Here is a 529,601-nt window from a genome sequence, read left to right as displayed (position 1 = left end):
AAGTGCTAAAGATATATAGACAAAAAAAGGAATCAGTTCTTTCCCTCAAGGAGCTTACATTCTGTGTGTGTATATGGGAAGGGAGACAGCATATATACAATGTAATACAGGATGAGAACAATGGATGAGAATTAGGATAGGACTCATGAGACAATTGAGCAAAATCTTGAAGGAAGGTAGGGGTAGAGGTGAGAATGGACTGCATTCCAGGTATGGGGGACAGCCTCTGAAAAGGCATACAGATGGAAAATGGAATGGTATATTCAAGGAACAATAGATAGTCTAGTTTGGCTGGAGTTTGGCTAGAATACACGAAGGATAATAATGTGCAGTAAGACTAGAAAGGCAGTCTGGATCTAGACTGTGAAAGGCTTTAAATGGCCATCAAAGAAGTCTCTATTTTATTTGAAAAGCAAGAGAGAGTCCCTGAAGCTTCACTTATGTTTTCTTTTCCATTGAAGTATCCTAGGATAGTTATTTGTTTATATATATAAAACATTTTATAAACATGAAGTGCTATATATATGTAAGCTATTATTAATTTCTCCCCTAAAGTCCTGTTCCTGTCATCATGTCTTCTGATAGGTGTATGTGGGCACAGACTCCGTATGTCATCCAGTGCCCAGCTCACAAGCCATCCCTAATAAATGTTTATTGAACTTAATAGAATCTTTCCTGTATTTCTCTCCTACTCACAACAGAACTGACCTATCTTGTTTCCCATTCCTAGTTAACAAGATAATCTAGCCTATGCTAAGTCATGAACATTTGGACATGGTTGAAATGACTGAACAACAAAAAGAACAGTCTGTACAATAACTACAATAGGGTAAAAGAAAACAACTTTGAAAGACTTCAGAACCCCACCAATGCAGTGACCAATCATAGCCTCAGAAGGCTGATGATACATCATGCCTCCTACCTCTTGGCAGAGAAGTGGTGGATTAGAGGTGCTGAATGAGTCACACATTTTTAATCATGATCAATGTGTTGATTTGCTTTGTACGACCATACCAAGGGTTTCCAACCCTTTTTAGTCCCCCTACACCTTGAGTTTCTCTAAACCTTCACACACTCTCTATTTAATATGAAAGGAAGTAAATTCTAGAGTTTGCCTTACATATGTACCTAAGAAATAAGATAGAGAGTAATTGATTACAATAGGATAACATAATAACTTAACAAGTATTTTCTATACCCTCTTGACAAACATCTTGTACTATCTGGAGAATATGCTCATCCCAGGTTGGGAATTCCTTGGCTATATTTATTTGTTATAAAAGGAGGACTTCTATTGGGGGGGATGGAGAAAGAGGAGTAGATTAGTGGGTAGTGATAGAAATTTAAAATAATAATAGAGAGCATTTATATATCACTTTAAATTTTTTAAAGCACTTTATTCATGTTAAGACCATCAATAAAATATTTTAAAATACACAGAAAAAAATGAAAGAAAGTTCAGAAGGGGACACAAATAAATTTTATTAATACTTTGTTAGACTTAACATGCAGTTAAAAAACAAACTTCTCACAAGTAAAGGTCACAGTTTAATATGCAATCCTCTTTTTTGTTGCTTGCATATTCAAATGTTTGTTAATAATTACAAAGTTCACAATAAAAAAGACAAATTTGTTTTAGAAAGAAGGGAAATGAGACATGGTATATACTAACAGGGAGATAAGATGTGAGAAAAGGAACGCTAATACAAAACCAAAAGCCCCAATGACAAAATAAAGGTACAATAATATTCTGTGAGTGTTTGTTTAGAAGGAAGAGAGATCTCCCTAGGATGGGGTCAGCAAAATCAAGCTTCAAGGTGGCAGGGGCATTTGAAGTGGACCTCAAAAGGCAGAAAGGATTTCAATAGGCAAAGATGAATGAGAAGTTATTCCAAGCATGAGAAATAATGTGAGCAAAGGCAATGAGAAAGAAACATACAAGAAGGACAAACGTATTAAGAGAATGATGAGAAGTAGTTTGACAGGAATATACAATACAGATGGGATCCAGTTAGAAATTTATATTAACACTAGAATATAAAGGGTATTGAGTGCAATCTAGACTTTGCTCAGTAGGTAGTGAGGAGCCATGAAGGTTTTTGAGCAGGGGAAGTGATATCATCAGAACTGTGTCATCAAGTCTCTTAGTCAGGATCACAGACTTTAGAGCTGGAAGGGTCAGAGGTCATCAGATCCAACCGCTTTATTTTACAGATGAGGAAACTAAGGCTCAGAATGATTAAATGATTAAGCGAAGGTCACAAAGGTATTAAATAACAGATCCTCTGATTAAGTTCAAATTCTTTCCCACTGTAGCATATTACTTCCTAGGATTTTTTTCCTCCAATTCACCCGTAGAAATCCCTTCCACCCCACTTCACTAATTCCATTTGGAGAGTCTTGGCACAAGGATCAGACCATGTGTCATTTCCAACTTCCTAGAGCTCTGGATTTCCAAAGAAGGATTGGGAGCATGGCTCCTTCAAGCCACAGGCAAGGTGACCAGGCAATCTTCTGGTGTGTACTCATATCCATTTCATATAAATGTCTTTTAATTCTCTTCCACAGGGTATTGCAAGTGCTAATCAAATAATACCTTCAGGAATGCTCTCAGTTATGAAGAGGCTAGATAAATTCACAAAGTCTGTTATTGTTCTCTGTCTCAGTTTTATTACTAGAAATATTTCCAAGGTCAGAAATGGAATGGAAATTTGAAATATTAGAGTGGAATAAAAAGAAAAAGTCTCTCCCTACGGGGGAACAAGAATGATAGTATTAAGCATCCCTCAAAAACTAGGTCTTTTATTGACATAGAAATAAGAAAACATGATTACAGTAACTGGATCTTTGTGCCCTTGTTGGAGAGCCTTGGGGTGGAAAAATCGAGTAGTGAAGGAAGTCGGCTTATCAGTCTAGGAAAGGGAGTAGAAAAGAACACCATAGACATTCCTTCTCAACTCCATCCCTTTTCCCCCATCAATCGATCAATAAACAAGCATTTATGAAATGCCTAGTACATATGTGCTAGGTGTTGGGGATACAAGTACAAAGAATAAAACACTTCCCACTCCCAATGAGCTTGCATTCTAGTGAGGAGACCAATATACAAATAAGTATTTGCAGCACAATGCAAAATTAATAAATATAAATCCATATACAAATATACCATATATAAAAAGACAGTTCTGGAGAAAGGGCACTAACAGTTGGCAGGATTAGGAAAAGACTTCATGCAGAAAATAGTTCTCAAGCTGCCTCAAACAAAGAGAAGAATTTTTATGAGGCAGCAATAAAGAAAGCATGCATTCCAGGCATGGGGTGGTGAAGATGGGAGACAGAATGTCCATCATGGGGAAGAGAGGACAGTTTGGCTGAATTGCAGAGTGCCAGAGAAGAAGAAATATCCAGCAAAGCTGCAAAGATAAACTGAGACCAGATTATGGGGGTCTTTTAAAGCTAAACAGATCTTCTATTTTACCCTAGATGCAATAGGAAACCCTTGCATTTGGTTGAGTAGAGGCATCATATGGTCAGATTAGTGCTTAAGCATAATCACCCTTCTCATGAATCACAAGTTATCTGTGAGGAAAAGAAAGATATGTTGTGAGTTTGACCAGCAAAACATGGATAAATGGTAAACGAACCTCAATTTACGTATGAATCTGGATAACTGTTGAGAGTAATATAATCAGAGTTGGTAAAAATATGTAGCTTATTAATAGATCTCTGGGGTGAAGCAAAGCCTGTCCTATACCTGATGTGAATTGTTACCTTGATTACTTTTATGGGTGCTGAGGACCCTATTCCCCAAATCTGTAGGGGCTTAGACACCAGATATATTCAGGCCATATACTGATATTCCCCAGAGGGAATCCTGGCTGGGAGGAAAATGAGACAAAAAGAGTGATGGGGTGGGGAGGGGAAGGGAGAGGGAATTGGCTGCTCTCAGGACTGGTCCTGGTCTGTGTAATATTCAGTGACAGGTCTTGACTGGTCCCAGAACACAACCCTCCTTCTGTTGCCTCTGTACTTTTACATAGACAGACTTTCTCCTCTGCCTTGAATGTACTCTGTCCTCCTTCACGCTTACAATATTTCTTTGAAGGTTCATTCTTAGTATCTTTCTTCAAGGGTCAGCTCATCTGCCCTTTCCCTATCCCCTTTGTTAGCATCTTTTTCCTCTTTTTCTCATGATCTTCTATTTGTTATACACTGCTGGACCCAGTGGTGCTGGGATGCTCACCCCCTCCCTCTAAAGGGACTCCTAGTCATCTGGGCCGATGGGCATGGACCAGGTTCAGTATTGGGGCAGACTGATTTCTGAAGAGAAGAGACATGATCTTTTATTTCCCCCACATACACACACTCTGTGGCTCTTTACATTCCCACACTTGGGCCTCAAGAAGAATAATTTTAACCTCAGGTTGGGTTCATGTTTAGGGTCTCCTCAAAAATGGAGTAATAAGATCCTTGATGTATGATATAGAGGTATAGGACATTTTCTCCACAAAAAGAAATGCTTAAAACTCAAAATACTAACAATTATACATTGACAAAGTCTTAAACATAAGCAGTAACTAATAATTGCTATTATATTCTAGGATATTGATACTCAAACACTAAAACAAGAAACATTTAGTGGAACTGTCAAATGGATGTTTTACCTACATCTTGCCTCCACCTGATGAGAATAATTCCTTCTTGGTCCTGTCTTCTGGCAAGCCAAGCCAAGGTTAGGGTTTGGGTTCATCCTTACTGTAGTAATCTGCTTCAAAATCACTATACTAGTTTAGGGTATGTGGGCAGTACCTAAGTACTGACTGAGGAGCCTAGAAACTTCTAAGGTGGCCACTCTCAGGTGAGTCCATCTCTCAAGATTGCTATTTGGACACCTGTGCTTAGGAAGGGAAACAGAAAACATAAGAGGGAAGCAGAGGGAGGCTGGAGGCCTAGGCTCAAACCCACTTAAGCAGCACATGTGTTTGAAGCCACCATAACTGCTAGGTGTAAGGGAAGGTGCCACTCTCCCATCTCTCATGAGAAGTCTAGGGGTGGGAGAGAGACAGAGAGATAGAGAGACAGAGACAGAGAGAAGGAGGAAGGGACAGAAAAGAGAGACAGAGACAAAGAGACAGAGATGGGGGGGAGAGAGAGAGAAACAGAGAGAGAGACAGAGAGACAGAGGGAGAGAGAGTGACAGAGGGAGAGAGGGAGATAGAGACAGAGGGAGAGAGGGAGAGAGATAGAGACAGGGATAGACAGAGAGAGACAGAGACAGAGAGAAGGAGGAAGGGAGAGAGGAGAGACAGAGAGAGACACAGAGAGACAGAGAGAGAGAGAGAGAGAGGAAGAGAGGAGAGAGAGAGAGAGAGAGAGAGAGAGAGAGAGAGAGAGAGAGAGAGAGAGGGAGAGAGGGAGAGAGGGAGAGAGGGAGGGAGGGAGAGGGAGACCATGAGAGAGAGACAGATAGAGAGGGAAAGAGACAGAGAGACACAGAGACAGAGAGACAGAGACAGACAAACAGAGAGAGAGAGCTACAAATGTTGTGGAGTGAGGGAGGACAATAGGATATAGTCATTCCTTTTGAGGTCTACTGATTTGGAAGCTCTTCCTGCCTCAGTGGCCAATTCTTTTGGATAAAGCAACTTGTCCTTCTTCCATCAGGGGAGGTTGAGGGATTGCTTGTCATCTCTAAGCACTATGACTTTCAGACATATTCCAAGAGGTCTTCTCTAACCAGAGTCCACTCATTATATTTATTTGTGTAAATGTTGTATCCCCTAGTTACTAGGGCCTAATAGAATGTAAGCTTCTTGAGGACTAAAACATTTTTTTCTTTTTGCCTTCTACCTCGTATGGTCATAGGTGGTAAGAGATCAATAAGAGCTTATTAGATTGGATTAGATTGCATAGCAGTACTCATAAGCCAGTTTGCATATAGATATATGCAATCCTACTTAATGAAGAGCATTGTGGATAATGAATGCTCATCCTTGTCTTGTCCCTTGAGGGCTCAGTCTTTTAGACAAACCTCTCTTAGATCAGAAGTAATTGTCAGCTGACTTTCTCGCCCATTCCACATCATTGGTAGGAGGGAAGCCACTAAAACAGAAAAAAAGATAAACATTAAGTAAAAGAGATATTTGAGGAAGGTGATACCCAGTGGCATCCTAGAAGCAGTGCGGAGCCCATTGCTCCACAGGTCACCTGAAGGTAATGCAAAGAGAACAGATTCCTTCCCACCATGATGAGTTTACTAAGTCAAGCTAATGAAGAAATGAGAAGAAAACGAAAAGCTGAATAAACCTAAGACCTTTTCTCTTCTGTTTTGAGATCTTAAAATATTTGTAATGTCTTAGAGATAATTTCTGTTTCTTTATCTCTATGTTTGCATCTGTTTTTCTTAATAGCATTTTATTTTTTCCAATTACATGTAAAGATAGTTTTCAACATTCACTTTTATTTTGAGTTCCAAACTTTTTCTCCCTCCCTCCTCCCCTCTCACCTCCCCAAGACAGCAAGAATCTGACATAGATTATACATGTACAATCATATTAAACATATTTCCACATGATAACCTCTGTTTCAGGAAGAGATGAAGAGCAGAAGGAATTTGAGGATAAACCTTAGAGTAAAGTGGGTCTGGGGGAACTTGAAAGTGAACACTTGAAATCTGAAGCCAAGTATAGTAAGAAAATAGAAAATGGCCTCAGTTTTCTCATCTGTAAAATTAATGGTGTTGGATTAATTAAACTTTGAGGTCTCTTCAAGCTCTAAATCTCTGATTCGATGGTCCTATAGTCCTATGACTCCAACCTGGATCTATATAAAATGATAAAGTTTAGGAAAGTGGACACCAAGATGAATCAAGTGACTGCATTCAAAAGGGAAATTCTTCCTTTTTTTAAGAAGCCAGGAGCCCCTTGATAGAAAATTCATTTATCCTTTGAAAAGGGAAATTTACTTTTTTTGTCTTTGTAATCCCAGTAGATGGTTAAGAGGACCTTAATAAAGGCTAAATGAATTGAATCTAATACAGAACTCTATTCAGGTAAAAAGGGTACAACTCATGTGTCAATTCCTGGATATGATGTTCTTTATATCAACAGAATTATCAATCAGTATTTTACTGATAAGCCAAAGGGGAATAAAAGTATTCCCATCAGTTAATCAATAAGCATTTATTAAGCACCTACTATGTGTCAGGCACTGTGCTGGAGATGCTGGGGGATACAGACACTATGGTACTAGGGATCATGAGTGATGGAGTCTGTACATTGTTTGGAGGGGAGTGGGTCAGTTACAAGATTAAAATGGCAGTACCCACTTTCCTTCCTGAATTCGACACTTCTTTGTACTTCTGAGAGCTTGAGAAAGGTTGGTGCTTCACCACAAAAGGACTTTGCCATACTCTGGTGATGTAGACATACCAAAAAACTCAATGCTTCCACACTTGAGGAAGTTGCTCAGTAACTTTCAACACAGGACTCACTATAAGGTCAAAGCAGAAAGAAAATTCAGACCTGAGGGCATACAACATTATTGCATTCCACAGAAACCAAAACACACGCACAGATCTTCTGTCAGACTTGAAATGTTAGAATAAGCAAACTTTCAGAATGATCATGATTATGTCTCTTGGGGAGCTCTCTCTACCTAATAAGGGAGATCCTACCCAATCCATAGCTGATCATCTTAGAGAGTTTCCTGAAGAACAGACAGATGGAGTTGCTCATGGTCACACAGCTTATAAAAGTTAGAGGTGGGATTTGAAACCAAGTCTTCCTAACTCCAGTTCCAAGACTTTCATGTGTCTGCTAAGTCACATCTCCCCCTTGGAAGCACTAAATAGTATATGAAAATAATTGAAACATTAAAAATATAACCAAATTAAATTATTTTCCTGCTTACTAGCTGATCCATCTCAATTAACCTTTCAGTCAACAAATATTGACTGATCACCCTTTTTCAGAAGAAGCAGTACAATGAAGTTGAAAAAGCACTTTGATGCTAAGAGATCTCCATTCTAATCCAGGTTCTGCTGCTCTGTGGAGTTTGTAAATTTGAGCAACCCACTTAACTTCTGTTTGTTGGTTTTTCATTATCTGTAAAATGAGTAGGTGGAGGTGGGAGAGAGATGGGAAGGGTTGGATTAGATGATGTCAGGTCCCTTCCAGCTCAAAAATGCTATGCTTGAGCAACAATATATTGGGTGTTGTGGAGGAACACAGAGCCATGCATATTTGTAACAAGGAAGGGCTCCAGTTCATGGGTTGGTTGATGGGTGTAGGGATGGTAGGTTAGTTCATAGTGACAGGCAAAAAAGAGAGCATCAAAGAAATATTTTTTCTTTTTTTAAAATTTAGTTTTCAACATTCACTTCCATAAGATTTTGAGTTCCAAATTTTCTCTCCATCTCTCCCCTCCCTCCACCCAAAAACGGTGTGTAATTTGATATAGGTTCTACATATACATTCACATTAAACCTATTTTCACATTAGTCATGTTATAAACAAGAATTAGAATCAATGGGAGAAACCATGAGAAAGAAGAAACAGAGAGAGAGAGAGAGAGAGAGAGAGAGAGAGAGAGAGAGAGAGAGAGAGAGAGAGAGGGAGAGAGGGAGAGAGAGGGAGAGCAAATAACATGCTTTGGTCTGCATTCAGACTCCATAATTTTTTTTTCTGGCTGTAGACAGAATTTTCCATCATGAGTCTTTTGGAGTTGTCTTAGATCCTTGCCTTGCTAAAAAGAGTTAAGTTTATCCAAGTTAGTCATCAAACAGTGTGGTTGTTACTGTGTACAGTGTTCTCCTGGTTCTGCTCACTTCATTCAGCATCAATTCGTATAAATTTTTCCAGGTTTTTCTGAAGTCTGCCTGCTTGTCATTTCTTATAGCACAATAGTATTCCACTACATTCATATACCACAAAGAAATATTTTAAATGCTTCCCAAAGAGGACCAATAGACCAATGACATCACGAGGGTGATGCACAAAAGAAAACAAAATATAAATAACAAATGTAAAACTACATAAAATAACAATATAAAAATATAAACACAGAAGGGGAGACAGAGAAATTTTATGACTACTCTTTTAAATTTCATATATATTCGTAGCATATATACTATATTTTATGTGTGTATACAATAATGGTAAATATATTGTATAGTTTATTACCATATCCTATATAGCCTGCATATAGCCAAGTGTATGCATATATATGAACATATATGTATATATTTTAAAATAAACAAACTATGGGTGACAGAAATCTGTGGTTTTTCTTAATACTCTTTTCTCCTTTTTTGTTAATTAAAATGTTTGTTTTTGGTAATAAGTTCATAATTAAAAAAGAAAAAAATTTGAATGCAGCTTTACACTCAAGTGCAATATAGTTGTCTATTATTCTCTTGAAGCTATATGGCACAATGTATATTGAGCCTGGATTTAGTGAGTTCAAATCTTGAGCTCAAATATTTGAGGTCAAATCTAGTCTCAGATTCTTACTAACTGTATGACCCTGAAAAAGTCCCTTAAACTCTGTCTACCTCAGTTTCCTCAACTATGACATAGCGATAATAATAGTAGCACCTATCTCCCAGGATTGTTGTGAGAATCAAATGAGGTAATATTTGTAAAGTGCTTAGCACGGTGTATGGCACATAGTAAGTAATTAATAACTGCTTGTTTCTTTCCTTCACTTTATTTTTATGCAAAATTCCCAAACTGCCAGAACAAAGAATTACTGAAACTCCAAATTTTCCTCACCTATTCTCTTGTTTGGATTCTTTCATTCCCATCTTTTTCACTACTTCCTCCAGGTAAAGGTAGTTTTCTTTCCTTATTAACTATGATGGCACTTTTCAAAAATTCATTTTACACTGTCTATCTGGTTTACCGACTAGTTACCAGTGCTTTTGTCCCAGGGCAACCAGGATGGCCTTGAGATCTTAGCCCCTGAGAACTGGCTGAAGGAAAGAGGGGGTGGGGTCAGTTACCCTAGAGGACAGAAGCCTTCCAGGGATGGGAAAACAAAGAATAATAGAAGTCTCCAAATATTTGAAGGATTGTTGTGTGGAAGGGGGATTAGACACATTTTGCTTGACTTCGGGGAGCAGAAATGGGTGCTTTCCATGGGAGTTGTAGAGTAGAAAATTTAGACTTGATGTCAGAATTAACAATCAGAGAGTCCCAAAGTGGAATGGGCTATTTTGGGAGGCAGCTGGTCCCCTGACACTGGAGCATCTTAAAGCAAAGGCTGCATGACCTTTTGTCAGAGCTGTTGTAAAGGCTATTTTTGTTTAGGTGTGGGCCAGACCAGGCAGGTTTAAGGTTCCCTCTAACTCTTGAAAGTTTCTTCAAACTCTTGAAAGGGACTCAACTTTTGCTATACTTGGGGCAGGTTTTTCTGGCTGTGTCCTTGATCTGCAGGAGATTTTGCACCAACTGCTTGGGGCAGTAGGTGGGTGTAGTGCTGAGAATTAATCTTGTCCCAGAGGTGGGTGTAGTGTAAAGAGTCAACCCAATGCTAAGCAAGGCAGTTGCATAGGTCATGTTACGTAATACTGGCCAGTTCACAAACCACTTCCCTCTTCAAGGGAGGGAGTGAAAGGGCTCTCATCTCCATTTCACTGATGGAGAATCTGAGGCTCATAAAGGTGAAGTGACTTGTTGAAACAGACCGAGTGCCAGACAACATTGGGATCCAAAGCTCATTCACCTCAACACCGAAAAGGAACCCAGTTCAGGAATACCTTTCCAGACCTTGCCAACTCTCATGCTGTTCTAGAACTCAGAACTGGCAGACATCAATACTACTCCTGCTGCTTAGAACCACTGGAGCCCAAAAAACTTCTCTGCCATTTCCCTGCCTGCTGGACAGGATTCATAAGCATATGACTACTGTTAACATTGGAACATTTCAAACTGTACCTAATGTCCTCTAGGGACTCTGTTGTGTGTGATTCTGCCTCCCTGGGTGTGTACACCCATAAGCACAGCAACAGCAGTCAAAGTCAGATTTTTTTTTTCTTCTTTTTTTTCTCCTTTGAACAGTTTTTCCCCTCACTGTCAGTATTTCCTCTGTTGGATCTGAGCAGTTCTCACCATAAAGAGGGAAAAGTCAAACAAAACTTCCTAGCCTTGAGAGCTATCCAAAACTTAAATATACTGCCTTGGCAGGTAATGAGTCCCCCATTTGTGATAGGAATAATATCTAGTATGAACCTCTACCATGTTGGTTAGGTTAGTTCTTTCCCTAAAAGGCAAAGAAGCATTGTCTAAGACTTAATTGGCCAATGGGGCTAAGGTCCAAGTGGTTTTCCAGTTGACTGTGGTTTCTGGTAACTTAAGGCATAAAGATATCAGTTCATGTGGAGCCATTGCCCTTCATACTTGGCGGTTGTACAGTCTTAGCAAGTCACCACATCCTCCCCTTCTGACCAGCCATGTTTCTACGTGGAGCTGAGAAAGGTAGTGTCATGTCCTGATTATCTTTTCTATTCCATGACTAAGTAACTGCCTTTTGGTAAGTGCTAAATGTTTCATGACATTCTTGTATAGGTCCAATCTCAAACCTGAGCTCTTGGCCTGGCTAGAGTTAGATCTGGCTTGTTATACCATCTTTTGAGCTCCTCAGACAGAGACTAGATGACCACTTGTTGAGATGTCAGAGAGGATATTTATATTTGAGGTTGAACTCAGAGAAATTTTATGGTCTATGGATGTTTCCTCCTACCTCATTTCTCATAGAATCTTGGGATTTAGAACCTGAAGGAACCTTAGAGATGATCTAGTCCAAGGACCAGGAATTGTTTTCTTTAAGGGGTCAGAGAATAAGGCTTTGTGGGCTAAGGGGCAAAATCAAGACTATTATATAGATACTTACCTAACAAGAAAAAACAAAATTTACACAAACTTTCATTGATGAAATCCTAACTATAATAATAATTGAATACTGGTTTGGATTTTTAATACGTTTACTAGTGGAAAGAATAGAATCTTTTTGGGGGGGATATTTCACTTAATCGGGGTTCAAAGTTAGTGTTTCCTATCAACGAAATTGATTGCCAGTGCTCATCTATTAACACTGATCTGTAATGAGATTTTACATATTTCATCTTTGAAAATGTCTTTTCACACAGATAGTTATTGCCAAATACCGATATCAATCCATGAGCATATGATTTTAATTGAACATATTCATCACCTAGACGACATTTATAGAATTCTATTAGATTCTTCTCTTGATATTTGCCTTTTTAGCATGACATTACATTGCAGATTAATCACTTTCAATTGAAGGTTAGGTGGAAGCTCCACAATGGATTTTGAATTATGGAAATTTCTTTTGCATTTCCATTGAAGTCTGCTTTCATTGAATGCTGTTGCAACTGTAGTTTGAGCTCAGAAAATACACCTGTTGTAAATTTGTGTGGGCATGGGAGATCTCACTACTTGTTTTAATTTTTGACAGCCCAGGAGGTGTATAAAGCAGATTGGCATTCTTTGTGATTCAAACGACGTGAGTTGTCATCAAATTGACTTTACCCCAGTATAAGTTTTGCATATAATTACTGTTTTTGGCTTATTGTTTTAGGTTTAAGTCATTAAGAAACATCAGCAGCAGCAAGAGCTATTTTCCAAAACCATTTAGTGCTTGATGGCAGTTCTCATTCAGAAAAAATTTCAATCTCAGCCCTGAGCTAAAAAAAATCATGATAAAGCTCCCCCTTACTTTTTTTCTTATTTTGACATGATGGGTATGCATTGGTAATACGGAAAAACAACCTTAAAGTACAGTGACAGACACTGTTCTTGAAACACTGTCAGGTAAGTTATAACTTGAATCAGCAGCACAAAGTGATGTCAATTCACAGTGACTCAGTTATAACTTGATGTGTATTATATGTTGTGACTTTTTATTTTTTTCTATACCATCATTCACCTGCATTATTTACATTTTCTGCCTCCCTTTCTTAAGCCTAGACAACCAACAAAATAATTCATCAAGCCCTGATTTGTACTGTTTGCCTTTTCTTAAGTGTAAATGTTTGTACTGAAATTTTAACAATGGGCTTTCTCAAGTTGATACAGGCTAGGTCTAGCACATCCTCTGTCTGGAAATTGTGTATCAGAGAAGTTAAGTGACTTATCAAAAGTTACACAAGTATTCAGCTGCAGAGCAAAGCTCTAAACCAGGTCATTTGACCCCCAAATCCAGTGTTCTTTCCACCCAAGCCTGCTGTCTCTCTGTATTTTATACCTTGAAAATGGCTTAGCATTTTCTCTACCTCCTTCAAATTCCAATTTTAATACTTTTGCCTTAAAACACTCTATACAGTCTTTAGGCATTCATCCAGCACCCCTCCCTTTACCATCTACTCTCCAATCTTCTTCATCACTACCCTTCCTTTTTTTGAAGAAGTAATAATAATCCCTCGCATCCAACCAAGTGAGCTTCAAAGTTTTATAGTTCCCTTCCCCCTAGCTTTCCCTTTTTAAAATCTTTATTTTCGTAGAAGGAAGTAAAAGAAATGTTTTACTCTTGCCTTTTATAACTCCATAGTAATTTCCCTATAACTCCCCCTCCATACACTCAGTGAATCCTTCCTTGTAACAATCAATCAGTCCTTCAATCAATAAACATTTATTAAGCAACCATTATGTTCCAGGCACTGTGCTAAATGATAAAATACATTTAAGCAAAGCCAACTGACAAAGTAACTACATCTGACAGCCATTGCATATGTTGTTCTTTTGGGTCTGCTTTCTTCACTCAGCATCACATCATGTAAGTCTTCTTATATTTCTCTAAATCCTTCATATTCATAATTTTTATGGCACAATGATATTTCATTGCATTCATATACCAAAAAGTACCTTTACCTTTTTAGATAATGTAATAGGTATGATGACTTACTGTCTTGTGTTTTAAGCATCTGTTAAAACTCATTTATGAGTCTTTTGTGTTTTAAGATATCTATCCCATATGTGAAATCTACTTTGTACAAGATATTAGAATTAATCCTGGAATAGAGGAAAGTATTTCTGCTATGAACCACTGCTGCTCCTGAGCTCCCATTATACGTACATATAAAATGAGAAAATTATACTTCAGTTTGCACTCAGAGTTTATCAGTTCTCTCTTTGGGAGTGGATAGCATTTTTTCATCATGAATCCTTAGGATTTGTCTTCAATCATCATATTGATAAGAGTAGCCAAGTCTTTCATAATTGATCATCATTACAACATTGCTGTTATTGTGCATCACTCTTATTTCTTTTCCCAATTTTTCTTCTACCAATCTTATCTCTTTATGTAACTCTTCCAGAAATTCTTGCTGGCCTTGGGTCCAATTAAAACTTTTCTTTAAGGCTTTGCCTGTAGCTGTTTTCACATTGTTTTCTTCAGAGATTGTACCTTGGTCTTCCCTGCCTGTAAAGTAGCTTTTGATAGTCAAGTTGTTTTGTTATTGTTGTTGTTGTTTGCTCATTTTTCTAATCTATTTCTTCACTTTGAACTTTATGTTAAAGTTGGGCTCTGCTCCCCTGGGGCAGGGAAGGTACTGTGCCAAGCTTCAGGCTTTTTCGTGCTGCTGTTTTCAGAGCTAGCTTGGGGAGCAGGGTTAGGGGCTGCAAGTTTTTGGTGTTTCCAAGGTGGTATGATCTGGGGAGAGGTGTGATTACTGCTCTCCTGGTCTATACTCTGGTTTTTACCCAGGAAAGGCCCCTGTTTTCAACCAGCTGAAAGCACAAGTGCTCCTCTTGGCTCTGGTACCCTGTTCTCCTATAGCCTCAAATGCTAGTGCTCCTCTCCACCCTGGACCTGTGACCTAGAATTGTTTATGGTCAATAGAATTGCCAATCAGCCCCAGCTGCTTCCAGTGCCTGCAAATGGTCCCCTGTACTCTTTCTGACCAGTTAACTGACCCCCTTAGCATCTCTTGGCTGAGAGCTCTGCCACTCCAAAGGGAAAAGTTGGGTGTGTTTGTCTGAGTTGCTGCCTCTAATCTGCCATCTTGGCTCTACCACCTCCCCAACCCCCGATTCTTAGGACTGTTCCTACATTCAGCTTACTCTCCTACTTCTTGTTTCTATCTCTTCTTTTAACTTCTTTTTCTGTTTGTTTCTTAACAGTTGCTAATCCCTCAAATCAGAGCCTGCTGGTGGTCAGTGACTTATCTGTAACTTAGGAGATAAAACTAAAAAAATGCATCCTTTTATCAAGTATGATATAATCACAATCCCCAAATAATTGATTTATAATTTTGTTAGTTATAAACTTTAAAAATCTAAAAACAGTCAGTTATTCTATAACATGTTTTAAACATGAATTGTTCAAATGCAGTTGATATATTAGAGAACATTTTGAGCATAACTTGAATTTTGAGTTTGCTTCTGCAAGATTTCTTCCTCAAGAAACAGCAAGAATGCTGAAAACTGCACTACTTCACAATAACTCACAAGTTGCAACCCTTAAGATCCCCACTTCCATGAACAACAGGTCTTCGTCAAGGTAAAGTACCATATTTGTTGTATATAAGATAGGAGCTGTGAGTGGAGAAGAGATGGTCCTCATCACTCCCACCTCCTTCCCTCACAGCCTCCCAACCCAGGTCTAGAGCTGTGGTTGCCCAACTTGCTCATGCAGCTCAAGACCACAGATATTGGACCCTATTTATTGTAGTATTTATATATTTCTTAATCATTTAACATGTATAAAACTGTGCTTTCAGTTTCTATCATTTCTTATTTCACTGATAAAGTTTTTGAGTGCTATGCTCCTAACCTCATTTTCCTCATACGTTCTGTGGCTTTTATTGCATGATTTTGCATAACAAAGTGCTTTTCAGCAACTTATCTGTAAAAATTATAGCAGAAATACAAGGACCTAAAACAACTCCAAAAGACTCATGACAGAAAATGCCATCCACAGCCAGAGAAAGAAATATAGAGTCTGAATGCAGATTGAGGCATACTATTTGCTCTCTTTTGTTGTTTTGTTTTGTTCTTCTTTCTCATGGTTCCTCCCCTCATTCTAATTCTTCTATACTACATGACTAACGTGAAAATATGTTTAATAAGAATGTATATGTAGAGCCTGTATGGGATTGCATGCCATCTTGGGGAGGAGGAAGCGGAGGGAGGTGGAGAAAATTTAAAACTTATGGAAGTGAATGTTGAAAACTAAAAATAAATTAATTTATTTTTAAAAAAAAAAGCAAAAGAAAAAAAGGAAGTCAGATGACCTAGATTCAGATCCAGAAAAAAAAATTCTAACAGAACTCACAGTAAATACAATGAGCTGACGGACCACAATGCTCCAAAACCATCATTACTTTCTCCGCCTCTGTCCTCTCAGTACATTGGTCTGAAGGGCAGATCTCTATCAGATTCTCTGCCTATGCCTTGCAGTGATTTAAAAGACTGTGCTCACAAATTCCCTTCATGATTTTCTTGTGCAGAAATGTTCTTTTTCTGGGCCTTTCACCAACCAGATTGTCATTGTATGAAAGAGGCAAGACCTTACATATAGATGAGAGAACTGAGGTGAAGGCAAGTAAAGTGACTGGTGCCAGGCATACAGGCATTAAGAGGAAGAGTCAGGATTTGAACCTGGGTCATCTGATTCCTAGTCTAGTGCTCTTTCTGTTATGCCATGCTCAGATGCAGTGTGTTGCTGGGGAGTTAATGGAAACTTTCTAACTTAGTAAAACATGCCAGAATTGATATTTCCCTGTGGAAGAGCCTTTGAAAATCAGAGTGTGTTGGGCAAGGAAACTAAATGGGTCTGTCATACACTGAATGTTTAGCAAGTGTATTCTATTGCTGCAGCACCCAAATAATGAAAATATTCAATTTCATCTGTGAATTCTCCCTGGGAAATTAACTCTATGTTTAGTCAGAAACCACTGGTCTGTGTGATCCTTGGAGACCATCAGACTGAACCACCCACTTTGCAACACTATGTGAGTGATCTAGTCTTGGTACCACATGGGCTATATACTTGCTGCCCTCTTGTAGCCCAGGCATTTTCAGTACTAAGAGCTTCTCAACACCACATGGGTGTTTCAGATGCAAGTTCAGTGATGGCAGGAACTATTTAATTTTTGTCTTTGGGTCCTCAGTGCTTAGCATAGTGTCTGTCAGTCCATAAGTATTCATTAAGCACTGTGCTAAGCACCAAAGATACAAAGAAAGGCAAAAGACAGTTCCTGCTCTCAAGAAGCTCACAGTCTAATGGAGGAGATGATAAGCAAACAATAGGTACAGGCAAGATATATATAGGAAAAATTGGAGATCGTCAACAGAGAAAAGACTGAAGGTGGGTGAGGAAAGGTTTCTTATCAAAGGTAGGATTTTAGCTGGAAATTGAAGGAAACCAGGAAGCATAGATAGAGAGGGAGAGCATTCCAGGCATGGGGGACAGCCAGGTAAAATGCCTAGTCGGGAGATGGATTATCTTATTCAGCAAGGAAACCAGTGTCACTGGATCACAGAGGATGTTGAAAGGGAGAGGTGTTAAGAAGACTGGAAATTAAGAAGGGACCAGGTTACGAAGGATTTTGAACACAAGATGATTTCATATTTGCTCCTGGAGGTTATGAGAGTTTATTGAGTACGGGAGAATGATATGGTCAGTTCTGAATTTTAGGAAGATTAATTTGGCGGCTGAGTGGACAATGGACTGGAGTGAAGAGAAACTCAACACAGGGACACCAAGCAGCAGTTTACTAGAATAGTGTAGGTAGGAGGGGATGAAGGCTTGGACCAGGGTGATGGCAGCATCAAAGAAGAGAAGTGGAGGGGAGATTACCGAGTGATAGTGATAGAGGAAGAACCTGAAAGTAGCAATGGGAACAAGGAGTATTCCAATGTCCTCACCTTGACCAGTGAACTGGGGTACTAAGAGAAATTGCAACCAGTGCTGGAAAGGGTAGCCAGATATCAGTAAAGAGACAAGTCTTAGAGCCAGAAGATGGAAGGACTGGGAAAGGAAAAGATTTAGATGAAAGCAAGTTCATTGCTTATGGAAAAGATGTTCCAGAGAGCACAATGGAAGAGGAAGGCAGCCTTAGAATGAGACATTAGAAGAGTTGGGTTGAGGGGAATGGGAATAAGGGAGCCTTCAGTGGGGGGAATAGAAAACAGAGTTTGATGATGACAGCTGAGAGCTGATAATTATGGGGTTGGGAAGGCAGTGGGGGTTTGTTAATCACTGGGGAATGAGTTCAGGTGTGTAGCCCTATGGGTTTTACCTCCTGGTGGAGGCTCCTGAGGACCTTTTCTCAGGAGGGAACCCTTGGGGGTAGCTGAAGGAATGGCATTTCTTCCTTTACCCTAAAGGCAGGACCCCGGTCATCAGTGGAATAATGTTTCTCTTCTTCCCCCGGAGGGCAGGAGACCTGAGATGACAGAATGGCTCATAGTAAGTAGGTAAGTAATTGTTGAATGATTTAACAGACATTATGCATTTTTTCTTCTTTCTTTCTTTTTTCTTTTTTTGCTACCAGTCCATTTATGCATATGTCTTTGGAAGTCCCTTATAAATGCTTTTGGGATTCAAAGACAAGTGATAGACTCATGGGGTTATTCAGCTGGAAGTGACCTTATCTAATCCAGCTCCTTCATTTTCAAATAAGGAAACAGGCCTAGAGAGATAATTTGCTGAGGTTCCTACAGATAAGTGACCAAACCAAGATAGAAACCCAAGTCCTCTGAATCCAAATTCAGTGCTTTTTGTACTGTAACACAGGTCTACTATTGGTATCAGAAATCTAAATAGGGATAGGGAGTGGACTTTCTTATTTCATTGCATTGGGGAACTTCCAAATGAGGGAACTCCTCCAACCAAAACGAGTTGGCACCTTCTCTAAAACTCAAGAGATTTAAAGAGTTGCCTAAGATATTGAGAGGTTGAATTATTCATCATACAGTTTGCATCAGATGTGGGACTTGAACCCAGGTTCTTCTGCCCCTGACGTTGGTTCTCTATCCACTTATCGCATTGCTGCCCTAAACAGTGAGCAAATTAACCATATTCCCATCGTGTATGCATTGTGGCACAGAGACAACACCCCCACCCCATGTCTCAGAAATTCAGAAAACAATAGAGACTGCAAAGCCTAGCAGCCATCAGGAGACCACCAGTGGGTGATGGAAAACAGGGTTTGAATAACAGCTGAGAGTTGATAATAATCACCAAGCTGGGAAGGTGAGAACCTGGTAGGAAGTTTGTTAATCGCGGGGAAATGAAGTTTTTAGGTATGTTAACATCTCTATGGGTTTTATCTCATCCTGGAGGCCTCTAAGAGCCTTAGGCAGTTCAGGAAGGAACCATGGAGGTAGAAAGGCAGGACGCTAGTGGTTGGTAAAAATGATGTTTCTCTTAGTCCCCCAGGAGACAGGAGACCTGGGGTGATGGAATGGCTCATAATAGATATTTAATAAATGGTTGTTGATGACTAATGTGGCAATCTGTTTTATACAATTACACATTCATAAACTGTATCAAATTGCTTACTGTCTTAGGGAGAGAGAGGGGGGGAAATTTTGTCACTCAAAATTGCATATAAAAATGAATGTTAAAAATGTCTTTACATATAATTGGAAAAAAACCACTATTTTTAAAAAATGGTTGCTGAATGATTTCATAGACGGTATGCTTTTTTTGGGGGGGGGAGCTACCAGTCCACTCATTAATACATCTTTGTGGGTCCCTAATAAATGCTTTGCAGATTCAACGGTAAATCATAGACTCATGGAATTATAGATGTTCAGCAGTAAGGCATTTTATCTAATCCAACCCCTTCATTTTACAAATAAAACACAGATTTTACAGACCCAGACAGATAATTTGCTCAAGTTCCTACAGGAAGTTAGTGACCAAACCAAGATAGAAACTGAGGTCCTCTGACTCCAAATTCAGCGTTCTTTGTAACACGTGTCTACTGTTAGCATCAGAAACCTAAATATGGATACAGACTGGACTTTTTTTTTTCATTGTGGTAGGGAACTTCCAAGCGAGGAAACCCCCTCTACCAAAATGAGTTGGCACCTTCTCTGAAACTCGGAGAGGTTGCCTAGAATGCTGAGAGGTTGAATTATTTGCCCAGGGTCACACAGTCAATATGTATCAGATTGAGACTTGAAGCCAGGTTTTTCTGCCTCTGAGGTTGGTTCTCTACGTACTATATCATGCTGCCCTAAACAGTCAGCAAATTAATCTATATTCCTATTTTGTATGCACTCTGGTGCACAGATCACTCCCTCACCTCCCCCCAAAATTCAGAGGAGAACAGTAGATTCCACAAAACCCTAATACCAGCCTGGGATCTCTGTCTCCCTTCCCCTAGAATGGTGCCTCTTTTCCTCACTTGGGCTTAATGAAGCTCTTTGATTGGAGGTACGTTGCCAAAGCGCTCTCACCCCATGCTATCCTAGAGCACTTTGACAATTCAGCTTTTAATCAGAGAGCTCATTAAACCTGACTTTTGCAGAGACACATGAAAGTAAACAGGAAACAGAAGGAACAATATTAATCAATTAACCCAGCTTTTGTTTAGCTGCAAATCAACTTGTCGTAGTATTAAGAGAGCTGTCCTCAGAGCCAGGAAAACATGGGTTCGGGTCTCACTTCGGACACATACTGTCTATGCAGCCCTGTTTAAGTCACTTCTCTACATCTTGGGCAACTCTCTGAGATTATGTTTCCAAGAAGGTGTCAACCTGCATTGTTAGTAAGAATTTCCTCATCGGGGAGTTCCCTCTATCAATGAAATCACAGGTCCGGTTCCAATCCTTATTTGGCAAGAATGGAACGTGAAGTAACACTGAGACAATCACAAGAAACCTTCAAGGATGTAAAAATAGGGGACAGATGTACTGCCTCCTTTTGCTCAGCTACTTGTAAGAGAAATTCAAGCCAGGAGTTTCTAACATTCTTTAGAATTGGGTATAGGTATACATTTTGAGCCCATGCTTAAGGTCAGTGAGGGCTTTGAGACTGACACACTTTGTGCCCTCATCTCTGCCTCTCAGAGCTGCCCCACCTTTCGTGGTAATACTAGTAGCTCACACCTATAAGGCACTTTAAGTATTACAAAGCACTTCCTCTGAATAAATCTGTGAGGCAGGTGGTGCAAATAGCTCCCCTTCCCCAGTCGTACAGATACGGAAACTGAGGTTTTGAGTCATGACGTGACAGGCAAAGTAGGATTTGAGCTTGGTGTCCAGAGGTCAAACCCAGCCCTCTTTGCAGCACGTTACTCTGCTTTTCAGAGTATGATGGAGAGCAGCCAAATGTAAAGCACAATTTGTCCCATCACCTATCAACAGAAGGGATCTGGCAAATGACAATCTCTGACTCCAAGAGGAGACTTAGAAGATGGAGGCAACAACCCCCTTCCTATTTTTTTCTAGGAACACTCCTGCTTTTTTTTCTCCTTTATCACAGCAAGCCAGTCCTGAGACAGCCCGAGGCTGGGGGCAGAAATCAAGATCACTCAAGCCCCTGTGTCCCTGGAACTGGCCTTTTCATTTCCCAGGCTACATAAATAACTTCTGCCCACTGCTTGTTAAGAAGCCAGAACAAGGGATTGTTTTGTAACATCCTGCTATCAGCTGTCAGGGTGGCAAACAGAGCCTTAATATGGGCATGGGTCTTCTACATTCCATGTGAAGCACCCTTCAATACCCTTCTCCTAGGATCTCCCCCTCCCTCCCCCTTCTCTCTTCCCCTTCTCTCACCCCGCCTCTTCCTCTCTCTACCCCCTGTACCCTTCACTGCCCCCAATCCTTGTCTTTCTTTCCTTTCCTTTTCCTGTGTCTCTTTTTCTGTCTTCTCTGTCTCTCCTGCTTCCTTCTTGCCATCTCCCCATCCCCTTCTGTCTCCCCACATCTCCCCCCATCTCTCACATTCATTCTCTCTCTCTCTCTCTCTCTCTCTCTCTCTCTCTCTCTCTCTCTCACCCACACACACACACACACACACACACACACGTCTTTCCTGTTCTTTTTTTTTTAAAGCTGCCAAATATGTACAACTCCTTGAAGAACCAGTTTTCAAGCTACAGTTAATTATGAAGAAATGGAAAGTTTCCTGTCTTTTAGACAATGAACCCTGCTACAGGGATGGTGGTGAGTGGGGATTACAGAACGAGATCATGATTTCTAAAATAGCATCTTTAAGTTTTCCAAAATCATTGAAGGTGGAATCCAAGTCAGCACATAGCAATCATGGGTACATGGGCCTGACCTGTGGCTTTGTGGGGGTGTAACAACAGCAATGTCCATTTACACACTGCTTTTTAAAGTTTACCAAGTGCTTTGCATATATCGTCTTGGTTGATTGACACAAGAACCCTATGAAGTAGGTGTTTTGGGAGGCAGCTAGGTGGCACAGTGAGTAGAGCACCAGCCCTGGAGTCAGGAGGACCTACGACCCCAGACACTTAACACACTTGCTAGCTGTGACCTTGGGCAAGTCACTTAACCCCAATTGCTCTGCCTTCCCTCCACCTCCAAAAAAAACCAAACAAGTAGGTGCTTTTATCATCTCCATTTTATAGATGAGGCAACAAGGTTGAGAAAAGCTGAAGGATTGGCCCAAGATCACACAGTTTAGTAAGTTCCTAAGGCAGGATTGGAACCCACATCTTCTTGACTCCAAGAGTAATGTATGAGTGCATCAGTCTATTTCCCAGACTAGGTTGGGTAGAGACTTGCTGGATGCTTTATGTACTTTATGGACAGCAGCGGATTTGTTCTCTGAGCTATCTCTAATCCAGGCTTAATTAGTTTGTATCCCCCAAATTCCAACTCTGGAGCTAATAGGAACCTAGATCGATAGTTAGAATCCATGTTGGTAACCATCGAGCCTAACCCCATCATTTTATAAAAATAACCAAGGTCTAGAGAAGGAGGGACACAGCACTCAACAAAGACTATCTTATTTGCCGCAAAGAGGCACGGTATCTTTTTCAAGGTCTCACAGACACATGCCAGAGCCGGAATTCAAATCCAGAGCCACTGAATCTAAAGCCAGCACACCTTTCGCTGTGCCACACTGCCTTTGTCCTTGGTCCTAAACTCGGTGGTTGCCTCCCACCCATTACTGAGCAGGTGCTTAGTGCTGACTTGTTTATGAATGAATGAAAAATAGTAGTTGCTGTTTCTGTGGTCCATGATGGTTTATATTTTATCCTCTGTACCCCACTTGATCCCCACAAGCCAGTGAAGTGTGTTAATGCACACTTCGTTTGTAAGTGTTACTATCCCCTTTTAAAGATGAGAAAATAGAGGCTTGGACAACTCAAGTCATTTCCCTAAGATCTCGCAGTAGTAAAAGGCAGAGTCCCTGCTCTTCTGATTTGAAATTCAGTGTTCTTTTAACTACACTAGAATGCCTTGAGTAATTGAATGAATGGCCTGGAGGATCTTACTGAGAAAGACCATCATTAGGAGGGTTGCTGCCAGCTTGGAGGGGTATAGTAAGTGATGTGATGAACTAGGACCTGGGCCTGAAATTTAATTCAATGTTAATAATCTAATATTTAACATTAGTTTAATATCTTCACCAGTGACCTGGGAGAGTGAAAAGAGAACCATTAGACTATAAGCTACTTGAGGGCAAGACTGTCTTTTACCATTTTTTGTAATCCCCAGCACTTACCACAGTGCCTACTATGCCTGGCGCATAGTAGATGCTTAATAAGTCCTAGGTGACTGGCTGAGAACAGATGCTACCGAGTCAGGAGGGGAGGGAGGTGGTGAGGGAGATGATTTTTCCCTGAAGAAAAAAATGAGGATTTCAAAGTGAGCTGGGTAAAATGGAGAAATAGAAATGAATACATTATGTGAAGAGGGAAAAATGAAAATGAAGTAAAGCTGAAAGGTGTTAGAGCAAATACATCAAGTAACAGTGACTGACTATCTCTGTCTTTCTAAAGGACACAATAAGGAAAGGGGAAAAAAAGCATTAAAATGCCAGGTACTGTGCTAAGTCTTTGGCAAATATTATTTCATTTGATCTTAACCCTGGGAGAAATCTCTGTTTTACAGATGAGGAAACTGAGGCAAACAGGGTTAAGTGAATTCCCCAGGGTTGCACAGCTAGTAAGTGTCTGAGGTTGGATTTGAATTCGGGTCTTCTCAATTCCTAGAAGACAGTGCTTTATCTACTGGTCCAGCTAGCAACCCCAGAAAAAGATGAACTGAATTTTAAACTGTATCAAAAGTCTAGACTAGATGTGATAAAATGGTCACTTTTCTGGTCAAATCCAACAGTCTTTTATCCTTCTACTTCCTATTTACCTCCTTGCTACATTTGGCACTATCTATTAACCCCTCCTTGAAACCTTCTCCTTCGTTAGCTAAATACTAATCTTACCTATTTTCCGAATTGTTTTAAACCCCTATCTTTCTTACCTTTTCTGTTTTACTGCTGGTTTTTCTTTCTCATATACCCCTGAGATCATTTCCTGGGTGCTCTGGTACATACAGCAGAGCACATAGATAATGGTTATTGAGAGGCATGGGTTGGAATGGTTAGAGAGTGGGTTTCAAGATCAGGCAGACTTGAATTCAAGACCTTCCTCTGACACAAATTGACTGTATGACCCTAGTTTGGTTCCTTAGACTCTCAGCAATGTAGGCAAGTCTCTAAGATTATAAGTTGCACAAAAAGTCAAGTTAAGCATTACTAGGTGCCAGGCAATGTGTTAAGGGGCTGAGGATACAAAGAAAGACAAATGCTTATGAGAAGGGAGGAAGGGGGGAAGTGGGAAGGAGGGGAAGAGGGAGAGGGAAGAGTGGAGGGAGGGAAAAAGGGAGGAAGAGGGAAGGAGAGAAGGGAAGGGACAGAAAGAGAGGAAGGATAGTGAGATTATCAGACAAGAGGGAAGACATCAGGCTCAAGCTAGCACATGTTGTAATAGCCTGAGAAGTTACAAAGTCTATATTTGAAGTTCAGGCATGCCCAGTTATAACTATTCTCAGTCTTTACTACTCTAACCTTTAATACTATCCCTTGCCGTTGTTTGTATCCCCAGCACATAGCACAGTGCTTGGCACATAATAGGTGCTAAATAAATGCTTATTGACTGACTGATTGGCTGATTTGACAGTACATACTGGCCCTGGCTGCTTGAGCTCCTATAGGACAAAGTCCGTAACCTCATTTTTTTTCCAGCTGCAACAGGCCAAGACCTTGAAGGCTTATCATTAAGTATTTTTACAACTCTAGATTTTGGCAAACATCTCCTCTCTTCCTTCTGTCTCCATAGCCTACAGGATAAAATGCAAATGCCTTAGCTTGGCATTCAAAACCCTCAACCACTTGGCTCCAGCCTCATTTCCCTTCCTCCCTTTCCCATGCTTTGCTGTTCCCACCACACTGGATTACTTGGAGAGCCCATAGGCGTTTCAAATTTAATAGGATCAAAATAGAATTTTCCTCTTTTTCTATCAGGATCATCATCATCCTTCAAGTCAATTTGGTTTGCAAACTAGGAATCATTCTTCACTCTTACTTTCACTTCTAATGAGTTACCAAATCTTTTTTATTCCTCTTCTTCAATGTCTCTCCCATACACCACCTTCTCTTCACCACCACCCCCCCCCAAACTACCACTCTAGGTCTCACCCTCATCATTTCTGGTTCAAACTATTTTAGTCGCCACCTAATTGATTCCCCCCATCTTTCCATTCCAAATCATCCTCCACACAGCTGCCAAAGTAATATTCCTAAAATGTAATTATGAACATACTACTTTCTCCTCTGCTTAAGAAGTTCCAGTGGCTTTCTGTTGATTTCATGATCAAATGCAGAATCCTCTGCTGGGCATTAATTAGTATTTTTCGGTCTGACTCCAGTTTACCTTTTCAGGCTAATTGTACATTCCTTCTTCTCACTCACACTATGCTCCAGTCAAACTGGCCAACTTATTCCTGTATTTGATATTCTATCTCCATCTCTTTGCCTTTGGACAAGTGGTCCCCCCTGTATAGAACACTTCTTTTCATCTCAGACACTTGGAACCCCTACTTCCCCTTAAGGCTCAGCACAAGTTCCCTTTCTTCAAGAGGCTTTTCTTTTTTTTAAGATTTTTTTATTTTTAGTTTACAACACTCAGTTCCACATGATTTTGAGTTCCAGATTTTCTTCCCCACCCCCCTCCCCAAGATGGTATGGAATTCGATATATCTTCTCCATATAACTTCGCATGGAACTTATTTACACAATAGTCAAGTTCTAAAGAAGAATCATGACCGATGGAATGAATCATGAGAAAGAAGAAACAGAAACAAAAATTAAAACAAAAACAAAAGAAAAAAAACCAAAAGAAAAAATAGGAGAGCAAACTGTGCCTCAATCTGTATTCATATTCCATAGTTCTTTCTCTGGATATAGATAGCTCTTTCCATCATGAGTCCTTGGGAGTTGTCTTTGAACCTTGTATTGCTGAGAAGAGCGAAGTCTATCAGGCTTAGTCATCACAGAATCCATATATCTGTGGTTGTGTATAATGTTCTCCTGGCTCTGCTCTGCTCACTCAGCATTATATCATGTAGGTTTTTCTGGGTTGTTATGAAGTCTGTATCTTCCCCATTTCTTATAGCACAATAGTATTCCATTACCTTCATATACCATAACTTGTTCAGCCATTCCTCGATTGATGGGCATCCCTCAAGAGGGCTTTCTTGATTCCCCTAGTTGTTACTAATCGGATGTCACTCTTTAGTAGAATGTAAGCTCCTTAAGGTCAAAAACTATTTCATTTTTGCATCAGTACCTCTAGTGCCTGGCACATAGTAGGTGCTGAATAAATAATTGTGGATTGGTTGATTGAGTCTTCAGTGGCTGATAGCTGCTTTTAGGATAAAATGCAAACCCCGAGTTGTCACTTCGAGCCTGTCATAGTCTGCTTCCATTCTACCTCTCTCCAGACTTATTTTTTCACTTTACTTCCCTTTTGGCACACTACGTTTCAGGCAAACTGGCTTACTTATTCCTCATTTTCAGCATATTAGCTCCCACCTGCTTGACTTTAATTGCACATTGTCTTTACTTGCACATTGTCGGACTCTGAGAATCTTTAGTTTTCTCCAAGGGTCATCACAGGTACCTCTTCCCACAGGAAGTTTCTCTTTATGCCCCTGGTTGTTAGAGCTTTTTCCCTCTTCAAATTATTTTCTATTTGTTTATCTTATTGTGATGTAATCTTGTTGTAAATGTTATATTCTTGTTGTAAATGTTGTGTCCTGTTAGAACTTAATATGCTATGTGTCTCTGAGCAAGTCACTTAACCCTGATTGCTTCCAAAAAAAAAAACTCGACCTGTTAGAGGGCAGAAACTGTTTTTTATTTTCTTTAAAAATTATCTTCATTCAACAGCCATTGATTTTCTCTCCTCCCACTGAAAAAAGAAAAAGAAAATCATTTAACAATTATACATAAGCAAGCAAGACTGTTTTTCACCTTACACAGAGAAGACATTTTACAAATACTTTTGAATTAAATGAAATCAAAATGACAAGATGAAGGGTATCATGGTGGCAGCTAGAAGGCTAGATGTTGGAATCAAGAGCCTTGGGCTTGAATCCTGTCTCAGAGATTATGTGGTAACAACCTTTCAGAGTTTCTGTTTCCACTTCCTTTAAACCAGGAAAATAACACTCAGACCACCTACTTCACAGGTTTGTTTCCCCGGGAAGCATTTTGCAAAAGTGAAAGTGCTTCGGAAACAGGAGTCATTAGATTCTGGAATAGTAGACATCTTCATGATCCAATTCGGTATAACTCTGGTCCACTTCAAATTTTATAGGATTCTAAAGATTCCTGTAGAAGTCGTAGTGACCTTTGACTAAGAACATTAGAATCCTGATCTAGGGTCATAAATCTAGAGCCTGAAAGGGACCTCAGAGACCATCTAGCACAACCTCTCATTTTACAGAAGAGGACAGTGAGGTCCAGGAAGGTCACACAGGTAAGGAAACAGCAGAGGTGAAATGTGAACCCTGAGATTTGAACCCGGGTCATCTGACTGCAGAGTGTGTGCTCTCTTCACAATGCATGACAGGATGACCCAGCCTGGGCATCCAGTACCCTGCTGCCATATTTGTTTTCTTAGTATATGCTACTTTTTTCCCCAAGTTACTTTTCCTGAGCAGTTACAATGAATCCTGTCTATATCCAATCAAATTGGACATCAACCTGGCATAATTCAAGGCCATACATAATCTAAGCCCAACTTATCTATCCAACCTCACTTCCCACTCCTTCCTACCATAAATTTTCTACTTAAGTTAGGCTAATTTGATTTCTGAACCTCCTGCCCCCATGCCAAGCTATGACTTTTCCTGACACCATGCCTTTGCTCAGGCAGTTCTCCTTGCCCAAAGTCTTCAGTTCAAGAACCATCTCTTTCATTAAGGCCTTCTGAGCTCCTACAGCATTTGGAAATGGTGCCCTGAAACCTAGCATTTGACTGCATACTGGTTAGTCTTTCCTTCTAGTTCTCTTAATTGTTATTTGAGAATTCCTTGAGGACTGGAGCCCCATGCTTTGTTGTGTTTCCCAAAGTTCCCTCCTACAGTGCTAGACATCTGCCCAGAGGAAGGGCTGGAAAAATACCTGTCAGAGAAATAATTTTCTAACAGTGACAAGTTAACAAGAGAAGCTGTGGTTCCCCTTTCTATGGGACTTAAAAGTAGTTATGAGTTTATCTTTTTCAATAACAGAGCATGGTTCAACAGGTTGTGGAGGGATAGATAAGATCTTCTCTCTGTCTCTTTCAGATAAAGGATTGAGCAACAACCTGGGGGGAAAGCGTCGGGGAGTTACTTCTCTATTCATGTATTAGGTCAGTAAATATTTACTAATCACCTGCTGTGTGCCAGGCATTATGACAGGAGGATAAATTAGAGATAATCAAGAGAGGGAAGACATTAAAGCATTAAGAGAGATCAGAAAGACTTCTGGTAGCAGGTAGAATTTTATCTGGAACTTGAAGGAAGCCAGAGAAGCCAAGAGGCAGAGATGAGTGGGGAGACAATTCCAGGCATGAGGGACAGCCAGTGAGAATGCCCGGAGTCAGGAGATAAGAGCATTTTGTTCGAGGAGCAGCAAGGAAGCCAATGTCACTGGATCAGCAAGTGCTTCGGGGAGGTGTAAGATGTGAGAAGGACTGAAAAGAGGGAATCAAACTATGAAGGGCTTTGAATGTTCACAAACTCATGACCTTAGAGAAGTCTGGTATGGATGGATTCAGTCATCGACTTTGCAGTGATCTTCCACATCAGTGCCATTTATCCTACTCAAGATGAAGATCTTGAGTATACACACAGATCTAGAACCTTGTAACTTGAGGCACTTTCCCTGCCACAAGACTGTGACATAGTTGGTGTAAACAGCACTAGCCTCATTTTATACAGGAGGAAACCAGCTCGGATTGGTGAAGTGACTCACCCACTTAGGAGCAGTAGCGTAGGCCTTCCTTGAGACTTGGCTGGCTCAAGGGATGAAGGCTCTGATTGTACAAAGCAGCCAAGGAGAGCTCCAGGGGGCTTTGATGCTTGGCTGGTAGAGATTGCAATGACTCTCCTTCTATCTCCACCACTCAGTAAGCTCTCTTCCTTTGCATTTCATTCAGTCCACATCTACCACCCAATCAAAATTCTGGTAACTGTTTTCTATCGAATTTCCAAGATACTCCCCTTCTTTCCTCAACGAGTTCAGTGCCTGGCTCACAGCCTTCCTCTCCACCCCAACTCTCACCCTCATACTAGAGGCCTCCAACATCCATAACACCCTGGCTTCCTAGGCCTTCAACTTGTTCATTTCCTGTTACCCATCATCCCACCCCACCTCAGGTGCACTCAGAAATGGTCATACTCTTGATTTACCATTGCCTACAATCGCTCCACTTCTGTGTTTATGAACTCTGAAGTTTCTTGATCTGATCCTAGTCTTTTTATTCTAACTCTCCCTCTGCCTTGAAACCCTAAACACTCTTCTTCCTCCTCACTGAGACCCTTGACCCCCTCACTTCTTTTCCAGGCCATCACCCCTGCACCACCTACACCATCTCTTGTTTGGTCTTGACCCCTTAGGGAAGCAAGTGAACTCTGCATTGTCTTATCAAGTCCCTTGTCCCTTTACTCTATGAATGATCTTTCCCTGCCAAGCCTTGGAGATTTACAAGCTCTATGTTCTCTTTCCCAGTAGACTGTGAGCTCCTTGAGAGTAGGGCCTATCTTCTGCCTTCTTCTGTATCCCTGGCACTTTGTATAGTGCCTGGCACGTAAAAGGTGCTAAACAATGTTTAATGGATGACATGGCAACTGGGAACTTGGCTCAGACAAATCAACTTGAGTCATTCTCCATGCCTATTCTTGTTGGATCTCCTCTTGCTATGGCTAAGTAAATCTCCTTTTGTTAATTGTTGAATGATTTATGAATGTCCCATTTTATTCCAACATCAAACCTAAACTACCAGGGGACTAGCCCAAATCAAGTGCAACCTAGAACAATATTGAAATCTTGTGGGCTTGGAATATAATGAGCTCCATGAAGTATGTGTGTGCTGGGTGGGGTAAGGAGGGTCTGCAATGCAGAGGAAAGTGAGTTCAGATTGGCCTTTAGGCTTCTGATGGTAATTTAAATGATGTCTCTAAAGACAGTGGTTCCCAAAGGTGAACTACCCCCACTTCTATACACACACACACACACAGACACACACACCCTCACACCCTCATACCCCCTCACACCCTCACCCTCCTGGGTGTGAGAAAGCGCCTGTGGCTATTCAGCTAGGAAAACCCTGGAAATAAACTTGATGTCATTAAGAACTGCACCTTGAACATAATTATGATAAACTGTGTTTTATGCCCTCCAGTTTGTTGGGCCTTTAATCTTGGTAATTTAAGCCTCCTCCAAATTCTGAAGTATTTCTTCAGAACTCACTTTATCTTCAAAACAGCCTAAAGGGGTTGCATTTGGGGGATAATGAAGATTTCTCCCCCACCCCCCATTATCCTGTGTAACAACAGGATATTATTCAGGGTAAATTGAAGATATTTTCAGAGGGAAGGCACTAAAATTAAGGATTATAAACATTAGTAGAATATAAACTACCTTGAACATAGCAGAAAGTTATTGATTGCTTATTGAACTTTGAATGAGAGGGAGGTAAAGAAACAGGACACTTAGGGACACAGTTATGTCAAGTCAAAAAGCATTTATTAAGTGCCCACTATGGGCCAGGGGCAGCTAGGTGGAGCAGTGGATAGAGTGTAGGGCCTGGAGTTGGGAAGACTCATCTTCCTGAGTTCAAATTCGGACTCAGCCACTTACTAGTTGTGTGACCCTAGGCAAGTCACTTCACTCTTTTTGCCTCTGTCTCCTCATCTGTAAAATGAGCTGAAGAAGGAAATGACAAACCACTCCAGTATCTCTGCCAAGAAAACCCCAAAAATGAGGTCACAAAGAGTCAGACGTGACTGAAATGACTCAATAAACAACTCAACTATGGGCAGGGCATTGTGCTAAGTGCCAGAAATACAAACACAAGGAAAAAGAAGGTTCCTGCACCCAAGTAGCTTATATTCTAGTAGGAGCCCAAAACTGGAGAGGGGTATGTGGTAAAGAAGTCTGGAGCAGAGGAGAGAGACTGGAATGAGAAAAGGGCCTAGAGAGGGAGAGTTGGGAGGGAGCCAGCAGATGACAAAAGAAACAGAAAGAAGAGACAGACCAAGAAAGGGAAAGCTTGGAGGAGCTCAGCCCAACACAGGGAAACATGAAGAGAAGAAGGAAGGAAAGAAGGAAGGGAGAGGAAGGGGAAGGAAGAAAGGAAGGAGAGAGAGAGAGAAAGAGAGAGAGAGGAAAGAAAGGAAGGAAGGCTGGTGAGAGGCTAGGAGTAAGAAGCAGAATCAGATTAGGCGGACACAGACTTCCCAGAGATTGAGAGACTGGGTGAGAGTGAGACAGAATAGGAGATGGAGCAGTTCAGTCTAGGGGGAAAGCATTATATTCAGTCAGAAGACTTGGACTTTAACTCCAAAACTGTTCCTTACTATCTGTTTAGGTTTAGGCAAATCCCTGGTCTTCTCTAAGCCTGGGAATTGATTGCTTAATCAGGAGAATTGACCTCAATGATCTATAGGATCCCCGCCCCCAGCCCCAAATCCTATGATCCTAGGGAAGAGCTAAGAGTGACTGGGGAGAAGATGGACACAGGAAAAGGCAGAGAGAAGGGACAAAGGAGAGCCAGAAAGGGCTAGACTTTGCTGGAGAGATACCAGAGAAAAGACCACAAGACCCAGAGAAAGAATAATAACCAGATAGAGAGGCACTTGGAAGGACAAAGCTTCAAGAGCCCAGAGACATTTATGGAAATGGTGATTGGGACCAAGGGGCCAATTGCATCCCATTTAATCGGCTAAGTAAAGCCAGGGGTGCCACATCACTTTACAAATTTCTACTCTGCACTCTAAACTGCGAGCTCTTCCTGGAGCTTCCAGAGAGGGGCCCCTGAAGAGGAAAGCACCCAGGCCAGAGCAGCATTTCTCCTGCAGAAACAGCTATTGCTTGTATATGGGAAATAGAGCACGTAATACTGACTTGGAAGTCACTGCTTTTGTTGGGGTTTTGTGTGTTGTTTTGTGTCTTTTCCCCAGCCCAGGAGAGTAGAGTTAGGCCCCAGAAGGAGCAGCACAATCATACTCACATCTACGGCAAATTGTCCCAGCAGAGGACAGAAGAGGTCGGGGCCTTACTAAAGACAGTTGTCCTGCCCCCAAACAGAGGGTAGTAGTTGACTTTATGAGATATTGGCCCTAGAAGTGATGGCCAGGGAGCAGCAGCAGCAGCAATTTCACTCAGTGCAATACACTTGAGGTGTCTTCAATGTGAGTTCAAATTCGGCCTCAGATACTTCCTAGCTGTGTGACCCTGGGCAAGTCCCTTCAACCTGTTTGCCTTAGTTTCTTCATCTGTAAAATGAGCTGAAGAAGGAAATGGCAAACTTCTCTAGTATTTTTGCCAAGAACACCCCAAATGAGGTCACCAAGAGTTGGACATGACTAATCATTTAACGACAACAAAGTAAATCTCTTTGTTAACTGTTGAATGATCTATGAATGTCTCCTTTTATTTCAATGTTGAACCTAATACCAGGGGACTGGTCTGAGTCAGGCCCATCCCCAGACGCTCACAGTCATGGAACTGGAGGAGCCAGGATTGAAACCCAACTTCACACATGGTTTTTTCTGCCACAAAAAATCACAGAATCACAGCATTTGATCGTTGAAAGGGATCTCAGCAGCCATATAGTCTAACCCCAGCACAGAAACACAAAAGGAATTCCTCCTCTGACATACCTGATTAATGGTGGTCATGCAGACTCTGCCAGGAGTTTTCTAAGAAGAAATCCACCAGCTCTGGAGGCACCCATTCACTTACACCATACTGCCTCTTTTCAAAGCAGAGGGAAAAGTCAAGGGACCATTTTTCTATTTACCATATGCTTTAAAAATATGTTCGATACCTTTCATCAAATCCTCTGCCCTAAGTAAATATCCCTATCTCATTTCTGCTTTTCCAACCTGATTAATGGAGAGTTCCCAAGAGTAAGGAGCAACTATCATTATCATTCCAAGTACTACGTGTAATCCATCGGTCTCAGAGTTGCAGCCACAAGTGTTTGGAACAGAGTCTCTGGGAAGACTCTGCCTGAGGATGTCTGGGATTGACTCTAGAAGAGTTCCAAGAGAGAGACTCAGGAAGAAGATGGAGGAAGTCTCAGCCCAGGCTGGAAGGTCCCGCTGTCTCCATCTTGAGGCCATGTGTGGACTTTGCAGAAGTCTTCTAAGACTTAGCATGGGATTTATGCTTCTGTGTCCCACTTCTAGGGACAAGGAAAACAATCATACAGCAAAACCTACTCTCTGATCCTCACGTTCCTACATCAGAAAAAAATGACTGTGTCAGTAACTCCAACCTTGTCCCCCTTCCCCCTTTATTTTTTAATTTGTTCATTATAGCGGGGTGGCCATAGTTCATCATTAAAAGCTCAGATGAGGTGCTGATAAATACACCATGTGTATGTGTGTATGTGTTAGTCATGTACAATATACACACGTATATGCATACACATGTATGTATATGTTATATTGACACGTTATAATAGCTAGCATTTATATACTGCCATGAGGTGGGCGAAGAACTTTACAAAAGTGATCTCACTTTATTCTCATAATAGCCCTGCAGGGTAGGTGGGATTATGGTCGCCATTTTAGAGATGAACGAACTAAGGCACATGGTGGTTACGTGTCTTGACGATGGTCATAGAATTAGCGAGTATCTGAGGCAGAATTTTAGCTCTGCTGTTTCTGACTCTCGATCCAGAGCTCTACTCACTGATCCACATGCATTCATAATGATAGCGTGTTGTAGCTTGTTATCATGTAGCCATTTCGCACATACCACCAGGGAAGTACATGTATACCCCCATCTGCATATGTATGTGTACGTGTATGTGTGTATACACACGCATGTGTATATGCATATATAATAATAGTAGCTAACATATAGCGCTTACTATGCATCGGACACTGTGTCAAGCATTTTATTATCTCAATTGATTCTAACAACAACCCTGATATGTACATACTTATTATTATCCCCACTTTACAGGTGAGGAAACTGAGGCACAGAGAGGTTAACAGCTAGTCAGGGTCTGAGGTGGGATTTCAACTCCGGTCTTCCTGACTCCAGTCCCAGCGCTCTATCCACCACCACGCAGACATCTCTATATGCGGGTAAACCAGTGTGTGTGTGTGTGTGTGTGTGTGTGTGTGCTGTAGTATCATTATTAACACCTGTCTTCTGGAAGAACTAACAGGACCGCACGATCTCCAAGCCTGACAGGAGACGCTGTAGCATCACCAAAGTCTCTGGTGATGCTGCTTTCATTCCCAGTCAGGGAGTTGGGCCTGGAGGCTTTTTGGCAATGGAACTTTGAAATATGAATCCCCTGCAGAGTCAGTCTAATTGTTTAGATTGGTGCTTGCTTCACTTCCTTAAGAATAAAAAGGCGCAACGACCCTAAAAGTATTTTTTTAAAAGAGGAAGTTCAACACGATAATTTTAACTGTTTGTTACCAGGCATCATTTTTTGTACTTGTATCCCTGGTACCCGGCAGAGTGCCTGGCACATAGCAGAAGCTTAATAAATGCTTGTTGATTGGTTGATGTCAGATGATTGTGAGTGATGTTGAGTCACCAAGTGGAATCAGCTGGAGGGTAGACCTTACTAAAGGAAAGTGGAACAAGAAATCCAACAGGATATCCGATGTCATCCCAAGGGCGTTTAAGGGAAAATGGAAGGATAACAAATAGAAGAAAAATGAGTGTGTATATCTGTACATACATATATGTGTACATGTGCGTATACAGTCATCCTTCTTTTCAGAGAGAACCAATGATATCATGGGGGTGAGGTCTTGACTTACATTCTAATCGGATTTAAGTGAGGCAGAGTTGGGCAAAATCATCAGCCTCACTCTTCTAGAGTTATCAAAGTCCAGTGGCAAAATAAAAATCAAGATGACCGGTGATGGCCCGGGATGCAGGGGATAACCTTGGCATCTTTCATATCTGACCTCACTCTAAGCGCTCCACAGCACCTGCTTCCATTCCCTTCCTGTTCTCATTTGCCCATTCCACTGGGGGAGGTCTTCCCATGCTAGGGTTGGACACACCCCTAACTCACCTCCTCAAAGGGTTAGGCTGGAACATTTTTTTTCCTCATTGCCACTCCCTCTTTGCAGATCTCTATCAGATGCTTGAATAGCTTGAGTTCCGAACTGATTTTTTTATTTCACAGACAATCCATAGAGCATGACTAAGAGTTCTCATCTATCCAAATACTCTTCCTGCCAACATCGCTCCATTTCATTTTAAGACATTTTTGATGGTAAGTCATTTAATTGATTCAAACTTGTTCTCAAGGTATCTGGGCATCTTCTCACTTACTTTAAATGGAGTGGCACGACTTGACTGACTTACTCAATCAACCCTATCCTTAACCCTAGAAGAAATTCAGAATAAACTAGAAGCAACAGAAGAAAGATTGCAAGTCTCACAAAAATGAAATCTTAAAGTAGCTAGCTAAGAAGCAATAGAATGAGAAAGAAGAGCTTAAGAAAGCAAATGAAAAATAAGATAGTAACTTTACTCTGCCCTGGACCATCTTTTCTTCTCCCTCTATACTACTTCATCTGGTGATCTCTCATCGCCTCCCACGAATTCAGTTATTATTTCTAAGCTGATGATTCTCAAATCTACCTGTCCTGCCTCAATCTCCACTGATGTCCTGTCTCTCATCTACAACTACCTTTTAGACATCATAAGTCAGATGTCCGGTAGACCTGTTAAGCTCAACATATCTGAAACCAAACTCGTCTTTTCCCCAAACCCTCTCTCCTTCTAAATGTCCTTATTACTGTTGAGGGCACCAACATCCTCTCACTCCTTTAGGCTCAAAATAGTTAAGAATAAATAACATACAAGCCTTATCTTATTCGTCTGTCTAGTTTAAATTCATCTTGGAGCAGAAATCAATTATTAGAAATTAATAAAATAGTCATATTCAATGATTACACACACACACAGAGAATACATGATAGTTCATTCAACAACAACCCTCCCACCCCCCACCCCCCACACAAAACCACTGGTGGAAGCCTTGAGTCTGACAAATATCCATATCTGAAAGGTGTATCTATATCTATATCTCTAAAGCAAAATAAAATCTTTAAACCTAGAATCTGTTGATACTGGCTCAAAGATGTAACTTTAACACACATATTCCAGGTATATGTTCATAATTTTCATAAGCACTTGCCAAACAGTCTGTGAAACAAAAATCACTGTTTATAAAATTAACTTGTAAGACCTGTATGACTCTTTACTTCAGCTGGTTCTCATTAAACCACTTCATTATTTCTACAATTTCACAACATTCAGCAACTTCTCTGATAAAGATTTATGACCTTACTAAGGCTGAAAAGTCCTCAAAGAACTTCTCCAGTATTTACAAAGTCTAAGGTACTTTCTCAAACTCTAAGTTATTACATTATTATTTATTTGAAAGCAAAATATACCCAATTAAATATTTGACAGGTTTTTTAACCACAATGGCAACAGTCTCTTCTTTTTATGGGGGGCAAGGCAGGGCATTTGGGGTTAAGTAGCTTGCCCAAGGTCACACAGCTAGTAAGTGTGTTAAGTGTCTGAGGTCAGATTTGAACTCAGGTCCTCCTGACTCCAGGGCCAGTGCTGTACTCACTGTGCCACCTAGCTGCCCCTATGGCAACAGTCTCTATCAAAAGAGGAGTGAATTTTCCAATGATTCAAGTGTATTGCTCTCTGGGTATCAGTTTTCAAATTAACAACATTTCCAAAAAATCACAACATAAGAAAAATTAAAAGCCTAACACTAACATAAACAATATTATGGATTTTTAAAACATACCACAAAACCTTTTGCCAGTCAGATGACATCGATTCAGTTGAATGCAAGTCCAAATCATCTTACGTAGCAAATCTTTTCATCCGTCTATCAATTTGGTGTTCTATACTAATTGCAATAAAAAACCAGTAGAGACTAATTACATTTTTATTTCTTATTCATTCAGTTTCTAAACATGTTAACGGTGATGCCAAATGTCAAGCGTATTTTCCATTAAGATCTGATCTATCTGTAGAGGATCAAACATCACAATTATCTCAGTTTAAGTGAAACCACATTATAATTTAGTTTTAGGACAAACTCAGGCAAATCTGAATTTATAATCATAAATAGTATCATGCAAATCTCAATTTTTTCAAGAACCATTCACTACCAATAACTCAAATTATAGAGCTCACTGTTTTCAGTTAACTCAATTCCAAAAATTTATGGTGGTGGTCTCACATTTTCATTCTTTTTTAAAAGTATTTTTAAATAAAAACTAATTAAGCTAATTTTAATTTAAAAATTAAATGAAGAAATTTTAAAAGTATTTTTTCCAATTATATATAAATAAAATATTTAACACTCATTTTTTAAAATTTTGAGTTCCAAATTCTCTTCCTCCTCCCCACCCCTTTATTAAGAAGGCAAGCAATTTGATATAGGCTATACATATGTAGTCATGTAAAACATATTTCCATATTACTCATGTTGTGCAAGAAGACACAGCAAGAAGAAAAAAAACAAGAGAAAGAAAGTGAAAAAAGCATGCTTTAATCTATATTCAGACTATTTCAGTTCTTTCTCTGGAGATGGGTAGCATTTTTCATTATGAGTCCTTTGGAGTTATCTTGAATCATTGTATCGCTCAGAATAGCTAAGTCATTCACTGTTGATTGTCACACAATATTTTTGTTATTGTATACAATGTTCTCCTGTTTCCCCTCACTTCACTTTGCATCAGTTCATGTAAGTCATTCCAGGTTTTTCTGAAAGCATTCTGCTTATCATTTCTTATAGCTTAATGGTATTCCACCACAATGGTATACAAGAACTTGTTTAGTCATTTCCCAGTTGATGGGCATGTCCTCAGTTTCCAACTCTTTGCGACCACAAAAAGAGTTGATATAAATATTTTTGTTACAAATATGTCCTTTTCTTTGTTTTTCGATCTCTTTTGGATGCAGATCTAGTAGTGCTATTGCTGGGTCAAAGGGCAAGCAGTTTTATGGCCTTTTGGGCATAGTTCCAGAATGGCTGGATCAGTTCACAACTCCACCAAAAGTTTCCCAATTTTCCCACAGCCACTTCAACATTTGTCACTTTTCTTTTCTGTCATATTAGCCAATCTGATAGGCATGAGGTCATACCTTAGAGTTCTTTTGATTTGCATTTCTCTAATCAAACGTGATTTAGAGCATTTTTTCCTATGATTATAGATAGCTTTGATTTTTTTTTAATCTGAAAATTGCCTACTTACGTCCTTTGGCCATTTATTATTTGGGGAGTGACTTGCATTCTTATAAATTTGACTCTGTTCTCTATATATTTGAGAAATAAGGCCTTTATTAGAAAAACTTGCTGTCAAATTTTTCCTTAGTTTTGTTTGTGCAAAACCTTTTTAATTTAATGTAATCAAAATTATCCACTATATATCCCACAATGCTCTTTGTCTCTTGTTTTGTCATAAATTCTTTTTATCCATAGATCTGAAAGGTAAACCATTCCATGCTCCCTGAATTTGCTTATGGTATCATCCTTTATGTTTAAACCATGTACCCATTTTGACCTTATCTTCGTATACAGTGTAAGATGCTGTCTATAACTAGTTTCTTGCAAATTGCTTTCCAGCTTTTCCAAATAGTCTTTCTCAAATAGTGAGTTCTTGTCCCAAAACCTTGGATCTTTGCATTTATCAAATACTAGATTACTATGGTCATTTAGTACAGTGTTGTGTGTACCTAATCTATTCCACTGATCCACCAGTCTATTTCTTAGCCCGTACCAGATTATTTTGATAATTACTGCTTTGTAATACAGCTTGAGATCTGGTATGGCTAAACCACCTGCTTTCACAACTTTTTTTTCATTGAGTGCCTTGATAGTCTTGAACCTTTATTTTTCCAAATGAATTTCGTCATTATTTTATCTAGCACTATAAAATAATTTTGGTGGTTTGATTGATATGACACTGAATAAGTAAAATTAATTTAGGTGGAATTGCCATTTTTATTACATTAGCTCAGCTTACCATGAGCAATGAATAGTTTTCCAGTTGTTAACATATGACAATTTGTGTGAAAAATATTTTGTAATTGTGTTCTGGAGTTTGTCTTGGCAGGTAGACTCCCAAGTATTTTTTTATTGTCTACAGTTATTTTAAATGGAATTTCTCTCTCTATCTCTTGCTGCTGGACTTTGCTGTTAATATATAGGAATACTGATGATTTTGTGGGTTTATTTTATATCCTTTAATTTTTCTAAAGTTGTTAATTGTTTCAATTAGTTTTTTTAGATGGTTCTCTAAGAGGATTCTCCAGATATACCATCATACATCTGCAAAGAGTGATATTCTTGTTTTTCCATCACCTATTCTAATTCCTTCAATTTCTGTCTCTTCTCTTATTGCTATAGCTAGCATTTCTAGTACAGTATTGAATAACAGTTGTGACAATGGGCAACCTTGCTTCACCTCTGACCTTATTGGGAAGGTTTCCAGCTTATCCTCATCATAGATAATGTTTGCTGGTGGTTTTAGAGGGAAATTACTTATCATTTTTAAGGAAACCTCCATTTATTCCTACACTTCCTAGTGTGTTTAAATGAGTGTTTTTTGTATGTTGTCAAAAGCTTTTTCTGCATCTATTGAGATAATTGTATGATTTTTGTTTTTGTTGTTGATATGGTCAATTATACTGATAGTTTTCTTAATATTGAATCAGCCCTGCATTCTTGGTATAAATCCCACCTGATCATGGTATATGATTTTTTGAATATATTGCTGTAATCTCCTTGCTAGTATTTTATTTAAAATTTTAGCATCAATTTTCATTAAAGAAATTGGTCTATAATTTTCTTTTTGAATGAATACTTAGATCTCTTGCACTTATCAACCAAGAGTTTTGGGAGAGAGAGGGCAGATATACCATCTATTAATTCATTTTTGCTCTTCCTGATTCAGGCATCAGCACCATCATATCTCATTCTTAAAATATTTCAGCACAAAAATCTTCAAACCATAATTTGGAAATTTTCTGCAAAGATATTATGTTTCAGTTCCAAATTTAGTCTCTCATTTATAATGCCATAAATTTCTACAAAGTAGGAAAATATTTTCTTTGCATGTCTGACTTTATCTCTGTAACCCCAATCTGGTCAGGGGTAAAATAAGAGAGAGAAAGTATCTTACAAACTTTTTCCCCCATAAAATCTTATCTCCAGTCAAAAGTCTAAAGTCGAAATAAATACCTGGATGGAGAGTTAAACATCAAATTATAGAAAGCTGGGAGAACTGTTTCAAATATGAAACTTCATTAATCTTCCCCAGCATTCTAAACTCTCTAGCTGCAGTTTTATATAGCGTATTCCTCTTAGAAATCTTCCAAAGGAGCAGAATCTATAAACACTTGACATGACACAAGACAAAAAATTTCCTGAGAGTAGAGAGGGAGAAAAAGAAGAGGTTCCTTACTGTTGGGGTATGAGTATTTGGCCCACAAAAGTCTCAATCCTGGACAACAGTTTATTTTGACCAGTACACATACAAACTTCCCTTATTAATCTGGTGACTAGTTCTTCTCAATCAACTAAATGGATAAAGGATTCCTTCCTGGCAGGTCACACCGTTCACTTGATGGTCTTTGCATTTGTTGCAACCAGCACATAGTTACAGACTAGGTATTTGATTTATTTTCTAAGAGTCAAGGGAGGGTAAAAGAAGTACAAGAAGAGAAAGAAAAAGACAGAGAGAAGAAAAAGAAAAAGATCTGCAGGAGGACTGGATGAATTAACAGATGGTATATCTGCCTGCTCTCTCCCATAACTCTTGGTTGATAAGTGCAAGAGAAATAGTCATTTCCCATTAGAGTGGCTAGGCTAGATCTAACCCTCCCTGAGTAATTCCCCTGGTCAAGATGGCACACAGGCTCCCGCTCTCTGGACACCTAAAGTCTTTAGTTCTAAGACCCAGTCTGGGGCCAGAAATGACTTGACTGTGTTCTACCTGGACCACAGGGGTGCCCAGTTCTGGCTGGGCAGAATGATTTTATCTAGGTCAAATCTCACCTGTTTGGTCAAACATCAAAGATCTCATTCCTGACACCAATTTTTTTTTTTTTTTTTGCTGAGAACAAAAGATTCCTAAAGCGAAGTAATTTAAAAAGAAGTTTGTTAAGTTGTCCAATAGACGAGAGGGGTGAAAATGAGTGACCTACTTACCCCGAGTGTCTGTAAGTTATACATTATATAGGATTCAAACAAAGGAACAAGCAAATGGTAACTGGCCAGAAGGGAGGCAGTTTTCAGATAACACGCATGAGTTGCTTGAGGTACACAATGGGAGAAAACTCTTTATATTCCTTGCATCAATCCTTGGATCTGACTGGGTTTCTGGTCAGCATAATCGCAGTCTTGAGATAAAGGTTAAACAAATCTGGTCTTTAAGCAGCAGGTCTAGTTTCCCAGCCATAAAGGGCTAGTTTCAAATAATGTAACAAAATTTTCTCTCAGGATCAATTGAGATAATAATTATAAAGTGCTTAGCACAGTGCTTGGCTCATAGTTTGTTTTTGTACAATTGTGTCCAACTCTTTGTTATTCCATTTTGGGGTTTTCTTGGCAAAGATGTGGGAGTGGTTTGCCATTTCCTTTTCCAGTTCATTTTGCAGATGAGGACACTGAGGAAAACAGGGTTAAGTGATTTGCCCAAGGTCACACTGCTAAGTAAGTGTCTGAGGCCAGATTTGAACTTAAGAAGATGAGTCTTCTGGACTCCAGGCCCAGTATTGGGCCCCACATATAGTAAGCCCTATAGTTATTATTATTATAATTGTTTATTAAGTACCTAGAATGTGCAGAGTATTGTGCTAGGCACTTAGGATATGAACATAAAATTAAAAATGGACCATTCCCTCAAGCAGCTTACATTCTACTGGGGATACAACACTTATAAATTAGTACAAGATAATCTGACTCAGAGAAAACTGATTTGGAAGGCTTCCCACTGGAGGTGACCAAGAGTTGAGGATTACAGTGTAAGGGTGGCCTCTATTTATTATTCCACACACTTAAAAGTAATTACTTTTATTAGGTAAGCACATTTCTTCCATGACTAAATCGCACTCTGACTGGGGCTTGTATACCTCTTTGAATCAATCAAAATCATTGTGTGAGAATTAGTCATGCTCTAAGGAATTTGTATAAAAGAAAGGAGCCATTTTGGAACTATGGGGTGATTCCTAAGGTGTGGGCAGCTAGGTGGCATGAGAGCACTGAGCCTGGAGTCAGGAAGACTCATCTTTCTGAATTCAAATACAGCTGGAGAAGGAAATGGTAAACCACCCTAGCATCTGTCAAGAAAACCCAAATGAGTCAGAAGCAACTGAACAAGGTCTGAAAGGGGCAACTGAGTTCATATCCTGCCTCAGACACTCATCAGCTGTGCGACCTTAGGCAAGTCACTTAACCCTGTTTGCCTCAGTTTCCTCATCTGTAAAATGAGCTGGAGAAGGAAATGGGAAACCAATCTAGTATCTCTGCCAAGAAAACCCCAAACGGGTCATGAGGTCGGGCAACCAGAAAAAGGAGAAAGAAAAAACAGGACTGAGCTGTGGAAGAGAAGGGAGATACTGAGGAGAGGCCATCAGCTCCACAGGCATCTCAGAGCACAAGATCCAGGTTGATCTCATTAGTACTTACTCAAAGCCTGAGAGAACTAGCAAGCAAACCCTGCTTTTCCTCCCAACTCCCCCTCCACAGTGACTATCTTATACATAGACATCATAATGATCCCTGCTATTTTGTTATCCAAATGTTTCCAGTAACTTGAATTTTTGCTCAACCACAGAAATGGCTATAAATGTCAGTTTAGACAGAGAGTTCAGCCTCTGCCTAAATGTTAGGAATTTTCCTAACTGGGGGCTCAAAATAATTGCATAAAATGCCTAATTTTATCTAAAATAAACTCCCTAAAGGCACAAAAGAGGATGTTATTATGCAAGGACCTTAGGAGTCAGGTGAGGATGGAGTGCATTCTAGGCATCTAGGACAGCCTGTTCAATGACACAGGTTGGGGATGAAATGTGAGTTTGGATGAAAAGTTTGAGTGGAGGAAGGAATTCATGAAAGGCAGTAATCTTAAATGAAACTGGACAGGTAGACTGGAGACGGATTGTATAGGGCTTTAAATATCAAATTGAGGAGTTCATACTTTATTTTAGCGGCAATAGGGGAGTCCCTGAAGATTCCTGAACTGAGTGATATGGGATAATAATACTAGGTAACATATATTTTGTTTGCAAATGCTTTACATATGTTATCTCACATATACTCACAAGAACTGTTGAGAGTAGCGCTCTCATTATCCCCATTTATAGATCAGTAAACTGAAGTTGAGAGAAGTGATTTGTCCAATTAATTAGTGTCTGGGACAGGAATCTAATTATGTATTCCTCACTCCAAGTTCAATATATTATTAATTTTGCCAGAGTTTACAGATCTAAACCAAAAGAGTCTAGAATCTAACTCCAACACTTTACAGATGAGAAAACTGAGGCCCAAGAGAGGTTAAGCAACTGGACACACAATAGATAGAACCAGGACTTGAACTCAGGTGCTTGTGGTGCAATGGGAGCACTGTTTCTGGAGACAGGGGACCTGCGTTTCAATCTTGATTCTTATTTTGGTATGAGATCTAGGCAAAGTCACAATCTCCCTGGGCCACATCTACAAAATAATAGGGTTATACCAGATGGTCTTTGAGTTTCCTTCTAACTCCACATCTTACAATTCCAAATACAGAGTATCAGACCTGTGCCTTAGGAAGATCATTTTGGCAGCCAAATAGAGGTTGTACTGGAAAGAAAAAAAAGGAGACAAATTTGGACACTATTTCAAAAGTCCAAGTGAAAAGTGATGAGGTAGGTTGGTGGTCCTGTGAATGAAGAGAAGGGGATGGAAGTGAGAAGTGGTGTGGAAGCAGAATTGATATTGCATAGCAACCATTCAGATATGGGGGTTGCGAAAGAGTGAAGAGTTGAGGATGACTCTGAATTTGCAAAACTGGGCAGCTGAAAGGATGCTGGTACCTCAACAGAAATAGTAAGTTTGGAAGTTAGGTGTATACGAGGGCAAGATAATTAATTCCATTACGGACATGTTGAGTTTGAGATACCCTTGGAACTCAAGGTAGAGATAGCCAACAGTCAAACTCCAATAGCGCACCATATCTATTCTCTGGCCATAGACACTACAGACCATGTGTCAGTTTCATATCCCATTTAGTTTATCTACCCATGTCATTTCACTGTCTTCCTGCTGATCGTCCCCACATAGACCAGCACCTTCTACATAAGAGCTAGGATTTGTACCTCTATTTCCAGTCTTCCAGAATCCATGTTCCCAATCCCTGGAGAAATTAATCCATTTATGTTTGCGTTGCAACCTAGTTGATTGGTGACTGAGGGCATGCAAACTAGCCCAAGTGGCCCACTATACCTAATCCCTTGCTTCAACTTTAATATCCCATCTAGCCAATGAACTGGATCTACCTGGGCTATCTTACCAATTACATGCCATTGTGAGCATTCCTGCATCCCCTCCCTATAACAAAACCCCCTTCCTCGGTCACCTTTCCCAATGCACGCTGTCTTCTCCTAATAGAACGTATCTTTTGAAGAAAATTTTTGTATCCTTAATGCCTGGCACATAGTGGACATGGGGTAAATGCTTTTTCATTCATTCATGCATTCACTGATGTAGGACTAAAGGGCAGGATATATAGATTGGGAAATGCACAGAGATGATTGAACCCATGGGAGCTGAGATCATCAAGAGTGTGGAGAAATGGGCTTGGGGTTGGGAGGATGGGGACTGATGGGTGACAATCCAGCAAAGGAGATTGATCAGTGTTATGAAAGCCAATCATTAAGAATTTTTTTCTATTCCCAAGATTATTATTCTTGACAGAAAAAGAGGCTCAAAGAAGGTTCTGCCTTCTTTCCAGCATCAATCAGTTATCTTCATATCCACCTCAAGATGGATATTGTCCAATATAGTTCTCCCCTTCCCCACCAAAGCTGTCTTTAAGGATCAAAGGATCACAGCTTGAGGTGGAGTAGATGAAGATACCTGATTTTGAAAGCAGAATAAAAACAGTTAGTGAAAAGACATTCCTGTGCCAACAGATTTTTTTCTAAGAATAGAATTACATGATATCTTGGTTCCCACACACCATCTCTAAAACTTCTGACATTTTGACAAAGTCCAAATGGTTAAATCTCTAAGGATTCATCTAATTTCTTCAAGATTAAATCTTTCTCAGAATCTATTGAATTATATACTCAGTTTAAAATTTTTTTATTCATTTTTCTGAGATATTAAACAGTTTTGAATGTTTATTAGATATTCAACATTCAGAAATATTCAAAACTTTGTAAGTCTCATTCACAGTTAGTTGCTTCCTTAATCGTTATTTTTCTCACTATATTAAAGATGCTGCATTATGTTGACTTCTTCTGAATCCCCAATTTGGAGCAGTGTTGGGTGCACTATCCCTTCAACTCTCACATCATGCATGTTCCTAGGGATATAGACTAAAGGCCAGCAAATTACAGTCTCTTTTCTGCCTTCTATGGCTAGTCAACAAATAACTTTCTTTTGGTCTGATTGGGTATGACATTTCCTCACTGTGCATTGTGGATGGAAGTTGTCATCTGAGTTCTCTATATTTAGACGCTGTAAAATGCTTCGTGCAAAATCCCCAAAATCCGACACTGTAGCTACATAATAGTATAAGCTGTTAATGGGTATTAATTTAAACTGGTCAACAATTTGTTTTTGAACTGCTAAAGCATCAGTCATCTCACATTGAAATAAGCAATCAGAAATCAGTGAATTTTATAAGGAACATACAAGCTTTTTATAATATTCTTTTTTTAGGTATGAAAAATGCACAACTGGAATGAAGTTAACTTATAAATCAGTTTATTTACAGATTTTATCTTTTTTTAAAGTACATTTCAGTTAATAAAGATATTTACACTGGTATACACAGGGAATCATCCCAGTTATTTTACAGTTCATACTTACAAACCACACCCTTAAGTAGGCTATGCAAAACTGCACTGGATGTGATGATTGGCTGAAAATGGCCTGAAAACCAGACCTATTTACACATACACAGTAAACGGGTTTGTTTATTTTTTTAATATCTGCACAATACAGTACACACAAGGAGGCTAGGCCCCCCCAGAGAAGGCTTTGCAATGTGTATCAAGGAGGCTTTGCAAAGCCTAGAAAGAAAAGCTATTAAACATGGGTTAATTCAAATGACAGTACCCCTATTATATCAGTTTACATTTTTCTTGGAATTTTAAAAATACAAAGAAATCTTCTTGAATTGTTGCGCAACCAGTTTAAGATGATTTGTAAACATGTAAATTCCTACAATTTGCATTAAACATCATTGTAGTTTCTATCATTTCTTTACTTAAAATTAATGCTTTACTCACTAGTCTTCTTAAGGTAGTAAAAGGGAGATGAAAGTCTGACTTGAATTCCTTGCAGAAAAGCTAATGGTCTCTACTGCTGTGCTACAGAAATTCTTTTGCAGGTACACACTTTTATTCAAGTATTGCAAAGAGCTAAGGCCACTTTTTTCAAGAAAAGAATGTGTATGAACTTTTTTCAACAAGTCACAACACTCTAATGAACACCACAATCTTTTCTGAAAGATGTCTTAAATCTGTAGTTAGAGAAATACATCTTTATGGTGAAACAAAATCACCATTCATATTTACTTTTGAGATTTTCCCAACTTTTCCCTAATGCATTATTGTTCAGTCCTGCAAAAGGACTGTGCAACCCTGTGTTGTTTTCTAGAGTTTAACGTTATCCCAGATAGCACAAATTATTTTGGACTCAGGAGCCACATCTCCATTCAGTACTGAATTCTGATGGCGCCAGTCTTCAAGAGTCTAATTCTAATTTCATGATCTTATTCTCAGGGGAAAGACAAGGTCAGAGTGAAAGAGAGGACAAAGGGGAAAAAAGAGGGAAACAAATACTGGAGGGGAGTGTCTATGTTTAGTAGAGACAGGGCTTTGTAAGAAGGACCGAACCCTGAGATGATCAGTCTCTGTACCTATCAATCCTAAATCCTAACAATGCACCCAATTCCTAATCACCCCTAAAACAGTTAGTGGACAGGGAAAGAAGCGTTGAAGTTTCCTTGCTTGTTCCTTAGACTTGTCAAAAGAACACAAACGATCGCTTCTTCCAAGGACTAAGACCGTCATTTCCCCCACTTTCCATCCAGAACCTAGAAACAGGTTGTACTCTCAAGGTAGTAAAGAGAAATTGTGGTATTAGAGACAGATACGGTATTTTAAGATTGAAATGTACAGGATCAGCACTAAATTTTCTTGGCAATATTTCTTATTATTTCTTAGGCCTAAAAGATATGCTTACTCTATCTACTCCATAGACTGGCTATGTAGACTTCCCCCCAGCAATAGTACTGTTATATTTGTAAAAATTAGGAATGACTATAACAGACTTTATTCTTAAGACAGAGTTTTAGGACTAGGTGAGAATCTGGGATAAACTGTTTTCCTATTTTAGTATTTCCACAGTAGTGCATCAAAAATTTATGCTAGTCATATGTTTCAGTATCCTAACAAATGTGTATAAGATTCCTGTCTGCCTTCTACCCTCCTGCATAAAACATTAACCCTAAAGCAGACAGAAAACCAATCATCTGATAACTCGCATTCCTACATTTTAAAAAAGTTACTATGTTAAAAACTCTAACCACCCTTCCCCCTTATTTTCTTCTTGTTAACTTGCCCATTATGGCTAGACGGCCAGTTTATCATTAAAAGCTCAAATGAGAACTTTAATGGACCAAACAAAATGCAACATTTCAGTTCTGTTTCTGATGTTCAGGAAATACCATTTACCGGTCATTGTGCAAAATGCAAAGATTCCAATGATTATTTCATTAACTTATTAATAAAGGAAATATGGAACCAGAGAAAGTCAAAATGGAGGTATGCATAGTGAAAAATTTAAGGATTAAGGACAGGTTTGAAGGAAAGTATAGAAATGAATGTATATGCACATTTAAAGATATAGCATCTTTGGGGATTTCCTAACATGTTTTGGAGTCCATCAACTCCAAGATGTTTGGGAATATTTAATCAGTTGAGGTCTCATGTCATGTTTCTAGTTCAGAACCCTTGAATTTAAGGCATCTACATTCAAGCCTAGGGTTATCTATATCCTAACATGAAGAGGGACAGTATCGAATACTATAAACCAGTCAAAAGGCAGGATCCTGAGGTCAGAGAAGCGCACCACACACAATCTAACGTAGCAGCTGGGTGCTATAGAATTCCTCTAAACAAGGTAACAGCTGTAATGAGCAATGTAAGGAGAGGCAGAATTTTGCCTTACACAGTGTCTTAAATCATTTCTCAACTCCTGCACACTGAAATTTGTCTTGGTAAAGTTCTTTCAGTCTATTAATAGCCTCTTCATTGGATCCAAATGACTTTTCCAACATTTGTGTATGGTTTTATTCAAACCTCTAGTTTTATCACATAAGCTTTCAGGATACAATTAAACTAACACAAAGCACCTTTCATAGGTTCTGTGGTTTCAACATCAAAGGTGGCAGCGCAACCAACCTTGCAGAAGACACACATTTCAAACTTAATAATTTATCATAAAATAAATTAAAGGTCTACAAGCGCAATACAAGCACACAAGCAATGGGCATAACTTTTTTTGGTCTTTGGTGCATATACTCATTTCCTAAATCATTCAAGTAAAAGTTTCTCTGATTTCTTGGGTGAACATGGGGATCGAGGGAGGGAAGGCCCAAATAAGCAATGTCCACTTCTGCCTGCCTGGATGCCTGAGACAGTCCTGAGTATCCGTGATTCTAGGAGCAGCTGGTGGTGGTTCAGGATGAGAAGGAAAAGTAGGGGGTGGGGACAAGGATGGGAAGAGCTGGCCCTGGGTGAGTCTTTTGTGTCCAATCTTCAAGAAGGGCATTTCTTTGTTCTCATGCCCAAAAGTAGAAAATTGGAAAAGATTCAAGGGTTTCAAATTGTCTCTACAGAGAACAGAAAGCAAGGTCACCCATTTTCTTCTGTTAACCTGACAAACCACTTGTGCTCCTAAACTTCAGAAGAATAGAAGAAAATGAACTCCAGAGTATAAAGCTGATGTACATTGTTAGAGCTGTCCATTAAAAAGTGGTGAAGAATTTAACACTGTTTAAGTATTGTACTGTCCATTTATTACAATCAAATGGTGTAGGCCAATAAAATTCCAAAATGATGTGATGCTTCTATTTATAACTCTCTCTTGACTTAGGACTTGAGTAAACTGGTACCCTAGTCTAAACTAAGAGGTAATTCTGGTATTTTCAGCCCTCATCTAAGACCATTTGGGATGCTAAAAGGTGGTGATTAGAAACATGCCTGTGTGTCAGCAGCAGGAATGCAACCTTGCTCACTGAAAACAACCGATAGTTTAGTGAGCAGTATCTAAAGGCAAAGGCTGTACCAGATTGCTCCTGGGATTCCATGTGAGCTGTCTTTAAAACCAGGTACAAGGGCCAGCAGCATTCTTGCTACGATGGAGATGTAGTGTATATCAGGAGGCAGAAAGGCCCACAACTCAAATTGTCACAATGTTTTCGGTTTATTTGGAAGGTGTCACACAAGCAGCATTCTCCCCTGTTTTTCATTGATCTGGTTCAGAACATCAATAGTATCCCTGATTAAGGTCTCAAAGATCCCATCAGCTAGCTGCATCTTTACACAGAGTTCATCTTCATCATAGTTCACCCACTGAGCCTCTTCCTCATGGAGCTCTTGTACCTGGGATTTAAAAAGAATTATTAAATCATAAAAATCAATGTCATATAATTCTTACTTGTTCTGACATACAGTTCTTTGGGATACCTAAATTAAATTAAAACTAGAGCAGAAACTGGAAAACAATAGCCAAAGATCTATTTCTCTATGTATGTATCAAGTGTATTTCTATGAACACAGGAACACAGTCACCAAAGAAATATGTCAAATTTCAGTACACAAGCCAATATATGCTACCAGGGATTATTTTAAACATAATCCTGCCTCGAACAGAGAATGAACCAGATAAAGGTTCACTTTCAAAGGTTACTGTATATAAGGGATAAATAAAAATTTTACAGAAAAGGAAATCAAGGTTCAAAAAAGATTTGTCCACAGTCACAGAATGAACCCGTGGCTGATGCAGAACAACCTCCAAGGTCTCCTGACCTCCCAGGTCAATGTTTGTTTTGTTACAACATATACATTCCACAAAGTTCTGTCCTCAGGTTTGTCTCCTATTCCTACACTCTCTTTTGGAAATCTCATTTGTTCTCATAGCTTCAATTACTACCTCTATTTACATTAAGATGACTTCCAAACCTCTACCACCTTTGGCCAATATCCCCTTCTAAGCTCTAGATCTATGTTTCCAACTACTATTAGATAGCTTTACACATCTGTCCAACTGTTACCTCTAATTGAACATGTTAAAAACTAAACTCAGGGCAGCTAGGTGGCACAGTAGATGGAGCACTAGCCCTGGAATCAAGAGGACCTGAGTTCAAATCTGACCCCAGATACTCATTAGCTGTGTAACCCTGGGCAAGTCACTTAATCCCAATTGCCTCCTAAAATGAACAAACAAAATACTAAACTCACTGTTCTCTTCCCAAAAAATCTTTTTTCCAGACTTCTTCGTCCCCTTCTTCTTCAATTCTCATTTATTCAGTTGCCAAGAAGATTCTACATTCCCAATATCACTTGCATCTGCACGCTACTTGCCACTGCTTCTCCCTCAGTTCAGGCCCTCATCATCTATCCTGGGCTATTGCAATAAGTTTTTCAACAAGTCTTCTTCCTTTCAATTTTTCTTTCACAGAGCTGCTAGATTAATCTTCCCAACACAGAGATTACACACATTATTCAACTGGCAGTTGGTACCCAATGAAATAGCAATCAAGTCCCACACTCTGAGCCTGGTAAGCTCCACAGACTAGCTCTGACCTGCCTTCTCAGCCACAGGTCACAATGCTGTTCTGTACCCTCTAGCCAAAGTAGATACCGTTCTGTTTTCCCCAAGTACTTGCTGTTATTCCACAAGTACAGCATGTACACCATCTCATCTCTGTCTGTTGAAATGTTACCTATCTTCCAAGACTCAGTCCAAATACCACACCCTCTCTTAAGGTTAACCTGATATCCTTAGTACCTCCTCATCCAATCCCCCTACCTTAAAGATAAGTAAAAATTTGTCCCCGACAGAGTAAGTTATTTGCTCAAGGAAATTACATGTAGTAAGTATCAGAAGTATCACAACTAGGAACCAAAATTCAGTGCACTCTTACCTATGTAATAATAGGAATAGCTAGTTTCATTAGTACTTGTTATTAAGCTAATCAATCAAAATTACTTTGGCTTGAACTTTACTTAAAACATTAATCAAGTGCATTGAAGCAGCAAGTTGGCTGGGATTCAGGTCCCTATGGAAGTACACAGGAAACTTTTATACTCAAAAGAGAAAAGTTCCCTGTGTGTATAAAGCATCTATCACATTTATGTGATGTAGTGAACAGAGCACAGAAGTTCAAGCTGGAAGGACCTGAGTTTGAATCCTATTTCAGACATTTACTAAGCTCCATGACCCTGGGCAAGTCACTTAACCTCTGTCTGCCTCAGTTTCTTCACTATCAGTCACATATATAGATATAATTAATTTAAGCTTAGTCTAAAAACTAAAAATTTTTTTCTTTTTATGGTCCAGGAGGTAAAAGCACAAGAAGTTTAAGTCGAAAAACCTTGTAGGCCAATCTCCCCTAAGTATCAACTAAAATAAAGTTTGCTTCAGACTTTGGGAGGAGGGGGCTATAGTGAGGTATATGTGAAAAGTCCAGCTCAGGTCCAGCAAGACGTCTTCTTAACGTATCAGCTAAAAGTGCTTCAGGTCTGAAAGCTCCTTGAATTCTTTCTATCTTAGTGCCTTGCACCAACTATTAAGGACAACTATGGTTGATGTTTAACCAATATTTGTTCAATGAACTGAATGAAGGAATGAAGCTCAAGAGAGATTATTTTTAAATTTAAGGATAACACCACAACTAATGTAGAATATGTATACAGGTGATGCACTCAACAAAGGCTGAAAACAACTGTATTATCTATTTTGCAATCCTAGGATAGACACTCCTTTAATGCAGATGAAGTTAAATCTGGGCTGCAGTGGACAGAGCCTTCTGGCCTCAGGAAGACCTGGCATCAAGTCCTACTTGTGATTCACAAATGGGTCGACTTACTTATCCCTCAATGCCATAAAGAAACTCTCTAAGAATATATAAGCTGTGGAGCAGGTGTTGATTTGTACTGTTACAGGAAGTTTCCTCAATGGGAGTTCCTTACACCACTGGAATAATTAGTCTAGTTAAAAAAAGTTACATATACATAATCAGCGTAAATGAAAGTAGTCTTGAAAATAAGAAGCTAGAAATACAATAAATAGAAGATTTAAGATTTTAGTTAAAACCAATCAGTCACTTAGGACCAATTTTATTAGCCCAGGTCAAAAGTTCATGAATTCAGATAGGCAATGTTTATCAAAATCAGACACTGCTTAGCTTTAGTCACTGACCAGGATGTGATCAACTCGGTCTCTCTTCTTCCGTCCAAATTTCATCATTTTCTGCCAATCTGTTTTGTGATTTGGTTCCTTTTTAAGGCTGAACAGCTTGAGTACTTCAGTAGCTATAAAATTCTGGGGAATGAAAAAAAGAGGAGGAATGGGTGAAGGACAAACATTACATGACAGAAATTTTAAGTGTACAATTACTAGATACATACTATGTTCTGTCTAATATGAGATCAGAAAAGCCTTTTACTTATGATTTCACTTCTTGATTCTGAGTGAAGCATTCCAATTAGTCACACTTCATCAAGTTAATTTATATTTTTACGTGATATTTTAACATATGCACATATTGATAATTACCATACTTCTGATAAAATAATAATGAACAGTACTGATTTTAGCAGTCATTTGTAATAATGGGAACTATTTAAATTGTCTTTTCTGTGATTATGAAATATCAAGCTGGCACAACCTCCCAGCTAGACGATTCTTGAAAGAGTAAGTAAAAGATGAATCTTGTAATCTGCCATTAAATCAAAAAAGTTTGGGGACAGGAATAATGTTGTAAAAGACTAATGCAAGACTTTGGCTCGGACAAAAAAAAAGCATAACTGTAGCTACTAAGAACCACCAGTGAACTGTCACTTTCCTAAGAAAAATGTATCTCTATATTAATAAAAAAGTCATTTCAGTACCAAAGTTGGTGATGACATTCTGGGGAGAGAAGGAAGGAAGAAGGGAGGGAAGGAAGGAATGGGAATAGGTAAAATAGACATTTAGGGTTTCTATGGCAATGTTTCAAAAAGTTTTATACTTTTATTAACTGGAAGAAAAAAGTGGTGCTAGCAGGGCTCTTTTCTTCTTACTCTTCCTTGTCTTTTTATCTTTCATTGTAGAATAGATCCTCCAACCAGGTGTATAATTGATTTTCCGCAATTAGAGTAGCTCTTGCAGGTTGAGAGGATTTAAATCAAGGAGGTATTATTGTAAAAATGTTATGGTTTGCTAGATTTCTAATAATACTCTATAAATTTGTTGAGCTGGCAAAACTTCTCAGCTAGGTAGTAAGGGGTTATTAGTGCATTCCTATTACCACAGAGGCAGCATGGCAAAATGGATAGAGGGCCATTCTCAGAGTCCTGCTTGACATAAAATGGTATATGATCCTGGACAAGTCACTTAACTGTGTTCCCAGACAACTTTACTCTGTGGAACGGTTTCCTGTCTTCAATGGAAGAGGGAAGTTTCTCACTGGGAGTTCCTTTCTCATTTCGAGGTTCAAAGGAAAGCAAGATTATAATAATAGTACTTTAAGTTCTAAAAATGCTTTACATATGTTTTCTTGTTTAATTAAAAAAAAAACCCATAGGTTGGCTTGCTTAGGTCCTTTTTACTGATGAAACCTTTAGTTTTACAGAGGACTCTAAGGTGGTACCACTTATGACTAAAGCATTACAGAGTTTGTTGTTGCTTCTTTTCTTCCTTACATTTAACCCTTTTATGTGAAGGTAACATCAACAACATTTGGTCCTTCCAAAATTAGAAATCCCACGGGACAACTGTGGCTAAGATTTGTGTCTATAAACTGCTATGGCTGCAAAGATTAGTTCATTGAGAATTTTTCAAAGATAGGTCACAGATATGTTCTGTGTCCAAAATTTATGTTTTAAAACACGGATTCTTAAGTTGGGATCTGTGAACTTTTTTTTGTTTAATATTTTGATAATTTTATTTCAATATAATTGGCTTCTTTTGTAATCCCATGTACTTTATGCAATTAAAAACATTATTCCAATAAAGGTTTCACTAAACTACCAAAGGGGGTCCATGACACAAAAACATGTTAATATCCTGTTAGAAGGGTATAAACAGTAGACCAGAGGGAATGGACCTGTGATTTTATTGATTATAGGGACCTAATTTATGAAGAAACTCCATCTATTCAAAGCAGTTTCTGTAACTTATAGCTTTAGAGGTTAGTGGAAAGGCTGTATAGTATTCTAAAATCACTATAAATAAATCTTAAAATTTTTGTATGCTATAGTATTTGCTAAACTTCCTTTAAATTCCCCAACATTTCTTAATTGCATGGAATGTAGATACTATGATATTAAAAATAACATTTTGGTTTTTTAAAAGGGTTCAAAGTTGTTTTTCAATTACATCCCTTCACTGCTTACTAAAAAGTTAGAAGGGGATATTTCACAATTTTTTTTCCTACCTTGATTTCATCAAGGTCACTTGGATTTTTTACTCTTCGAAAGTAACTGGAGTTCATCCTACATGGTTTCATCCAGATAGGCTGATTCAGATTGGGATCTTCAGCAAATATTTCTCCAAAAATCTCTTTTGTCAAATCAAAGACCGCCTTGACAAAAGGGGAAAAAAACCAGCAAAATTGAGAATCCAAAATTTGGTCAACATGATATCTTCCCAAATTAGAAGTGTCCTAAAAAACATACCTGCTTGTAGACCCTTTTACTGGTGCTTTCCATATCTTGACCCCTACAAGCACTGCCTAGTAGTTTTGTGGGAATGCTGATGCTTTGAAGATCATGGCCCATCTCCTTCCATTTCCAAAGTTCCTCAGCTGCAGCATGGACTAGTGTTTCTACCTCTTCTGCAGTGTGTGGAACAGCCAATAATGTCTCACATGGCTTTGGAGGTAGTACTTTTTTTGACTCTGCCATTGGTGGCACAATTGGTTCTTCTACCTTATTTTGCTGGACCTGGTGGGAGGAACTCAAGCCAAAGTCTTCATCAAACCAGTCCTGGTCATCTCCTAATGCACTCAGGAACTCCCGGCTGATTTCAAGCTCTGCAAGTCTCTTAGCAAGCTCTTCCTGCCCACTGGCACCAAATACAGGACTCTCCTACAGAAGATAAAACACCATTAATCTCATGACTTTTGGTAGAAATAGTTAAGAAAAAAAAAGGCAACAGTTTACTTGTACATTCAAATATTTCTCTACATTATTCTCTATATATTTGTTTCCAAACAAGAAAAAACAGAATAGTGGCTATTAATAACTAGCTCTTTTAAACATTCCATTTAAAAACAATTCTGCTTACATTTCTTATGACTAGATTTTTTAAAAAAAATTACTGTTTAGGGTTTTTTTGTCTCATAAATCTTCTGTGTTGTAAATTTGGAAATAGGATATGGATTTTCTCACCTCTGGTGTGAATCTGGCTCGGGTTACTAAAAAGCATTACTTTTGTTCAATTGTCCAAGAACAACCTAAATAATTGATGGTCCTGATATATGTCATAGTGGACATATATCCATTTAACCACTCATCATCATAATAAAAGCTGACATTTATATAGCGCTTTAAGGTTTACAAAGCGCTTTACATACATTTTCTGATTTGTTCATCATAACTACCAGTCTCTGCACAGAAACCATGACTGAGTAGCTAGTTAGGCAAATAGCTCCCAGGCGTCTCCTCAACGATAAAGTTCAGAGCCACTAGTAAGGCAATATAGAATAAGCTTGCACCGTGATCTATTTGGACACCTAAGCTGGGAACAGTATGTGGGGTAGTCAACTTAGCAGTTTTTAATGAACACTATAATCCTTACAAATCTGTCATGTGTTTGTGACATCTCTAAAATAACTCCTTGTGATGTAACAGAGGACAGTTACTTCAGAAGAGAAAAAAGCTACAAAGTACTCAAAAACAATAATTCTGTTTACTTATAATAAATATCATGACTTCAATGGAGTAACAAATTCAGAAAACAAGAATCTCCTCTGACTTTTTAAAAAAGATTCAGTATAGGTAATTCATTAGTTACCTAATAGGGAATATACTGAAGTGGAAATAACTATTAGGATTTGTATGTACACAATTTACACTGGTTAGATTTCCTTCTATGGTAACTTACTGACAGTATTTTTCTTGTGTGAGAAATACTCACTGGTCTGGGGCACATATCTGGAGAAGAAATTTCTTCTCTTTCATCATCTACTTCAGTCTTTAAAAACAAACTTGGCAGATTACTAGGTGATTGTTCCTCATGATAATTAGATGGGACTCTGGAAAACACTTTCTCTTGGTCATCGTCGTGGAGTTCCTGGTTGCTAAGTTGGATTTTCTCATTCTTAACTTTCTTAATTTGTTGCAACTGATCAACTGTATCCTTCACAAAAGTTTTTAGCAAGCTATCTGTCAGTAAGCTGACAGTCTCCAATTTTTTTGATTTTTCTTCCACACTAAGTGATGACCTCAACTGAGCTTCTAATTGGTTTTTTTCTTTAGTTAAAAGGTCCAGGAGTGGGGTTGAAGGCTTTCCCCAAAATTGTGGAGATAAATTCTCTTTCTTTTCAGGCAATTCTATTGTCCAATACTCTTGCCAGCTTTTCAATTCTTCAGAAAGGACAACATCTAAAGTATCTTCCAATACAAAAGTAATAACTTTTTCTATGGCACCAGAAACAAAAAGGGAAATATCATCCTCATCTTTTATGGAACAAACTATAGAATCTCCTAACGATTGCTCCTGAGCGATTGATTCAGTAGCCTCAGAAATCTCCTGTGTGGGGTCTACTTTAGATATGGCTTCAACCTTACTGCTTCTCTCCACTGAGGTTTCCACCGTGTGTGTGCTAACTGGAGATTTCTCCTGGAAATATTCAATTGAATCTCTTTCCCTATTAGACTCGGGCAGCTCTCTGTCTTTCTGTTCTTGTTTTTGATACTGATTATATTGTTCATTAGAAAAAGCATCTTCATTTTCATCTACTGAGTTACCAAAATTTTCTGGAATGTGAGAGATTTTCTGGGGGGGAGCAAAAATCCCATGTTTCTCTTTACATTTAAAGTATGCAATTCCATCATAAGTTCCATTGTTATTTCCTTCAGGCTTGTCTAGCTCTACTCCAGCCCAAAATCCTTTAGCGAACTCTGTCAAGCCTTTGAATCGAAGAGTGCCAGGCTGAACATTGCTGATAAGGACTCTGTCACCAAGATGGAAATTAAGCAGTTCATCAGCTTCAGCAGTAGAAGCAGAGGCCCGTAATGGTGCCTCAGTGACACCAGGTTCATTTTCCACATCACTCCGTTCCTTACTTTTCATAAGTTCTGTTGGGGATCTGAGTTCTAACAGTCTTCCAGAATGGACACTTCCAGAAATGGACAGACTTTTCTCACTAAGGCATTCACTGATTTCATCATCGCTACCAAAGCTGGTGGCTTTACTTCTTGAGTTCTTTGTCAGTGGCAATTTTTCCCTTTGTGATTGAGACTCTCTTCTGGAAGATAACACAGGTGACAATTCAAAGTCATCTTTGTACAATTCAGCAGGTGTTTCTTCAACTGAAGTTTCTTTCTTGGGAGAAGAGGCCTCAAAGTCATCTGAGTAGGACATTTCTTTAAGAGCAGAAACTTGCTCTGAAAAAGGTAAGTCTTGTTCCTCTGCAATCTTTTGTCTGTAGGAGGCTTGTTTTGATTTTGCACTGTGATCCTTCTCCACTTCAACTCTGTCCTTTTGTGCCTCTTTCATCATTTCCTCTTTTTTCTGAAGTTTTTCTATGGCTATTGGGCTATGTGAATCTTTTGGGGCATTTTTAGAGTCTAAAGGAAGACCCTTCTTTGAGAGAATCTCAGGTGAATCTCCCTGCTCCAGGTCTAGTTTCAACAAGACACAAGATTTTCCAGAGAGTTTAGAATAAGTATCTTCAATCTCACTCTCTTCCGATTTTGCATATTCCACCACCTCTTCCTGGATCTCAGATTTATGACTATACTCTTCTTCCAACCTAATATCCAATACACTGCAGATTCTGTCAGCGTTTAGATCTTTGAAAGGCGGTAATAAAGGCACATTTTCCAGATAATCCCCAGAATCTCCTCTGGCTCTCCTTGATATTTTAAGGTTTGGAGATGGGTGTGGAGGCTGTTCTACACGAATATCCAAGTCAGCAGGTCTCTTGGCAGGTGTAGACAAAGATCTCTCAGACAAACATTTTTCAGAACTTGAGGGTGAAGCATCTGAAAAACATAAAAAAGAAAGCATAACACTAAAGTTATCAAAACACAATCTTTCAGTTACATGCTAGCCATGTAGAAACAACATTTGTAGATAAGGCAATTAAAGTGAAGAAGAAAAATGAAAACTTTGGAAACAATAGCTAATGAAAACTCTTCTACCAGGAGTTTTTTTGTTTTTGTCTTTTAATAAAGGATACCCAACAAGAATTAAAATAAATTTGGAAGAATCTTTTGTGTACCATCTTAAAAACTTCAAAAAAAAAAAAAAAGAAAAATGGGCATACACTGGTGGAAACCATTTTCTGTTTACAATTAGAGACTGGTCAAAAGCAAAACTGTACAATGAATATTCTTATATATATTCATAAATTATTCTTAATTTTCAGGTCTTATAACTATACAGAAAGGTAGAAGTTAGGGACAGAGGAAGAGATAGAATTTAATGTGAACATCTATGTGGCAGTTATCTGGCAGCTAGGTGGCACAATGTATAGAGTGCTGGGCTTGGAGTCAGGAAAACTTGAGTTCAAATGCAGCCTCAGATACATACTAGCTGTGAGACCTCAGGCAAATCACTTTACCTCTGTTTGTCTCAATTTCCTCATCTGTAAAATGGGAATGATAATAATAACACCTTACTTCGCAGAGTTGTTGTAAGGATCAAATAAGATAATAATTTTAAAGTACTTAGCATAATACCTGGCACATAGTATAGGCACTATATAAATGTTAGTAATTACTATTATTTCAAATGCTCTAAAATGAACATGTTTCTTTGGTGATCTTAAAGCTCTCTAAAAAGATGAAGCCCAAATATGATTTTTCAACCTTTTTTTTTCAAGAAGGAGGTCATACAACGTAAAAATTCTGATTTTACAAATATCAGAATTCAAAAAGGAAGAAAAATTATGACCTAAGCTGGCCATTTTTTCAATAAAATAAAGAAAATGGGGCTCTATGGGCTTGACAGTTCTATGTTACGTGTATACTTTGTCATTATCTTGCCACATAACCTTTTCCATAACTTAGTTTTTCTCATCAAATGGGGCAGATGAAAATAGCTCCACATGAATGCTATAAATTAGTAATGCATTTCACAAATAAAAAAGAATTTTATAGAGCAGACTATAAAATAGCCATCCACTGTTGCTAAGGTATTCATTATAGAATAAAATTGAGCAGGCATGGACTTCCATGTGTTCTGCACAAATCCTTAAACACCATCATGTCTCACATTACATACCGAGATGTTCAGCAATAGACTCTAGGGATCCTCTGGAGCGTTCTGACTCAGTCAGTGATTTCCAGTTCTTTGCTGCTTCAGGCCTGAGGTAGAAAAGTTAATAAATGAAGAGAAGTACAGAGCTCTGTGATGGCAGCATGTCTAACCAAACAGAAAAGGGGGATGCTTAGGAGTCCCCATAAAGGGTGGAAATTCTCATTCAACTTCTAAAGAACTCTATGAGCAACTCACCTTGGAGGCCCAACTCCAACTCAGCACCTCAGTATGTTCTGATCTTTGTTATAAACATGCAGGATGAATTTAAATTCTTCCCATACTCAGTTTTATGGTACACTTAAATAAACTGCCTATTATAAGGTTTTTAGGGTGGGGTTGCCTCAGGCAGACAAAAACAACTTTAGCAAAATAAGAGAGGTATATTTGATTTTAGTAAAAACTGTAAAATAAGCTAATGTTGCAGTGTGACTGTCAATACTTCCATTTTCACCTTTGTTTCAAACCCTTCACCCCAATCTTAGCATATTTCATTATCAAACTGGACAGTGAAGAAAATAAACCAAAAAACCCCAACCTGTGAAGTGGTGGAGGCTTGATCTTCGGCCTCTCAGTAGTTGAGGAGGGAGTTTTAATTTGAGGTTTAGCTGTTGGTGATGTCTCCAGGTCCCGACTTAGCTCTGCTTCTGTTTTCTTGATAAATTCATCATAAGACTATGTTTTGAGAAATTAAAGCTGTAGTTAGTATTCACAATTAAGACTTTTCAGAAAGTCTAGTAATCAAGAACTTTAATAACTTCCAGTTTAAATCTGAGTAGCAATAAATTCATATTCTGGCACTGTGTACACTGTGTACATGTTTGGAAAAGAGTTTATCCACTTTATCTTTATGGTGTGGTCTAACCAGAGTCTCCTCTGGTCAAATCACACACACTCTTCCAGTGAGTGAGCCCCTCAAGCAAAACCTCTCCTCCCACAGTTCTGAGAGTTCTCGATTCTGGATTCTGAGTTCAATGGCTATCCTCTGGGTATATACCCTTTTTTTCGGGGCCTGAGGGCTTCACACTTCTCAAGGGCCTCACACCTCTTGAGGGCTTTACATCTCTCCTGACCTAATTAGCAAAAGGGTGTGGGCCATCCTACAAAGACAAGATTCAATCAAAGGCACTTGATTGCCTTAGTGCTGAGAAGCACTCCAAAAGAAAAAACAGTAAGAAGTCCCATTTTGCTTGCCCTTACAACAGTGCCCTCTTCTCTCGAGTCCCTCAGTGATCCTGCCCTGCCAAAACCCAGCTTTGGATTATTCCCAACATCTAATCTTCATTCTTACATGCTGCTAAATGAAGCTGGAGAAAATCACAAAACCATGCTGCCTATATCTAACACAAATTTATATTATACAATCTCAACTGGGCCTTCAATGTAGCAAGGCAATCCTACTAACTGATTCACTATCTCACTCACATGAGTGGCTTTTCATCTTTCCTCAAACTTCCCACTGCTTCTCCTCTCCTCAGCTAAGAAGCTTGAATCTTATTTCACTTAAAAAAAACCCAACTGAGTCCATTTAAAGAGAGTTCCCTCTTTTCCCTGCCTCCTCATCTCACATCACTCAAATGTCTTCTACCAGTATCTTCTCCTTCACCACTATTTTGCATGAGGAGTTGGCCCTTCTTGCCAAGGCAAACCCCTAGGGGAACAAGTGATCCCTTGCCATCTGGTTTTCTCCAGCACACTCCCTCTTCTATCATCCCTATACTCTCACTAATTTCCAATCGCTCTCTGTCTACTGGATGTTTCCCTACTGCCTACACATGTGCCCATGTCTTTCCCATTCTCACTTCATCCAACTCTACTAAATTTTGTCTTATCTCTCTTCCTTTTTTTTGGCCAAACTCCCTGAGAAGGTGGTCTACAATACATAACTCTACTTGTTTTCCTTTCACTTTTATCAACTTGTGGTCTGGCTTCTGAACTCATCATTCAACCAAAACTCTTCTTTCCAAAGTTACCCATGATCTTGTAATTGCCAAATCTAATGTTTTTTTTTTTTTTCTCAATCCTCATCCTTCTTGACTTCTCTTTAGCCTTTGACATTATTATCTTCTTGTTAACCTCTTCTCCCTAGGTTTTTGTGACACTGTTGTCTCCTGGTTCTTTGACCTGACTGCTCATTTACTTTATCTTTGCTGGATCTTCATCCAGGGTATGCCCTGGAGTGTCACACAAGACTCTGTCCTGCGCCCCCCTCATCTTTTTTCTTCTCCTTCTAAACTGTTCCACTTGGTGATCTCATCAGTTCCTATGGTTTCAAATATCTCCGAGCTCATGGTTCTCAAACCTCCTTATTCTGCCCTAACCTCTCTCTCTCAATCTTCAGTCTCTCATCTCCAGCTTGAATACATATCTTGAACTGGATATCCTGTACACACCTTAAACTCAATATGTCCAAAACTGAATTCATTATCTTTTACCCCAAACCCTCCCCTCTTCCTAACTTCGCTATTACTTGGGTTTTTTTTAAGCTTTTAATATTTTATTTTCCCCCAGTTACATGTAAAAACAATTTTTTGCATTCATTTTTTTGAACTTCTGAGTTTCAAATTCTCTCCATTCCTCCCTCCCCACCCCCTTCCCCCATTGAGAAGGCAAGCAATTCCACATAGGTTATACATATGTAGTCATGCAAAACATATTCATAATGGTCATGTTGTGAAATTCCCTATTACTTGTTGAGGGTACTAATCCTCCCAGTTACCTAGGCTAGAAACCTCAGGGTCATCCTTAACTCCTTTCTCTCACATATAATCAATTGTCAAGGCCTGTTTTTTTTTCTATCTTCATAATAGCTCACATATACCCCCTTCTTTCTTTTGACATTGCCACCACTCTAGTCCAAGACCTCCTCATCTCATGTTTGGTCTACTGTAATAGCCTGCTGGTTAGTCTCCTCACCCCAAGTTTCTCCCCTTTCCAGTCCATCATCCACTTAGCTGTCAAAGTGATCTTCCTAAAGCTCAGGTCTGTATCCTCCTCTATTCAATAAACTCCAGTAGCTCTCTAGGACCTCCAAGATCAAATGTAAAATCCTCTGGTGTTCAGAACTCTTCATACCCTAGCCCCCCCTTACCTTTCCAGGGTTTTTAAACCTCCTTCCCAAACATGTAGTCTATGATCCAATGACACTAGCCTTTCTGGCTATTCTTTGCACTCCATCTCTTAACTCCAAGTATTTTCACTTGGCTGTCCCCCATCCCTGTAATTCTCTCCCTTCCAGCTTCCCTAGTCTTCTTCAAGTCTAAGCTGAAGTCCCACATTCTACAAGAAAGCTTTTCCAGTTCTCCTGAATTTTAGTGCCTTCCTTCTGTTAATTGTCTCTGATTTATCCTGTATATATCTTGCATGTTGCTTCCCTCATGAGAGTGTGAGTACTTTCAGAAGAGGGAACATGTTTTGCCTTTCTTTGTATCCCTAGTGCCTGGCACACAGTAGGTGTTAAGAAGTGCTAGTTTGACTGACTACTAAAAATTTTTTTAAACCTGTATCTTAGGTCTCTTAACAGTTCTTGGTATGAATTCTCTTAAGTTTACTACCTGCTGTATGTTCTTTAATTCTTCAACTAATTTGAATATTTTAGGACTTGCTGAGGAAGGCTCTTTTTGACTGGATTTCTAGGTCAGGAGATCAGGAAAAAAAAAGGTGATCACAGCAAGACATCTGTCAAAGTCTCCAGTACAATTTTTATGGACAAGACAGAGAGTTCTGGGCTACACAAGACCAATGTTAAGTGGATTCAGGAAATGCTTGAAGGAAAATCTGATGCTTCATTATCTTGACTTCTCCTGAATCCCCAATCCTGAGGCAGAGTTGGGTGCACTATCTCTTCTACTCTCACATCATGCATGTTCCTAGGGATACAGATTGAAGGCCAGCAAACTCTCAAATTTTCCTTAGAGCATTTTGTTTGCATCCCTCTCCTGTTACTCTCCCCATCACACTCTACTCTGTATTATGCTTATCTGTGTACATGTCATAAGCACAGTAGAATATAGGCTCAATGAGAGGAGGAACTGTCTTTTTAGTCTTATAATACCGATGTGTAGCACAGAGGCTTGCAAATAGTAGGAACTTAATAAATATTTGTTGAATTAAAATATGTTCTTCTTCCAACCTCATTATTTCTCTAAATGGCACCATAATTCACCCAGTCTTCTATTTTCTTGATCTTCCAACTGACAATGACCTTTCTCCCAAGCCTAAACTGTCACTTTGCAACATTTAAAGCACCAGGTAATTTTTTACATTCTCATTATTTGTGTGTCACATAGAATCATAGGTTCTCAGGGAGTTATCAGGCCAAAATCATACCTCAGTTAGGAATATTCTGTAATCACCCAACCTCTGCTTGTAGATCTCCAAGGAATAAAGAATGTACCTTTTTCTGAGGCAGCCCATTTCACTTTTGAACATCTTTAATAATTATTGGAGCTTTTTGCCTTACATAAGCCAAAATATTTGCATTGTTTCTAGTTCTGCCCTTGCAGACTAAGGGAAACAAGTCTAATTTCTCTTCCGCATGACATTCCATCAAATATATGGAGATAGTTATAATGTGCCACTCTTCAAGTTGTATTTTCAGGCACTAGTTTGTCAACTGATTGCTATATGGCAGCATGCTTGCTGAATTGAATCTGAAGTTATTTAGGGCATCATGCAATGTGTATGTTTAGTTTTTAGTCTGTTGACACTCTTCAGAACATGCTCAGCTTTTCAAATTCCTAAAACAGGGACACTAGACTTGTACAAAATGTCCACATGTAGTCTGACCAAAGTGGAAGACAGAAAGTGTTACCATTCTGCATACTAACTGCATTATTATTAATTTAGCCTAAGACATTTTTCCTTTTATGGCAACCACATCACACTACTGATTCATACTGCCCTGAAGTTTATACTGATCCTATACTTATGAAAATGACTTTTAGAAACTTAGGGGTAAATTTCATTTTATCATGTCTCTCTCAATTGGATTCCAATTCTGTCACATAACTAGGATTAACTAGTCTTCACATTTTCAGTTATTCACAAATTTGATAATCATGCCATCTATGTACGTCTTCATTCAAGGCTTCAGTCTACATCACAGAAGGACGTCATGTCTTATTTATTTAAATTTTTTTATCTGTCCTGGTTACCACAGTCCCACACATACCAATAAATACTTAATACATATTTGGTGAATTGAATCAGAAGTTATTTAGGGCATCATGCAACGTGACTTAGGATGCCTTCTATGTAGATAAAAGTAGAAAGCGAATGAGGTGAAATATATTATAATCTGAATTGTAGGGTTTTTTCACATGTACATAACCCAACAGAATGGAGTAGAAATTCTCTTATGATATTTCACTTTTCCAGAATAATATAATTAACTATAAATCTCAAAAATGGGAACTCTTCCTGGGTAATTAAGATATTTTTGTTTATTCTACTTTTCTATATTACAAATTGTGGAAGATCTACAAATATTTTAAAATGACTAAATTCTAGAATCAATAAGTGGGTAGGCCCTCAAATATTTAAAAAATTGGTGATCTACTTCGAACCTTTTCTCTGCTAACAGTGGAAATATTATCTTATCTAACATAGTCACAAAATTTCTTGATAACCAGTTTATATACACCTTACACATCATCACTCAAAATTACATGAGAGTGATGACATGATCCTTTCCCTTCTACCTCCTTGTAATTGGACGGCTAGATCAAAGTTGCTCAACCCTGCATATTTACTAATTTTTACTAATATTTACTAATTTACTAATAATTTAGGGCACTTGACTTGTGATTATAGGTAATTCCTAGATTAGGAAATTCCTTCTACCAATGCAAGTCAACACATTCTCTTCAATTTATAGTTTTCAAGAGTTGCATGGCACATTGAGAGGTTACACAGCCTGCTAGCATCATATAGCCAGTGTATGTGAGAGACAGAACTTGAATCCAGGTCTTCCTAAGTTTTGAGGCCAGCTCTCTTCCCATGATATCACGGGGCTGGCTCTAAAAAGATATCCTATTTACTAAAAAATTCCTATTACTGACAAATCTAAGGAATGAGTTTCCACAGCAGAAACTCATTTTAGTGAGGTGGTGATTCTTCTATAGAACCAACTTCTACTTTTATTATTGGCATGAGGATAGAACCAATTAATTTATATACTCTGTCAACTTTGCCTCCTGTCATTTTTTAATGCCTATCTTTGCTAGTAGGTACTTTATAACAGGACAGTGAAATTTATCAAAGATATATACCCAGTAAGCATTTACTAGTAAACATAATTGTTCATAATGATGCTGGTGATCATGATAACAACTGTTTGGATAAGTACTAAGATGTATTTGAAAAACAATATGAAACCAGAAAAGGAGCCGCCAAATGTCTAATCAGTAAGTACCAAGGAGCTTTGCGGCACCAAACTCGCAATTTTTAAAAAAAAATTTTTAAACAGTGTTTTGTATTGTTTAATTGGATAAGCATGTTGTTGTTTAACTTATTAAGGTACCTTGTCTGGCACTACAAAATAATCGTCCCTTGCTTATTAAAAAATCATTCAGTTTTAATCTTTTGTACAAGAGCATAGACTTCCTCAGTACCAATTAGTAACAGAAAATGTCTAATCAAGTACCACTTTTTGTTAATATAAAAAAACATTTTGGATGTCATATATGCATTAGTCTCAATATCATATTACCCTTCTCCCATCCATTTTCTAACCTCTAACTGTTTGATCAGACTGGCCTCCTGGGCTTTCAGCCTCTCTTTCTGCCTTTTCTTCTGCTCCTTTTTCAGCTGATCAACAACTGATTTTCTCTTCCGCAGCTCATCTTTTAGAGCTCTGATTCTACCTTCAATGTCACTCTGGTCAGAAGTAGGTTCTGAAAGAGATACAATTAAAGCAATTTAAAATATATAGGTAAATCAATTTGTTATGATCTACTTTGGGTTTTTCTTTAATTTTTCCTCAGGTGACAAAGTTTACCTATGGCCCTAAACTGTAAAATTTTAACACAAAAAATTTTCCTAAACCACTGTAATCAAATACAAAACCATGAAAACCTTCATGTTTAGTCTTAATTACAAAATAATTCAAAAGAGAACCTCATTTAAGCAGAGTTAATATAATAAAATTTTCAGAAATTAAGGAATAAAAAAAGTGCTACAGGCTATATATCCTTTTGTTTTCAATGGTCTGTTCATTCATTTCTATGTTTTCAGGTTTCATTTCTGTCATTTGAAACTGCAGACAAAATCCTGGTAGTTATATTACTAGCTCAAAGAGTATAAACAGTTTAGTGACTTGAGGGTAAAATTCCAAATTACTTTCCAGAATGGTTGGACCAAGTCACAGCTTCACTCATAGTACGAGTCACACACTACTCACGTTAGGAGAAACTTCAACCAGACAACAGAAGACAATTTTAAATAAAAATCAGAAGGCATATTTGTGCACTAAAAATCTTAACTTGTAAATAAGAAGATTAGCAATCCATAATTAATTTTAGAACTGCTGAGTAGCACAGAACTAATTATGGTATTTCTTTAAATGGAGTCAGGAGGTCATATATAGTCTCTCTTTAAAGACAGAGAGACTAGGCTTAATTCAAAGAAGTTTTTAATATGGAATGAAGGAGCCCAAGTTTTAGTCACAACTCCAATGACTTGCAGGGTGACAATGGGCATGTTACATTCATTTATGTAGGTACCCAGAAATTCTTGGCAAAGCCCAACAGATTTCAGTATTTATTAATTTGCAAATCACTAAAATATTAAGGAATATTTCTTTAATTCCATAAAGATAAAGAGAATCTTATATGAATTCCATCTACTATGCAGGTGTTATGATTGGCTTCTTCTCTTTCTCTAACATTTATATAGTGCTTTACTATGTGCCAGGCACTGTGCTTAAACCCTTTACAATTATTATCTCATTTGATTCTCACACAACATTGGGAGGCAGGCACTATTATTATCCCCATTTTACAAATGAGAAAATAAAGGCAAACAGAGGTTAAGTGACTTGCCCATGGTCACACAGCTAGTCAATGTCTGAAGCTGGATTTGAACTCAGGTCTTCCTGACTCCAGGCCTGGCACTCCATTCATAGTGCCACCTAGCTTCCCATTAAAGTTGGTTTTAAAACAATTTTTTTTTTTTAGTGAAAAGACTCTTCTTAATATAAAAAAATTTCTGAGTTACACATGGCAATAGTATTATTAGTATTCACTTGAGAAAATTCATAATAGCAAAAACCTACTATGAATTTAGTACATTTTAAAATGAATTCATATTTTATTACTTACAACAGTATCTACATAACATTTAAAAATAGTAACACACATATGTGTGAGACTTTTAATTAGGTATTAGATAGTATGTTTGTTTGTTGCTTTAGAGGCACCCTACTACAACTCTAAAGCTTCTCAGAGATCTATACATCACAGGCTGAGAACCATTGATTTAATGGAAAATAAGGGCAAATGAATTTCATTTCCATGTATTTTTGCATTCTAAACAAGCCTCTGAAAGTTCACAATCCTAAGTCTTTATGAAAAGACCAGTTAGTACCTGATAATTCTAGTCTACTACACTATGAAGGGGAAATCTATGTGGCATAAGCTAAAAACTAACCTTTCCTAAATTTAATCAATATCATTGTTTTTTAAAGTAAATTACTTTTGCTTTTTAGTCAAACAAACTACCAAGTACCTGAAGGCTGAAAAGTTACTTTTATGATGCTATTAAGGAGACCACTGATTTAATTAAAAGTTCACCAGGAAGTGAATGTATCAGGCAAAAAAATCTTATCAGTGATGATTTTCTGAGACAAAATATAATTATTATTTTTAAATCATCTGAGGTTGGTAAAAAAAACTTAATGAAATCTACAAGAAATATAATAATTAGTAAAATACAAGAAAATTATAGTGGCTTATACTGTACTGTCAACTCATAAAGACAGACATAAAAACAAAGTATTTTCCCCTGGCCAGAGAGGCCAAGGACTATTAGGATACAATATTGTTTCTATACTGTCAGATACAGTCACTATCAGATCTTTGTGCTTAATTTAAGCTTTTCTTTGATATATGAAAAGGTATGATCTTAAGAGGTGTGTATGTGAGAAATAATTTTTAAAAATTGCTTTAAAAAAGGCATGTATGAAAATATATTAAAAATAAACAAAAATATTGAAAAATGAAAGAAACAAAACAACCCCTGAGTATTATCAGGGTCAGACTAAGGAGTAATGAAAATGAGAAATATAGTATTCCCTGCCAAATCACAGCAGTGTGATGACTGAGTATGCACAGATAAGTGGAAATTATGTCACTGTACATAACTTCATGATATTCTATAGTTTTATAGGAATTATCTGCTTTAGAAAACTTTATTGCATTTTATTCGCTCTGAGGCCTTCAGATGCATTACACAAAATAAAAAAGGATAATTCATCAAATGACCTTCATTGACACTAGCAGGAGAACATTCAAGGCAATTTTGATAGAAAGGATAACTTGATAAGGGAAAGTTAAGTTACTTGCTGTCTGACAGTGTTAACTATTACTAACCTGGATGTGATAGCAATAAGATAATCATCTCAATCATCCTCAGCAACTTAATCACAGTATTATTGTCTAGTACAATATTGTGTACTGCCTATTAACAGATGATGCTCTATTCTTTTGAGGAACTTGTGATGTCAAAAGTTCTTTTATTTAAAAAAAAGAACTCTCAAGTTCAAGAAAAAGCTTAGAAATAATAGTGAGTTGTTCTTTCACAGAAAGATAAAATTTACTGAAATAATATACTTAAAGATTACTAGTCTCACCTGATTGTGTCATAGATAATGACTCATCTGACCAACTATGAGAGAGCTGATGGGATTTCCCAGATAGGCGAGACTGTCCTCCAGTTCTGTGACTTCCTTTACTGGAATCATGCTTTGACAAAGATGCACAGCTTTTGGAAGGTGACTGTTCAAATATGGAAGCAAAGGGGGTAAATTTACTCATCTACTTAAAAAAAGGAACGTGATATGAGGGTAAAGTTCAATTTTGAAAGGGGTAAAGAGAAGAAAGGGGGAGCATTTCTAGAAATGACTGTGATGAAAGAACAAAAACATCAATCAATTACACACACACATATATGTATATGTACAGAAAGTAAATCAATAAACATGTATTAAGCACCTACTATGTGCCAGGCATAGTGCTAGGCAATGGGGATACAAAAAGCAGTCCTTACCCTCAAAGAGAGCTCACAATCTAAGGGGGGAGATAACAAGCAAACATGTAACAAACAAGCTATGTAAAAAATAAATAAAAATAATCATGAGAAAGAAGTTGCTAGAATTAAGAGTTCAGTTTTCCTGTTAATCACTGTTCTATTTTCGTGTCAAGGAAATCTGTGATCCTTGAAGGATGCAGGTGAATGCCAGGGAGTCTGGTCTGTCACTTCTGCAACACTGGCTGTCCTTCAAGAAAGGCTGGTCTGTTGTGACTGTAACACTAACGAGCCATGCAGGTGGACACTGCCAATGAGCTTTCCATAGTGATAAGATGTAAGGGGTTGTTGCTAGCCCGGCATCCCAAATTTCCAGCCAATCATACTGTTTTCCCATCTATGAAACTCCTTCTATACTTTTTGGATGCTCCTCCTTTTGTCCATAAAAATAATCTGTTAGCCCTCGTTCAGGGACTTTTGGCTTGCTGAGGAGCTAAAGATCCCTTTTATTGGTAACTGCTAACCTTAGCAATAAACTGAACATGCTTAGAATTTTGTTACCTCAGTTTACCTTAATTTCAACATCAACAGGTCTTATAAGGAATCTAATTAAAGAGAGGGTCTTGGTATGATTCTATTACGCTTGGATGATCTTAAAAGAATGGAAGAGTAAGGAAGAGAATGACACTAGATGGGGGAAGAAGAAAATGGGGAAATCAACTAAATAAATTGATTGCACAAGAAAGAGTTTCTATAATTCAGGAGGCATGTGAAGGGAGCGGACAATACTTGAACCACAGTTTCATTTGCACTGTTTCAAGGAGGCAAAAATAAACATACATATACATTTGCATACAAAAACTCATATTACCCAACAGAGAAGTAGGAAAGAAAGTGGCTAGGAAAAAGGATCAGGGAGTGAAGGGTGATAAGAGGGAAGGTAGATTATGAGAGGCCATTGTCAGAAGTAAAATGGACACTTAAAGAAGGAACAAGATAAAAAAAGTGAAGGATCCTAAGTACAACAGAATAGGATGAAGGGAAACACACGGTTAGGAATCATGAATGTGAACGGGATGAACTCACCCACAAAATGGAGGAGGATAGCAGAATGGAGTAGAAATTAGAGTCCAATAATATGCTGTTTACAAGAAACACACTTGAAACAAAAAGATCTACACAAATTTAAAATCAGGAGTTAGAGCAGAATCTATTATGCTTCAGCTGAAAAAAGATAGGGGTGGCAATCATGATCTCAGACAAAGCAAAGGCAAAAATAGACCTCACTGAATGAGATAAACAGGGAAATGACATTTTACTAAAAGGTACCATAGACAACGAATTAATATTAATACTAACCATAGATGCACTAAATGGCACAGCATGTAAATTAAATTTTTAAAACAAATTTATTATTTAAGCATTTTCTTTTTAAATTTTGAGTTCCAAACTCTCTTCCTCCCTCTTACCCCCACCCCCACCCATTGAGAAGGCAAGCAAAATGGTATCAATTATGCAAGTAAAATCATGCAAAACAAATTTCCATAGAAGCCACGTTGGAAAAAAAAAGCAAAAAAAAATTATAAAGAAAGCAAGAAAATTATACTTCAATTTGCATTCAGGTTCATCAGTTCTCTCTCTGGGAGTAGATACTTTTTTTTATCATGAGTCCTTTGGAACTGTCTTAGATCACTGTATTGATCAGAGTAGCCAAGTCTTTCACAATTCATCATCATTACAACAACATTGCTGTTATCATGTGCACAATGATTTCCCAGTACATTGCACTTCACTGTGCATCAGTTCATATATGTCTTGCCATGTTTTTTTTTTCTGAAATTACCCCTGTCATTTCTTATAGCACAGTGATACTCCATCACAATCATATGCCACAACTTTTTCAGCCATTCCCCAAATGATAGCATACCCTCCATTTTCAATTCTTTGCCACCAAAAAGACCTGCCAGAAATACTTTTGTACATATAGTTCCTTTTCCCATTTCTTTGATCTCTTTGGGATACTGACCCAGTAGTGGTATTGCTGGGTCAAAGGGCATGAACAGTTTTACAGCCCTTTGGACATAGTTCCAATTGTTCTCCAGGATGATTGGACAAGTTTACAATTCCACCAACAGTTTACTGGTGTACTTATTTTTCCTCATCCCTTCCACCATTTGTTATTTCTGACAGCTATGAGGTGGTACCTCAGAGCTATTTTAATTTGCATTTCTCTAATCAATAGTGATTTAAAGCATTTTTTTTGTATGACCATAGCTTTAATTTCTTCTACTGAAAACTGCCTATCCATACCTCTTAACCATTTATCAACTGGGGAATGACTCTAAGGTTTATAAATTCGACTCAGTTACCTATATATTTGAGAATAAGACTTTTATAAAAGAAATTTTCCATAAAATGTTTTGATATTACTTCATTGAGTGTGGTACCTTTTAGCAAAATGTATTTTCCTGATTATCTCTTTTTTCACTTTTGTTTTGTCTATTTTTACTTTTGCTTTGTCTGAGATTATGAGTACTACCCCTGCCTTCTTTATTTCAGCTGAAGCATAATAGATTCTGCTCTAGCCCTTTACTTTAATTCTATGTGTATCTTAGTGTGTCTCTTATAAATAACATATTGCTGGATTCTGGTTTCTAAACCAGAATTTTGCTATTTGCTTCTGTTTTATGGGTGAGCACATTCCTATTCAAATTCATAGTTATGATACTACCTGTATAATTCCCTCCATCCTATTTTCTTCTGTTTATCGTTCTCTCCCTCTTTTTATCTTGTCCCTCCTTAAAAGTCTGTTTTGCTTCAGATCACTGCCAGCCTTAATCTACTCTCTCTTTTATCATGTCCCCTCTCCTCCATCCCCATATTTCTTATCTCCTTCCCCTCCAGTTTTCCCTGTAGGGTAAGATAAGATAGATTCCTATACCCAACTGAGTGTGTATATGTATTCCTATTTCATTGAACCATTTCCTAAGAGTGAAGTTTAAGCACTGCCTGCCACCCTTCCCTCCTCCCTATTTTACCTTCCACTATAAAAGTTCTTTCTTACACACTTCTTTTATGTGAGAAAAAATTTTCCCATTCTATCTCTTCCTTCCCCTTCTCTCAATGCATATTGCTCTCTCACCACTTCTTTCCTTTTTTGGCTGGGGGTGGGGGGATCATCCCAACATTATCAACTCTCATACTCATACCCTCTGAATATAAGCAACTAAATTCTGAAAAAGTTAAACGAGACATATAAGAGTAAATACTAAAATTATAATAGCCCTGCACAGACCTAGATAAAGCTATCACCAAATTAACAAGAAGGAAGTTTAGGAGATGAATAAAATTTTAGAAAAGTTAGATATGATGGATCTCTGGAGAAATAAATGGAAATAAAAAGGAATATACCTATTTCTCAGCTATGAATGACATTCATAAATTTGATCATGTATTTGGGCATTAAAAACCTCAAAAAATAAATGCAGAAAAGCAGAAATATTAAACGCATCTTTTTCTGATCAAAATGCAATAAAAACTACAGTTAACAAAAGACCTCTATTGTAGTAGCAATTTAGATCTGAAGAGCTTTCCCACTCATTAATAGGCCATGTGACCTGCTTACATCACAGGAAGCCTAAGTCACATGTGGTGGGAGGAGCGTCCTGACAGAAAAAGGAAGTTATGTCACAGGAAATGCAGTGAGAGAGAACGTGAGCGCAGTTATGACTGCTAATGGCTGTCATGATAGTTAGAGCTGAACAGACTGACTTAGCTGTACTATGAATTTGTTTTTGGGAAGCCCCTAGCACGGGGTTGGAGATGTTTGGGATGGCAAGGCTCCATGTTGTGATAGTATGTACTTTACTGCTGTGATAGATTGGGTAGACGGCTTGTGGGATATGGTTCTCTGGTGTCTGAATAAATGGTTTACTTCTTCTACCTTCTACATGGGGAGTCTCGTATACTTTGCGATATAGACCCACATGGCATTTTGACAATTATCATCTACACTGCTATTACTGCCTTATTGACACAAGTACTTAGGGGAAATTTATATCTCTGAATGCTTCCAACAATAATAGAGCAAGGTAGATCAACAAATTTAGCATGCAAAAAAATTTAAAAACCAACAAATTAAAACCTCCCAATTAAACACCTATTTAAATAGCAATCCTGAAAATCAAAGGAGAGACCAACAAAATTGAAAGTAAAGAATCCCACTGAATTAAATAAAACAGAGAGCTGGGTTTTTTAAAAGAAAAAACCAATAAAATAGACAAACCACTAGCTAATTTAACCAAAAAAAGAGAAAACCAAATTACTAGAATCCAAAATGAAAAAGATGAATTCACTATCAGATGAAGATGAAATAGAAGCTATTTTGCCTAACCATATACCAGTAAAACTGACAATATAAATCAAACAGATGAATATTTACAAAAATTGAAATTCCCCAGATTAACAGAAGAGGAAATAGAATACATAAGTAACCTATCTTAGAAAAAAGTAATTGAACAAGCCAAAAATTAACTCTTTGGGGGGGGGGGGGGGAAGGCAGGGAAAAACCCAGGAACAAATGGATATCCAAGAGAATTTTACTACCTAAACCAAGGAGAGTCAAAACAAAAAAGAATAACTACAGACCAATTTCCCTAATGAACAGTGATGCTAATTATTTTTTTTAAAGACAATACTAGAAAAGAGATAATAGCAACATACCATAAAGATAACCAGGCTATAAAAGGAATGCTGGGCTGGTTCAATATTAGGAAAACTATAAACACAACTGACTGCATTAACAAAAACAAATCATATGATTATTTCGACAGATGCAAAAAAAGCTTTTGACAAAATACAACATTTATTCCTGTTTTAAAAAAAAAAACTTTATTCCTGTTAGAAAGCACAGAAGTAAATGGGACATTCCTCAAAATGACAATATCTATCTGGAACCAAGAAAACATTTATCTGTAACAGGGATACACTAGAAATATTTCCAAAAAGATCAAGGTTTGTGAAGCAAGCATGTCCATTATCACCATTTCTACTCAACTCTGTACTAGAAATGTGACAGAGCAATAAGGCAAGAAAAAAATTTAAAGGAATAAGTACAGACAATGAGAAAGCAAAAACTATCACTTTTTACAAATTAAGTGTTGATTTGCTCAGAAAACCCTAGAGATTCAACTAAAATAAATAATCAAAACAACTTCAGCAAAGTTGCAAGATATAAAATAAATGCACACTAATCAGCAGTATTTCTATACTAATACAGCAAAACCTACCAAAAAGAGATAGAAAATTTCAATTTAAAATAACTACACACAGCATAAAATACTTGAGAGTCTACCTGCCAAGACACACTGGAGCTAGATGAACACAATCATAAAACACCCTTCACACAAAGACAGAACTAAATCAGAGAAATATTCATTGCTCCTGTGTCAGCCCAGTCTATGTAATAAAAATGACAACACTAAGTTTACTTATTCAGTGCCATACCAATGAAATTACCCAAGAATTATTTTACAGAGTTAGTAAAAATCTTAACCCAATTCATCTGGAGGAACAAAAAGGTCAAGAATATGTAGGGAATCAATGAAAGAAACTGAGAAGGTAGGGGGTCTATAACAGCTCGAGATTTCAAACCATACTACAAAGCTACAGTTGTAAAAATGATTTGTTCCTGAGTAACAAATAGAGAGAAAACCTCAGACACATCATATCATGTTTTGGAAGCATGTCCAAAAAACTATTAAACTGTACATACCCTTGACCCAGTAATACTGCTACTAAGTCTATATTCCAAAGAGATAAAAGGAAGAGGAAAAAGAAATATATATATTTACAGCAGGTCTTTTTTCTGGCAGCAAAGAACTGGAAATAGAGAGGAGGATGCCCATTGATTAGGGAATGGCTGAACAAGTTATGGTATATGAATGTGACAGAATACTGTGCTAAAAAAATTATGAAGTGGGTAGTTTCAGAAAAACCTGGGAAGACTTGTATGAACTGATGTAAACTGAACAGAGTAGAACCAGAAGAATTTATACAGTAACAGCAATATCATAAAGTTAATCAACTGTGAAAGACTTAGTAACTCTAAACAACAGAAGGACCAAACACAATTCCAAAGGACTCATGCTATCTACCTCCAGATAAAACCAATGGACTGAGAGTACAGATTGAAGTATATTTTCTTCTATTTATTTTGCTTTTTGTGGGTTTTTTTTGGGGGGGCGGGGCATGACTAACATGCAATTCTGTTTCGCATGCCTACATGCTTGTAAAGGTTTTTATTCTTCTTCCTTTCTCAAGGTTTGGGGGTAGGGAGGGTATTTGGAACTGAAAATAAAATTTAATTTAATAGCTTAAAAAATGTATTTACGTCTCTATTTCTGCAAAGGGTTTTATAATTGGATTCATATGGTTTCTGGACCTATCTTGGTAGCTATATTCCTAAATGTTGTGTACGTTATGTAGGTTAAGGTGGAATTTCTCTTTCTTGCTCTTCCTGCTGGGTGCAATGTTGCTTGTTTATTAATTGAAGTTAATTCAATTTAATTAATGAAGTTATTGTTACAATTAATTTTTTGGTGGATGTATTAAGCTTTTCAAAGTATATCATTTGCAAAGAAATTTGTTTCCTTTTTACTCATACTCATTGTTTCTATTTATCTTTTTTGTCTTATTGCTATAGCTAGCATTTCTTTTTATTTTTTTAATTTTATTTATTTTTTTATAGCTAGCATTTCTAAGAACATGTTAAACACTAATGATGATAATGGGCACCCTTCCTTTACTCCTGATATTGGGAAGGCCTTCTAATTTTTCTCTATTATCTATAATGTTTACTTCTGTTTCAGAAACATATCATTTAGTGCATTAAAGAAAGGTCCTTTACTCCTCTGTTTTCTAGTGAGGTTTTTTTTTAAGACAGGAAAAGGTGTTGGATTTTGTCAAAAGCCTTTTTAACATCTACTGATACAGTAATGTGGTTCAAAAAATTATATGTTTTATTATATTTGTAGCTTTCCAACCCCATGTTCCTTGCATAAATCCAACTTGGTGATAGCGTATAATCTTTTTAATATAATGTTGTAGCCTCTTTGCTATTATTTTAGATAAACTTGTTTGCATCAAAGTTCACTAAGGATATATTCCCTAATTTTCTTCCTGTTTTGCCTTTGCTTCTCCATGGTTTAGATATCAATATCATATTTGGATCATAGAAAGATGGAGGAGTACCTTTTTTTCTAGTTATTATAGCAAACAGTTTGATTAATATAGAAGTAATTATTAAAAATGTTTAACAGAATTTGATAGAATACCCAGTCTGTCACTTCTTTTTTTGTCTTTTCCCAAGAACATTAAAACAAACAAAAAAACACCCTTGGGCCCTTCGTCACATTTATCTTTCTCTATGACTCTTAAAAATATTGGTGTTTTAAGAAGACATTTGTTTCTTATTCTGCTATTAGCATGTAAACAACTAATTTCTGTATACTCCCTTCCAATTAAACCAGTATGTATATCTTTTTTTTTTAATTTCTCCTCATTCTTATGTTTCCATTTCAAAATGTCAACTCAATTCTGATCTTTTCATCAGTAACGGACAGTTCTCACACTATGGAAATTCAGATTATGCAAATCTGACTTCGCATAAAAAATTCTGAGAAACCTACATTCCAAAAAAAAAAAACCAACCTGTTAACTTTACTGTATAGTACTGTGCTGCTCTTCCTCTCTGCTCAGCGTTCTGTAGTCTCTGACTCCCCCTAACCAAAAAAACAAAACCAACCAAAACCTTCAAGTAAGAGCAGAATGTACACATGGACCACTGCTGCCACTAGATCAGGCACTTGACCTGAGATCTCTGTCACCAAGAAAAGAGATCTCCCTACTTCGCCCACATACGTGTTTGGCTCCCATATCTCTGTCTTCTCTCTGTGCTGAGGGGCAGGTCTGTCCCCCGTCCAGATACATCACCCATTCTCTCCTGTCTGTGCCTGGCCCCTATGTATTTGACGCCTACGTGTTCCTCCTCCTGCTCTTGCTTCTCTATCCTCAGTTCAACATGAGTCCTTAAACCATGCTGTAGGCCTCCTCCCTCCACAGTCATGCGGCCTTCTTCCTGCCTCCTCTCCAACCTTTCCCCACATCTGTGGACAAATTCACATTATGTAAAAATCACTTTACATAGAGGTCTGTGGAACAGTCCACTTACATAAAAGTGAGAACTGTCTGTAATTGGATATATATTTCATTAAATATTCACTTCTTTTTCCTGTGGGATATTTAGTTTTGCCAGATATATCATTGTTGGTTGTATGCCTCTATCTTTTAGAATAACAGATTCCAAGTTCTCTCTCTTCTATAGTGGTGGCCGCCCAACTTCTATGATCCTGTGATTACTTGGTATTTGTAGTCTTTCCTTTTGGCTGCTTTTAACATTGTTTTCAATAACCTGGGAGCTCTGCATTTTGACTATGACATTACATTCCTAGGACTTATCATTTTAGGTTTTCTTTCAGGAAGTGACCAGGGAATTCTTTATTTTTTCACTCTGTTCTCTGTTCCTAAGAGTTCTAGGGAGTTTTCATCTATAATTTCTTGGAATATGGTAACAAAATGATACGGTGTATTCTGTAAAATTATGGCACGCTAAAATCTTTTAATCACATCAAGTCAAGAGGATATTTCATAACACATTTCACTGCAAATAATGTTAAACATAAAGCTTATTTTTATGAGCTATTAGCCTGTTTTTAAATACACAAAAATACATCTATCTTGCCAGGACATAGATGCCCAGAAACGGCCTGCAGTCCCTCTAAATATATTTCATTTTCATGTAGCCTTGGCTCCTGACCATTATCTGATTTCCTATTACTTGGTATCAGAGTCATTTTAACTTCTATTCTTGGCGAGAAGTGGAAGGCAGGGAGGGTAATAATTTCCTGTCAAATTATTTCTTTTCAATTAGATGTAGGCTTTTAGTAATTATTTTCAGATAGTATAATAATTCTTAAATTATCTCTTAACCTTTTCTCCATGTGAGTTGTTTGTGATACTATTATTTCTTACATTTTCTCCCCCCCCTCCCCAATTTTATGATTTTGTTTTAATATTTCTTCTTGTACCATTGAGTTGTTTTCTGTTCAGCTCATTCTAATTTTCAGGGCATTCAGTTCCTGGATGAGGTTTTCCATTGTCTGCTCTAAGGTGTCAATTTTCTTGTCATTCCCCCCTCCCCCACCCGCTTCTAATTATTCCATTTTGTATCTTGCATGATTTCTTCTTAGGTAGTCTTATAGTCCTTCTAGCCAGAACATTTTTTTTTCTGAAGTTTTAAGGGGACTTGAGGGGTTGGTTTCTTCCTCTAGGTTTACACCACTGGAAATCTCTCAGTCCAAGGTATTTCTTCTTAATATTTGGTGTGTTTGCTCATCTTAGCAGTTTCAGCATTGGGAGGTTGGTATGACCCATGACTGGGTCTTGCTCCTGTACTCCTAAATGAAATAGACAGGCTGTAGCTGGTCTTGAGCATGGTGGCCAAAATTAGGTTCCTCTTTCAAGGGACTCCAGTACTGCTCCCTCTTGCCACAGGGGTCTGGGCTATCCCCTTACACAGGGTGTTCCTAAAGTCTGGACACATAGGCAAAAATGCGTATTTTCAAGAAATGAAATGAAGAAGGAAATTTTCAACAACATTTTATTTAATTGGAATATTAACAAATAACATCTTCAATATGATTTCCATTATTTGTGATGCAAAGGTTGATGTGCTTTGCAAGATTCACGTGAACTTGGTGCAATAACTGAACATTGCCATCAATTTTAGCACATTCACTCTTTATGCATTCAATCAAGTGTGTTGCATCCGTGATTTTCATTGAATACACCTTCTCTTTTAGCATATCTCAGAAAAAGAAGTCGCTGAACAACACAGAGTCTTCAGTGAAACGGTTAATGAGATTTCCTATGTGTCTAAACTTTAGGGTCAACCTGTATTATGCTCTACCAGACTGGGCTCCTGCCATGGGACTTGTTTTGTGGTTACCCGAGCTGGTTTTTTTCTAGTCGTCTTCTTCTGCCACTGAGGTTGGGCAAATCTACCTTTATTGGGTGCCAGACTGTATAGGACTTCCCCTGTTCAGGGGCAGCTTTCAGCTGTGCTTTAGAACTGTCCCAGTTTATCTTCTTCACCATACCTAGAGTATTCTGGTGGTACCTCTGTGTACCTTTAAGTTGGGTGGAGGAATCTGCAGGTTGATTTTCCTTATTTCAGCTGCTAATATCACATTTTTAGATTTTACTGTGGTGCTCACAGAGGATCTGGGCTCCTCCAAAGCAGGCCATCACCTTCCCACAATTCCTCCAATATGTCCTTTTTAAAAAAAAATCATTTTTGTTGTCCTTAGTTTTCTCTACCAGGCTCAACTCACTCTGACCATTAACATTCCTAACACTATGTTTTTAAAAATGGTTTTTAAATTGACATCTTTGGTTTTACATCATCTAAATTTCCCCTCGTATCCCTCCCAGAGAACTTTTTTTAATAATAAAGGATTTTTTTTTAAAGAAAAAGGCAAAGAATTGCCCCCTCTCCAAAAAGACCAGGAAAACTAACCAATACATTGAAAAACATCTGACAAAATATGCAATGTTCCATACCTGTGGACTACCCACCTCTACAAAGCGGGGGTCGGGAGTGGGGAGGTGTTTCCTCATATCTCTTCACTGGGGCTAAGTCTATTTTGAGTAATTGTAAAACACTAATTCTGAATTGTTTTATAATTATTCTATTTACCTTACTATATTCATCAGGTATACCGTGTTCTTGGCTCTGCTTACTTCATTTTGCATTAGTTCATGTCAATCTTTCCATGCTCCTGACACCATATTTTGATAGGACTACTCTACTCTTATATTCAACTTCTGTTACCTGTCTTTGCTCTCATTTTCTGTATGGTTTAAAAATTGTAAACCTAAATGAAAAGAACAATAAAACAAAACTAAGTGCTGTGTTATTACAATGATAGATTTTTGGTCCCACAGAAGAGATGAGAAGTGCAGGACTATGGGTGCTGAATGTCATACTGTTAGCTGTAGAAAATTTGTCAGTGAATCTTTCTGGTTTTTTTTTCCCTGGTTACAAGGGAAGACTCACGAGGAAGAGGGATTTGGGAGATGAGCTGGGGAAAAGAAACATACCAGAAAATGTGATATAAAAACTAAAGTCACAATAAAACAATCAAAAATTAAATCTAAGTCAATGCATTTTGTGCATCTGTCTGTGAATTTATGAGAAAAAAAATTGTATCTTTACTTTCACCAACCTCTAACTGAAATCTAGCTTTTCCTTCAATGATTAAATAACCTTTCTTTGCCTGCTTGATTCTGGGGATGATACCTCCATCTTGAAATAAAACTTCTCCTTTCAGAACAAGCAATTCAATCCTGAAAAAGAGGGTTCCATTCGAGGAAATTTGGGGGCCAGCAGAACTATATGAATATTCTGGTTTACACAGTTAGTAGCAGATCTCTCCTTTCTTCCTGGAATGGAATGGAATGAGACAACTCCAATGTCCCATTCCTTGATAATCTGACCTTTGACAAGACTGGAAACAAATTTTAGTTCATTTCTATCATGACTGGAATCACTGTTTCCACCGGACAATTTTCCTTTGTAGGATATGAATTTTATCTCCAATCTTTGGTGTTTCCTTATTCCCCACTCTTTTGACCATCTTTAGGACACTTTGGTTCTTTGGGGGAGTAATGTCCTCTTTTTGTTCAGCAAGAACAGCTGCTGGATCCTCTCCTTCATTCTTGGTGACACCTTGGTAGTTGCTGTCTTTTATAAGGGGAATCCCAAGAATGTTATAGGGCTAGTTTCCCCAAATCTTCAGTCACTCTTGGGGTTTTGATCTGATAAGATCCTTCCTCCAGCCTCTCATTGAACAGACAATAGCACTGGACATCGATCATCTAGATAAAGCAAATTCCTGCAACATATCTGCTGTCATGCTCATTTTTTCTTGCTTGCACCCCTGTGTTCAAACATCAGCTTGCCACCATTGCTGACTGGTGGAACCCAAGAACCAGTTGGAGTCCTCCTCAATCTCCCCTTCCTAGAGAGTAAGTTCCATAATGGATTGACTTTTTGCCTGGCACATAGTAGGTGCTAAACACATGCTTTCCGATGGATTGCTTAATAGCAATATGATCCTTTTGTAAAGGTGCTTAGAACTCTATAGATACTTTGATATAAAGTTTAACTATACTTTCACTTACATGTTTGGTAGCTGAGGCAGCAGACATCTCTAGGTCCTGTGAATAAACCATTTCTTCAGTAAGTACGCTGTGATTTATGCTCCCAGGCTGCCCCTGAGCTATAGTTTCAGATGCTACAGTTTCAGCAAGTGGACTGCCTAATTCTTCTGGAATAGAACTTTCACTATTTAGATTAGAGCAAGAAGGTGCTGGAGACTCCTCTTCACTGGCTGTTTCTGGAAAGAGGAAGAAAAATGTAAGAGAAAAATAGAAGTTTAACAAAAAAGTTTAACCCTGAATTTTCTTCTTAGCATTTGTATTTGAATAAATAAAAACATAATGTGGAGAAACTGAAATGAAGATTTAGTAGCTTAAGAAGAGTGCCAGATGAAGAGTATAAAGAAAAAGACACTTCAAGATACTTTAATGCATTTGTTTTTTAATTTTACAGGCATTCTACTCACTTAACTAAACAAATATTGTGTGAAATAGGACTAGAAATTAAAATAGGACACTTTCTATATTCTAAAGCTTCGTTTTTTCTCTGCTGGGGCTCCCTTAGTCCTTCTTCAACCAAAAGGCCTTTCTTGCACACATAGCCTGACAACTACCCAAACTCAATTCAAACATTAAATACCTACTTTGTACAAAGCACTCTGTAAAGAATGGGGAATACAAAACCAAAAAGGAGATAGCGTCTGCCCTTGAAACAGTTTTCAGTTTATTCCATCACACACACACACACACACACACACACACACACACACACACACACACACACACGTATAAGTAAAAACAAAGTAACTAGAGGAGGAAGAGAACACTAAGAACTTAGAACCCTACTGTCTTATCTAGACATTTTCAATCCCTGAACAAACGAAATGTCAAAGTTTTTATGAATTTCTGATTATGTAATCATTTAAAAGTTAAAGAAGTTTTCAGATTCTATTATATATTAATGCCCTGCTTTATCAATTATCTAATCCCAAGGTTTGCACCAAGGCCTGTGCCTTGTTTTAGTAAGGGAGGAAGAAATGGAATTTTATACACTCTGGCTTAACTTCTGAAAATAGGTTTATGAATGCTCTTTCTTTTCCACTTTCCACAATTCATGCCATGACAATATTCTATCTAAGGAATATTTAAAGACTTAAATTTAAAGGGCTTTATAAATTTTTACTTTGCAAATCTCAAAGGCATTCTGTAAAAGCTAGCTATTATCTCAACTGTTTGGAAGCAGCTACGAAGAGAAGAGGACTGAACGTGGATTTACAAGACCTGGGTTTGGATCCTGCCAGTTAATGTTTGTGTGAGTTTAGGAGAGTCACTTAAATTTTCTGGGCTTCAGGTTACTCATCCTTAAAAAAAAGATGGAAGGGACTGGACTGGATGGTTAGATGGCCGCTAAGGACCCGTTCAGCTCTAGAGCTATGATCTTATGACTTTTAAAAAGATTACATTTTAAAGAAAAAACCATGAAGTTTTGTTTAGATTGATGAAGGTAACAACACAGAACTTCAGACATGGATGGTCATATTTAGAACCCCCTCCCCTTCCTTTCAAATAATACTTTCAAATATGCAAATTATGTCAACAGATTTAAGGGTGTGATAACTATAATGTAGATGTACTTAGTTATTTAATAGTCATCAAGAATTTGTTAGGCTTCTTTTTCTGAAAAATAAAGGTCATTACATTTGCTCAGTTTAACCTTATAAAAGAACTATGCTTTGCAGGGGAAAAGCCTAAAGGTTTTTCTCCCCTGATTAATATCTTACTATACTGAATGAAAAGTATACTTTTGGATATTCCTGCCATTTATTTGATGATAATGTGGAAATTTTCCTATTTTATTTATTTATATTATATGCTAGCAATTTTAGGTGAATGGGAAACATTGCTGATAAGATGTGGCTGATGAACCTAAAATGCTATCATAAAAATCTCTGCTTTACTGAATTTCTCTAATAGTTTTTAGCAGTTACATAAAGGAGTCAATTCCTGATTTATGGAGGACCTAGTCAGGCCCTGGTAGAAAACTGCCATTGACTTGCTCCTCAACTATTTCCTAATCCATCTACTATAGTCTAATATGAATCTAAGAAGCCAGTTCTATCATAGGATGTATAGCATATGCCTGTCACAGTCCCTCTTGAATCTCCTTTCCAGAAGAAAGGCAGCCCTCCTTCTACAGCACAAACCTCTATATTAGGGCTAAAACAGACAAAGATAACTGAAGTTTATTTATTACTGGGGTCAAATCATTACATCCATGCTTTCAGAAAACCACTCTGGCAGCTGTATGAAGGATGGACTGAAATGGAGAGAGATTTGATGCAAGAAGATCAATTTAGAAGGCTACAACAGCCTTGGTGAGAGATGATGATGGCCTGACCTAAAGTTGTAGCTGTGTCAGTGAAGAAGATAAATGTGAAAAATGTAGGAAAAAAATACAAGATTTTGCAACTGACTGGATATGTGGGGAGAGAGGGAATAAGGAAAGCAGGGAGAGAAAAAGGGAAGAAAGAGAGAGAGTGTTGAGTATGACACTTAGGTTATAACCTGAGTGACTAAAAGGATAGCAGTGCCCCCAATGGTAACAGGAAAGTTAGAAAGAAGGAAGAAACATAATGAGTTTTGTTTTGGACATGTTGAGTTTGAAATGTCTAACAGACACAGCTGGTAATGTGAGACTAGAGTGAAATAAATAGCTCTGGAAATTATCTCAATAGAGATAACTAACTGTGAGAGACTTATGAGATTACCAAATGAAAGAGTATATAGAGAACCTCGGTGGCCACACAGAGTGAGTGGACATGATATGGATGACGATCCCAGGAAAAGAGACTGAGGAAGCATGGTCAGATAATTAAGAGGAAAACCAAGAACCAAGTAAGGAAAGCCCAGGGAAGAGAGAGTATTCAGGATGAGAGAGGTCAAAAAGAAAGATGATCAAAAATGGGTTATTAGAAATGGCAAGTAAGATCAGTGGGAACTTTGAGTAGTTTCAGTTCAGTGATAAAATGATCAGCTAGACTGCAGAAGGTTTAGTGAGAGGAAAAGAAATGGAAGCAACAGTTAGTTGTAGATGGTGTTTTCAAGGAGTTTAGATGAGATGAGGAGGGGAGAGATATATGACAATCCCTGGCACAGTTGTAACTAGTAAGGGTTATTTTAAGCATAGGGGAAATTTGGATTGTCTGTAGGTAGCAGGAAAGGAAGGGAACAAGCAAGCATTGATTAAGCACTTACTACACACCAGGTGCTGAACTAGGCATTATATAAATATTATCTCATTTGAAAGGAAGGAACAGGTAGCAGCAGAGATTATAGATTAGAAAGAGAGCGTGGGAATGATGGTGAGGGCAATTTTCTGAATATGGGAGGGGACAGGATCCAGGACACATAAGCAGAAGGGCTATGTCAGATCAGAGACTGTGGAGATACTAGGGGCAATGTCAGAAGGATATGAGCTGAAAGTGGGAGAAGAGAAAGCTCTTGGAGAGTGGCCTCAATATTTTTTGGTGAGATCTGAGGCAAGATCCTTGGAGAGAGAGTGGGGAGGAGGGAGTGGCATAGGAGGCTTAAGGGAAGAAGAAAAGATATGGAAGAACTGCTATAGTAAATGGGATACACAAACAAAAAGGCAGCACCAGTAGGACTGCCTTACTGTAGTTATGGCCTAGTTGAAATTAAGTAGCATTAAAAAAAATCCAACCAACATTATTCCTAACTTAAACACCAAATAAGAGGAGCATTTACATATGCAAAGTAGAATAGGAAAATCGTACATGAAACTGAATCTCTCTTAAGAACTTGCTTGCTCTTTCTTTTGAGTACACAGTACAATTTTCAGGTATCTTGCTGGTTTGTGTTTCCTTCTGTTCTCCTTTCTGCATTTGAAAAACGATTCAAAGACTCTTTTCTTTCCCTTTTTAGCAATATAACACTCTCTCCCTAATACCTTCCCCACATAAACCGGGAAAAAGAAAAGAAGGATGAAAGAAAAAAAAACTTTTATAATACACAGTCAATCAAAACGAATTTCCATACTGGTCATATTCAAAACTAGTGTTCATCCTGCACACAGAGCTGCTCATTGTCAGGAGGTGAATAGTGGGCTTCCACATCAGTCCTCTGGGAGAGTGGTTGGTCATTTTACTCATCAGCATTCTTGAGTCACTCAGGTTTGTTTTTCATGAAATGTTGTTGTTATATAAATATTGTTCTCAGACTCTGCTCATTTCACTGTTATCAGCTGATACAAGTCTCCTCAGGTTTCTCTGAAATTTTCCTACCTAATAGGATATAATATAAAGGAGTCAATTCTTGATTTATGGAGGACCTAGTCAGGCCCTGGTAGAAAACTGCCATTGACTTGCTCCTCAACTATTTCCTAATCCACCTAATATAGTCTAATATGAATCTAAGAAGCCAGTTCTATCATAGGATGTATAGTATATCCCTATCACAGTCTCTCTTGAATCTCCTTTCCAGAAGAAAGGCCTCACTCCTCTTAAACCTACTTTTCTTCACCTTGACTTCTAATCTCTAATCCAATCCAACAAACATTTATTAAGCACCTACTATGTGTCAGCCACTAGGCTAAGGGCTGGGGTTAACAACTCATAAAAAGAAAGACAGTCCTTGCTCTCAAGGAGCATATATACAAAAGGAGACAGAAAAGCAGGGATGAGGAGGAGGAGATACCGCAGGGTACCTGATGTAGGGCAAGATTCATCATTTCTTGCTGTTTAGTCATTTTAGTCATGTCATTTGTGATTTTCTTGGCAAAGATCCTGGAGTGAGTGGTTTGCCATTTCCTTCTCCAGCTCATTTTACAGATGAGGAAACTGAGGCAAACATCATTAAGTGATTTGCCCAGGGTCACAAAGTTAGTAAGTTTCTGAGGCTGGGTTTGAAGTCAGAAAACTGAGTCTTCCTGAATCCAGGCTCAACGTTCTATCTACTGTACCACCTAGCTGCCCCCATTATTTCTTATTTTGCCACAATAATATTCTATTATATGTGTATACAACAAGTTGTTCAGCCATTCTCCAAATGATGGATACTCCCTTAGGTCCTAATTCTTTGCTATCACAAAAAGAGCTAGCATAAATGTATAGTGGACCTAGTCAGTGGGTCTTCTGATTTCCTCCAGTTCTGTTCAGCAGCACATGAGTAGGACTGAAGGAGCTGGACAGTAGAAGTAACTAAGAGCTAGACAGTGGCAAGGTGTGATGGGTAAAACAGAAAAAGGGAACAAAAGATCAAAGTGAGAGTGAGCAGAGGACACTGTTAAGCTGAACTTGTTCAACAAGGGGTTGGGAATAGGAAGGGAGAATAGTGCAGCAGGAACAGATGTGACAGCCTAGGACAGTATAAGGGATGCAGTGCGGTCTGGCCAGGTTCATGCCCCACCCAGTGTAAACTCATCACCTGTAATCTCACCCCCAGGCTGTCAGCTCAAGCTTTGACTGATACCCTGTCCCCCACCTCTCCTCCAAACAGGAGGCTAGAAGGTGGAGCATCAAACACCTCTCAATGCTTCCCTTTAGAAAGGGCAGAAGACTGGACTCAGCTCACTCCACTCTGTATGCGCTGCCTCTTGCCCTACATCAGGTACCCTGCGGTATCTCCTCCTCCTCACCCCTGCTTTTCTGTCTCCTTTTGTATATATGCTCCTTGAGAGCAAGGACTGTCTTTCTTTTTATGAGTTGTTAACCCCAGCCCTTAGCCTAGTGGCTGACACATAGTAGGTGCTTAATAAATGTTTGTTGGATTGGATTAGAGATTAGAAGTCAAGGTGAAGAAAAGTAGGCTTAAGAGGAGTGAGGCATAGGGAGAGGTGGAAAAACAAAAGACTGTAACCAGATAAAGGAAATTCAGAGTTCTTGATTAGATGGCAAGTAGCTAGAACAGAGACACAGGCATGCACAGCGATTACTAGAACAAGGTCTGGAGGAGGCAGAAAGGGATGGCAACGAGGGCACATACAGATTATCCTTACAAAGAAATAGGAAGACCTCTTTTTTTTTAAAATTTATTTAACATATTTAGTTTTCAGAATTGATTTTCACAAGAGTTTGGATTACAAATTTTCTCCCCATTTCTACCCTCCCCCCCACTCCAAGATGGCATATATTCTGGTTGCCCTGTTCCCCAGTCAGCACTCCCCTCTGTCACCCCACTCCCCTCCCATCCCCTTTTCCCTTCCTTTCTTGTAGGGCAAGATAAATTTTTACACCCCATTGCCTGTGTATCTTATTTTCTTGTTGCATGCAAAAACATTTTTGTTTGTTTTTGAACATCTGTTTTTAAAACTTTGAGTTCCAAATTCTCTCCCCTCTTCCCTTCCCATCCACCCTCCCTAAGAAGTCAAGCAATTCAACATAGGCCACATGTGTATCATTAAGTATAACCCTTCCACAATACTCATGTTGTGAAAGACTAACTATATTCTGCTCCTTCCCAACCCATCCCCCTTTATTGAATTTTCTCCCTTGACCCTGTCCCCTTTCGAAAGTGTTTGTTTTTGACTAACTCCACCCCCATCTGCCCTCCCCTCCATCATCCCCATTTATTTTTATCTTCTTCCCTCTTCTTTCCTGTGGGGTAAGATTCCCAATTGGGTATGTATGGTATTCCCTCCTTAGGCCAAATCTGATGAGAGCAATGTTCACTCATTCCCCCCTCATCCGCCCTCTCCCCTCCTCCCACAGAACTGCTTCCTCTTGCCACCTTTATGAGAGATAATCCATCCCATTCTATCTCTCCTTATCTCCCTCTCTCAGTATGTTCCTCTCTCATCCCTTAATTTGATTTTCTTTTAGGTATCTTCCCTTCATCTTCAACTCACCCTGTGTCCGCTCTCTCCCTCTCTCTCTCTCCATATATATATATGTATATATACATATACACATAGATATATACATACATACACATTCACACATATATATACATAAACATATATGTATGCATATTCCCTTCAGCTACCCTAATACTGAGGTCTCATGAGTCATAAACATCATCTTTCCATGTAGGAATGTGAACAAAACAGTTCACCTTTAGTAAGTCCCTTGCAATTTCTTTTTCTTGCTCTTTTTCTTGATTACCTTTTCATGCTTCTCTTGATTCTTGTGTTTGAAAGTCAAATTTTCTATTCAGTTCTGGTCTTTTCACTGAGAAAGCTTGAAAATCCTCTATTTTATTGAAAATCCATATTTTGCCTTGGAACATGATACTCAGTTTTGCTGGGTAGGTGATTCTAGGTTTTAATCCTAGCCCCATTGACCTCCGGAATATCGTATTCCAAGCCCTTCGATCTCTTAATGTAGAGGCTGCCAGATTTTGGGTTATTCTGATTGTGTTTCCACAATACTCAAATTGTTTCTTTCTGGATGCTTGCAGTATTTTCTCCTTGAGCTGGGAGCTCTGGAATTTGGCGACAATATTCCTGGGAGATTTCTTTTGGGGATCTATTTGAGGAGGCGATCAATGGATTCTTTCAATTTCTTTTTGCCCTGTGGCTCTAGAATATCAGGGCAGTTCTCTTTGATAATTTTTCGAAAGATGATATCTAGGCTCTTTTTTTGATCATGGCTTTCAGGTAACCCAATAATTTTTAAATTATCTCTCCTGGATCTATTTTCCAGGTCAGTGGTTTTTCCAATGAGATATTTCACATTATCTTCCATTTTTTCATTCCTTTGGTTCTGTTTTATAATATCTTGATTTCTCATAAAATCACTAGCTTCCACTTGCTCCAATCTAATTTTTAAAGTAGTATTTTCTTCAGTGGTCTTTTGGACCTCCTTTTCCATTTGGCTAATTCTGCCTTTCAAGGCATTCTTCTCCTCATTGGCTTTTTGGAGCTCTTTTGCCATTTGAGTAAGTCTGTTTTTTAAGGTGTTGTTTTCTTCAGTGTATTTTTCAGTATTTTTTTTGGGTCTCCTTTAGCAAGTCATTGACTTGTTTTTCATGGTTTTCTCGCATCCTTCTCATTTCTCTTCCCAATTTTTCCTCTACTTCTTGCTTTTCCAAATCCTTTTTGAGCTCTTCCATGGCCTGGGACCAGTTCATGTTTTTCTTGGAGGCTTTTGGTGTAGGCTCTTGCACTTTATTGACTTCTTTAGGCTGTATGTTTTGGTCTTCTTTGTCACTAAAGAAAGAATGCAAAGTCTGAGACTGAATCTCGGTGTGTGTTCGCTGCCTGGCCATATTCCCAGCCAACTAACTTGACCTTTGAGTTTTTCAGTGGGGTATGACTGCTTGTAGACTAGAGAGTTCTATATTCCACATTTGGGGGGGAGGTGCCAGCTCTGCCACACCAGCACTGCTCCTTCCCCAACCCCCAACCCGGACTGGGCTTAGATCTCCAGCAGGCTGTGCACTCCTGCTCTGATCTGCCACTTAATTCCTCCCACCAGGTGGGCCTGGAGCCGGAAGTAACAACAACTGTAGCTGCCCCACCTCCGCTGCTCCCGGGACTGGAAGCCGAACCGCGAACTCCTTCTACTCCCGCAGCTTTTCCCACTAACCTTCTCCGCAGTCTTTGGTGTTTGTGGGTTAAGGAGTCTGGTAACTGCCGCAGCTCACTGATTCAGGGCGCTAGGGCCCCCTCCATCCGGCTTCTGGTCTGGATGGTCCACGATGTTCAGCCTGGGTTCTGCTCCACTCCGTTCCCAGCTCCCAGCTCCATGTGGGATAGATCTCACCCAGAGACCATCCAGGCTGTCCTGGGCTGGAGCCCTGCTTCCCTCTGCTGTTTTGTGGGTTCTGCCATTCTAGAATTGGTTCAGAGCCATTTTTTATAGGTTTTTGGAGGGACTCAGTACGGAGCTCACACTAGTTCCTGCTTACCAGCTGCCATCTTGGCTCCGCCCCGGAAGACCTCTTTTTTTGAATCAAGAAATAAAGATAGAATGGATAACAAGTTTTAAAGAATACAGAAAGGGATATGAGTGCAAGTCAGTTGGCTTCAATCATCTCAGTGAACTTGGAGAGTAGGCTATTTGGTATAAAGAATGGGGGCCACAAATGGATGCTACAATGTGTAAAAGAGAGTAAAATGTTAGTTTTGAAGCAATGAAAGCTCAGCAGAGGTCATAATTTTAAAATGTTTTGAGTTATGTACTTTAAAATTACTGTTTTTAAAACATCTTTAGCATATCAGTTGGGAAATGGCTGAACAAATTATGGTATTAATGTAAGAAAATATTACTGTGCTCAGATAAATGATAAAAGGGATAGTTTCTGAGAAACCTAGGAAGGTCTGTATGAATTGATACAGACCAACTGGTAGAACAATTTATATAATAACATTGCTGAAAGGTCAAACAACTCAGAAAACTTAAGAACTCTAATCAATGCAATGACCAACCACAATACCAGAAGACTAATGAAGAAGCATGATACCCATCTTCTGATAGAAGGCTGGTAAATTTTTAGACATGGTCAACATGGAAATTTGTTCTGCTTGACAAAGCATTTTTGTTAGAAGGGTTTGGTTTTTCTTTTCTTTCAACTAGGAGGGTAGAGGAGAGAAAACAAATACTTATTAATTGAAAATAAAAGTATAAAAAACCCAACTTAAACAGGACTGCTTATAATCATATTAATCACGTGCTAATAATTTCACGGTCTAGCAATCAAGCTTAAAAATTTCCAAATCCAAGAATGATGTTAGCATTACCTTTCTGCTCTCTTCTCTCATCTCCCAGGTCTTTCTTGGATGTTTTAGATTTCATAAGCTCTTTGTCCCATGCTGCCAAAGCTTGTTTTTCCATTCGACGAATCTCTGCTTCCTCTGCATCTAAACGACGTTTCCACTCCAGCAGTTCCTCTGCATGTTGTCGCCTCTGCATCAATTTCTGCTCTCGTTTAGTAAGAAACCTACGGTCACATCATGAAAAATGAGAAAACAAGACGAGAGACATCTATAGCCAGAAGTCCTGTAAATATTCTATCTTACCATAAAGCTGTGCAAGACAGAACATTCATAAAAAACCTTCTCAAAAGTTGTTTCGATGTAATAGATTCCAGAGATTAAATATTCAGAAAATAAGAAATTTTACTCAAGTTTATGAAACCAATATGCAAAGGCAAATGAAATATGAATAGGTATCACAAGACAAAAAAATTATAACACCTGGGTAGCCATGCCTGTTAATGCTAGCACTTTAGTGTTACATTCATCTTTCATAAGTGTTTCTTTCCCATTTAAAAAAAAAAGCAGTTCTATTCTTAAAATTCTGACTTAAAAAACAAAAACGTGCTCATCAGTGAAGTCACAGTGCTTGCTTAAATTACCTGGGAATGTGCTTATAACAGAGAATGATTAATCTGGTTCAATGTCTTTAAGATTTTGCATCTCAAATACTTCATCTATAGAATTAACATATTTATATTTTGTACTTTCAAGTCAAAAATGTGCATGGCTGCTCAGCAAAACAAAACAAAACCCACAAGAAATCAAACATGCTTTTGTCCATGCTAGACTTCTTTAAAATTCAGCATAGCTTTGCTTCAGATCAACTGAGTTCTGTTCATTTCACCTTTTGAGATGCAATGTCATGATGCATCTATTTTTCCACGCAGGCAGAATCCTCAGTACTACAGTTACCTCTCTTTTTTGTCATCTGTCCTTTAGTTAAGTCAGACATGGTTTTTTTTTTTTTCATTTGTTTACAACTGCAAAGGAATGTACCAACTACCTTAAACTTCTGAAGCTAGCCAAATTTTAAACTCAAATGGTACATCACTTTATCCTTAGCTCCAAAAGGTTGAGAAAAGTTAACAAAACTGAATAGTTTAAAAAATTATAATAATTAATATTCTCATCACATGTAGATGCCACAACCATCTTAAAAAAGGTAGGATGTTCAGATTTCTGGTCACAGTTTTATAGTGGTTATAAGGTAATTTAAATGCACAAGAACAACTGTAATTGTCATACTACCTCTTTAGAATAAACAGCATATCAGATTAATATGTTAATAGTGAGAGTAAAATTTATGGGAAACCTACAAGTCTCCAGGATGCTAAAAAACTGAACAGAGCATGCTCTATCAAAGAGTGCACTGAGAAAGGTGCAAAGTTACCTGACCAACTGGTTGTAGATATACAGCTGGAATTTGGGATGGAGGTTGGGAAAACAGACACTGAGAGAGGCCCAGTGATGAGACGTAAAGACAGAGAAGAAGTAGTGAACAGGAGAGCAGTGTCTACAAAATAAGGAGGAAGAGTTTAAAACCAAGAGAACAAAGAGGCAGAAAGAACGAGAAAGGGAAAGCAAAAGATATGATTGAGGAACTTTTAAAATGCTCTTAGGTAACTAATATAGACTACCTAGTTAAACCTTGATAGATTATATGACAAAAGAACACATATATGTAATAAAAATGAATTCTGAATATGCACTAATTCTTAGGTTGCTGCTTAGTTATCTAAATTTTTTCACATTGGGAGAATCCTGAATACTACAGTTATCTGTCCTTTAGTTATTATTATTAGTATCATTATTTCGGTAAATTTATCTAACCATGTATGAGAAAGTAAGAACCTGGCTGGGTGCTATGTAAATGATCCTGCAGAACTTTGCCATCCTACTTATCTTAATGAACATTAAACATAACTATTACGACTCTGGACCCAACATATGACCAATACCACTTTGCAAGAGTACCTATATATTATACATTCTACACTTGACTAAGGAAACAGACTGCAACTATGTTAACTTGATCATACCACTTGATTTAAAGTAATGAAATGATTAAGAAAAATTATCCTCTGCTGGAAAAAAATCTTTTAAAAATATTATGATATGATACTTATTGTCTTTTATTTTCTGTTAGGACTTAACCTAAGGTATCTACCTTTATACTTAATATAGGCCTATATAAAATTCAAGAACAGTGTTAAAAATGTGACAAGGCAAGATACTTGAAGCTACAGTTAAAAATAAATTGAGTAAGTTGTCACTACAGATCACACTCAATGAACAATGTTACTTTAAAGTAAGGAAGAAAACTCACTATGTTAAAAATTACAAAAGAAAGAATAAGCCCAACCCATCAGTTCCTCTCTTTTTTATAAAAGCACATGATCACAATATTCTATGTGCAAAGGTTTGGATTCTATGGCAACAGTTGGTTAATTCTCTTTGACAGAGCACGCTCCTGTTCACACACACACATGCACATTCAACAACAACTTGCATGTCAAGACAACTTTTTTTGCCTTGGAGGGGCAAGGAAAAGTAACACACTGACAGAAAAGTGAGAAAATCTAAGTACAAATCCAGCATTCTCCCTTTGATTTTGAAGTAAAGGACTTTTCTAACTTATCTTTCCTTATTCTCTTTAAAGAGCATGAAGTACTTTAATATTTATCATCTGATCTATAAAGAGAGGCAAGAGACGATTCCAAATGTTGCTTTCAAGTAATTTGGTATATTTCCTACCCCTCCATGATCACAAAACATCTTGGAGTATATTACTCTGCTGGATTGCTTTGATTTTCTACACTAAGGGATTTAAGGGGAAACATTCTTGCCAAGTTCCATTAAAAAACAGTGTGTTTTCCTTGCCATTCTTTGTCAATATACAATAAGTTTCTTTTTGTGCGAATTATTAAAGTACTACTCTACTTGGCAAAAGGTTCCAAAGATCTGTTTATAATATAAATATCACCCACCCTCTTAAATGCACAACTGCTAAATGCATGCAAGACCTAGTACAAAAAAGTAACAAAACAACATTGGAACATGTATAACAAAACTATAAAGTTACAATTTACATTTCTTTTAATTTATCTCCATAACAAGAGGCAGTGATATCTTCCTGTTAGTATAGGTGGTGGTAACTAATTTCCCTTTCTTTAAAGATGAGATAGTCTCATCAGATCTAACTTTCTGGAAATGAAGAGTGAAAGAAAATGTTTAATATATGAATTTAAAATAAAGTACGGTATAATAAAACATCCATAAATTGAGTACTGGGGTGCCTAGGCTAAGGAGGAAATTCCTTTGCATGGAAAAATACAGGTACACCTTGCCTATCAGAAATTTACTAAGTAGAATTAGAGGCACCCTTTGAAATTTGAGCAAGGTAAGCTTAGGACAAATATAGCAAAGTACTACATAGTGGATAACCTCCGGTAATTTATTATTCCAAGAGATGATACAAGCAAGAAAAATATAAAAAGGGTTTGGACAAATTTGTGAAGGATAGTCATAAATGTTTACTCCTAATAAAAGCTGGACCATAACTAGCTTTAGGGAGAATAATCATGCTCTCTAGCAGGGCCTCTATTTGCTACCGAATATTAGACTAGATGGACCACTGCTGTACTCTAATTTGGCAATTTCTATTTTTCTGTGAACACAGAAATTATAGCCACATGTCACATATTTTTCTAAGTAACACCTTAGTTTGACTTGCATTACTATTTAAATTTTGATACTCAGCAGTTTGATAATGTCTAATACTTTTCTGGAATCTTGGTGGGCTAGCTGTCCCTAATGAAGAAGATACAGGCCAAGCTGTCATGTAGTTAAAGACCTTTACAGAATCATGGACTGTTAAGCTAGACGGAATCTGAGAGCTCCTCCAGTCCAGTCTCCTCACTTTACACATGAGAAAACCAATCAAAGCCCTGAAAGCTGGAAGTAACCAGACTACAATCATGAAACTAGTAAATGGTACAGTCTGATTTGAATCCTGGAGCCCAGTCCTAAACACACCTGCTAATGTGCTTAGTATCATACATTAAATAAGACACCTGTGTGTCTTAATCAACATTGGAGCAAATCTCTCTTATTCAAAAAGGGCTTTACTAGGTCCTTAACAACATAGTGTAGTGGAAGGAGTCTAAGCCCTGGAGTCAGAGAAGCTGGGCTTACAGCTCTCTTCTGTTATTTACAAGCTGTCTCTCTGTCTATGGACAGAATCCCTCCAGCTTTCTGAGTTTCAGGCTCCTCCTCAGCAAAACTAAGGGGGTTTAACAGATGAACCTCCCCAGACCGCTTTCAACTTTCAAATAAGGACTTAAGGAGCAGCTTCTGCGATGTGCTCCTAGAAACTGCATTATAAATTAACTTCAGAAAGTGAGCAGAGCTACAAATAGCTTAAATTACACAGATGCAAACTTCAGCAGAAATTAAGAAACAACTCTTTTATTAGAGCTGTCTAAAGATGTCATAGGCTATTATGTAAAGTAGTGGTCACCCTTTCATTACAGGTCTTTAAGCAGGGGCTAGATGACAATGTATTGAGGGTTTCATGCAGTAGTTGTTCTAGGTAAACTCTAAACTTAGAACTCTTTAAGATTTTATGATTCCCCAAAAGAACAATTTTGTAATTGAAGAAATGAGTTCTAAAGGACTAAGACAAAAATAAAACATGGATCTAACAATATGACATAAAAGCAAACTACTATAAACTACTTTAATTTAAAAATAGAAAAACGTTTGTCCCATAAAATTGAGCAAAAATGTACTATACATAAAACACCCCCAATGTACTATCTGATGTATTTTTATTTTAAAATACATGTATTATAAATACTTGTACGTTGGGGATGTTTACATAACATACAATTAGCACATAAAACATCAACTCTAATATAAAACATATCTGGCTTACCTAAAACACCTACTTATAATAAATAGTATGTAGAGTTGAGTCCAAAAATTTAGATATGGTGTCAAAATAACTTGGTTCAAGTCTCAGTTCTGCTATTTACTAGCAACATGGCCCTAAGAAAGTCAAAGAGCCTCACTGAGTCTCAGAGATTTCTGTTTAGTAAAAGAGGGATGATAATACTTATACGACTGAGGTCATAAGGGTGTTGTAAAGGATCAAATGAGATGATACATGAGTGCTTTGCAACTATAAAAATGTAGTATACATCCATTTGGTATATCAACATAAGCTGCTATTACAATTATTAAAGTGAATAATAACCAAGATTATATTTAAGAATTTTTGCATCTTCTTAGAATTTAGAAGGACTTTATGGGGATGAACCTGGTCCCTTCAAAACATTTATATGAGGAAGTCTAAGCTAGATACCTTTCCCTCATAAATTTTCCTATAGCATAAGGATTTCAGTCATTCTACTGACTTAAAAAGGCTGTGCTCAAAAAAAAAAAAAAAAAAAAGGCTGTGCTCATGGCATGGATAAGAGCCTCAAGACTTCTTTGGTGAAGCTTTTCTAAGTTATTTTCTAGATAATAGCAAATGACACTGCACCAAATGAGGCAGTAAAGGAAGCAAGACTTAGAATATAATGTTTTTTTAGGGAGCACTAAAAAAGCAAAGCATCAAAATGAATAGCAAAGAGAATGAGAGACCATCTAGACTATTCTAAACTACATCAGTATTACTATATAGTTTTAAGAAAAAAGAAAGTACACCAAAAAGGATGGATATAAAGGTAAAATTATTAACAGAGTTTGAAATCTATAAAAATATTACTCAAACTGTTAGCTCTACAACAATAATGGACAGAGCATGAGGCACATATTCGTGCTACCAGAATTTTTTATTGTTATATTTTTTTCTTTTGACTTTTTTTTATTGGGACTTAGTGAGTCTAACATAATTACATTGTTAGTATCTAATTTCTCTTAACTATGTGATCTCTTAAAAGATCTATTGTATACAACTATATGCAAGTATGCAACTTTTGACTTACTTCTAGGAGCCAATTTTTTCCCCAAAGAAGCACACTTTGAATTTTATAATATTGTGAAAACATGGCATAATTAACCTCTTTAGAATATCAAGCTAAGGGATGAACAGCTAAACTTATAAGTTCACATCATGGTGTTGCATTATGAGTAATTTAATGGCTTGAAAAATGAAAACTATGTGACATGGAGAAAATGACAATGGCCTAAAAATTATTGCTTTAGCCACTATCTAGCTATGTGACTTTGGACAATAAGTTACTTAAGTTCTTTAGGTCTGAAGTTCTTATATAAAATATGAGAGTTGAACTAAAATGAACTTTAAGGTTTTCTCCATTTTCAAAATCCACTCCCCCCCAAAAAAGGAACAGACTGCTTTTAATTGTAAATTGAATTAATTCTTTCACATTTCTATAAGACTTAATTTTATTAGTAGAGGTAATGTGAATAAATTTTCTATTACAAGAACTGAACAAATTTTCTCATTCTGCTTCTCTGTCTCTATCAGGCCAATGGAAGATTACAAGGTTTCTGTTTCAGTCAGAACAGAACTAACCAACTGTAAGAGGTATAGCCACTCTAATAAAATTAAAAAGTACTAAGGTCCCTTTTGTGCTCCTGAATTAAGGCAATAATCTTCATTACATGTTCTAAAGGAATTTTAGTAAGACTTATTCAAGTGTGACTACATCTCTGAGTTAAGAGTAAAAGTCTTAATCCAAGCTTTCTTAAACACGTACTGTATTTTCATGCTTATGTGACACAAAGTGATATGTGGTAGCCACACCAGTAAACATGGATAGTTAACTCTTGATTACTCAGGAACTAATAAGTATTTTGCTTTTTTGGTTTTTTTACCAAATGGTAGAAAATGTAACTCAAATCTGTAAATATTTTACTCTTTGTTAGTAGCTTCTAACTTGGTTAAAGAAGGTGAATATGAATATTTAAAATGATGCTTAGGAGATTTATCCATGCTGCCTTGGTACGTTAATTAGGAGAGATAAGTTAATTTTACCTAGATAATTTGTTCTTCCCATTGTACAAGGAAGAAATGTTCCAAATTCAAATTTCACATTCCCAGGAACCTAAGTGTTTTTACAGGTCTAGTGATAAAATTTAAGGAAAAAAAAAACTAAGATTTTAACAGATGACCATAATATAATGATACTTTGTAATAATGGAAGTCTACCACAGAGAGAACCACCCCCCTTCCTATGCTTCATTTTACTCAGGATATAGCTTCTTCACAAAATATAATGTGAATATAGCTTGTCTATATGTTCCATGATAACTTTCAAAAGGGTTGGTTGTGTTTTTACGAAAACTGGTACACAAATAAATACATCTGAAGTGGGGATGGGATGTCTCATCTCAAAGGAGTAGCTGCAAAAAATATCTTCTATAATGTAGATTTCTTCAAAAAAATCTGCTATACAGGTTAAAGACTACATACACATAGCACTAAGTGGTTACCCTGAAAAAACGGCTATGAAACTATTAGCTTATTTTATGGTCTAGACTTTAGATTTTAATAGTATAAGGAGAGTTCAATGAGGAAACTTCCTTTACCAATGCAAACTAGCACTTGCTTTGCAACATAGTCTTAGAAAATTGCTTGGACCCTGGGGCATACTGGTTAAGTGATTTGCCCAGAGTCACCATTTACACTAAGGTGTCAAAACTGGGACTGGAACCCAGGTCTTCCTAACTCCAAGGCTAGCTCTCTCTCTACTATGTCATGTTGCCCCCTGCTGCCAGTTTATAACAGCAAGACACTGAATGTAAACCTGAAAGGCTAATTTTCCATTTAAATGTCATTTTATATGGTCAAAGCTCTAAGTCATATCTAAGTGTGAAATTCCCTTTGATTAAAATAGGCTATGAAAAGAGGGTCCAAGAAACAAAGACTGCAAATTCATTCAATATTGCAGGAAAAAACTTAGCTTTCCTCCTGATGAGAAAAAAAGCACCCTAAATCTATTTACACAGTTTAAATTTAAGCACTGTTTCAATTAATTTTGAATCAGTAAATAGAACAGAATAGGACCTCAAGATTAGTCCTGTTCTATCAGTAGTTTTATTTCCAAAGAGCTCAGGCCCAGCACAAGTGTACTTGGGTTTCAGAGTAACAGAGACAGCTTTTCTTTTTAAAGTTTTAAATCAAAGAAGCCAAGAGATATTGTAAAAGTATTAAGATTTTCAGAAGTTTATCTGTAAGAACAACAAAAATAATAACATCTCATCTATCATCATTAATTAGCTGTACTAAAACAAGATTTGGGGGATGCAATGAATCAATTAGTTTCACAGGAAAAAAAAAAGTACAAATGGGTAACCAGCAAATGATGTTAGAATTGTACTGAATTCTGTGACCTGATAGTGAATTATGAATTAATAACTTCATTTCAAATTAATATTGGTCAGTTGGCATTATATGTTAAGATACATATACACAGATTGACTTCTAGCTTGAAGTAATAATTCTACTATAATGCTACTGGGCTTAACCAAAAGATATCCCAACAATCTCGACTAATAGTCATGAAACTAGATAACCTCATGTGCTCAAACTAAAGATTTTAATTACAAAAACAAATTACTTTTCATCCATGCGGCTGCGCATTTTCTTGAGTTTCTGCATGATGCTGCTAGTCTCACTGCTAGAAATGGAGACAGGGGAAGGACTTCGAGTCTCTAAGTCAGTTGGAGCTGGACTAGATGCCTTACTTTGCTTTGTCTCATCCTCACTACGAGGCTCCTGCAAACCAAAGAAAAGGGTAAGATATTATAAAAATCTTATTGCAAATAAACTGAAATATTCTTGAACTTCCAAGATGATGTTTTAGAAAATGTTATTAGTAAAACTATGTTCATAGTTAAAGTTCCAAAGTAATCTATTAATACCCATGATAGTCCCATTTGATATATTACTAATTTGAGGAAAAAAAATATTACTACCAGTGCTGTATATACTGTCTTTCCTACATATAGCTATTTATCCTTAAAACATTCCTGTTGGGAAGAGGAGATAGAAATGTTTTATTTTCACAAATAAGAAAATCAAGGCATTCAGGCTTTGCGACTTCAAATAAAAGTTAATGTACTAGGAAGGCTAGGTCTTCTGACTCCTAGAATACCACCTTATTTTATTGCTTAATAATGATTATTCTGTCATTGTTGTTATTGTTCAGTTGTGTCCAACTTTGCATGACCCCATGGACCCCGGCATGCCAGGCCCTTCCATCCTCCACTATGTCCTCAAGTCTGTCCAAGCTCATGCTCATTGTTTGCATGACACTATCCATCTCAGACTGTGCCATCCCCTTCTTTGCAGTCAATCTTTCCCAACATCAAAGTCTTTCCCAATGAGTCCTGTCTTCTCATCATATGGTCAAAGTAGTTAAGCTTCAGCTTCAGTATCTGTCTTTCCAATGAATAGTCTGAATTGAAATATTAATGGATTTGACCTCCTTGCTGTCCAAGTAACTCTCAGAAGTCTTCTTCAGCACCACAAGTTGAAAACATCAACTCTACAGTGCCTAGCTTTTCTTATAGTCCAACTGTCACAGCCCTATATTACTACTGGAAAAACCAAAGTTTTGACTATACAGACCTTTGTCAGCGAGGTCGTCTCTGTTTCTAGTATGCTGTCTAGATTTGTCATAGCTTTCCTTCCAAGGTACAAGTGTCTTTCAATTTCATGGCTGCAATCACCATCTTCACTGATCTTTGAACCCAAGAATATACAATCTGACACTTTCCATTTCTTCTCCCTCTATTTGCCAGAAAATGATGCGACCTGCTATTTTCTTAGTTTTTTTTTGGTTGTTTGCTTTTTGTTAAGCTTCGAACCAGCTTTTGCACTATCCTCTCTTACCTTCGTCAGAGACTTCTTAATAGCCCTTTACTTTCTGCCACCAGAGTAGATTCATCTGCATATCAGATAACTGATATTTCTCCTAGCAACCTTAATTCTGGCTTTTGATTCATCCAGCCTGGCATTTTGCATGATGTATTTTGTATATAAGTTAAATAAACAAGGAGACAATATATAGCTTTGTCCTACTCCTTTCCCAATCTTAAACTAATCAGCTGTTTCATGTTTGGTTCTAACTGTTGTTTCTTGACCTATATACAGATTTCCTCAGGAGACAAGTAAGATGATCTAGTATTCCCATCTCTTTGAAGACTTGCCACATTTTGCTGTGGTCTACACAAAGGCTTTAGTGTAGTCAGTGAAGCGGAAGTAGATGTTTTCCTGGAACTCTCTTGCTTTCTCCATAATCCAAAGAATGCCGGCAATTTGGTCTCTAGCTCTTTTGCCTTTTAAAAAACAAGCCTGTACTTCTGGAAATTCTTGGTTCACATACTGCTGAAGCCTAGCTTGCAAAATCTGAAGCATAACCTTCCTGGGATGTGAAACGAGTGAAGTTGTTTGGCAATTTGAACATTCTTTGGCATTACCCTTCTTTAGTATTGGGATGTAAACTGATCTTTTCCAAACCAGAGGCCACTGTTGAATTTTTCCAAATTTGCTGGCATATGAATGCAGCACTTTAAAAGCATCATCTTTTAGGATTTTAAATAGCTCAGCTGGAATTCCATCCCTTCCACTAGCCTCATTGTTAGCAAAGCTTCTCTTTTTTGTTGTTGTTTTGTTTTTTGCAAGGTAGAAGGCAGGGCAATTGGAGTTAAGTGAACTGCCCAAGGTCACACAGCTAGTAGGTATGTCAAGTGTCTGAGGCCGGATTTGAACTCAGGTCCTCCTGACTCAAGGGCCAGCCCTCTACTCACTGCACCACGTAGCTGCCCCTAGCAATGCTTCTTCTGGTCCTCCTGACTTCATTCTCCAGAATGTATGGCTCTAGATCAATAACCACACCATTATGATTATTGATGTTAAGTTCTTTCTTGTATAGTTTTTCTGTATATTCTTGCTACCTCTTCTTAATCTCTTCTATTTCTGTTAAGTCCCTACCATTTTTGTCTTTCATCATGCCCATTTCTGCATGAAAAGTTCCCTTGATATCTTGAAGAGATCTCGTCTTTTCCCATTCTATTGTTTTCTTCTATTTCTTTGCATTACTCATTTAAGAAAACCTTCTTGTCTCTCCTTGCTGTTCTCTGGAACTCTGCATGCAGTTGGGTACATCTTTCCCTTTCTCCTTTCCCTTTTACTTTGCTCTTTCCTCAACTACTTGTAAACCCTTATCAGACAGCCATTTTGCTTTCTTGTTCTTCTTTGGGATATTTTTTGTTACTGCCTTATGTACAATATTGCGAACTTCTGTCCATAATTCTTCAGGCATTCTATCAGATCTAATTCTTTAAATCTGCTTATCGTTTCCACTTCACATTCATAAGGGATGTTATTTAGGTCTTACCTATGTAGTCTGATGATTTTCTCTACTTTCTTCCTCTTAAGTCTAAATTTTGCAATAAGAAGCTCATGATTGGAGCCACAGTCAGCTCCACGTCTTGTATTAACTGACTGTATAGAGCGCCTCTACCTTCAATTGCAAATTATGTAATAAATCTGTTTTCTATACTGGCCATCTGGTAATATCCATGAGTAGAGTCCCCATTTAGGTTGTTGAAAAAGATGCTTTGCTATGACCAGAGAGCTATCTTGACAAAACTCTTTTATATTCTGCCCTGCTTCATTTTCTACTCCAAGGCCAAACATGACTGTTACTCCAATTAACTTTTGATTTCCTAGTTTAACATTCCAATCTCCTATGATGAATGTCGCATCTTTTTTGGGGGTAATATTTCTAAATGTTGCAGGTCATCACAGAATTGAACAACTTTGACTTTTCTGGCACCAGTAGTTGGAGCATAGACTTGTATTACTGCGATGCTGAATCATATGCCTTGGATTCAAACAGATATCATTTTCATTTTTGAGATTATACCTCAGGACTGCTTTTCTCACCCTTTTATTGACTGAGGGTTACTCCATTTCTTCTAAGAGAGTCTTGCCCACATAGTATATATAATAAATTAAATTCACCTATTCCCATCCTTTTAAGTTCATTGACCCTCCCCAAGAGATGTCGCTGTTCAAACTTTCCATCTCGTTTGACCAGATCCAGCTTACTTTGGTTCATAGATCTTACCCCTTCCAGGTTCCTATGCAATATTGATGTTGACAGCATGGAACTTTCCCTTTGTTACCAAGCACATCCAAAGCTAAGCTTCCTTTTGGCTTTGACCCAGCTGCTTCATTCTTTCTGGAGCTACTTGTAGTTGTCTCCAGTAACATTTTGGGCACATTTTGAACTGAGGGGCTCATCTTCCAATGTCATATCTATTATCATTTTAATACTGTCCATGGGGTTTTCTTGGCAAAAATACTTCACCATTTCCTTCTCCAGTATTAAGAATTTTCCACTATGACCTGTCCATCCTTGGTAACCCTGCACAGCATAGCACATAGTTTTACTGAACTGCACAAGCCCCTCCACCAATTCAACAAACATTTAGCTGGATTTGGATTCTAACTGTGCTTTCATTTGTATATGGAGTTTCCATTGTGGAAACTGCCTCTACATGGACTAGAAATGCAACTTAGAATTTTAAGAAAGTAGCCTGAGGTTGACTGAGAGGCTGACTTGTCCCAAATCACAGTTTGAACTCAGGTCTTGCTGGCTCTGAGACCAGCTCTCAGTCTACTACTTTGCTTGCTTTCCTAAACGTTTATTGTCTATTACAGGCAAGGTACTGTGCTAGGCTGCCCTGAGTAAACATACTCTACTGACAGAAGGTAATTTCAGAAAGGAGGGAACACTAACCATATGGGATCAAATAAGGTTTTATGGATGATTCCTTGAAGAAGATTAACTCTGAGAGGTAAGAATAAGGAAGTGTAGTTCACTGGAAAGATGAATACAGCTTGTGAAAGGACAGAGGCAGGGCAGGGGACATGAAAGTTAAGGAAAAGCTAACAGTCCACTTTGACTGGAACACAGAGTACCAGAAGGTGAGTAATAAGGAATAAGGCTAGAAAGGTGGCACAGAGCCAGTCAGACTGAGGGTCTGAAATGCCCAACACAGGAATTTCTATCTTATTCTAGAGGCAACAGGGAACCACTGAAGGTTTTTAAACAGGTTAGTGATGTGGTCTTACTTTTTCATTAGGAAGATGATTTTGGCAGCTTGGTAGAAAACAAGTTAGAGAGGATAGAGATTAGAAGCATGGAGAACAAAGTCAGACGTTGTTACAATTATCTAGATTGTAGAGAACTGATCATGTGAATGGGGAATGGATGTGAGAGATGCTGTTGAGGTAAACTAGATAAGATCTAGTAACTGACAAGGAGTAAAGGAGAAAAAAGGGTGTCAGAGAAGAAGGTTGAGCCTTCAAAAGAAATAGCTTAGTTTAGAAGAGGGACAGATTTGCGGGGAAGAAAATGAGCTTCATTTTGGATATGTTAAATGGGAGATGCCAGTGTCATTCCCAGATGGATGTACCAAGTATACAAATGCAACCTATATTCACGTTTAGGTGTGGGAGTCACTGAAGTGGCTGGGACTGCCGAGGGAGAGAGCATAGAATGGTAAATTTTTTCTCCTTTATATGCTAACAAAAAATTAGACAGCTTATATGGAAGCCATATCAAAAGCACCAACATTCTTCGCATTATGTCTCTTGTGATATGGCAAGTGAAACCCAGCAGTTTAGGTAACCTACAGGATCTCTGTCCCAAAGCAGTTTTTGAATAAAGAAATGATAACAAGGTTACTAAGACGATATCTTTGTACCCCCTCCTTCAAAACCAAAATTTGTCATGAAAAACATGAAACTATTCAAAAAGAGAGGAGACATACACATATTGGTTTCTTTCCTGTTTCTGTTTTACTGTAACATTAGAATGAAAATAACTTGCACATCAGAGATATGAACTGGACCTGCGATTTCATTGGCATAGAGAATTTCAAAATGAGAAAGCTCCCTCTACCAATTCAAGATGACTCCTTCTCTACAACTTAAGAGTATTCTGGTTTCCCAGAGCACTGAGAGTTAAGTGACTTGACCAGGGTCAAACATCAAGTTCAACTTTTAAGAAGCTTGAAACTGCACTAAAACTTTTGGGACATGCTGTGTATTTGTCAAAAGTGGGACCTGAACCTAGGTCTTCCTGGCCAGCTCTCTACCCACTCAATCAATCAATAAACATTTATTAAGTATCTACTATGTGACATGCACTGTGCTAAGTACTATCCACCATGCTAGCACAGCTGCCTCTGTTTCACATTAGAACAGAAGCTAGCAAATTCATTTGATGCCTTTGGATAATTGAGATGGAAGCAAACAACATCTTTAAGAGAAAACAAACTGACTTAAATCTTTTCAATTTACCAATTTATTCTCCCCTGCAGACTTCAACTTCTCCTGAAGCTTAATTGTGGTTTGGCGGATTCTTTCTATTTCCTCTTGCTGCTTAAGAATCAGTTGTCTTTCCTTCCGAGCTGCCTTGTTGGCTTCCTGAAGACGCTTAATTTCTGCCTAGGAGTGAGAAAAGTTAGGAATACAAAGGAGATGTAAGGATTCCAGACAATACAAAGGGAAAAGGTCATCATGTAGGATAGGGAAAAATATTTTTAAAAATACCTTAAAAATAACTATGAATCTTTCTTGTTAAGTTTTAATGTGAAATTACTAAGAACCTCCAAATGAAACTACCATTGTAAAAACAGTTTATAGAACTTGTCCAACTTTCCTATAACTTATTTTTTGCTTCTCTGCCTTTTTGTTATAAGCATCAACCCTGTGCATGTATTAGTTCTTGAAAAAAATAAAAACACCCACACATTCAGTAATAGTATTGTTTATAAATAAGAAAACTAGTTTCTGGTTTATTTTTTGGCAAAAGCAATCCATAAGCAGTGAGGTAAGTGAAAAGCACCCTGCTCTGCCACTTCAGTAAAAGTGACCATTTACCAAATCTTTCTGAATCTCAACTTCCTCAGCTGTAAAGGAAGAATGTAATCCTAGAAATATTGATCTTACAAGGTTACTGTAACAGTCAAAAGAGCTGATGTATGTAAAGTGTTTTTTAAGTGCTATATAAAATCAGTTATTATTATTATTATTATCATCATCATCATCATCACCATCACTAGAATTCAGATAGAAACAGTCATGGTACAAGTCACTACCCTACTATCATTCTTTTGCATTTAATTTTCTATGAACTACCACACAGATGGATAAAACGACCTTTTGTAGTGGAATAAAAGTGCTACTTTTATCATCACTGGTATCCTCTACATCATGAGGTTATAAAGAAAATGGTTTGTCAACTATAAAAATTTATATAAATATGAGTCACTCTTATTACTGCAATTTTGTAGATAACCTTTCCTATTCAAAGAAAACAAAAACTAAATTTCTCCCTTCCCATGATCCACAAATGTTGAAGACTGAAATGAAGTTATTAGAATATATATATACATGCAGCACACCCACACAGCAAACCTGAAGGTTTCTAAATAAAAGGGCAATCTAGAATTATGAAATTTGATTCATATTTTAATTCAACAAATATTTACGACATACTTGTTACATCCAAAGCAACGTGCTAGACAGTGGGGAAACAAAGACGAAAAAATAAGAGTCTCTGCCCTCCAGGGGCCCATAACTTAGTGGGGAGATGAAATGCATTAAGATGAGCACAATACAGGGGAGTATTATAGGTAGTATGAGAAGAAAGAAGTCTAGAGGCCTAAGAAACTGATATAGGTTGTCAGTACTGTATATACCTTATAAGCGAATTTACTCAGCTCTAGAAAGGCAGAGAGATTGTCAGTATATTCAACAATTCAGCAATGGCACAGATACGATCCAATTTTAGCAAAAATCTGTTACCAAAAAAACAATGAAGTAATTTACATTTACTTAGCACTCTGGGGTCTAACAGTGAACTTCTCTATATTTTTCTTCTTTTCATTTATATAGCATTTTAAGGTTTACAAGGTGCTTCAGAAACATCTCATTTGGTCCTATGGAAGATTAAGTGCTATAGATATTATTATTCATATATTACATATGAAGAAACTTGCCAATGGTCACACAGCATCTGAAGTAGGATTCAAACTCGAGTCTTCCTGATTCTAAGTCCAATGCATTTTACATTATTCCATTCTCCTATTATAAAAGCACAAACTAGGCTAGGTATAAAGAAAATCTGATAGTATTACCAAAAATTATAGAAAAAAATGAAATCTATTTACTAGTTTAACCTAAGTAAGTTTCCTCTAGAAATGCCTTTTTTTCTTCTTACCTTCTCCTGCTGCAATTTCAACAGCAAGCCACGCTGTCTCTTCCGGAGAGGGGGCATTTTATCATCTTCTCCTTTGTCTCGTAGATGTCTGCATATATATATATATATATGTATATGTAAACATAAATTGAGTAAGACAGAATATCTTTATTAAATTTTAATGTCAAAGGTTTCTTTCCATTAGTAAGCCTATAGTCAAGCATACTTCTGGATCCAAGATTTCACCAGTGTTAGTAATATCCTTCAATGATGCAGATTACAACTCCACATGAATGGTTTCATGACTCCCTGTGACCAAAAAAGTATTAGCACATGGTAGACAGTTTTCTCTTCATGAGACTCTCCCAGTTTATCAAGTTTAGTCCTTAGGCAGCAGATATATAGAATCCATCAACTCTAAATCTGAAGTTTTTCCCCCTTGGTAGATCTATCAGATCTTGAGCTACATTACCTTTCTTAGGCTCCCAGAACTCTGGGTCACCTTCTAGTCACAATGAAACATCAGAGAAAGATTTCAATAAAGGATAATCTAGTATAACATTTTCAAATTAGAGCAAGACAGCTATATGTACCCATATATTAAAAACAAAAAACCTTACGTAAGAGGTAAAATTGGCATCTTATGCAGTTTAGGTAAAGTAACATGATCATTAACTGTTGGAGTTGGAAAAAACTTTCAAAGTAATCTAGTCCTCTGTGATGAACCTGACAGATGAGTAATTGAGTATCATGTCTTAAGATCAAAGAACTCAATCTCATAAAGTAGCTCATTTCGATTTTTGAATAGCTAATCATTAGAAAGTTCTTCTTTTATGACTAAACTAAAAAGTTGCTGTCCTTTATTTCTGACCTACTGTTTCTAGTTTTAGCCTGTGAAGCCTGATAGAATAAATCTAATACCATTTACACAGACAGTACTTCAAATATTTGACAGGTATTAGTCATCATCTTCCTCACTCCCACTCCTCACATGTTCCCTTCCTCAGCTCCTTATTCCTCCTATAATGTCATGTTTGAGCACCCTTGCTATCCTGGTCATCTCCCTCTAAAGCCCAGTTTGTCAATGTACTTAATATATCAGGTTCAGAACTAAATAGAACACTACACACATGGTAAGACCAGTGAAGAGTATATTTTCTTCACTTATTCTAGACACTACAGTTCTCTATAAACATAGTCTAATTCTATATTAGTTTTCTGTCCCCATAGCCATTTCACACCTATTACTGGCTTTAGTTGATGATTTGGATCAGTCAAACAAAAGTCCTAATTTTTTTTTTCTTATGAGTGGAAATTTACATTTTTGAACCAAGCAAGTTGATTTATATTTATACCCATGAAATTTAACCCTGTGATTTAGCCCATTATTCCAGTTGGGTGAGATTTTTTGGATGTCAATTCTGGCATCTTATGTATATGTCTTCAACCAAGTCACTAATAAAGGTGTTGACTAGGGCAAGGCCAAAACTGAGACCTGTAATAACCAAATATAGCTGTTATTAATCAACAATCTTCAGATACGTTGATTAATTAGCTATCAATTCACTTAAATTCATTAACTTCCAACTCACATTTCTCCAACTCATCCACAAGGATATTCTGAGACAGACTGTCAAATGTCTTACTGAAATCCATATAAATCATGCTTATAATCAGGAGTGAGTGTGGAAGCCAGCTTGAACCACTGTTAAAATTTTCAGTGACAGCATATTTTTTTTATTTATGTATATATGTAAATGGATATGTATGTGTATGTATACATAAAGAGGCAGATGTTACAAATCAAGGATTGGTTTGTTTTTGTTGATTGTCTAGATTTAAGAAAGGAATGATGAAAATTTTAGTAATTCAGACTAAACAAAGTGTGTCAGGTGTACATTTTTTTTTCAGAGACCAGTTGCTAAACACTGATTAGAAAATCCCTGCCTATATTTCTGTGGTCTATTAATCTGGAAACCATAAAGAAGAGGAAATAAAGTTGGTTTCATGTAACTTTTTCTTAGTGAATCCATGTTAATTCTACATAATTACCACTTTTATAGTGCTTATGCACTACATGATTGCCACTTTCCTTTTTAAACAGCTCATAAACTGTTTAACAATCTGTTTTAGACATTTGCCGGAGAGTGTCATTAAGCTCATTTCTGCAGACATCTAAAATTTCCAGGAGCTGTCTTTTTGAAAAAATAACATTTGCCAAACTCTAATCTTTTGGTACCTCTCCTATTTGCCAAGATTTCTCAAAGAATATTTAAAGGAGTTAAAAGATCATACCTGAAAATTCTTTCAATACCATGGAATGTGATTTATATGGACCAGAAAACAATCTTACTTTAAGGCAATCAGTTATTCTTACTATCTCATCTATGTTGATCTTAATTCCACTTATCCATGTTTGCTATACCTGTTTCAATATAAAATTCATATTCATTGACAGAAAGATGAAAAATAATTAAGTATTAAATAGTACTGTTTTCTGTCATCTTCCATTCCACCACCTCTCAGAGGTAATAGGCCCATCCCTTCCTTTCTTATTTTATGCTCTTGACATAGCCCCAAAAGCCTTAGTTATTTATTATCCTTAGCACTTTTTAAAAGTCTGAGGCCATACAGGGCTCTGGACTTCATGACATTATTCTTACAGATTTATTATTGATTCATGGATATGGGCCCCTCCTTCCACCTTTTGTTCACCTATTTAAATTAAATTAAATTAATTAAATATGAATTCATTGGAGAGCTCCCTGTGTATTCACAAAGATTTCTTTAGACAACTTTCCCTTTTCTTTCTCTCCAAAATTATCTAGATTTCATGACTTCCAATGCAACAGACTGTAGGTACCTCATTGGAGTGGTGTCTTCTCCAGTTAGCAGTCATGTTTCCTTAATCATGCAATGGTACAAATATGAAAGGCCATTTTTATTACAAGTTGCAAAGCTAGCATTCTTTAAGAAGAATTAGTTTTCAGAATGTCCTTACTTTTTCTGGTGTTCCAGCCAGGCTAGCTCTGCTTTAGCTTTCTCCTTCAGGGCCTTCTCACGGAGTCGTAATAATGAAGACTGGTGAGCTGCCCTCATTTCCTCTTCTTTCATGTACTGACGCACCATTTCCATGGTGAATTTAGAGAAACTATCTTGCCCTCCGGAGAATGGCATACTCAGTTCCTGAAATGAGGAGTTTATTCCAATTTATCACCTTCTAAAACCCAACAAAAATTTGTTGTTAGATCCAAGTTAATTATAAAAGTAAATAGGTATTTTATAAGGAATAAATTAAGTACTTATCCAGAGTTGCCAACCATATAAGAAAATGCTCTGGAAAAAAGAATGTCAATGCAATGAAAAGCCTGCCAGTAGTCTATGCAAATTCACAAAAAATACAGTAATACACTTAATTCAACTAAAGAAGATGTACTTGGCAATACAGGTCACTGGTCTTCAAAAATAAAGGTTAAAAGCAGATGAAATTCAAATGTGATTCCAAGGCCACTTATACCTTCTATCTCATCTCCTCCCTAAGGCCCAGATCTAATTATATCACTCACTTGTTTAAAAAGCATTTGCCACAAGGATAAAATAAAACTTTCTTGCTAAGAATTTAACATGCAGACAGACACACAAAACTAACAATCATATATGAGACCAAAAGCTACTACCTAATAAATAAGTGGTCAAAGACACAAACCGTTCTTAAAAGAAGAACTATAAAATATTAGCAACCATAAGAAAGAAAGCTTCAAATCACTAATATTAAGAGAAATTCAAATCACAACAACCCTCAGTTTTCAGTGCAATTGGAAAAAATGACAAAAGATATTCATAGTCAATATTCAAAGAACTGTGAGAAGAGGGGGCACACTAGTGCATTGTTGGTGGAATCAGCACAGCCATTTTGGAAAGCAATTTGGAAATATGCAAATAAAAAAAAAAACTAAGATATCCATACCCTTTAATGTAGAGATTCCATCAGTAGACCAAGGAAGGCACTGATAAAAAAAAATTGCCATATACACCAAAGTATTTATAATAACACTTTTAGGGGAAGCAAATAATTGGAAGCCACATAGATACCCAATAGCTAAATAAACTGTGGTACATGAGTATAATGGAATATTATTGTGCTCTAGGAAACTATGACTTGAATAGAAAGAAACATGGAAAGACTTAAATTAACTGATGCAGAGTGAAGTAAGCAGAGCCAAACAACATACATGACGACTACAACAATGTAAACAAAAAGAACCACAAAATCAAAATAAACCAAAGTCCATGTTGCAAAATTACAAAATCCCTCTTTAGACTGTTAGCTGCTAGAGGGCAAGGGCAGTCTTTTATCTCTTTCTGTATCCCTAGAACTTAACACAGAGTCTGGCACATAATAAGTACTTGATAAATGTTTACTGACTAACAAGAACAAGTATGGTTCCAAAGAAATATTGAGAAGATATTCCCACCCCACTCCTTTGCAAAGGTAGAAATCCGCAGGTGTGGAGCACTGTAAATATTTTAAGACTTTTTTCAATTTTTAACCATTTTTCTGATCTTCTTTTCTTTTTCTTTAAAAATATTACTCATCAGTCAGTCAATATAAACATTTATTAAATGCCTACCATGTTCCAGGAAACTGTGCTAAGCTCTGGAGATACAAAAAGAGGCAAAAAATAGTCCTTGTCCTCAAGGAGTTCACAATCTACTGATCTGTTATACGGGGTGGCTCTCTGAGACGGGGGAACAATACTGAGAGAAATTCTAGTTACATAAAAAAAATGTCAATAAAAAACTTTTTAAAAAAGAATTTAAAGCCCCCCACTATCTGGTTCTACTGTATTTCAACCTTATTCATACTGCTTCCTTTTTTATGCATTCTATGTGCCAGCCCAATGGGACTACTAGCTTTTCCCCAAAGTAGGCACCCCCTCTCGTGCCTCCGTGAATTTACAAAAGTTGGTAATCACAACCTTGGATTGCACCATCTCCTTATTTCTATCACTTAGAATTCTCTTTCTTCAAGGCTCATCTCAGATTGCAGTCCCTTCACAAAAACTTCTCTTTGTCTCTTATTATTAGTGTTCTCTCCCTCCTGAAATTACTTTATATTTACTTATTAGTAGATATGTTATATATCTATCCATCCTCCCTCTTCTCCCCAAAAGTAGAATGTATCTTCCTGTAGAGAATCTTTGGCATCTTGCCAGGGTCCAGTATAGTATTTTGCAAAGAGTATAAACACTTAGTAAATGTTTGCTGCATATAATTCAATAACTGTAACCTGTTGATGGAAAATTTTACTATCTCCCAAACCCTACATCTAAGTATATGCCAAACTCCCCTCTATTCTGCGAAGATTAGGAAGCTGGAGTTGGTGGCAATGGATTTTCAGTAACATTTTCACTAACTAATTTTCACTAACATCTTTAGGCTCAAACATGACTAATATGGCTTTTATTATGCAAGGCATTAATCACTTTGATCTCTGGTTGTATAGCTCCCTCTAGTCAAAGCCTAGTGTTAATGATACCAATGACATGGATTTCACCCCATGTGTGACACTGAACATGAATATACACAAATTCAGAGCCATCTTGAAAGTAAACAGAAACCACTGATCACAAAAGGGACAGGGTGAGAGAATGATTATAGATGGAAATTAATTTTTTTCCACAAAGGAGGATAAAAATGTAAAACCCATCTCTTTTATATGACATTCAAATAAGGCTATATTTTAACATCACATCTCTTTGAAAGGTGTATATTTATTTACATATGTTTATAATAAAAATTAATTGTACAAAATTATCATCTTAAAATATTAATGGGGCAAGGGGGAAAACTGTTTTCTTTTAAAGTTAAAAGAAATTTTTGCTACATAAAAAAATAAAGTATCACAACAAGTTCAAGGGAACCAAGCAGAATGAAACAATTAACAATGACAAAGACAGGAAGCTGAGATTCAGCTTTCTGTAGCTGAGAAGGCTATCAAAGACAGTCACTATCACTTCTAGTCCTCCTCCCCTCCTTTCATCCCTCTCACCCTCCAAGAAATCTTCTGTTATTCTATTACTAAGGTACTGAGATGCAAAACCTGGAAACCCCAATATTCCATAGGATCCAATACTCCTGGTCTCTTCTCCCCACTTGTTTTTCTGTTATGATATTAAACTCCAGGGAAGCAGCACCAGCTTCATCTAGCTACAAAAAGAAAGCAGAGTTGTTCTAGGACAAAGTACAAACTCTTTGCAGTAGAGAACTATGAGGATTCCTCTATCATCCATTACTACATCTCTCATGTAGTGCTCCTCTGTACTCACATAGCTACCACCTTAGTTTAGGCCCGTATCACTTCTAGACTAGATCACTTCAACAGCCTTCTAGATGGTCTCCCTATCTCAAGTCTCTCTTCACTACTGTCCATCCTGCATACTGCTATCAAAGGAATTTTCCTTAAGTGATCTGACTACATGACTCCTACTTCGGTGGCTTCCTATTGCCTTGTAAGTAAGGTGGATTTTACTGGTGTAAAGTGGATTTTTGTTATTCTTTCTTAGAGTTTAGTTTCCCAGGATCCACAGGCATAACAATCTCTTGTTCCTAGGTATTAGCTATGAGTTCTCATGATTATGAGTTCTCATTGCTTACTGCTGGCAATATGCCTTCTTTGTCTGTTGCCCTATAAAGCAGGAAGGCATTGGTTAGTGAGTGGGGAACCCTCAGGGTTGAATGCACAAACTGGAATGCTGTGTGTGCATTGATCTGCCCCCATTAAGGCTTGGGGGAAATCTGTGTTTGCCTCAACCAGCCCCCACTGAGGCTTGAGGGGATTTAAGGGAGTGAACAAGTTATGCCTGTCTCAATTTGAGCCCATTGAGATGCAGAGGTAGTTGCCCCCCCCCCCTCCTTTTTGCCAGCCCCTGCAAGAAGGGTGATTAGAGAATGCTGTAGGAGCTGATGTTCCCATTATCAGCAATCCTCTTAGGAGAAGACTAGACTAGAATAAAGTAAGATTTTTAACTCCTCTGAAGCTGTCTTCCTGTCTGACCATATAAAGAGTGAACCTGTTCTAGTAGCCCTCTTGTGTGCTAGTATTACCTGTCTTACATGCCTCTAGAATAAAACACAAATGCCTTTCCTTAGTTTTTAAGACTACACAACTGGTTTTTTAGAGCGGAGAATGAGGGGATAGGTAAAAGAGGGGTATGGAAGGATGTTTAGATTTATGGGAATGGGAGGACAAAGGAGGGATTCTTGGAGGGTGATAGGCAAGTAATAGGAGGGCAAGGTAGTGGGTAGAAGTAAAGTAGAGGAGTCAGGAGGGATAGGAAACAAGAGATACGCACAAACAAAAAAACAAAGATCAGGAGTACAGTATGTTTGGGGAAGCATATATATATATAGAGAGAGAGAGAGATAGATATATAGATATACACAGAGAGAGAGAGAGAGAGAGAGAGAGAGAGCGTGCTATAGAGAAACATATCTAAACTTTATTGCAGCCTTCTTGGGGGTGGGTGGAGGGGAAAAAAGAATAAAGTAAAAAGGTACACATCAGAGAACAAAAAAAAACTCACAAGGAAGCAAAGAAAAGATGGACAATTCTCAACACATGTATTATTTATCATACAGGCTTTCTTGAAATGAAAATTTATTGTTATATATTTTGAATCCTCTCTTACGTTCTGCTACGCACACAACATGCTTTTGTTTCCTTTCTTATTTTGTATTTAAGTTTCAATATTTAAATTTATAATATATTTTCTCTATTCTCTATTTGTGTTCTGGCCCTTGACTCTAAAATAAAATTTAAAAAAAAGAAAACTGGAAGATGGTGGCTAGAAAACAGGGACTTGCTTAAGCTCTCCCACAACTCCCTCCAAACACCTGTAAAAAATGGCTCTGAACAAATTCCAGAGCTACAGAACCCACGAAATAACAGAGGGAAGCAGGTCTCTAGCCCAGGACAGCCTGGATGGCCGCTGAGAAGGGTCTATCATACCGTACTGGGAGCACAGCACAGCCCAGCGTGGGACGCGCCAGGACAGACCAGGGCAGAGGAAATCAGGTGAACAGGCCTAAGGGCCATGAAAAACTGAGCTGTAGCAGTTACTAGACTTCTCAACCCACAAATGTCAAAGACCACAGAGCAGGTCAGTGGGAAAACTGCTGGATCTGGGTGAGAAAAGTGCGCAGTCTGGCCCCAGCCCTGGGGGACAGAGGAGGTGGTGCAGCAGCAGCAGCAAGAAGGTCCCACAGCTGCTTCCAGAGCTCCCATATCAGCTCCTTCTGGAGTCCCTGGCCTACAAGGTGGGAGGAATCAAGCAGCAAATCAGAGCAGGAGGGCAGGGAGTGCTTTGCTGGTACAGAGACACAATTCTCTTGCTTTGCCCTGCTTGGATCTGGGTCGTGGTCCTGGTTGGCAGTTCTTGGGGGAGGAGGCATGCTAGTGTGGCAGAGCTTGCATTGACTGTGGAGAGGGAGTCCTCCTGGTAGCTACACAGCAGAAAGGAGTGCTTACACTCACAGACCAGAGCACAGGCCAGGAGAGGAGTATCATACCACCTCAGGATAGAAGTAGCTCTGAAAACAGCAGCACAGCCCCTGAAGCTTGGGACAGGGCACTCTCCACTCTGAAAGCAGTCATACCCTGACAAAAATCTCAAGGGTCAAGTAGTTGGCTGGGAACATGAGCAGGCAGCGTAAAAGGAGTCAGACTCAAGACTACAGAATCTTTTTTTGCTGACAAGTAAGATCAAAATATACAGCCAGAAGTCAACAAAGTCAAAGAGCCTACATCAAAAGTCTCCAAGAAAAATATGAATTGGTCTCAGGCCTTGGAAGAGCTTAAAAAGGATTTGGAAAATCAAGTAAGAGAAGTAGAGGAAAAATTGGGAAGAGAAATGAGAGTGACACAAGAAAATCATGAAAAACAAGTCAACAACTTGCTAAAAGAGACCCAAAAAAAATACTGAGGAAAATAACACTTTAAAAAATAGACTAACTCAAATGGCAAAAGAGCTCCAAAAAGCAAATGCCTTGAAAGGCAGAATTAGCCAAATGGAAAAGGAGGTCCAAAAGACCACTGAAGAAAATACCACCTTAAAAATTAGATTGGAGCAAGTGGAAGCTAGTGACTTTATGAGAAATCAAGATATTATAAAACAGAACCAAAGGAATGAAAAAATGGAAGACAATGTCAAATATCTCACTGGAAAAACCACTGACCTGGAAAACAGATCCAGGGGAGGTAATTTAAAAATTATTGGACTCCCTGAAAGCCATGATCAAAAAAAGAGCCTAGATATCATCTTTCAAGAAATTATCAAGGAGAACTGCCCTGATATTCTAGAACCAGAGGGTAAAATAGAAATTGAAAGAATCCACTGATTACCTCTTGAAAAAGATCCCAAAAAGAAAACTCCTAGGAATACTGTCACCAAATTCCACAGCTCCCAGATCAAAGAGAAAATACTGCAAGTAGCCAGAAAGAAATAATTTGAGTACTGTGGAAACACAATCAGAATAACACAAGATCTAGCAGTTTCTACATTAAGGGATCAAAGGGCTTGGGATACAATATTCTGGAGACCAATGGAGCTAGGGTTAAAACCAAGAATCACCTACCCAGCAAAACTGAGTATCATGCTCCAAGGCAAAATATGGACTTTCAATAAAATAGGGGACTTTCAAGTTTCCTCAGTGAAAAGACCAGAGCTGAATAGAAAATTTGACTTTCAAACATAAGAATCAAGAGAAGCATGAAAAGGTAAACAAGAAAGAGAAATCATAAAGGACTTACTAAAGTGCAACTGTTTTGTTTACATTCCTACATGGAAAGATGATGTGTATAATTCATGAGACCTCAGTATTAGGGTGGCTGAAAGGAATATATATACATACATACATACATACATACGGCACAGGGTGTGTTGAATATGAAGAGATGATATCTAAAAAAATCAAATCAAATTAAGGGATGAGAGAGGAATATATTGAGAGAGGGAGAAAGTGAGAGATAGAATGGGGTAAATTATCTCACATAAAAGTGGCAAGGAAAAGCAGTTCTGTTGGAAGGGAAGAGGAGGCAGGTGAGGGGGAATGAGTGAATTTTGCTCTCATCAGATATGACTTGAGGAGGGAATATAACATACACACTCAATTGGATATCTCACCCTACAGGAAAGAAGGAGGAAGGGGATAAAAACGGGGGTACAATAGAAGGGAGGGCCGATAGGGGAAGGAGATAATCAAAAGCAAAAACTTTTGAAAAGAAACAGGGTCAAGGGAAAAAATTAAATAAAGGGGGACTGGATAGGAGGGGGTGAAATATAGTTAGTCTTTCACAATATGAGAAATGAGAGTGACGCAAGAAAATCATGAAAAACAAGTCAACAACTTGCTAACAGAGACCAAAAAAAATACTGAAGAAAATAACACCTTAAAAAATAGACTAACTCAAATGGCAAAAGAGCTCCAAAAAGCCAAAAAGGAGAAAAATGCCTTAAGAGGCAGAGTTATCCAAATGGAAAAGGAGGTCAAAAAGACCACTGAAGAAAATACTACCTTAAAAAAGAGAATGGAGCAAATAGAAGTTAGTGACTTTATGAGAAGTCAAGAAACTATAAAACAGAACCAAAAGAATGAAAAAATGAAAGACAATGTCAAATATCTCACTGGAAAAACCACTGACCTGGAGAATACATCCAGGAGAGATAATTTAAAAATTATTGGATTACCTGAAAGCCATGATCAAAAAAAGAGCCTAGACATCATCTTTCAAGAAATTATCAACAAAAACTGCCCTGATATTCTAGAACCAGAGGGTAAAATAGAAATTGAAAGAATCTACAGATCGCCTCCTCAAATAGATCACAAAAAGAAAACTCCTAGGAATATTGTTGCCAAATTCCAAAGTTCCCAATTTGAATACTGTGGAAACACAATCAGGATAACACAAGATCTAGCAGCTTCTACGTTAATGGATTGAAGGGCTTGGAATATGATATTCCAGAGGTCAAGGGAGCTAGGATTAAAACCAAGAATCACCTACCCAGCAAAACTGAGTATAATGCTTCAGGGCAAAATATGGACTTTCAATAAAATAGAAGACTTTCAAGCTTTCTCCATGAAAAGACCAGAGCTGAATAGAAAATTTGACTTTCAAATATAAGAATCAAGAGAAGCATAAAAAGGTAAACAGGAAAGAGAAATCACAAGGGACTTACTAAAGTTGAACTGTTTTGTTTACATTCCTACATGGAAAGATGATATCTGTAACTCATGAGACCTTTCTCACTATACATACATACACACACACATAGAGAGAGAGAGAGAGGGCAGGCACAGGGTAAGTTGAATATGAAGGGATGATATCTAAAGAAAAATAAAATTAAGGAGTGAGAGAGGAATATGTTGGGAGGAGAAAGGGAGAGATAGAATGGGGTAAATTATCTCACACAAAAGTGGCAAGAAAAAGCAGTTCTATTGGAAGGGAAAAGGGGGCAGGTGAAAGGGAATGAGTGAATCTTGCTCTCATCGGATCTGACTTAAGGAGGGAATAACATACACACTGAATTGGGTACCGTACCCTAGAGGAAAATAGGGGGAAAGGGGATAAGACAGGGGGGATGATAGAAGGGAAGGCAGATTGGGGAAGGAGGTAATCAAAAACAAACACTTCTGAAAAGGGACAGGGTCAAGGGAGAAAATTGAATAAAGGGGGACAGGATAAGATGGAGAGACATAGTTAGTCTTTCACAACATGACTGTTATGGAAGTGTTTTGCATAAGGATACATGTGTGGCCTATGCTGAATTGCTTGCCTTCTCAAGGATGATGGATGGGGAGGGAAGAAGGGAGAGAATTTGGAACTCAAAGTTCTAAAAACAAATGCTCAAAAAAAAAGTTGTTTTTACATGCAACTGGGAAATAAGATATACAGGCAATGGGTTATAGAAATCTATCTTGCCCTACAAGAAAGTAAGGGGAAAGTGGACAAGGCGGGGAGGAGTGGAGTGACACAGAAGAAAGGGCAGACTGGAGGAAGGGGCAATCAGAATATATGCCATCTTGGGGTGGGGGGAGGGTAGAAATGGGGAGAAAATTTGTAATTCAAAATCTCGTTGCAATCAATGTTGAAAACTAAAAATATTAAATAATAAAATAAAATTTTTTTAAAAAAGAATGCAAAACCTGGCCCCAACCTCTCTTTCCAGCTCTTTCCAGGATACTATTCCCCTCTCTGGCACTTTATGGGTACAGCCAAACTGGTCTTCCCTCTGTTTCTCACTAACACTCACTGACATTCTACCAAGGCATACAGCATGTACAAAATTAAGTAGTGCCAATAAGTAAGGAGGATAAGGAAGAGGTTTGTGCTGACACGGCACCTGAGACTGTACACTGAAAGGAGGTTTTCTGACTATGATGTGATTAAACAGTGCAGTGAGCAAGTGCAATGGGGTGGGAGAAGAGGGGCTTGCATCTTATTACAGACTTTCCTTCCCATTCAAACTGATTGATCATTAAGGAAAAGAATAGTTATTTGTGGGGATAGTTTAGAGCTTAAAGGTAAGAGGGCTAGGCCAGAAGATTCAATTAAGTTTGTAATGTTCCACCTCTCTTGTTCCACAACATATGAACAGATAATATAGAGTACTAAACTCAAAAGCATGGCAGAGCTGTAGAATGATTCCTAATCACCACGGATGCGAGGCTTCCTTTTCCCTAGGTTATCAGCAAGTCCTCAACTCCTGTTCTGCTTCATCAAAATTACTCTGCATATGTTTTCTACTTACTTATCTATTACGTATGTGTGTTTCCTTGTTTTCATTTTTGTGTTTCTATCTTTAGTGCCTTTTACAGGGCCAGGAACATAGCAGGCATTCGATAAACTGAACTTTAAACTTTAAACTGAACTGAGAACATGGTACCATACCAAATAGCAATTAATTCTCCTAACCCAAAGTTTCCATGTTTTGTTTACAAACATTTCATCCCACAGGTGAACCCTGTTTTAAACAAGTCTGATTTAGGCAGTTTCCTACTAACAAATGCCACCTAAATTTAAATGCCTGCTGCTTGTCTTGATTTGTCACCTGAGTCTCCTCTAGACACTACAAGGGGAATTCCCTAGCTGCTAGAACCCTTCTTTCTTCTTCCTTTGGTACAAGTCCCAGGACGAAGTCAGAGATTAGATTCTCTGGCAGGTCTTGGGTTCAACATTATTTTCAGAAATACAATTCAGCTACATTGGGGATTAAATAGGCTTTTGTAAGATATAGCATAGAAATCTAAATCTTACTTAAAAAAATTTTTTTTCTAAGGGAAAATACATGCCAAGTTCCAGACTTTTAGAACATAATCTATTAATAAACTGGGGACTACTTGTATATACTAATGTGGATTTGTACACAAGTAAATTATGTGGCAATTATTCACTTTGAATTGTCTTATGGGATTCTTTTAAATGTGATCTCCCTTTCCTGAATTTTATGCTATAATTCAATTAATAAAATTTTAACTTGGATAAAACTGTTGTATTTGGCACATAGTAGGTACTTAATAAATGTCTGGTGAATGATTAATACATACTATATAAAGGTTTATTTATCTTGAACAGGCACCATGAACATTATTAGCCCTACTTAAATAACAATATAGGACGCAGAGCACATCAAGAAGTAAGGTCCTAGTATACACACTCCTTAGATCAATACTCTTCTCAGAATCATTTCTGACCAAATACTTCAAAAGGCTCGCAAATACCAGTCACCTTTTGTGATGGCCAAAATTTAATTCTGGAATATAATTTAAATTTCTTAAGTGTAGATGCTAGCAATCACATGAATGTGAATTTGAGTTTAGAGAAGTGGCAACCGAAACAGAAGAAATTTTTTCTTCAGTATTTTTTTGGGTCTCCTTTAGCAAGTCATTGACTTGTTTTTCATGGTTATCTCGCATCACTCTCATTTCTCTTCCCAATTTTTCCTCTACTTCTCTAACTTGCTTTTCCAAATCCTTTTTGAGCTCTTCCATGGCCTGAGACCAGTTCATGTTTTTCTTGGAGGCTTTTGATGTAGGCCCTTTGACTTTGTTGACTTCTTCTGGCTGTATGTTTTGGTCTTCTTTGTCACCAAAGAAAGATTCCAAAGTCTTTGTCTGAATGTGAGTCCATTTTTGCTGCCTGGCCATGTTCCCAGCCAACTACTTGACCCTTGAGTTTTTCGTTGGGGTATGACTGCTTGTAGAGTAGAGAGTACTTTGTCCCAAGCTTGAGGGGCTGCGCTGTTGTTTTCAGAGCTATTTCTACACAGCAAGCTCTGCCACACCAGTGCTCCTCCTCCCCCAAGAACTGCCAACCCAGACCAGACTCAGATCTGAGCTGGCTCTGCACTCCTGCTCTGATCTGCCACTTAATTCCTCCCACCAGGTGGGCCTGGGGCCAGAAGCAACTGCAGCTGTAGTTTTGTAGCTGTGCCACCTCCACTGCCCCTGGGGTGGTGGCCAAACCACAAACCCCTTTCACTCTGTCCCCCACAGCTTTTCCCACTAACCTTCTCTGTTGTCTTTGGTGTTTGTGGGTTGAGAAGTCTGGCAACCGCCACAGCTCACTGATTCAGGGCGCTAAGGCCTGTTCCGCCTGACTCCCCGTCTGGTTGGTCCGGGTGTAGCCCATGTTGGGCTCTGTCCTGCTCCACTCCCAGCTCTATGCGCAATAGACCTTAGCCAGTGACCATTCAGGCTGTCCTGGGCTGGAGTCCTGCTTCCCTCTGCTATTGCGTGGGTTCTGCATTTCTAGAGTTTGTTCAGAGCCATTTTTTATCTGTGTTTGGAGGGTCCTGGGGGGACCCCAGGCACGTCCCTGCTTTCCAGCCACCATCTTGGCTCCACCCCAGAAATTTTTTAAACTGCTATATCTAGCCTTTGAAACACTTTTGTCAGTTTTGTTTTGTTTTTTTACCATTATGAACCAGTTATGTCCATTAAATTAATACTTTTTTCTTCTATACAGTATTTAAATCAACTTAGGCACTCATAAATATTCCTACATACGTAACTCTCCTTTGAACCTATCAAGGTGGACAATTCATCTCAAATTCACATACGTAATTAATATTGCACCTTTGGGAATGGCCAACTACAACACTTAACCAAGAAGTACACACACAGATAAAAAGCAATTTACCTTGACAGAAGACAGAGCAGTCTTTTCTGGGGAAGCCTCCTCATCAGAATCATCACGATGACCCCTTTTCTTTTCCATGTTAAATCGACGATGACTCTCTGAAGGTAGTAAAGACCTAAAAGACTTTTCTTCTATTTCATCTTCTGTCATGGACTCATCAAATTTGAGGGAATACTCAGTTGCAATAGAAGTTGAGTCTAAAAGAAGGCAAAGAAAAATCAGATTTTTACCACTGTATCACACACAGTTCTCAGTAGGTCTTTAACTTGTATTTGAGGCCTTGAAGCACATTCAGCATTTTTATAGATTATTAGTTATTAACAAAAGGTACAACAGGATGAAAAAAATGAATTCACAAACAAAAATCCTTAGGACAAATTGTTATGTGACTGAAACTTCAGTTACTACAAAGCAAGGTATTCTGAGCATATCAGAAAGTAAGCAGAGAAATTCACTAAAATCTTAAGTCATAAGAATACAACTGAAATAAAAATATTTTCAATACAGTAACTCTTTATGTAAATAACAAGATAATTTTCAAAAGAGATTTTTCTGGTTAAATGATGCTCATATGCAAAAATTGGTTACTTGAGTCATTTTTGATGAAGATTGTTCTAAAACATTTTTAATAAAATTCTTTCCTTTTTAAACATATTGAACTTCACTTAGTCTTTCACTTCATGATTCAATCGGGGCAGCTAGGTGGCACAGTGAGTAGAGCACCGGCCCTGGAGTCAGGAGGACCTGAGTTCAAATCCGGCCTCAGACACTTGACACATGTACTAGCTGTGTGACCTTGGGCAAGTCACTTAACCCCGATTGCCCTGCCAAAAAGCAAAAAAAAATTAAAAAAGAAATACTTAAAAAAAAAATGATTCAATGCTATCATTATTAACAAGTACTATATTTGATGTCTGTGATGTGTACTGCCTTTGGAGGTTAAGAAAAGTACCTAGAACTGGGTGCCCAAGCCACCAAGTTTTATTTAATTTCTGCTTTGAATTCAAGGGTTTTTTCTTCTTTCTTTCACATCAGGCTGTCAGTTATTACAGCTACATTCAGTCTTTGTTGTTTCCCAGCATCTCTTATATACATTGCCTTTTCTTCACTCACACAACCACCACCCAAGAACACCTCTCACTTGACTTATTGCAATAGATTTTTAATTGATCCCTCTGACTCACTCTAATCCATCTTCTACTTAGTTGCCAAAGTGGTTTTTTAGGTCTGACTATGCCACTCTTCTATTCAAAATCCTCCAAGATCAAATAATTCTCTTCACAACCATGCCCTTTCCTACCTTTCCAGTCTTCTTACATTTTATTTCCTTCCATGTGCTTTTACAATGCAGATACAGTACTGTATTTGCTATTCCTTGATGATGCTTTATCTCCTGATTGCGCCTATGTACAGTCTTCCCTTCTCAGTGCTTGGAATATACTCACTCCTCACCTCCGCTTCTTGATTTCCTTAGCTTTCTTCAAGATATGACTCAAATCCCACCTTCTGCAGGAAGTCTTTCCTGTTCCTTCCCAACTTATCCCACCAAAGAAGGGGCACAGAACTTCTTTGCAGACAGTTTTTTTTTACATGTTATAACCCCATTCAAATAAGCTACTTGAGGTTTTTTTCTTTTCTTTGTATCCCCAGCACAGTGCCTGGCATAAAGTAGGCACTTAGCAGATGTTGTTTGACTTGCTGAATGACTGGAACAGCATATTGGATCCTTATGGACTCCATGGTTTGTGCTTATTTTTGGAGGGTTGACATTGTCAAAAATCTGACTTACCTAAATAGAGCATGTCATATAATTTTTCAGTATTTTTCCAGCAGTTTTTAACCACCAAATATTAAAGCACTTTACCAGTTTGTCAAGGCATACTGTACTCCCAGAAGATAGCAGTTTTGAATTTTAGATATAGTACAGTATTTATTAGGCAATTAACATGGTGTCAGAATACATGGCTTTGAATGCCAGTTCCACCACTTATTTGTCGTGCAAAATTGGGGTAAGTTAAAGATCACTGAATTTTTATAGATGAAAGGAACTTTTAGAATAATCTAGACCAATGTAACCACTGAAACCAAGGGTGAGAAAAGCAATTCACCCAAGGTCACTCAACAAATCATTCACCCAAGATCATTCAACAAGTCAATGCCAGGCTTTGTACAAGAACACATCTAGTACTCTTTCTCTATCCCAGATGCTAACTGAAGTTAAGTATCTCCCAGGATTTTAATTTCCTCATCTGAAAAATTGGGATAATAAAACCTGTAATGCCTCCCTCCCTCAAAGGGTTATAGCAAGAATCATGAGAGGATAAATGTGACTGAGGCACAAAATACTCTTTCAATTACTATGAAGCAAAGCACAATAGTTTCCAACTGTCACATATTATTTCCATATATAATCCCTTAATAAATTTTACAGCAATAAAATTTAAATACTAATGAAACAGGACCAGCAACACGCATAAAACAAAACATTTTAATTTCATTTTCTTTGAAGAATTAAAGGAATTAAAACTTTAAATTAGAAACCCCTTCTCATGACAATTTAATTGTCATCACCCCCTATTCCTTTACAAAGTTTCTCTTCTGGTTAAATTAGACCAATGACAATAACTTGATAGGTGGGCTCTATATTTGCATTTCTTGAATTCTACGATGGATCAGAAATCATCAATTGCAGGAAAAACATACCAAGATGTCATCTGGTATTCCCTAAATCATAACATACAAATGCTATTTTTATGAACTAATTATTTAACAATAATTTATGTAATTGAGGGTATTAACATTCTAGGTCAATTCTAGAAGCCACTACTTTGTCTTAGTTTTCTTAGTTATTATTATTCTCCATTCAGGATTTCTAAAAATTGATGTTTCACTGCTTAAGTATAATTGGAAAATAAATCTAGTGACTTTAGCACATATAAAAGTCATTTAAATTTAGTTACTGTGGCTATTTTGACAATTAACACTAGGGAAGAAACTATGTTATGGTTTTATTATTTGTTAAACAAAATTATAACGCGATCTTCCTTGTCTGATAATATTGACTATCCATATATACCCCCAATATCCACCCTTGACCAATAATATAAAACTGTGAGATAAATGGGTGGATATTTAATATAGTCTGTCACCTTAGCTTCTCTCTAGATAAAACTAAATGGCTGTATCTGATCAATATTGGATCAAAATCATTACTTGCTTCTCATTTGCACCAAACTCCAACCAAATGGGGTAACACACCCAAGTAAAAATGAAACCAAGGTCTCTAACTATCTCCAATGGGTTAAGAAGGCTAAAATTAAAAAACAATTCAAGGATTTAGTGGTAATATAGAAATGAGAGCTACCTTTTTCATCAGGCAATGATGGAATGCTATCACTCTGGAGGGAATCATCCACAGCAGTAAGAACTTGTTCCTGAATAAGACTCTCGATCTTTTCAGAAGCAGGTTTCTTCTCATTTTCCTTAGACAACAGAACTGAAGAACTTTCTTGGTGGCTGTTACTGCTTCTGCTCCGTTGATTTTTATGACAGCAAAATAAATAAATCAACAAACAAAATACAAGTTATTTAAATGATGACCCTGACCTCTGAAAGTACAAAATGAAGAAAAAATGCAAAATAACAAGTTTCAAAAGTTAGAGTGCCTTTTTTTCTATCAGCATGAAATGAGCTTGTGTAAGTCAGCTAATGAAATCCAATAGCAATTTATTAAGCACTTGCTGTGTACTACATATACAAAGGAAAAAAAAATGAAAACTAGTCCTATTTTCCAGGAATCAAATGCTCCTGGAAAATAAAGGTTTAGAGGCTTTAGGAGGAAAGAAGATGATTTGTCACAAAGGCAATAAATGAGGAAATAACCATGCCGAAAATTTTTGAAAAAATGTTAGGAAAAATACAAAGTTTTTCTACCATCATAGTTGGTGCCCAGGACATGGTAGGTGCTTAACAAGTAAGTGGTAACCACCTAAATGAGATTTTACTACACTTTGATCAAGGAGACAGCCTAGTCTTAGCCTGACTTGTAGATACCCTCTATGGAAAAGCAGCATGCTATACATGTACCATATAGGGTTATTGTGTGGACCAAATGAGGTATATGTATATAAAGTACTTTGCAAACTTTAAAGCACTTTCTAGCCAATATAAATAACAGATATTTTTACTATGATTTTTATTACAGGGTAAAATAGTAAAGGGAAATGTAAAAGTTAGTACTAAAATTCTTCCCATGATTTAATGGTAATTCCACATTCCTTTTTTTGCCTGCTGTTATTGATGAGTCATTTTAGTCATGTCTGACTCTTTGAGACCCTCATTTGGAGTTTTCTTGTCAAAGATACTGGAGTGGTCTTTCATTTTCTTCTCCAGCTCATTTTACAGATGAGGAAACTGAGGCAAACAGGATGAAGTGACTTGCCCAGGGTTACACAGTAAGTGTCTGAGAACAGATTTGAACTCAGAAAGAGGAGTCTTCCTGACTCCAGGACTGGCATACTACACACTTCACTACTTTCATATACAAATATTTTAATCAGATTAATGAAAATATATACTTCAATGAATCTGTGATTTCACTCATGTGAGTACTCCCTCAAATAGCAACTCCTATATGTTTTCTCATCCTGGGCAACTCTTATTCATATCTTCCCATAAGTCCTCTATAAAGGACCACCTAAATTTTGGAGACCTTCTTCTAGGTCTCTTGACACAGGATAGATGCCAATACATACATGGGCTGTCCATCTGTTATCCTGTGTTCTCGGAATTACAGAATCTCAGAGTTTAAAGGGTTGTCAGAAGCCAACACTATAACTGGGACCCCACTGGCTGGGACTTGGAGGTCATTTGTTCTTCCCCTAGGTGACAAGCCTTGGAATTATCAATGAAACAATTCAAAGTCTGAATAGTTAATATGGTAAATTGTTAGTAACACTATATGCATAGTCCATTTACTCTTCCAGGAATATATCTCTGTCCTCTGTGATATTCTTTACACAGTTCTTGGTGTGCTTCATTGATAATATGCTGTAACTTATTTACACCTGGGAAGAGGTATCCCTTTGTTATCCTTTCTTTGGGCAACGACCTGTAACCTCAACACTTTGGAGAAGGCAGTAGGATATGATTTACAGCAATACAGCAACATTGGAATAACACTAGTGTTTAAAAGATGGACCCTTCCTTTAGGGAGAAGCTCAGGGCCATTAAGAGCACAATGCAATTTCCCAAAAGCAATCCAGTCCAAACTCTTCCTCCTATTTAATTCTGGGCACAATTCAATGTTCACCTACAGTGTCTATCCACCATGACTGAACAAAGCATTTATTAACAATTTACAATGTGCAAAAACCTGTGCTAAGTGCTACAAATACAAACACAAAATTAAGAAAGTTCTTGCTCTCGAAGAGCTTACATTCTAATGAGGGAGACAATACACATGGAAAGTTTCTGCTACAAGCTAAATAAAAAGGTCTCACAGTCCTTAGGGTGCAGCAGTAACAGATGTTAATGCCTCTGCTTTAATGTCATTTCCCCTAATAAAATCATGTCAGTTTGTGATACTGAACCATTTGACAGTAACATATCCTTTGGTAATACGAGTTTTCTCTTATGGGTATTCAATGGTTGTGGCTGTAGCACTTGCAGGAGCAGTGGCCAAGCTGCATCCCCATAGGGGTTGCTTCTCACGATGATGGCTAAGAGTACTGGGCTGTCCTGGCCTATTTCTATGTGCGGGAGTTGGTAAGAATGGCTGGCCTCTTCTCCACATTAGTTCCCTCCTTGAATGATGGCCATGAAAACTAGTCTAGAAGCAGGACTGGTAGTCTGCCACTCTCAGAGGTCCTGTGCTTATCTGCCTGTGAGTGGCACCTGGTCAGCTGCTATTGCTGGCATTGATGAAGAAAGTAAGGCTCTCCTCCACAATGATTTCTCCTCTCAATAATGGCTGTGGGAGCAGGGCAGGTTGTTTGGGGAACATGCCATTCCCAAGGCTCTTGTGTTTAGTCTTGGGCTGTCTATATCAGGATTTGAGGGGAGTTGGTGGTCAAGGTGGTGGTGGAGACTCACTAGCTGGGAACATTCTGCTTTGTCTCTCTCTCCCCACATAACTGTGTATGTACTGATGGACTAGCTCTATAGGATGTCCTGTGAGCTCCCTTCTCTCCTTTATCCCTGATAAAGGGGTGACCCTTTTCTTTGACAACGATCATACCTCAGTCAGTCAAATAATAACTCAATTAGCCAACTAGGATCTATTAGGAACCTACTCTACGCCAGGCACTATGCTAAACGCTGGTGATACAAACAAAGCAATAAACGGTCTGCTCTCAAGGAACTCAAACTCTAATAAGGGAGACAACATGCAAACATGTCCAAAAATATATATACAAGATAAATTGTGGGCAATCTCGGAGGGAAGACAGTAAGATTAAGAACTGAGAAAGACATCTTGCAGAAGGAGGGACTTAGCCAAGACTTCAGAGTTGGGGAAATGGAATATCATGTTCAAGAAATAGTCAGGAGAACAGTGTCACTGGATCAGAGACTACATATAGCAGATTAAGGTGTAAGAAGACAGGACAAGTTAGCACGGGGACAAGTTATGAAGAGCTCCGAATGGCAGAGGAATTTCTATTTGATCTTAGGGGTACTATGACACCTTCTACCTGATGCCTTTACTGATCCCCCAAGCTACTAATACCTCCCTCCCAAATTACTCTATATTTATATATGTACATGCTGTTGTCTCCCTTGTAAGCTTTTTGAGGGCAGAGACAGTTTCATTTTGGTCTTTGTCTCACTATTATCTGGCACTAGGTGGGTCCTTAATAAATTTTTCTTGATTGGCTGACTGAATGTCCTATTTATGTCTAGACATCAGCCTTTAGCCACTTGAGTTTTTTTGTGCAGGCAATTTGAGCAAATACTTCTGAATTATTAAGGCTCTCATTTAGGAGACTCTGGAAAGTAATGGGAACTGATGTAATTAGCTCAATGTCAATATGAATGGGAGTATCTTGAAGACTGACTTTATCACCTGTTGTGAATTCCTCTTCCATTTGGACTCTGCACTAGAAATCCTTCATGATGCTGGGAAACATCTTTGATGAGCATATATTCATTGTATTATGCCTTATTTGAAATTTATAAATCAAAATGTCAGTTATGTATGCTCTTACATCTTTCAAAGAACCACACATGATTTTAATGAATCCATGGAAGACACCTTGTTGATGAGCCTGTCAGGAAGCATTTTGTTCTACCTAACTAAACTATTTTTTACAGTCAAGAAACAAAATCCATCTTTTATTACCTGTTACCTTTAAGTTAAATGGATGACTATAATGATGTGGTATATGCTATGAAACATAATCCGCAAAGGTCTGTATGTTCCCTTCTTAAAGCTTCATTAACAATGCCCAAACAGAAATGTAGATTACTCTCATCAAGATTATATTGAAATGAAAAAAAATATACGGAACCATAGTTACTGACAATTTCTTGAATGACCTTTATGGGTAATAATAAAGTCTTTGTTTATTTTCCCCAAGCATGGGGTATCTTCCCCTTGACACTCAAAAAACTCTTGTCACCTCAGGCACGAGCCTTCACTGTGGATATTTGGTCTGGTTCAGTGGTTCTAGCTACTTCCATATTCAGCACATAGGGGACAATGATATTACTCAGCAAACCTGAGTTTAAGTATTATCTCTGACCAGCTATGGCATCCCAGGTAAATCACTTAATCCTGAAGTGCCCATATGATTTCTAACACTATAAATTGCTAAGCAGGTGCCAATCTTCATTGGTAGAGGGAGTTTCCTCAATAATGAAATCACAAGTCCACCCCACCCTCCCAGTAATATTATTTAATTTATATGTTATGATACTGATTATAAAATAAAGTTGAAGTATTCTCCTTTACCTCTGATCATAAGTCTTGGATTTTGAGGCCTCTGAATAACTATCAAAAGACGGGGAATACTTTTGGTTCTTTGAGTCAGAAGTCTCTTCTTTACTCTGAGAAATTATAACAGAGTCACTTTTCCTGTCAAAAAAGAAATAGGAATAAAAAAATCTTTAGAAAGGAAAAAGGTTTTAAAAATTGTTCAAAAGTAGCATGAAATTAAAAGTATACAAAGAATGAACTGCATACATAATATGAAACCAAAGATAGGCCAAACCGTGTGTGTGTGTGTGTGTGTGTGTGTGTGTGTGTGTGTGTGTGTGAAAACAGATTAAAGAATATCTTCTAAAGAGGAACAAAAGAAAATAATTTTGAATGGATAGCAGTATATTCTTCAATAAGACCATTATTTGTGTAAAAACTTATATCAGTGTTTGAAATAAAAATAATTCATACTCATACCACTGCTCCCATCAGCTCTGGACATTACAGTAGCAAAGCATAGACAAAATTTCAATAACACAAAGATAATGCCATAGTAGTTGCATCCACTTTCCACAAGGAAGCCATTGACAAAGAAGATAAAATGACAATAAAAATACAAACCAGTATTTTTTGGTTACATATCAATAACAAAAGCTTACTATATCTACTTTTCTGAAATATTTTAAAGACTTAAGTAACTCTTTTGCAGGTTTCCTAAACTGTAACACCTGACAAACAAAAAAAAAAGTCCAGTTTATAATTAGGCAAAACAATCAATGATAAATCTGTGATACAATGGTTCATATACTTAATACATTGGGAACATTTGTGCGTATCCTAGCATATATTATATTTTTGTTTGTTTTTACATTCAATTTTTTTTAAATTTAATTTATTTATTTAACATATTTAGTTTCAGCACTGGTTTTCACAAGAGTTTGAATTACAAATTTTCTCCCCATTTCTACCCTCCCCCCCACTCCAAGATGGCATATATTCTGGTTGCCTGTTCCCCAGTCAGCCCTCCCTTCTGTCACCCCACTCCCCTCCCATCCCCTTTTCCCTTCCTTTTTTGTAGGCAAGCTAAATTTCTACTCCCCACTGCCTGTGTATCTTATTTTCTAGTTGCATGCAAAAAACTTTTTTTTTGTTTTTGAACATCTGTTTTAAAAAACTTTGAGTTCCAAATTCTCCCTCTCCTCCCTTCCCACCCACCCTCCCCAAGAAGTCAAGCAATTCAACATAGGCCACATGTGTATCATTAAGTATAACCCTTCCACAATACTCATGTTGTGAAAGACTAACTATATTTTGCTCCTTCCCAACCCCTCCCCCTTTATTGAGTTTTCTCCCTTGACCCTGTCCCCTTTCGAAAGTGTTTGTTTTTGATTACCTCCACCCCCATCTGCCCTCCCCTCCATCATCCCCCCCATCTTTTTTTATCTTCTTCCCTCTTCTTTCCTGTGGGGTAAGATACCCAATTGGGTATGTATGGTATTCCCTCCTCAGGCCAAATCTGGTGAGAGCAACATTCACTCATTCCCCCCTCACCTGCCCTCTCCCCTCCTCCCACAGAACTGCTTCCTCTTGCCACCTTTATGCGAGATAATCCACCCCATTCTATCTCTCCCTATCTCCCTCTCTCAATATGTTCCTCTCTCATCCCTTAATTTGATTTTATTTCTTTTAGATATCTTCCCTTCATCTTCAACTTACCCTATGTCCGCGCGCTCTCTCTCTCTCACTATATGTATATACATACACACACATTCACTTATATATATACATAAACATATATACATATATGCGTATTCCCTTCAGCTACCCTAATACTGAGGTCTCATGAATCATACACATCATCTTCCCATGTAGGAATGTCAACAAAACAGTTCACCTTTAGTAAGTCCCTTGCAATTTCTTTTTCTTGTTCTTTTTCTTGATTACCTTTTCATGCTTCTCTTGATTCTTGTGTTTGAAAGTCAAATTTTCTATTCAGTTCTGGTCTTTTCACTGAGAAAGCTTGGAAGTCCTCTATTTTATTAAAAGTCCATATTTTGCCTTGGAGCATGATACTCAGCTTTGCTGGGTAGGTGATTCTTGGTTTTAATCCTAGCTCCATTGACCTCCAGAATATCGTATTCCAAGCCCTTCGATCTCTTAATGTAGAAGCTGCCAGATCTTGGATTATTCTGATTGTGTTTCCACAATACTCAAATTGTTTCTTTCTGGATGCTTGCAGTATTTTCTCCTTGAGCTGGGAGCTCTGAAATATTCCTAGGACAATTCCTAGGCGACAACATTCCTAGGAGATTTCTTTTTGGGATCTATTTGAGGAGGCGATCAATGGATTCTTTCAATTTCTATTTTGCCCTGTGGCTCTAGAATATCAGGGCAGTTCTCCTTGATAATTTCTTGAAAGATGATATCTAGGCTCTTTTTTTGATCATGGCTTTCAGGTAGCCCAATAATTTTAAAATTATCTCTCCTGGATCTATTTTCCAGGTCAGTGGGTTTTCCAATGAGATATTTCACATTGTCTTCCATTTTTTCATTCCTTTGGTTCTGTTTTATAATATCTTGATTTCTCATCAAGTCACTAGCTTCCACTTGCTCCAATCTAATTTTTAAAGTAGTATTTTCTTCAGTGGTCTTTTGGACCTCCTTTTCCATTTGGCTAATTCTGCCTTTCAAGGCATCCTTCTCCTCATTGACTTTTTAGAGCTCTTTTGCCATTTGAGTTAATCTGTTTTTTAAGGTGTTGTTTTCCTCAGTGCATTTTTCAGTATTTTTTTTGGTCTCCTTTAGCAAGTCATTGACTTGTTTTTCATGGTTTCCTCGCATCCTTCTCATTTCTCTTCCCAATTTTTCCTCTACTTCTCTAACTTGCTTTTCCAAATCCTTTTTGAGCTCTTCCATGGCCTGGGACCAGTTCATGTTTTTCTTGGAGGTTTCTTTGTAGGCTCTTTGACTTTGTTAACTTCTGTCTGTATGTTTTGGTCTTCTTTGTCACTAAAGAAAGAATGCAAAGTCTGAGACTGAATCTGGGTGGGTTTTCACTGCCTGGCCATATTCCCAACCAACTAACTTGACCCTTGAGTTTTTCAGTGGGGTATGACTGCTTGTAGACTAAAGAGTTCTATGTTCCATGTTTGGGGGGGATGTGCCAGCTCTGCCACACCAGCACTGCTCCTTCCCCAAGAACCCTCAACCCAGACTGGGCTTAGATCTTCAGCAGGCTGTGCACTCCTGCTCTGATCCGCCACTTAATTCCTCCCACCAGGTGGGCCTGGGGCCGGAAGTAACAACAGCTGTAGCTGCCCCACCTCCACTGCCCCCCCCCCCGGCGGGGGGGGGAGGGGGGGGGCTGGTAGCCAAACCTCGAACTTCTTCCACTCCCGCAGCTTTTCCCACTACCTTCTCCGCAGTCTTTGGTGTTTGTGGGTTGAGAAGTCTGGTAACTGCTGCAGCTCACTGATTCAGGGTGCTAGGCCCCGCTCCGCCCGGCTCCTGGTCTGGTGGGTCCGAGCCGCTCAGTTCCCAGCTCCCAGCTCCGTGTGGGATAGACCTCACCCAGAGACCATCCAGGCTGTCCTGGGCTGGAGCCCTGCTGTTTTGTGGGTTCTGCAGTTCTAGAATTGGTTCCGAGCCATTTTTTATAGGTTTTTGGAGGGACTCGGCAGGGAGGTCATGCTAGTCCCTGCTTTCCAGCTGCCATCTTGGCTCCGCCTCCTACATTCAATTTTTATCTTATTTTTTTTCCTCAATTACATGTAGACAAAAAATTTTTAACATTAGTTTTTTAAAATTTTGAGTTCCAAATTCTCTCCCTCCTTGAGAAGGCAAGCAATTTGATACAGATTACAGTAGTATAGTAGTCGTACAAAACATTTCCATATTAGCCATACTGCAAAAGAAAATGCAGACAAAAAAAACCCACAAGAATAATAAAGTTTAAAAAGTACCTAGCATACATTATATAACAGATCATGATTTAAACTGAATTTATAAAATGAATAGTTCTTCCTAAACCACCTTCATTTCAGCTATTTAAAGATAGTAATGATTTCCAGTAGCAACAAGATTTTTAAAAGGTTAATAGAGCAAATAATATTACCTGTCTGTATCAGTTCTGGCTCTCAACTGTTTCATGAACTCTGAATGCTGCTGCCGCTGATGATCAATAAGAGCTGTTATTGGTGCTGCTGAAGCTGTGACAGCATCTGATATCTGGTTTCGTGCCAATTCTGTCATCTAAATGTGGGATCATAAAACAAAGAGTAAAAGTAAATGTAGATAGCTGTGGCAATACTATAATAAAATTATATCAGATCTCTTAAGGAAAGTGGCATGGCAACGTGCATCTACTGGCCAGCTGTGCAACCTGGGGGCAAGACCTTTAGCCTTTCTCAATTCCAATGTCTTTAACTGTCAAATGATCTCCCATCTAGCTCTGAATCTAAGATCCTATCAGATAAATTCTACCTGATCCATAAAACACTAGAGTGGGGAACCTGCAGCCTCGAGACCACACGTGGCCTTCTGTGTCCTTGGGTGCAGCCTTTTGACTGAGTCGTTTTATAGAACAAATCCTTTTATTAAGGGGATTTGTTCTGTGAAGTTTGGATTCAGTCAAAGGCTGCACTTGAGAATCTAGAGGGCCACATATGGACTTAAGGCCATAGGTTCCCCATCCCTGCCCAGTAATTACAAGTGATATCTTCTTCCCTTGACGTCTCATCATTATTACTGTCTGTATTGCTACTACTGGCAATTATGCCTTATGAAAAAGTGTTGCTTCTGTGGCTCTGAAATATATCCTTCCAGTCTCTCAGGTTTGCAACCTAGAAGTCATCCTGGCTTCTTCACTGTCTCTCACCCTGCCTCCCCACATCTTGCTGTCAAGGCCCATGGATTTAACCTTGGCCACATCTCTCCAATACATCTCTTTCCTCTGACACCACCACAACTCTAGCCAGGCCATCATCACTTCATGTCTGGACTACTACAATAGTATACTGGTGGATCTGCCTGCTTCAGGTCTCTTCCCACTCCAATCTATTCTCTATTCAGCCATTAAAGGATTTTCCTGAAACCAGGTCTGATCATGTCTCCCACCCACTCAATAAACTCCAGGGGCTTCCTATTGCCTTCAAGACCAAATACAAAATGCTCTATTTGGCATTCAAAGCCCTTCAAAACAAAGCCCCCTCCTCTCTTTCCAGTTTTCTTATATTTTACCCTTCCCCCCATACAGGTACTCTTTGATCCAGCAACACTGGCTTCCTAGCTATTCTATGAATAAGACACTCCACCTCTGGGCTCCAGGCATTTTCTCCGGCTGTCTCCCATGTCAGTAATGTTCTCCTTCCTCTGCTCTAACTACTGACCTCCCTGCCTTCCTGTAAGTTCCAACTAAAATTCCACCTTCTACAGAAAGTTCTTCCTAACCCCACTTAATTCCAGTGCTTTCCTCTTTTAATTATTTCCTCTCTATCTTGTATATATCTTGCTTTATATATATTTGCATGCTGTCTCCTCCATTAGACTGACTATAAGCTCCTTAAGAGCAAGGGCTGTCTTACGCCTCTTTTTGTATCCTCAGCACTTAGTAACCACATAGTAGGTGGTTAATAAATGTTTACTAAATGAATTTAAATCTTTTACCTTTTGATTTTTTACATGTTTATCTCATCCACCAAAATAGATTGTAAGCTTGTAGAGGGAAGAGATCATGTCCTATTTTTTCCCCCTTTCCCCTTACAGCACTTGTATTAATGCCTGGAACACTGTAAGTACTTTATAAACACTTTATGCCTAATGAAAATCAATTAGTTTTTTATGGATACACAGAAAACTTTATTATTCATAACAGTGGGTATTAATTAAATTTCCTTCTGTTAAGTGAGATAAAATTTGTCCAAAAGCCAAATACAGGGAAAAGTGTTGAAAAGCATTTTAATGAATATTTACTCATCCATTTTCCAAAGACCAACCTAGCTAAGTACAGAGGTGAACATCACCAGCAGGCTGGCCACTTGGTGATGAATTTTGGCTGCATAGCAAACCATAAACAGCAGAAAAATACAAAATGGCTCTCAGTTCTACATGGTTTCTCTACTTCTGCAGTAACAATAGCAAAGTGCTAGGAAAAGGGATATAGGGAACTAAGAATCACATGGCTTTTAATCTGTGAATAAGACTTGAATGAATAAATGAAGTATTTAATATTAAACACTCATTATGTGTAAACTACTGTGTAAATCATTTACACTGAAGATACAAACAGAAAAGAAAGTTTTCAAGGAGCTCACATTCTAATATAGGGAACATTTGTATTGATATTTTAACTGTGAGATCCATGTCCAATGACTAATGAGTGGGTGTACTGCTGGAGGAACTGAGTCATATCAGTCTTGACATTCTTGCTATGAACTGAACCAAAAGAAATAACGAAGTTACAGCTCAGTGGAAGTCTGGCTTACAAGTATTTCCTGGAGAGAGGCAAAGAAATTGGTGAAGCAGGTTTTACCAAAAATCTAATGGCAACAGGAAACACATACAGCAGATAAATCAAGGATGAGAACCGAGAAAAGACCAGGATATTTGGCAATTAAGAGACTGCTGGTAATTTTGGAGGGATGATGAATGATGAAGTCAAAAGCCAGATTGCAAAAGGCCAAGGAGTGAGAGAAGGAGACGATAACACAGACAAGCTTTTTCACAGAATTTGGCTGAGAAAGGGAGAAAACAAAAGCTAGAGGGGGTGGTAATGTCAAGAGAAGATTTTTTAAGGATGGAGGAAGACCTTAACATGTTTGAAGGCAGTAAGGAAGGAACCAGTGGATAAGGAGAGGTTGACTGGGGGGGGGGGAATCTGAAAGAGAAGACAGAATAGGGAGTAAGTACACAGGCAGAAGCACTGGCCTTGACAAGGGAAAGGGCTATGTCCTTATCTGAGACTGGAAAAAGGAAGGGGAGAAGTTTTGTCAAAAGGTTTTGAGATAAAGAGAAGGGAAAGAGGGACCCTAAGGTGAATGAGTGGTCTCAATCTTCTCAAGAGGAAGTAAGAAGAAAGTCTTCAGGTGAGAGGGGAAGGGAAGGTACAGAAAGGCTAAAGGGAGAAAATAGCTTCTGTGGGGAGATAGGGAACCAATTAAGGAGGAATAAAAGGATGGCCTTACTACAGAGAAGAGTCAGTTGGAATTAGATAACATACATTTGTAGTATACCTTAACAGCACGATTATGTGCCTTTCTCCCACTCTATTCAGCAGCATGTGATTAGGAGGAGGTGGATGATGACTAGGGTTTGGCAAGGGATGAGTGGCAAAGGACAAGGGGGCTACAGATTTAAGAGTAAAATGTGGGAGTGAACTGCTTAATTAGAAGGTAAAATTAGGAAAGGGAAGTCAGAGTAGGGGCCTGAGAAAAGTACTGAGGGATTAGAACACCACATCTACCAAACCTAAAGGTATATAACTAATCAAGAAAAGACTAACGAGCAGAAAAGTAATTTCATTGTTAATTAACATATGTGAATCCCTAAGTGCAGAGTATTTCTCCTTGATCCTCACCTCTCGGATTTGTCGTGCAGCATCGGTGGTGAGCCGAGCGGCTTCTGCCTGCTGGGCAGCTATCTTACATGTTGTTTCCTGTAGTGCTTCAGTGGCTTCCTGTCGTGACTGAACTAGCTGCTGCAGAGATTCTGCATGGGCCTACACAAAAAAGGCAATACACTTTGATAACTTGAGCTTAAAAATGTTTTAGCCTTCTCAAAAGTAAAGGAGTTTAATCTAAAATTTTGGTATGTGGGCCAAATGTTTGATCTCTCACTTTTGTATTATTTTAAAATTTCTATACATTTCAATAATCATTATGATTATAGATTGGCATAGAGCTTGAGTAATTCTGTAGTACAAAATCTCAAAGATTCTTAATGTCAGAAGAAACCTCAGAGGACACCTAATCTAACAATATTCACTATCAAGTAATCACCCGATCTATCCTTGAAGATGCTTCAGTGGTAGGAAAGGCTGTACCTCTTGAGGCAGCCCTTTCTACCTTTGGGTGCTTTTAAACAAAGTTAATAGGCTGTACAGATTCAGAACTTCTCTAGTCCAGGTAGGAGCTTCACTCAAACAAAACTAGAAAGATGGGTGATAGATCTTCTTAAGTTAACAATGAGGCTTTCTTTGGGGAATATAGTTCCAAGCCCCAGGAACTTTCCAGTAAAAGAAAAAACAAAACAGTTTTTAAAGCCCTTCCTATGAATGAATCTACAGAATCAATTCTTCAATTCAACAACAAACATTTATTAAATATCTACTATGTCTAACACACTAAGGTAGGAAATGGAAATACAAAGGCCTTAATGAAACAGTCCTTGCCCTCAAGAAGCTTTCTACAGTCTACTAGAAGTAGGGAGGACACAACATGTACATAAATAAATAGGAATAAGGACTAGGTTTGTGCTTTCACTGGTACAGGGAACTCCCAGGTGAGGAAATTCCCTCTACCAAGGCAGATCAGTGCCATCTCTGCAGCTCAGATTCTTGGAGCCCTTAGAGGTTAAGTGATCTGCCCAGGGTCCCACAGCCAGGATGGATCAGAGGTAGGTCTTAAACTAGGTCTTCCCAGCTTAGGATGCCAGCTCTCCATACACTCCATCATATTGCCTCTCTCTTTATTTTGTAAACACAAAAGGTATACAAAATGATACAAAGCAATTTCATGAGGAAGAGAACAAAGCAAGCTGGGCTCTAGGGTGGGGATCCCAAGATTCCCTAAGAGTCCTAGCTTTAGGGACTTGGTGAAGCTTGAAGTCTTAACATGGACTTGTTTCCCCGCTTGCTACAATACTGACAAGGTAAAGGAAGAAGAGGGATGGACATGTCCATAATAACTAACATCACCTGCGCAGCTTTGTGCCGGGCCTCCTCCAGCTGTCTCTGACTTTCCAGGGCCTCATGTTCAGCCTTCAACTTCAAAAGTGCCAGGTCTCGTTCATGACGCTGCTGCTGTGCCTGTATGTAACATTGAGTCAAATATGTGTTATAATACAGATAATAACTATAACAGACTTACTCCTAATATGTGAACACATCAAGGATTTGCTATTTCATCAGAGACTTGTTTAAAAATACTCTATCTTTAAGCTTCATTTTAAAAAAATCTACGTGCTGATGTTTATAGGACTGATTATGATGTATATAGCAAGCTGGCTACACACTAGAAAAGTGTGGTACAGTAAAAGATGATTCAATGCATCTATAATACTGCTTGAGAGAGATGAAAACAGAGGGAAAGAAAATAGAAAGGAACCATTATGGATACCTTTAGGATCTGAGCCAAGGAGACAGTCTCCTGCTGGGCCAGTGATATGCCTCGAACTCTTTCTACATCTGTCAGCTGGCGTACAGATTCCTCGATAGCACTTAAGTAGCTAAGCTCTGCTGTCATACGGTGCTGAAGACCAGCAGGAGAAAAGCGCATCGCACCTGAAAGATCACAAGAGACAAATGTAGAAAGTTCACAGCAACTATTTCTAAATTAAAATTTATAAATTAAAAAAAAATTGGTTTGGATCAGACCTGTGATTTCAGCAGCGTAAAGCACTACCCAAGGAGAGAATCTCTTTACCAATACAGATCTTTTGCAACTGATAGTCTTGAGAGGGTTATCTAGCACACTAAGAGGTCAGGCGAGCCTGGAGATGAGTCAGAAGAATGGATTTTCTGACTCCATGGCTGTCTCCACTACAGCAGGCTGCTTTTCCCAATTCCCATTGTAAGAGTCATAAAACAATTTTCTGTTTTCTCTGAATTTGGTAATTATAAACCTTGCCATAAATTTTAATATGTCAATGCTAGGGACATGAAAAAAAAAACACAGGAATTTCAAGTTCTTGGCAAATTTTACTGGAAAAGCTTCTAGTCCCTCTTGAATCCTTCTTCTCTTCAATATTTAGGTTAATATTACAGAATTTATGTTCAGTCTTTCAAAAATACTTATAGAATAACAGAATCTTAGAGATGGTAGAAAACTCAGATGTCACCAAATCAAGACAATGCTGAGTTATAAGTCCCTCTCTCATACCCCCATGTGGTCACCCAGAGACCTCATTCCTTTCCAAACCAGCCAATTTCATGACTGGACAGCTTGAATTGTTAAGGAGTATTCATTTACACAGGGCTTAAATCTATGTCCTTGTAACATTTGCCCGTTGGTCTTGGTTTTGCCTTCTGGGGCACTAAGTAAAACAAAACTATTATCTCTCTTAGATGATTTTCAAACAATATACCCAAACAGAATTAATCTTCACTTAAAAAATATTTTTCTGTCATTCAACAGGAAAAGTAGTTTTTTCTGACTTGAAAGTAAAGGAAAGTTCAAACTCATGTTTTATATAAAAAGTTACAATTGTATGAAATACACTTGCCTGGGGTTGAAGGTGTTCCTGCTGTTGCCTTACTACCTGCTACATTCATGTCAGAGAAGGCAGCATTGGGTTTGAATACCGATGGTGTTGGAGGCAAGACTGCTGGGGATCTAGTCCTCTCCACTGAGTTTGCTGGAAGGTCAAACTGTGAAAGTCTCTGGGAGCTTGGAGACAAGGGAGAAGTTGGAGTTCTCTGCGATCTTCCCTTATCTGACGAGAGACTAAAGAATTTTTTTAAGCTAAAACAAAGTAGTACTTTGAGATCAGACATTAGATAGCTCTTTTTAAAAAAAATATTTGTGCCAGTAATAACTTCTTTACCAGAATAGTCATTTCATTGGTATAGCGGACTCCAAATAAATAAGCTATCTCTGCCATACACATCAGAACTCTTGCCAGGTAGCTTCTAGAGGTTGAGCTAACTTGCCCAGAATCACAGACCCAGTATGGGTAATAGGTGGGACTTGAAATCTGATCGTCCTGACTTGGTGGCCTCAGGGAATTCATAACAGTATAATAATTCATTTCTGTTTAACATATACTTTAGAAGACACTGACCAAAGGTAAAGGGGAATCTAGCGTTTGATGTTGAAACTCTTATTTTTTTTCCTACAACATACAGGTGCTATCCTTCCTTATACAGAAGTTCATTTTGAGTATTTGCTAACAATCAATCTAGTGTTAAACCAAAGGCCTCAATATATTTTCTTTTAAATACCAATTAAAAGACTGATACATAAAATGAAAAGATGAGCAATCCACAAAAGGATAAATTTAAAAACACTAATACAATAAAAATATCAAGATTTCTCCAATAAAGAATAGCATGCTCTTTTTGTGATGGCAAAGAACTGGAAACTGAGGGGATGCTCATCAGCTGCGGAATGGTTGAACAAGTTGTGGTATATGAATGTAATGGAATACTATTGTTCTATAAGAAATGATGAGCAGGCAGATTTCAGAAAAACCTGGAAAGACTTACATGAACTTACACTAAATGAAATGAGCAGAACCAGGAGAATATTATACACAGTAACAGCAACACTATATGATGACCAACTCTGATAGACTTAGCTCTTCCCATCAATGCAATGATCTAATACAATTCCAAAAGACACATGACAGAAAATGCCATCCATGTCCAGAGAAAAGATCTATGGAGTCTGAATGCAGATCGAAGTACACTATTCTCTTTCTTATGTTACTTTTTGTTTTGTTTTTTTTTCACGGTTGTTCCCATTTGTTCTGATTCTTCTTTTACAACATGACTAATGTGGAAATACAGGGTGTTCCTTAAGTCTGGACAGATAGGCAAAAAATGCATATTTTCTAGAAATGAAATAAATGAAATTTTCAACCACATTTTATTTAATTGGAATATTAACAAATAACATCTTCAATATGATTTCCATCATTTGTGATGCAAAGGTTGATGTACTTTTGCAAGATTCACATGAACTTGATGCAATAACTCCACATTTCCTATGTGTTCAGACTTTAGAAACACCCTGTATGTTTAATATGCTCAAACATGTAGAGTCTGTATCAGACTGCATGTCTGGTGGGGGGGGGGGGCAGATTTAGAACTCAAAATCTTATAAAAAGCAAGTGTTGAAAGCCAGAAATTAATTTTTTAAAAAATAGCATGCTAAGAAGATTCCCTGTTGTTTTAATTTTACCCATATTCTTAAGCAGTATTTTAACTCTATCTCTAAACCATGCTCTCTTTTATACATACTTGTTTCCTAAAGCATTTGTTTTCCTAATGATGCATACACTATTCCATTCAATTTTTGCAAAACTAAAAAGTATTTTGAAAATTCCTTTTAAAACTTTTTATAAAATCATCTAAAGACTTAACTGGGGCAATTGGGTGGCACAATAGCTAGAACACTGGGCTTGGAATAAGGAAGACTCATCTTCATGAACTCAAATCTGGCCTCAGACATTTATTAGCTGTGTGATCGTGACCCTAAGCAAGTCACTTAACCCTGTTTGCCTCAGTTCCTCATCTGTAAAATGAGTTGGAGAAGTAAATGGCAAACCACTCCAGGATCTTCGCCATGAAAACCCCAAAATGGAGTCACAAAGAGTTGGACATGACTGAAAAATGACTGAAAAACAAAAAAGACTTAACTAAAGTACAATAGCAGCTAAAATTTTTCAGATGCACTAAGTAAACAAGTCTCATTTGATTCACAAAGCAGCTAGGAATAACTCACAAATAAGACATAAATAAAATTATGTGTTACACTTTACAACAATCATGAATATATACATGAAAATGTATCTGTATGTCTAGTTTCTGAATAGAATTAATGCCACGAGAGGTACTCACATATTTTCAGTGAACTTAATTTTCTCTTCATGAAGGAACAATATTAACTAGTTAACACTAGTTAAATAATTTCAATTCAGTAGATAAACAAAAAGATTTATCTTTAAATTGACTTCCACCAAGCTTCTATTCTCCCTTTAGATTTCCACCATAGAAAACACCCTTTTCTATACTAAATAATAGCACTCTAGAACTCATCTGTCTCTTCCCAAGCCAGGAGCCATTATTTGCCAAAACGACATTCGTGTGGCTTCTACTAGAAGAGTTTACAGCAGTTTTTCAAAGAACATTTGATTATATTTCATAGAGTTCCAAATGGATGTAAACAGGGAAGACACAACTCATACAACAGGAACAAAGAGAAACCAGTCATTTTCTTCCAATCACCTTAGGAAATTTAAGGAGGTGATGTTGCAGAAACTGTTTAAAATGCTTAATGATCTGGAAGGGGGAAATCACGTTTGGCATAAGCAGTATTCTGCAAAGAGGCTAAAAGAATATAACAATCAGACCTAAAGAATATAGAGTTGCTAAAGGGCAGAGTAGCAGTGAGGAGGTACCCACTAGTTCCTGAAGCATCCAATTACATTTCTGGATAGCTGAAACTGTCAGAAAATAATTCTTTGTATCAGGCATTAATTTGCCTCTTGTAACTCCCATTTAATGCTCTGAGTTCTGCCTTCTGGGCTAACCAGAACCAGTCTAATTCCTTTTCCACATGAAAATCTTTACAATTACAAAATGACAACACTACACATGTGGTCCACCCAGGGCAAAAGACAGAGAGACTACTACCTCCTTATTCCTAGAAACTATGCTTTTTTCAATTCAGTCCAAGATCACATTCTAGTTCTTGGCTGCCATAGCACACTGTTAACTCACATTCAGCTTCCAGTAAAAACCCTCAGAACTTTTTCAGACAAACTGCGTATTACACTTCTTATGCTTTCAACGTCAATTTGTTGAATTCATGTAAGATCTTATATTTATCTTCATTAAATTTCATCTAATGAATTCAATACAATGCTTTCTTTCTCAAAATCTTTTTGGAGATTTCCAAATGTTTTGGATATCCAGAATATTTTGGAGATTTGGATATGTTCAAATCCCTAAAAGAGGACAGAATACGTCATTCAACATGTATTATTCACTGCCAGCTTTGTGTTTTCTACAAAGGCATTAATGTAAGATATATACAGAGTAGATGGAAGGTAACCTCAAAGTAGAAGATTCTACATTATAATAGAAGTGACTAGAAACAAATAGTACTGTGACAGGGAATCTGATGAGGAGGTTTCTAACAGGCTAATTAAAAGATGAACAGAATAAGGTTATGACTGTAAGGATAAACAGGAGAGAGTAAATTCAAAAGATTACAAAAGAGGAAAAAGCACATGATTTTGCAACACGCCTAATAGGAAGGACTGTGCCAAGCTGAAAATTATCTCAAGGTTTCTTATTTGTAAAGTAAATGATAGGATAGCACTAAGCTTTAATAATATATAAATTAAATATAAAAAATAATCTTTACCTCATAGATTGCCCAGAAAGATTTTCCAAAGTGCTATCAGTATCAGAATACTGTTCATAATCATTAACGGGAATTTTGCTACTAGTCACAGGCTTCTTTCCCTTGTGAGACCCACGATCTGAACTAGACTGTGTTCTTTCTTCTTCACGCAGAATGTTTTGAGCACCACCAGTAAATGATGCTAACCCTGAAATACAAAATACTTGTAAGCAAGGATCCAACTGTCAATATAAAAATGCCAGCAAGTAATAGTGGATAGAGAATTAGATCTGAAGTCAAGATAAAGACGGAGAATCCCTAGGGTTCAATCCCTCCTCTGACATTTAGCACTTCTGTGACCCTGGGAAATTCATTTAACCTGAGTCTCAGTTTTCTCTTATGGAAAACTGGGATAATAATACTTGTGATGTTTACTTCATATGGTTGTTATGAGGCTCAAATTATATATAATAATGTGTATGTGTGCGTGTGTGTATGTATATGTATATATAAACACTTTACAAAATATAAATAATTTAAATATCAGTTATTAATAGCAAATGTCATTAATAACACAACACTAAGTAGTTATAAAAATCAATTTAATAAATATTTATTAAGGACCGAATATGTGACAAGCATCATGCTAAGCTCTAGGGATAGAAAAAGAGACAAAAGACAGTCCTTGCAAAAACAGATACACTAATGAACTCCTGGTGGAATAGTGAACTGGTTCAACCACTATGGAAAACAATGTGGAACTATGCCCAAAAGGCTATAAAATTGTGTAATACCAGTATTAGGTCTGTATCCTAAAGAGACCAAAAGAAAGAGAAAAAGACTACAAAACCTATTTATAGCAGCTCTTTTTGTGGTAACAAAGAATTGGAAACTAGGGGGATGTTCATCAATTGGAGAATGGATTAACAAGTTCTGGCATTTGATTGTGATAGAGTACTTTTGTGCTATAAGAAATGATGAGGGAGGTGGTTTCAGAAAAACATTGCAGGAACTATATAAACTGACTGAAAGTGAAATGAAAAGGAATGGGAGATCATCTTGAACAGTAACAGCAATGTCACGATGATGATCAATTGTGAAAGACCTGGCTACACTGAACAACACAATGATCCAAGAAAATTCCAAAGAACTCATGATGAAAAAATGCTATTCACCTCCAGAGAGAGAAATGATGAACTGAATGCAAACTGAAGTACATTTTTCTCACATTCTGTAAATTTTCTTACTTTTTTTGTAAATATGGCTAATACGGAAATATCTTTTGCATGATTTCGCAAGTATAATTGATACCTTATTGCTTGCCTTATCAGTAGGTGTGGGAGAGGGTAGAAGAGAGAGAATCTGCAACTCAAAATTTAAAAAAAAAAGTTAAAATTAAAACATTGAAAAAAAGACAGTCCTTGCCTTTGAACAGCTTACAATCTAATGGGTGAGACAACATGTAAACAATTACAAACAAGCAAGCTATGTTGAGGATAAATAGGAAATAATTAACAGAGGAAAGGTACTAGAATTAAGAGTTCAGAAAGGCTTCCTGTAAAAAATGGGACTTAGAAGATGTCATGGAAGACAGTAAACAGAGGTAAAGAAAGAGAGTCTTCTAGGTATGGAGGACATCCAGAGAAAATGCCCAGAGCTGAGAGATGGAATGTCTTGTGAAACAGACAGGAGGTCTGTGTCACTGGCCTGAAGAACACATAGAAAAGAGTAATAAATAAGAATAGAAAAGTTGGAAGGGACTAAGTTATAAAGGGCTTTGAATGCCAAACAGTAGATTTGGTATTTGATCTTGGAGGTGATAAAGAGCTGCTGAAGTTAAGTATGGAGTGTGAAATAACCGGACCTGTGCTTTAAGAAAATCACTTTAGTGGCTGAACGGAGGAAGAATTGGAATGGGACAGGCATACCTACCAACAGACTATTGCAACAGTTTAGGGCTAAGCATAAGATGATATAGGCCAACATAGGCCAATATCAGGGTAGTGGCCGTGACAGAGGAAAGGCATATTTGAAAGATGCTGCAAAGGTGAAATTGACAGGTCTAGGCAACAGATTAGATATCAGGGAATGAGAGATAATGAGAAATCAAGGGATGACTCCTAGTTTGTGAGCATGAGGAATTGGGAGGATGGTATCACCCTATACAGTAACAGGGAAGAGGAGGAGGAAGGGTAGAGGGAAAGATAATGAGTTCTGTTTTGGGCAAGATGTCTACCAGACATCCAACCTGAGATATCTGAAAAGGCAGTTGGAGATGTGAAATTGGAGGTCAACAGAGAGGCTGGGGCAAGTAAGGTATACTGGAGAATCATAAGCATAAAGATGGGCTGATGAGAGCACCAAATGGAGTAACATAAAGGGGGAAGAGAAGAGGGTCCAGGACAGAAGCCTGTGGGACACCTAAGGTTAGAGGATGTGACCTGGATAAGGATCCAGCAAAGGAGACTAAGAAGAGGTCAGATAGGTAGGAGGAGAACTAGGAGAGAGTGGTGTCTAGAGAGAAGAGATTATCAAGAAGGAAAGAGTGATTAAAGTGTCAAAAGCTACAGAGGCTTTGAGAAGTATTAGGACTAAGAAAAGGCCACTACTTTTGGCAATTAAGAGATCATCAGTAACTTTGAAGAGAGCAGTTTCAATGGAATGATAAAAAGACAGTGAGATGACAGATAGCGGAAGCATTTACTGTAAGACAGACTTTTCAAGGAATTTAGCTATAGAAGGTAGAAGAGATATAAGACAATACTTAATGGGGATGGAAAAATGAAATGAGGGTTGATGTAGGAGACACAGAAATGTTTGTAGACAGCAGGGGAGAAGCCAGGAAACAAGGAGAAATTGAAAACGAGTAAGGATAACAGAGAAGGCAATCTGTTGGAGGAATAGGAATAGAATGGGATTGTTCAAGTAGGTAGAAAGGTTAGCCCTGGTAAGGAGTAAAGGGGCTGAGGATGACATAATAGCAAAAGGCTCCTGAGCAATAGGATATGAGGAAGAGGGGAAAAGGGGGAGCTCACAGTGAATGGCCTCAATTTTTTTTCTGTAAAATATAGGGCAAGATTCTCAGCTGAGATGGTGGGGGAAGAGAGTCATGGGAGGTTTGAGAAGGGATGAAAACATTTGGAAGAATTGTTGTGGAGAGTAGGAGAGGGAGCTGATAAGGCAGGTATAGAAGGACTGATTGCCTACTGGCAGTGACGTCCCAGTTGAGGTTACTAACGTAAATTCGTATAGTGGACCCAGTCAGGAGAGTTGTATGATTTTCTCCACCTTCATTCAATACAACTTGTGTAGGAGCTAAGGTGGAAAATGGTGGGAGGGAGGCTTGGTAGAGTATAACTGGCAAAATGATAAGAGACTAAAGATTCATATTTATATGCAAGACGTAATTATTCCAAAAGGCATTTATGCAGATCACGGAAACTGATGAAACAAGGGCTGAAATTCACAAAGAGTAGTAGGAGCTTTTTAGACATTATTAGACATGCAACTCATTAAAGATTTGGGACACAGTATATTTGTATAGTTACATATCATATAAGAAAGAATGTTTAAGATTCCATTTAATCTTTATATTGGTGATATCTATAAATGCCTTTCTTTTAAAGTCATAAAATAACAGAATGTCAGAGCAAGAAAGAACTTCAGATTTCCTCTGGCTGATGCCCTGATAATAACTCACATTTACATAATGTTTTAAGGTTTATTTCCTCAGAACAACACTTTGAGGTAGGTGATGCAAGTACATAATTTATGGTCCAGTAAAACTGGCGTTCTCAATGCTCCTTACATATAGCACTCCATTTCCTGTCTCCTTGCTGGGCAATGGCTGGAATGTTCTTCTCATCATCTCCACCTGTTAGAATCTCTCATTTCCTTTAAAGACTCAGCTCAGGCATCACCTTCTACATGAATCCCTTCTTAATCCTCCCAACTTCTGTTCCCCCTAAATCATTTTGTATCTATTTTGGGTCTACTTTGCATATACTTATAGAGATACCTGTTGTCTTTCCTGATAGAATATAACCTCCTTTGGGAGGTTGTCTTTGTATCCTAGCCCCTAGAATAATACCGAGCACATAAGAGGTGTTTAATAAATGTTGGTTGATTGTTGGATGGGCCTCTGAAAGGTTGTAGTTTGCCAAAGATCACAACTAGTATCCAAATTCAGATCCCCTGACGCCTTATGTATTCTTCCCTATGCAACACTGCCTGCTTCTCATTTCTTAACCTGATTTTTTAAGTACTGGTAGTCTGAAACGAATAATGAATGAGAAATAAGTAGGACTAAGTTTTAGTCTCAGCTTTGCCATTAACTCAGGTTCTCTCTTAATCACTTGTCTGTGTCTTAGTTTTCATATCTATAAAACAAAGAGAGTAGATGTAAGATCCTTCTATCTCTAAAATTGTGAGTCTGTAATAATAATTATTATTATTATAATAGCTCACAGTTATATGGTATTCCAATATTTACAAAGATTCAAATTTCAGAAGGTGTTCAGATAAAGGATCTCATAGCCTAAAATTCTACAGAGGAATCTGCTTCAAGGGAGTTGGGAAGCCTTTAATTCTGAAGACACAAATTCATATGAGTATAGCGAGGAAGAAAAGTAGGAGTTTTTAAATAGACTAAGCCCGCTAAGGTGAACATAAAAGGAAATCATCAACCAACTTAAATTTTTAAAAAATATTAACAGGAGATAGAAACAAAGGCAAGTAACTGATGAATATAAATGTATAAATGTGATACACACCTACAAGAACAGTGTTAGAAATTTTTAAAGTTCAGTGAAACTGACACACTAGCAATGAATTTTAAAAGCAAGAAAAAGAGGGCTTTTTAGCTATGTTGGAAGCAAGAGAAAGGTTAAGGAGGGGAAGGAATCAATGCTCAAGCTGGATGTGATCATAACAGATGACAGAAAGAATGCAAAACTTGTTCAGTTGGTTCAGTAATGTCCAACTCTTTGTGACCTCATTTGGGGTTTTCTTGGCAATGATACTGGAGTGGTTTGTCATTTTCTTCTCTAGCCCATTTTACAGATGAGGAAACTGAGGCAAACAGGGTGAAGTGACTTGCCCAGGGTCACAAAGTTAGTAAGTGTCTGAGGCCAGAGTTGAACTCAGGAAGGTGAGTCTTCCCGCCTCCAGGACTGGCACTCTAGACTCTATGCAAGCTAGCTGCCCAATGCAAAACTTCTTGTTGCTGTTCAGTCGTTTCAGTTGTGTCCAACTCTTTATAACCCCATTTGTGGTTATCTTGGCCATTTCCTTCTTCATTTAACAGATGAGGAAACTGAGGCCTTGTTTTCTCTTCCAAGGATAATGATCTCAGGCCTGAGAAGGACAGAACAAAAATGACTAGTAGGATGTTGAAACACAAAATAAGGAAGAAAATGGAAGGACAACACCAGAGTGTCTTCAATGACTTCAAAGTACCAATTCCAGATAAACTACATCCTATGGAATTAAAAGAACTGGCAAATTTCATTGCTGAACTAATGATCTATAAAAATAATGCAGAGAATAGGAGAAGGGTCACAGGCCTGAAAACAGGCAAATGTTCCAATGTTTAAAAAAGGTTCTACAAACTGTAGTAAACATGACATTAATTTAAGGCAAAACTGTTGAACATATTATTAAAAGGATATTTATGATGACTAAGTCCACATAGGCTCTTCAAGAACAAATAATGCCTGAATATTCTCATTTCTTTTTCTGACAGAGTTGAAAGATTGATAAATCAAGAGAATGTTGCAGAGAAAATGTATCTGGATTTCAAGCTGGTATTTTGCAAAATATCTCATTATGTACTTTGGGGCGAAAATTGAAAGGTATAAGCTAAATAAATAGTACAGTTAAGTGGATTTATAAATTGTTGAATGATAATCTAAAGACTGATCAATGGATCATTTGTCAACCTAGGTGGAAGTTTCAGATGCCTCAGAGATGTCACTGCTCCTGTCAATGACTTGAAAATAGGATTAAGTGCTACCTTTACTGAATGTTTGGAGATACTAAGCTGAGGATTATTATATCAGATTATTATATCATTGAGTAATAGCCAAAAATCAAAAAGATCTTTATGTATAACAATAGACCAAAATCAATTAAGATAGAAATTAACATAGCAAAATCCCCCTAAAAATTAAAGTTGAGGATCTCCTGAACGACAATGTAGAAAAAGAGTAAAGGCATAAGCAGAATGCAACACATTGTAAACTTGGAAAAAAGATGTAAAAAAAGTCAGAGAAATGTACGACCAGAAAGAAGCATAAACTGGCATGAGCAAGAGATAAAGAAATGCTCTACTTGTGTACATGTGATGTCATGATGAGTAAGTCCTCTGTGGTAAATGAATAACAGAAGCTAGGTAAGAGTTGCACAGGCTAGTCAGACATGGATGGATTACGATCTGTATCAATGGAGGGAATACCTATGTTGATGAGATCATAAATCCAATGAAATGTCTGAGTAAATATAAAGTCTTACATGCAGGTTAAAAAAAAATCAACTCCAAAGTTCAGACACGATCAATATAAATCAACAGTGTAACATGGAAACCAAAAAAGCTAAAGTGATCTTAAATTGAAGTAAGAGAAGTTCAACATTCAAAGTAAGGAAAATAACAGCTTCACTGTACTCTACACCTTAGGTGGTCAGAATGCGTTCTGAGCACTACGTTTCAGAAAGTACCTTAATAAATTAGAGGATGTCCAAGAAAGAAAAACCAGGACATCAAGAGAACAGATCATGCCACATAAAGATTCTACAATGTAGAAGAAAAGACTTTGTAGAGACATGACAGATGTCAAGTATTTGAATGAATAAAGAAGGAATGTAGATTTGGCTTTGCTTGTCACCAGAAAACAGAACCTCAGCAAAAAGGAAGCTAGAGATGGACTTAGACTTAGCATAAGAAAAAACATAACAATCAAACTGTCTTAAAGTGAAACTGACTACTTCAAAGAGTAGTGGATTCATTAATCCTGGAATTCTTCAAAAGGATGCTAGATGGACATTTGGTCTAGCAGATCATAGAGGGAATACATGTCTGGATATGAGATATATTCAATAACTCTGTTAACTTCTGAGGTTTCTCCAATTCTGTGATTTAATCAAATTAAACAATCTATGCAAAGCACTTTGCAATGCTTAAAGTGTTACAGAAATGTCTGTTATTATTATTTTATGAACATTGAAACACTAAGTATGTTTTCTTATTACAAGTAAACAACAACAATTCATTTCTCAGATTAAATCATAGATAAAGCATTAGTTATTGTATTAATATTATAAAAGGCATTTCTTAAAGTTTTAGTTGTAACAAAGGACATTCTGTTAAAAAGGTTCACTACTGAGATAATTATACCAATGCCTTATTAAAAAAATTAACACATGCTTAAGAAAGTGATTAAATATTTGAAAATGCATTTTTTTTAAAAATAGTAGGAAATAGCACTAAGAATCCGATCCTTTCCTTACTGGACTTTTACATTTCTGACTTTTCCTTATTTCCTTATACAGAAATAAAGGATGTATAAGAATTATCAAAAAGTATAAGGTGCTCTCTACAAATGTAGAGCACTTACATTCTTTCTTTTCCTTTCTTCCTTTTTTTCCTTTGGAAGAAGTAGATGAACGAGATGATGTGGCAGACTGAGTCCCTGCTGAATGTTGGGATTTCCTGCTAGAAGGCTCTTCCTGAATGCTTGAATTGCTACTACTGATACTATAATAAAATGGATAATATTGTTTTAAAAAATAAGAAAAAATGCCATTAAGTATTCACACATTACAAACTAAACAAACATGTACACACATTCCATTTAGCCTATAGAAAGGACTGAAATCAAGGAAAGACGCATTTTACTTCTTTTTTTATTGTCTTACAATCACTATGCCTCAACCTTTCCTAAGTAAAGGAAGCCATCTATACCTAAGGCATTATGGCATAACAGAAATCAAATTCAGATTGTAGGAGTTAACCACTTTTCCCCCACTAATAAGCTCTTTCACTACTATGATAACAGAATCTATTTTAATCTAGGGGTATAATACATTTAACCATATATTTATCAACAATAGCATATCACTGCTATGCAAAATAGCCTTTTTAGAAATATGATCTCATTAAAAAGTTCAGTTTTACACATTTTCTTTGCAGTTCTCTCTACAATAATCTTAATAACCATTATTTAACAATTTTGATTGATAATTTCTTTAATTTTGTGTTCTGAGCAACAGCCTACAAAAAACAGACTGCTGCTGAATATGACAAGTAAATCACATAATGATAAATTAATGGGGAGAAAAATTTTTGTAGCAAATCAAAAGAAAGTGAAACAAGAATCTTATCTACCCAAACTCTTATCACAGAAATTCAACTTTTTAGTTTATTTGTTTTGGGACATTGTGTCTTCCTATGTCCCCTAGGCTGTAAGTGCAGTGGCCACTCACGAGCTGAATCTCAATACCAATCAACACAGAAGTTTCGGCCTGCTCTGTTTTTCTGACCTGGGCCAATTCGCCCCTCTGGGAAGCTTACCATAAGCATACCATAAGAATACCTAGTCATCTTTAGCTTACTGTAGGATCAGAACTCTCAACTTAAGAGATCTACCAGTCTCAGCCTGCCACAGTGTTAAGGATTACAGTAGAGAGCCAACATGTTGAGCACAGAAATTCAATTTTGCTGTTTTTCCATGAATAGTTACTCCGTGGCACCCTTTAGCACCCTTTAGACCTACCAATATAACTAATTTTGAAAAGTAAATCTGACTAATTTTCAAACCATTACTCTTACGTAATTTTCTTTTTCATATTTCAATTCATACTCTCGAAATAGTCTTACATAGGTTCATAAGCAGATTTTTTTTCTGTCAATGTTCCATTTGCTGGAGAGGATACAAAATCATCTTCATATGAAATACTGCCTGCAGGGGTTGTAATAGGAAGTAAAGGTCGTAACACTGGTGATCCTTTATCCAACATGTCTTCAAAACCTGTCAAAAAGATATTATCAAGATGGAGTAAATACGAATCACAGGCATTCCTCAACTATGAAGATTCTCTCCAAGTAACTCAAACTTTCGAACTAACAAAAATGGTTTTCAAAATGGATCCATGGCAACAGGAGGGCTATAAGGAAATGAGGCTAGGTGGTAAGTAACCAGAGTTTTACACATGGAGTCAGGAAGAACTAAATTCATACCCAGCCTCAGACACTTCCTAGTTGTGTAACCTTGGACAAGTCATTTAATGTTTGCCTCATTTTCTCAACTGTGAAATAGGAATAATAATAACACCAAAGTGGGGATAACAACAACATCTGTCTCTCAAGGTTGTTGTGAAGATCAAATGAAATAATATTTATAAAGCACTTGATACAGTGTCTGGCATACAACAGATGCTATATAAACACTAAATAAAATGCATTATTATCATAGCTGTTATTGAAATTAGTATTCTTAGAATAAAAATCACATACTACATCTAGCATTGTTTTATTTTTAAATTTAAGAAAAATTTTAAAAAACAACAACATAAGAACAACTTTAAACCATTAACATCAGTTACCTTCCTGGAAGAATACTTAACAAAAGCAAAGCAACAGAGGACACAAACTCACCCAAGCACAGAAAATAATGGCTTTCAAATATTCAAAGAATATTAGACCTAGAAAGAAGCTCAGAGAGCATCTAGTCCAATTCTTTTATTTTACACTGAGAAAATAGCAGCCCAGAGATCACAAAGTGCTTAAGAAGTAACAGTATGACTAGATAACTGAGATCTTTTGAATCCTAGTTCAGTATTCTCACCACTACTGAATTCTAAAATAAATGCAAGTAGCAAAAGCTACCCAGGATGCAGTGATAGCTCCCACAAAGCACACATTAAATTAGAGGTGGGAAATTCTGTAGGCATGTCAGCAAGGGTTAGATGGAAATCCAGGTAGAGAAGACATCACCTAGAGCAGATCCTTTAAAAGGACCTTGAGAGCCAATAGGCAATCACAACTTCACAAAACTTACATGAAAACTAAGTTTATTGTAAGAGAAATGAACATGCATGTGGAACCCAGAGAGTTTGCAGTCCATATGGAAATTTGCATTTTTATGACAGCAAGACAAAGGGAAGAGGAGGTACCAGAAATCTTCACCTTTAGGTGAAGACATGGGAGGAGGAAAAGTGCAGTAAAGGTGGGAAAAGGACAAAACCCCTCCCTCTTGAGAACTGTTAGACTATGAAAACAGGATGATCTGCTTATCTACAAGGGTCCTAGCTGCACAAGCTATTTTTCAGCCTAGTGCAGACTAACTGGCTCCTCTCTTGACTCTCAAGGACACACAGGGAATCCAGCTTGGGATGCAAACAACACATTATGTCACCTGGGGCAGGGAGGTGGGGGGGAGGGGGTGCTTTGTCCTTTACACATTCAGGGCCTCCTGCATACTCTGGGTCCAGTGTTTCTGGAAAATATGGCAACTCAAAAAGACAAGCTGAAAAACCCCTTAACACTCCTTAACACATCAGAGAAGAAAAGAGGAAAAAGGGAAAGGAATAAGTACTGTAAAAAGTTTTTGTTTGTAGCCTCAAAATTTCTGGCTACATCATGAATTAGTATATAAAGTCTGACCACTAAATTTTCAAATAATAAAAACCAATCTGATGATTTTTCAGACTAAGTTCTAAATTTATTTCTCTCTCACAATCCACTAACCCTAAATTACTCCCAACATCATCTACCACAATTCAAATGTATCAATCAATAGATTCTATTTAGTTTCATAACTCTGAACAGAAAAGCTAAGAACTCACACTACCTACTTCAGTCACTTTAAATTTCATATGAACTAGACCATCTATTTCAGAAGTCAATTCCTCTACATTTCTTCCACTGTCTTATGCTCTGAGAAGAAATGAAAACGTAAAGAATATACTAGAAAACTATTTACTAAATATCATGTTACTCATGTTTTAGTGGAGGTTTATGAATAATACAGAAGATGACCAATATGGTCACTAGTGTAAGAAACCACTATTTGAAAATATGTTCAAGTATGTTATATGGAAGCACAATGATAGAATAGAAATAGAACTGGCTTCAGAGTTAAGGGAAACCTAAATTTCAGTCCTGACTCTTAAATATACTGTGAGACCATGAGAAAATCATTTAACTTCCTCAATTAACAAATAGTAACAAACAGTTGCCCACCAATCGGGGAATGGCTGAACAAGTTGTTATATGTGGCAATGGAATATTATTACACTATAAGAAATGATGACCAGACAGATTTCAGAAAAACCTGTAACGACTTACATGAACAGATGCAGAGTGAAGTGAGCAAAACCAGGAGAACATTGTATACAGCAACCCCAATACTGTATGATGAACAACTGTGAATGACTTAGCTATTCTCAGCAATACAATCATCCTAGATAATCCCAAAGGACTCATGATGAAAAATACTATCCGCCTCCAAAGAAAGAACTGATGGAGTCTGAATACAGATTACTTTCTTTCTTTTTTTTTTTTTGGTTTGAGTTTTCTTCCACATAATGACTAATATAGAAATATGCTTTACATGATTGCACATGTATAACCTATATCAGACTGCTTACCATCTCAAGGAGGGAGGAGGGAAGGGAAGGAGAAAAAAAAATTTGGAACTCAAAATTTAAAAAAAAAAATCTTAAAATCTTTTTACATGTAATTGGGGAAAAATGTCATTAAAAAAATATGAATAGGCAATTTTCAGAGAAAGAAATCCAATGTATCAAGTACTATGTAAAAATGCTCTAAATCACTAATAATTAGGGAAATGCAAATTAAAACAACTCTGAGGTACCACCTCGCACCCATCAGATTGGCAAAGTTGACAAAAAAATATGACAAAAGCTGGAGGGAATGAGGGAAATCAGGTACATTAATGTACTGTTAGTGAAGCTTTGAATTGGTATAGTCATTCTAGAAAACAATTTGAACTATACTTAAAAAACTACTTAACTGTGATATACTTTTAGATCTATACGCCAAAAAGATTAAATAGAGGAAAAGGACCTATATGTACAGCAGTATTTACATCTTTTTTTGTGGTGACAAAGGACTAGAAACTGAGGGGGTGTCCATCAATTGGGGAATGAATAAGTTATGGTATATGAATGTGAATATTGTTATGCTGTAAGTAATGATGAAGGGTATGGTTTTAGAAAAACCTGGGAAGACATGTATGAACTGATGCAAGCGAAGGAAGCAGAACCAGTAGAACAATTTCTACAAGAACAACAATACTGTAAGGACAAATCTTTGAAAAACTTAGGATCTTCGGTCAGTATAAAGACCAACCACAATTTCCAGAGGACTCGTGATGAAACACACTATTCACCTCTAGGGAGAAAAGTGATGGACAAGACTGCACTCTGAAGCATATTTTTACTGGGGGCAGAGGGAAAAGATGAGTATTATGGTTAATTTGTTTTGTGTGGCTATACATGTTTATAATGGGCTTTATTTTTCATGCTGTCTCCAGGGATTGGGGGTTGTTAAGAGGAGGTGGAAGGGAGAGAATTGTGAACTGAAAATAAAACTGAATTTTTTAAAAAGTCACTTAATCTCTCAGTGTTCTAGGCAGATCAAAGCCTATAAATTCCAGAGCAGGTGCTGACTTCCACCGGCAGGAATTTCCCTATCAATAGTTCCTAATATCCATGAAATTCTAAGTCCAGTTCCCCACTTTCTCCCTCACTGTAATTGAAATACATATATACAGTAAAGAAATTAAACAACATATCTTAAGGTAATGTGAAAATAACAAAAGATTTATTGATTTTTCTCACCTTTTCCATAAAGTTGATAAGACTTTGCAAAAATGTTAATGACACTATGTGGACTTCCTTTTGCCAATTCCTCCCATGATCCTTTGCTTTGTGTGCTACCTGTTTGTCCAAAAAGTGGTGAGAATTTCTCAGCATCTTTTTGAAACTCTTTGATAGGTTCATAGGCATTTCTTTCCCCAGCACAGAATTCCTTTTCCTTGAAGATATCTGTCACTATCTTCAGAGGTGAGTGCCCACCCTTGCCTTCTTCTTCCTCAGAGAGGCTCCCCTCACTAAGAAGAGGCCCTTCACTAACTGAATCTGTGCTTGAATCATGAGATATTTTGACTTGGTCTTGACCACAAACCTGGGTATCAGAGGCAGGAGAATCAGTTTGCCTCTTATTTAACTGTGCTAGTAGTCCTTCCGGTTTATGAGGTGATCGTAATCCAAAGCTTGATACAGAACTATGAGGCCTAATCACCTCAGGAAGTTTTTTAAACTCACTAAGGTTTCCCACTCCAGGAAGATTATCGTCAAAGCCTGTGTGAGATACACAGGTCCCGAGCATCTTTTGAATTCTAGCAGAAAAAATATCTTCATTATCCTCTCTCACAGGTGGACTCACAGGCTTAGCCCAATGTCCATCTTCCTGGGGACCTTGCTGCACATCATAGTCAGTGTTCCATGTTGTTCCATAGTTAATGTTGGCACCAGCTAATTTCTTGGCTTCACTTTCAATTCTGCTGGACAAAGAAGCTGCTGTTGCTTTTAGGGCTTCAATTCGATCTAACTTACTTCTGTACTGATTTGGACTAGGTTTTATCAAGGCATCTTGCTGTGTAGTTGTTGAGTTCATGTACAGTTGTGGTGTCAAAGTCCATGGCCCTGTGCCTACACCTTGGTTTCTCCTGGTTGACAATATAGATTCAAAGTCCTTCTGCAAAGTCCCTACATGTTCTAAGTCCAAAAGCTGGGACAGTAAACATCCAGTTGCTTCAATTAGTGGCTGTTGGGGAGGATAGGTCCTTGGGCTCAATCTGTCTGGCTGCATCCATGCTGGTTCTACCAAATCACTTCTGGAAAAAAAAAGTGGTACCAATTACGTTAACCAATGTAGGTCTTTATCATAAAGACAACATATTAAAAACCTACAAATTATAGAATATCTAAATCATAAAATATAGGTAGATTAAATTTTTAAACTGAGCATTTATATCTGAGACCCATAAATACCATGTGGAAAAAGTTTAAGATTGCCATATATTGATATGAATATAGTACTCAGATGCAAATTAAAATCAGTAAATTCCTAGAATGGAATGTAAGTTCCTTGAGTGCAGAGACAATTTTTGTTTTTATTTGTATCCCCAGGGCTTATCACATAGTAAACATTTAATAAATGCTTACTGATTAGTTGATATAGAGGATTAAAAGAAATTTTAAAAACATGGTTCCTAAATGTTAAGGTCAAAATCAAGATAAGGAGAAATACTTGTATGTACTAAACAAATTGGAACATCTAGGTGACCCAGTAGATGGACTGCTGGCACTGAGTCAAGAGGACCTGAGTTCAAATCCAGCCTTAGACACTTACTAGCTGTGTGACCCTGGGCAAGTCACTTAACCCTGTTTGCTTCAGTTTCCTCATGTGTAAAATGAACTGGAGACAGAAATGGCAAACCATTCTAGTATCTCTGCCAAGAAAATCCCAAATAGAGTCACAAAGACACGACTTACCACCACCACGAATCAAATAATAAATAAATTATTTAACTAGATCGTTCTAAATATAAAAAGAAAGTGGTATTAAATTCTTTCAAGGTGGCTCAATAAAAATACTGTTCAGTGTCAGTCTGGAATAAGTACCCAACCCTTATGAAATGCCAAACACTATATCATGGGTGATATAGTAGCCCAGAAATTACAAATACTAAGAACTGAGATAACGGAAGCCTAGGCAAGAATTATCTAAGGTAAAAGGGCCCTTAGGCCTACAGGCTTAAGAGAAACTGTGGAGACTATGCATTCATTTTATTCTAAACGTTGCTTTGTAAGAGATGACTACATTCTAAGGACTGATGATAAGGTATCTGGGAACAGAGATGGAGCAAACAAGGAAGGAGGAAAAAAGGTATTTATAAAGAATTACAACTATTGCTAAAAGATAAAGAGAAGCAGGACTTTGTGGTAAATCCAAGAAAGACCAGCATCTACAAGAAGCCAACTTCTACCCAGTGCCATGTTAATAACTATAGAGTTCAGGGGTTCTTAATTTTTTTTGAGTCATGGATCTTTTTGGCAGTCTGGTGAAGCCTATGGACCCATTCTCAGAATAATGGTTTCAAATGCATAAAATATATAGGATTACAAAGGAAAACTAATCACATTGAAATAAAATTATCAAAATTTTTGTTTTAAAAACACCAAGTTTACAAACCCAAAGTTAAAAGGGGGAAGAATATCCAGGTCTGATGGAGATGACGATAACTGACGTGTTTACAGCCCTTTAAGGTTTACAAAGCGCTTTACATAACTCATAGAGTAATGTCAATCAGGTGTCTATACTAAGTCTGGTATCAAGTTGGGGGGAGAGCGGCAGGGAGGAAGAGAGGGGCAGGGAGAACAGACATCAAGCTGCCTAAAGAGAGGCAAATTTGTCCAGGTTGGAAATAGAATAGGTAGAATCCTCCCTGCCTATCAGCATTGGAATTAGGTCCATACATGACCACTGCACTTAAGAGTCTGGGGGAGAAAGAAAGACCCAGTCCCAAAAATAACAAAAATTGAAGTCTTTTACATATATTATCCCATTTGGTTCTCACAATCAGAATCACACAGCTAGTGTCAGAGTTATATTAACTCAGGTCTTTCTAAGTCTAAACACTTTCTTTTCATTGACAACAGGATGGCACAGGGAAGTGGGGGGTGGGGGGTGGAGAGGGATAGACAATAGAAGGGAATACCAGCATACAGCAAGAAAAGAGTGTATAGTAATGTGGATAAATATAATGTCATATCTTTGGATCCTAAGTTCATGTTGCTATGGTCCACTACAGGATGTAGACAAAAGGCCAAAATAGCAAAGTGTCTAAAAAGGAAAGCACTAGGCGTCTAGTCAGAAGAGGCAGGTTCAGTTCCTGGATCTGACACTCTCTGTATAAACTAAGGCAAGTCAGTCAGCCTCTTTAAATTAGTTTCCTAATCTATCAAATAAGGATAATAGCTACAATAACTCTCAGCATTGTTGTTAGGAAGGCATTTTGCAAACCTTTATTAATCATACAAATGAAGTTATTATTATTCTCTACAATCCAAAATTTTTATCAATAACTATGATGAAAACATACAAAACATAGAAACGTGTCAAACTCAAAACTAAGGGAGACAGAATTAAGATTCAAAATTATTTGCACATGAATGAATTCTGGGTCAAAAGAAACAAAAAAAATTCAACAGGGATAATTATGAAGTCTCAAAATTCAGTTCTGTTTGATTTTTACTTTTTAATGTACAAATAAAGGTAGATAAAGAAGAGCGAGCGTAGTAGTAGCTCACGCAAAAACAAATCTGGGGTGTTTTAACTGACCCCAAGCTTAACTTGATTCAATAGTATGCCTTCAAAGAAAAAAGTTAACTCAATCTTAGGCTGTATTAGTATAAACATAAAATCCAAATCATAAGCAGGAAATAAAGACGTATAGCAGTTTGTGCTCATGAGAAAACAACTAAAGAACTACATTCAGTTCTGAGTATTACATTTTCATTTTAAGAAGCACACTGACATGATAGAAAACATCCAAAGAAGGAATGTCTGTGATCACAGTCTAAAAACCATGATATATGATCAATGATTCAAAAAATAAGAAAGTCAATCTATAAAAAAGAATGGGACACATGGTACACCTCTCTTTAAGTATCTGAAGGGCTGCCAAGCAGACACAAGGAGAATCATTCTGTGTTGCCCACTGGCAAAACTAGTACCAGATGGTAGATGTTACCAGGAGGGAGATTTCAACTCAATATAAAAATATTTTCCAACAACAATGGAACAATATACTCAGTACAGGAGGCAGAGATAGGACTGGACTTGTGATTTCATTGGTGTAGGGAACACATATGTGAAAAAAACTCCCTCCTAGTTTGGCACATTCTATGAAACTTGAAATCTCAGAAAAGCTGCCTAGAGCATGGAGAGGTTAAGTGCCCACCCTAGGGTCACATAGTCAACATATATGAGAAGCAGAACTCAGGACTTCCTGGCTCCAAATCTAGCTCTCAAGCCACTGTACAACACTACATAATTTTACTATGTATAGAGATGCAAAACATACAAATACAGTTGTCAAGACATTTTAAGTAGTCTGCATGTCACTAAATATTACAGTTGATCAAGCAAAAGATTTCTCTTTCTGCTTAAGAAATTTCTAAAGATATCTTTCATGCTTGAAACCTTTTAATTTTTGAGTCCTCCAAATTCAGAGAATGCTCCAACAGCACCTAACAACCTCCACTTAGATATCATGGTCTTGTAAGAGTTTCCAGGCTAGGAAAACATAGTTACAGGATAGAAATCACTACTCTAATGGAGAGACCTATAGCTTTTAATACACCTTATAAAGTACCTGTTATAGCAAGTACTAGAAAACTATCCTTATTTCCACTTCAAAGATAAGGAGACAAGATCACAGAAATTAGATGACTTGCATATGATCATGAAGCTAAGAAGGAGTTCAACTCAGATTTCTGGACTCCCACTCTAGCACTTCTTCCACTCCAACCTACTGTAGGGGCCTTTTGAGTGAGAGGATCATCAATTTAGAGTAGGGAGGGATCTTCAAAATTATAAAACTGGGAATCACAAGAATATGCCACAGATATAACAGAGGAACATGAGAGAGGGCACTCTTTTAGAGTTGCTTTCAGTTTTTACTAAATTTAAGTTTCAGGTGCTGATTAGACATCAAAGGTACAACAGGGTATAATAATTCTACAGAATATTAGAAAGTTTATATGAACTATAGCTGATCTCAACAGGAAGACTAAAATTCTGTCTATATTAAACAATTACATAACATATTCCAAAATCATTAATAAAAAAAGAAATACAAATTAAAATTCTGAGGTTTTACTTCACACTTATCAAGTGCTAAAAGTGATAAAGGATCCTAAGAGTCAACATTATAAGGGCTATAGGAAGACAGACACCTTAATAGTTGGTAGAATTATGAAAGGTTCAACCCTTCTGCGAAATAATTTGGAATCAGAGGGCTAAAAGTTACTAAAATGTTCTTACTCTTTGACCCAGGGATCCTACTACAAAGCATATGCCCCAAGGAAAGCAATGATAAAAAGAAAGGTTCCACACATAACAAAATATTTGCATCAGCACTCTGTTGCAGCAAAATATCTGAAAAGAAAATGGTTACCCACTGACTGGGAAAGAGTTTAATAAATTATGGTCTTTCATTATATTGGGCAGCTAAGTGATATAGTATATAGAGTTCCAGGCCTAGAGTCAGGAAGAACTGAGTTCAAATCTGGCCTCAGACACTTACTAGCTGTGTGACCTGGACAAATCACTTAACCCTGTTTGCCTCAGTTTCTTCATCTGTAAAATGAGCTGGAAAAGGAAATAGCATACTACTCCAGTACCTTTGTCAAGTTGGACATGACTGAAAACAACTAAACAACAACACATACCATTATAACAGAGTATTACTGCACCACAAGAAATGACAGATATGAAAAATTCAGAGAAACATGAAAAGATTTGTATGAACTGATACAAAAAAGGAACCAAGAAAACATAAAGAGTGAAGATACATTTTCACAATGAAGACAACATTAAAAGGCAGCCTTACTCAGATTAGGGCAATAACCAAATAGTTCCAAAGAACAAATTAGACACACTTCTCTCCTCTCAGTAAACAATGGGACTGGGATGGGGCATGGAAGGGAAGGGCAGGGTGTTACACAATGGATATGAAATGGTATACACCTTATTGGACATAGTAGCTTTGTCAGTTGAGTTTTGCTTACCTGTTTATTTCTGTTATGAGAAAGGATTAATGGCAGGAGTACAGGGAGATTAATATGTAAAAAACAAAAGGAATAGTAAAACTTTTTTTAAATGTTACATTAAACTTCCTATTTTATTTGAATAGACTGCATCTCTCCACATCTTACCTCACAAGAGGCTGCAGAGGTTCCGAAAGAGACATGTCACTACTAGAAGATGCACTGGGGGGACGTTCTTGTACTTTGTTTTCTTTGTCAGATTCTCCAGATGGTTGGTACCCTGGTCTTACCTACAAGAAATCAAACTTATGTTAGCCTTATCAAAATGGGAAATCCTTTAAAAAAAAAAAAAAAGCTGGTGCCACTTCAGCTTTAGTCCATATGTGTGCATATATTTAAAAGTAAAACCAATTAAATTTAGCTTTCCTTCAAGTGAAGGTTTAAATAAAAACAATACCAATTAACAGCATTTTGCTCTCAGCCAGGTATCATAAAATTAAACATTACAAGGATCAAAGTTAATTGTTCATATTACCTTAAGCGATATCCCCACTAAGAGTACAATAAGCCACAAAACTACATTCATTATTAATACAATCTAACTTTTTCCATCAAGATTTTGTGAGAAACCTAGGCCAAAATGTAGTCAATAGACTTGATAATGAATACAAAGATCAATATACATCCTAAGAAAATTCAAATTTAGGTTTTACTTTCCATTATTTTTATTTATTCCCTAACCCTATCTTAGTTAACACATAAGGGGTCATTATCATTACCTAATATTTTCTGAATGACTGACATCTGGAATATTAGGAGCTATAGGTCATTTTATATCAAGCAGCAAAATACTCCAAGCTTTTCTGAAACATGATTTCCTCCCTCACTATATTTTTATTTTTAAAAGTATAAAAATACCTGTTGTTCTTGTGTAACATGTAGTTGATGAGACGGCTCTTCTAATAAGGCTTGTTCTAGCAGCAATTTAGAGTAAGTTTCCTGTAACCTCCTGGCTGCTGAAGGCTCAGAAGATGGTACATTTTTCACTTTACTAAATGCTTCCTTCTGTTTTCGGTAAAGCTCCTGAAGTCGTTTGTTCTTTTGTTCAGTTGCCTCTTTTTGAGCCTTCTTCTCTTCATTCTGCCTCCTCTTTCTTTCCTCTTGTTGTCTAACAATGTACTGGCGCACTTCATCTGTATCATAGTGCCTTTTTTTAGAAATAACAGGAGGATCTTCATTAGCTGTTAACTTGTCTGGTTTTCTTTTAACAGGGCTATGACTCCTAGAAGTTTGGGCTGGCACCACAGGCTTTTGATTCTGCCGATCCCCAGTTTCTTGCCTTGTAGCCTGTGGTGCAGGATCCAGCTGAAGATCATCAAGGATACCACGAATTTCAACTGGCAAAAAGTCCTTGTTTAAGGTGTCTTCCTCTGGTTTACTATCAGGGAGAGAAGCAGGCAATTTCTTAAAGTTATTCTCAAGCCGAACCCTACTTCGTGAACGTTCTGTGCTTCGTGGATGACGACGTTTATGTGACATGTCCAATCTAGGATCAGATTCTGCTCTTCCAATTTGGCCAACTGCAAAGTAAAAATTATTAGTACAGTAGTATACTATAAAATGCATTCCTAGTAATTTACTGCACTGAAAAATAAATTAGGCAATTCCTTTTCATCTTCACAGATACAAAGTCAAGTAACCAGTCATCGACAAATCTTAATGAAAAGAGAAGCGCTAGCTAGCTTCTTTGCAAAAAAAGGAAAGAACAACTTTTTTAAAAATTAAATTTGGAAAATCTACATTAAAAACATCCACACTTTGAAAAGATAAAACATGCACCTACATACCAAAACTAAACCATAAAGATACCAAATGAAGCCCACTGCAAGTAAAAGTCTAAAATATTAATAAAACCACATAAAATGGCACTAAGTTTAGAGAATGAAATGTGTATGAGTATGCCACAGAATTTCTAAAAGAGCCACATTTCTTTAAAAGTTTGTCATAATTTGATGTTTGGCACAAAAAAAATAAAACTAATCTCTAGAGACCCAATTTATCTACATAATCATGTTTAGGTTTTAATAATACCTGCAGAAAACAAATATTTCTATTTCTAGGAATAGCTTAAATGTAATTTTAAATTATGCTCTGTGAAGGGAGGACCTCACACAGCACTCTGCTTAAGCTCTCAACACGCAGTATTTTATATCTGTCATATTCTTCCTTATTTAACTATACTTTTACTCAAAACCTAACACAATGCTTTCCTACACAGGAGATATTTAATAAAGGCTTGCTTAATTGAACTGCATAATTTCTAACTGAGGGTAACTTTCAATCTACTTAGAACAGGTCAGAAGAAGAACAGCTACAATTTCAAGAGGCGGTATTTAAAACAGAAAAATACATAACCACCATTACCACCACCACCACCCCACCCATAGGCACATACTAATACGGAAGCAAACTGTACATTAGTATGTATGTGTGTAGGCATGTATGGATGTATGCCTGTTTATATGCATTTTAAGTATCCACTGTCATGCTAACTATACATCTTACAAATGTATATTTATCTGTCTACTTTACAGAGCTGGTTGAAAATATCACACGGAAAAAAATACGTATCCCATATATATTATGTTATACAGGGTGGCCCAAGAGTCTTAGTGATGTTTTAAGCTATTAGGCTTGAAGTGGCACCAAGACTTTTGGGACACCCTGCATTTACTCTTCTATGTAGACAACTATTTCATTTCTTCCTGAATCTTTTCCTGAAATTAAAATTAAATAATATTCCTATTCAGGATGCCTTGGTAGCTTAGAAATAACCGTTAACATGTGGATATTTTAAAACTTAAATTAAGCTAGAACATATGCTCATGAAATGTAAAACATGCATTATTCCAAATTTCAGCCAAGACCCTGGCAACAACATAAAGTGTTTATGTTCATATATGATACAGGAACAAAAATAATAAGGATGATGATGAAAAAGGGAATTACATCATTTCTTTTGGACAAGACTACCTGTAGACACAATCAAATTAAATTCTTTTTTGGGTATCTCCAAAGTGCTATAATGCCCTAGTCCTAAACACTCCCAAATGAGTGTTTTACTACAAAAAAAGAGAGTTTGTATGTCAATTTCTAAAGCTAATTCAATTACCCTTTGCCCCATTATAATTATAACACCTCACCAGATTTAGTAGTCTTCTCTTTTCCATTTCTATCACTTGACTCCGTCCTTCGCTCTTTTTGTTCTATTCTGGGTGCTGGACCCAAAATCTTCTTTACTAACTTTTGTCCATCTCTCCAAGAGGATGTACTTATCATACGGCCACCACCTACAAGATAAAGTTACACTGTATTTGAAGTAATTAGCTCTGGAGACATGTATCTATTAAACCACATAGGTTTAACAATTTGTCTTATACTTATCCACTGTCAACAAGAAGCTTAAATTTAATTATTTCCATCTGTATTTCAAATACCCAAATGATTTAAGTGTACTATGTTTAAATCTTGTTTTGCCATCAATGAAACCAGTACCTTGAAAATTCTATGTCATGGATATTATGGGAATTTTTTTTGTATGACTATACATATTTGTAATGGGTTTTGTTTTTCTTGCCTTCTCACTGGGTGGAGGAGGGAGAGAAGCGATTGAGAGAATTCAGAGCTGAATTTTAAAAAAGAGAAAGTAACACATCAAATATCCTCTTTAAGCATAATGCCTCCATAAATCCTGAAGATTAGGCAGAAAATCCAACTAAGATCTAAATACTGAACAGAAAAAGTACTCTGTCAAGATTTTCTGAAATGCTGCTCTCATAACTAATAAATATTGTTTGTATCTATTAAGAAATTTCTAATAGATAAGTTTCAATAAAAAGAATTTTATGGAAGTGAAGACTGAATAAAGATCAACATCTATTCTAAAGGTTACAACAACCTGTGCTTACTTTAGAACATGATCCAATTAAACATTTACTGATTTTATACTTATGAACGAGATGGAATATTTTATGACATTGTCCCTAACTTGAAACAGCCTAACGGGAACTTTAAAGAGAGACCTACTACCTACAAAGACTTTTTCGCTTTTATGTTACTACACAAGGAATATGGGAAGGGGCTCATCTTGAATTTTAGCTAAGTTACCAAATATGACATACAATTATTAGTAGCTTTTCATTTCCGGGAATAATTTGTTACTGGTAGGAAAAAGAGGCATTCACTTACAACCTGTTGTTTTTTGTTTTGTTTTTTGTATTCAGAGAACTTTATTTGATAAAATGTAACAAAAGTCTCTGTGAATTTGTTGGCTCCTGTCATTTAAAAAGGGCCAATTCTTCAGTCAAGACATGGAGAAAGTTTTCATATAGATATTCCATAAAACATAATTTAAAACAGCATAAAGCCATTGCCCATCAATGCTGCTTTGTCAAAGTGATCAATTATCATGTTATCAGGTTTAGTGCACAACACTGAGATTTACGCCCAAACAGAAGACTGAAGTACCTCCAGAAAAATCTTTAAAAGTAAAATATTCCAGGGGAAAACAGATTAAGTTATGATTAAGATATTTTGGGGAGATACCTTCAGGATTTCTCTCATTTCTTAGTTAAGAGTATATTAGTATATTTTTAAAAATACCATGTAAAATATTTTAACCTGTTCCACACAAGCATCATGGCATTTAAGCAGATATTTCTATAGGGACATTATCCTGTCTTAGCCATAGTATGTCACCTGAAATAAATAATTATACAGACTAGGCTGACACTGAAAATATTCACATTTTGTGACATCATTTTGGAACTTTTCCTAAGAATTTCTAATTCATCTTCAACAAAAGGTCAATGAATGAGACATGACACTGAGGAACATCTGAAGAAAAGCTGTTCCCTCCCCCCCATATTCGAAATTAGTAGGTTTGTGTTGCTACCATGGAATAAGTCCCAGAGGCAGGCCACAGAAGCCTTCATTTCCAATAGCTACCTGAAAGAATAACAGTCCAGCAACTTTGTTAAACATATAGTATCCCCAAGTTTTAAACTGACAATCCATTCTTTTTCAAGGCTTCTGCCTGGGTATTTACTGAATAAAAACTGAAGAAGTTTGTAGAAGTCGTCTTCATTTGATGATGGCAAATTAGGGGTGGCCAGAAAATTTAAAAATAGAAATCTAGCTCTTCAATAAAAAGTTAGCTCTATTTTCACCCATGACTAATTCTAACAAAAACTGGTAACCAAACTGGTACTCTCAACTGGTACCTAAGAATTTCTGGTTTATCACCTCAAGGATGTTTATGATTTCCAGGTTCTGATAATAAATCTGTAGAAAAATATAAAATTTTCTTCCAAGATAAAAAGTATTTTTCTCTAGCAAATATCATTACTATAAAATTTCCTTTTAAGATTCCAGGTAATGAAAAGTTTTTCCTTTCTTGGAATTGTTATATACTGCACATTGGAAACAGTCTTCTTCAAAAAACAAGTTGCATATAAACAGGCTGCTGTGTCAGGAAGCTGAGGATTAAAAGAGCTTGGTTTGAATTGGTGCCTTGGATTATTAAGATTAAAATCATTTACTTCTGTTAACTTTTCATTCTCTTTCAGGTATGAATCTTTCAGAGTGTGATTCTTACCTCGTGAAAAATCTTTTTGAGTAGCATCTATTATAAGAACAGGAAACAAATTTTCTTGTCAATGAGATTTACTCCTGATGCATTTTGAAGTAGATATGCTATCTTTGTATCTTAAAGAATCCTCCAGAGTTTTGGGGACACAAAGCAAAATTCCTTCTTTATAGGCTTGCAGCTAGTTATGTTTTATTATGCTTTTATAGAAATTAGTACAAGGTACGAGTATCCTTTGTCATTTGTTGTATGGGTACTTCTTAAAAGACAAGCTCAGAAATAAAGGCAACAGTTTCCCATCATACTAGGTAAACTATCAGACTGCAGACAGCCATAAGAGGTTACATGTGACATCCATTTAAATCTGGATCACTTTCACATGCTCATGGTGCTACTGACCTCTCCAGAACTTCTAGGATGTTGAAACTATCACACTTGTCAGAAAATCTACTGAAGCCATCAAAGTCGTGCCAAAGCTGTTGTATTCTATGGAACCCAAAAAGTTGCTATCAGAAATACCTGATTTCCAGGCAACAGTGGGGACAACAGCATGTCTTGCTCTGCTTTCCAACCATGGCAGATGAGAATGAGCTATTTCCACTAAGAAGGTCCCCATCACCATAGCCCCTATTCCCAGGGACATATTTTCCAACATTCCCTTGTTGGCGTGGGGGTGGGGGCGGAGAGTGGCCCACAGAAGCTCTTTCTACTGTTACCATCATATCACTGAGAGTACCCACTAGAAATTTCCTGTTTGCTGAACTTCTTGCCACTGGATGCTAGTCCCGTATTTTCAAAAAGGAAATTTTTAAGGGAAATAAAAACCTTGGAACCAAGAACAGTCAGTAATGCCTATCCAGAAGGACCATTCAATTAGTCCTTTGCCTTTAAAAAAAGCAACTACTACATGGCTCTGCTGCTACCCAACCAGGTGAGCCTGGTCTTTTTATTCAGGGACCTATCCAGGGCAATTTCCAGTCTGAGCATAAAGCACTGAAGGATCTGCTGTTACTCTTTCAAGGTCATTCACCAACTGGTAACACTCCAACCTCATCTGCAAATCCCTGGAATCTGCTACACTTTCTCTTTTTCTACCTATAGGGAGTCTATTGTTCTCTTCAAGACTGAGGTCAAATACCTGATCACTCTCATAAAACCACACTTGATACAACCCTCCTCAATCCTTGTATATTTCTTTACTGACACCTCTTTTATGCATCACGTCCCATTTTGTATTATAATTACCTGTGTATCAACTATACCTTCTTACTAATACCCCTGAAAGCAGGAACCATGTCTTACTCTCTTTGTACCTTCTAGGACTTCATATAGTATTCTATACCATAGTATGTGCTTAATAAATGTTTGTTGAGGGACAGACCCAAGATGGTGGCTGGAAAGCAGGGACTTGAGGTGAGCTCCCCACCTCCCCGGTCGCTCCAAACACCTATAAAAATGGCTCTGAACAAATTCTAGAACTGCAGAACCCACGAAATAGCAGAGGGTAGCAGGGCTCCAGCCCAGAACAGCCTGGATGGTCACTGGGTGAGGTCTATCACATGGAACCGGGAGCAAAGCAGAGCCCGGCATGAGCTGTGCCTGGACCAACCAGACCGGGGGCCAGGCGGAACAGGCCCTAGAGCCCTGAATCAGCGAGCTGTGGCGGTTGCCAGACACCAAAGACAACAGAGAAGGTTAGTGGGAAAAGCTGTGGGGGACAGAGTGAAAGGAGTTCGCGGTTTGGCCACCACCCCAGGGGCAGTGGAGGTGGCACAGCTACAAAACTACAGCTGCAGTTGCTTCTGGCCCCAGGCCCACCTGGTGGGAGGAATTAAGTGGCAGATCAGAGCAGGAGTGCAGAGCCAGCTCAGATCTGAGTCTGGTCCGGATTGGCAGTTCTTGGGGGAGGAGGAGCACTGGTGTGGCAGAGCATGCTGTGTAGAAATAGCTCTGAAAACAACAGCGCAGCCCCTCAAGCTTGGGACAAAGTACTCTCTACTCTACAAGCAGTCATACCCCAATGAAAAACTCAAGGGTCAAGTAGTTGGCTGGGAACATGGCCAGGCAGCAAAAACAGACTCACATTCAGACAAAGACTTTGGAATCTTTCTTTGGTGACAAAGAAGACCAAAACATACAGCCTGAAGAAGTCAACAAAATCAAAGAGCCTACATCAAAAGCCTCCAAGAAAAACATGAGCTGGTCTCATAAGGCCATGGAAGAGCTCAAAAAGGATTTGGAAAAGCAAGTTAGAGAAGTAGAGGAAAAACTGGGAAGAGAAATGAGAGTGATGCGGGAAAACCATGAAAAACAAGTCAATGACTTGCTAAAGGAGACCCAAAAAAATACTGAAGAAAACAACACCTTAAAAAATAGACTAACTCAAATGGCAAAAGAGCTCCAAAAAGCCAATGAGGAGAAGAATGCCTTAAAAGGCAGAATTAGCCAAATGGAAAAGGAGGTCCAAAAGACCACTGAAGAAAATACTACCTTAAAAATGAGACTGGAGCAAGTGGAAGCTAGTGACTTGATGAGAAATCAAGATATTATAAAACAGAAACAAAGGAACGAAAAAATGGAAGGCAATGTCAAATATCTCATTGGAAAAACCACTGACCTAGAAAATAGATCCAGGAGAGATAATTTAAAAATTATTGGACTACCTGAAAGCCATGATCAAAAAAAAGAGCCTAGATATCATCTTTCAAGAAATTATCAAGGAGAATTGCCCTGATATTCTAGAACCAGAGGGTAAAATAGAAATTGAAAGAATCTACAGATCGCCTCCTCAAATAGATCCCAAAAAGAAAACTCCTAGGAACATTGTCGCCAAATTCCAGAGCTCCCAGGTCAAGGAGAAAATACTGCAAGCAGCCAGAAAGAAACAATTTGAATATTGTGTAAACACAATCAGAATAACACAATATCTAGCAGCTTCTGCATTAAGGGATCGAAGGGCTTGGAATATGATATTTCAGAGGTCAATGGAGCTAGGATTAAAACCAAGAATCACCTACCCAGCAAAACTGAGTATCATGCTCCAAGGCAAAATATGGACTTTCAATAAGATAGAGGACTTTCAAGCTTTCTCAGTGAAAAGACCAGAACTGAATAGAAAACTTGACTTTCAAACACAAGAATCAAGAGAAGCATGAAAAGGTAAACAAGAAAGAGAAATCATAACGGACTTAGTAAAGTTGAACTGTTTTGTTTACATTCCTACATGGAAAGATGATGTGTATAATTCATGAGACCTCAGGATTAGGGTGGCTGAAGGGAATATACATACATACATACATACATACGGCACAGGGTGTGTTGAATATGAAGGGATGATATCTAAAAAAATATCAAATTAAGGCATGAGAGAGGGATATATTGAGAGAGGGAAAAAGGAAGAGACAGAATGGGGTAAGTTATCTCACATAAAAGTGGCAAGAAAAAGCAGTTCTCTAGGAAGGGAAGAGGGGGCAGGTGAGGGGGAATGAGTGAATCTTCCTCTCATCAGATTTGACCTGAGGAGGGAATAACATACACACTCAATTGGGTACCTTACCCCACAGGAAAGAAGGAGAAAGGAGATAAAAAAGGGGGGATGATAGAAGGGAAGGCAGATGGGGGGAGGAAGTAATCAAAAACAAACACTTTTGAAAAGGGACAGGGTCAAGGGAGAAAATTGAATAAAGGGAAATAGGACAGGAAGGAGCAAAACATAGTTAGTCTTTCACAACATGAGCATTGTGGAAGGGTTTTACATAATGATATGCATGTGGCCTATGTTGAATTGCTTGCCTTCTTAGGGAAGGTGGGTGGGAAGGGAAGAGGGGAGAGAATTTGGAACTCAAAGTTTTAAAAACAGATGTTCAAAAAAAAAAAGTTTTTGCATGCAATTAGGAAATAAGATACACAGGCAATGGGGCATAGAAATTTATCTTGCCCTACAAGAAAGTATGGCAAAAGGGGATGAGGGGGAGTGGGGTGACAGAAGGGAGGGCTGACTGGTGAACGGGGCAATCAGAATATATGCCATCTTGGAGTGGGGGGGAGGGTAGAAACAGGGAGAAAACTTGTAATTCAAACTCTTGTGAAAATCAATGCTAAAAATTAAAAATATTAAATAAATAAATTTTTAAAAAAGGACAAAAAAAGAAAAATATTTCTGTGGCTGACAGCTAGAAAAACACAAATTAAAACAATTCTGGGGCATGCCATAACACTGTCAGATTGGGTAAGACTGACAAGAAAAAACTGATACTTGCAAGGGGGAGGGGATGGGAAAACAGATACAGTAATACACAGATGGTGGAGCTTTGAACTTCCAACCATTCTGGAAAACAATTTGCAACGATGACCACAAGAATATTGAACTGCACATACCATTTCATACTAGAAGAGTTCTATCTGAAAGACATCAAAAGTAGAGGAAAGGGACCCATATATATAAAAATATTTATAGCAACTCTTTCAGTGGTAGCAAAAAATTGGAAACTGAGAGTATGCCCATTAATTGCAGAATGGCTGAGAAATTGAATATGATGGCTGAGCATATGAATATGATGGAATACTATTGCTCTGTAAGAAGTTATGAGGGGGGTGGTTTCAGAAAAACTGGAAAGATTTATAAAAATTGATGCAAAGTGAACTGAGTATAAGAACAACACTCTACACGGTAACAAAAATATTGTAAAAATGATAACTTTGAAAAACTTAGTAACTCTGATAAACAAAATGGCTTCCACATTTCCAAAGGTATCATGATGAAATGTTATTCTTCTCCTGACTGAGAAGTGATGGACTCAGCATAAAATATGAATAAATAAATAAATGTTTGTTGAACTGAAATGAATTATACCACCTAGAACAATTAACAGCAGTTGCAAAATTATGCAAGTATTTCCTAAATCTAGTCATTTTTGTGCCTCTTCCAAAATGACTGCCTTTCAGACAACTTTTTATTGATATCACTGGAAAAATGTTAAACTTTGCCCATTCTTAAAACTTAAGAATTACATTAATTTGTATTCAAAACATATGTGATTCTTTACATTTTTACAAATTCTTTTTCCAATTACTATGCTATCTGCAACTATCCCGTGATGTTGTTATTGTTGTTCAGTCTTTTTTTCAGTCATGTATTTGTGAGCCCATTTGGAATTTTCTTGGCAAAGATACTGGAATGGTTTGCAATTTCCTTCTCTAGCTCATTTTACAGAAGAGGAAAGTGAGGCAAACAGGGTGAAGTGACTTGCCAAGGGTCACACAGCTACTAAATATCTGAGGCCAGATTTGAACTCGGGAAGATAAGTCTTCCTGACTCCAGGCCCAGCAATCTATCCACTGAATTAGTGGAAAATGTTAGAGATTTAAGAAAGAAATGAGCAATTCTAAAAATATATAGAAGAAAAAAGTTCAGAATGGGACACAAACAAGATAATTTTGTTACAAGGGGGTAAGGATAGGTCCTGGAGCTGTAATTTCATTTGTTACTACCATGTTAAATTTAATATAAACTTAATTTTAAAAAACTAAGCTATGTAACAGAAGTTTACAATTTTATACTCAATCCTCTTTTTTGTTCTTTGTATGCCAGAATGTTTGTGATTTTGGTGATTAAGTTCATAATAAAATTTAAATAAAAAAAGAAAGTAGAACAAGTTAACAAGTAGAACTGGTGAAAAGAATAAAATGGGGAAACAAAATTACAACTTTAAAGTGGGAAAGAACCTCACAGATCATCTAATCAATCAAGTATTTCTATTAGGCATCTACTACATGTGCCTGGCACTGTGGTAGTCCACAGATACAAGTACAAAGAATAAAACATGCCCTACTTGCAATGAGTTTACATTCTAACTGGGAAGACTACAGTATAAAACTATATATATCATAAATATTAAACGATTAAGTAAAAATAGAGACAAAGTAGCTACAAGCAAGGTATTATAGCAGGGTAAGTAGAAAGTGGAAGGCTCTGGAAAGGCATCATGCAGAAGGTACTACTAATCTGCATCTTTAAAAAAGAGAGGGACTCTATTAGCCAAAGATAAGGAGGAGTGCATTCCAGGCACAGAAGATACAAAGTTATGGAAAATAGGAGATGAAGCATTACACGGAAGGAACAGAGAGAAAGCAAGTTTGGCTGGATCACAGAGTGCAAGACGAGGAGTAAGGAACAATAAGAATGAAAAGAGAGGTTGAGGCCAAGTTGCGAAGGGCTTGCAAAGTTAAAGAAAGGCATTTATATTTTCTCCTAGAGCCAATAAGGAGCCACTAGAATTGGATGAGTAAGGGAGTGACATAGTTAGATTTGCATTTAAGGAAAACTGCTTTGGCAGCAATGTGGAAGATGGCCCAGAGAAGGAAAAGACTTGAGGCAGGCAGACCAACTAGGAGGCTTTCGAATGACCTAGGTGAGAGGTGATGAGAGCATCAACCAAGGTGACAGCTGAGCAGAGAGAAGGTGATGTGAAAGATGTTGTAAAGGCAGAAATGGCAAGATCTGACAAATGATTGGCTATATGGAATGAAGGGGAATGGGAAGTCCAGGATGATGCCAAGACTGGAAGACTGGAAGAATGGTGATACCTTCAACAAATTTTTGTTGTTTTTTGTTCGTTTCAATCACGTCTAACTCTTTGTGATCCCAGATGGGGTTTTCTTGGCAAAGATACTGGAATGGTTTGCCATATTCTTCTCCAGCTCATTTTACAAATGAGGAACTGAGGCAAACAGGGTTAAGTGACTTGCCCAGGGTCACACATCTAGCAAGTGTAAACTAGTGCTCTACCCACTACACTACCTACCTGGCCCTGAGCTTCAACAGACAGGAAGTCACAAAGAAATAAGTTTTATGGGGAAAGAGGAGTCAAATTTTAGACATGTTGAATTTGAGATGTTTTTGGAACATCCAGTTCGAAAAGTCCAACAGGCAAATGATGATGGGGGATTAAAGATCAGGGGAGATACTGCAGCTGGTTAGATACATCTGAGGGCCATCTGCATAGAGGTGATAGTTTAACTCATGAGATCTGATGAGGTTACCAAGACAGAGAATATAAAGGGAAAAAAAGACCTAATATAGAACCTTAAGGACCACTCACAGATAAGGGATATAATGTGAAAATGTCAGCAAAAGTGGCTGAGGTAAGTCAAGAAAGTATCCAGGACAATACAGTGGTCAGTATTGTCAAATGTAGGAGACAGGTAGAAAAGTATTAGCATTGAGAAAAGATCATCAGATTTGGCAATGAAGATATCACTGTTAAGTTCAGGAAAGTATAGTTTCAGTTGAAGTTGGAAGTCAGATTGCAAAGGATTTGTTGAGGAGTGAGAGGAGTGAAAGCAGCAACAACTTGCATCTGTGTAGTGCATTAAAGTCTGCAACAGTGTGCACAGCCTCTCTTTTAAGCCTGACTTCAACTTTGTGAATTGGTTACAACAGATTTACTTAAACCCATTTTACAGAGGAGGGCAATTCTCACAGAGACTAAATGACTTACCCAAAGATACAATTCACACCCAGATTCCTCTTGACTCCAAATGCAGCACTCTTTCCCACTACACTTCACTCTTCCTGGCTAAGAGCTAACATCTATATAATGCTTTAAAAGCTAATTAATTATGATTTCTTCAAAGAATCTCAGAAAAAGAATTCAAGCATTTCTAGGATATTATATAAATCAAATAACTCTAAGAGATCATATGAGAGCTTGGGAGTTATATGTGACACTTAAGGATGTCTTGTACTCTCTCTATATCAATAAAACTCCAGACTCCTAGGCAACTAATGAATGTTAAGGGCAGGACATAAATCCTAGGTATCCCAGACACCAATGCAGAAAGGGAGAGAAAAGGGGAAGGAAGGAAAGAAGGACTCCAATGGGATACAAATACCTACACTCAAATTCCCAACACTAACTCTGATACCTGACCACTTCCAAGGGGAATTTTAGTTTCAAAGAAATAGAGCCTGTGAGAACTATGGGGTAAATATGGTATTATTTGACACCTTTGCTTTATAGCCCTAGACAGCAACATGCAGGAGCTAGTATCTTGTCCAATTTTGGCAGAGGCCTACAAATGTGCGCTTAAAAGATTTCATTAACATGGAAAATGTCCCCATGGCAGGAAAACATTCTGCTAGCCTATTTAAGCATGTGCTATCTATGGGATTTCCCTAACACATTCCAAATCATAAAGCGTTTATCCTTGTCCATATTTTCCTCTAAATCCCCAAAAAGATAATCAATGAACAAAATTATGCACAAGTGGTAAATGCTACAAATTAAAGAGAATAACGTAGTGAACTGATATCTGTTAACATGAGTTCAAATATAAAAAAATTATCATTTTCATTTTTTTCACAGCTTTTTAAAGTTTACTATATGTTTTCATTTTCAGACCTTATTAAAACCAATCACACTGCTCCAAACATACAAAGCCCATGACAAGAAGTTATTACTATCCAAGTCAGGAATGTAATTTACCTTGCTTTTACCTAGAACAGCACTGATCAAAACTCATGACACTTTGTTTCATTCATTAATCCCCATGCTAACCTATCTCAACAGATGTGGTCTTAGTATAGATCTGATGAGAGAACATATACTAACCTGACTTGCAATCTGGACTTGATGACTGTGTTACCTTTTGTACTTTTCTAACTGGTCTGACTGTTTTCTTCTCCTTACTTTTTTCAGTAGGCTTCTCTTTTACTGAGACATCTTCTGAAAGGCAAAAATAACATACCATACGCAAGACAATGACTGTTATCATCCCAATGAGAATTTAAAAAAACAACTAAAAAACTAAAACGTGAATGCAAAGCATAGGAAGTAAAAGGCCAATATTAATCTGTGGCTACTTACTGCTTTAAATTTTATAAATATAATTTTTAAAAGACACACCATCAATTCTCAGCTCCAATAGCTTTTTATGGAAGTCAACGTTCTAGGTACTACAGAATGGATTACCTGAATTGGATTTAAATTTGTTATTTCATTTTCCCAGTTAGGGCAATGGGAATGTCACCTAATTTTTATAAGTTTCACAAAGCTGCAATAAGTTTTGTCAGCTATAATTACAACATTTTTATGCCTTGATGGAATCTTAATTTAGAAAAAAGTATTCTCTAGCTGAACTATTATTGAAGTTGTGAAATAAAATTTCATGAGGTAATTTTCAGAGAAACAATTCTTGTTCTTCTTATGAACTATATCTTGTCATTTTACCTATAAATTTACAGCCGAATTATTTTTAAAAACTCCAATCCAGTGAATGCACTTAACTACACACATACAAATACTAAACATTTGGCCTCTAAAATTGAGATTCAAATAATGGGTACTTCTGTAATATAGACAAAACTTTCAACAATTTGTTAAGAATCAGGAATTTGATTAGACTTTGGACAAAAATACAATTTTAAAGTGGATCAGAAGAGCTAAATTATGTCAAACTTCCTATGCATTTTAAAGGTTAAAAAAAAAAAAAAAGACTCATGGGTTGCTAGAGCTGAAAGTGACTTTAGAAATCAGCTAGTCTAAGCTGCTTATTTTACACAAAGAAAGAAGTCCTAAGAGGGCCCAACATCATGTGGCTAAATAGTGGCAGATTTCCAACTTAATCCTACATTTCCTTACTCTTAGTCTAATGTTCTTTCTACTACATAACTTTTCTTCCTAAGATGGTCTATAAACAGAGAAAAGCCTAGAAGCTTGACCCAAATATAACACATTTCTTTAAACTCATACTTTTTTAATGTCTATCAATTTCAATGACAACATATTTAAGGTGTTTGGTTTCAAAACAACAAAGGAAACAATAAAGCAAAGTTAAACTTAATGTTCTGGGTTTTTTTTTAAGGTGTGAGAAAGGAGTTAAGGACAATTCATTTTTATCCTTTAGTCCAAGGGTGGAAAATCTATGGCCTTGAGGCGACATGTAGCTCTCTAGGTCCTCAAATACGACCCTCTGACTGAATTCCAACTTCACAGAACAAATCCCCTTAATAAAAGGATCTGTTCTATAAAACTTGGACTCAGGCAGAAGGCCACACTCAACGACTTAGAAGGCCACATGTGGCCTCATGGCCACAAGTTCCCCACCCCTGCTTTAGTGTTTTCTAGTGCTGGTCTGCAAACTCATGTATTCCTTGGCCTTCTCTGATATGATCTCTAATGTAGTCTACAATACAAAAAGGCTGATACAGAAACATGCGAACCAACAGAATTATTTTACTCTCTGATACTGTGATATTCCTCCAATTAAAAATGATGGACAGGATGTTAGAAAAGCAATTCTCCAAACCATCAGTTTTTTAAAATTTGGTAAACATTTTAGTATTATTCAATGGAAAACAACCTTAGGAGGTCACCTAGTATTTCCTACTGCTTCCAGGTATCTGTACATATAAATCATCCAAGTCAGGATAATATTTAACCTATCTAAAGAGAACTTCAGGAATAGGGCCTTCACAAATCCTTCTACCATTTATTCTAATTTTTAATCATCTTTATAAACAATTTTTTTCTTATATCTAGCTGAATTCTCCCAATACAACTAAGGCTCATAACCTCAAATTTAATCCTACAAAAGACTCAATGAGGGTCCACCAAGAGTGCCTTTAGTCTGACAAAAGGAAAAAAATTATGTTTTGTGCAGAGCCCTCATATAGTTAATTCAAAAAAAAAAAAAGCATGCAGTATTAGCCTAAAAATCCCCCAAAATCTCTTATAAATTCTATAACCATTATGGATTTATAATATATGATGAATCCATGAAAGAAAACTTTATTGACAACTTTAAAAAAAGCACTTTTATTATACTTTGGTACAGTCAAAAAGAAAAGTGGAAATAACTGTTAACTTTTAAAAACTGAGATAAAATAAAAAGCTAATGTTAACTGTCATCATCCTCAAGCTTAAGTTACCTGATCTTAAATATTAAGCTATCTTGACTTTTCAGGTTTCAAAAAAAAGATAAGACTAAAATGTTTCTGATAATTAATTATTTAAAAAAATAAGAAATTAAACAATATCTTAATGAGGATATCAATGGCCTCTACTTTCCTTGTAACTATCAGTCCTCTTATGATGATTCGGCTATTCTTATCTTATAAATGAATGAAAAAACATTTATTATGTGCTTATTACTATATGCAAGCACTACACTAAACAGTGAGATATAATTACAAAAAAGAAGACAAGATTGACCTTGCTCTCAAGGAGCTCACAGTAAAAGTGGAGGAAATGATACAAAAACAAATTCAGCTGATGGGCAGATGGAAAGGCCCAGAAATCTTAAGGGTGCATCAACTAGGGCAGATGGCAAGGTAGAAAAATCTTTAGACTACATCAGTAGGTCCAGTTGATAGTAATAGGATATAGTGTTAGGCCACAGGATAAGACCTGGTGGCTCGTCAACTCACTAGAAAGAAAAGATTTGCTAATTCCCATTTCCTCGAAGGCATGTGAGCTATCAAGAAGCCCAGATGGATTTTGGGACACCTCTGGGTCAGGGAAGAGACTGAGGGGAGAAGGAGGGAGGGAGGAAGGGAGGGAGAAGGAAAGACTTCGATCCACACTGACTAGGGTGGGAGAGTTGGAAAGGAATGGGAGAAAAGGGAGAAGGGTGTCCCTGGTGGCAAGGACTTTTCTTCTTTGCCACTATAACTCTGCTGCCTTCTCACTTTGGAATATCCCTCTATACCATGCTGGTTCCCTTCTCCTATTGGTAAATTCCTTCTGGAGCCTCCACTTTAGGGAGGAGCTCAGGCTGCCCATGTTTCATTCCCCACCTGTCTATGCCTCTGACTCTCTGACCTCTGTCACCATAATACCACAGGATACCTTCTCTCTTCTCCCCCTTTCCAGCTCTCTTTTTTATGTGTTGTCTTACTCCATTAAAATATGAACTCCTCGAGGGCAGAAACTGTCTTTCTTTTTGCTTATATTTGTATCCTCAGCCTATAGCAGAATGCCTCATACATGGTAATGCTTAATAAAAGCTTGTTGCCTCAACTTTCCTTTCCTTAATTCTAATTATCTTTCACATAGCTCTAAGAGTTATCTTTCTCAAGATACATTAACATTATATTACTCTTCTTGTCAAAAGTCTTTGAGACCTTCCAATTTCTTATACTACAATTGCGCCCAATAGACTTTAAGGCCCTCTGTTTCCTATCACTATTTTCCTATGCCCTTTCTCTAGTACAATTCTCCCCTATAAGGTATCTACTTTCCACTTCTCAGTCTCAACAGAGCATTTTTTCACCAGTAGTAGGACAGATTATTGAGAAACTTAAGGATATAAAAAATTTGGAAAAAAATGCACTTCACTCATCTTTTTCAGAAGACTAGTACAACTCAGCACTTTAAAATAGCTTGGTTTCTGCCTTGCCAGTTTTATCTCTGTAACATAGACTAAAAAGAAGGTACTTATGGAGTGGACAGAATACTGGACTTAGAAAAAGGAAGATCTGGGCCAAATTCCACCCTCCAATATTTACTAGCTATGTGACTAGAGACAAACACTTAACTTCTGAACTTCAATTTCTTAATCTGTAAAATAGGGAGAAAACTGATAGTACCTACCTATCACACAGGGTTTAAGAGAGATTTCACATGAGATAACATTCATAAAGTGCTTTAGAAACCTAAAAATACCTGAATAGATCTATAGCCTCCTCAATTTAGGTACTCCCTTCAGTGATGCAGACTACATGTTCATGCCTGCCAATCCTTAAGTAATTCTTAATTTTACTCATTCTTTGTAATTTACATGAGCTATAAACCTTGAAATCAACTACTATAAGTGACAGAGAGTGCTTTGTAGTTGAAAATCACATTCTGTTTTAGGTCCAAGATTGAGTTAGAAATGGGAAGTGGTACAAAGTGACAGAAAAAAAATTTCTACCATGGTAGATTCCCTTTTGGTTTTGCTTCCATTTTTTATCTGATTACGGCAAAAACAGTAGGAGGAAATGCAGGAAAGGGTCATATGGATCCAATCATGCATACAAAATCTTCAAATCATATTTTTAAAGAATCTGCTTCTTACCTCCAAAGTGTAATCCAAAATCTCGATATAAATCTCTACTCATATTATGAAACACTGCTTCAGGCCACACCTTTCCATCAGGGGTTCGAATTTTAGTCTCTGCAGGGTTGAAGCCTATGATAAACCAACAAGGATAGAACACGCTTAAGATCTGTCAGAGTTACTCAGAAGGCTGAGGTTTTTCCTAGGAAAAAAATGAATCACACACTATACAATGTATTTTAACACACCATGTCATAAAAATAAGATACAGCAAGAGAAAGCCACCTAAGATTATCTTTAAACTGCATAATAAAAACAAAATTTAACAACTAAATATATTAAATTCAATCTATTTCAGTAAACATTTATTAAATGCCAACTATGTATACAGTCTTGTGAATATGTAGATAAAAAAGTGACAGTCACTGCCCTAATAAAGAACTTACATTCTTCTAGAGGGATAAAGCAAGTACACTGATAATTTAAATACATGGTGAGGTGTCATTCAAACATTTCAAAGAAGAAGTGCAAACAAAAAGTTCTAGGAAAATAGAGGATGGAGAGAACAGTTTCAGCTATGGAGGGGTTCTCTATGATTCCTATGATTAGAAAATATATCCAAAGAAGGTAATTTAAAAGAAAAAGTATTCTTATACAAAGATTTTATAGATACATAATAGTGTAATAGCAAAAAAAGTACAAATAAGCTAAGTATATAGAATTGAGAAAAGGCTTTTATCTCCATAAAGTACAACAAATATGAAGATATATAAAAATATGAAAAGATCTAAGCAAAGTAATAAAAAGTAAAAGCAAAACCAGAAATACATATACAAATATATACAAATTTACAACAATGTAAAATATAGATCCACACGTATGTGAACATATAAATCATAATGTTAGAAGTTACAGAATAAACTGAGTTGCCATTGAAAAACCTGTAAAACTATTGTCAAATCCACTAAACAAAAGATAAAAATGAGGAAAAAGTTCAATAGGTACAGGAGAAAGAAAATGTTCTGGCAGAAGAGGAAAAAGATCTTATTCTTCCTTCTCTGCAAATTCTCAAAATACTGTGTGCCTCCAACCTCAAAGATAAAGTTGATCATGGTCACCATCTTTCTATTTTGTCATTGTAAGATTTAAGCACTGTGTCAAAAAGTATAAGAAAAAGCCTTTTAAAAACCTATTTCTTCAATCTATTCTAAATACATCACTAATCATCAAAAAAAAAATGCATTGTAACTCAATTACTAGCCCTTAAGAGAATACTACTACTGATATTCATTCATCATGGCAATACAAAGATGTCTTATTTTAGAATGGATCAGAATTTCAGAGATTTCACTTTTATGAGTTTATGAATTAGTGTGCTTTTGGCCAATATTCATTACTGAAAGACTCTATACCGAACAGAACATTTCCTTTGTTTAGGACATGAGGGAATATGCAATAAAATTCAGAGATCCTGGATATTTCATCAATTTTATATTGAATTAATCACTAATTAATGAAACGACTCAAACTAAAATATGGACAAATTTTGAGTTAAATAATTAAACCTGACATCTGATAAGACGGATGAGAAATTCATTGCTGTGAACAGTATAAAACAGCAATGAACAATTGTGGATTTTGCAAAGGTATGACGTAAGCTAGAATTTGGGGGTGGTGGAAGAGGGAAGTAATTTCCATCTGGCCTTTGGTTAATTTCATGCAGTTCACAGACAAGTACCAAGAAGTGATATCTCTCTGTTACTACAGTTTAAAAAGTCAACACAGTTTTTAAATCTTAAGCAATTATGATTTGGTCAAAAGCAGAAGAAAGTATGTCTCTTTTCTCTGTCTATATCTAAATCCATTCCTCCATGCCTATATCCTAGTCTGTCTACATTCCCACTTTTGTTTCTTATTTCTCCTTTCTTTTTCCTTCCCTCTTAACTCTTTCTCTTATATATATTTCTTCTCAATTTTTAAAGTGGTTTAGTGAAATATCCTATTTTCCTCTAAAGAAAACAACACTAAATTAAGCTTTTTTTCCCCCACTTACATGGTTCTCAATTTTTTTCTGTGTATCAATGGCCTTTGAAAGAAAAAAAGGTTCAACTATGCAAAGTCAAAGAAACATATTTAGGAATAATATGTTTTAGGAGTAATATATTTGCCAGAGGGGGAAATGTGGTATAGCTGATAGAGATCTAGATTGGAGAAAAGAAGATCTGGGTTCAAGTCCTGCTATACTGGCTGCGAGATCATGGGAAAATCAACCTCTCAGCGCTCTCAGGCAACCCTTTAAGAATATTAGTTATGGAACAGTTGCTGATCTGCATTGGTAAAGTTTCATAATCAGAGTTCATTACACCAATGAAATCAAAGGTCTAGAACACATACCCACACACACACACACATGCACACACACACACATGCACACATGCACACACGCATGTATTAATGCTATTACAAGTTCAACAAAGTGGCAATCCTATCTTTAACCAAGTGTTTATTCCATACAAAAGCAAATAATAGGTACTGAACGAATATCTACTGATGGATAAATGTATAATTGTATTTAATATAGTGAAAATACTTGAGGAAAAAGTCTCAGATAACATAACTAAAACAGCTAATAAGTAAAAAAAATCAATAAGGTACTATTTTCAAGGTACAGAAAGAAATATTACTCTTATTATAACTAACTGTTAAATGTGATCCCAATAAAAATGCTGCTCAGAGTAAAACAATTTCAATCAAGTCAACTTTACACATTAGTAAATATTATCATTTCTCCATCAACTGTGTCAATCTACTATCAGTAGATTTAACTTACCTCAGTAAGTTAAACCAACGAAAAATAAATTATTTTAATATGTTATCCAAAAGAAAGTGCTCATCTCTATTAAAGTACATATTGGGAGGTATACAAACCTTTATACGCTGGAGCAGGTGGTGCTGTTGCCACTTTCCGAACTTTTGCTGTCACTCCACTGTCGACGTTGGTTATCATCACCGGCTGGTCAATATGACCTAGATGCTGGCCCCTGCCACTCACATCTTCTGAGTTCTCCCATTGTTTCCTAATCCGTTCCTTGAGTTTTTCTAGTTTGGAATCATGCTGCCGCCGCTTTAAGATATCTAACCTGGCACTAGTAGTACTAGTAGATGATGGAGAAGATTCACTCGGCCTTGACACTTTCACATCAACATCACGGTCTATGTTACTCACTGAAGACTTCTCATTTACCTTTGACCCGCTAGCTTTTTCTTCATCAGTTCTTACAGGAACTATCGATCTGAACAAGGCTTCTGAATTCTGCAAGGCATCGATTGCTGGTCGGTCATTTAAGTATCTAACAACAGTTTCATTTACAGCAGATGACTGAGAGCTGTCAAAATCTTGGCAATGTATATCCCGGTCATCCCGATTATATATCATCCGACTTCCTCCAACAGTTGTCTCTTCTGTTTTAGTGGTGTCCAGACCATACAAATGTTTGACATCCGGCTGGCTAGAACTTAGACTGGATGGAGCAACAAAGGTCTCCCCTCTTTGATGTAATTAAAAGGAAAAAGGTCAATTTGAGAGTAAAGCTAACATATAATCATCTGATAAATAAAATTGAGTTCAGAATTCTACGTTACCTATATGACAATAAAGAACTTAAAGGCTAAAAACACACCTTTAGAAATACTGACTTAAAAAACATAAAGCTGGGAGACAATTACTTATAATTTTAAAAGGACAAAACATACTAAAGCTAAGTTGAAAGATTTCCTTAAGGGTCCCAAAATGCAGAATTAGAACTTGACTTCTAGCCCCAAATACATAAAATCTATAACCTAATTACATTATAAAATATTAGCTACCCAAATAAATTCACTTTAAGTAACAAATATCTGAAAAAATTATAAACAGAAGAAATATAATGTGACTCCTCTGGTAAATGTATTAGATAAATTACGCCTCACGATTCCAAAATAAAGGAAAAACTATGAACAACAAAAAAAAAAAACCAAAACACCCCACCTCTGAATAACCAAAATATATCTTACCAAGTCCATGAACTTATTTTATTAAAAGAAGAACACTTCGAGGTCTCCTCACTTATAGTCTATTTACTCTTATTTATGCACACATTCAATAAACTTGGCTATCTGATCTTCTAGGCAACAACAGAATAGTGGTAAAAGATTAGAAGAGTCTTCTTTCTAGAAGTGACAGCTGAGTTCAAGAGAAGAGACAGAAAAACTACAAAAAGCAGGCATAAGAAGCCCCTCCCTCAAAACAAACAAACAAACAAACCCAAAACATTCTGGGCGTTTTAGTTCAGAGGCAAAGATCTCCACACCTCACTAAATGCTAAGGTTATCAATATATAATAATCAAAATATGACAGTTATCCAAATGAAGACATTGAGTCAATCAAGAAAAATTTTAATTATGTTTAAGGCAAAATGGCACAAAATATTTTTGAAAATTTCCCATTAAAATAACTGAAATAGCCACACATGGTGGCACACCCCTGTAATCCTTGCTACTAGGTAAAGCAAGGCTAGTAGATTTCTTAAGCTCAGGAATTCTGAGCTGCAGTGGGCTGAGCTGATCAAGCATCTATACTAAGTCCAGCAACAGTATGTTGTACCCCGCAGTTGCCTAGGGAGGGGATAATGGCCTGGTTCCAAAGCAGAGCAAGAATTTAGCTCCTACACGGATCAGCAGTGGGACTGAGCCTATGCGTGGTTTCTGTACTTACAGCCTGGACAAGACAGGAAGACCAATTCTCAAAAAAAGAAAAAAAAGAGGGGAAGGAGGGATAGGAAGAAAGGAAAGAAGGCAGGCAGGCAGGCTTAAAAGGCTAAGTTTCAATCATTTAGAAAATTTGTGTGAAACATGATACTGTCAGGTAATATTTTAATACTACTTAAACAGATTTCTAAAAAGGTATCATATTTTGAATAGCTTCATTATTCCCAATTTGAAACTAACTTTAGGAATATATAATCAACTGGAATATAGAGAAAGTACTATAGTAAAAATAAAATCAATAATAATTTTTAGCTAAATGACATCATGAAGAAGAAAAGGGATATAAAGTAATAGGTGGAGGTTAATAATGCTTCAAAATAAAAGGCAAAAATAGCTAGCTTTTGACAATTGGTAAAATGATACGTTCTCATATAGCTATCTTATGGTTCTTTTTTTAATTCTGTACCTTTGATGTCTTCTGGAGAAACCAGTATGGAAAAACTCACTCTACTAAAGCAGCTGAGCAACTACTCTGAAACATATAGCCTTACAGAGCTGTCTGAGGATAGTAAGAAGTGGCTTGCCCATGATCACATAACTAGCACGTCAGAGGCAAATATTACCAACTCTAAAGCCAGTCAGTACTCCATTCACTGCGCTGCACTGCTTCTCTTTTATTAAAGTTGCCAAATTCTAAACATTAGCTGGTATGATAGAAGATGGTGGACATTAGATTGAATCAGAGTCCTTGTCTCTATCTCTGGTTTGACCACTGAAGGTATATCTCTGGGAAAATAATTTATCAGTTACGTGCTTAGGAACTCCCCCAATCACTTCTCTATCTCATCTGACAACTCCCTTTCTCTTTTCCTCCCTGTGTGTATTTCCCAAGGCTCGTTTCTTAGCCTTTTGATTTTTCTCTCTCTCAAATATTTCTTTTTCTTCACAACAGCCTACTCATTGTTACAGCATCCACTAACATTCTTCATACGAGGGTTCCTGATAAATGGTCTCCACTCTATTTTCTTCGAATGCATACTGATATTTCTACTTGGATGTCTTGTTGTAACTTTAAGCTAAATATGTCCAAACTGAATTTACCATCTCCCAAAACCATCTCCCTTTGTCAGCTTCCCTGTCTCTAACACTGAAACAAACCTTCTCTTAAGTCACCCAATGTTCAGCATCAAAAAGGAGAATTCTTATTCAACTGAACCACAGATTTAGAGCTGGAAGGAAACTTAGAAGTCACTGAATTCAATCTTCTCATTTGAAAGATGGGGAAGCTGTGCCACAAAAAGGTTAAATGATTTGCCCAAGATCACACAGGTGACAGTGGCAGCACTAGAATTTGAACCCAGATCCCAAAGCCAAGGCTTCTTCCAATTTTGGAGTGGGAAGGGACCTCAAAGGTGATCAAATCCAACCCATACCTGGATCGGGCTCACTGATGCAGCTATTCCTACCTCTAGATTCCTGATCTTTAAGTCACTATTAAAAGATTTCAAAGGCTAAAGGACCAATGTTCTAAATTAAAATTAATACTCATAAGAGAAACAAAAAATATGGCCAGAGATCTAACAGTCACATGGATTCTTCTCTACTCATTACTGACATACTATCCAGTGTGGAAAGTTACATGCTTCTGTAATTTTATGTAGGCTGAATACTCCAAACTGTCAATTATGAGTTATACATAATATCTTATTATCTACTCTATATCCCTTATATTACAAATCTTGGATATCAACTCCTGGATGCTATGAAAAATACCTGACAAAACAGGAAAAAGCATTAAAAAAAGATTCAGTATTTTCACAAGAGGAATGTACTTTTATTAAGGTGATAATAAATCAATACTGGAAAAATCCGTTATTTCACCCACAGAGATACAATGTCCACTACCTCAGATTGTAACTACTTGATATGACATTAGAGAGCATTCATAAGTTGCTGCAGCTTAAAATAACGTCATCACCTAGTAGCAAACCTGACATAGGGCTCTCGAAATTTAGTTAAGTTTGTCTTCAAACAGAACCTTATCCATCTCCAAGATACACTTCCATGATCTGTGACTTGGTAGGCCCTAATATTTAAAGTTTAAAGAGACCTTAGAGATAATCTAGCCTAACTCTTTCATTTTAAAAATGAGCAAATAAAGGCCCAGAGATATTAGGTGACTTGCTGAAGGTCTCACAGGAGGTAAGAATCCAGGTGAAGAAACAGGATTTGAACTTAACTTTCCTTCCACTATACCAAGCTTGCTCTGGAAGTGTAACTGACTACTATTATGAAAATTTCAAGTCTTATTCTCGGATCATTACATAAAAGAAAAGTTTATTTCAGATGCCATCTAAAGGGGTCATTAAAATTTTCAGATAATGGATAAAACTAATTTTTATCGTAAAGATACTGTTCTACTAATACTACTACTCTATCTCCTCTATCTAGATGGGCATAGTGGATAGAGTGCTGGGCCTGGAGTCAAGACGACTGAGTTCAAATCAGCCCCAGATATTCAATAGTTGTGTGACTCTAAGCAAGTCACTTAAGCACTGTATGTTTCAGTTTCCTCCACTGTAAAATGGGGAGAACAACAGTACCTACTCCAAAGGGTTGTTGTGAGGATCGAATGAGATAATATTTGTAACAAGAACTTAGCACCATGCCTGGCACATAGTAGACACTATACAATTGTGTATGCCTTTCCCTTTTCTCTATACTACTTCTTTCCTCTATACCACCCCTTAAAAAAAAAAACAACACTGTTAAGAAGAACCAATGGAAAAATCATATCTTATCAAACTAACATAGAACCTGTTAGATTTTTTACAGTTTTCATTTCCTATGAAAATCTATTGTAAGATACTTCCATCTAATTTACTCAATGGCAAAATAATTGTGTATCTCCAAATCTACCACAAAAGGGAATAGTTAAAAGTGAAATCCTAACAAATTATAAACAAAGGCTTCATGCTGGAAAAGGAAATCAAATTCAGAGGTGCGAGAAATCCCATTAATACTTCCCTCCTCTCCCCCAACACACACACAAAGGACACACCTGAAAAGGGCAGCATTTAATAAGCTGGAGCTTTTTGGTCTATTTCTTTGTAAAGAATCAAAAGAGTAATTTAAAGACTAAAATGCTATAAAAATGCTAAATAAATTATAGCTTTACCATATAGTCTAATATTAAAAACTAAACTTATTAACAAATTTAATTTAGTTTAACACTAACCTAAATGAAGCTAAGGGTTCACGGAATTCCACGTGGTTATTCTTTTTCACGTTGCTCTCTAAGGTGGTGGCTCGAAGAGGACTTCTAGAGGATTTTTCTTTTCGTGATTTAGATGTCTTATTGGATGGAGCAATACCCAAACAATCCTCTAGATATCTACCATCTGAAGAAAAAGAAAATCCTTGATGTTATATGTTTTATATAATATAAATAACCCTGTATTGGTTAGTATTCAAGAAATTAATATCTTTAGTAGCTCTAGGTCACTAGAGTTAATATCTAGCAGGATGTTAGAAGTTCTAAGTAAATGAAAAACATTCAGAACAAATTATTGCACTAATTATTAATTCTAATCTACAAAAGGACTTCTGGGAAACCAGATATTAAATAAAAGTCTTTGTGTACTATTCCCTTTTTACCACCGATTGTCCAGATTTCTCATTCATTTAGCAATCAGAATCTGTCAGAAATCTGAGAGAAATCTATCTAGCCGATTATTCTTCACAGTCTGCAAACATATGAGACTGGGTAGAATGCACTATAGTAAAGAGTCTAGGTTACAGATCAATAAAGTATAGAACAAAATACTTTAAAATAACACCGTCAAAAAGAACCAGTAGAAAACTGCTATCTTATCAAACTAACATAGAACCTGTTAAGATTTTTTTACAGTTTTCATTTCCCATACAAAACTATAACAAACTTCCATTTAATTTACACCTGATGGCAAAATACCTGTGTATTTCAAAATACGCTACAAAAAAGGTAATGGCTAAAAGTGAAACCCTAATAAATTATAAGCAAAGGTTTCATGCTGAAAAAGGAAATCAAATTTGATGGCACAAAAGTCCCAATCAAAACTATCAAAACTGCCATCCTCCACTAAATAAAAAAAAAAATTGTACCCAAAGGTTACTTTACAATTATTTAGTTGACCATAGAGAATTTTTGAAAGTTCAATATTGAATACTCAAAGCAAATAAACATACAAGTCTATGAGAAGAAAACAGAAAGAATACCAACTTGAAAAGCTTACACTAATTACCCACATCATCTGTAGAACTAGATTTTTCATACATACCTTTCCTACTTATTTTCCTGGTAGCATTAACAGAAGACTTCTTGGTATCCATGATAGAATCAAACACAGCTGTGCTGGTGGGGGTTACTTCTAATTTGTTCTCAATGTGTCTCAACTAAAGTTTCAGATAAAAATCAAAATACATATATTAATTTCTAAAATAGTATAGATTTGCACATTTAAACTAGATGGAAGAAAAATAAGTATGAATAGCTTCAAGGTTTGTAGAGCACTTAATCACAGCCTTCCATAGAGTAGAAAGCACACAGGAAAACTGTTACAACATTAATTTTTAAATTATATTTTATTTCAGATGTAAGAGAATCAAGTTACAGAGCATCCAAATTTGGGTTTGGGCAGGGGGGAACGAATAACATTTAATGTGCCAAAGACTCTGCTTTTTGATTTAGGTTTTGATTTGGGTTTGTTGATTTTTTTTTAACAGGAAACTATGAAATGGTATGGCACACATTATGATGATATTCTATGTGATGCATTCCACATGGCAGTCATAAGGAAAAAATGATTCAGCAAAACAAGAATTTCTGACTAGACAACCATGGTTTCCTTCTGTGGATATGCTCATGTATTATATCTTCATGGCTGACAACTAAGACATCGTTTATGAAATGAAATTTAGGTTTCACAGATATATCAAAGTGTGAATCAACCTTTTCTCTATCACCAACACTTCCAGGAGTTTTTAAAAGAGTTAACAGTATAAATCAGATTATAGTATCATCTTTAATATAATCCTAGTGTTGGAGGCAAAGAAAATTAAACATTATAGACTTAAAAAGCTATAATAAGAGAGCTAAACTATATTCACAAGAGATTTGATTTGATCCTGTTTAACCAAAGAACATAGCCGTTACCACAGGAGTTTAGTGTATATCTTTTCCAAGCCTATTTTCACTGCCTGAATTAAAACAAAGTAAGGTCTGAACAGAAAAATATTCAGATAGTAATTAGATGTGGTAATTTGGCATCAAATAAGGCACTAGCTGAAACAAGACTGCTATATAAAAATGAGGAGATGATTATAGCAGATTAGAAGTACAAATTTCCCTATAAAGCTATACAGGTAGGAGAAAAGAATTTCCATTCAAATGAAGGCTATGAATTTGCCAAACGTGGGCTGCTAAACTCAACAAGAGACTGAGGAGGATTCAGTTACTCATTCTTCTGTGGAATAAGAAAAAGGGAGTTTTCTATTGTGAAAAAAAGTTAACTACTGACAGCAGTTTAAAGGCTGCTGAAGAAAATGTTATTCCTTCATGTCCCCTTCAACTTATCATCTATTTTATTCCCTTAACACTGTATATCTGTCCCCTGTATCCTTAAATATTCTATACTTTTAAAAAATTCAAATGTGAAAATATAAAAAACACAACAAATTTAAGCACTCTTATGCAAGTGTTAAAGGATAGTCCCTGTAGGCCTCAACAAACAACATTTATAATTAAAATTATTACTGTAATGACATCTCCTATGTAATACTGTGACTCCCTTATTCATGAGGGAAAAAGTACCTCTGTTTATTTTATAGTACAAGAAAGAAAAATATAAATCAATTACATTATAATCATTTTAAATCAAGAAAGGAGAAAACTGAAAAATATTAATACTTACAGCAGCCTTTGTCTGAGAAAGTGCATCCCATGATGTCATTACATCTGCTGAGTAAAAACATGTAAGTACATATAAATTTTTTTTTAGCATTTTAAACAATTCTTCCACAAAATTCTGTTGTGATACCTCACTGTGACACTGAGGTGAACCTAGGCTCTTTAAGGTTGTGCCAAAAGTGCACAAGCTCTAACAAAATCTACCATGTTGTAAAATTTCTGATTATGGTTGCAGCAAAAGATTGTGTCTGCTTTCTGAGGACCAGTCTCACTAAGTGGGGAAAGGTTTGATACTAAAAGCCTGAACAGCAGGTGACAAAATCTTAGCAACAGCAATCCATGAAACAAAGAAAATTATAAAATGGTCCTTGGTCATATGAACCCCTTTGAGTTTCAGAAGTGATGGTGGTAGAATGGAAGAAGAGGCAGCAAAGGGTACTAAGAGCCATGGAGTCTTTTAAACAAACTACAAATGTGGGACGTAGTGAGGTACAGTATAAAGAGTGCTAGATTTGGAATCAGAGGGTGCAGATTAATATCCCAGATCTGCTGCTTTCTACATGTGTGGCAATTCAATGAGCTTTAATTTTCCTCATTTGTTAAAATTAGAAGTCAGCCTAGGTGGTACAATGGAAGGTCCCTTTTAGTTCTAAATCTATGGTTGTATTAACTTGGCTTTGGGTACTCTAAATATGAGATTCTTGTCCAATGAGTGGAGGAAGTGAATCAATTAGTCCTGACATTCATGATAGAAATAACAAGACAAAAGAAAGTTGCAGCCAAATAGAAGAATGCCTCACAGGTTCTGTTTGCAAAAGGAAAGCAATTAGCAGAGTTGATTTTATCACGTGTCCAGAGGCAAGAAGAAAGACCATTTCATGAGCCACTGAGATGCCTATGACAAGGATTTAGAAAAATGCCTCCATGAAATAATTACAACTGAAGACCAAACATCTGTTTCAGATGGGAAGAGGAGAGGATGGGAAGCACAGAGAAATCCTATGAAGTTGAAAACCTTCCAAATTAAATCCAATTTTTCTTTACCTATGAAGAGACTGGGATGTAGCAAGTATGTCAGCAAGGGGAGACATTAGATTGGGGACATGAGGGAGACAATAACAAAATAATCATAGTTCTGAAGGAACTTAGAGTCTATGTGGGGGTGGCTGGGGGGGAGGGAAAGAAGAATCAACGTGAACAAAGATCAGTAAATATAAAGTGTGAAAAGAAAAGAACAAAAAATATGAGCAAGCCGTTCTCAAGGGAAGAAATGAAAAAATGTTTAAAATCACTATGAGACAAAACCAAATTAAATCAATACGTTATTTTTAAAAGTAATTTTGGAATGAATCCTGTGTAATCACAATAATCTACCTTCACCTTGTAGAAGAGATAAGGAAATCTCTCTCTCCTGTCACTGCAAATGTGAAGGACTATGAGTGCAAAACAGTGCATACACTGTCAGATGTTTGATGTGCTACTTGATTTGGCTTAACTATTTTTTAACTTGTGCTTTGTTACAAGCCTCATTGGGTGGGATATTTTGGAAAGGGAGTATTTGGAAATGGCTGAGCTGTGATATTCCCAATTGCTTCTATACTAAAATGCAAACTCCTACATTTGGCATTTAAAGCCCTGTCACAAATTCATTTTAGTCTAACATCAATTTACCCCCTACAGTTACATAAATAAGTTGATTACTATTCTTAAAATCTCAGAATCTTAAGGATTGGAGGGGATCATATAGATCACCTAGTTCTTCCTTCCACTTCATGAAGAAATCTGGCCCAGAAAATTCTTGATAGATACGGCAGACTTTAAAAAAAGTTTCTAGCATACATTGCATCACAGGGCTTTCTACTCATTCAATTGCATCCCACTGTTGGAAACCTCTTTATATCGATGCAAATGAGGTGAAATGTTATCACATATTAAGTTGTTAATACTTAAGGTCTCAAAAAGGTATTAAGTTCAGTAACAAAAAATCCATACCTCGAACAGTATCCTTATGAAGATTTCTTGGGTTTGGTAAAGGCACCTCTTTTGACTTGCTACTCCACATTTTGCCAATTTACCTACAATCACAAAAGATGCATTCGATTTGAAGTTCAAATTATGGTAAAAAATAAGTTAAGAAAATAATTTAATTCCCAAACAATGAATATCTTGGCTTTCATTCAAGTCAAAAAAAGGAACTATTATGTATAAAAGATCTCTGTACCTTTAGGAGTCATAGATGCTTAAAGATTCCTTTAAAGGAAAAGTGTTAGCCTTTCCTTAGACAAAAGCAGCCCCTAAAGACAGTACATGTTCTAATAGTAACTATGGATGGGAACAGCATGTGCTATTCATACTGACGAAAGAAACTAGATACTTTGATGATTACAGGCATTATCTTTTTGTTAATAACTCAACAGTGTGGACATGCTGCATCTCCCCAGTGGAATGTAAGCTTCTTGGGAGCAGTAATTATTTTTTGCTTTATATCCCCAGAATCTAGAAACAGCACCTTACACACAGTAGCCACTTAACAAAGGCTTGCTGAATAGGACTGGTACCTGATACCAAGAATCCCAAGAGACCTGGACTAAAATCTTCCCAATCTAACATAATTTCACTTTTTACGAACCCCAGTTTACTCACTATAAAATAACAATATTGATACTTGAATAACCTACTTCACAATAGAATCCTTTGAGGAAAGCACTCTGTAAACTTTAAGGCGCTGTGTGAGTTGGTTTTGTGCATTAAACACATTTTCCAAAGCCAGAAAATGTCAGGGCTGTGACTTCAACCCAGGTCGTTCCAGTGTATCCTATGGCTACAACTCTAAAGTAAGGCCTAAAAGCTAAGGAGAAGATATACTTATCTAATATCACTGATGCAAGTAGATGTAACAAACGTACAATTACAGGCTGCCCTGAACACAGTCCATGATTTTCCAAATGAAATTGCTTTGAAAGGAAAAAAGATGCAACTACAAATTGAAAAAGAATACTAACTATAGTTGGCACTCAGATTTTATACAAACCAGAATGGGGGAGGAGGAATAGCTTATTTTCAGACCAATACAGTAATTAATAATACAAGAAAAAATTTCAGATAATTTTAGCTAATAGTTTACTATATTACTCAAATAGATCTGTGAATACATTGATGTGAATGCTTCCTCTAACAATACAGACTGGCACCCTTTTGATGATATTAAAATGTTGGACTATAAGATACATGTCCAATGTAATACTAGCTTTAGTCTTTAGTCAAATGGGAAAATTGACAACTGAAAACCACAGCTCACCCACATACAGAAACTTTTCCAGACTAACCCTTAAACTAGAATATATAAAAAATAGTTTTAAAACAAACAGTAACAAAAAAATAAGGATTACTTTAAGTTTTATTTTCATTCTGGTGAAAATAGTCAATAGGCCTTTATTGAATACCTACTACGTTTCAGGTTCTGTGCTAAGACCAAGAAAAGCAAAGAAAGATATAAGTCAGTCCCTGCTCTCAAGGAGCTCAGAATCTAATAGGGGAGACAACATGGAAACAATTATGTATAAACAATATATATGATAAATTGGAAATAATCAACAAAAGGAAGGCACTGGAATTAGAGGGGATCGGGAAAGGCATTCTGTTTTTAGGTGGGACTTGAAGCCAGCATGTAGAGGTCCAGAGAGAAGGCATTCCAGGTATAAGGGACAGTCAGTGAAAATGTCCACAATGGGAGATGAAGTGTCTTGTTCAAGGAACAGCAAAGAGGCCAGTGTCGCTAGATTGAAGGAGTTCATTTGGGATTTACCATTTAGGAAGTTCACTTTGGCAGCTGAGAGGAGGATGGAACTGAAGTAAGGAGAATTTATGGTAAGGAAACAAGTCAGAAAGCTATCACCATAGTCCAAGCGAAGTGATGAGGGTCTGCACTATGGTGGTGGTACTGTCGGATGAAAGAAAGAGGCTTTATGTAAGAGATGTTATGAAGATAAAATCAACAGGCTGCCTTGATAACAAGTTGAATATAGGAGAGAGAGGAGTTGAACATGACACCTAGGCTGCAAGCGAAGAAGGTTGGGAGGGTGGTGGTACCATTGACAGTAATAGGGAAATTGGGATAGAGGAAAGAGTTTGAAGGAAAAGAGAGTGAGTTCAGTTTAGATGTGTTGTGTTTAAGATATCTAAGGCAGAGGTGCCACATCCAAAGTATAACCTTCCCCCACTCCATTAAGATGTAACTATGAAATGTTTTAACAACATAAACTTTAAAAATACAATAAAACATAGATAATGTCAATTTCTCGTTTTCTAAGTCAACACACAGACCCTAGAGTTCTATTTCTATTTGAGCTTGACACCACTAGTTTAAGAGACACCAAGTTGGAGATGTCCAAAAAGCAGTTAGACATTCAAGTCAGCAGTCAGCAGAGAGGTTAGGTTTGGAAAAGTAGATTTTAAAATCATCAGCATTTAGACCATACTTTAAGTCATGGGAGCTGATGAGATCACCAAATTAAACAATATAGATGGGAGAAGAGGGCCTAGGACAGAACACTTGGGAACACCCAAGGTTATCAGGAATGACCTGAATATCCAGCAAAGGACTTTGAGGAGTAGTCACATAGGTACCAGGAAGAAAATAGTGTCACAAAAACCTACAGGAGAGATTATTAAGGTGAAGAGGAATACTGATAGTGTCAAATGCTGCAGAGAGATCAAGAAGGCTGAAGATTTAGAAAAGGTTTGGCAATTAAAAGATCATTATTAACTCTGAGGTGGTTTTAAGGTCAGAAGCCAGACTGCAAAGAATTAAGAAGAGTGAGAAGAAAGAAAATGGAGGCAACTATATTAGATGGCCTTCTCAAGAGGTTTAGCCACAATAAGGAAAAAAAAGATAACTAGCAGAGACGGATGGATCAAGTGAGGATTTTCTGAAGACGGGCAAATTGACAAAAACATAATCGGAAAAACACGGACTCATCAATGTTATTTACAATTAATGTAGACTATAGAGCCAAATCTGGGTAACCAGCCAAAGTTTTATTTGGGTAGAAGTCTTACTCTTTTAAAATTACAACATGTTAAGACAACAATCTCACACTGGAAAGAAGACATAAAATGACCCCAAAGTATTCTTTTATATGTAATCTCTATCACTATTAAATCTCTGGGCAGTAAACTTAGAAAATAATGTTAATGAGGGCATGGAGCTCACAGAATTTGTATGGGAAATAGTGAAAAATTTACCTTTCATAAAGGAAAAAGATTAAAAAATGAGAGCCTTAATAAAGTGAATCCAGTTATTAATTCCATTCCACAAACCAAAATATTTATTAAGTACCCACTGTGTAAGGCGCTACATTGGATATTCAAAGACAAAAAACAAAAACAGCCCCTAATTTCAAGAACTTCCATTCTTCGTAACTATTAGCATTTAAACAGTAATTAGGGCAAGTACATTTTGTTACATAAGAAAAATTCAAATTTTTTGAACCTTAATTTAGATTATAGTATGCAACAAAATCTCCTTGTCTTCTTCATAACTAACCTTCACTTTTCTCTTTATTCTCAACACACCCAAAACTCTATATACATTTCAACTCATCCAACTGTGCAATACTACCAGATTTTGCTCTTTCCTCATACTCCTTTATTTTTCAATTACACATTTATAGAATTTGTGGTTACCCCACTTATGATTTTTAAAAGTTACAAAGCAGGTACATTTTTTAAGAAGAGCAATTATGATACATATAATAGGGTAACTGATCTGCATGAATAGTGGAAAGAGGGCAATTAATCAGAAAGCTCTTCCCTAGATGAAAGCTTAAAATCATAACAAAAAAGAAGTTTTTAATCTTCCTGATCTTTCAAAAAATCTACCCTTTATCAAGGTATAAAATGAAGTGCTTTCTTTAAAAATACCCATTGAAATAATACTTACTAAAAATATTCTGAAAAAATAAAATGAATATTATCTGTACTTGCATACTTTCCCCAAACATTCCAAAGAGCTTATACAAAAAGGACAAGTAAGTTCAACTGGTCCAATTTTAAACTAATAATCTTACAGAATCATGAAATCTTGGAGTAGGAAGGGAATTCAGAGGCTATCAAGTCCAACTCATATCTAATACCATTCTATAATGACTTAAGCAGGCATCCAACTTTTGTTTGAAAACCTCTAATCAAAATCGTTACTTCCTGAGGCAATCCATCCCACTTTTGGATAGCTCTAATTATTAGCAATTTTTTCCTCAAATGAAACAAATTTTCATCTCTGCAACTTCCACCCATTACTCCTATTCTCTTCTCTCCAGGTCAATGGTTTATGAAAACTCTACTCTTAAGAAGTTACATTAAAATCAAGGATTTTAGTTTTGAGGTTTAAAAAAAAACAAATTTTTAAATACATTAGAGGGTTACTATATAAAGGATCACTATGAATCAATATAATTTGAGACATAAAACAGAGACATGTTTGCCAAAGGTACAATAGAAGAAGGAATGGTGAGGCTTTTATTAATTTTCCTGTTTGTGGAAGACTAACAAATAATGTAGATTTTTTCAATATGCCTAACTTGATGCCAGAAGGGCATCAATTAACAAGCAATTATTACTAAGCACCTGCCAGGCACTATCTTAGAGTACTGAGGATACAAAGATAAACAGAAAACAAGTGACATTGTCCTTTAAGTGGTTGGAAATGAGTTCAAGGACCAGCAATAATATATTTGGGAATCACATTCATAAAGGAAATAGGTGAAGCTATAAGTAAATATGATAAATAGGGATAAATATAGGACCTGTGATTTCACTGATCCAAGGAATTACGGAGTGAAAAAACTCCTTTTATCAAGACAGGGAGCCACCTTCTTTGCAGGAGTAACGAAGGAGTTAGGTGACTTGTCAAGGTCATAGAGGGAATCTGTCTCAGAAATGGAAGTTGAAATCAGGTCTTTCTGACTTGGAGGCCTGCTCTTTCCATTCACTCCATGCTGCTGCTAAAGATGAGTAAAGAGATATAAATAATATCACAGTCAAAGTCTTTGAAGTCTTTAAACTGTTAAATGCCATACAAATCAATCATTCAACAAATACTTATTGAGAGTCTCTCTTTTAGCAAGGTATTATGTGAAGGATATCCTGCCCACAAAGAACATACAATTTAGTTGAGGAGACTATAATATCTCTCTCTCACACTCACACACACACACACCCTTCCCCCCCCTTTCTCTACATTTTAACATTTTTAAAACGCTCTCCTCATAACAGCCCTGCGGAGTGGGTAGTACAACATTAAATGAATTACCATTTACAGATAAAGAAACTAATGAGATACACGGGGGGAAAGTCAAATTGTTTAGGGCCACAATAAACCGTTCTGATTTCCCTTATAGAGTGGTATATAGCATTTTATTAGTAGGGTACTGAGGGGCAGCAAAGTCTAATAGATAAAGTGCCTGACTTAGACCAAGAGATTGAGATTTGAGTCCGGCCTTAGATCCTTACTAGCTCTGTGATCATGGGCTAGTCACTTAAGCTCTGTGGGCCTCAATCTTCTCATTTAAAAAACAAAGACTGTAATCCTGACACTTATGTCCCTGAAAGGCCCATATGCCTGGAGATCTCTGTCCAGAGAGATAATGCTGATAGAGCATTTGTCAGGCACCAAGAGGTAGCCAGAATATGCCACCGTTAGGCAGCTGGAGCTCCAAGTTCCCCAGAGCAGCCACTCACTATACTGCTTTTGAAAGGCAGTTACTTACCTCTAACTAGGACCTTCTTCAATTCAATGCAAAAGACATTTATAAAGTACCTACTATATGCCAGGCAGATAAGGGACAAAGTAGATAGAGCAGTGAACCAGGAGTCAGGAAGATCTGTGTTCAAATTCAGCCTCAGACACTTAGTAGCTGTGTGACCCTGGGCAAGTCACTTTACCCTTATTTGCCTCTCAATTCCTCATTGTAAAATGAGGACATACTGAAAAAAGAAATGGCAAACCATACCAATATCTTTGCCAAGAAAACCCCATAGACAAAAAATGTCCATGGGATCATGCTGAGTCAGACACAAGCGAACAACAACAATGGGCCATACATTTTGCTAAGCACTGGGGATACAAAAAGATGCAAAAAAAGACAGTCTCTGCAAGCTAGATACAGGATAAACAGGAAATACACACATACATAGTTGGGTATAAAATTACATTTCACTCAACAGGAAGATAGAAGGAAAAAGGGAGAAGAAGGAAATGGAGAGAAGATAGGCTAAGGGAAGGACTAATCCAAGGCAAAACAAACTCAACTAAAAATGTACAAAAGTATCTATAGCTCTTTTTAAGGTGGAAAAGAATGGGACTCCGCAGAGGTACCCATCAATTGGTTAATGGTTGATTGAGTTACAGTACATAAATGTGACCGAATACTACTGTGATGTAAGAAATGATGAAGGGGATGGTTTCAGAGAAACCCAGGAAGATTTGTATAAACTGATGTACAGTGCAATAAACAGAACCAAGAATAATTTATATATGACAACAATATTGTAAAGACAAACAATTCTGAAAGACTTAGGAACTCTGATCAGTGTAATTACCAACCACAATTCCAGAGGACTCATAATGAAACATCCTACCAACCTCCTGAGAGAGATAAAAGACTCCAACTAATGAGGAATATATGTATGTACATATTTTTGTACGTTTTACATATTTGGTAAATTGTACATATTTTTCTTTTGGACATGGCCAATGTGGAAATTTGTTATGCTCAACTATACATGCTTATAAAAAGGGGTTTTATTATTCTTGCGGGGGGGGGGAGGGGAGAAGCAGATTTTTGCCGATTGAAAAAAAATTGATTTGAAAAAACAGAGAAAATAGTGTGTTTGGGACTTCTATAGGAGCATGGCTTGCAATAGGAAAGACAGGAGGACAGAGGACAATCAAAGAGCACTCAAACAAGAAAGGAGAACCTAGAAAGAGCAATGTCACAAAAACCCAGAGGAGACAATATCCAGGAATAGAGGGAGATAAAATGTAAATGCCGCAGAAAGGTCAGGAAGGCGAACAGATCTGACAATTAAGAGATCACTGGTGGCATTAATGACAGCAATTACAATTGAATAATGAAGTCAGAAACCAAACTGGGGATGATTTAGAAGAGAGTGAGAGGGAAAAGAAATAAAGGCAATCAGTGAGCACACACTGTCTTTTCTAGGATGGACACCTATCTTCCACTCCCTAACGCTGTGTTCCCCTAGGCCCTATCCTAGGCTCTCTTTTCTCTTTCTCTAGTGTCCCTCTCCAGAATCTCAAAAGATTCCATGGATTCCTAAGTCTTTCAGAGTTGTTTGTCTTTATGATACTGTTGTCATTCTATAAACTGTTCTCAATTCTGTTCATTTTTGCATTATCCTATACAAGTCTTCCTAGGTTTCTCCAAAACCATACCCTTCATCATTTCTTCTATCAAAGTAGTATTCCATCACATTTATATACCACAACTCATTTAATTCAATTATCTTCTCTATGCAGTCAATTTGCTGGTATATCTAGTTCTATTCTTTCTCCTGGGATCTAGTTCCACACATTTCCAACTGGATTACTGTAGGCATTTCAAACTCAATGATATATCTAAAACAGAATTCATTATACTATCCTCAAAATCAACTGGTCTAAAACAAAATTCATTATACTTCCCAAAAAAATATGCCTATCTTCCAAATTTCCACATTTGTACTGAAGGCACCACAACTGTTCTGGTCATCCAGGTTTGCAGCCTCTAAGTCATCCAGAACTTCTTCCACTCCTCCTCTCCTTCAGCCAAAAAGTAACCTAGTTTTATTAGATTCTTCTTACATATTTCTTGCATCCATTCCCTTTCTCTTCACTCACACAAACACTACACCCTAATTCAGGTCCTACATCATCTTTCACTTGACTATTGCAATACTCTCCCAATATTCCTAAAGCACAGATCTGACTATATAATCTTCCTTTTCAAGAAGCTCCATTCACTACCTACTGTCACTAAGCTAAAATACAAACTCCACTACTTGGCAATTGAAGGCCTTCACAATCTGCCATGCACCAAAGCCTTTCCAATCTTACAGCATATTACCTCCCTTCATTCACTCTGCGCTCCAGTAAAACTGGCCTACTTACTGTTGCCCTGAATCCCTAGTCTCCATGCTTTTACACAGACTGTCCCCTCATGCCTGGAATGTACCACCTCCTCACCTGTGCCTCTCAGAATCCTTAACTACCTTTAAGGATTAGTTCAAATGGTGGCTCCTACTTGAAAAGTCTTTCCTGATACCCAAGTTGTTAGGGTTCTCCCTCACTGGGATCAAGTCACCTTCAATCTCCTACACTTTATTAAAAAAAATTATTGAGGTTCATCAGTCTTTACATTGTAGTTATTACTACAGTTATTACTGTAGTTATTACCTACCAACTCCCAAATGAACCTTCTCTTTTGACAAAGAAAAGCAATTAAGCAAAAATAGTCAATATAAAGCCCATATCTGACAACGTATACAATATTCTAGTAGTCCTCTGTTCCTATGCTGAAGGAGGTATAATTTATATTTTTAAACTTTATAACAGATACTGTACATTAAGAAGGTATAATTTTCTATATTTTTATACTTCATAACAGATACTGTACATTAGCAACTCAAATCAACAAACATTTAACAATCAAGTAATATGTCCAAGTTGCTGTGGTAGGAGGCACCAGGGAAACAAGAAGATATAAGACGAAACTCCGTTCTCAAGAAGCTTCTAACATGTAACAGGGCAACAAAGTACTCTATGATGGAAAGGAAAATTAGGTATCAACAAGCCTATGTTAAGTACTTACGGGGTTATAAATTCTATGCTAGACTCTGGTAAAGATACAAAGTTTAAATAAGTCATGCTAAATAAGAACTTATAAAAGTGAAAAAGAAAAGTACAGCAGAGTGCTGTAAGAAGCTTAGGGGAGAGAGCTCATGCTCATCTAAGTGAGATCCAAGAAGGTTAATGGCTCTGGAGCTGAGCCTTAAAGGAAAAAAGAGAGTAATTAAAAATATTAGAAATGGTGACCTCAAGGAATAATATTTAGGAAGTTCAAAAGAAAAATTAAATTATCTTCAGTACTATATAACAAGGAAGAAAAACATACTAATTAAGGCTTCAAACAAAAGGGTTTTTTTTTCTCCCTGAAGCCCATAATCAGAAGGGACTTAGTCCAATTCCAATCTGTTGCATTTATAAATCCCTTCTATAACATCAACTGGTCATTCATTTTCTAGTTTAACAACTCCAACATCTTCCACCTAGGGCTCTGGTTCTTCCCTTTGAGGCTACATAGAATAAACTTAATTCCTCCCTCTTGCACATTAAAGCACCACAAATATCTGAAAATCTATCTCCTCTTCTCTAGACCTAATATTCTCATGTCAATTGATCAGCATATAGTAGTACTTCAAGTCCTCTCAACATTCCTCCAACCTACTCCCCCAGTCATTTTAATTAACTGAGGTTTTGTTACATTTAGAAAGTAAGTCTAAAGTTAAGAATGTCTTTTTTCCTACAATAAAACTACAATGGTTCAGTGTATAGAATGCAGAGCCTGGAGTCAGGAAGACCTGTGTTCAAATAAGACCTCAGACACTTACTAGCTGTGTGGCCCTGTGCAAATCACTTAACCTCAGTTTCCTCACCTGCAAAATGGAGATATTAACAAGCACCTACCTCCCAGGATCTTTGTGAGGATCAAAGTAGTTGATAATTGCACTTAGCACAGCACCTGACAAACAGTAAGTACTATATAAATGTTAGCTATTTTTTTTTCAGTTTTCACTTGTAGTACAACCTGAGGTGAAAGAAATCTACGTATTTCACCAGACTATTTTCAACTTTAAAAACCCACGGCCAGAAGTGGTTGGTGATTCAAGTGAATTCCTGGACTGTAACAACTTATCGGATTATGAGTTTTTTTCTGAGAAGGCACATATATACATAGTAATCATCATCCTACTCAAGAAATCATGTTATTCACAATGCATTCACTTACAAACTAATATACGTATACTTGAAAAACTGAACGTCGTACTACTACCACCATTTGTTTTCAGGATTTGAGCGTCTATTAGATAATATGGCTACTTTGGGGAGACCATACTTTGATAGACTTAAGCTCCCCATTAGAAAAAGGCCTTACCCTTGCTCGGACTTTAGGAAATAAAATCTAGCACTCCTGAATTAGATCTTGCATGCTTATGTTGCTTCTTACATTTTTTTTCATTTTTCTGAAAATCTGCTAGTTCTTTATGGATATGGCATTCCACCTCTTACCATTTTTATGGTATCTTGAAATCTTATCACCTGATGCCTATAAATCTGTCTAAAATTGTCCATTCCATATCCCAAAGCTCAAAAATTATATTCACTAGGCATCACTGACCAATAAGCTCACTGAATAGAACTAGTACCTGGAAACTTAATAAAAATTCAATAATAATAAATATGATGAGAAAGAAGAGGATGATGGTGAGGAAAGTAGCTGAAATTTACAAGTGGCTTCAGGTTTGCAATGTGCTTTATGTATTAGATACACATGATCCTCAGAACAGCCCTGTGAATTAGCTATTACATTTTATTACCGTTTCCCTATTTTAAAGATAAAGAAATAGACTCTAAAAGGTTAAGTGTTTTGCCAAGATAAGTGTCTGAGGTAGTAACTGAATCATAGTATCAGATCTACAAAGGCCACTGAAAGCCATCTAGTCCAACCCCTCATCTTACTGCTGAGAAAAAGGAGGCCCAAGGAGGTTGTTTTACCCAAAGCCAGTAATAGGTGTCAGAAGCAGTCTTCCTGACTCCAAGTTGAGTATGCTATTCGTTATACCACACTACCTCTCTCAAATACTTCATCAGCTCAATAAAAGACAAAAGATTCCTACATTCTTTTTTTTTTTTTGGAGGGGGGGAAGCCAGGGCAATTGGGGTCACACAGCTAGTAAGTGTGTCAAGTGTCTTGGGCCGCATTTGAACTTAGGTCCTCCTGACTCCAGGGCCGGTGCTCTACTAACTGCGCTACCTAGCTGCCCCCAGGATTCCTACATTCTAAGAAATTAAACAGTAGACAACCACTTTGCTTCTATTTGTATAAGGACTATACAACATTGCAAATAGATGAAAACAACAAAGCCTATGAATCTTTGAAAGACACTCTAAGAGATTATAGCTTCTTCTTTAACACAATTAGTCACTGTCCAGTGTTCTGTAAGATGAGTATGCTACGTGACAAGTCATCCAAAGTATCTTGAAATCCCTACAAAACAAAATTCAAAACAATTCTAATGAGGCAATTAAAAATGTGTTATTTTAAATAACTAACATATTCTTCTTTGCTACCAATAAAATAAATTTGGACCATGAAAAATCTATCTGCTAAGGGTGTATGTGTATATGTGCATACACACACACACACACACACACACACGTATATATACATATATACAATACATACACACATATATACATACATATACATATACACACATATACACAAAATCTATATATACATATTACATAAATATATGCACATGTACGTGCCGTGTGTGTGTTTGTATGTGTGTGTGTGTATATGTATATATATATATATATATATATATGCTTAGGACTAAGCAGAATAATTGGTCAACAAGCATTTATTAAGGGCATACTATGTTCCAAGCACTAGGAAAAGCATTGAGAATACAAAGAAAGGCAAAAACAAAAGCAAAAAAAAAAAAAAAACCAGTCACTGCTCTTAAGGAGCTCAGAAGATAAATGCAGGATAAATTGGAGATAAAAGCTAAAGAGGGCAATTTGTATTTTATATCAGAGGCAATTGGGAGCTACTAAAGTTGGCTGAGTAGGGAAATCACATAATCATATATGGACTCAAGAAAAATTACTTTGGCAACAGTGTGTAGGATGGACTGGAGTGGTGAGAGACTTGAACTAGGAAGACCCATTACTAGGCTACTGCAATAACTCTGGTGACAGATCATGACAGACTGACCCAAGGTAGTAGTTCTGCGAGTAGTGAGGAGTCAGATGCAAGAGATGTCGTAAAGACAGAAATGTTGAGATTTGGCAACTGATTGGCTATGGGAGGAGGTAAGAGGAAGGAAAAGCAAGAAGTCAAAGATAAAGCTGAGATTATGAACATGCAACCCTAGAAGGATGAGAGTGCCTTCCACAGAAACAGGAAAGTTTGGAAGGGGAGAGAGTTTAGAGGAAGAAATAATTAATTCTGCTTTGAACATGTTTAGCTTGAGAGGTCTCTGGGTCATCCAGTTTGAAATGTTCAATAGGCAACTAGTGATATAAAGTTCAAGGGAAAAACTAGAGCAGACTATATAGATCTATGAGTCATCTGCATAAAAATGATAGTGAAATCCATGGAAACTGATAGAGTCACCAAGAGTGTGGAAGGAAAAAAGAAGATCTAGGAAAAAATCTTAGGGCAAGGTCACAGTGAGAGAGTACAATATGGATGATGAGCCAGCAAAGGAGGTTGAGAAAGACTTGTCAAATAGTCACAAAATTCAAAACGGAAATATTATTTAGGAGAAGACAGTCAAGAGTGCAAAATGTAACCAGTAAGTCAAGGAGGATAAGGACAGAGAAAGGACTATCAGATGTGATAATTAAGAGATCATCAGTGAGGAAGATGCTAGGTACTAGAGGATCCCAGATCAATAACCTTCTCCCACCCAAATAAAAATTCACCATTAAGTGGCATAAACTTCTCCACTTAGTCCAAGGGTGCAGAGAAGAACTGCAATCCCACAAGTACACTAAAGAAGATAAGCCCAAGTAGTCTAAAGCAATGGCAAAACATCCCCAGGCCAACTAGAAAGGGCCAGCACAGCCTAAAGCCCAGTAACCTCAGTGCCAGAGGAGGTAGTCCAAAGCCACTGGCAGGAAGAGTGCTAGACAAAGATGAGTTCAAGGAGACCCTGACTCCCTGCAGCGGAAGCCCAGAACGGGTCACAGTGACCCCAGAACTCAGGAAGGTAGAGAGTGAGGAGAAGAGTCTCAGACAGATACTAAAGCAGCCTAACCCCTGTGGCAAAAAGGAGCCCATGTAAAGAGAATCCAATTAAGACAGGGCAATCCCAGCAGCAAGAGGGAAGAGCTCAGGAGCTCTGTTACAAGATGGAGGGCCTAGGCATAACAGTCAGGGCAGCCCTGAGTCCCTTGAAGGTGGAGCTTAGTCTTGGCCAGCACAATCAGGACAAATTAAGGCCTACCTACTCCATTCAGGAATGCAGAAGCATAAGTCCTCTCAAACTCCTAACACTGAGGCTGTTAAAATGATCAAACCAAGAAAAACACCAAATACTATAAGGAAATACCCTGGAGATTGAGAGATACTCAATGGATAAACCCAGAGGAAGAGGGCAACCTCACAAAAAACCCAAATAAAACTCCAGAGAAAAAAATGTCCTGGCCACAAAGACTACAAGACTCCCGAAAAATCAAACAAGAAATGCAAAATGAAATAACCACAGAGGAAAAATGACACCTTAGAACACACAGTAGAAAATCTCATCCAAGAAGTGAATGCCCTAAAATTTAGTATAAACCAAACAGAAAACAACTCAATGAGACAAGAAATGTTAAAACCAAATCACAAAACTGAAAGAAAAAAATGGAGGGAAATATAAAAAATATACTAAAAACAACTAACATGGAGAACAGCTCAAGGTGAAATAATGTAATAATTACTGAACTATCAAAAAAATCATGACCCCCCCAAAAAAAGCCTAAATAAAATGTTTCAAGGAATTTTAAATGAAAACTGCGTAGGCCTCTTAGACACTGAGGGCAAAGTGAAAAAAAGAAAACTCCACTGGTTGCCTCTTCAAAGCAACTCCAAAATGAAAACTCTTAAGAATGTTAGAGCCAAACTCCATAGCCAGAACAAGGGGGAAAATACTAAAACTACTACAGCAGCCAAAAAGAAAGATTTCACATACCAAGCAACTACAGTTACAATCACAGAAGCTTGAAAGTTGCCACTATATAGAACAGCTTGGAATCTGATATTCTAAAGGCAAAAAAAGATAAAGGATTACAACCAAGAATAACCTTTTTGACAAAAGTATGCACGATCCTATGTGAAAAAGAAATGGTTATTTAATGAAATAAAAAAGGCCAAACTGACATTTTGCAATGGGAACACAGGAACCAAAAGAAATATAGAAAGATATACATATTAAATGTAAACACCATAGAATCTAACAGCATAGAATCTAAAAACTTAAAGTCAATAAATATTTATAGCCTATTATGCTCCAGCCACAGTGCTAAATACCAGAGATACCAAAAGAGGCAAAAGACAGTCCTCATCCTCAGGGAGCTCACAATACAATAGGAGAAAGAACAAACAAATATGTACAAACAAACTATATCCTAGATAAATGAGAAATAAGTGAGAGGAAAGACACTAGAAAGAGACAAGATTTGGGAATGGTCTCCCTGCAAGACAGGATTTTAGCTAGGATTTAAAGGAAGCCAGCAGGTAAACACGAGGTGAGAGGGCAGACAAAGAAAATGCCTAGAGCCAAGATATGGAGTATTTTATTTATGGAACAGTCAGGAGGCCAGTGTCACTAGATCAACGAATACGTGGTGAACCTAGGAAGTCTTCTATGAACTGATGCAAAGTGAACTGAACAGAACCTGAACATTGTAAAAACAGTGACAATAATCAACTGTGAAAGATTTAGTTATTCTGATCAATACAAGGATATACAACAATTCCAAAAGACTCATTAATAAAAAATGTTATTCACCTCCAGATAGAGACCTGATGATCTGAGTACAGAACAAAACACATTTTTTTCACGTTATTTTTTTTTGGGGGGGGGGTTGGGGGGGAGGGTGATATAGCTGATCTGTTAATATATTTTACATGACTTCAAATGTATGATGGGCACTGCCTGCTCAGTGGGTGGGGTGAGGGGCTAAAGAGAGGGAGAGAGTTTAAAACTTAAAATGCTTAAATTAATGTTAAAAAAAAAAAGAATGAATGGCAAAAATGTTAACAATTCAAGCTAATTTGGCACAGTTACAACCCTTGACTATGAAACATAACTTTCTTTCCTTTTTGTTGTAAAGATCTATTCATAAAAGTTCTAGAAAAGTATCCATAATGTAATCATTCTACATTCAACTCTATAAATTTGTGCAAGTTCTTCAATGTTCCTCTTCTATATTTCAACAAACTCAGGGCATGCAGCCTGTTCCATTAAGTGATTAAATATTAAATGAACTAAATTAAGCTTGAAAATTTAACCTCAAGCTATTCTCCCATCTTAAGTCTCTCAAATAAATCAGAGAGAGAGAGAGAGAGAGAGAGAGAGAGAGAGAATATGAACAAACGTGGTGGGGATTAAGGCCTAAATAGACTGGAAAGATCAGAAGGCTTTCACTGATTGTGAAGGGCTTTGAATGCCAGGCACATGATTTTCTATTTGATCTGAAAGGTTAGAAATGGAGCCACTGGAGTTTACTGAGTAAGGGGTAACCTGGCCAGACCAGCAGTTTAGGAAAATTACTTTGGTAGCTAAATGGAGGGTGAATTAGAATGGGAAAAGGCTTGGGTGGGAAGACTCACCAGAGGGCTACTGCAATAGTCTAGGCTTGAGGTGATTAGGGCTCATGTCAGGCTTGTGGCAGTGTCAAATGAGAAAAGGGGGAGTATTCAAGAGACATCACAAACGTGAAATCAACAGGCCTCTGTAAAAGATTGGACATGATACAGCCTATATCAGATTATATACCATCTTGGGGAAGGGGAAAGGGAGGGGGGGGAGAAATTTTAGAACTCAAAATCTTATAAAAGTGAACACTGAAAACTAAAAATAAATAATTAATTTTCTTAAAAAATAAAGATTGGACAATGAGGGGTAAGAGTAGTGAGGAGTTGAGGAATACACCTCGTTTGGGAGCCTGAGGGACTGAAAGTATAAGGTTGCCCTCGACAGCTATAGGAAAGTTGGGGCAGGGGATGGAATGTGGGAAAGATAAAGAGTTTAGTTTTAGACATGTTGAGTTTAAGAAGGCTATTGGACATCCAGCTTGCGATAACTGAAAGGCAGCTGGACATCAACAGAAAGGATGGGGCAGGATAAGTAAATTTGAGAATCATCAGCATAGAGATGATGAAATTAATGGAAAAGTTCGTCAGACTGGAGAAATAGTAGTAAAACTATAATAATGGAGAATCTCAATGGACCTCTTTCAGATCTAGACAAAATTAACCAAAAGATAAACGAAAGAAGGGCCTGAACAAAATTTTGGAAAAATTAGAGATGATTGATTTCTGATTACTAAGTGGGAATAGAAAGGACAAAATATTTTCTAGTATTCCAACATATTCCCAATTGTAGATGGTATCTTTACAAAAATTGAGCATGCATTGAAGCATAAAGACCTCATCAAAAAATGTTTAAAAAATACTGAAAACATCGTTTACTGATCACAATGCAATAAAAATTAAATTCAAGAATGAACCTTGGGGATAGAATTAAAAAGTTATTGGAAACTAACAATTTTAAATTATGGGTTAAAGAACATATTACAGAAACAAAAGAAAATATCATCAAAGAAAAGGACAATTAAATCAACATATCAAGATTTAAGGGAGGCAGCTAAAACAAGTCTTAGGAGAATATGTATATGTCTAAACACTTGTCAATAAAGGAAAAAAGAATAAAAGAGAAAAATCAATGAACTGGGCATTCAATTCGAAAAACTCGAATATCAAAAATGTCCAACTAAGCAAGAAACCAGAAATTCTGAAAAGTAAAGATGAGACTAATAAAACTGAAAGCAAAATACCCCACTGAACTGATAAATCTATTATGGACTGGCTAAAGAAGTTGTGATACATGAATGTAATGGAATATTATGAGCAATAATGAGATGGACAGTTTCAAAGAAAATTATGAAGATCTCTATGATCCAATACAGAGTGAAGTGAGCAGATTGATAACAATTTACATATCACCATAGAAAAAAACCAACTTTGAAAGATTTTAAAACTGACTAATGCAATGATAAACCATGAGTTCAGAGGACTGAAAATGAATCACACCACCCACCCACTGCCAAGGACATGATGGACTTAAAATTCAAAGTAAAACGTGCCTCTGCTTAGCACAGTGCCTGGCACATACTAGGCACTTAAACATTTGTTTACTGAATCAAATATTTGGATATAGACAATGTGGGAGTTTATTTTGCTGTACTATGTCTATTTATTGTGAGGGTTTTGTTTTAGGGAGCTTAAAAAAATTGTTCTGGGGGGGAAGGGGAGAGGGACAAATAATAAATGCTTGAATAAATTTAAATAAAATAGAATGCTAAAATATCAAGTAGGGCTGGCAATTTAATCATTAACTTGCCAAAATAGAGTAGTCAATAAAAAGGGATCCGCACAAAATAATCAATTTTATGGAACAGGAATGAAGGATAATAGATGGGACACCCCAAGTGCAACATTAATATCCATTAAGTATTTTTAAAACAAGAAAAAGGACTTCAGTGAATTCAGTGGCTATTTTATGAAAAGATCTGGACAAGAATTGAACAGGATAGATAAGAAGGTATGGAAGGGTTGCATTCTCTGGGTAGTGGGATCACAGATCCACTAAAATATCAAAGTATTAAATTAACAAGTATATATAGAATGTTTAATATGTACTCACCACTTTCTTGGAGATACAAGGTATAAAAATAATAACAACAACTAGCATTAACACAGCACTTTAAGGTTGCAAACATTTTACACATCTATACGCAATCCCATGATGAAAGGTATATTATTATTCCCATTTTTGCAGATGAGGAAACTGAGGCTGAGAGGTTAGGTGATTTGCCCAAGGTCACCCAGCTAAGTGTCTGAGGCAGAATCTGAACTCAAGTCTTCCTGATTTCAAATCCAATGCTCTCTGCACTGCAACCTTAGCTGCCTAAAAGAAGTAGGAAACATGGTCCCTGCTCACAGGAGGTTTACACAAAGACATAAAATGGCAGATTATTCACAAGGAACTAGTTGGGTTCAAATCTTACCTCTTAGTTTTACCACCAGTGTGACCCCTGAGAAAGTCACAATCTTCCTGGGCCTTAATTTCTTCAACCGTAAAACAAAAGGGTTGAACTAGAGGGTCTAGATCTATGCTCCTATGTACCTATTGATCTAGGTTCCAGACAACATGCTATGTAATCCCAGACACCTCACAATCTCTAGATCGTAATTTTTTATTTGCAAAATTAGTAGGGTAGACCAGATGACTAAGTTCCTGAACAGGGAAGGAACAGAATGAAAATAATGGATAAAGTCACTGGGAAGAGAAAAGAAGGAACAAAATGTGAAAGGAATTAAAAAGAAGAAACAATCAATCCTGGATTTGGTAACTGACTGGTTATGGGGCAAGGGAGCAATCGAAGATGACTGATAACACATGAAAAATAAATCTTGAAAAGTATTTCTATTTTGCAAATGGTAAAATAGTGACTCACCGAAATGAAGTGGTCATTTGCTCAAGAACAATGCCTCAACTGAAGTTGCTAGAAACAAAGTTTCTCTATAAAAATTCAACCAAAAGCTACACACAATCCTAAAGTGGAAAGAAAAAGAGGGAAATACCCTTCTATTCATATAGCTTATCCTAGACACAACCCCTGAATATAATAAAATACAGGGGCTTTATCCAGGGAGAAGCAGAAGGATGAAGGGAGTAAGGTAAGACTAGAAAAATAAAGGACCACCAGTACCACCAACTTCCTGGAAGAGAGAAACTGGGAGCCAACTCTGTCAGTGAAAAAAAGAGACAGAAAAAGAGGGAAGGGAATTGAGGACAAAATAAATGAGGAGGGGAAAAAAAGAGAGGAATAAGAGGGTTCATAGGTTCACAGACTTGGAGCTAGAATGGACTTTAGAGGTTATCTAGTCCAATCTCCTATTATAGATGAGGTCCAGGAAGGTTAAGTGACTGTCGAAGTCACACAAGCTAAGAAGTGAAAGTGGTGAACCCATAGCCTTCTGACTTATTTCTATAATGCTTCCCCTCATACTACAGGGAAAAGGAAAAGAATATCAACCAAGGTTGAGTTGTACAACCCATAAGTCAACACTCAAATATATGGTAGCAGAAACTCTCAAGTTTATGGACAGCTCCTAAAATATTTTATTATTTTGCTGGCACTTCAGGTTTCTCTTATTTTATGAAACAACTAATCACACTTCATGACCACTTCTTGGAAGGTTTGAGAAAAGACAATTGTTTTCATCTGCGGTCTGAACAACAAGCTATTTGTTTAGCATAAAATAAGTAAAAGGAAGAAGACTGAACAGTAGTCACAAGGGAAACTGCAAAGTTCCCTAGCCCCTTCTGAGACAACTCTTTATAATACGCTTCATAATTTTTTTAGGCTAAATTTCCAGAATATCAAATACTCACATGTTACTGTATAAAACACATTTCAACACCAGATGTAAAAGATTTGGAAATTATCTACTATTTTGAGTTGTTCAATTAGCAATCTGAAAAGCCAAGCTCTACCAGTCACTGCTCTCCCACACAAACCCTAGGCCTTTCTAGCCACCTCAACTTTTAACTTTGCCCTTTTTTATCCAGACATACCCTCACTTACAAAAGCTAGTAGTAGTTACTATGAAGCATGTAGTATTCATCTGACCTTCAGCTGGAGCAAAGAGCAGGTGAAGGGATGAAATGAGCAGAATGGTACCTGGCCAAAGTTAATACCAAATCCCCAGTCCTCTCATAGGAAAAAAAGACAAAAATTACAGACCAGGCAGCAACAATAATGATGAAAATGTACTAGCAATGGTCTTTTTTACCCAGTATTCTTCCCAGCTTGCTTGCCATTCCATATACACAGCATTCCATCTTCCACATCCATATCTTTACATGGCCTGTATGCCTAGAATGCACTCCTTCCTCATCTCTTCCTTAGACTCCCTTGTTCCCTTCAAAGCTAAGCTCAGTGTCACCTCCAACATGTTGAGGCCTTTCCTGATTCCTCCTAGCCACTAATGCCTTCCCCAAATTATACTGTGCATTTTCCTTGAATTCAATTTTCACTTACAGTCAATCCTCAACATTCATCCATTCAACATTCAAGCACTTGTGTGACTTTGTTTGTGACTTCATTTTCACTCTTGAGTTGGCAACCTTGACCATTCATGGCTATTTGCAGTAGAGAAAAAAAAATGAGAGGTGAAATGCATGCAGGTTTGTGGAGCAGCTGGTATCCTACTAAGCACTTCACTGGTCTTATTCAACCTATTGTTGTAAAGAGTTCCCTGTGCATATTTTCACTGTTTGCCTTTAAAAACTCAAGCTCTGTGTTGCCATTATGTGAAAGACCTCTTCCAACAACAGAGACTAAACTGAAGTCTCAGCAACTTCTCCCTTGGCTTTCAGAGGGCAGCCAAGGTAGAGAGGTTTATAGCAGTATAGTATATAGTACAACACCATTACCTGGCCATTTGACACAGTAGAAGGTAAGATTCAGGTTGAAAACTGTTTTAGTTTTAAGAATTTTATTTGTTGTTCAATATTTATGATACTGTGGATTTCACATGTTAAAAAAAGTGAATAATGTCTGAAATTTTAAAAAGATTTTTTTAAATTGAGAAGTTAGCACAAAAAGTCACAGAATTCTAGGAAATTACTAGCAAGAAAAAATGTTTTGCAAATTGCCAATTTTTTTGTGTACTGCATTTTATAGGTTATTCCATGGTTACTCTGTTAGGAAAAGTGCACATATTATCAGAATCAATGTTTTGTTATAAAGAACTATGCAGAATCTGTAGCAAAAGATTAATGTTTTTGGTAGTCACAGGAAACTAACCCTCTATTTCCCATAGGTTCAATGTATCAACATTCCCATTTTTTACTTTCAAGATGTTTTCTAGTAACGTTCCCTCCACAGCTGAGGAATGACTGTACTTATATAGGTACATGTTGTTTTTCCCCAAAGATTATAAGCTTCTTGTGGGCAGGGTTTGAGCCCTACACTTTTCATCTTAGTATTTCCCACCCAGCTCCACAGTACATAGTAGACACTTAACAAATGTTAATTAATTGTTAGGTTCCTGCCACAGAGCTAATGCTTAAGGGACCAGTCCCAAACTGTCATCCTCTTATTTCAACATCTTGGCAACTTATTTTGGTTTTGGAATACTAAAATTTGTGTATAAAAGATGTTTTCCATGTCCAAACCTCACTTGCTAAACACTGTTTATGAAAGAGGATCAAGATTATCATAAGACAACTAATTTTATTTACATTAAATGCTGACATGTTTTCCCAACTATACTAAGAATCTAAACCCACAAATGTAAGTCAAGAATTTATCCTATACAAATGTACTAAAAATTCCCAGATGAAAAATTTACCACTCTGTCATATATAGTTAAAGCATACATTGTCAATGACCATAAATGCTAATGCTTAAATGACTATCAACCCGAAAACAGAAAATTTTTATACAGTGAAATATTAAATGTTGCTTTATACACATTTAGACATAGCAATCATGAATGAAGTAGATTTTTTTCAGACAAAGATATTATCCACAAATGTGGATTACTTGATTCTAAAGTATAAAAGTTTTTAAGATTTTAAACTTTGATTGGGGGGAGGAGGGGTGTCCTACAAGTCCATAACTACAATGAACAAAAATTACATCTGCTTCTTGTCTTAAGAAAACTTAATTTACCAAAATCTGAATTTTTTAAACCAAAAATTTATGAGCTATTCTTTTAGAAAGTTTCTTCCCTTCTAAAAAAATTTCCTTTAAATAGTTATTTTTCCCTAGTGTATTTTAAAGGATATAATATATAAAATGTAGATTATATACAACTTTAAGGAAGATATCTATTAATATGTATAGTGAGCCATAGCTATACTAGTGGTACTGTAAAGGAAACAATCCTGGCGTAATAGGTAGTAGGTAAATTGGTCAAGTAGATAACAGCTGGGCAACTCCCATACTTCAGTTATACCCATCAAGATCTAGTGCAAAGGTTCTTCAACTTTTTCCTTTCATGGATCCTCTTTAGCAATATGGTGAATCCCATGAATCTCTTCTCAAAAAATATTTTTAAATACATAATATGCATAAGATTACAAAGAAAACCAGTGATACTGAACTAGTCATCAAAATTTTTTTAAAAATTCACAGACTCTAGATTAAAAATTCCTGATCTGAGAGGAAGTTCTCCAGTGGAGAATTTATGAGAAGAATCAAACAGACTGAGAAGGCATGTAGGGGAAGGATGAGTTTCTATCTGCACCACTGGATGGTATACCATAATTTATGGGGAGTACTGAAGTCTTGGAGTGATACATAAATTAACTTTAGCACCTGAGTATATTTTAACTCATTTTTTTTCCAAAAGCAATTTAGGCAGCACCTTTGAGAACGGATTATTGGATTTCAGATATAAAATATATCTGTCATATGAAATAATTTTAAACAATATAATGTGTAAAACCACTAGTTGGCACACTGTTTTAGTTTTCTCCACCTTTAATTTTTTAATTTTCTTATTCTAATTTCCACTCTCTAATTGAGCTCTCTCTGTATCATGTGCCACTGTCCCCTTCATCCTAGATTCTTCCTTCATAGGTCTTCATTGGTCTCTGCCGATTCTTCTTCTACACCTCTGGCCACTCCTTAATTTCCCTTTCTGGATTAACATCTATGTCCTGCTCCCTTTCTCTAACTGGGCCCTAAGTGTCTGTCCTTAGCCTTCATCTCTTCTCTTTCAGCAATCTCATCAGGTTTCATGAGCTCTTAGTGACTCCCAGATCTATGTATGCAGCCCTAGTCTTTCTCCTGAGCTCCCATCCCAACTGGCCCCTAGACATTTCCAACTGGCTATCCCATAAGCATGTAAAACTCAACATATCCAAAATAAAATGTATCTTCCCCCCCCAAAAAAAAATTCTCCCCCTCTATCCATAACTCCCCTACTTCTATGCATTTTTCCAATCACCCAGGTTCAAAATCTTGGACTCTCAACTCTCCTCTCTCCCTTACCTCCCATGTCCAATCAGCTACTGAGCCTTCAAGATTTTATTCCACAACATGTCTCCAACTACCTCTTGTCTGGTTAACTGCAAAAGCCTGCTAAGTTATTTCCCTGTCTCCAACTGGTCTCCCCTCCATTCCATCCTCCATACAGCTGCCAAAATAATATTTCTTTTTTTCCCCCAGGACACTAAGTGCCTTTTATTTTAAAGTTCAAACTCTGTTCAAACACATATGCATACATTTTAAGTATTCCATAGCCTCACTTGGACACATTAGGAGTGTAAACATAGCAATTAATTCCAAGACATTTCTGTTTTTTAATTTAAAAAAAAACTTAACAGAATTCTTACTTTAAAAATAACACAAAACTACTCTATTCTCTTGCTCTGAAGTTCCAGTGGCTCCCTATTGCCACTAAGAAAAAATACAAACTCTGTTTGGCATTTAAAGTCCTTCACAACTGCCTCCACACCCTATCTTTTTAGGTTTATTACATATAACTCACCTCCAGTCTCCTTTCCAAACAAACTGACTTATTTGCTATTTCCTTTGTAGGATATTTATCTATAGTCTTCATACTTTTACACAGGCTGTCCACCTGGTCAGGAATACATTATCTTATCACTTCTGCCTCTTAAAATCTCTAGTTTTTTTCAAAGTCATCTAGGCAAGCCCATCCTGATCTCCTCTCCCCAACTACTATTCCTCTTCAAAAAAATTCCTTGGTGTTTACTTTTCATAGATATTTAGTTTACTTATAGCTGTAGCTGTTTTCTCCCCCAACAGAAGTAAGCTGTTTGAGGGCAAGGCCTATTTAATTTTTATATTTTTATCACTAGGGCCTAGCAGAGTACCTGGCACATGTGCACTTAGTAAGTATTTGCTGATGGAATGACTTTTTTTAAATGAAGTATAAGCAGTCATTTGAATTAATAGCTAGTCTAATACTTTTTAGCTGGTGAAAATTTCAAGAGATCACTGCTACTTTTCCCGTCTTTTAGGTACCAAAATTGACAGACAAAATAATCTCCAACAGACAGGATCTCCTACTCCCAAGCTAAGAGTCACACTTGAATCAGATCAATTTGTATTTACTTGAATCAGTCTGACAGATCAAATAAATATAGATTTGTAGCAGAGAGGGAATAGAACTGGATTGGGAACTAGTAAAACAGGGGTCTGGACCCCACTGACACTTTCTTATCCTCTAGCAAATCACTTTAACCTCTCTTGAGTCTTGAATTACTCATCTGTAATATGAAGACGTTCAACAAAATCATTTTTAAGGTCCTTTTCGGCTCTAAATTTTGTGACTAAGAAGAAGTGATTTACAGATTATAATGTTGTGCTCAGTGACACAGCAGGGCTCTGTTAAGTCCACTTTTTATCATGTTAGAGTGACTATCACCAAATAAATATATCACAATTAACCATATGTAGATTTTTCTAGGGCAAATTTTCATCCTTAGTTGGCTTTCCAGACACATTTAAACATACTTTTACTTGATAAACCCCACCAAAAGTTGCTACGCACTCAGGGAGAAATGCAAAACAGTTTTTAACACTGGCCTAAGAAAACTGTTAGAAGAATTAAGCTAATGTGCAAAAAGTAATTAAATTCCAAGCCCAAACAATCTTTTGATAACATAATCTCTTAAGGTTATCTGTGATAAGACAACTTTACTAAGAATTATCTTTATGGAGGAAAAAAAAGCAATTAATTTTTAAAACTTGTCTCTAACAACAGAAATAGTACATTTTCTCATCATAATTGTAGGCTGTAGTGGGAAGCCTAATCAATCAATCTTTATTCATGCACCTACTATGGGACAAGAACTATACTAGCCACTGGGTATACAAAGATAAAATAATCTCTGCCCTCTCCCACAGAGTTTACAATCTATTGGGGAAAATTACATGTACCCATGTGAATAAATACAAAATAAATATAAGACAATGAGGAAAGGAGATCAGAAAAGAATTCACGTAGGAGGTGGCATATGACCTGAGCTTTGAAGAAGCTAGGCGTTCTAAGAGGCAGAGATGAAGAGAATATATTCGAAGCATAGGAGACAGTCTTTGCAAAGACCCAGAGATGGGAGAAGGGGCACAGCACATATGCCAACCTGGTTAGAACTAGGCAGAAGCAATGAAAAAGAGTAATAAATACTAATTCTGGAAATGTATACAGCCTGGCTGAAGCCAGATTGTGAATGGTTTTAAATGCCAAGCAAATTTGTATTTTATCCTAGAGGCAACAGTGAGCCACTGAAGCTTTCCAAATGGGGTAGTAACAAGGTCAAATCTTTGTTTTAGGACTATCACTTTATTGGCCATATGGAGGATAGAGTTCAGAGGAAAGAGATTTGAGGCATGGAATCAATCAAATAAATATTACAATAGTTCAGGGCACTAAACTTTAAAATCAGACCAAGGTTCCAGTCCAGGCACAGATTAATTCACTTAATTTTGGGGCCCATTTCCTCATCTATAAAATGGGAAAAATAAAATTCACAACTACCTATATCCCTGAATGGTTATGCAGAAAACGTTTTGTAAACTATTAAAAGCTATAAGAATGTAGGCTATTACTATTATGGCTATAATTATTACTGGATACAGTTAAATTTCAGAAGATTTGTGTTTTCTAAAATTAAAAAAAAAACTAACCAAAAGTCTATGACTTTTTAAGTTGCTAATGTTGAGGCATAACTTCACATTTAAGCAAAACTGCCAAATTTTTTGAAGTACCAGAAATGAAATTATTAGCATATTAAAAGAAAATGTCAGCCCTATTTCATGGACTGTGATATAGTGAACAAGAGCACTGGATAGAGAGTCAGGGGACCAGGGTGTGAATCCCAAGTCTGACGCTAGCTATGTGACAAGTCGTACAAGTCACAGTCTCTCTGGATTTCAGCTTCCTCTCCTATAAAATAACGATAAGCATTTGTAACCTTAAAGCATTATAAAAATGTATTATCATTAGTATTTATTAAAGCCTTCCCCTTCTTGGCAGGAGGAGTACACTAATGTTTTAAATAGTTTCCTGGTCTGAGTCTCTCCCCATTTCTAAGCTATCCTTCAAGATGCCAAAGAAATCTCAAGAAACCTCTAGTGACCCTCATTACCTCCCCAATAAAATAAAAGCTTTGATCCAGCCTCAATTACCTGCCTTAGTTCATCATATTCCCTATTACATACTCTATACTCTGGGCAAACTGGACCACTTCCCTGTTTCCCAATCTCATTCGCTCTCTTTCATCTTCAGTTCATGTCTATTTACATTCTTCAAGACTCTGCTTAGGAGACACTCTGAAAATAATGTTCTTACTATGAAACATAGTTATTTCTGTACATATTTCACCCCTCTTCCTAGATGAAAAAGATTTCTGAAGGTACATGAAATCACAGGTGCAGACCACCTTCCTCTCTCCCCCAAAAGAAGTTTCATCCAGCTCTTGATAATTTATACTGTTGGAAAAGTGGAACATCAAACGCAAATAGATGTATTGAACTTTCTTGTGTCTCTAGTTCCTCAACTGAAAAAAATCCCTACTTATCTCACAAAGTTATTGTGAGTCAAATGAAAAAAATGTATGTGAAAGCATAATGAAAAGTATAATTTCTATGAGATGTGATTTCTCACTCTTAATAACATTCTGTCATAGGATTTTGGGTTTTTTTATGTTATTTTCCATAACATTTTGTCCCCTCATTGCAATCACATTCTAACTATGTACTTGTCCTCCCTTACCAGACTTTCAGGCTATAAACTTTTTGAAGACTAGATTATCTTGCTCATCTTTGTATTAACAACCCTCTCTCTTCTCCAGTCTAACACACTATCTTGCAAATAGCAGAGGCTAAATATACGTTGACTGAAGTTGTCCCCAAAGAATATCATTTAATTCAGTCAAAAGCTTCAATGTCCCAACCCACCAAATCTTCTAAAGAACTAATAAGTAGTAAACTTGACTAGTATTCATTAGACTCTCTCTTTCTGCCAGTAGTGTGATGGAGAAGCAAAGTTAAAAAAAAAAAAAAAAACAAAAACAAAAACTGATGAAGAGAGGAAAAAGAAAATGCAAAGAACTTAGATTCCCCAAAATAATCTGGACTCGAAATACTCTTCAGATCAAATTGTCAACAGAATATACAAATGCTGACATAGAAATATAAAAAACTCCCTACGATAATGTCGTAAAGACATTTTTGAATGAAAATTAAACCTATTTTAATAATCAAAAATTGCTTAACATAATTTTGACACAATTTCATATCTTAAAGAACTATCAATAAAATCGAAATTCTCACAAAAGAGAAGTTTCTTTTTCAGATATTGTTTGGACTGAAGAGACACTGAGGTCCCTCCCAACTCTTTCTGTGAACCCCTGTTCATACCTCAAAGAACACCAGGTTCCCCAAGACATAGTTTGGGAAACACTGCCTTAAACTACTAGATCATCAACTCCTGAAAAAAGAAATCTACCAATAATGCTCACAAGCAACGTGAAAAAAAATTATAGAAATTAATTCTCACGTTAGTCACAGACTAATCACAGATAATGTAAAATTTATCAGAGGGCAGGTTATTTACATTATTATGTTACTACATTATGTTACTAAGAACATAGAACTATTATTACATATTGGAAAGAGGTTAAAAAATATCATTCCTACTCTTAAAAGCCATCCCATCATACAAAAGCATATGCATATTAAAAAAAAAAGTATAAAATCCTGCAAAATCTCAGAAGGAAATCTACTTATATAGAAAGCATATTCATAAAACTTATTTTTGAGGCAGAAACCAAGTATATTTAATATTCTTCTATTAAAATGAACTGTGACATCAAAGTTAGTGAAATATTAACTTTATTCACTTACTTTTTAGTTCTATACTTATAAACTGAGTACTGGTATGTCAACAGGACAGCCTTACATAGAAGTTTATTTTTAGTTGATGTTTGTCAAGTCAAGAAGCATTTATTAAGTACCTACTATGTGCCTGGAAGTGCCCTAAGCAATGTTTGCAAAAAAAAAAAAATCTCATTTTATGCCTTACATACTATAATTTTTAATTCAAAATCAGCTTAGTTGTTCAGTTTGTTCGATTATAACAAATAAGATTTGTACCCAGAGTATCAGAATGAAAGAATAAAAGTATCAGAAAAAAAGCACTGGGTTGAAGCAACTTCTAATACAGCAATAGAAACATATCAAATCGGGTTTCCTTGTTAATTAGCCGCATACTGCCATTTCGTCCCAAACGTCTTAACTACAAATGCATTCAAAAAATGTCCATTTTATTATTGTTTTCACAGAGATATTCAGATTGTTACCTAATGTCTAAAGATACAATCCTCCCAGAAATTTTAAAATGAACTAAAGAGTAACATTATCTCAATCTCTAGACATAGACTTCTCCAAACTTAAATTAATTTAAGGAAGTCAGTTAATCAACAAGCATTTATTAATTGACTGTTATGGGCCAAGTAAAGTAAAAATAAGTTTAAAAAAACTCGGAGAGGGGGGACTAACAAGTCGTGTCAACTAGCATTCACCGGCAGAGTCGCTTAAATGTTTACGGATTGTTCACAGTCAATTGACTGGTCTACTATGTGGCAGGCACTGTGCTAGGTATACAAAGGTAGCAACAGTCCCTGCTCTCAGGAACCTTCTTCCAGGTCGGAGATTTCGGTTCCACGACACTCATATTTCATCTCCAGCTAAGGGAGCAAAGCGCACCGTCCTGCTCCGTACGACCCCAGGAGTTGTCCAGCACCGCTGCCTATCGATGCCAGGGAGTGACGGGGGCCGAAGTAGGGAGTCTTGGGCTGCATGGTGAAGGGTGAGGAAGCCCCTGACCCGTTTCTCCCTGGCACCACTTTTAACGTCTCCCAGAACCTCCCAGCTTCCCGAACCCTTGCGAACAGCCGGGAGCCCACGTCCAGCAGCTGCCAGGCCTCTCTACTCGTACGTGTGGTCAGCCCCGAGGCTGGGCAGAGAGACCGGTTCGCCACTGCGGGAGTTTCCCCAGGGAAGGGCCGCGGGCCGCGCGCCACGGGCCCCCCGGCAGGTGTCTCGCTCAGCTCGGGGCTGCGCGGGCCAGCCGGCCAGGGAGAGCGGCCACGGACAGTGGTCAGTCCCGCAGCCGGACGGGCTCTCGCTCGCGGCCTCGGTCCCACCCCGTGCCCCCTCCTCGCCCGGCCGCCGCTCACCTGAGAGTGTCGCCTCTGGCCCCGGCTGCGCCGGCTCATCCCGTGGGGCCGGGCGGGCGGAGCAGCGACAACGCCCCCGCCCGGCCTGTCCGCTGGGCCAGGACGAGCGGCCGGCCCGACCCGGCCTGGCACCGGCTCCCTCCTAGACCCGCCGGCCGGCAGGGAGGGAGAGACGCTGAGGAGGGAGAAGCTGCCTTCCCCTCCCGCGACAGCGCAGCCTCCGGCGCTTCGGCTCGCCCGGACTCCCTCTGGCTCTGGCCCGGCTCCACTCCTCCCGCCGGTAGAGTCACTTCGGCGGCGGCAGGGGCGGCGGAGGCGGCGGCGGCACTTCGGGCGCCATTACAGACCAACAACTGACACGGAGGAGGAGCTGCGGCGACGACGGCGGCGACGGAGGCGGAGGCTGAGTCGGAGGCGGCGGCGGCGACGGCAGGCGCGAGGCAGGGCGGGAGATGTCCCGGCCCCGGAAACCTCGCGAGGACTTCCCCGAGACTCTGCTCCAGCCGCAACTTTCCGCAACGGCCATGATGAGTGTGGCCGAAAAGTGAGGACCGGCGTGGAGGGAGCTCCCGGACACCGTGCTAGGCGTGGCCCAAGTTCGAACATATACTAAGTCTAGTCCAAATTCCGTCCGCATCCGAATGCTACTGTTGCCTCTTCCCGTCTTGCACATTTCACTCTGCGGAGCAGGGAGATTGGTTTGTACTGTGATTGGGAAACCTGGAACCCACAAAACTAAAACTGACAACATTTAAAAGTACGGAGGGGATGGTGCTTTACTTATTGAGTACGGGACGCACTAGGAAGAGAGATGCATTTTGAACTCCAGAAGACTTCGAGTTCGAATCCCCTACTCTGCTACTTCTAACCTTTCTGGAGCTCAGTTTCCCCATCTGTAAAATGAGAATAGTTAGACTAGATACCCTGCGGTTCTTTCTAAAGTTAATTCCATTATCCCATGACCCTCAACCAGGATTTTGCTATCCTGTGTTTGATCATTCCAAGGCCTCCCAAACTCGGGCTAGTAGGTAGTTAGGCGTTGCTGCTACTGTTGTGGATTTTGTTACATGTCAGTCCCCGAGAACTCAAAATCAACTTGACATGAGTCGAGAGCAGGAGGAGGAGGAGGGGGAGGAGAAGGAAAGAGGAGGAGAGGGAGAACCATCTTCACTTAACCTCCTTTTCTTCTTGACCCTCTCTGCAGCCTTTGATGCTGTTGATCACTCCCTTCTCTTTGATACTCTCCTCTCTAGGTTTTTGGGGCACCACTTTCATCCTGGTTCTCTTCCTACCTATCGGCATGCTTCTTCTCTGTCTCCTTTGAGGAATCCTCTTCCAGATCACACATTCTAAAGGTAGGTATCCCTCAGGGTTCTGTCTTAGGAGACAGAGGTCTTAGGACCTCTTCTCTTCTTCTATGCTACTTTATTTGGTGATCTCATCAGCTCCCATGGATTTGACTGTCATTTCTATGCTGATAATTCTCAAATCTAGCTCTCCTGCCCTAACCTGTCCGCCGACCTCCTGTTCACATCTCCAGCTGCCTTTTGCACATCTCAAAGTGGATGTCCAGTAGATATCTTACAGTCAGCATATTCAAAACAGCCCCCAATCGTTTCCCCAAACCTTCCCTATTACTGTTGAGTGTACCACCATCTTCCCAGTCCCCTGAGCTTGAAACCTAAGAGTCATCCTGGATTCCTCACCATCTCTCATACCCCCATATCCAATCTGTTTGCAAGGCCTGTTGATTTCTTTGCAGCATCTCTCCAATAAGCCTCCTGTTTTCTCTGATACTGCCATCACTCTGGTGCAGTCCTTCATCAACTTACACCTGGACTATTGCAATAGTCTTATGGGGGAGGGGAGGACGGTCTGCCCTCCTCAAGTCTCACGAAACTCCAATCCATCCTCTATTCAGCCACTAAAATGATTTTCCTAAAGGTCACATCTGGTCATGCCACTCCCTACTCTACAGTAAACTCCAGTGGCTCCCCATTGCCTCCAGAATCATAAACAAAACTCTCCATCTGGAATTCAAAGCTCTTCATAACTTAGCCCTCCCCTTCCTTTCCAGTCTTCTTACACCATTCTCCTCCCCCTCCCCAGTCCCCCACTTCCAACTCATACTCTTTGATCTAGCGATACTGGCCTCTTTGTTGTTACATGAACAAGACACTCCATCTCTCAGCTCTGATGTTTTCTTTATCTTTCCCCCATAACTAAAATGATCTCCCTCCTCATCTTCACCCTTGGCTTCTCTGGCTTCCTTCAAGTCCTAACTAAAATCTGATCTCCTACAGGCAGCCTTTCCCAGCCCCTTTTAATTCTAGTGCCTTCCCACTGTTATTTCCTATTTATCCTGTATGTAGCTTGTTTGTACATATTTATTTGCTCATTGTCTCCCCCATTCTATTATGAATTTTTGAAAGTAATGACTCTCTTTTGCCTCTTTTTGTATACCCAGTGTTTATCCCAGTGCATGGCATATAGTAGGCATTTAATAAATGCTTATTAACTGATTGAGGGAGGATTCCAAACCAGGATTTCCTGATTCCAAGTCCAGTACTTGATCTACCGAGCCAGTGGGGTACCCAACCTGTAGGCAGCAGCCCACGAAGAATAATGAGAGGTCTATAAATCCATAAATAAGCAAATGTACCTTCTGTAGACTGAACCCCAGTCCTATACTGCCCGCTAACCTATTAAACATTTCTAACTGTATGTCCAATAGGTATCTGAAGCAAAACATCCAAAACAGTTGAGTTGATCCTCAAAAGCTTACCTATTTTCCTAGCTTCCCTTTTTCTACTGACAGCCCCACCATCCTACTATTAAGCCAGGTTCACAACCTTAAAGTCATCCCCAACTCTTCCCTCAGCCTCAGCACCCATATCGAATGAGGTGCTAAATGTTACCAGTTTCACCTTTTTAAATCCTTTCATCCATTCTCTCCTCCTCCCTGCTCACACAGCCTCTCTTTTAGTTCAGGCCTGTATCACTTTTTCATTTTGGATTATCACAATAGCTCTCTAATTGTTCTCAAAGCCTTTACGCATCTCCCTCCACACAATCATCAAAGTGATATTCTCGATGCACAGCCTGACCATATATCAAGCCCCTGCTCCAATTATATTCTGCATAAGAATGTGAGCTCTCAGAAGTCAAGGAGTATGTTTTTGCCTTTCTTTGTATCCTGAGTACTTAGTCAATAAACATTTATTAAGTGCCAACTATATTCCAAGCCTTGTGCTAGGGATACAAAAAAAAAAAAAAAAGCAAAAAACACTCCTTGTTCTCAAGGAGCTCACAGTCTAATGGGGGAGACAACATGCAAACAACTCTGTACAAACAAGCCATATACAGGATAAATTGAAAATATCAAAATATCAGCATCATGTTATATATAATATGTTAATAATGAGATATTAAAATTAAAATATTAAAAATGCACTAGAGTTAACGGGGATTGGGAAAAGCTTCCTATAGAGATGAGATTTTATCTGGAACTTGAAGGAAGCTGTGGCTTGAGGGAAGCCAAGAAAACTAAGAGGCAGAGATGAAGAGACAAGGCATCTCGGGCATGAGGGACAGCTAGAGTAAAGGCATGGAATTCCCTCCCTCCTCCTCTTTGGCCCCTGGCTTCCCTGGCTTCCTTCAAGGACCTTCTAAAATCCCTTCTAAGCCTTTCCCAATTCCCCCCTTAATTCCAGTGCTTTCCTTGCCGATTGTCCGTGTGTGTGTGTGTGTGTGTATGTACACATATATATGTATAGAGCTTGTTTGTCAGAGTTGTTTATATGTTGTCTCCCCCATTAGACTGTGAGCTTCTTGAAAATAAGCACTGGTTTTGGTTTTTTTATTTTTTTTTATATCCCCAGCACTTACTACCACACCTGGCACATAGTAGGCCTTTAATAAATGCTATTTGATGGGGGAGGGGATGTGGAAAAATTGGGACACTAATGCATTGTTGGTGGAGTTATAAACTAGTCCAAATATTCTGGAGAATAGTTTGGAACTATGCCCAGAGAGCTATAATACTGTGCATACCCTTTGACCCAGCAATAGAACTACTAGGTCTATATCCCAAAGAGATTTAAAAAAAAAAAAGGAAAAAGGATCTATTTGTACAAAAATATTTATAGCAGCTCTTGTTGTGGTGGCAAAGAATTGGAAATCAAGGGGATACCCATCAATTGGGGAATGGCTTATCAAGTTATGATATAAGATTTTATAGAATGCTATTGTAGTATAAGAAATGATGAGCAAGATATGAACTCATGCAAAATGAAGTCGACAGAACCAAGAGAACATTGCACATAGTAACAGCACTATTATAAAGATGATCAACTGTGACAGACCTGGCTACTCTGATCAAGATCACAATTCAAGACAAATCCAAAAAAGCCATCATGAAAAATGCCGTCCACCTGCAGAGAGAAAACTGATGAACTCTGAGTTCTGATCGAAGCCTGTTTTTTTTCATCCTCTTTTTCTTGTTTTATTTTTTGGCTGTGTTTTCTTTTGCAACATGGCTAATATGGAAATATGTTTTTCATTAATTGCTACAAAATTGCTTGCCTTCTTCAGGAGGGAAGAAGGGAAAGGGAAAGAATTTGATACTCAGAATTTTAAACAATTATGTTAAAAATATTTACATGTAATTGGGAAGTATTTAATGAAATAAAAATATATTTTAAAAAAATGCCACTTGACTGAATGACACCCTATGTTCCAGCAAAATCAGCCTCCTTATTGTTTCCCAAACATGTAATTTCATCTCCTGTCTCCATGTCTTTGCACTGTCTGTCCCCCATGCCTGGAATGCATCCCCTCTTCACCCTTGACTCTTGAAGGTCCTGCTCAATCACCTCCTTCTACATGAATAAATTCTTGTTGACTGAGACTGCCTGATGCCTTTCCTGATTTTCTTAGCTGCTACAACCTTCTCCCACCGTTTCCCCAAATTACTTTGTGTTTATCCTGTACATATTATGCACTTACATAGAGTAGAATGTTCACTCCTTGAAAGAAGGAAGTATTTCACTTTTGTCTTTGTATATCCCCAATGACTCGTACGATGCCTTGGCGCAGACACATAGACATAGGGATGTTTTCTGTCAAACTCGTTCTTTGTTGTGAGTCTAAAATTTTCTGGACAACATGTTGTTAGAGTTGAAGGCAGGCATGATGGGCAAACTGTGGATAAGCTGGAACTGATTAATAAGGGTTTTCTTTGATTCCACCATAAGAGGAATGTAGATTTGACCTGAGTCACTCAGAAAGAAGATAGCTAGAGAATTCTTCAGCACATCAAGTTAGTTTGGAGAAAATAAACTAGATAGGGGGTATAAGCTAAAGAAAGAAGAAAACCAAATTTGGACTTTGTGAGATCATGGTCACAAAATGGACTTATTTCAATAAAAAGGCAGCAAACACACACATTCATGCAAAAGTAGAAAACCCTACATATTAGAGACACTAGGAAGGAATCAGGCAAAATCTTAAACTAGGAGATCCTAACCCAAATGCTAACCCACAAGAAAGGATAGAGTGATAGAAAGGAAATGAGTGAGAGGAAGGAGAGGGCAAGAAGGTAGCAGCAATAGCCCAACTGGATAAAGAGTAGAAAGTAACTGATGACTAGCAGCAGAGAAGACCCATAATGAAGCAGTCTCCTGGAAGGAAGAGAGAGTAGAGAAGAACAAAAGTATAACTATAACAACTCCAGATGCCATCAAGCAGCACACACTGAGGCTCACAGAACACAGAACAATTCTGAATCTATTAACAATTATCAGGGGACTAAACCTGTTTCTTGTACAAAGGCTCATATCACCTTATTCAGCACTCTTAGCAAAAGGAGAGCAGCTCCAGATAGTCGCCTGGAAGAAAAGCATAAATGATTTGTCCTAACAAGCAGGGGATGCTTTTTACCTTGGGGAGGATGGGGTGCATTCCCACCAGTTTCATGATAAAGTAGAGCTGCCTTTTCCCATCTCATAGTAATAAGCTCCAGTCCCACATACTCTTCCAAGAGAGAGGATCAACATGCTCTTCTCCTCCAATGTTGTCCCCTCGATCTTTTCTACCATAAAGGTGTTAGGAACCTATATTAATATCCCAAATATTCAAAAAGTATTAGACCCACTACTGGTCCTAAATATGGAGATACATGGGGCGTAGCTAGAGTTGTCTAGATCTAGGTTAATTCAGAACAGATAATGAAGGTATTTCATCTCATAGTCTTTTGTGAAAAACTTTCTGATTCAAACTTAGGATGTTACTTTAGCAAACTTACATTTATATGGTAATAGAATGGCAAATAGAAGCTAGGAGGCCATAAGAGTGATTATGAGGTATATCTCTACTATAGGCATAGTATTAGGCATTTTGGACTAGTAATTGTATATAACTCCTGCTAAAGTCCTACTCCAAAGCTTTGTCATGTTGTGGAGATAACTGAGCTCCCAAATGCAATGACGGTGCTCTTCTAAGACTTCATCGTTTTGAAAAAGCTTCAGGTGTAATAAGCTCAATGACAGACAGTATGCATATTATCTGAGGGCTACTGTAAATTCAGAGAGCCATCAGGGGTTTGATTACCAGGCAATGATTTTTAAACCACATCAATTCAATAAACTGTCTAGTAAAGCATTGAACAGGTTCCAATCTGCATCAGTGAATGGAGCCACAGATCCTTGAAGTATTGAAATACTTTTGAAAATAACTATAAACTATGTGTATTTTATTCCAGGAGATGAAAAAATATATATTTTTACAAGCCATAATTGTTCTATTTCTTGTTAATTGTATATTCCATTTACTTTTTTATTTAAATGTTTATATTTAGTAAGACTTTCAGGGAGGGAGGATGATTAATAAGTGTGGGGAACTCCTGGTGTGAAAACACTGTCCACATATACAAATTAGAAACTCATCTGTAATTTATATTCTTAGAGGGTTTCCAGGGACCCTGAGAGGTAAATTGACTTGCTGTCTCAGATATCCCTAATATATGTCAGTGACAGGATTGGAACTCATGTCTTCGTGACTCCAAGGCTATCCCTCTATTCACTATGTTGTCTGTTTTAGTACAGACCTAATATACCTAATGTACCTAAGTCAAGTCAATTGTTCACTTGATGAGGCTTCCAGTAAAAATTAATACTCAACAAAAACAATCTCCTGTCTGTACTCATGACTGATACAACTCATTGCTAAGGCCATGATTCAGTCATGATGAATAGTCCTGAAATAATGTTATATAGTGAAAGAGACAGTGTGATACTCATTCCCTTGCCAGAAATATCATAATGCAGAACATCCTTTGACTTTCTTTGAAGAGTGTACAAGTCATTTGTAATTGCATCTCTTTTACTTAACACAGATATGAGATCTAAAAAGGGCAAGAGGATCCTTATGAATGGACCACAGATCTGACCCAGAGTGGAAATTACCATGTAACCTCTATAATTACCAAACTTTTTAGTAAATAGGAAGTTAGAATTAAGAGTTGATCAGTGGATCTCCAAGGAAGCATTAAAACTTCTCAAATGTTGAACGAGAGCTTGACTAACCACTCCACAAGACAACAACTGGAAAAAGCTATTATTGAATAGAGTTTAGAAAAATGAGAACAGAATACTCCTCATATTTGGATTTAGTTTATTACATGTTACTGACCCATGCACAGTCATCACAGGACACTGAAGGGTAGGGATCCTGATTGACTGGTTCTCTCCCATACAATGATGGGAAAACTCCCAGCTCTTGCTCTCCTTTTCCTTGGGATTCAGAGTTGACATCTATTGAAGTGAAAACGCTTTTCTACTCTCTCTCCTCATACTCTTACCTCTATTCACCTCAATCCTGTTCTCTAGAGTCCATACTTTCCTCTGTCCTTTCATTCTGTTATGTTCTCTGGAACTCCTACTCCATTGTAAACAAACACCCATTCATTCTGGATCTTTTCACTGCCCACTCTATTAACTTCTTGAATTAAAGAAACCTGAAGAGGAATAAGAATAACCCTTGCTTCTCAATGCCACCTCCAGATTGTCTCTTTGGCATTGTTGCTCAGCAGCTTCCTCTCTTTGCGACTTGATCTCTCCAGATATATCATAAAGTCCAGCTCTGTGTTGCAGTAGAAAAGGAGAAAAAACTTGTCTTTCAAGATTTTTAATACCTACCGCACAGCTTTCCTCTTCACCCTAATCCCTGCCTTCATGCTAGGGATTTCAATATATTCTTCATTGTCCCTTCAAATACCTGAGTGTTCCTCTACCACTTCACTTCCCATAACATACCTACATCTTCATTTCACCTCATTCATCCTTAAGGATGCTCATGCCTTTGGTTTCAGCACCATCTTTAACTATGCTCCCTCTACAATCCAGAATTCTGAAATTCCTTTCACTGATCATAACACTCATCCTTCCATCTCTCGCCTGCCTCAGTGGTTCATTCACTCAACAAGTATGTATTAAGTATCTTCAATGAGTCTGACCAGCAAGATCCTGTTTAACCAGAAGGACCAGAAACCAGCAATCCTCCTCTCACTCCTGCAGCTTTGCATTCCACCTAGCACCAAGGAGAAACAGGCTCCAGGTGATTCTCAGAAAGCCGATAACCTCCATTCTTTAGGTCCACTCCCTTTTTAGGTGACAAGATCCACTTGTTAGTCTAGAAGTGGGGTCTATGTGGAATTCACTGCTATATTTCTTGGCTCAACCCCCACCTACTTCCTTTCTTTGACCCTCTGTTTTAATGAACAATAATCATGTGATCATGGCAAAATGAAGTGGACCATATAAACGTGGCTTAACTTAATATAATTCACAGACCCAAAAGAGCAAAAGGAATAAAATCAAATATATTAAAATAACTCCCACATGGACTGTATACCTCTGGGTCCTCCCAAACCCAGGTAATTCTAAACAAATCTATAGACTTATCCCTAACCTAAGAGTTCAAGGGACACAGTTCAGTTGCTTAGACTCATCCCTCATGTCAGCCACTCCTACTTGGGAGCTAGCCACTGTCCCCTACTGCTTTTTCATTCATGGCCTTCTAAAGGGTCAGTGTTCAGTAAGGAGGACACTCATCATTCTTCCTCACAATCTTCCTTGTTCAGCACTCTGTCACTGGCTTAGACCTCTAATCCTGCCTTCTGACTGCTTTCTGGAGCAATTAGTTTTTCAGCTGCATTTTATAGGATCTGAATTATTCCTTGAAGCTTGTTCGTCGCTAGTAGAGTGATGGCGTGTTGGTTCAACGGTAGACGTTGGCAGGGACACTGTTCCCATACCCATGCTGCATTCTCTTGTCCTGGAACTCCTTCTCCTTGGATTACTTGCCCTCCGTCAATTCTGCCCCTGTTGGCACACTTGGTAACAGCTGAGGTCTGATCACTCCCTTTTCATCTTCCTCCTCCTGTTTGACAACTACATTTCTATCCCATTAGTCAAGTAGGTAAAGCAAAGAGCAAGGACATGTGCAAGACTATGCTAGATGCTAAGGATACAAAGAAAACAATGAAAATATTCCTTGTCCTCAAGAAGCTTACATTCTTCTGGAGGGAAACAACACGGATAAGTTGATATGTGTGTGCATATGTACACATATACACACACGTATATACACATACACATACAAACATGTATAAATATATATGCTATGTATATACACACTACACACACATTATGTTGGGGGAGGGGGATAGAGAAGTACTAATATGTAGAAGGATCAGGAAAAGTCTTGTGTAGAAGGTGGCACCCAAGCTTAGCCTTAAAAGCTAGTTATCAACAGAGACAACAGTGAGGATGGAATACTTTCTAAACCCGGAGGACAATCTATGCAAAGAAAGGAGGTGAAATGTTAGCAGACCAATTTGGCCTGAACATTGTGAGGGGGAATAATATGAAATCAATTTGAGAAGACTTCTAAATCCCTTCTTTGTTCTCAGCCATTCCTGTTCCGGTATGACTTTCCACCCTTCACTGTCTTGACCCTGTGATTAGCCAGATCAATTATATACCATCCTCTACCCTTGAATCCCTTGCACCCATCTCCTATTGCCAGATACACCTTGAAAAACCTCAATTTGGGGTTATTCCCATCATCCACCTTCTCTACTTCTACTCTTATGCAGCTCAGTGTTAATGGGGAAAGTATACCACCATGCTGATTGGTTCCACTACAGATTTATATTATCTAATCTCAACTGATCCCTCATTACTGTATGGAAATCCTTTTAGTCTTCCTTTATTGGCTCTCAAATTCTCCCAATCAGCTACTCTAAGTCACATCACATCTTCTATCCTCAGCACTCCTTCTGTCTCCAGAGAGGATCTTGGCTCCCTCCTTAATGAAAACATAGAAAGCATCTGATGTCAACTACCTCTCCTACTCTACTGTATACTTCAACACCCCTCTCATCCCCATTCTTTGTTTCATTGCTTCAGTCTCAGAGGAAGAGGCGATGCTTCTCCTTGCCAAAACCAGCCCCGCTACTTATGCTTTTGCTCTTAGTTCCCCCAAATGTCTTCTAGAACCTTCCCCTTTCAATTGTCTGCTCCTATGGGTTTCATTATTATTTGGATGACTTCTAGATCTATCTATCTAGTCCCTATTTCTTTTCCTGAACTTTGGTACTACAACATTAACTGCTTACTGGACATCACCGCCTGAATGATCCGGAATCTCAAACATAGTATGTCCAAAATGGAACTAATTATATTCTCCCAAACTTCCCCATTTCTGTTGAGGGCATCACCACTCTCCCAGTCACCCAAGTTTGCAATCTCTGAGTCATCCTTAGTTCATCCTTCTTCCTCATTCCCCACATTCAGTCAGTCGCTAAATCCTGTCAATTTTATCTTTATGACATCTCTTTTTTTGATACTCATGTAGCTCCAATGCTAGTTCATCAGTGGTCCTTTGGAATGGTGATTGATCATTGAATTGATCAGAATTCTTAAATCTTTCAAAGTTGTTTCTCTTTACAATGTTGTTGTTATTGTGTAAAAGCTCCAGATTCCTCTCACTTCATTCTGTACCAGTTCATACAATTCTTCCCAGGTTTCTCTAAAATTATCTCTTCGGTCATTTCTGATGCTACAGTCACATTCCATACTCATTTACCATGTACCATAATCTATTTAGTCGTTCCCCAACTAGTTTCTTCTTTGCCATTACAAAAAGAGTTGCTACAATTTTTTTTTTCTGTATGCAGGCAGCTAGGTGGCACATTGGATGGAGCTTTGGACTTGGACTCAGGAAAAAGTAAATTTCAAATATGACCTCAAACACTTACTAACTCTGTGACCCTGGGCAAGTCACTTAACCTCTCTTTGCCTCAGTTTCCTCATCTGTAAATTAGATATAGTAGGATAATAATTGTACTTACTTATCACAGTTGCTGTAAGGGTCAAATGAGATAATATTTGTAAAGTACTTAGCATAAGTGCTTGGCACATGGTAAATATTAATAAATGATTGCTAAATCTTAATATAGTTAAATGCACCATAGATATAAGCATATGAAGGATTTTTAAAAATTATTATTTCATCGGACATTTATGTTCATAGATGACATTGTGTTGATGTGAAGCACCTAGTGGCACAGTGGATAGAACTCTGGGCCTAGAGTCAGGGAGACCTAAGTTCAAATCTGGCCTTAGATACATGCTAGCTGTTTGACCCTGGGCAAGTCACTTAATCACTATTTGAATTAGTTTCCTTATCTGTAAAATGGAGATAATAATAGCACCTACCTCCCAGGCTTGTTGTAAGGATCATATGAGATACTACTTGTAAAAGTGCTTCACATAGTACCTGACATTTAGTAGGCATTTTATAAAGATTTATTTCCTTTTCTTCCTCCTTGGATTGCAGTCTCCTAAATGAGATTCATAATTACTCCAAGGAATTTTCCTTGACTGTAGATACAGTATTAAAGCAAACAGATAGTTTCTCTTGTCCAGATTATGAGATGATACTGGATGGACAATTCATAGAGCTTATCCATCAATACGTCCAGGAGGTGGGCACATACTTCATCACTAGACCTTTGGAATGGTGATTGGTTATTGAATTGATCAGAAAATACACATATTTTGGACAGAAGTTGCAAGTGGACAGTGTTCTGGACCCAGAATTGAAGAGGGAGCACAGTGAGTCAGATTGTTCTTGAGAAAATGCACCATGTTTTTATGACCACAAGCTTCTCCCTGAAACAAAGACCCATCATTTTAGTAACATCATTCCAGTGATACTATCCATCTTTGAAATATAGAATACTATATTCTCTGAAGAACTAAATAGGAGGGTTTAATTAAACTGGAGGGTCACCTAAAGGGTCATGGAGAAATGTATTATTAGATGAGCAAGCCTAGACATATTAAAAATGAAGAATTGTCTACAAGAAGTGGCATAAAGGATGTCATCAGAGACCTATGTGTGTGAAGAAAGATGAACTGGCCATGGGGAGAGCAAAAAGAAGGTCCTCGGCCTGTGATAATGGATCTTCTATGGGAGAATTTGGACAAGAGTGGCACTCAATGAGCAGGCACAGATGGGTTGCTATATGCATCACTGGAAGGAGTACCCACATCAGTAAAAACAGATCCCTACAGATGTTTCCTGATAATTATTATAAACCTTAGTTATAAAAATTTTTTAAATCTTTTATTTCAGTCAAATTAGCCAAATCAGAATCTCCCATATTTAGTCTCCTTGTAGAACTTACAAGTCTTTCCAAAGATTTGTTCTATTATGGTCAGCGGTTGGGGCGGGGGTGGGGCGGGAAGCATTTCCTTTTCTTCGGGGTAGGAAGGCACGATTTGGAGTCAGAAGACCTGGGTCAGAGTTGCAGTTCTGTTCCTTACTGCCTATGTGATCTTGGGCGAATGACTAACCAGGGATGGGGAACCTGTGGCCTCGAGGCCACATGTAGCCCTCTAGGTCCTTGGGTACAGCCTTTTGACTTAGTCCAAGTTTTACAGAACAAATCCTTTTATTAAGGGGATTTGTTCTGTGAAGTTTGGATTCAGTCAAAGGGCTGCACTTGAGGACCTTGAGGCCTCAGGGTCCCCACCCATGGACTAATCTTTTGGGGCCTCAGTCTCCTTATCTGTAAAATGAGGAAACTAGACTCAATGATCTCTAAGTTTCTTCCCAATTCTAAATCTAATTCTGAAATTCTTTGCTGGCATCCCCTTTTGACAACATAATCAACAAATATGGCAGAGTAAATGCTTTATAGAAAATGAGTTCATACAAGTTTCAGGGCTATCTACATGAACAAGTGGTAAAACCACAATATGTTATGGAACATTTTTTAGCAAGACAGCTGCAATTCTAAAGAAATGAAAATGTTTAATGATATGAAGCTGCCAGGGGCCATGTGTAATGAGACCAGGCCATATTTTGCAGGATGATCTTTCCCTGCTTCAACAGGCAGTGGGAAGCTGTCCACTCTTGGCAGGAGATCTGTGTTACCCTTCTAAAAATAGAAAGAGACAGCTGGGTGCCAGTTCTGAAAGAAGACCCACAGGTTTTAATGAGGCGTATCAGTTATTGAAAATGCTCCTGGAATTCTGAGCCTGGGTGCCTCCACCTGTTGAATGAGAACAGGCTAGCATTTAGTTGCAAATCCAACTTCATTCTCTAATAGAAAGTCTGGGAAATACAACAAAGGAGCAGAGGTAGCTAAAAATCAGACAAAGAATGGGGCAGTAATGCAGATGTGGTTGGTTTTAGAGCCAAGTGCAATTTTTTAATATATGTATGGTTTTATATATGAGCCAGACCATGAATTGAAAAGCCTGCACAAAATAAATACTATTTTATTCTAACTAGACACCATTCTAACAAGCCAGATGATATTCAAATAACATATACCTATAAAGGAGGCAGCTGTGGGGTAGTGAATAGATAGTCTGCTATAGAGTAGGGAAGCCTTGGCTTCAAGTCTTATCGCTAACACATGCTGGCTAGGGGACCCTGGCCAAAGCTCTCAGAGCCTCAGGCAACTCTCTAAAACTATGAATTGTAGAACAATTGTTAATTTGCATTAATAGAGGAGTGCCCTTACCAGGAGCTACCTCCTTCAATGAAATCACAGGTTTATAATTAAAAAAAAAACTAATCTAATTTGTGAAACTCCTCTGTACTGAGGGAGTCAGAGAAGGCTATCTCAAAGGTCTCTTCCAACCTGAACGTTCTTAGGAGGGAGAGCACGGCACAGTGGAGAGGGTAATGATCTGGGAGTCAGAGGACCTGAGTATGAATCTCTGCTCCTACTTAAAACTTGTGTTCCCCTAGGCCAATCACTCAAGTTCTCTAAAACTCAGTCTCTTCATTTGTGGAACAAGGTGGCTTAGTGATGGTGGCTAGGGTCTATCCCCAGCTCTCAGGAAAAACAGGCAATTTGGTATAATGAATACAGGACTGGACTTGGAGTCAGGAAGACATGAATTATAGGCAGGTCGCAATCTGCCTTGTGCTCTCACGCTGACAAAGGCATAGCTTATTTAACGTATGTACATGCGTGGTGTTTCGTGTCAGGTACTGAAAAATTTTTATTGATATATTTTGTTTTTACATCACCTACATTTCCAAATATATCCCATTTTCCTCCCCAGTAAGCTATCTCATATAGCAAAGAATAAAAAAGAAATCAGAAAAAAAAACCCAAACAGTAGTTAGGTCTAAAACATACATATGTATACATACATATGTTTATCTATTTTCTTGCAAGCTCCTTGATGTCCGGAAATATGGCTTGGTACCTTATAATAGTAACTGATATTTATATAGTGCTTTAAAGTTTGCAAAGTTGTGCAAACCATTTAAGGTCTGTAAGATGTTTCTTATGGTGCTTCATTTGCCTCTAGTCAGTGACCGATGCCCTAAAATCTCTCAAATTGATTAAGGACCTATTCATATATTATAGGGAAATTCCTTACCATTTGTTTCACACTTTGTGATTAAATTCTAGGCCTGTTGGGTTGACTGAGTCTATGGTTACATCTGTGGGGAATTGGGGATAGGCTGCAACTTCCCTTACATTTAACATCTTGTGATTACATTCTGGGTTTTCTGTGATTTCATTGTTGAAACAGAGTAGGATGGAACACTTTCCACCGCACCCTGCCCCAACTATCTCACTTGAACCTCATTGTATCACTATTGTAGGCTGCTTAATCTATGTTGATTTGAATTGAAACTATGTGTGCACAATTTCATTTGTTATTATTTCATATAGACAACATTGCATCTATCCCAGAACATTTTACATACAGAACATTGGAGGGTAGTTAAGTATGTATGTGGATTTCACTGCAAATGACTAGTGACTAGAAAAAGATGCAGTAATTGGTGTGCTCGTGGTGGGAAAAAAATGCTAGTGGTGTTGGAAGAAGAGCCTTTCTGTTTATTGAGCTTATTTCTTCCTTCCTTTGCTGCCTATCCATCTCCTTGTACAGGAGAGGGAAAAAGAAAAGAATATGAAAGAAGAAATGTCTATGCTCACACAAAGAAAACATCTGGAAATCTATTTTTTCATACCTGCATATCTAGAGTTAAAAATGCTGCATTTACCCCCAATAACATCAAAGGCTTCAAAAGGGTGAGTCTATCCAGAGATGTGGATATAAAATTCCTTGTACTGGTTTAGGACCTGTTGCTGTCAGTGGCTGCTAAAAAAGAAACCTTTAATCCTCTCCTCAGGCCTTAGCAAAGAAGGAATTCATTTTTGAGTGCTCCATCTAAAAATATACTCAGAGTTCACATTTAATTACATATGGTACCTCAAGTACTTCATTTTTTATCCTGTTTTTCCAGTTTCACATCAGTCCAAGAATCTGGTGCAAAGATCATTTAAACTGTATGTTTACTCACGATTTTTTTTTTAACAAGCAGTATCATTAAGTGAATATGGAAACTTGTTTTTTCCAAGACAGGATGAAAAAAAAGATCTATGAAAAGTCCTTACTAAAGAGGAATAGTGAGCAGATTTGTTGAAACAGTAATAAGTAAGGGTTTTTCCTACTGTCCTCTGCCTGTACAGAATATGAGTGCCTCTTGGTCTCATGACATTTGCAGGATCCCGTCAGAATCCGTAAAGGATCCTAGGTATGGGATAATCTTTAGGTCTTTTTTTCACCCAGAAAAAAAGCACTGGAAACACTGAAGACAAAATGATGAGATTCCATAGCAAGTCAAGAGTATGAACCTGTGAGTCAATTTTATTAAAACAATCTGAAGTAAGAGATTCCATCTTCAATAATTAACTCCTCTAATTACCTCCCTCTCACAAGGAGCAATTGTGACTAGAAATAGATGTGCTAAGTTTAATTATGGTAGAATATATTGTTTTTTTAAAAGCAGGTTTATGAAAATCCATGTAAATGATTTCCTCTTCTATTTTAAGAGTTTGAGAAGGTGCCCCTTGTGATTAGGTCATAGACAAAGGAACCTGAAATCCTGAATGACATTATTTCCAGCTCGACTACTGACTCATTCTGTCTTCTTCAGCAAGCCTTTTAATCTCTTGGTATCTCAGTTTATCCACCTATAAAATGTGAGTAATAACTTACTATGAGATAATGTCAGCGAAGTGCCTAGAAATCTGCAGATGAAAGGCACCAGAAGTATTTTGTTATCTGAGGTATGACTTCACCTTACATGAGAAATGGAATATGCTCGGCTTCCTGATTTGCCTAGCACTTTACTTAAACACTCTTTCTTTTTAAGTAGGGAAGATTACTTTCTCTGTTCTGCATAGTTCTCAGCTTCACTCATGTCTATTTGCACAGTTGGTAATTTTTTTTTTTGTAGAAAGTGGATTGCTTTGGGGAAAACTTGAAAAAATGGCTTTTTGCTTTTTTCTATTTTTATAGAAGTCACATTCTGACATTTAAGATGTTTGAACAGTTTTCAAGTAAGGGGAGATAGCTATAGTAGACTGAGCTCTAATAAGCTTTATCTATCATAGAGTCATACAATTTTTAAGGTAAAAAGACCAGAGTCCAAACCTATCAACTCCTCTAATCAAGCAATTAATTAATTAATTAATTTTCAATGTGTTTTCATATCTGTAGCAATGCTCTGGAGCTACTATCCCAATGCCCATTCACACTGAGATGCTGGGTCCCCGAAGCATGACTATTACAACCCATGAGGGCTCTAGAGTTAGCCCTGAGAGACTGTTTGTCTAATGCTAAAGGCATGTAAACCTTTACAAGTTCTGAGGGTCCTCATCTCAGCTCTCACTGGAACTAACAGGGTCCAGAGGACTGGTTACATCTTCCCCTAAGGGTTTTAGGGGTATCCCAGTGGGACAATAGGGTGTTCTTCTCATACTGTTTGCTTGAGCCCCCATGTGCTTGTCCTAGTGAGGGATGAATTAGAAACTCCATTTGGATCATCTTGTAATGGCAGGGATGCACTGGAAGAAATTTCAGGTGCTTTTTGATATAGAAACCCAGGGAAAATTTTCCTGGAACTCCAAAGAGATAGCTTATGGTACACAGACCTTTGGAGAAAAATTAGTGTGCCTGGTGTAGAAAGGGACACCAAGAAATGTTGTCTGGACTGAAAAGGAAATGTTCAGACAGAATATGACATAAACCTCGAGAGGAGAGAGCGTCAAGGGGAAGAGGGTGGGTGATAAGATAATGTCAAAAGCTGCAGAGAGGTCAAGAAGGATGAAGACTGAGAAAAGGCAATTAGATTAGGCAATTAAGAGTTCATTAGTAACTTTGGAGAGAGCAGTTTTAGTTTAATGAGGTCAGAAGCCAGAAAGTAGAAGCAGCAGCAAATGCAGATGGCTTTATTAAGGAGTTGAACCACAAAAGGGAGGAGAGATATGGGATAATATCTAGTGAGGATAGATCAAATGAAGGTTTTTTTGAGGATAGGGGAGACCTGGGCATGTTAGTGTGTAACAGGGAAGCAGCCAGTAGATAAGAGAGAGACTGAAGAAAAATGAAAGAATGTGGATGATAGAGGCGCAATGAGATGGAGAAGATAGCATAGAATGGGATCACTTTTGCAGATAGAGGCCTTGGCAAAGAAAAGGGCCACTTCCTCATGTGGGACAGAGCTGAAGAAGGGGATCTTCACAGGGAGCATCTGAATGGGGGAGCAGACTCAGAATGGGGGTTCAACCTGACGGCAGTAGAAGAGACTAAACCTTAGAGCCATGAAGGGAAGACATTGCCAGAAAAATACCTAGAACTAAATCTATGATTGATTTTAACATTTCAACTGTAGTCTACCCTGCTAGGTACTGGGATCTCCTAAAAACTGAAATTGTTGAAGACAAGAAGTTGAAGACCTTTCAGAAACAGAAAGTAGTCTTTGTGACTTAATAACAGCAGTATTGTGTTTAAGACTCAGGCAAAGTTAGGGGACTGGGGAGTTGAATTTCCCTGGGATTTTCTCCTGGGCTTGAGCAGGCTTGACAATTACAAACCAGCTTATCCTGAGGGAGCAGAAATATTTCAGAAGGATGAACTTTTGGCCTTTGGAACATACCAATTTATGTCACAAGGCATGATCTTTTGGAAATCTTATCATGGTATGATATTTCTGCCACTTAAGTTTTTTTTTTTTTACAAGTCCCACCCCTCTAGATTATCAAATCCAAACACTGAGTCATTGATGAAGTCATGAAGCCACAGGGAGTGAAGGGTCATGGGGCCTTCCAAGTGAGCTTGTTACCCAAGGACCTGGTACTTTCTGACTCGTGGATTTCCCAGATGCTGTAGTCCCAGCTGCTTTCCCAACTCAGGAAACACCACCTGCTTCTTTAAATTTCCAGCCTTTTTTGCTGGGCAGTGGCTTATTATAGGCACCCAACTAACCTGTTAAACTGAGTTATTCTTCATGCTCTTGGTGTATTTCCATAACTGATTGTATATTTAAAAATATTTATTTAAAAAAATTTCCCCAGTTATATGTAAAAACAATTTTGAACACTTATTTTTAAAACTTTGAGTTCCAAACTCTCTCCCTTCTTTCCTTCCCACTCCCCTAATTGTTATATTTCTACACAGAAGAGGGCTAAATGTTTACCCAGAAATCAGATGATTTCTGGAATGTGAGTCTGTTTTGATGTTTTTGCTCTTTGTGAAGTTGAAATTATGTAATAATGATGATGCATATTTTCTTTAGGTTTGTAGGAGACACTGAGGGCCTCTGGCAAATAATTCTTATTTTTCAGTTGAAAAAGCTCAGATAAGGGGAATAGAAATATTAACACTACTACCAATAATTCTAGTTCAGTTGTGATGAATTCTGACTCAAACTTATGCTCTTTGGTTGTTAAGTAAGAATATTTTGGTTATAATTATTGTTATATTATCTACTTATAAGGCATGATTGACCAAAATACCATTATATATGTACATGCACATGAACAGATTTGATCATATTTGTCCCGTGCAAGTGCTGCCCTTGACACTAGCTGTGTGACCCTGGGCAAGGCACTTAACCATTTAGAAATCCAAGGCGACCATCCAAGAATGTTAGTTGCTGATGTGTTACTGATTTGTATCCATGGAGGGATTTTCCATAGTGTTCCTGATGCTAATGAAATCACAGAAAAAATTACATATGTTTTGAGTGTATAGGGGCAGCTAGATGGCACAGTGGATAGATTGCAGGGCCTGGAGGTCAGGAAGACCCAATTTTAAATCTGGCCTCAGACTAGCTGTGTGACCCTGGGCAAGTCACTTAACCATTTGCCTCAGTTTTCTCATCTATAAAATGAGATAAGTCAAAGAATGGCAAACTCTTCCAGTATCTTTGCCAACAAAAACCCCAACTAGGGTCACAAGAGTTGGATACGACTGAAAATGACTAAACAACAAAAGTGTGTGTTGTGTATACTTATATAAGTTTCTGTTCAGAGGCAACATGGTGTGGAATCCAGTCTACTAGCACTGGATTAAGGGACCCTTGATTTCAAATCCTGTCTTAAGATATTAGCTGTGCAATTCTAAGTAAGTCTTCTAACCATTCAAGCTCTTTTCTCATCTGTAAAATGGGGATAATAACATCTACTATATCTCATAGGGTTGTGAGGACCAAATACGTAAAGAGCTCTGCATACATAAATGTGCTACATAAATGTGATTACTACACCTTGGTAGAATAGAATATGCTCGAGTACAGGGAATTTCATTTTTTTTTCCTCTGTATTGCCAGTGCCTAGCACATTAGGTTCTTAATACACTGTAATTTTCACATTATACTTTATATTAAAAATATATACCTACATCTTTGCCCACCCTGTTTATATTTTAAGCTTTTTTTAAATGCATTTCCCCAAGGTACCTAGCACAGAATTTTGCACATAGCAAAGGCATAATAAATATTTAACAATTTTATTTTCTAGGACTTTCCTGTTTGGTATGTTTACTTATTAAAAATCAAGTCTGCTTTATAGCAGATAAATCAATCTCCTTTTAGCATATACACTAAAAAAAAATCACTGATAAGTTCTACTAAAATAATTACTTTGCCTTCATTTAATTCAATCTTGGCACAATTAACTATCACTGTGAAGCCCATTTTGAGAAGGTATGCTACACCATTAAGAATCCTGGGCTTTAGCTCTCGCCCCCATGCAAGAGGCCTGTACAGCTATTCGAGTTACTACACTTTCCTCTCAATGAAGGGAATAAAATTTGCCTCTTTTTTTTTTTTTTTTTGGAAGATTAGAGGTCATTTTTAAACTCATCTTATCTAAAAGGTGATAAATACAAAGATTATGTTAACAAAAGCAGAATGGTAGTATCTGACAATTCTTAAGTTGTAAATCAATTGTCTTGCTTTCCTCAATGAAAATTATTCGACCAATTCTCTAGATTTAGAACTTTGAACTGATGCTTACAGGGATGTTTAGCTCCTTTTTTCCTGAAGAGGCCTTTAAGGTACATACCATAAAGTGTTCCCTGCATCTTTGCCTACAGAAATCCTCCCTGCTACCTCTTCCTTGAAGTCTCTCCCAACTAAAAAGGGATCGATATATTTCCAAATCTCTTGTCCTCATACATAGTAGGCCCTTGGCATTTGTTGAATTGAATGATTTTTGTGAAGGACACCCAACTTTTTTAGCTTTAACATCTCTTACTTCAAATATAAACAAGCTCATTCAAGAACTGTTTAATTCAATTCAACACATATTTATTAAGCACTTACTATGTGTAAAGGCACTGCTGGGTGCTGGGGATACAAAGAAAAAAAAATGAAACAGGCCTGCTCTCAAGCAGCTCCCATTCTATTGAGGGATTATTACAGGCACATAGAAAAGCAGATACACAATTATACAAAGCAATTTCCAGAGGGAGAGATGACTAACAAACTTGTGGGAGGAGATAAGGAAAAGCTTGCTATAGAAGGTGGCATCTGAGCTGTGCTTTGGAGGACATTAAAGACTTCAAGAGACCAGAGTTAGGAGGGAGTGCATTTCAGACATGGAGAACCACATGCAAAGGGACAGAGGTGGAAGATGGAAGGTGAGGGATGGTGAAAACCAGGGAGGCCAGGCAGAAGGGAACAAGGAATGTGTTTAAGTGCTTGTCATTAAGTCCACATCACACTCTGAATAAAAACCAAAAAAGTAAATTTATTTAAATTACTAAAATAGTTTTGAAAGTCATTTACAAATCAGCTGCTACAATTAATGTTTCCAAAAAGTACAATAAGTAGCATATTAATCACTTAAAATTATTTGGTCAGCAAAATATTTAATAAAAACATTTATCTCCCCACCCAATACTTTTTGTATGTATAAAATGACAATGTTTCTATCATTTCCTGTTTGGGAATTTTTTTTTTTGGAAAATAATTCAAATAATATGACTCTAGATTGTCAGAAAACTTTTTAATAGGGATGTGATTTATGAATGTGGGTGGCCTCACCAAATAAGAATTAAACCACCTATCCATTTACTATCAAATATAGGTCATTCAAAGGCAAATATGAAACCAATGTCTAGTTCTAATAACACTCTGAAAGAAGATGAGAATAAAGGTTTTCCAAGTTTCACAAACAAAAAAACCAAACCCCAGGTCACTCCATAATTATAAGAATCAAAGAAAACTATATAGCAACTTAAGAGACAAGAATACTATAAATTACAGATTGAAAGTTAAAACTGAAATATGTAAGTACACTAAATACACATTTAAAAATTCTTCATCTGTGGTACTTTATTTTCTTTTTGGCATGAAGCACTCAAAATAAACTTATATGCATAGTAAATCTTCATATTCTTCACAGAGTTTCATTAAATGACTCAGAATAAAACATATATACAGACAGAGAAGTTAATATTATTTACTGGTCCTGCAATTTTAGATTTTTATTAAAATCAAAAGCTTTAACATATATGTTCAGAATAAACTACCCAGATTTTGCCCACCCTTCAAGAGGTAGGATGATTGAACTTAGGTCTCATGATACACATTGCCTTCCAAATCTTATTGCAGGATCAGAAATTTCTTATGAGAAGAATACTTTGAGATGGCCCTACTAAAAAGGAAAGACTGAATTATTAACTGAGATGATAAGGATGTTATGAACACCTCAATCATCCAAGTCTCAATGGCTTATTGTTAAAATTTAATTTTGTGCAAGATTCCACCCCCTCCCCCCCGCCCCATTTCCCCAACCTTGAAAACTTTCAGTGCTTCTGTTATTCTAAGAAATAGTTAAGAGGGTAAATCCACACCTAAAATGTGCTAAAGGAAAGGGAACAGAAAAGCCCCTAGCTGTTTGTGAGGAGCTGCCATCCCATGAGGCCAGTGAACAAGCATCAGGGTGGGGTGTGGGGAGGGCAGGGACAGGGGCAGGGGCAGGAGCAGGAACAGTGGCAGGGAAAGCTTTGGAAGAAAATAGCTAAACTAAAAAATGAGAAAAGTTGATGGGAAAGGAGTCTATCAATTAATCAGACCAAGCCTATAATGATTCTGCCCCAGGTTCTCAAAGAGAACTCTGTGGAACCTGCAAACAAATTGCAACTCTAAGTTAACTCTTCATTGTTCTGCATGTAAACAAAGAAAAAGATCCTCTTCGGGATCACAGATGATATTAAGATGACTAAGAAATTAAAAGCATTTACAATGCTTTGCATTCACTATGTCCTATGTTTACAACAGAACTTTAATTTCCTTTAAAAAGAAAATAGCTCTTGCAAAAAGAGCTCTGATTCTTATTACTGGTCAGAGGGCTTGAGAAGTTCTTGGGATGTGAAGCATATTTCCTTTTCTCCCACAGTTATAAGCACACCCCACTTTTCAGGGAATTTTCAGGCTGGACAGGTAATACCAGGTGGGAGATACGGCTCCACAGTCCACTTAGTTTGTCTAAATCCATGTGATTATAGGAGTTAGGGGTGACAGAAGTGGTAAACTTGGCCTTGAGGAAATCCCTCACTTTCTCTTCAACCTCCTTTAGGCCTAAATCAGTTCCCAGTGTCTCTTCTTCCAGTAGGACTGTAAGAATCAGGGCCACATCTTTGAAGGCAGCAGTTTCATGATCGCAGTATTTGTAGAAGATGAGAGTGGAGCCTGCGGGAAGGGATTCAAAACGATGAACCACAGCTGCATTCTGGCCATTCCTGAACCCCTCGTTCAGTTTCTGATCTACTTCCAGCTTGACAATGTCACTGTCTTGGGTAGATCTGCCAGTCCCATTAATTCGGATTGCACGAACCCTATAGAAGGAGGAGTAGGCGTCTGCAATCTGTTCACTCAGACACCTGAGTGTTTCTTCAGCATCCTGGGCAGCGGTCAGCAACAAGACGGCAGGCTGAGGCCGAGGGTGGGAGCTGTTTAGGTGTTTCTCCAGGAATGTCTGGCTCCTTTTCCATAACTTTTCATCCTGACTTTGATACTTATTCCTAAGTTTTTTCATCTGGTTCTGGAATTTCTGCACAGCAGTAGTTTCTACACTTGTGGTTGAAGTCCAATTTATGTAGACAAAACTGGGGGCAATAAGAATTACTAACATTGCTAGCAGCCACACTTTGACAGAAGACTTCTTTTTGGACTGATCTGCTTAGGAATAACAGAAGTGACAAACATAAACATCACTTTGTCAGTATCACAGAAGAGCAACATGTTGAAATTTAACATTAAACTTTGTAATATACCATTTTGTTCTTTTAGAAATACTTAGAAGATAAGGGGAAAGGTAGTGAAAAAATGAAGGGTCGATGAAACAGAATATCATTTCTTTAACTAAAGACAGAATTGTTATTTTTTAAAAGAGCAGCATATTAAAATAAAGTTACACATATGCAAAAATATTCAAGGATGCATATGTAAATATGTGTATGTGTTTCTTTAGACATGGCACTGGGTAATAGAAGATGATTTCTAAAGTTCATTCTAGTTCTAAAATTCTAAAACTGCAGAAATGGTTAAAAATAATAGCCTTACAGGAATAAATAGAAAAAATGCTGTAAGCAGTTCAGAAATAACAGCACACAGCATACCTAAATATTGTTTATTTCTGCTGCGGCACAGGGCAATATGAAATTGGAAAAGAACACTATCAGACCAAACTGATGAAACATGATTTATTACTATAGGAAATTAGCAGTTAATATGATACCCAAAAGGTGGACTATTTTAGATTAAATGTTTTCTAATATTGCAACTGTAATATCAGAATAAAAAAGGATAATTTAAGTTAATCTCTTCCATGTCTTACTAATAGCAGCTGTGATTTTGCTTTTATATTCAGTCTCCCACAATACCCAGAGTTTTTCCAGTTGCTAGTGCTTGCCCCCTTCCCAAATTATCTTGTATCTTTTGTACATACCTGTATATGTACATGGGATCCTAGAATATGTACTCATTAGCACTCCCCCAAGGGAAGGACTGTTTTCACTTGGTCTTCATATACCCTGGCCTCAGTGTATACAGTGCTCTGCACATTAGCGGGTGCAAAATAAATAGTTGCCAGTTTTTTGGAACCACAGGCTCATTCTATTTTTTCTGTGATACATACAATTTAACAGGAGCAAAAGTGAGTTTGGAATTTTCCCATCCTTGATTACAAACCAATACTTTGCAGCATTCTGAAAGGTCCAGTGTAAGTGGTCATTAGCATTAAAAGTGTCACAAAATTTGTCCTAGTCTGTTCACTTTCTACATCCTTTTGACTGTGAGGCCAATAGAGTTTAAAAGGAAGATCTCAATGTGTGGCTTTTCTTATATTTAACAGACTCTAGAAAAGAGTCTTGGTCAGGTATAAGGTATGGATTAGAGTAGGTGGTTTCTAAGATCCATTTCAATTCTGAGATTTTATAGTTGTGTAAATTATCTTTATCATCAACATACTTTCATTGAAAAATAAGGTCAAGTGGAAATTAAGAAGTACTTACCTTGGTTGACAGATAACAACGATTTGTTTCTAAGGTCTGATTTACGGAAGTTATCATCTGTTGAAAAGATTGAGAAAGACAATGCAGTCATTCAATTTAGGTTTTAAAATTTTGGTATTTCCCTCTAATGAAGATAAGAAAAATAAAAACTCTAACACAGGACAAAAGAAAGAACTCAACAAAAGACCAAGAGTGTGTGGTCATAGCTTTCAACTCCAGAGCTCCTGTTTCTACCCATTTTTTTCCCACCTTCCCATTTGTCTAAGAGGAAAGAACACTCCTTCACCAAAACTAACCCCTTCATTTATGCCTTCAATCATCACTGCCTCCCACCTCCTTTCTCCTTTGACCTCCTTTCTCCATGGAGGTAATTTCACCATATTTACAAACACTTTAAAAGAACAGTCATCTAATGCCTCAGTTTCCTCACTACTCACTCATTTCTCATATCTTGCAATATGGATTCCACAGTTTTGCCCCTTATCCCAACTGACTCTCCTGAAACTACTTTCTCAAAAGTTACCAGAGACCCTCAAACTCAAGGGCCTCCTCCATCCTAAACCCCTTTGACAGCTCAGTAGCATCTAGTAATGCTGACTATTTCTACCCTCATTTCTGATTCTACCTCCTGCCTTCACCTTCATATAATAGAACAAACATTTAAGTCAGGGGTTCTTAATCTAGGACTCATGAGCTTGTTTTAAAAAATTCTTTGATAATGATATCTGAATATAATTGGGTTTCCTTTGTAATCCTGCATATTTTATGCATTTAAAAACATGATTCTGAGGAGGGGGTCCAGTGTTCACCAGACTGCTAAAGGGGTCCGCAGCACAAAAAAGGTTAAGAACCCTTACTTTATATCTTTCCCAAAATAAGCACTGCTGGAGAGAAATCCTTCCTTGTACCACACTGCCTCCAGTTAACATGGTTTCTCCCTCCTAGAATTTCTAATAAATATTTTTTCTACTCTATTAAACAGCATGACCTATGTTGGATCCTATTATTACTGCATCTTTGGAGTCTAGCATGGTGCTTTGTATATATTCTAGGTACTTAAGAAATATTTCCTGAACTGAACTTGAATTCTGTGTATTCAAGACTGAGCTCATCATCATTCTCCCAAATTCTATTCCCCCTTTTTGTCTCCCCTATTTCCATTAATAGCCTCACGATCATCCCAGTTACCACTTCCAGAAACGCTAGGCCTATGGGCACAACACTCCATAGCAAGTCTCAGGGTGGCCATTCCCTAAGTCACCAAGGCAACCAAGAAAATATCCCCAAACATAAACATGAAGAGACTACAAAATAAGTGCCAGGGAAATAGGGCTTCACAACTGGACCCTGTGAGGCCAGGGGTCAACTACGGAACAAGGATGATATTCAGGCAGAGATAGCTGCAGCGTATGATGGAAAGAGTATTGGATCTGAAGTCAGGGGACCTGGGTTTGAAGCCTAGCTGCTCTGTTGCTTGCTACCTGAATGACCCTGGGTAAGTTACTTTGACTTCTCTGTGCCTCAGTTTCCTCAAAATGGGGGGGGAGGAGATGTGAACTAGATGGCTGTAGTTCCTAAGGAAGAGGGTGGGTATTAGCTGGGCTTGAGAGTAAAACTTGGGGCCAGATAATGATTAAATTCAAATCTCAGTTTTTCTACTGACTCCTTTTGGGACTAGAGGCAAGTGACTTCCCCTCTCTGGGCCTCAATTTTCTCATCTATGAAAAGAGGGGGTTGGAACAGGTGACCTTTTTAAAGTTCTTTCCAGCTCTAAATCTCAGATTTGATGATCTGGACCCCCTTCCCCATCCAAACTGGAAATAAGCTATTTTTCTTCTGATTTCTCTATTAGTTTATAATATTTTGTGTCTCATTTATTTCTGTACCTCTTTTAGGGCCTAGAATAATGCTCTGTACACAGTAGGTACTCAACATGTTTGTCAAATGAAAGATTAAACTGCCCAGCAAATTATAAAATCCTTATAAAACCAGATCCCTATATTATCTGCACAAAGTAGTTATAAATAAAATTTGAAGATCCAATACTGAATGTTGTGATAAGATCTTTTTAAATCAATTAAAGTATCACTATCCTATCTTACTCTTAAATATTTAACAGGAGTAGAGAATGTTCTGGGACAAGTCAAGGGAAAGAAGAAAACAGGTCAAGCGCATGATAAAATTTAATATGTATCATACCATCTGAAAAATGATCATGAATCAAGTTCTTGCCTACTGTAGATGCTGCAAGGAAAGAGACAGAATTGAATGTAGGCTACTTTCAGACTTTTTCAAATAAACTTTGATGTCTGGTATCTGTATCACTCAAATCCTGGATGCTTTCAAATTTTTTTTTCTTTAAAACTAACATTGGATTTTTTTTTTCCAGATAAAGGAAAGTGATTAGTTGGTTTTCCAAATATTCCTCAATCCCATATAATATTGAGGTTAAGAATCCCTGGAACAGACAGGTAAATTTTTGGCCTCAAGACCAAAAACAAATATACATCACTAAAAAAAAAAAAAATCCCCCAAAGCCTCAAGGCAATTATGAACTTGCTAGAGAGTCATCAAAATAAGTCTAGACTGGAATCATCACCTGTAACAGTTCTTACTCAAACTATGATTTGAACTTGGTAGGTTCTTGATTTTTTAAAAATTTCCCATCATGATGAGGTGTCCATAATAGTTAATATGTAACACACCTAAGATTTACCTAATTAAAAAAACAGAGGTGACATACATACTACAGTTGCCACTCCCAAATGACCTATATATGATACCATAGCTAAGGCAGGACATGCTTTAAAATCAGTACACGGAACGCTTAATAACATTCTTAATAACAAAATTAAAATTCTTAATTCTTAATAACAAAATTAAAATACCGAAAGTAGCACAAATTTCCAAAATGAAACTTTTATGGGGTGGGGCTCATATTCTTCCTGCCTAAAGGGTGGAGTGATAATTAGTCACTGCCTACACAGTAAGAAGCAGAAGACAGTGATCCTTTTATCCTCGTCACTAACAGGTACTTCTCTAAGGAGGAGACAAGTTATTAACCCATTCACAAGGAAATGACACAGTAGTAGTACACAGCTCAGGGAAATGTAGAAAGCACAGGATTAGAAGAAAGCAGACCTCAGTTCAAGCCTCAGGCCTTTCCACTTACTAATTATGTGAATGTGGGCTTGGCTAGTTACTTTATCTTTCCTGGACTCCAGGGGAAGGGCCTTGGAGTGGAGAGAGTACATGACCTCTATGGTCCTTTCCAATTTTAATCAGACCTGAGTTTGAGGCCTGAGCTCCAACACTTATTAGCTTTATAGCTTTGGGCATACTTCTGAACCTCAGTTTCTTTATCTGTAAAACAGTGATAACATTTGTACTACCAAGTGCTAAATATGAGACTATCATCATTATCATACAGTGATATGACTTCACCATGTGAAGGGACAACTATGTAGCTAAAAGACTCATGAACTGTGTTTCGGTCCATTTCTCTGTTCTTTGCCATTTTGGAAGCTGAATAACTGGAGGAAATGCCCTTGCTAGTTGGAAACAGACATGTCATCTACCCTGATATACTGCGGGAGTACTAGTGATGGTAGTACAGTACTGCTTTCTACCTGAGTCGATAAAATTATGCAGTCAGAATGTGAGGCATGAATTCTGGAATGCTAAGGAAAGGAAAGAAAGTCATTAGGTTGGGGTAGGAGTGAAGAAAGGAGAAAGAAATCTGTGCAAGGTCTATTTTGAAGTAAACGTAGGACAGTCCTTCCCCAAATGAACAGCCTTCTTGGTGTTATTCCTACTATTACTACTATCACCCTAGGCACTATGGCTTGAACTAATAAGAGCTATAGTACCTAGGATTGTTATTTCTCACTCCATATTTGCATGAAGTTGTTTTCTTTGTTTTCCAGGAACTTAAGAAATGCTTTAAAATGACAGCACGGACCAGTCATGTATATTATAAACTCCACACACACAGTAATTTAACTTCTATAATGTTGAACTGCAAGCCTGGTGTGGTATTAAAGTATTCTGGGAGTACTGCAGGCTCACTATAATATCATGGTGAGCACAGCTGTCTTTTAGGCAACTGACACTGTTCCTGGGTTAACAGCAGCTACAGAAATTAGCTCTGAGTAGCTAGGGAGGGAAGGAGATTAGAGTGAGCCAAAAAGCCATGTTAAGAAAGTCTACTCAAGTCTGTCTCAAAGCCTGACAGGCAGCACCAAACAGTAGGAACATAAAATAAGGAGAAACATAGGACACCATGCTGTACTGGGCAAAAGAGAAAGGACAGAGGTATTCCAGGGGTAACAGACAATAAGAAATATTAACAGCACATAAACGTACACACGCAAGTGGCCAGGAGAATGTAACAGCAATTAGCAAGGCTTAACAATGACAGCCGATGATTCCTATGTTATGTGCTTACGCCCAATTATAATAAAATACAGGTAAGGATTATAAAAAAGTTTAAGAGGAGAAGGCCAACTTTATTCCAAAGTCCAGCTCTTATTGTGGGAAAACACGGGTGATGCAATCTAGACAGTGAAATTGTACCTGCTCTGCCTGCTCTGCATTCCACTCACTTACGTAGCTTTAGGAGACCTGCTGCAGCCTGGACCTCCATGAAATCCCAAGGGACTCACTTGGCCTAGGCCCTAGATGAATAAATGCTGAGTAGACACGCTGAATGTAACTTCAGACCTAAGTACTACATAAATTGTCTTCTAAAACAAGATATTGCTTTAGATGTATTTCTGCTGAAAGTATTACGCATGCTGAGTTTTTAAAATTACTCGTTAAAGCATTTCTTAAGTTCTTTAAAAAGAGATCAAATAAGTTACCCTAAACATATCACTGCAAACAAAACTCAAATCTATAGCCATTATTACTTCAAACTGGTAAATTAAGCTTCTCTAAATAATACAAACTAAACTCAAATATCTTATTGGAGAGAGAACCTGCAGAAAAAGGTGTCATCAGTAAAGAAACGGCAATAAAGTACGGGAACAATGTGCCATTGGAACTGTCATTCTGTCCGTTCAAAAAGAGCCAAGGTGTCTTATATGTCACTCCGAGTCTACAGAGCAAGTCAGAGCCCAGCCTTGGAATTTTATTTTGTTTTTTGCTCATCACGCAAGCAAATTCTTATAACACCATCACTAACCCACTAACAATCAAACACTGGCAATACAGAACTAAATGTTCTTTTAAAAAAGCTTTTATATCCTCAACTTAAAAAAAAAATTAACATTTCCATAAACAAAGCAGAACTTTAAGAGGATTATATCTTTTAGCAAATGCTCTTAAGAACATTTTATAACAAAGCAGAGATTTGTCCACTTACTTGGTGATTTTGTCCGTAGTCTTACATTTTGTCCAGGCAATTCCTGAGATTTTATTGGAGCCTGGAAGGCTGGAGTAAAGGGAAAGAAACAAAACATCAAAATTTCAATGCACAAATCTTTAGAAACAATTACATCCATTAAGACTACAGCATTATGAGGTTAGTGAGTCAGAAAGGCCAAAACAAGACAACTACCAGCATTAAGCTCCAAAATAAAGGTAAAAGGCAAAGGAGGCGTGGGGGGGTGGGGAGGAAATGGCCCAGGGTCACTGATATGTGAAGCAGGATACTGAGATAAGGTTAGGTAAAACCTCTTAATCATCCTTAAATGTCCTGACACTAGTTAGGCAGAAAATATTTAATCAGGGAGGGACCACTTTTTAACTGAGTGAATGACATAAATAAAATTCTATTTCATCTTACAGTGTAATTTGTAGCAAAAGAGCTGCATATAATGACTTGTAGATAAATTATCCATGAATCATGGACCCTTCCCATTTTTCCATTATGCTGTCCCACTTTGGTACTGGTGTCAAAAAAAGAAAAAACAAAAAAAAAATCCAATACTAGTCTGGATGACGCATGATAATACATTCACACTACAAAAGTAACTGCCACATACAATGTATCTCTGACATACCTTTGATTTAAGAGGAAAAAGAAGCCAAATAATTTGAGGTCTTATTGTGATAGTTTTCATGGAAAGAAAGCAAGATCATGCCCCTTGCCAGTAGAAAAAAAAGCAAACACATTCATGTACTTACATAGTGAGGGTGATTGCTTATTGGGAAGTTTTATTTCTTGGCCTGCAACAGAAAGCAGAGAGAAAAACCAGAATATTTAGAAGGCTAAAACAAAAATGTTCTCACAGACCAGAATTTGGTATTATTTGTTTTGATTTTTTTTTTCATTTCAAAGATCAGAAAAAAACAAAATAACGATCCCAAGATTTTCATTGGCTCCAGGTGACCAGACAGCAGACTCTAGGTCCTTCTGATTCCAAGACTGCTCTTCTATCCCCTGCCTCTCTCTCTCTTTAGGAGGCCAAGACTCAAACTTTTTCAATATTCCACCTGTCCAATAAGGAATAACATTTTCTTCATATGGTTGGTACCTTAGTTCATATATGAGGAAACTATGTCCAGGATCACATGAAGCTTTGTCAATTAAATACCCTGGATGTTACCTATAAGCAACTTTGTGACTAATGCTCTACCATGTGAAGCTTCAAGGTGATAGTTTAGAACCATAAAACTTGTAAAACCAAGTACGAAAATCTTGATGTTACGAAGAAATGATTCATTGTAACAAGTCTCCTGAAAAGTACTTATATTGGTGACACTTGGACATTTGGTATAAAGACAGACTGAAACCTAAAATCCAAAATCTTAGAGGCAAAAGGCACATAAAGATAATGGAGGATTTGGAAAAGCAGTTTTTTCAAATGTTCTTATTCCATTCTCAGCATTATCTCTATCTTGCCACGTTTGAGCTGACATCCAGGCACTAGGTAAATGAAAAAACAAAATCAAAATCTGTAAAGGAGGCTATAAAAGAAACAATAATTCAACCCTCAAGGTTTCTTGAATTAGACTACAATTTTTAAAAAAAGGAATTGAGAAATAAACTTTAAACATGTGGAAATTTACATGTGGAGTACTTTGGGGGCTGCCAAATAACTACACTAAATTTTTTTTATGCATCCTACCCAAGAAAGTAGAGCAAAGAAGCTCTTCTATTCCTAACCAAAGGCCACAAGTAGGTTTCAAACTGTTTTATGACCAATGTAACAAAAAAAATCAATGGAATCAATGAATAAAATCACAAGGCCGCTGCCAACATTGAATCGGCACCTACGAAGGTCACAGAAAGGAGTATATTTTTTAAAATTTCAAATTCAAGCCTGTGAATAGACAGGGGGAATTCAAGAAATTCAGATGCTTTAAGATGGCACACTCTTCCCTCTTATCTCGATGATTTCTCTTTATCATTTGCTATACTTAAATCAAACTGCAAAAGATCACCTGGAAAAAACAAGGAGAGCACAGCACCTGAAGCTACCCTAAACAGAAAAGTAAGGAGGAGAGAAGGAAACATGTCTGAAAACATACTCTTTGATGACTGCCAATGAAATTCTGGAGGTTGACTACGACATCTAAAAATACAAGCAGACATACTGAATAACAAGACGTATTTCGTGTTTTAAAAGCACAATTTACATAGGTCCTATTTTAAGTTCTACAATTAAAAAAACAAACAAACCACACCACAAGGCAATGATTGCAACTACCTTAGTATCTAAAGGTATTTGCTAGAACTGTAGAATACGCTATTTATAAAAGCCATACCACAAGGCAATGACTGAATCTACTGTGGTATCTGAAGGTATTTGCTAAAACTGTAGAATGTACTGTGTGTGGGGCTGTGAGTTGGTCCCACCATTCTGGTAAACAATAATTTGGAATTATACTATAAAAGTCACTGAACTGTACCTGTACTAAGTCTGACCCAGTGATACTACCACTAGGCATCACTGTGACTAAGAAGGTCAAAGATGGCAGGAAAGATCTCATACTAAAAAAACGTTTAAAACAGCAGCACTTTTTACAGCAGCTGAGTAAAAATGGATGTCTGTCTACTGGGAATGGGCTGAACAAATTCATATGTGAACTTGATGGAAAATTATTTCATCATAAGAAATGGCCTAGATGAAGAAATCAGAGAAGCGTGGGAAGATAAGTCTGAACAGATGCAGATCAAAGTAAGCAGAGTAATGAGGACAATTTACACAATGAGCACATTAATGTGAGTGGAAACAACACTGAAAGTCCTCAGAATGCTGTTCGACGCAGTGAACAGGAATGATTTTTGAGGACCGAGGAAAGCACACTCGCGTATCTTACCAGAGGGGCGGGAAGCTAAAGATGAAGGAGGAGGTGTACATTTTCAGGTATGGCTCACATACTGACTTGTTTCACTTCACTGTACTTATTTGTTACGAGGGTGGGTGTGATGGAGGGTAAGAGAAGTCATAGGGAAGTCCCAGTTATATATAAAAAAGGTAATAGCTTATTTTTGCCTTCTCCCTAGTATACTCTTTGGAGATAACTGTAACAAGACATAGAATAGGGCACAGAGGAGAGGTGAGTAAGAACCTTTTAGTTGTGGAAAATTCTAATGATTCAAAATGACAAAGCTACAGCAGAGCATGAGGACATTAGGGTAGGAAGGGATCTGAGATGTTCTCTAGTTTAACCCACTCACTTCATAAATGAGAAAACTGAAGCTCAAAGAAGGGATATGACTTCTCCAGGTAATACAAGGAGTTACTGGTAGAGCTGAGAGTGGAACCCAGGTCTCTGGACTCCCGGCTCAGTGCTGTTTTCCTTTTAAGTATATACAGGTAAAAAAGGAAAGATTTAGATTTAAAAATAACATAAAGTCAGCAAACTGTTGGAAGTTTAATATATCACACAGAAGAGGGAATGTAGGAGAAAAAAGAATCGTGTTGACGAAGAAGTGGATCAGGAAGTAAAGCCACAGCTGTCATTGTCTTTTATGTTCAACTACCTACAATGGATGCGCTCTTTGCGGAACTGTTTTATTATGCCTGAGATTCACATATTATATACTTCAAATGACTCCTAGTTGGTATTGTGCTCTGTGAGACTTCAACTGACTTAAGGTGTTGATCATTTAAACACAGTGAGATTTTGGACCCTTGAGCTTCAGAGAAATAATAAATTCCTTGGGCCTGTGGTCAGAGAAAGTTATGGCTTTCATTTCAGTTCTCCCATTTTATAGTAAGATTATGAATGTTCACAAAGTAATAAATAAAAAATAATGTATTACTTTCCTGCATGCTTGTGGACTTCCGTCTTTGTGATATAGTATGCAGCAATAAAGTCTATTATGGTTGTAATTTTAAAATTAATTTACTTAACTTTACTTGCTAATTGCCATTATATGTAATCTTCCGTTAGAATATGTACTATTCTAGTGCCTGAATTAACTTGAAAGTGATAAAACTCAAATTTCCTTTACAAATAAGAAATTTTTAAGGTAATAAATTCACATTTCTATAGTACTTCTGGAATTAGGAAAGTGCTTTAACTACACTCAATGTCAGATACCTTATAATTTACTATTAATAGATGGTGAATACTAAGTAATCTGGGGATCATGAAAAAATTTGAAAACCTGTTCCATTTGATTCAAGAAAAAGTTCTGAATGACTCAGTACTGCTCAAAGCTAGTATAGTTAGCATTTATATAGCTTTAAGATTATATATACAGCTTTCAGATTTGCAAAGCATTATACACACGTTATCTCATTTAAACCCCACAACAATACTGTGAAGATAGGTAGTATTATTATTCCCACTTCACAGACTTTCTCAAGAAACTGAGGCAGAAAGGGTTAAGTGACTGGCTCAGGGTCACATAGCTAATGTCTCAGGCTGAATTTGAACTCAGGCCTTCCTGACTCTAAATCTTGTGCTGTATCATGTAGTTGCCTAATTGTTATATATTGTTAGAAGATGAAGCACATTAGTAACCTTCAAGGTGGCACCATCACATATACCTAGATAATACAGCAATATCTCTCCTCTGTCAATCAACATGCCTCATTTCTCTTCTATAAAAATATTCTTCCTACCCACCTTACTGTAAGAGATTCACTTGAAATCAGCAGCATTTTCAAGCATTGTCCTAGGAGTTGGGAATACAAAGACACGGGCTACCTTCTCAAGGAGCTTAGGTTCTACTGGGAGAAGAAGAGGAAGGGACAACAAGGCAGCTACACAGACAGCCATGTCACTGGGGACAATCGCTAGCCACTGAAGGAGGCCTTGGCCACACTATGGTGGGGGTAGCCAACCCAAGGAAAGCCTTGAGAAGTCCCAGGGAGTCACACACCCCCTTAGATAAGCAACGGCATAGAACTATTAAGTGTTGGTCACCTTCCTCAACCTACCAGAGCTTTGCTCTCTGGCTTCACTCTCTTGGCTATTAAGATCTGTTTTGCTACTGAGAGGGATGACAGAAGTACAGACCACTGACTCAAACTGTCACTTATTAGTCACAGCTACAAGACAAAACTACGAACTCTTTATCTGGGTGCAGAAAGGACTGCAGTGCTTTAGCAGGGAGTGTGTGAGGAAAGTCTGAGAATCAATGTTGCAGAGGGGCTAAAGCGTAAGACTAGTGGTTCTTTTTAGGGATTTAAAATGTTTTGACTTGGGTTTGAGTGTCTTGTTAATATCACTGGCACTTTTCTCTCTTTGGATAAATTCTCCCTGGACTAGGGCTGAACAACTGAAAAGACCAGTATGGTATGGTGGAAACAGCACACAACTTTGAAATCAAAGCCTGGGTTCAAATCCCTCCTTTTGACACTTAACCCAAGTGACCTTGGGTAGATCATATCTCCTCTCTTTGGCCTCAATTTCCTCATATGTATGACGAAGGAGCTGGACTGGATGGTCTGCAAGGTACCTAGATTCATGAACCACAGACTAAAAATTGCTGATGTGGGGCTGAATTTACACCAGGACCTAGGGATAAACTTTTGGCTAAAACTATTATCAATTTCTTAAAGCCAGGAAAATCTTTAGAAACTGGATCAACATAATTTCTGTAATTTTTTAAAAACTAGCCTAATGGTAAAATAATTTTTTACTCACACATTTAAGTTAGATACATTTGCTAATACTGAGAAGCAATATGATGGAGGGAAAAGTATAGCTGCAGTTAGAAGACCTGGGTTCAATGCCTGGTACTACCCTCCTTCCTACCTGTAGAACCTCACTGGGTAACTCACAATCTCTCTGCACCTCTGTTTCTTCATTGGAAAGGTCCCTCTCAGCTCCAAGATCCTGTGATTGGTCACCTTGCTCAAACATTATGATTCATCTCTTCAAGTAACTCCAGAATATAAATAGACCAAAAATTTTTAACAAGTGCTCATGTAAAATGCAAAATTCATACCAAAGTGTTTTTCATACAAATTTGCCAAACATCTATACGCGCTCTATAAAAAGGTCAACAAGGTGATAAAACACTGTCATTTACCTCTTGACTTAGTAGAATCCTCATCACTGTGGCTGGGAGGATTCACATCACAGTCAGAGATGTTGTGGTGTTCTGCCTCCTCTTCTTCAGTTTCCCCTGGAATTGGATAATAATTTGTTTAATGAAATATTGGTAGAAAGAGCCTTACAGTTCAATGTTCAACAGCTTCATTTTGATCATGCTTCTAGGAAACTTAAGCATTTATCAGTATAGACAAATTATTTTTTCATCACGCTATGTACAGAAATGCCTTTGCATTTATTATGCTTTTTTTGTTGTGGTTGCAGTTTGTATATCAACTAATTTTTTTTCGCCAAAAGGATCTTGGTGCTTTAAATATGACTATAGGTTAGTCATACTTCATAATTAACAAGAACACACATGGGACATGGTTTACAAATGCTGTTCATGCCCTCGCTATCTATTTTGAATGGGCTAATAACCACACATGGCCAGTCACATCCATTTTGTCATCCTTGAGGCATCTATTACCTGGACAAACATTTATAGACAAATCTAAAAGATTAACTTTACAAAGCTTACCATAGAAACCACAGAGAGAACAAATAAACATTAGGTATTAGAACTGTGAGCAAGGAAAACAAAAAACCTGCAGTTTAATATATAACTGAGATTTTGACAAAACCAATAAGCATGCCAGTTATAGGTTAATTTAGATTCCAGCTGAAAACGAGGACTCTAAAAGACTAAATATAACTTGAGACTTATTCAAAAATGGAATGATACGAAACCTTGGAATAGCTGATTTAAAAAATCACAGTAATCAAATCTAGGATATACCAGGAGCTTCTGGTTTCCCAGAACTAATTTATTTTGAGAAAGACACTATATATATGTATATATACAGAATGGTAACTATCAATTCCTAAAAACTATTCTTATATAATTATCTGCCCATTCTTCACCTTGTGAAAGTATGGTGAAAAAGAATCATGCAAGCACATGTAGTCACCCACATACCACCCCTTTTCCTATGAATTTAAACCCCAAAAGACATTTTGTTTTCTGTCTTAGCCCAGTCTCTGGGTGTAACATTACTTATAATCAGTATTAAATTGCTTGTGAGATAACAAATGCATGAAGACAGTACCTTCTTCAGAAAAATCAACCTTCTGCATTCTAGTGACTCCTAGGGGAAGAAAAGAAAGTCACGTGTGAGTTGAATACAGTTTCAGTGGCAAAAACATAAAGTTGTAATTAAATCTAGATTAGTAACAATTGTGCAAAGTGAAAATGAAGAAATATGAGTCTAATCACTCCAATACTGTCAGCTGGATGAACTGGTAACATTCTCTGGAGTTGTTTCAAGACTCAACCAAATATCTTTGCTAGGTGGCACAATGAATAGAGTACTAGGTGCCTGGAGTCAGAAGACCTGAATTTGACCCCGGAAAAGTCACTTGAATACTGCTGATCTCAGTGTCCTCATCTGTATAATGAGGATAATAATAGCACCTACCTTCTAAGGGTTGTTGTGAGGATCAAATTAGATAGTATTTGTAATGGCTCGCAACAGTGCCTGGCACCCTGGCTTTATGTCAATGTTGGCTATTGTATTATTAGATGAACACTTGGGCTGAGTTAGAAATCACTCTGGAGGATGTTTATGATGACATGGACAGAAACTTTTGCTGCTGTGGCACAACAGTGACAGCAATTTCCACTGATATAATTAATTTCTGATTACAAATGAGAAACTCAAGGACTAAAGGGAAAAAATAACTAGCAAAAAGATTAGGAATGAGAATTAAGTGCTGTCGTATTTTTTAGGGGCTGCTAGGTGGCACAGTAGGTAAGAGTGCTGGCACTGAAGTCCCGAGGACCTAAACTGATATGTGGCCTCAGGCACTTACTATAGACACTCGATATCTGTGTGACCCTGGGCAAGTCACTTAATTCCGTCTGCCTCAGTTTCCTCATCTGTAAAATGAGCTGTAGAAGGAAATGGCAAACCACTCCAGTATCTCTGCCAAGAAAACCCCAAATAGGGTCATGAAGAGTTGGACATTGACTGATCAACTGAACAATAACAACTGTAGCATAAACAAGTTACATTTAAAAAAAAAACTAGACAACTGGCCAAAAGAGCTGATTTTACTGTCACCGTAATTGAACAATGCACACAAAGGAAAAGAGAAGACAAGTTCCTTGCACAATTTTATACCTGGTGCTTCTCTCTGGATTGTTGACAGATGAACTTACTTGACTAAGAATGAACTTACCTAATGTGCAAAAAACCCAGCAATTATAAATGAAGTATTTTATTTTAGTTGCAAGAAAAGCTTTTTTTACACAGTGCATTTTGTTTTTAAATCACATTCATTACTGAATATATTCCTGCCCCTCTCCTGTACTTTTAATGAGCTTTTTCTTGTAGCAAGGATTAATGATACTAGAAAATTAATCAAGAGTAAAGATAATCATTGATAGAATTTTTAAAAATCCTCCAAAAGGAAACATTTTGCCAGCCTATTTCTATTTCATTGTATATGCCTGAAAGTAACAAAAACATAAATTCTTATATATTTTTAAAAGACATAGTAATTCAGACTTTTCCTTAGTTCAGACACTCAATCAACAAGTGTTTATTAAGCACCTCCTATGTGCTGGGAATGCAAATACAAAAATACAAAAACAATCCCTACTCTCAAAGAGATTACATTCTAACATAGTTGTTTAATTAGGTATTCTCAGTATCCAATTGAGAACAGGGTACTGGTTAGTGAATGAGGTTATTTAGCAATGTGTGAGGTAGTGAGAGAATAAAGTGTGAAGACTTCACAGGGAATATGTATATATGTATTTATATCTAAAATGTTTGAGAATCAATATTTAGAGAAAAGGGAAATGGGATAAATTTGAGTCTGTGAGAATCTGATTATTTAGCTTTTACGAATGTCTTTCTCCTCCTTCTTCTTTAGATTTATAGATGTCACCTCAGCTGTGAATGGAATACAAGATTGTGAAAGCTTCCCTATGAATAACTCATGCAAGCCAATATTCAAATAGAGATAGTACAAATTTAGTTAGGATGTGAACCTCACCAGGCCTAAGTTTCGTTTTCCTATAAATCATATGATTTCAGGGAAACCAGATGATATTCCCCTCTCCCCCTCCCCTAGCCTACTTACAAATGGCCATCTTAGCATTAAAGTTTCCCTATAAGGTAATTCTGTAGTTTCTGTGCTTGTATTGGGTAAAAACTTATTCCTGGTTAGATTGTGAGGCCAGTCGTCTCCGCAAATGGGGACGGGGGTCCAGCCTCTGGGGTGGGATTTCTTAGAATTGTTTGTACAACGGTATATCTCTCCCTGCTTGCCTTCTCCCCCTCACCTCTCTTCACTGCTATCTTCGCCCTAGTAGTGAGAAATGCCCAATTCTCGAGACTTGATCAAATAAAGCTTCTGTTTTTTTTTCTGCCTTGAGAAACTGAGACACCTCTGTTTTTTTTTTACTTGAGCCAGTGGTCTTTTGACCCACACAGCAATGTAATTCAATTGGCCTTATCTAGTTTTTAAATCATTTAAATTTTAATAGGGTTAGAAATTCTATTTTAGTAAATAAAAATTCCAAGTCAAATCTGATACAGACTCTCATGCCCAAAATTAATTCCTAAAACAGTTATGGTTAAATTTAAAATGCTATCTTATTACGAAGAATGAATTAATTTCTCATATTTCACAATCCTTAAAGGTCTTCAAGAAGTATTTCTAGATTTGGTATAAGAAAGCTCACTTTGTAATTTTAGAATCATGATACAGCAACTCATGGATACAATTTGGTCACTTTCTACAAAGCCATATTACAAACAGTGGTAGAAAAGATAATTTTGCCTGTATTTTAAGACTCTCATGCAACAAGCAGCTGTGGCCAGAAACTTAAGAAAAGCATCATTCAACAGGCTAAGGTTGGGCTTCAGAGCCTGGATTTAATGTAGGTTTCAAATGCGATCTCTGATTTAATGAGATTTACAAAACTACTGACAAATACAAATATTTAAAAGTAAACCTGGCCATGAATTGGCAACTTCTCAATCTAACTAAGTTTCAATTTCACTTCCCTGACAGCAGTTTTGGCTTTTTATATTTCAACTTGCTTCTCTAACATGGGAATTAAAATAAAAATTGGTTCTTCTTATGATCATTCATAAGCTTTGTTAACTAAAGATCCTATTTAGGGAGGAAAAAAAAGTTCCTGAAAAAAGGGAATTACAGTTGTCTAAAGAAATATTTTTAAAAAATAAGAAATTAGAATAAGCAGCTATGGAGACTTTTAGGCTCTTTTAGTATCCTTATGGTAACTGACTTACAATGATTAAGGACATTAGGAAACGGTGATTTTGTTGATATAATAGCTAGCATTTATATAGTAATTTAAGGTTTACAAAATACTTTTTAAATATTCACTCAATTAGAACCTCACAACTTTGGGAGGTAGGTTCTCTTATTATTTTCACATTACAGATGAGGAAACAGAGGCAAAGAGAGTGACTTGCCTAGGGTCACACAGCTAGTAAGTATCTGAGGCAGGATGTGAACTCAGGTCTTCCTGATTCCAAGTCCAATGCTCCTTCTGTTGTTTCACTTAGAGACTTCCATCTCTAACCTCATGCATCTAACTCATAACTACCTTTTCCAGTGATATTCATTTTGATTCATCCTTCACTGTCCCAGCCAAAGTAATTAAGAAGATAGAGATGATTGTGGAATATTCTTCGTGTTGAAACAAGGCTAAATAGATCATCTGTTTGAGAAGTAATAGCTAAGATTTTGTAACCCAAAGAATCCTCTATCACTATGTGCGAGTGTCCCACATTTCAGTGTAAAAGACATTCTTCATTACCTAGTGACTTCTCATCTCCACTAGAGGCTGGAGAGAGAGCACTGAAAAGGGGAGGGGAGGGCTCAGCTCAGGTCCTCGTTTGGCCTAAGGGTCAAGCTCACGAGAATGGTATCATAAAGGAAATCATGATGCAGTCCACAAAGAATCACCATCAAAGACGCTCTTCTCTTCTAAAGTAGATGGATCCCTGAGGTCCAACGGGCATGGCATTTCTCTTGTCAAGACAACATAGGAGTTGTGTAATGATGAGAGCTATCCAAAAACTGGACTGGAATGCCTCACAAGAGGGGGCGGGGAGTCTCAGCCCTCTACCCCACCCCCAACTGCAAGCACAGGACCATTGAGCCAACCTGCCCCAACTGGTCTACTGTAGAAGAAATGCTAGTTCAGGCGGGGGTTGGTCTAGGCGATCAGAGGTGCTTTCCTATGTAGGCTCTACGATGTATTTAATTGCATCTGAATATATTTTCATCATTCATATGAATGAATTTTTTGTTTACTGACAATTTGAATGATCTACTGCCCTTATTCTATCAGAGCAGATAATTCAAATTCAAAATCAACAAACATATACTAAATACCTACCCTAGGGTATTAAGGCACTTTGCTAGGTATTGGGAGTTAAAAAGATTTTAAAAAATGGCACAGTGCTGACCCACAAGGAGATTACAATCTGTTGGGCGTGGTGGGGAAGATACACAGCTAAATAGGTCAGGATGTGATGTGGGCAAAAGGGAGACTCATAAAAGAATGCTCTAAGAAAATGTGAGGAGGGAGAGATAATTTTCAATTGGGAGTTAATATCAATGAAGATGTCACAGAGAAGACAACATCCAGATGAGCCTCAAAGGAAGATGAGGATACTGAAAAATCGAGCTAACATATTCATTCAAAGCCCTCAGGGCAGCCTAAACAAATGAAAGAAGACAAAGGGAAGTAGGCCTGTTGAAGGCCAGCACTACTATCAGTCCAATCTGCCTTGATGTGGCCAAGTATATGAAGGGAAGTAACACGAAACACAGTTAGGAAGGTTAATTTAAAATGTTCCTATTGTCTATTTCTAATTGCATTGAAACTGGGGCACAATTAACGAGGAGGCACCATTTCGGTGATAACTACAGAACAATTTTACTTTAGTGTTTTAATCGGTGACTTATATTTGTTTCGGTTGTAAAGAACAGTTCAAAAAAAACTAGTACTGGAGCAGATGAACTGTGAGGCCTTTCCAACTTTACTCCAAAACAAACTGGTTTGAGAGAGAGACGGCCCTTGGGAAAGGGCCACTTTCAATGCTCAGGATCCACAAGAGGGCAATTTTGGAAGAAAGTGAAACTTTTGTTCAAGTCTAAGCTGAGCTTCATACCAAAGAACAATTTCTTAAAGAAAACCCCAACCCCTTTCCTTTTGTGACTCATTGCGAAATTAAGCTGTTCCGTGATAAGAATCGAAACTAATGTGCCTAACAGCTCCCCAATGAAAGCAGCTTCACCTCAATGCAAGTCGGCCTGGCATGATACAAAGAATCACAGACTTAAAAATGGAAAAGAGACCAAAGAAGTCAACTAGACTCCAAACTCCTGCTTAAATCACGAATCTTTTCTTCCTAATCACAAACAAGTAGTTATCCAACCTCTTTCTGAAGCTAAGAGGAAACTTAATTACTTTCTAAGACAACACTATCAAAAAGTCAAATGGACAAACTTCTGGGAAATTTTATGTGGAAGAAAGTGTATCTTCTACCCACCAGTCCAAGACCTGTTTTCTCCAGGGCACTCAGCCCACAAAGCCTGGCCCTTCCTCCAGATATCAGAACCGTCTCATGGGTCACTGAGATGCTCTGGGATGTCAGAGGACTTGAATTATCATCAGAGCTCTGTCAGGTACCACCTAATTGACCTCAAACAGGTGATTTCCCCTTTTCATCTGTAAAACAGGAAGGTTGGACTAGATGCCCTTTTAAGTCCAAACCCAAACCCTAAGATTCCCTGTCTCTGCCTCCTGCGGCCTGGTCTTTTCTTCTTCAGATTAAACATATCCCAAGTTCCTTAAACTAATCCAAAGGGCAATATCTAGTCCCTTCATTATCCTGCTTGCTCTCTTCTTTTCTGGATGTGTCTCAGTTTGTCAGAAGCCACGTTATTAAGGTGTATCCCAGAAATGGCCACTGTACTCCAAATGAGGACTGACTGGGGAGGCCACATCAGGACCATTACCTCCCTTGCTTTGGACATTAAGCTTCTTTTAATGTGCCATTAAATCATATAGGCTTTTTTGCTGGATGCAGTCTGTATCAGTATTTGCCTATTGAGCTAGAGTTTCAAGACTTCCTAGGTCTTTTTCATATTAACTGCTTTCTATCCATGTAATTTACCCCTCCTTCTCCTCAATACTGTGAATTTGAAAGAGGTTAAACTGAATGAAAATTTTTTCTATAAACTCATGAGTTGAAACAATAGTTTAACGAACAAATTTGCTACCTCATACTTGCCTGTAAAGCTGAAACCAGAACTTTCAAGTCAAGACGCTGTTGTAAAAGAATATAGTAAGCCCTCAAACCTCATTTCCTTCCATAAAGAACAAGTTAAAAGGACAGTCACCAACCTGTTTCCTTCATTTTAGTATTTCCATTTGTCCCAAATGAGGAGTAATCTGAAACAAAGAGCAAAAAATGATTAGAGCCCAGAAGAAAACAAAGCCACACCTAAGGAAGTAATAAGCAGTGTCCTTCTAAAAAATAAAAAATGGTAGAATCAATAATACAACTTATAAAGAAAAAAAGGAAGGAGGACATGGAGACAGAAACCCCCTGAAGAGGAGAGTAAGGTACCTTTTCAATTCATCTGGTATTAGTACAGCCACAGCATAACTATATCTTTTAGGTGCCAGTCAATATACTGATACTAAGTAGGGATACATGCTTAAAGGAATATTTTAGTCTCTTCTCCTCCAGATGGGAAAGTGACTCATAGCCAATGCAATTATTTAAAAATCTTTAGTCATGAAATACATGTAGCAAAGGCACATATATATCTGATTACTCTGCATAAGATAATTTTATAGGTCCAAGACAAAATCTTCAACCTTTTGTTTTTCATTACCAAGATAACTAGTAGAGATGAAAATCTTTTTCTTAGTCTTAAAATCGCCACTGTAATAAATGGAACTATAGAAATCCATAGATAAGTTCTTACCAGATCCTGAACTCCTTATAGGTGGTCTACGAAGGTCAGCTAGAATTGCAGATTCCTCATTAGCTACTAGTATAGGAAGAAAAGACATTTAAGTGATTAGAAATAGTAAATATACTACACATATATTGAACTTCTCTCCTCACTTCTAACCAGTTCTAAATTTGCCACATGTCAAAGAACAATCCAAGGTCAAAAGATCTGTGATTTAATACTCTGTTTAAACCTTGCGGTAGGTCACCTCATACTCTACCCCCCTCCTCCTAAGCCTCAATCCATCTGCAGACCGCTACCCTGCCCTTAGACAACAGGCAGAATCTGTGCTGTCCTGTGCTCAGAGCCTTTCTAAGGCTTGCCAGTATTTGTATTTTGTGGGCATTTGACATCTCTATAACCATGATGAAAAATCAAAGTAGAGACAACAGTGAAGAAACAATACTACACTGAAAAAGTGGAACACTGAATACAAGTCCTTTACTGTCCTCAACTCGGATTTTTTTTTAAATCCTAAAATATATAACTCAATATAAATCTATCCCACGTATCTGTCACTATCTGCTTTATGAATTATCTATGGAAATTTTCAATTCAAGTTTGTTTTCCAACTGCCCACCATATTCTTTGCTACCCTGAACACACTCAGAAAATGCAAGTTAATTTTAATTATTAAAATTTTAATGTTAAGTTAGGGAAAACAGCATTACAAAGGACATTTGCTAAAAAACAAAACAAAACAAAACAGCCCCTCCCCTTCCCAAATGAAAGTATTCTCAAGCCCACTATAACCTGTCTTTTAGTTTAGCTAATGCTTTACATTAATCATTAGCATTTAAGAAACTATCAAATACCTTTCTTCCATAGGCATTTTTGCCAGGTACTATCCTTAAAGTGCTATTCTAGCATTTCCCTGAGGCAGGTGGGTGGTGTGGTAGTTAGATCCCTGGGCCTGCAGTCAGGAAGACCAGGTTTCAAATGCAGCTTTAGACGCTTGCTAGCTGTATGATCCTGGGTAAGTCACTAGACTTGTCTACCTCAGTTTCCTCAAAACTGTAAAATGGGAATAATAATAGTGCCCATCCCCCAGGGCTGTTTCAAGGATCAAATGAGAGATCATTTATAAAGTGCTTAGCACAGTGCCTGGCACACAGTAGGTGCTTCATAAATGCTCGTTTCCTTCCTTCCTTCATTATGGCACAGGGGTGATTGATTTTGGGTTCTTATGGCCGGCAGAATGCAAGTCCTGCTAAATACTATCAGTGTGCAAAGGCTGTGAGTATAGACTCAACGGCGATTTGAAGCTCCGGTCAGATCCGTTTGGTGAGAGAATCATCACTACGCTGGCTTCACTTCACAGCCATGAATTTTTTGGCTGCAGCAACTCTGGTAAGACCTTCTAAGAGTCAGATCTGCACCGAGTGCATCACTTCCCTAGCTCTACGGCATAGATAATGGAGTTGACTAGACTCCATAAAATATACATTCTTTATATTAATATTTTTCATTAAACTAAAATCCTCAATTAAGCAACATTAATTAATAACGTACTATGGGCCTTATTCTGTGCTAGGTGTTGGATATGCAAAGAGAAATGGCATCAGTGCTGAACAGGGGATCTGATGCATCCATAAGCAAATAAAAGGCAGAATATGATAAGAAGAAAGAAATGCTTTCAACTCTGTAACAACATGGCTTCGACCTCCCTTTGCAAGGCTTATTTCACGTTAGCCCTTTTCTCCGAATGCATTCTATGTTCTAGACAAATCGCCTAATAGCTGGAACACAGCATCGCACTGCCACGGCCGCACGTTCACATAGGCTGGTCACAGCCAGAAGAGACTCCCACCTCTCCACTCCCTCACAGAGTCCTTGGCTTCCTTCAGGGGTCGGATCAGAGCCATCTCCAAATGAAGTCTTTGCTGTTTTTTCCAGTCTCACTCCTCTCCTCTAATTACCTTGTATTTTCCTATCTTGGATAACAGAACAGGATAACAAGACCAGATCCCCCGAGTTGGAAGAGACTATCTAGTTCAACCCCAAGATGGTACGTAGACATGTATACTCCTTAATGACAGAGTTTATTTGCTTTTTATCTTTGTATCACCAGCACCTAGCTCAGTGCCTCACATACAGTCAGGGGTTAATAAATGTTTTTTGAACCAAACTGGGGGAAGTAGCACCTGAGTTGAGCTTTGAAGGAAGAATTTCTTCAGTAGGTAAAGATAGGAAGGGAGTGAAGTTCAGGCACGAGGGGAATGTGGATGGTCTACACTAATGCATAGAGGGGGAAAGATACAGAACAAGATGGAGGAAAATCTTCTAAGTCACCCTAAGAGTATGTGTAGGAGAGTCGTGTAAAATAATACAAGGAAGGTCAGTTGGACCCACAGTGCAGAGGACACCCAAGGATTCAATTATTGTCTATGCCACTGGTTCTCCAATCTACTTATTTAGCCTCTCTGCTGACCTCCAGTCTTATGTCTCCAACTGCCTAGTGGGCATCTCAAGCTGGGTGGCCAGAAGACATCTGAAACTCAACATGTCCAAAACTGATCTTTCTCCCTGAGCTCTCCCCTTACCAAATTTCTCTATTACTATTGAGGGTGCCACATCCTTCCCAGTTCTCCAGGCTCGAAACCTAGGTGTCATCTCTGACTTCTCACTCTCTCACCAGCCCTCCCTACCCTGTATCAAATCTGGTGTCAAGTCCTGCTATTTTGACCTTTGTAATATCGATTGCATATATGCCGCCGCCCCCCCCACTTTCTCTCTTCTGATGTTGCTACCATGCTGGTGCAGGCCTTTGTTACCTCATGGCTTATCTACTGAAATAGCTTGCTGGTCATCCCTGCTACAAGCCTCTCTCCAATGCACTTCAATTTCCACTCAGTTGTCAAACTGTTTTCCTAAAAAGCAGCTCTGACCATACCACACCTCTACTCAGTAAACTTCAGTGACTCCCTACCACCTTCTGGATCAATTCTAACATCCTCTGTTTGGCTTTCAAAGTCCTACATAACCTGGCCTTTCCCCTACCTTTCTAATCCTCCTTACACTTTCCACTCCCCCACATACTCTTTGATCCAGTGACTCTGACCTCCTGGCTGTTCCTTGCACAAGACAATTCATCCCCTGGTTGCAGCTATTTTCTCTGACAGTCCCCAGGCCTGGAATGCTCTCCCCCTCATTTCTACCTCCTGGCTTCCCTGGCTCCCTTTAAGCCCCAGCCAAAATCCAGCCTTCCACAGGAAGCCTTTCCCAGTTCCTCTCAATCTTAAAGTGCCTTCTTTCTGTTGGTTATTTCCAATTTGTCCTATACATAGCTTGTTCGTGCATAGTTGTTTTTCCATGTTATCTCCCCCATTTGATTTTGATCTCCTTGAGATCAGGAACTTATTTTGGTTTTTCTTTCATCCTCAACACTTAGTACAGTGCCAGGCACATAACAGGTGCTTAATAAATTTTTAGTGACTGTCAGAGTTTGCATTGTGCTCCACTGGCAATAGGGAGCCATTGAGATCAGGGGTGTGACATGGTCAGATTTGTGCGTTAGAAAGATTTTGGCAGCTGTGTTAAGGATGGATGGAAGAGAGGAACAACTGTAGGCTAAGGAGCCTATTTTGGAGGCTATTACAATGGCCCAACAGAGAGGTGACGAAGGCTTGAACTGGACTGAGAGGTGGCAGTTGAGGGGGAAGGCACGCATGCCATGGGGAGATATTGCAGGGCTCAAATCAACAGGACAAAGTGGATTTAACTTTGCTCTCCACAGGGCTTTTCATCCAGCATTCGACAGTCCATTTCAAGTCCCACTTCCACTCTTTCAACCCTCCACATTTCAATGTGCCCAGGAGTTCTAGAAGTAATTCTCAATGGGAGCCTGTACTTGTGAAGGGTCACTCCTAGTTAGGGACCACTCTCTTCCTATCTTACTAGGTGGTTTTCCCTATTACTACTGCCCCACCCCCCCCTTTAGGTTTTAGGAACCACTTTTAGGTTCAATTAAATACAATACCCAAGGTATGTGTGCCTTCTTTGCTCTCTTCTTTTTCTCAGAGTGGAGAGATTCCTTTAACAAGTACTTTTCAGTTAGATTACTTCCAATCCACAGCTATTGATTCAACAAATGATTAAATGAGTGGCTACTGTGTATATGGTTATTGTGCACAGTGTTGAGGAATGATTTACAGAAGTGATGTACAGCTCTCTTGTGTGGGGGTGGTGTGAGGATGGGGCGTAGATTGTGAAGAACAGCATTAGCAAAGGCCTCATTAGAGAGGTAGGAGATAGTGGCTTTGGCTGAAGCCAAGGATCTAGTTAGGAAGGTAGGAAGGACACAAATTCTGGAATGCCCAAAAAGCTCAGGGAGAAGGGGAACAGGGGGTTGGTGTTTCAGGCCCTGAGCTTGATTTCAGTCAGTCCTCAGGGTGATTTTACTGTGGTGCCCAGTGGTGAAAAGACACATTTACACAGTACTGAGATACTCTTGCTATCTTTCCTATGGAGCCTCTCTACCAGTTTGACTAAAAGACAAATGAGAAAATTTAACACTTCAAGGCCTAGCTGATGAGTGAAAGGGCTCTGGGGCCCGAGGATATGGGTTCAAATGCTATCTTCTATGCATAATCCCTTTGTGACATCAGGCAGATTACTCAACTTTCCTGGGCCCGTTTACTGATCTGTAAAATGAGGAGTTTGGAGGAAAGAAAAGGTTAACATTCAAGCTCAGATAATAGCTGTTCAATAAACACACTGACTATTTAATTAGAAAACATGAAAAATGTATAAATCTCAGCTAAAGTCCTACTCCGATATCTTGTCATAGAATAGAGTTGATTTTGGATTTTCATCAAAAGCTACACTAAGGGAGTACCAAAGTTTAGAAAGGCTTTAAGTACAAGGCACCAATGAATCATGGCTACCGTCCGAGGATTAGCGCAGAGTGGCTTAGCACCAGAAGACTAACAGTTAGGTGATGATACTCGTGGCCACAGAAAGTCACAAAAACAGTTTACTAAAGCAGAGAGGGATTACAATCTGCATTGGTGGATAAAGGTCCCTTACCGAAAAGCAGTTATGAAGTATGTACATTGACTCTGAAGGATTCTCCAAATTATTTTGTTACGCTGAAATTTTGCTATACTGATTGATTGGGTCACGTATGCTAGGAACTGAAGTTCTAAAGATTCTTCTACTGTTATGACATAGGCAGCTAGGTGTTACAGCGGACGGAGCTCAGGACCTGGAATCAGGAAGACCTGAGTTTGACCCCTGCCTGACATTTACTAGTTGTGTGACCTTGGGCAAATCACTTGACCTCTGCCTCAGTTTCCCCATCTGTAAAACAGGGATAATGATAGCCCCTGCCTCCCAGTGTGTTGTTGTGAGGATGACATAACATTTATAAGGCCTCTTGCCAATCTTAAAGCAACACATAAATGCTAGCTGTTATCATGATCATTATTAGTCGATGTGGGAACTGACTGCTCCAGTTGATGACATAATGCTGTTATGCTGGACAGAGGGACATCTTTCAAGAAGATAATGCGATGTGTATCATCATCATATTTTGCTTTACTCTGTCAGTCAGTCATCAATCCTTACTGGGTACAGGATACGGCAGTGGTTATTCTAGCTCTCTTTCAAACTCCCACTTATAATAAAAATTGAGAGCTAAGATTTATATATTGCTTTAAGATTTGCAAAGCGCTTTATATATAGGGATCAACACATTTGGTCAGACTTGAAAGGAGAATTTGTTTTTCTGTAACCATTCAGTAAAGTATTTCAATCACCTACTGGTCAAGGATAACAATCTATAGTCTTAATAATTGGCCTTCTCTATTTTGAAGTAGGACTTAAGCTGGCTCCACTATAGGATAAGCTTAAAATTGCACAGATTTTGTCAAATATTAACCTGCTAATGAGAGTAAATATTAAGGATTTTATTTAAAAAGAAAAGGGCCAATCAGCAGTGGGTCTGTGAGATCCTCCAACTCAACAAACATAAATTAATCTTCTTGCATTATCTACCCACCCCCCTATATCATCTCATTGCATCTATACACCCTTACTTTCTCTGTCCAGTTCATCAATGACTACATTCTAACGGCCTAGTGAGATCTTCTTTGTTAGCATCATCAGGAAGCAGGAAAAATATTTGCAAGTTTTTTTTCAAAATACATTTAACAACAAAATAAGAAGAGGCTATAGTACTAAAACGCAACATCATAAATGCAGTCAGCCTCCATCTGGAATACTGGTGTCCAGTTTTCTGGGTGCCGTAGTTCAGGAAGGACACTGTTAAGCTGGAGAGCATGCCAAGTCAGAAATCATACATATTCTGAACAATCAACTTCAAGAGACTTGATGCGGTCAGATGGCAAAGGACGGCAAAGAAGGATAAGAAGAGAAGTGACGTTTCTTACCTGTTATCCCTTGTACTCTTCTGACTGATTTCTTTGAGACTGTCTGGCTTATGATGGTTTGAGAAGATGGTTCATCCTCTGAAGAACAAAACGTGTAAACAGTTAAAACTGAGACTGTGTAGGGAAAAAAAACCCACAACATACCTATTCAGCTCAGGTGCCACCTCTTTAATGAAGCCTTATCCTTGGGCTGGAAGTACTGCTCTCTCCTCAACATGTTTTTTTTTTTTAAAACAAAACTGGTCTCTACTTTGCTTTATCACATTCCACTTTGCATCACACTTATTTGTTATGTGTCTCATTCTCCTCTTTGAGGAGAAAAACTGTATAATTTTTCATGTATCCCTAGTTCTTAAGTACCTTGCACATAGTAGCTAGTTGAATAAACAACTGTTAAATGCAATATCTTCTGCACTTATGTTTAAATTTTAAACATTTAAATGTTAATGTTTTAAAGCTACTTCTCTAGGTGTCTTCTACAAGACCACAAACTAGAAGAATTTATCATTTATGTTCTTTTTAGTACCTAGCACAATACTTTGCACACAGTGTAGGCGCTTAGTAAATTTTAATTATACTAAAGTAAAAAAAAAAACTTGGAATTTACAAACTCAGAAACACTGCAAGTAATGGAGAAGACATATATGAAAGTGGTCAGGAAGAGAAAATATGTCTATATACTGAGGTTTACTAGCAAAGTATGTAGAAGCAGTATTAAAGAAGTGAAACCAGTATTTCCCCTCTGGAGGGAAATATGTACAAGAAGAGAAAGGAAGGATGGGCTGCAATCTGCACTGAAGAATTATATGCTTAAGTTGATGAGATGAAAGATCCACTAAAGAGTAGAGAACATAGTAATTCTTTTACTTTTCTCATTTAGTGACTATCAATTGAACCCTCATTATGTGCAGGTGCTGGGGGTGGGATCCAGAAAAAATGTCAGGAACCCTGCTCTTAAGTGCACGATCTTGCTGAACACTTCCCTCCACAAAATTAATAATTTTAGAGAAAACATGCAAAATGTATAATAATGATGCAAACTTGGGTGAATGTGAAATCTCTAAAATCAACAAACCTTCAAACGTCATCAAATGCCAATAAAGAATAATATAGCTCACATTTATAATGAACTTTACTCTGAACACTTTTAACAGGTAACAAGGCCAGAAAATGGACCTGGGACTCTATCCATTTCAATGCAGGACAGCATTCTATCTTCTTGGTGACTTAAAGCGTTAGAGTTGCCTAGAGTACTGAGTAGCTAAATGACTTCCAGATTCACAAAGTCAGTTGATGTCAGAGCAAGGACCTGAATCTGGATTTCCTGGCTTCAAGGCCAGCTAGACAGATATCCACTGCCTCCTCTCTTTGCCTCTCATGATGTAGATAAGGCCTATACTTATTTTCATTTTACTTATGATGAATTTGAAATTGAGGCCCAGAGATTCCATTAGACTGTGAAGTCCTTGAGGGCAGGAACTGTTTTTCTGCCTCTTTTTGCTAGATACATAGTAGGTGCTTAATAAATATTTAATAATTGACTGACTGAGAGGTTAAATGATTTGCCAAAATGATCTTCATAAAGCACAGGTCATTCCCCTACTCAATAAACTTCAGTGGCTCCCTACTTCCATCGGGATTCAAATATAAAATCCTTTGGCTTTTAAAGCCCTTTAAGTTGGCTCCTTTCCACCTTTCAAGTCTTCCGCTTCTTACTAGGCTCCACAAGATCAGGCAACACCAGCCTTGCTTCTATTCCTTGGGCACAATTTTTCCTCTCAGTGCCTTTTCATAGGCTGTTCCATGTTCCTGGAATGTTTTTTCTCCTTTCTGCTTCTTGGCTTCCTTTAAGACTCAAGGTTCAAATCCTATCTTGGGCAAGCTGCCTTTGCTGCCTCCTTCCCCTCAATGCATAGTGGCTTCTCTCTGATTTACCCTGCATATATATCTATATGTGTTGATATCTCTGAGATTACTTCCAGTTCACCCTGCATATGTATTTATATGTGTTAATATATATTTCTATCTTGCATGTTGATAGTCATTTACATGTTGTTTCACCAATTAAAATGTGAGACGATGGCAGGGTCTGTTTTTTATCTTTCTTTGTATCCCTAGCACTTTGCACAGTGCCTGGCATTTAGTAAGTGCTTAATAAATGCACCATCAATGCAACTTACTATATCACCTTGTAATTCAAACCTGCATCTGTCAAACCTCACTAGTGACTCACATCCTTCGCATGACATTTTGCCCATGAGTCAAGTATCAACCTCCCCTCCACGCACACACACCATGGGGTAATTTCCAACCTCAACTGTACCTGGAATTACAAACCCAGGTGTATCCCTCTCCTCTATATGCAGGCACTTAGCACAGTGCCTGACACATAATAGGCACTTAACAGATGCTTCCTGACTTTCGTTCACCTGGTGTCAGGTTTCTTCATAACCAGAATAGGTTCTCATTTCTCCTCTTCCTTCTCAACCATGGGGACCCTCCTCTGCCGCCCCCTGCCCCAACTCTTTCAGGACAAGGTCACATTATTTTAGGAACGAGATCTCATAAAGAGGAAAAAGGGTAATAATTAACTCAAGTTTAATGAGTCCAGTGACACTGACATTCCATCTCCACACTCCGGCATTTTCATTGGCTGATCCCTACGCCTGGAATCCTCTTCCCTCCTCATCTCAGCCTCCCGGCTTACTCCAAGTCCCACGCACCCCGTCTTCTACTAGTACCCTCCCTATCTTCAATGCATCCTGCTTTTGTTTGCACGTGGTTGTTTTCCTGTGGTCTCCCATCAGACTGGGTGGTCCCTGAGAGCAGGGATGTTTTTGATTCCCCAGCGCTCAGCAACCTAGTAGGCGCTTAATACTTATGGGCCGAGTCCAAGAAAGACTGCTCAAAAATCAAGACAAATGTCAAAATTCTCACTGAGCCTGGGGTGGGGCCAATGCCCCCCTATCAAGCAGAACGCAGGTGCCCTTCCTCTCCCACTCTCCGGGGGCTCCTGCCCCCTGCTCTCTTTTCTCTGCGGAGGGTGGGGAAGGATGACAGGTGGGGATGGGGCCACTGGCCCGAGCATCCAGGGGACCCCCGGAGAGGTGGGGGGCTGCTGAAAAGGTTTGTTCCGTCTACGCCATCCCAGTCCCCCGTTCTCTCCCTCCCCGGATCGCCCGCATCCTCCATGCCCGGCCAGCCCCTCCAGCTAGTAATCAGTTTCCTCCTCCACCTTTGGGTCTCCCAGACGGGAGTCCATCCCTCGCAAGAGACCGAGAGGGGCGCGAGAAGAGGACCCCCGCGGGGCAGGGAGAGGTGCCCGCCCGCGGCGGGAAACCTCCCTCCAGCTCCGGGTGCGCGCGCCTCTCCAGCCCGTTACCTCGGCGGCGGCGACCGCCTCCGCCACCCTCACCTTCCGAGGACTGCAGGTCCCACAGCCCTCTCCTGGTAGTGGCCGGCGAGGGCTGCGGCGGTGGCTGAGCCTCCTCCTGCTGGAGCCGGGTCGTTCTCCTAGTATTCATCTCAACAGGTCCCAGGCCCGAGAAGTGAGCGGGTGGCCGAGACCTAAGGTAATAGGCTCTTCTCTCCTCCACTTCCTCTTTCCCGCGCACAGGGCAGAACTCTTGTGTGTGGGCTCGCTTTTCCACCCGGGCACTTCCCCCGGAAGCAAGCGGCTCGAAGTCGCCGTACACTTGGGGCGGGAGCTCGGAGAACCTCACTTCCCTCCGGCGCCTGCGCCGACCCGAGGGGCTTCCGTACGCGAGCGCGTCCCTTCCGCCGCCATCTTGAGGAGCGAGCGGGCGCCTCCCTTGTCGTAGCGGGGCCCTGGGTGTGACGTGCGCTGTCCATCCCTCGCCTGCCATGGTCCGCGGGCCTAGGCTGGCTGGCCGGGTCCCTCTCTGGAGCGGCGGCGGGGGCTTGGCGCCCGTCAGGGAGGCAGCTGGGAGTCTCCGGGTTCGCGGCCGCCGCCGCTCTTGTCGCTGTCACCGCCGCGGTGTCCGGCCTCCTCTGGGCCCATGGTAGCTCCCGAGGGTTGTGAGGCAGGCTGTGCCCGGGCTCGGTCAGCTGCTGCTGGGTGTGTGTGTGTGTCACCCCCGCCCCCCTGGCTGCAGGCCCGCAAGAGGAGGAGAGGGGAGAGCCTGGCCCTCCCGCGCTAGGGGCGGGGAGGGGCCCGAAGCGGCGGGGCCGGAGCCGGCCATCCCCGGCTCTCCAGCCAGTCCTAAGGCGAGCGTCACGGGTGCGGCTCGGCCCTGGACGGGCCGTGGCGCAGCATTCCCGAGGCGGGAGGCCAGGATCGGGGGAGCCCGCGCCTTTAAAAGTCCAGCCGGCATCGCCGCCGCTTCCTCCACCATTTTGTTCAACCTGTAGCCCAAGTGCCCGCGCTGCCTCCTCCACGGTTAGCCGACTCCGTCCCCTCCCGACTGGTGAAGGGTTCAAGTTTCGAACGCAGACGCCGACATTTCTGGACCGGGATAATGCGGGGAGTCGTTTTTTGCTTTGGCTGCCCACTGAAAGGATTTCCCCCTTCCGTCCCCCTCCCTCCCCCCATAAGTTAAGAGTGGAAGTGGAAAAATGCTTGTTAATTTAAAAAATAAAATAAACTTGTAAAGTGAAGGTGTGTATGTCCTATCGTGGTGAAATGTTTGACTCTTCAGTCACTTAGTCAAGGCAAAGGCTACTCGGGTAACCATCGACCTTGAAGTCGATTGTTAAGAATATGGGAAATCTCTACCCGAAGAAGGACCTAGTTATTTTCCAAAAGCAATATGTGAGTAACGCAAAAAACGAAAAGAAAGTTTATCCGCCACACGTACCATGATACTAAAGTGATGCTGAAGAGTCATGCTTAAAAATTTATCAGCGGATTACAGGCAGAAACATTTGTAAAACTAGGTGCTTGGTACGGTGGAAAGAGAAGCTGGCTTGAGGCACTCATTTTGCAGCTTGAGTACTTCAACCTAGTCCTGCTCGACTCAGTTCCTCATCTTTAAAATTAAGAGATTGTTTACATTCCTTCGGGCTCTAAATTTTTGATCCTTTTGGAAACTGACGTTCCTCTAATGTGAAATTAAGGAGTGCTTTCTGCTTCTTTAGCGACTTGGTAAATTCACCTGTACTTTTTTTTTTTATCCGCATCAGGAATTTCCAGCATAAGTTTATTCTAGATTTCATTGTACAATTCCCAAGTTTAGTTTACTATCATTCAAGCACTTTTGAAATACTGAATCTGTGCCAGAGACTAGAATACAAAATGTTAAAAAACTTAGTAGAACCAAGATGGTAAATAATCTTACATACCATTATATTAATATTTAACCATTTTGAAATACTAGGGTGGAGTAGTCATAATTGGTGTAAAGCCTCATGTCTTTTAAGAAATTCTATTTTAAGGACACAGCACTAGTCTAATAATAATATCACTTCGAGGCTAGAGAAGTTGATTTAGTGAATAAATAAAGGATTTATGTTTAGTGTATTAATTTTATATAGGTAACATACTTGAATATGCTTTGAAATTCGTTTAAGGAATTTAAAGTTATTAGGATCTTGTTTAAACTACTCTCTTAGTAAGTATAAACTCCAATATCTCAACTTTGGTCCAAATGATCGTAAATTCAGAATTAGTACATACAACCTTGCTCTTCTATGGTTTTTATCATAAATAAAATGTACACCCTAGTTACAGAATTAGCAACGGATATTCTGTGTGTTAGGTAACATAATACAGAGACATAATAGTATTTGTAATAGTGCTTTTAAAAATCAGTAACTCATTTTTTACATATTTGGTATGAGTACTGGTCTGCAGTAAAATAAGAGTGAAAGAAAAAAAAAGGAAGAACACTAAGAAAGAAATAGCTTTTTGCTTCTTTTTGCTTTTTATTGCCTTCAGGGAAGGGAAAATGAAAGTGGTCTAAGGGATAGTTACATGAAACTACAAGTTTTTTGCTACTTTTAAAATTATTTAAAAGTATAAAGTAAGTTAACTAGCATTTAGTATTTTAGAAAACTTCTAAAAAGAGCATATTATTAACAAAGTTATTAGTTGACTGTAAAATATTTTTAAATTATACTGTCTACAAGAAATCGAATGCTATACTGAATAGACTGTCAAAAGAGCCCTCGAGGGCCTCATATTTTTTAATAGTAGATTAATATAAGCAAAAATAATAGACACATAAAAACTTACCTTTGGGCCCTTTTTATTGTGGAGGGTATTTCCTTAATTTCTTTCCTGTGTGGTCTAGAAAGAAAGGGATTCATCTACTATTATACTTACTGGTGCACTGCCAAAAACAGCTCAAGAATAGCTTCCCCAAAGAAGTGAATCTTTTAAAAACAAAAAGGCATAGACAATTTTAGACAGAAGTTCGCGTGTTTGTGGCCTTGGTGTACCTGGGAGGACCACTTATATCCTGGCCCCTCCTCTGTTTATGAGGTGGCAGCAGAAGCTACAGATGCCTAACAACATGTGTGTTTCACCCAGCAACCCCTTGAAGCTCAACCTAGAGAAAAGTTTTAATGACAGAACTGTCCAACAGTGGAATTGGCTGTCTTCAGGAGTGAAATCCCTATTGGGATGATAGATATAGAGCTGGAAAGGACTTCAGAGGCCATCTAGTCCAACCCCTTATTTTACAGATAAGGAAACAGGCTCAGAGAGATCAAGTGACTTGAAGGTTTACAGGTAATCAGAGATGAGATTTGAGCCCACAGCCTCTGATTCCAGAGCCAATGTAATTTGTGTACCCTACCAGAGAATATCTCTTAGGTTTGTAGAAGGGATTCCTTTCTGACAGATTAGCTTAAGACTAGAATAAACTTTTTGTCATTTCAGTTAACAATCTCTGAAAATTACTATAACAACCCCTAACAAGATATTGACTAGGATTTGTAATGCTCCTTTGGGAAAGACTGCAACCCCTGTTTCTTCTTAAACTGGGAAGAGCTACAGATCCCAGTGGATTTTGTGGCCAGCCAATCCAGTGGTGGTTTGATTACAATTCTGAAGTATTTCTTAGTAAAGGGCCTAGAATATCATGGAGAAAATTTTCATCTTTTAAAGCACTGAACTAAATGTCATTCTGAACTTCCCTGTTACTGTGGAGGGGCACTGCCCTGTCCACAGTCATTCAGGTTCAAAACCTTGTTGTCCTGGCCATTTTTTATTCCTCATTTTCGTCCCTCATATTCAATCTGTTATCAAATCTTGCCATTTCTACCTTTATGACATTTCTCATACATCTCATTTTCTCCACTCATACAGCCGGAACTCTAGTTCAGGTCTCGCCTCATTCCATTTTATCTCCACTCAACTTGCTGGAGTGGTTTTTTTTTTAAAAGTGTAGACCTAACTCTGATACGACATTGAGTTCTGTGGCTTCCTATTCCAAGATCTTTAGTTGGGCTTTTAAAGCCCTTCATAATCTGTCCTTTTCCTCTTCAAAATCTTATACTTGATTCTATACATGATGTGATCTAGTTACATTGCCCTTACAGTTCTTTGGTCATGACACTCCATCTCTTGTTACCATACCTGTCTCTCATTCCCCCAACCCAGAGATGTCTACCATTAGACACAAATAGGTATATATACATAAAATTATTCTATATATACTTCTATTTATCAGTTCTTTCTCTGGATACAGATAATATCTTTTTTCATATGTCCTTTATTTTTTAATTTTTGTATTTATAACAGTGAAAATGACTTGGTCACTCAAAGTTGTTTTTAAAACAATATTGCTGTCACTGTACACAATGTACTCTTGGTTCTGCTCATTTTACTCTTTATCATTTCATACCTCCTTTCTAAGATCATTGAGTTCGTCCTTTTGTATAGTATTCCATCACAACCATATGCCACAATTTGTTCAGCCATTCTGTAATAGATGGACATCCCCTCAATTTCTAGTCCTTGACACCACAAAGAGAGCTTCTATAAACATTCCATTCACATTCAAAGTTATAATTACTATTTGTGAATTTCCCTCCACCTTATTTTTACTCACTATTTTATTTCTTAGCCTCTCTTTTTCCCCTATCCCTATTACCTTATCTTCTCCCTCCACCCTCCCACCCCCAACCTCACCCACCCCTCCAAGAGTTCCTCCATCCCCCCCAATCTCAATTCATATATCCCGCTAAAAGACCCTTCCCTAGTTTTCTCACCTTTGCACGTTCAGAAAGACTTCTACACCCTCCTGGAATGTTCTTTCATCTCTGCCTCTTAGTTTTTCTGGCTTCCTTCAAAACTGAGTTCAAAGCCCACCTTCTGTGGAAGGCTTTTCCCCTCTGCACCTCTGCCCCCACACCCAAATGTGAAAGGTTTCCACCTTTGATCCCATATACTCTCCATAGATTATGTATGTACTTAGTTATTTGTTATCTCCCCATTAGACTTGTAAGTTTCTTGTGGGCAAGGGACTCCCCTCCCATTCTTTGTATGTTCAGTGCCAAGCACAGTGGTGGGCACAGAGTATACACTTAAATGCTTGTTGGTTGACTGATACTAAGTACATTTAGCACTGGAGAGTGTGACTAGTGATGCAGTATCAGCTGAAGAAGCTGGGAACCAGGTTTCTGTTGAGTCCAAGAAATCGTGAAGACTAAGAGGAAGCCATCTAAAAGGAAGAGGAGTTTATCAACAATAGATCAGGGTTCCAGAGGGCACAAGGAAAGGGGAAGACAGAGTAGCAGGACTGCAGAGGTGTATGGCTGAGATTGATGGTTGTGAGAACAGAGAGTGATAGAGCAAGGGAAGATTTTCAACTTGGCAGATGGTGATTGAATCACAAACATGCTCAGGTCTCTCTAACAATTAAAACTGTTGCAATTGTACTTATGTAGCTCCTTAAAGTTTGCAAAGTACCTTACAAAATGTTTTCTCATTTTATCCTCACACCAACCTTGGGAGATAGGTGATACTATTACCCCCATTTTACAGATGAACTGTCCAGAGGCTTGTCCAGGGTCACACAGCTAGTAAGTGTCTTAAGGTTGGATTTGACCCAGATGTACCTGACTTACAGTCCAATGTTCTGTTATCGTATTGTCTAACAACAGCAAATGACCTTTGATCCCTCTACTCTTTCCAGCTACTACTATCCCATCTCTGTGTAGCAGACATAATTTAACACTATGTAATGAAATAATTAATTTCAATTGTAAATATGATATGAAATTCTATAAAGTGCTACTTTAGTAACTCAGCACTTTTTTAAAAATTTAATTTTTCTGAACTGTCTCCCTTCCTCTTTCCCCACCTTGTAGTAGAGAAAGCCCCTATTTGACACAGATATATACATATACATGTATATACACACATATATATGTAAAACTATATTATGCATACTTCTAGTTGTCAGTTCTTTCTCTGGATGTGAATAGCATCTTCCTTCATAGGCCCTTTGTAGCTGATTTGAGTATTCATAATACTCAGAATAACTATGAATGACTAAGTTCATGTATAACGTAAGTCATTCATAGTTATTCTCACAATATTGCTGTTAATATATACAACGTTCTCTTGGTTCTGCTCATTTCACTCTTTGTCATTTCATGCAAGTCTGTCTGTGTTTTTCCAAAACCAACCTGCTCATCATTTCTTACAGGACAGTAGTTTCCCATCGTGATAGTATACTGCAACTTGTTTAGCCATTCCCCAGATGTTAGGCATCCCCTCAATTTCCAGTTCTTTGCCACCAGAAAGGGAGCTGCTATAAATATTTTAGAACATATAGGTTCTTTTTCTTTTTCCCTGATCACCTTGGGAAACAGACCTAATAGTGGTATTGCTGGGTCAAAGGGTATACATAGTTTTATATCTTTGGACATAATTCCAGTTGTTCTCCAGAATCATTGGATCAGTTCACAGTTCCACCAACAGTGTATTAGTGTCCCAATTTTTCCATATCCTCTCCATCATTTGAAATTTTCCCCATCTATCATTTAAGCCAGTCTAATAGGTGTGAGATGATATCTCAAAATTGTTTTAATTTGCATTTCTCTAATCAATAATGATTTAGAGCATTTTTCATATGATTATATATAGCTTTTATTTCTTCATTGAGATACTTTATATGCTTTGACCTTTTATAAATTGAAGAATGACTCATATTATAAATTTGACAAAATTCTCTATTTTAGGCATGAGACTTATATCTGAGAAACTTTCTATAAAGTTTTTTCCCCAATTTTCTGCTTTCCTTCTAATCTTGGGTATGTCGGTTTCATTTTTTATAAACACTTTTTAATTTAATGTAATAAAATTAAACATTGTACAGCTCTCAGTGTTCTCTATCTCTTGTTTATTCGTAAATTCTTCTATCCATAAGTCAGATACGTAATATGCTCCATGTTCTAACTTACTTATGATATGTCCCTTTATATCTAGGTCATGTATCCATTTTTGCCAGACAGCTTTCCAGTTTTCCAAACTTTTTTTTAACCGAATAGTCAATCCTTATCCCATAAACTTAAACCTTTATATTTATCAAACATAAGGTTACTATAATCATTTACTACAGTGTATATTATGTGTACGCTGTTCTACTGATCTGCGTATTTCTTAGCCAGTACTAGGCAGTTTTGATAATTGCTGCCTTATAATATAGTTTAAGATCTGGTACTGTTAAACCTTCCTTTACAATTTTTTTCCCCATTAATTCCTTTGATATTCTTGACCTTTGGTTCTTCCAAATGAATTTTATTATTTTTTCTAGCTCAATAAAATAATTTTTTTGTAATTTAATTGGGATGGCATTGAATAAATAGATTAGGTAGAATTGCATTTTTTTTGTATTGGCTCTGACCACACTTGAACATTAATATTTCTTCAGTTATTTAAATCTGACTTTATTTGTATAAAATGTTTTATAATTCTATGGGTCCGGGGTTTCTCATAGCAGGTATAATCTCAGGTATTTTATGTTTTTTTTAAATAGTCTTTTTTTTTTTCGTTTCAGGGTGGTTATTTATTTTACATGAATAACATTATATACTTTATTGAATAGTTTGCAACAATTAAGTAAACTATATTGATAGCATTCCCCATAGCAGATTATTAATCCTGTGAAAAAGGAACTTAGCTTTCTGTCTTGAAAAAGACAGCTCAGAAAAGGTCTTTATTCCCAATGCCCTGAATTCCTTAATTACCTGTACTTTTGTTATTAGACTTTTGGATCCAATCATTCTGATTGGAATTGCTGTCTCAAAAAATACTAGTGACCACCAAATTGCCTAATACAGCCTTTTATTCCAGTGCTACTTACTTATTTACCTAATTACCCACCTCTATGAGGGATCGAGACACTTTTGACCAACTTTTCCTTCTAGACACTCTCACTTTTCTTAGGGATGTTATATGTTCTTGGTTGTTGTTACTATAATAATGTGTATGTAGTTAGTGCTTTGAGGTTCACAAAGAGCTTTCTTCTCAACAGCACTGACAGTCGTTCAGTGCAGGTGTTATTATCCCCATCTTGTGGCTTTAGAGGCAAAGGCTCTCAAGGGTAGGTGACTTGTGCATGCTCCGCCACCTGTTAAGTTTGATATCAGTTGAAGGAAATGGGGTCGTTTATTCTGGAGAAGAGAAGACGAGGGTAAGCAGGGAGAGGAATGTTAGAGTGTTCGCATATTTAAAGGAGTGTCACGTGGAAGAGGGCTATGTTCCTTTTGCTTGGCTTGAGGGGAAGAACTGGAATTAGTGGATAAAAAAATGTAAAAGGGAAAATTGGGTGTGTCCATAAGGAAACATTTCCTAATAATTCAAGCCATCCAAAAGTGGAATGGGCTTTTTCATTGGAGGTTTTCAAGGGATCCTTTTTCGTGTTTGGATTGGGCACTTCCAGCTCTGAAATTCTGTGATTCTATACATTTAAAGTGACCAGAATAACTTAGAGTACCTACTTTATAGGTCGAAAGGTAGTTAAAGAACTAATAATAGCGGTCATTTATGTAATGCTTTAAGGTTTGCAAAGGACTTTTCACTTGTTACGCCTGTAAACTCTCTGGATCCTCACAGCACGCCTGGGACGTGCTGTTACTATTCTAGAACCGAGGAAACTGAAACTGAGAGAAGTGATGGGACTTGTCCCGGGATTGCCCAGCTCGTTAAAGGGCTGACAACTATCTGATGGCAGCAGAAGATGGGAGCCTATCTGTAGAATACTAATAATTTTCCGAAAATAAGAATTTTGAAGTGCAGCTTACCAAACAAAATGAGGCAAGTGTGTGTTGTTAATAGTCGTGACTTGTAGTTACATAAGCTGCCTTATGGGAAGGGTAGAAAAAACTACTACTCCCAGCATTCCACTGGAGGCCTTTTCCTTGGGGCAAAGTTCACTGTCACATGGACCGGGGAAGGATTTGGGGCCGCGGGTGTGGGTAGCTACCTGTTTTTCCAGTCCGGATTGAAAACTGAAAAGTTTCATGCCTTTGGAATTTGATTCTTGAAGTGGGCTTTGATTCGAAATCCACTCTTAAGAACGCTTTTCCTGTCGTCAGGAATCTATGAGTAAGTAAACTCACTTTCCTTATCTGGAACGTAGAGGGGTTTAGATCAGATGATCTTTAAAGTCTTAGCTCCAATAATTCTGTGATTAAAATTAACGTTCAACTTTACATTGTTTGTTTCCAGAGTGCTTGCTTTTCACTATTGCCCATTTACCAACCCCAGTTCCCCTCCTCTTTCAAAAAAAAAAGTCACCAAATGAGGAAAAAACATTATTTTGTGTTTTGGTGGAAAGGTGGAAAAAGGGGAACTCTTGAAGGTTTTAGAGAATGAACCAGAAACCTAGCTCCTGGGTCTGGTTGAAATCCTTACCCAGTTTAGCTAGGTAGTAAAATTAAGAATAGTCAGAGTTGAAGACAGAATCTTATGATGAACTTCTCTAAAGCCTTTAAGAGTTGAGAAAGAGCAAAGTTTGAAGCTTCTGGACACAGGTTCTCCAATGCATGTGGCATTTTGCTTATGTAATATAAATGTGCAATACCCTGTTTTGTCTCCAAATCACAGAAAGTTACCCTGCCCTTCTCTACGCATGATATTTAGAATGACTTTGCCTTGTATCGGTCAACTAATAAATATTTATTAACTACCTACTATGATAGGCACTGTGCAAAGCTGTGGAGATACAGAGGAAAATGAAACCAATCCTGCCCTCCTACTAGTATAGTATGCTTGTTGAACTGAATTTATTTGAATTATTTAAAACTCAGCTGTATCCACCAAATCTATTATAACCCTTTCTGTTATCAGAAATGCTGAATTGTGAAAGTTTTTTTAAACCAGACCTGAGATGTCATCTGTATCAGTTTCCCAGTGAGGAACTCTTCCTATCAAAGCAGATCAGGCCTGCAGTACATCTTGTTGGTGGCTTATAGGGTGGGTTAAGTGACTTGCCCAGAGTCGTACCACCTATATGTGTAAGAGGCAGGACTTTAACCCAAGTCTTAGAGGCCAGCACTGTCTCAAAACTTTATATTTTTAATTTATATTGTTAACTAAAATGGATCTTTGTACCTGGCCAGACATCTTTTATGTTGTTTCAGTTCTTATGTTAAACAATAATAAATCATAATCATAACAACAATGCTCATTGTCATATACTAATATATAAAAATAATAATAGTAATACATCCTTAACTTATTTTCCCTATTCTCTTAAAATTAATTTTGAAGCCTCTAACATAACCGTTTTTATATACCTTCTTGGTAAACAAATGACCAATTGGGATATAAAAATTAAGTTACCTAATAGTGGGAGATTAAAAAAAAATTTTTAAACCTCACTAACCCAGTTCTTTGGGGCTTTCGGATGTGTTATAATATCTTGAAGAAACAATGTTACCAGACATGGTGTAAAACGTTTACAGCGAAGGACACACTGGTATGGTGGTAGGTAGATCTGAATTGGATGACCAGTTATGCTGTGAATTTGTCATGTAACCTTTGGTCATATGAGTCACAGATTATTTATTTGACGTTGTCAGTAATGTAGAGATAATAGCACTGGCCTGCTCTGTAGTAATTGGCAGCAGGGTAGAAAGAGCATTGGCCTTGGAGTGAGAACCTATGGTACAAATTGCCACATAGATAATAAAGTGGCAGTCAGAATTTGAGCCTGTCTCAGATTCCAGATGGAGTGATTTTTCTGTTATACCACACTGCTTTGGAGTAGTTGTCAAAAAATGAGTATAGTCAAACTAAGAGCCCTTTCAGCGAATTACATAATACAAAACTTACCAGGGAAACTCTCCTTAAAATGAAATGAAATACTATGGACTAGAAGAGCCTTGAAAATTAAATATATCATAGAGGAAATAAATACACACATACATATTTATACATACACACATATGTATATTTGTATGTACATATATTTTATGTACATTCTTTTAAAAATTTTGAGTTCCAAATTCTCTCTTCTCTCCTGCTCCTCTCCTAAGCCATTGAGAAGGCAAGCAATATGATACCCATTATACATCATGAGTGCTTTGGAATTGTGGGTCATTGTATTGATCAGAGTTGCTAAGTCTTTCACAGTTCATTGTCATTGCAATATTACTGTGTATAATGCTCCTCTGGTTCTGCTCATTTTTCTTTGTATCCGGATGTTCATATAAGTCTTTCTAGGTTTTTTCAAAGTCTACCTGCTCATCATTTCTTATAGCACAATATATTCCATTACATTCATATATCCCAGCTTGTTCAGCCATTCCCCAATTGATGGGCATCCCCCCAATTTCCAATTCTTTGCTACCATAAAAAGAGCTGCTATAAATATCTTTGTACATTCTTTGATCTCTTTGGGATGTAGACCTAGTAGTGGTATTGCTGTAGGAAATCTTTTGAATGAGAACTCCAAGGTTGTACAGAAGTTATTTTATGTGCTTCTCTTACGGTTTTATGTACCATATGAAAATTAAGGTGATTGAAATTGCCCAGGGGAAGTTCTTTTTATTTTCTGACTGTCAGACGTGGTAAATTATTACTGCTAGTTTGAAAGATCAAAGGGATTTTTTCCTTTAATAAAGTAATTGTTTGGTTTCTTTTTAGGAAAAAGCAAGTGGTAAAGAAAGGTAGTAATAATATTGGGTGATAAGGGGAATGTGCAGAACACATAGTCCCTGACTTCTCAGAATTTATATTCTAACCCAATTAAATCTGAAAGTTTTAGGAGAAGAAACTGTATTTTCTATTCTGATGTCAAAGTACAACCTTTTGAGCTGTACTAATTTTGTAATATAGGTTTAGGAGAGACTTCAAAAAAGCCTAGGATTTGTGCTTTCCTCATATGCGGTATTGGAGGATAGGTTTGTGTGGGAATGTCAGAAGTATGGCTTTTCTGTCACTATAACTGAGCTACAAATCAAATTACAAATAATGATTCTTGGTACTAGTTTTGGTCTAAATTTACCTTTTCAGCTATAGATAGTTTTTAAAGTAAGTTTTATTGATGATTTCCATTTTTATATCACATTTTCAGATAAGCCCCCCTCCTCACTTCCAACCTTGACCCCTCCCTTGTAACAAAGAAGAAGTTAAGGACAACCACTTCACACAATAAGCACCTCTGACAGTGCATGTATACAACTGTGGTTCCACATCTCTGCTGAAAAGAGAGAGGTCCGTTTCATTTCTTCTCCATTAGATCATTACTTCTAATCAGAGTTTGGCTTCTTTTTAGCATTCTTTCTGTTTGTATTATTGTAATCATGGTACATATAGCTCTCCATGTTGTGCTTATTACATTTTGCTTCATTTCCTATCAGTCTTCCCATGTTGCTCTTAATTCCTCTAGAGGGCAGGACTAGGGACAATGGTTGGAATAGTCAAAGAGGCAAATTCAGGCTTGATGTCTTGAAAAACTTCCCAAGGTTCAGAGGCATCCGTAAGTTGAATGGGGGTAGGGAGAGGTACCTTGGGAGGTAGTAGATTCCTGTTCCATTGGAAGTCTCTAAGCAGAGACTGGATTACCACTTCTCAGGAATGTTGTAGAGAGGATTCCTTTTGGGGTATGAGTTGGACTACAAGATAATTGCTGAGATCCCTTCTAAATATGTTTAGAAATTTTGTGATTGTGGTAAATAATAGCTTAAGATTAGCAGTAAAGATTATGTCTATCCACATGAACTAGGGGAAGGGGAGTGAAGTATCATGAAGAATCTATGTAGTATTGAATACAAATAATAGCTTAGCAATGATTTTCTTTTCACTTTAGTTCATTTCCAGCATTTTAGAATTCATTTAAAAATTTTAATACATCTATATCTCTGAAAAATAGGCTTATAACCCTCGCTTTCATCTTTGACACAGGAAGGTAATTGATTTTAATATTTATAATAGTTGGCAGTGATGTGGTTATTTTTAATTGTGTTTATGATCTCAAGACCATGAGTTTCATCCCCACAATAACTGGATGGTTTTTGTTTTCCCCTCAAAATGTTTCATAGTGGAAAGAAATCTTTTAAAAAACTAAAAAATTAATTATTTTCACATTATGCTGATTTACTAGGCATTATACAAGATATAGAAGGAAGTACAGAGATACATAATACACTACTTGCCCTGCCCCCAGTAAGAGAGAGAAAATAATCTGTGCAAAAAACTATAAAACAGAATAAATATGAAAAATTAAGGGTGCTAAGAGACTTCAGCAGTAATTACTTTCATTTAGGAGAGTAGGAGGGATCAATGAAGGTTTCATGGAGGGGATGGCATTTGAGTAGGATTTTAAAGGATAGATATTGTTTCAAAAGGAAGTAAAACAAATGAAGAGGGAGGATATTCTAGGCATAAGGAATGTAAATGTTTTACTACAACTGATTGTTTTTTACCATCATGTGCATAGAAGTTCATTCATTAAACTATTTCAGTGTTTGTATTAATCAACTATGTTTTTGTGTTTGCCTCAAGTTACTCCAAACTCTGGTCTCTGGGTCTTGGGAGGCATGAATTTATTGAGACTGAGAGAGTTGTTTCTGAACAAAATAGAAGAAAGCAAGATATCATCATAAGGAAAACCAGTCAGTAAAACTGTCTACATCACATCCAGAAGAGAGAGGACACAAAAATGACTGAGAATGGATATAGAAATCCTCAAGAAGGTATGTTCAGTCTTTGCAGTACTGAAATCTGAGGCTCATGCTCTATATTCTAGGAAATAGGATGCATTAGGATAGAAAATCACTGTCCATTAAGCACCTTTTTAAACAAAAATAATTTGGTTGGTATCTCCTGTTTGGCACAGGTTAATTGGTTATGACTACTATTATTTAAGTTAAGCTGAACAATAGAATGATAGTAAGTATGAGATAGATAATGTGTAGTGTAGCAAATAGAAAGCCAACCTTGGAGTCATGAACACTAAGGGTTAAGTTCTGTGATCAGGTAGCTAGTCACTCTCAGTGTTTCAGGCAACTCTAGTATTATACATTACAGAAAATGTACATCTTCATCGGTGGAGGGAGCATTTACACCAGGAGTTCATTATACTGATAAAATCTCAGGTTCAGGGAAAACAAAAAGAAAAGTAAGCATTTTATCAGAATATAAGATAGAGATACATTCTCTCTCTCTCTCTCTCTCTCTCTCTCTCTCTCTCTCTCTCTCTCTCTCTCTCTCTCTCTCTCTCTCTCTCTCTCCCTCTCCCTCCCTCTCTCTCCCCCTCCCTCCCTCTCTCTCTCTCCCTCTCTCTCTCTCTCTCTCACTCCCTCTCACTCCCCCACCTCCCTCTCCCCCTCTCCCCCCACTCTCTCTTTCTCTCTCTCTCTCTCCCTCCCTCTTTCCCCTTCCCCCCCACTCTCTCTCTCCCTCCCTCTCTCTCCTCCTCCTCTCTCCTTCCCTCCCCCCTACCCCCCTCTGCTTTTGTTTCCAAAGACTCTAAGAAGCCATGCCAAAATTAATTTTGGATAATGATGATGAAATTCAGGAATGATAGCTATATTAAAAAGAATGGTGGAGAGGCCAACAGGACAAAGTTTGTGAAGTCTAAAGGGCATTGGGATGTCATATACTTGGTGGGCTCTGATCATTTTAACAGCAGGAGAAGAGCTCAGTTCAAATGTTCCAGCCTGCCAATAGATATATAAGAAATAGGTGAAGAATCTTCCCAGGGTAAAATTATATATTTGATAGGCCACTTATTAAGTGCTTACTATGTACTAAATCTGGGGGATAAAAAATGAGCAAGGAAGATAGTCTCTACTCTTAAGGAGCTTACATTCTGAGAGAAGATAATATGTTAAGGGGAGAAAGAACTGGGTGGGGGGGGTACCGAGGGGTAGAATCCAGGTTACTAATGGGTAGGAGGTGGAGATAAAAGGTCCAAGTAGAGAAGGAGGCATGATAGAGAGTGGGCCAGGAAGGGCTGTGTATACTGAGCCCTGGCAAGATAAGGTGAAAACTCATCTAGTAGCAAAGCTAAGAGAACCAGGAGTGGAATCCAGGTTACTGGTGAAGTAAAGAAAAATTGGCCCTGCCAAGCAAAAGTGGAATGACAATAATGTAAACATGATATTTAGGTAAAAAAAAATCTTTAGTGGGAGAGGAATTGGACAACCACTTTTGTAAAAGGCAGAGGGACATTTTTAGTCATTCTCAAGAAAGTACACTAAATGTGAATTTTTTTCCTAAACAGAATGTCAAATGAAAGAGAATCTGGAAAAAGACCCAACAGTGATTCCTCAGGCTCAGGAGACTATAACGGTATCAGGTGTCATTGAAGAAACTCAGGCTGGATGTCCTGTTTCTGGACTTAAGGATGTCATGGAGGTAGAAACAATAGGGTCACAAAGCCTGGATGCAGAAAGTAAATCTGCAAGTGCTGGTGAAACAGATGAAGGGGACTCGCCAGAGATGGAACCAGAGCAGGAGGAAAGCCAGAATGATCCCAGTGGTAAACAAGAGTATCCTCACAATTCAGAAGGATCATGTGAAAGACCCTTGGATCTAAACACTAACAGTTCTTTAAATGAAAAGGAAAGTCCAGCCCTTCCCCAGGAGAACAGCTCTGCAGTTCTCAGAGAAGATAATGAAAGATCCAGTACTCCCCAGGACACCGTGGAAACACAGAGCTCAGTTCCTACTGAAGAAGCACTAGAAAATGATGTTATGGTGAGGAAACGAGTTGGAGTACAAGGTAAGAAAAAAATAATTCAGTCAAATGAAGTAGCTAATCTACATTTTTTAACATTACTGGTAACATAATGTGAGTCAGTGCCCAAGCTATCTCAAAACCCTAGTTGTTGGTACTGTACCTGTACCTACATTTATTCTCAATTACTGACTAGTTAACTGTCCCTCACGCATGACATTCCATCTCCTGTGCCTTTGGCTAGGCTGGCCTCCATGCGTGGAATGCATTCCTTCTTTACCTTAGCCTATTACAGTCCCACAATTTAGTTCTATTCAAAGCTCAGTTCAAATACTGTCACCTATATGAGGTCTTTCCTAGTCCTCCTAAGTGCTATACCCCCCACCCCCACCCCAACCAGTTACTTTTGTATTTATTTTGTATTGTGTATGGGAAAAACCCATATACTCTAACAATCCCATTTATGCACAATCACCCAGAAAAAAGAATAATTCAATACAATATTCTGTTTACCCTAAGGTCTAGTGGATTTTTCCCTTGATGCTCATCTCATCAGAGGGAGGCCTACCTGTCAGCTTTGCCTCCTAAATGTCTCTGAAATTAAATCGTTCAGGTGTATCTGTGCTTTTCTTTCTAGAAGACCGATAGACTGCATCCAAATCTCCCAGTAAGCAGGAAGAACTGACATAGAACTTTTGCCATCGTGGATAAAAACTGATTGTTACTTTGTCATTTACTTTGGAAGCTACTCATTAGTGTGAGTGACTGGATACACAAATTATCTATTAGCCAGAAACTAAATTTTGCTTACAATATCATATAGTAGAAAAAGCACTGGAGAAGGAGTCAGGACACCTGGATCCTAGGCCTGGCTCTACAACAACTTCAGTGTATCATCTTGTATAATTTTCTCACCCTTTCTGGACCTGAGTTACCTGATCTACAAGATAAGGAGATTGAACTAAGTCATCTTGTAAAGCCAATTCCAATTCAAGATTAATTCAGTCAATCAGTAAACTTTTATTAAGATCTACTGTATGTCAGGTACTGTGCTAGATGTTGGGGGGGACAAAGACAAAAAGAAAATAGTCTCTGCCCTCATGGAGATTCTATTCTGTCAGGCGAGACAGATTATCTGTCTACACCCCTAAGTATATACAAAATGATACAGAGTTATTTGAGGAAGAGGCTGGGGCTGGGGAGAACTAGGAAGTGGCATTTGAGCTGAGCTTTGGGTGAAACTAAACCAGGTATTCTGGGAGGCAGACTTAGGAGGAGGAATACATTCCAGGCGTGGGGAGATAGAATGTCACATGTGAAAGACATATTAAGAAGGACAGTGAGTAGGCTATAGAGTGTGTGAATATAATGAGCTTGGAAAGGTAGGCCAGAGCCAGACTGAGAAGGCTTTAAGGCCAAACAGAGAAGGTTTTATTTCATCCTAGAGCTAATACTGACCTTTGGTGGTCTATTAAGCTGGAGAGTGATGAAGTCAGGCATGCACTTTGGAAAAATCATATTGGCCACTGTGGAGAATGGATTTGAGAAGGGAGAGACTTGAGGCAGGGAAGCCAGTTAGGAGACTCTTGCAAGAGTCCAGGCCAGAGGGCATGAGGACCTGAAAAAAAATTTCTTTTTCTTTACATTTTCAGACTACTTTCTAATATTGTACATTTTTATTGTATCTCTAAGCATTTCTTTTCTGTAGTGAAAACTACTACATTTATTCCTCAGCAGACTTTTATGCTGAACTCAGGTTCTTAGAATTGACTTCATAGTCTTGTTTCACGTTTTCACTGCAGTGTCATACTATTCCCTTATGAGGTAGTGAGTTCTACTTCACTCTGTAGTTACTAATCAAGAAGAAACATTTTGTATTCCCCCAGCTGGAAGGAAAACAAATGTCAAGCCTTAAAGAAAAGCGAGAGTTTAGAAGAAAAATAACCTTTCATTTTATTTAAAAATTTTTTTTGATTTTTAATTTTTTCACTTAATAGTATTTTTTTAAATGACATGTAAAGATAGTTTTCAGCATTCATTTTTGTAAGATTTTGATTTCCAAATTTTTCTCCCTCCTCTTTCCTCCCCCCCTCCCCAAGACAGTAAGCAATCTGCTATAGGTTCTATATGTACAATCACGTTAAACATATTTCCATGTTAGTCATGTTGTGAAAGGAGAATTCGAACAAAACAGAAAAACTACAAGAAAGGAAAAAAAGGTGAAAATAGTATGCTTCAGTCTGTATTCAGACTCCGTAGTTGTTTCTCTGGATGTGGGCAGCATTTTCCATCATGAGTCTTCTAGAATCGTCTTGTATCATTATATTGCTAGGAAGAACTAAGTCTATTATAGTTGATCATCTCACAACATTACTGTTACTGTATACAGTGTTCTCTTGATAACTTTTCATTTTAGATCTGTACTATTAAAAAGTATAGAAATCTCTCGCGGAATCTGATCCCTCAGGTCAGTGCTGCTTAGGTAGCTGAGTAGAATCCTTTTAGTGATTTGTTGTATTTTTCTTCTTTTGTTCCCAGAGGTTAAAAGTCATCACCAAGAACAAGTGGAAACACACACACCGGAAGAAAGCAAGGAGAGGACCCAGGATGTGGGAAAGAACCTTGAAAAGAATCTCTGGAGCAAATTAGCTGCTTATTCCAAAATTACAAAAAGTAACTCAAAATATACATTTATAGGTAAAAAAACCATTGGCGCATTAGATAATTGTAAGAATGGGTGTTCCATTGAGATCTGGCAAGCAGTTTGCTGTATGTAGCAATATGGAAGTTCCCAAAATAGGAAGGAAATGTCACAAGATATAAACTGAAAAGTAATCTTTGGTTAGGCTTTTTTAAATGTGCGCTGACATTTTCCTCACCTGGCCCTTGTAATGATTGGAGAGAATGGATGTCTAGGGGATTTTGGGTAGAGAAAAGGTCAAAGGAATTAGGAAAAAGCCACTGGTACCAGTAAAAATGGATGCTTGCTGGTACTGTCTTCATTGGTTCGTCTTTAAGTTTGTCCCAAGATTTGTGTATGATTCGTGATTTCTCAAATTTTCTTTCCTTTACTTTCTTGCAGGACCTGTCATTGGTCTTTTGGCTGTATTAATTTCTGTGGTATTCATCATTTCCTGGTTTGGCAGCTTCTCACCCCAGGCCCAGCATGTGCCAAAAAACCCTGCTTTGGAAGCCTTTTTGGATCAGTTCAGCCAATTGAAGGACAAATTTCCAGGCCAGAGCTCTTACCTCTGGCAGCGGGGACGCAAGTTCCTCCAGAAGCACCTGAATGCTTCTAGTCCTACAGAGCCAGCCACTATCATCTTTACAGCTGCTCAGGAGGGGAAGGAGACCTTGAAGTGCCTGAGCCACCACATTGCAGATGCCTACACATTCTTCCAGAATGTCACAGCCATCAGGATCGATGGTGCTCAGCGGACCTCCGAGGACAGTGACACCGTCAAGCTGTTGGTGGATATTGAGCTGACCACTGGGTTTGAGGTTGGACGAAAAGCAGCTGTGGTCCATCGCTTCGAGTCCCTTCCTGCAGGCTCCACTTTGATCTTCTACAAGTATTGTGACCATGAGAATGCAGCCTTCAAGGATGTTGCCCTGGTGCTGACAGTTCTACTAGAAGAGGAGACACTAGATACAGGTGTGGGTCCAAGAGAAACTGAAGAAAAAGTGAGGGATTTGCTTTGGGCTAGGTTTACTAATTCAGACACCCCCAGCTCCTTCAATCATATGGATTCAGACAAACTGAGTGGCCTGTGGAGTCGCATCTCCCACCTGGTGCTGCCAGTCCAGCCAGTCAAGAAGATAGAAGAAAAGGGTTGTTTTCTATAATGCTAAGCACAGAATTTTATCAAGTACAGGCTTACACCGAGGACAGTGTAGGCATGATTGGTCTTTGAAAATTTCTGAGAGAACCACTCTGAAAAGTAGCATATTAATTCTAGGACAAATTTGCACTTTCTAAATCTTTTTGCCTCTTGTTAAAGCTTCCTAAATGAAAACTGATGAAACCAATCAGGTCTGAATGCAGCACAATACTTTTTTCAATTGAAAGTTCTTTTTACATATGAAAAGATAACATCACAAGTCACTGCATTAGGAGAATATTCTTACTTCCAAGAGTTAACTACAGGGTCTTCATTATTGTCTCAAGTGAGAACATAAGAAGGTATCTTCTCATCAGAGAGTTAGTGTTTGCTTCTAGAGGACTCTGGCCAAACAGACTGCAAAGTCTTGTTGAAGTAGACAGCACCAGGTAGCTAAGCTTTAAATGATCAATGGCCTTTGAAAGTGAGACAGACCAAGGGCCAGGTTTCCAGATGAGTTGTTGCACCCAGAACTCTGACATCGCACTATCTGGTGAGCTGTTTGTGATATGTGTGACCTCATGATGGGGCTAGTGTTTCTCTTTTTTGGGGGCCACCCCATTTCTGTGTGTTCACAGAGACACTTAAGAAAGCATAGAGAACAGTAGTCGAATGGATCAAAGGGGTGGAAAGATCTGGAATTTGTCAAGAAAAGAAGATGCTGGGGTAAACTGAGGTGCATTATTGACATTTAAAAAGAGAACCTAAGGATTTAGGAAAGCGTTTTTGGAATAAGTATAGTGGGAGAAAATACATAGACTTTTAAATCAAGTCTTTTTTTTTTTTTTTTAGTTAGACTCAGTTTGGCAGGAGGTGGCCAAGCTTGACTGGTTTATATTTGTAATTTTTTTGACTTAACGATGGAATCTCATACAAGTGAGGTTAGATATGAACAGAAGCTTAAAGCATTAGTGGCAGTTAATAGGCTCGTAGATGTAACAGAAAAGCATAAAGAAAAAGAGGCAGAAAAGGTAATCTAGTATGTTTTGGTTCTCCCAGTATTTACATATCATAGGTGGCCTCAATATAAGTAAAACCAATGGTGCCTTGAAGAACTATCACATTGGTCCACAGAAATGAACTACCTCAGGTCATCTAAGGGGAGAACTAGGCTGGAGCATGCATTTCTGTTAGGTCAGCACTTGAAACTGGGATTAGTTCTTTTTTTCTTTATTCAGTTCAACATTATTTTTCATCACCTCCACTTTAAGAGGTAACCTAGAATTCTTAGTGATTTATTCATTGCTTTTGCTAAAATGTATACTTTTCTTCCCATATGAAGATCAAAGTTAATTCTCTCAAGATATTTGTCAAGTTTATGTATTCAATTTCAAAGACCATTTTAATGAGAGCACTATATTAAGAGACCCTGTATCTTCTTATATGAGTAATATATTTTTTAAAGCTCAAATCCACATTTTTAAAAACAAAAACTGACCAAAGCCTGTAATCTATTGTAATCTCTTAAATTATTCTCAACAGATTCTTTTAAATGCTATTCAGATTTTTAAATTAGCTGTTCATGCTACTTCATGTTTCATAAATGCTTATAATATGTTACTTGCTTGACTTACAGAATTGTTTCTTGGACGTATGACATAGTACATGATATATGACCTGTAGTCTTATATTTTTTATGTATGCATCTGAAATATTTCCAGGTAACAGTGAATTTAAAAAACAAGCATATCCCCATAAACCAAGCCTTTAATATTAAGGTTGCAAAAGAAACCAGGAGTCATAAATCTCGTCTGTTAATTAAGACTCTTCCTTTATCCTGAATTTCAGTTGTATGTCTAGTGACTATTAGTACACTTGCAAAAAAAGAGGTTACTACTATCAAATTTATCCAGGAGAAGTTCCTAATATCCTTGAGCTAGAGTCACTAGATGACTTTGCAAATGTGCCTTCTCTCTGCTAAATTCTAGATCTCAGATTGTAACATATCTAATGATGATTCAAATTCCCCAAGCCCTACTGAAGATGACTTTGTTAAACTCATTTCCACTTATACTGACCTTTACCTCTGACTCTGTATAATGGTATTTCTCAGACCTTTTTATTTTTTTTCCAAAATAAAGAATACAGCGTACTAAATTAAGCCATATGAGAGCGAACCCAGTGTCTTCTAAAACCTCTTTGTATTTGAAGGATAATTTGCAGATAATTAGCAAAGAACTATGTAGCTCATATATTCATCCCTTCCCTTCCCAAATTGACCCCTTTCTTCCCAAATCATTTCTAGTGTGTTTTTCAACTTGTCTTTATTTTCTGGAAAAATCTATAGACTGGTTACTATAATCCAAGAAACATCCTTATCTTTCCCTTGTTGAAAGAGCCAAACAATAGGTTAAGAAGGAATGCCATTGTGGACAGTATGTTGACCCTCGAACCAAATACATTCAATGATGTAAACTAGAAGAGTGGTGTTCATATTAATATCAAAATTCCTGATATCGCCTGAGTCCTTTCACAATTTCACCATTGCATAAAAGTTGCTGCTTTTGCATTTATCTCTCTTGGCTAATAAAGAATGTGCCTTATTCAATATAATTTGTCATAACCAAAAATAAAGCCCAGTAATTTATTCTAATTAACTGATTCTTGACTGGGGCTGATACCTTGCAGCTTTCAAGTCATTGTGTTGTATTTTTCATTTGGCAACAGGTCTAAAAAGAAGAGCCAAAGAATGTTAGATGTATCAAGTGATTTCATAATAATCAGCTTTGTGAGGACATCTATGCCTAGAATCTACCGCTTTCATGCAGAGATCTTGCTATCTTCATTTAGTATCCCTCAGCGTAATAACTTTCCTTCTTGTTGATCATATTAAATTTAGTATGAAATAGTTTGTCTATAGTAAGGGTGGGTGATAGTTGCAAGTATTAAAGGAAGTGAAGTGATACTTAATGACCTGTGTTGCAACTAAGAGATGATGTTGAAGAGACAAGTCAGTCAGTAGCTCAGATGGAGCCTCATACATTCAGGGACTAGTCTAACTTTTCAGTTTCAGAAACTCAGTTTTATCAGTTTATCCAGTAGGTGATTAGGCTCTAGGAGACTGGGTTACCAGATTTCTTAAGAGATTCATTAACAAATTAGGATATCATTATATTACTTCACAGTTGGAATATACCATTCCAGTGACTAGAATACTCATATTTGCTATTCAGAGTTCCTGATTTTTCTTTTCATAATATTTGGGAAACTATCATTAATAGTAGTGGCTGACAAGTATAGTAAATTAAGCTTTACAAAGCTCTTTACATATCATTTGTTCCTTGCTCAGCCACAAAGCAGATACTACATTAATATTCTCCCTTTTGTAGTTGAGACTCAAAGAAATTAAGTAACATAGTAAATGAGTCAAAGTCAATTTTTGTCTTCTTCTAGGTCTCACCCTCCTTTCGCCATACCATTATAGGTTTTTCTATCCAGGTTATGAGAATCTTCCCATTTTTGCTCTAAAGTATATTTTCTTAAGTGACTAGAATACTTGCCTCCATCAGAGTATTGCTTTCCCTTTAGCAATGCCAAATAACTGACAAATTCTTTATATCCAATTCTTTTTTCAACATTCCTTATTAAGAATGAAGAATTCTTGGAAAACATCCTTTGAGGCTTATTCCCCTATTCACTGACTATAAGATTTAGTTTCTGGGAAATCTTATATTTGTGGAATTTGCTTTAATGATTCTTTGAGTGAAAAAAAAATGCTATATCCTCAGAGATGGGAATTGGCAGTAATATTGTCCAGCTATTATTATTAATTAAATGTGTTGAGTGCCCCAAATCTGACCTGCAGAGAAAACTTATGGAACATGTAAATGAAAAGGAGACCTCTACTGTCAAAATCTCTCACAAACCTTTCATAATTATCATAATGGAGCATTCAGTCAAGCACAGCATGAGTCTGAGGCACTGTTTCCTTGTTCTTGATATGTCCAGTTGGATGATAGAGGCTAAACGAAGAATTTCTCTGGTTTTATGCTAATACCTATTGAACACGTAGAAGCCATGCCATATTCAGAAGTGTCAAGGCAGGATTTAAACTTACATAAAACTAATCACTACTCAACCTTAATAGCCTGTAAAGAAACAATGGGGCAGCTAGGTGGTGCAGTGGATAAAGCACTGGGCTTGGAACCAGAAAGACTGATCTTTCTGAGATACTCAGACACTTCCTAGCTGTGTGACCCTGGACCAGTCACTTCACCTTGTTGCCTCAGTTTCCTTATCTGTAAAATGAGCTGGAGAAGGAAATGGCAAACCGCTACATTATTGCTGCCAAGAAAACCCCAAGTGGGGCCATGACTGAAAAATGACAACAAAAAGAAATAAGCAGGGAAATCACTTAGAACGACACCCTAGAATACTTTTCATGAGAATTTCCTTATTTGGTAAGCTACGTCTCCAAGGTTTAAAATCAAAAGGCCCTGGCTAGTGTAGCTTCTTTATGTGTAAATTAAAATAAATTCCACTTGGATAGAGAGCCTGAGTAAGTATATGATGTGCTTAGTTCATTATTAAGCTATTAAAGTTTAATAGTTTTAAGACAGACAAACTGGAGAGACTCTGTAATGAAAGCAGTTCCTCCAGTGGCCAAAACTCTTGACATAGTTCCTCTTCCTGCCCCTGTAATAGAGACCAAAGGATGAATTAGGATCCTCTAATCATGCATGTCCTTTAGCCAGAGGCCCAAGCACAGATCAATAAACATTTATTAAGTCCCTACTGTATACCAAACTATGCTAAGCTCTGGAGATTCAAAGAGGAAAAAGTCCTTACCCCCAAGAAGCTCACAATCTAACAGAGGAGACAACGTGTAAACAATTATATACAAAGAAACTAGTATAAATAGGAAACAACAAAGGGAAGATAATAGAGTTAAGAGGGGTTGGTAAAGGCTTCCTATAAAAGATTTGAGTTGGGAAAGTCAATAGGCAGAGTTGAGGAGAGAGAGTGTTTCAGTCACAGACGACAGCAGGATAAAATGCACAGAGCTGAGAGATGTTCATGGCGCAAGGAGGCCAGTGTCACTGGATTGAAGAGTACATGGCAGGGAGGGAGGTGTAAGAAGGCTGGAAAATTGGGAGAAAATCTTTACAACCAGTGTCTCTGATAAAGGCCTCATGTCTAAAATATATGGGGAACTGAGCCAAATTTATAGGAATAAAAGCCATTCCCCAATTGAGAAATGGTCAAAGGATATGAACAGGCAGGTCTCAGAGGAAGAAATTAAAGACATCTATAGGCATATGAAAAAATGCTCTGAATCATTATTGATTAGAGACATGCAAATCAAAACAACTTTTAGGTACCACATGTCTCCTGTCAGATTGGCTAACATGACAAAACAGGAAAATGATAAATGCTGGAAGGATGTGGGAAAATTGGAGCACTGTTACATTGTTGGTGGGGTTGTGAATGAATCCAGCCATTCTGGAGAGCAATTTGGAACTCTGCCCAAAGGGCTATAAAAATATGCATACCCTTTGACCCAGCAATACCACTTCTAGGGCTGTATCCCAAAGAGATCACACAAGTGGGAAAGGCACCCATATGTACAAAAATATTTATAGCAGCTCTTTTTGTGGTAGCAAAGAATTGGAAATCAAGGGGATGCCCATCAATTGGGGAATGACTAAACAAGTTGTGGTGTATGAATGTAATGGAATACTACTGTGCTATAAGAAATGGGGAAGATATGGACTTAATAACTTGGAAAGACCTACATGATCTGATGCTGAGTGAGAGGAGCAGAACCAGGAGAACATTGAATACAACCACAGACATATTGCTTCTGTGATGACTAACTTCGATGGAATGGGTCTTCTCAGCAATTCAAGGTTCAAAGACAGCTCCAAAGGACTCATGATGGAAAGAGCTCTCTACATCCAGAGAAAGAATTATGGAGTCTGAATGCAGATTGAGGCAAACTATTTGCTCTCTCTTTTTTTCCTCTTCTTTGGTTTTGTTTCTTCTTTCTCGTGATTCATTCCATTGGTCATAATTCTTCTTTACAACTTTAGTATTGTGTAAATAAGTTTAATGCGAAGGTGTATGTAGAACATATATCAGATTCCATGCCATCCTGGGGGAGAGGGGAAGAAAATTTGGAACTCAAAAACTTGGGGAACTGAGTGTTGTAAACTAAAAATAAAAAAAATAAATAAAAAAAGAATTATCTGTACTCACACAGTACCACAATAATACATTAAAAAAAAGAAGGCTGGAAAGGTTGGAGGAGGCTAAGTTATGAAGGGCTTCGAATGACAAACAGCACATTCCATATTTGATCTTGGAGGCAATAGGGAACCATGGGAGTTTATTAAGTAGCAGGGGGTGACATGGTTAGACCTGCCCTTTAGTAAAATCACTTTGGTGAATGAATGTAAAATGGATTGGAGTGGAGAGAGAGAGACTTGAGGTAGGCAGACCCACCAGCAGGCTATTGCAATGGTCCAGCCGTGAGGTGATGAGGGCAAAGAACATGCTACATGTGGGTTAATGTGAGAGCCCACAACCAGATCACTTCTCTGCTGAGCCAAGCATTTTAACTGCTGAGGTAGTGCTGTGTTCTTCCAGACTAGGAAGAAACTTTTAGTTTGGGTTTTGTAGAAGCTTCTTCTGCTCTTTTCCCTTGTCTGGACTCTGAAGAGTTTTCACCTTCAGCAGGTAGTAGTGCAAACAGGTATTATTGCCCATGTAGCACACAGCTCTGAAGTTTTCTCATAGATCCAGATTCCTAGCTCAGATTTATACACTCCTCCTTTTCCATCTTGATCCAGTGTTGAATAGTTCCACTCTACACCGTCCTTTTGAATCGTTTGCTCCCATATCTTGTCGAAGATTTTGCCTTGCCAAACCTCAGCCTTGGATTACTCTGCCTTCACTCCTACTCAGACGCTTCTGAACAAAATTGGAGGGAAACCATAAGTGATTTGATTCCACTCCATCCCATCTTGTCCAGCAGTGCCCCCCTTTCTCATTCCTACTCTTGGAGAAAGTTGTCCAAACCAATGTCATTTTACATTATCACTAAGCCCCACCTTAAAATTAGGGTTCTCTCCTTCAGCCAATCCCAGGATGCAAAACCAGCTTAGCTTTGCTGCTCAATTTAAATCTTCAATCGGTTTGATGTTCAATCTCTCCCTATCTGCTGTCTGCTTCCCTACTGCCTTCACACATGCCCTTATCTTCCCCCAACTTCAAAAAACCTTCACTTGGGGTCCAGCAGGGTCCATTCATCTCAGTAGTTTTTGTCCCATATCTCTTCTCCCTTTTGTGAATAAACTCTTTGAGAAGACCTCCATTTCTTTTCTTCTCTCTTCTTAACTCTTTGCAGTCTGGCTTCTGACCTTATCATTCAACTGAAACTGCTGTCTCCAAAGGTACCCATGATCTCTTAATTGCTGGATCTAATGACCTTTTCTCAATCCTCAACCTCTCTACAGCTTTTAACACTATCAATCCCTCTCTTCTCTTTGACACTCTTTTTTTGTTGTTGTTACATCACTTTCCCACAGTTCTCATCCTGTCTGACCACTCCTCAATCTCCTTTGCTGGACCTTCATACAAGTTGCACCCACTAACTGTAAGTGTCCCTTGAGGCCCTATCTTGGGATCTCTTCTCTTCTCCCTCTATACTATTTTGCTTGGTGATCTCATCAGCTTCTATGGATTCAGCTAACATCTCTGTGTGGACAATTCTCAGCATCTACTTGTCCGGCTCTAACCTCTCCCCTGATTTACATTCTCATATCTCTGAATGCTTATTGGACATCTTAAACTCAACATATCCAAAACTGAACTCATCTTTTCCCCCAAATTCTGCCCTCTTTCTAACTTCTCTATTACTGTCAAGGCTACCACTAACTTCCCAGCCACCCAGTCTTGCAGCCAAAGTATCATCCTCAACTCCTCATGTTTCTCCCCTCTCCAGTCCACCCCCCCCCCCACTCAGCTGTTACATTGATCATCAAAAAAACAAAACAAAACAAAACAGGTCTGAACATGCCACCCCTTCAACTCAATAAAGTCCAGTGATCAAATATGTAACCCTTTGGTATTCAAAGCTCTTCATAACAGCCCTGCCACACACACCTTTCTAGTCTATCTACACTTTACACCCTCTGCCGCAATATACTCTACAATCCAATGTCCTGCTTGCTGTCCCTGAAATAAGACTCCATCTCCTGACTGGCTGCTGCCCATGCCTGGAGTTCTCTTCATCCTCATCTCTATGTCCTGGCTTCCTTCAAGTCTCAGCTAAGATCTCAGTGCCTTCTTGCTGAGGTTATCCCTAATTTAATTTATCTTGTACATATCTTGTTTTTACACAGTTTCTTTTATGTTGTCTCTCCCATTAGACTATGAGCTCCTTGAAGCAGGGACTTTTTTTTTGCCTTTCTTCATATCCCCAGAACTTCAAACAGTGCCCGGCACATGGGAGATGCTTAAAAATTGCTTACTTGATTGCTTAATTTTAGGTAAGCTGACACAATTTCTCTAGGATAGAGTCAGAGTTAGGCTGAATTCAGATGGTCCCAGAAAGAAAGAAAGACTCTTTGGATGAGGGGCAAAACATGAGCCATATTAATGTCTTTACAGAGGAGTCATAATCAAATCCAATTACTGGCACAGAATTCCAGTTCTGCTGTATGCACTTGGTTCTTACAAATGTAATCTCTTTCCTGAGTGACAGCCCTCCAGTCTTTTCATTATGACATGATTTTGAGTTTCTTTATCATCTTGATCATACTCTGAATAATCTCTAGCTAGCTAATTTCCTTCTGTAAATGTGTCACACAGAATGCGCTATTTCAAATGTGGTCTGATGATGGCAGGGTACAACAGGATTATTTTACATTTTATTTATTATCTCATTTAATTCATGCAGAATAAAATTAAGTTAGCCATTTTGCCTATTATGTTTCACACAATTCTTACTGAGTTTGCAGTCTACTAAAACTTGTAAGCCCAGTTCATATGCAACATATTGTCTTCCATTCTCTCCTTGTGCAGTTGGATTTTTGAACCTAAGCATAGTACTTTTATATTTATGCCTATTTAATTTCAGCTTACTAGATCTGGCACATTTTTCTAGTCTTTTGAGGTCTTCTTGAATCCCAGCTCCATCCTGTCATGTGTCAATGGTCCCTTCTACGTTTTGTGTCATCTTCAAATTTCACAAGCGTGCCCTTTGTTAGCAAGCAGATCACCCTTCAGCTTCCATGATTATGACCCACCTGAGCTATTCTGGTCCTTGTATGACAGTCGTATAATCCTTAAATGCTTTTTAATTCATACATTCATTCTTTTATTCATTCACTGCCAGGCCTGTACATGAAACTTTCTGCATTGTGTAGGACCTGCTAAAGCTTGCTCTGTTCCTGTACAACTTTCAAGAACCCAGGGTTACCTCTATGCTAGCATGAGGCATTGCAGTAGGGCTTTTAATGGAGATAACCAGTCTGGTAATTTTGTCAAAAAACAAAAGGAAATGTGATTAGTCCAGCTTGATCTTTTCTTTTTAAAAATGACACTTATTGATGCTGTTTGTCTCTGAGTGCAGTAATTTCCCACTTCCTCTCCAGACTGAACTTTTCTTTGTGAGAAAGAAAAATAGTTAGGCAGACACATCCATTTCAATGACCCTATATGATAGTGTATATCATTCATTCCCAGCAATCCTCCATCTGTCTGCCATGAGTAGAGAGGTGTGTCTCATTATCTGTTCTTCAGCATTTTCATTGGTGTTTCCGATTACTTAGTGATCTTTCATTTACCTTTTTATAGTTGTTTTTATATGGTTCCCTTGGTCCTACATATTTTACTCTGAAGACTCAGCTTATATGATTCTTTCAACCTTTCTCTAAATTTCTCCTATTTTTGCATTTATTATTGTACAGTCAAATTCTGTTATATTAGTATAGAATAGCTTTCTCATCAATTCCTCAATTACATGGTTTTTTTTCTTAGCAAACTGGTAAGTATCATAAGTATCACTGCTTCCCTTTTTAAGAGTCTGTAAAATAGCTTTTTTACAATTTGTTCTAGAGTTTTGCCAGGAACTGAAGTCAAGCCTACCAAGATATAATTCGAAGAATCCACTTTTATAAATGGTACTCCCAGGACTAAGAATTTAAGCTCATGCTTAACTGGGGAATGCCTTCATGTGTTCCCTGAGTATACCCAGCTTTATAGCTTCTCCTCATCTCCTGCCTTTCCTTGTTTTTGAATTTTTTTTGAGGGGGGAGAGAATGTCCAGCAGATACAGAAAAATCTCAAGTGGTTTCAGGAAATATTCTCCTGTAATAATGCAACCTTAGTGCATTTGGGTAGCCTTGACCTTGGCAGAGAAATAGGCCCCTTTCACTCTGAGAAACATGACTAAGAGGCTATGAACATGGTAGAATATCTTCATTTCTTGCTGCCACTTTCCATCTTGCTGCTTAGGTACTAGTAAGGAGTATGCTCTTCCAGACACTGAGAAGGGGAGGATGTAAATCACAAAGTTACAGGTTTTAGTTACACATGCCTTGAAGAGGACACTGTTAGTGTCTGGGTTTGACTTGCATTATGGATGATTTCCTGGACCACACATGTTGAACCTATCAAGCCTTACAGGTCATTTCTCTAAATGGCTAATGATTTTTCCAGCTGGGGCTTGAGGCTGTAAGTGACCTGAGAAGATTTCATCCGAAACACACGGGCACATGCACACCAAAGGGAATGATGAACAGGCCTCTGACAGATTTGAGTTGGCAAGCCTTGAAGACCCAGTGGGAGTGCAACAGCTGCTCTTCAGAAAGGTCCTACATGCAGAGAGAAGTCACACAGAGTGTGCTGTGGATGAGAAAAAGAAATACATGAATATCATGAGATCTATTGTGTAAAGAACATCAAATGCCACTATTTAATTCCTACCTGCAATGGCCCAAGAAATTAGATACATCTTTGATCCACAGATGGAGACCATAAAATAATAAGTAATATTTATATAACTCTCTGAGGTTTGTAAAGCATTTTACAAATGTTATTTCATTTGTTCCTTACAACAATCCTCCGAGGTAGGATTCAAACCTGGGTCTTCCTGACAGTAACTCCATGGCTCAATCTCTTATACCACATTGACTGGCAGTGGAGTAACTTGACCTACAGGCAGCTGTTTAGTGGTGACAATTCTATTCAATTAGATAAATGTCTACTATGTATAAAGCATCTAAAAGAGGCACACGATACAAGAAAGTTAAATTTCTGATGTGCTGCTCCATTTAGATTTATGGCTTTCACATCTAGGTTTTCTATCTGCCTGGGGCACATCATCTTCTTCAGGAAATTGAAAACCTGGGGGGAAGAACATCAAATTAAGGCTAGAAAAAAACCCACAAAACTTTTGTACTGAGAAGCTGCTTTCTGACTCCTTTGGAACAAGCAATAAACAGTCCTAGTCCACAAATTTTACTATATTTAGTTTTTTGTGTGTGCTCATTGTCCAACAGAGTCTGAGAACATATACAATTAATGTTTATGAGGTTTAACTACCAGCTTTCCAGCAGATTTTAACAGTAGCAGTAACTTGAGCCATTGAATTCTGTTTAAATAATTCTGTTAATATAGACTGCAATTCACCCACCCCAGGTATAGCATTTCTTTCTGTGTAGGAATAAACTACCTGTCCCATGCCTGATTTATGTTTATCCCATATCTGATTCATGTTTGTATATTGAATATCTCATTACTATTCTCTTTAGGGACTCTATACTAGAGTCATATCTTAAGATGGAAATTTGATGCCACAGTAGGTAGAGGGGTTAATCTCCACAATTAGAGGTCAGATTTCCCCAGAACTGAACCCAAAACCAATCACAATGCTTGGGTGACTCTGGGTCCTGGGGGAACAGTCAAGTGGTTCCTCTATGTTAGGTAGATGCTCATAGGAGCATCTATTCCTATGAAGAAGCTGACATGTATTTGTTCAAAACTTGTTCTGTCTATGTTGACAGTTTTAAAATTCATTGTTTTCCAGTTGTATCTGACTCTTCATGGCCCCATTTGGGGTTTTCTTAGCAAAGATACCAGAGTTGTTTGTCATTTCCTTTTCTAGCCCATTTTACAGATGAGAAACTGAGGCACACAGCTAAGTGACTTGCTCCTTCTTGATTGGCAACTTGAAAAGAGAATCCAGTTGTGGTATATAAAAGTGAACTAATCAGAGGTTTTCCTCTTTCCTTTGGACTTCCAAACTAGAGCACAGTAGATCAGACTTTGCTTGTGGGGTTGAGGAGGAGATTTTTCCTCTCCTGAGCCCCATGAGCAGAAATGGTGACATAGCAAAAGCTTGTGGCAGTAGTCAACATGTTCTGTCCTGGCCTGACAGGAGAGTTCAAGAACACTACTCCTGAACCCTGAACTCCTGTGTAGAGGAAGAAGACTTTTAATTCTTTAGGCAGTATGATCTTAGAATCTAGCTTTCTGGCAAAAAAGGGGAAATTTCTTGAGCAGGACCAGTTTGAGGAGTTTCCTTGTAGATGGCTCTGAGTCTAAGAGTCTGGCAGTTGAACTTTTTAGCTCCTGACACAGCGTAAACCTGGGAGAAAGAAGAGTGTAGCCTAAACAGCCCTTTGAGATCCCTTCTAAGATGCTCTTGCTTTCTTTGGATTCTCTCTACTTTCTCCTTTTCATTTTTTTCACTTCATGACCTCAACCCACCCCACTTCAGGAGGCAGCTAGGTGGCTCGTGGACTGGAGTTAGGAAGACTTGAGTTCAGATGTGATCTCAGACGCTTACTAGCTATGTGACCTTAGGCAAGTCACTTAACCTCTAATTGTCATGGTGAATAGAGTGCTGGCTAGGGTCAAGAAGACCTAGATTCAAATCCTGCTTCTGACATTAGCTTTGTTAGAACTTAGACAGGACACTTACTTTCATAGATTTAAAACAAGGTCAGTCAAATTTATTAAGCATCAACTGTGTGCCCAGTATGATGGGCCTAGAGCTTGGTCAGACATAGAAGACACCAGGATCATCCACTACATTCCAGGCCATTGCTAGTTGTCCTGGCTTTGGTTTTGCCACTGGTCTTCGATGACTCAGAAAGTGAGGCTGACAATTTTGTGTAACTCTGCCTCACTTAAATCCGATTCACACACAAGTCAAAATAGCATGCTGCGATGTCATTGGTCCTCTTCGAAAATGTGGGATGAACAGCAAGGCTTAATCTACTGGAGAAGGAAATGGCAAACCCCACAGACAGTATGGTCCACTGGACCATGAAGAGGTAGACACAACTGAACAACAACAACCTCCTTGCTGTCTTCTCAGTTCCTTCCTCCCCGCTTTGTGTCTCTTTGACAGCTCCCTTGGGCTGGTACATCCTTTTTTCTTCTCTGGTCATCTTTGGCTGCATTCCAATCCATCCCCAACTTCAGCAAACTGCTTTGATCAGTAATTCCCAGCCCCTCCCTCTCTCAACAGTACCTCTTCTCTCTATCCTTGAGCCCAGAATGGGAGAGAAATGCTGATCAGTTTCTTTCACTGATTATGCCACATCTGGCATACAGATTCATCCTCAGCTGAATCCCCCAACTGGAGGGCAAAACACCTGATTCCATTTTTCACTCTCTAAAACCTCACTCTGCATCTGGAGTCAAGTCACAAAGGGATGACTATAAAAGAGCCAATTCAGTAGTCATAGTGACAATAGCCATGATGACAAATATTACAACAACAGAAGTCCGTAAGAGAAAAAAAATTGCTAAGTTCTAGTCAATGCCTCTTACCATAAGCAGTAATTTATATTAGAAAATTAGTGTATGACTGAAAAAGACAAGATGTCCTTTGTAATTTATTATACTGGGATCTGCTGTGTACAAGGTGCCACATAAATAGATGCGATAGAACAGTATATATGCATAAGTACTCAGGCATAAAAAAAGAAGTAGAAATGCTGAGACAGTATGAAATAAATCACTTTAGTGGAGTTGGGGAAGAGATGAGTTTTGGGTTAGTTTTTAGAAAAAGGTGATCAACTAGGGGGAGGGGAGAACAAGTAAGTAAGAAGAGAAGTGGGAATTCCAAGAATGAGGAAGTTGTATATGAGATAGCAAAGAGGGGCTATGTTGAAGGGTAACCAGAGTTGAGGTTGAAGATATTTTTCTTTAAAAAAAAATTCCAGTGTTTTATTAGAAGAAACATCAAACATCAATTTGCTTACTAACTACCCATATGTAAATTTATTAATATAAATGCATAAATATTTATAACAGTTTCTCCAAGTCAGCATCAGGGTCCTTTGTCCACCAATCCCCATTCACTTTTCCTCCTATAATTGTAATTAGCTTTCACTCCATTCTTCTTTGTTTGCCATGAAAATTCTTGAACTGATAGGTTTTTTATGGGGGGGGAAGGAAGGGAGATGATACTTTTAAGATATGTCCTAATAATGGAATTATTAGGTCAAAGAGTATGGCTATTTTTTTAACTTTTACTTCATACATTTAATCACATTGGTTTAAAAAAAGCAATAAAAAATACTGGTAAGGTTGTGAAGGAATGAATATATCCATTCATTTCTGGCAGAACTGCAAACTTGTAGAATTTTTTTAAGAGTTGAAGATTTACTGGAAAGTCATTTGATATAGGGTTTTGATGAATAGGAATATAATAATTATATAAAAAGATAACTGCAAAACTTTTATGGTTCAAATTTTTGTAAATAGATATCCACATGCATGCCTTAGAGACCCATAAGGGCAGCAATATGATATGGTATAAAATGCACTAGACTGGGTGTTAGTCTATCTGGGGTCTAATCCTGGCTCTGCTTTATTTTAGGCACACTCCTTAAACCTCAGTTTCCATATCTGAAGGCTTCTTTGAACTTAAAAATATCTATGCATTGTTAAGCAAGACTGAATTCCTTGAGGAGGGCATGAGGGTAGCCTGTGCAAAGGCCCAGAAAGAGAGGTGGATGAAGACTTCAGCAAGCAGGCCAGTTGAGCTAGAACAGAGAGAGTGTGAAGGGGAGAATTGTGGGGGGAGGGGAAGGTCTGGAAAAATAGACTAGAGCCAGATGATGGAAATCTTTAAATGTTAGATCTAGGAATCTGAATTTTGTCCTATAGGCAGACAGGTAAACATAGGAAGCCACTGATGGGTCTTGAGCAGAAGAGTGACATCTCGGCTTGCAAAGACAGACTTGAACTTCAGGAAGATGATTTTGGGGATTGGATAGGAGAAAATGTGGAAGCAGAGAGTCCATTTAGAAGGTTCTTAAATGTGGACAGAGAGAAGATCAATGTGAGAGATGATGGGGAAACAGAATTGGTAAGACCTGACAAATTGTTGCATCTGGGGGATTAGTGAGAGGTTAGGGATGACTCTAAGGAAGGCAGGGGCTGAAGTAAAAAGAGTTTGTGTTGAGGGAAGGGAGCAGTGAACAAAGAGAATGATATTCAGATTTCTAAATGGAAAAGACATTGTGGAGCAAACAGAGATAATGAATCAGCCCCCAAACTCTGCCCAGGCCAAATGTGAAGGAATCCAAATCTGTTTCATAATGCACCCCTCCTACAGAAATACCCAGTGATCTCATGATCTGTCTCAAGCTCCATGGGATGCTCTCCCTTGCTTAGAGTAACCCATCTGGCCCTGCCCTCCTAGAGGAGCGCCCCACAGTTCGGGTCTTTCTTTTCCTTACATCCAAACACATGTTTCAAAAGGCTTTATAAGTAAGTGGTAAATGACTTGGAGGGAGACCCTGTGACCAAAAGATTTCTCACTGTTTATGGTAATACTTGAAACTTCACCATCAAATGTTCATTCCATTGGTTTTGGGAGGTTTCAAGAATCTTTTATTAAAACGGGAACATCATTGGAAGAGGTAATATCTAAAAGGTTTGAGCCAGATCCTTGGTGGCGGCAATGGGGCTGAGCAGGAGTTAGTTGACTGCTCATTGAAAGAGGTGGCAAGGCAGTACTGACGGTAAATGTTTATAAAGTGACTCAAGGGTCTTGAAGACAAATCAGCTACTTTTCAATATTATTGTTTTTGTCATTAGTATATTAGAAATACTAATTGTTCCCAAGTTTTCTCTGAAGAATGAGGTGTGGGGAGGGAGATTCAGCATCTTTCCTTTTCCTTTGCATAATGATAACCCACAGGACTCTTCAAAGACAAGAAAACACTTTTTGTCCCAACCTTGTGAGGTCAGTGGTACAAGCATTTTTACCTCCATTTTAAGGATAAGAAAACTGAGAGTTAGAGATGCTAAGGAATTTTTCAGGGGGGTCACACAGGTAGTAAGTGTTAGAGCCAGGATTCAAATTCAGGTCTCCTGATTCTAAGTCCAACGCTTTTTTCACTCCATCCCCTATTAGTTCATCTACCGTAATCCCAGCTCTTTATCCTCATGCTCACTCTTTCACTTTTTATGAAATTTCACTTTGGAGACCCCTCCAAAGCCAGTACTTAGTAGGCACAGGTAGTAAGTAGTTAAGGCAGGATTTGAACCCAGATCCTCTGACTCCAAATTCTGTTCTCTGTTTATCATATTACATTATTGTCTTTATTATTATCAATAGAAAAAAGGTACCTTGTTGAGACATAAACAATTTTTTTTCGTGGCTGGTCATTGGCTATTAGCAGCAGCTGATCAAATGCCAACCTGGATCTTTTCTCTGGAGGTCTTTCTCTTTCTATTCCAACTCTTCCCTTGGCACCAGCCCACTCCAGTCATTGTTTAGAGACTTACATCAGCCATTCCTTCCTCAGGGGAGTGTCACTTGCTGCTAACCTTCATTGCAAGAAGCACTAGCACACTTGAAAAAGGCGGGGAGGGGATAGGGAGTTGTAAATCATTCATCCAGGGTCTCAGAGCTAGTACATGAAAAAGACCAGACTTGAACCTAGATCTTTCTGATTCTGTGGGGCCAGCCCTTTATCCGCTAAGCCCCTCAGCCTCTCACCTCTTGTATCATCAGCAATGGATCAATGGATCACTTGGTCCTGTCTTCCCACAGCCCTGCCAACAAATGACATCTTACATGTTTGCCACCTTTGCGAATCTGATGGTTATGGAATGTGCAACCTCAAAATTTCTCTTTTTGTTAGTGTTCTGGAGCATTTTTTTCATATGGTTGTTGATAGCTTGCTTTTCTTCTTTTGAGATCTGTTTGTCCAAATTTTCTGACCATTTATACAATGGGAGATGGCTTTTGTTTTTCTATATTGGTGTCAATTCCCTTGGGTATCTTGGGCATCAGACTTTTATCGGAAAAACTTGCTGCAAAGATTTTCCCCCCCTCAGTGAAGTATTTATTTCCCTCCTCATCCTAACCGCATTGATTTTATTTGTGGAGAAGCATTTCAGTTGTACACAATCAAAGCTCTGGGCGGTTACACAGCCCCTCCTCTGCGCCCTTCACCCCATTCTGTCCTCTTTTCGCCATCCCCTCCCCAAGATGTCCCATCACTCCAGCTCTCCCCACCCCATCTCAGTCCTTCCCCCTTCTTTTGGGCTGCAGGCCTGGGTGTCTCAGGGCTGCCTGTCAATCACCGCCTGTCGCGGGCCGCGGGAGTGGAGCAGGTTGTAAAGTCATTAATTACTCAGCCATGCAGGTTTGCATTGAAGCCACTGCCAGGCTGCCGCCTCTCCTCCTTGCTTATGGAGCAGTAGTACAGGATGGCCGCCCGCCTTCCTTCTGCCAGCCTCCGCCGCCTTCTCCTCCTTCTCTCCCTCCTGGGGCTGTCCCGGACTGGACTTTCTCGGGCCCCTGCGGCAGCCCTCCGATCTAAGGTAGGAGCTATACGATCGGAATCACACGGCCCGCAAGGCAGAGTGTGGTTTGAGAGGGCGAGGGGGAGGTATGGAGGTATGGGACTCTCACTTGAACTCCCTGGATCCCGGGTCTTTTGACTGTCCTTTCCACCGAACCTGGTTTGAATGGCACCTGAGTATGTGGAAGGGACAGAGCTTTTTTCTGTGTTTGTTCCCCATCCTTACCTTTGAGCTCTAGATTGACGTGAAGTCTTGACCACAAAGGTAGCTTTGTCTCTTCTTTCTCCTCTCCATCTTTCCTATTTTGAATCGTGATCCTGCTCCTTCACCCATCTCTTCATTTTCCCGTTTCTAAAACCAAGTTAATGTGGTTTCAGTCACCTCGTGTGAGTAAAACCCCCCAGTTCTTGTTGGTTTGTATTATTTTTTCTTTATAAATGATAATGATTAGTATTACTCTTTCTCATCTTTTAAAATTAAATTTTGTTTTAAAATTAACATTTATTTTCTCTCCTGCCTTCCTTCTCTTCATAAAAAGAAGGAAAGAAAAACTAAACTCTTGTAACAAATACGGACAGCTAAACATTGGCCGGGTCCAAAAACGTGGCTCACTCTGTGTCTTGAGTTCATCACCTTTCCATTAGGAAGTGGGGAGCAGGTTTCCTCAGGAGTCCTCTGGAATCATGGTTGGTCATTGCGTTCATCAGAGTTTTTCAGTCTTTCAAAGTTTATCGTTTTTTACAATATTGTTGTTATTATATAAATTACAATAAATACTCATTTAAGTGAATTTATACGATCCCTTCATCCTTCATCAGTTCATACAAGTCTTACCAAATTTCTTTGAAACTTAATCCCCTTCATCATTTCTTACAGCACAGCAATATTCCATTACATTCATATGCCATAGCTTTGTTTGACTATTCCCCAACTGAATATTGGAATTAATTTTTCTTTAAATGTTTGATAGAATTTGCTTGTAAATCCACCTGGTCTCAGGTTTTTTTTTTCCTTTTGGAACTCATTTATGACTTTTTCAATTTCTTTTTCTAAAATTTGGTTATGTAAGTTCTATAATTCTTGTTCTATTAATCTGGGCATTTTATAAGTATTCGTTCACTCTGCTTTGATTCTTACATCTTCTCAAATGTCTCTGAAACTATCCCTTTCATCATTTTTTACAGGACAAATAATATTCTATTACATTAATATTACATAATTTGTTTATTGGGCTATATTCTTCTTGAGTTTTCCTATCTAAGGACCATCCTCTTTTTCATGCCCCGTCTGAAAAATATCACCACTGTTTTTTTCCCCTCTGACTCTCTTACTGGGCAAGGGGCTAGATACAGGAGAAGGAGCATTTGAATAGTTGGGAGAAGGTCCAGGCTTTGAACTCGGGCCTTGAATATTTCATATCACCTGAAGTGAGGTTTAGTCATTGGTAGGTTAGTGTTTGATGCTCCCTTTCTGTCTTTCTCCATCTCTTCCCCACGAAAGATGTCAGTGTAAGATCAATATTTGGGAGCCCCTCTGGGGTCAGAGGCCTGGGGCAAATTTGGTCTTCTAATGCAGACACAGATTAACTCTTGTCTAAATCAGGCCAGGTGTTGGGCAAGAGAAACTATGCAATTGTGAACATAATTACTGTTTGTGCTGAATCCCCTACTATTAGCGCTGGATTCCTCAAAATTAGCCTTCTTTCGGTAAGCTGCTTCAAATGAACCTGAGCTGGGAAACCGGGAGGGCACAACAGACAGGAACTTTCCCCCCAAGCAAATAAACCTCCCTTCTCAGACCCTCACCCAACTCAGAGAGAATTATCCTGGGAAAGGAGGGGGAAGGGTCATTCATCATCTTCCAGTTCTAAGTCTCAAGTTGTTGTTCTCCTCCCCCTCCCCCTCCCCCTCCCCCTTACAAATGCATCTGCTGCTAAAGGAGATCTAATCTTCAACCAGCTTGCTTTTGACCAATTCCCAGGGAACAAAAATCAGGTAGTTTGTGAAAAGATGATCTAAACCCCACTGTTTTTGACATAGTGCTCTTTCATGGATAGGAATTTTTTAATATGGCAATTTGTCATGTCCATCTGGGCTTTAAATGAACCCATCAGTTAGAATATGGTCAATTCTTTACTATCCTCAGATTATCTGCAAGCTTCCCTCCACTATCCATCTGGTCACAGAGCTATCTTCTCTTTGACTCACATGGCTTTGGGCCAATTTTATTTTCACCAGCTGTATTACAGGTAGGACACAATTGACTTTCTGCTGTTTCAAATTCTCCATGCCATTCAGTAGTACATATTTTCTGGAGTTGCCTGTATGTATTGTGTAACCAAGGAATACAGTATAGAAGTTGGAGAATTTATGCACAGAGGAGCTACGTAACTATTGAAGTGGTATAGCCTGCTTTACAGCAAGGTTTCCCAACCCCATCCACCTCAAGCCCCCCAGTTCCAATCTTAAAATCTTTCAGAAGGAGGGAAATTCATTTTGGACATTCTCTTTTTCTTTCTGGGTCAGTTACTCCTGTCCTCCCATGGTTAATCTGTTGGAAAGGAAAAATACTTGATTCAATTTAGCCCAATTCAAATAAATTAGATTCAGTAAACGTTTATTTAAAAATTTGTTTTCAATTAACAAAAATTTCTTTTCTTTTCTTTTCCTCCCACCTCCCTCCTATTGGGGGAAAAAAAGGAAAAACAAAACCCCAGTAATAGATATGTATAGTCATCAACAAGCATTTATTAAGTGCCTACCCTGTGTAGGGTACTATGCTGGACATTAGGGCTACAAAGACAAAAATGAATGAAATAGCCCCTGCCTGCAAAGAGATATTGTGGGGATCTACTCATTTCTAACCCTCCCCACCCCTAGGTGGGTGTGAAGCAAACTTCTATTACCCAGGGCCCATTTCACTTGAGGTGTGTGTGTGTGTGTGTGTGTGTGTGTGTGTGTGTGTGTGTGTGTGTAGACACTTCCAGTTGTGGTCTTTTGTAAGAGTAATCTAGTCCTCTGTTAAAAAAAGATTCCCTAGTGGGAACCTTTTCATAAGGGGATGGCACTGATGCCTCCTCTCCCTTCCAAAATCTTTTCCCTCTTTATAAGCCAATTATCAGTAATTGGATTTAGGTACCACTTAAATTGCTATCTTGACTTTAGAAGCATAGTGTTCATTTCAGCCCTCGATTTCCTAGCTTACCAAGCTCAGCATGAACCTGTGGGTTTTGGGGAAATGTTGGTGAGACCAATGGCTATCCTGTTGCCCTTTTATGTTCAAGATTTCAGCTTTCGAAGTTGAATAGACTCTGGAAAATTGAATAGAACGTGCCCTGCTTCCTTCTGGAGAGCTACGGCCAGTATCTCAAGAACACTGGTGGTTTGATATAGGGATAAGAATTAGGGTCCTTGATTCGAGGGCTGCTGTAGAGATATCAGTTCCTGCTCCCATGGTAGACGCTCAATGGAGTTTTATAGACCAGCAGTCCTAGATCAGTTAATGTTTTTTTTTTCTCCTCTAGTCTCCCCTTCCTTCAATTTATCCTTCAGAAACTTGGCAAAATAATCTTTCTAATGCACGAGTCTGAACAGGTTACTGCCTGGCTTCAGTGGTTCTCCACTGATAAAGTGAAAACTCCTGACACTTTAGATCCTTTCTATTCTGGTCCCAATGTACCTTTCCAGCCTTGTTTCACTCAATTTCAATAAAGATTCAGTCCACATTCTAATCTAACTAGATCAGGGGTGGGGAACCTGTGGCCTTGAGGCCACATGTGGCTCTCTAGGTCCTCAAGTGCAGCCCTTTGACTAAATCCAAACCTCACAGGGCAAATCCCCTTAATAAAAGGATTTGTTCTGTAAAACTCAAAAGGCCATGCCCAAGGACCTAGAAAGCCACATGTGGCCTCAAGGCCCCAGGTTCCTTACCCCTGAACTAGACTATTAGTTGTTTCCATATCACATGCTATCCTCTCCCACCTCCTTGCATTCGTGAAGACAACCCACCAAAGAATCTCAGTCTCAGAAGGAAACACAGACTTTACCTAGGTCCATCCACACCTGACTAGTAATCCTTTCTATATCATATGCAACAAATGCTTATGCAGTTTCCATTTGAAAATGTCCAGTGCAGGATGGGGTGGGGGCACCTTTTAGCTCCTGAGATAGCCCATAGCACTTTCATGTCGACAGTACTAATTGTTAGGAAGATTTTCCTTATGTTGAATCTAAATTTTCCTCTTTGCAACTTCCTATCAGTTTCACCCTCTAAGACCAGGGAAAGCATCTAGTGTATAATAACCCTTCAAAAACATAGATGTATATGTCATGCCCCTTTGAAATCTTCTCTTCTTCATAATATCATAAATATCCTTAGTTACTTCCAACAATCCTCACAGACAGTTCAGCAGGCATTTATCAAGTGCCTGTTGTTTGCAAGGGATGGGGCTAGATTCTGGGTATAAAAAGGCAAAAAAAAAAGGACTAGCCCCGGCATTCAAGAAGATTATGTTTTATTTTGAGTCCCCTTATCCTCCTGTTTGTGCATTTCTACACATGTACAAGTTTATCAGAGTCTTTCCTGAAATGTGGTACCAGACCTGAGCACAATATTCCAGATGTGGTATGATCACAGTAATATAGAACTGTACCATCCCTAATTCTGGCACTATATATTTCATAATGTTTCCAAAGATCACATTCATTTTTGGTTGTTAGTTTGTACTGTTCATTCACTGAAGTTTTAGTCTCCTAAAGTCCATAGATCTTTATTTATAAGAATTCTTGTCAAGCTACACTACCCCATTCTGTAATTGTACAGTTTATTTCTCAAACATAGTATAGTATTTTATATTTACCTCTATTAAATTTTAGCTTATTTTGCTTCTCAAGATCTTTTGGGATTCTGATAAGTTGTTCAACACATTAGCTATCCTCAGTATTGCGTTACCTACAAATCTGAAAGCCTTTGTCCAAATCACAGGTGAAAATGGTTAACAGCTTAGGCCCTAAGGTAAAGGACATGCTTCTGAGCTAGCTAGACCTCCCTCCCAATTGACACTGATCTCTTAGTAAGCACTGGTCATTCAACCTGCCTAGAATCTACCTAATATTATTAGATTCTAGATTATATAGATTCTAGACATTACTATTGCCTAGCCTACAACTTGCTCGTGAAGAAAAAATGAGAGCTTTTGTCAAATTCTCTGTTGATTTTCCCTTGAGTTATCAGTTGAGTACCCTGTCAGAAAAAGAAGTGAATTTCTTCTGGCATGACTTGTTTCTGACAAAGCCATGCTGGCTTCTTAGTGATCACAGCTTTCCTTTCTAGATATTAACTAAGCATCCTTTTAATAATGTGTCATAAAATTTTTAGGAACTGAAGTTGAGTTTGTTGGCAAATTGTTGGAAAACTTTGCCTTTGTCCCTTTCTGTAAACTAAGCTGAACAAATTGTGGTGTATGAATATAAATGAGACAATATTTGTAAAGTGCTTAGTATAATGCCTGGCACTTAGTAGGTGCTTAATATATACTTATCCCTTCCCCCTTTGTTCTTCCCTTCCCCTCCCCTAATGGAAGTAATGACGGAAAAAGTTAGTCAAAGAAACTTAGGAAGACTTTTATGAACTGAGCAGAACCAGAGAACAATTTATACAATAACTATAACAAGTTACAAAGACTTTGAAAGACTCACAAATTCTGATCAATTCAATGGCCAACAAAGATTCTAGAGGATCGGTGATAAAGATTGTTACCCACTTCCTGACAGAGATTTAAAGGCTCAATATGCAGAACGAGATAAATAGTTTTGGACGTGGCCAATGTGGGAATTTGTTTTAGTTGATGATACGTGTTTGTTACAAGGATTTTGTTTGTTCATTTTTCAGTAGGAAGAGAGATGGGAGAGAAAATAAATGTCTTTTAATTAAAAAATAATTTAAAAAAGAAGAAAAATCAAGATAGCATTTGCTGATTACCAGGCCTGTAATATCTCTATTCTCCGTGATTTTCCAAGTTAGCAAATCAAGTCAACAAGCATTTATTGAATGCTTCCTTTGTTCTGGGCACTGTGTTGATACAAGCAAAAAGAAAGATAAGCCCCGCTCTCAGGGGTGTCAGACATAGGACTTGAACCTGGGTCTTCGTGCTCGGAAGCTCTCACATTCCATATGATGGATACTTTTAAAATGTTTGTTGAATTTTATTGAATTGAATACATATTGACCAGGACAGGCATCGGAACATCCAGAGGAACATTTGGAAGTACTACCAGGAAGCAGGTTGTGCCCAGGATGCTCTGGGACCTGGGTGGCTGAAGTCACCGACTAGATAATAATTGCCCAGAAGGACCAGGTAACATACTCTCTGGTTCCTCCAAAGTGGTTCCTCCAGGCTTGGTAAACCCTCTCCTCTTTTGTCTTCACGATCGCTGAGTCTCCAAGGGACTGGATTTCTCCCTGAGGGAGACCTCTTCCCACCTGGAGTTCTCTAGCTAACTATCTTTTGTTTCGGTCAGGATAGCAGTGAGGCATCCGAAGGGACCATTGCCTGGGATGAAGACGTCCTGAAATGGTGGGGAGAATGGAGTTCCTGGTCAACTTGCTCACGTACCTGTGGAGGAGGGGTAATGTCTCGGGAGAGACACTGTCTTCAGCAGAGGTAAGTCTTTGTAGTTTAGTGGGGTGGGTGGGGGGAAGTTTAGGACCAAGGGAGTCCCAGGAAAGGAAAAGGGGGATGGTCCTGAAAAGGGGACCCTGATCTACAGAGGGAACACCTCAGAAGAAGACTAACGAGAAAAGACTTCTTTGCTAGTTTTTCTTTTAGGAAGTTGCTTAAAGTGAACTGAACCTGGCTTAGACCAGAGCTCCAACCTGATTGGTTGTTTTGTTTTATGACATCAGAGCTAGAGGTTCTGTTGTTCCTATTTTTGAGTCCCTATTTTGAGCCCCCCAGCCTGAAGTCTCATTTTATGTAATTAACATTTTTATATCACTTTACTGCAAAGTGCCTCCTTTGATCTGATACTAACCCTCTTGTGTGGGTCTTGACCAGTAAGGACATCATCTGGTCTATCTTCTCTGCTTTCAAACTCTGACTCAAGCCTTAGCTCACCTCCCACATCCTTGGTTAAGCCTTCTTTGACCGCCACAGCCTGAATTCCCCTCCTCTGAACTCTAACTTGTTCAGTCGTGTCTAACTTAAAGCTTTGGTTTTGAGTATCCTTCTGGGGAAGCTTCTTTCTCTCTCTATTAAGGAGTTAATAGCCAATAAAACATTTAAATACTCCATGGGAGCCGGATAACTAAAAGAACCCTCTGGTGAATCTTTTTGTAATAATCACTTATGCACTCTACCTCCATAACATCTCTCAGAGTGGCTATATTACTGCTCCTCATACACAGCACCCCATTTCCTGTCTCTATGACTTTGTATTGGCCGTGCCCAAAGCCTGGAACACATTCCCTCTTCACCTTTGTCTCTTAGGAATGCTAGTCTCTTCCAAGACTTAGTTCCAGTGCCCCCTTCTGCAGCTGGTCTTTCTTGATGTCCCCAGCTACTAGTGCCTTCTCTCCAAAAACACTTGGTATCTATTTTGTATACATACCTAAATATGTATGGCATGTTTGTCCTGATTAAATGTAAGCTTCTTGAGGACAGGAACTAATCGACTTTTGCCTTAGTATCCCCAGTGCCTTGTGCATAGTAAGCTCTTAATAAAGAGGTATCTTAACTTCTGTATGCCTCAGTTTCCTCAGCTGTAAAACAGATGGTAATAGCACCCACCTTCCGAGGTTGTGGTGAGGACCAAGTGAGGTAATATGTGTAAAGCCCTTGTTGACCAATCTCAAATCCATCCCCTTCTCTCTACTCTACAGCCAGTATCCTCATTCAAACTCTCGTCACTTTTCTGGACCCTTGTAACAGCCTCCTGATTGATCTTTCCACTCCCACCCTCTTCCCCCTCTGATCTGTCCTCCACATAGCCATGGAATCGATATCAAAGCCCAGATCTGACTATGTCATTCCTTCTCTCCAGAAGTTTCAGTGGCTCCCTATTGCCTTTAGACTAAAATATAAGCTCATCGGCTTGGCAATTAGAATTCTTCACGGTCTGGCTCCAGTCTGCCTTTCTAGTCTTGTTTCTTTTTATTCTCCTTCACGTATTCTACTTTCCATCCAGATTGTCCTACTTATTGTTCCTTGATCTCGGCATTCCATCTCCTGCCTTCATGACTTCACGCAGACTGCCCACCGGGCTGGGACATAATTTTCTCCTCCCTTCTGTTTTTAGAATCCCTAGCTTCCTTTAAGGCTCAGTTGATGAGCCCCCCTTTTCCCCTCCTTGCCATGGAATCCCCCGGTTGTTTTTGCATTCTCCCTCATGTGTGTACATGCTGTATTGCCTCAGTAGAATGTGAGCTCCTTGAGGGCAGGGACTGCTTCCTTTTTTGTCTTTGTATCCCCAGCACCTAGCACAGTGCCTTTCTAATGGTTGTGGAGCCATTTGTGTCAGTCATGTCCAACTTCCCGTGATCCCATTTGGGAGTGGCTTGCCATTTCCTTTTCCAACTCATTTCACAGATGAGGAAACTGAGGCAAATAGGCTTGAGTGACTTGCCCAGGGTCACAGAGCTAGTAAACGTATGAAGCTGGATTTGAACTCAGGTCCTCCTGACTCTATGCCTGACACTTTATCCGCTGTGCTACCACTGTGCCCCCATAGTAGGTGCTTAATAAATGCCTATTGAACAGAAGATTTATAAACACAGTGGACTTCTACTACACAACACACACACACACACACACACACACACACACACACACACACATACACACACACACCCCTTCACTTTTAGTTGAAGCTGACTGATGACTAGCCACAGATGATGGGGAGAGATTCTGGTTGGTTCTGTCTTGCAGAGGGGCCCTTACTCTTGGCACCATCTACCCACATGAAATAGTGGTATCCTCCCCTTCCTTCTTCCGCCTTATTCTTTTATGTCTTTCAGGCTTCTCACCTCTCAGGGGACAAACAACATCATGTGCGCAGGCCAGTCCAAGGACTACCACCTTTGCCACCGACAGGTAAGAGCTAGTGTCAGCATTTAGCATTTCTACAGCCCACCCTGAGTCCTTACTGAGACCAGCATCTGAGCAGGAGCAAGGCTACCAGGCAGTTAAGAGTATCTGTTAGCGAGAGGGTGCAGTGGATAGAGCGCTGGGCCTAGAGTCAGGAAGACCTGAGTTCAAATGTAGCCTCAGATGCTTTCTAGCTGTGTGACCCTGGGCAAGTCTCTTAACCTCTATCTGTCTCAGTTTCAATAATAGCACCTATCTTCCACAGTTGTGGTGAGGATCAGTGGAGAGAATGTTTGTAATGCACTTAGCACAGTGTATAGTGTATACAATAGGTGCTTAATACATGCTTGTTTCCTTTCCTCCCATGGAAGGACAAGACAGTTGCCCATTGTTAATTGGGTTAGGGATGGTGTCTGGTCCCTCTGACTGATATTGTCAATCAGATCACACTCTCCTTCCTACTCCTGGATTATGGGTTTTGGATTTCACAGTGTCATAGATTTATAATCAGAAGGGACTTTAGAGGCCATTGAGTCCAACATCCTCATTCTATAGATGAGGAAACTGAGGATAAGAGGTTAAGTGACTTGGCCAAGGTCACATAGCTGGTTAAGAATTTGAGCTCTGGTCTTCCTGATGTCAAGTCCAGTGCTTGACCTATGATATTATGCTGCCTTTCCCCATCATTCTTTGGAAATCAGAAGAGAACCTTTACTTTTAATCTCCTGTACTCCCTGGGGAAAAAAAAGTACCCCATTACCTCAATGAGTATTATTAGCATTTCTATACATTAGCATTAGAAATGGGAGGGTGCTCCTTCCTGTGGGCTCGGACGGCCAGAATATGTCCTGTAGCTAGCTGCCCTCTCTCTTTGGAGGTTTAGGTGATGCAATGTGTAGAACACTAGGCCTGGAGTCAGGAAGACCTGAATTCAAATCCTGACTCAAATACTTACTAGCAGGGTGACCCTGGGTAAGTCATAATTTCCATCAGCCCATTTCCCTCTCAGTAAAATGAGGCTAATAGCAACCACTTCACAGGATTGTTGTGAGTCTCAAGTGAGATAAGATGCTATCATTATTAGCTATCGTTATCATCTTCATTGTGTTTTGTAGCCTTGCCCAGCGAACTCGGACAGCTTTAAGCAACAGCAGTGCGCCATTTTCAATGGCAAAGCCTTTGGAAAACACCACTACAGCTGGATCCCTCTCTACCCAGGTAACCCCACAACTTTAGGCATCTCCCATCTAAAAACTGTTGACCTCTGGATCATAGGAGAAAGCCAGAGTCAGAAGCCAACCTTGACACATTGGTGCACGGGCTCTGGGATTGGTTGGGATATAGTTGTATGTCTCAGTGAGAGCCAGAGACAGGAGTGAGAAAGGAAAAATGAAAGAGAAAGGAAAGCAAGCTTGTTGTCTATGGAGCAGCATTCTAGAAAGCACAGCAGAAGGGATAAGTAGGACATGGAAGGAGGGGATTGGTTTGATGGGAATGGGGATAAGGGATTTTGAAGGGAATAAGGGTTTTAAATGTTGGCCACTGCGGGTTCAGAATCACTGGGGTGGGTAGGAGATGGCCAGGCAGGAGTTCGTTAATCATTGAAGAATGAGTTTAGACGGATTTCCATTATACATATAGGTTTAACAAAAGGGTGGAGTCCTTTCAGGGTCTTAAGAAATTCGAGTGAGGGGACCGATGCTTCAAGCTATACACCATGGGGCATCTACACTGGGTCTTTCCTTGATTTCTCCCAGCATCTCCAGGGTACCACTGGAACACTCATCCCTTCTTCTCTCCATGTGACCAGATCATCTTTTCTTTTAGTCATACAATTTCTCAATGATCTCCTCTATATCTTCTCTTCTCCAGAATTCCTCAAAGATGAGGAGCTGAGGCCCAGAGAGGTTCAAACTTACCTAGGCTCACATAGGTGGTCCATGGCAGAGCCACATCCTCCTAATCTAAAGCTATTGTTCCACAGTGCCTCCCTGGGAGGAACCTTGGGATAGGGGGCTTCAATCTGCTTCTGGGGCAAGGAATGGAAATGGGGAAGAGGGAGTGCCATGTAGGTGGTATTAGTTAACAGAGCCAAGTTTTGAACCCAGGTCCTCTGACTCCAAATCCATCATATTTTCTATTGTACTATGCTGCCTCTCCTTATAAATCTGCTTTTTCTTCCTTCCTGTTCTTCCCCAATCCTAGATGATTACATCAGTATCTCTAACAGACCATGTGACCTCCAGTGTACCACCAAGAGTGGGGAGAGGCAGCTGATGGTACAAGCACGGGATGGGACCTCTTGCAAGGACCGGATGTATCAAGGAGTCTGCATCAATGGCCAGTGTGAGGTGAGATCCTCTAAGAGAAGAACACTGAGAGCTGCGTCCTTATCAGTTGGAAAATTGACAGCGTTTAAGTAGTTTGCTCTTGGTAGCCAGTTGCTGGGCAGCTAGATGGAGCAGGATAGAGCGCCTGGCCTGGAGTCAGGAGGATTCAACTTTCTGAGTTCAAATCTGGCTTCAGACACTTACTAGTTGTGTGACCCTGGGCAAGTCACTTAATCCCATTTGCCTCAGTTTCCTCATCTGTAAAATGAGCTGGAGAAGGAAATGACAAACCACTCCAGTATCTTTGCCAAGAAAACCCCAAATGGGGTCACAGAGAGTTGGACACAACTGAACAACAACAAGCCAGTTGTTACAAAAGTGAACGTTTTAAATCTCTTGTCTGGCATTTCTAATAGCGTCATTCCAAAATCAGATTCCAAAAATGGAAAGGACCTCAGAGGCCATCTGATTCAGATGAGGAAACTCAGGTCCAGTTAGGTGAAAGTGGCCAGATTGTCTTCCATGTCATCTTCACATCTCTGGAACTTAGGTAGCAGAACAGTTTGGAACATATCCCTTTGGCCACCATAGGAATGGGGACAGGGAATCGTAATAGCCACCCTTGAAGGCTTGACTCTTGCTAACCCAGGCAAAACTGGTGTGGAAAAGGGGACCTATGTAATGGCAAAACATGTAACCAGGAGGGGAAACTCATAACCTTTCTGCTGTGTCAGGTAGAGCGTTGACCAACCCTGGTATCACTCCAATGGTAATTGCTACCCATGGGGTATATGCATCAGGCCATGTAAGAACATTTAAGGGATCGTCTGAGACTTACGTGAGGAAGAAGAGTATTTGAGGTAGTGAGCAGAGCTGGTGTACAGGCAAAGAAAAGGGAGATGTGAGGAGATGCTTCAATGATGTCTTGAAGGAAGAGAGGGATCTTCTGAGACTTACGTGAGGAGGAAGAGCATTTGAGGTAGTGGGTAGAGCCGGTGTACAGGCGGAGAGAAGGAAGATGGGGGTGTCATACGTGAGGAGTAGAGAGAAGGCCGGTTTGTCTGGGTCACAGAGCATGGGAGCAGGAGTAACACACAATGAGGATAGAAAGATAAGTTTAGGACAAGGTCGGGAAAGACTTTAAGAGCTAACGAGAGGCATTTGTATTTGATTTCTAGAGGCATTAGGAAGCTGCCTGACTTTAATAATTAGGCCAAATCTGCACTGAAGAAAAATTACTTTGGCTGCAGTGTGGACGATGGCCTGAAGTAGTGAGAGGCTTAAGGCGGAGAGACCAATCAGAAGTCATTGCAATTGTCCGAGTGAGATGTGATGAGGGCCTGACCCAAGATGGGGATTATGCTAGTGGTGAGCTGGGGTCAGATGCAAGAGACATAGTGGAGGTAGGAATGGTGAGCTTTGGCAGATGGATGAAGGAGAAGGAGGAGTTGAGGATAATGGTGAGAAACTGAAAAGATGGTATTGTCTTCCACGGGAATAAGGAAGTTTGAAAGAGCCCAGCATTTTGAGGAAAAGACAATGAGCTCTGTTTTGGACATGTTGGGTTTGAGATGTTGTTGGGACATATAGTTTGAAATGCCTAATAGTTGATTGATGATGTAGGATTAATGGTCAGGGGAAAGACTGGGGCTGGATAGATACATATGAGAGTAATTGGCATAGAGATGATAATTAAACCCATGGGAGGTGACAAAAAAGAAGGTAGAGAAAGAGAAGCATAGAAAGAGTACCCACTTAGGGCGTGTGATTTAGATAATGAACCATCAAAGGAAACTGAGGAGAAATTGGACAGGTACTAAGTATCAGAGGTGAGATTTGAACCCAAATCTTCCTGACTCTGTGTTCATCATTCTCTCTACTATGGCATGCTGCCTCCTCTGGTGTGAGTATCACTGGAGGAAAACAGTCATTTTGGGAACAGTTCACTGGAAGGGAGAAGAAGCCTTAAAGAAATATAATCTTAGAGAAAAGATATTATGGAAAAAATAACCTTTCCTAAAAACCCCTAGGAGGGATCCTAAGTCAGGCTTAGACAAATCCTGGAAATCACCCTATTTTTCTTTTTTCTTTGCAGCCAGTTGGGTGTGACGGCGATCTCCACTCCTTCCAGACGATGGACAGGTGCCGCGTTTGTGGTGGGGATGGCAGCACATGTTACCGAGTTTCAGGGAGCTTCCGAAAGGGGATCTCACAGTTAGGTACACTCTGCTGATGAGATGCCAGGGTTCCTCCAAGGGCTGTGGGGAGGACAGGAGGAGGAGCTGCATCAGCCTGGGGAGGGGGCAGAGCCCATATGTCCTGTCTGCTGACCCTGGGGCTGGCCAGACTATAGAAGAGGTGTCTTCAGTTGTACTTCTCTGCCCCTCTTCTCTTCCTACTCTTAGATCTTCATCTAGGTGGCCAGTTTCCTTATAGGTAATTCCGACCTGCCTGGGTCACTGAAGAGGGCAGTGTGGTATAAATGGAAGAGTAAAACCTTTGGAGACAGGAGACCTGGGCTGTAGTCCCGTCTCTGCTATGAACTAGCTGTGTGACTTTTGGAAAGTCCCTTCACTTCTCTTGGGGCTCAGATTCCTCATCTGTAAAAAAAAAAAGAGCTGGACTAGGTGACCTCTCTGACCCTATCCAGGTCTAACATTCCCCAGGCAGCTAAGTGGCCTAGTGGACTTGGAGTTAGGAAATCCAGCCTCATATAGCTCTTAGCTTCGTCACCCTGGATAAGTCACTGAACTTCTGTTTATAAAGTGGGTATAATAAACCTCTTAAGGTTGTTGTGAGGATCAAATTAGACGATATTTGTAAAGCACTTTGCAAACTTTAAAGTGTTATTTACTAATACTACTAACTATCACTACTATAACTATTACTAGTACTACCACCACTGTTATTAGAACTGCTACCACCACCATCACCATTCACTATTTCTACTACTTTCATGACTATTATCACTAGCACTACTGCTATCACTAGTACTGCAACTCCTATTACTATTACCACCACCACCACTATCTACTACCACTGCTACTATTACTATGACTACTTCTACTGTCACCACTGCAACTAATATTATGACTACTACCACCACCACTACTATCACTATTACTACAACTACTATCACCATCCCCACTACTATTACTTTAACTATCACAATTACTATTACTACAACTACTGCTACTACTACTACTATCACCACTACTATTACTACTATCATTACTCCTACTCCTAGTACTAGTATCACTTCTACTACTACTATCACTTCTACTGTTACAGCTATTTAAACCTTGCAAGATATCTTGGGGTTTGGGGGGTAGATTTTTTTTCTTCTCTACTTATTAATTCTGTCATTTTTCTCCGAAAAACTGGGACAACTAACTTTTTTATCCCATGTATTTTAATTTATGATTTCTTAAAATAGAGCTCTGGAAAACCAGGCTTTGAGAAAGTCCATCAGGATTCAAAGGAGGCTACTTGACTATGCCTTAAATCCAGATCACTCTGGCTCTCTGATTGGCCAGTAATAGGTTCCAGTCCAAGCCTCGCTTGGTCGTTGTTTGGGTTTTGATGGCTTAGAGTGAGTGCAGATAGTGATTGTTTCTGTTTTGGTCAGAAACCCTGATTGATTCCCTGCCCCACCCCCACCCCAGTAGGCAAACTAGGCCATTCTATGGTTCATTTCTTACCTAGCCTTAGATCACTGAATGGGTGTTGCCTCAGACAATCTTAGATTTAGGAAAGATCTTAGCTTCAAAAGGCCAAAGTCTTCCACTGCATCTGGGGCCATCTCCAGTTGTCCTGACCTGTGTCTTGTCACTGGACTCCCAATGACTCTGGAGGAGAGAGTGAGGCTGATGACTGCACAGCTCTGCTTCACTTAAATCCACTTCATTTGCAAGTCAAGAAGTGACCCAGCTGATGTCCTCGGTCCTCTAGGAGAATGAAGTAACGGCGACTACTACTACTGTTACTACTACTGCTGCGGTTCCCTTGTTCCTTGGAGTTGTTGGGCTCTCTTGGCAGCTCTACTGTGTAGAACTGCCTTATTCCTTTTCTTTGACTGCCTGAGACCCCCAAGGGTCTGATGCTTAGCTTAGCGTCTGGCACACAGTGTGCGCCTAATGAATGTGGATTGATTGATGTGGGGTGCAGTGGTTCATGTCACCTTTGTTGTGGTCCTGTGCCAACTGGCTTGAGAGGCTTTTATAGGGTTAGAGATTTAGAGCTGAAAAGGACCTCAGGGTTCATGTAGTCCAACCCCTTCACTTTACAGCCTTCATCTGAAGCCCACAGAGGTTTAATGACTTGTCCAAAGTCATGCAGGCAGTAAATGGCAGAGGAGGTTCCTTTGACTAAATCCAGAGCATTTCCCACTGATGCACCCAATGCCTTTCGAGGCTTTCCCTTTCCTCTCCACTTGGCGCCCTTCCGTCTGAGGCTGATTCTTTTAACTGGCATTTCTTTCAACCCTTGGCTTCTGCCCTCACTTGATACTCAGCTCTCTAAGGCTGAGTGTAGGACCCTTCTTTCCCAACAGAGTAATTTCTCATCTTTCCAGGTTACGTATTTGTCACCAATATCCCTGTTGGTGCCACCGATATCCTTATCATCGAGCGCAGGAAGACGGAAAACATCCTTGGTAAAGGATCGAGGGCCATGGACATGGGCCTGCCCTTCCTTAGGATACCAGCTCCGTGCCCCCATGGTGCAACACCTTCTATCCACTGCAATCCCCCCTCTGATTGGATAATAGCCTTCACCTTAATTCAAGTCCCTGGGCCTTCGCTACTCATTTGTAAATTGAGAAGGTTGGACAAGTTGGACTTGGGTCTTCTTCCAACTCAGAGCCTATGATCTTATGACCCCTGTCAGCTCCTCCTTCGCTTATGTGCAGGCTCTTCAGCACAAAGAACCAGTGCCGATCCTAGTGACTTTGGTGTGGGGACTGGGCAGAGGTGGAGAAGGAGCCAAAGTTTGAAACCACTGGTTTACTTTGACAGACTCCAAAGCAAACCTCTCTTGTCCTCACAGCCTGTCTCTGGGCACTTGGTCAGGGATCCCTGAGCATCCCCTGAAAACCCCATCAGGAGAGCTTATGCCCTTGCAGGCTGTCCATCTGTTTGTTTGCTTTCTTACTCCATTGTCTCGTGTCCCCTTTTCTTTGTAGCACTGGCAGATGAAGCTGGGCACTTCTTCTTCAATGGAAATGCTGCTGTGGACCCTCCTCAGAACTTCCGAGTGGCTGGAACTGTGTTTAAGTACCGGCGCCCATCTAGCCTGCACTCGGAAGGCCTGGAGTACATTATAGCTCAGGGACCCACCAACCAGTCCTTGAATGCCATGGTATGTGAGGGAGACACTGACAGGCGTAGAGAAAGGAGAAATGCACATTGATTGGGCTGGCTGCAGTAGACTCTCTAACCTGAAAAAAGTTGGGGGAAGGGGTCAGTGAGAAAATGAAGTGGTTGGAGCTTTCTGCCTAGTGCTTAGAGCACTGGGTCTGGAGTCAGGAAGATCTAATTTCAAATCTGGCCTCAGACAGAGGCTGTGTGACCTTGGGAAAGTCACTAAACTTCCATCTGTCTCAGTTTCCTCAACTATAAAGTGGAGAGAGTAATAGCACTTTACCTTTGTAAAGACCTTAGCATAATGCCTGGTACACAGAAGGTACTTAATAAATGCTTATCTCTCTCCCTTGCCCTCTTTGAAATGATGTGTTTGGAATTGATGACCACTCTGGTCCTTTCTGATTCGAAATCCGTGCTCCTATGTTCTATGATTTACATGATTTATAATAGTTCATTTTTTCCCTCCTGTGTTGAGGTTCACAGAACACTTTCCTTGCAGCCATCCTGTGACAGTATTATCATTATTCGCATGTAACAAGGGAGGAATCTGAGGTTGAGAATGTAGGTGCCTTACCCAGAGTCACACAATTATCTGAGGTTGAGAATGTAAGTGCCTTACCCAGAGTCACACAATTATCTGAGATTGAGAATGTGTCTTACCCAGAGTCACACAACTAAATAGGACATGGAACTGAGGATCTCAAATTCAGGTCTTTTGACTCAAAGACCTGAGAAACATGTATGTGTTCCCTTTATGACTTCATAGATGATTTCTTGAATTGGCATGGTTTAAAAAAAACAACAACCCAATATCTCCTGGTGTCCGGCCTCCTGGCAATGAGCCTCTTCAATTTAGATTGTGGTCTGGCCCTGGAGTCAGGGAGATCTAGGTTCATGTTCTGTTTCTGATGCATGCCATGTGACCATGGACAAGTCACTAGCTTCTCAGGGCCTCCAGGAAACTCTCTAGGGCTATTAATTGCAGATGAATTGCTAAGCTACATCAGTGGAGAGAGCTTCCATTCCAAGGATTCCCTGCATTGATGAAATCACAGGCCTATGTATAAATATAAAATAGAAATATTTTCATGTCTCAAGTGAAAAAGATGAGATGATGTGAGCTGGAGAAGGGGGGCGGCATAATTTCTCTCAGGGCATGGCTGGCTTTACTAAAAACGTGCTTTCTGACTTTTATTTTCAGTATTATAATTTCAATGGGAAGGTACCCCACATATCTTATGACTTTACAGTGCCGAGGGTTCAGGTGCTAGCCGCTCCAGCTCCAGAGCCTCCCCTCTCTCTCCACCGCCCAGATTCACATGGCCACTACAGCCAGGATTTTGATTCACCTAAGCCTGGGCCAACTGCTGACTTCAATACCACTTGGATCTCTGCCATCTCCCCAGAGGAGGTGATTGGCCATAGCTCACTAGGAGAAGACACCAGGAAGATCAGCTTGGGCCACAGAGACTTTGTCCAGAGGAATGCTGTGGCTGCTCAGGCTGGAGGTTGGGGCCGGTCTATGGTGGAGGAGGAAGAGAAGCTTCGTTTCCAAGTGGAACACATAAATCCTACCATCAGGGGAGGGGCAGAAATGGCAACTGTTGGTGGAGAAGCCAACTTGGGTACGTGAATTCCTTTGACCTCTGGTAGGGTTCTTATGGAGAGTAAATAGGATTTAGTATTGCATTTAGTAGTAATATTTATATTTAGGTTTCTGCTCTTTAGTTCACTTGGTTATGGAGCTAGTAAAGATCTCGTGTTGTATAATGGAAAGATATTGGATAGATGACCTGAGTTCTTTCCAGTAATAACGCTCTCCATGGGATTTGGGTAAATAAAATCACAAGTGAGGGGGATTGTATGGGGGGAACCAAGGCAGGGAGGTAATAGTGAGCATCAGCTGTGTGGAGAAGAGTGGAGAAGTTTATCTTGTTAGAGCAGAGACAATATATTGAGGAATTAGTAGTGAGTTATAAATAATCAAGGCTCAAGGGTGACGAAATGTGACCTAATTTGCTTTTGTTTTTATTTTTAAGTTTGATGTTTTATTAAAAAATGAATATCAGTACAACCAGCTAAATTTGCTTAGTAATTATTCACATTTAAATTCATTTCAGTGTATGTGGCATCATAAAGGTTTTTCATGCATTCCTTTTCTTTCTTTTTCATTCAATTTTCCTCTTTTTTTGGGTCACAGTGTGTACTATATTCTTCTTGTTCTATGTTTTCCCTTTCCCCCCAATTTCAAAAGGTGACTTAGAGATTTCTTTGTGTTCTTCATACTAATTAGTCTTAAATGTATTATAATATAGTCCATTATGTCAATGTATCATAATCGATCAGTCAGTCAACAAACATTTATTGAGTGCCTACTGTGTTCCTGACACTGTCCCAGTCAGTATAGAGAGACAAAGATAAAAGTGAAACAATCCCTGTCCTCGAAGAGCTTACACTTTATTGTGGAGACAACATGTACACATTTAAGCATATGCAAAATATATGCAGAGTAAGTAGGTAATTTCAAAGGGAACCTTAGGAGCTCGAGGGTGGGGGTGCCAGAGTGGGGTGCATGTCAGAGAAAAGCGTGATGAAGATGCTGCTCAAGATGAGCTTGAAGGAAGTTAGTGATTCTAAGAGGCAGAGTAGATGAGGGAGGGCATTCTAGGCATGTGTGGACAGCACATGTCAAGGCACAGATAGAATGTTGTATGTGAGAAGCTGCAGGTAGGCCAGTTTGCTGAACCATGGATTATATGAAGGGCAACGAGCCTGGAAAGGTAAGCTAGACCACAGTTGTGAAGGGCTTTAAATGCCAATCAGAGGAGTTACTATTTGGAGAAGAGAGGGAGAGGGAGGGGGAGAGAGAGAGAGAGAAAGAATATAGGGAGACCAATTAGGAGGCTACTTCAGAGATCCACGTGACTGGTGGCAATGAGAATGCAATGATAACAATCACGATGATGCCAGCTAACATTTCTATTGTGCTTTCTCACTGCACGCCACATGCTGTGCTAAGCCCTTTACAATTATTGTCTCTTTTGATCCTCACAACAACCCTGAGAGGCAGGTGCCATTTTTATCCCCATTTTACAGATGAGGAAACTGAGGCAAACAGAGCTTAACTGACTTGCCCAGGGTCACACAGCTAGTAAATATCTGGGGCTGACTCTAGATCCAGTGTTCTATCTACCGTGCCACTGACACTGTGGAGGTAGAATTAATAAACCTTGGAGACTGAGTGGACCAATGGAGGTCGAAGTAGCTGTTTTTTTGAAATTATCTAATGCTGTTATCAGAATCTTTGAACAGGTGGCTATTTTTATATTTTAGTGATGCTTTCAGGGTATATACCCAGGGTATTATTGAGTCGAAGCATATGATTATTTTTGTGATTCGTGCTTCTTACTAGCGATGAATCAAGATACCTGTTACACCCAATTTAAAAATTATTTCTTTTTTATTATTATGAATATGACAAACATCATCAAACAAAATTATATTCTTATAAAAGAGGAGGAAAAGAAGGTAGTATTTGAAACAACCTCAGTTATGTATTTTTTAAAAAGTATATCTATATTAAATTCAGCATATCAGCTCAACACTGCATGGCTTCGTCTATGCTCTCTTCTGACCTTTCCTCTGCATTCTTCTCTGTATTTTTTAAATGTTTCAGTGACACTTTTCTTTCTTCTTTCTTTTTTTTGGTATCATTCCCCTCACACCTTCCTGTAACCCCCCTTCACCCCCAAAACAAAAGCCTCCTTGTAACAAATAAACACAGTGAAGAAAAGCAGCTGGCCATATTGGCCATATCTAAAAATGTCTGTCATCGAGTTTTGTTGCTGTCGATTATTTTTGCTAATTGATGGATTTGAGATGATATCTCAGAATCTTTTGATTTGTATATCTTTGATTATGAGGTTGAGTATTTTTTCGAGTGGTTATTAGCAATTTGTGTTTGTTCTTTTGAAAAATGCCTGTTCATATCCTTAAAAAAACCCCAAACCAAGACTATTCACAGGGAAAGGAAATCCTTCATGAATCAAGCTCTTCAAATCTATAGGAAGCATCATCCTTGATCCCAAATCTTATACATAAACTCAAAGAATACATGGAGGAGCTGTGATTTTGTCAGCTTGCAGAACTCTTTGCATGGCACCTTAGAAAGATCTCTGAATTTGGAATCTTAAGGATCTGGGTTCAAATCCTGGCTATGCCACTTATTACTTGTGTTATCTTGGGAAAATCATTTGACATCTCTGGGACTCAGCTCTTTGTCAGACTAGATGTCCTCTTCCAGATCTAAAACCCATCCATGACTTAGTAGGTAGGACCAAGGGACCTTAGGCTAGAGGTTAAGAGACTTGCCCAAAGTCAATTAGTCTGTATCAGAGTTGGGATCTGACTCTGAGTCCTTCTGATTCTAAGCCTGACATGCTATCTACTGTGCCACATTGCCTTGGTGAAACTATGGGCCATTATCACATCTAACGGACTCCCAAAATACCAGGGAGAGATAGTAAGGGTGGCTATCACCTCAGATACACCAAATAAGCCTTCTTTGCCCATCCATGACATAGATGATACCTTCCTCCTCTTAATACCCCGTCTTGTCATTGGGTTACATTGGGATATGATAAGATATGTCTCTCCTGAGCCCTGGAGATCTGGGTGCTCCCAGTTTGGGAAGCGGTGAGCCTTTCTTCTGGTCCTTGTGATCTGTCTTGCTTTTGCCTTCTAGCTTTCCCATGGAGCCGGGTTTCTACCAGCACTGCCATTCCATACCCCATGATGGGTCCAGGGCTCCTGGAGAGGAGGCAGGCTGGGATGACCCAGTTGCACATCTTTCGGAAACTGTGTCATCGGGACTCCCGGCAGTCTGCCTTCTGTCGAAAACTGCGGCAGCTTACCGCTCCAGTGCGTTGGAGAAACCCAACCCCAGAGCCACTGATCCAGTCAACCCAAGGCTGGCAGGAACCACTACCCAAAACACCCACCTCTGAGGATTTGCTAAAAGCTGAGGCTGTAGGCAAACAAGAAAAGGAGGAGGTGGTTTTTGTGAGCCCCACCATGGTAGCTGCTGAACAGAACCCTACATCTGATTCAAGCTTCCAGGTGGGCTTAGGCCTTGAGCTTCAGGCTGAGCCCCTCCAGTCCCCTGGCATGGAGAGGTGAGAGGCACTGTTGGACTCTATTATGTGCAGAAATGACAGGGACCAAGCATTTCATGGGGTAGGGGTGATATAAAGTTCCCTTCTTATTTGGGAATCTGCCTCACTTTGCCACTTAAAATAGCTAGCTTTTATGTATGATATGAGATGATATGATATGATATGATACATAACAGCACTTTTAAGGTTTGCAGAATTCTTTATATATTTTATCTCATCTGAGACTCCCAACAACCCTGGGAAGCAGGGGCTGTTTATAATTATTTATAGATAAGGAAACTAGGCTAAGAAAGATGAAGTGACTTGCCCAGGGTCACACGGCTCCTGGAGTGTGGGAGTCAGGATTCGAACTTGGGTCTTCCTAACTCTAAATCCAACCCTATCCATGGTGCCGCCCAGATGTCACTTAACAAAGAGTGACAAGTTGAGAATGTTTGTAATAATAGGAGGGGATCGTATTTCTGCATATTTGGCTTGGGGTCCCTGAATTGAGACTGAGCTTATTGGTGAGAGGGGAATAGCCAGGCCGAGGCTCCGCTTTTCCTTTGTCAAGGTAGATGGACTCTAGGGCCTCATGAAAGGCAAACATTCCTTTCCTTGAGTAAGGAAGAGGGAAAGAAGTAAAGAAAGGAGAAAAGTTAATAATCCATGTGGAGATAATCGCTTTTGTTGGGTCAGGAAGGGAGAGAGTGGAACAAGTAACCCAGGCGGCCCCCACGAGGCATAAGGGAGGGGCTGCTGGGACGCAGGGATTTCTGAAGAAGCTGTGTTTGGTTCCATTCCTAGCCTCACAGTGGCTTTAAGGTGCTCCTCACCCGGTGCCTCACGCTGGCCTTTCTCCTCAGCAATGATTTTAACGTGAGTCCTCCCGGCCATGATGACGTCAGCCGGGCTGATATGTACCGCTGGAAGGTCTCTGCCCAGGCCCCCTGCAGCTCCACCTGTACCTCGGGTAGGTCCAAATGAACAGCCTGGTGCTGAGCTCTGAGGAAGGAGTGAGGGAGCTCACTGGATAAGGGTGGAGAGAGGCCTTTCCTAGTGTGTGAAGGAAGAAGTCTGCCTGGCTCCTTGCTCACTGGTTTTTCTCCTGTTCAAGGGCAGTCTGTGCCTAACACTTCAGCCTGGGGATGACCCCCTATGAGCTGATGGTATCTGGGGCCTCTTTCCCAGCTGATCTGAACTGCAGGTGGTCAAACTCCGGCTCTGACTCTGTGTGGGAAGAATCCAGAACTTTGGTTTTGTCGTGGGTTCTAACGGGGGCTTCCTGGCTACGGCCATCCTGATTGTCCAGCAGGTATCAGTGTCTCCCATGCCATGTGTGTGCGTTATGATGGAGTGGAAGTGGAAGAGGCCTACTGCGATGCTGTAACCCGCCCAGAGCCTGCCTATGAGCTCTGCACAGGGAGGGATTGCCAACCCAGGTGAGCTACCGGTGCGGATGAATCCCAGGATGGGGCGGCATGGTTGGGGAGGAGGGCATCACTCAAACCCCAACAACTGGGGGTGAGAAGACAAGATGTCATGTGCAGAGTCCTGGACCTGGAGTCAGGAAAAACCTGGGCTCAAACCTTGCCCTGAGAAGCCATAGGATCATAGACACAGAGTTCAAGGGACCTTAGAGATCATCCAGCCTCGTCATTTTACAAATGAGGTCCTACCTCCTCTCTGGGCCTCAGTTTCCTCATTTATAAAATGAAGATAATAATAGCAACCCCCTCCCTAGAGCTGTGGGGGGATCAAATGATATAATCCTTATAAAGTGCTTTGCCTACCTTAAAGCACTGAATAAGTATCAGCTTCTTTTTCTCCTTCTTCCTCCTCCTCCTCTTCTTCCTCTTCTTTTCCTTCTCTTCTTCCTCTTCCTTCTTCTTCTTCCTCCTCTTCTTCCTCTTCCTTCTTCTTCCTCCTCTTCTTCCTCTTCCTTCTGCTTCCTCCCTCTCTTCCTTTTCTTTCTACTTCTTCCTCTTCCTTCTTCCTCCTCATCCTCTTCTTCCTCTTCCTTCTTCCTCCTCCTCTTCTTCCTCTTCTTCTTCTTCCTCCTCCTCCTCTTCTTTCTCTTTCTTCCTCCTCCTCCTCCTCTTCTTCTTCTTTTTCTTCTTCCTCTTCCTTCTTCCTCCCTCTCTTCTTCCTTTTCCTTCTCCTTCTTCCTCTTCCTTCTTCCTCCTCTTCCTCTTCTTGATCTTCCTTCTTCTTCCTCCTCCTCTTCTTCCTTCTTCTTCCTCCTCCTCTTCTTCCTCTTCCTTCTTCATCCTCTTCCTATTCTTCCTCTTCCTTCTTCTTCCTCTTCCTCCTCCTCCTCTTCTTCCTCCTCCTCCTCCTCTTCTTCCTTCTGCTCTTCTTCTTCCTCCTCCTCCTCTAATTTCTCTTCTTCTTCCAGACTGGTTTTGTGTCACTTAGTCCAGAGGTAGAAGGCTGGAGAATGGACAGGGTCCCAGATAAGGGTGATCGTACCATGGAATCCCCTGAAAGATGTGGCCACAACCTTTCAGACATAGAGTGTGGGAGAGCCGGGGAAAAATAACTTTTTTTTTTTAAAAAATATCCATATCACCTAACATTTCTGGTTCTTTTCAAAGTTACAGACCAAGTAAACGGGGTCTGATACTAGAACTAGAAGACTCATATACTAATAATGATAACAACAAGTAATGTTTATATAATGCTTACTATGTGTCAGGGAGGAAAATGGCAAACCACTCCAGCATCTTTGCTAGGAAAACTCTAAATGGGGCCATGAAGAGTTGGATGCAACTGAAAAGCGACTGAACGACAAAAATGTGCCAAGCATTATGCTAAGCACTTCACAACTATTGTCTCATTTGGTCCTCATAGCTGACTTGTATAGAGGGAGGTTCATAGATGCCTCTGCCTTTAGCTCCTTACCACTATGTAAGTGCTAACATGATGCTATTTTTTTTTCAAAAGAGACACGGTTATTGTCAGCTTTTTTGTTCCCTTAGCATCAGAGACATAACTAAGGTAAGGTGATTAGGGCTTTGTCTAGGGGTGCTGAAATTTAAAAAGCACTCACAACAAATTCTTAGTGTAAAGGGATAATGGGGATTCCCATCATATAAGTAATTGATAGGAAGCTTCCAAGTAGCCTGCCAAATCTATGCTTCTTCTTTCCTTCCACCCTGCCATATTTGGGCCTCTATCCCATATGAATTCCTCTCCAACCCTTTCCCACCCTGCTCTCCCCTAGCCATGAGTGATTCTCCCTTTGAGTCCCAGGGTCTCTTCCCTCTCAGTTGAATTTCTCTTAAAAATGTTGATTTGAGAATGTGGTTTGTGTGCTTGCCTTAAGGTCCCCAAAAGCTCATTATCTCTCTGCTTATTGTCACCCCAGGGTCCCAGACCCCAGCTTTCATATCTCGTGGTATTTGCTTTTGACCCTAAATTTCACATCTCATAGGTCTTTGCTTTTAACAGATAGAAAACTGTGGCACTCAGATGCAATCATGCGTCCAAAGTTCTTTGAGAGCAAGGTTTGTGCCTTCCCCTTTATTTATTCCACAAGCACATACTGAGCACCTACCATGTACCCAAATCTGTAGTAAGCTCTGCTGTCTATTTTATTATTTTCTGCCTCATGTACCTAATGGAGTGTTCTGCACGTAGCAGAGTTTAGCCACCTCTTGCTGACTGACATTATAGTCACTGGTAAATGTGAAGTCCTGTCCCATGACTTCCTAATCAATAGTAGCATATACCTTCGACCGACCAGTTGCAGCCAGGCTTTAGCACTCTAGGACTCACCCACAGAGTAGAAAGCTTACCCTACAAGTGCTAAGGCTTGGGAAAAGGTTAATATTCAGTGCATGGAGCTGAGCTATTCAGATCATCTACCATTAAGTGACTGAGTAAAAGGGTCAGAGGGAGAAATTTGCAGGTAGGGTTAGGCCAAGAAGCGAAGACAGCTTCTTCAATGGAGTCTGGGGACCAAGGACATGAACGATCTGTATCCTGTAAGAGATGGCTGTTCCATGGCCAATTTGGCAACCTTTAAGGCTTCTCACTAGGATCAGATGATTGTCGTTGAGTCATTTCAGTAATTTCTGACTCTTTGCGACCCCATTTGGGGTTTTCTTGGCAGAGATACTAGAGTGGTCTGCCATTTTACAGCTCATTTTACAGATGAGGAAACTGAGGCAAGCAGAGTTAAGTGACTTGCTCATGGTCACACAGCTAGTAGGGGTCTGAGGTTACATTTGAACTCTGGTCTTCCTGCCTCAAGGCCTGGGGCTTTATCCACTATGACACCACCTAGAAGGAGCTTTAAAGGTCATCTGTATGAATAATAACCCTAGGCTCAGAGGAGCTGTGACATCCAAATTTAAACAGGATTTGAACCCAGACCCTCCCAGAACTCTTTCTACTGGTCCATTTCTACTGTTCTTGTTACGCCTCTCTGGGCCTGAGTTTTGATGGCACCATGCCTTTTCTGAGAGCCATGGCTCGGCCCCTTCTGCATCTGTAGATTGTCTGTTTTTCTCCACGTGGAGGTGGGAGACGAGTCGTTGGAGCGAGTGTTCAAGGACTTGTGGGGAGGGGCACCAGGCCCGCACAGTCCGCTGCTGGAGGATGCTGGCCCCTGGCTTTGACAGCTCGGTCTATGATGAATTATGTGTGGCGGCTGGGTTGGCACGGCCCGTGGAAAAGAAGGTCTGCAGGAACAAGGCCTGTGGCCCTCAGTGGGAGCTCTCTGAATGGTCTGAGGTATGGGCGTGCCTTTGGTTTGACATCCTTGCAATGGGTAGTCTGGGATTTGGGGAGGGCAGTGCTGTTGACTAGACCTTTCACAGATTTCTGAATTTCCCAGTGACCCTGAATTCACTTCACCTTGACTATGACCACTGAAGCAATTCACTTGGGGGATGTTTTTACATGATAAATTAATTCTCTTTAGAAAGAACGGCACCCTCTGTTTCTATCCGTGTATTTGTGTGGTGAGCAGGAAAGATTCTGACAAATGCAAAACTGGTTAAGGAGTAATAGACACGCATCTGCCTCCATAGCTGTATTAAGATGACTTTACGTAGTAAAAGAAAGTGAGAAGTCCATAAAGCTTTAGGGTTTACTCACCTCCTTCGTGTGCTTGGTTTACGTGAGGGCTGTGGTGATGCTGGCTCTGTGGCTAGAATAAAACTGATTTACTGTAACCGTAACATGTTTCATCTTGCCTCTTTTCCCCTCTTCCTCCGTGGGGCCCAGTGCTCAGCTCGATGTGGTGGGCAAGGGACCATGAGGAGAGAGGTGCGCTGCTCCGTGGGGTTGTCATTGTGCAATGAGGCCACAAGACCAGCTGGCGAGAAGGAGTGCCTGGGCCCTCCCTGTGATCGGCAGTGGACCACTTCTGACTGGGGACCGGTGAGTCCAGACTGTTCCTTCAGCCTTTCATGATCCTTGGGCAGTAAGTATATATAGATGACAGGAAGAAGTGAGGTCTCAGTTGAAGATGACCGAGATGGAGGAGACCTATACCCACCTTACCCCTAATTTCAGTTCAGTAAGCTCAATGCCCCACAATCTGAAGCTTATTTCCCTTTCAAAGGAAACAAGGGTTTTCTGCGAGGGAGTGGAGCATAGTGAAAGTTTGGAGAACCGTTAGACAGATAAGGACAAATCTGTAAGGACAGATATCCTTTGCTAGTTAAGTACCACCAGTGAGAGCTATTCAAGAGAGAATGAGAAAGCAAGTTTAGATGTGATCAGGAGTATGTTGCTTCCCCAAAGCTCCCGAATCACCCACCCAATGATCCCATGTTTCTCCAAGTGCTCAGGTGCCTGTGGTGAGGGACGGATGAGCCGAATCATCTCATGTCGAAATTTGGAGGGGAAGGTGATTTCAGGTTCCCAGTGTGACCCGGCCACGAAACCACTAGCTGTTTACCCCTGTGGGGGCTGGAACTGCCCTGCCCACTGGGTGGAACAAGGGTGGGAACAGGTGAGTCTCAGGTAGAGAGTGTCACTTTATGTGGGAGGTTGCCCACTTTTAGGAGGTAAGATGGTAGCAGGTTGAGGGTGGCCTGGGTCATCTTGCCCTAGAGACATGGGGGAGAAAACCTCAAGACAGGGACTGGATACATCTTAGAAGTGACCTTGGGGACTCTCCTGTGGACAAATCAGGGTGGTCTGGGGGATCAGGATGATTTTATATTATTGTTACCCTGTTGGAGTAAGCCTGAAGAGTCATGAGATAGATGGCCACATTGATAAGCCCTGGGGACTTGTATTCTCCTGGGGATGTGGGGCTTGGGCAGGCAGTCCAACTGTGCGTCTTCTGCTTTTAGAGACTTTTGGGGGAAAGTAAGTGGTGGAGCAGGCAGGAATGCTTTGTCAAGGACCGAATGTGGCAATTTCAGAAAATTCCCACTAGGGGGCAAGAGCATCATTCTTTTGCCTGGATGGTTTTTTCCCCATCCTCCCCTTGGACTTGCCAGAAGATGTGGGTAGCAGGCTTACCTCCACAGAGTTCATTCCAATTTCACCATATTACCCTGCTCTGAGAATGATTACCTTTACTCACTGCTTTCTAAACTTTGTTTTTCTGGCTTCTTCATCTCCTGCCAATCCACCCTTTGGGAATTTGGTGTGCTCTTCAGTAGATCATTTCATCCTCTCTCTGCCATAGTTTCTTTATCTCTAAGTTGAGACTGAGTCAGGCTAGGTGACTGCTAGGGACCCTTTGAGCTATAATTTTTTATTCTTTAAATAGTCCTAGGCCAAGTGAATCAGGGAAAGTTGGCAAGGCTAGTGGGAGTGGTTCAGGGTAATGCATCAGATGAACTTTGAAGATCCTTCTGGTCCTTGTGTTCTAACCAAGGGCCCTTAGCCCAGAGGCCATCTACGACCTGTGTGACCTTGGGCAAGTCACTTAACCTCTGGAGTCTCAGTTTCTCCATCTATAAAGTGAAGAAGTTGGAGTAAATGATGCCTAAGGTCCCTTTTAATTGCATATCGATGATTCTGCACGTGAGACATTGCATGGAGTTAAATGCAACAGAAACCTAGACCTCTTCAGAAGCTTCCTTTCTTCAGATCAAGAAGCAGACAAAGTACAGTAAGACCAATCTCCCAATATATAGTTTCTCCAAATCTACCCTCCCTTAGTTTCTTTTTTCATTTTTTTTTATGGTTTGAACCATGAAACCTTTTGAGTTGGTGGGGAGAAGGGAACAAGGAAGAGGATTTCTGGGCATTGAGACAAGTGATATCAAATAGCCATCAAGCATTTATTAAACATCAGCTGTGTGCTGGGCACCATGCTAAATTCTGGGGATACAAAGAAAGACATGCCCTACTCCCTCCCCCCCAAAACCAAAACCTGTCCTCAAGTCCCTGCCCTCAGGGAGCTCACAGTCTAACAGTAACAGCAGACAACTCTGTCCAAATAGCATATATAGGATAAATTGGGGATAATCTCAGACGGAAGATGCCAAAGTTAAGGAGCACTGGAAAATGCTTCTTATAGAAGGTGGGATCTAGCTGAGACTTGAAGGAAGAGAAGCCAGGAAGTCAAGGTGAGGAGAGGCCCTCTAGACCTGAGAGACAGTCTGTGAAAATGCCCAAGGGTTGGGAGCTAGAGAGTTGTGTTCCAGGGTCAGCCAGGAATCCAGGGTCACTGGACCACAGAGCAAGTGTCATAAGGGATAAGGTATGAGAAGACTGGAAAGGGAGGAAGGGGCCAGGTGATGAAAGCCTTTAAAAGCCAAACAGAGAATTTTATATTTGATACTGGAAGTAATAGGGAGCCACTGGAGTTTATTGAGTGTATATGTATGTGGGGGTGGGGGGAGGAGTGGCAGGTTCCATGATCATTAAAAAATGTTTATTGGTCTGAGCCTGTGATTTTATTGATTTGAGGACTTTCTGGTGTGGAAACTTCCTCCCATAATGCAGATCAGCAACTCATCTATAACTTGGATTCTCCTGGAGATGCTGTCAGTAGAGATGTGGCTTGGGCAGACAGTGTGTCCTAATTGTGTGTCTCCTTTTTACCCTTTCTGGAGACTTTGCGGGAAAGTGGTTGAGCGGGCAGGAATGCTTTGTCAGGAACTGAACGTGGCAATTTCAGGAAATCCCCACTAGGGGGCAAGGGCATTGTTCTTTTGCCTGGATGGTTTTCTCCCTATCCTCCCCTTGGACTTGCCAGGGTAGCGGGTTCACTCCCATAGAGCAGGCTCCAATTTTGTTATATTACTCTGCTTCAAGAATGGTTACCTTTCCTCCTCGACTCACTGGTTTCTAAACTCTGCTTCTCTGAACACTTTTCTCTGCCCTTGGCTTCATCTCCTGTTGACCCACCCTTTGGGAATTTTAGATGCTCTGAAATAAGTCCCTGCATCTCTCAGAGACACTTTTCTCAGCTCTAAGATGAGACTGATTTGGGCTAGGTGAGTGCACGTCCTGTTGTAATTTAGACAATTGCCTGGGACAGTGAGAAGTCAAGAGACTTGTCAGTGGTCACCCGGCTAGTTTGCATTGGAGCCAGGACTTAAATCCAGCTAGGTCTTCCTGACTCCGAGGCTGGTCTTCTATCCTCTGGGCGTGCCGCTTCTCCCCCTTCACTATTGTAGCTTTAATAAAAGCTTGTTGAATTAATGAATGAACAAATGAATGAATGAAGAAATGATTGAATGGAGTAGAGAGAAGCACAGAAGGACAAGAGAGGTCGAAAGAGGTCCTGCACAGTAGGGATTGGAGAGGACTGTTAGCAAAACAATCTCCGTCTGGGGTTATGTTTCTCCTAGCTGAAAACCTGCCAGTCCCATTGTCCCACAGGGAGAAGGACAAGACACTGAGACAGACTATAGCTGAGTGACAGTAGGGGCACCAGGTTTTACTGCTCTCAGAGCACTTCTCTCTTCCCTCTGACTCCAGTGCAATGCCAGCTGTGGCCGAGGGGTGAAGATCCGTAGGGTGCTGTGTGCAGGATTGGAGAATGGAGTGTACCGTGAGTACCCTGAAGGGCACTGTGATGTTTCCCAGAAACCCGAGGTGCAGGCGCCTTGTTTCAAGAGACCCTGTTCCATCTGGTTCACCACAGCTTGGTCTCAGGTAAGGAGATGAGGGAGACGTAATTAGCAATGGTGAAAGGGTGGAGAATTATGGGTAGAAGGAGATGTTCCCCCATGGAGGGTGGAGGGGGAATTGCAGAGGAATGGGGTTAGGGTGGGAACAGACTCCTGCCTTCGCTATTTCTATCTTCCCCATCAGTGTGGTATAGTTGAAAGTTTGTTGGGTCTGGAGTCAGATTTAAATCCCAGAGCTGCTACTCCCTTTGCGATCTGTGTGTTACCTGGTTAAAATCACCTGTGTAATTGTAGGCAAATCACTTTGCCTTTCTAGGCCTCAGTTTACACATCTGTAAAATGAGGGTTTGGATCAAGTGACCCATCAGGTTCCTTCCAGCTCCAAGTCCACGATCCTTTGATCTTAAAACTTGGCCGCCATGCTCTGTGGTTTGTGGAGCTGGATAGAGTCAGCTGAAGGCCTGTCTGTCAATGTTGCTATTTTTCTGAATAAAACTCAAGCTAGCTGATTGCCCTTCTTCTTTGCCAGTCACTCAGTCCTCAGGGGAGGATTAGGGACCTTGGAATTCTGAGTGGTACAGACACCTTTGTAGAACATCGTGCGGAGGATGAGCCAATCCTGCGTGGGTTTAGGGATGAGGCAAGATTTCTCTTCTGGTGGGATAGACCTGTGCTTTGGAGTTACTCTCTCCAGAAAGCGGGGGAAGCATCATGGATGTTGGGATGGGCTAAGGAGTCTGGAAGGGATGGTGAATCTTAGATTTGATGATGCTCAAGGAAATATGGATCAATTAGTGAAAAGTCATTTATTAAGCATTTACTATGTGCCAAGCACTGTGCTAGGTGCTACGGATACAAATGCCTCGCCTCCAAAGAGGAGTAAGAAACACACAAATGAGGCATTGGCAGTCAGAGAAGGGCACTTTGGGCCAGAAAGTTACAAGGATGGTGAGGGGTGCCATTGAGGAGTAGGTTGACACACCTCTTCCAGGAGCAATGACGGAGTTCACTTGATCATAATTCCCCCAAGGTCTCAGGAGCTCTTCTTGGGCTGATGTATTTTGTGTGTTAAGTTAATGGGAAAGGAAAAGGGAATGGAATCATAGGAAGACAGATTTAGAGCTGGACCCAAAGGTCATCCAGTCCCATCAAACTCCCTCATTTTATAGACAAGGAAACCTTAGACCCAGAAAATTTGAGGAATTGCCCAGGGTGCAGCAGCTAGTAAGTGTCCGATCTGAGGCAGGATTCAACATAGGTCTTCTTGACTCCAAATCCAGAGTCCTGTCTGTTCCACCACACTGTCTCTCCACTATGATTCCTCCAAGGTCCTAGTGGCTTATGCTAGATAGAAGAATTTGTATATTGAGCCAACGGACCAGGACAAGGGAATGGGAATTGTGATGGTTGAGCCCTGAAAATGAAGAGGGACTGTCACTTTTGTATTTGTATTTCTGGCACTAGACAGGATACCTGAAACATAATAGGTACATGATACATGTGACTTGGTTGATTGACTGGTAGCTAGGTGACACAGTGGATAGTCAGGAAAACCTGAGTTCCAATCCGGCCTTAGATGCTTTACTAGCTATGGGACCCTGGGCAAGTTGCTTACACTCTATGTGCCTCAATTTTCTCAGTCTGTGAAATGAGAGTCTCAGACTCCAGCTCTAAATCTATGATCCTCTGATGCAGCCCCAGGTTAGGACTTTGCTCTTTTCACCATCACTTCTTGCTTCTTCTCCCCTGTTCCTCTTGGGCTGTGGACAGTGCAGTAAGACTTGTGGTGTGGGGCTGAGGCTGCGAGAGGTCAAATGTTACCAAGGAGAGGAGTTGGGCCAGGGATGTGACCCGAATTCCAAGCCGGAGGCCAAGCAGACATGCCAGGTCCAGCTGTGTCCTACGGAGGCGCCAGGTGAGGGCATGGGGAGACCGACTGCTACCTTGGGGCATGAGGCAGGTGGTAGGGATGGGGCTGATGACTTGTTTCGTGGCCTGATTTCTGTTGTCTAGATGAAGACTGTGAGGACAAAGCCACAGCCAACTGTGCCCTGGTGCTGAAGGTGAAGCTGTGCACACACTGGTACTACCGAAAAGCCTGTTGTGGTGCCTGCCGCGGTAAAGCTCTCTGACTTGTCAGAGGGCTGGGCTGTGACCTGCTTCTTGCCGGGTGGTAGGTGCGAAAGGAAGGATCCCTCTGTAACCCTTCACACAAAAAAGCCACTTGTTTCTCTAGGATCACAGAGCATAGATATAGAGCTAGAAGGGACCTTAGAGGCCACATGTTACAAATGAGGAGACTGAGGCACATTTGCCCAGGGGATGTGAACCCAGCTTTCTCTGACTTTGAGGCCAGTGTCCTATCCCTACTCTGTACTTCCTCACAAACCATGCTGTATCTCTAGTTTCTTCCTAACGAGCAAGGTCTCAGAGGCATCTATCTCCTTTCTTGCAAACCTTCCCTGATAAATGACCTGTTGCTGTTAATCTCTGCCTAGAGTCCTACCTGTTTGTCTCTTTCCAAGGACCTTGTTCTCTTCCCTTTCCTTCAACAGCCTGGAAACAATGGAACCAGATTATTTGGTTTTCCTGGGTACTTATGGGGGTGGTGGCTGGGGTCACCAAGGGAGACACACAATAGTCTAAGTGACAAGAGGAAAGAAATGCTCATGCTGCTTCTGGCCCCTTGGCCCCTTGCCCTCATCCCACGGCTTTTGTAACCTCTGGTTGTGAGCTCAGTTACACATTTTAAAAGTCCTGTTTTGTAATTAAACAATGATCTCATTTGGGTGTGAGGCTGCAAGTGTATTTACTGGGAGGAGGAAGGGGGTGAGAACAGATTGTTGTGTTGATGTGTTAGAGTGGAAGGTTTTGTGGTGGTGAAAATGTTCCAAGTGTGAGGGCAGAGGAAAGGGAAGGAGAGAAGGGGGATCCCAATTCAACCCAAGCCAAAGCAAGCCCTCCCCCTTCAGTGAACCTTGAAGGACGCAGGCCAGCTCTCATCTTGTATTTCAAATTCTTAATTTATTTCTGGTGTCCAACCTGGATTCACATCCAAGTCACCAAAGATGTAGAACAAGGAGTTGAGACACCTGGAGCAAGGGTAGTGAGTGGGACAGGACTGAAGCCCTGCCCTGGTCCCCAGGTCTCTTTAACTCATTTAGGATGTGGCTTGAAAAGTATAAAAAAACCCAAATCTGCCGAGGGATTGAGTGGAATTATCCATTGCTGTACCTCATCCCCACCTGGCCAAGATGGTCCCAGCCTTTTAGCAAGCTGAGTGGAAGCAAAGGAGAGATGCTCTAGGACAGGAGCGGGGAACCTGCAGCCTTGAAGACTGAGGCCACATGTGGCCCTCTAGGTCCTCAAGTGGATTGGAAGTTGGATTCCATCAAAGGGCCACACTCGAGGATCAAGAGGGCTACACATGGCCTGGAGGCCACAGGTTCCCCATCTCTACTCTAGGAGATGTGGTCAGGGTAGGAATCCCCAGAGGTGAGGGTGGGCCTGGGCATATATGTGAGAGACCTAAGAACCTTCTTCATTCCCCAAACTTAGATTATGGACAGCTGGATTAAGCAAAAGGAGGAAAAAGTTTGCACTTAATGGCTTATGACCAAGAGAAGGTCCCAGATAAGTTTTGGAGGTGGGAAGGTGCAAGGAACAGTCCCATAGGTTTATATAGTGTCATGTTATAGGTACACCATCTGGCAGTTTTCCCCCACCAAAGGCAAGAAGGAAATAAAGAGGAGCTCCTTGACTGGGGGATAGGAGGGCACAACTATGGAATAAGCAAGGTCCTGGTACCAATTGGCCAGAGGCTGTTAAGCACTGATTGGCCCAGTGGCTGATGTCGAGGAGCCCTGAAGGGGAGTGATGGGTTGGACTCTAAAGCCACCTACCTTAACTGATTCACAACAGGAACACACTAAATGTGGAGGCTCCCAGAGAGAGATGTTTCAGAGTTAAGGTGAACACTACTCTCTATACTTAGCAAGAAAGTCAGGCCATTTCTGTTTCACTTAGCAATTAAGGATCTTGCCAGATTTATCTTATTGTCCTCTGCCCCCCCCCCCAAACAACACAGGGGTCAGTTGATTGTGACAATCAACACAATTAACAAGAAATGTCAATTATTCTGAAAATATCTATCGGGTGCCAAAAAAGAATTTCAGAGAAGAAAACCATGTCCTTTTAAAGTGACAAAATAAATGTCTCCTGTAGAGAGGGGATGCCCTCCTTCCGAGGCTCTCCTCTTCAGTATTTGTGTCCCATGGCAGAAAGATTTCAGGTATTCTCTGCCATATTTTTTATTACTCAGTTGACAATGCTGGGCACTGCCCTCCCCTTCTGATAATACATGGGTTGTGTGGGATCTACTGAAACCCACAGATATGGGGCTGGGGGGATAAGAGGCAGATGTTCAACAAAAGTGGGAAGAACTGAATTAAATACATAGTAGGGGCCTCAGTTGTTTATCTTAGTTACAAGGCATTTACAAAATTTCTCAGGGGCATCTCCTCCAAAAACGAGCCCAGTGACAAGTGATGAGCCAGTCCAGAGACTGGGCTTTTGGGCCTCCGTGAGAGAACAACAAATGGTGATGTTGCAAAGAGAGGAGGATTGTGGTTGCCACGTTAAACAGTGGATCGACATCCTTAAAATGCTTCACAATGTGTGGTGCTGGTCTCGGGTGCCTGTCACCAGCACCTTCCTTGCCGGCGAGTGTGGGTAAGACCTCGGTGAGTGGTGACAGCTGGTGGTATTGCAGGGCTGATGGCTTATTCCTCTGCTTGTGCTATCCCAGTGGTTTGCTGTGGGGATTGATCTGCCTTAATCACTCAACTCAAATGCTAACTGGAAGTTGCATGTTTAAGACTGAGATCATCTCTGTGCACATCATGGCCTCATGTAGTAGATACTGTTTGACCTTTTGGTGACTGGTGTGCATATATGGGGCCACAGGTCCTCATCCATTCTTGTTAGTGGGCAAGTGAAGGAAAAGTCAGCCAAAGTTTCATCTTTTTAAGCCAATTAAATTCTGAACAGAACTGAATGGAAGAAAGAGAAAGAGAGATGGAGGGAGGTAGTGGCTAGACACATACAGACACACACACACACACACACACACACACACACACATGGCACACACACAGAGGAAATCATATACAGAGACAAGCAGAGACCTAGACAGAGATAGACAGAGATAACTGACAGATAGGGAGATAGATATAGAGACATACACAGAAAAAGGCAGACAGACACACATCCTGACAGGCAGACATAGACCCAGGGAGTTGGCAGAGAGGGAGACAGACACAGAGACAGAGAAAGAGATATAGACAAATAAAAACAAGGTAGGAAGGTATGTTGATTCACCAGATGGGGTAGCAAGGCTCTAAGGCTTCTGTGTGCAGCAACCAAAAAGAAAAAAAATCCTGCATGTTCTAGGACATGTTTCAGCCTTTTAATAAAACCCTGCCATCACTAGGTCTCCAAATCAAGGCAGGAGGTTTTTATTTTAAAAAATGGTTTGGCATGATCCAGTCCCATCTGTAAGTCTCTCCCCAACAATGAGGTCAATGCCACCTGTTGCCCATGGAGAGGTGTAAGGGTAGTTTTTTGTGTGTGACATCTGTGTGTCTGATATAAAGGAACTAGTCACAGGGCTTCCTATTTAACTCTAAGTGCTAGAAGTAGTCAGTCATTGCAACTATTACAACACCAAGATTACAAAATGCTCACACTAGAAATGACTTTTATCTTGTTTCTCCCAGAAAGTGCACCTCCCCCTTTCCCACCCTCCTACCAGATCCAAGGCCCCAGAATGACTTAGCTCCCATCTTCTGAGTTTGCTCAGTTCTTCTAACAAGGACTTGGTTGAGGGCACCAGTGTCTTAGCACAGCTTACCTGGGCATGCCCTGACTCTGTTTTCTGCAAAGTCTTAGTGAGGGATGGGAGTAACCATGGGTGTATTTGTTTTGCACACAGCCCTCGTGAAGAAGCCCCACCAGTTGATATAAGTGGCATTGTAGGTAAAGTTGTAGTGAGCTGCAAACTTTTCCCATTGGGTGAAGGGGTGTCCCTTCCTCCACTCTCCCTCCCTGCTGCAATGTCCTTTTAGTAGTCGGATGGTTGAGTGTCAATATCACATTTGTTCTCAGCTTACCCGTTAACACATTCCAGAGAACCCTATATTCTGTAGCAAGAAAATCTATGAAAACAGATCATCCATGGGGCAGGGGCTTCTCACTGCCCTGCTTTGCTCCAAAGGGGGCAGCAGGGGGTGGTGGGTGGGTAAGATTATACTTCTGTACTAATAGCCCTTGGATTGGTAAAGGCCTCACGTCCAAGGCCTGGTCTGGTCACCGAGAAACTCTGGAGCGATGACATTTTGAGGGGTGGGGGCCCCAACTCCTTGTAGCAAGTGGGAGTGTAGGTGAGCCTCTCCCCACCATTGGGGACCATGTCAGCTGTCCGTATGTAAAAGGGGGAGCTGTAGGGGGCACAACTGGGGCAGTGGCTCTGAGCACCTCGATGCTGGTCAGAGGGCTCACTGGGGAGTGGTGCCAGGTCACCTTGTCCATCCCGGACCTGGGAGTTGCAAGAATTGCAGGTGGAAAATCTTGATGGAGCAGAGAGATCATGTCCTTCTTCCTCTTCCTCGTCATCAGAGTCATCTTTCTTACAGCAGTAATACTGACCAGGAGGGAGAAAGGAAGGTTCAGATTAGTGAGCATGAAGCAGTGTTTGCATGCTCAGTTCCAAGCATGATTCCATGTGCACATGAGACCCACCCCCAACATATGCACATGAGCCACATAGCCCCGCCCAAGCACAACATCAACTCCAAATACAGGTAGAGTATGTATATACTTATGGGGGAATGACTTGAGAGGCTCAAAAAGGTGCCTAGATTCTGACAGCCTGTTAAGTGAACATACATTCTACCATAAATAGATCACTCTTTTGGCTTAAAACAATAAGACTTCTGTTGAAAATGCAAAAATATCATTTGGGAAAGGCAATATTTCAAGCTATTATGATCATCAAAGCTTTAGCAGGTATTAGTTTTTCAGATCTACCTAGCTAACTAGCTTCTACCTAGTGCAAAGAAGGGTCCTGAAGAAGCAAGGGATATAGGTCAGGTTAGTTTTGATTAGGGGTGGAGGGAAAAGAGGAAATCAGAAAAAAATCTGGAGCATTGGACATTGTTTGAAGAAGGGAGCAGTGTGAGGACATGGGGTACTTGATGGGGAGAGGGAAAAAGGAAGACACCAAGAGGGAGAAGGCAGACCAGGCTGGAAGTACCCTGACAACAGATTGCCTTCTTTGCAGCTTGGTGTTGGCCTAGCACTAACACTCTTGTGCACACCCATGATTGTTATGGTATGTGAGTGCCATTATTTGAGGTGCTTGGTTATATCCAGAAGCTCACATTCCAGAAAGGCAGAGGCAAGCAGTCTGATGTGATTTCCAGCAAAGAAGACATCACAGAGTTGTCAGGAAGTGATAAGTGAGAAATGATTGTCTTGGAGAATTCCTAACCTCACAAAGGAAAGCCATGCTGTCCTCATCCTGGTCCCATCACTTCATTCTTAGCCTTTCCCTGAACAGCTGCCTTTGTCTCACTGATTTGAAAGACAATCCAACTGAACCTAAATCACTGGGGATATTCAAACACTCAAATGGAGGGTGAACTCATCTATTTCAATATTCCTTATGATGTCAATATTGCTTACGGTGATGCCATTTGCAATCTACCCATGCCTTCTCATTCCATCCATCTTGTCCATGCCCTTCTATAAGTTCAAAGGGGATCCACCCAAAGTGCTAGACACCTTCTTCTGTTTCTCCTGACATCATGAGGATACTAATGGAGCACATGAGTTGTCCACTTGGGGAATATGGGGTGTGGGAGGGACACTCAGTGTCCTCACTACTCTCTGGCTACCTTCCTCAAGTGGACAGCTCATGTCCTCCTCCTATATCCTTACTCTCACCTTCACCATGTGACTGGCCCATGTTTTCTTCCTACAGTACATTTCCCTAATTCTATCTACTCCTGCTATTTGAAGTTCCTCATTGGTTGTATGTTGTAGCTTGCTCACTAGCATTAGGGTGTCTAAGATTTATAAAGTATACCTTGTCCTCAAAAAGCTTATGTGGTCTGAGAAGGAGTGTGTGTGTGTGTGTGTGTGTGTGTGTGTATGTGTGTGTGTGTGTGCTGTGCATCTGTGTGCTCATGTGTCATGTATGAGTGCATGCATGTACATGTGAATTCAATCAGTTCCACCAGCTGAATTCAGACAGTGCCAACTGGTTGCCCAATCCCCAAAGCAGCTGTTTGAAAATGAGAGGGATACAGGATGGCAGAGTACAGAATGGGATCCAGCTGAACTCTCCCATCATTCCCCTCCAAATAACTTTAAAATAATGCCTCAAATAAAATTTTGGAGTGGGCAAAGCCAACAAAATGTCAGAAGGAGACATTTTTCCAGCCTAAGACAACTTAGGAGGTCTGCAGGAGATATCTGTAACACTGGAGTGAGTGAAGGCCCAAGCCTGGCAGAAGCACTAGCACTGGGCCCTAGAAGTCACCAGGATGGCAGTAGCAGCTGTAGCAACAGTGTCTTCAGGAGCTCTCATTCCAGAGATGCTGGGGGGCGGTGTTGGACAACTGGTCAGAAAGAGATTACAGGGGACCCTTTGCTGGCACTGGGTGCCTCTGGTGCTGATCGGCAATTCTCTTGCCCACAAGTAGTTCTAGGTTGTAGTCCTAGAAAGGAAAGGAATGCTTGTGATTGGTCACAAGGGATCAGGGGTCCTGGTTCACAGTTCCAGAGCCAAGAGAACACTATTCTTTGTGGCTGCAGGGGAGCAAAGGACCTTCCTGGGTAAAGACCAGAGTGCAGACCAGGAGAGCAGTGACCACTCCTCTCCTAGGATAACACCACCTTGGAAGAACTAAAAACTTGCAAACCCCCAGAACTAGCTCTGAAAACAGCAATATGAAAAAGTCTGAAGTTTGGTAGAGTGCCTCCTCATCCCCAGGTGAGCAGAGCCCAACTTTAACATAAAATTCAAAGTGAAGAAATAGTCTGGGAAAATAAGCAAACAAAAAATAGTTTGACCATCAAAAACTACTATGGTGACAGGGAAGACCAAGAAATAAACTTAGTAGAAGACAATGATGTGAAAACAGCTACAAGCAAAGCCTCAAAGAAAAATGTTAATTGAACCCAAGGCCAGCAAGAATTCCTGGAAAAACTTAAAAAAATAAGAGTGTTAGGAGAAAAATTGGGAAAATAAATGAGAGTGATGCAAGAAAATCATGAAAAGAGAATTAATAACTTGGTAAAAGAGACACAAAAATACTGAGGAGAGTATCATCTTAAAAACAAGGATTGGCCCAATGGTTAAAAAAAGGCACAAAAATTTACTGAAGAAAAGAACTCCTTTAAAAGCAGAATAGACCAATTGGAAAAAGAGGTACAAAAGATCACTGAAGAAAATAATTCCTTAAAAATTAGAACTGGGCAAATGGAAGCTAATGACTCTGTGAGACATTAAAAAACAATACAACAAAGTTAAGATGATGAAAAAAAAATAGAAGAAAATGTGAACTATCTCACTGGGAAAACAACTGATCTGGAAAATAGATCAAGGAGAGATAATTTAAGAATTATTGCACTACCTGAAAGTCATGACAAAAAAAGAGCTTAGACATATTTCAAGGAATTATAAAGGAAAATTGCCTTGATATCTTAGATCCAGAGGGTAAAATAAAAATCGAAAGAATCCACTGATCACTTCCTAAAAGAGATACCAAAATGAAAACTCCCAGGAATACTATAGCCAAATTCTAGAACTCCAAGGTCAAGGAGAAAATATTACAAGCAGCCAGAAAGGAACAATTGAAATATTGTGGAGCCCCAGTTAGGATCACACAAGATTTAGCAGCTTCCATGTTAAAAGGAGTAGAGGGCTTGGAATATGATATTCTAGAGAGCAAAAGAGCTAGGGTTACAACCAAGAATTATCTATACAGCAAAACTGAGCTTAGTCCTTTAGGGCTAAAATGTATATTTAATGAAATAGAGGCCTTCTAAGCATTCCTGATGTAAAGACCAGAGCTGAATAGAAAATTTGACATCCAAACAGAATAATCAAGAGAAACATAAAAAGGTAAACATGAAAGAGTAATTATGAGGGACTCAATGGAATTAAACTGTTTATAGTCCTACATGAGAAGACGATGCATGTAACTCCTAAGAACTTTATCATTGTTAGGGCAGTTAGAAGAAGTCTGCATAGACAGAGGTCATGAGCATGAATTGAGTATGTTGGGATGATCTCCAAAAAAAGAATGTAAGTATGAGAAAGAGGAATGTACGGGGGCAAATATTCTCATAGCAAGCAAGGAAGAGCTTTTATCATAGATGGGAAAATGGGAAGTGGATGGGCAATACTTGAACACCTCATCAGAACTGGTTCAAAGAGGGAAGAATACATATACACACTTGGCTGGGTACAGAAATCTATCTTAGCCAAGATAGGAGGGGAAGGGCAATAAGAGATATGAGTGGAGCAATAATAAGGGGAAGGGTGGACTGGAAGCAAGACAGACTTTTGAGAAGGGACAGGATAAAAGAGAGAGAAGGATAAACAGATGAAAATGGGATAGAGGGAAATGCAGTTAGTGATCATAACTGGGAATGGGATGAGCTAACCCATAGAATGGAAGCAGATAGCAGAATGGATTAGAAACCAAAATCCAACACTATGTTGTGTACAAGAGAACAACTTGAGACAGACACACAGAGAGTTGAAATGAAGAGCTGGAGCAGAGTCTGTTACGTGTTAGATGAAGTGAGAAGGGCAAGGGTGGCAATCATGATCTCAGAGAAAGCAAAAGCAAAAATAGACCTAATTGAAAGAGATTATCAAAGAAACTACATTTTGCTAAAAGGTACCATAGACAATGAAGTAATATCAAAAACTTTATAGCAAGTTTCTTTAATAAAGGCCTCATTTCTCAAATATGTAAGGTATTGAGTCAAATTTATAAAAATAAGGAGATATTTCCTAATTGACAAATAGTCAAAGGAAATAAACAGTTACTTTTCAGAAGAAGAAATCAAAGTTCTCTATAGTCATATGAAAAATGCCATAAATCACTATTAATTGTCTAATTAATTAGACAAATTAAAACAACATCGAGATACTACCTCATACCTATCAGAAATGACAAATGCTAGGGGTGGGGGCACGGTGGGAAAATAGGTACATTAATAACTGTTGGAGTAGCGAACTGGTCCAACCATTCTGGAGATCAATTTGGAACTATGTCCAAAGAGCTATAAAACTGTGTATATCCTTTGACCCAGCAGTATCACTACTAGGTCTATACTCCAAAAAGATAAAAGAAAAAAGGATAAAGCTCTATATGTAAAAAAAATTATAGCAGCTCTTTTTGTGGTGGCATAGAATTGGAAATTGAGGGGATGTTCATCAATTGGGGAATGGCTGAACAACTTGTGGCACATGATTGTGATGGAATAGTATTGTGTTATAAAGAAATGATGAAGGGGGTAGTTTCAGGAAAAAAAAGATGTGGCAAGACCTATATGAACTGATGCAAAGAGAAGTGAGGAGAAATGGGAAGTCATTGTGTACAGACATAACAATGTTGTACTGATGATCAGCTGGGAAAGATGTGGCTACTCTGATCAAAACAGTGATCCAAGGCAATTCCAAAGGGTGGAAAAATGTTATCTACCTTCAGAAGGAGAACTTATGAACTCCGAATGCAAGTTCAGGTATAATTTTTTTTGCTTTCATTTTTTTAGATATGGCTAAGATAGAAATATGTTTTGCACGATTTCACATGTATAACTGATATATTGTTTGCCCTCTCAGTGGGTGGGGCAGGAGTGGGAAGCAGGGGGAGAATATGGAACTTAAAGCTTAAAAAGAAGAGAATGTTTTAAATAAATAAATAAGTAATATTAAAAACCAAAGTTGGAAGGGGGACAAAAAAAGAAAATGAAAGGAAGGCCTGAGATGATCTCTTTAAAAAGGGGCTAAATAATTCTTTCAAGGAACTAAATCAGAATTTAGCCAGAGGGACTGGCCTAGAGAATTCCTTGTTTCACCCTCAATCCATCTCCCTTGATGCTTGTTCGTCCTAATGAGCTTATGCTGAAAAGTCAAATTCATAGGATCGTTAGAAGCCATTAAGTTCAACCACCTCATCTTACTACAACAAGAAAAGCTGCTATAAGTATTCATGTATACAAAGGTCCTTTCCTTCTGTCTTTGGTCCCTTCCAGATACATGCTAACTAATGTTATTGCTGGCACAAAGGTTCAGTATAGAGGCTTTGGGGGGCATAGTACCATATTGCTTTCCAGGATGGCTGGACCAATTCATAGTTCTATCAATGGTGCAATGATGTGCTTATTTTTTTGTATTTTTTTTTTAAACTAAATTTTATTTTCCAAAGATCTATATGCCCCCTTCCCTCCACCCTCAGTCCACTGAGAAACTATGAAAAACAAAACCCTAATTACAAATGTGACTAGTCAAGCAAAGCGCCTTCCTGCTTTCTTTGGCTGTTTCCAAAACAAATATGTTTCAATCTTCACTCTGAGTGCATCACCTCTCTCTGGAAGTGGGTAGCGTATTTCGTCATGAGCCCTCCGCAATTGTGTTTGGTTATATTGAGCAGGGTTCCTAAGTCTTTCAAAGTTGTTCCTTTGTGCAATGTTGTGGTTATTGTATCAATTGTTCTCCTGGCTCTGCTCACTTCACTCTGTATCAGTTTATGCAAGTCTTCTCCAGGTTTTTCTGAATCCAATCCCCTTTGTCATTTCTTACAGCACAACGGTTTCTCATCATATTCACATACCACAACTGGTTCAGCTCAGCCATTCCCTAATTGATGGTCACCCCCTCAGTTTCCAATTCTTTGCCACCACAAAAAGAGCTTCTATGAATATTTTTGTACATATGGGTCTTTTTTCTCTTTCTTTGAATTTTTTTTAGGGTAAAGACCTAGTAGCATTTATACTGGGTCAGAGTTATATCTTTGGGGGCGTAGCTCCAGACTGCTGTTCTCAGTAATGAAGGCTAATGGTGTTCACAGCACCACCAACAGTCTATTCATGTATTTATTTTTCCATAGCACCTCCAGGATGCATTCTTTTCCATTTTTGGCAACTTTGCTAATCTGTTGCAAACCCCTCCCATTTTGAAGATTCTAAAGCTAAGGTACAGAGAATTTAAGTGACTTGCAGTTATCTGGGCTGCGATTTGAATCCTGGTCTTCCTAATTTCGTGTCCAGTGTCTGATCTACATACCCCACCGCCCCTCCTTCTCCATGGTGACTCATATTCCCCAGTGCAGAAAAGTCAGTGTGTTAGCTTCCCAGCTCTGTTCCTCCCATTTACAAGAATTCCATAGTGTGTATTTCTGTGGTGGTGCTTTTCAGCTTACAAAGCACTTTCCTCCCTGAAGGAGATGGAGTGTTATTATTCTCATGTTACAGAGGAGGAGGAGTCTCCAGCTCAGTGGTGAATCAGTTGTCCACATTCACATAACCCTCAGTGCATCAGAGCTAGGATTGGAACACATGTCCTCTGATCATAAGTCCAGTCTCTTTCCCCTGAAGATGGAAAGGGATGGCTATAATTCATATTGGTGGAAGAAAGACACTGCTGTGAATCTCTGCATGCAGCTTTCGAAGAGTATCCAGAAGTCATGGAAATGGAATGATGCCTTTCCCATCACTCCTAAAATGCAAAGACCATTTAATCTCATACTCTCACCCAAGGTACTCCAGGCCCTTGGAGAAGACCATACCTCACTAACTAGTTAGGTGGTGAAGGGTATAAAACACTGAGCCTATAAATTATAATTATATAAGTATAAACTACATAAGTATAAAACACTTGACGGAGTCAGGAAGGCATTAATACCTCCGACAGTTAATAGCTATGTGACCTTGGGTAAGTCATTTAGCCTCAGTTTCCTCAACTGTAAAATCAGGATAATAATAACACCTACCTCCCAGGGTGGTTGTGAGGATCAAATGGGATAATATTTATAAAGTGCTTAGCCCAATGCCTGGTATACAGTAGGTACTATATAGATGCTCTTATTATTAATGTTATTATCCCTATATCAGTGGTTGAAAGGCAGTATGGTGTAGTGGATAGTCTGGGCTTAGATTTATGAAGATTCAAATCCCACTGTGGGCACTTATGGCTATGTGACCCTGCGCTAGTCACTTAATTTCTCTGGACCTCAACTGCTTCATCTATCAGATAAAGAGGTTGGATTTGCTAGCTTCTAAGGTCCATTCAGGCTCGAAATCTAAGATGCTATGTTTCATAAAAAGGTGTTTGGGTGTAGTGTGCCAAGCTCAGTGTCCTATAATTCCTTATTGCAAAAAATAATACTATGTCATGAGCAAAAAAGGGTCTGAGAACCATAACCTTCCACATCCTAAAACACCCCATCCACATCTCAGGACACTTGAGCTGATGGTACACAGTAGGAGATTTTTAGCTCAACTTCCAAGGTCATGGAATTTGCTGGAATGAGGCCAGTCTGGGGGCCCGGGGAGTTACTGACCTGGAGCCGACAGTAGCACAGGACAGCAATGATGCAGAGTAAGATCACAGTCGCTAGGATTCCGCCGGTGATTACAACTGTTCCCGCTGTCATCCGAACGATTCTCCATCAAACTCTGCAAAACATAAGCACAAAGGCCGTGGAGAGGTTGAGTCACTTGGAAGTAAGAGGCGGTCACTACTCTGGAAGCCACTGGGATGGGTGTTTAAAGTCCATGCTCTATTGGACACAGGAGGGTGAGCCAGGAAAAACTCAAGGTAGAGAGGAGACAGATGGGAAGGGGAAAAAAACATTTATTAAGCACCTATTGTATGCCAGATGCTTTGCAAATATCTCATTTTATCCTCACAACAACCCTGTGAAGTAGGTACTATTATTATCCCTATTTTACAGTTGAGGAAACTGAGGCAAACAAATGTTAAGTGACTCGTCCAGGGTTACACAGCTAGTAACCTCAAATCTGAGGTTAGATTTTAATTCAGGCCTCCCTGACTCCAGGCTCCACTGTACGACCTGGCTGCCTATAAGCTAATAACTATTTGAGGCTGGACTTGAACTTGTGTGCTTCAGACTTCTGAACAGCATTCTAGGACTAAGAAAGAACTGCTTGGTCCTGGCTCATGGTCAGCTCCGATTTCAGGGCCTGTAGCCAGAATGGCCTTTGTTTTCTTTGAATGACTCAGCTTGCCTCGTTGAGCTTCCCTGGATGCTGGGGCTTGCTCTTCCGGGGCAGGACCAGAACTTCCTGTGTGATGAGTCGTGGGGCTGGCTGAGGGGAGGTGTTAATGTCTATGCTAGGGGGAGGGGCCAACTCAGGAACCAATCGGCCCTGGTCATTCGGGCGGAGCTTGATGATGTCAAGGGCCCTATAAGAGGGGAGAGGACAGCTTGAAGACTCTTCTCCTCCTTTTCCGGTTGGAGCCAGCGACAGTTACAACGACCGTTACAGAGGCAGTTACGACAGTTACATCGTCAGTTTCAGTTGCAGCTTCAGTTACAGACACAGACACAGCTGAGGCAGGAGCTGCCAGTAGCAGAGCTGATCTACGGGAGGAAGCTGAACAAAGACTTCAGGCCAGTGGGTAATCTTATTACCATCGAGGGGGAAGCATGATTTTGCTTTACGCAATCATGCTTCTCTGTAGCCTCCTGGTTACTCTTGCAAGGCGTACTTATTGGGCCTGGAAGATTATGATCAACATATCAAAATGGGGCTTCTGGTTCATGGGTTGGTTACTGTGGAGCCTAAATAAATGTTTTGATTCTTCTGCCTTCTACTTTGAGAGTTTCTTATATCCGGCGGTTCCGAACCTTTCAGACATGTTTATGATCCTCTTTGAGATTATAAACTCGGCCCTCCTGATACATTTGGCGTCACGAACAGGATCGCTAGGTATAAGATCTCTATTTAGAAGCAGAACAATTTCAGAGGAAGAGATGAATATCCCAGGATGGGAGGATCCATTTTATTCCTCCCTAGCAAAAGAATTGGCTAAAAAAGCTGGACCCTGTGAAAACTGGGAACCAAGGCTACGGAGAGGAGATCCTAGGGATTTGGAAAAGTGTTTACGAGAAGTTGGGATTCAGTCAGGGGCATCACTATCTAGGCAAAGCTGGATAGTGTTATCAGCCTACCGGCTAGTATACGAAAGATTGAGATTAAGTGAAAGACATGGGGGCACTCCTACCCCACAGGAAGAAGAGGAATCTCAGATAGCAGGAGACCAAACTGACTCAAATGAGAACTTTTCTATTAATGTGGCTAAGAGCAACAGGAGACCAAAAAAGCCCAGAGTGCATTTCAACCCAGCCCAGAAAGAGCCTGACTGCCTGCTTCGTCCTAGCCATGGTGGCAGAGGAAGTGAGTGGGGAGAGAATGAGACAATGTTAGGGGCTGAGGCACAAAACACTACTGGGGTTCAGGATGTGCCTCACACAGAGAATAGGAGATGGTTAAATGATCAGACAAGGGTTCGACCCATACAAAGGAGGAAGACAGAAACCCGAGGTGAAGATTCAGTTACAAGGGAAATTCAGGAAGATTTCTCACCGCAAGAGGTCACAGATATTTTGAGTAGATTCAGCCAAAGAATAGGAGAACCATTGATATCTTGGATGGTAAGACTCAGTGATCAAGGGGCCGGTGGAATATCAGTAGATGGGACAGACTGCATGAGATTCATAGGTATCAGCCATGATCCTCTAGTTCAACAAGCTTTTAGGGAACATCATCAGCAAGGAGATGGTGATAGCGGGACTACTCTGTTGGCATTAGCCGCTGTGGGATGCAATAAGAGATATGCTACTGATTCTATGTGGCCCACTGAGCACAGACCCTGGTATTCACTTAGAGATTGTATCATGAGACTAAAGGAGGAGGTAATGAAGACTGCCATTATGACAGGAACTGCAGACAAATATTACAATGATTCAATGGAACTGCCTCATAGGAATTTAATAATTAGGACAGCTCCCCCTGCTTATAAACAACTAATTTTGAATTTATTACTTGGAGAAGTAGGGAGCCGTCTTACAACAGTGATAAATAAGATTTTACAGTTACATGACTTAGGTGACTGGGGAGGGGATAGATCTCCTCGAGAGAGAAGGGTGAATAACCAGCAAACTTGGCGCCAAAGGAGAGTAACAAGGAAAGAAATGTTTACTGCTTTATTGAGAGCAGGAGTAGGTTTTGAAATGATAGATGGAATTCCAACCAATGAATTATACAGAATGTATAGAGGACTTGATAACACGAGAAATAGGGAAATCAGAACTGCTCCTGCAAATGCTACAGATGTTGAACCTTCATACCCAAGTGAATCACATGGAAGGGAATACTAGGGAACAGGCCAGGCCCCAGCCCAAATTAAGGAAATACACAGGCTGGATTGTAGACCTCACATTAACTTGACCATATATTGGAAAAATGGGTCAAGTACGGTAACTGAGGCGTTAATAGATACTGGGGCCGAGGCCACCCTTATTTATGGAAATCCAGACAAGTTCAGCCATGGAACTCCTATTACCATTACAGGACTAGGAGGGACTGAAATATCAGCCAGACAAGTTAAATTGATGATGAAAATTGGACAGTTGCCCAAGAAAGAATATAGTGTGGTTATTGTGCCTATTCCTGAATACATCATTGGAATAGACATTTTGAAGGGTATGACCTTAAATTTACCTGAAGGGAAATACCAATTTGCTGTGAGGAAAATAGGCATTAATGCAGTCTTAGTGGGGAAAATCAAGATGGATCCAATCACTTTGCCCGAACCTTCTGAAGTAATTACTTTGAGGCAATATCGTGTGCCAGGTGGGCAAGATGAAATTGCCAACACTATAAGAGAATGTGTTGAGGCAGGAGTGTTAGTCCCTACAACTACTCAATGGAACAACCCTGTCTGGCCAGTCCGAAAGTCAGATGGAACATGGAGGATGACAGTAGATTATAGACAGCTGAACAAAGTGACTCCTCCCTTGTATGCTGCTGTCCCAGACACGGTTACTTTAATAGAGAGAATACAAAAACATGAAGGGACTTGGTATGCAGTTATTGATTTGGCCAATGCCTTCTTTACAATCCCAATAGACCCCAAGCAATGGAATCAGTTTGCTTTTACTTGGCAAGGCCGACAGTATACATTTACACGCCTGCCGCAAGGATATATTCATAGCCCAACTATTTGCCACAGGATTGTAGCTGAACATTTGGATGAATTAAAGTTACCTGGTGTACAGCTTACACATTACATAGATGACATCATGATACAGGGAAAGAATCTAAAGGAGGTGGAGGAGAGTTTAGTATTATTAATTGACCATATGAAAAGCAAAGGATGGGAAATCAACCCCGCAAAGGTTCAAGGGCCAGCTCAAACTGTAAAATTCTTGGGGATACAGTGGAATAGAGGACTGCGAGAAATTCTCCCACAAGCTCGACAAAAAAATCCAGGATTTTCCCACCCCTACCAATAAGAAAGAGGCCCAAAAGTTCATAGGGCTGTTTGGTTATTGGAGACACCACATCCCACATTTGGGACAGATTTTAAAACCCTTGTATAAAATCACCAGAAAGAAATATGAATTTGACTGGGGACTTGAACAAAGTAGAGCTTTTGAGGAAGCAAAGGCTGCTATTCAATTAGCTCTAGACTTATGGCCTATGCAAAATGGGCCAGTGGAGTTACAAGTGACTGTACAAGATGACTATGCAAATTGGAGTCTGTGGCAAAAACAACAAAGCCGAAGTGTACCTTTAGGCTTTTGGTCAAGGAAACTGCCCTCATCTGGAGTGCAATATACACCTTTTGAGAAGCAGCTGTTAGCTGCATATTGGGCTTTAGTAGAAACTGAGCAACTAACTCTGGGTCATGAAGTGGTATTAAGGCCTGGAATTCCAATTATGACTTGGGTAATGAGTACCCCAGCTTCTCACAGAATTGGACATGCACAAGAGGCAAGCATAATCAAATGGAAGTGGTATATTCAGAATAGGTCCAGAGCAGGCAAAAATGGAGTTTCTGCTCTACATGAATCTGTGGCGAACATTGATACTGAGAGCAATGAAAAGCCCCTTGAATCTAAGCAACAGATGGTACCATCCTTAGTGAAATGGAATAATGGATATGACGGACTAAATGAAGAACAGAAGAAACATGCTTGGTTTACTGATGGGACAGCAAAATATTTAGGACAGAAGAGACATTGGAAAGCAGTAGCCTATAACCCCTGTACAAGGAGAACTCTGGAAAGTTCTGGGATAGGTGGAAGTAGCCAATATGCTGAACTGATGGCAGTGCATCAGGCCATCAGAGCAGAGAAAGGAGGACAGTGTCATATATTTACTGACTCGTGGGCGGTAGCTAATGGATTAGCTACGTGGATGCCTATATGGAAGAATCAGAATTGGGAGATTCATGGCAAACAAGTTTGGGGTAAAGAGTTATGGGAAAATATATGGGACATGTCTTTGGTTACAGATCTGTCAGTTTTTCATGTTGATGCTCATGCAACCCTGACCACACCAGAACGTGAGTACAATGCACATGCGGATCGACTAGCAAAGATTGCTACTGAATGTATTGTCCCTACTCCGACTCCAACTGATGACCCAGCCTTAGCAAGATGGGTCCACCAGACTGCTGGCCATTTAGGGGTCCAGGCCACCCATCGATGGGCACAGGATCGAGGTATCAGTATTTCTCATGCGTTGTTAAAACAAATAACAGAGGAGTGTTGTATATGCCAATTAGAAAAAGAACGAACTCTTCCTAGGATAGTTACTGGAGAAATAGCAAGGGGAAAAGTTCCAGCCCAAATTTGGCAGATAGATTATATTGGCCCACTACCCCAGGATAAAGGATGTAAATATGTATGTACGTGTGTTGACACCTATTCAGGTGTACTAGTGGCTTGTCCTTATAAAGACGCAACTCAGAAAAACACCTGTAAAACTCTAGATATTGTAAGTTTATATTATGGAACCCCAATGCAGATTCAAAGTGACAATGGGTCACATTTCAAGGGCAAAGAAGTGAAAAGATATTGTGTGTTGAATAATATAGAATGGATATATCATATTCCATATTACCCACAAGCATCTGGGCTAATTGAAAGAATGAATGGATTGTTGAAAGAACAGCTGAGAAAATTAAGCTCAAATAATTCATATCGACATTGGAAGGATAATTTGTCTATTGCCTTACGTAATTTGAATAATAGGCCCTTAGGAGGGAGTACACCTCTAGCCAGAATGATGACCCCAAATCTGCAGATCAGAGAACAGCAAACATGTGAGATCCAAAACATTGAATTTTGGACTGTGAGGGAAGATGTCCCACTACCAAGTCCAGGAACACCTGGTTCAGCAGGATATGATTTACATTGTATAGAGAATTTTAGGTTAAATAGGAAAGAGATAAGAAAAACCCCTACTGGAGTATGTATGAGAATCCCCAAGAATCATCTTGGACGGATATTACCTAAACCAGGATTAGCGGCTCAAGGAATACATGTATTGGCTGGAGTGATAGATTCTAATTATCAAAAAGAAATTGTTGTGACACTCCAGAATATGGGTAAAAAACCTGTACAATTTTGTAGAAATGATAGGATGGTTCAAGTCATTATTATCCCCTGTGAAAAAATACCCTTTGTGAAAACTGACCCTCCTCCCAAAATAACTACTAGAGGGGCAAAAGGGTCTTGCTCCATTGATAGAATAAAGTCAGGAGCTAAGGTATGGGTAAAACGGAAGCCAGATGATATTCCAAAGGCTGCAGAAGTTATAGCCCATGGGAAGGACAACACTGTAACAGTTGTCTATTCAGGGGAAAATAATTACCAAATCGTACCCCTGAACCATATATTTTACCGTGAATAGGTTATAATAATAGATTCACAGACTATTCTTTTTGTCCTTTGTTTTGGCTAACCTTGTTGCTAGTTTTGTTTCCTTCAGGCTTAGCACCCTGCACTTTCCGGTGACTGCCTAAGCATGTAGCATTCTTGGAATTCCTGCCAGCTCGTTAAAGAAATGACCTCTGGAATGGGACTTTTTGGGGGCAGGGCCATCTCTACATCCAATTTCAGCATGAAGAAGCTATGGAAAATGAGACCTTCACCCCTCACCCCAAGATTTTGAGCCCCAATCGTTCAAGGGGGGTGGAAATGATGATAGTGTTCTGTTTACTTATTTTGTGTTATCCTTGCTGTGTTGTTTTATTGTTATGATATTATCGATCCTATGTAATGGATACAAGGATTTAGGGGTGGACATTTGAATTATTAATAATTATTTTGGGGATGATTGATTGAAGAGATTATCTTGCTGGGACCTAGGGGTGGATCGCATTTGAATCGTTAAACCAATGTTTGGGAATGTCACCGAATGATATGTTTTGCTTTATAATGAATGATATGTTTTAGTTTCCTTTGTAATTGGATCACAATGTATGTTCTAGGATACATGGCTGATTAGATTATGTATCCTATAACAAGGGGTGGAGTGTAGCCAGAATGGCCTTTGTTTTCTTTGAATGACTCAGCTTGCCTCGTTGAGCCTCTGGACGCTGTGGCTTGCTCTTCCGGGGCAGGACCAGAACTTCCTGTGTGATGAGTCGTGGGGCTGGCTGAGGGGAGGTGTTAATGTCTATGCTAGGGGGAGGGGCCAACTCAGGAACCAATCGGCCCTGGTCATTCGGGCGGAGCTTGATGATGTCAAGGGCCCTATAAGAGGGGAGAGGACAGCTTGAAGACTCTTCTCCTCCTTTTCCGGTTGGAGCCAGCGACAGTTACAACGACCGTTACAGAGGCAGTTACGACAGTTACATCGTCAGTTTCAGTTGCAGCTTCAGTTACAGACACAGACACAGCTGAGGCAGGAGCTGCCAGTAGCAGAGCTGATCTACGGGAGGAAGCTGAACAAAGACTTCAGGCCAGTGGGTAATCTTATTACCATCGAGGGGGAAGCATGATTTTGCTTTACGCAATCATGCTTCTCTGTAGCCTCCTGGTTACTCTTGCAAGGCGTACTTATTGGGCCTGGAAGATTATGATCAACATATCAAAATGGGGCTTCTGGTTCATGGGTTGGTTACTGTGGAGCCTAAATAAATGTTTTGATTCTTCTGCCTTCTACTTTGAGAGTTTCTTATATCCGGCGGTTCCGAACCTTTCAGACATGTTTATGATCCTCTTTGAGATTATAAACTCGGCCCTCCTGATACAGGGCCTCAGAACAGGAGAAGTTGAGGCCAGGTGTGCAGAAGGAGAGGAAGAGGTGAAGCATCTCTCCAATTCTTTTGGAGGCTCCAATTCCACTCTTCTGCTTTTGACAGGTTGCTTGTTTATTCCTGAGGATCCTAAGATTTTAGATATGGAAGAGAGCTTAGGTGTTACCTAGTGCATGCTGGCCTCTACCCCCACCCCCACCCCCGGCCAGTTCTGCTGATGAGCAAAATAGCCCAGAGTAAGGAGGTAACTTTCTTAGGTCACCCAGGTAGATTCAAATCCAGTTTAGACTCTTAAATCTAGTGTTCTTTCCTTCTCCTTTTCCTCTCCCCATTTCCCTAACACCAGGTCAAAAGGACAGATGGAGTGAGAGAATTATCTCTCCTCCTTTACTATCCCCAAACCTCCAGTCCTGACAAAACTGTTGTGGACATACTCTGCCTTATTCCATATGGGTATGGGGTGGGGCACCTAGGAGCAGCTAGCGAACTTCCTAACACACACCAGCAGACAGGGCAGAGTAAGGAATAGGCCCAGTAGACTTGGATCCCGGAGCCTGACACTTGTTACCCAACAGCCTGATAAGCAAGCCATTATCAAGTGAATTGACCAATCAATATTTATGAAGTAGGCATCAATCAATCAATAGACATTTATTAAGTGCTACTATGTGCCTGGATGCAAAAGGAGGCAAAAGATAGTTCTTACCCTCATGGAGCTTATAATCTAACAGGGGAGACAACATACAAACATAGGTATGTATATGTACATGTATACGTATATATCTATATCTATGTCTATATCTATATATATAGAGACAGAGACAGAGAGAGATAGGAGAGAGAGAGAGAGAGAGAGAGAGAGAGAGAGGGAGAGAGAGAGAGAGAGAGAGAGAGAGAGAGAGAGAGAGGGAGAGAGAGAGAGAGAGAGAGAGAGAGAGAGAGAGAGAGAGAGGGAGAGAGAGAGAGAGAGAGAGAGAGAGAGAGAGAGAGAGAGAGAGAGAGAGTTAATATTATGTGTTAGGTTTTAGGGATGAAAATACAAAGCATGAAAACAATCTGTACTTTCAAGGAACAGAGATTCTAACAAGGGAGACAAGCAGTATGTATATGAGTATATGCAGAATAATAAAAAAAAGAATACAAATAAATACAAAGTATTTAAGTATGGCATGTCCCAAAAGTCTACGTGCATTTTAATGCTTACTAGAGATTTACTATGCTTAAAAACTTTGATAAAATTTAATCTTTAATAAGCTTTAAAGTGCACTAAGACTTTTGGGTTACCCTGTACAAGTCAATTTGGGAGGAAGTGCCCTGGCAGCTGGGGAGGGGGTGGTGGTGGGAAGAAATCTGGAAAGGTTACATGAAAGGCAGTGTTTCAGCCAGGTCTTGAAGAAGAGAGGGGTGAGGTGAAGGTGAGGAGGAAGGACATTTCAGGCAGGGGAGATGGTAAGCAAAGGGAGATGGAGTATCACATGTAAGGAACAGAGAGAGAAGGCCAGTTGGGCTCTGGGTTTGATGGGGATAATAAGGATCATAGCTAACCTTTATGTAGCACTTTAAGGTTTGTAAAATACTTTAAAAATATCCTCTTATTTCATCCTCACAACAATGCTTTGGAGTAGGAACCCTTTTTATTATCCCCATTTTCCTCTTAATGTCTTTTGAGTGATTTGACCAGGGTCACACAGTCAGAGTCTCACTGAGGTAGGATGTGAATTTAAGTCTTCAGGACTCCAATACCAGCATTCTAACCACTGAGCCACCTAGGTATGCTCAACACATATACCACCCTTTTCTTTTTCTTTTCCTTCCTTCCTTCCTTCCTTCCTTCCTTCCTTCCTTCCTTCCTTCGACAATTGGGATTAAGTGACTTGCCCAGGATCACTTGCCCAGTAAGTGTCTGAAGCTGGATTTGAACTCAGGTCCTCCTGACTCCAGGGCCAGTGCTCTATCCACTGTGCCACCTAGCTGCCCCCATGCCAGCCCTTTCAAAGGGCTTTAATGGACATGCCAGCATCATGGCACTAAGACTTTGGGAATTAGCGACTCTAGCACCCACACAGATGAATGATGTATCTCCACCTTTTGCTCTTTTGGCCATCTTCTTTTCCTTGTTTTTTGTCTTGGCTGCCTCTGATTGTACTAACTGGCTCTTGTTTGTGAGCTCAGAAGTTTCCTAGATCTTTTGACTCCAGATTGGTATCAACAACTACTCTCCCAACTCATCATCCTGAGGAGGTAGAAAGGAGTGCTCGAGGCAGATGGAGCAAGCAGGATGCAGGATGAGATAAGATTCAGGATGCAACCAGCCAGAAAAGTGATCAGAGAAGACTATTCATTGAGGCCTCCCCGCCATGGGCTTACCTGTGTGCTGTCACAAAGCACCCTCAATTCCAGAACAACTCTTCCCCTCCCCTTTCCTGTTCTCTTTGCTTATATGTATGGTAAAGGCACCTCCAGACTACCTGATATCCCAGGCATTTTGGAGCCAGGCTTGTTCCTCCCATTCTCTTGTCCCCCATTCCATTAAATTGTATTCAAACCATACCTTTAACCTGGCTAACTGCCTTTGTCTCCTGTGGGAAGCAGGGGGGAGCAGGGTCTGTGGCCTATGCTCTGCCTCCCACATGAAGTAGGTCCCACCGGGACTCTGCCTCATGTGGAGCAGGCCTGTGAGGGTGCATCACCCCAATAAATGCCTTTCTTTAACTTGGAGACTGTTCAAGTGAATTCTTTCAGGATACGAGAACCCACATGTCTATTCCTCATCATTTCAGGCAGCGCCCCAACATTCTTGGGGCCCACCCTGAACGCATCACCAATAGCTAAGAGAATGTCATCTAAGTGAATTCTTTCATGGTCGAACCCCTCTCTCGAATCTGACTCCGACAATTCTGCTTCCATACTCTGCCTGGACTTTCCAGGTAAGAGACGGACTTGTGATCAGTACTCCTCATATCCCACATCTAGGAGGTATATGAACTCCTCAGTCGTATCGTTCAGTTGCTGCTGCCCTCTGTAGGATTCCGTGACTCCTGTAGATTTGTAGAAATCCTTCACAGTTGACTCAAAGAGGTCCAGGTCCCCAAATTCATATCCCAACTTCTTTCCCGATCCTTTACACCAGGGCTGTCCAAAGTGCAGCCCACAAGCCGCATGCGGCCCGCAGTGTGATTTTATGTGGCCCACCTGTGTTTACTATGGGCGTGGAAATTGACATAAATGCTTTAACTAAATTCCTGTGCTTGTGGTGGACACAGGTGGGCCACATGGGGGTGCATGGCCTGTGTTTTGGGCAGCCCTGCTCTACACATAGGGAGGCAACATTTACTAAGGTTAATGCTTTCTATGCTTTTAAAAAAGTGACTAAGGCATCTGTAACTGTTAACCTAGATGTCCCAGAGCTAGACATATATATTGTGGAGGTTCAAGTTAGAAACATGGGTGCCATGTACAACAAAATATACATAGTAACACTCTGTGGTAGCAGAGAACTGGAAACAATGTAAATGCCCATCGACTGGGGAATGGTTGAACAAATTTTGGTATACAAATAATGGAATATCATTGCTTTGTTAAAAAACCCAAACCAAACAAAAAAACCAATGAATATGAAGAATTCAGAAAAGCATGCCTTAAGGAAAGAGCCTTCTGCTAGTATGCTTTGGGGGGTGTGTGTGCGGAAATCTCAGCATTCAGGCCCATTTCAGTCCATTCAGCAGTTTCTGGGGGCAGAGAGTGGGATAGCTCAGAGGAGGTGCAGAGTCCTATGGAGTTATGGCCTATTCTGTTACTGGTTTGAATCCAGGCCAGACAAGTTGAGAGAGAGAACCATAAATGCTGGAGGTTGCTTAGAAGGCAGTTTTAGGTCATAATTCAAGATCAACATTCTCAGGATTGCCAACTAAGCACATTCCAAGTAGGATATACTTTCCTAAGGAGTTGAGGCTGAGGGCAGGGAGGATGAGGCAGCATGCCTTTGATCCTCCACATTCCAATTCTCTTGGAACCTTATTCTTTGGCTGCCTGTTTAATATCCCAGCACTCCCAGGCCCTGGAGAAGTTAATCCACATATGGATCTCTCACCCACACGGGCTATTAACTCATGACTGAGTGCGTACAAACTAGCCCACTGTGTCTTCTGGCTGGCCCCAGATGCCAGACCACATTTCACATCTTATCCAGCCATTTGCCATGTCTTTTGGCTCTTAGCACAAGTGACTGGCACATTATAGGCACTTAATAAATGTTTATGGATTGATCTTTCCATTTCCATTGTCACTGTCACCAAACTAGTTGAGGCTTCTATCATCTCATACCTGGATAGTTGTAATAGCCTCCTAAGTGGTCTCTCTACTTTGTCCTCTTCCTCCATCTGATCCATCCCGTACTCTATTGTCAGTCCTAAGTCAATCTTCCTAAAATACTGCTTTTGTCATGCTACTCCCAACTGCCTGTGAGATAATTTCCAAACTTCTTGGCTTGACCCTCAAAGCCCTCCATAATTTGGCCCAATTCACCTTCAAACAATTAATGCCCTCCACAGAACCTCGGTGCAAACGTCTTTTATGCAATTAACTAGATGAATCTATTTACTGTCACTCAACCATGCCTTTGAGGGCTTTTTTAGGGTGAGAATTATACCTACGTTACTTTATAGATCTCGAAGTACCTAGCACAGTGCCTCGCACCTAGTGTGAACTCAATAAATGTTTGCATGTTGCTTGGTGCCTTGCTCATTCCTATCTTTGTGTTTTTGCTCATGCCCTTTCTGGGATGCTTTCATTCATTCCAAATACACTTATTAGTACCTTCAGAGTGTACAGCATGGTATTAGATGCTAGAAGGGACACAAAGCTCTGCCCTCATAGACCTTACAGTCTAAGAGAGGAATAAAGCACAAAGAGGTTCCTATACCTTATTACAGGATTAACTATATAGGTATAAACAAAGTGCTATGTGAAACCTGAGATGGGGGTGGGGGAAGTCAGTACTTCCTTCTCTCTACTTGTCCAAATCCTTCTCATCCTTCAAGTTTCAGCTCAAGTCCTCTGTCCTTAGTGACATTTTTATGACTGTCTCAGCCCCCAAATGGTCCCTCCCTTTTATGAACTCCTGCAGCATTTCCATGTTCCACTCATTTGTACCATAGAATATTGAGATGGAAGACATTTCAGGGATGACCTGGTACAATGCCCTCACTTTATAGATAAGGCGCATGAGGCTCGGAGATAAGGAGCAACTTTGTTGAAGTTACCCAGATAGAAAGTATCAGAGATGGGATTTGAACTCAGGTCTTCTGATTCTAAATTAAATGTTTTTTCTCAGCCATGTTGACTGCCTCAGTGCTATATTGTTATAATGCCTGGCACATATATAGGTTTCCCAACAGAGTGTAAGTTCGTTAAGGGCAAGGACTATATCTTTAAGTTTTGTGTGCCTCTCCCCACTTCCCCGCCAAGGATCTAACACAGTGCACATGGTAGGGGACTCAATTAAGAATTTTTTTGATCGTTCGTTTGACCAGCTCGTTCCCTGTAGCTCTTGTCTACCACCAGAGGGCAGCAAACACTGTTTTGTCTGATCAGCTTACCTCTCAAAATCGATCAGCCCCAAATGTACATCTTCTAAAAACATAATGGTGGGACTATTTCCCAATAGCAGAGGACCCAACATTATACTGGGAACTATAGGGACCTGGATGATTCTCATTCCGGAAAGTAGTGTTGAGAATAGTAACTTTGAGCAGCGTCTGGCACAAAGTAAGCTCTTAACAAATGTTTGTTGACCTGATAAACATCAATATTGTGGTTGTATGTTGTGTGGTTTGTCCTTTGTTCTTGAAGAGGACCATGACATCAGGGAGGTGATGACATGACTTGCAGTTGACTTTGATTTGGGGGAGGGAGGGCTGTGCAAGGTCACCAGCCTCACTTTCTCTTCCAGATCTATCTGGGTCCAGTGGCCAGGTACAGATCAGGATGACTGGAGATGGCCCCAAATGGCAATGTAATTCATGACATGTGACAGGACACTGGCATTAACACTTCATAGTCTACTGTGGGTGTAGATGGGACAGGAACAGGAGCAGTGTCCAGCCACAGCATTAGTCCATCCCCACACAGTCTTTATTAGGGGTGCATCCAGAGCAGCTCATTTCCTCCTGCCTTCCCTTCCCCACTCCACCACCTAAGCTACCCCAGAGAATTGTCTAGAATTCACCTGACCAGTAGGCAGGGATGAGCCATCCTTTTTTTACTTTTCTTCATGTGTCTTGGAGCAACAGGACCTAGAACCAATGGGAAACTAGTAGCCCAGCAGAAAGAGAATGTTCTTGTAATAGTTTGTGGGTTTGGGAAGACAAACTGAATTGGGAGGAAAAATGGGTATGTATTCCACAATAAGCCCAGTGCTTAGCATATTGCCTGGCACATAGTGGGTGCTTTGTAAATGTTTATTGACTTATTGGCTGACTGACGCAGTATTTGTATGGTAGGGATTCATGGGGAGGGGCAGCAGCGGCAACAAAATCAGAGCATGCGGCACCTAAAATGGATGACTGTCCAGAAATCGCCCTGTAACATGACCTTCCTGTACAAATAGCTGAAGTCAGGGACAGCTGACTGCCTGATATTCCTGCCAGGATATTTAGCGGGATATTTTGGGAGGGGAGCTGCTATATCTGCAGCCAAACTGACTGATGCATGGTGGTAAGTAGAAGGAAAGGTAAGAATGAGTGGAAGCAGTGAAGGTAGGGTCCTTCTATGTACATACAGTGTCACTGTGTTGCACGGAGGGTGTGTAGTGTTGCGAGTATCTGTGTCTGCAGAGAGTAATGTTTTGTGCCACTCTATGTCTGTGCCCCAGAACTGGAAGAGCAAGCAATGATGAAAACTGGTCAGATCCATCCTGGAGCAGCTTATCTGAATTGGGCCAGTTCAGCTGGCTCCTGATTCCTGTCCCCAGAAAAGGGTGCCTGGTGGCAGGTATTGGGCATCTATATGATGCAATGCCTGTAGAATGGCTTCTTTGTTGCTACTAGTTCATCCTCTGGGGCCAAACTGAACAAGTCCAATCCTTTTTCCATGTGTCAACTCTCCACATACTAGAAGACAACAAAAAGTCGTGCTTCCCCCAAGTCTTCTCTTCTCCAAGGTAAACATCCCTAGTTCCCTCATCTGATCCTTCTATAGCATGGTCATGAGGTTCTTTACCATCCTGGCTGCTCTCCTCCAGATGCTTTACAGCTTATTAATTTTCTTCCTAAAATGTGGTGTTCAGAACCAAACACAATCCTTCAAGTGGACAAATTCAGTGAGATGATTACTGTCCTAGTCTTGATGACAATGTCTCTCTTAGATCCCTGGGGCACTCCACTGGTGACTTGTTCCCTTAAGTGACATTGAGCCAAAAAGGCTGCTTGTTGGATCCAGTCTTTTAACAGGATTCCAAATCCATCTAATTGTATTTACCCCTTGTCTGCCTCAGTTTCCTCATATGTAAAAAGGGGATAATAACAGCATTTAACTCCCAAGATTATTATGAGGATAAAATGGGCTATTTGTAAAGCACTTTGCAAACCTTAAAGCACATTATAAATGCTAACAATAATAATGGTAATTATTATCATTATCTAGCTGGCACCTATCCATCTCCCCTTTAAGAACAGTGTAATTTTAAGAGCAGCATATATCTATTCATTAAACACATTATTTATGCCCACACTCCCTTCCCTCCTCACCCTCTCATTCTTCCCATAGCACAGTTGGGATTGCTGGGTGGCCCAGTGCAAAGGGTATCAACTCTGGCTGCAGAGAAGCTGGAGTTAAATGTCTCCCTGACCCCCTCTTCCTTACTACTTGTGTAACTTAGTTGTCTTTAACAAATATCTGATTGTTACCATTGTGGTTTGGTCATGTCCAACTCCTCATAACCCCATTTGGGGTTATCCTGGCAAAGACATTGGAGCGGTTTGTCATTTCCTTCTCCAGATCATTTTATAGATGAGGAAACTGAGGCAAACAGGGTTAAGTAACTTGCCCAGGGTCACAGCTAGGAAGCATCTGAGGCCAGACTTGAACTCAGGTGCATGTCTTGACTCCAGGCCTGGCACTCTACCCACTGCACCACCTAGCTGCCCCAATATCTGTTTGCTTTTCATTAAATGGTGGCTGCTGTTCTGGGTAGGAGAGGCTAAAGGTGGCAATTCTACCCTGCCTGTAGGATTCTTGGGTCCAGCTCTAAGGGTTCAGAGCAGATCCCTCTGAATTTGGAAGCTCTTGCTTGAAGAGCAGAAGGCCTAGTCTGACACTCTGAAAATAGCTGGAGTAATGCCTCTGTCACACAGACTAGGCCCAAGAAGACAAGAGTCAGGTATGCTTCATGGCCAAGAGCATCAATCCTTAAGAGAAAAGAGAAGGCACCACCAGTGTGGGGGTAGGGGAAACAGGTAAGAGTAGAAGAGGAAGAAAAGAGGGGGAATTGGCATCTTGATATAATGGTATTTGCTCTAGAGGGCAATTCTATATGGGGTGGGTTGATCATGGGCTAGGTTGAAGAAGCTCTCTAAATGAATTGTGGTCCCAAGAGTATGAGTCCTAAGGACAGCATCTAATGACAATGTTTCATGACTACTTAGATTTTTCTCAGTGTGTGATTCTCTGGCACATATTTAATTCACCACCAAGACATGTTAACATCTGAGAACTGTAGCCAGACAACTCAGTCACCACTCACTTTAGTCAGGTTTAAAGCCTCCCTGGGCAAAGGCTGTCTTTGTGTGCCTCTCTTATTCGTGTTCATTCTCTGCTTCCCATTCCCTATATGTGAATGTTCCCTAGGATTCTCTGTCTTTTTTCCTCTCTTCACACTCTTTCCCTTGACAATCTCATCCATAGCTTCAATTATCACCTCTGAGCAGATGACTTACACATCTTATATCCAGCTTCAATTACTTCCCCTAGCTCCAGTTATCTGCTACACATCTCCACTTGGATGTCCACTAGTGTCTCGAACTCAGCATGTCCCTAAAAGATCTCACCAGCTCCTGCCTAATGTTGTCCTCCCTCCTGACTTCTCCGCTTCTGCTGATGGCAGCATCATGGTCCCAACAATCATCCTGCTTTGAAATCTCATTTTTGACTTGTTCCTTTCTCTGAATTATTTTGTTTTTCAGTTGTTTTGGTGATTTCCAACTCTTTGTGACCCCAGTTGGGGTTTTCTTGGCAAAGGTACTGGAATGCTTTGTCATTTCTTTCTCCATTGAACATATGAGGAAATTGAGGCAAATAGTGTTAAATGACTTGCCCAAGGTCATATAGCTAGTAAGTGTCTAAAGTCAGATTTGAACTCAGGAAGATGAGTCTTCCTAACTCCAGGCCTGGAACTCTATTCATTGCGCCACTTAGCTGCCCTCTCTGATTTACCCCTCTGCAATATCTTTGACTCTTGTCTTTCCACTCATATTGCCAAAATCCTATCACTTGTACCATAGATTATTGTAATAGCTCTCTCCAATTTTGCCTTCAAATGAATAAAAAAAAACCATCCCCTGAATGTGTCTGAATGTGTCACTCTTCTGCCCACAATCTTCAGTGGCTCCCTATAGACTCTAAGACAAAGTATAAGCTGCTTGAACTTAGCATTTCAGTCTCTAAAAAGCAGCCTTTCCAGCCTGATTTCATACCCTTCTCTTCATGCCTCTGTTTTAGCCAAATTGCACTACAAAGCCATTCCTTGATCACTTTTCTCTAACCTCCATACCATCAAATAAGATTACACCCATGATATCCTGTAATTCACTTGAGGTGAATAGCATGGACTTCTGAAGAAATTTATTGAGGATTAATGAAAGATGTCATTTTCTTCAAAGAATTATAATCAAATGTAGCAATTATTTTTCTTTGTATTATTTGCTAAATAATTTATTTCATTGATTGAAATTCTGTAAATGTGACTTGTTTCCAAATAGATTTTTTTTGTTTTTGATTTCAATATCATTATTCTTTTGTATAAAGTATGGAGAAGCTTTAAAAAAATCTCTGCATCTTGAAATCCTAACGTCAAGGCTCAATGCAAATGCTACCTACCCCAATAAGCCTTCTCTGATCACCTTAGATGAAAGAGAATGAATGAATGAAAAGCATTTATTAAGTGCTTACTTTATGCCAAGCACTGGGTATACAAATATAAAAGTGGGACAGTCCCTGACCTCAAGGAGCTTATATTCTAATAAAAGAAAACAGCTATATAGGGAAGTGGTGGCCAGGGAAGGGTGTTTTATTCTGTGAAATCATAGGGCTAGTGAATGGAACCATGGGGAAGTCCAGTGACATACTTTTTACAGAAGCAATGACTGTACTGATACAGTTATGGTTCCAAGAACAAAAGGTTGTGGGGGAACAGGAGCAGTGTGGCAGCTGAAGGGTGGATGGTAAGCAGACAGGTGAAATGGATTACCGAATGAAAAGTAAAATATGATTTGGAATTGACTGGACACAATGAATAGGTGTGTTTATACTAACTCATTTACCAACCAGGAGAGTTTAGTCCCAATTCCAAAACTGAGTGGATAAGTCCTCCAGGGCATGGTATCTGCATGTTGTGTGGTCCAGAGGCTGTAGAAACAGGCACATGGCAGGAAGATGACTGGGATAGATGGGTAGATGAAATAGAAGTGATAATATCTCAAATTTTTCTATAGCACTTTGTCTGGATCTATAGGCATACATAGAACATGGATCAGGGATATAAATATCTCATTGGCTGAGCATTACCAATGGCTTTTCATTTGGGGGCCCTCACATCTATCCCAGAGGATACACACCTATGTTTGGATTTCTCCTTTGCTCCTGACACATTCTATCTTGTGCCATGCTTATTTGTGTTATCATACCATATGTTTAGGGCAGTTATGTGGTACAGTGGATAGAATGCTAGGCCTGGAGTCAGGAAGACTTTCTGAGTTCAAATTCAGCCTCAGACACTTACTAGCCGTGTGACTCTAGGCTAGTCTAGTTTGCCTCAGTTTCCTCATCTGTAAAATGAACTGGATAAGGAAATGGCAAACCACTCCAATATCTTTACCAAGAAAAACCCAAATGGAGCCAGGAAGAGTCAGACATGACTGAAAAACCACTGACCAACAACACCCCGTTTGATTGTAACCTTCTTGAAGGTAGGGACTATTATTTTTTGTCTTGGTACTTCAGTGCCTAGCACAGTGCTTCATGCAAAATAGATAGTAAATCAAGGTTCAGTGAACTGAATTTCAGCAATCACTCATTCCTTTCCCTTTCACTTGTCCCTCTCCACTCCAGGCATCACCCAGGACCTGCTCCTCTGTCTCACTGAACACCACCCAGAGAAGGCTGTTGCCACACTCCCTCCCCCAAAGAAGGTGACCTTATTTTCTCCAGGTGTTAACTCGTCTCTTTGCTAAACTCTACTTTGTTAATGGAAAGGACTGGCAGACCTCTCCTAGATGATAGTAGTAGGAGTAGTAGGAGGAGGAGCAGGAGGGGGAGGAGGAGGAGGAGGAGTAATAGCTAACGATCATATAAATCTTTAAGGCTTGCAAGAGTTTTACACAAAATATCTCTTTTAGTCCTTATAACAACCCTGGGAGGCAGATGCCTTTATGATTTCCATTTTAAAGATGAAGTTGAGACAGAGAGGTTAAGTGGCTTGCCCAGAATCACACAGCTAGGCAGTGTCTGAAGCAGGCTTCATACTCAGGTTTTTCTGATTTGCAGGAGCAGAGCTCTGTCCACCATAACATCTAGGATTTTATACTAACAGGACCCTAGGAATGGTAAATAGACACATACAAAGGTAGGGGAAGAAGAGCAGTCCTTTCCCTCTTTCCCATCAATGTCACTGACTGGTCAAGCTATCAATCAAGCTGGACAGCAACAGCTTTGTTGGTTGTTACCAAGGGATAGTGGACTGAGCCCAGAATTAAATAGGAAGAGATTAAGTTAGGTCACATTTGGGACATTACATTTTCAGTTTTCATTGTTTCAGTATTTTTGATGACTCTCTACCTACTCCCTACTGCATAAATCTGTCTCTTTCACATGAGTAGTCTTCCAAAGATACCTTGTGACTGTGGATCACCAAACACCCTGACTGCAGAAGATTCAAATTTACAAGCAATGTAAACAGCAATATGGTGAGTCTAAGCAGTTGTAGCATGTTACCAATGATCTGTGAGTGAGGAGTTCACAAAAAGATAACTGCTGAAGATCTGTAGGGCTGGAAAAGGAAGGTTGTTTATGTAATGGCTGTGAGAGATAACAGATGCACAAACAGTCTCAATGCTGGAATATTAAAAAGAACAGAGCTGTGTGACCCTGGGCAAGTCACTTAATCCTGATTGCCCCCCAAAAATAAAAAAAAGAAATTAAAAAAACAGAGAAAGCTTCCAATGTGTTGGGTGGAACCTCTAAGGAGGACTTAGGGAAAGTCATGGAGAAGAATTATTCAGGTTGAGAAAGCCTAGCAGAGTTATGATCAACATCATTGTGGGGAGTACCCTTATGATACAATTACAGATTTGCCACAGCATCACCAAGCATCCTGTACCGACTGGCTTCCTGCCTGATTGATAGATCAGCCTGGCTATAACAAGGACACAAGATTACTGGGAGGATGTCAGAAGCATCCTCTGTCTCGTCTCTTCTTCTGATTAACACAAAAAATGCCCTAGACAGTAGTCTGAGGATGCAGAAATCCGTCATAGACACATAGATCTACAGCGAGAAATGACCTCAGAGGCCACAGAATCCAACCTTCTCATTTTACAGATAAGGTAACTGAGGCCCAGGGAAGTTGAGTGACATCGCCAAGGTTACACAGACCACATCAGAGATGAGATTTTAACTCAGGTCCTCTGACTTCCAAGTTATCCCACCTTCTACAAGAAGCCTTTCCAGATCCCCTCCCCCACCCAATGCCAGTCCCTTCCCTCTACTATTAGCTTCAATTGTAAAATGAGTAGGTTGCATTTGAGGACCTCTAAGATCCCTTCCAGCTCTATGACACCATGATGGAAGTTCAGAGTTTCATTGACACTAAGGCATAAATCATAGAATCATAGAAATCTTAGAATATCTAAGTAGACAGAGTATCTTAAATAGTCTTCTAGTCCAATTTCTATAGACCACAGTGCAGTGGAAAGAGTGCATTTATTTAAAAGGAGTCAATAGTCAAATCCTGACTATTTGCAAAGCACATGACTTTATATGAACCTCAAGCTTGAGCCTGCAAGGTAGTATGGTTCAGAAATTATTATTCCCACTTTACAGATGGAGAAACTGAGACACCCCTCTACTCAGTAAATGCCAGTGGCTCCCTATCACCTCCAGGATCAAATATGAAAGTTTGGCGTTCAAAATCCTTCATAACCTGCCCCTCCTTTCCAGTATTTTTCCTCTCCGACCCCTGACAACGTACTCTGAAACTCAGTGACACTGGCCTCCTTGCTGTTCCATGAACAAGATGCTGTCTCCCTTGGCTCTGAGCATTTTTCTCTGCCTATCCCCCTTGCCTGGAATGCTCTCCCTCCTCATCTCTACTCTTGGCTTCGGCTTCCTTCAAGTCCCAGCTAAAATCCCACCTTCTTCAGTCAACCTTTCCCAATCCCCCATGATTCTAGTGCCTTCCTTCTGTTGATTATTTCTAATTTACCCTGTATATAGCTTGCTCATACAGAGCCATTTGCATGTTATCAGCCCAATTAGAGTGTGGTCTCCTTGAGAGCAGGGACTGTTTTCTTGACTTTGTCTCCCTAGAGCTTAGCACAGGATCTGGCACCTAGTAGACATTTAATAAATGTTTATTAGCTGAAAGACATTAAGTGATTTACCCAGGGTTGAGCAACTAATTCAAGTTTGGGAGGCAGGAATCGAATTCAGGACTCTGTCCACTATGACCCTTGCTGCTCTAAAGACAAGTTTCTGGACCTCCAGTATCCTCATCTGTAAAGTAAGGGAAGGGCAGACTCAATGATCTCTAAGGTCTCTTTCAGCTTTAAGTCCTGTGATCTTTCTTTTTATAGAAAGGGAAACTGAGTCTATGAGAGGTAAATGAATGATCTAAGGTCGTGATTCTAGTCAGTGGCAGAGTGGGAAATAGAATGAATCCAGGACTTTTTCTGCTTCAGTTTCCTAGATATGCATTTTGAGCAGAGATCAAAGCCAGAAGATGAAGGAAGGAAGGACTTTGAAGTTTCAGGCTCCAAAAAGCATGTGAGAGAATTAATGGAATGGATAAGCCAGAGGGACCTTTCCAGGAGCCTTAAAAAAATCATACCATGTAGATCATTGCCTATTCTGCCTATGCTGAGGACTTAACATCATGTCAGGCAGACTGAGAACCCACCATTTGGAGCCAGGGAGTGAAAAGATAATCATGGAATGGAAGGGGAGCATGGGAGAGCAGGAAATAGAAGCACACTGAGTGAATGTCCTGGGAATCAGCATCCTTTATTTCCCCAAATGAATGAATGAAATAAAAAGCTTTTATTAAGCTTGTTGCTGTTTGTCCTTCATTCTCCATGAGGACCATAACATCAGGGCGGTGATGTCTTGACTTGCAAGTGAATTGGATTTAAAGGAGGCAGGGCCATGCAAAGCCATCGTCAGCCTTACTCTCTCCTCTAGAGTCATCTGGGTCCAGTGCCAAGATACAGATCAGGAGGACTGGAGATGGCCCCCTTTTATTAAGCACTGTGCAAATATAAGTACATATACATATACATGTATATGTGTGTATGTGTATATACATACATACATATATAGTACTGGGTAAAGTACTGGGGATACTGATGGAAGTGCCAGTCCCTGCTCTCAAGAAGCCGACATTCTAACAGGGGGACACATCACCTAGGGGAGGTTTCAGCTGCAGCTCAGAGGGAAAGGTGCCAAGGTCCTTAGGGGGCAGCAGATGGTAAGGCATCTTCTTGAATTTCATTTCCATTGAGAAAATCCTATCAGGGGCAGGATGCTGCCCTCCTTCAGAAGGTCCTCTGCAAACCCACTTAATCTTCGCTCTACAACAGCCTGGGTCACCTCACCGACTCAGAGAGAGTGGGCTGGCACGAAATGCATGCCACAGCTGGCCTGATTGAATGTAATTAACAGTCTTCCTGCCCCTTTGCTCCCTGCCTCCACACCCTCAGGAGCACAAGTTAATTGAGTGGGACCTGAGCACCGGCTGATCTCAATTTTGTTGGATCCAGTTAAGCCCTTGTAGATGCTTTATTAACTCATAAAAATTGACAGAACGAGGTGGTGGTATGGGAAAGAGAGGGCCAGCAAAACGCCTGGCTCCTTTTCTTGCTGGTCAGTGGTACACAGATGATTCAAGAACAGAGAAAAGAGGAAACTTTTCCTTTAACTATCTACTGGAAGCTAGTGGGGCCCCAAACTCCAGGATAAGTGTTTTAATATATTGACTATTTAATATATTGATAAGGCTCAGGGTATTGGATGTAATGGGATACCCTAGGCATAACACTGTTCCAACCAGATTATTTCTCACTATAAGCCATTATTGACAACCATTTCATTTCTCAATGACATCGATGAGCCAGTATAGCCAAATTCTGCCATAGTGAGCCTGATCAAATCATCTGGATGTTAGACTGAGATTTGTTCTTCCTAACCTTTGCTTTGGCTCTGCGTTCTCTTCTCTCTGTCTCTCCTTTAAGCTAGGCTCCACCCAGGTAGCTTCCTAATTCATCCACCTCTTCCAAGAAACCAACTCCAGTCCACGTGCTTCTGACCCTCTCTTCTGAATTACCAAACCCCTCGTAAAGCCTACCATAGAGTTTAATATGGTCACATACAACCAAGGTAACAGCCATTTTTGGGGATCCAGACTGTGAGCGCAAGTGAAAATTGGGGGAGTAACCAATGTGGTTTGCCACACAAGGATCTTTGATTTCTTTAGCATGGGGGCACTCCACAGACGCAGAACGTTAACTCCTTTCATACTTTGGGAAATTATTTAGTCCATGAGGTTGTTGTGAAGATAGTATTTTGTAAATCTTAACAGAACTGTGGAAATGTGAACAATTACAACTACCACCACCACCACCACCACCACCACCACTAACACCACCACCACCACCACCACTACTACTACTACTAACACCACCACTAACACCACCACCACCACTAACACCACCACCACCACCACTACTACTACTACTACTACTACTAGTAGTAGTACTACTACTACTACTACTAGTAGTAGTACTACTAGTAGTAGTACTACTACTACTACTACTAGTAGTAGTAGTAGTAGTAGTAGTAGTACTACTACTACTACTACTACTACTACTACTACTACTGCTACTACTACTACTACCACTACTTCTCAAAGCCTTTTTATCTTGGCAGGATCTAATGGGACTTTCGCCCTGCTGGTATAGCCTTCATGAAACCAGAGGTACTTCCACGATTTGCTGAAACATGGAGGAAGGAGTAGAGGAAACAGATTTCTCTCGCTATGGTTTCATGTGTACGTTGTTTCCCAGGCTGGACTGGAAGTCGCTTTTGGACAAAGATAATGAGGTATACACCTGTATCTCCCATGGCCCTCCCATAGGCACATTATTGGTTGAGTTGGTTGGCTGTCAGACCCACCTCTGTCTTCCTCCATCACTGATCGTATACCTAGTGGGATTTGGAGACACCATTGCTTAAAGGAGGGGTTCTTAACTTGGGGCCCTTGAATTAAGATAGATAGATAAATAGATAGATAGACAGATAACTGCGTTTCCATGTGGTTGGCTTCCTTTGTGATCCTATGTAGTTTATTTTATGCATTTAAGGAAGGGGTCACCAGACTGCCAAGGACTCCATAATACACACAGAATGAAAAGAACCTCCGGCTTAGTGCCTTCTGCTCCTTACAGGGAGTTCTTTCTACACTTTAACTGTTGCCCTTGAGTAGGTTATTTAGCCTCTGTGTGTTTCATTTTCTCTCCAAATGCACCTGACAGCCAGAGCCATCTGGAAAGTGCTTGGAGATCTCAGAACAGCAGGCTTCTCATCCCAATGAATGCCAAGTAATCTGCGAGGCTGCATAAGACCCTGCCGTGTTCTTGTCTCTGCACTAGCAAGATGTCAACATCCTGGAAGAAACCCCAACAAGAACCTTAGGGATGGCAGGATTGACTTCTGAGGAAAGAGGACAAGAAAGAAATTGGCTAACGTGAGTGATAGGAGCTTTGTGGGACAGAGTGGTGGGGGAGTATCTGGGAAGCACGCAAGCACAGGAGTCATGCTTAGAGATCTTGAAGGGGGAGAATGTGAAATGAACTGGTTAAGTCAAAGAAATGTAGATTATCAGGAGCCTCTTATCATTGCACTTACACAGATATTATAATGAGCCTGGGAAATTCCCAATCCACAACAGAGCTGTAACTAGGGGCATGGGGTGGTGGGGTGGGGGTAGGGGAGATGTGGAAATTTACCTGCAGTGCAACCACTAGGGGGAAGTAGTATGCTCTGGACCAGTGCTATTGGAGCCCTTGAAATTTCAGTACCCTAGGACAATGCTCCAGTTACCATGCTCTTGTTGTAGTTCTGATGCATAGGGAGTCTTTCATGATGGATTGATGGGCTATATCCCTTCTCTCTCACTCATTTGTGTAGTCTGGCTTGTTGGTCCATATCACAGTAACTGTGTATCCTATTGAAGAGAAAGCTGCTATGAACTATAGTGGAAAGAATGCTGGATTTAGAATCAGAACCTGAGTTCAAATACCATTTCTGTCATTTACTGTCTTTGTGACCTCAGAAAAGTTACCCTCTCTGGGACTCAGTTTGTCAAATGACAGGGTGGCACTAGATAACCATTAATGTCCCTTTTATCTCTAGATCGATGGTCTCTGGTCCATGCCCAGATACAAAAGTGTTGATATGCTTTAGATGCTGATAATTGTTTCAGATCATTTGAACCCCCTTAAAGGCCAAAGCCTGAACTAACCAGCCAGAAGAAGAACCTCAGCTTACAGACATCCTTCTTTGTTCTCTGAGTAAACCCAGAGGATGCCTCTTCCTGTGTCAACAACTATGAGGTCAGAAGGAGATGGCTAAGAGCATTTTCCTCTGTTTATGGCCATTAAGGATGAGGCACCTTAACCCAAGACACGATCTTGAATAATGGGACTTTTCTTATCTTAATATTTTAAGGACATATACTATGTTATGTCATGTTAATGGTAAAGGAAACATAGATATCCTGGGTTGTAATTTCAATTGACACTTTGTCAACTCTCTTATCTTACTGTATTTACAACCTATTCAATTAAGAAAATTCCTTTTTCATACTATGGTTAAACATACACGGAGATCATAAATTTGAGTGACACAGACATCCTGAGTTGGGATTGTTCTTAATGTATTTAAGGCTTCACATTATTTTTATCAGTCAGAGTTAGAATCTGGCTCCATGTACATTCATGTTCCCTGGCTTCAGTAGCTTTAAGGAAATAAACAATATGAATTTATATACCACCCAGCCTGTTTGCCTCTTTTAACTAAATTTTCAGGTCAATAACACCCATTCATTGGTCTCCATTCTGTACTCGGTGTTCAGTCAAATCGACATTCTTTCTATTTCTCACACAGCACACTCCATCTTCTTTCTCTGTGCCTTTGTATTAGTTGTCCTCCATGCCTGGGATGGTTTGCCTCTTCACCTCTGTCTCAGAGTTTCTCTCTTCCTTCAATACACAGCTCAAGGTCCATCTCTTACAGGAAGCTTTTTCTGGTTCCCAAAAGAGCTAGTGCCCTCCCTCCCAAGCTTCCTTGTTTTTACCTGCTTTGTATTTATTTGAATTTATTCTGTACATATCTATATTTGCATATGTTGTCTCTCTTATTAGAATATATTCTCCTTGAGACCAAGAATAGTTTCGTTCTTTGAATCTCTAGCTCCTAGAATAAGGCCTGGTACACAGTAGGTGCTTAATAAATGCTTGTTGATTGGTATTTTCTTGTATAACCAATCCCTTTTTTCAGATACTTGATTGTTGAATTGGCAAGGGTGGGTAGGTTGGTGGTTTGTGTGGCAACCTCACTTTAACAGTGCTAAATTATGAGAGTACCCTGGCCAAGAGGATCTCATACCTTCCTTTGCAGGAGCCTCAAGGCTTGTAGTATGGCCCCCTTCTAGCGCTTGAATGAATCCTACAGTTATCTTCTACCTCTGCTCAGGAAGTGATTTTGTAACTCCATACTCATAGCATGGGAGATGAAAGGGATCTTGGAGGTCGATCACAAGCAGTGGGGCATAGTGGAAAGCGCTGTAACCTTCAGGTCGGGAGGTCTGAGTTGGAAGTTCTACTCCAGCACTTACCTCAGGAGTCATGTCACTGACCATGAAACTGCGGTGATGGTTTAGGGAGTTGGTGTTGGAGGAAAAAGAACCAGAATGAGAGGACAAGTCCTAGGAGAAGAATGATGAGGACCAGCGGAGAACGGGACTGCAGAAACCAAGGAGGGAGAGAATTTCAGAGAGGATGGTAAATAATGGCAAGAGCTGCAGAAAGGTTAAGGACAATAAAGACTGGAATGGATGAGTCACTGAAGTTCTTTGTGCCTCAGTTTCCTCAACTATAAAAAGAAGGGGCTTGAAATAATTGTTCTCTTTCACCTTGAAATCTGTGATCCTAGGATCTCTCTGTGCTTTGGTTTTTTCATCTGTAGAAGGGGAATGATACTTTACCTGCCTCGCCTCCTCAGATCACGGAAGGGATTCTAGGTTTTTGAGAGCTATAAAAATGCTTTAAAAACCTTTCAGTGTTTTATAAATGCTGTAAAATTCTCTACTAAGAAGAAGAAACTTCATTTCTTGATGGAAATGATCTAGGGAGTTGCCTTAGGCGAGAGAGGTTAAGTAATTTGTCCAGGGTTTCCAAGGTTGAATTTGAACCCAGGTCTTTTCAGCTCTAACTCTGCACTTTATCCACTATGTCACACACCCTCTGAATATTAACTTTCTAATTTCACAGTGGGAGAAGCCAAGGCTCCAAGAAATGACTTGCACAAAGCCTCATGGCTGATAAATGATGGAGTGCAGACTCAAACCCATGTCTTTTGATTCCAAGGCTAGTGTGCTTTCCATTACATCACATGGCCTATGGAAAAATTGGGAAGAAAAGATGGAATACTCTCTTGGCAGGGGCTTATGAATGAAGACGAATGAAATTAAATTCAGATAGATAGAAAAAGAGAAAAGAGGGGAAGGGTTTGGCAGCAGTTTGGAGCAATAAATTGTGCCCTGCTGATTACCTCTCCCTCTGAATATAGCCCAAGTGGAGCTTCAGGGGCAGACTGCGTTCTGAGACAGCAACAATGGCGTGCCTCCAGCCATATGCATCTGGAACATGGGCCTCTGGCTTTGTGCTTAATCGTTGTGCTCGGGCACAGCTGTACAGAGACACCAGCCAATGTAGGGTTTCTCAAGGCTATGCTCAAATTCCTTTTTCCCACCAGGCCCAGCACAGGAAGTCCTGAGCCGTTTTTCTTACACATCTGGGAGCAAGGCACTATTGACTTCTCCCTCAGTCAAAGGAGGGAAAGACTTCTTGGGTGTGTGCTAGATGGATAAGGATAGGAATATGAGCCTCTTCCTCAATGGGAATGAAGATACGTTTTTTTTTTTTTCCAGAGGAAGGCAGAGAAGAGCTTATATAATGAATCCTGCAGGACAGTGTTATAGTGAGTCAGGTTCTGGAATTGTGGGATTGATCAGATTTTGCCACTGGGAAGAAAACTCTGGATCAGTAATCACAGAAGGTATGAGGTTAGCCTTACTAAGAGATGCAGGCCTTGATTCAGAGCTAAGGGTCTAGGTAACAGCCCTGACCTCCCTGGAGTTTCTAGGTAGGTATGTAGCCACCCTACATGGTCCCAGCAGCAGTTACAGTTCTAATAAAGAAGCCCCTCTAACTGATTTCTTGTTAAAATGCTTCATTGCCTGAGTCTCCGCATCCCATAAACTCCAGTCAAATCATCATAGATTCACTAGAGGAAATGAGAAATGGGACCTCAGAAAAGATCTAATTTAGGAGTTAGCTACCAATGGCTTTCTAAGTCCATATTGCTGGTGCTTTGAAGCAAAATAAACAATGAACATTATATCCAGGGGTGTGCTGATAAAAGTTTAATAACTGGCTCTCTAAAACAAACAAACAAGAAACAAATCCTGTTTCCATGACACACTTGAAAATTTAATCTGCATTCACATTTTCTCCATCATTTTATTTTTTTTTTGATGAAAGGGTTCCGGAAATTTATTTAAAAGATAGTAAGAAAAACAAATATGGATTTTTTCCTTCTTTGTTAACCAAGAGACGAAAAAGAATATATACAAGTAGGGTGTCCTGAATCTCCATCTAAGTCATGTCATTGCTGTCCAAGGAAAGAAGCCATGGGGTCATCTGGCCTCTGGCGTTTCATCCTGTATGCCTCCATTTCCTCCTCGGTAGGTTCTCGGGTTTCATACATGCTATTGTAGGATCTTTTCCTCTCATCTAGCTGCAGGATCTCCTTGACATGGAGGAGGCGGGCCTCCTCAGCATTTAGTGCCTTTTTCAGCTTTTCATGTTTCTTCTTTTCTTCACCCTCACTGTCAGAACTACTCTTCCTGTGCTGCTGCTGCTGCTTTCTTCTTCTTCTTCCTTCTTCTTCTTCTTGTTCTTCTTGTTCTTGTTCTTGTTCTTCTTCTTCTTCTTCTTCTTCTTCCTTCTTCTTCTTCTTCTCCTCCTCTTTCTATTTCTCTTGGTCAAGCTCCATTAGACTTTTTGGTCTGCTTGTTTGCTCTTCTCCCACGGCATCACCAGGAATATATTCATCTGCATTAGCGATTTCCTTCCCAGCTTCTCCTGTACAGTAGGAAAACTTGACAAAGGAGTAACAGCACTTGTACCCCCATCTACTTTCTTTCCAATAGGAACCCCAGATATGTGTGTGATTGTTGATCTTGACATCCTCCTCATACTTAGAGCAGGCGATAGCTCGCTCTTGTCCTTTGATGACTGTTCTGTGTCTTGAATATTCCACATAGTCTTCTGTTTGAGCTAACAGTAACTCAGAGGGGGGAGCATCCAGGTGTTCTGGACCTCCATACTTCTCCAGGATGTTTTCTTTCTGTTGGTCTTTGAAATCTTCTTTCTTGACTTTAAATGATTTATACAGCAACTCCAGTTTTGTTGGATCTGCTTGGAGATGCACTTGAGACCTTTGTCATAAGCCTCCCAGGCAAACAACTGTGTTTGTGCCATTGAAATTGTATCTCCAGTGTATGGAATAAAATTGTCTCCTGCATAACTAACTTCATCAGGATTCTTTCGTGCATTGGCATAGGGATTCTCTTGCACTGCTCTTGTTTTTGGATCATAATAGGCAGAATCTGGATCTAAATTTCACAAGTAGTTAGCAATGTCTTCCCGAATCCTGAGATTCTGGACGTAATTCGTCTTTTAGAGTCAAAATTTTGTCCAGGCATATCAATGTCATCTGCATACTTATCTTCGATCTCATCTTCACTATTGTGGTCTCTTTCTGTTTGAGAATTTGGTTCTTCTCTCCATTGATGTTTTGGGGAATTCACCTGTTCCATTAACTTTCCTGAGGCTAATTCTCCCTGCAGCTTCTGAGCTTTCAGTGTACATTTAGCCAGGTCAACTTTGGCATATTCTTCCACAATCTTCATATGTTCCTCTGAGTTGTAGCCATTCCACCTATCTCTTTCACCATCATAGTCAAACATAAGCTGAGGTTGTATATGTTCATCTGGTGCTATGTCAATTCCTGTGAATTTGGTACCAACACATCTAAGTCTCTTAAAGCAGTCTTTTTTTTGGTGCAACATAGCCCCACAATTTTTACATGCTCCTTTGTGGAACTTTGTAGTCACAATATTCTCTTTTGCGCCCCTTTTATACCATTCTCCAGATGAACTGTACTCCTTTTGTTTCTCAGGTTGGGGTCTCTGATGCTTTAGTGTGGGTCTTTTTGATGGATCTATATATCATGGCACAGAGGAGATGTACTGCGGGATATGAAGACTGATATCTTTTCCTTCCTCATCTACCTCAGCTGGGGCATTACCCAGCTTTCTTTGTTCTTCCAGCTCCTTCTTCTTTCTCCAGTCTTCCCTTGTCATTTTCTTTGGCTCTTCCAAACCCACGTCATTTGATCCCCCTGGGGGGCCAGTGTTTATTGCTTCTGTAACAGCAGCCCACATGGCCCTGGTCATCTGGGGCGCCCCTAGGTCTGTCTAGGGGAAGACCCCAGAGGAACAACCCCGGGACTCCGACGCCAACTCCAACCGCCACGCTGACCCTGACCCGGACACACTTCTATGGCCACCCGAGCCTTATTTATATCCTGGAACTTCTGGGAACGTCCCACAAGCCACTGGGGCTGAGGTATCTTAAAGAGCCAGCACATGTTTACACTTGCCGCAGTGGCAGATGCGGGGTAGTGACTTTGTTCAATGTTGTTAAGTCCCTCCCCCTCCGTCCCTTCCACCTCCCATGATTTTCAACAGCTTGCGTGCCGATAGAAAGTTCAAATTTATTTACTTAATACCAAAAAGCTCACCCTCCCAGGAAACTCAAGTATAACTTAGTCATGAATGTTTTTAGAACCACTAGTGCTCATGTGTCAATTACACCAGGCAACATGGGAAAGAGAACTTCGCTTTATTCGGCAATTATATATTAAGTGCCAGTAGGGGTTCTAGGCTTGCACAGGACCTGAACCAGCCTTCATGGAGCTGGCAGTGTGATAGACAGCTCGCTCAAAAACGTCAGGAGCTCGACAAAACTAACATATAAAAACAATCTTACATTCTCTGCAGTATCCCACACCAATGAACCCCTCACTTCTGTAAAGGAGCAGAGAGAAGCCTCTTTTTGCATCTTTTCTTTATTCTCAAACATTGAGTCATAATTTCACTACACTCGGTTCTAATTCCTTTGTGCTTGTTCCTTTTTTACATTGTTGTAGTCACAGTGTGGGCAGCTAGGTGGTGCAGTGGAATCTTCCTGAGTTCAAATTCAGCCCCAGATAGTAGTCAGCAGTGTGACCCTGGGTAAGTCACTTACCTCAGTTTCCTCCTCCATCACTTTCTTAAGCCTAGACAATCATCAAAAGAATAAATTAAGCCTAAATTTGTAGCATTTACTGATTTCCAAGGTATAAATGCTTATATGAAAATTTAACAACCAGCTCTCCCATTCCTGATTATATTCATATGCTGGCTCATTTTATTCATTTGAAAACTTATCTTGCTGGTGAGAAAAGGAGATGGGGTATATTAAGCAGGGAAAGAGAAAATTCAATTCTGTTTAACTCCCTGTGCTTTTATTAAGCCCCCACCATTGCCAGGCACTATGTTGGGTGCTGGGGATAGGAAGATCAAAATGAAATAGTCCCTCTCCTTGGTTCGATGGAGAGATTCTCTATGGAAGATTCACTGAGGGACACAACCAAAAATCACACAGGATTATGAAGTATGGATGGGTTGTGATTTGCACCATAGGATAGAACATAGCAATGTAGATTTTGATCTTAAAAGGGATGTGAGTGGTCATTCAGTTTCTTATTTTGTAGCTAAGGAAAGGGAACTCCTTCCTCCCCGCAAGGGTTAAGTGGCTTGAGAATGTAAGAGATGGGGGGGGGGGAAGGGTTTTGTTACCACAGAGCTGAAGGTGTCCCTTCCCCCACCCAGCTTTAGCAGAAACCAGGCCTCAGGTTGTTTGGGTGAAAGGTCAGAGGCTTGTACACATGCTTAAAAGAGCCATTTGAGGAGGGCATGATGGTAGGCAGTCAGGAGGTTGTATTTGACCAATGAAGAGCCTGGTGGGAGATTCAAGGTGAGGGTCTATAAAAGAACTGATGTCCACCTGGGTCCTTTGTACTCTCTCCTGTACTCTGTTCAGGGAGGTACCCATTTATTCAGGGGGAATAAATGTAAATTATAATTAAAACATTCCTGGCTTCCCAAAGAGTCTTGTTTATTCCTAGACAATGTAAGTATGTTTCTAACAGTTGGGGGCTTGTCGCTGGATCAATATAGCATCAGAAGAACAGATATTTCATGCAAAGAATGGGTGGCGCCCCCACTGTTTGGCAGTGGGCCCTAGTATCTGCAGGTGAAAATTTCCTTCTTCAAACTGCTAATTTCCCGGGAGTATTTTTCTGGAATCCTTGGGAACCCAGGAACGTGAGTAAAGGGGGGTAGAGGGAAGGAAAATGGCTATAGACAGCGCAAGTCAGGTACCTGAGCAAGATGGGGAGTCCTGCTTTGTCATGTCTCGATTTGCTCCAAGTTGAGAAATACGATTTGCTTGGAATGGGGAAAAGAGCTCTTAAAATATTTGACCAAGGTGGGGAGAATGGATTTCTCCTAGTGCTTTGAAAAAGAGCGCTGGTGGGTTGACCCAGGGAAAAGGGATTTGGAAGTTTGGTGGATGGTAAAAATTCTCTCTCTCTCAGGGAGAGGTAGATTGATTTGCAGCATTTCAAAACCTTTCACTGCTTCATGGAAAGGAGGTTTGTAGCCACAAGGGGAAATGTGAAGCATGAAATGTGTTATTTTTAATTTAATGCTTGGGAAGGGTCTGAATTCGAATTCTAAATTGTTTGTGTGCAATGTCTTGCTAATGTCTTGTCTGTGTGTTTAAGAAAAGTTTTGTTTTATGTTCATGTGGAAATATTTAACTCTAGGAACTGAGAGGTTAAAAGGAATTAATTAGCAAAAGAGATCTCTGGAAAGCTGTGGAGAAAGACAACTGAGGCTGGGGGACAGAGATAAGCTCCTTTAGTATGCAAATTGTTAGTCATTTAACTTTAAGTTTTAAGATAAAAGCAACTGGAGAAGAAGCTTGGTGAGTATATATTTTTTTCATTTATTTGAAATGTTTGAGGTAGTTTGGGTCACGATTAGGAAAGAAAGATTGAAACTAAAATGAGAGTATGGAGAGTAAAATGTTTCAGTAAAGATTGGGAAAGAAAGAGAGAAGCTGGAGATAAGGGATTTGGGTGGGGGTAGAACAGCAGCTAAGTCCACCTGGCTCTGGGTCTATGTGCTCTTAGCTAGCCCCTCCCCCCCACTCCAGCTAAGAAGACTGGGTATGTCAATCAGGAGCTGAAGCTAAAAGAAACTTGTAGCCTGATTGGAAAATAAGGCTGATTAGTTAGTAATTAGAGGTTTTACTGAATCTGGGTATTGGCTATAGTAAAGATATAGATTTGTATAATTATTAAACTTTGCCTGTATAAGGTATAATTGAATTTTGTTTCCACAGAGACTGTATAGAATTATGATTTGAAGCCATATGCTGGTGGCTGGGGGTAGGGAATAAAAAAACTGCCTTCATAAGTGGTTGAGGAAGCTAGACTCCTGAAAATCAGCATATCTAAAGTATTAGGTCCTTTGTTCTAAGAAAGGCCTCTGGTATCTCAAAGGGCTGCCGGGTCAAAGGTAATTCACCTAGGAATGAGATCTTTGTTGATAATCCTGGACTCCTAGTCCATTCTCTTTAGCAATGGAGGGAGATCCTTTCCCATGGTATCTGAGAAACTAAAAATATTTTAGCTTGGTCTTTTTGCTTGAAAGGGAAGTGGCCCACTTCCTTCAAATTCCTTAGGCCTTTTGTTAATTCAAAACTTTTTGTAAAAACTCTGAAGAATTGGAGTCAGGAACTGGAATGCCTAAGGTGAGGTTTGGTGAAAGCTAACCAATGAGGGTCAGGGTTCCAACTTCAAATCTGGATGAATTATGAAAGTAATGATATGGAATAAAAAATTTTTTTTCCTAAATTCACTCATGGCCAGGCAATTATTCCTAATACCTGGACCAGAGGCAACAGTTAGCTCAGACGAAGAGCTGTTCAGTGCTGAGGAATATACAGCTATATAAAATGTATTTAAGGGGATATATAAATACCAAAAGTAATAGGATCAATAATTTCTATGTGTGATAATCTGAAAATGTATTTGAAGTCATCTTATTTCTAAATTGTATTTTTAGAGTTCTCTTGGGCTGTAAAATTTGAGAGACCCTTGTGAGGTCTAAATTTTGTTATATATATTAATTGATCTTTTAAAAAGGGTGTGATAAAAATGTGATAGTTTGTTATATTTGGTTATGAACAAGTAATATTACTTTTAATCTCCACATGTTGGTAATGAGATGAGTGACTTCCTGTGTAAGGAGACTTAAAAATTCATTCACCTAATTTGCTGGGTAGTTTCAAGTTTTAAATACATAAAAATGTTTAAGGCATTAAATTTGTATGGTTTAAACACACATTTATATGGTTTAAATGTTGTTAAGAATTGTAAAAAAAATGATGAATGGGTTAAAAAGCTGTTATTGAATTATTGCTGAAATTATAAACTTTCAGTTAAAATTGCTTCGCTATCACTTGGTAGCATTTGTGAGATTGTTAACTAAGACTTTGTGAGATCTCCTCTTGTCATTTTTATGTACAAGAGGTTTCGTGAATAGAAAATTTGCAAACTTTGTGATATCTAGAAATTCTGTAATAACAAAGAATCGAGGCTGTTAACTAAAACAAGGATTTTGGACTTAAATTCTTGAATTTTATGAGTCCCTGGATGTGACCAGGGATAGAACATAAGACAGAGACAGGAAATTCTAAAGGAGTTAAAGTTTAAAAAGCCAGTTTCTTTGCCTACTTACCCCCCTCCCCATTTTGGTGTAGGTAAGCTATCTATACCCACCTGGCAGAAGGGAAGGAAGGGGAAGGGGCAGCAGTTACAGGGATTTAAGTTTAACTGAAAGGAGAAGTGCAAGGGCCATAAGCCAGCTCACCTCCAAACCTGGCTTTTTAAAGTCAGCAGAACAGATTTAGGATAAGATTAGGTTTTGAGATGTAGGCCTTAAGGGTAAAGTTTTTATTAGTGAAACTTGCCATCTGATGTAAAAGAACCAACCCTCTGGGGGAGATGATATGATGCTGCCTTTTTTTTATGGCAGGTCCCTGTAATCAAAAATAAGTAGTTAGTGATAAAAGGAAAAGCATCTGCCAGAACCTGTTACTGTTGTGAAAGAAGTTGTGGTACCTACAGATGTAGAAGAGTTATGGGGAGAAATGGAAAATTTGATTAATCCAAATACGTGAAACCTTGCTGTTTTTAGTCAAATGATTGGGTAAATTGGCACTCTTGCATAGTCATGTGAAGGATAATATTTTTTCTAAATATTAATGGGAATAATTGGACAAAGGGAAAAAGAAGTTTGTGAAATAAGAATACAAATGTAAGGTTGAATCATTATCCCATAGACTAAGGCTGAGATTTAAAGTTACATTGTATCTATGTGGAATAAGGTCCTTAAATGTTTCAAAATGATATAAGAGCAATTGGGTATTAGTATAAATGGTGTAATTAATTGCTGGAATTAAATCAGAGATATTTTCAATTTGGGAATGATAATCATTTACTGTCAATTTAGTAACTTCAATAAGGGCCAGAGCCTGAACTAATAATCAACTAGAAAAAGAACCTGGACCTAAGCTTCCTTTTTTCTCTGAGTTTACTCAGAGGATGCCTCTTCCTATGTCAACAAGGCCAGATTGGGCTGACTTAAGAACATTCTTTCCTTTGGCCATTAAGGATGAGACCCTTGACCTGAGCTTCTCATTCTTTTCTTCAAACAGTCAGAACTTTTGCTCTGGCTCCTTAGTTTTAAGGGAATAAACATCATGGATTTACATATCACCTAGCTTGTTTGCCTCCTTTAACCAAACTTTCAGGTCGACATGGAAAAGAATTTCAATGTGTAAGTCTCTTTAAGAGAGATAAGTTGCAGAATATTTTTGCATTGATGGGGAAAGGTAAATGTGGCTGTTTGGATTTGAATTCATTCCATGGTCTAGAATGTAAAGATAAAGTTAATGTTTGAACCTATCATACTTATATGGTTCAATTTTTGAGGAATATCTCATTCTTTCAGATCAGGCATAGTTAGAGGAGAATAGAAAAGCCTGGGAAACTGATGCAAATGCGTTAGAGCAATAACTTTTGATCTTAATGGGAAGATTTTATTAACAAGGGAGGAAATGAATGCAAGCTATTTAGAGCTAGCTTTGGAGATGTTCCTTAAGTAATGTGAGATTATAGTCATATCTTAAACTGATTATTGGAACTTGCTATTCAAAGACTTAATGGGACTGTTAACTGACTGTTTTTCTGAGTCTAACTCCAGGTGTGAATATCAAGGAAGGCTGACCCAAGATGCCAGTAGCCCTGTGGGGGGGCAGGCATGAACTGCAGGTGTGATTTCATGGGAGGGATGAGAGAGCAACTTCTGCATATGCTGACATGGGACTCTCTTGACTTCCTTAACTGAAACCTGGCAGACTTTAAGCCTGGCTAAATGCAGCCTGCAGTTTAACATAACTTCTGCCTGGAGCTGACAGGAAGCTGGGGGAAATATTGTCCCCTTACTATAAGTCCCTAATCTCTTGGTGGCAAATTTCTATAATCAGAAGGTTTTGTAAGTACAGTAACAAATCTATTAAAATAATTGATTATGGAACATCTTAGGTTACTATAGGACTGGAAGTAGTGGTCCTGTGTAAGTTAGGGTAGTTTATAAGGGCCTTGTATAAGTTAGGGTCTTGTATAAGTTAGGTTTTTTCTTGGTAATGGTATAGAGACAATTGGGTCAAGGGCTTGTGAGAATATTGTTTTGTTAATGTCACACCTGTCTAAAATTTTGTTACAATTAGTAATGTTAAAAGAAGAGTGGCTTGTAGTTTATTTTGTAGATGCCATCAAAGAGACATGGCATGACTAAAAGTTTAAGATTTTATATGTACTGTGTTAAAAATTGATATTAATGTATTTATGTATGTACTGGAGCCTGTTGTTAATTCCTTAGTGAAATCTCATCCTCCTGGTAAGGAAATTAATAATGAGTAAATGTAAAGTATAAGAAACTGGGTTCTGATGTGAATTTCTTAAACATGACAATTGGCCAAGGTTCCAATTTTGAATTTGTAAAAAATGATCAGGCTATTAGGATTAGAAATGGTAACTTAAATCGTGCTAAGGTAACTTGTGTAGGAGAATGAAAAGAAAGCTGGTTCCTACAAGAAGACAAGAAGAAGATGCTGAGATGCTGTGCTGGAGATGGCTGGAACAAATACCAAGGATCAGAGGGCTTCATTGACAATGTTCCCTGCCAGACAGCTGTATGGGAAGAGACTTTTGAATCTTAAAGGGGCAATTAAATTATCGGGGTTTTTTGGGTCTCTGTACCTGTATTTACAAAGAGGACTACCCCCTTTGATTTGTCAATGTGGCGATCAACCTTTACCCTTTCCCATATTTACTTAAAGGAATGATGGTTAAGGGGAAAAATTCAGATGAGAAAGAGAGTAAGGGAGTATTAAAGATGTGGAAACAAAAATTTGGATAATAGAAGAGGAGGGATTGTAAGAGGTGAGGGGAAGGGTTTTGTCTCCACAGAGCTGAAGGTGTCCCTTCCCCCCTCCCCCACCCCAGCTTTAGCAGAAACCAGGCCTCAGGTTGGTTGGGTAAAAGGTCAGAGGCTTGTACACATGCTTAAATGAGCCATTTGAGGAGGGCAGTCAGAAGGTTGTATCTGGCCAATGAAGAGCCTGGTGGGAGATTCAAGGTGAGGGTCTATAAAAGGACTGATATCCACCCGGGTCCTTTGTACTTTCTCCTGTACTCTGTTCAGGGAGGTACCCATTTATTCAGGGAGAATAAATGTAAATTATAATTAAAACGTTCCTGGCTTCCCAACGAGTCTTGTTTATTCCTAAACAATGTAAGTATGTTTCTAACACCAAGATCACAGAACCAGTGCTGAGATTTGAACATAAATCCTGTGATATTAAATCCAGGACTCATTGTGTGAGATTATGGATGCACCAAAATAATGAAGCATATTGTATTACAATAAATAATGAATTGTTAGCCCTGTAGGTGAGCAGAGCTCACTCTCAAACACTGGACTGCACCTCCCCCTTTGCCCCAAGCATAAGGATCTTTTTTGGTCTTGTCCTTATTTAGCATCCCCCTCCTCCCCATTCCCCATGCCCCACCACTACCTTTTCATTCAATAGCCTTCATCAATCCTTTGAAGCCTTGTGGGTATAAAGCTTACCTCTCAAATGATGGGAGAGACCAGATGATTAAGATTAGAAACCCAGACCAATAGGAGGGCATAACTGTGTGGCACGCTGAATTCAGAGATCTTAAAGACTCCAAGGCCAGCAAAATTAATCCTCCTTAGAGTTCATGATGGAATTCTGCATTCTCAGATTTTGAAGGAACTACACAAAACCTCACCACAAGTGGCCTCTGGCCTTTGATAGCTTCCAGCATTGGTTTCTGGGTGGGGTGGGGGGAAATTGAATGGGAGAGCTGTGTGAAGCCTCACCTCAGGCTCTCTTTGACCCTTTCCAACAGGATTTCTTTATCTATCTTAGTCTTTTCTCTTCCTTTTACCTACAGTGGATGAAAGTGTAGATACTGGCACCAAGACCAACAATAAAACCTTTGCAATAAATGAGACCTATAAAGTTGTACCCAAAATATCAGATCCAAATCCATTACACAAGGACTCTCTGGAGATTTGAGACAAAAATTAGAAACAACAATGATCAACTGGCCAGGAAAACAACATGGGTTGTTGAAATGATGTTTGTAAACCACAGGTAATAATACACATATGTCTACATATGGTATAGCAGACAAAGCATTGGACTAGGTGTCAGAAGACCAAGAAGTCTAGCCCTTACCATGCTACTCACTAACCATATAATCTTGTGCAAATTCTGTGCCTTATGTGAGCTTTTGTTTCTTCATCTCTAAAATGGAGATAATACCACCTACTTGGCTACACCATACGGTTTTTGTGAGGACTAAAGTAAGATAAGTGCTTTGCAAACTGGAAAATACTATATAAATTTAGGTCATGGTTATTATATGCATATAGCAATATATATTATACATGAGATATTATGGTACAGTGGATAGAGATGGTATACCATGATATGCTATGAGATATGGTAGAGTGGATAGATGAGCCTTGAAAGACCACCTTGGAAGACCACCTTTGCCATACACTGCCCCTCAGTAAGTCGCTTAACTTCTCCATGCCCTAGGCAACTCTCTAAGACTCTAAGTCCCAGAGAAGGGGTCAACCTGCATTGGTAGACAGAGTCACATCACCTGGAAATTCCTTTTATAAAAAAAAATCACAGATCCAGTCCATGTGTCTATAAAAATGCTTGTGTATTACCAAAGAAATCTGGGCTAATGTATAGGAATAGAGAATAGTTATCAGCATTGATGTGAGACATATCTACACCCTGAACCTCCTCTCCAATCTTTATTTAACTGACATCTCCCTTAAGAAACAAGCAAGCAAACATCACAGCCATTGCTGCCCATTCATAAGAAATAAAATGCTCGACTTTCCCAAGGCCTGCTGGTACACATCCCTTGCTCTTCTTCCTAAGAGCTCAGCATCACTCAAGGCTTTCAGGAAACACCAGTTGATTAAGCCCCATAAGTTATTCAAGCTAACAAACGATTATCCTTCACAAGGGCAGGACAAATGACTAACAAACAAAACTTCAGCTCATGAATTTGTGAATAGTCATGCACTATTTAGAGACAGAAGTCTAATTGTCCTCTCTGTGTGCCCACAAATATATTAGAGAAAGAAACAGCAAGAAGGATTTTGAGCAGATGTAGCAGAATTCTAATACTGATGTATTGGGAGACAATATATGTAGGCACACACACACATCTATGTGGCTAAATCCAGTTTGGAGTATGGATATACACATTCATACATACACACACACACATATTATCGGTACCTGGACTTAGGTCTGAGGCATGATATATGTAATAAAAGCTGTTTAAAGGTGCCTGTTATGCCACAAATTTGATAAATGTCCTCCAAATGTAGACATAAATGACTGATCCTTTTATGTTTCTCATTGACATGAAAGCCCATGAGAAGGCTTTTTCTCATCCCCTGACATATAGTCATATAGTAGATCTATCTATAAATATTTATCTATCAATCAATAAATCTACATATAGTAGTTAGAGTGCAGGGCAGTCAGTCAGGAGAAACTTGGGTTCAAGTCTCACCTTTGTTAACACTAGCTGTCTGACCATGGGCAAGTTACTAAACGTCTCTGAGCCTCAGTTTCCTCATCTGTAAAACAGGGATAAAAATATTTATAGTCTTTACCTCACAGGATTGTTGTAAGGCTCAAATGAGATAAGGTATATAAAACATTTTATAAGCCTCAAAATGCTACATAAATGCATTTACTATAATATCACAATATATAAATAAACTACATAAATGCAGTTACTATAATAACACAACAACTGTATAGCCAAGCAGAACTAGGTCCTGAATTCTATTACTGCTTAGGATGTTCCTAGTTCATTCCTAGTACCAGGAGGGGTGGTCCTGGATATACAATCTTCTGGGTCTTTAGAGACTGTAAGAAGGAGTATGAGAGGTAGAAGTCAAGGAGGAAGGGAAGTTTGTTAACAATAGAGTGGTATTCCAGAGGGCACCGTGGAAAGGGGAGGGTGGTGAATTGAGGCAACTATGATACCATGAGCTATTGAGGGGGAGGCATGTGGTAGATGCAGATAGGAGAGCAAGGAGAGGTAGCAGAGGAATGAGGCTTTTAACTTGGCAAATGATGAGGAAGAATCTCAGACACGCTCAGGTCTCTACAATACAAAAAAAAAATTAAACAGACACCTACTTTGACTCCTATTCCCTTTTCCAGCAATTATTTTCCACCTCTCTTCCTACTCCTTTATTGACATACTTCTGGAATAAACTATCTAGACCTAGTTCCACACCACCCACCATCTCTTCCATATCTCATAGTTGGATTCCTGACCCAAGTATTCTAGTGAGTCCAAAGTCAATGACTTCCCCAGTGTTGGGGCCATCTCCAGTCATACTGATCTATATCTTGCCACTGGACCCAGAAGGCTCAGGAGGAGAAAGTGAGGCTGGTGACTTTGCACAGTCCTGCCTCACTTCAATCCAGTTCACTTGCAAGTCATGGCATCATCTTCCTGATGCCATGGTCCTCTTCAAGAATGAAGGACAAACAACAACACCCACCACCTCCCAAGGGCCAAATACAATAGCCGTCTCTACTCTCCTCCTCCTTTTCCTCCCAGTAATAATCCTCCTTTAACTCTAGAAAGCACTGGATACTGCTGTGTACATTTTCTTTCCACATATTCCCTACTTCTTCATCTCCATTCTCTTGATTAATAATAAAATCTCACAACAGCCAAAGATAGACAGTGAAGGTGGCAGTATCCCCACTTCCTCCCTTTTCTCAATGGAAGCTACTAAGGCACTGAGAGTCCAGGCAACTTTTCTTTGTTATATTCATTTTTAGAAATTAACAAAAATTGATCAGGAGGTGGAGCCAAGATGGCGGCTGGAAAGCAGGGACTAGTGTGAGCTCCCTGCCGAGTCCCTCCAAAAACATATAAAAAATGGCTCTGAACCAATTCTAGAACTGCAGAACCCACAAAACAGCAGAGGGAAGCAGGGCTCCAGCCCAGGACAGCCTGGATGGTCTCTGGGTGAGGTCTATCCCACACAGAGCTGGGAGAAGAGCGGAGCAGAGCCCAGCATGAGCGGCACGGACCAACCAGACCAGGAGCTGGGTGGAGTGTGCCCTAGCGCCCTGAATCAGTGAGCTGCAGCAGTTACAAGACTTCTCAACCCACAAACTCCAAAGACAGCAGAGAAGGTTAGTGGGAAAAGCTGCGGGAGTGGAAGGAGTTCATGGTTTGGCTACTGCCCTGGGGGCAGTGGAGGTGGGGCAGCTACAGAACTACAGCTGCAGTTGCTTCCGGCCCCAGGCCCACCTGGTGGGAGGAATTAAGTGGCGGATCAGAGCAGGAGTGAAGAGCCTGATGAAGATCTAAGGCCAGTCCGGGTTGGGGGTTCTTGGGGAAGGAGGAGTGCTGGTGTGGCAGACCTGGTGCATCCTCCCAAGCTTGGAACATAGTTCTCTTAACTCTACAAGCAGTCATACCCCACTGAAAAACTCAAGGGTCAAGTTAGTTGGCTGGGAATATGGCCAGGCAGCAAAAACGCACCCTGATTCAGTCTCAGACTTTGGATTCTTTCTTTGGTGACAAAGAAGACCAAAAAATACAGTCAGAAGAAGTCAACAAAGTCAAAGAGCCTACAACAAAAGCCTCCAAGAAAAACATGAACTGGTCCCAGGCCATGGAAGAGCTCAAAAAGGATTTGGAAAAGCAAGTTAGAGAAGTAGAGGAAAAAGTGAGAAGAGAAATGAGAAGGATGCGAGAAAACCATGAAAAACAAGTCAATGACTTGCTAAAGGAGACCCCAAAAATACTGAAAAATATACTGAAGAAACAATCACCCTAAAAAATAGACTAATTATCCAAGGCAAAATATGAATTTTCAATAAAATAGAGGACTTTCAAGCTTTCTCAGTGAAAAGACCAGAGCTGAATAGAAAATTTGACTTTCAAACACAAGAATCAAGAGAAGAATGAAAAGGTAAACAAGAAAGAGAAATCATAAGGGACTTACTAAAGTTGAACTGTTTTGTTTACATTCCTACATAGAAAGACGATGTATATGATTCATGAGACCTCAATATCATAGCAGCTGAAAAGAATATGCATATATATGTGTATACATATATATATATACATATGTATGTGTCTATGTAGGTATATATGTAGGTGTATACACACACACACACACACACACACACAAAGGGCACAGGGTGAGTTGAATATGAAGGGATGATATCTAAAAAAATAAAATCAATTTAAGGGATAAGAGAGGAATATATTGAGAGAGGGAGAAAGGGAGAGATAGAATGGGGTAAATTATCTCGCATAAAAGTGGCAAGAAAAAGTGGTTCTGTGGGAAGGGAAGAGGGGGCAGGTGGGGGGAATGAGTAAATCTTGCTCTCATCGGATTTGACCTGAGGAGGGAATACCATACAAACTCAATTGGGTATCTTACCCCACAGGAAAGAAGGAGGAAAAAGATAAAAAAGGGGGATGATAGAAGGGAGGGAAGACAGGGGGAGGAGGTAATAAAAAACAAACATTTTTGAAAAGGGACAGGGTCAAGGGAGAAAATTTAATAAAGGGGGATAGGTTAGGAAGGAGCAAAACATAGTTAATCTTTCACAACGTGAGTATTGTGGAAGAGCGATACATAATGACACGCATGTGGCCTATGTTGAATTGCTTGCCTTCTTAAAGAGGGTGGGTGGGGAGGGAAGAGCGGAGAGAATTTGGAACTCAAAGTTTTAAAAACAGACGTTCAAAAACAACAACGCCAAATAAGTTTTTCATGTAACTAGGAAATAAGATACACAGGCAATGGGGCATAGAAATTTATCTTGCCCTACAAGAGAAGAAGGAAAAGGGGGATGGGAGGGGAATGGGGTGACAGATGGGAGGGCTGACTGGGGAATGGGGCAACTAGAATATATGCCATTTTGTGGCAGGAGTGGGAGGAGGGTAGAAATGAGGAAAATGAGGAAAAAATTTGTAATTCAAACTTTTGTGAAAATCAATGCTGAAAACTAAATATATTAAATAAATTAAAAAAAAGCAAAAAACAAAAAACAAAAAAAATAGACTAACTCAAATGGCAAAAGAGCTCCAAAAAGCCAATGAGGAGAAGAATGCCTTGAAAGGCAGAATGAGCCAAATGGAAAAGGAGGTCTAAAACACCACTGAAGAAAATACTACCTTAAAAATTAGATTGGAGCAAGTGGAAGCTAGTGACTTGATGAGAAATCAAGATATTATCAAATAGAACCAAAGGAATGAAAAAATGGAAGACAATGTGAAATATCTCATTGGAAAAACCACTGACCTGCAAAATAGATCCAGGAGAGATAATTTTAAAATTATTGGACTACCTGAAAGCCATGATCAAAAAAAGAGCCTAGATATCATTTTTCAAGAAATTATCAAGGAGAGCTGCCCTGATATTCTAGAGCCACAGGGCAAAATAGAAATTGAAAGAATCCATTGATCACCTCCTCAAATAGATCCCCAAAAGAAATCTCCTAGGAATATTGTCGCCAAATTCCAGAGCTGCCAGATCAAGGAGAAAATACTGCAAGCAGCCAGAAAGAAACAATTTGTGTATTGTGGAAACACAATCAGAATAACCAAGATCTGGCAGCTTCTACATTAAGAGATCGAAGGGCTTGGAATACGATATTCCGGAGGTCAATGGAGCTAGGATTAAAACCAAGAATCACCTACCCAGCAAAACTCAGTATCATGCTCCAAGGCAAAATATGGATTTTCGATAAAATAGAGGACTTTCAAGCTTTCTCAGTGAAAAGACCAGAGCTGAATAGAAAATTTGACTTTCAAACACAAGAATCAAGAGAAGCATGAAAAGGTAATCAAGAAAAAGAAATTGCAAGGGACTTACTAAAGTTGAACTGTTTTGTTTACATTCCTACATGGAAAGATGATGTGTATGATTCATGAGACCTCAGTATTAGGGTAGCTGAAGGGAATATGCATATATATGTTTGTATATATATATGTATAAGTGAATGTGTATGTGTGTATATATGTATGTGTATATATATACATATATATGTATATATATATATATATATATATATATATATAGAGAGAGAGAGAGAGAGAGAGAGAGAGAGAGAGAGAGAGAGAGAGCGGGCACAGGGTGAGTTGAAGATGAAGGGAAGATATCTAAAAGAAATAAAATCGAATTAAGGGATGAGAGAGGAATATATTGAGAGAGGGAGATAGGGAGAGATAGAATGGGGTAAATTATCTCGCATAAAAGTGGCAAGAAAAAGCAGCTCTGTAGGAAGAGAAGAGAAGGCAAGTGAGGGGGGAATGAGTGAATCTTGCTCTCATCAGATTTGACCTGAGGAGGGAATACCATACATACTCAATTGGGTATCTTACCCCACAGGAAAGAAGAAGGAACAAGATAAAAAGGGGGGATGATAGAAGGGAGGGCAGATGGGGGTGGAGGTAATCAAAAACAAACACTTTCGAAAGGGGACAGGGTCAAGGGAGAAAATTTAATAAAGGGGAATAGGTTAGGAAGGAGCAGAATATAGTTAGTCTTTCACAACATGAGTATTGTGGAAGGGTGATACATAATGATACAGGTGTGATCTATGTTGAATTGCTTGACTTCTTAGGGAGGGTGGGTGGGAAGCGAAGAGGGGGGAGAATTTGGAACTCAAAGTTTTAAAAACAGATGTTCAAAAACAAAAAAAAAAGTTTTTGCATGCACCTAGAAAATAAGATACACAGGCAATGGGGCAGAGAAATTTATCTTGCCCTATAAGAAAGGAAGGGAAAAGTTGATGGGAGGGGAGTGGGGTGACAGAAGGGAGGGCTGACTGGGGAACAGGGAAACCAGAATATATGCCATCTTGGAGTGGGGGGGAGGGTAGAAATGGGGAGAAAATTTGTAATTCAAACTCTGGTGAAAATCAATGCTGAAAACTAAATATATTAAATAAAAAAATAAATTAACAAAAATCTATTTTCTCTCCTTGCCCCCACCCATGGAAAAAGCCAAAAAAGAAAAGAAAAACTTTGCAGCAAATATGTATAGTGAAGCAAAACAAAATCCCACATTGGCCATGTCAAAAAACATGTTACAGTCTTTGCCCTGAGTCCATCATCTCTCTGTCAGAAGGCGGGGAGCAGGACTCAGAGTAAGTTCTCTGGAGTTATGGTTGACTGTTGATTGTGCCGATGAGAGTCCTAAAGTCATTCAAAGTTGTTTGTTGTTCTTACATAAGTTGTTCTCCTGGATCTGCTCATTTTATTCTGCATCAGTTCAGATAAGTCTTACCAAGTTTCTTTGAAACTCACCCCCTTCATGATTTCTGACAGTACAACATTATTCTATAACATTGGTATACCACAATTTGTTCACCTACTCCCTAATTGAATATTGGAATCAATTGTTCTTCAGGTATTGGATAGAATTTGCTTGGAAACATACCTGGTCCCTGAGATTTTTCTTTGGGAGCTTATTAATGACTTGTTCAATTTCTTTTTCTGAGATTCGATTATTTGACTTCTCTAATTCTGGTTCTATTAATCTGAACATTTTATATTTTTGTAAATTTTAATTCATTTCTTTTAGATCATCAATTTTATTGGAATATAACTAGGCAAAATAGTTTAATATTTTCCTTTATTTCTTCTTCATTTGTAGTGAATTCATCTTTTCCATTTTTAATACTGGCAGTTTGATTTTCCTTTTTTTTTAAAAAAAAATCAAATTAGTTAATGGTTTATCTATTTAATTCTTCCCCTCCCCAAAAATACTGCTAACCTCCTAGTTTAATTTAGTCATTCAATTTTTTTTCTTTTGGTTTTGTTAATCTATTATTATCTATATTTTACAGATGAGAAAACTAAGGCAGAGACCTGCCCAGCTAAGACAGCCAAGTGTCTGAGGTGGGATCTGAACTTATCTTCCCCTTTTTGAGACCAGTTCTATATCCACTATGCCACATTGCTTCTCTTGTATGGTATGGCCAGAAACATCTCCACTGCTGTATAGTGCTGCTGAAAACTACCTACAGAGAGCCACACAGGGGACAGAGACACTCAAGCTCCCTGATACCGGAATGCTCCCTGACAGTCCCTGAGAGGCAGTGTGACAGTGGATAGAGAATGCTGGCTTTGAAAAGAGAGTATTATAAGATCAGGCCTGGTGGTCTTGAGACCACCAGGAGAGTTTTCCCTCAAGGGAGGCTGTAGCTAGAAATTATTCATGGAAACTTGTTAAAAGATGAGGCCTAATGATTTTGAGGCCATCATGACAGTCTCCCCTTAAGGGAGGCTGTAAGTTTATAGAACATATTCATGGAAAATTACTGACAATAACACTTTTTGAATGTTGGTACAGCTGTGTTTCCCAAATAATATTGTGTCTAGCACCAGCTTGTTTTTCTCCCTGATAACAAACCCCACAAAGTAATATTTTTGCTCTGACAATTTGGTCAGCTCCAAGGAGGACATCCAAAACCATAGCATAAGAACCTTGCTCTGGAGTACACTCTCCCCTCCATCAGGAGCACCCCCTTTCTGCTGAATGGACCCATTCCTTTGTGCTCCCCAAAGCAGCACAGTTCTTATGTGCATTATACTCTATGTTAGTGTAAATACCCGAGTTTTTATGTTAGCTCCACTTTTTCTCTCTCCTCTTCCTCCTCTTCCATATTGCTTTTAAAAAACTTTGCATTGAACTGACTTCTATCATTTTACATGTTATTCTCAGCGCCTGAAAGCATTAAAGGATTACCTTCCCTGATGTCTCTGCTTGCCCATGGGCCTTTCCTTAGATATAACCTGGGTACTTGAACAAGGACTTAACCTATTGACAGCCACACCTACACTGGAAGAGAGTCGGGGAATGACACTGTGAACCCAGTTGTAGAACACAAGGGTCAGGGTGGTAAGATAGTGCAGTGGACAGAGCACAAGACCTGGAGTCAGGGGGACCTGAGTTCAAATCTGGCCTCAGAAACTTGACACTCCGATTGACTCCCTCTTCCCTAAGCCACCCCCCCCCCCAAAAGAAAGCAAGGGTCAAGAGGGGGAACCTATGTCCTCCCAGGAGGAACTCCCTTATGCCAGAGGACTGTCTCAAAACAAGGGCTTTGGGCTTGTATCCTTGTATCTCTTTTACTTTCCACTAAGTCACCTTGGTCAAATCCCTCAACCTCTCTGGCTCTCAATTTCCTCATCTATAAGCAGTTGATTCTAAGGGTCCTTCTAGTTCTGAAGCCAGTGGTTCTCCTTGGCTTCTTCTTTCTTAGGGAGCAGGTCATGCTCCCAAATACTCCGGTTAGCTCAGGTTTTACAGGCCATGATTTGGGAAAGAGATGATGGGAGTGGATGTCGTCATAGCTGGCCTCTCAACCTACCGACTCTAGTTTAATGGCTTTGCTGCTAGATTCTGAGCTGGAATGGCTAAAATGGGAACGATTTTAATATTCCAGAAGATGGCCAAGTTGACTGAATTGAATTGATTGCCGTTGCCCTAGTTTTATTTCCGTATCTGCTGGCAAACACATTCCCGTTTCTTCTCTGGCTGCTCAGGCAGGCCTTAGAAAAAGAGAAAGTCTTCAATAAACATAAAAGCCCCTGTGTTTTTTGTTTCCAGGACTCTGAGGATTTTCCCCCTTTCCGTACCATGCCTCCCTCTTTCTTCTCCCTTTATTGTCGGATTTCCTTAATGGCCAAAGCCACATGGATTCTGCTGAGGTAGAATCTGTGACTCCCTCTCCTCTCCCTATCTTTGAATACTCTAGTGATCTTTGTGACTCATACAACTGAAACTGAGCATCCACTCTCAGTGAGGGGATGAGAGAGAACCCGAAAAGGTGAAATTTACATCTTTCCATTTACCCAGATGACTCTGACAATGAACTCAGCCTCTTTGGGAAGACAACGCCAACAGAGAAGAAAGTCAGCTTCGTACCCACTCCCTCTCCCTTTCTCTCCAACTGGTTTCCTCCCTTGACTTCTCTATTTCTTTTAATAGCATCACCGTCCTCTCAGTCATACAGGCTGGAGATTCGGAGTCACCTTTAACTGCTCTCGCTTCACACATCCAATCAGCCACTGTGTCCCGTTGATGCTGTTTTCATGATTGTGCTAATCATCTGTTTCTTCTTTTCCATTCCCAGTGTTATCACCTTAGCTTCTCTCCTCACTGGACTATATCATTAAAGTCCTACTGGCTCCCTTGACTCTTGTTCCCCCCACCCAGTGTCATCTATCCTGCATACTGTGGTCAGATTAATTTTCCTAAAATATAATTTTCATCAAGTCACTCATCTACTCAAAAATTTTCAATGGCTCCCCATTGCCTGCAGAATAAAACTCAATCCCTCTATTTTGGCATTCAGAGGCCCCATGATATGGCCCCAAGCTCTCACTCCAACCTTACTGACAGCTATTCTACAACCTGAACGTGTCATAACTGACTGTATGTGTATAGTTTTGTGGCCCTCATGGCCAGAGCCAGGTAACCCCCAAATGCCCCAGAGTCCTCGTAGGGGGAAAATGAAGATTTATGGTTCAATGGGTTGTGTAGGTCAACATTGTTAGCCTTGCCACTGGTTTCATTCTGACCTTGTACCTTATTTCTAGTAACTGGAATCTGGTCCTTTAGGGGTAAGCCTTTTCTTTGTACTCTAAACAAGTAAGTTACTCTCTTGCTCCCTTGTGACTTGAACCCTCAATCCTTCAATTAACAAGTATTTTTAAGGGCTCATTATGTGTCAGGCAGCTTGTTGGGTATTGGGGATACAAATACAAAGATTGAAACAATCCCTACCCCCAAGGAATTTACATTCTAATAGGGAAACAACAAATACATATATAAATATATACGGCATAAATATAACTATATATGAAGTAGTTCGAGGAATTAACATTTGGGGTGGGGTGGGAATCAGGAGAGGCAACATGCAGAAGATCAAGCTTCATCTTAAAGGAAAAGAGAGACTATGAGATAGCGGGAAGGAGAGAGTGCATTCCAGGCATAGAGGACAACCAGTTCAAAGGCAGAGAGGTATAGTGTCATGTGTGAGGCACATCAAGAAACTGATTTTGGCAGCATTGAAGGGTGTGGGTGGTAGAGTGATGTCCAGGGAGGTTGGGAGGATGAGTTGGGTCCAGGTTGTGCAGGGCTTTCAAATCTAAACAGAGGAGTTTATATTTTATTTTATATGTAATAAGAGGCCACTGGAATTGACAGAGTAGATGGATCACATGATCAGATATATACTTCAGGACCACTGCTGCCCAGAATGTCAGCTCCCCTGGGATTAGATTCCTGCCTTGTTCTTGCCAGTTGCTCTAGGGACTGGATTCTTGTCCCTGAATTCAGCCTCAGCTATCTATAGCTAGACTTCCTTGACTCTGCCTAACTGCCTGCCAACCCAAACTGGATTCAGGACTCGTTGGCAGTTTATTATTTTTAAGGCATTAGCTTTCTCTGAGGGGGCCATCTCTAGCTGTCCTGATTTCTATCTGGCCACTGGATCCAGATGGCTCCAGGAGAGAAAGTGAGACTGGTGACTTTATACAGCCCTCCCTCACTTAAATCCAATTCACTTGCAAGTCATGGCCTGACCTTCCTGTTGTCATGGTCCTCTTTGAGAACGAAGGACAAACAACAACTTTCATTGAAAAAAATCGTCTTTTTTTCCTTCTGTAGTTCACTGATGCCCCTCCAACACCTCTTTAAAGCTAGTTAATCACTAGCATCTGCTTTCCTGCCCCTCTGGCAGGGGTGGGAGAATTCCAGTCTTACTTTTCAGAAGCCTAAATAGCTTCCTTTTCATTGAGCGCTGGAGTAATGAAATCAGCTTGGATTCAATCCACTGTCAAGTTGGTCTTCAAGGCATCACGAGGCACCAGGACAAGGTATTTTCACAATGACTGCCAGAGTTTGATTAATGGAACGGTGTCAGCCCGGGATGAAAAAGGATCCCGGAATCCCCGAGTTAGGAGGGACTTCGGAAACCCTCTAGTCCAACCCAGGCCTAGCCGGTGATTTCCTCTACAACAACCCTGAGAAGCGAGCATTCACCCACTGCTCTTAGCTCAGTCCTCTGAGGCCAGGAAGAACAAGTTTTGGGGCTAATTAGTGGCAAGTAGGTGGGGCAGTGGATGGGTGGATGGAATGCTGGACCTAGACTCAGGAAGACCTGAGTTCAAATCCAACCTCAGTTGCTTATTTACTAGTTGTACTATCCCGGGCAAGACACTTACCCTCATTCTGCCTCAGTTTCCTTATCTGTAAAATGGAGATAATTATAGGACCTACTTCCCAGAGTTGCAGTTAGGATAAAATGAGATATTTGTAAAATGCTTAGCACATAGTAGGCACTTTATATGTGTTTATTTCCTTCCTTAGTTTCATCTGTAAGATGTAAAAATCAAGCCAAGCAGGGGGAAAAGAAAGGAGGCAAGATGCATTTATACAGTACTTACTAAGTGCCAGACACTGCGCTAAGGGCTTTTTTTACAGATATTATTTCATTTGATCCCCACAACAAGCCTGACAAGTAGATGCTATCATTATCTTCATATTACAATCGAGGAAACTGAGGCAAACAGGTTAAGTGACTTATCCAGGGTCACACTGCTAGTAAGTATTTGAGGCTGATTTTGAACTCAGGTCTTCCTGACTCCAGACCCAGCACTCTATTTACTCCGCTAAGGTTATTGTGGGGTTCAAGGGAGATAATGTATGTAAAATGCTTTATAAACCTTAAGGCTAGTATGTTTGGTTCCCTGGGACAATTCACTGAAGGGGGTACCAGAATACCACACTGTGGTAGTAGGGGTGACAAAGGGGACATTCTTAGGAACATCTCTCCACCCTGCACGCTGGGTAGATGGTGAGAAGGGTGAGGTAGGCTGTGGAATTGCTGAACTGGAAGGAGGAAGCAAGCCAGCTGGTTGTTCTTGCTAATCAGAGGCTAAATTCAGTTGTTACTACACTTGCTAAAGAGCTGTAAGTCCTATTGGAAAATTGTATCCTGGGACAAAGTCCACATCACTTCACCCTAATTATGGCTCTGTTTAAAGTGACTTGCTTAGGATCACAGCATTAGCACCTGAGGGGGCATTTGAACCCTGAGCATCCCGATTCCACATCAGCAATTTTTATTATATCCCCGTCCATCCTGATCTCAAGCCTCCACAGTTGCCCGAAGAGAACTAACATCAAGCTAGGATTTTGGGGGCCAGTCAGTCCCAATCTCTTTGTCCTGCCAGTGCCTTCTGGGGTTACATACTGCAGCATTTGTACTTGGCTGGCAGATAGACTGTGCCGAATCTTACTTCTTATGTATTAGATTTGAGATTTCTACTTCTTTTTCCTGACACTTTTCTCAGCTTCATCGGTTTCCCCTCCTTTCACTGAAAGAAACCAGCTTCTGTTCTTCTTCTGTCCTCCCCTTTCTTGCCCCTCATCTTCTCTCCTACATCCCAACACTTTCCCCTCATCCTCTTTTCATTTCTATTTGTGACATTTCTGGGCCTGCTGAGTCCTGTCTGAGCCTTGGCAGACCTGTCCATAATCCCACCTTAAGCCTCCCGATAAACTCTGTATCACATGGAGCCTGTTAATGTTAGGAGAAATCTCAGAGAAAGGCTGAAGCCAGCACAGGGTGACTCACACCAGGCATTGGATTATTCCCAATCCTTCCTCCTTGTCCCTCCACCCCCCCACCCCATGCCTTTAAAAACACAAGGTTGGGGAGCTGAAGGGAAAATCATGAGGTCACAATTCTCCTGGAGGCTTTAACTGATGTTCCTACAAGGGAGAGGAAGCAGCGTCTGGCCTCTCCTGGGAAAATGTGGTGATTTATGAGATTAAGGAGAGGGCTGTTTGTATCTTGAAGGCCTTCCTTTTGTGGGGACAGTGATTTGATTTCCGGTCATGAGAACAGCCTATGATTATCTCTCAGTTCATAGAAGGTAGCCTGGCTGCAGAGAATCACGTGAAAGGAAGGAAGAGATGGTTTGCCTCAACGTCTGGCAGATTACAATGAAATCATAACTCTACAGACTTAGAGCCAGAGCCCTTCAGTTTATAGATGAGGAATTGGAGACCCAGAGAAATGAAGGGACTTGCCCAAGGCCACATGGCTAGTAAGTGGTAGAGGAAGGTGAGACAGTATCATGTAATGAAAATAACACTGGATGGGAAAATTTTTCTAATGGGAAAATTCTGCATTAGAGAAATGGAGTCTAGCTTTGTTTCTGCGGAACAACATCACCTCAGAACCTTTGGGATTTACAAAATGAGAGAGTTGGGCTGAATCACTCGTAAGGTCCTTCTATCCATGAAAGTCTGTGATTTTGGGACATCATAATGCTAGCCGATGGGGGGGGGGCAGGGGAGTAAAGAGCCTCAGCTGGGAAGAAGAGATTGAAATGGTGAATTCTGAATGGTCAAAATATATCCTTGGAATGTTATCCCCACTTCAAACCAAGACAGAGAGAGAGAGAGAGGAAGATAGATAGATAGATAGATAGATAGATAGATAGTGAGAGAGAGAGAGAGAGACAGAGACAGAGATAGAGACACAGAGAGACACAGAGAGACAGAGAGAGACAGAGACAGAGAGACACATGGAGAGACAGACAGAGACCTGACTGGAATTTACCAAATGGAAAAATGTAGTGGGGGTGATTATTCACATTACAAAAAGATCCTTCATTTTACAAAATTCTATCATTTTAAATTGTCATTATTTGGCAGAGGTTGAGGGGCTGAGAAACTTATCGCTGACAGGTTAGGAAGCATGAAGGAAAATAGATCAGAAATGAATATAAAACAACTGAAATTATAAAAAGTTAATTGGAAAATATGAACCTGGCATTTGCCAAAGTTCAATTCATAGCAAAATTTTCTAGAAAAACATCTGTTGAGAGGTTTCCTGCCACTGATGCCAGGATTTGGCGAGAGACTGGTCCCTTAGGATGTCCATGAGCTCTATTCCAGGTTGAGCCACCCTCAAGAAAAAATGGGTCTCTAGATGTCCATGGTTTAAACAAATTAGGGTATGTGAATATAATGGAATAGTATTACATCATAATAAATGATGAGTATATAGACTTTAGAGAAGCCTGGGAAAATTCATATGAACTCCTACAGAGTGAAGTAAGTAGAACCAGCAAAGTAATATGCACAACAATATTAATAGAAAGAACAAAGAACAGCTGAACTCTGTGCAATTATATTGACCAAGTTGGGCCCCAGAGAAATAATGATAAAACATACATCTGTTTTTTTGTTTGCAGAGGTGGTGGGCTACAAGTGTGGAACAAGGCAGATTCTGTCAAAGTCTGTTGATATGTTGATTAGTTTTATCTTGTTATAAGAAGTTACTTGCTCAGCAAAGGAGAGGGCAAAGAGCTATTCAAAAATAAAAGGTGATTAAAAAATAAAAGATAGCAATAACATTTTTAAAAAGTACTATATGAGAATTCTCTATTTGCCAAGAATTGTTGGTAAACAGGAAAGTAACTGGACAAAGGTAAGTTTTAGACTAATATGTGTATGTGTACTATGTGTATGAATGATAAAAATGAATAAATGAAAAATCATTTGCTACAATAAGCTCAAAAATGAGTATATTGTCTGAATATTAAAAATAAAGCCATTAAAAAATGAGAAGAAAACCAGATTGGGTACCTTTCACAGCTGTAGCCAGAGGGTGAATTCTTCACCAAATAAGCAATAGCAGTGATTGATTATGAAAGATAAAAATAGGTAATTTCTATTACATGAAATTGAAAGGTTTTTTTTATAACAAAATTAATGCAGGTACTATAAGAAGGGAAGTGTTTGAATGGGGAAGAAATCTTTGTTTCAAATATCACAGATGAGGGTTGATAGCTAGATATTTAGGCAACTAAAAGAAAAAAATGCATCCAGTTCCTGGTTAGTTTGAATAAAAAGTTTGGCTTCTTTCTTTCTTTCTTCCTTTCTTTTCTTTTCTTTTCTTTTCTTTTCTTTTCTTTTCTTTTCTTTTCTTTTTTTTTCTTTCTTTCTTTCTTTCTTCCTGTCTCTCTCTCTCTCTCTCTCTCTCTCTCTCTCTCTCTCTCTCTCTCTCTCTCCCCCCTTCCTCTTTCTTTCTTCCTTTCTTTCTCTTTCACTCTTTCATTCTCTCTTTCTTTTTTCCTTTCTTTCTTTCTCCTTTCTCCACATAGGGTATTCACCACTACCTATGGGAGCTCTACTCGAAGGGAATGTAAATTTTAACCTCTGAAACTTTTTTTCTTGTTTTTGTTTTTTTTCTTCCTAAAGACCAGCCTTAACCTCAAATCCCTCTGGTCCTAGACCAAGCCCTACTTGGTCACTGTTTGGGCCCTGATTGGTTCAGAATGTACGTAAATAACAATTGTTTCTGTTTTATCCAGAAACCCTGAGGGTCTTCCCTTCCCAGATCTATTTTTTTTTAAAGAGGCCATTCTTTGCCTCATTTTTATTAAGCCTTAAGCACTAAATGGGCACTGCCTAGGTCAGACTAAGACCTGTTAAAGACCTCAGCTTGAAAAAAAGGCCAACATCCCCCACTGCATCCTGGGCCATCTCCAGTTGTCCTGATCCATATCTGGCCACTGGACCCAGATGGCTCCAGAGGAGAAAGTGAGGCTGGTGACTTTGAACAGTCCTCCCTCACTTAAATCCAATTCACTTGTATGTTATGGCATCACTTCCCTGATGTCACGGTCCTCTTCGAGAACAAAGGACAAACAGCAGCAGCAGTTTGAATAACAAATCCCATGAAGTTGTCACATTATTCACGGCTTATTTCCACTGAGCTGGGACAAATGACCATAGTTCCCAAAATTCTAATTTTGAATAGTGTGAATTCAACTGCATGTGACTACTTCACCAGCGGGATTCATTATTGGAACTGATTGGAAACTAGCTGTGAGGCCAAAGGTCATTCTCAATGAGAGAAGAGTCAAAGGATACGAACAAACAATTCTCAAAAGAGGAATTTCAAACTACTAACAATAAAAGCATGCTTCAAACTGCTAATAATAAGAGAAAGCAATTCAAAACACCTCTGTGGTTTCATTTCACACTGAGTAAATTGGCAAAGATGAAAAAGATAAGAGTAGTCAATGTTAACAGGATTGTAGAAAGACAGCCACACTAATGCGAAATATAAGGAGCTAACACAAATATACAAGCCAGAAGCGCATTGTTAAAGGATGTAAACAAACAACATATGGGAATAGTCAATGTTGGAGAGACTGTGGAAAGACAGGCATGGCGAGGTAGTGTTGGCCAAGCTGTGAACTGGCCCAATTATTCTGGGAAGCAGTTTGGAATTATATTTATATGAATCAAGTGATTGAAATATCTGAATCCTTTGACCCAGAGATTCCATCGCTAAGCATATCCCCTAGCAAGGCCACTTTTTAAAAAAAATTCTTTGCTATAGGAAATGCTCTCTGGGAGGAGGAGGTGAGAGAGATACACTGGGAAATGTTGGTCTTGTAAAAAGAGAAGATATCAGTAAGATTCACTAAAAATAAAAGATCATCAATGGTGGCAGAGCTAAGTGAAAACAAGGTGCTCTCATGCATTGTTGGTGTTAGTGCAGATTGGGCCGATCAGGTAACGGAGTAAGAAGAACTATAAAACTGGTCATAGGCTTTGACTCAATGATTCTACTCCTTAGAATATATCTAATGGAAATGAAAAAGAAAAAAGAGAATTATTTCTAGGAAGATCAAAGAATTACAGAATCTCTGGGAAGAAAGATACCTCGTAGGTAACCTCATCTAACCCAAGCCTGGGTAAAAATCTTCTCTGCCATCAAGGTTGTGTCTATGTGGCATACCAGGTATGACCAAGTGTTTGCTCATGTCTCCAAAAAAAGGAGTTTTGTGTTTTATTTTAATTTCAAGATATATTCTTTTAGTGTGGATTATTCTATTATGCAATAAGTACCATAATGTGTAATACAGAAATCATAGAAAAGTATAGAAAGCTGTCATTTGCTCACAGCGTTCTTTCCCTCTCCCATGATACCACATTGCCATTGGTCATCCCATTCTCCTCTAACTATTATTCTAGAAAATTCTTTGACCTATCTCTCCTATAATGTTTGTAATCTTTGTCACAGAAACTAGGTGGTACAGTGGATAGAGCGTTAGGCATGGAGTCAGGAAGACCTGAGTTCAAATTTGGCCTCAGACACTTGCTAGCTGTGTGACCCTAGGCAAGTCACTTAACCTCTGTCTACTTCAGTTTCTTCACCTGTAAAATGGGCATAATAATAGCACCTACCTCCCAGGGTTGGTATGAGGATCACATGAGATATTATTTGTAAAACACCTAGCACGTGCCTGACACACAGTAGGTGCCATATAAATACTCAGTCCCTTGCCTTCCCTCCTTTTCTCCATCCTTCATATACTCTCTTGAAACTGCACAACAAACCCAGAGTTTTACATTTTAATTTGATCACGTAGTATCTTCTTTTAATTCTGAAATATGGATCGGTTCAATGTTAAGACAATAAAAGGAGCAGGCAAACTGAATTCTAATGAATGTGGTGACAGCAGTGCACATCCCTCAAACTGTTTGCTTGAGAAATTACATGGAGACAATGCTTTGTACAGTAAGCTGAGTAATCATGAACACGGTAGCCTTTGTCTCTTCATTCTGGTCAGGGCAGCTCCTAGACAAGACCGTTCAACATTCATTCCATCAGAGGACCTGGCTCTGCGATATTCCAAAAAGTAGATTAGAATATCAGTCTTGATTATCTAGTGGTCTTTACCAGCCTAGATAGAGGATGTTTCCTAAAAGTAAAATAAGGAATAAAAAAGGACATTTTCAGGCTGATTGGTACAAAAAGTGGAGGGGTTAGGATGTTGTCAACATTGTGCTTTGTGCATCATTCTGCTGTATTGTTTTTACTTTTTCTCTAGTGATGGATCAAAGACCACGCTGATCCTGAGCTGTTATTAAGAAATGATTCAGAAACTGGCATGGGACTAATAAATGTTTTAAAAACCATTAACTGCCCAAATCTTGTGGGCTGATCAGTTTTAATGAAAAGAAACCTTTTAGAATGTAAGCTTCCTGAGAAGAGGGACTTTCATCCAGTTATATCCCACACCCAGCACAGTAGTACGGTGTCTTAGCTGTCACAGGCACTTCATAAATGCCTTGGATTGATTGGCATTTTGTGGATGAGGGCAAACCAGCTAATCTCTCTGAAGATGAGTGTCATAACAAGTATAATGGTGCCACTGATTGGCATTGTTCTATAGTCAATGAACACTGGGAGAACATTCAGGGATCAGAATGAAAATGGGGATGGTCTTGAGAAAGGTTTATTTCTAAGTCTTGTCAATATGCTCTAAAAACATGATACCATAATGACAAACACTAGGATCCTGTGAATATCTCCTTGAAATGCTACCCGTTTCAATAATCACATCCATTAGGATTTCATTGTGGCTTTGCTCAACGTTGTACAACAAAAGATTGTATTTTCTATAAATGCTCTCAATAATCACTATTGGTCCTACCGACTGTGGACACCACCCGCAGATGTCTGTTGTGATACCATATTTTGAAAATGAAAAAAACAAGGCTATTGAGTACTCTGTATCCATCCCATAGCTATGAATTCTTACTGCCCAGTCTATTTTTGATCAGTTAACTGACACCCTTGGTATTCTTAAAACTGGTCATTAGTGATGGCTATGTTGAAAGCATGTCTATTCTGTCTAGTAGTTAGTGCAGGAACATAAAGAAATGTAAAGAAATGATGAAAAGTTCTGTGCACGTCGTTGTGCTCATCCTAGCTTGATCCTCATCCTAACAGATGCACACACTTCAAGTAAACAACAGAACTGTCCGCTTTTGGGTGGGGTATAATTCAGGCTTTCTTATGCTCTCATGGAAGGTAATTCTCAGTGACATGTAGTGATGGTAAAGATTTTGCAAGAATAATAGGAAAAATAATATTATTTGTATAACACTTGAAGGTTGGCAAAGCTTTTTAAGTGAAGGAGAATGAGCATTCATAGAGTGTCTACCGTGTGCCAGGCACTTTGTAAATATTATTTGGTCCTCACAACAACCCTGGGAGGTAGATGGTTTTATTATCAATATTTTACAGTTGAGGCAACTGAGGCTGACAGGTCAGCTCACTGGCCCAGGACACAGCTAGTTCATGCCTGAGGCCAGTATTTGAACTTCAGCTCTAGAGCTCTGTCTAGCTGCCAGAAATGGGAGACCAGTGACTTGGAAGTCATTGTCAAACATAAGATGGACATGCAAGCAAGGAGCAGTGACTGCTGTAAAAAGAAACGATTCTATCACTTTCCAAGTTTTCTAAAAGATTATCACAACAACTTGCTTTGTCGACACTGAAGTAAAAGCCAGGGGCCTTCCCCATGAAATAAATTCATTCAAGTTTATTGTTGCCTGTCCCATGACGTTCTCATCCTCAGGGTGGCGGTAAGAGTGAACAAGGCTCTTCAGGTCCCAGATCTCAACTTACTGCAATGACCGGGGCGAAAGATCAATATAATTCTGGCTACAATGAGAAGTGATCCAGAAGATTTTCAATCTATTTTCAATGACAGTGTAAAACTGTGTGTATCGACTCCCCGGGTGCAGAAGAGAAAAATATCCACGTATAGTGGTGATGCATTTAAGGCCAGTGTGATTGACACAAAAGGGAGCAGGAGCTTTCATATTGGTAGGGGTCATATGGGAATCATTGCCAACTTGGTATAGAAGAAAACATACTGGTTCTGGCAGTAGAGGATCTGGGTTCAAATCCTGCCTCTGATATGTGACTCGAGTGACTTTTCAGTCTATTTTCTCATCTCTAAGATAGTAATAGTAGAACCTACCTCACAAGGTAGTTGTCGGGATGAGATAATAAATGTAATTTTGTTGTTGGGTCATTTTAGTCAAGTCCAACTGTCTGAGGTGCTTTCTTGACAAAGACACTGTAGTGGTTTGCCATTTCTTTCTCCAGCTCATTTTACAGTTGAGGAAACTGAGGCAAACAGGGTCACACAACTAGTTAAGTGTCTGAGGCCAGATTTTAACTCAGGAAGATGAAACTTCCTGACTCCAAGCCCCGCACTCTATCCCCTGTGTCACCTAGCTGCCCCAATAAATCCAAATCTAAAAGGGCTATATCAATGCTATTACTATTAACCTGTGCCTCAGTTCCTCATTCATAAAATGAGAAGGATGGTTTCCAAAGTCCTTTCAAGATCTAGATCTAGAGTCTAGGACTTGGAAATTGAAGTTTGGTCATATTTAATAGTGACAGATCCGTGGCATTACGAACACCACCACTTTGGCTTGATTGGCCAAAGGAAGTAGGTCGGTCTGCTACTTGCCAGGCCTTTTACAAATCTATTCAATGTTCTGCAATCTTGTCTCTTCCAAGCTGTTCATGAAAATAGCCTTTTGGAGCTAGCACATGTAAAAAGAAGACAAAGAGGTGCAAGGCATCGATAGCACCTTGATTCACTCATGACTATACATTGAACAAGTGTCCTCATTGGTTAATTGCAAAGATGGGATTGAGGAATTTTTATCTTCAACACCTGGTGTGTGATGTCTCATTCTCTAGGACAGAGAGATGAAAGAATCTTATAATCTATTTTGGCCAATCTGTGTCAGGTTAAAAATAAAGATGGAAAATTAACTATCTTTGTATGCACCTGATTCCCGCTACAGCAAAAAATTTGGTATTTTACGTCATATTTTAAAAGTTTGTATTTTTAAAATGAAGTTTTGATTTTAACTTTAAAATTGTTTAATTTTTTTGCTTCTTTAGCTCATCGATGAATATAAATCATGTCTTTTCTGCTTGAGGCAGCTAGGTGGTATAGAGGATAAAGTGCCAAGTCTGGGGTCAGGAAGACTCATCTTACTAGTTGTATGACCCTGGTCAAGTCACTTAACCCTGTTTGCCTCAGTTTCCTCATCTGTAAAATGATTTGGAGAAGGAGATGGCAAACTACTCCAGTATCTTTCCCAAGAAAACCCCAAATGGGCTCATAAAGAGTTGGACACTACTGAACAACAGCTTTTATATTAATGTTTGCTTTAAAAAAAATTCCAGGATGTATTCCCTAATGAAATGTGCTATATACACTACCATGTGATGGACGGTGGTCATTCAGTCTTTGCTCTCATGAAGGGAAACCCATCGCTTTCCAAGATGTCCATCCTTGTTTGGATGGCTTGAATCATTCAGATTATTTTTCTTTGTAGCAAGCCCAAATTTGCTTCTTTGCAACTTCCATCTGTTTCTTCTGTTCTGCCTTCTGGAACAGAGCAGAATGAGGCTAGCCACACCTTCCTTTATTTAGAGGATGACAGTCCTCCAAATACTTGAAGACAACCATAAAGTATTCTAAGCCTTCAGGCTAACCACTTCCACATCCTCCAAGTGATTCTCCAATGTGTAATTCCAGGATCTTTCACCACCATGGTTATCTTCCTTTGGATTCTCACTGACTTAATGGCCATAGTTTTATTTTTAAGTTTAATTATATTAGATAAAAGCATAGCAAAATTCAAAGCATCAGCCACTTGTATAATAAGACCTGATACTCCAAATAATTCATAGCTCCAATTATAAGGTTGACTCTGCATCTGAAGGTGGAATCTGTTTTCATCTTCTTTAATCTTCTAAACTTCAATTGGGGCATTCACCTGCTTAATAGATGCCTCCCATTTTCTCTCTACAGGTGGAGGGCAACTAATAGATATCACACATGATTCTTTCTAGGAAGGCAGGGACCCAGCCAAGCAAGAGATAATCATGGTCACAGAATGTGGGGCTTCTCTGCAGGATTCATTATTGCTATGGGAGGATGAGGTTTGCTGTTTCCAAGGTCCTCTGGCTGTGGTGTGCATTGTTCTGCCTTAGCAGGTCAGAGATGAAGCAGCCTTTCATCTGTTTTCACTCAAACCATACTCTTGGTCTCATGATGGCTGCCAGAATACAGGAAGGAGGAAGAAGAAAACCCTCAAAGTCATAAACCCTCAAACCACTTGGAAGGTCAAAACAGTGAGAGCTGATCTTGGCTTCTTCAGTAATCCATCAACCAGGAATCCTGGTTGTCATTTCTCTCTCTGTCCTTCAAAAGTCCCACTGATTCTGCAACTGATGTGTCTGCAACCTAACCAATCCAGGCCATGCTGCCAATGAAGGCGACCAGTGAAAAGACGGACATTTTCTCTACAAATGCAATATTGAAAATTCAGGACTGCTTACCCACTGGTAATAACTATATAAAAATGTGTTGTATGTGTGTGTATGTGTCAGTGTACAGTCTTAAATCTTGGTTTTGCCACCTACTACCTATGTGACCTTGGGCACTTTTTTGTTCCTCAGTTTTATCATCTGTAAAATGAAGGGTCTAGAATAGATGGTTTCTAAGGCTCCTTCTGGTTCAAAGTCTATGATTCTCTAAGACTCAGTTGGGATCATAGAGTGAGTTATTAATATGTTGCCACTGAGGTCTCTACTGGAAAGATAATTGAAAAATACACTTCTTCAATACTCAAAGGATCTATGTTTTCAGTAGGGACAGGGACCTTCCTCCAGTGATTCAGATTCTGGCCTATGATTTTGATGATGGTTTTAAGGGTTTTCTGTAGCCCCTCCCCACCAAAAAAACCCAACAAAATGTCATTTGGTAGTCAACTTGGTGGTGAACCTATCTAAATTTAGCTAGGCTGGTCCTCAGCTACAGTTAGACAATCTTTCACCATGCCTGTCCATATAGCCTTTCCAGGTTGTTAGGACCTATAAGAATTTGGGCTCCACTGGCATGGTTGTCACAGTTACATTTATGTAACAATGGAGCTTCAGAAATTGGCCTGAGTCACACACACACACACACACACACACACACACACACACACACACACACCTCAGTCTGGGGGGAAGTAAAGTCTCCCTCTTTAATTGGTGATATTGTGACCCAGTTGAAACAACTTTGTCTGGATTTACTCTACATTAAGAAGAGATTAGGAATCCAAAAGTATTTTTCATTAGATTGTGAGCTCCTCAAAGGCAGAAACTATCTTTGGCCTTTCTTTGTATCCCCAGCACTTAGAAGGCACTTAATCATGCTCTGTTGACTGAGAAAAGAGCATTTGGTCAACACCCTGCTTTTGTGCCACATCAATTTAATGCCTTTGAAATGATCTTATAACAGCCAACATTATTAATGACATTGCTTTGTTTTTAATAGAACCTCTTTATCTGAGGAAGTCAAAGCTTTATCTAATAGACTTTATCAAATTCATCCTCCCCACATCCCTGATAGGGAAATACTCCTTTTCTCATTCGGAAGACATAGAAAACTAGCCTGATCTGGCTCAGTTCCATACCCAGAATTAAGTGGCAGATCTAAGCATAGAAGTTGGGACTCTTCTTGTTCCTGGTTATAAAATCACCCATTTCCTGTCTTCTTTTGTTCTCAAGGAACAGGAGGGTCAGTACCACCTTAGTCCAAGACAAGAAACAGAATCCCATAAGCTGATCACAGATAGGCAATCTTTGTTTTGCTGATGTGGGCCATTACGACCCTGTGAAGCTTCCATGAGCTAGGCATACCAGAGAACCAAACTGTCTTGATTCCAGAGACCTTCCTCCATTTGGTTAAGCTTTCTACTTTCTCTGGTTTTCATGCTGTCTTGGGACTATAATCTAGGGATTCTCAAAGTACAGGTCACACTCAGCCATATCACTACAAGGTCTATTTCCCAAACTGATTAGGGAAAAAGGAAAAGAACCTTCTAAAATATTTTATGTTCTAAAATATTTAAAGCAGCTCTCTTTGTGGTGACAAAGAACTGGAAATTGTGAGGAAGTCTATCAATTGGAGAATGGCTGAACAAGCTGTGGCGTATGATTGTGATGGAATAACATAGGAAATGATGAGCTTGATAATCTTAGAAAAACACAGATAGACTTGCACAAAATAATGAAGAGTGAAATGAGCAGAACCAAGAGAATATCGTATGCAGTAACAGCAATATTGTTTTAAGAACAACTCTGAGAGAATAAGTCATTATGATATTATAAATACCCAAATTAACATACCAAGACCATATGAAGGAAGATGCTATCACATCTAGAGAAAGAACTGATAAATAGGAGTATGTATGGAATGGTTTTACATATAGACATATTTGTACATGTAGCCACCTCTAAGGAGGAAAAAAAAGAAATTTACATAACTTTATCATATATTTAAAAGGAATAGGAAGTTGTACATAATAGATTTTGCAGTTTTATGAGCAATCATCTTTTAAAAAATTATACTATGTTATGAAAATGCTTGTTTTATTCCATAAATTAAAAATAAAATAAACAAAACTAAAGAAAAAGAGCATTGTAGAAGTCAGAGTAAAGGGGGACAGAGGATATTCCATGATCCATACACCTAAGTGTGTGTATGTGCCAGTAAGCTCTTTAGAAGGTAGGGAAATTATAGATTTCATCTTCAAGTATGAGGCTCTTAAGGGAAGTGCGGAGTGGGTGAGAAGTTTCTAAGAATCATAGATTTAAAGCTGAATGGGACTTCAGAGATATCTATTCCAACTGTCTACTTTTTCAAATAAGGAAACTGAGGCCCAGGAAAGTTAAACAATTTGCCCCAGTTTTCACAATATTAAGAAGCTTCAAGGGTGGGATTTGAACCCAGGCCCTTTTACTCCAGAGGAGTTACTTCTTCTGCTGTGTACAACTCAGCTCTGCTAGGAGTTTGAGAATCTCCAAGGTTTACTCTTGTCAAGTAGATTGTGAGGTGGTTTGGGCCAGAACAAGAAAACATCTGGGCTGTTTTCTGCATTCCCACTAGGATGATTTCTCATGTTAAGAACTCAATCCTGCATTGGGATATTGGAAATCTGTCATGCGAGAGGGGCGGATGTGAAGGAGGGAATATGGTGGTAGGTTCTCACAGTTTCCCAGACTTTCTTATTTCTAAAGCAAGTCAGTATTTAGAGTCAGTGCACAGAGACCTTTGTGGTCACTGAAGATTTGTTTATTTATTTATTTAAATGTGTGCAACAAGCATGCATTCAATCTTACACATCAGGCAAGGACAGTGTTAAGCATATCAAGTGGGAAAAGGAGACCAGGGAATCAGAGGAGAATCAGGAAATCAGGATGCTGCATAGTATTTCCTCCTGGTTGCAATGACCTGGTGAAATTACTTTCCCACTAATTGATGCAGTGACTCACCTCGAGGTGATGGGCTTTCTGTATTTGTTTACTCTCTAGTGACATCCATGGTTTGCAGGGCTCAATATCCTTCCTGCAGCAACCTGAACCACACGCTCCGTAGCCAGGGCAAACAGAAGGTTCAGCTTTGTCCAGTAGAATTGGAGGGAATGGGGACAGGATGCATTAAGATGCTTGTTAGAGAAGGTAACAAACAGAGGTATCTATGGTTTGATCCAGAGAATCTTCTCTTTCCCGTTTTTAATCAAAATCACAAAACTGGCAAATGCATGTCTACTGTGGAGACCCTTTTTCATTGAGAGCGGCAGGGAGAGCTATATTACATTCATCCATAGGTCCACCTGTGTAAATGGCAGAACCAGAGTTCAAGGAGAGTGCGGTGGGGTGGAATTTCAACAGAATGAGATGGGTCTATAACTTCTTGTATTTCATGCTATTTTGGTGCTTTTTTATATGGACATCTAGTTCCTAATGGAGTTTTATCTAAGTGATTTTGGCATCCGGGGCAAGCTTTGCAAAATGCACCTGGGGTTAGCAGCACCAAATACACCCTCAAATTAACTTTTCAAAACTAATTCAGTTAATGAGAGAGAGAGACAGAGTATCAGAGACACAGGCCCTCACAGGTAGATAGCCAAAGACTCTGTGAGGCTGTTGGTGAGAGTGAAACAGGACAATGTGGGTAAGGGAAAGGATTGCATGGTGGATACCTGCCAAGGGAAGGGAGTGCATCACATGGTAGCTTCATATTTAAGCTAATTATTTTTATTAACTAGGTCCTAATGTCAGTGATTTCTATGTTGCTATAGGAGTACAAGCACTGTCAGTACCCCCTTAATTTTAGTTTCTTGCTTCAAGGCACCTGTTACCATGCCCTAGTTTCAGCTCTGGTTCCTAATACAAAACTTTTCTTTTTTCTCCTTAATTGTTTCCTACATGTACATTTTGTTTAACCAAAAATATTGTAAGCACTTCAAAGACATGGAACATATCATACTTCTTCTGTATCTCCTAGTCCATAGGTCTGTACTGGCTACAGCATCAACTGTTTTTATTATACCATCTTATTAAACATCTATTTCTAAAAGTTAACTCTGGCTGGCTAATTTATATCAAATGATATTCAATGAGGAAGCCTGCCACTGGGGGCTCATGAACTATATGTACTAGAAGAAAGATACAGCCAGCTCCTTGGGGTCCCCTACAATCCTGAAGGGATAAGTATCAGTGGCTCTCTGAGCACCTCACCTATCAGTGTGACTCAGGACTGGGACAGTTGAGCCCAGAGTATGTGCTCCATCAGGAATACAATGAATATTTGTTAGCTGACAGAGCAGAGACTAACCAGAAGAGTAAGCCCCAAACTCTAAAAGTGATGCCAGTAACTGGATAACTCTCTGCTCTCCAAATGCTCTCTACTTTTCTGTCATTGAGGATCATAGGACCATAAACATGGGGCTGGAAGGGGCTTCAAAGATCATTTAGTCCAACCTCCTTATTTTACAGATAAAGAATCTAAGGCCTAGAGAGGCAGTCAAGGTCTTGACCAAAGTCATGCAGATAGTGAATTGGTGGAAGAACCAGGACTCAACGCGATGCAGCAGCACCCAAGTGGTACAGGAGATAGAGAGTTCAAATCTGGCCTCGGACACTAGCTCTGTGACTCTGGGCAAGTCATTTAATCTCTGTCTGCATCAGTTTCTTCACCTGTAAAATGGGGATTATGATATCACCTATATCTTGGGGCTGTTGTGAGGATCAAATGAGATGATATTTGTAAAACACTTTGCAAACTTTGAAGTTCTATATAAATGCTAGTTATCACCATCATCATCGTCATCATCATCATCATGTACCATGTCATTCCTTCAAATATGACACCATTCTCTGCATATGGAATGTTTTTCCTTCCCTTCTTCCCCATGATACTAGCCTTCAAGTATTTGAATGGCAGTTACGTCAAAGAGGTATTAGATTTCTTCTGCTTGGTCCCAGAAGGCAGAGCCAAAGGAGATGAGTAGAAGTTGCCAGAGAGGCAAATTTAAGATTGATATAAGAAAAAAAAATAATGGACTAGGCTGCCCGAGAAGATCCTGGGCTTCTTTTCATTCCAAGTCATTCAGAAGTTGGATGACAGCTCAATTATAGTTAATCCTGATAATAATTCTTCACTGAGTCCCTTTTCCAACTCAAATCCCACCTTCTCCCACCTATTCCTGCCCCTCTTCTGGAGTTTGATGACATGGCCACCCTTCCAACCTCAAAGTGATTCTTGATTCTTCACTCTCCCTCATTCCCTGTATCTACTCAATTGTCAAGCCTTATTCACTTGGCTTCTACAACACCTCTCCCTCTTTATCTACTCTCTTAGCCACTACTCTAATCCACATATTCATCATTTTTCACCTGGACTATTATTGTAAAACTCTCTTAAATGGTCTCTTTGCTTCTATGTTCCTAAGGTTTAAGTCTGACCATGTTATATTCTTGTAAAACTCTTCAGTGACTCCCTGTTAATTACAGGATAAATTCTCAGTTCCTCAGACTGAGACTGAAGGTTTGCCCTAGTTTGGCTCCCACTCACAGTAACATCCTCATTTTTTGCTATTCCCTTTTATGAACTCTAAATTCATTCATTTGGTCAGTCACCAAATAGTTATTAAGCACCTACTATGTGCCAGGCACTGTGCTAAGCACTTTGGATACTTGTTGTTGTTTGTCCTTCATTCTCCAGAGGTAAAAAGACACTTCCTGACCTCAAGGAGCTCAGAATCTAATTCATAATTTAAATTCTAGCCAAATTGGACTGTTAGCAGTTCCCTGAATTCAATATCTCTCACCTCTGCACATTGCCAAAGGTTTATGGGGTATTCAGGGCAGACTGGCACCTCTGGTGTGAGGGCCCTTTTCAGGCTTGCTCACCTACCTTTGGTGCCCACCTTCACTCAACTCTCACCTGTGGTTCCAAGAAGCTATAGCATGTGCAGTGGCCACACCCCCGTAAACTGCGTCAGCAGATGGGCCAAACCAGATTGAGGATAACCAACAAGCTTCAATGCCATTGGTGAGTTAAGGTGGTCTACCTTAAGCATAGAAAGACTTCCACCAGTGGAATGGGTGGATGAGGATAAATTGTTCCAACAGTTATGGAGGCAGCTGAAGCAAGCATTGTGGAGTGCTTAGATTTGGTCAGACATCAAACATGCCAAAGTCATCAACTACATCTCAGGCCATTGCCAGTTGTCCTGACTTTTGTCTTGCTATTGGACTTTGATGACTCAGGAAAAGAGAGTGAGGCTGATGACACTGTGCAACTCTGCCTCACTTAAATAGAATTCATGCCCAAGTCAAGATATCACCCCATGGTGTCAGTGCTCCTCTTCAAAATGAAGGAGAAATAACATTTACACAAGCTGTTCCTTATGCCTGGCATGTAGCCTTTCTACTTATGTGCCCTTTGTAAACTTTATTCTTCTTTGAGGATCAACTCAGATCACCCTCCATTTTTTCTTTTCTTTCTTGATCCACCAAGTTGTTTAGTTGTTACTTTTCTCTCCCTTCTTCACATTCTTTGAGGTATACTTGTTCATGCACCTTGAATAGCCATATTATTCCCCACTCCCCCTTTAAAATATAAACATCTTGAGGACAGGGACTTTTTCACTTTTGTCTTCGTGCTATAGCTTTGTGCTTTAGCACAAATGCCAGGAACACAGGAGGTGCTTAAACGTTTGCTGAATTGAATTGAATCGGGGAGGTCACCTTGGGTTTTTGAAGGCTAAGCCAGCAGTGACCAAACTTTGGCAGGTCTTACAATGCTGGAAAGGCCTTGAATACTACCTTGGCAAGGTACTCTATCTGTCATTAAGAGAACAGAAGGTCAGCCACCAGGGAGTCAATCTTTTTGGCCACAGCAGCTCATGAAAACATTCTATCAGGACATATTGAGTGTTGATCCATACTGGTGAAGGGGGTACCCACACTAATGAAATCACAGATTTATAGAAGCATTGGTATTACTAATGCTCCTGCTACCAGTACAATGAGGATGAATGTGATGATGGCGATGATGGTGGGTAGTGGTGGTGGTGGTGATAACCTATTTGTCTCTGTTTCCTCAACTGTCAAATTAGGGATAATTATAGCACCTATCTCCCAGGGTTGTTGTGAGGATCAAACGTGACAATATTTGTAAAGTGCTTAGCATTATGCCTGACACATAGTAGATACTATGTAAATGCTAGCTATGATGATGAGTATGCCTGCAACCACTACTGCACCTTTACATAGCACTTCCCAGATGACACTGAGGTCCTTTCTCACACAAAGCTGCCAACTATTCAAACTCTACTTCAGCTCCGATGAGCCGGCCACATTGTTTGAATGCCAAATATAGGTTTGCCTAAAAGACTACTTTACAAAGAACTCATGCAAGGAAGGTGCTCACATGGTGATCAGAAGAAGTGATACATGGATACTGTCAAGGTCTCTCTGAAGAATTTTGGAATTGATTGCGTGACATGGAAGATACTGGCATAGGACTGCCTAACATGGCTTGCCTGTATCAAAGAGGGTGCTGCTCTATGAGCAGTAGCTCAAAAGATAAATGAGATGTGCAAATTGAGAGACATCTCCACTCCAAATGTTCATGTGTGCCCATAGAGCACTTTGAGCTTGTATTGGTCCAATCAACCATAGATAAGACACATTGTACCTTGACTACAACATAGTGATGTCATTTTGGTCCTCTTTGAGAATGTAGGATAACAACCAACCAACCAACCCAGATGATAAAAGACTTTTCTCATGGCTACTTTGTGAGGTGAGTAGTACAAGTGTTTGAATTTTATCCATGGTAAAACTGAAGTCCAGAGAAGTTAAATTATTTTCCCATGGTCAAGCAACTACCAAGTGTCAGAACTGGAAATTTTCCCATGTCTTCTGACTCTGAGTCAATCAATTAACATTTATTAGGTGGTTACTATGTGCCAGGCCTTGCACTAAGCTCCAGGGACACAAAGTCTAGTGGTCTTCCTACTACACACACTGCATGTTTGTGTCTCTGTCATCTCCATCCCCCTCACCCCGCCACCTCCCAGCATTGGATTGTAAATTCCATGAGGGAAGAATCATGTACAATCATAGATCTAGAGAAGGAAAGGACCTTAGAGGCCATCTAGACGAATCTCCTTATTTTGCAAATGAGGATAATTAGGCCCGAGGAGGTCAAATGATGATAATAACAATGGTGATGATGACGATGATGATATTAGTTAGCATTTACATAGCACTTTAAGGTTTGCAAAATTATTTATAAATATTACCTCATTTCATCCAAGTATTATTATTTCCATTTTATAGATGTCTAATGACTTTGCATGCAGTCATGCAGTCAGTGTTAGAGACTTTGTTGGATCTATTTATCTAACTCCAAATTCAATGCTGTTTCTTCTCTAAGGCACTATATATTACACTTGTAATAGTGTGTGTGTGTGTGTGTGTGTGTGTGTGTAGGCAGTGATTATAAATATCAATATCCAATTATACCAAATTTATTGTGATTTTAAAGCTGACATAACTGAAGTTTGGAGAGGTTAGTAAATGTCTGTAATGGCAAGCAAAGTGGGACTTTTTGCTATTTTTTCTTTTGGAGTGCTTCTCAGCACTAAGGCAATCAGGTGCCCTTGATTGAGTCTTGCCTTTGTTTGAATCAGGAGTCTTTGATTGAGTCAAGAGTCCTTGATTGGAAACAGTATATATACTCAGAGGTTAGCATTTTGCTTTGGGGTTCACTCATTGGAAGAGTGTCCATGTGATTTGGCCAGATGAGACTCTGGGTAGCCATTAAGAAGCCCCCTGACTTTGAAAACCCAGATGTTGGTTCTTCTCTCTCTGGTAACTCTATGTATTGCTATAGTCAGACAGTTATAAGCCTATCTGTTGATTTGTGTTATTTTTTCTGTTTGTAACTTCTGTTTGTATTTGCTCTGAAGTTCAAGGTACTGACTTTTTCCCCTGAACTAAGTGAATGATATATGTATGTTTACTAAAGTAAGATTGTTAACCCCTTAAAGTTACTTTCCTCTAGAAAAGCAGATCAAAGAATCTGTGCTAGCAGCCCTCCTGTGTGCTGATGTTTTTGGTCTTACACCTCAGCAGCTGCAAGCAACATTGTTGTTACAATATCATAGTCAGAATTCATATCACAAGCCAATTAAACAAACATAGGTGCCTTCTATGTTCCAGGTACTGTGCCAAGCACTGAGGATACAAAGATAAAAAAAAACTTCCATTGTACTGGGAAGGAGGTAGACACACATATGTTTACAATGAAGTCAATGTAAGATATATATATATATATATATATATATATATATATATGTATGTATGTATGTATATATATGCAGTATATACACACACATATGTATATATAACTTATGTATGTGTATATGTACACACATATACATACACACACAAAGTCATTTCAAGAGGCAGAGGCATCAGTTGGAGACATCAGGACAGGCTTCATGTACAAGGTGGCATCTAAGCTGTGCTTGGAAGGATGATGAGAGGCAGGGGAAATATCTGGGGCCACCATTGCAAAGGCTATGTACCCCTCTAACCATAAGGGAAGAGAAATGGGAAATATAACATTCTATCCAAGGCATCCTAGAGATGCCAGGATTACATCTGGGATAAGAGGAGTGGGACAGGCAGGCACCAGCAATCCAGAGCCTTTGAGTCACCAACAACCCTAGGGAAGAAGGAATGAAAAGAAGGAATAAAGAATCTTTCTGAGCTGTGGCAAGAGGCAAGCTGCACCTTGGCAAACAGTTCCAAGTCAACTAACCTGAGGAGGCTCCTGATCCTTCTCCTTCCCTTTCTGCCCAGCTCGCACATCCTTTTTCCCTTTCTGGCTGGCTCACACATCCTCCCTAATTACCAAGGGCCAAATGAGAAGAAAATTAGATATAGCCTCCCTGACCACGTCACTGGGAGCCTTACTGCTTGCCTGATAGACGTAACCTACCCTATCCAGCCTCCCACTGCACCAGCAAGGCCAATGCTAGTTCCCTTCTAACTCTCCATTGCGTAGACTAATTCAATGAGACGTCTGTCTGTTAAATTAAAGCCACTACTGCTCCTACCAGAGTCATCTAACAGGCCTAACTGGAAAAACAGCTCTAGCTTCTGCCTTTTCAAAACAGATTATATCAGCACACAGCTGGGGCCTGGTCCTTTTCCGGCTGCTCACGAAGCACTTAAGCTCTGGTGATATCATCTCAGCCCTTACTCTTGGGTGCCTTCTGCCTGCTACAAAGGAATTAGCCCCAAAGAGAACCTTGGCAGGCCCTCAACAAACCAAAGCTGGAGGAGTTGGCAGCTGAAACTGAGGAAAAACTGGACATTGTTGGCTCAAAGCAAGCAATTTTCTCTCAGCTCTGCGTTCATCTTTCCCTCCCAAACACAGCTGAGCCTACCCTGAGCAGCTTCCCACTTATTATACCACAAGAATATCTTCAAGGACAGAGAGAAGACCCCTTGGTGGAGGGTTGGAATCAAAAAGACTTTATGGGCCATTGAGCCCAATCCCTTCTTAAGAGTTCTAAATGCACTCATTTATTCTTGCATCTCTTCTTACATTTCTTACTTTAATTTTTTGTTTGTTGTTGTCATTCAGTCATTTCAGTCATGTCTGACTCTTCATGACCCCATTTAGGGTTTTCTTGGCAAAGATACTAGAGCGGTTTGCCATTTCCTCCTCCAGCTCATTTTACAGATGAGGAAACTGAAGCAAACAGGGTTAAGTGGCTTGCCAGGGATCACATGGCTAGGAAGCGTCTGAGGCCAGATTTGAACTAGGGATGATGAGTCTTCCTGTCTCCAGCTCCAGTACTCTATCCACTGTGCCACCTTCTTAAAATGAGTATCACTTAGAAGGCAACAGAGAGAGGCACATGGAGAGTGGGAGCAGGCTATAGTATTTATTAATCAAAAAACTAATGAAGAACAGGAGGAAAAGACATCATTAAGGAATTGTATGATGGGAAGAGAAGACAGGATGGCTGTGTGTCAAGAATGAGGGATGACAATGGTTAACTAGAGGGTTCCACTTATACTTTTGCAATGTCAGAGGAGCAAGGAAAGCCTCCAGAATGATGGGCGGACTCCATGTGGAGTACTTAAGGAGGATGTGGACAAGAGTCTCATGGGATGGGAAGGCATGGTTAGGTTGTGGTCTTCATCGATGGGGAGAACTCCTGAATCAATGAGATGACAGATCTATTTGAGTATTTAGAACTTAATAGACATCAACATTTCCATAGGCAAAGAATAAAAATGATGATTATATATAAAACTGTGAACTCATGCCGTGTGCAGTTATTTTTTAGAGTATGTATTAAATTTAACATAATAGTGACAAAACTATCCTGCCTGTCTGTGTCACTTTCTGAACCTTCCTTTGCTCTCTCTTCTGTGTATCTTTAAATACTTCATTGATGTCCCTCTCTTTCTTTCTCTCTTTTTATGTCCCACTATCACTATCTACCAATTCCAACTCTCCCTCATATCCAGAAAAATAGTAAAGCAAAACAAAGTAAACCATTGGCTATGTCTTTATATCTCTCTCTTTCTTTACCTCTAGTCCGTCACCTCTTTGCCAAGAGGGGGGGCAGCACAATTCATCACCAGCCTTCTAAGGTAATTTTATTTCTTTTTCTAGTCCTTTCAACCACTCTCCAAGCCTTTGTGGCCAATCAATTCTCTTTTCTGGGGCTCTGTTTATAAATATTGCAACCAATCAACCACACAACAAGCATTTATGAAGTGCCTACTATGTCCCAGGCATAGAATTAGTCTCTTCTTCTGGAGTTTTATCCTGAAGTAGGACTAAACACATGATATTTGTCATTGAACTAGGAATTTTCCGATGTCTCTCCTTAGGGATAGCAAATGAAGACACCAATCCCTCCTCTCCCACCCCCAATCACCAATGGCTGTTTCTTCTGAACTTCTTTAGGCACTGTGACTATAGGAGTTACTGCCACTGTGGATCCTTAGCTGATTTTGGAGTCAGAAAAACTTGCTGCCTCTGAGGCATAATGGCTTTGTGACTCTGGAGCCAAGCACTTAAACTCTCAGTGCCCCAGGCAACTCTCAAAGATTCTGAGTTACAGAACACTTGAAGAACAGCTATGGTAGAATTGTTGTTTAATCGTTTTTCAGTTGTATCTGAATCTTTGTGACTCATTTGGGGTTTCCTTGGCAAAGATACTGGAACATTTTGCCATTTCCTTTTCTAGCTCATTTTACATATGAGCAAACTGAAGCAAACAATTCAGTGACTTGCCCAGGGTCATCTAGCTAGAAAGTATCTGAGGCCAGATTTGAACGCATGAAGAGGAGACATCCTGACTCCAGGCTCTGTATTCTATCCATGGCACCATATCTACTTCCCTTCACCAAAAGAAATCACAAGTCATCTGTCACATAGATTCCTCAGGGGAGGACTCCAGGTGGAAGTGGAGGGCTGCTGGAAGTCAGGCACACCCAAGCACAACCAGAAAGCCCAGCTAATAGTAACTTCTTTGCCCTTCCCCCTCAGCACCAGCCCACGTTGGGTAGATACCTTGGAGGGCTACATTCTGAGTATTTCTTCTCCTTCAGTGTACTTATATATAGGCCAGGATGTTTATCGAGGTGATAGTGGCCATTCCTAGTCATTACCCTTGGGCTCGTTATTGCTTATGTCTTACCTGATGTTTGAGATCCTAAGTAACTAGATGGCTGATGGAATGCTGGACTTGGAATCTGGAAGAATTAAGTTCAAATCCTACCTCACACACTTACTAGCTGTGACACCTTGGGCAAGTCACTTAACCTCCATCTGTCCCAATTTTCTCTTCTATAAAATGGGGATAATAATAGCACCTATTTCACAGGGCTGTTGTCAAGATCAAATGAGAATATTCATAAAGTGCTTTGCAATCCTTAAAATGCTATACAAATGTATGACATATGGTGAGTGCTTAATAAATGTTTATTGACTGATTGAACTCCAAAGTATTGAGTGTGGCCTCAAAAATGAAGCTTTATTTAGTACAGCTAGATGTGGGCTAGAAGGCTCATCACTTTAAGAAATGCAATTCTTGATGCTGAGTGAAGTGAGAAGAACCAGGAGAACATTGTACACAGTAACAGTAACATTGTGAGATGATCAACTTTGATAGACTTGGCTCTTCTCAGCAATGCAGTGATCTAAGACAATTCCAAAAGACTCATGATGGAAAATGCTATCCAGGTCCAGAGAAAAAACTATGGAGTCTGAATGCAGATTGAAGCATACTATTTTCACTTTTTTTTCTTTCTCGTTGTTTTCCCCTTTTGTTCTGATTCTTCTTTCACAACATGAGTAATGTGGAAATATGTTTAATATGATTGTCCACGTATATTGCTTGCCGTCTTGGGGAAGGATTGGGGAAGGAGGGAGAAAAGACTTTTGAACTCAAAATTTTGTTAAAAGTGAATGTTGAAAACTATCTTTTCATGTAATTGGAAAAAATAAAATAATACTAAGTGGGGGAAAAAACAAATGTAGTTCCTTAGGCAACAACAGTAGAATTATTTGTCATTGGACTTATTAAATTTAACCATTATGTGTCTTGGAGTTTGCAGCATGGGGTTTTTGTTTTGTTTTTTCAAGAGGCAATTTATGAATTCTTTTAACTGGTACTTTTTTCTGTATTTAGAAATTCCGGACAGTTTTATTATTTCTTGCATTGTGGTATTTAGGGTTTTATTTTGTTTTGTTTTTGATTTGTCATGTTCTTCTGGGAGACCTATAATCCTTACATTGTTTCTACACATCTTATTTTCAAGATCAACTTGTTTTGCTTGTATTGGAGATCATTTTCTTTGAATGTTATTGCCTTTTGCTTTTCTTCTTTTAGATTGTCCTTAATTTCTGTGTATTTGCATTCCTAAGCAGTTATTCTCTCTTTTGTTTCTTTTGTGAGACTTGCCACCATGGATTCAAGTGTTTGAATTCTGTCACTATTTCTGCCCTTGCAAGCCCTTAATTCTGCTTTTAACAGTGCTTACTTTTCTTTTAAACCTTTCAGGAATAGCTTGCTGTTGTTCCATGCTGTCTTGGGAATCCCTAGGGTCCTCTGACTCATCAGGTTGATTCATTTTCTTTTGTCTTACAATATTTATTCATTTATGCCTGTATTCTTTTAGTTGATCTGGAGGTTATATTTCCTTTCATTATTAATATCTCCCCTTTTGGGTTATCTGCTTATGCTCAAGAGCTTCAATTGAGTTTTCTTCCTTCTTAGATCTTAGGCAATTTCAGTGTTTTCCTTTATATTCTCCTGTTGCTAACTTTCTGACCACCTTTGATGGTGGTTCTTTTGAGGGCTAGAGCTCAAAGCCATCTCAACCTGTTCCTACATTGCTTCACAGGTCTTGGTCTCTGTTCCAAGTGACTTCTAGGAGGACATAAGTAGCCTTATATGCATGCTGGACTCTTTCTCTCAGGCTTAATGGTGTTCCACACAGACATACACATGTTCTGCCCCAATTCCCTCTCTCTGTTCTGCAGTTCTCTGGTTGAGCTCTATTCAATCAGACAATGCTTGTCCCACTTTGGCTTGAACACCTCCAGCAGTAGGGAATTCACTGCCTCAAGAAACAATCCGTTCCATTTTTGGACATCTCTGATAGGAAAGGACTGACCTGTGGAGTAGCGAGCTCTCCAAATCACATTCATGATTCAGGATTAATTCATATTCATAGCTCCAGAGGTCACTGCATCCAACAATCACTACCTACTACGTAACCAGCACTGCTCTAAGTGCTCTGCAGAATACAAGAAAAGTCGGAGACAGCACCAGTCCTCAATGAGCTCCCTTAAGTCACTGGATCCAAAAGCCTTTGACACTCTTACTGCTTTTTCTTCAAATCTATTTACAGATAAGCATTAAAAGACTAAATAAGACTGAAAGTCATTTATGTGGTATTTGTGAGATGCCTTTAGTTCAGGGACCTCAAAACGTTTTCAAAGGTATTTTTATCAGTCCTTGGGTCACAAACTGATTGGTTACATAGCCGAGTTCCTCCCACATACCCCCCTCCCCTCCCAGAGAATCATCCAATATAACAAAGAAAATTTTTAGTGAAGAGGAAGAAGAGAAAAAAATCAGCAAAAACAATCTTGCATTGAAAAAAAATCTGACAATGTTCCACATCCATGGACCTCCAAACTCTGCAAATGAGTAGGGTGGGAGTATCCTCTTACGTCTCTTCTTTGGGGCTAAGACCTAAGCATGATTGAATATAGATGTGATAGAGAATGAAGAGTTAATAATGGCTCCAAGGTTGTTCTGATTAGAGTTCCTAAGTCTTTCAAAGCTGTATGTCTTTACAATATTGGTGTTATTGTATAAGTTGCTTTGGATCTGCCTACTTCATTCTTCATTAGTTCATACAAGTCTTTCCAGGTTTCTCTGAAACCATCCTCTTCATTATTTCTTATAGCACAAACGTTCACATATCATAATTTATTCAACCATTCCTCAATTTAAGAGCACCCTGTAAGTTTCCAGTCCTTTGTCATTACCAAAGAGAGTTGCTATGAATTGTAACTTATAACCTTAAAGAACTGCTTAGTGTATTGAGAAGTCAAGTGATGTGCCCAAGGTCACATAGCCAGCATGTGTCAGAGATGGGGCTAAAGTGAGACATAAATGATTTATTAATAATGTGAATGTACATCACAGTTTAGTGAGCTAATGTCTATAGCTAGAAGAATCATTAGCACTTCATGATCTGTGTTTAGGCTCCTGTTATAAATGTAATTATTTGTGTAAGAAGTCCTATTTTGATATGAGTAAATAAAAGTATTGTATGTTTGACTTTCAAAAATCTTCCATTTCACATGAAGGGGCCAGGATCAGCAATTCTTCAATAGGTTTGGCAGAAACCCTTAAATAACACATAATTAGCTTTCAAAAGAGAAATATGAACAAAAGCACAATTAATGAATTTGTTAATTATTTTCTTTATCTGTTCTGATGTTCACTCTTGTTAGAACACAGAGTCAGGAGTGGGACTGGGAGTATACAAGGTAAGAGGGAGGCAAAAGTGGGGCATTTCTTAGCTCTTTTTATAAGTGCAGACATAATTTATGCTAGAAAAGTCTGCCGTCCATGCTACATTGAGATTTTCTTTGCAATAAATTGCACATGTTACAGTGAAAGCTCCCATGAATAGACACAAACGGGGTATGATTTTCAAACCTTTCCTAAGGCTAAAGCATGACTGATGTCGTGTCTGCAGAAGAAGGAGCATGGCATAATGGAAAAACCAATAAGCCTTGTACTTCAAAGACCTGACTGGGAGTCCTAGCTCTGTGAGTTATTCACCACCTCTGAATCTTGATTTCCTCATCTGCAAAAGGTGGACAATAGTATTTACATTTCCTAACCAGGCAGCTGCTGGGACAGCCAAGGAAGGGAAGGTTGGTGAGTTAGATGGATGTGTTATCACTGTTACCATCACTCTACACAACCATGCCTTTTTGTTACCTTTTTTTCTCAACATCTGTGAAGCTTTCCCTTGGAGATGGTGGTGGTGATTAGGTCTAGCATTGTACCACCCACACTGACATCATTACTCACCTCCTCTTCCCTTCCTACCCTGTCCTTTGGTCCACTGGACCAAATAACAAAAAGGCCTTTGGAGGTTAGAACCTGGGTCAGGCCCAGAGCATTCTCTTGGTCAGTACCCTTTATATCAGAGGTTCTTAACCCAGGATCCACGAACCTGTTAAAAAAAAGGGGGTTTTTTGATAACTGTATTTTTTGGGGTTTTTTTTGGCATGGCAATTGGGGTTAAGTGACCTGCCCAAGGTCACACAGTTAGTACATGCATCAAGTATCTGAGACTGGATTTGAACTCAGGTCCTCCTGACTCCAGGGCCGGTGCTCTACTCACTGCACCACCTAGCTGCCCCGATAGCTGTATTTTAATATAATCACTTTCCTTTATAATGCTTCTATGCACATATTCCTATGCATTTGATTTTGTACATTTAAAACCATTGCTTTGAGAAGGGGGCTATAGGCTTCCCCAGAGTGCCAAAGGGGTCCATGACACACAAAAAGTTAAGAATCCCTGCTCCATATAGAGATTGCTTAGCTACTGTTACTGAAATCAAGGCAACAGCCCAACCATTCCAATTCTACCACTTATAAACTCTAAAACTGGGAATCACTCTTATCCAAACCTTGTAACATCTCAGAATATCTAAATATTTGTCAGTCATAGAGTCAGGCAAGTCCCCTAACCTCTCTGGGCCTTAGGATCCTCAAATGAAAAAGTGGGAAGACTGGACTGGACTGTAAGATTTCTAAGGCCCCTTCCAGTGCTAAGTCTATGATCCTTTCTTGGATAGATAGATATAGATATATATCTATATCCATATCCATATCTATCTGTCTATCTGGAGAGAGAAAGAGAGAGAAACAGAGACAGACAGACAGAGATAAAGAGAGACAAAGAGAGAGAGACAGAAAAAGAGACAGAGAAAGAGATAGAGATAGAAACAGAGAGAGACAGAGAGACAGAGACATACACACAAAGAAAGAGACACACACACACACACACACACACGTACACACACAGAGAGAGAGAGAGAGAGAGAGAGAGAGAGAGAGAGAGAGAGAGAGAGAGAGAGTCTAGTTTTTGTTTCTGCACAGTTGCCAGCTAGTTTCTAGGCTCAGGAAGGGATATTAGGGATAATCCAGCTTGATTCTTTCAATTTATAGGTGAGGAAACTAGAAGCCAGCGAGGTTCAAAGATTTATTGGTGGTCACACAAGTAGCCAGAATCACAGACTCTAAGAGCAGAAGTGGAATTGAGCAATTTGCACCTGTCCAAGAATTGCTTCTAGTCAGTCACTTAGTGAGGAAGCATTTTTAAAATACCTACTATGTGCCGGGCACCGCACAATAAGTTCCCTCTCTGAAGGAACTTAAATTCTAATGGAGGAGAGACAACATCCAAAGAACTATGAGTATAGAAGGTATATACAATGTAATATTCCATGCAAATGGAAGAGAGTCTCAGAGGGAAGGGCCTGCATACAGTAGGTACTTAATAAATATTGGTCGGATAAATAGCCTCTCTGACCCTCAGCCCCCTCATCTTGAAAATAGAGACAATAATACTGCCTGCTTTGTAGAGTTGTGAGGAAAACTCTTGATTACTGAAAAGCTCAACAAAATGAGTTGACAGGACCACAAGAGGCAGTGGGGGGTAGTAGCTGGAAAGCTGGTCTCAGGACCAGCAGATTCTAACCCAGATTCAACAACCCTACATAGCGGTTGTATGGCTCTGGGTGAATTACTTAGACTATAAGTTGCACAGAAGGTGCCAGCCCTACATTAGTAGAGGGAGTTTTCCTATTGGGGACATCACCTATATTAGTAAAACTATAGGTCCCATCCCAACCCCTTAGGATCATAAAATCCTAGAGGGACTTCATGACTAAGGACCTCAACACTAAGGTCCCTTTCAAAGCTGAAAGGGGCCTTGGTGTTCATCTAGTCCAACCATCTCATTTTACAGGTGTGGAAACTGAGGCCCAGAGAGATTAAGCGACTTGGCGTTTGGAGATTAAAAAAAAGCAATCCCTGCTCTAAAGCAGCACACGCTTTAATGGTGGTAATTAAGAATCAGAACAGGTATTCGAACCCAGTTCCTCCAACTCAACATCCACCATTTTTTCCCATGATGCCATATGACTTTTTTTTTTGTTAGAGTTAATAATGATTATTTTTATGGAAAGTTTAGGTGTACTGCTTTACAACAACTTATATCTAACGTATTACTTCCCCCTAAATGATGCATCAAGGCCGTTGGGAACAGGAAAGTAGGAAAACATTGGTGTGTGGCAATGTAAGACTTTTAGCTTTCAGTTTCTAGAAATCAAGACAATGTTCCCAACAACATTTTTGTCTATTCATTTAGCTGAAATTCAATCTCGTCTCTACATGGACTTCATCACTTAAATCCTCTGACTAGATCCCATAGGTATTTTTAGGCTTTTACTAGGTTTCCTTTACAGAGGAATTATCTCTCCTGGCTAGCGACTTGCCCTTGACCCCAAACCTCCCTCACTCTGGATTATTATGGAGGGAAAGAGGAAAAATGGTGAACCAGAGACAGAACTTAATAAATCAGCTCCTCTCATTACTTTGTGCCTGACCCTTTGGGAAGCTTTCCCAGTTTCTAGAACAGTGTCTGTCACACAGCTGGCATTTAAAAATGCTTGTCAATTGATAGATTGAATATGGTAATAGTGGTGAGGTCTAGCATCACATCATCCACAATCTCTTAACTCTGTCACTCCCCTTTGTGTCCCTGGTGAAACCTCTAGTCCTGTGTTAAGCATAATAAGAAGACCTTTAAGGAGTTGGAACCCCCAGGTTCTAACTAGAGAATTTTTTTGGTCATATATTCTACATAGCATTCAAAAAACATTACATGCCTCCTATGTGCAAATTGCTATGCTAGGTACCAGGAATACAAATACAAAAGCAAAAATGAAACAGTCCCTAACTTCAAAGACCTTATGTTCTTTTTTTTCGACCACACAATTTTTTTGCTTATTTTCATTGTCTTTTTAAATTAAAATTTATTTTTTTCAGTGAATGATAATCTATTTTCTCTCCTTATTATTGTGTCCTCTATTAGAAAAAAAGAAAGAAAAACCATATCCTTATAATAAATATGTACAGTCAAGCAAAAAAAAAATTCTCACATTAGCTATGTCCAAAAAATAAGCAAGACTTTACAATTCTATGTTTTAAATTTTTACGTTCCCAGTGCCAATATCTTAAACGTAATAGGAGCTTAATAAACTTTTGTTTGTTGAATTGCATGGCCTACCCTAAACAACTGGGCTGGACCCCACAGTTTTTTTTAGTGGTCCTTGCCATGATTTCTCACCCTTTACCTTGCTCTAGGCATCTCACTCTGTGCTCTATGTAGTTTAGCCAGTTTGTAACTTTGGGAAGTTATAATAATGATATCAATAGCTAATATTTATATAACACTTGAGGCAGCTGGTGACTCAATGGATAGAGCACCAGGCTCTATCAGGAAGACCTGAGTTCAGATCCAGAGACTTCCTAGTCGTGCGACCCTGGACAAGTCACTTAACCTCTGATTGACTGGCAAAAGGATCCCCTGGAGAAGGAAATGGCAAACTACTCTAGTATTTTTGCCAAGAAAAGCCAAGGGACAGTTGTTCCACAGGGTGTTGAAGAGTCAGACACAACTGATTGACAGAACAATGACAACAACAAAATAGCATTTACTATGTGTCAAACACTATGCTAAGTGCTTTGCCAATATTATCCCATTTGATCCTCACAACAAACCTGGAAGGTAGGTGTTACTATCATCTCAATTTTACAGTTGAGGAAACTGAGGCAAACAGTAGTTAGGTGACTTGCCCAGAGTCATACCAATTTTAAGTGTCTGAGGCTAGATCTGAAATGAGGTCTTCCTGACTCTAGGTCTAGCATTCTATCCCCTGCACCACCGAGGTGACTCCATCAGAGAACCTTTTTGTAAGAGAAGCAAATTCACAGAACCTCTAAACAGGGATGACTGTGGACCTGTGAATTGGTCCAGTCATTCTAGAAAGCAATCTTGGGGGAACTCTACCCCCCAAGGCACTAAATTGTGTTCGAACCAGTGATATCACCATTAGGACTATACTCCAAAGAAATCAAAGAAAGAGGAAAAGGACCCATCTGTATCAAAATATTTAAAGTGGCTCTTTTTTTGGTAGTGATAAAGAACTGGAAACCAAGGGGGTGTTCATTGATTGGGGAACTGATGAACAAATTATAGTATATTGACTAAATGGATGAGCTTTAATGAAAAAGACAAGGCCAATAGTAATAAATACTGGCTTATAACCCATGATATGTCTGAAAGGGGGCACTAGGGTCCAGAGACCTGAGGTGGGTTCTGACTCTGTCACTTAATAAGTCTGTAACTTCAGACAAGTTTCCTGCAAAACCCATCTTCAATAGCCACCTCCTTTATGAGACCTTTTCTGAAACCCACTAGCCAGAGGCTAATGCCTTCTACCTCCAAATTACTTTACATTGATTTTGTCTATATCTTTCCTATATTTCTATATGCATATGTTGTTTCCCCTATTTGAATGTAATCTCCTTGAGGGCAGGAACTGTTTTATTTTTTATTGGTGTAACCAGTTCTGAGTGTGTCTGATACATTGTGGGTGCTTGATAAATACTTGTTCATTGATTAACTTTTGTGCCCTGCCAGTTTAATCATGTATAAAATGAAGATATCAATCTTCTCTTTTTGAATGGAAACATTTGAGGACTTTAAAATTACAAAAAAAAAATAACAACAGTCATATAGACTAGAGCCAGAGGTCCATGAACTTGTCCTTTAAAAAATTTCAAAAATTGTGTTATTTCTTTTTTTTTTTGGAGGTGGGAAGGCAGGGCAATTAGGGTCAAGTGACTTGTCCAAGGTCACACAGGTAGTAAGTGAGTCAAGTGTCTGAGGCTGAATTTGAACTCAGGTCCTCCTGACTCCAGGGCTGGTGCTCTACTCACTGTGCCACCTAGCTGCCCCAATTGTGTTGTTTCTGTTGAGTTGTTTTAGTCATGTCTGACTCTTTGTGATCCCATTTGGGGTTTTCTTGGCAAAGATACTGGAGTGGTTTGCCATTTCTGTCTGTAGCTCATTTTACAGATGAGGAAACTGAGGCAAACAGAGGTTAAGTGATTTGCCTAGGGTCACACAGTCAATAAGTGTCTGAGGTGGGATTTGAACTGAGGTCTTCATTCTATCCACTGCACCACCTAATTTTTGCAATCCTATGTATTTTGTAACACATTTAATTTAATTTAAGACCATTATTCTGACAAAAGGTCTGCAGGCTTTGCCAGCCTGCCAAAGGAGTCCATGACGCAAAAATAGCCTAAAAATCCTTGATTTACAGAATATCATAGGGTCACAGATCTGGAGCTGCCAGGAATCTCAGAGGCCAATTAGTACAACACTCCCTTATTATGTTATTATGTTGTAAAAATAGACTTCATTTTTCTGAACTTGACAAACACCAATAAACAGGAACATTAACAAGGATACTCGTATTTACAAGACCTGCCCCACAAACATGATGGGAGAGGAAATGTGCCTATACTGTTCTGTAAGCTCTAAACCATGGTAGAAATGTGGGTTGTTATGATATAGAAAGGCTGGGGATCGAAGCTGGGGCCAGGGTTTACAATAGAATGCCTCTGTTTCTTTTTCATGTTGTTTCATATTGAGGTCATGATAAAATAAACATAAATCGTTTTCCGCTCGTGGATAGCCACACTTTCACTGTTTGTCCCCTAGGATGGTCTTTGATTGCATTTTGGAGCAAACACACTGTTACAGATTCAAGATGAAAGAAAGGAATGGGATTCAAAAATAGCATCCTCACATAAACTGAAAACATTGTTCTTTCCTCCAAACACTAAAAGCCTCACTGTAATTGCTCAATGCCCCTATGGGCCCCTAAGAACCTTCTATAGAACCCAGTCTGAAAACCTGGAAGGATTTTGATACAAAGGGTAAGTGATTCAAATATGTAAGAACAAGAGCCATTCTCCAGTTGATAAATGGTCAAAGCATATGGATTGGCAGTTTTCAAGGGAGGAAAGCCCAACAGTCATCAACAGTTGTGTGAAAAATGTTCCATATTACTAATAATAGGAGAAACACAAGTTAAAACAAGTCTGAAGTTTCATCTCACATCCATTTGACAACGAAAAAGGAAAATGATCGGTGTTGCAAGGGCTACAGGAAAATAGGTATCCTTGTGGAGTTATGAATTGGTCCAGTCTTTCTGGAAAGAAATTTGGAACTATACACCCAAAGTCATTATGCATATGTGCATACTCTTTAAATCAGTGATATCACTACTAGGAAGATGCCCCAAAGAAATCAAAGAAAGAGGAAAAAGACCCATATGTGCAAAAATATTCATAATGGCTCTTTTTGTAGAGATAAAGAATTGGAAACTAAGGGAGTGCTCAACAGTTGAAGAACTGATGAACAAATTATGACACGTGAATGTAATGGAATTATTGTGTCATAAGGAATGGTGAAAGGTACAGTTTCAGAAAAACCTGGGAAGATTTGTATGAAATGATGCAGAGTGAAGTGAGCAGAACCTGGAGATTTTATTTAACCGTTAACACTATAAGACTTAAGAACTCTGACCCATGCAATGACCAACCACAATTCCAAAGGACTGGTGGTGAAATACTGCCTCCTTCTCATCAGAAAGGTGATGGATTCGAGGTTTAGAATGAGACATACATTTTTGGAGGTGGTCAATGTGGGGATCTGTTTTGCTTGGTTATGCATATCTGATATCAAGGGTTTATTTTTTTTCGTGTAATTTTTTTTCAAATTGGGAGACTTGAAGGCACAGAAGGAGGCTAGTGACAGGGTTACCAAAAAGAAAAAAGGAGAAAAAAATAAGGGAAGAGAATAATCGAAACATTTTTTTTTAAATGCATAAGAAGAGAACAAAGGCCAGTAGGATCTTTGTAGGGGATACAAGGAAAAGCCAAAAAAACCAACCAACCAAACAAGGTCAGTCCCTATTCTCAGGGATCTCACCATCTAATGGTGCTGGACTTGGAGTCAGGAAGACTCCACCCTGACACTTACTAGTTGTGTGACCCTGGGCAAATCACTTAACATTTTTGGGCCTCAGTTTCTTTCTGTGAAATGGGAATATAATAACGCTTACCTCCCAGGTTGTTATAAAGATCAATGAGATAGCATGTAAAGCATTGTACAAGCCTGGAAGGGCTTTATAAATGTTAGTGATCATTACTCTTATTATCCCAGGGGGCAGAACAAGACACTCCATGTCCCCCATGTGTGGAATATTCTTCCTCATCATTGCCTTCTGCCTTCCGTGGCTTCCTTCCAATTCCCACCAAAATCCTACCTTCTACAAGAAGCCTTTCCTGAGCCTTCTTCAGGCAGGCAGGTGGCATGGTGGGTAGTGCACTGGTCCTGGAGTCGGGAAGATCTGAGTTCTAATTCAGCCTCAGACTCTTAATAACTTATGTAACCCTGGGCATATCACTTAACCTCTGTTTGCCTCAGTTTCCTGAACTATAAAATGGGAATACTGATAGCACCTTCCTCCTAGGGTTGTTGTAAGAATCAAATTTTATGTATATACACATACACACACATACATATGCACATATACATATACTTGTGTATGTCCATCAATGTCCATCAATGACTCTTCTGCTCTTTAAAGTGACAGTTGCCTGGGGCCACTAAGAGGTTAAGTGACTTATCCAGGGTCACAGAGCCTGTATTTGTCAGAGGTGGCCCTGTTTCTTTTTTTTAATTACAAGGCAGAAGTATTCTGGTCCCTTTTTTTTTTTTACTATCAGATAGAGACAGGCTCCCGGGTCAGGGGACCTGAGTGGAAAGCATCATCTCTATTGCCTCTCCAGTGACAGGTCAACGACCGCCTGATTCCTTCCTCTGAACAGGAAATGAACATCCATGGGGTGGCAGGAGAAATGGCATTAGCTGCCCCCAGCACAGCCTAAAACACGGTCATTGGGCTGGAATCTTGGAGTGACTTTCACACCTGCTTCTTCCCTCGTCTGCTTGGGTAGGGAGACAGGTAAGGCGCTCCCTGCTGCTGGTGCCTCTCACTGTCACAGCTTCTTCTCCCCCCAATTGACAAATTTTCCATTGATCAATCCAGTCTAAACAGCCCACCTTGGCTAGCCAGACCTGCCCTGGAATGTGCTTGGAAGCCTGCTTTGAGGCCTCTGATTTAATTTATAGCTCATTTAGCAGAGATCACTGCTAGATGGGATTCAGATGTTCTCTAGCCAATCTCTGGCAGGATATTTATCACTGGCTTTGCTTAACCTAATCTTCCATCCTCCCCCCTCCCCCTTTGTTTCCTTCCCACTCATTTCTTTCTCCATAGGCTCCCTCCCAGGTCTCTCCGCATTCTTGATCCTGTCCTATTTTTTTGCACTCTAAGCCCAAAGGGATCCCTTTTCTTTTGACTAATTTCCCCTATACCCTTTGCATCCTCCAAAATCTTCTGACCTACCTTAATCAAAACAGTTCACCTCTAGAGCATTCCCAAAGAGCCCTGAGGCAATGCTGGGAAAGGGAGGGAGGTTGTGATTGAACAAAAGCTGCCAGGGGGCTAATCCCTTCCCTTAGAGGCCTATGACTAAGCGGGTCCCAAAGCACCCAGAGGATGAAAACAGCTGGTGCCAGGTAATGCTACAAGAAAAAAAAAAAGCAACACCCAGAAGAAAAAGAAATTCGGGGGAAAATGGTAGGAATTTGTGAAGTTTGTAAGTAATTTTAAATTGTAAAATTACAATTTCACTTAAAAAATCTTCTTTAGTAACTTAAGAATATTTCATACATTCCTGCTGGAGAGGGAATGGCAAACCACTCCAGTATCTTTGCCAAGAAAACCCCAAATGAGGTCATGTAGAGTTGGACACTATGGAAATGACTGAACGACAACATATATTCCTTCTCCTGGCTAAGTTAGAAAGGATATAGTAGCCATATCCTTTCAGTTACTAACCTCATCCCATATGGAAAACAAGGATGCATTAATATGACATCTTCATTGTCATCTAGTCCCAAATAAAATGTGCTAAAGTATAAACTGGGGGCAAATATGCTTCATTTTTCTGCTCAACCTATAAAGATAACCATTATGGCAACATGCAAATAAGGGAATCACAGGAAGGCTATTTACTTTAAATTGTACCAGAACAAGAATTCATTCTATAATATATCTGACATCAAGTTTTGCCTAAAGACCTCCAGTAAGAAGAAGACCCACAATCTTTCGAGGGAGCCCATTTTGATATACCACAAAAATGCTTATCTCAAAAGGCAACAAGGTTTGAGTGGCATGCGGTATCAATTTAATATCAGTTAGGAAGCCTGGATCTTGGTTATCTTGTAATAACTCCTGTGTGGGACAGTTGGAGAATTAAAAGCAGAGGCATCTCAGGTAGAAAGTAGAAAGGATCTTATTACTATCCCACGGGAAAGGGCAACCCGAGTGCACTAAACACAGATATTAGGAGTCCTTTTATAGGTTCCTAACTGCAATTCGTCCCTTCTTCCTCTTGGCTCAAAATCACAAGCCTTGAGGGTACAATCTGGAACATGATAAATCTACCCCAGTGACAATGACAAAGAACAAATGGTGTGGTTATTTTTGACAAGCAGGTGACAAACCTAACCTTCCCACCATTCTTACATCTGTAACAGATGGCGAGCCTATTCTCCCACCATTCTTACATCTTTCTGGTCTTTTCCAAACATTTCCCACATCTGGCCTCTTTCAGGCCCCTCACCCTTAGGTAAATACACAGGAGGTAAGCATCCTGTGTCCTATTCTTATTCTCGAGGGATCCCACAGTTAGTAACTTGTCTTCCCACAGTCACTAACTTGTCTTACAGAAAAACTTAAGTAGAAAGCTGAGTTAGATTTCATGAGAGGCCTTCACTATCTCACTCACTCCTTTATATATGGTTGCTTCCTCTGAAACTAGTGCATGTGCAATGGAGATTTGAGAACTGACCAGGTCTCTGAGATTTGTAGTTCAAAGAGTCAAGAATTCCCTCTGAGCCCTCAGAGTGATTTGGACTATTGTGATCTTTGAGCTGGAAGATGGACATGAGTTATGCTTTGGAGTTTTGAAAAAAATAGGAATAGTCTGCAAGAAGATAGACTGAGAGGAATGAGTAAGAGCTAGGATCCTCAGCTTTTCTTGAGACTTAATGAGCTGAGTTAAGCATTGAAAACACAGGGATCACAACCAACAGAACTAGTCCAAAGAAGGAACTGAAAAGAGGGTGAGACTGTGGCAGAGAAGGGGGAATCAAGTTGTATCATCAGACTTCTGCAACCATCTTGGAATGGAGGACTCAGGCTGAACCTATCAGTTATACTCACTTTAAGCAAAGATTTAGGTCATTTTTTAAAAAGGTGGGAGGAGGTCGACTCTCTTCCTCATCTCTGACCAGGAATAAACATTGTAATACACATAGCTTGCTTCTTTTACTTAAATGTTTCTGGTATCCTTAGATTGATTCAGATATAGAGGTCAGGTCAGATAGCAGGAGATACTAAAAAAATCAAGGCAGAGAACCTAAGTGGCTCAGTGGATAGGGTGCTAGGCTTGGAGTCAGGAAGATCTGAGTTTAAATCTGGCCTCAGACACTTATCACGGTGAAACCCTGGGCAAGTCATTTAACCTCTGTTTGTCTTGATCCATCAGAAAAGGAAATGGCAAAACACTCCAGTATCTTTGTCAATAAAACACCAAGAACAGTGTGGTCCTGTATAGGGTCATGGAAGAGTTGGACATGACTGAAGAACAATAACAAGAGAAACAAACTCTTGTCTGAATGTTAGGAAGTTTCCTAAATGGGGACTCTGAGCTTTTGTGATTGTACTAATAACTTTCATTTGATATCAACTCCCTAAAATAGAAGAAGAGGGGACCCTGTGGGCCTGAGGGCCATCATCTTGGCTCAGGCTAACAAGCAAGCTAATTGTTGTGATGGTGTGGCTAATAAAAGCTCCAGCCTCCAGTGTGAGAAAGAAAAGAAATCATGGTTGGAGACAAGCAAGGTCTGGTTGACGGAGTCTGGGTGTCATTCAGCTTTGCCCCTTCCAGGATGGAGGACACAACAGGAAGAACAGCATTTCCCACAATTTGACCCACCAGGGTGTACCAACAATGTGGCTTGCCGCTACTGTGGCTGTGTAAGGCCAATAACACCAGCACACAGAAGGGCTGTCAACATAGGTTCTTTGATTTGCTTTTCTAAGGAAAGCAACTTTAAGGGGTTAACAATCTCACTTTAATCAAACATATCTATATCATTCACTTAGTTTAGAGGGAAAAGCCAGAACCCTGAACTCCAGAGCAAATATAAACAGAAATTACAAACAGAAAATATCAACAGATCAAATAACACAAACCAGTAGACAGGCTTCTAGCTTTCTGTCCAACGTCTCAGTACATAGTTACCAGGGAAGCACCAACATTTGGGTTTTCAAGCCAGGGGACTCTTAACAATGGCTGCCCAGAGTCTCAGTCTAGTCAAATCACAAGACACTCTTCCAGTGAGTGAGAGCTCCAAACAAAATGCTAACCTCTGAGTATATATACCCTTCTTAGGCCCTGAAGGCTTCACACCAAATCAGCAAAAGGGTGTGGGCCTGGGGCTTTGCGCTTGGTAAGATGTAATCAAAGGCACTTGATTACTTTAGCATTCTAAAAGAGAAAACAGTAAAAAAAAAAAGTCCCACCTTAATTACCAATACACAGGGTTACCTATAGAAAGGCGAAAATTTGCAAGACAAGGACTGTGCTTTCTGGGTTCCTGACTGGAATTAAAGATTTCTTAATTTTCATTTCAAAATGTCTCTTAGATTCCCTTTTTCTTTTATCTAATCTCTGTCACCATCCTAGAATAAACTTGTCATCCCATGACTATTATTACAATACCTTCTTATTTCTGTTGTTGTGATAGGTGAAGCAGTGGTTAGAGTGCTGGGTTTAATCCAGTCTAGCTGTGTGACCCAGAGTAAGTCACTTAATCTTTCTCTGCCTCAGTTTCCTCAGCTGTAAAGTGAGGATAATAATAGCACCTATATTCCAGAGTATCCAGAGTATATAAGGATCAAGTGAGGTAATATTTGTAAAGCTCAGCAAAGTGCCTAGCACATAGTAGACTTAACAAAGACTTGTTTCCTTTCCCCAGTCCAGCCTGTCTTCTCATTCACTGCTTTAAGCTTGGCAGAGTGCAAGAATATTGGACTCAGAGTCAGGAAGACCCCAGTTTGAATCCCTTCTCAGATATCACTTCTCAGATACCTCAGACACTTGTGAGCATCAAATTTATCAATCAAGAAGCATCTGTTGTCTCTATGTGCTAGACTGGAACAAATCTGCCCTCCTTCCAAATCATCCTTTGGACTACTTCAAGCTGACTTTCCCTTTACAGAGATCTAGTCATTCCTTTACTCCAACCCCCCCCCCCAATGACTATTTCCTCTTCATTCAATAGCCCACTAAGTGCATTTCCCCCTTGAATCAGACATAATGCACTACCACCTTTTAGTTATCTATTAAATTGGTTTAATTGCCTCTATTGCTTCCTAATATGTATGTCCATGTTGGTGCTGCCTCAGACCATAAGTAAGCATCTAGACAGCTGCACCCATGTGTTCAATTTGCTTTGCATGAGGCTACACATGCATCATAGTAAATAAATGGCTCCATAAATGCAGAGGACAATGATGAATAGGGATCCAACATTGTCTGTATAAACACACATCATCATTATAAAAATTATGTATCAAATGCATTAGATACACCACAAAGCAAGTTGCACAGTCTCCTTCTCTAGGAGCTTATAGAGACAGGGATATTTGGCTGCTTATAATGCAGATGGACAGGCTCTGAACTCTAGTTAAACTAACTCAATACAGCAATACTTCAAGTGACAAATTTTCTAAGAACAAAGTTCCTTTTGCTATAACACACTCACTCTTTCAGTCTGGCTTATGTCCCTCTAATTCCACTGAAACAGGTTTTATCTAAGGTCACTAATTATTTTTTCATAGCTAAATCCAACAACCTTTTCCTGAGACCTCATTCTCCTTGTCCTCTCTGTAGGTTGAACACTGTACCACCCTATCTTTCCTTCTTTACTTCTGTGCTGCTTGCTCTTTGGGTCCTCTTCTTACCTCTGGCCCCTCCCCCCTTTTCCCCCTTGGTGATTTAATCAACTACGATAGCTCCAATGATCATCTCTAACCTCTCCCCTGAACTCTGGTCTGGATTTCTCTTAGCCTGCTAGGTATACACAATTACCATGTCCTACTAGATCCTTAAATTCACAGAATTTAAGAGTTGGTCGCAAGGGACATCTAGTCCAATCCATACCTGAACAAAAATCCCCCTTACAATACCTTATAAGTGGCCATTCAGCCTTAGCTTCAAGACCTCTAATGAGAAGGAAGCCACTTTCTCCCAAGGTAGCCCATTTCAGCTGTGGACACCTCCAATTGTTATGCACCAGGCTCATAACCTCAATATTATCACTGACTAATCTTTTTTAAGTGACCACACTGATATACGATGGGAATATCATACCTGGATTTCAACAAAGTTATCTGACAAGGTTTCTCCTGTTTATCTTGTGGACAAGATGGAAAGATATTGGCTAGAGAATAGCACGTTTAGTTACAGACAGAACTGGTTGAACAGCTAGACCCAAGAGTAGTCATGATTGGCTTGATGTCAATTTGTAAGGAGCTCTCTAGTGTAGTATCTAGGGATCAAAGTTTGGCCCTGTCCTGATTATCATTTTTATCAATGATTCAGATGAAGGCATAGATGGCGTGCTTATCAAATTTGCAGAAGATTTGAAGCTAGGAGCATAAGAAGTACAGCTAACACAGTAGATGACATAGCCTGACCCAAAAATATCTTGGCAGCCTGGGATGTCACGATAAGATGTCACATAGGAAATCACATAGGATGAAATTTAGTAGAGGTGTATGTAAAGTCTTATCCTCAGGTTTTCCCTATTCCTGTCTGGGGTTACGAGTCACCCATGGTTGCAACTTTGATATTGTCCTAACTTCTTACTTTTGCTCATGCCAGTTGATAAATCTCATCATTTCAATGATGACACTGACATCTATTCCCTTTTCTCCACTCTCATAGATATTACCCTAGTCTAGGCCCCTATCACCACCTACCTGAACTGATTATTGTAGTAGCATCCTATTGGTCTTCTTGTCCTCTTCCCCAGTCCATCCTCCACTCAGCTTCCAAAGTGATTTTCTTAAAGCATATGTCTGCCATGTCATACAGGATATGCTAGCAGGCAGCTAGGTAGGACAGTGGGTGGAGTACCTGGCCTGGAGTTAGGAAGACTCATCTCTCTGAGTTCAAATCCAGCCTCAGTCACTTACTAGCTGTGTGACCCTGGGCAAGTCACTTAATCCTGTTTGCCTTAGTTTCCCCATCTGCAAAATGAGCTAGATAAGGAAATGGCAAACCACTTCAGCATCTCTGCCAAGGAAACCTCAAATGGGGTCATGAAGAGTCAGACATGACTGAAAAACAACTGAAAGCCATGTCATGCTGTCCCCTCCCAACTCACACTTCAGAGGCTCACTATTAACTCTTGGGTCAAAAAGAAACTCCTGTTTAGCATTTAAGTTTTTCACAATCTGTCCTCATCCTGCCTTTCCTGCCTTATTACAAGTTTACTCTTTTCCACTTAATTACTGTCCCTCATGCCTGGAATCTTCTCACTCCTCACCTCTATCTCTTGGAATTCCTAGTTTCCTTCAGGATTCAGCTCAAGCACCACCTTCTGAATGAAGCTTTTCCTGGTCCTCCAATTGCTGGTTCTTCCTCCTCTTCCAAGTTACCCAAAATCTTTTTTAGGTAGGAATATCAATTGGGAGGCCTTTGCAATAGTCCAGATGAGAAGTGATGAGGCTCCAAACTAAAGAACTGACTTGTGAGTAGCGAGATAGTATCAGATTCAAGGGAAGGGGAGGGGAAAATAGCAAGATTCAGCAAATGAATAGATATTTGGGGTGATGGACAGTGAAGAGTTGAGGAGGACACCAAGCTTGCAAACCTGGGTGACTGGAAGGATGTTGGTGATGTCAAGAGAAATAGGAAATAGTTTTCAACCTGGATGTCTCAGAGAAATATTTAAAACTCAATATACCTCAAGCTAAACTCATTCTCTTTCCTCCTAACTGATAGGTTCTTATCTTCTAAGTCCAAGAATAGATTCAGATCTTATGAGCTTGAATGGGGAAAAAAATTACAGCTCTATTTTCACTAGCTTTTGATTGAAACTTGCCATTTCCTTTAATAATTTGAAAACATTATTCTGAGGAGACCATAGGATTTACCAGATTGCAAAAGGGGTCCATGATGTAAAAAATGTTAAGAACTCTTGTCCTAATCTCTCCTCTCTTCCAGATTTCTCTATTTCTGTAGAAGGGGGATCGTTTCCAGTCGTCCTAATCTATTTCTTGCCACCGGCTGCAGATGGCTCCAGAGGAGAAAATGAGGCTTGTGACTTTGCACAGCTCTCCCTCTCTTAAATCCAATTCGCTTTCAAGTCACGGCACCATCTTCCTGATGTCACGAACAAAGGACAAACAACAATCTCTGTAGAAAGCACCACCATCCTTTCAGCGTCTCGGCGTCTCAGTCTTGACATTATCCCCGATTCTTCACCTCCCATTCCCAATCAAAGCCAAATCTTTCTGTTTCTACCTTTACGTCATTTCTCACATCTAATCTTTCTGGCACAGCTACCACCTTAATTCAGGCCCTCACCGCCTCTTGCCTAGATTATCCAACAGCCCTGGCCACTACACTAGAGACCTCCTTACAAACTGACATAAAGTCAATACTGACTGCTCTTTGGGTCTAGCCATTCAACCAGTTCTGTGTGTAACTAAATGTGCTATCATCTAGCCAATATCTTTCCATCCTGTCCCTAAGATTAACAGGAGAAAGAAACTTTGTTGAAATGCTGGTTGCTCTCTGTGCCCCAAGTCTCTCCCCACTCCAGTCCACCCTCCACACTGCCGCCAAAGAGAGTGTGCCTAAGCACATACCTAACCGTGTGACTCCCACATTCAATCAAATCTAGTGGCTTCTAGAATAAAATAAAAACTCTTGTTTAGCTTTTAAAGCCCTACCCAGCCCGGCCCTTTTTCTGCCTCAGATTCCCTCTTTTCCTTTAAGATGCAACTCAACCTTCATATGTACAATTGATACATTGTTTGCCTTCTCAAGGGGGCGGGGAGGAGCAGGAGTGAAAGAGAGAATTTGAAACTCAAAATTTTAAAAAATGGATGTTAAATTTTTTAGAAATGTAATTGGGAAAGTTTTTTTAAAAAAAATAAATAAAATAGATTAAACCTAAAACAAATATATACAAAAAATTTTAAAAGATGCAGCTCAAACATCATCTTCTGCATGAAACTTTTCCTTTCTCCCAAATGCTAATGCTTTCCGCTCTCAGATTAATTTCATCCGCTCTGTATGTCTCTTGTATATACCCAGTGACCTTATCTCCTCCATTAGAATGTACACTCTGATGGCAGAGACTGTTTTTTGCCTTTCTTTCTATCCTGACCAGCTATTTCCCTTTCTCTCTGCTCTTCTCCATCATTCTTCCTAAATCTACACTTTTGCTCCCCGCACAACCTCCAGTCACCCCATCCCTCCCTCCCTGCTCTCCCAGCCCATTATCCCAGCTCTGGCCTCCTTTTTCATTCCCTAGTTAAACCAGATTCTGTCCTCTACTTTTTATCCCCCTGCCTCCCCTTGCCCTTTCACCCCTCCTGCCCTGCCGACCCACACCTGGATTTCCCCTACCCTCTGCCTTCTCCGGTTGAGTCATCCCTCCACATGCACAACCTCCCTCCTTTTCTAATCTCACACCTATCTGATTACATCCTCGATGATGCTTTATGTAACTCATTAATAACATGTTCCAGTCTTACTCACGCCCATCACATACGTCTGTTGGGTGAACTGCAACCTTAAATTTGCTCAGAGGTGGGTATTTTATAAATTGCGGCCACATAGTAGCACCAGAAAAACACTGCTGCTGCTAGTTAACAATCATAACAATGCTGATGAACTAGCATTTCTGTGGCTCTTTCAGGTTTGTAACACATTCTACAAATATTGTCTCATTTTATCCTCACAACACCCTGGGAGGTAGGAACTATTATTATCCTCTTTTTACAGAGGAGGAAGTTGAAGCAGACAGAGGTTAAGTGACTTGCTCAGGGTGTCACAGCTAATAAAGTGTCTAAGGCTGATAACATATTACCATGACGTGTGCACTGGATAAGGTGAAAAGTTGACACCAGCGGCCTTTTTAGCTGGGTAGACAGCTTGAGTGTGGGCCTGGGATCCATGAAATATTAAAAGAACTAGCGAAGGCCTCTAGCATTTTGGATGGATCCTCTGTGGAGGATTTACAGCAAGACACAGGGAAGAAACTGCACAGGATGAGAGGGTGTAGTTGGGGAACATCTGTACCAGGCCTTCCTGGTGCTGTTCCCGATTCTCTCTGGACTTCAGAACAATGACCCCTCTACTGCTGGCTCATCCTGGGACTTCCCTCTGTGCTTGGGGTCTCCTTGCCCTGGAACAGCCAACTACTCCCTCAGCCCACTCACCATGGAATATTCCTCCACCCAGCCTGCCCTTCTTCTTCCACTGGCGAATTCCTCTTGCTCCTGCCTTCCTGGACTTCAAAATCATGATCCCATGCCAGGGACCTTCATTGTCTTTTTGCTTGTATTGTATCCCAGCATTAGCACAATGCCTGGCAATAGTAAACACTTAATAAAGCCTTCCTCCCTCCTTTCCTCCTTTCTCCCCTTCCCTTTTTCCCTTTCTTCCTTTCTTCCTCTCTCCCTCCCTCTTTCCTTCCTCCCATCCTCACTTATTTCTCCTTGCCTCCTTCTTTCCTTTTTCCTTCCTTCCTCTTTCTTTCTTTCTTTCTTTCTTTTCTTTCTTCTTTCTTTCTTCTTTCTTTCTTTCTTTCTTTCTTCTTCTTCTTTCTTCCATTCCTCCCTCCCTCCTTTCCTTCCTCCTTTCCTCCCTTCCTCCCTCTCTTTCTTTCTTCTCTCTCTCTCTCTCTCTCTCTCTCTCTCTCTCTCTTTCTCTTTCTTCCTTCCTTCCCTCCCCCCCTCCCTCCATCCCTTCCTATAGGCAACTACGTGATACAGTGGGATAGCACTCTGAGCCTAAAGTTCAAATCCAGCCCAGACAATAACAGCACCTGCCTTGAAGTGTTGTTGTGTGGGTCCAATAAAATATTTATAAAATGCTTAGCTCAATGCCTGACCCATATAGTGCTATATAAATGCTTCCCTTCCCTTCTATGAAATCATGCACATAGGAAGTAATTAATAATTATTTGCCTTTATCTTCACTGAACACTAACAATGCAGCAAAGCTGCACAAACTACAGGAAGTATAGCCATGGTGCCTCTAAATGCAGGGTGTCCCAAAAATCTTAGTGCAGTGTTATGTTTTAATAAACTTAAAATGCACTAAGATTTTTGGGATACCCTGTATATTGAAGCAACCAAACTAAAAACAACAACAACAAACATGGGGGGAATCAGACTATTCCGTGACTTATGGGACCCCTCCTTCCCACTGCCTCTGAGCCCACCCTGTGATCCACAGAAGTCTTGGATTGTGTGTCAAATGTTGGGTGAGTAGGTGCAATCGGAACCTTCAGGCACTGCACTGAGTCTGGGGGTGGGGGCAGGGCGGGGGTCCAAGCAAGTCCACTTGCAAAGATGTCTGAGGAGGGAGAACGTCATTGCAAGGGATAGCCAAGGTACTCCCATGAAATGTAAGGATACCATAGGGGGAGTCCAGGGAATGTAACATGGGGATGCAGACTTCCATCCAAGGCATGGAGTCTGAGAGCAGTAGGCGGATTCCCAGGGTGAAACTTGCAAAGCCTAGCACGTGTCCATTTTTATTTTGTAGTCTACTGTGGACTTTTCTGTACATGTGCTGGTTATTGAGGCTTGAGCTTCTGGAAATGTCCTCTAACTACAACAGCTGTTGGGCCCACCCATCATGGGTGTCTTAGCTGTTCCCAAGAAATGTTGATACGATCAGGCTGATCTTGCTGGAAGAATAGGGGCACGAATAGGGCCCCATGAAGCCCAAGGGGCCATTGGCATGACCTGGGACAAGTCACTCACTTTCCAGATTTCCCTTCAGTTTTCGAGCCAGGTATAGTGGCAAACACCTGTAATCCCTATTTCAGGGAAGGCTGAGGCTGGTGGATTATCTCTGAAGCTCTAAGCTGCAGTGGAGCTAGAGCTAATTGGATGTCTGCACTGTCTAGTACCAATACGATGAGTCCCTGGGAGCAGGGTGCCACCAGGTTGTCTAGGGAGGAGTCAGTTGGACCAGGCTGTAAAGAATGCAAGTCAAAATTTCTGTGCCAGTGAACAGTGGGATCCAGTCTGTAAGTGACCACTGTGTTTCCAGCCTGACTGTTGTGGGAACACCTGGTCTCACAAAAAACAAACAAACAGCGGGTTGGATTTAACAAGCTGATGGACCGTCCACATGGTCCATTGGTATCATCATTGCATTATTCAGTCACTCGACAAACATTTATATGCCTTCTCTGTGCCAGGCACTGTGCTAAGCATTGGGGATACAAAAAAGGCAAAAGATAAGTCCTGCCCTCAAGGAGCTTATAATCTTTTTTTTCCTGTTACATATTAATAGAGTTTTTTAATTTTTTAAAATTATTTTTATTTCATTACATATTCCCCAAATACATGTGAAGAAATTTTAACAATCACTTTTAAAAATTTTGAGTTTGAAATTCTTCCCCTCCATCAAGCCCCTCCTCCCTCCTTGAGAAGGCAAGCAATTTAATTTTGATTATACATATGAGGTCACACCAAATATATTTCCATATGAAGCATGTTACAAAACAAAATAGAAACAAAATAAAACAATAAAACTAAAGAAATTTTTAAAAATATTTATCAATCTCTAGAGTTTATCAGTTCTCTCTCTGGCAGTAGATAGCATTTTGCATCATGGGTCCTTTGGAATTATCTTGGATCATTGTCTTGATCAGAGTAGCTAAGTCTTTCACAGTTAATCATTCTTACAACATTGCTGTTACTGCATACAATGTTCAAGAAGCTTATAGTCTAATGGGGGAGACAACATGTAAACAACTGTGTACAATGAGCTGTGTACAGGACAATTGGAAATGATTAGTAGAGAGAAGGCAGTAGAATTAAGTGAGAGTTTGGGAAAGGCTTGTTCTAGAAGGTGAAATTTTAGCTGGGACTTGAAGGAAGCCAGGACAGCCAGTATGAGGAAGAGTATTTCAAGCATGAGGGACCACCAGAAAAAATGCTCAGAATTAAGAGATGGAGTGTCTTGTTCAAGGAACAGTAAGAAGGCCAATGTCACTGGATCAAAGAATATGTTGGAGGAGGAGGTAAGATTTATGAAGACTGAAAAACAAGAGGGGGCTAGGTTATGAAAGGCTCACAAAAAGAAAGGAAGGAAGGCCCCCAGCATATTGGGTAGACCTCTATTGCAAACTCATGGGAGGACATGGATGAGAGTCATACAGGTAGGATAGGCATGGATGGGGGCTATGAACTGTTTTTGTTGGGTTTTTTGTTGTTGTGTTTCTCCTTCGTTTTCAAAGAGGACCATGACATCAGGGAAATGATGACATGACTTGCAATTGACTTTGATTTGAGTGAGGGAGGGCTGTGTAAGGTCACCAGCCTCACTTTCTCTCCAGAGCCATCTGGTCTGGTGACCAGATATTCATCAGGATGACTGGAGATTTGTATCCCCAATGCCTAGAATAATGCATGGCACGTAGGAAGCACTTTGTAAGGGCTGGTTGATTGATCATATCGGTACATCATTGAAGGAAATAATCTATCCATTGGAGTACTGGGGTGAGGCCCTTCAGGTTTGAATAACCTATGATTCTACACCATTGTCCCAACTCATCCCCATGGCTAGTTGGAAGAAGGGGAGGCTAGGTGATGATCTTGGAAAACTACTGGCCAGTTTCTGGGGGAATAGCCTGAAGAAATGAGCCTGCAGGCAATTGTACTGAATAGTTTCAGCCAGCGACCTCCTTCTCCCTGGGCCTCCTCCATTTGATGTTCCCATTTGACTCCTATGAGAAAGCTCCAGAAAGAAGGATAGAGTGCTGCCAGATGGGAGTTAGAGTTTGATGGGAGGAGGAAGGAGGAAGATGGAAGAGGAAAAAAAAAAGATAAAGCATAAAACCTTTAATAAATAATAAGATATCCTCAGGGAACATTCTGGGAAGAAAGGAGAAAGCTCCCAGTTGGCCAGGGAGCAACCATGCGGGGGATCCAATGTGGCAGATACAAATGTGTACTACACTCTGTAGACATGGGGAAGATTAAAAGGGCATGGATTCTGCAGGGGGTGGCGGGGGGAGGTGAAGAGAAAAGGAGGCAGAGATGGAGAAGAAGAACTAAATCCCTCAATCCCAGCTCCAGACAATGTCTGAAGAGTGCTGAGAGCTCACATCAGAGAAAGGCAGTCCATTTTGCGAATTAGCACAAGCGATAGACCTAAGGGAATTCCAGCATCAGGCCTAAAAGAATCTAACAAGCTTGGTCTCATTCCCCAATTTCTCTCCTTGACAGTTTGCAGAGGGAAAAAAAAATGGCTGCGTAGGAAACGATGACGTTCGCTTAGCCTGTGGATATGGGGCATCAGAAGGGAATGTAGCTAGTTGTCCTTTGTCCTTTGTTCTCAAAGAGGACTGTGACATCAGGAAGGTGATGCAGGTGAATTGGATTTAAGTGAGGCAGGGCTGTGCCAAGTCACCAGACTCATTTTCTCCTCCCAAGCCATCTGGGTCCAATGGCCAGATATAGATTGGGATGACTGGAGGTGGTGTCAGATACAGTGGAAGACCTTGGCCTTACTACCTGTTGGATTCTGGGACTGGTAAAATGTACCACCTGCTATCTGCTATCCAAAGGAAATTTGATATATTAGAAAGTGCAAAGGACTGGGAAAAAGAAAAACTGGGCTAGTGCAGGTCCTCAGCACCTCCTCACCTTGAGGTTGTTGGTGCATCTGCCTGCCTCAAGCCTCTCCCCACTCCAATTCATTCTCCATTCAGCCACTAAAATTATTATCCTAAAATGCAGATCTGATCATGTTACCCACCCCCCCACTTAATAAATTCCAGTGGCTTCCTATTTCCTCCAGGATCAAATACAAAATTCTTTTGGGTATTCATAACCTAGTCTTCTTTCACCTTTCCAATCTTCTTACACCTTACTCCCAGACTGTTTCCACAATCTGGCTAGCAGCTTCTGTGGGGGTGTAAGATCCACCTACAGCCAGTACCCAGAAAGCTGCCAACAGCACAGGTTCTTTTGATCTACTTAACTAAGGAAAGCAAGGTGAAGGGGTTGACAAGCTTACTTTTAATTCAGCGTACAAATACAATTCACTTAGTTCAGGGGAAAAAGCCAGCACGCTAAACTTCAGAGCAAAATACAAACAAATCACAAACATCAACAGACAGACCCAATACAATTCATAGTTACCAACATCTAGGTTCAGCCCGGGAGCTCAGAACAAGGGCTGGCCCAGAGTCACACACGCCACCACTGCTGCGGCAAAGAGCTCCAAGGAAGAGGAGGCCAACCCCTGGTTTTTATATCTTTTTCAACATCAGGGGTGAGTCACACATGCAACTCACCCACGTGACCTAAAATCGTCACGAAGAGGTGACTTAAACCCATGTGGTCTAAGAGCCTCTGCTGTCCCAGACATGTAAACTAGGCCCTCCCTGGAGTTAGCCCTACCTTGGGCCCACCTTGGTTGCCATTCACACCCACTAAGGTGTTTACACCTAATAGGGGTTTGGGCCCTGGGGCTTAACACTTAGTAAGACTCAATGAAATACACTGAATTACTCAAAGCAAACAAAAGCCAAACTCTTCAAGGGCACTTGTTGAACTAAGTGCTAAGGAGTCCATTTTGCTTACCAACACACAGACCGAACTTTTCTCTTTTTTTTAGTTTATTTATTTATTTTTAGTTTTCAACATTCACTTCCATAAGTTTTAAATTTTCTCCCCCTCCCTCCCCCATCCCTCCCCAAGATGGCCTGCAATTCCTAGTAAACATATTTTTCACATTAGTCATGTTGTATAGGAAAATTATGACGAATGAGAGACACCATGAGAAAGAAAAAAACAAAACAAAATAAAACAAAAAAAGAAAATAGTTTTGCTTCGCTTTGCATTCAGACTCTATATGTTCTTTCTCTGCATGTGGATGCATTTTCCATCATGAGTCCTTTGGAATTGTTTTAGGTTCTTGCACTGATGAGAAGGGCTAAGTCTATCAAAATCAGTCATCGTACACTGTGGCTATTACTGTGTACAATGTTCTCTTGGTTCTGCTCACTTCACTCAGCATCAGTTCATTTAAGTCTTTCCAGGTTTTTCTGAAGCCTGCCTGTTCATCATTAGACACTGGCCTCTGGATGTTCCTTGAACAAGACTCTTCATTTCTCTGCTCCAGGCATTTTCCCTGGCTGACCACCATGCCTGGAATGCTCTCTCTCCTAATCTCTACCCTTGGCTTCCCTGGCTTCTTTAAGTCCCAACTAAAAACCTACCTCCTGCAGGAAGCCTTTCCCAACCCTTCTTAATTCTAGTATCTTCCTTCTGTTACTATTTCCTATTTATCTTGATATAGTTTGCATTGTATAGATTTGTTTGCATGCAGTCTCCCCCATTAGAGTATAACCTCCTTGAGGCAGGGACTATGTTTTGCCTTTTTTAATATCTCCATCACTTAACACAGTGCCTGGTACATAGTAGGCACTTAATAGTCACTTAATACTTTATTGATTGATTGAAGGCATGATTCTGCCATTAGCTATGTGTGAGCTTGAATGACCCAGAAGGAAGAAAACCCATTAATAGAGTTGGAAGACATAGAATGTATCCTCGCTCTGCCATTTTCCCCTATGTAGTGACCTGGTCAACTCACTTGACTTCTTCCGGTCCTTGGTTGTCCTCATTTGTAAAAAGAGGGCTTGCAACTAGCCTAGCAATTCTCAGACTTCTTGGTCTCAGGAAGCCTTTACATTCTTAAAAATTATTGAGGAACCCCCAAGTGCTTTTGTTAGTATGGGTCATATTTACCATAATGGAAATGAAAACAATTCAGTATTATTACAAAAATAGCTTTGACCCCTGCAGACTCCCTGAAACTATCTTGGGCATGCCCAGGGGTCCTCAGACTGAACAATGAAAACTTCTGATGATCTTCAAGCTCTCCTTTAGCCTTTACACTTTGCGATTTCTGAGGTTCTTCCAGTTCTAAAAACCCATGATAAAATGTGAGCTATCATTATTCCTTATATTTTTTCATCCTTTTGCCCAGTAGGCTAATCTTCTCGGTCACCTTCTGGGGTGACAGGCATGTAGCTCAGCAGGCCAGGTGACATTTTCTTAATGGGCCCCCTCAGAGGATGGTTAAAAGCTTTTTGTGGTGGGGGATGCCTTATGGAGGCCATTTATGTTCAGTTCAGCATCTCTCCAGGCAGTGCAAAAGACAAATTAGTTCTTTGCAAATCTCAGTCAGGATTTCTTTCTATTCCTTGCCAGGGTCACCTCAAAAATTCCAAGAATCCTCCCATTTACTGAGTGAAAGACCAAAGAAAAATGAATGCTGAAAATCACCCCTCCTCTTGCTAGGCTCTCTGATTTCAAGGACCTCTGCTGGGCTGGCATTCAAAGAGTCTTAGCTTTCTTCGCAACTAACTTTGCCATAATGAAGCTTGCAATAAGCTCCAATATTCTTTGATCTGGTCGGCACTCCTTTGGGGACCGATCCAACAAATTAATGGCACCTGTTTCTATCATAAGAGAAACTCAGAAATGGCACAAAGAGTATAGAAGTAACCATGAATAGAATTTGAAAGTTTGTCTACTATGAGACAAAAAATTGGGGAATAAATATCTGGCCCAATATCCTTGGAAGTGGCATGATCATTATAATGTATCTGCATGTGCTGTTCTTAGCAGGTAAGCAAAGAACGGAGGAAGAAAAAGTAGAGGCAAGGAAGCCTATTAGAGGCTACTGAATTTGACTTGATTTAAAGAGCAGTAGACATGGTCACTCAACTATCTCTTCTTTCCATATGGATTCTCCAAATGTGGTGATAGGTAAGTCATTGAATCTCTCCTCATTTGTAAAAATGAGGAAAGTGACTAGAAGACCCACAAGACCTTCCAGGCCTAAACCTCTGACTGCCTCCACCCCCTTGGGGTCTACATGAGATCTATTTTCTGCAGTGTTCCAGCTAGATCGTAGCCTCAAGAAGGAACTATAGACCGTCCAGTCCAAGACTTTCAATTATTAGATGGGGAAACTAGAACCCAGAGAGGTTAAATGATTTGTTGATGTCACACAGGTTTGTCAGAATCACAAATCTAAGAGCAGGAATAGGCCTACTTCAACCAGCACCTGACCAAGAACTCCTTCTAGTTGTCAGTCAACCAACTACCATTTATTAAGTATTTACTTCACCTGGTACTCCGGGGGGACACAAGGAAAACAAAGAACAGTACCTAACCTCCGTTAGAGTACATTCTAGGGAGGGAGGATGACATGTAAATAACTATTTATTTACAAGATATATTGTAGATTAGCTGGAAGATAATCTGAGAAGAGGAGGTATTCTTACCTGGTGGCCTTTGAATTTGTTTGCAAGAAAGCTGGGAGGACAGAAAAGCCTCTTCTATAGAAGAGGCTGAGGCTTGAAGAAGGCCAGAAAACCACAAGGCAAAGGTGAGGGGTCAGAGCCTTCCAGGTAGGAAGGGCAGTCAGTGAAAGGCATGAAGACAGGAGATGAAGTGCGGTGTTTGAGGAATTGAAAGAGACTAGATTATGTGAAGGAGAGGTCCACCCTAGTCCTTTTATTATGCGGGGAAAAAGTCCAAGGTTTCCCATTACATCGGGGATCTGGGGCCAACTCACCAGTCGTCTGCTATATCTTGCCACTGGCACTCTGATGACTCTGGAGGAGAGAGTGAGGCTGATGACTCGGCACAGCTCTGCCTCACGTAAATCCAATTCACTTGCAGTCATGGCATCACCTTCCTGATTTCATCGGTTCTCTTCCAGAACGAAGGACAAACAACAGCAACAATCATACTGATAATCCTTTTCTGGACAGCTCCAACTTGTCTAGGTCAAGGTAGTAAGGAGCTACTGTATTTCCCCATGTATAAGAACGCACCCTTTATGGAAAAAATTTGGGGTCTAAAAACTGGGTGCGTCTTATACAGTGGTTGTAGATTTTTTTACTTTCATTTCCACGCCCTTTTTCGCGCTTGCTGCCTTTGTGCTCATTGTTTCACATTGGTTACCGGTATATTGGATTAGGTTTTGCCACGTTCTTGCCAGAAATGGCTCAGAAAGACTTTCGTACAAGTGCTGAATTCAAGTTAAAAGTGATACAGTTTGAAAAACTGAATGGAAATCATGCTGCTGAACATGATTTTGGACCTCCTCCAACTGAGAAAACAATGCGAGACTGGCTACGGGAAGAAGAAAACCCGGCTACGTGAAGAAGAAACCCTACTGAAAATGCCACGGCAGAAGAAGTCCTGAGAGGCAAGTCACAAAATGGCCTGATTTAGAGAGGGAATTGAAGATATGGATTGAAGAGCAAGGCGATTGGAATTCCTGCGTCCACAAATATGGTTCAGCATGAGGCAAGAAGAATTGCTGATGAAAAAAGAAGTTACTGATTTCAAAGGAGGACACAATTGGTGTTTCAGGTTCATGAAACGGAATGGACAGAGCATGCATACATGCACCAGACTTGCCCAAAAGATGCCTGAAAGCTGTGAGCAGAAGGTCCTTGAATTTCATCGTATTATTGTATGATGAATATTTTATGATGAATATTATTTATGATGAATAAAACTTGAGTTCAATAACTTTATGTAATACTTTTTTTTTCAAATTTTGGGCCCCAAAATTAAGGTGTGTCTTATACATGGGGAAACACAGTAAAGTTGGGATTTGTATCTTTAACCTTGTTACCACATTCCCAGGATGCTTTCCTTGACATGGATGCTTCCACTCAGGGAACCTCATTTCTTCTGAGTTCCTCAGAAGCTTCTTCAGAAGAATGAGGTTTGAGTACAGTCTCTGACATTTACCAACCACATGACTATAGGGAAGTCACTGATAGGATCATATATCTAGAGCTGGAAGAGACCTCGTAGGCCACTGAGTCCAATCCCCTCACTTTGCAGAAGGGGAAACTGAGCCCCATAAAAGTGAAATGACTTGCTCGCAGTCACACATATAATAACACCAGCATCCAAACCCAGGTCATCAGATCCAAATTCCAGCATGTATTCCACTACAGCACTTTGGTGTGCCTCAGTTCCCTTTCCTTGTAAAATAAGGAAGTTGGATTTTTAGCCTCTAAGGTCTCTTTTAAATCTATGCTACTGTTGATGACTGTGGGGAAAGACATTTTGGCTCCCTGAACTTCTATTTTTCCCCCCTAAGTTCTAATAGACTTAGGTAGGCTAGATGGTTTGAACATTTGTTGAGATTGTTTGTTTGAAAGGCCTGGTTGAGAGGCATAAAGCTTAGCATTCAGGTTCCAAATAGATAATATTTTATAGCCAAAGAGAAATTCAGTTGCAATGATCAATCCCCTGGGGCCTAAGATAACTAAGAACAAAAAAACCAAACTGGCTGCTTTGGGGGGAGATCAGGCAGCACTGACCTAACCTGACTTGGTCAGAACACTGTTCTCACTGAAATTTCTTCTGATATGATGATGTGTTCCCAGAGGGCAGAAGGAAGAGAAAAGAGAAAATTTTAAAGAAATAAGTAAAGAAAAAGCATTGAACTTTGAAATCCTTGAGATTATAGTCTTTGGGAATCCAGGGCATTACCAATGGCACCCCAATGGAAATCAGACAGAGTGCTGGACTTGAAATCAAGAAGAGTTAAGTTCCAATCTTGAATCTGACACTCACTAACTGTGTGATGCTGGGAAAGTCAATTTCATCACCTGGAAAACGGGGATAATAGTGTCTCTCTCACAGGGTTGTTGTCAGGATCATATGAGATAACAGGAAAATCACTTTGTAAATCTTAAAGCCCTACATAAATGTTCGTAGCTATTACTATTTTCATTATTGTTGTTGTAATTGGCAATCAAGCCTGGCGCATGACTTTGAACAAGTCATGTTCCCCATCCAAACTGAGGGATCTCAGTTTCTCCACTCTACAATGGGTCTAGTCTATTTGCCTCACTGTTCCCCCATGCCTATTGAATAGATGTTATGGGAGTACATGAATTCATGTCTGTAGAGCATAGTCAGGGCTTCTTGGAGAAAGAGGCCAGATAAAAATACAACTATTTTTGCCATTGTCAAGGTCACCCAACACCCGCTTGTGGGTCTCTCCATCAGGTCTATTTTCTGCAGTGCTGCCAGCCAGCTCTGTGATTCCTGTTTCTTCTGAGCCCCTGGGAAGGTTCTTTGATTGGTTCAAGCTTCTATTTAGCCCTTGAGCCGTGATGATTTCCAAATAAAATGAAAAAGATCTTGCTCAGAGAGTATATGTGTGGTTTTTTTAAATGACATTTTAAAACCAGTTCCTGAATCAAAACTGAAATTGGCTGGTGGGAGAGAGCCAGGGGCAATGGCGGGGGGACTGAAAGTAGCCATGAAAAGCCTGGGGTCCATAGTAATCTTGGGATTCTTGTGGAAAGCTAGTCTCTCTTTAGCCAATAGAAGGCAATGCAACCAAATGGCTTTTAATAGTGGGCTAACTTCTAGGTTTTTCCATGTTTGCTTTGGGACTCTGGATTGGCTTATTACCAACACCCTATGCAAGATGTGCCATCCCTCTGGACCTCAGTTTCCATATCTGAAAAATGGTATTCACTATATAACCTGCCACTTAATATATCTAGCTTTTACAAAATCTAGCTCTTACAAAAATCATGCTCCTCCTTATAGGACCATAGATTTAGAAGGGGTCTGGGAAGTCAGCTAGGCTACCCCCTCATTTGTTAAAGATGAGGAAGTGGAGACATAGAGAAATTAAGTGAACTAGCCCAAGGTCACAAAGTTAAGAAGTAGCAGCTTCAGGACTCAGATCCTGGTCCCTGACTTCAAATTTGGTGCTCTTTCCATCACAGCCTGCTACTACCTTTCTTGGAGCTAATCTCTTTCCGGCAGGCTTCCCTGATGAACCCCCAACAAATTCTGATGAGAGAAGTCCATAATTACAGAAAGTTAGAGCTAAGAGGGAGCTTTGAGGGCACTGAGGCCAACTCTTTCATTTTAGAAGAAATATATCCCTCTTTTACTCTGAAACCCAGTAAGTAAGCACTGAGCCACCAGCCTCTTGGGCTAAAAGCAGATAGAACGACTGTTGTGGTATGCGTGATCCTGACTCACAGGGAGCACCCTTTAGAAGTCATCTTTGCCCAGGAATCGAGGAAGGTGGGATCATGCTGTGAAGAGGCCAGCCAATGGACTGAACAATAGTTTCATTCAGATAACTAAATTCTCTGCTGTCACTAAGCTTTTGAAGCCTACTTCCCATCTTTTTGCTTCCTTTGTGCTTATCAAAAATCACAGAACTGAGTGTTTCCTCTGCCCTCCCCCCATGCAGATCCCTCTTATCTCCTCCTTGATTCTCAGCCCTAACCAATATTAGCCTCTGTCTCCCAAGGCTCAAGAGTCCACCCCTCTAAGAATTCCCTTCTCAAGATCCTATGCCATCTATTTTCCTTCAAGCAAGCCAAGGTCTCCCACTGCATCCAGAGCCATGTCCAGTTGTCCTGATCTACACCTTGCCACTGGACCCAGGTGGTTCTGGAGTAGAGAGTGAGGCTGGTCACTTTGCCCCGCCATGCCTCACTTAAATCCAATTCACTTGCACGTCATGACATCACCTCCTCGATGTCATGGTCCCCTTTGAGAATGAAGCACAAACGACAACAGCGATGACATCTCTGTTTTCCTTCAAGCAAGCCCTGCCAAATCTGCCTTTTCTACCAGTGTTCTTTCCTTACTTCCTTGCCTTAACTGATATTTGACTTGTTCTTGCTGTTGAGTTGTTTTAGTCATGTCTGACTCTCTGTGACCCCATTTGGGGTTTTCTTGTCAGAGATACTAGAGTGGTCTGCCATTTCCTTCTCCAGCTCATTTTACAGATGAGGAAACTGAGGCAAACAGGATTAAGTGACTTGGCCAGGGTCACATAGCTAGTAAGTATCCGAGGCCAAATTTGAACTCAGTGTCCCCTGACTCCAAGGGCTGGCACTCTAACCATTGTGCTAAGATTTGTCTTCTCTTTCTTAATACTGTTCCCCTCATAACTCTCTCCAATGAAAGAGACTTCCTCCCCACTGACTACAGAGGGGAGGTCAGCAGTACTTCCTTGTTCCCCATGGTTGCTTCTAAACCATTGCTTTACCCACCATGCCCTGGATCTCCTCTTTTGAAGTTCTCACTATCTGCTTGATTCTACAATCCTGTTATCAAACTCAAGGGCACTCTCTCATCATTTCTCCCATTTTCCTGCCCTACCACTGCTGCCATTTAATTCACACACACACCCACACCCCCCCACACATACCCCACCACCACCATCACCACCACCACCACCACCCCTGCCCCTTGTTGTGAGAAATATAATCAAATTAACACTATCTTGCCTCTGAAAAAGGTTTGTCACCGGATTACTTTATGATTCCACTCACCATCCCTGTGATTTCCCAGACCAAGACATCCTTTCCTGTCTTCTACTACATCATATGTTTTGTCTACCTTCTATTACCAATCAATCAACCAATAAACATTTATTAAGCACCTACTATGTGCCAGGCACAGCTCCTCAAACTGACTTTATTTTTGGACTTTATGTCCCCAGCAATTAGCACATATGTTGCATGTAGTAGATACATAATAAATGTTTGTTGAATTGGATTCCAGAGGAAGGTTTCCAGGTGCATGAAGGTGCCTTGGGATCATGCTATACAAGGAACTGGGAATGTTTTACCTAGAAAAGACTTAATGGAGCATAAGAACTGTCTTCAAGTATTTGAATAAGAGAAAGGGATTAGTCTTGTTCTGCCTGAGCCTACAGGAACAATGGGTGTAAATTTTAGAAAAACAGATTTAGGTTCGATAAAGGAACAACTTCCTTACAGTTAGAGCTATCCAAAAATGGAATGGGATACCTTTGGAGAGGGTGGGTTCCCTTTTAATAGTGTTTTTCAAGAGAAGGCTATGAATATTATAAAGGAGATTTGGGGGTAGGAATGTGTCTCTGAGGCTCCTTTCAGGAGATGCCAGGTGGTGCAGAGTGCCAGACGTGGGAGTCAGGAAGACTCATCTTTCTGAGTTCAGATTTGGCCTCACACCCTTACTAGCTGTGTGACCCTGGGCCAGATACTTAACCTTGTTTGCCTCAGTTTCCTCATCTATAAAATGAGCTAGAGAAGGAAATGGCAAACCACTCTAGTAACTTTGCCAAGAAAACCCCGAATGGGCTCATAGAGCCAAAACTCGACTGAAATGGCTGAACAATAAAGAAGTTCCTTCAGACTTAGAATTTTGTGACTCTGCGATTCTGCTCCTCATCCTTAGCAAGACTTCATCCATATCCCTCACCTCCTATCTATAATTCTAGCTCATCAGCCTAATCCTATCTCTATTTGTCTCCCAATCCATCCTGGACTTCATTTCAGTCACTTCAATGCTCTTCACCCTAGCGCCCTGGATTCCTTTGTCCCCTTGACCTTCACCTAGCTTATGGATCCTAACCTTTGGAAATTTCCATCGTCTGTTTTCTCTGCTCCCACAGCTGGACTAGCAGGCTTTGCTAGAGAAAATTACAAAATTGCTGATTGAGTCCATTATAAATTAATGCTTTCTAGCTTCAATCAATCAACCAATCAGCAAACATTTTTTTTAAACACCACTGTCCTAGGCACTGGGGATGCTGAGACCAGAATGAAGCGATCCCTGCCCTCTAGCCTTAGCTGAACCTTCACTACTGAAAAGCATTCTTTTTTTGTCTCTCTTATTGATTACATGTCAAACTCCTCAAAATGGCTATTCCAAATCTTCTGCATTTCCCTCAACTCCCTAATCCCATTCCAACCCACCCCCACTCTCAGCCTCCTATTTGCCTCCTATTTCTCTGAGAAACTAAAAGACATCTTCTTTCCTCCCTACCTCAAAACTTCATTTTCTCACACTCTAACCTCCACTGTTTTCTCTAAGAGGTATCCTTCCTCCCTTCCATGTCTAGCCCCAATGTCTACTCCCTTCATGCCTGCTTTTTCTGTTATTCCTTCTTCTTCTCTCATCTTTCTCAAAAACCAAATTATCTTTTATAAGAGAAACCATGCAGGAACAACAATGATAAAGAATGTAACATGTAGCTGTCAACAAAAGAAAATACCCACAAAATATTACTAAGAAGTTTCAACACTGTGATCCCCAAATTGTACTGGAAGTTTTTTTTTTAAAACACGTGAGGGGTATCGTTAGGGGGTAGGTGACAATAATGTGAAAGAAAATTAGGGATCATGATTATTGGTCTTTTGTGCAGTGCAAATCTTACATTTCACAAAATAGATATAATAGGCCCCTCCCCAATTGTAATCTGTAGCATTTGAAAGCAAACGTTCCTTGCAATTCTTTAAAAGAAAACTCTTTTAAAAGAATTATATTTATAATACAAGGGACTATGCTATAGAAGCTGCCCTCCACTATGCATTATAATAACATTTCCTTTGAAAAACAAATTAAGAGTTATAACCCACTGGATGTAATAGGTATGGTTTTATAACTGCTTTTTTGGCATATTTTTTAGATTTGGAGCCCTCTGTTTTCTCTGTCCAGCAGCTTTTAGTTTTTCAGATTTCTTCTCTCTCAGCCTCTGAAACACTTTTAGAATAATCATCGTCATCAGCAACATCATCTTTCCCATTAGGAAAGTTCTCAGACTTTTGGGACTCAGGACTCTTCTCTACTCTTAAAAATGATTGAGGACCCCCTAAAAAGCCTTTTTAAATGTGAGTTATATCCATCAATATTTACCATATTTGAAATTGAAACTAAGTTAAAAATATTTATCAATTCATTTAAAAGTAATAATGAACCATTACATGTTAACACAATACATTTTTCATGAAACAACTGTATTTTCTAAAACAAAAATTAGTGAGAAGAGTGGCATTGTTTTACAAATTTTATAAATCTCTTTGTTGTCTGGCTTAATAGAAGACAGTTATATTCTCATATCTGCTTCTACATTCAATTTGTTGTGATGTTGTTTTGGGTGAAGTATATGAAGAAAATTTGGCCTTGCGCAGATATGTAGTTGGAAAAGGGAAGAGGATTTTAATAGGCAAATAATGTCTTCTTACTATTATGAAAACAGTTTTGATCTTGAGGACCCCTGTAAAGGTTTTGGTGACCTCCAGGCGTTGGAATACCACCCTTTGAAAACTACTGATCTAACTCCCTAAAGTTGAGTCCACAGCGTCACCAAAATCTTCCTGAAAATTTACTGTCAAAGGACAGGATGAAGCCAAGATGGCAGATTAGGGGCAGCTACCCAGCTGAACTCTCCCAACATTCTCTTCCAAACAACTTTAAGATAATATCTCAAATAAATTCTGGGGCAGCAGAGTCAATAAAGTGAAAAAAAGAGATACACTGGGAGAAGGGGGTAGGGAAAAGCACAATGGAGAAAATTTTCTCACATAAAAGAGGCACACAAGGAAGAGCTTTTATATTGGAAGGTAAAGAAGGGAGGGGTGGCAAGCCATGCTTGAACCTCACTCTCATCCAAATTGGTTCAAAGAGGGAAGAATATATCTATGCACTGTTGTGTATAGAAATGTAACTTACCCAATAGGAAAACAGGAGGAGAAGGGGATGAGAAAGGAGGAAGATGATAAAGGGGAGGGTGGATTAAGGCAGTGGTTAGAAGCAAAATAGACTTTTGAGGAGGGACAGGATAAAAAGAGAGGGGGTGGGGAAGAAACAGAAGATAATGGTATGGAAGGAAGTATATAGTTAGCAATCATAACTATGAATTTGAATGGGATGAGCTCACCCGTAAAACATAAGCAGATAGCAGAATGAGTTAGAAACCAGAATCCAACAATATGTTGCTTACAAGAGACACATTTAAAAGAAAAATACACACACAGAGTTAAAATAAAGAGCTGAAGCAAAATTGAATATGCTTCAGCTGAAGTTAAAAAGGTAGGGCTAGTAGTCATCACATAGTAGTAATCATGACCTCAGACAGAGCAAAAGCAAAAATAGATCTAATTTAAAAAGATAATCAGGGAAACTACGTTTTGCTAAAAGGTACCACAGACAATAAAGGAATATAAAAATTTTATCGCAAGTTTCTCTGATAAAAGCCTCATTTCTCCAGTATATATATATATATATATATATATATATATGTGTGTGTGTGTGTATGTGTTTATATATATATATGTGTGTGTGTGTGTGTGTGTGTATGTGTGTATATATATATATATATATATGAGTAATGAACCAAGTCAAATTTATAAAAATAAGAGCCATTTCCCAATTGATAAATGGTCAAAGGATATAAATAGGTACTTTTCAGAAGAAGAAATGAAAGCTATCTATAGTCATATGAAAAAATGCCTTAAATCACTACAAATTAGAAAAAGGATAATTAAAAAAACTCTGAGGTATCACCTCAAAACTATCAAAAACAACAAATGCTGGAGGGGATGAGGGAAAAATAGGTATACTAATGAACTGGTCCAACCATTCTGGAAAACAATTTGGAACTATGCCCAAAGGGTTATAAAACTGTGCAGATCCTTTTGAGTCAGTAATACTAGGTCTATATCTCAAAGGAAAAGGAAAAGGACCTATATGTACAAAAATATTTGTAGCAGCTCTTTTTGTCATGGCAAAGGATTGGAAACTGAGGGATATCCGTCATTTGGGCAATGGCTGAACAAGTTGTGGCATATAATTGTGATGGAATACTATTGTGCTATATGAAATGACAAGGAGGGTTTCAGAAAAACATGGCAAGACCTATACGAACTGATGCAAAGTGAAGTGAGAAGAACCACGAGATCACTGTGCATAGTAACAGCAATTTTGTAATAATGATCAACTGTGAAAGAGTTGGCTACTTTGATCAATGTAATGACCCAAGATAATTCCAAAGGACTCATGATGAAAAAATGCTATCCCCTTGCCCCCTAGAGAAAGAACTGATGAACTCTGAGTGCACATTGAAGTATGATTTTCTCACTTTATTTTTCTTGCTTTAAAAAGTATGACTAATATGGAGATATGTTTTACATGATTTCACATGTATAATTGATATCATATTGTTTGCCTTCTCGGTGAGTGGGGAAAGGGGTGAGAGACAGGAAAAGAATTTGGAACTCAAAATTTAAAAAGAAAAGCATGTTTAAAATAAATAATGCACTTTAAAATTAAAAAAAAATTTACTATCCCTGCCCAGTTTATACTGTGCCTCTAATTCTGCACTCATTTCTTACCTGCTTTCTCTGTATTGAAATGAGACATTGATCCATGGCTGCCTATGAAATAAGAAAGCTAGGGTGTTCTTTCTTTTTGGCTCCCATAAATCTTAGCAACTTTTATATTCATTACCCAGATCTGTTGCCTCCCAGTTGCTAGATCCAAAGTCATCATCAGGGGAGGCTGAGGGTTTCACCACTGTGTGAGTGTGACTCCTTTCCTCAGCTACTGACACTTGTAAGGTGTGAATCAACATAGGCTGGGTCAAACTGGCTGCAAAAACAAACTGGACAAATTCCAACAATGCCGACATATCAGGGTGAGCTCCCAGAGGTAGAAGCCATTTCCGTTACTTCCTCTGGGGCTAGAAATTGACTAAGTCTCATTCTATCAACATTTTGGCATCCTACTGGACCCTCTTGGCTCCTTGGCTGGGCATTTTTCAGTGGACAAAACTCAGATCACCTTCTTGTGTATTCCGAACCCAGTATCATTATCTGTGCCTGGAGAAAACAGCACTAGCCACTGTATTTAGGAAGAATGAATACTGTATGTTCACCTAGGGCAGAATCATTGGTAGGTTGTGAGGAGGAAGCTCTTGGAGTTTCTTGTTTTCCGAATTTCCTACTTTTCCTAATTATGCTTCAAATTAGGTGCTAAGCTGAGCTGTTTCTTTCCCATGGAAGGATCCCAATGCTCTCACTCTCCTCTAAAACTAAGCACCCTATGTAAAAGACAATATTGTTATTAAAAATAAAATAACTGGGAAGACATCAAAAACTCCTCACCCTTATGGCCACTTTCTCATCTCTGTAAAATAGAGAGCTGGCCTTGAAACCAGGAGAGCCTGGTTCACTCAGGGCAAGGGTGGAAAACCTGCAGCCTGGCCCTCTAGGTCCTCAAGTGTGGCCCTTTGATAGAAATTTTGGATTCAGTCGGAGGGTTGCAACCGAGGGCCTAGAGGGCCACACTCCCCCCGCCCTGTGATCCTCGGCAACTCATTAACTAATCGGTGCTTCAAACAACTCTCCAAGACTCAGACTATTCGTTGTAGAGAAGGCACTGATCTGTACTGATCCGAGTGGGTTTTCCGACCTGGAAGAAGCACTTAGCACAGTTTTTGGAATATAGTAAGCACTAAATAGAGGCAGCAAGGAGGCACAGTAAGTACAGTACTGTGTCCAAGTCAAAGAAGATCTGAGTTCAAATCTAGCCTCGACACTCTCTGTGCAACACTTAATCTCTGTATCAGTTTCCTAGTCTGTACAATGGGTATTAAACTGATAGCATCAAACTCCCAGGATTGTTGTGAGGGTAAAATAAGATGATTTTTATCAAGTACTTTGCAAACCTTAAAGTTATTATATAAATGCTAGCTATATTTTTTTACTCTATCTGTTTTGTGTGAGTGTTGTATATAATACATATTCATGTATATGTATATACACACATAGGAATGTGGTATGTGGTGTGTGTGTGCGCGCGCGCGCATGTTGTTTCCCCCATCAGAATAACAGCTTTTTGAGGGTAGGGGCTATTTTGCCTTTGTCTTTGTATTTCCAGTGCTCAGCATAGTGCCTGGCACACAGTGAGTCAGTGCTTCATCAATACTGGCCTTGAATGAATGGTTGATTAATTTCAAATTGTTTTCCAGAATGGTTGGACCAACTTTTAGTCTCCCTATTACTTAAACTCTGGCAGCTTCTCTCAGAAAAGTCAAAACATCTGTTTCAAAGGCCCCAGCAAAAAGTCAGTGACCTCAAGGGATGACCCTTTAAAGCATAGTAGACTACAACTCAAGTATGACGTAATTCACTTAACTCAACAGATATAAGAAGTTGTGTCTTAATAGAATTTTTCTAAATGGAACCATATTTTAAATGTATCAAGGGAGTTCTTATGGATTTCCATGAAAAAGAAAAGACGGCGGCTTAGTCAGTCATGCAGGAAAAACAAAGCTGATGAAGAATGCCTATCGCCCAGACTGTGACACGAAGTTGAATGGGAAGACGATTGGGTTAGTCACATACCATATATATCTTGGACAAGCCCTGCAGTTGGGCAATAAGCTTGTATCAGAATTGGATAGGAAAAAGAGCTAAACTGCATTTGGGAAATAGCAAAGCACTCTCAATAATCCTATGCTGCTAATTGTTATAAAAGCCCTTTTTATGAACATCAAAATTCTTTTGGTTATCCTCCCCCCTCCTCCAAACCATCCCCTTTTCCAAATTTCCCTCTTTCTCTTCAGGGCGTCGCTGGCTTTCCCATAACCCAGGTTTACAATCTCAATGTCATCCTTGACAACTCACTCTCAAGCTACTCTAGCTGCCCTGTCATTTACAAAAGAAAGTCAGAATCTGGAAGACTATGATATTAAAAGAAACATAATTGCACCCGAAGGGCTATGGAAAGATGCATACCCACGCGTAAGTAGGTTCCATAATATTGCCAACTGCGACCTGAACCAAACAAATGGGGTAAAGGACACAATTAAAAGGCACCATGTGTGAAGGGACATGAAAAAAGAAATTCAGAGAAACGTGGGAAGGTTTGTATGATCTGATATGGAATGATACAGAACCAGAAGAGCAACATAGACCCTGCTGACCACAATGGAAACGTGAAGATCACTAAAAGGAACTCAGGCTCTGAATAACTGAAAAATGAATGATGGTTCAAAGAACAGATGATGAAATATACCCCCTCTCCCTTGGCACAGATGGGGAAGGAGAGGGAGGACACGGCTATAGGGTAGAATGATGTTACATTGTCAGCTATACTCAATAAATCAGTTGTGGTTGTTTAACTGTTTTTCTGTGTTACAAGGGAAGATTCAATTTGTGGGGGAAGGGGGGAATGTGTGAGGAGGGAAGAGAGAGTATGTCCCCAAGATGACTGTGATGTAAAAACAAAAGGTATCAAGTCAAGTTAATGAGTGCTTATTAAGTGCCTACTATGTTCCAGTCTCTGCTCTCGAGGAAGTCACAGTCTAAAGGTTAACATAAAATTGCTTTCTATTCACTTATTTATTTCAATATATCCCTGTAATATTTCCCCCTAGCCCTTCCCTCTACCCCCACATGAATATAAACTTCTTGAGAACAGGGACTGGTTAGTCTTTGTATCTGCAGGGCCAAGCCATAGTGACTTATATATAGTGGGTACTTAAAATAAATGTTTCTCAAGCAAAAATAAAAAGACACTGTGGTCGTATGACAAGAGTGAAGAATAAAAGATGGGGCAGCACCAGTGCTTTACTGGTACTTAAGAAATACATATAAAAGGGACCAGTGGAAGGCTTCTGTCCTATTGACCGGGAACTGTAGAGAGGATCTGTGGAAAGATGAACAAGAAATATGGAATAAGAGACAATTTTTTAATATGAGTTATAATACGTAGGAGTAGGAAGGTTTCCCACAACCTTCCCTTAACATGAAGTCTAGAAGGAAGGGATCTGTCCATCTAAAGACACCATGAAGACCTGGCATTGAAACACTTTCCCCTTACCCTTCTCTTTGTTACTGAATGGGAGGGGGAAGGAAAAGGGGAGAAGGGAAGAAAAGGGGAAGGGGGAGGGGGAGGAGAGGAGTGCCAAATCAGAAAATGACTATTCATTACACACAAAAGATATCAATAAAACACTAAAAAGACCTCATGAGCAAATTTTCTTGGGGGAGAAATAATATATTTTATTAACATGAAAAAGCATCTCTTGATGGAAACCTGTTTTTGTAAATTTAAATTTTGATATATCAGGCATTCTTAAAATGGGGCACATCAGCAGGTGCAAATTTCCATGACATTGGTATTCATTGCAAAAATTAAGCTAAGTGACTAATATGCAAAAGTACACAGAATTCTTCCCCTTCCTGTTCCCTTTCCCAACAATGGCTCTCAGCAACTACTGAACCAGAAAAAGGATCACTCAGCCTAGAAAATGACCCTTGGGCCTGGCCTTTATCATTCTATGTCCAGTTTCCTGCAGCTCCTCTTTGTCCCTTGCTTTCCTCTCCTGCTCCCTTTTCTGCTTCCCATCTCCCCATACCCTTTGACTTCTGCCTGCATGCCCTCTTCCTGAGAGCTTATAACATTTGGAGAATATTCTCTGTTTCAAAGTCCTCCAAAGAGCTTTTTGAGCTCAAGGGAAGATGGATACATAAAGTTCAATTAATAAATAAGCAAACAGACATCAAGACTACCAGCTGTCCTAGTAACAAGACTTTATGCTTTCCTGGTTCATGCTATCTTCAGGACTTGAGAGCACTTAATGAATTAGTCTTGCTCACAGCCCTTCTCAAGAAAAATGCCCTGGTGTCTGCAAGAGCAGTCTTAGCAATAAGGCAGTGGCTTTGTGTGTGGCTACTTGCCATGAGTCCCCTAAACTTCCCTCCCAGGAGCCAGGCCATCTGACATTGGAGGGGTCCTCCTTTCCTCCATCCTTCCTACTCCCACGTGAGGGAAATAGGCAGGAGGAGGAAGATCCCATGAGAGTTCCTTGTCTCCAGTTGTAACAAGTAGAAGACCTGGTCTCTATCAGCTTGAAGATGTCCTTTGAAACACCATACAATAGGATTATCAGATCACAAGTCTAGGGAATGAAGAGACCTTGGGGGCCATCTCATCCCAATCCCTCATTCTACAGAGGGGTAACTGGGGCCTGTCTTGCCCAGAACTTCTGACTCCAGAATCAATGCACTTTCCACCGCATCAAGCCAAGAGCCGTTAGAATCATAACTAAGGAGTTCTGTCCATTGCTTTCTTAAGTCTCCATAATCATTAAAAATAAATCAGGCCCTAATTTGTAGCATTTGATGGTTTTTGAGATGCAGATATTCCCCTGAAAACTTAATTGGCTCTCTATGTACAACACACTTTCAATCTGTATCATTAATATTTTCTCCATCACTTTCTTGGTCTTGACACTCAACAAAACAATAAACGTAGCATTCGATGATTTCTGAGCTGTCAATGCTCATACTGAACAATTTGATCATTGGCCTTCCAGCATACCTCTGATCACAGCTAATCTAGTAAGGTATATATAGCACTTCACACAAACCATATCATTTGAACCCTGCAATGACCTGGAAAGAGTGCTGCAGCTATTTATTATTCCCATCTTTCAGATAAGTAAACTGAGGCTGAGAGGTTACGTGACTTCCTCGTTTCCTTAGTAAGTGGGACAGGTAGGTGGCAGAGGAAAGAGAACTGCATCTGGAGACAGGAAAAACTGAGTTTGAATCCTTCCTCATGCAATTGTGTGACCTAAGGCAAGACATTTAACCTCTCAGCTTCCTTATGTTTTAAATGAGGGTGATAATAGTATCTACTTATTGTGAGGATCAAATAAGATATATGTAAAGTACTTTTCAAGCCTTAATCTACATTTTAAGTGTTACATGTCATTATTATTAGGTGTCTAAGGTAGGATTGGACTGCTAGGTCAGGTGCAGTGGATAGAACACCACTAGGCCTGAGATCAGGAAGACCTGAATTCAAATCTGACCTCAAACACTTTACTATCTGCATGACCCTGGACAAGTCACCTAACCCTGTTTGCCTCAGTTTCCTCATCTGCAATATGAACCAGAGATGGAAATGGCAAACCACTCCAGTATCTTTGCCCAGAAAATCCCAAATGGGGTCATGAAGAGTCGGACATGGCTGAAACAACTCGACCACCACAACAAAACAAGGTAGGATTATATCCAAGTGTTCCTGTGTGCTACAGTCTAGCACTCTGTACTCTATACCATAATGTCTCACCAATCATTGATAAATCATAAAGTAGGCTGGGAGAAATCACAGTCCTTCCCACCTCATAGACAAGAGCGCATTTTGTAGGCAATATTAACACAGTTCTGCGCTATGCAGGATTTGAAAAGTTTCAGTCTATGCATATTTTTTCATCTAGTGGTTTTCAAATACCACCGACCTTAACACAATCCTAATGGATGGTATTCAAGAGAGGGAAGAAGAGAGGCTGATCACTGGGGCAGCCATTCATCAGGGGGCTCAAGTTAGCATCTAACGTCTTGGGAGGAACAGCACTTACTTACATAGCACCACAGAGTTTACACCTGGGGAAGTAGGTAGTTCAAGTGATGTTTACTATCCCCATTTTACAGAGAAGAAAACTGAGCCCCAGAGAGGTTATCACTTGCCCAAGGGCACACAGCTGGGAATAATTGGAATCCGTGTCCCTTCCCCTACACTCTGCCTCCTCCAACTCATGAGGCTGCAGTGGCTCCTGAGGAACTGAGCCCAACCAATCGCCCTGAGCACCTTGAAATGGCTCCAGCTGGCACCAGCTCCCAACCCTCCTCATTTCCTGTCCTGCTGATTTACTGCTTTGGCCAAGGATCCGGTGTTCATCTCTACTCCTGGATCCTGCTGTTGCCTGGCATTTGGAGCCATTTGACTGAGTTACAAGGACTTGCCCTTGGGCCTCTGCTGCTTTCAAACTCACTTTGGCTGATTGGTTCTCAACCTAGTTGTGGCAGAGAAGCCCCAGCATCTTCTCTTTCTTCAGTGGGCTGTCATCTGGCTTGTTCCAAGTCATTGGAACCCCACAGCAATCAATAAATCAACACGCATTTACTAAGCACTTGCTATATGCCAGGTACCAGAAATACAAGGACAAAAATAAAGGAAACGGTCTTTGCCCTCACACCTTCCTCCCTGCCTTCCCCCTTCACCTCCTTCTCTTTGGACGCTGTCCAGGACTCCCATATTGGGAGTCACTGGCTGTTTCTTCGGGTGAGATGGAGACACCACCAGATCTTACCCTCTGCCTGCCACAGCCTTGTAAGGTCTTTCAAGACTTTTCATTTGCCCCTACTCTGTGCTCTACAGACCCTAGGCTCTGTCACCTGACCTAGTGAGGTAACAACCTAAGTACCCCTGGGTCTTTCTACTAACCCTCCCACTACTCGATAAGGACTTCTGGGATTTTTCATTCACCTAGCTGCTAAAATTCCTTTTATGCATCTTCTCTCCCAATTTGAAAGTAAGTTCCTTGAGAGAAGAGACTGTCTAGCTTTTCTTTTCATGTCCCCAATGCTTCTGTAGAGTGCCTTGGACATATGCTTTTTCATTCATTCCATCCAAGGAAACAACATATCTATATCTATCTATCTATCTATCTATCTATCTATCTATCTATCTATCTATCTATCCACATGTGTGTCTATGTAACACACACAATACACTATACATTCATATATACACTCACCTACATATACACACTCAAAAATAGTTCTAGTCCAGAGGTTAGAGGCAAGGCTATAAAGTGAACACAAAGCAATTTCTGGGGGAGTTTACTAGCAACTGGAGGGATCACAAAAGGCCTCACACGACTGAGCCTTGGAAGAAACCAGAAGTTCTAATAGGCAGAGGTTTGTCCTTCATTCTTAAAGAGGACCATGATATCAGGGAGATGGTGTCATGACATGTAAGTGAATTGGATTTAAGTGAGGGAGGGCTGTGTAAAGTCACCAGCCTCACTATCTCCTCCACAGGATATAGATATAGATCAGGACAACTGGAGATGGCCCCAGATGCAGTGGGAGCAATAAGTGGAGGTAAGGAAGGAGTACACGGCAGGGATGAGGGACAAGCCTGTGCAAGAACGTGGGGGCAGGAGATGGGATGTTAGGTATGAGAAGAAGCAAGGTCAGTTTGTCTAGAGCAATGGTGTCAAGTTCAAATAGAAACGAGTCCCTGTGGGTGGCATATTGCTTTAGAAAACCAGTTAACGTCATCTATGTGGTACTGTATTTTTATTTATTTATATTTATTTATATTTATATTTATATATTTATATTTATTTATTTATATTTATTTTTTGTTAAACATTTCCCAATTGCATTCGAATCTGGTTGGGGAACTAAGGAGTTTTTCAGGCACTTGAGAGTATGATACCTCTGTTCTAGATCATCAGGCACATGAAGGGGAAAGGGGGTTGTAATATGCAATAAGCCTAGAAAAATAGATTAGAACCAGGTTATGAAGGGCTTTACATACCAGAGAATTTTGACTTTAATCCTAGAGGTAATAGGAAATTATTGTTCAGTTGTTTTCAGTCATGTCCAACTCTTTGTGACCCCATTTGGGGTTTTCTTGGCAAAGATACTGGAGAGGTTTGCCATTTTCTTCTCCAACTCATTTTACAGCTGAGGGAACTAAAGTAAACAGGGTTAAGTGACTTACCCAGGGTCACACAGCTAGTAAGTTTCTGAGGCTGGATTTGAACTCAGGGAGATTCTGAGTCTTTCTGATGCCAGGCCCAGCACTCTACCCACTTCACCACCTAGCTGCACCAATAGGGAATTACTCTAGTTTATTAAGTATTATAGTCAAATTTGGGCTTTAATAATAAGACTTTGTTAGTTCTATGTGAATGGTGGGGAGATACTTACGGTCAAGGAGCCAATATGAAAGCTAGTGCAATAGTCCAGGAGACAAATGGTGAGGTTCTGAACTGGTGGGAGGGGGAGCTTGGTGTCTAGAAAATCGGGGACAGAGTCTAAAGACCCTACAGGGGTACTAGGAAATGCTTTGTGGCTGATTGGACATGTGAATAAAAAAAGTGAGGGGTTTAGAATGGCTGAGATTGTGAGCCTGGAAGATTAAAAGGATGGCTGGGCCCTCAAAAGAAACAGAGACTGTAACTTGAATTACTTAGTTACCACCCTGAATGACCATTAGCCCATTTTGCCATAAGACAGCTGGGCAGCACAGGATAGAAGGCTGGACCTGGAGTTAGAGAAAAAACCTGAGTTCAAATTCAGCTTCAGACACTCACTGCGTGACCCTGGGCAAATCATTTAACCTTGGTCTGCCTTAGTTTCTGCAACTGCAAGATGGGGGTAAAAATAGTACCTACCTCACAGGGCTGCTGTAAGCATCAAATGAAATAATTGTAAAGTGCTTAGCACAGTGCCTGGCATACAGCAGGGACTCAATAAATGCTTGCTTTCTCCCTTCCATAAGCCCAATCCCTAGGTTAGGCCAGGCTGCACAGCACAGATTATAGGTTTGTTAGTTTCTTGGGGCAAGGACTATGACTTTGCCTTCCTCACATTCACCAAACTGCCTTGCACCTAGTAGGTACCCACCAAATTCGGGTTGAATTGAATTCATTGAGATTCAAACCAAGACCCAGAAGTTCAGGAGCACTTACCTGTAGTAGAACTCATGGGAGGACAGATGTATAAAGTCCAATAAGTAAATAGAGAGATGTCAAAGCTACTGACTCTTATAATCATGGGAGCACAGATTCTCTGAGTTGGAAGAGTTTCAAAGGCTGTCTAAATCTGAGCCTAACCTGAAAAAGACAACTCTCTGCAACAAACCCAGTTAAGTGACCATCAGGCCTGCATTTGAAGACTTCCATTGAGGGGGGAAAGCCCACCTGGAAGCTAGATAGCTCCGTGGAGAGAGCGCTTGGAGTCAGGAAGACCAGAGTTCGAATCCTGCCCCCTGACATTTTATAGCTATGCAATTCTGGGAAGTCACTTAACCGCTCTTTACCTGTAAAATGAGGGCAGTAATACCATTTACTTCTCATGGTTCTTGAGGATTAAATGAGATAGAATGTGTAAAGCAATATATAGTGATATAGACGATGTGTGTGTGTGTGTGTGTGTTGAAAAATGTATATATAGATACAGGCAAGCCACGCCTCCTAAGGCATCGCATTCCACTGTTGGATGCCACCAATGGTTAGGACGTTTTCCTTAGATCAAAGCTAAATCTCCCTCTTTCCAATTCTACCAGGTGTTCTAGTTCTGCCTTAGGAGGGCAAGCAGAATAAATCTAATTGTTCTTTCATTTCATAGCCCTTGAAATACTTGAAGTCAACCATCATGTCCTCTTTGCCCCATAGTCTTTTCTTCTTTAGAATAAATAACTCCAATTCCTTTCAATGATCCTTGTATAACAAAATCTCCATTTCTATTATCCTCCTCCATATGTGCTGTAGTTTATCAATGTCCTTTTAAAAATGTGGTGCCCACAGTCTGGCACAAGTGTCCAGGCAGAGTACGTTGGGCCTCTCACCTTCATCATCATTATGCTTCATAGTACAATAGAAGTTTAACAATTTGGTTTGTGGCTTTCAAGTCATACAGTTGACTCAGATTGAGCTTGTAGTCCATGAAAATCCCTAGATTCACCACCCCCACCCCTGCCCCACCAGAGGAACTGTTATTCAGTCATAGCTTAGCCCTCCTATAACAGTGAAACTGGTTTTTTTGAACCTAAATATAGAATCTTATATTTATTCCAAGTAAATTTCATCTTATTAATTTGGTCTATTATTCAAAGCAGTGAAGATCTTTTTGGATCCTCACAACAGGAAATTATATTTAAGGACATTTTAACATTTATAAAGCATTTGAACTACACAATTCATTTAAGACTCAAAACAATAAATCGATTTAAAAGGGGAGGCATAAAACATTTATAGGGTGCCTACTATGTGCCAGGCACAGTGCTAAGTGCCGTGGATACAAAGAAAGACAAAAGATAGTCCCTGTTCTTGAGGAGACACCATGTAAATAAATAGCTTCACATATAATATACAGAATTAATGGAAGGTAATCTTAGAGAGGAAGGCTCTAGCAGCAACTCTGGGAAGAAGGTACTACAGGCATATGGAGCTCTACTTTATGGATGAGAAACTGAAGCCCAGAGAGGCTTAGCCACAGCTACAAAGCTAGCAAGTCTCAGAGGAAGGATTTGAACCAAGGCCTTCTTAAGTCCAAGTTTAATTCTCCATGCTGTCTCTATTTCTACTGTACCATCTGCAAATTCAATAAATGTTTTCTATATTTTCATCAGAATTAATGATAAAAATGTTATAGGGCAAGGGCCAAAGATATATCCATTGGGTATTCCACTAGAGATTGCCTCCTACGTTGACGTTGAACTATTACTGACTACTCTTTGAATCAGGCCACCCATTGAAATCTGAATCTAGTTGTAATATCATCTAGTCCACAGCTCTCCATATCTTCCACAAAAATAGTATGAGATACTTTAGCAAAGACTTTGGCGAAATCTAGGTAGGGCATATCTGTAGCATTCTCCAATCCTTTAGTTTAGTAACACTGTTAAAAAATTAAATAAGATTAGTCAGACATGACCTGTTCTTGATGAAACCATGTTGTCTCCTTGTAATTGCTGTTTCCCTTTTTCCAACCATCACTTTAATTTTCCAGATTTCCCAAGGAATCAAAGTCAAGTCCATTAACCTACAGTTTTCAGATTCTATTTTCTTCCTTGTTTTGAAATTCAAGTTAACATTTTTCCTTACTCCATCTTGCAGTGGCTCTGCCATAATGACCACTCTTTGGGTCTAGACATTCTACTCATTTCAATTCCACCTAACTGTACTGTCCTCTAGCCCAGGGGTCAGTAAACCACTACTGAAGGGCCAAATCTGGCCTGTTTTCTGGCAGGGTCCCAAGCTAAGTATGGTTTTCACACTTTTAAATACAACAAAACTTTATTTGTTAAAAAGCATAAAAGCTATTCTTTGTTCACTAGTCATACAAAAAAATGGCAGCAGCTTGTGGCCCCTGGTCTAGCCCACATTACTCATTTCGTACACTAGGCTAATCTGAGAGATTCGGTCCAATGCTTCCCTGAAGTCTAGGTATACTAAAGCTGCTGAATTCCCTTGTTCTACCAGCCTAGTAACTCTGTCAAAAAAAGGAAATGAGGTTAATCTAGCATGACCTGTTCTTGATGAAATCATGCTGGCTTTGGGGGAATCACTGCTTCCCTTTCTATATACTCACAAATCTCCCCTTTAAAAATATGTCTTTGAATTCTGACAGGTTTAAAAATCAAGTTCATTGGTCTATGGTTTGCAGATTCCATTCTCTTCCTTCTTTTGAAAACTGGGACATTAACCATTCTCCAGATTTTTTTTATCACAGGCTTAGCAACAAGATCTATGACTTCTTTCTGTACCCTAGGACTTAGTTTACCTAGGCACAGTGAGGCAGTCAACATAAATATGGATGACTCCTCCATGTCTGTGTCATTCTTCAGTCATGTCATCTTTAAGCTCTGTATCCCAGGCAAATTTATTTTCTAAACACATTGGAAAGCTGATATCACTGTTGCAAAAGACTGTGGCTAGAATTGTAACCTCTTTCTGTAACCCACTCAGATAAATGCTCCCTTGCTATCTTTGCTATCATCTCACTGTTAATCATTTGGTTCTTTCCTTCTTAATTCAAAGATCATTCTCCTCTAAAGATAAAACAGGAGCAAAATAACATCAGAGTGATTCAGCCTCCTTGCCATAATTCATAATAATCACCTAGCCACCATTATCATTAGTCCCAAGCCTGTTTTGATCCTTTTCTTGCCCTCAACATAGCTAGGTATCCTTCCCCTTTTAACACACATACTTTTTTCATCCTTAGCCTTCATCGAGTTTTAGCTTGTTTTGACTTTAATGTTCCTCATGTTATTTTTGCAGGTGCTGAATTCCCAGGTTTTTCCCCAATGACTCAATTTTATTTTATTTTCAGTTCTGAATTCTCTCCCTTCCCCATTGAGTAGAAAAACAAAACCCATTACAAATACATATAGTCATGGAAAAAAACTCTTGCATCAGCCATTTCTTTGGGAAAGAAAGAAAGAAAGAAAGAAAGAAAGAAAGGAAGAAAGAAAGAAAGAAAGAAAGAAAGGAAAAAAGTAAGGAAGGAAGGAAGGAAGAAAGAAAGGAAGAAAGGAAGAAAGGAAGAAAGGAAGGAAGGTGAGGAAGGAAGGAAGGAAGAAAGAAAGGAAGAGAAGAAAACATGCTTTTTCTGCACTCTGAGTCCATCTGTTCTCTTTCTGGAGGTGAATAATGTTTCATCAAGAGTCCTTTGAGATTGTGGTTGGTTATCGTGCTGATCAATGTTACTAAGTTTTTCAAATGATTAGATTTACAGTATTGCTGTTACTGTAGACATTGTTCTCCTGGTTCTTCTCACTTCATTTTTGCATCAGTTCATACAAGTCTTCCCATATTTCTTTGAAACTTTCCCCTTCATCATTTCTTACAGTAGAATAGTATTCCATCGCATGCATATACCATAACACTTTCAGCCATTCCCCAATTGATGGATACCCTCTCAGCTTCCAATTCTTTGCCACCACAAAAAGAACTGCTATAAATGTTTCTGCACATTTGGGTCCATTGTAAGCAGATTCCCCTTTTATCCTTATTAGAATAATTTCAGTTTGTCTTTGGTGTTTCATTCTTGAAAGCTTTCAATCCCTCTTGGGGTAACTTCCTTTGTAGAATATTGACCTATTAGATCCTGCCAATTCTTTCACTGAACTCTTTGAAATGTGCTCTCAGAATCTAGAGGGCTCATCAGACTGTGTTTGACTTTCCTTTCCTTTCCAAGCATTAATTTTACCTGGCCCCAAGAGAAGAAGACTTGGGGGAATGTGGCGGCTGTTTTTAAGTATTTGAAAAAAAAATGTCACTTGAAAGAAGCACTAGATGTATTCTACTTGGCCCGAGAGGGTGTAGTTCAGAGCAGTGGGTTAAAGTTTACACAGATTCAGATTTAGCCTTGATGTCAGAAAGAACTTCTTAATCATACCTGGGAAGAAGAGGGGGCCTCTTTCATGGAAAGTCTTCAGACAAAACCAGGTATTTTGGCCATTTAAGTCTGGATTGAAGTAGATGGCCTCTGAGGGTTTGGCTAACTCTGAAACTCAGTGATTCCATGTTTACGTGTCCTGTCAAAGCTTCTATTCTGTTGGCATAGACTTCAAGGACCAGATATCAGGGTAGGATTTAATTTTAATTGATTATTCTCTCATGACAATAGTGACCACCAGGGTGTTTCAGAGCCTACAAATTCCCCAGTAAAACTCAGAGGGATCTCCAGGACGGCACCTTTGCCTAATGTAACCTGAAAGAGATCCAGGGCCCTAGTCATCTCCATAGAACTCAGAGGGCATTCTAACACTATAGCCTGCCCACAAATTAAAATAACATGTAATAAGAAGACCTGAAATAATGACATTATAATGACATCCTAAATAACAATAACAAGCCTGCCTCTACCAGTGTTCACAGACCCTTCTAAAGTATCTCATTATGGTTTAATAACTTGGAGAATGTCTTGGCATCAGTGATGGCAGCCCAGAAAAGGCTATGGCAGAGTAGTGAAGGAATTCCTGAAGGGGAAACTCTCCATTGGAGGAATGCCCAGACCAAGCCTCTCAGAAAGGAGTTCTTGGACCAAGTAGGAGACAGAATTTGGAGTAGCAAGAGACAGAATTACCCTTCATTAGTACACAGATACAAGCCATATTCCAATGTTGCAAGGGAAAATTCTAAGTGGGGGCACAAGGCAAAAAGAATGATTTGTGAGATGCCCCAAGACTGAACCTGGTCTTCGTGAACACAGAGCTTGAGTTCTGGACCATGGGTTACTACTACTGCTGCTGCTGCTGCTACTACTACTATTAACCATTCCTCCTCCTCCTCTTCCTCCTCCTACTACTACCACTTGTATAGTCAAATAGGGTTTTACAATTTCAAAGCACTTTCACGTTCATTATCTCAGTGATACCCCTAGTTACCAGTGCTCTCACCTCAGATTGTTTCTTGTTTACTCATCTGTTTGGATGCTGTATCCCCTCAGAAGGATACAAGCACTTTGTGGGTAGGGACTGGGCTTTTGTTTTTCTCCCCATTTTTGTCTTTGTCTCCTTGGACCTTAATGCAATGTCTTGCTCGTAAATAAGTTTTTAATAATTAGGTTTATAGAATTGACCTAATTTGGAGGCAAGCCCTCTTTCCCAGTCCCACTTTGGACGCTCACTAGCCGAGAGACCTTGGGTAAATGACCGCCTCTCTGTATGTCGGTTTCTATATCTATGAATTGGAGGTAATCATCCTTGTGCTCATCTGTCTCATGGGGAAGTGAGCATCAAAGGAGAGAATGACTCTGAAGCATGAGTGTTGTATAGACATTGCTATTACTCTTTTAGCCACATTCTCCACTTGGATCACATGGATCATGTTTATTCAGCTTCCTAGGAAGCCCCCCTCCCCTTCTCTCTAAGCACAACACTGACACTTCTATAATGCCGACTTTGCGCCAAGTGCTTTACAGTTATTATCTCATCTGATTCTCATGATGACTCTGAGAGGTAGGTGTTATTATTATCCCCATTTTACAGGTGAGGGAACTGAGGCAAACAGAGGTTAAATGACTTGCCCAGGGTCACACAGCTAGTAAGTGTCTGAGGCCAGATTTGAACTCAGGTCTTCCTGATTCTAGGCAGAGTGCCTTAACCAAATCTTACCTATCCTTTGGTACCTAGCTCCTCCCACTACCCACATGAAACCTCTCCCCATCTCTCCTTTGTTGAATTTCTATGGCACATTCTCTCTACCACGCCACTTGATAATATACTCTCCCAATTGGTTCCTGTGTCTTGTCCCCTGACCTACATCATAAGCTCCTTGAAGGGAAGGACTGGGTCTTATTCTTCTGCCATCCCCTCAGTGCTTAGTGCATAATGTGAATAGACACTGAATTGAACCTGCCATGTTGGTAGCAGCTGGAACCTGTTTGTTTGGAACCTCTGTTTAGAGGCAGAGGAAGGCCTGACAGAAGCTGGGTAGGCATGTGGACATATGTCCTCCTCCTGCTCCCTTTGCAAGCTTGGCAATCAGCCCAATACATTTTCAAGATCTGAACAGAGGCAATGATTATTCCCATTTATGGGTGGAGGAATGGAGGACCTGAAAAGAGAAGAGTCCTTCCATAGGCCACCTTTGAAAAAGAGCTGGAAAAGTTTCTCTTATCCAGGCCTATACTCTTACTTTTCCCTCTGAAAACAATCATGTGAGGTATCATCATCATCATCATCATTAATTAAGCATTAACGATCTACTATGCACCAGGTGCTGTGTTAAGCACTGGGAATACAAAGACAAAAATGAAATAGTCCCTGCCCTCAGATTGTTTACATTCTATTGGGAGAGATGTATATATATACGTGTATATGTGTATACATGTGTATGTATGCATACATGTATGCACATGTATATATATTTACACATGCTTACATATATAGACAATATAAGGTAAAATTTTGAGGAGAGGCTCCATCATCTAGGGGAGAGGGGCAACAAGAAAGGCCACATGTAGAAGAAGGTGGTGGTTAAGCTAAGTGTTGGCAGGAAGGGGGGATTCCATAAAACTGAGATGAGGAGGGGAACACATTCCCCCTAGAATGACAAAATGTCATGAGAATAAGAGGAAGGCCAGCTTGGCTGCCCTAAACATGTGTAAAGGGGAAATGTCTCGAGGCACTCTGGTGGTGACTATGGGCATATGAAAATCACTGATCACAGTATTTGTGAGTCTTGTCTGTTTTGAGGGATTAGACTCAGATGAAGCCCCTTTCCACTTCTGGGTGAAACAGATCAGAGGAGGCTCTGACTGAGATCTCTGGAATTAATTGAACTGCTTCTTTCTTTCTGCCCTGGACCACTGCCCTGCTTGCTGATTAAATCCCCTAATGGAATCTTCCCTGGCTAAAAGCTCCATGCAGAAATCCCTCCTGCAGTATGTACTGGAAGGGCTTCCAACTGCTTAGAGAAAAAAAACGATTGGCCCCTGAAATTTGGTTCAATTCAACAGACAGGTGTTAAGCACCAACCGTCTGTAGAACACCACACAAGTTGATGGGAGAAGATGCAAAATTTACATAAAACATAGCTCCTGTTCTTACAGAACTTACAGTCTTAAAATTCAGAAATAAATACAAACTCCTTAGTTTGTTTGTCGAGGCTCTCTGCAATAGGCCCCAATCTACCTTTGAGCATTTACTAAGCACTTACTATATACAGCAGTAAGGATATAAATAGAAAAGTAAGGCAGTCCCTGTTCTCAAAGAGCACACGTTTTGATAGGGACACAAAAGACATGTAGGTTAGTTCATTTGCTGGGAGATAGAAAGGCCCATCGATCCTTTGAATACACTCTTTCAATCTTATTTCATGAAATTTCCCTTTATGCACTATGAATTCCAGTCATATTGGATTACAACCTGGAACTGAGCATTCCATTGTCTTTCTCCTCTCCTGTACATAGGTTATGTTCCAAATGAATTCCCTCTTCATCTCTACCTCTTAGACTTCTTTTCTTAGACTCAGTTCAGATGCCACCTCTTCAATGAAGCTTCCTCTGATTCTCTCTCCTATGTCAAATGGCCCTGAGTGATGCTTGTCTGTGTATGTTATTATATCAATAGAATGTAAGGTCCTCAAAGGTAAAGACTATTTCAGTGTTGTCTTCTCATGGGCAGGATTTATCACAGTGTCTTGCACATAGACCCTTAATAAGTATTTGTTAAATCACATTGAATTGAAACAGGACAGAGAGGGAACTCCTCTTTGCCCTCAAGCCAAGCCTTCTTCCTAAGTTTCCATTACTCTCTGTGGTACCATCATCTCCCCAGTCACCTAGGCTTAAAAGCCTGACATCATCCCCAACTCCTCACTCTCTTTGCCCCATGTCACTCATCTGTCATGTGTTGAAGTCTTGCTGTTCTACCTTCATAACATCTCTTGCATTTGCCCCCTTCTCTCTTCTGGCATGGCCAACCCTCTGCTACAGGCCCTCATCATCTCACACATAGACTACTACAATAGCCTTCTGCTTATTTCTCTGCCTCAGGCTTCTCTCCACTCCAGTCCATCCTCCTCAGGTGTCCAACTGATGTTCCTAAAATGCAGATTTGACCATGTCATCCTTCTATTCAATAAATATCATTGGTCCCCTTTTACCTCCAGGATCAAATGTAAGATCCTCTGTTTGGCATTCAAAGCCCTTCCTAACCTGCCCCCTCCTACCTTTTCAGAATTTTTATACCTTACTTATACCTTACTTCTCTCATTGGCCTTGAATGTGACACTCCGTGTCCCCACAGCGTGTATTTTCATTGGCTGTCCCATATGCCTGGCATTCTCTCCATTCTCATCTCTGTCTCCTGGCTTCTCTGGCTTCCTTCAAGTCGAACCTAAAATCCCACCTTCTACAAGAAGCCTTTTCCTAATCCTTCTTGATACGATTGCCTTCTATCTGAGATTATCCCTAATTTATCCTGTAATATATAAATATATATGTATGTCATATGTCTCTATAGACAATGTGTACATAGTTATTATATGTTTCCTTTCCCATTAAACTAGGATCTCTTTGGGAGTAGGGACTCTTTTTTGCCTTCCTCTACATCTCCAGCACTTAGTGCTGGAGTGCCTGGCACATAGTAGGTACTTAATAAGTGTTACTTGACCTGGTTTGACTATAAGGGCTATTTCGGGGAAGAGATTTGTTCCATTTGGCCACAGGAGGCAGACCTAGAAACCACGAGGGGAATTTGCAAAGAGACGGGTTTTGTTTTAATGTGAAGAACTCCTTAACCAAGTGACCCTAGAGAGCCATGAGCTGCTTCAGACGGTCTTAGATCCCCCTCGAGAGGGCTTTTCCAGTGAAGCCTGAACGACAACTTGTGGAGGATTTTGTAGAAGCAATTCTTGGTCAGCTATGGGCTGAACCAGATGGCCTCTGAGGTCCCTAATAGCTCTGAGGCAGCCGGTGGCACAGTAGATAGAGGGCTAGGCCTGGGGTCAAGAAGCTGAGTTTAAATCTGGCCTCAGACACTTACTAGCAGTGTGACCCTAGGTAACCATTTCATCTCCTCTCTGCCTCAGTTTCCTCATCTGTAAAATGGGGATAATAATAGCACCTACCACCCAGGGTTGCTGTGAGGATTAAATGAGATAATAGTTTAAGGTGCTTAGCACGGTGCCTGGAACGTAGCAGGTGCCTAATAAATACCTGTTTGCTTCTGAGATTCTGCCATCTGGCCATTCCACTGTCCTGCTCAAAAAAACCTTCCATGACTCTCGCTTATGTTCAGACTCTCCCACTTATACTGGAGGCAGGCAAAGGTGCACAACTTACCCTTTCAGCTTTCTTTCCTATTACACCCTTTCAAGCTGCTCTAGGCCTGACCAAACAATGCTGCTGTTTTTGTTCCTCAAACATACTTTTTTTGTTCTCTCGTTGCCAAGCCCTTGATCAAGTTATTCCCTAGGGCTAGAATGTGCTGTCTCCGGGTTTGCCAGTTGCATTACTACCTATCCTTTAAAACTCAAATTAAATAATGCCTCCCCACAGATTTCTTTCCTGGCTCCTCCTCACTGATGGTTTTTACCTAGTACCTTACACAGCACCCTATTTTCCTACCTCTCTAATCCATCTCTCATGAAACACTGAGAACTAGCTGGGTGACCCTAAGCAAGTCACTTAAGCTCTCTGTGACTCAGTTTTCTTATTTGTAAAGTGAGAGAAATAACACCTACCTCCCAGGATTGTTTGTAAGGATCAAACGAGCACTTTTTAAATCTTAAAGTTATGTAAATTTCAGCTGCTGTTATCATAGTTGTTTTTTATATTGATATCTTATCTCTGCTCTAGACCATGGGCTTCTTAAGGGTAAAAACCGAACTGTGTTTCTTTCCCAGAACCTAGCACAGTTTTCTGCACATAAAAGGTACTTTTTGAATATTTGTTGAGTGGGGAAAAGATTGACTTGAGCCCCTTTCAAAAAGAAAGTCCCAGTAAGTCCAATGGCTTACAGTAGAGGAAGAAATGCAGTACATTCAGAGAGGGCAAAAATGGTAGACCTGCTTGGTCCTCTTCTCATACCCCAATTGCCATCCCTGTCACTAATCATAACAGGCAGCATGGGAAAACTAGAGGTGGAAAGGATAAACAAAACATATCTGTATGCCTGCCTCTAACATTCTGAGGTGGATTTGACATCTGGTTTGAAAATATGAGTCTGATCAAAAGTCATTTTTCAATAAATGGTCAAATTGGGAGGAAATTTATCTTATTGCATGAACTAGTCCAGAAGTACACAAGATAATTTTAAAACTTCCAAGGAGCTAACCCTCCATTGGATCCAGAAAGGATTTATTGATTTTCTTCTATGCTAGGCACTGAGGGAGATCTAAGACAGAGTGAAATAACTGACTTGGCACATTTAAAATTCAGCTTGTGTGTGTGTGTGTGTGTGTGTGTGTACAAATGTATACTTATATGTATATGTATATGTGCACATTTTTATACATTACTTACATGTAATAAAGGCTTACAAGTTAAAAGGAATCATTTCCAAATCATTGTTGAATTGTTCTTATTGGTCAAGAATATATAAAAATAGTAGATAGGTATGGTAAATATTTACATACTAAAATGAATCTTTTCTAAAACCATTTTGGGACAGAATGGTATAGGGGAAAGCCTCAGATACAGGCAAGGAGACTGGGTCTCAGTTCTAGCAGTGACATTAACTTGCTGTATGACCTTAAGCAAATTACCCAGACTCTCTGATCCTCATTTTCCCCATCTATAAAATAGGAATAAGAATCCTTGCACCACCTATCCCACAGGGCTGCTGTGAGGAAAATGCTTCGTAAACTGTAAAGTGCCATATAAATGGGAACTGTTATTATTATTGTGTGTAGTTGCAATCTCCTGGTGATCTGACAAGTGTCAGGAAGCAATGCCTACTGTGTGCTACTGTCAAAATATGAGATATTGTTATCAGAACTAAGAAGCCATCACTAATATTACTATGAATATCTACCTAAAAGTAAGTCACTAAAGTGATGATTTTTAAAGACCATCCTTTGTTGGGGTGTGTGTGGATAACTATAATGTTGCTGCTGCTTTTCTGGTTTCAATAGCGTAAGACAAAATACATTTATTCCTTCTCACTATGCTAACAATGGATGAACAAAGGAGATATCATCAGGGCAAGATGCCCTTTACAAAGATTACCGGGCAAATTCCCATAGTGCCAGGTTATTAGGAGACATAGATAGCCACTAACCACGTCATGACTTTTCTGATCATTTCTGAGTCAGGTGGTACTTTAAGAGAAATTACTCATGTGTTTTTACATGAATTCAATGTCAGTAGCAACATTGCTAATGGTGTGGAAGCTTTTAGCCATCATTGCTCTGGCATTTGCCTAGAGTCCAGTCCTGCTCCATGCCCATCATCAGGACCAAACAGCGGCCACATGATGAGGCTGCCCTGCCTATTCCAGAATTTATAGGCTGTGGGGGGTGGGGGGGTGGGGGGGGTGGGGTGGTATTCAAACCTCTTCCCTTTGAATCTGAGGGAGAGTCAAAGGTGAGTCTTTGTAGATGACCTACGTGGGAAGAGGAAGGTTTGCAGTGAAACAATCACCTTTGGAGTTGATTTTTACAAAGTAGCAAATAGCTCCAAGGCTTAAAAATGGTTTCAGACTGTAAGAGGCCAGCTCATCATCACATTAGTCTTAATAACTGTCATGCCCAAAGAAAACAAAACACACACACACACACACACACACACACACACACACACACCACCTGCCATAAGGTATACACATAAGGCTGCATGAGAATATGAAATTCAGATCCAAGAGAATCTGGTCTTTCTACTTAATTATATTTAGCAAAGGCCTGGCAAAGGGGGCAGGGGAAGAAAGTCCTTGGAGTTCCTTAAAGCCGTAAAGTGAGCTGGCGCAAGATGCTATGGGTAAGGTTAATTGAACGAGAGATTGTGAAACTGACTTGGTGGAAATCATTGGCTGTTGTGCAGATAGTGGAGAGCCAGAACTGATCTGAGAAGTCAGAGAAGAAAGGTCTTTTCTGAGCCGACGTGTGGTGATCTGAAGGTGTTTGAGGGAGCAGCTTGTTCTGCCTGGGAGCATCTCCTTTCATCTCCTTGGCTCCTTCTATACACGAGGGAATGAAAATAGTGCCTAGTACCCTATTATGTACCTTTCAAATGTCTGTTGACTGACTATTCTGCTTTTAAGTTGGGAAATCAGCAGAGGGGAATTCTGGGAGAGACATAGCAACTAACTGAGAATCTAGGCTGATGGGAAAGGAATCCTCAAAGGTATATTTAGGAACCCAATAATCTTTTCAGAAGTAATATGTTAAGTTGGAGAGAACACTAGAACTGAAATCGGGAGACCTGGGTTCAAGTCCTGAATCCAATGTTTCCTGGCTATGTAATCTTTGAAGAATTAATTTAGTCATAGAATTTAGAATGGGAACAGGTAGAATCAGAAGCAGATCCAATTTCCCACTTCCAAACCTTTTCCTAAGTGATCTCCCATGTCTGGAATACACCTCTTCATTTTTTGTCTCATAGAATCCCCAGCTTCCTTTAAAGCACAGCTTAGGTATCACCTCCCACATGTGGTCTTCCCTCCAATGTCCCTTTATATGGACTTTATACTTTGTAGAGAGGCAACCTGGCATAGTGAACAGAATGCTTCCCACATTGACAAACACAGCAGTTTTTGACTTAATGACATTTTTTCTTTTATTTTCATAAGACTGTGTATTCCTCTTGTCATTCACCTTATACAATTTAAATACCTTGCTTCCCAAATCTGACTCTACCTTGAGTGTCCAAACACAATTCCAACCTAGTCCTAAAAGAGCCATTTTGTGAATCTCTTTAAGTGGCCTCATATCACTTTGGCTCATACATTAAATTGTGGAAGGCTAGGTGTATCTAACTACTCATGTGTGTCCAACAGATTCCTGTTTCTCCCTTCCAAAGTCAAAGCCAGAGTCAGTCAAAATATTAACCCTCTGTCCCTTGGTGAGGAAAACTTCAGCTCACCCACCTGCATATAGTAGAGGAAGATACTTATCTAAACCCAGTACTAATCGTGGTGGTACATCCGTTGCCTGCAGATGTTCACGCCCAGACTAATGTGTGCTTTCTGGACAAAGCAACTCTCATTTCTAATTATGTATGGGCAAACCAGAAGCTAAGCAGAGAGTTCTGGGCAAAACACACAAGGGATTTTATTTGATCCACATCAACAGATTATTTTGTTGCTTCCTTGGAGGGGGCTGGAGAGATATTCCAAGGTTAAAATGGACCCAGGTCATTAGTGCTTTCTGCAATATTGACGATATAACCATATCAGTTTCCTTCTTACATTGGATTCTCCTGGCCATAGATCTCCAGCCATTTTAAATGCATATAGATAATCCCCTTGCCCCTCCAGTCCTGGGGAGAGGGAAGAGATATTGCCATTTTCCCAATGCAGATGGGGACATAAAGGCATGAGCCAGTACTGACTCGTTTGATGTCATAGCTGAGGTAGGACTGCACTTTTCTTTGGATGCCTAAGAGAGTTCTGCCTTCATCATCATTAGGCAAATCTCCCAAATCTGGAAAAGGTTCTCTATAATATAAGAGCTGGGCTTTTCAAGCAGAGTTCTAGGGAATTTGAAACTACTGTTAGAGAATACTATTCTGCTCATCCCATTCCTTTCCCACTTCCTCACCTATTCACAACCATCCTCAAGTTATCGCAAAGTCTGACCCATCTTTCCTTCCCCTCCCGCCCCAGGGGCATAATCATTCCCCAGGAAAGCCCTAGGACTCCAAACAAGGGTATAAATATGTGTCACTTCCAAGCACTTCATCAATACAGAACACATCCTTCCTTTTCCCCAGACGACTCTAAATCCAACCTGCCCTCAATCAAAGCAAACATAATCCTGAAGCAATCTCAGTCCCTATCTGATTCCTTCTGCCCATCACTTACTTCCCCTCCTCCTCTTCCCCCCACTCTTTTGAAGTGTGAACGATATTAACAGCAGTGCTTGGGTAAAGCAAGGCCCCGAAATTTGCCTGGGTAAAACTCAGCACTTGGACAATTCTCATCAGAAATAGCAGAGACAATTTAAAACACCATCAACAGTAGAAACCTCTCAAGTAGAGAGGGTGACTGGACATTTGGCAGAAAGGAGTGGGGTTGGCAAGGGCTGTGGGCTGGGCAGATGACAGGAGAGGAAAAGACCCGAGAATGGGCAGCCGTTGACTGTGGGCTTCAGAATGAGAACAGGTGGGAATAGTCAGTTGTCACCTCCCTCTCCTCCCAGTCTCTCACGCGACACGTCAGACTTGACACGAAATGCAAAATTCAAGGGCATCGGGATTTCATATGGGGTGGGGGGCAGGGAACCTCAACAGCCACGCGTTGAAATACAGTAGAGGAGTGCTGGAGGGGGAGGGGGGAAAGGGACAAATCACCGAACAACATCATTTCCCTAGGTTGGGTCCTCCTCCCTTCTTCCCCCGCTTCCTCCGACCTCTACCTCTCAGAAAACGGAAACATTTCATAGTTAGCATAGGAAAGCTTTCTTTTCCGTCCTCGCAGTCCATCTCTCCCCCCCACCGACGTGTTAGGGGACAAGAGGACAAAGGGACGGGAGGGAGAGGAATGAGTTACTTACCCTGGAAGCTCTAGTTTTCTGAGAGCAGCTGTCCCTACCTCCTCCTTTTCCCTCCTCTTTCCCCTTCCCCAGCCCAGCCAAACTCGGTCCAGGCAGCAGCGCTTGAGAGGCGGCGGGCGAATTGGATAACTAGAAGGGAGGGCAAAGAGGGAGGGGGAACGCGGGGTTTCTGGCTGTGGCCAGTGCCTCCCTCCGGCTCCCGCCCGGCTAAGTCTTGCAACCCAGCGGCCATATCCCCCTCCCACCCCTCTCCCGCCCCAAGCAGGCTGAATTCAGTTTTACACCCGGGAGCTCACAATGGGCATTGGCTGGCAGGGATGGGTGGGTGGGTGGAGAGCAGGTTCAAGGCACAGTAGGGTGGTGGAGCCTGTAAGCTCGGGGGAGACAAGAGACTCCCGACGCAAAAGGGGGTGATCTGTATGAAAACACTTTGTAACGGAGTTGGTCCTATGCGCCCCACCTTCCGCTGTGCTCTGCGCCCAGGGCGCAGACTGACAGGCAGGCCGGCCGGCCAACAGGCACTGTCTGGGTCAACACGCCCAGGAAGACGCCCTGAATAACAGAGAGCCTCGCGGAGACAGGATCGGGACAGAGAGGGACACAAGGTCGCAGAAAGGTAGACACACCAAGCAGCAACACAAACAGACTTCGGTCCGACGTCGGGCTAATTCACAAAACTTCAAGGTAAACGAAGATCTGATTACAGTTGGATTCCCCAGGGCTGGTGGGGACGTAAACGTTCAATGAGCACAGAGGGACTGAAAAGATAGATGGAGGGGAAGAGGGAGGGAGAGACAGGATAGACAGACTGGCAGACAGAAAGTAGAACAGATAGAGAGGAGGGAGAGAGAAACTAAGGATTGACAGACATGGTTATTCTCCGCCCCTACTATCTCTATGAACATCGAGCGTACCCTCACACACACACCTGGCTATTCCGTAAAACTTGAGCGCTCAGCCGTCGGTGTTGCCGCATCTCCTCCGGCGGACAGACTCACGGACAGTCGGGGTTGGCCAGGAGCGGAGCCGCAGAGCTCAAAGACAGGGGGTGGGGGGTGGGGGCAGGGCACAGGCAGCCAGGAGACGGAGGGGCTTCTTTCTCTTTCCTGGCACACACCCACCTTCCCAGGCTCGGCCAGGCGGTCGAGTGAAGGAGGAGAAGCAGCGTCGTGGCCTGGGGGCGGGGAAAGGAGAGCCAAGTCCATCCCGTGTCCTCTGGGGGACGAGGGAGACCTGCAGCCAACTGCCAGGGCCAAATCCGAGGAAAGAGAGAGAGACACCTTCGGGGCACTAATGGAAATCAAAGGATCACCTAAGAGCTCCAGGCCAGGCACGATCACTCACTCACACACACACACACACACACACACACACACACACACACACACACGCACACACACGGCAAAATGATAGGAATGGAGAGACTGAGGGGAGGGAGGGATTACCAAGAGCTCAGCTCAGGTGGAGCTGTCCATGGTATCGAGACGTCCTCGAATGCTCAATCTCTTCAAACCACAACCTTACCTCCAGGTAGTTTACCACGCTCATTTTGCCCATTTCCCTCTTCTCTCTACTCTGACTCCCTGCCCTTAGACGTCCAGCTTATTCTCCCTCGAAGAGAACTCCCTGTAGGCCATAAGGGATGGGGAAAAGGGGAGGGGATTCAGACGATCTTCTGATGATCCCTTACCTTAGCAAGGCTGGGACCCTCTTTCTGGGAGTTTTCGAAGACAAATTCCCTGGGGACTCAGCGAGGTTCAAAGTGTTCTTCTCTTCTCTTCCCTTCCCTTTGTCAACACAGTGAAGTTTTCCTCTATCCCCAAGTACTTGATTTGGCATGCTTAGGTGACAAACCAGTAATACCTCCAGGTGACTTGGACTGAGGACAGGTACTGTGCAGCTTGATTGGTGCTGGTGGGGCCCCTGGATGAATTCCCAGGCAAATGGAAGGAGAAGGGCAAATGGAAAGAAGGAGAAGAAAGTATAAGGGCTGGTGTCATCCATAGAAGACAACTCTAGCTCTATTACTGCCCCTTTGTAGGGTAGATTTAAGTTACTAGTGGCTATGAATTTTGTTGCGAAGACACTTCGCAGTCAATTTGCCTCAGTTTTCTCAACTATAAAATATGGGTAATAGCATTTCTGCCTCCCAGGGTTGTTTTGAAGACCAAATGAGATAATATTCATAAAAAGTACTTAGCACAGTGCCTGGCACATAGTAAGTGCAATATAAATGCTTATTCCCTCTCCCCACCCCTACCCCCCACAGATAAATGGTCAAAGGATATGGACATAAAGTTCTCAAAAGAATTGTAAACTATTAACAATTATATGAAAGAATGTTCTGAATCACTAATAACAGAAATGAAGTTTCACCTCACACCTAGGAAATTGGTAAAGATTACAAAGTATGGGAATAGACAATGTTGGAGGAGTTGTGGAAAGACAGACATGCCGATGCATCACTGGTGGAACTGTGAATTAACACAAATGTTCTGGAAAACAATTTGGAATGTACAAATGAAGTGGTTAAAATGTCCATAACCAAGGAAGTCATTGGCAAAAAGGAAGGCTCCATTTATGCCAAAATATTTATAGCAGCATATGTGTGTGTTAGCAAAGATCCAGAAACAAAGTAGACACCTATCCATTAGAGAATGGCTAAACAAATTGTGGAACATGAATGTAATGGAATATCACTGTGTTATAACAAATGACAAATACATAAATATGGAGAAACATGAAAAAACTTACATGAACTGTTGCAAAGTGAAGTAAGCATGCCCCCCCCAAATATACACAATGATACAACAACATAAATGGAAAAACAACAACAACAAAATAAACAAACAAAAAACGTTGCAAAATAACAAAGAGCAAACTTGGTCCCAAAGAAGAGCTATGAGAAGACACTTCTTCCCACTCCTTTGCAAAGGCAGGGAATCCAAAGATGTGAAACATTGAATATAATCTCAGATTTTTTTTGACCAGCTTTGGTAATTTTTTCTCTTCTTCCTATTTTTACTTTTTCTTTTAAATTCTTTGTTATAGAATGACTTTCAAAGAAGGGAAATGGTAGGGATACAGTGGGAAATCTAGGTGATACAAAAACAAACAATATCAATAAAATTTATTTTAAAAAAAGAAAATGGGCTTTACTTGTGGAACATGATTGAAGCAAATACATTTTGCAGTCAGATTTTATTCCTGCCCCTTCTCCTCCTATTTTTTTGTACCTTCTAACAGGTTTCAGCCTCCTGGAAAGCTTCAGAGTATCTGATGACACGTTGTCATCTTCACCTTGGATATTCTATTTCTGCTGCTGTCTGGCCTCTCAGGGAAGTTATATACAGCCCTCTGCTCAGTTCATTGTCATGGAAGGGATGGAAGGATGGGAGGTTTACAAGTTCAGTATGTTTGCTTGACTGATGGAAACCAGGGGTAGGAAAGGAGTGGCCATTTGTCTGAATTTTGGTGACAAGACTAAGGGGAAAAGAGGACAGACAAAGCAATGCCTAACTGAGTTTCCCTCTCTTGTACCTTATTTTTTATTTTTAAAATTAACAAGCATGTAATTTCTTTCCCTCCCAACCCCCCAAGAGGAAAAAAATCTTGCAATAAATATGCAGGCAAGCTGCAATTTTGAAATATATAACGTCTCTAATCAAACTGATGCACTTTAAAGTCTCCCACAAGCCCTTTATTTTCTCCTGAAATTGCCAGTCTCCCATATATATTTAATGTTTTAAAAGCCCTAAGGTGGTTTGTGCTCCTGTCCCATGTAATAAGTTATATTAGCCTATGTGGAAAAAAGAAAAGTCACAGTTCTAATATGATATTTGATATGAAGACAGCAAAAGCAATATGTGAATTTTCCCTTCCAAAGATTTCTCTACCTTACTGGCCAACACTAACATGGCCTCAAGGATTACTGAATTTTAAAACTGGGAGAGATTGAAGGAGTAAAATTCTTTATATTCAAGGAGAAATGCACTCATTTCACCTTAGGAAGATCATTATCTATCCAGTCCTTTAATATTTCCAAAGAAGGATGGCCTCACAGGACCCCTTGGTAATGGAACAAAGAATTCTACAATCCATAGGGCTAGGTAATTCTTCTCTAAATGCAATCCATTGAGGTGTGGCATAAACCTGTTGTCTCTTGTCTCTTGGCATAGTCATTTTCGATGTCCACTTTTCATGTTAACACATTCCTCCTTATTTTAAACTGTCTCTTTTCCAATGTTAGCAATGTTTAGAAACACATTCACATTTAGATATATCATATTTCCATGTGTCTATAGAGGCAGCATGACATAATTGATAGAGAGCTAGCTGGCCTTAAAGTCAGAAAGATCTGGGATCAGGTTCTTTCTCTGACATATAATAACTGCGTGAACAAGTCACCTAAAACTCTCAGGGCCATAGACAACTCCCTAAGACTATATGTTACGTAAGTGCCAAACTGCATTGGGAGTAGGGAGTTCCCTGACCTGGTTGTTCCTTATACCAACAAAATCACAGATATAGAACCTATCCATAGATAGATAGATAGACGGATAGAGAGATAGACAGATAGATACTGTATCTATATCTATAAAATATTAGGTGCAGAGTTGTCATAAAGTCCCTGTGCAGTTTAAAAAACATTTAGGATGTAGTTATTTCAGACCATCTTTAAGTGGCATTTAAAAACAAATTTAGTAATGTTTTTATTGCATACTTGTACAAAATGTTTTCTTATTTGAAATACTATCCTAGGACTAGCAGAACTTAAATCTTTATCCACCCAAAAGAAACTTCATTGCTCAGTTTATGCATAGATACATAAATACATACATACACACATGCATATAGTATACAAATACATCTATCTATTTATGAATTTTGGTCATGTTTACAACCTAAATTCAAGTTAAGGACTGTGTGAAAACCCTTTAAAATATATATGAGCTATATGTATATGTTTCTTATTCTGATACTTTATTGTGGCATGGAAGTGACCATGTGTTCTAGAAGGCTATGCCAGAGAAGTGCTTCTCTGCCCTTTCAAAATAGAGCTCCGAGTTTTATTTGTTAATTTAGTTCGAGGTGGGTTAATTTTATTAATCTCTTCTTTGGTTTTTAAAATGCTTTAGTAATTTTTGGATTTTTAGTTGCATTTGAATGGTTTTTTGGATGTATTGCTTTTCTAATTTTTAAATTGCCATGTCCAATTCATTGATCTATTTCTCTTTTGTTGTTAAAGGTATTTAAAAATATAACATTTTTAAGTACCACTTTACCTTTATTCCCTAAGTTCTGGTATGCTGTCTTATCATTGTCATTTCCTTTGATGACATTTTTTATTGTTTCTGTGATTTGTTCTTTAAGTCATCAATTCTCTAAGGTTAAATTAGTCCCCAATTAATTTTAATACTTTCTTCAAAGGCCCTTTATTGACTAAAGTTTTAATTTCATTGTTGTCAACAAAGGACATGTTTAATTTTTCTGCTTCTTAATTGGTTCATGAGGTTTTTATACTCTCAAAAGAAGGTCAATTTTTGTAAAGGTGCTATGCACAACTCAAAAATATACAAACCTTTTTTTCAGTTTTCATTAAGTAACTGCTGGAGCTCTATCATGTCTGCTTTTTCTAAAGTTCTATTCAGGTCCTTAACTTCTTTGCTGTTTATCTTTGGTAATATCTGTCTAGGTATGAAAGGGGTATATTGAGAGCCTCCTCTGTTATAGTTTTACTGTCTATTTCTCCTTATAATTCAACAACCTTTTCTTCTAAGTATTTAGGTGCCATGGTATTAAGTGTAGGTGCAAGTGTATTAAGGATTGGTAATAATTTTTATCTATGGTGCCTTTAAACATAATACAATTTCCCTGGTTATCTTTTTTATTGTGTCTATTTTTGCTGCTGTCTCATTTGAAATCATGATTGCTACTTCTGACTTTCTGAATGTATATGAATCATAATAGCTTTTGCTCTAGCCTCTTGTTTTAATACTCTGTGATTCTTTGTGCTTTAAGTGTGTTGCTGACAAACAATATATTGTTGGATTCTTCTTTCTAATCTGCTATGCACTTCTATTTTATTAGTGAATTAATCTCATTCATGTCTATGGTTACAACTGTGTTTTGGGTATTTTCCTTCATCTTGTTCTCTTGTACTTTTTCTTCTCTTTGATCTCTGCCCCCTTCTTTAGAAAAAAAGAATGGGGTAAAAGAAGAATTTGCTTAACAGTAAATGATCTCTTTCCACTCCATTGCCCCACTTCTCTTCCTGTTATCCTAAAGTACAGCTTTTTACTTTTTTTCCTTTCCTTTCCATCCCCACTTCATGCTGGACTCTCCAGTGTTGGACTTTGTTTTGCTTACAAGCAAACCTGTCCTGACCTTCCTCTTAAACCCTGTCCCCACCTATTTCCGTGTTAAGTTCAGTGTGTATCTATATCAATGCATTTCCCCATAGCCCCTTCCTTCATGTTTGCATACTTATAATCTCATGCAGCTTTTTATGTGATACCAAGATTCCTTTCCTCTTCAGAATATTTCCCCTTCCCTCTCATTTCATCATTATTCTAAGACTATCAAAACAGAACAAAATCATCTCCAGGTCTCCTGTTTTATATAACTTTTTATATATGACCCTTGAAGACATGAGGATTTTGAAAAGATACTTGTTCCCATTGGAATATAAGCAATCCCTCATCATACTGTCCCTTTCAATTAATCAAATGTATTTACTTCTTTATTTTTCTCTTTATTCTTGAATTTGAATTTCAGAGTTTGTGACCAGCTCTAGCCTTTTCATCACGAATGCTTGGAAGTTGTCTAATGCTTGATTTCCTGCTACAATATCTTCAACAAGTAACAATTCAGCATATGATTGAATACTCCCAGTCTCAGGGACTGTGTTATGTTACAGAGCAGTTCATTCTATCTTCAGACAATTCTAATTATTAGGAAGTTTTTCCCTATATTGAGTCCCAAGCCTGCCTTTATGTAATTACCACACAATGGTTTTAGTTCAATTTTCTTTAGCAATATAGAAGTTAAACCTTCTTCTGCATAACAGCCCTACACATAGTTGAAGCCAGCTATTATGTTATATCATTCAATCAACAAACATTTATTAAGCACCAGGCACGGTGCCCTCAAACAGTTTAAAGTCTATTAAGGAAGCCAATATGTAAATAGCATTTTTTTATAATATTGCATATGTAATGTTTATTAAAAAATCTTTTTTAAATCATGATACAAAATAAATACAGCATAGATTGAGAGACGGCACTAACAGCTAGGTGAATAAAGAAAGGCTTCATGTAGATGGTGGGCCTTGAGGAAGGAAGGAAACATGCATTTACTATGTACCTACTATGTGCCAGGAGCTTTATAAACATCATTTGATCCTCATAATAACCCTGGGAGGTAGGAATTATTATTATCCTCATTTTGCATTTGGGAAAACTGAAGGAGACTTGCCCCAGGGTCACATTGTTAAGCGTTTGAGGCCAGATTTGAATTCAGGTCTTCCTAACTCTGGGCCCAGTCCTCAATCTACTATACCACCCATTTGCCTGTATAGTGACCTGAAAAGCAGAGGAGGGAGAAAATGCTCTAAAGCAGTGTTTCCCACTCTAGACTATATTGTGAAAAACATCTAAATATCTACATTCTCTACAGTGGTCAGTTTGGCTTACTGCAGTCTCTGTGCATCAGGGAGGTACGAGCTGTCACTGGAGATCAGAGATGAAACTGGGGAGAACAGAGATGCCAGGGAGGAAGAAATAGGACACTAAAGGGAAGGAAAAGAAACAAGAGAGTTTAAGAAAATTTTAAGTTTATAATTTTTGAGGCATATGGGACTTAGCAACAAAAGTTTTGCCAAGGTATTTAAAATTTGCCCCAGAGGCTAAGAGACAGGACAGTACCCTGTACTTGGAATTAAAAGGCCTGGGTTCAAATGCTTGATCGATCCCTTCCTATGTTGTCTTGGGCAAGAGCATTCAAGTCCCTTTCAGCTCTCACATTTTTGGCTAACATGATTCTAAGGCTGGGAATGCTGCTTGAGAGCAGAGGCCCTTAACCATTTTTTTGTGTCATGGTACCCTTTGCCAGGCTAGCAAAACATCAGAATATTGTTTTTAAATGCATAAAACCATAAGAATATGAAGGAAATAAATTAAGTCAAAATATAATTATCCATGGCTAATATAGAAATATGTTTTGCATGACTTCACGTGTATAATGAGTATCATATTGCTTGCCTTCTCAATAGATGGAAGAGGGGCTAGAGGGAGGGAGAGGATCTGAAACTCAAAAAAAATTTAAATGAATATTAAAAATAAATAAATGAGGAAATTTAGTTATTGAATTTTTTTAAAAATTAAGTTCACAAACTCCAGGTCAAGATTCTCTGCATTAGAGGAGTTGCTCTCAGTCTTATGCCCCAGAATCCAATCAGGGTTGATGAGGGTCCACAAAAGAGTCAAGAAGGATCCTCCTAAAAAGGACCTACTTCTGAATACAGGCCTGAGCATGGGATGGAGAGGCTTTGTGATGGGTATGGGAAATAGCCTATTCATATGCATAAGCTATGTCCCATGCCTTTGTAGCAAATTGGGGTCCTACAGGTACAATGCATTATCACTCATGCTGACTCGTGGGTCCCCATCTCCCTGAAAAATCCTCATCTCCTGAATCTAGCATGTTGTTCACAAATCTCTTCAGAGTCAATTTCATAGCAGCTGCTTTTAAATACTTTAGGAAAAAGCATTTGAAAATCAAGCAGCATTAGGGACATGTACCCCAGATTTTGACATTACCAGTCACTTCCCAGCTACAACCTCTCCTTCAGGTTGGAGTCAGTCTTCACTCTTCAGCATGCTAAGCTAAAAGAGGAAGAAATCAGCAAGCTTGCCTTCTGAATACTCATCTCTTACCACCTCAAGCATGCGGGATAGGTGGTGACAGCCCTCACTCATAATACTTGTTAAGGAAGTGGGTGATCAAATGTGTAGGGGAGGATCACAGTTTAGCAGTGGGTAAATACATGGCTGGACACTGAGTTTCTTCATCTGAGTCATCATCATGTCTTGCTTTCTTATTGTTGGAAGATCAGAATCAGATTGCGGCAGCTGCAGATGCCACTCACCAGAAATGGAGAGGAGATTCTGTATGGACTCCATGTTTCCTTCTATACAGGGTGTCCACAAAGTGGGGTGAGGGAAGTAAAAGCTCTCTAACTAAATCTCCCTGCAGACCCCACCGCAAAGTCTCCATCCCTTTGCCTTCTGAACTTCATGCACTGTGCCAAGCAAATACCATAATCAAACAAATTTTGTCTACACTGACACCAAAGTCAACTAGAAGTGTCCCAGCTATTGGCAGGTCCTATGGAAATAGTATCCTCAGATTCCAAAGCCTGTGCCCCAACAGATACATCCTTTACCTACAGCTGTAGAGGGCCACACAAGGCATACTCTCAAGTGCCACTGAACCAGATTAAAATATAATTGGGAAACATTTAATAAAATAAATATGCAGTAAAACACAGATGATGTTAATAGATGGTTTTCTAAGTCATTATGTGCCTCCAAGGATCCTTATAAAGTTTTATGGACCCTCCTTTCTATTTGAGCTTGACACTCTACTCTGTATCACACATTGTCTACATCTGTAATGCATTTGCTTGTCTTCTCTGCCTCTCAACATCTTAATTTTCCTTCAGTTCTAGAGTCACCTCCCCCCCACCCCATTACATTTCCTTCTCAATTTTCCTTTTATTTACTTTTTGTGCACATATTGTGTCTTCATCACCTCTGTCATAGAGGGCTCGTGGGTAATACTTTTACCCACACTTTTCTCTTCCTCTCCTCCCTGACTTCACTCTCCTCAATGTATGAAGGTGGGATGGAGGAAGGTTAAAAGTGGCCCAAGTTAGTTTCCAAGGTGGCAGTGCTATTTCAGTCACATCTATTTGGGGATCAGTGTTCCATATTATTTTCTTTTGTTTTTTTAATGCTTCTAGGAGGGATGACTTGAGGTTAAGGTGATCAAGGCATCCATAATGAAAGCCCATGGTATTCTCCGTCTTGGAAAAACTATGTCCATGTGGCATTAGGTATGTCTGTCCTTATAATTGAAATACAAAGATAAAAAGTTTTATCTCTTATGGAAGTGAATGAAAAAGTAATCCACAACAGTTACTATAGTATAGCAGAAGGAACATGGGTCTAGGGATCAAAAGATCTGGATTTTAGTCCTTGTGTTCTCATTAATAATTTAGTGACCCTATTAGGCTTCTCTTAACTTTGCAACCCACTCATGCCTGCCCACCCTGTGAGATCCTTACCTAGAAATGTTTAACATTTGGCTCTCCAAAAATGCATGACACACTTTTAAGTTTAATTTGCATTTTCTACATTTTCTCCATCGCTTTCTTAAGCTGGAAAATAAACAAAATAATAAGGCAAGCTCTTACTTATAGTGTTTGTTGATTTCCAACGTGTAAATATTTACACTGAAAATTTAACAATGGCTCTTGGGAGCTGGTATGAGATGGATTCATCACACCTCTGCATCTCATCCCTGTTCTCCCATTAAGTTCACCACACAGGGTCCACCCAGCATTCTAGGGACCTCCCTTTATTTCTCTTGATATCATAAAGAAACTAACGGAGCACAAAAGCTGTCCATTAGTTATCTCTCACTCTCATCATATGACCAATCTAATTTCTTTTTAGATTATACATTAAGGGAAATTAAGAATAATAATAAATTAGTAATAGAAGTAGTCATAGTCATTGTAGTGACGCTCATCATTGTCATTGTCATAGCAATTAAATTCAGAATCTGGGGCAGTCCTTTAATTTTTAACACATTACCTCTTTTTCCTAAAGTCATTTTCATGAGATCATCCATGTGTCTAATCAGTCCAATAGACTTTATTCCTGCAAACATCTCCCTGTTTCTCTTGTTAATTTTAAATGGTGAGTTAAGACTTTTGATGTGGTATCTTCTTCTTTAACCAGAAATAATCTAGGACACATTTCTTCCTCGTCTTTCTCTCTTCTTAAAGGCAAGGGGGGAGGTGGAGAAGGAGAGGTAAAAGAATTGCTTATATCATTTTTAAAAGCAAGAAGACATGCTTATTTTTAGATCAACCCTTTTATTTTGAAAAAAGCATTTAAAAAGGATTCGGTCAAGGGAAAAGGTTTCTCTAAGTACTCCTTACTTTATGCAATAGGTACACCGAAGTAAAGTTGGCTTTAAAGTGCATCTTTAGATGTAAAGCCCATTTTTCTATAAACTTCCATTGAAAAATTGGAAATGTGTTCCCATAAAAGAAATTCTCAATAAAATGAGTAGAAAAATTTTGTTGAAGAAGAGATAAAGCCAATGGAATGGACTGCCTTGGAAGGCCAAGAGCTCCCCGTTACTAGAGGTATTCTTGTAGAAGCTAGATGGCTATACTTGTTTGGGATGTTGGAGAGAGGATTCCTACTCAAGTATGGATTGAACCAAATGGCCTGAGGCCCCTTCCAACTTTTTGATTTGGTGCAATTACAGAAAGGCGTATTTTAACTCAGAATAAGGGGAAAACAGTAATTAGTACTATCGCAAAATTGAGGGGGGCTCTATTACATATATAACAGAGTTAGTGGTAATAAATTAGAATAATGAGGAAGTGTCCCAGAAGAAACCAAATGTGAGCAAGGAGGGGATTCTTGTTCATTCACAGGTTGGACTCAATGACCTGAGTGACCAGCCCTATGTCACACTGGGCATTGCAGTACATTAGTAGGGCTATACCTGCCCAGGGTTGTAGCTTGCACACAGCCCTTCCTTTTTTCCTTTTGTAACATATGGCAGATCCAGGGATCTCCCCTCTGCTTTAAATTCATTCTGTCACCATCTTCGATGCTAAGACACTTTCGCCTTGGCATTTCTTAACTACCCAAATTTCCACATCTTCTTTATAGGAAATATATTGAAAAAAAGGTCGTTTGACAATTCTGGAGGTTCAAAATTTTTATGTCCCATTAAAATTTTTTTAGAATGAAAGAATACTTGCATTTTTAAAACATTACTTTCAATTCTTCAGATAACTTTTATGGCACTTTTCTCTCTTTTGTAATTTCCCTAATGGCCATGAAATAAGTCCCTTCTCTTCCTAGAGGCAGGAGCTTGGCAGTACAGCAACCCTCTCCCCCAATATCTCATTACTTGAGAGTTCGGCATTATTTCTTTTCATTGGATTTCAAATAACTATAATTCAGAACCAATTATAATTACAAAGTACTATTGGGCATCTGACTCCTCATTTATTTTCCACTCATATTACTGGCATACATACATCCCTCCACTTCCCCTACTGCAGAATATCTTTTTGAGAATCACTGTATAAGCGCACATTCCTTCATAGTGCAATCATTGTACCTGACTAGAGAGGACAGACTTGAGACCGGAGCTGGAGCCTAAAAAGAACATGACCAATAACTGCTTTATGGTTGGTGCTAAAGCATTGAGTTCAGGATTACTTCTTCATGTGCTGCATTGGAGGATGGAGATGCAGTCTGCCTCTCAGTGTCTGTATTTTTTAGTACCAAATTTATATTCCTCACTATTTGTATGAGAGGCGAGTGGTATAATGAATGGGGTACTGACTTTGCAATTAGAAAGACCTGTTCCTAACTCTTACTTGGGTATATAAACCATGAATAAAACACTCAACCACTATGAACCTCAGGCAATAATCTAAGACTTATCTACTAAATTATGGGTTGGCTGTGATTGGGAGAGACATAACTTGGTTATCTGGAGATATTCAGTTTAGTGGGTGGGGGTTTATAAGGGATGGCTACTCCTGTGTGTGGTTGAAGGAAACTGGAAACAGAGGCTATAGTACTGGGAATCAATCATTCTTGAAAGGAGACAGGGGTTGTGGTAGCCATGATGACCATGAGCCAGTTTTTTATTGGGGAGGATAGAGAGTGATTTGAAGGCTTGTACATGACAGCAACAAGAGAGGACAAGGTAAATTTTAAAGGTAAGTAATGGTGGCAGAGAGAAGGTCTGAAAGTGGCACTGGGAAGTGAGGAGTCTATACTATATTTTCAACAATGACCTTCTAGAAGCTGGTCTTGGAAAAGGTTCTAAGAGATGTATCTTTGGAAGGAAGCCTGCTTTCAGAGAATAACAGAAGATGGAAAGAATGTGAAAGGAGGTGGTCTAGGATCATAGTACCATAGAGTTGGAGCTGGAAAGGGTGTTAGAGGCCATCTCATCCAGAACCCTTCATTTTACAAGTAAAGAAAAAGAAGGCCCAGAGAGAAGTCACTTACTAAAATCACATAACCAGTAAGGGAGTGGTTGATCCAGAATTCAGTCTTGGGTCCCCCTAACTCTAAATCCTGCGATTTCCCCATAGCACCACAGTAGAGGAGAGGGTAAGAGGGCCCAGTGGACATGTAAAGAAGATAAGGACTGAGGGAGGATAGTCTACAATGGAGTGCTGGGTAAGCGAGGCAAAAGCAGCAAGCTTCTGCTTCCTCTACTTCCACCTCACCTAGCACCTGTGAGTCATTGATTCGAAGACCTGTGCCATGAATACATCTGGGATAAATAGCAACCTGACCCCTTCCTTCCTTTCCAGTCTTCTTACTCCTTACTCCACAGCTCTCCACATACTCTTTGCTGTTCCTCAAACATGACCCACCATCCCCTGATTCTGTGACTTTTCACTGGGAATAGCTCATTCCTGGAACACTCTCTCTCCTCAACTGGGCCTCCTGGATTCCTCAACCTCTTTTAAGACTCTACTCAAAACCCAACTTCCACAAGAGGCCTTTCTAGGTCACCTTCCTTTCTCCCCCTACTCAGCTAGTGCCTCCCTTTGAGATTCCTTCCATCCACAGTGTAAATCTCTGTATGTATGTTGTTTGTATGTTTTATTACCCCTTTAGAATGTGAGCTCCTTGAGGGCAAAAACTATGTTTTTGCCTTTCTTACAATCCCAGTGCTTAACACTGTGCCTGTCACATAATACACACCCAATAAATTCTTGTTGACTGACTGACCTTTCCCCTGATCATACACTTCTTCAATATCTCTTTATACTTGGTTTAGCCTGTTTATTCCCTACCTATTTTTGTGTTCTTGTGACTCACTAACCTGGCTAAGAAAAACTACGGTTTAGTGTTCAATGAAGTCCTTCTGTCCTGAAGCATCTATTTTGAAGGTTTAGGATTAGTAGCCTTTGCCCCAAGGGCAAACTCAGTACTGTAAGCTTTGGATTTGACTCCCTTAGGGTTGGTGGCCTTGACAGCTTTGAGCTCAGTGAACTTATCAGTCTTGGAGTCACTGGGCTTGGTGACTTTATAGAATGAGACTTGGTAACCTTGACTTTAGCCTTGATGACCTTGGGGACAATAGACTTAGTAACTTTTTGTTCAGTGGGCTTTGAAATCTTAAATCAAGCTTGGAGATCTTGGGGCCTACACATCTAATGCTAACCTTGGGGCCTGTGAGTTTAATGGCAATCTTAGGGCCAGTGCATCTAGTGGAGGTCTTGGGGCCTGGCAGCTTGGTGATTTGGGCCCTGAGGAAACTGGATTTATGGACCTGGGTGGTAAGGGTCTTGAAGACCTTTTCATGAGCATGGATGCTTTTAATAATGTAGCACTGAATCTTTATCAGTCCTTCCTTGTTATGTTTCTTAGCAAAGTTTGTAGTTTTTAGGAATTTGGGGTCACTTCCTTTCAGAGATGTATCTCTGTGACTTGGTTTCTTGATGCCATTATGATGCCATTTGTGGGACTGGTTGTGGGTGGTATGGATCTTAGACTTGGCCATCTTTTTAAAAAAAGTTTTTAGATTTTTTTATTTTTAGTTCACAACAATCAGCTCCACAAGTTCTTGAGTTCCAAATTTTCTTCCCCTCCCTCCCCTCTCCTGTCCCTGCCCCAAGATGGCATGGAATCCGATATATGTTCTACATATTCCTTTGCATCAAACTCATCTATGCAATAGTCAAGTTGCAAAGAAGAATCAAGACCAATGGAATGAATCATGAGAAAGAAGCAAAACCAAAAAAAAAAAACCAAGAAGAAAAAAAGAGACCAAACAGTTTGCCTCAATCTGCACACAGACTCCGTAGTTCCCTCTCTGGATGTAGATAGCTCCCTCCATCATGAGTCCCCTGGAGCCATCTTTGAACCCTGCACTGCTGAGAAGAGCCAAGACTTGGCCATCTTTACACCAATGCCTACATTGCCAGACCCTCCACAGACCGGAAGAGACTGAGAGCAAGAGAGACAGAGCCTAAATCTGTGAGTCATGGGCAACTTTGTTTGGAGATTCGGTGTCTTAAGAAATGCAGCTGTACAGAATCACATTAGCAAATGTCAGAGAACAATATTGAGTCTGTCAAAACCATTAGCACATTCACAAAATCAATTTCTGTTTTGGTTTGTATTGCTAAGGCTATCCGTTCATCCAGCCATATCTCTCTCTCTCTCTCTCTCTCTCTCTCTCTCTCTCTCTCTCTCTCTCTCTCTCTCCCCCTCCTCTCTCTCCCTCTCTCCCTCTCTCTTTCTTCATCCATCCATCCATTTATCTATCTATCCATCTATCCATCTATCTATCTATCTAGAGAGATGTCATGGGTCTAGAGAGCTTACAAATGCAGATCAACACTTGTTTAAGATAACTTTGGAGGGGACGTTGAGATGTTAAATAAATTGCTTAGGGTCACACAGCTAGTACTTGCCAAACTCTGCCCCGAGATCTTCATCTACTACCTCTCCCAGGCTAATTACTGGCAGTAATAAATAAAATTATGTTGAGCTTTAGCATAATGTCTTATACTTACTGAACTAAAATTTCCAAACTTCTTTTAATTTCACATGGCTTGGACATATCAGACAACTAGGATCATCTTATAAAATTTTATGCCCAATAGCTTTGAGCACAGCAGAGTCTCTTACTTAAACCATTAGTTTTGGAAATAGAAAGATAAAAGGAAACATAACTCATGATCTTGCTAATTGTTCTTCCTTCATTACAAAAAAATTAGGGTTAACATATCCTCATTTATTTGTTTGACAATAGGAAAATGAATGGCCAAAATCAGCCACCGCCACTGGTACCAAGGTAGGGTGCTGGGGACTTTCCTCTATCCTTCCCCAGTTGGCCTGTGAACAAGTAGCAAACAATCCAGACTAGCACCACTTGCCACCCCTGAGTGGAGCCACAGATCTCTCCCTGCCTCAATCCAACTCTGAGTGCCCCATTGCCTAATTCCAACCAGGCACTGGATGCCCATCATCAGCTAGATGTCCCTTATATCCCCACTTCTGCTAGAGGTATTCCATACCCAATTCCACTCTGACTCTGAGACCCGTTATCCTCTCAGTTAGGAACCATCTGTCCTGGTGTTGCTCCTCAGGTCTTCAGTCATCTTCCCCATTGCTTTCTCTGCCTGGCCATCTTCAGAGGTCTGAACTGTTATGGGTTGAGGGAGGGGAAATAGCATTTATTTTCTCATTTGCTTCTCACAACAACCCTTCAAAATAGGTGCTGTTACAATTTCCATTTTACAGCTGAGAAAACCGAGACAAACAGAGGTTTAATGAATTGCCCAGGGTCGCAGAGGTAGTGAACGTCTGAGGCCAGATTTGCATTCAGGTATTCCTCACTCCATGTCCAGCACTCTATCCACTGTGCCCCCAACTGTCTCTTTGTGTCATCTTTTGCAGTAAGAATGTAAGCTTCTTCGAGCTAGGGGGCTGTCTAGTTTCCTATTTGTATCTCCACTTATTAGTACAGTACGTCACACATGGTAGACACTTAACTGTTTTTCCATTTCATTTGCAACATGTTGATTTTTACTAGTCTTTCCCACTGAGTGTTCCAACAAAGCTATGCCAGAGGCTGAGCCTTGGTCATCTAGCAATATATTTTAACCCTGCCACAAAAGCCACACTGTAATACCTCTAAGTGGTACAACCCAATGGCCTGATGACAGAGAAGGATGGATGTAGGGAGGGTAGGGACCCAGTATGAGGTGAAAGAGGAATAGCTCCAGAGGACATGAGGTGAACGAGGACTGTTTTAAGATCTCTATATCAATTTTCCTGGTTACAGAGCCCTGGTGCTGGCCTCATTTCAGCTGGGGCCAGTGGGAGGCCAGGCCTCAGAGGTAGCAGGATGATGCCTAAATCTCCTAATGGAGCTTGACAGCAGCAGAATTGAAAAGCACAAGCAAGGCCCCCGGAAAGCACCAGAAAAAGCATGTTTCCATTTTCCTCCACCTCCTTGTTTCCAGCCCCTTTGCTATCAGCCCCATCCTTATAGGAGATAGACTGTTAAGATCTTTTTTTTTTTTTTAACTTTTGGAAAGGTAAAAAAAAAAAAAAATCAAACAATGTTTTTAAAATGAAAGTTAAAAATAGTTTTTACATATAATTTGAAAAATATGTAACAATTTTCACATTTAAAAACATCAAACAATAACCAAAAGCCACACACAGAAGGGAATAATGGAGGATTGTGGATGGGGCAGAAAGGAAGATAGCAGTAAATGTACTGCAATATTTTATAGGAGCCAGCAGGGGGAGATTCAAAGTTGTACTTACCTAAACTATACGTGTGTATGTATGTATGTATGTATATGTATTATATTATATGCATGTATGTGTATGTATATATTTATGTGTATGTATATGCATGTATGTGTATTTATATATATACATACACACATGCACATATGTGTGTGTATTTGGGAAAACAGAAATAATTTTTTAAGAAGTCATGGTTTGTAGTAGTCATTCTGCTCGTGTTTCATATGTAAAATTGTTTCAAACTCCAAACAATTGACTTATCCGTTCTCTCAGGGCCACTTACGAAGTCTGGAAAGAAGCTAAGAAGGTTGAAGGTTCTACCTGTTCTTCAGTCCCACCTGTTCCATGAAGCCTTTGCTATTTTTACTGAGAGTTCATCTTCCTCTTACCTCCTAGGGCACTTTCTGTGTCTCTGGTACTTAATGACATTCTGCCTTGTAGCTTCACTTAATTTTTAAAAAATTATATTTATTAAGTGCCTGCTATGTGCCAAGCACTGTAGTAAGCTGGGGTTACAAAGGCCAAGATGGTCCCCTCGCTAAAAAAAACTCATAGTCTAATGGGAATCCAACACACAAATGACTGTGTATAAAAAAAATATCCAGGATCAGTTGGAAACAATCATAGAGGGAAGGCACTATCATTAGGTGAAATTGCTAGGGGCTTCTTGTAGAAGTTGTGATTTTAGCTGGACTTGAAAATCAGAAAAGCCAGGAGGCAGAGATGAGGAGGGAGAGTTTTCCAGGCATGGGGGATGGCCAGGAAAAGTACATGGAGTGATTTTTAGGAGCCAAGATGGTGGAGTACAATCCAGGGCTCAGCTTAATTCTCTCAACATTCCCTTCAGAACAACTTTAAAAAAATGCCTCAAATCAAATTTTGGAGCAGCAGAGTCAACAAAAGATCAGAGGGAGACATTTTTCCAGCCTAAGACAGTTTAGGAGGTCTTCAGGAAGCCATTCCAACAGCAGCAGCAGCAGCATCTTCAGGAGCTCTCAGCCCAGAGATGCTAAGGGGTCAGATAACTGGTCAGAAGGAGATTACAGGGGACCTTTTGTTGGTATTGGGTTCAGCTGGTGCTGATTGGCAACTCTATTGACCGTAAGCATTTCTGGGTCACAGTTCTAAGATGGAGATGAATGCTTGTGATTGATCACAAGGAAGCAAGGGCCCTGGTCACAGTTCCAGAGCCAAGAGAAGTGGTAGCCCTTATAGCTACAAGAGATTAGGGAACCTGATCATAGTTCCAGGACCAATAGGAACACCAGTACTTGCAGGAGCCCTTCCTGGGTAAAGACCACAATTCTGACCATGAAAAGAGTGACCACACCTTTCCTAGGATAATGCCACCTTAGAAGCACCAAAAACTTGTGGACCCCCAGAACTAGCTCTGAAAAGAGCACCATGAAAAAGCCTGAAGCTACTTTAACATAAAGTTCAAAGTGAAGAAATAAGCTGGGAAAATGAGCAAACAACAACAAAAAAAGTATTTGACCATAAAAAGCTACTATGGCGTCAAGAAAGATTGAGATATAAATGTAGAAGACAACAATGTGAAAACAGCTACAAACAAAGCCTCAAAGAAAAATGTTAATTGAATCCAAGGCCAGCATGAATTCTTAGAAGAGTTAAAGGAAGAGATAAGAGTGGTAGAAGAAAAAAAGGGAGAAGAAATGAGAATGATGCAAGAAAATTATGAAAAGAGAATTAACAGCTTGGTAAAAAGAGGAACAAAAAATATTGAAGAGAAAATAACCTTAAAAATAGACTTGGCATAATGGTAAAAAGGCACAAACTTTCACTGAAGAAAAGAACTTAAAAAGCAGAATTGGCCAAGTGAAAAAGAGAGGTGCAAAAGCTCACTGAAGAAAATAATTCCTTAAAAATTAGAATTGGACAAGTGGTAGCTAATGACTCCATAAGACTCCAGAAAAACAATAAAACAAATCAAAAGAATGAAAAAAAATAGAAGAAAATGTGAAATATCCATTGGAAAAACAACTGACCTGGAAAAGAGATCAAGGTGAGATAATTTAAGAATTATTGGACTACCTGAAAGTCATGAGCTAAAAAAGAGTCTAGACCTCAGATTTCAAGAAATTATAAAGGAAAACTTCCCCCAAAATTTTAGATCCTGAGGGTAAAATAAAAATTGAAAGAATCCACTGATCACCTCCTGAAAGAAATCCCCAAATTCAAAACTTCCAGGAATATTACTAGCCAAATCCTAGAGCTCCCTGGTCAAGGAGAAAACATTGGAAGTAGCTAGAAAGTAGAGCTCCCTGGTCAAGGAGAAAATATTGGAAGTAGCTAGAAAGGAATTAAAATACTGTGGAGCCACAGTCAGGATTACACAAGATTTAGCAGCTTCCACATTAAAGGAGCAGAGGACTTGGAATATGACATTTAAGAGGGCAAAGGAGCTAGGATTACAACCAAGAATCATCTAACCAGCAAAACTGAGTATAATCCTTCAGAAGAAAAAAAATGAATACTGAAGGAAATAGCTGACTTCCAAGCATTCTTGATGAAAAGACCAGAGCTGAATAGAAAATTTGACATTCAAACAGAAGACTCAAGAGAATAATAAAAAGGTAGACATAAAAGAGTAATCATAAGTGAGTCAATGGAATTAAACTGTTTACAATTCTATATGGGAAGATGATATATGTAATTCCTAAGAACTTTATCATTATTAGGGTAGTTAGAGGGAGTCTGCATAGACAGGGGGCATGGGAAAGAGGAATGAACTGGGAGAAGGGGAAAGGGAGAAGTAGAATGGGACAAATGTTCTCACATGAAGGAGGCATACAAGGAAGAGCTTTTATAGTGGAGGGGAAAAATGGGGAAGTAATGGGCAATGTTTGAACCTCACTATCATTTGAATTGGTTCAAAGAGGGAAAAATACATACACACACACACACACACACACACACACACACATACACATATACACACATAGTCAGTTGTGTATAGCAATCTGTCTTACCCAATAGGAAGATAGGAGGAAAAAAGGATTAAAGATATTGGCAGGGGTGGTAAGAGGGAGGGCAGACTGGGGGAGGCAGTGGTCAGAAGCAAGACAGACTTTTAAGGAGGGACAGGATAAAAGAGAGGAGGGTAAACAGAAGAAAATGGGACGGAGGGAGATACAAAGAGTTACTGATCATAACTGTGAATATGAATGGGATGAGCTCACCCATAAAACAGAAGCAAATAGCAGAATCGATTAGAAATCAGAATTCAACAATATGTTGGGTATAAGAGACACACTTGGGACAGAAAGATACACAGAGAGGTAAAATGAAGAGCTGGAGCAGAATCTATTATACTTCAGCTAAAGTGAAGAGGGCAGGGGTGCCAATCATGATTTCAGACAAAGCAAAAGCAAAACCAGACCTAATTGAAAGAGATAATCAGGAAAACTATATTTTGCTAAAAGGTACCATAATGAAAAAAAATATTTTAAAAGTTTACAGCAAGTCTCTCTGGCAAAGGCCTCTCTTCTCAAATATATAGGGAACTGAATCAAATTTATAAAATAAGAGCCATTCCCCAATTGTTGCTGTGTTTGTCCTTTGTTTTTGAAGAGGACCATGACATCAGGGAGATGATGACATGACTTACGGTTGACTTGGATTTGAGTGAGGGAGGGCTGTGTAAGGTCACCAGCCTCACTTTCTCCTCCAGAGCTATCTGGATCCAGTGACCAGATATTCAACAGGATTGGTCCCTGCCCAAGCTCCGCTTAATGGCTGCATTTTGGGCCCTCCTGGCTTACACTGAATGTCAATGGTAATTGTTTCTCTTTGGAACACACCCCTCCCAACTTGATTTTTTTTTCTTTTTTCTAATTAAAGGGGACATCCCTTGACTCACTTTTTTTTTTTTTTTTTTTTTTAGAAAAAGTATTTACTAAAAAGGTTGAACAACAAATGCCACCTGCAGGAGGCTTTGGCTGGTCGGCCCTTCTACCTTCCCTCACTTTCCCCTCACACTGCTATTACTTTTCCTTTGAGATTGCCTCTATCTACACTGTCTATCTAGTATGTCCACACATAGCTAATACATCCCCTCCCATCAAATTGTTTATCATCATTTTTCTTATAATTAAGATTTTTTATTTTTAGTTTACAGCACTCAGTTCCACATAACTTTGAGTTCCAGATTTTCTTCCCCACCCCCCTTCCCTCCCCAAGATGGCATGGAATCTGAGATATCTTCTACATATAACTTCACATTGAACTTATTTACACAATAGTCAAGTTGTAAAGAAGAATTATGACCAATGGAATGCTGAATCTAAGGGAGTACATGAAAAGGCCTTAAACTAAAAGGGCCAGGGTCTCCCATTGCATCCTGCGTTATCTCCAGTCATTCCTCAATTGATAAATGGTCAAAGGATATGAACAGGCAGTTTTCAGAAGCAGAATTCAAAGTTATCTATTGTCATGTGAAAAAAAATGCTCTGAATTACTATTGATTAGAGAAAGGCAAATTAGAACAGCTCTGAGATACCACCTCACACCTATCAAAAATGACAAATGCTGGAGGGGATGAGAGAAAATAGGTTCATTAATGCACTGTTCGTGGAGTGAACTGGTCCAGCCATTCTGGAGAACGATCTGGAACCTATGTACAAAGGACTGTAAAACTTTGATCCAGCTATACCACCACTAGGTCTGTACCTCAGAGATCAAAGAAAAATGAAAAAGGGCCTATTCATACAGAAATATTTATAGCAGCTCTTTTGTGGTGGCAAAGAATTGGGAACTGAGGGGAGGCTTATCAATTGGGAATAAGTTGTGGCATATGATTGTGGTGGAGTACTATTGTGCTATAAGAAATGACAGAGGGTGTAGTTTCAGGAGAAACATGGCATGAACTGATGCAAAGTGAAATGAAGTGGGAGATCATTGTGCACAGTAACAGCAATATAATGATGATCAACTGTGAAAGACTTGGCTACTCTGATCAATACAGTGATCCAAGATAATTCTAAAGGCCTCATTAAGAAGAAATGCTGAACTCTGAGTGCAAGTTGAAGTATAATTTTCTTTGTTTCTTTTTCTTTGCTTTTTTTTTTGAAATATGGCTAATATGAAAATATGTTTTGCATGATTTCATATGTATAATTGATATGTTGTTTGCCTTCTCAGTGGGTGGGGTGACAGGGAGAGAATCTGGAACTCAAAATTTAAAAAGAAAAGAGTTTTAAAATAAATAATAAATATTTTTTGAAAAATTAAATAAATTCTACTTTCATCTTAAAATAAATAATACATGGAGTTAGGAAATGGAGTATCTTGTAAGAAGAATAGCAAGGAGTTCACTGTCACTGGATCCCAGAGTACGTAAGGTATAAAAAGACTGAAAAGGTAAAAGGAGGACTCTGAATGCCAAACCAAGGCTTTCATATTTTATCTTGAAGGTGACAGGGAATTCCTGGAGTTTATGAATTGGGGGTATTATATGGTGAGCCCTGTGCTTTAGAAGTATCGATCTGACAGCTGAGTGGAGGTTGGGTTGTAGTGAGGAGACACTTGAGGCAGGGAAAGCAACCAAAAGCCTATTGCAATATTCCAGGTGAGAGATGATAAGGGCCTACATGAGGGTGGTGGCAGGGTCAGAGGAGAGAAGGGAGATGATGTGAGAGATGTTATGAAGGTAGAAAGAACAAGGCTTGACAAGTGATTGGATGTGAGGGGGAGGTGAGATTGAGGAGTGAAGGAAGACACCTAGGTTGTGAGCCTGAATAACTTGTAGGCTGGTGATACCCTGGACAGTAATCTGGGGAAAAGCAGTCTAGTTAGGAGAAAGATCCATTTATTTTAAGATAACAAATGATTACAAAGCAGAATATGCTAAGTAGTGTTTGAAACCTAATTTCTTTCAGAAAATAATTCTATTGTAAGAGAAATAACCTTATTAGAAGAATAAGAGAGGTAAGAGGTAGCTTTGAGAAGCTACAGAGCAGAAAAGACACAGGGAACCACAGCATTTTAGCTGGTGGCCAAAGGGCCAACAGCCCAAACTGATTCTTTCTCCTCAAAAATGAATAGAATAATTGCTCTTTTTGAATAAGAAGAAATGACTGATGGGTATCATATCAGAAAATTAGGCTTCATGTCTTTTGATGGATGAGACCTCACATGTTCACATAATCTCAGCGTTAGAAGAGATTTCAGAGGCAATCCAGTTTAACCAGTATCTGACTAAATATATTTTCTACAACATTCTTGGTAGGTGATCATCCAGCCTTTCCTTGAACATTTAGACTGAGAGAAAACTCAATACAAATAGTTTTTGCTATCAACTATTTATTTATGTCTTTTATTCATTTAGGAAATGTGCTATTGGGTGTCATGGGGTAAGGGAAATCTAGAAACTTAGAAAAGAAAAAAAAAAGCTATGGCTAACTCTTAGTTATCCAGAAATTGATTATTTTCTCTGGGAATTATCTAGATCAGGGCTGTCCAACCTTTAGGTTTTTATTGAAACAATAGACAATATATTTTGATTTACCATTTTAGTGAGAGCTCTGGGGTAGCTCAGCTTCATTTACTAAAGCATTTATGTAAATTTCTATGCTTGTAGGCAGGCTGCATAAATCACATTTGGACAGCCCTGATCTAGATCTCTTCCTTCTCCTCCACTCTTTCTCAGAGTGACTCCATTTTGGTCCATTATGTGCTTTTAAGTATATCTGCCAGGATGTAATCAGGAAAAATTTAACCCTTTTACTTATTTGTAATTTTGGTGGAGTCAGCCAGACAACCATCACTTATTAAGTGCCTACTATGTCCAGGCACTGTGTTTATTTTTTCCCCAATTACTTGTAAAAAGTTTTTTTAACATTCTTTTTTTTTAAGTTTTGAGTTCCAAATTCTATCCCCCCCACCCCCAAAAAGACAGTAAGCAATCTGATATGAGTTATATGTGTAAAGCATATTTCCATATTAGTCGTTTTGTGGAAGAAAACTCATATAGGGAAGGAGGGAAGAAAGGAAGGAAGGAAAGAAGGAGGGAAGGAAGGAAGGAAGAGAGAGAGGGAGGGAGGGAGAGAGAGAAAGAGAGAGAGAGCGAGAGAGAGAGAGAGCGAGAGAGAGAGAGAGAGAGAAAGAAAGAAAGAAAAAGAAAGAAAGAAAGAGGAAGAAAAAGAAAGAAAGCTTTGGTCTGCATTCAGACATCATCATTTCTTTCTCTGGAGGTGGATACTATTTTTCATCATGAGTCCTTTGGGACTGTCTTGGATCATTGTATTGTGAGAATAGCTAAGTCATTCACAGTTATTTATTGTACAATATTGCTGTTATTGTGTGCAACATTCTCCTGGTTCTGCTCAATTCACTCTCCATCAGTTCATGTAAGTCTTTCCAGGTTTTTCTGAAGTCATCCTACTTTTCATTTCTTATAGCACAATCATATTCCATTACAATCATACTACCACAATTTGTTCAGTCATTCCCCAATTGACAGGCATCGCCTCAGTTTTCAATTCTTTGCCACCACAAAAAGAGCTGCTATAAATTTTTTGTACAAAATAAGTCCTTCCCACCCCTTTAAAAAATCTCTTTGGGATACAGACCTAGTAGTGATGGTGGTTGGTGGTTGTTGTCCTTCATTCTTGAAGAGGACCAAAATCACATCATTATGCTAGAGTCAGGTTTCATTGTGTCCAACTGTGGCTAATCAGATCAATATGAGCTCAGAACACTCTACCACAGGTTGGGCACAAATAGTCCATGTGAACATTTGGGGTGGATTCTCTAAATTTGCGCATCCTGTGTTTCCTTTGAGGTGTTTCAATTCTGCTTTGCTCATAGAGCACAGCACCTTCTCTGATGTGGGCATGCCATGCCGAGCGATCCTGTGCTAGTGTCTCCCATTTCACACAATCAATTCCAAAGTTCTTAAGAGAGACCTTCAGAGTGTCCTTGTATCTCTTCTTCTGACCACCAGGTGAACCCTTGGCCTGTGTGAGTCCTCCATAAAATCATTTTTTTTTTGGCAAGCATATGTTTTGAATTTGAACAATATGGCCAACCCATCAGAGTTGCGCTCTCTAAAACAGAGTCTGAATGCTTGGCAGTTTAGTTTGAGTAAGGACCTCAGTGTTTGGTACCTTATCCTACCAGGTGATCTTCAGAATCTAAGACAATTCAAATGGAAGCGATTTAGTTTCCTAGCATGGACCTGGTAGACTGTCCAGGTTTCAAAGGTGTACAACAATGAGGTCAGCACAACAGCTCTGTAGACCTTCAGTTTGGTAGTCAGTCTAATACCTCTTTTCCTCCATACTTTCCTTTGGAGCCTCCCGAACACTGAGCTAGCTCTGGCAACTTGTGCATCAACTTCATTATCAATGTGTACATCCCTGGAAAGTAGACTACCAAGGTAAGTGAACTTATCCACAGCATTTAAAACTTCTCCATTCACTGTAACTGATGGCTATTATTCGATCAAAAGGTATGCACCATTTTATAGCCCTTTGGGCATAGTTCCAAATTGCTTTCCAGAATGGTCGGATCAATTCACAACTCCACCAACAGTGCATTAGTGTCCCAGTTTTCCCA

General features: G+C 39.5%; 5 protein-coding genes and 1 pseudogene across 8 annotated transcripts; 2 read left to right on the top strand and 4 right to left on the bottom strand.

Moving 5' to 3' along the window:
* Nucleotides 1–46,706: 46,706 nt before the first annotated feature.
* On the bottom strand, nt 46,707–226,630 carry CEP350 (centrosomal protein 350). Its single transcript, XM_036756981.1, has 38 exons — nt 226,206–226,630; nt 196,848–196,930; nt 194,860–194,906; nt 193,228–193,342; nt 192,147–192,309; nt 187,090–187,709; nt 184,180–184,293; nt 179,733–179,846; nt 168,677–168,823; nt 166,392–167,053; nt 165,642–165,763; nt 159,474–160,531; nt 155,488–155,638; nt 154,226–154,365; nt 146,637–146,823; nt 142,768–142,988; nt 141,663–141,826; nt 141,242–141,352; nt 139,904–140,044; nt 136,445–136,581; nt 132,364–132,486; nt 127,777–127,940; nt 124,413–124,609; nt 112,215–112,399; nt 109,235–109,322; nt 107,311–107,457; nt 101,549–101,706; nt 92,943–93,142; nt 83,270–83,484; nt 70,572–70,716; nt 67,457–67,617; nt 61,260–61,396; nt 60,689–60,771; nt 57,374–59,445; nt 55,912–56,322; nt 55,671–55,817; nt 53,453–53,575; nt 46,707–50,631 (listed from the first exon to the last, which is right to left on the bottom strand). Exons 2-38 carry the CDS (start codon nt 196,915–196,917, stop codon nt 50,467–50,469), a joined length of 9,405 nt encoding a protein of 3,134 aa, XP_036612876.1. The 5' UTR covers nt 196,918–196,930; nt 226,206–226,630; the 3' UTR covers nt 46,707–50,466.
* Nucleotides 226,631–247,831: 21,201 nt separating this feature from the next.
* TOR1AIP1 (torsin 1A interacting protein 1) lies at nt 247,832–281,618 on the bottom strand. Of its 2 annotated transcripts, XM_036756738.1 has the most exons (11): nt 280,952–281,617; nt 277,537–277,614; nt 271,115–271,180; nt 270,525–270,572; nt 264,172–264,210; nt 263,061–263,156; nt 257,750–257,791; nt 256,986–257,054; nt 253,820–253,864; nt 251,621–251,677; nt 247,832–250,283 (listed from the first exon to the last, which is right to left on the bottom strand). In XM_036756738.1, exons 1-11 carry the CDS (start codon nt 281,400–281,402, stop codon nt 249,505–249,507), a joined length of 1,770 nt encoding a protein of 589 aa, XP_036612633.1. In that variant the 5' UTR covers nt 281,403–281,617; the 3' UTR covers nt 247,832–249,504. The 2 variants fall into 2 exon arrangements, with proteins under 2 accessions (XP_036612633.1, XP_036612634.1); XM_036756739.1 differs by lacking the exon at nt 253,820–253,864 and having other exon boundaries at nt 280,952–281,618.
* Nucleotides 281,619–289,883: 8,265 nt separating this feature from the next.
* On the top strand, nt 289,884–303,113 carry TOR1AIP2 (torsin 1A interacting protein 2). Of its 3 annotated transcripts, XM_036756736.1 has the most exons (6): nt 289,884–290,056; nt 293,031–293,170; nt 294,461–294,651; nt 296,184–296,684; nt 299,178–299,336; nt 299,722–303,113. In XM_036756736.1, exons 3-6 carry the CDS (start codon nt 294,618–294,620, stop codon nt 300,483–300,485), a joined length of 1,458 nt encoding a protein of 485 aa, XP_036612631.1. In that variant the 5' UTR covers nt 289,884–290,056; nt 293,031–293,170; nt 294,461–294,617; the 3' UTR covers nt 300,486–303,113. The 3 variants fall into 3 exon arrangements, with proteins under 3 accessions (XP_036612631.1, XP_036612632.1, XP_036612630.1); XM_036756737.1 differs by lacking the exon at nt 293,031–293,170 and having other exon boundaries at nt 289,894–290,056; nt 299,178–299,312; XM_036756735.1 differs by lacking the exon at nt 293,031–293,170 and having other exon boundaries at nt 289,894–290,056.
* A 15,098-nt stretch (nt 303,114–318,211) lies between these two features.
* On the top strand, nt 318,212–351,423 carry LOC118846766 (ADAMTS-like protein 2). Its single transcript, XM_036755507.1, has 18 exons — nt 318,212–318,325; nt 324,826–324,968; nt 327,320–327,395; nt 328,505–328,607; nt 329,595–329,740; nt 331,815–331,938; nt 334,293–334,373; nt 334,902–335,077; nt 336,284–336,707; nt 339,827–340,256; nt 341,102–341,208; nt 341,548–341,677; nt 344,762–344,975; nt 345,471–345,626; nt 346,033–346,203; nt 349,140–349,316; nt 351,062–351,206; nt 351,305–351,423. The coding sequence occupies exons 1-18, from the start codon at nt 318,212–318,214 to the stop codon at nt 351,421–351,423; spliced, it is 3,036 nt and encodes a 1,011-aa protein (XP_036611402.1).
* Nucleotides 351,424–355,595: 4,172 nt separating this feature from the next.
* FAM163A (family with sequence similarity 163 member A) lies at nt 355,596–364,026 on the bottom strand. Its single transcript, XM_036757254.1, has 2 exons — nt 363,934–364,026; nt 355,596–355,991 (listed from the first exon to the last, which is right to left on the bottom strand). Exons 1-2 carry the CDS (start codon nt 364,024–364,026, stop codon nt 355,596–355,598), a joined length of 489 nt encoding a protein of 162 aa, XP_036613149.1.
* A 29,020-nt stretch (nt 364,027–393,046) lies between these two features.
* On the bottom strand, nt 393,047–394,944 carry LOC118848395 (annotated as a pseudogene).
* Nucleotides 394,945–529,601: the final 134,657 nt, after the last annotated feature.

The sequence above is a fragment of the Trichosurus vulpecula genome, chromosome 4, assembly GCF_011100635.1.
Source record: "Trichosurus vulpecula isolate mTriVul1 chromosome 4, mTriVul1.pri, whole genome shotgun sequence".
NCBI classification, from domain to species: Eukaryota; Metazoa; Chordata; class Mammalia; order Diprotodontia; family Phalangeridae; genus Trichosurus; species Trichosurus vulpecula.
The sequence above is the reverse complement of the archived record's forward strand: the minus strand, read 5'-3'. Positions and strand labels throughout refer to the sequence as shown.

Coding starts and splice junctions, on each gene's coding strand:
- CEP350 (XM_036756981.1), bottom strand. CDS start 196,917: ATGTGGAGTAGCAAGTCAAAAGAGGTGCCTTTACCAAACCCAAGAAAT. Junction 70,717..83,269: donor CTGCCTCAGCTACCAAACAT/GTAAGTGAAAGT, acceptor ATATTTGAACAG/TCACCTTCCAAAAGCTGTGC. Junction 67,618..70,571: donor ATTATCTATGACACAATCAG/GTGAGACTAGTA, acceptor TATCTCTTTCAG/AACCTACTTCTGACCAGAGT.
- TOR1AIP1 (XM_036756738.1), bottom strand. CDS start 281,402: ATGGCAGGCGAGGGATGGACAGCGCACGTCACACCCAGGGCCCCGCTA. Junction 257,792..263,060: donor GGATTCTACTAAGTCAAGAG/GTAAATGACAGT, acceptor TTTCTGTTGCAG/GCCAAGAAATAAAACTTCCC. Junction 257,055..257,749: donor TAAGCAATCACCCTCACTAT/GTAAGTACATGA, acceptor CCTTTACTCCAG/CCTTCCAGGCTCCAATAAAA.
- TOR1AIP2 (XM_036756736.1), top strand. CDS start 294,618: ATGACTGAGAATGGATATAGAAATCCTCAAGAAG. Junction 294,652..296,183: donor ATATAGAAATCCTCAAGAAG/GTATGTTCAGTC, acceptor TTTCCTAAACAG/AATGTCAAATGAAAGAGAAT. Junction 299,337..299,721: donor CTCAAAATATACATTTATAG/GTAAAAAAACCA, acceptor ACTTTCTTGCAG/GACCTGTCATTGGTCTTTTG.
- LOC118846766 (XM_036755507.1), top strand. CDS start 318,212: ATGGCCGCCCGCCTTCCTTCTGCCAGCCTCCGCCGCCTTCTCCTCCTT. Junction 318,326..324,825: donor CGGCAGCCCTCCGATCTAAG/GTAGGAGCTATA, acceptor TGTTTCGGTCAG/GATAGCAGTGAGGCATCCGA. Junction 346,204..349,139: donor TGGAACAAGGGTGGGAACAG/GTGAGTCTCAGG, acceptor CTCTGACTCCAG/TGCAATGCCAGCTGTGGCCG.
- FAM163A (XM_036757254.1), bottom strand. CDS start 364,026: ATGACAGCGGGAACAGTTGTAATCACCGGCGGAATCCTAGCGACTGTG. Junction 355,992..363,933: donor TGTGCTACTGTCGGCTCCAG/GTCAGTAACTCC, acceptor CCTCCTGGTCAG/TATTACTGCTGTAAGAAAGA.